The 576,716-nt window shown below is 38.9% G+C and overlaps 1 protein-coding gene across 11 annotated transcripts; it reads right to left on the bottom strand.

Annotated features, from left to right (window-relative positions):
* Positions 1 to 117,549: 117,549 nt before the first annotated feature.
* On the bottom strand, positions 117,550 to 561,988 carry PARD3 (par-3 family cell polarity regulator). 11 transcript variants are annotated; one of them, XM_058819864.1, is made up of 25 exons: positions 561,807 to 561,988; positions 513,226 to 513,327; positions 412,892 to 413,072; positions 383,268 to 383,446; positions 368,289 to 368,420; positions 336,321 to 336,412; positions 333,283 to 333,366; positions 324,344 to 324,469; positions 322,603 to 322,982; positions 311,611 to 311,750; positions 309,988 to 310,116; positions 306,115 to 306,153; positions 293,344 to 293,532; positions 292,706 to 292,876; positions 282,598 to 282,748; positions 275,792 to 275,981; positions 270,829 to 270,980; positions 269,750 to 269,794; positions 263,294 to 263,521; positions 256,287 to 256,503; positions 234,371 to 234,481; positions 215,490 to 215,744; positions 132,385 to 132,505; positions 122,999 to 123,126; positions 117,550 to 119,613 (listed from the first exon to the last, which is right to left on the bottom strand). In XM_058819864.1, the coding sequence occupies exons 1-25, from the start codon at positions 561,924 to 561,926 to the stop codon at positions 119,220 to 119,222; spliced, it is 4,056 nt and encodes a 1,351-aa protein (XP_058675847.1). In that variant the 5' UTR covers positions 561,927 to 561,988; the 3' UTR covers positions 117,550 to 119,219. The 11 variants fall into 11 exon arrangements, 10 of the variants coding, with proteins under 10 accessions (XP_058675847.1, XP_058675931.1, XP_058676089.1 ...); XM_058819948.1 differs by having other exon boundaries at positions 270,832 to 270,980; XM_058820106.1 differs by lacking the exon at positions 234,371 to 234,481.
* Between the last annotated feature and the right edge of the window lie 14,728 nt (positions 561,989 to 576,716).

The raw sequence follows: 576,716 nt of genomic DNA, 5'->3' as shown, positions 1-576,716 counted from the left end.
GGGCAGGGCGGCACGGGCATCAGGGCAGGTGGGGCCAGGCAGGACTTCCCTGCTTAGGGAATGGATTCCCTGCCGGAGCAGGGGCAGCACGGGCATCAGTGCAGTGTGGGGGCAGGCAGGACGTGTCTGCCAGGGAATGCATTCACTGCCGGAGCAGGGGCAGCACGGGCACCAGGAGCACAGACACTTTGAGAAGTGCTTTGGCGTGTGCGGTCCAGCCCCCCGCAGGGATCGGTCCCAGCCTGGCGCGGCTGCTCTTCCCCACGGTGTCCACTCCCTATCGGCAGCCCACAGGGACGGCCAGTGATTTCTGTGCGAGGGCTGGATGTGGTCCCAGGTGGAGAGCGGCCTCCCTGTGGCTGTGATGTTCCTCCCAGCAGCCGCTGCTGAGCTCTGGCTGTGCCCGGTGCCGCTGCAGCGCGGGGCCGGCGCTGGGCCTGCCCGCGGCTCTGTGGGAAGCTCCCGCTGCCCCGGCCGCACCCGGCCCTCCCCTTCTCCTTTCCTCTAAGTGTGATGTGCTCTTGCTGCTCATCTGTCACAGCCATTAAGTCGTGTCCCCGCTTCCTGCCCCTGCTGCGGTGTTGTTGCCCTCCCGGGTCCCCCGTGTCCGCCTCGCCTCCCCGGCCGGTGCCCGAGCGCAGCCCCGGCCCGCAGTGCCGCAGTGCCCGGCCACGGGCACCTCTCCGGCCTCACTGTCCCTTCTGGGTGATTGCTGTGGCTGGACAGTACTTTCTGGGTCCCTCTGGCACACAGCACTCTTGGGAGACTCTGGACATGTGTTGCCAGCTGCGTGCAGAGCTGCTGCTCCCTCGGCTCCACTGCTGGCCCAGGGCAAGGAGGGTCAGTGCGTGCCCACTGCCTCACCTGCTGCTGCTAAAAAAAAAGACCCCCACCACACAGATTTCATGACTTTTTGGTCCTAGAAGAATTTTCTGAGCCAAGTGTCTGAGTGGGCTGGAAATTTCAGTAGTGTCTTCCTCTCAGCCTTGAAATAAATGTTAACTGAATTGTGAAAAGCAAACTATTGACCCTGTTTGTCAGAACATATTTGTGCTAACAATATTCAGCCTTGCACTATCCCCTGTGTTTCTTCTTTGCTTCAAAACATTTTGGATTCAAATCCTTTAGCTCATACTCCGTGATCAATTTTGCTTTCCCAAGACTTGATAACAATTCTGAGCTAATAATTCCAGATCTGTCCTGCAGTACAAATGCCCATCCACAGCCCTCACTATGACCAGCCCATGAAATCAAGCCTTCACACAGCTAGCAGAAAGGACTCAGAAACTCTACAGTGTCCTATGCAATGCAAAAGGAAACAGATGGGGAGTCCTGGTCCTTTGCCCAGCTCAGGTACAGACCCAGCTTGCTCCCTTCTGGCATCTTCTGAGTCAGTCTGAGTGTATCACGAACCTTGGAGTCACAGACTGTATTTGATTAGTTGTAATACTGAAATAAATGGAATCATTTGGGTTGTGTGACTTTCCCTATGACAGATAAAGCCAGAGGCAACAAATTGCCCAGTGGGTATATATGATTAATGTATGATGAATTTATAATATTTTTGCTTTTGACAGACTTTCAGAAGAAATTGAGACCTGTTCTGCTATCACACTTTCCAAATAAAATTGCACTTTTACTTTTTCTGTCAGAAAACTTGCTGATAAGCCAGAAGAGATCAGAGAAATAGATGCATTTGGGAGAAGATTTTACATTATTATTGGGTCTTTGTTCCAAGCAATTTCTGCATCTTAGGGATCAAGGTGAGCCTCCCATAATGCACCTGCCAGTAAGCAGGTATTAAAAGGAAGTCTTTCTAGGCATTTATCTGTGAGACATCCTGCTGTAAGATGAAAAGACGACCTAGGGATTTGCTGACCATCACAGGCAATGCTTGCTATGATTAAAGCTATGTATGTTACCTGGACATAACTACATCAAAGTGCTAATTAGGGAACATGTACTTCTAACTGGTACCCTCTGAGGCTAATATGCTTTCATTTGTGTTAAAATCCATGACTGATGCAGAGAATCAGTGTAAGCTAGAAAGATATATCTATAAAATGGACAGTATTACTGTACTCTCATCTTTTCTGTGATATATTCTCTTTATGCAGAGAAAGAAAATCTGTGTTTATCTCACAGGGCTGAGACATCCAATTAAAGAGCCTTGTCCTACAAAATCATCTTTCTGAAAGTAAAAATGAAAGAAAATTGGTTTGATTCACTTATTCCTGATGATAAGTACTTAACTATCAGTTTTCAGGAGATTCTAATACTATAATATTCCCCAAAGGCTTGCTGTAATGGGGATAGACCACACTTACACAAAGAAGAAAGGAAAAACATCACCCACACATTGTGCATGAATATAGATGGTTTTTAAAAACTGATTTACCAAGGCAAGCAATTGATAGCTAACAGATGAAGCAGATCATAGAAAAAAAATTTATATATTGGCAGTGAAGCAGCCAAGGTGCAGCGTGTGCTGTATGTGAGAGCTCGGGCTCTGAATGCCCCTCTGGTTGTGGCAGGTCTGTTGGGAGGACAGCAGTGCCTCTGCTTGGGGGAATTCTGTCTTCCTCTCCAGAACTGACACATAACAGATAGGGATACAACAAATCAAGTCATACCAAAGTAGGGGGGGACATTATTCACCCTCTAGAAAAAAGCATCTAGCTCTTCTCCTACTGAGTCATAAAACTGCATACACTTAAGTGTAAAAGAAACCAGACCTATCTCTTCAAGTCAGACTGGTTTTGATACTCTTTTATCTAAGGAACAACAGAACCCAATTGTTTCTTGGTTGAGCATAGACCATTTGGAGGCCATATGGACATCCAGGTTTTTATTGCACATGCAAAGGATATTTTACAATAAAAACTTACACTCTCAGTGCTTCTTCACTGAGTGAGGCTGCTGAGAGATCAAACAAGTTTTTCTTTAAAGAAAATACAACAATAGAACTAATGTGACTAAGTGCATTACAATTACTGTTCCACTTCATCTGGTATAGGTAAGGATAGAAAAGGTCTATTGAAATGACTGCAAAGGTGACAAGCCTTCAGAAACTCAGCTGCTTTCATTTATTACTTATGTGAAGAAGTAATTAGGGTTCTTACTTCTTGGCTAATGCCTCCTAATGGTCACTTTATTCTTGAAAATTTTACAGTACTTTGACAGCTGGAAGGTAAGGAAATTGTGTAAAAATATTTATCAGGAATGGCCCAATAAAAATATTTTCTTTCAGGCTACAAAGGCCTAAGCCTAACTTTTTCTGCAGAGAGGTGGAATGGAATGGAATAACTGGTGTCATAGTGTGTAGAAAATAGAGGCAGGCAGTGGGAATGCATAATGATAATCCAGCCCAAGTGCTATGAACGTGAAAGGCCATTCTGCCCAAAGAATCATCTGCCAATATGACATCTTGATTCTTCTTCAGATGTTTCTCATGGAGAACAGAGTTTCTTTCATCCTTTACACAAAGCAGTTTTAATTTTCAGAAATTTCAGAAAACTAGAGGCAGCACTCTCTGCTATGCACTTACCACATGCTGCTTCCACTGCAGAGGTGTTAGACAAAGACTTGGGTGTGTGAACAGCTCTGGAGTGCCCAGCCACAGCAGGGATGGACACAGACCTCCCAGAGGTGCCAGGACTAAGGAGAGTGTGAGGCAGAAAACAGTTTTTCTTTTGTCAGTAAAAGCTCAGCTGGATTGAACCAGTACTGGCATGGCTAGGAAAGGAATTATCAGTGAGGAAGGGTTTCAGTACTTGGCTAACAGAAATTTCATCAGAATCAGAAATGCATCGTTTCCAGTGTAGGCATATCAGAAATCTTTGGGTTGTCTATTATGGCTGATTCCCTACTTCCAGTGACAAAGCAAATGCAGACTTTATATCCACAGGCTCCTGACTCAGCACCATCAATAACTGAGCTGTTAAAGCAGTTCCTTCTTGTTGAATGACACTTTGTTCCCAGCTAGAGCCTGTTGCATGAAGACCATTTTTCTTTTAAAAGCTGGACTGTACTGAAATTCTCCCAATATAAACATGCATTTCAAACCTCTTATTTACTTTGTCCATGTGTAAAATCCCATTTTTTCCACATATTCACAATAATTCAAACTTAGGTGTCAATCACTTTTTCATTCCCAGGAATAAATTGTATACCATGGAATATATTCCGTTGCTGTCATGGTACAAAGTGAACTATTAGAAAAGGATAAATAATACTTAAGGAAATATGTTTTCCCCTGATTTTGCCATATTGTTTTTAAAATTCTATTTCCCATTCTATTTTCTCCTACAACCTGGTTTTATGATGTTGCTGTCTGCATGCAGAAGCTATTTAAGTGGAACGTTGCACCTCACTTGTTCAGAGCTTATAATGAAGAAAAATGTGCAAAAGCATTACTTCACAAAAAACAGATAAGTAAGCATACTGCCTGTCAAATTTTGTCACCCATGCTTGGCAGACAAAAAAAATAAACAACTGCATAAGCCTGGTACAAGAGTCTGCAGTCCACAGGGCGTGAAATGTCTTGGGGACTAAGTTTTTATTCTGCATTTCTTCATACATCTCACTAATTCTCTGTTCTTTTCCTAGGCTGCAGAATCTGCAATGTATTGCACAGCAGTAGCCGTGAGGCCCCTTAAATGTATCTGGGATCAATCCCTTATGAGGTATTATCTCATTAAAACTGGCCCAAACCCCAGCCTGCTCAGTGATATTTAGATTTCTACATCAAGCTGATAGGAGGAAAAGAAGCATTACACCAAGGCGTTCAAAAAAAAGAGAGCGGGAAAAGCTTTTTTGCTTATCTGCTTTCATAAACAGCCAGAGGTAAGAAAACTGCTATTAAAACTATTAAGCTACTCTTCCCCAGTATCTGTCTCACGCTAGTTCTCTGTGTTACTCATGGCATCTGGCAGTGTTTTCACTTAAAACAGGGTTGCTGTTTGTTTTTCTTGCCAGCTCTGCAATCCAGATCTGCTTTTATTTGGGGAAAGTGAGACTGTTTGGTGATGCTCCTGACAGAAAGACAATAAGCAGTTTGTATGCATCCCATGTACGTGGGCTCACTGCTCCGCTGGGTGAAGACACTGCTGCAGGAGAGAAAGGCACAACTGTGGCTGTGCCCTGCAGCCACTCCTGAAAAGCTGGAACCAGGACAGAGGGTGCCCTGTGCTCCAGGCCCAGCCTCCAAAAAAGAGGCACAGAAATATTTTCCACCATCCAAAAGCCACTGGGAGTAGCGGCTCCTCTGGCTTTCTGCTTTCCTGATCTGACATCCCCTGTGTCTTAACGCTCAAAAGGGGAATTCTTAACCTAAAACTTGGTTTAAAGGAGAAGCTAACTTGCAATGTGGTAGTAAACAACAACACTATCCTGCTTTGGAGGGCTCAGAGGGGGAGCAGAGCTGTGTGTGAGATGTTTCACTTACAAAAGGAAGCAATTTAGGCTTTTTTGTTAGCAGCCAATTTTTCTGAGTAACAGGGCAAATCATAGGTACAATTCTTGAGTTCCCTCCCTACCTGGCCATGGAGGAATAGCAATATGAAGCTCATGAATCATGAAGATAATTATGATGCAGAGCAACTGATTTGACAAAATATTTCCTCAAATTCCATCTAAACGTAATGATAAGTTCTCCCTTCCCATGGCTGTCTGAACAAGAGATGTGACAGCCCCAGAGTGAGAAGAGATAACAGAAAGTGTAGAAAATAAATTAATTCTGTTCTAACCATATGAAAGTACACAAAGCACAGAGCAGAGCTTGAAGAGGAGAGCATTTTGCTTTGTAAATTCAAATCAGAGGAGCAGATATTTTCTGCTTTCAAGAACACTGCAATACCCCTCATCTTCCACAGCAGGCTGAAAACCAGCATGAGGGGAGGAAATGAGGACCAAAACTGAAACAAAAGCTTGTAGTACCCAGATGCTCAAGGGAGAGAAATTTCTCTTTAATTATGAAGTTGGTGGTATAAGTTTTGTGATAGAAATGCTGCTCTGTCAAAAAATAGGGTAGGTTTCCATGCCAGTATTTTCCAGATTTGTCCTTCCAACATTAACTTAATTCCATGAAGAAACTGAAAGATCTGTTTTTTCATTAACTATTCTTCATGTGTTCTGAACCTAGGGTGTCAATGATCAGAAGTTAAACTAGATAATAGCTGTCTGCTTTAAAGTATGTCTCTCCTTGTAGCGACTTTCCAAGACTATGAGCAAGTAAATGAAATAAATAAATGTGTGAAAATAGGAGTGTTTTCTTTTTTACTAGTTGAATTTTACTTAACTAGTCTCAGGAAAAAAAATGGTCAAGTATACTGTAATATTTGGAGTTGCTCCTTTCTTCATGACCTTCAGAGAGGTTACTTGCAGGTGCAGAATGGAGATTATATCCTAACACTCTCCTGTGCTATAGCATGCTGTAACATGTATACCTGAACTGCTTGTGGGGATATCAAATATTCAAAAGAAGGAAAAACAAGGTTCTGCCATTATGCCTTTCTATGATATATCTATTGAAAAGAATGGGGACTATTAGCTGTGCTGACTGGAACAGCTAGTTATCACCAATTTGCTGGGAAAAAAAAATCATATTTCTCCAATTATATGAACTCTTGAAAGATTTTTCTTATGGTTCAACATTATCCACTGCACAGTATGTGCCAATATTCTTTTGCTGCTTATTTACAAGCAGTACATTGCTAATATTCAATAGTCAACATTTTTCCCTATGCACTGCTTGCTTAAAAGCAGAGTTAAGGGTTTGACAAAATTGTCTTCCAGGAAACTTATTTGTACATGCCTTCTGAAAAAGGAGCTCTGACATAAATGATGTTAATACACTCATAAAGTTGGATATGACTGTGAGTATCTGCACCTACAAATAATAGTCAAATACTAGAAATTTTAAATCCCAAATTATTGAAAATTGTTTGTACTTCTCCTGCATCAACAAGCAGGTCATCTTTCCATATGTAACTGTTTTTCACCAGCAGAAAAGCTTTCCAATGCAATAGGCTGAGTCCTGGGGAAATTTCCTTTCATTTCATACAATTTTCCCCACAAGTGTATGAGTGAGATACCTTGAATTAATGATGTCATTTCAGTGCCAGGCTCTTCAGTGGCAATTACCAAAAGGGGAAAAAAAAGGAAAAAGAATGAATTCCCTGGGTGCTTTTGTTAGTTTTTCATTATTTTCTCTTTGAAAATTATTCTTCCACACTTCATCTCGAGCTGCCTTTTTTCAAGCTGAATAACCCTATTGCTTCTGCTGAATACATGGACATGACCACCCACACTTAGAAAAACCATACCTCTTGCTGAGCTCCTCTGACATGGTAGGCAGCAGGGCTCATGCAGCAATAAAACTTCATGATCACAGGGGAAGGAAATAGCGCAAGGCTGGGAATCCTCCTGCTGTTTCCATATGATTTCCTAATTTCAAAATAAGCTGAGAAATAATAGGGGGGAAGTATATTGTGAGAATTTCCTCTGTGCTCTTCTGTGATTTCCCACCTAGGCTGTCATGAGTGCAAGGAACTCTATTAAACTGCTACCCCAAAATCAGCAGCTTGGCAGCCAGTCTAACAAGCAGGAAAACTTTATTCTCCAATTTTGTAAAAGGAAGTTTTCCTCTTGGACTAAGGAAGTGGAATCATAGAAGGTTACACATTTTGGCTTGTATTTTTTTTCCTGCCTCCCAGTAGGAATGAGATCTTGATCTGGAGCATGTAAAAGGTTATGCTTGTTTACACTTAGCCCTCAGTTTGGTCCTATATTAAGGTGAGATCCAGCTGTGATGATTTCGAAGTGTCCACACAGACGGTCAGGACAACCCTGGCAGTTTGGGAACTGGGATACAACCAGAGTGCTGGTTTATCACTAGGAACATCTACCAGGTACCACCTGGCAGTATATGGAATGCATACTGTAAATGTATATAGAATAAGGCATTTTGTGGCTGCAGCTGTTCATTTTACTCTTTTGCTTCTTTCCTTCCCCATAAGCCTATTTCTGTAAAGGGTCAATCTGTCCATTGATAACTCAGTCTAAATGACCATATTTTCAATTAGAGTTTCATATAGAGTAATAATTTTAGGGATACAGACTGAAAGGTAGGTAGTTTCTATATTTCTATACTACAAATACCAAATTGGTGGCAAAGTTACTTAGAAAAATAAAGATTCCGTTTTCTTTAAAAATAGCTAAAATAGAAAGTGTTAAAAAACATTTTGATTATGAAAAACAAGGCAAGCTCAGATTTACTCCTCCATCCAGAGGACTATCAGCTTTACACTGCATTATAAACAACAGAAGAAAATCAACCAAGAAATATATTACAGGGTGTGTCCTATACACATTTGAAATATCTCTATTCCAATGTACCTTTTTCCTGTACACCTTGATACAGTAAGCTCTCTCAGGTCACCTCATCAGCCACAAACCACTTTTTGGGTTGGCTTTTTTGGTTTGTTTTCATTGGATGGTTTGGTTTGGCTTTTGTTTTCTTTTACTTCAGGAAATCCTCTACCATTATTTGAACATGCATTTTTTGTGGTTTCCTTTTCCTTTCTCTGTCCCTAAATTGATTGTTTAAAGACTAACCCTCTGAAGGAAGCAAATGAAAACTGATGTCATATTGTGCCAGATGATTAGGTATTCGAGAATTTTAATTTCAAAATACAGTGGATTATTGTACTTTAAGCAGTGGATTTTAACTGCGCTACCACCTAATGAGAGCGCATGTGGTCTTCAGAACTGAAGTCACAGGGGGGCACTGCTTTTAAATCCCATTAATTTTCTGGTAGACTTGTTATTTGCTTTTCTCTTTCCTTCCCCAGAGTTTCAGCACCTTTGAACACCCTAGAAGAAGTGCTAATGCTTTGCTTCACAGAAAATGTCCTAGGTACAAATCAGCCTGCTACAGCAACAGCCAGAGTACCACTGCACTCTGCTACTGGTCTTGCTTCCCTATTTATTTAAAGCCTGTTATGAGAGCAAATTACCCAAAAAAAGGCCAGGAGAATGGGGAAAATATGTACTTGGGGGATCACAGCTGCTGGAAAGTGGAGCTCAGCCATGCCAGACCCCTCTGCTGCCTCTCCTGGTGCTCCAGGCTCTCTCTCTGGGCAGGTTGGGCTCTCCCACTGTACATTAGCACAGGCTGAATCCCATAGTGGGACTGTTGCTCAGCAACAGCGGTGAGAACAATTTGGTTTTGGACCATTCAGAAGATGATTACATTTGCAGCATGTTCCCCCCCACCTCCCCTCCCCTTCCCAGTACCTATTCCTGGATATTGTAAATATTCATCCGAGTTTTGCATATACAGTAGTTTCCCCTCTAGGTAAAAACCATACCATCCAAATGAGCTTTTAAGAGTATTTCACTCTAATGCATGCCTACATTTCCTCTCATTCAGTTGGTATAATGTTGCACACAAAATGGCATTGTTGGGCTTCTGGGGGGTTTATTTGTTTTGTCTATGTCAGACATATTTCAGCTGGAGCAGGGCTGGGCTCTTTATGACAGTACTGCTGCATTGCTTTGTTTGAGAGACGTAAAACAAGTGAAGTATTTAAATAGTTGTGAACACCTGAATGACTTTAAAGCATTTGAGTAAGAGATATGTTCAGATCTCCAGATTTCCAATTTCCTTCCTAATTGTTTCTTTATCTACACATCTTTCAGCATCCCATTAGAAAATCAGTCCCACGCTCTCAACTTAAAAGAGTTTGTCTAGAGACTATAATACAATATTTAAATATTTGTCATACATTTCCCTCAGCTTTCACTCTCAGGAGTAATTTATTCTGAACCGTCCAGTCTTCTTTCTGTTAACACATACGTAACTGTTGCAAGGGTAACTCTGCAGGTCAGTCATCCTGATCCACCCACCCTTTTGGCAGGGCCTTCCACTGCTGCCACACAGCAGACAGAGCGCTCCAGGTCCTTTTGTCTTTTGTGCCTCCTTCATGCCCTGCAGAGCAGCACCCATCTGTGCCACCATCACAGAAACTAACTTGGATATCCTATTTACAAACGTCACATGCAACCTTCCCCTTATTTCTCTCCCCCAGATATGATGGAAAACAAGAAGGGAGGGAGAAAAAAATTACTAATTCAGAATTCAGTTTTTACCCTCTAAGACCAATATGGATGTGTGTGTGTGTGTTTGTTTTCAGTAACACTGGGTCCCAGCCCACTGAATCACATCAACACGTTACTAAATTAAATATATAAGATCAGCAATTCAGTTATTGTGCTTTTAGTGAGATATGTGCTTGTGTACCTTTACCAACTCAGTCAAGCATAGGTTGTTCTCTTCTGGTGTAGATATAAAAAAGGAATCTGGTGGTTTTGCACAACTCCTGCTACACCTTTCCTCTCTCATCTTATTTCTGCCCTTGACAGTCCTCTGAAGCAGTGAAGTGACCCACTGTGAGCTGCCAGCTTACAGGGAAGGGAAAAGGAAGAAAGTGGCAAATCTGGAATTTCTCTCAGTTTTTCAGGAGCACCTTGTTCTGCCTTGGCTGTGTCCTGACACAGGGACACAGAGGCTGGCAGGGACTGTGACACAAACTCACCTTGCCCGCCAGCCCCAGACCCTGCAGCACCAGAGCATGGAGCTAATCCCTCTCCACAGCCCAGCTCCTCACTCGTGCAGCCTTGTCATGGAACCTCTGGTGGGGACCCACACCCCACACAGGAAATCTTTCATAGACTGCAGCCTGCAAGACATTATTGCAGATAGCACACACACACACACACACACACACACACACACACAAAGTCAAATGGCACTAGGATTGCCATTTGGAAGCCCTCCTTCAGATTCCCCTTCACCTTCATGCATGCCCAATAACAAAATACTTTTCCCCCCTAATTAGCTGTATTAGAGCAAACCCTAATACAAGGTTGACCTAAATAAAAAATTGGGTGGTTTTTCTCACTTTCCTCTGTGCAAGATGTATTTATCATATAAGTGCACATTTTTGGATTTTAAATATTTCTCTTTTTAAAATGCAAGTTAAATGTTAATCAGTGAGGTAATCTTCAAAAAAATTACTAGGTATCGATGTTCAGTTCCAACCAGATATTTCCTCATTATATTGAAAGAACAAATTAGCAGCTCCTACTGCAATGAACTCCTTGATACAACATGCATTTATCCAGGCCCCATGGGGGTCATTACAACGAGATTCACCTCTGTGTGTGTGCATGTATATATTTAAAAATAACCCCCTCAAATCTCTCCTTTGGTCTTTCAGTGGGAGCACATCAAACAGCTACAGCAAATCTCATACACACATCAATATCATGCTAACATTGTTGAGTTTCACTGAACCCTATGCCAAATTAACTTTTGCAGGGCAATTACAAAATCTTATAATCATGAAAATTAGTAGTTAGCAGCTTACATCTTCCAATTAAATTGCCTCCTGCTATTCCAAGATCCAAGTTAGCCACAATAAACTTCTCCTTTTTCTTTTTTAAAGAGAGACTCTTTATGTGGAGAGTCATCAATATATGGATTAGCCTTCTCAGGGACAGGGGTCCAACTTGAAGCAATCACAGGCAGGTTATTTCACCAAAAGAATAAAACCCAAACCACAGTGTGAAGAGGAAAGGGCATTAACCCTGGAGTTATTATCAAATGTGAGTGTCCAGGTGCACTCCTAAGCTCAGGGTCACATTCTGTCTGCAGTATAATCCCATGCCCAGACAAGATCCAGGCATCATCTACTCCCTCTCACATTCTCCCTCCCTCTTCCACCCTGTGTGAAGCAGAAAAGCCAGGGCCAGGGGTGGTCTCTGACTCCTGGAGATCAACACAGTGTTCCCCAGCCCAGTGACCCTTTTTCTGCTTGGTCCACAAACAGCCAGGTGTCCTGTACATTCTTCCTTACAGAATGAACACGTGACACATTTCAAAGCTTTCTTCCAGCTCCCTGCAAGGTAGGGAGCAGGATGAAATCATCAGTGGATGTAATTTTTTTAACATAAGACAAGAAGATGAGGCTATTTACTCAATTTACAGGGGGGAAAAAAATGGGGCTTCAAAGAGTCAAACTCCTGAGTTTAGCATAGCAAAACCAACATTGTTTGTTGCTTATGAAGTACAGATTTTGTAGAAAAGGTTTTTTGTTTGGTTGGTGTTTTGGGTTTTTGTTTTGTTTTGTTTTTTGGGGTTTTTTTTTGCTAAAAGCATACAAAAGAAGAACATACTGCTTGGACTCCTAAAACAGCAAAGGTGTCAAAGTGCACTATGGCCTACAGAATTAACTTTGGTGGTGAAAATCAAACATCTCAGAAGAAAAGTCAGAAAAGTCACAAAACACAGCAGACAGTGAGAACCAGTGTCAACTCTGGAATATGTTGCAGAATTAAATTCTTCTTTCTTTACCATTTTCTCTCTTTTGCCTCGCTGCCCCTCAAAAGGCACCCACAAGGCTTGACTTGCACACTGGGGCAGGATTTCTGCACACCTAAGGCAGCACTGCCTTCAGTTCTCAGGAGGTCAGTTGTCAGTAACCATCCCTAGTTCTTTCTCTGTGCAAGCTGTATTTATCATATAAGTGCACATTTTTGGATTTTAAACATTTCTCTTTTTAAAATGCAAGTTAAATGTTAATCAGTGAGGTAATCTTCATAAAAATTACTAGGTATTGATGCTCAGTTCCAACCAGATATTTCCTCATTATATTGAAGGAACAAATCGCTGTAACCATCCCTGCTGCTCTTCAAAATCAGTGTAGCTGATGTCTGTCCTGGTGGGATTAGGCTTGGACAGAAAGCTCGCCTGATACAGAGGGCTGCAGCTTCTCAAGTTTTTGAGGCATCATTAGTAGCTCAGAGCCAGCAGCACAGGTTATTCTGAGGGGCAGTTTTTCAGGCCAGCTTGGTGGGTGTCCCGCAGCCAGACTCAGTGTTGGGTGTGCTGCTGTCATGGCAGTGGGAGTTTGGAGTGACTCCTCATTCACTCAGCCCAGTTACAACGGCTCTTTCTGACTCATAAAATTCCTTATAACTGAAAGGAATTGAGGTTTGCTTTTGTTGTTTTAAGTGAAAACTAAACTTCTGAAGAGAAAAAATAAACAGCTACTGAGCTGTAAAAATGGACTCCTATTACTTCTGCCACCAGTCTCATTGCAGCTGTTCATAACCACGGCCATGCAGCCTAAATCCAGCATAGAACACGAGCATATCCCTGAAAAAGGTAACAGAAACTATAGATATCTTCATTCAGAGTATGCTGCCCACTATCTTCTCTCTCTTCCTGGATATGACAAATGCAGCATTATCACAGGATTTGTAGATTAGACTTTTTGTCTTTGGAAACACCAGTGTTTAAAAACAGAATATTTAAGAACCATCTCATTGATTAAGATTTGCCAATGGAGTTTCAGCATGACTGAGATTTTGATTCCTGGCTGAAAACAGATTTTTTTTTTCTTTTTTTCTTTTTTTCTTCTTTTTTTGTTACACAGCTAGTTTAGATTGAATATCAGAATACTAAATGACTATAGAAATTCCTCTCTTGCCTTATCCTCATAGCCCAGAATTTCTATGGATAAGGCAACATATTTGCAATCAGTAGCAATTGTAGTTTGTTTACAATCAGCGTATCAAAGCACCTTTTTCATACATGGGAACAGGGAGAGAAAAAAAACATGGTTCTTGTGTCAGATAAATGTGAAAGATTACACAGCTGCAGGGTCTTGAGGTTACAAAGCTGCCAGTTTAACAAGCAAGATAAGCAGCAATGCTGATGTATTTATAGCAGTTAAGACATTTATAGTGCATTTTAAAAGAAATGTAATGAACCAATCCATAAAAGTATGGGGATCATAGGTTTATTGCTGTCTTATGACAGCAATGAACCTTATGATACAAAAACATGTCAATAAGAAACTTCTGTATTAATGGCATTGGCAATAAATTCTTTGGGGCAGGGCCTGCCCTGCTGGTGAGCACACCTGGGCAGAGGGTGGCACAAGGCAGCACTCATCTTGTGGGACCTTGAGCTGCCATTGTAATGTAAATATTAGAAAATAACAACAGGAGATCTGAAAGATACAACAGCCTCTGACAGGATCATTATCTTGAACAATATGTTCAATTAAAATTTGTTTAATAGTTGGGACCTAATCTGGATTTCTTGTACGGATGTCAATAGATTTTGGAGCATGTCCTTGGACATGGCATTTTGCAAATGTGCTGGATGAAGCAGCTCAAGTCTATAAGCTGTTTCACAGGAAAAGTAGAAAATCACAAGGATCTACCAGCTCATTAGACTTTAAGGTAGTGAGATATTTTCTTATTTAATTTAAGAAAAGGTACGTCAAGCAATAAATTAAATTCCTGCTTCTGAATATGTACATCCAAAAAGCAATTTGCTCTGTCTGCTTTATTGATTGGCAAAACAAAAAAGACATAGAATTTACCACTGTAAAATCCTTTTACTGTCCCCAGTCATATGTAAAAGGCAAACATTTTCATTTTGTAGTGCTGTCATACATTACCAAGTGGGGCAACTCTTGCTACGTGTCAAAATGGCTTTGCACCACTTCTGTGATAAGGAGAGTGCTGAGACAACTCTGAGCTGTCATCACCGAATTCTCACCCGTCCCCACGTCACGCAGTGCTGTTCAAGGATAGAGCTGTTGGCTTCTCCCCTTGACCAGCCTAGACCTTTATAGCATAAGTGAACAACATACCACGGGTTAAAAGCAATTTCCCTGCCAAAAACACTTTTCTGACTGGGGACTTCCTGTAAAAATTCTGGCTCCAAGAGGAAAGTAGAAGAGGGTATGCTAAATACTTTACTACTTAATTTTGAAAGTGATGACGCTCTCCAAAATAAATACTGGAGAGGTTCTTAAGCAGTATATGCTTTGGACTGTAGCTGTAGGCTGGCACTCAGCCACAGTTAGGTGGTGTTTGGTTCTGGTTTCCCAGCCAACCTCTCATGAGTGAGTGTTAAAATGTGCGGTGAAAGAGTGATGAGGAAGAAGTGATGAGAGAGGAGCTGAGATTACCTCTCTGTCACAAATTGCCCTCCTAAGGTCAAAGTCAATGTTATTAGCAGGGAAAGCTGATCAGAATTCAATACTAAATGTAACCTAGTGACATGAAGTTTCTTCTTTCAAACTTTCAAGCCTGCATGGATATGAGTGACACACCTCCTAAAGTGCTCTCGTTTATAAATCCACTGCTCCTCAGACAACCCCTCCATGATGGAAGCTCCTAGTTTTCAGTTTTGAGTCCTCTGATTTCCAACAAAGTTGCAGACATTTTTCCTACAGCTTCTGCCTGGTACCACTGGCACAACTATGTGAGAGTCTCCTCAGCCTTGCTGCTTCTTTGTCACATCCATCTCTGAACACAAGCCCAGGATCCCCAAGATGCCACTGCTGTTACATCTGCATGGGACTTTCAGATTGCTGTACATCAGTGCACATGTGTTTGTTTTCAAAGTCAGCAACAAATGTAACATTAAACACCCTTGACTGCTCCAGTGAACAGCCTTGTCTGCTTCATGTTGCAAAACAGACCTAATTCTTATTGTAGCTGGTTTGTGATTGAACTAATGGTGCATGCAGAATCATAATTCAGCAAAGTGAATTAAATTATCAAAGAGTCTTTTACACTCAACACTTATCACTGTCTATCCAAAAAACAAAGCTGTGTACTTGTGGGAGGGCAAATTTTTTCAGAGAGCTTAGAGGGAGGTGGGTGGCCAGCTGTCGGCAAAGAGGAGGCAGAGACACAATTCACAGAAGCATTGAGGGGCTGGAAATATGCAAATGACAAATCTAAGCAAATCAGCAATCCTCTAAAGGAGAAGCATCGGTGGATTACAGGAATAATTTCCTCTTACAGATCCCATTTGTAAGGCCCTGACTGTCATTCATTATCCCTACGCTTTAACAAGGGACATGAATTACTTGTTTAGGATTATTTTCCTCTTTTGGGAGGAGGGTCCTCAGGTACTTGCTCTTTCAGTGCAAGGTAAAATTTGCCACTTAATTATTTTCCAAATAAGAACCTGACTAAAGGTCTTTGCATGGCAACAGAATTTTTTCTTTAAAATCTAAAGGAGACAGATGTAGCTAGTGTCCCCAGTGTACTTCAAACCAGCTTGTAGTGTCACCTGGTCCAAGTGCCTTCATGGCAATGTAGCTCCAGTTTACCTGACTTACCAGATCACACTTCACCTGACCAAACAGAACTGTTAACTTTCAGGAAACTTTCAAGACCATGCAGAAAGGCAAGTTTATGTGGCCTTTTCTTTCTACCCTAAGGAAGTTATTTGAAGACTGCTGTAAAGTTTTTTTGTTTGTTTGTTTGCCTGTGTTATTTTACTTCACTTGGTAGGGAATTTATTTTCCTTACAGGATGCACTTTGAATAACCTTTAGAGCTAGAACACAACCTAGAAGATGCTGAGCTGACCCCTCCCAAATAAGACTGAGACCAAAATAAGCACCAATCCACCACTTGTTTTGTATTGCAAAGGAGGGTTTTGGCTTAGCAGATAAAATACTTCTCTTACAGAAAGTCATCTCTGTAAAGTGTCTAGCCAATCTCATTATTTTTATAGGCTCAAAAAATCAGCAAATTAGGTAGACCTTTGTTAAGTAGGGGAACAGAAGGTGTAAGACAGGAAGAGGCCACTTTTCCCTCCTATCTCTGCAGCAACAGAGGCTACCTCATAACTCTTAAGTAAATAACAGTGGCAGTTCCCATACATCACAGTTTCTTTCTTCTTGGAAGATCAATCTCTTTATCAAATTTTAATTCATTTCAGATATTCAGTTTCTTTTCAACAGTTTTCAGGCTGGACTTTGAGGAGCACTGGTGGATTGCAGTTTCCTTGAAGGAAAGCTGCTCTTCAGGAATGTTTTTGAGACCATGGCTTGGAAGGATCAGAAAGCTGGAGATTCCCAAAGCAAGATCGGTTCTAAATGTGTGCTACCTGAAAGCTATATGAAAGATGTTTTTTACACTAATTCTTACAGATCTGTAAGAATCTGTACAGCTGTAAGTTTCAATGCCTCTGCACACTGCCTTCTTCTTTCCCATCTGTACAATCCGACAGTTTTTCCAAATGTCCAGCCCCATTTTTCAATGTAATAATTCAACCCATTTCTTCATGTCCAAAACACAAGACTATGTTAATTCTCCCAGCACCAGCATTTCACATGCCTAGGTGATTATTACTGTTTTTTCCTCTCCATTATCCCTTGTTCACACTAGAACTCTTCTGTTCATTCAGTGAATCCAACCAGCTGGATTTTCTAAATCTCTGTTCATTCTCTGTTCCTTTATTCTGGACTGTCTCGCTTCATTCTGTTCCTTTATTCTGCACTATCTCCCTTTGCTCACCATCCTTCTCAAAATTCCCCAAACTGGCAAACCTGTTGCTGATTCCAAACATGGCTGTGTGCAGCAGAAAATCAGCCTCACCTGTCTTTCCAGCTGTGCTTGTTTGTAGATCCCTGCAAAGAAGAAGAAGATGGGACAACAGATTGAGATTATTGACTTAAATTACCATGCTGGTTGACTGTAATCTCCTGCTCTCCTGAGCTGCCTGGTGTAGGTGATGCATTGTACAGATGATTAGCTCTGCCTAGGTGTGCTACCCAGTACTTCCCCCAGACTGGCTCCAGCTTGTCAGGATGGTTTTGTATTCAAGGGCCACCCTGCATTAAATCCTTTTTGGGTTTCTATCATCTGCATAATCTCTATTCCATCATCTGTTAATGAAAAAACCAGCTAAACCCAGCCTCTGTGGAGCCCCATTTGATGTGTCCTTCCATTTTTAGCCAACTCTTGGGCTTGAGATCTGATAAGCATTTTGTTGACCCAGTGCTGATGCCTGGGCAGGAGAGAACAACTTTACATAAAATTCTGACACAAGCCCTATTCTTTTCTGCTCCTATTGTGTCCTATAACACAGCTAATAGTAAGGCAATGAAATCATTGCCTCCAGCTGTTTCCCAATAGAATTTACCAAAAGGGTAGTGAAATGATCTCATTTAAATCTCATTCCACACAAAGCATTGAACGGTACCAGCCAACACCAACACTGGTTCCAGTGTGGTCATAGTGCAATTTCCTTGACAGTCCTGGACAGTTTCAGGGAGATTACAGATGGATGGGGCCCGTTTGGTTCCAGCTGGACTGAAGTGCAGATGGATCCCAAATGTCAGAAAATGGATCCTTACAGCTGAAATACTTGTGGATACTCAAATTCCCTTGGAAAGTGACAGTTCTGGAAATAACATTTTCAGTACCAGTAAATTAGTCCCAGAATGGCATTTCCTGGCATGTCCGCAGTCTGGATGTGGTTAGCTTGAAAGAGACACAGAAAAAATGTTGAAGCGAAGATACTATTGTGCTCAGAGGTGCCCCATGGGAAAATATCTAGGCTTGCTCTCTCACATTTTAAAGCTCTTCCTTTTTATTTAAATAGTGTTAAGATTGATACAGGTAATGAAACTCAGGAAGGCTGCTGGCTTGTTTGAAAAATAGGGCAGCTATTTGGATGTGTGAAGGCAGCTCAGACAGACAGCTAACATAATCTGCTGTGAATATTTTATTTCCTTGCTGTGGAAGGATAAGTCTATCTGGACAAAACTGTTCAGCTTCAAGCTCCAGTGGTGGAACGTGGCAGGAGCACTGCAAAGATGCAATTGTCCAGCTAAAGCCCTGTGACGGCTGACAGTGCTCAGGACTTTGCAGAATCGGACAACAGCTGGTGGGGAAAAATATTTGAAAGTGAAGTGTTAAGATTTCAAGAACATAATCAAGTATGTTTTCCTAATAACCAAACAGAGCTGAAATGCTCTGAAGGACCTGGAGCTTGCATTACTGCCAGGACAACAGCCACAGGCTGAGGAACCTGGTTTCCATGGGATGCTCCTGAGCGCCTACAAAACCACCCAGCAGATTCCAGCAGTGACAACAGCAGCCACAAGCACAGCAGGTTCAAGCTTGGCAGGATCTTATCCATGCAGGCAGAGAAGAAAGGAAACTCTGCTAAAATTCCTGCTGATTTCACCTTTGAAAAGGATCCTCAGAGGTATCTGCCAGTTAGCTCATTCTGTGCTGTCCCTTTCTATAATGGAGGCAGGAACAGAGATATCCATCAAATATAGACCAGCTGCTCAGAAGTGCATGCAGATACCAACCCTTTAATTCCTTTTATGTAAATTCCCAGTAGGGACTGTAGGCTGGACTGTAATTTTGAATGAAAGATCTCAAATTCAAGATTGGTTTTGAATATGTGTGGGAGAGAAAACAAAAGAAATCTCCTTTATGTGCTGTCCAAACTATTTATATTTGGACTGAGTGATCTGCAGAGCAGATGGCTAAATGATTTCTGAGCTTCTCATAGGAAGCTGAGTCCTCTGTATATGCAGGTATGCACATAGAGATACTGTTTTTCTTGCTCTACCTTTGTGCTTATTGTGAGATGTTTCTGCAGGTCTATAGGGTGCACACAGGTCATCTTTGCATCCTGGATCCAGAAGATTTCCCCGGGCCTTCTGCACAATAAACCAACCAGTGAAATTGTTTACCCCACAGAAAATCAAAATATTTCAGTCTAAAAACTGATGACCTGCTACAATATGTGAACTGTGCTACTCCAAGATGTGCTGCATGCTTTAAGTTCATACAAATGTCAGTGGATATTTAACAGATTTAACTTCTTTTTTTTCTCTTTAAACTGAATGAAGGGAACACTTTTCTTCCTTCTCATTTTAAATATGAACATTGAGGGACATTTCCTCTAATTTGGAAATGAAATATGGCAGTAACATTAGTCAATCTGTGCATGAGAAGATGGATGCCTTGCTCCTGCTACAGATATAAACGTGGCTGTTGGGCCATCCCAGTAATAAATTATAGAGAATACAACCCTCCTGAAGAAATCTGCTTACATCTTTCTGTTTTTTCTCCCGTGACTAGCGCTACAAGACTGGAAAGTAATGAAACTGGTAGAAATCACTGTTTGTGATTTCTGTACTTGTCTTTAGCTTTTCTTATTAGATTGTACAAATCTTGGGGGTTTTTATAGCATCAGAAGCATCTTGTTTATAAATGTGGTATAGCCCATGTGAAATGATTATGCTTTGGATTTCAGAATTTAGGAACTGCTGCACTAGATCCTACAGTCCTTCACAGCAGTAGTTTGCCAACAAGTACCCCATCCCAGTACCCACTGAAGGCTAGACCTGTTTTACAAGAGACACTTCAATATTTTACAGTCCAACTGCCTTATTGAAAATGTATGTTGACTCAACTTTTTTTTTTATTAATAATCTATGTATTTTTCTTCCCCCTAGAAGGGATTATTTGCAGATGTTAACATATTTATTTTTCCTCAGATCTTCAAAGAGCTAACTTTGGGGTTTGTATTCATTTTTTTAGTCCTGAAGTTCCATGGCTAATTCCACGAACATGATTGCCACAACATGTACTCCAGTTTTATCTACTTGTTTTCTTTTAACATTTTCATTAATAGAGCATTTCCATTTTATAGAAGTGAAGTGTCCTCCTTAGACCTTTTGTAACCTGAAATGTATCCCATCAGAGAGCACTTCTCCACCCTTTTATGCCTCCTGGAACATGCTGTCCATGTTATAAATATCAATAAAGCTGGAAAGACTTAACATCAAAATCTCCAAGACAACACACAAAGATACAACAAATCAAAGGCAAAATAGTGATGGTTCAATTAGACTTTTAAATAGGATATTAAAATGAGGTTTGTAGTTAAATACAATGTCTTTCTGAATTTGGCAGGAAAATCATTAACTGAATGATGTTAAATTTGCACAGATTGTTGAATAAATGAGTAAGACTTGGTTTAGATGGCAGCAGACCAGCCAAGAAGCATACATACAAAGACTTGCTGCCAGTCCACATGAACAAATAAATGTCTTACACAAAGATAAGAGTATTTTTTAAAGGATCAGTAACTGAAATGGTACTATTATCATTAGGTTACTCCATATGGAGTAACCCTCTTAGAGTCTCTACAGGGGGAGGAGTTAGGGGGGTATGGACACAAGTTCCTGTGTAACAAGATGAGTTTTCTTGTTTGTTTGCAGAAGGGGTGCTGTTAACTGTGTTGGTATTAATCAAAGTTTGTAGCTATATATTCAAGACATCTAAAAGCTCTGTAACTTTAAATTCTTGCTTACCCTGTTATTTTGGTGTATCTTTTGTGTGTACTTCCTAGGATACATCCAGAGAAATCCAGGTAGCTGGAAGCACAGAGAAAAACAATGTAAGGATTTTTCTGAAAAACTGTTTCATTTTACAGAACATTTACAGCTCAATTTATGATTTGGCTTTAGCTACTGCTAGCAATAAATTTCCAGAATATATTTATAAACTGTGCTGTGATTTCTTTCTCCTAATAAAAAATTTGTTTTCTGAAATCAACCAACTCCTGGATAGTCATCACCTGGAGTAATAGTTTAATACACAGTAAGTGTGTGTGAAAAAGCCAGAATAAACAACATCAAGGTATAACCTTTCTCCCAAAGGTGAAATGTAATTTTAATTAAGACTTAAAAGTAGGATTATTTGTTACCATGTTTTTATTGGTACTCATTTGATTAACATTATACTGAAGGCAGGGAAAAAAGACAGTCCTTCATCAGCAGGTGCAGTCTACAACTGAAATGAGATCCTGGTTCTTATCTCAGCACATCTTGTTGTAACTTACAGGCACATGACAGTTTGTGTAGACAAGGCAGAATTCCTTCCTCCTTGAAGTCGTTGGACCCTTCTGCCCACTGGGAGCCATCACTGTCCCACACTGTTTTCCAAATCTCCACTTGCGAGGATGGGGGCTGGTGTGGCAAAAGCAACCTCACAATTAAACCATATCAGCAACTATGGAAGCACAATTCCCTGGTATAGGGAATTGTATATATTGTATATATTCCCTGGTATATATTCCCAAAAGTATAGGCATGGCTGAAATAGGCAGGAGTGGGAGATGGTGGTGACAGATAAGCATCAGTTCGAGTTCAGACCTGAAATCAGGGGCCTTGGTGGGTGGACTGATGAACATACTTGTAAACAGTGATCCATGGGGCAACAGTTTTCATTTGGGAACTAGAAATTCAAAAAAGAAGTGTCAGCTAAAGCTAAAGTTGGCTGAGTGGAGGGAAAGGAGGAGAGTCCAAGAAGCTGTAGGCCAGACTTAGCGGTGGGTGGGATATGCAGCACAGAATCACATTTAAAATAACAAGGTAATTCTCAGAAGTGATTTCCCCCAAGTATTTTGAGCAATGAAATAACCACACTGGTCAATGCCTATGATGTGATCTCATCCCCAGAAGTACAGTTCCAGTTTCAAATACCCTTATAAAGTGATTACATCACAGAGATGCTTCCAATTTTACAATTGAAAAAGACTCGAAGTACAACCTCTCTACCAACATAGGCTAATGAAGCATATTGGAGAAAAGACCCTCCCCACTCATTAATAAAACTAACATAATGCCTCTAGAGGAATTAAAGGACTCTGGAGCTATAGTTAGATTTGTGCAATATTGAAAGGCATTGATATTTCCACTCCAAGGACTGCAGCACATCCACTTACAATACATAGGTTCACAAGGCAATTCAATAAAGCAGTTCAACTCCAGTGAGTTCAGTGGAGTTGTGCCAGCTGTGGATTCAGCCTCCTGATTGTAAAATACAGTCTGTGATGGTGTGAATTATATGAAGTTTCACATCCAAGTAAATATCAGACAAGAGCAACTATACTCCATTTATTTCAGAGTTCACCTGGGGACTTTGCAATACTTCTTTCTATTTGAACAATACTGGGATAATTGTAATATCTTAATATTTGAAAGGAAGGAGCCAAATAAATTGCTAAATGGTGTGAGAAAGACAAACCATGATAGAAAAATTATACAATGGGCCAAATTTATTGAACAATGCATAATAATATGGGAATCTGACATTTATTTTCAGTGTTGAATATGCAGGATACATTTAATATGCTCAAGATGCACTATTCAATCTGCAGCAGCTGTCTTTGTACAGAATATTTCAGAAGAATGAAAAGGAGGAACATACAGTGAAACAACCAGACCAAGCACCTTGCTCTGCCCCTGCTAGCTGTCACAACATCCCTTCCTTCTATTCAAATACAGCATACAGCTGAGATTTTCCCAAAGAACTGTGTTAAGTGTTTCACAGGAAAGAAAAGACAAACAAAAGAGAGTAACCCATTTGTGTGAAATGATCTGTACCCACCAATAGTTCCACACGGAGAAACAACTATTTGTTGTTAAAGTATCAGCTCAAAACTATGAAATATCAAGGATTCAAACCTAAGTGAATTGTTAGGTAACTTCCCCAAGAAGCTGGATCCTTTTCAGAACTAGATCTGCACTGACACCCTGCTTCTGGAAAGCTTCATTATTCATTTATGTTTTGCCTTCCTGGAACAGGAACGGATGTAAGCCTGAGCTGCTGTGACTTAGAAGAATAAACTATTATCACACAGGCCACAACATGTAGAAAAAGGGAAAAGATGCTATTGCTTCTGGTCATTTGTCCCTAAATCTGCTCTTGATTGCAATCACTGCATCTGAGGACAAACAACATCCTTTCCAGTCCTTTGTTTGTTTTAGTGCTCTCACAATGCTCTATCCATGTGATCCATGTGTATCCATCTTTACCATTTTTTCCATTTCTAACTTAATTTTATTAGTTTGACTCTGTCTCCTCTAGTCTCATTGGATGCATATGCCTGCCCATATTCCTGCCTGTCCCATTTTAAAGTCAGGAAACACAAACCAGTGGTCAGATTACGTCTCAGATTTTCCAGGTAGCTCTTTCCTGCTCCTGCCACCCTGCTGTTCTGTTTCACTCTGCTATATTTTATGCTCATCACTGCTAAGGCTGTTGTTAAACTGAAATGCAATGCTTGTTTACAGGGAGACATACAGGAAAATTATGTACAGATTAATCAAAGCAATGCTTGTTTACAGGGAGACATGGGGGAAAATTAGACACAGATTGGCCAAAGCAGCAGAGATAAACTTCTGGAGGCAGCCGTGCAGATGCAGCAGCTCCCAATGGCTCCCAGCTGGTGGTCAGAAATAATCATCCTGCCCAAGGAAAATGGGATGTGAAGTCTGTTTAACACATTTAAATGCAGATCAGATGGGTTGTCTCACCTTCAGGAAAAAATGCCATCTTTCCCAGAGCATCTGATTTAGTGTGCACAAACCCAAGAGTTTCCAAACCTAACTCTGAACTGGAAGATGAAAGGTGGGGGCCACATGTGGGGAGGGGCTGGGGCCTCCCCAAAAACCTGGGTGTGCAGGTAGGAGTTAGACCCCTGAAAGGCAGCAGGTATTAAGCATCAGGTAATTGATGCTTGTAGCTGAATCAGGCTGCCACTGGACCATAGCTGCTGGAATGAAATTATTAACCCTTCCCTCGATGACATGAGTTTACTATGAAGACTTCTATTGTTCTCCATGGGAACCATGTGTTAAAGCATGCCAGGTTTGGGGTTTTTTTTCAGAGGGGAGTAAACAGAAGCCTCCTTGCTTCTTTTTGCTCTGGTTTGGACGGAACTTTGCAGAAGAGTAAGGCCCTGCCCTCTGAGGAAACAACAGAGCATAGTGAGGTACAGGAAAAGGGATTTTTCTGGATGCAAGGTGAGCATGAGGAACTCAGGAGAGGCCTCAGAGCCTGGAGCACTGAGATGGACCTCTGAGAAGTGTGGGGAACACAGGGTCAACAGAGATCACAGAAAGAATTTTGGTGGAGTAGCCAAAACAAACTGTAAATTTTGTCACAACCCAGAACAGCCCTGAGTTACTGGCATTCAGAGCGACCCTGTCAGAATGTCCCTGTCTTGCTAGGACACAGTGCAGGAAAAAGTTCATTTGTAAACTCTCAGTTTACTGTATTTCCCTCTAGACTTCCTCCATAATAACTTTATTCCTTTAGCTATTACTCAAATAAAACCCAGTTTCCAAGCTTCAAAAATGTCTTTAGTACTTTGGCCTGTTTGCTGCAAGGTTGTGCAGGCTGCAAAGCTCTGGTGAACCTGTGAATGTTTCAACCCTGAGTGACTTTAGATTGAATTTAGAGGTGCACTGAAACATTTTGTCTGCCAGATGAAGAGCAGCAGAGAGCTGAGGGAGTGTTCATCTTTTTCTGTCAGACCTGCCTGCGATGTCTCTGTGACCTAAATTGCTTTCAACTTCTGTGGGGACTTCCTCATTCAGCTTGCTGGCTTCCCACTATCCACATGCTCCCAGGAAATTACATGAGTAATGTCACATTTGGTCTAATGTTGAATTTGTGTACCCATGCAATAATTTAGTGTTTAGAATGTTCACTAATCCTCTGGATATTTTTTTTTGTTTTGTTTTGCTGTGGGTTTTTTGTTTTGTTTCAGTTAGTTTTGGTTAATTACTCTGTAGTTTCATTTATTGTGGGCAAAAGAAAAAACAAGCAAAAGTTTGAATTTTTTTGTGTATTAATAGACATATTTTAGAGGCAGCAATTTTGTTTTCAGCTCTTTCAGAACCAATATGAATAAAATAATTATTCTGCAGCATTTTAACTGATTTCTAATGAATTTCATCTGGTACATTTTTATAGAGCTACAGGAAATGCAGCATCTTATCCTTCATTGGGAGGAAAAAATTGCCAAGCTAATTTAAATTTGCTGAAGCTCTAGCCTTTATGACACATAAATGACTGACACAGTAAAAGGAGACAGCACAAAATTTCACTGAGTTTTGACAGAAAGGCAGATTTATCCATGGGCACAACTCAAGGAAAGTTAAGAGAAGAGTCTGGCTTGGAGAGTCCCAAGAGGATTTCTACAATTTATGATTTACAAATCCACTCTAATCCTTGTCCTTCCTATCTGTTATGGGCTACTCGCAGGCAATAAGTATCTGTAACATTGCCAAAGAACAGTTGTTTATCTGGTTTTAAGTGAGCATGGGAGCCCATTTGTTTGTTTTCACAGGAGGTATGATGGATGCAATTACAGGGGCAGTAATATGCATGGTTACAGTGTAGCTGCTCTGCAGATCAGACAACAAAAACCATCCATCCTCCCCGCATGCAACCATCACAGCTCCTGACTTCAGCTGAATGAGGGCTCTCCAAAATGTGCAGAAACTTTTCTTTTCCAAAGTTCAGGGCAAAACCAAATGAAATCATTCCCCCTAGTGCCTGTGGGAAGGGAGACTCAATTTCTACATAACTAGGGCATGATTTGTGTCTGGGGAACTCTCTGAGCTTCCCCCTTGTCTCTGCTTGGACACAAACCTTATCAATACTGGCTCCCTGACTGGGTGGAAGCTGCTGCCCTCCTCCATCATGACGAGATTCAATATTTGAGCAACCAGAGCTGGTCCTTCTGAATCAAGCAACAAAATGATTTTGCTCTCATTTCTGCACACTCACTGTACACACAGAAGATGAATTTCCCCCATGCATCTCTCTCCCCTGTAAGATGTACTGTACTGGGCACTCTTTCACTACAAGTGTGCAAATCCTAATTTGTCTTGTCTTCACTGATATATTCTCTCTCCCAGCACTTTTAGGGATTGCAACCTTTTCTTCTGTCTAGACTCTATCGTTTGATTTATTCCCCAATTTGATTTCATCTCTGATTTAATAGCTCTCTTGCTTGCACCTGTCCTTTTATTTTGTTGTGGGGTTTTTTTCTCACTTCTTTACTATATGACCTTTCCTAGACCTTATTTAAAAGATGTATATTGCCCTTTCTATTGCTATATTGTTCTTTTTGGCCTTTTTCCCCAGCCCCTCTTTGACCTCTTAATTCACTCAATAGGGGAAGGGGTGAATGGAAAGTAAGGGTAAGACAAAGCTGGCACTGATTTGGCCCACTAGAGTCTTGAAAAATAGCTGAAATTTGCTTGGACAAAATTTGGGAAGCTATGAGGGACCACAAAATCCCAGGATCTTAGCCCAGGAATATTGTAGTGTGCATATTTATAATCACCCTTGCATTCTTCTTATATTATCTGATCAACTTCTAAGAGTTTTCTGAGTCACACTATGCTACATGACACCATTTATTAAAGACTGAAAACATAACACTACATGCAGCAAATAGGGATAGATGTCAGGATTTGACCCACTCTTGAAAAAGAAAGGATTTTTAAAATCAAAAAATAAGCTTCACCCTGAAGACTTCCCAGCCCATTTAGGAAATTCCTGTTCCCAGTGTCAGCCCTGCTAAGGCAGCAGAGCAGCATGAATGGAGCAGCCTGTCACAGACAAGAACAGCATTGTACACAGACAGAACTGGGAAAAAGTTCTGTTACTGTGATAGATTTGTGCAGTAACAACCAAGGATGATAAATTTTAGAAGTTGGTCAGGGTTAAACTGGTAAATCATGCAATCAGTTATGGGTTAAATATTAACAGAAGATATTCTCCAAAAAAAAAGAGACAAAGTTGATTACATTCTTTCAAATGACTCCCAGATGTTAAAAAGTGCCTTCCAATGAAAATAGTTATATAATCAACAAACCTGAACACCATGGCAAAGGAATGGTAGTGAAAATTACTGAGTTAACAATTTAGGCCCATGGCCATTTTGTCTCTCTAAAGACACAGAAGAAAACTTCATGTGTACTGAGAGCTGTTGAAGTGAAAAATTCTGAATTTAACAGATTTCATACTTAGTGCATTAACAAGAATCTTTTCACTTCAGGCTAAAATGAAGTCATTTTTGCACTTTTTGTGACACTGATTTATTTGTAAGAAGTGTTTCCATTTTCTATGGCTTGCAGTGGAACTGTGGAGCAGGCTCTCAAAGCCATTTAACTCTGTGACTGCAAATGCCAGTGACAATGAGGAAATACCCCTTACCTGCATAGTGCTGTAGAGGAGCTTGTCCCTGTTAAATATTGCCTTCTGGTTCATTACTTTCTGGTTTTATTTGAAGTGCCCAAAACCATTCAGTTTACCAGTCACTCCTTCATAATCTAAATATAGCATGTAAACTTTTAGACTAAAAAATAACTGTAGGGCTCCTTTTACTTAGATTCTATAATTTAGAATTCTTGACATACTACTCCTGTTTCAGTCTTTTGCTCTTCTGATTTTTCCACATTAGAGATGAAATCTAATGCCAAGCTAGGATGTTCAGAAACATATGAAATGAATGGAGCTTCTGAGGGCTGGTATTATCACACCACCCTGAAAATGGAATTAAAATAAACACACTGTCATTCAATAGCTTCCATATTAAAACTGTGAGAATTGCTGTTTAACTAATTATTAGACACATAGGTAAATGTTTGTTGAACAGTTGTCCCTGATTACTTTTCTTTTTTTTTTTTTTTTCTCTTGTAACAGTTATATGAACCTCTGAGTTACTTCTCAATAATGAATCTTGCTGGCAAACCTACTTTTTAATTATTTGTTTGGGGTACACATAAAGATCATGTTTTGGATGAGGACCCCACTCTGTGGCTGAGCATATGCAAAGCTGATGGGTGCTCAAAAGTGTTATGGGAACAATGAAGGGATTTAAATTCCAAAACCAATTATACATTATTTGCTGAAATTAATGGTCCCATCAGTAGTGCAGACCAGATTTCAAACACCCCTGAGGCAAGAACAGCACCAATGATTTTCACCTCTAAAAATATTTCTAGTGGGTTTTTTTGTCTTTGTAGTAATTTTGCCCTTGATGACATTGTTGTAACAGTTTCTAATGCCAAGAATAAGCCACAAAAAGATAGAGAAATATAAACTGTGATTTTAAAAGGTTAGGTTGCTCTTCTCAGGAATGTAGTTTGGTAAGGGAGCATGCATTGTTTGAATACTTCATACTCACCATGTGGTAGATCATCTAACTTCAAATATCCAAAAGCTAGCCATCAAGATCAGTGCCATTGACCTCGTGACATATTTACAGTACAGGACTAAAACAGCCAGACAACCCTACAGTGGACTTGGCTTTGGTGTCTGGGATGCCTCAGTTCCTTGGGGATTCACAAATTATAGGAGCCTCCCTCTTGAGGTGCTTTGAAAGGCACCTATGATTAATATGAGCATTTTCTATACTTACATTAGGGAAAATGACCCAAAATCCCAGCTGTAGCTACAGGGAAGATCTCCATGCATGCCTAGAGTTTCAAAGGCCATGGAGTTGCCCCAAATGTCCCAAATGCCACTGTAAGGTTACTGGAGAGCTGGTTTCTGAGCAGTGCCTGAGAGCCCCATGGAGAAATTATTGCTAGCTAAAAATCCCACCAACTTCTCCTTGCAGTGAGGAACAACTCGTGCTCTAACTGATGCATTCAAATGAACAGATAAATTACTGGCGGTGCTTTTGAAGTAGTATCATCCTCACCCATCTTAAAAATTCTGATAGCTACCTGACAGAACAGCTCATATTTTTCATTAAATGCTGACAAATATATTTTCTAACTGAGATCAAAATGGCATTATTTTCCCTTGAGTGCACTAATGTTTTATTTATATATATTTATTTTTTAAAAATCTCTCTGATATTTACGGAGTTTATGAGTTTTGCTTTGGGTTTGTTTTTTTCTTAGTAAAGGTTTCTTTTAATCAAATGTGAGTATTAACTATTTATTAGCTATGGTCAAAAATAAACTTTCAGATCTGGAGGGCAAACACATTGTAAGGCTCTCACAGTTTAATCCTGGATTATGCAAACACTCAAATACTGGGAAGCTCATTTGAGCGAGAGGAGCAGTCAGCCTGGGAGGGCTCGGGGCAGTGTTCTCCCAGCTCCGTTCCCAGGCACCTGCAAAGCTGGATCTGTGCTTAGGCAATCAGTGCCCAACCTTTTGCAGATCAAGAGCCAAGAAATAAAGCACAAAAAGAGCCTTGGTTCCATCACTGGCACTGGGTCTCTGTGCCAGGACGAGAAAGCTCTGCCCCAAGTGTTTCCAGTGTTGTCCGTCTTTGTCTGCCATTAAATCTCTCCCCCAGCTCAGATCCCTCCTCCTTCCCCAGCACCCCACTGCCTCCTGACTCACTCCATGCTCTGGATTTTCCAGCTCCAATGGCAAGTTTTGACACTGTGCTCTTACCAAGTAGCCACAAAGGTGTCTGGGGAAATTTCTTCACTTCCAGATATAAGTGGTAGACGCCTGTGTTGAGAAACTTGTTGTGCTTCAGAAAAGGAGGCTTCATTAACCAGTCATGCCTTCAGTCTTCACACCTTTGAAGATATCTGAAAAAAGGTACAATTATTTATGGCTCCCAGGATTTTCTATCAAATTAGATGTTTCACCAGCTTATTTTTAAACCAAGTTAGATTTTTTTTCTTGCCATAAGTTTTAAAGGATCTTAGAGGAGCTGGTGATAAAATGTTTACTTTCAAATGGACACAGCTATTGAAGAATATATTGTTCATAGTTGCCAAAAGTAATACAGAAAAACAAAGCAGACTGACATTCTCCTTAAATGCATGCTGAAGTGAAAAATAAACTTTCAGTGATCCAGACTGTAGAAATGCAAGACAAGGGACTGCCATTGAAAAAAGTGTTTTATTAAATTAAGATGCTACTAGATGTCATTGTGACTCTGTGGGTAGCATGTCTGTCTCACAGCCAACTACTTGTGGGTTCAAGTCCCATACTGGGACTTTGGCTCCCATCCAGTGTGCTGCAGTAATAAGCAGCGTGTGGCACTTTTAGAGGTGTCATCCTTCAGAGGAAATGTTAAACCTACTGTCCTTCTGCCAGCTCTCCAGTTGGAAATTAAAGATCCCAAGTACCCTTTGAATACAGTGAGTAATAACCTTGGGGCCCTGGCCAAGATTCCCTCTCTCAATAAAAGAATTTGTAATTCACAGGGCATATTTCACAAAATAGCAGAAGTCATAGAAACCAATTGAAAAGCCTCATTAAAATTGTCATGGCTCCTTTATGTATTTTTCAACATAGCAAGTCACCTAATTGATGAAGCTTCAATGGCATTTTTAAGCAGCTGCCATAAATTGCCCATACAGGGACATTCAAAAGAACAAAGAACAACTTCCACTACACATCTTTGAGAAACAGCTAACTCCCACAGACACCTTTGAAAAACTCAGCCCAGGTTCAGGAAAGGTCCTTGGAAAATGTTTGACAAGACTCCATTTCAGAACAATGCAGTGCACTACAGCAACATTCATGGCCTGTTGAGACTCCCAGCAGCCTCATGTGCTGTTCCACTATCTAAGTGCCAAGAGCTGATATACTCATGTTTTCAAAGGTATTCTTGCACTGGAGACTTAACCTGGCCAGCTGGTGTTTACATGCCATTAATTATGATTTCCAGACATTTTCCACATGGCAGGAATCATAGCAAAGTTATTTAATGGCAGTGGGCAAATATCCTGCTGGTGGCATATATATATATGTGCATAATTATGGAAGAGATTTCCAGCTTCCCTTGTGTGGGCTGGGTGAAACAGGACACACATGCTCTGAGCTAAATCCTCCATCTCCCACTGGCCCTGGGCAGGTAATCTGAAATACTGTCGTTTGCATATCAGGAAACTGTAAATTATTTCAGAAGAGCTGGAATTGCATTTCATAACCTACCCACACCTTTTGTCTCCAACCTGCTTGCCCCTTGGCAGCTTCAAGGGTGAAGAAGGGGACTTCTTCAGCTAAGAGATGGAGGGCCCCAGTAACATGATTGCCTGTCATGAACCCTCAGGGTAGCCATGAGCTGATCACACAGAAGGGAAGAGCTTTCACTGCTTCCCCCCTCCCATTTACTGAATGAAAAAGGCTCCAGGTACACACAACAGCTTGGCGATGCCACTTCTGGTGAGCCATGTGCCCTGGGAAACTAAAATTTAGCAGTCTGTTTTTCAGCCACCTTAAGCTCACTGATAGCAAACAGGGAGAATGTACATCTAGATAACATTTCACGTAAGAGAAATCAGAGGAATTTTTTTCTCCTGACAGCCGAGGAAATGGGAGTTCCTTGTGCAGATGTGGACCTTAGACAAAGGAATTCAACACTTCCATACCTAAATCCTTCTTATTTCAGGCAAGGATATCCTGCCTATGCAGTGGGAGGAAGGCTGAGGCTGTCAGAAAACATCAGCTTGCAATGTGGCATAGAATGTTCTTTGTGGACTACATTAATAATATTTTTTTACTACTTTATAAACACAGAATGTACCACAAATTTCCAAAACCTTAGGTATGTTATAGAGAAACCTCTGTAGTGTCAGAATCGTCTGATTTTTGTTTTTGTGGCACATATCCCTCATGCAGACAAGAGAATGAGCTCCCCTGACGGTGCCCAGGTGCAGCAGCAGTCCCACGAGTACCACTCAGATGTGTGCCAAAGATTTCCCATCACTGCCCACTCACTCCCATGACTACATTTTTAATGCAGTTTTATAGCATGGGTTGTTGTGCTTTCTGGCTCCTGAATAAGTTTCCCCTCTCTCTGCTCACTAGCCTCTGAAGAAAATAAATGGTAGGAAAAGAAAATGGCTTCTGTGTTTCTTATACCTTTCTCATTTCAGTTCTGTTGTTCGCTTCTCATAGTTCCAATCTCAAGTGCTCTTCTGAACTCCTCACTCCAGTGACCGCCTTTCTTAATTTAATCTGGACAAAGCACTGAGTTCATTTCAAGTCATAAAGCTTGATTTGCTGTGTGCTCTTGGCAAATGTGAATAAGCTCTCTGGCTCCTTTTAATCAGCTATCATAATAATTTTTTTTTTTTTTAAAGCTGCAGCAATTAGGTCACCAAAGCAAGTAGTCTCTTGTGTTCTGTTGAGAATAAATCCGTCCTTCTCTGACTTGCTGCATAATTTAATTATTAAAGCTTGATATCATTTTGGTTTCCATGTAAGGCAACCCCATAAGAGCAATTATGTCCTTTCCAAGGCAAGGTTACTGCTCCTAGAGCCAGTGCTCAGAGGGGCTGGTGCTGTGCTCTATATGGTAACATCACTACTTCCTACCACTCACATTGCAGCATTTGTCTACCTACCCGGCCAACAAAAGCACTCTGCTGGCTTCCTCCTCATGAATCTGCACTGAGCTAGCATGTGCAGGATCTGGTATCAATTAGTTAATAATTTAGCAATGGTTTGAAGATGTAAAACAGCTGCTAAAAGCTAAGCCTTATTATTATGCTAACTAAAATTTTTTCTTTCACCTTTTTGGGTTTTTCCTTCAGAAAATATTATTGTATTGTTAGCTGTGTTCAGCACCTCCTAGTTCTGACATTTAAATATCTAAAATGTTTTGGTGTAATTACTTTGTTTTGTATCACAATACCTAAGATATTCAGTTCTGTATGAAAATTTGCATAGCTAGATTTTGGTTTAAGAACAGTAACTGTTTCTGTTCACTGCTTTCCAAAAGACAAGAAAATTGTGTGCTTTAATATTTTACCTATCTGACTGGAGAAGCCTACCAGATTAAATTACTTATGAAATTTGTAAAAAGGTTTTGGCCACTGGTTGATTTTAATTTTCAGGCTCTGTTTTTTTCCTGGTTCACTCTCAGTTCCTTTCACCACCCCAGGAGTATCAGACACTTCTGGTGCATTTGGGAGAAATCTCCCCTCAGTCACATGTTTTGAGGATCTGATTGGAGCTCCAAGGAGGCTGCTGGGCACAAGTAGAAATCCTGTATTTCAAGTAAGACTCGTAGTACCCACATGTAGCTGGAAATTGAAGAGACACAACGGCAGAGTTCAGTAAATGGTGCCAAATGTTGTTGGTCAGAAGAACAAAGTATCTTCACACTCACCTTAATACACTGTGCAAATTGCTCAAACACAAACACATTTTGTCTGACTCATGCAGACAGAACAAGATCCAACTGCAGCGTGCTGAGAATAATAGGGCCTTGCCACTGAGTAAGCCTGTGTGGGTGTGCACTGCACATGATAATCACTCTAAAGCATGAATTAGAACAACTGTACCATCATTAAATCTGCTGTTTAATTATGATTTCTTATTAAAATGATGATTTCCACTTTTTTGCTGGACTGAATGTTGCAACCAAAACAATTTGAACTTGGAGATATCGTCCTACTCCAACTATGAGGAGTTGCTTAAAGGCTAAGATGACATGCAACATGGTTTTCTCTTGAATTTAGTTTAAATTCCAATAAACCTCACTAAAGAAACTTAAAATGATCTCTCATAAACTTCACAGCCTTTCTAGGCCGAATATATCAAAATTCTTCTAGTGTTATAAATCATTAAATACCTTCAAGCCTGTCAGAAACACACCATTTATGTAACAACACTTCAGTTCCTTATGGAACAACTAATTAAATGTCCCTTTTACATACTTGCCTTGTCCTGCCTGTAGCTATTAGGACACATCATGCATTTTCAGTCAGTGTGAGGGCACTGGAGTTAGCTTCCTGGAATTCCATCAGGATAAAAATAAAGTTGTTCTTAATATGTGACACATCATTCAGTATGGCTTGTTCCAGACACTCTGGGAGAGGAAAATAATGCATGCTTTGTCACTTGGGGCTATGTTTTGCCATGTGGAACTATTTTAGTGCTCTGTGCTTTTGATGGGGACAGCAGCTAATCCCCTTCTCAGGTACCAACACTGGAGGAGCAAGACTAAAGTGCAATTCCTACACACAACCTGTGGGCTAGCTTGTGCAGAAAGTGAGGATCTTCACAAGCCTTGCTGCCACTGTGTGCGATAGGTGAAGCTGTTCTGCTCTGCCATACCTGGGGCAGCTGAGCAGGCAAGGCACAGCAGAGCTCTCTGCCTTTGTTCACAGCCCAGGAGGCCCAAACTGTTCCATCGGGAAGCACAGAGCTCAAATCCGGGCAGAGGCTGCACTTTCTGCCATGCCTGTCAGTGTGGCAGAGCTGGGCATGCTCTGCAGAAACACCTGGGAGACTTTCTGGGCAGCAAATCTTCTCCTGAGCAACTGGCAGCAATGTCAGAGATGTGCTCTAGCTGGTGGCCAGTAAGAAGTCAGTGGGGAAATGGGCCCTTAGCACAGCCCCCAACAAGACAGCATGAGCCAGCAATGAACTCTTGCAGCAAAAAAGTTTAAAGTTATCCTGGGCTACATTGGGCAAAATATGGTCAGCAGGCTGGGAAGATGATCCTTTGTATTTTTTCAAAAGAGGTGAGGTCAAAGCTGGAGTGCTGTGTCCAGTTCTGGCTCCCCAGTACAAAAGACATGGAGAGAAAGAAGAGGGACTCAGGAAGGAAAAAAAGCTGAGCTGCCCAGGTTCCTTACATTACTAATATGAAACTGAGTAAAATCAGCTAAACTTGTGCATACCAGGGATGTTAATGACCAAATAGATAAAGCTGAATCACAGTGACACTTATCTCAGTACAATACTGTATATAAGTACATGTATAAGACAGTATATAATATCCCTCATCCTTTATTGTCTTGTTTGTGTCTGTCATGGTATTCTCTTTTGGACTTATTCCTTTCCCCAAGGCTTCTTCCAGCTGCCAAGGGCTCTGCACAGCCCGCTCAGGTTCTTTGCAGTCAGTGCCACCACATCCTGCCATGAACCTGCCACTCTCCTTCAGCATCAGCAGCAAGAGCTGCAGCCAGCAGGATCCAAGGATATTTGACCTCTCATCCAGTCCGTTTATCAATTCTGCTTCAAGCTCATTCTCCAGCCTGTGCTGGGACTTCAAAGCCACAGTCTGATGCACTGCATTGATTTTGCCTCCAGAGACTATGAGAATATTTGCTTTCTCTGGGAATACTTTTTTTTTTACTGTGGCAGAAAATCAGACATAGACATATATAAACAAAGAGCTTTGAAAGAACATCTGGGACAGCAAGAGTCCAACAGGGACATATCCTAGCCTGTTTCCACTCTTTTGCCACTTGAAACTCATCCCTAGAGCCATAAACAAAGTAAAGAACAAGAGCATCAACGTTTTTCAAGGAACTCTCATCCTGCATCTCAAAGTAATTGCTATGTGCCTTTGCCTGCAACCTTATTTTGTGCAGAACCTTCATTTGCCCTTAGACATCAAACACTGCCCATCTTTGAAGAAGTTTGAATACAGATCTGGTCTTTGCAGTCGAAGCACACCTCTAGCATAATGATGAAAAAAGAAGGAATGTATTGAAGCAGAACACAGACAAACTTCTTCCAGAAGTCACTCTAATCAAGCAGCTGCTTCCAGCATGAGGTCATGTCAAAATGTTCCTCGACATGGTGAATTCAGTTCTGACGTGATTTTTTGAAAAGACTAACTATATTAAGCTCACAACACTACTAGATCCCTACACTGGCCTCTTAAGGCAAGCATGAGTGTGTTAAGGCACTGGTTTATTCCATAGACACAGTCAGTGGATAACACTGTCATTCAGTTCTGCCTCACCATGGGAAAGCAAATTGTAATGAGTTATATATAGAAGAGGCAGATACAATTTTTTTCCTAGTACAGTAAATCAACTATACACTTTGCATTCCAGTAGTTTCCCAAACCAGTTTTAATGTACTGGTTGGTAGCTTTTAAAGGAATATATCTGGCACTTGAACCTCAAACATGTAGTAAAAATGTTATTCTGGTGGTGTTGTTATCCAGACTTCTTAATCACAGATTAGAAATCCAGTGGTTTAGGCAATGCTACAAATATATAACAAAGATGGTGTGACCTAAACAGTAATATAATTCTACAAGAAAATACATGATACAGAGGTGCATGATATACCAGTATTCTACTCCACTGTGATCTATCAATACTAACCTAGCTTAGTTGTTAAGGCTGAAACATTTGGCTATAAAAGGTCAGGAGTGTCCTTGAGGTATGGATCTGAAATATATATTGGGGTAAAGCTCAGTGGAAAGAGAAAGGGGACCCTTCTGAGGTTGATTTGATTTCTGAGGTTGAGTTCCTTACAACAGGAATTCTTAAAGCGCATCAGATTTTTATCATGTCTGGAGCACAAGGGCAGAAGCAATGGGACTAATTATAATAGCAACAACTATGATAACAATAAGACAAAAACAATGCAACAAAAAGATAAGCAATTTTTGTTCAGCAAACAGGTTCATTTTGACAGAAGCCTGTTTAAACTCTTGGGCAATGAGAGAAAGCAATTATTAGTGTACTTGAAATATTTTCTGTCATCATATTTTTCCAACAATGCAAAGTTTCTAGCATTATAGGAGAAGAATTATTTAGGGGAAAAAAATTCTGTTATCTAATCCAAGCCTTTACACTTGTCAGGTCTTCTCAGAAGTTCTTCCTTCAGCTGGAGAACTAGATATGGGTTCAAAGTTCAGAGTATTCTCCTCCATGTGCCGGTTGTTTCTCAGATGCAATTTAACCAGTGGTCATGCAGAATTAGTCATGTATCTGTCTGAACAGAGTATACAATTTTGTCCTTCCACCAGTCCCAAAGATATCCTTGTCTGTAGCCAGGCAAGGCAGGTAGGTGCTGTAATTATGCTTTCAGAGGACAGCACTATCATATTTACTCTCATCTTTTACTCATCCTTTGATAGCTTTTTATGATTGCTCTCTGGCTTTTGGCTTGCAGCCATTTCCCATCCCATAGGCAATGACAGTCACAAACAGAAAGAAAAAAGGAAAAGATGACAGGAAGATAACAGTCAAGTAAAACAGAAAGAAATTCTGGAGGGTAAGAGTGAAGGTTTAAAAGAAAAATTTAACACATCAGAACAAAATAAAATGCCTAAGACACATTGGTTTGAAGATAAATGCAAAACCTTTCCTTTAGACATTTAACAAGTACAGCGACACAGTAGCAGAGAAAGAAGAAAGGGGAAGGATAGCAATGGAGGAATTGTGTTACAATTGTGTCACAAGCTTTTCTCACAGCACATTCTGAATCCACGCTTTAAGGGTGGCTGGTTGTGATTCATAAAATAAATATCAGAAAACATACCCATTTCTGAGTGGAGAGAGTAAGAAAATCTCTCAGCCTAAAGTCTGTTGGAGACATATCTCAGCCACAGCATGTTTGCTGAAAATATAAACGGGTGCTTGACAGAAATTTTGAAACACATTTTTTGAATCAATGAAAAAAGTGAATTTAATTTTTTCCTTCTTAAAATGCTTATAACCATTAAAAAGTGTGGAGTTTCTGGTGAAGATCAGCAAGTACCATGTTCTCTAAGACAAGCATCTCATCATCTGAAGGAGAATCTGGCCTTTTGTTTATGCCAGGTTGGGATGGGTGAGGAGCTTCTTTCACACCACATTTTAGTAGCCTCTAGGGTCACCTGATCCCGAACAGGAACAGCTTTGAAATCAAGAAAGCTTTTAGAAGACATGAAAAATGTTTCCTGTCCAGCTCTAGCATGAAGATTCTTATCTCACCAAATAAAATGATCTATAATGGCTAAAATAGCTTTGTTAGTTCAGTTTATTGTTGTGTAAATTTCAGAGAAGGCATGGAACTCAAATATGCAAAGGTGGCAATTCCATTACGTACTTTCCAGCACAACATATGTTTTCAATTTAAGCAAATTTTACTCTTTCCCAACTGCAAATTGGATGACATACAACAAAAACTGTGTTTTAACAGCATTAGCATTTTATAGGCATTACAGCCAAGCACCAATCCTTTACCTCAGGAAAAATTAAGAATTACAAAGAGTTTGCTATAAAAACACCTAATCGCCAGCAACCAGCTGGAAGCTGTATGGCCTACTGCATAGTAAGCTCTACTGAGGCACAGAACACAGGAGCTCCTGGCCTTGAAAAAGATGCTTTTCCCTCTTTGTTTCCATGTCTATAAAATGGGGCAATAATACCTATCTGCTATGTAATTGAGTGCTTTAGAGACAAGAGTTCGGTGGTTTTTGCAAAAGGGAGGTCACTTGATATTGCTAACAGTATGATTAATAATAATGCAACTTGGCAAATGCAGTAGAAAATATTTAAGCAAGCTTCAATGAATCCACTCAAAACTTCTAGTTTTGGGGATCTATTTCCATTAGATTTTTGTGTTCAAATAAAGCACCATAATAGTCTTCATTCAAAGCAAAAATGTTCCAGTAGATTGAGACTTTACTTACAAAACAGCTACATCCTCCTTAGCCAGAGTAGCTTTGTTAACATAAGGCCTGATATTTTTGTGCACTTTTGGAGCTCATCTCTAGTAAACTGGCAGAAAACTAAGTGTAATCACAGACTCACACAGAACAGGTGAGGTTGGAAGGGACCACAGTGGGTGCTCTGCTCCAACCTCTCTGGTCAAGCAGGGCCATCCCAGGGAGCAGGACTGTGTCCAGATGGGTCTTGAACAAATCCATTTAGGGTTAGGGTTAGGGTTAGGGTTAGGGTTAGGGTTAGGGTTAGGGTTAGGGTTAGGATTAGAGTTAGGGTTAGAGTTAGGGTTAGGGTTAGGGTTAGGGTTAGAGTTAGGGTTAGGGACTCCACAGCTTCTTTGTCACTCACACAGGGGACGATCTCTTCCTCATATTCATGGGTCTCATATCACATTGCCTCCTGTCCTCTTGCTTGGCACTCCCAAGTAGAGCCTGGCTCCATCCCCTGACACCCTCCCTGCAGATACTGATCGGCAGGGTCCCCTCTCATCATCTCTTCTTGAGGCTGAACAGACCCAGCTCTCAGCCTGTCCTTGTAAGAGAGATGCTCCATCCCTTAATCATTTTCGCTGCCCTTCACTAGACATTGCCAAAATGCTGCCAATAAAAGAGTGCCAAGGTCTTTAACTTTTTTTTGTAGCAGTACATAAATAAGCTGCATATTAAAATACTTATTGTGGAAGCCTGAAAAATCACTCCTTTATTCCAGATTGTCTATGAAATCTGGGCTCCACTTCAGTCTGTTGGAGTTTTGCCATTGATTCGGCAGGGTACAGATTTCAGAATGGACTTTGAAACAATTAGATTAGAAACAGCTACTTTCCTGATTTCCCATATTTCACAGTGGAAGCTGAGAAAGGACATTTTGAATATTGAAGTAATTTAAGCCAGCCAAGAAGGATGCAGTCGGTAAACTTGTTACTTTGCTAAAAGATTGACTGTCTGGAAAATATTACAGGGCTGGACACTTATTATTTTTGCATTAGTTCTCAGAGATCTGAGGCACAATCTATGAAATTAATCAAATATGTGCATGTGCACGCTATAGTCAGTGTGGTACCAGTTTTGTGTTTATCACATGCTCATGAACTCTTATAGCCACATGCTCATACACAGAGTTCCATATAGCAGAGTTCCATATAGCTTCAACTGATTGTATGCTGACAACTGCACAGAAAACAAAGAAACTCAAAAAATATATGACACTGCTTCTATTCTTACTATCTGGACAATATTCCTCAACACTTTCGTCCTTGATATATCTATCATATATTTTTCTTAGTACTTTAGACCTCGGGAGTATTTTTGTTTTGGTAGCACTGATGAAATAAATCACTGTTTTTCACTTTTGTATATTCTACTTTTCTTTCGTTTTTCCCAAGACCAATATAAATACTTTCGTGCCCAGAAGTTCAAACTGGGGTATGGCCAGTTATGTGTCCAAAGGACCTTGTTTCTCTTTTTGCTTTCTCCCAAGACCACAGGGTCAGTATTTTCCTGTTTTTGTTAGGCCACTTTCTGTTCATCTTCTACTTCTGTACTCATATAATTGAAGCAATGTTTATTTCCCATTCAAGAAATCTCCCCTTCTTCTCCTTTAGTCAAGGCCTGCCCCAAGGACAGTGATTTGAACAGTAGCATCTATTGTTTCAGCTGTCTTCTTCCAGGGAGGATCTTAATTGCTTCTCCCACCTGCATGACAGAGTTTGCATGCTCATCACCATGGCCCATGACTGTCCAGGGACCAAAAGCACTTCTGCTGCACTTCAACACATTTTGCTACCCTCTACCATATTATTAGTTCACCCTGTGGGCTGAGGTCAGCCTCTATGCACCTATTCTCTTCTGACAATAGTCAGAAGCTGTACTGGCCTACCAAGAGATTATTTCTGACAGGCCAGACACTGATACATAGAATTGCTACTACTTGTATAAGCTCTACCCAGTAATTTGGAAAGACCTCAAAAGACCTACAAAATTTTATTTCACATACAGGCACATGTGTACACACTTGTATTCAAGAAAAAAAGATAATGAAAAATATTATAATGATCTTTGCAATCAAATACTCTCACACAACTGAGTTTCTCTACAATATCAGCCTCTATTGTGTAAGTACCCTGTTGCATTAAACTTTTTTTTCAAGTGCCCAAAACTATTTAGAATAATGGTCCACCTGTTCAGCCAGTTGCCTTCTTCAGACAGGCTGATTGGGATAATTGGTCGTGGGGGCTGATGGAGGGGGTGGGAAGATGAGGTCAGTTAATTGCTGCCTGGGGAAGAGGATGTAGGAGGTCTCTTTTGTTCCAGGCCCAGGGCCCACTTGTAATAAATGACATGCAACAGAGAAGCTCAGAAGACACTCTTTTAAGATCCTCCCCACAAGGGAATAGCAGATGTTCTTTGTGATTTATGGGTCTGGGTTTTGGGGTCTAATACTGTAAAATGTCTGTGCAATCTGGACTAGGCATCACAAACAAGTGCAAACAAATATATCATGACATTATATCTCCCTGCGCATTAACAGAATAAAATGACAAGGACCAGAACTGGGTAAAATACCTTCCAGTTCTCCTTTTACATAACTGAAATGTGTGCAGACCTCACACACTTTGAGAATTTCCACAGCCAATGCTTTCTGGAAGGAAACAGCCCTCATCCTGAGCGCTGCTGTCCCATGGGTTCCCTGCCTTTAGATTATGGGAGATCTCACATCTGTTCTCAGACTTGCCAACTCTAATAAAATGTATTTATTTCAAGCTTCGTTGATGGTTAGGAAAAAAACCTTAATAACTATTGAAATGGAAATCAACAACTGTTCCAGGTCACAGTAAATGGATTTGAGGACTTAGTAACCTGGCACCCCTGAAAATGTCTTCTACATAATGCCAGACAAAATGAGCATATTTGTGAACATTTGGTTAGCTCTCATGGATGCACACTCCATTGCTGAACAAATACAATGTATCTTTCTTATTTCTTCCCTTTTCTTATCCTCTCCAGAGTAATAAAAATACAGGAGCCCTAATACAATATTTTCTATCTTTTCCTCTCCCTCTATCAAGTGTCTTTGATGCAGCTGTGATTTACAGTGTTGAGGATGACAAATCATCCTCCACACAGTGTTGCTTCAAGTGAGGACGAGGAGTTTTAGAACAGCACAGTCCTAAAGCAAATAATGTTGCTTGACAAAGACATGAGCAAAATAACCTGCTATACCTTTGATATTGAAACATATGCATTTTCTTCTCCAGCCCTTAATGACTGTTTGAAGAAAAAAAAATCAAGATTAATTGGCTTTGAAATTTGGCTGGGAGTGTATTTAACACGTTTTCACTTATGTTCAGATGCCGTGGCTAGAAAATGGTATTTGTGTTGGTATTCATAAGCCATACCTCTCACTTCCCTGCCAAATGCCTTTTATTGTAAAGGAGTTTATGTGGGAAATATCTCAGTCTATCTAAAACACCAAGAAAAAAATATTTTTAGATCTATTTTCCTCCCTCCCCCATTGCCATTCTCACATGCATAATTAACCAGCAATCAGGTATAATAGCTAGACATGTAAATGCCTTTAGTTTCATGCAGGTGCAAAAACCCAAGGTTATACACAAAATCAAGCCTTAAGGATTAGTCTTTCAGTATAGGACACAAAGGCTGCCTTCCCCCTCTCCTCTCAACTGATTCCTCAAATGCAGATACTTCTTTCATGTATAAAATTTAATAATGTAATCACATCCTGACCCCTATAATGTATAATGCAAAAACAATGTTGAGTGAGCATCTATTATGAGTCAGTTTTGGCATCAGTTTTGGCAATCTGAAGATAGCAATAAAGTGAAGAGAAAATTAACTCTATAAGATGAAGCAATTACCAGGAGATCAGCTGAAAAAATGGAGATTTGCTTCAAGAAAAACTTGGAAAACAGATTCTTTTCTGACTTAGAGGCACTAAGCTGTTTTTTCAGTTACAAGAAAAGAAAAAGATAGAGCCTTGGGAATAATGTCTGTGTGTATGAGAACATATAAAAAATGTGAAATGGGGAACAATCTGTAGGGATTTCTTGTTTTCCCATAGTTAGTGTACAGGATACTTCCCTTTATCTTCCACTAAAGCTGGATTAGCATTTTGAACTTTAGAGATTAAAATCTTCTCCTAGGCATAGAGGGTTTTCTAAAGGTGGCAAATAATAATTGAGAAACATCTTCCCTCCTAGATCATTTGTCAATATTCAAAACTAAAATCTTGAGTGAGACAAATGGTTCAAGGTACACAATCAGACCTTCCCCAAGGGGTAGTAATATGGCATTTGTTAAAACCCACCTAACTCTGCAGCTGACAGTGTGTAAGGCTGTGGTTTATGAGGAAGAAAAGAGGTTTTTGAGGTGGCTGAATAGCTGGGTTAAAAGGTTTGTCAGCACAGAAAAACAACCCAAAATCATCCTTATCATGGCCATAAAATGAATACAAAATGCAGGCACTGTGAGTAGGTCTGTGTATATGGACAGAGAGGTCACTATATTTTCCTTCATAGTCACAGGTCATTAATTAGAACTAAGTTTCCTGAGGAGCTGTGGAGTGTCCTCATAATCAAGGAGAGGATCAGCTTTACAGAGGCAAGAAACAAATTAGAGTCGCACAACAAATAATCTTTTCTGCCAGTTTCCAGATTTAAGCAGCTGAAATTCTCCCCTCTGTGCAGATGCATTTTTGTGGAGTGGAAGCAAGCTCTAACTTGCTCATCACTAAGCCAAACAAGTGCAGGAAGGCCAGATGCCTGTAAGATCTGGCATGCCTGTGTTTAATGATGTGTTTGGATAGCAGCGACTGCAGCCTGTCCTGCTGCTCTCTCCTCCAGCCACAGAGCCAGAGCAGTTCCAGAAGCAAAAGGGAGCACTGACTGCCCAACAAGAAAGCAAACATTGAAAACATGCCTTTGCCTGCAGTCTAACCTAACCCAGCTGGTGCTGGGACACATGAGCAGGCTTTGCACAGCACAGGGCAGAGCCCCACTCCCAGCCCAGGGAGAGCCTCAGCTCTCTGGGCTTTGCAGGGTTTGCACTGCAGGCTTTAACCTCTCAGGCTGACTCTTTTTGTCTACAAGAAAAGTCAAACTGTCTCAACATATGAGATTTAGCTCAGCATTAAGCCACAAATCCTAAGCCTAGAAGTGCTTTTCCGTGGCAACCTGAAGTTTCTGCCCTGCCATCCCATATTATGTCAGCCTTTCATGTTTCAGCTCTTTCCTCAGCATTCTTCTAACTTAATTTTCATACTGCTTCTGGAGCAAAGTGCCCTAATGTCATATGCCAGAGATTACATCCCTCTCTGGGAGACCTAGGCACATCCTGAAAGAGCTTGTAAACTAAAAAATTGTGCAAGAAGCCTCAGAAACTGTACCCTTGAAATGACAACACATACTGTCGCAGACATTTGGTGCCTCTCAGATTATTCTGTGCTCTGCATTGAAATACAGTGTTTTCTCCCCTAAGACTGGCAGCTTGGAGGCAGTGCCAGCCCTTTGGAAGAGCTCTCTGCAAACACCTCTGTAAGTCTGCCCTGCTCCCCCAGCGCTCCTTGCCCTGCCTGCATTGTGTACTTTCCTCACTCTGCCACTGATGAGGCTCTCCCTTCTTGAGAGCCAAAAAGCCACCCACTGTGGCTTTCTCCATTAGGCCATAAATGCTCTTGAGCTGCTGGAATCTGTTTTGTAAATAGACAATTAAAATGAAGAAGGGAAAAAAATCTCTGCTCACTTTGCATAGTCAGAGCCCAAAGACAGCTGTCTTGAGGGGCTCAATCCTGCACATCACGAGGAGGTTCTGAAGAGTGCTGAGTACCTCCATCTCTAAAGAGCTTAATTGGAGACAGGGGTAGCAAAGCACCTTCAGCACCCCACTGGATGAAGCCACATGTTATTGGGACTCCCACTGATTTCTGTCATCAGAGCAATTGGTTTTGAGAATAAGCAAGGAAAAAATCTCCCACTGACATCAGTGGGAATCCTTGGCACATACGGGGAACAAAACGTTATGGTTGAGATCTCTGAATATGGGAGCAGTCTTTTATTCTGCTTATGCAAATTATTTATACAAATTATGCAAATAATTACTAAGTCATTCTGGTGACTGTATAATAATAACAATAATAATTATTGTAATTACTAATGTTGATGTTTGTCACTATCATTGTTATTCACATTTATTGTGATTGTGCCTTGGGGCCAGCCAAGAGCAGTGTCCATTAGGGCTGTACTTAAATGAGCAGTCACTGCCCCAGAGAGTTTACAAACTGAAGAAGCCCCATGGATGCAGAAGGGGAGGGAGGGACAGTGGGAGGGGATGATGCAGTCAGAGGATTTAGGATTGGGGATGGGGAAGGAGCAGGGAGGGAGTCATAGCAGGACCAATATGGGCAGACTGTGAGGAAGGGAGACATTTGTGGATCCCTTTGTGTTTTTCTCCCAGGACCATACAGTGTTAGCATTATGTCAGTGTGTGAGACAGACACACCCACTCCTCAGACCTGAGTGTGTAAGAGGTCTCTGGGAAGTGTGGGTTCCATGAAGTTACATTTTACCTACTCTTGATCAGTACAGAAATCTCTCAGCTGCCATCCTCCTTCTTGGATATCCTGGGATTCTGGGGTGCTGTTGCTTTGCCCTGAGGTACACAATGTCTGTTTTAGCCTTCCAACCCAGCCCCAAGGAAACTGCACTGATGGTGGGGTTTCTCTTAGCCTACCGTGTTCACACCCAAAAAGGTGGAGGAAAAAAACCCCAAACCAATAATTAATGGAAACAGGACCTGGCCTAACCTAACCTTCTTCATTCCTCATCAGATATTTTCCAGGTTCTTACTGATATGGAGAAAGAGTTGCCAACCACTGCTCCCCTTCCTTCCCATGACCTTGAGTAACTTCACCAACCACTTCTATATAAAACAAGCTGGGGCTGGTTCTCCAAGCTTTGTGCCAGGTGGCAGGACCCACCTAAGCCCTCTGTGAAGAAGGGTGACCTTCACCCAGCTGTGTGCCAGGAGCTGGACCAGCCCACGCCGTGCCTGGCAGAGCAGTGGGAAGGGGCAGGGCTGTCTCCAGCCAGCGCCTGTGCTTAAGCTCTGGCCTTGATCAGTTTATTAATAGAGCAACTTAATGTGTTGTTTTTGCCAGATCCCTGCTGCTGCTTCTCCTTCCTGGCTTCCTTCAGAGTGTTTGTTCATTGTTACTTGAAATAAATGAAAGAAAACTCCTACAAATTGCTTCTTCCCTGAAAAATGCTAGGAATAGTCTCATTATTTGTGCTGTAGAGATAACCCATCAGCCCTCTTGCGTTTTGGAACTAGTATATGTAACATCTCATGGCTCTTCACCAACAAGACTTTCAATTACAAGAACATAAATCCAGTCAAATTTCACTGAAGTCAAGTCTTTTATTCTTGATGTACTCCCTTATAATTTAAAGCACTGTAGCTGTATTGTGCTCGAAAAAATAGAGGAACTTTTCAAATCTCAGAAGTCTGAATTTCTCAAAATGACATATGTGGCTATGATTTCCTGTGTGAAGTACAAATTATCAGGAATGTTTCTGCAGAGCTGAGAGATGCCAGAAACCGCTTTTTTGGTATACATTTCAACAGTTATTCTTATCCTGTTTTAACTTTTGTGTAAGTAATAAGGATGGATGAAAGTTCTTCCCTTCATTTTTCAGTCTCTGTATTTTCACTCTTCATTAAGTTTTGTCTCCTCTGTTCTCTCCCCCTTTCCCACAATCTCTTATTAGTGGAATATGAGGTCATTTATTATCAGCCTGTACCAAACTTTCAAAACTACAATGTTCAAGTGGGTCCTACATTAGGCATGAGCTAGGCCTATTCAAAATGTGTAACTTGTCATCATTTTGGTGCCTAATATTATCTTGCGTGACAGAAATGTGTAACAGCATTTCTTCTGACAAGGTTTCTTGTAATCAGAGGACATCTAATCTATTTATTTCTATTGGGTACGATGTGGGGAGTTCGAAGTTGCACACAGTTACCTGTCATTCACAAAAGTCTTAAATGTTTTTTGGAGGACTGTCTGCCGTGGGAGGGATAAGACAGATGGATGTGAGGAAATAGTTGAAAGGTTCAGCCTCCACTAGAATAAATATGAATAGCCTTGAGCTGACAGATGTAAAAGGACAATTGTTTAACAACTTCCTTTCTACCAGGAGACAATATTCCAAACCCCTGTAAAATACAATGCACTATACAATATAAACACAATGCAAGTGTGCTTAGCAAATTAAATAGTTGGGGTAAGAATATTTGGATAACTGGACTTATTTTCTTGATTTTTAATTTTCCAAAAATGTTCGCTAGATCTCGGTTTACAATGTCTTAGTTAATTTAAATTTCTGGTCCTATTATCCCTTTCTGAACCTCCTGGTAAGTTGAGTAGATTCCATAGCTCCACAGAATAGCTTTGCTTAGTGGAATGGTATTTATCTTGGCCATTTTAAAGTTCTCTGTTCAGCAGAATTTCTCAGATTAAAAAAATTCAAAATGTGAAAGAACGACTGCAGAAAACAGTCCCTTGAATAAAATCAGCAGAATAATTTCCAGATTTTTAGATCCCCACAAAACAGGGAAATACCCACATTCTGTAAATGGGTAAAAGGAAATGCCCTCATTCTGTAAATTTCTGTGGATAAAAGGTACCTTCTACCCATTGTCCCAGGTTTCCCCAATACCTGTTTGTACTCAGTGGTAAGGAAAAGAGGCAGAGAAGGTCAATAGTGCTCAATAGCTGCATGATCAAGCTGATCCATTTCCAGCTCTCTCTGTGGTCAGGGAGTGTCTTGGCTGTGTGGCTTGGTGCCATTTTCATCTCCTCTACCACTCCCAGTAGTATTGTTGGGTTGAAACAGAATTATTTTAGGGACAGGATAGGAAGGAGCATCAGCGCAGGAAATCCATCGTGATGCTACTTCTATTCCAGTCACACATGCAGAAGGCCAGGGGTAGAGGCACAGCCCTTTCCTTTAGCCCTTGCCTTCAGACCCAGGTTGTTTGGTTTCTGCTGAGGATTGTGTTACAGCAGGGACATGGGCATGAACAACTGCCCTGGGCAGGTCAGAGCAGTGAGTCTGCTGCCACTCCCCAAGCACCCACACCTGGTGCTGCTGCCCCAGGTACTGACTCTGCTAACACCCCTCTGCCTAAGGCAATGAGTTTCTCTGTCCTTGTCCCTCTCTGCGCCTCACCAGACCCTGATGAGCCCGTGAAACAGTCATGTTTACTTCTGCCCCATTATCATCAAACAGCACATACAACAGAAATCAAAGAAGTCTCATTTGCCCCCTTAAACAGCTCTATTTCTATAAATCATAAAAAGGAACTGTTTCTATTTATTGAGGCATTGTTCTACCCTTAGATAAGGAATGTCACAAGCTCATTGTAATTATTAGCCTGGAATACAGCTAATTCTGAAACAGAAAGGAAAAAAATTCTCAAAGTACTGATGACTACATTATTTGTGAAACTTTTGTGATGAAATGCTTTATTGTAAAACTGGCAAGAAAACTGAGGGGTACTCACAGGAACTGTGGCATGTAGATGGTAAGTTTTAAGGTCAATTACAAATCACAGTCTATAGACTTGCATATTGTATGGTGGCTGAAAATGAATGTGCTATTGTGAGCACCTATTCAAGATCCCCACACTCCAACTGGCTCTGCCTACTCCATTTCAGTACAGTGTCTGGTAATAGAATTATCCTGTGAACAATATACATGCTGAAGAATAATAGGTTGAAATTAATTCCCCCAGTGGTGTTTTCACTGGACCTTCACCTTCTTGGCAACTGTGAATATCTGTAGCTTATCTTAGACACTACACTAGGAGCAGACATTTAAATTAATTTTAAACAGCTTGAATTAAAAAAAAAAGTTCTCTATTCTTTTTAAAGTTGCCTCTATTCTAGTACTCTCAGCTGTTCTACTTTTTCCAAAAGTACTCACATATACTTGAAACAATATTTATTTACCCTAAAGCATTTTCTCAAGATTAATAATTATTTGTCTTGGCAACAATCAGGACCTCATTTCATCCCTGAAGTTTATCAGTTCAGTTCAATTCAACAGGAATTTATTTTTTTACATTAAAAAATACACAAAATTCTCAAGCTGTAAAGGGACAGACACCCTCAGGTACCTGTCATAGGTAATCAGAAATCATATTCAGAATGTGTATTTCCCTTGTACATCCATTTGTCAGGAAGTCCAGTCTTGGACACAGATCACTGCTTTGTAAATGGATCATCTGTTGTCTAAAATGCTGAAGTGGAAATAAATCTTATGACATATCCTGAGCCTTTCTTCTGTTGATTTTTTTTCCTAGACTGGAATAAATTGAGGGATTATATCTTGCATTTCATAGCTAGAGAGCTTAAAGAAAAGGACTTAGATTTGTAATGAATAAAGATACCTCCTGGGAAAGAAACAAAGAAAATAAAGAGTCAATGAATGAAATATTTGCATAGATAAACAGAAAGATCTTCCTGAGCCTACAAAGCATGACAAAGAAATGGAACAAAGCTCACCAATGGAAATAGTAGCAAATAATTACTGGATTTTGCTAGATCAAATGCACTGCTGTTCAAACTGGATCGGTTCTAAAATAAATAACAGTGAGGAATTGCCATGATCCATTGATTTTTCACTCCAGACAAACATTCTCTCAGCAGGCAACACGTTTTATCATAGCAGAGGTAAGCTTCAGTAGCCACTCTTATTATCTTCAGGAGTCTTCCATAGCTGATATACCTCAAATGCACATTTGAGTTCAGGTTTATGTACTGACTTTTAGCAACACTTTCAGTTTTAAGTGTCTTCTATTCTTGGTTTGTTTTTTCTGAGGGAGAAGAAATACTTTGTGTGGTATATATACATACTGGTCACACTATACAGACAAAAAAAAAAAAAATAACATCAAGAGGAAACACTAGAAAAGCCTGAATTTTAAGCATCACATAAACACCAGCTTAGTACTTATCTTTCAGGACAGAGAACATCTTTCCAGACAGGTACATTTGACAGTTCTTACTCACTAGCCCTCCTATCCCCACTACCAGGAGGTTCAGTTAATGGTCCTGATAACTGCATGGGTGCAATGCCAGCAGCTTTATCAACATGTGAGTGTCTGTGATGAGGATACAACTGACCTTAATTCCACTTTCAGACTCTTACAGTGACTTGCTGTATGACCTTCAGCAAGGAACTTCTCTGCACACTGTTATTCCCAACAGGATAAAGAGATAATGATGTCTATCCACCTGGTAATGAGATTTGAGGGCTGCTGATAAAGTGCAGACCAAATTCTTGGTATTATCAGCACTTATGTGACTTCAGCAGCATCAGTCAGTTAGCCTTTGCAGGGAGCAGGAGCTGGGCTGGGAAGCAGTAATTGGAAGTAAAAGCAATTGATACAGAGGTCTGCTTAATGTGACATTCTGGGCATTGACTGGTGTCATGGTGGGGTTTGTATGCACCTTGTGTACCTTGTGTCTCAGAAAAAAAAGAGAAGGCTAGCAGCTTACTGCAGAAAAATGCCTTTTCTTCAAGTTTTTGCTTTGCAAGTGAACTTCCATCCCTGCTTTGATTGGGATGGTGGACCAGACAACTTCCAGAGCTCACTTTTCAACCCAAAATCCTCTCCCATCCCAACTGGCTGCTGTTGCCTTAATTCCCTTCACCCTGTATAGCTGTTTTTCATATGATGCACTATTTTCCTTCGAAATATTTTGTTGTCTCTCTGATCTAGTTCCTCGATATTTTTTACTTGACCCAACTAGGGGCCAAGAGAAAGTTCTAAACATATTTACTTTCGATACTAGGTCATCCTTGTCAGCAAAATGCACCCAATGCACAGCACCTAGGCAAAGGTACTGGACATGCCAATTAAAGGTCTAAGTCATCCTGACAGTGCAAATGCCAAGAAAAGAAAGTTCTCTTTCAAGTTTCATTTCTATTTATCCATTAAATATTGTCAGTGGAAACTGAAGAGTATCCCACCTGCTTCCTCATTATTGTCCATAATCACACCAACTGTTTTCTCTTCAAGCACAGATTCCTATCCAAGTTCATAAATTACTTTTTACAAGCTTTGACTTGCTCAGTATAAAAATGCAGAAACACTTTCATGCCAGAAAGGGGGAAGCTCCACCCCACTGCATCTGACCCCAGCATTCAGATGTCTTTGTAAAGATTTTAAATGCTGGAACTAGATCTGAGGGGGAACATATTGCTTTGTTTTAAAAGTGTGTAAACGAGTGATTGTAACAGGTGAAACCCTTACTTTTACATAGATATTGTGGTTATTCCAGCAGGAGAGGAGGCCTTTCTCTAGAAGTTAGCCCACCTCTTTTTCGTTGCAAAAGTGTTGAAGTGGTATAATTTTTTTTACATTATCAGAGAGTTTGCTTATATGGAAAAGAATTCTAAGGAAAATTAATAGGATATTGCTACAGCAGTCTGCATGGCAGAACTTTTACAACTCTAAGGAATTCTGTGAAATTTTGCATTTTTTGTCATTTTTTGACATTTGCAGGGTCTCATGAATACAGATGTTCTCTTTTTGGATGGGAAAATACATATGTTGAAATGGATAATAAAACCCAAAATGTTTTTATATACTTTTTCTGTAATTTTTATTGCATGTGACACAATTATACAAATGTGAAACAGAAGCAGAAAGGAGGATGTTTCACACTAAAGAAATTAGACATTCATTCAGGGAACACACTGAATTTTTTCCCCCACCCCTTTTTTTCCAGCAAACTTTTAATCCTGCCTAGCCAGAAAGAGGGAAAATTTGGAAAATGGTGACAGAAGCTTATACAAAGCCAAGCTTTCCTGTCAGTATCCCTCATGTCCATGGGAGTACGAGGATTTTGTGCACTGGTTTCCAGTTGTCACCATGGCAGCATGGAGGGACAGGCTGCAGCTCATCATAACACAGGCCAAGCAGCTCCAACCAACAGGGATTCCATAAATGCTCTGGCATTTCAAAAGCAAACACATCCAATAATTGGAAAGGACATTTGTCATCTTTTTAGAAGTTTAATTAGACTCGAGTCAAATAAAGTCAAATACACCTAGAGATTGGGAATCACAGCCAACCATACCTCTTGTAACTGTTTTAATGACTCAAAACTCTTCAGTGGGAGGGCAGTGGCCCATCAGACAGTGGACAGCAGACACATTTTATCAACTATAACTGGTAGCATCCAGCTCATTCCCAGGATATTTTGGCAGCAGATACAAAAGTTAATGGCTTTACACTCTGTCTCAGTTCTAACATTAAGACATGACTCATTAGGCTTTTTGTTAAATATTGTCCAAATTGAATGTTAACATGGGAAAGCACCAATGTAAAGCGTTAAGCAGATACTTCCTGTCAGAATCAGTGACAGCTTTGTGAGTATTTTATCTGAAGAAGGATTTGGCCAAGCTGGGAAGGAAAACTATCTTGAAGTTTTGGGAAATTTTATTTTCTGTTTGAATGCCCAGATAGCCTAACACACAGAACAAGTTTTCTTTCCTGCAATATGGTCTGAGTGCATGAGGCCCCACTCAACACATAAAAAGGAAAACCATGGAGTATAAAGGTGATCAGGGTCAGAGCAGTGATGAGGGAAGAACTAGGGGTTAGCCATGCAGTGCAGAGTGCAGGGATAAATGGAGAAGAGAGACAGACCAGTGGAAATCAGCTGGAGTTCTCATCCCTGCATTCCTTTAGATGCCCTGACAGGAGCAGACATGATGATTTATCTGGGAGAAAACAGCCTGGTAGTAGATACAGAACTCAACTTCATTAAGATAGAGATGCATACGACATCCTTGAGGCAGACAATGCAGAATGTAAAATGGATCTGGAAGAAGCACTGTCAAGTCATGTTTAAAGGCATTAAAAAAAAAAAAGATGCAATTGAAAATACTTTGATAGAGCAGAGATTTGATAATACGACCCTTCAGGCTTAAGGGTATTAAATATGGTCTAAGATGTATTAGTTCTTTGTGTTAGCAAACCCAAAAGGATTACACTTATTCATTAGATATTCCAGCAGATGTAGTGAATGCAAACTTACTGGGCCCTTTGAAGAAGGATCTGACAGGATGGGTTTTCTTGCTTCCCAAGAAAATCACTTAGAGACAGAAAAACCAAGACTAATGTCTCATCACCCATTGGATACCAGTCCCATTGACCCCAAAGTGGTATCACAAAGGTGAGGCTAGGTAGGGAGGAAGGGAAGAGGAATGAAGTTGAATAAAAATTAACCCATTCTGGAATGTATGATGAGAGTCACAAGGTATTTTAGACTATTGTCTATGCACATCAAGGGTTAACTTCTTTCTTCAGCTACTGGTTGAGAGGAGGAGAATAAAGTTGCTTCTGAAAAGATTGTGACTGATGAGCATTGACCTTTGATGTTTGACTGATTTGATTGTTTCCTGATATTTATTATTTAGCATTTATTGACCAGAAGAAGAAAGAAAAAAATGCCTCATTGCTATCTCAAATTAGTGAACACTGCAAACTTCAGAAGATATAAAATTATGTAGAAAATTATCAGGCTTTGGGCAATATTAGTAGATTTTCATGTCAAACTTTTTTTTTCTTTTTTTTTTTTTTTTGAAAAGAAGCAGATTAATATGGAGCAGGCATTATGCAGTTTAAAAATAAATTTCCTGTTATTAGAGTAGGTCACTATTACAGGATGTTTGCTATGTAGAATAAACCTTTGGGGATAGCAATCATATTGGACAGAGAGCAGATTGTGACAGCAATAATAAAGTGAACAGCACAACAGTGTGGGAAAGGCAGAAGAAAGAAAAAATTACTGCACTATTCTTAAAAGAGATTCACATTGAGATATAGGCTTAAATAATTATAAGAACTGAAAGTGTTTTCTCTTCTTTTACATTTATTTCCCTAGTCAGCTAGAATACAGAAAAGAAAACACACTTTTATGGATTAATTTCATTGTACTGTTTTTTCCTGATCTGTACAAGGCTCAGAATCCATGTGCAGCAGTGACAAACACTACATGTCATGCTATTGATCAGTGCCAGCATATAAACCCACCAAGTCAACAAAACAAATGCCAAGCCCCTTCTGAGAAAGTCTGAGAGGAAAGCTGAATTGTGTGCCAGACCCTGAAAACATCTTGCTTGCTCTTGTTGAACACAGAAGACAAGACCATGAGTGCTCCACACAGCCTGGCTGCCCCCAGCAGCAAAATATGAGCATATACCTCAGCTGGTTTTTAATATGATTTCAAAAATTTTAGGCTGAGGCAGTCAGAGCAGAGCAGGACTCCATCCATGCAGGACTTTAGAGAGCTATCTCAGCAGCTTGACTTGAAGCCTGATGCAAACAGGAAACCAGTACAGCTGTCTGTGTCTGCTGGTGTACTTATTTTCTTTATCTGGGGTTTTATTTTACGTTCATCACCCCAGTATCAGGGCACTTCTGTTCACAGCATCTAAAACAATCACACGCACCAACTCAGGTTTCCAAAGGGCTCTCAGAGGTATCTTAGGAAAAGCACCATGCAGTGGTCAGGTCTGAGATCTTGCAAAATTGAGACAAAGATTGCCCAGTGTCACAGTTTTTATGTGACAGCTGTAAATGAAAGGGTCCAGCTGCACTGCCAAAGCCATCTTCAGCACACAACCTTTGGATCTGCTGTGGAGCATCCAACACTCTTCCATCATTCTGTGACACACTTGCGAAGTTTAATCACCTACCACCTTCTAGTACAGTTTTGATACCATAAACACTTTGGGAAAGTGAATTTGGCCTTCATTCATGAAGACACAGGGGTTTGTGTAGTGCAGGACACTCTATCTGGATGAAAGTTTTGGGGTTGAGTAATAAAACTTAATCAGGAGGGGCTGTGTTTGTCTTCTGTGGTGTGAGTTTCTGTCACCTCAGGCAATGCCTTAAGCAAACAGAGAGGGAAGGCATTGGTCATCACAGAGGTTCAATTAAAAATTATGCAGCTCCATATTTCCTGACTGAGAAGTACTTAATAATTTCATTATCTCCCTTGACATCTTAATTTTGAAGTAGCACTGTTTGGGCAAATGGAGCTCTATATTTGTAAGACTGGATGAAGACTGGTCAATGGGCAGGTGTTTAAAGTGAATGAAGACCTTCTAGACCAAACCTGAGCTCCTTGGCTGTGGCCAGATCCAGCTGCATGGATACTACTCATTCCAAGGAGGAGATGGAGGAGCCTTGTTCTTCTGATGTTCCAGTGTTGTTATTTCAGAGACTCTGAGCTGAACAAGACAGCCTTAGTGACACAACACATCTATATCAAACCAAGAAAGAGCCCCTGGACACACATACTCTGCCATCCTAGGCTTGTCTCCTGTTATTGCCAAACACTTCATTGTGTTTTCCTGACACAGAGTTTAGTGCTTGCACTAATGAAACATAATCCCCCCTTTTCCTGGAAACGTTCTCAGAGCAGCAGGGTGAAACCAGTGTCATTGATTTTATACTAGGCCAGTAATACCATTTTAAGGGATGAATCCCTTGATGGCTGTGACACATCAAAGTGCTGATGCAAGGGCAGGGTCAGTGGGTTGGATTCTCCAGTCCATCCATGATACTCGGTTATTTTCTAGCACTGCATGAAAGCTGTAAATTGTTTCTTGTGTTAGTTTCCTCTGTAGGGTCTAGATGCCAACTCCCTGTTTGTCCCTGGGGCATTACCAGGAGGGGAGGAGTGATCATGAGCTCCATGCCTGCCTTCTCCCCAGTTGCCTAAGCCAGCTGTGCTAGTAATTTCTCATCACTATAAAACAGTTTGAAGCATCTTTTGCTTTATGCCAAGGACTGGCACAGGCAGTGCCCAGCGCAGACAGAATAAAACACTGACCTTTGCCATTCTGTTCTCATAACTTGCAAATGAGCACAGCTTAGCTGGTCCAGGACCCTGGCCAGCATGTGACAAAAGAGAATGAGGAGTTAAGTGTTCCCTTCCTCTCCCAACTATCTGAAATTCATTTGGCCACTCCATGGCTGGAAGCCACTGCACCTGTGAGTGTATCCCAGGGGGTCACTGCGGCCTGTCTGCCTTAAATGTCAAAAAATTCAGCACATCCTACAGTGGGAAAATGAAGAATAACAAAGTCTGCACCACTGGATTTTCATTTTGGATAGTAAAACACTATTTATTTTCCTTTAATTATAGAGCAATCATGCTTCTCTGAAATAAGGCTTTCAGATTTCACTATAACTTCTCTCCTAATTGGATGTTTGTGAATGTAAAGGTTTCTACCACGACTTGTGAAATGAAACAAAAACATAATTTCTACATTAATTTAATTCTTACATTTGCAACCATTCTCTCACAATCAGGTTTCCTTGATATGCTTAATCTTTTGCAATGGTTTCCATGGCAACTCCTCTTCATTGTGGTGACACCAAGGACTCCAGTAATCACGAAGCCAAACTTTGCCAAGGGATTGGCTTTTGCTTTTTTCCCGCTGGCTTTGCCATGGCAGCCCTTGCCTGCTCCCTGCTGTGTGCCCCACCTTCCCAACAGGCACACTGACAGGCAGGGGCAGGAAACACACAATGGGATGTTACTAAGGTTTTATGATTAGCGCTACAGGCAAGGCTCCCTTTTCAATTCCCTTATACATTGCTGTTTACTGCTGCATTCCCAGTAAACCCCCGACAGAAAGGTGAGGTTCTCGTAGCTGTTCATCCTCAGAAATACAAAATGTTATCCTGGCTGTAGAGTCCAGCCCTGCAAAGCAGCACAGCCTTTCTGCAGAGCACAGCATCACTGCCTGGTGTTCAGTTACACAAAGCAGCCTCCTCTGTTCAGCACAGTGCCTCAGCCAAGGGGCACAGAGTGTTATCCTGCACTGCACTGCCCACATCCACCCCGGCATTACACACACACACACACAGAGGCTAACAATTCCTGCCATACAGAACACACAAACACTGGCTAACAACCCTACCATACCGACAAACCCACGGCTGCTGTTTGCAGCTGCAAGAAAATTGCTGACACCAGACTGAGGTGGTTCCAGCAGTGTTTGGTTATGCACTGCAAGAGCTGTACTTTGTTGCTCCAATTTCCTTCCTACAGTTTACCTCCCCCTCCTCCAGACCAACCAGCTCTGAGGAATGGACTATGTGACTGGCAAATCAAACATTATTATTAATCGCTGTAATTACTTTTCTTGGCCCAATTGCAGAGCCTGGGAAGCTAACCACAGTCTCTAGAGTGCAACCTTAACTACAACATGTTTCTGAGCCACCATTACCTCATTGTTAGTCATGTTTAACCAGAGAGAATTGTGAAACTTTTTTTTCCCCTGAACCCTCTCAAGCCACGTATGCTGCACAGAGCAGTGTGAGAATCTCTACATTTATCTCTCTGTGCTTCCATCTAACCACTGACTTTGCCAAAACCCCAAGTGTCTGCTTCAGGCTGAGGGATAGGCAAGTATTCTTTCTTCTCCCAGTCACAAGTGGTGTGAATGGTTTAAAAACAGTAAGGATATAATTTTTTGTCTTTGGATGCCCACAGAAGGAAAAATGTCCTTTTCTGAAAGGCATGGGTTACAGGGTAATTAATTGATGACTGCGAGGTCACCAAAAAGAAAATGTATTGATAAACACTGTGCCTTTCAGCACATTCCCTGCTTCTCGAGTCCATCACCAGCTCCTCATGTTCAGTGTGAGAGGCCAGGGCATGGTCCCAGCACTTATTACTTGTCCCAGGTATTCCTGCCTGACCCATGCACCATTCTGCACAAGCATGTAGCTATCCCAAACTTTTTTTTCCAAATTATTTTGAAGGGTTACCTGTCTCTTAACTCACTAAGTTGATCTCACCTTGCCACCATGCAGGTGCTGGTATCAGCAAGAGGCAAGGAGCAGGAGTAAGTTCAGGTGAGAGTGAGGTGGAGCAGACCTTTTGTTTCAGACCTCATTTTATGCATTGTTTTTCTTACATATTTACTATACTGTGCATTACTTAAAAGTAAATGTACAGTAAAAAGGAAAACTTTTGTGGCTGCACCTTCTACCCCTAGGACATCAGAATCTTTTCTTAGATCAGTCTCATTTCCTTTCTGAAGGGACTCACACAACTATTTTACAGCTAGGAATGTACTTATGTTTTTCTACTGCACAATATGACCTGAGACAGATTAAACACTCAGACCTGCCTTTGGCTTAAGCTAAAGTTGTACCTGAGGTTGTCCACATTAAAACAGAAAAATTACAGACATGTGGTAACATCACAGCCCTTCTCAGCCACCCAATCAATGTGGTTGCCATATGGTTATGAAAGTGACTGGCATTTTTCAACCTCTGCTCTTCTACTAAGAGCTACTTTGCAGCCTGAGTGGAAAGGGCTGATGATTATAGAGCCAGCTGGGTGAGGGAGAGGGAGGGAACAGCTCAGACATTTTAGCCAGAGTTTCTTAGCAATCATCATCATCAAGCAGAAGGAATTCTGGTTCTCATTGTCTTGGTGCAAGCAGGGGTAGGCAGGTTAGTGCTAATTGCCAGCTACCTGTGAACACTCGAATTAAACCCAGCAGCCACTCTGGGGTTTTTCAGACTTGAGTGAAATGGCAGGAGACAGAGGACTGCTCGCTGTACATGGGTAAAATCAACTGACAGGAGGGCAGAGAAACACCCTGGCCAAAGCAGCAAGGCAAGAACAGCATAGTCCTTCCTGTGGCTCTGCCTTGCGCCCATGGCCAGCCACCCTGAGGGAAAAGCCTGGGGCTTTGCTTTGTTTGAAAGGCAGGAGAGCTGCACCTTCAGCTTTAGGGCTAACCTGCAGGAGGAATGCAGCCACCATCACCAAAGAGTTATGAGCAGAAAAGGCACAGGGTTCTGTGCTCAGCACAGGGAACTCATTCATGCCCTTGCTAAAGGTGCCTCTGTCGGGGACTCTCAACTCAGTGCAAAAGTTGTTTCTGTGTCCCCAGTTACAGAGAGCTCCACTGAGCAATCAGATATTCAAAACAACTCTTTCTGCCATGCTTGTGTACTCTGCCAGGCACAAATGGTGCCATGGTGGCAGGGGATGTGTGTAAAAGTGGTGGACAATCACCCCTGCAAAGAAAGATGTATCCATAGCAAAGACAGAGCAGCAGTTGTTCCTGTGCTCATGTGAGACATTGAAAAGACTTGGATTAATCATTGCCAAAGAACAGGTAAGTGACAATAGTAAGAATTTTCATGACTACTTAAATGGGTCAAGAATATGTGCTACTTTGAGCTTTTGCAAAAAACAATGTAGACCTGCAAGTCTAGTAAAGGTCCTTCTGGCCTTGACCCTTTTTTCAGAGGTGTAAATATTACTATTTCACTTCTAAAACTTGAATGATTGCTTATAGGAAAATGTGTTTATAATTATTTGCAGGCAGGAAATTTTATATGCAAGAAGAGAACCTAATGATGAAAATCTGGCCCTAGAAAAATTAGTAATGAATGCTCCAGTCAATATTTCCCAAACATTTCTCTGCTGCAATGTTGGCCAAGCTTTTCTGTTTTAACAGTTGCATTTTGGTCAGGCACACGTAAAAGTACATTTTGCTCTAAAATGGAATTTTTGCTAAAGTGCAGCAGAAGAAACCAGCTCTGACATTTTTATGATCCCCAAACACAGACAGCCATTCAGATTACAGATACAGGAGTCATCATTCATATAGTCCTAGCTGCTGTTTTGGTTTGGTTTTCTGCCATGAATATAAGGGGATCTTGCTTTTAGCAAGCTCCCCATCCAACAAGATTCCCAGCCAATACCTGGTTGGGAGAGTGTTTTGTTTTGTGTTCAGGCACCTCTGATTTGAAGAACCCTGTTGTAAATTCACAACATCCAATTCTTGAGTATTTTTTTTCTGCTTTTCCCAAATCCTGACAGACCTCAGGATATCCTCAGTGAGAGGATATGCACATACACCTGGTGCACACCTTGAGGAAGATTTCTGTCAATTTCCCTTGAAATTCCTACTAAGGAAAGTCAGTGGGAAGCAGAGCACACCACCAGAAAAGACTTTTCTTTGTTCTTCCCTCCAGTCATGTGGGCTGTCCTCAGTGTCTCCAGTGAAGGCACAGGGGAAGCTGCAGGCACTTTATGCTGCAAGTTCTCCTTTCCTCCAAGGACTGTCACTTTCAGCAGCCCTGTGCAAGGAAGGAATACAGCCTATTAACTAATTTATCAACATTTACATTGCAAATATCTAATTAAATAACACTGCTCCTTTAGCATTTACTGCATATCTCTAGCAAGAGGTTACTAGCTGGATAAAATATCTCAAATGGGCTTAGGAGTTTAGCTTTCCAGTCACTCATTCCATTTGGTGTTATCTATGTTTATTTTTTCCTCCTCCACCTACAGACACACGAAGCAATGAAAACAAGCTGCAAATCCACATACTTGTCTTTGGAGTCTCTGAACCTTAAGACAAATGTACAGTTATTAAAACAGTTATCAGACACTTACAATCTAAGTGTTGCTAATGGATTTTTTTTCTCCTTCTCCTTTCCACTCTTCATAATTAATGCAACATTTGTTCACAGAAGTGCAGCTTTGGCTGATGCAGCAGCATAAGGAAACCAACTTACCTGAAGCAAAATAATAATGGATCTTTGGGGAAATCCCACCATGAAAGGAGCCAAGAGTAAGAAAAGCAGAAGTTTAGAAAGCTGGACTGAAATGAATCCAAGGAAAACATGCATACACCAGCTACTTCGTTTCAAAGGAGGCAGGTGGCAGGCTTACATCCTCCTGTTCTTCAGCTCCCCATTTCCTTTTGTGGTCATTTTTCATATGAGTCTCTTCCTTTTCTTGCAAGGCAAAATCTGAATATGTTCTTTCTGTACTGTGCTTGCAGTTTCCAACTCAGCTTACACAGAATAATTCAACCGCAGCTTCCTACATTCCAAGTTTATCTTGCTTCTGCAATCACTTTCCTCCCCTCTCCTCTGGATACTTCAGCATCAGGAGGATGTGGGCAAATCAAAGGGAACTAAGAGAAAACAAGATGAAGGAATTAAGAGATTGAATGAAGGCACACTAAAACCTGGGTAATTTATGACATAGTGAAATGCAATTTCTGCCCAACATTCATGTATTTGGCATGGAACAAAAATTGAAAGATTCTATCCTAGACTCTCAGTGTCTTAGCATGCTGTTAGTAGTACAGCTCAATCTCAGATGTATTGAACAATCACTTCAGCAGAGTTCAGTCAGTCAAGCACACATAAAAACCTTCTGCTTTTCCAATGCTAGGAAATACATGCCTATCTCCTTATTATTTTTAAAATTCTATCAAGCAGTTCTTCTGTGTGGCCTGAGGTGACCAAATTCCAGCTACTTGAGACCATAGGAAAATGAAATGTACTGGCATTTAAATATTGCAAGAATTCAGGAGGGAGAGCAAATACTGAAAGTAGTAAGTGAATGTAGAGCTTGGGCTGGACTAAAGGAAAAGAATGTCACATAAGGATAACAGAAACTCAAATCTTAATAATGAGATAATAATCTAGAAAATATGTAATTTGTTGTTAAAATATTTTAAACCTGAATATTTTGAACTGGAAAAACTGAAATTATAAATACAATGCAGGATTTGCTATTACTTTGCTATTATTTATATTGTTTTTAACAGCACAAAGAAAGGGCAGGGTGGACAAATACTTAGAATGATTATTCAGATGACTGCTTCATATGCAATAAAAAATAAGATCCATAATTTGCCAAAGGATATATTCAATGCTTTAAAAGTTACTCTTAATTCTATGTCATTGGCTTTTCTATGACTGCATAATAGCAGGGGCAGACATTGATCAGGCTCTTGTCTTCAGACAGAGCACACATATTTTGGATAGATATGTTCATCTCTGAGGACAAGGAAGCTATAATGTTATTGTAATTATGGGTTATGTAAGCCTCGTTCAGCTTCATGATACACAATATGCACTTATGTAGTTGGATAATAAAAAGTTGTATCTTATTTGTGATAAACAGTTTTGCTTTAGCCTAGAGAGGTATTCACAAGAACATTCTCTCAGGTGCTCTTGCAAGTATTCCTGCTGCATCTCAGTGGATAGCCCCTGCTGCATTAGAGCTTTAGGCAGGGCCATTTCAGCACAGAAATCAAGGAAGAAATGAGTCATATCTAAAATAAGTGAACCAAACCCAAGCGTTCCATGTGTTGCACAGCTAGTGAAGCCTTGTTGTGGTTGGATTTGTATCCTGTGTTCTCCAGTATCACCAGTAACTCTACATTTCTTCCTATTCTCAGACCTTCACTTCCCTAAATCCTCCCCACAAGTGCAAGCCCAAACCGCCAGTGTGTGGTATCCCAGTTTTTCCATGTTGTGTTCCTCCATCAGCTGCAGCTGCCTTCAATGTCCCTGCACCCACTGAGCTCTCTGGTGCTTCCAGAAACTTTCCTCATCCTCTCTGGTCCCTGTGATGCTGCTCTCTTGCCTCACAAAGTGGGGATTGCCCACTACAACAGCTCGAGACATTTCCTTTTATCAGTAAGGAGCCTTGGGCAGACCTTGCACGTAGGCAGGGGACGGAGGGATCGACAGTGCAGGGCTTCAGTCTCACTCCTGTCAGCACTGTGTGGCCAGAAGCCCAGACAGGCTGGGGGATCTCTCACTGCTACAGCTGAGCTCTGAGCAGCCTGACCTGGACTGAACTGTCTCTTCTGAATAGGATCTTTCTGCATTGGGCAACATCAAATTTGAATACACTTGGTATCTCTGAGACATTTAATCCTTTGTCAAATTTGCTAAACTTTCATCACAACTTCCAAAATTCCTGGGTGAAGACATGAGTAGATAGACAGATGAACACAGACAAACACCTCTGGTTGCACATCTCATCACATTTCATTAGACCACCAGGGTAAGAAACTGAGAAGTTGAAAAAGCAGCACTGTCTCTATCTCACCAAAGCAGCTACTGAAACAATATAGGATTTGTCACCCCTGTTTCTCAGAAAAAAGGCTTACTTCCATAATTAGTTCTATGTTTGCTGGACCAAAGCATGAAATCATATTTTTCTGATCCAACTTATCTGGACATCATTGTCTCCTAATTTTCTTTTTCTAATTTTCTCTGCTGAGAGAACTCAGATACACACACACATGCACACCTATGTCTCACTTGCTTGGTCAGTAATTTAGCATAGTAATTTAAAACCTAATTGGAGATTATTTTCTTTCCTCAGGAAAGCAAAACTATTTTCAACAGCATAAAAATTTTAAATAATCCAGGTTGGCAATTTAAAGTTATTACTGGATTCATTAGAGCTTCAATATCCTACCTACTGCTGAGCTGCTGACAGGACGAGATTTAGTGAAATCAGTGGATCCAATTAGAGCCAGGGGTTCACACATTGAGCACTTACAGGGTAAAAATTATTAGTGACATTTCTAAACAGTGATTGACACTGAAGCCAGCACAGGTTTCCTATACTGCAATGGACTATTATGAAAAGGACTGAACTTTATAACCTTTCCATGGTACTGGCAAAAAAAATCAACTTCCACTTATTTGTTCCTTCATTTTTCAGCATAGACATTTTTTTTTCCCCAGAACAATTGGACATCCCAACATTAGTCAGGATTCTAAGTTGTATTACAATTTATAAGGCTGTGGTTGCAAAGGGCCACCTTCAGACATGGGGATTGTTAGATTTACCTCTGTGCAGAAAAATCAACCCACTACACAGATACTAATAGTTGCTTAACTCTCAATTATCAACCCACTGTTGTGAATAAGAATAGGTGAGAGGGTCTGTGTATACTCATTTCATCTTTCATACAATGATTTCTTTGGAATGTTTTTCTAATCTAATTAAAATTCATTTGTGTATGTCATTTATTAGCCCAACTGATTCCCAGTTATATCTCCCTGCAAACCTTGTCTCTGTTAGAATATTGTTAGTGCATTCCAAATATAAATAATTAATAAGACAAGCGTGCCTGTCTTATCATGGCTTGTGTGTTATCAACAGACTCACAATTCACGTTTGGTGCTGCAATCACTTTGCTCCCAGCAGCCACTCAAGTATCAGTCCTTCTGGCTGCTATTGCAAGGGAAGAGATTTAACCATCTTGGATGTTCTACATGGCAAGATAAGGAGGCATGCATGTGTGAGAAGTCAAGGTCAATTATCTCAGTATGGTTTTCCTGTTATTGGTATAAAAAATTGTCAAAAACGAAGGCCCTGATCCTGTAATTATTTTGTGTGCAAAAATCATATGGATATCAAAGTGAATTAGTTCAGCACAGAGAGGGAGTGCAAGACCAGACATCCAGCAAAATGTTTAATATTTCAAGTGTATCATTCTTCACAATACTGCTCTGTCAAAGTAAATGAAGCAGAGTAATGTACATTGGGAAAAAAAAAAAATCAACCAATTCTATTTCTGCCATCCCCATATAAATAAATACTAAAGATTCCAAGACTCGAAAGAAAGCCCTGAGGAATAAAACCTGATTGGTAAAATTTTGCCTAAGGTGTTGTAATAGACACCACAAAATACATGTTCAGCCACTGAGTTTCCACTACATTCCTCATTATAACTGCAACTGGCTGAATTATTCATTTGAGATAACACACCCTGTGAATTTATCATAATATTATTTATACAGTAGAAATTATCATCTAAAGCTGATGGCATTTGTTTGTTTTCCACTACATGGCCAAAACATGATATAGCAGGGGCACATTTCTTATTTGCAAATGGCCAAAAACAACTACAACAACAATATTAATAATAATAACAACCATAATAATATACTTTCTGCTCTAATCTGCAAATAAAGTCTCATTCTGTTAGAGTCCACAAAAACATCACTCTTCATGAGTACAAGCAAAGCAAAAAGTGGTTCTAAGTTGTACCAATTGCTAGTGTATTGCAACAGAAACTCAAGGTAAGATGCCTCTACCAAAGACGTAATTGAAAACTGTACAGAAAGGCTCAATAAACCTGAACATGCAATTCTGCTGTCAGTTGTTTGCCCCAAAGGAAGCTGTGTCCTTCACGTACAACAGGGCTGAGGAGCATCTGTCAGTCATGCATAGGAGTTCCCTTCTTCCCTGGCACTCCGTGTAGCCTGCAGTACTACAAAATAGGTTTCAGAAAATTCTTTTGGTCTGCTCCTAAAACACCTGTATTGGTCCTAAAGTGTTCTCAAAATATCAGTACAGCTGTTCTGGATCAGCCAGAGCAATGATCCTGTCAGTGGAACAACAATATCGGTCAGGGCTCTAAGATGAGGCAGTTGAGCTCATATTTAGCTAAAGCCCTGGTTCACCACTTTCTTCCCCTTTTTTGTAGCTCAGAGGCTTGATCCCTCTGGCCTATTATCTCCTCCATGATACTTTCTATCACAGCCTTCAACTATATCAGAGAAAATACCTTTGGTTTTGTCTTCAAGCTTTTTGCAAATTTGACTAATTCCCAGTTCTCTTCTTCAACATTGATATATTTCCTTCCTTATTCCCTTAAAGGCTATGTCCACACATTCCTAGCTCACAGATCCTGGCTACAAAGATCTCTCACATGATAGTTGACTGTAATCTTGTACATACAAATATCCTGAGAGAAAACAGAGGGGGGGGCCTAGGATACTGTTGCTCAATATCCACCATTCCATCTGGGATGCATAAAATCCCTAAACACTGAGTTTTGTTGCCTAACAATGCTTCCAACCTTCCTAGCTGTAGCTGCACTACTGAACAAACAAGTTCTTTACTGCCAAAAAGCCCAGCCAAAAGTAACTGTCCCACAGACCCTTGGTTGAACTTGGACCAAACAGTGGCCTGAGAACTCTACCCCAGAACTCTGCAACATCTGACCACTGCTGCAACTTTCAGAGGTTGTGTCTGTTAGAGTATGTTTCTCTTCTCAAATCCCTTTCAGATGCACACATTTAGAAGACATCTCCTTGTTACAAACTACCCCCACGCCAGGTTATGTTACCCTACTACCTATTGCTGCTCAACAAGTAATAAGCCTAGAAGAAAGACCTGCCAAGCTGCCAATAGGAAAATAATACTTTTCTTAACCAGCTCTTTTCTCATATTTTGTCACATTAGAGTGGCTGCACAACACAGTCTCACTGCAGTGCTCTGCTGGAGGCAATTTAATTCTGAACTGACCATCAAGATTGGCTTCAGCAAACTCCTGAAGCATCTGCCCTTTCTTCTCCCAGGAACCACCTGCATTCACTTGGACAGGCAGAGGTTTCTCAGGTTTGCTCAGGCTTGCACCTAGAGGACAATAAGGAAAGGGAGAAAACAGCCTTTGCTGGCTCACTTCCTCCCCCTAACACATTCCGGACCCCACCATTTTCATTTTAACAGCTCCTCTTTTCTCCTGATCCAGGCAATGGAAATAGCTGCTGGACCTTTCACATCCCTCTGGAGCCCTCTGCACCAAAGCTTCATGTACAGAAAGAAAATTCCACTCCAGGATAGAAGTCCACAGGGCCAAAGAGATATTCTGCTTGTCCAGCTTCTCCACATTCTCAAAACACTTGGCCAATCTTCATCTCCTAGATTCTCTTTCTCCTTCCAGCATGAGAGTTCATCTTCCCAGGTCACATGCAGGAAAGTTCTGCTCACACCACAGAGACACTGTTAGTGCTCCCATGGCTGTGCTCTGCAGCCTTCTGAGAACAGATAGGAGCTCACAGTGTACTCCAAGACAGCAGCTGGGTTTTTTATAGCAGAATGTATTTGCTGGGCTTTGGCACGGGACTAGCCACATCCTCGAAGCTTACAATCATTTTGGAGCAAAAGCAGAGTTTGTTCCCACAGACCTGCAGTAGATCTTCTGGAAATATCCTTCTGATCTACTCATTCTCCCATGATGTGTTTTCCTCAGTCTGTGTTTTTTTTCTGACAGTTTCATAATTCTTTTGTGGGAAACCTCCCAAGTCCTGAGACCTTGATTCCAGCTCCAGCATTTTTCCCAGAAATAGTACAAACTAATGCCACAGTTAATAGGTTTGTGAAAGTCCAAAGACTTTCCTGCACTTCCTTGTTCTAGGAAATACAGAAAAAATAAAATCCATTTCTCCCTGGAGCTGCATCAGTGCTTAATGTTTCAGAGGATTTCAGTGACCAGAGCTTCAGAGCTGCACTTCTCTCCCTTTAAAGTAAAGCAGGCAATTGACCTGAAAAAACTGTAGTCCTTATTTATAAGCCTGTCACATCCATAGTACCTACCCATCCCAAGAATCTGATGTTACTACACCTTTAATTGTGGTCACAGATAGCCCTCTCCTTTCCAGATCTGTCTCCCTTAGCTGCTAATCCAATAGCATCACACTCTGATGTGCTCAGTCCCCTCTCATCTTCATTCCCCCAGGCCCCTTTCTGGACCTGTAAAGGACAGCATTTCCATGGCCCAGAGATTAGAAGACCCTTGCAGGGGGCTTAGAGTCCTCTGGTTCAGGAAGAAGGAATTAATTAGGAATTAAATTTTTCCTCCTTGTAATCTCATTATGAGTACAGCCACTTTTCCTATGAATATTATTTCTAATCATACAATCATAGAATATTCTGAATTGGAAGAGACCCATAAAGATCATCAAAATCCAACTCCTATACTTTCATTTTAGGAAGGCACCACTTACATGGCCAATCTTTTATTTAGTGATCTTTGCTAGGTGTGTGATGGAAGAGTCTCTCTAGTCATTGCACACACAAATAAGTTCACTGTTTAGACCAGTATGTGAACAGAACTTTCATATTCAGGAGCTGTAGCAGTCAGCAGACTCTTGTAAACACTGACATAACTCAATAGTTAGAATATTGAGTTAGCCAAAGAAAACCAGCAGTTTTGTGGAGACTGTGAGTTAAATAGTCTCAGTGAAGAGTCCAGAGGTGCCAAAGTTGGTGCAAACTGGAAAAGAAGAAGGGAAGGCACGGGAGGCAGCAGCAGGGAGAAGAGGGGAGAAGGCAGGGAAATAGCCTGTCCCTCTTGCAGCAGCAGGAGACAAGTCAGGCAGCTCTGCTGTCTCTTATCTTCCCCTAGAGATGCATTTTCAGTGTGATCATCACCAAGCCTCACTGGCTAAGGCACTGGGATGGGGTATTTGAGGGAGACTGCTGTTGGTTAAGACAAAAGTAGTGTCCTTATAATCCAGCTGTGAGATGGTCATTCAGCTGCCAAGAAATAGCATTTCAGATGTTGTGATTTCACTGTTCGTCAAAGCACTTGAAGAAAATGCCTATTTCTGAAGGTGTGAGGGAAGTTTCCTTCAGGCAAGGGGTCTGACTTCACTCAGTTTGGACATGTTGAGGTAGGTGACCTGAGAAATGCATTTACACCCGGCTCAGAGAGCTGCAGTTAGGCAGGAATTGTGCCAGGTGCTGTGGAGGTGACTGCCCTCCACCACAAACAGCCAGCACACAGATTGCACAGCAGGATATTTCATTTCAATGGAAAAGACTCCTGAATAACAAATAGATTAATGGGATTCAGAATCAGACCTTAACTTGCAAACAAGACCAAAAAAGCTACATTTTCTGGGTAGTTTATTTCCAATAAATAATATAACCTCTTCCAATAAAAAGTTCTGCATTCTGAAACAGAGAATTGGCTTTGCAGAAATTATTCCTGGTGCAGCATTTGTTCAAAGTCATCTCTACTGGATTCTGGAGGGTGGTATATGTTTCAGGAAAATATTTTGGATGCCCTGCAAAATGTTAGTTGCAAAATCTCAGCTGCAAAATTTCCTCTGCTCTTTGAGCTCAAGCTGTACATAAAATAATGAGAGCTTCAGGCATCTCCTTCTCTCAAAGCTGTAATTTATGTCAATAGATAGGAGGGAATTAGTGCAAAGCATAAATTATCCTTTCACTACACTGCTGCTTTCCAAAATTTATATTTCAACAATCCCAGAACAGACCTCAGCAATATGAAAGTCTTTAAAATTATATTGACCAACAACTGATAAAAGAATCCTCTAAAAATAACAAAATAAACCCAGTGAGTTTAAAACATCCACAGGAAAGCCTTCTGAATATATGCTTACTCTTTCCAAGATTTATTTTTCCTTTGTCCTTAAAGAAATTCAAATTAATTATAAAAATGAGGACATTCCTAATGGGATTTTACTGAAATGTTACAAGGCTTAATTTGTGTGAAAGTACCAACAAGTTTATTCATTTTGTAGGAGTGTGGAATTTGCTTCACGTAATACTCAGGACTTAGCTACAGCTTTGATAGAAATGTTATTTGGTAATTATCTGCTCTTCCCTCGGGGACAAAGTAATTAATTCTGTTCTGCAGTTCACAGCATATTCTGTTCCTACACACATATGAAGGATGAATTTTGGAAGATTATGATCAATAGTTACTTTATTGACAACCAATAACTCATCATCCTGACAGCTCCGTGACTTTTAAAGAAAATTCAGGAACACAGAAGTCAAACTTCACTTCTTAACCTTTTTATTTGTATATGGGGGGGAGCGGAGAGAATAAATCTAAAGGAAAATAAAATTAGGTTTCATGAAAGAATTAGATGACCTTTTGTACATAAACAAAGAAAACAACCACCCAAAACTTATATTTTTAGTAAATCACAGCTAAGGTAAAACCCATATGGTTTCCCTTATTTGTTGATTCTTTATTCCTTTCCTTTAGATTAGAGAATAATTTCAAATTTAGGTTAAATACAAATTTGAACAATAAATTTTAGGCATAGGTGAGGAGCTGAACCTCCCCTAAGGTACACTTAAAGGCACGTTTTTAGTCCATCACTGAGCAGCTCTGTGTGTTTGGAGTTAAGGTGTTCATCACAGCCCACCCTTAATCAGTGTGGTGTGGTCCGTACTTTGAAAGAACATGCACAGAAGAAGAACATACCAGCTGCTAAAAACCCAAATACAGGGATCCTGGAAATGATGTCTTTGTGAGGAGGAAGACAAAAATGTTCCTTTTGGTATTTTGTACTCAAATATTGCTTTGTGGAAGGCACTGCTATCAAGAAAAAAAAAAATCTTTTAGTAATTGTTTTTGCAGATATTTTTTGCCTGCAATAAGGGAAGTCCCAGTTCAGCAGGGCTATGGGAGAAAGGGATCCCCTCCAGGGATTCTCACATAAGATCTGACTCATTCCCTATCCCAGATACCACAGCCTGGGCAAGGCATTTTGGCTAGAGAGTTATGATTTCTTCCATGGATTTTTTTTGAACAAAATCTTCTGGTACAGATGCAAACATACAGCATGGAATTCCCCTTTTTCAGAGTAGCCTATCCCTTGACAGATCCAATGAAAAGTTCATCACAAAAAGCACTCCTGTATAAACAACTGTCCCCTCCAGGAAAGATGACATCTTCTCCTGCTTGTGATGCATTCTGTAATATAAACATGACTATAATTTCTTGGGGTTCTGTTTTCCCAATTGAAAATTATTTATAATAATTAGGATAATAGCATTTTCTAACCAACAGGAAAGTTGTGTCAACAAATATGTTAAAATTGTCAAAAGATTGAGCTATAGAACACAAATACTGATACCATAGCAAGGAACTAGGAACTTACTGTTCTTAAGTTTTCACTGTCCAAAACCAGTCAGCTCTGAAAAAACTGAAATTCTCATTTATTCCATCAGCAACTAAGGGACTTGGCACCAGCCACTTACTTAGTGCTGGCCTTAGTCAGTTTTAAAAAAGCATGTGCATGTAATCTGCCAATAAGCCAACAATTAGATGTTTTACAGGAAACTATTCCATTGACAAAAATTAAGTTTAGGAAGAAGGAGTTGGAGGACTGGAACTGGCTGCATTTCACAACAGTGCTGGTAATAAATCTTGACAATAAAAGGGAATGAAATACTTAAGCCAGAAAAGTGAAATCACTAAAAATAAAACTAGAGACAAATTACATTCATCTCCCAGCTCTCATTCGAATATCTGAGTGGAAAAATTTCCTACCACAATAGCTGCAGCAGCCCAAGAGATCTGCCTCTGCCTTCACCCATGCAACTCTGCCAATCCACAAGACAAATAATGAGTGGTGTACCTTTCCTCATTATGGTCCTTCAGCTTGTGGCCAAGATAGAACACTCAATGTGAATAAGCAAATAGTAGTTATGTCCAGCAAAGATGCCCCTTGAGGATGCTTTCCAGACTCAGAGTAACATTAGTGAAAGAAAGAAAACCAACAAACCAACAAACAAACCAGAAGTACCAGACCATCAAAGGTCTGAAAAAACCCTTCCAAGGCCAGAGCACAGAACGCCTCCGTTGTTCCGCACACGGCACAGCCTGGCTCTGGCAGTGTGAACACCCACCCTGTTTCAGACAGCCAGGGACTCAGGATGTGAGTAGTCCTTGTGCTCATGAGCTTTAACACCTTTGGGTAAAACAAGCCTGGTTCTTTCATCACAACCAGGAAATAAATGTTGTGCCAATCAACAGGAGAAACAGAGCATCAGCCAGCCTCTCTTTCTTTCCCCTGTCTTCTCCCTGTCATATCAATACCTCAACCAAGGTCAAAGCACATAATTTGCATTAAGATTGCAGCATGAAACTGGCCACAGTCTTCCTCTTCCTACTTTATCACTCCTCCTGAACATGAGTTCCTTCTAGCACAGGCTCTCCTGCAGCATCCTGGCACATACATTGCCTGGGATGCATACATCCTGCTGTGGGCTGGATCTCACTGTGCTGAGCTCACCCAGTTACCACCACAGGATCTGATCCCCACAGAGCAGCCCAGCACAAAGCCTTGTCTCACTTGCTTCATGCAGGAGCTTCCTCAGGATTAGCTATCCCTGCTCTCAGCCTCATTAACATTCCCTTCCTGGCCACTGAGAAGCAGGCCTAATTACTGAGGATGCAACGCTGGCTGATAAAGCCAAAGTGTCTTGCTGTTCTGGTACTATTTTAGTTGATACCAGTCTGAGATATTATCCACAGCACCCTGTACTGAGTACAGTGAGTGAAATGAGGAATAATGAGGTGGGAAAAAACTCCCTTTGCCTTTTTTCATACTTCAGCAAAGGTTTGGGTCATACTTGATTTCAATACAGGTTGAAGGTTGGGGTCAAGTTTCACTGGGGACAGCTCAACTCTTCCTATCCTAATTGCTCAAGCCTACTTTTCATGATTAATTCTCTCATCAGTGCTTCAAGGTCTTCAGGGATTTTGGCAAAGATGACAGTGTTATCAGCTGATCTAATGTGGCTTAGGTGTTCCCATTTATCATGATGCCCTTTCCCTCTCTATTCAAGGTTTTCATAAACTTTTCCAAGCATGAGGTGACTTGTTCCAGTGTGACAATATCTTTTTGTCTATTCTATTCTTTCATTTGATCTCTTCACTTTTCTTGTCAATGCTTAAATGTCACTGCAACACACTGTTCATGTGCTCTGGGATTCTGAGAAATCCTTCTTCTTATTCAGTGTTTCTCATGCTGCCTGTGTCCAGGTTTTTTGTGTGTACACAGTTTCCATTACACACCTCATTAGGGGCGCGCACCTGCTCCCATCAAAGCCAATGGCAAAATTCCCACTTACTTCAGTAAAAGCAGGTTTGGACCCACTGGTATGCCAACTGATAAATTAACTTTCATACAAAACCCAAAGAGGTTGGAAATTTTGCAGGATTATATTTTGCCATTTGAACAAAGGGAGATTTTTGTAATTGGAGTTTTCAATAACTTTTCTATACATAAGAAATAGCTCTTTAGGCACTACTGAAGACCTGAATGAAAATAGACTCTCTAGCAATGTTAATGCATAAAATAAAATAGAGTCCAGTAGCTTTTTCATAAAGTGAACTACATTAATGTAGATACCATTAACACTGTAGACTACAATTGCTTAAGATGGAAAGTGATGCCGGCTTTTTGAAATTAATTGAAGCCCTTTGCTAAACGACCAATACAGGATATTCTCCAAATAACATCGCTGCAGTAAATGGCAACTAAATACAATAAAAGAACATAAGGAGAAACATAAAATATTATTTTGGTCTCTGTGGCAATCATCAAAGAAAGCATGTATTTTTTTTTTTGAGAGATTAGGGACATGGAATGAAAAATCAGGGTTGATATGCCTTTCATATTATTCTACCATGATTACTATTTTTGACATTGTGGAGATGCTTCTTCTGTGAGAGATAGAGTGAGATTGTAGCATGCAGCAGTTTAAAATAGAAGATAAGCTTCATCTTCCTTTTCAGTCAACATCAGTCTCTCATTTCTGTGACCTAGGGTATCTTACCCCAAGCATTCAAACAAATCAGGGCATGTTTAAAGTTGGTTTATGAAATAAAACACATGATTATCTGTATTCTTTCTAAATTGGAGTTATTGTATTAAGTCAAAATTTTCAGTAAATCAGTATCTGATTAGAATTTTCTGAAAGTCAAAAAAATTTTGTACTAGTTCTTGTTTGACTCACAACTGGCTATATTGTCTGGTTTTGATCCCAAAACCAAATTTCTACTTTCACTGGCTGCAGAACTGTAATATAGATTAATGTCCAGTAAGCTACAGTTTGAGATGAAATTAATCTCTCTCATGATGTAAACCAAATTTAAGACTTAGCCTCCAGAAATTTTTCTGTTAATGAATTTCTTCACTAGTCCTTCATCAGAAATAACGAACCCAGTCTGAAAATCTTTAATCCAATTCCCATGGAACTCATTAAAAAACTGGAAGTTTCTCGAAGTGAACTATAGAATCAAGTATATTCTTTGTATCACTGCTACTGCAGTGAGTTTGATCCACCAGCTTGTAGCTCCTTTGTATTGATGATACCTGTGTGTTGCCCAGAACACTCCTTGCACACACAGAAAAGGCAGCAGAGGTAGAACTGAAGGAAGCTCTGCTTGGTGTTCAGCAGTATCAGATGAAGCAGCATAATCTCACTCCTTGTTCAACCCCCAGGCTGCCCTCCTCCAGGGAACCTTTCCCTCCACACTGGGAGGCCAGTTGCCATGACTGCACATCACACACCTTTTCTACTCAATATCAGGCTTCATAGTGTTTATCATGGAGTGGCTCAGATATCAATGGCACCAGGTAAAAAGTCTGAATCCTTGTCTTGATGATTTGAGAGGTAATAGCCATGGAAAGTATGAAGCAGACCTTCACCCCCTCTACTAGTTATACCTTTCATTAATGACTTGATCAGAGCTCTGGGAGAGTAAAGGCTTTCAAAGGCTACAGCCCAGCTTCCTTAATTTGGTTTTCATAACAAAAGTAATGGAAGCCTCATTGTCTTTTCTAATAGATACTTGTGGGACATTAAAAACACGAAAGCCCCATGAATCCCCTCTGTAATGCTCTCCACTGTGAGGTTCTGTTCCATATGAGGTTACTCACTTTGGCTATCAGCTGCACTGACCTTCCTGAACAATGCAGTTAATTTTACCCTGCACTTGACACACAATACACTGATTCCTTGGCTCCTGAGAACAGGCTAATTGAGAGGGTGTGCTGTATTACAGAACATGATTTGCTTAAAAAGATTACCATCTAGCTCATTAATTTTACATTACCATACCATGCTTCTATTGACGTTATCACAATGCTTTCTACAACTACTTACAGTGATCAGAAAAATGCACAGAGATCACATAGCCATTAAGGTGATTAAAAGATTTTTAGAGCTATTATTATTTATTTATGTTATAGCAATCCCTCCTGGTCTTGGTCCATGCTGGGGCTCACTGTGCCAAGCCAGAAAATGTGTTCCCCTTCCTGAAAAACTTGAAGTCTAATTACTCCTGGAGGTAACAAAGATGACACAAACAAATAGGAACAGGGGGAAAAAGTAGTACTTATGACTTGCATTTAAACAAACCAAATGTTTTCACAACTGGAGACCTTATGTTCATTTTATAAATATACATTATAGAACAGGAGTGAGCAACAACAGAACGGAAGTAGTTGGCAAGGGGACAACTAGAAGAAGACTGAACTGGTGAGAATTTTCATCCTGAAAGGACAGCCTGGGATGGTATTTGAAGGAAAAGAATTCAAATTGATCAGATAGAACCTGATTTCATCAGTGAAGCCAATGCTGCAGTGTTAGCATAATTAGATATAATATTTCTGACCAGTAATGGTAATGTTACAATAATTTGTGAAGTGTTTAAGACAAGGAACTAGATTAAATGAGTATGAAACAGTGCATGTGAGCATCAGTATTCTCAGGGTTTTCCTGGGAGAAGCCAAGGAGATTCTATAAGCAGAGTTGAAGGAGCCAGAAGAAATCCAGTCTCTTCAAAGGCCAGTGTTGACATGGTCTAAATAAACTGTTTCCATTTTACACAGAATTCTGAAATTCCAAGTAACACAGCCTTTCATTTCAGAATGAAATGCTAAGTAGAAAATGCTGATGAAAATAATTGTAATAAGATTCTACTTGAAAGAATTAAAACAATCCATTGAAAGAAAATTATGGGAAATGCTGCAGCACAACCATATGTGCCCAGTACCATCTGAGACACCCACAACAACATTTGGAAGAAGCACAAGCTGTGGGGTACCTGGCATGGCTCTTTTGACTGCAGGAAGTTACAGGAGTGCTGCAATTTACAGCTGAATTCAGAAAACTGCTGCCTGCTCTTCCACAGCAACGGGTTTGAAGCCATGAGATGGCTGGCTCAGAGAGGAACCTACAAGGCTGCCAAACACAGTGTTGCAGGAGTGAAAAACAGAGCTGAAGTCCTCAGGGTTTCCAGGCTGAGTGCTGCAGAGGCAGGACACTACAGCACCAAGGTTTGCCTTTCCACAGTAATCCTTCACAGTGTGCTGGAATCTCCCTGTTATTCCCAGTTTCATGTTTTCCCACTGGTTGTAACAATATCAAAAGGTCAATGGGCAGCACAACAGCTTTGAGCTTGGTTGTTGACTGTCAGGTGAGGGCAGCACTGATGCAGAGGTGGTGATCCTGTGACTCCTGGGATGCCCAGTTTGTGCTAGGAAGCACTGCATGCTGAAGAATCTCAGCTGAAAAGATGAGTCTAGACTGCAGATCTCACCTGCAAAGCGGATCCAAAGCCCCTGTGGTTCATTGTGTGCATGGGGGGGACTCTGCAGACTCACAGGAAATCCAGCCCCAGGGCACCAGCAGGACAGAGTTTGTCAAAATGGCAGACTCTGCACAACGCGGTTGCTTTGAAGCCTCTGGAAGCCCATAAAATGAACTGGCAAGAAATCCACCTGTGTTTCTCTTGTAGTTCATCAGAAACTACAGATTTCCAGAACACAATCTGGATTTCATAATACAACTCAGTTGGAAATACCCAATACGCTCAAACAGGAAGGTCAAGCAATGAAGATAGGAGATAAGGAAAAATTAGACCACTTAATCAGCTTTCCCCTGTGGCTAGATATAAGCAATAAAAATACAGTGAAATAACCTGTAAAGGACCAACAGAAAGGAAATACATATATTTAAAACTACTATTCATCCTTAAAGCTTTTTATACTTAAAAAAACCCAACAGCTTTATAGTCCTACCATAAATTCTTCCTGTAGTACAATCTGGGGCATTACACAGCACCAGCTTACCCACAGTACCTTATATTGGGTTTTATTTTCCCCTTGCTAATATGGTTTCTGCTCAGAAGTGAGGCAGCTGTAGTGATGCTCCTAAAGACATTTGTCCCTCTGTCTCACAGACGTGGTTTCAATTAAGTTTAATTACAGCCACTGCAGTTTCAGACCAAAGTCTACTTCACACCATGGGTAGCTTCTGTTGCAGGACAGCTCAAATCAGAAAGCTCTACAAGAACAGAAAATCTGCTGCCACTCCAATAGTACTATTTGCAGTCACAATGGGTGAGTTTCCAAGTATTTTTTTTTTTTTTAGTACTGTTTGAGGCTTATTCGGGGCTTCACTGCTGCAACCTGTAAGCAAGGAAAAAGATGGAAAGAGTAAAAGATGAAAGCAGATCTCCTGAGACAGACTTTTATCATGAATCTCACCATCTCTGATGCTTTTTTGGAAACCTCAGTTCCTGCTGTCAGTTGATTATAAAGACCAGATTCCTTCTTTCTTAAAAAAAGAAAAGTTATTATCACTGACAATTACAGAGAAAAGTCACAAAAAACATGACTGAAGAGTTCCTGCAGGGTTCCAAGGAGGAGGCAAAGGAAAAGAGTTGAGAAATTATTTCTCTGACAACCTTATTCTAAGCAAAGCTCAAGGTTTTGGAGGACTTTGGACTGTAAACAGGCATCTACAAAGAATGAAGCAAAGTGTAAATCTCATGCCTAAAAGTTTAAGAGTAGGGAGAGTCAATCCTTTAGAGCTGAAAACAGAGGGTGTGACGCAGATGCTGGTACAGTCATGGTTGCTTTGTGCATCTCTTACTCTGCTCCAAGCTTTACTTCTGCACAGCAACCAGCTTGAGGCAAGGCTTGATACTCTGGGTAATACCAGGTTTTATTCTCACCCCAGAACTTTTTGTTCAGAACCAAAACCTGCTGGGATGGATTATGTGGATGTTGTGCTCTAACTCTGTGCTCAAACACAGAAAATGGCATGCAAGAATCTGTGAAGGGAATGCAAATCCACTTCCTGAATAGGCCAGACACATGGCACCCTATTAGGAGCTCTATTTCTCAGGCATCAGACAAGTCATTTTTTTAATTTGTTGATGCCATGCACAGGATCCATATAAAGCCAGGCACAGAATCCAAGAACAAACTGAAAAGGAAAAACAAGCAGCATTTGCTCCCAGCAGCGATTGCAGCCACATGGCAATCTTGGCTGCTCTGCAGAAAACATTCATTAGCCTATTTAACCAAAATTAACTATGAAAATGTACTCTGCATTTTCTTCCCTCATGTTGGTAAGGTGTCTTTTAACATAAGTGTTTTCTAACCAATTTAAAGCAATTTTTTCCTGTAAATGGTATCATTATTATCATTATGTTGGGAAAGGTTAGGTCATGATTTTTCTCAGAGTTCTCAGAATCACATTTTACTTGCTAAAATGCCAGAAAAAAAGCTCATAATTTAGATTCAGTAAATTAACATCAAGATGCAGTAAATTAACATCAAGAAATAAAGCAGAGAACATCCTAATGGACAAAACAGAAGCAATAAATGGTAGTTACAGATAAATACTCCCACAAATGCCTTTCTTCTCAGTGAAATCAAATCAATATCCCTGATTCAACAGCAAATATTTCCAATGGCCTGACCTGACCGTGTCTGACAGCATGGCCCTGGCTCCCCCAAAAATAGAAACAAAGGTTGTAAGTTGCAATCCTGAGTTTAGGTCATTGAATCAAAGTACCTCTATGCCAGTGTTTGCACACTTCATCTCTAAAATGTGATCAATCAATTCATCTCTCCTTGGGAGACTTAAAATCTATATGTAAAACTGTATTTACCACCCTGTGTACACTTCAGCTGCAAATATGTATACACTCAAATGATGCTGTTCTGTAAAAAGAGCCTGTGAATGGCATTTGCTTCACAACCCTGCTGAAGAATGTTGAGATTTTTTGTTTCCACAGAGTTGGGGCTTCATGCTTTCCACATGGACACCCCTCCTGTGTCATAAGAGAATGTAAAACCACTTGTGCAGAACCAGACTGATGGTTCATCTAGCTCAGCATCTTTTATCTAGCAGTGTAACAACAAGGCAAGCACAAAGTGACACTTGCCCAGCAATTTGGAACACACATCTTCCTTAGCAGATGATGTCTTTGAACTTACTAGCCCTCTCACTATATATTTTTGTAGTTGCTTTTTGAACTCCATAAACTTTTATCATCTGCAATATCCTGTGGCAAGAAATTCCACAGCTTACGTACATGCCATGGGGACCTTCTCCTCTTTTATGTTGAACTTTTCAACTACTAACTTGTAGGTATAGGTGCTCTCCTAGTGCTTGTGCTTCAAGAGATTCATGCCCACCTTTTCTATGTCTCTCATGATTTTGTACACATTTTTCACAGTCAATCTGAAGTGGCCTTATTGCCATTCAAAGTCTTACAGGGATTGGATACTTAGTTTAAACCTAAATGGGGGAGTTGAGATTGTACATATTATTCAAGGAGGAGATAAATTAATTTAAACAGTAAAGCAATATTTTCCGGGGGTTTTTAAATCTTTTTCCTAGGATTTTTTAATACTACATTTGGTTTTACTACTAATGAACACTGAGCTCATACCCCACAATTTTATTCTTAAATTCCTCAGAGTTTATCATGAAGTTAAATTTTTTTTTTGTCCATCATTTTACATTAGCTATATTGAATTCTTGTGCCATTTTTATTATCATTCAGTATCATGAGGTCCTTCTGTGACACTTTGTCCATGTGGGCTGTCATTTCTAGTATCCTGAATAACAGCCCCATCAACAAGCTTTATCACCCCACTCTGCTTCCTCAGTAACTGCTTATTGTTTAATCTCTACTGCTTGCAGTTTCAAGTGGCAAGTGGCATGAGTTGTGCATGATTACAACACAGCATATCAGAAAGGAAAGATTTAGAAGAATTATTGCACAATATTTCTATTCCTTTTACCACCTTTTCCTCTTTCCCATCTGTCCTGTTTGCAACACTCTTCAGAGAAAAAATACATGTTGTTCAAGGAAATTGCACTGGTAACTGTTCTCTGAAAAGAACATTTGGATAATTAAAAGGAAAATTTTTTTGCTTCAGCCTTTTCTAACTGAGCTAGAACCAGGGTATCTCTGAAAAAGAAGTTTGAATGTACATGTAGGGAGAATCATCACTTTCTTCATTTAGTGTGATGTTCTGACAGAATCAACTGCAGTTTTCTTCTTACTGTCTGGGCTGACAAGAAATCTCTCCAAGGCCAGAACAAAGAATGCTCCAGGGATCTGACAGCACACAGGATTTATGTAGCAGCAGACCATCATCCTATTCAGAAGCATTTAGCCAGAGAAGTTTGCCTTGTCTACATCCAATTTCCATCAGTCAGAAATGTCTAGAGACCAGAAGGATTTAAGAGCCGAGGGTAACCTTTGTTTGTGGGTTGTTTTATTCATTCACAACACACAGGAAGTATGAGTATGTACTTGAGAAGGCAGAGGAAAACATAAAAAAGTTGTTTTCAAATCTGACTTTCAAATCTGAAAACAGATTGTTGAAAGAAGCCGCTTAATTAGAATCTTAAAAAATATGATCTTCAGGATTCCTGTTTTCTCTTGGACCAATGACAATTAAAATGTTCCTCTTATATTTTGTCCTCCAAAGGCCTCTTTCTAAGTATGGGATTTTTACTAAATTTTAACCAGACAGAAAATCTGTGTATGCCACAACTAAGACAATTCATGGGACTCATTTTAGCACTCATTACAGTTTGAAGAAAATGGTGTCTGTCCTTATTTAACGTGTAAAGATTTCGTTTCTTCTGGATTTTTTGAGTTTTTTGCAGTCTTTGCTATCACTTTAAGCTGTTTTTCTTCCAGTGACTTACATGTATTGAATGACTCCAAAGTTTTCTGACAAAGAAAATCATCTAATTATCCTACATGAATCAAGCCAGGATAAGGTAATTCCCTTCTTGTATAAGGGTTGTGTAAGCTTCATGTAAATAAGGCTGTATATGTACATATTATAAAATCAGTTTATAGTTTGATGTTTTATGTGACCAAAGTCTTTCTATTCATGATCTACTTACTAAATGACTCACATTTTCTAAGAACAAGCACTTTCACCTCAGTCACACTCCACCTAACTGGATAATGAATGTTTATGCTTTCAAAATTGAGAGAGACATCCCAGGAATTTCACTTGGTTGTGCAGTTTTGTCAGCAGTTATTCACAGATATTGAGAACCATGTGCTTTCCTTGAACATCCCTATGAGTACTTACTGTAGCCTACAGATCGTCACTGGAAACAAAGGCTGTGGGTATCAGAGTTGAAAGCCTGAATTTTTTATTCATAAGAAGTTTTTGCAGTCAATGTTGAGCCTGAAAATGATGCTATTTGCCTTGAGAGCAGAAAATAGCAATTTAAGCAAAATCACTGACTGTCATTCACAAAAAAACAGGTTAGAAATAAATTTGCATGAATAGTCAATGAACTGAAATGAAGATTTCTCTTTTCATGCATTAGACTTCTCAAAAATTGCCTAATGAAGATTATATTGATTCTTTTTTTAAAAATTAGGAATAGATGTGCCTAAAAAAATAGTTTTGCTGTGTTTCTTTGCCAATAATATTTCTTGACCACAGGATTCAGCAGCCATCTCATTTTAAAATTGTTTTCCATCCAAAAAATATCACTGGAGGAATAACTCTGTCAAAAATATTATTAAATTCACAAAAAGACATCTCAAGTGTGTATATGGGACTATGTAGAAAAAACCCTGAAACTCATCTTTATGTTGTGAAAGTTCACTGGTATTGAAGGTGGACAGACCAGACTTTTCCTTCTCTCCTTTGAGGACAACAAGAAAAAAAATGGCATCTGTACATAGCACAAGGCATTGCCATCTGTATGCATTAGGGTAAGCCAATTTGATTCTTAGGATAATGGGACTTTCAAGTTTCCAAAGCTACTGGCAAAAAAGAATATATTCCACCTTGTTTTCTCAGATCCTGAACATGATTTTCCCCCAAACTGAAAGGATTGCCTTAATGGTAAGTATTAACAGTTACATATTGATTTTGAGAGCACAAGTTTAGAAACATTATTTGAATAACAAATTCTGTAAAGGAAATAATGAAAGTCAAGTAAGGTCATGTGTCACTTTTGAGCTCTAGAAAAACATATAGTTCTCAGAAAGTCAGCTTCTCTATTAAAAATGTGCACAAGAAAATTAATGACAGAGGGAGAGAGAAAAATCAGGGGGACAGCTACTTTGTGTTTCATTTTGATAGGAAAAAAACTGTGTCAACCAAATAAGGTTTTTTGCTGTAACATAATTCAGATGAGTCATAATGTTGATTTTTAAACCAAATGCATCAGAGTCTGCGAGATAGCAAGCTCAAACCCATAAATGAAAGAATTATTTATCAGTCTGAGTTGAATAAGACATCATTCATTTAACAGAAATTAGAAGTAGCTGCCTTGGCAGAGTTTGCCTGTGGAATTTCAAGAGGATGGGCAAGAATTCTCATAAAGCTGAAGAAGTCTGTTTACTGACTTGAGCAGACTTTGAAGGGAGTCTCTTTGCATTCTGCGTGCAGTGCTCTGTGCACAGAGTTATCCTTATCTTTAAATGAACAAATGCTGAAAATCTTCTACCCTACCAGTCTGTCTCAGCAGAGCAGGATAAACGTGCTCAGCTGAATGCACAGTTAACTCTCTGCACCAGGGCTTTACATGTGGACCATTATTTTTGCCTTTATTTTTAATGATTTGTTTCAGTTTGAAATTCTGGTTGCCTTTAGAGGGATCTTAAGTTTTTGTACTCTCCCTTTAGCTTTTTTAATCCAGATTAAAGAATACATGCTTATTAAAAAGCTAACTATGCTTTATTCTGTCCAGTGTAAAATTCCCATTTTAAATGGCTGCAATCATAAGTCACTTTTTAAAAATGTAAGACTGAATTTGCATTGTGACTGTTGCTACTTTTATTCCCCATGAAAATGTTATTCAGAAAAGAGCTATATATTCTGGGCAGATAAGCACATATTTTCATTTTATGGTGTTCATGGCAGCAGAAATGATATTTAAAATTTCAGTCAAGCCTCTAATACAATTCATTGTTTTCCTTCATTCATATTTTTTTGGAAAAAGGCCCCGAGGACTTGATAATCTTAATGCCTCCATTAAAAGTTTTCCTAAGAAGCATCCTTTCTTCCATTTTGAATTATGCATTTGTTGTTTTAACATAGCTTAAGCTACTATTGGATAAGCAATAAAATTATAGCCACTGTACAAAACACTTCTAAATTTGGCATATTATCATTCATAAGTAAAGTAGCTCTTTAAGTCCAAATTGCAGAAAAATGGTTGAAAATAACATGATGAATTAAAAAAAAAAAACAACAGATCATGAATGAGGAGTGTTAGATAAGGATCAGCGTGTCAGTGTTATCAATAACATTAGTTCTAGCACTTGTAACACCTATTTGTTCTACAAACATGCTTTGGACTCAGGTCAGGAGATGAGACAAGATCTTAATGAGGATGCTCCACATCCATTAGGAATTGGAGTCCATCTGTTTCTGCTGCTGTTGCTGTTAATCACTATCTTTATTAATTTCTTCTGCATTTCAAGCCATTGATGCGCCAAAACCGGCAAAACCAATCTCATAGCCTGTAACTTCATTGTTCCTCACCTGCCTTCTTCCTCTGGTGGCTCACTGTGCAAGTGAGAGATGTAACTTACCCAGAGAGAGACACAAGCCCAGCTGCAGGTCAAACATCCCTCCTCTTCCTCTTGGCCCCTTCATCCCCCAGGAGAGCTGGCAGCGATGCCAGCAATGCCCACAGCCGTGGGACAGAGGGGGACACCAGGGGCAGAAAATGACTACAAAGAGGAACTCAGCAAAGAGGGGACAGGAAGGAATAGAGCAGAAAAGTGAGAAAGTGAGAACAAAACGGGCTGTGGTAATTACTCAGGACATAAAATCAGCTCTCCTGCTAAAATAAAAGGAGATGCTGGGTTAACAGGAATGGACATGAGAGTTTCATCTTAATACATACTGAGAGTAGTTGCTTTGTCAAAGCTCTTTATACACTGCAAGGGAATAATGTCTCCTCTCTTTAAGGGTGCTGAAACACAGCTCAAGGCTCAGATTTTGTTTTAAAAAGTAATTTTGTAGGGACAGAAGTACAAGAGGACTAAAAGCAGAAGGAAATACCCATATTGTGTCAACCCCAGCCATAATATTCCACTATGCTCCTTTAATAGGGCTTGAGCTCAGGCTGCAATCTGCTACCACTTATTCAAACAAGGCAGCTATTTCATCAGTGAAATCAGTAAATGTAAGAAAGAAGCAGCAAGCTAAAACCCAAAATGTCAGACTAAAAATCCTCTTCTCTCTCAGTCACTCAACATTCACTTCCCTGGTTCTTGCAAGGTCAATATATCCCTAAGGTAGCTCCTGGGCAGGCAAGCCAGCAAAAAGATAAGATTTTAGGCATTAAATGCAGTTGTGGGGGAAAAAAAACCTCAGTGAAAGCAGAACAGGGTCCTTGGGTTTATTTTAACATCAGACATCATTTCTTTATCTCTACCAGCCACCTCTTCACTTGTTAAAGAGATCTGATCTTAAGAACTTCTCCCAGTTTTATGTCTCTGTAATTATAGTTCATTTATTCTGACCAAATTATGGATAACTACGAATTATGTTTTGTATGCAGTAACTTTCTCGCCGTGGTAATTTTGCTAAAATTATAGGAACTAATGGAAAACATGATTCTGAAATAATAAAATTACATTCATATCCTTAAACCAGTTGAATTTTTCACTTCTAGCAAGGGGTCAATCATCATGTGTGATTCAAACTAAATATGATATTTTTTTCTATTTAATTTTTTTTTTTATCCAGCACAAAAGACAAATGTTACTTGGCTATAAGCATCTTTCAGAGCAGCCTAAGAAAACAACTTAGATCTTTGCTTCTCTTATTTGAATTTTGGTGCAAAATTGCATATGTTACCAAATTTTTCCAATGACAGATTGCTGATATTCAGACTGTTCAGCATAATATGGAGAGATTTTAAACAAGTGAACGAACTTTCCTATCAAAAGCAACTTCATTTTTGCAGGCTAATCAAAAGGACATTGTCAAGGTTGTTAAGTATTAAAATTTCCATAAATTGGCAGTTGTTCCATTTGAAAGTACTTACCTTAAAGAGACACTATCAGCCTAAAAAGAGACACATTTAAACTTGATCTGAATGCAGTGTGCTTTTAATCAGCGAGTTTAAAGAGCTGAGGGATAATGTTTTATTTTCCTTTAATTTTTGGAAGGAACTGGAAGGCTCATTTGCTTTCCTGGCTTTTGTGATATATCATCTTGTAAAGTTTTCAAATGTCTAACTGGCAAGAGTGTAATCCTTTCTAAAGCAACTTCAGACATGTTTTCAAAGGTAATTTTTCACTTGAAGATGCAGATTTCAGTGGCAGTGGAATGGGTGCTTTTTTGAAATGGCAGGAGGTGCTTATCTAAATTTTAGATTTCTAAATACTTCTGCAAATTGGGTCATTGAGTTTATAAGAAACTGTGCCACTGACAGACAGAGGGATTCGTATTCCTGAATTCTTTCAGTGTCTGTAAAGTTTTGTTCTCAAGAAAAATTCTTTCCCCCATCACACTGTTACAGCAGTGACTAAGACTTGTCTGCTTCTGTGAGCAGTTACATGCTATTTCTGTTTCACTTACACTGGAGGTTTTATAAGACCTAGACCTTAGGTATTCAATTTTTAAAAAGGACACACACTAAGCGCTGCTACAAACTGGCTCTATCATACACCAACATACATCAAGATAAAATTTTTCCAACTAAAATATGCCAAAAACATACCAAACTAAAATATGAGCCACATTCCCAAATCCTTTTCCCATGAAAAGTTTAACAAATTGGATACTGGCTTAAAAGTAAAGTACATGCTACTCTAAGATAAATGGTCTCTTCAAATTTCCTGTGTCTCTATTACACCCCACTGTGTAGGTGCTCACAGAGGAATTTTAGTTTGTGTTGACATTATTTCAAAGGAAGCTGATGCACACTGATGGCCATTGATGACAGGCTTTTATGTGGCCAACGACACCTGTGAGAATTTTTGACATCTATTAACAATCACGAGATTACAGTAGGTAATTTAGGAGCTGAAGCAATGCACCAGTTATTCTTTGCTGCAAGGAGTGGCTGACAGTTGTCTACATCTGCCCTTTACCAAGTGATGTTGTAGCTCTGGGAGACATTCTGTAAAAGCCTGAAATTACTTAAGAGGGAGATGAAATTCATACACCATGAACTCCAGTTATATGTTCCTTTTTGATGCCAGCTCTCCCAACAACCATTTACAGTTTCCCTTTTAGTCCCCTTTGGTATATTCTGTGCCTTTGTGCAGCTTTGCATTGTTATCAGAGTCATTCCCTTGCCTTTAGTGCCTGTGAGCTGCTGTTGGTCAGCAAAGTCACTGAGCCCATCCAGAGAAGGCTGCCAGGCAAGCAGCTCTATTTTGCAATAACACAAGTCTCCTGTTTGACATGAATACTAGACTTGGGCTACCCAGCATCAATTTTCTGCATATGTCTAGCTTACTTTGGAAAGAATCTGTGGTTAGAGGGCTCAGGACCTTCTATGCTATCCTAGCAGCACTGCTGAATTTACCAGTTGGGTTGTTTATTATGCCATAGATGTCTTGCAAGGCTTAGCACGACAACAAACAGCACTGAGGAAACAGAACTAAAAATTGCCGACTGTCAGCTCATTGTGCTTCCTAAAATTGCTGCTGTTTCTGACATGGGTTTTGATGTTTTACTGGGTAGAGTCATACACCTGGTGTTTATCTACCCACTGCAGGAGAAATGTGGGCATATTGTAAGACTATCTCATTTTCAGGGTAAATCTTTCTCAAAGGACTGTCTAGTAACAATACATCGGGTTTTTAAGCTAGGCAGTTTTTCTGTCTCACACTCATGCTTTAAAATATGTTTTTCACATCAAAAGTGTTACCACACCATCCTTATTCCTGGTGATATATTATCTCCACTTCTCTCAGAATGAGGGACCTTATAAATGATCAGTATCATCTCGTATCTTCTAATAATAATGCATGTTTCATTTGCCACATTGGAACAGAATTACCTCAACCCACTTCATCAAATCTCTTTGGAGAATCTGATTTTAACCTGACATGTTGGGTCCATTAGAGACTGTAATTATTTAGGGTTAATTGTACAGGTGTGGAAGTAGGAAGGATATTTTCAGTTGTGACAGATAGTATCAGGGTCAGACTTAAGGTTAAGAGAAGGAGGGTGTGCGGCATTTCTTCTCCCCTTTAATAGAACAATTAACACTTAGCCTAATCAATCTTCCATTTTTGAATGTTCTGCTGATAGGTCATGCACCATTACATCAGCATGTGAGAGATGGCCAATGCAAATAGGTCACTGGGTACCATCTCAGTGGCAGCTTGCTGTAAATCTAATGTGGTTTAAATGCAACAGAAGAGCAATAAGATGAACAATAGAGGAAGACTCACATAATCAGAAAACTTTATAGCTAAAAAGAATGTTTTCTTAAGCAGGATAAGCAGAACAGCATTGACCCTACCACTGATCCTGGGTACTGATATAGCTGGAGGTCTCTAAATCTAATAATAACAGTAGAAATACCTTTAGACGCCAAATCTCATTTTGCAGTTTGCTGTCCATGGGTTAACAGAGGTTTTTCCCCTTTATTAAAGACCAAAGAGACAGCAAGCCCAGGTTTATTTTTTCAAACATTACTGGGTGGTGAATTTAAATTATGATCTTTTTGCATAGACGCAGGTTCTTCGCTTCTCCATTCTTTCTGATGGAACAATATGAGAAAAGTCCACCCTTGTGGTTAAGGTGTGACTGTAAAGAACACGATCTGTTCCCACTCAGGGCACAGGTATCCTGGCACATGGCTGTACCACTGCTGTGTAAGGAAGGCTGGGGTCTGCAGTGTACTCAGGACCCAAGAGAAACCCCCTGAGTGCACAATCTCATTTCGCAGTGACCTGCTGTGAATGCAAAATGATTTCTCATGTCCCTATGCCACTGTGAGTCCCTCAAGGGTGACACTGGTTTCAGTGTTGAGCCTCAATAAGTGTGTGCCTCCAGTCCCCAGCACATGCAATATTTTGTGTCATGCGGGTTTTAACATGTTCACCATATGCTTCTTCAATGATTAAATCACAAATTGATGCATGCAATGGTTAAATTTCACTGCAAACTGGGGTTTCTCCACTGTTTCACTCTACCTCAGGGCACACTGCTCTACAGTGGTCCCTCCTGTCTCCATCCATACAGTGCCCACCACGGCCTCCACTTCTCATGTGCCACCTCATGTGCCTGAGCAACTCGAGTGCTCTCAGCTGAAAGGCAGCAAGGTCACACTTTACCCACTCTGCTGTTAGGTCCTCAATTAAGATGCACGCCCTTATAATGGGCTTAGGAAAAGAACAAATTCCCAGAAGCTCATAAACAGCCTAACCAACTTAATTTGAAGTGTGCATTATTCGCAACTCTAAAGTTCAGCTTCAGAACGAGAACACTCAGAACTGCATCTTATGCTGCAATTTTAGTTTCCTTCATTGCCATCACATGGAGGGACACGTTTGTCAGCTGCATCATTCACAGGAGTATTGCGAAATCTTTTATAGCTGAAATGTTCAAAGCTTAAAATTCCTGTTCTGTCTGATTTTTAATTTTTTTTTAGCTAAAGCCAAATCCCTACATTTCATCCAGAATGAAATAACAATCTTTAAATTTTCCAGGGAAATGAAAACCTTGTCTCCTGACTCCCACATCTCCTCACCACGTTCCAGAAATCATGCAGGAGCATCAAACACACAGACTGCCTGGCACTGAGGTTGTTTGGAGGCTCCCAGCCCAGACTGTCTGTTCAGACAGGTCACTTTAATCTTGAGACTTTCACCTCTCCTCTGCTGTGGGAACATCAGGGTGTCTGGTGCAAGAGCAGGCTGCAATATAGCACCCAGCCTCTGGATTGGGTTTGGGAAGTCAGGGGCTCAAACAACCTTCCAGGGGTCTGACAGAGACTTCCATGTCGTTCTGCTGTTGGGATTTTTCACAAAACTTATTGGTATTTCAAATTATCCCTGTTCTTAAGAATTTTGGAAGTTTTTAGGGAAATGTTGTTTTCCCATTTGTCTCTGGAAAAAAAAGGATGAACTCCATGTGCAGCTTCCCTTCCTTCGATGTGTCAATCTTGAACTCCACTCAGAGGTTGAATTGGTTCCTCTCTTTTCATTTATTATCATCTTCTGAAGAACACTTTTAATAACAACAGGCTATCTGCAGTGTCTCTGATTTAAGTAGCAACTATTGATTGACTAGTTAGAACTTCCGTGCTTTATGAATTGTTCTATAGAGGTGACGAAATGGGGAAATCAATGCATCAATTTGCTTTTATATTCCAGCCCTTAGTGCAAGTTAAACCTTTTCTAAGCAAACTTCAGAAGGTGAAGGAATAATTTAAAGTACAAGCAGATTTTGTGGGTGCAGAAGGGGAAAGCATATCATCAAACATTCAGTTCATTAAACATGGTAATTGCAACAAAAAAAAAAAAATAGCTTAGGCCAGTGATATAATTTGCTCCAACTAGAGTTCTTGAAGAAATAGACCATTTTATTGGATCTAAAGTAATTTTAATTTTTTAAAGGCTCAAAACTGAATAGTTTGAATGGGTGGAAAAGTATTCTTATTACTGTGACTGACCAAAAGTAGCAATGCAAAATTTTCACTCCCTGATTACTCTTATTGCCATGGCCATAGTGGTTTACTCTATCAGCCTAAATTTATGCAGGGGGATAAAAGCATGGGTTTACATAGATTTTCAGTAAAAATACAACAGGAAATCATTATGCAAAGACGTAGAAGCTGCTTTTATTTGAGTCACTATTACATTTTCTGGGAGTCAGAATAGTACCACATGATAATTCACCTACTTTATCACAGCAGAAAACCTCTTTACACTGAGAATCAAGTACAGGACAGGTTAATCTTAATGGCTTATATTGATAGATTAAATGCATATGTTTTGCTCATGCATCAGTTCTGAATTCAAAGGAACAGCTACAGGCTATTAATTTTGTACATTTTGTTATAGAGTAAGTACTACATATGTTCAATACATTAACAAAAATATGCCATGCATCGTTTTCTGTCAGAAATGAAAACAATGCACTTTGAGGTTTCTACATGTTGCCAAGAATGTTTGGAATAAATGGACCTTCAACTTTATGAAATACAGCTTTATCTAAAATAAGAGATATGTATGAATAATGGCCATACCAGGTAGAAGAAAATTATTATTCTGGTTTTAGAATAGCCATAAAGTAATGATAATTTCCATATTTCTGAAAACAAAATGTTGGAGAGACTGGTAATATGCACACAGGCATTATTTCAGCAGATGGGGCATATTATATTCATGGGTCAGATCTTACACTAATGAAAAAAGTGTCTCCATCAGCTTTAAGCACCTAGTTCCATGGCTTTTTAAGGTACTGTTTATCCTGAAAGATCAATAATTAAATCAGCTGCTCATTATTGTAATGATTAATATGAAAAACATTTCCAGGTCTTGCTTAAATGAACACACCTTCTATTTATATCTGTGCTTATTCCAAGGAGTGTAAACGTTGGAATTTACTAATAAATTTACTAATGAAGGAGCAGGACTCTAAAAATCTTCGCCATAAATCAAAATAATCTACCAAAGCAAGAATTAAAATTATAAAATTTAAATGGTACAAAGCAAAGAGGGCATTTTAAAAAGCAAAATGAAAAAAAATTGCTCACCGTGAATTACCTGAGAAGCAATAATTGGACAATAAATACTATGGATAATAAAAAATAACCCCAGCATTTCCTTGTCCCCTGCCCAGTTTAGCTCAGAACTAATAACTACAATTTCAGCTGCTATCATAAAAAAGTGTCCTTGCTGAAAAAACCCAGGATGTTGTATTCAGAGCCAAAATTAAATAGCAAATCTGTGGGTTGCTGGATCCATAGGCCGGGACCAAAGCTCACCAGATGTAGCTTCAGTTCCTGCCATGTACTTCTGATATAACCTTGAGAGGCTTAGACCCATGTGCATAACTCCCACTCCCTCTCCAAGCACTCAACCCCAGGACAGGTAGGGTAGTGAAATGATCTTGTTTCACAAGGAATATAAAAATAGTGAGATAAATTTCACAAGTTAGAATAAGCCTAATTTTCTCATGTGACCTCTCCAGAAGACAGATGTATATTCAAAGAACCATCTGTCCCCACAAGCAACCAGGGAGACTTTTCCTGGCTGTAGGGGGGTGTCAAGTGAGAAACGTAAAGCCAAGAAGAGTTCCAGCCATATCCATATCCTTAAGAGATTAAAAACACTGTTTGTATTGTGGTTAGATTTTTTTTTAAGTTGCAGGAAGGCAAGGTGTTAGCTTCTCCCCTATGTGCCAAGAGTATCTAGCCTATGGCTCATGGCTCAATTTCATTTTGCACCTTGGACACTATGGAAACAAACTGTCATGCTTGGGAGAGCAAACCACTCAAACTGTTCTGAGAAACCACATAATTATTCAAAAGAGTGCAATACAAACCCAGCATGACTGGTTTTTAAGGTCATTCTTATGACATTGCATGGTTGCTTAGGCACAGTGCATCACCTCTCCTGCCAGGGCTTCTGACCAGGTGCAGAAGCCTCTGCCATGGTGCCTGAGGAACCTTTTCTGGCTCCAAAGTATGCAGCTTTAGTGGGCCAGGCACTTTCAGGCTTTATGTAGAATGTTAGAGAGCAGTTTGAATTTTCCCTTAGTATTTCAGCTGAACTGCTCTCACAGATCTGTCTAGCACCTTCGGGGGGTGCCCGCTCCCGGATGCTGCTCCGAAAGGTTATCAGATCTCACACAGGTGCCACATCTATAGCACTGTCTGATAACATACTGGATGCCTTTGCTTAGCACTGAGCCAATGAAGTGTGATTAAATCTGGATTTAATTGGAATTTAGACATGTGAATGAGAATAATAACTCTCAAGCTGTAAGGAGGATTTGAGAATAAGCTCACTACTTCATCCTCCAAAACTAGAGTGAGACAGTCACAGAAAACAGTTCTCTATTACTTTCACACATTATCTAATGAATCTTCATAGGATCCTGGTTAAAACAGAATTATGATTAATCTATTTTTATCCTCTTATGTGTACTAAGGCAGAAGAGATTAGTCCAACATATATAAATTGGTTGTTAAAAATGTCATCCATTTATTTGTCCTTGCAAAAAATATTTTTCATGTGTCTAATGATAACATTTTAGATATCTTTGTTAGGAATGTTTGTTAGAGTAAGAAACCTGTTCACAATCACATGGCTGACTGAAATACTGGGTTCTCATGGAATATGCTGACAACCCATGAGGCTGGGCTAATCACCAACCTGTGTACTTCTACACTGGTCATCTTGATGGTATATGGAGTATGTGCATAACCAGATCCTGAAGCTAAGACAGTAGAAGGATGAAAAGACAACACACAAATAGGGGGGCAAAAGATGCTGAAGTTACACAAACTTCTCTTCTATGATGTAGGAACGTGTCCTTTCTCCAAGGAGCTTATTACCTACGTTTTGATCCCAGTGCTGTTATTACTGAGCCTGGGGAAAAAGGGGATTTGAGAGACTCGAGTAACTATCTCCATTCAAGCTAAACATGTTTTAGGGTGCTTGTTCCTATTACAGAAACAAAAAGAGGGCTTGTTTTGTCACATGGGAGGTGTTGAAAGGCAGGTCTGGTCGAACATGCCAAGCTGTATTTATGTCTACAGCTGGTGTGATGCTCTGCTGAGGAAGGCACAGGGAGCTGCAGCAGAGGTGGTGGAGCTGAGCTGTCTGTACAGCTGAGGAAGGCTCCTGAGCATGTCTCCTGTTTTATTATGATTCAAGCACACAGGTAAGTTTTTTACCCTCTCATAGAAGTACTGGGTTTAAGATCATGTGGCAATCAGTGTGGTTATTTTTAGTCAGTCGGGCTTTTTTTTTTCTTCCACAGGCAAAGAAAAATCTTAATGGAAGAAGATTAATTTTCAGGCTCAAGTGTTGCAGAGGCATGAGGCCAGGCACCCCTTTCATCTGGTCCTACAGGAATGACCCCCTGTCAAGCCCAGATGTGCCACTCTTAGGGTACATCTCAGGGCTGGGGGACCCACAGGTTTCACTTGCTGAGGATGTCAGGTGCAGAATACATCATCTCACAGTAAAATCAGCTGCAGAGGGGTTTATGGCTGACTTTTAGTGCTCCCTTCTTTTTCTATGACCTCCATTACCAGCAGTAGTTTAGTGGTTATGTTCTGTGCTGCTCTCTAACAGCAAGAGATTAATTGCCCACTAAGACACCTGAACAAGGAGCCACAGCCTTCAGTACAAGAATAACACCTGCAGTGAAAAGCAGATCCTCCCCCATCTCTGTTCTTCCCAGTCTCTTCCCTCCGCCCCACTCTCTGCTACTGTAAGAATTTTCACAGCCAGGTAATCTGCACAGCTGCCTCTGCTTTAAAGTACTGAGGGTTGTAGAGCAGAAGGAGGGCAGGCTATCTTTCAGCACATGACTATAGTCCAGCAGTGATAATCATTTCAAACTACCTAGGAAAAATAAGCAATATAATAATGTTAGTCAGGTAGCTTTTTCTACCTTATCAACACCTGCAGACACAAACCTGCACTGACAAATGCTACACCAGAGGGTAGGATAAGTGGAATTAGAAAATATTACCTTCAGCAACTATTGGGCTCCCAAATGCGATATGCAACAGTAATGTAGATAGCATGGAAAAACAGACAATAAGTACAGCTTTGAATTCAAACATGACCTTCAAAGAGCTTTTTCTTAGAACACAGAGTAAAAGCTCTAAACCTTTGAAAGAGCATGACCAAACAATAAGCCCTCAACTTTATGTACACCTCTGAGAATTCATTCTCAATAATGGACTCTCAGAAGTCTTTTATCTGTATTTTAAAGACTTTATTTATCAAATTTGAAAGATATCTTCTCTTTGCCCCATTTTTATCACAGTCTCAAGGTATCTTATCAATATTCACTCAGCAAGCACAAGCATATTTCTAAGTGACAGTACAGAACAGTATGTGACAAACTGGAACATTTTTGCAGCTCAGACCAATGTGCAAGATAAAAGCATATAGGCTCCTGCAAGAGCAGCAGGGCTTTGGCTGAAATGTCAGAAGCAACTATTTTGTGGGGAATGATTCATTAAGCTGGCACTTCAAAAAGTGGAAGAGCTGTTCTAGTGCTAGAAGTTAGGTTTGAAAAACCTAGACTGCCTTGAACTATAGGTTCAAAACTGGCAAGAGACTACTAACCCTACTCTTATGTTTCCAAGGGAGAAAAATTGTGCTTTAGGAAGCCTAGTACATGATGTTTCATAGGCAAGATCTTCTGTAAAATGGAACTGTGTTTGCAATTCACAGACAACAAAGGCCATTACACTTTATATTAGGGAAACATATATTTCCAGATTTTCTTGGTCAAAGCTGAAAAATTATTATTCTCTCTCAACACTGAATTTTGAGAGTGGATGAAGAAAATTCCTGTCTTAATTTAATTTGAAAATTTCCTTAGCATGAAGTCTGCTTAGGAGAGAAAAAAAATCGTTAAATGCATCCTTTATTAAGCAGATAATTCAAGTAAACATATGAAGCTTTTAAAATGAAATAAACTCCCCAAAAGATTTTGCAGATATAGCTTCAACATAGGAATTGTATAGTTGGTTCAGAAATTATTACATTTGTAGTGAAACTTCATTGCCTTGGGCACCTACTGTGTGAATGCATATGAGCCATATAAAACATTTGTAGCCTGCATATGAGACAAATGAAAAAGCTTGGAAGATGACCAAAATAAAAAAAAAAAAACCAAAACCCAACCTGTGAATAAGAAATCAAAAAACCATGTTGAAAAGACAAATTAAACTATGTAAGACCTTGTTAGTGACCAAATATTAAAATCAGCCTGATAATTAATCCCACAGTGAATGAAGTATAGAGGAATAATGCTCTGTTCTCTCTAACATACTTTACAATATTCCACAATGGCTAGACAAACAGCCAATCCAAGAAATAATACCAACAGTGAATTCTCCAAAGTGGATGAAGTTTTACCTTGTATTAAAGCAGCAGACAGTTCCTTGACTTAAATATTCCTTTTGCTTATCTGTTACATAATAAAGTCAGACTATTAAAAAATTGATCTAAGGCACATCATAACTGAGTAAAATGATTATTTTTGAATGCATTTTTTGTTTATTACTCTTGCTAAATTACTGTGTGCTTCAAAGGATAGAAATCATATGTGTATTGACCAAAGAAAACAAGAATTATCCAAAGGCATATTATAGAACCAAAACTTGACTCTGAAATGTATTTAATCCTTTCCAATCAAGTGTTAGACAGTGTGTTTAAGCATTTTGTCTATCACTAATGTGCTGGAAACAGCAGTGGTGTAACTCCTCTTGGCCTCATCAAAGTTAAGGATTAGTCCTAGATCCAATTACATAGTGCTAAACAGCTCCAAGTCCCCTGCTGAGATGATATACAATATTTTTCCCTGCTAGTGTGTCTTTTCTAAAGATAATACAAACCATACAGCATCAATGGATCCCAGAACTTGTGGGGCTTTCTTATTCTGAGAAAATCTCCAGCTGTCACCTGTGAACAGAAAACATGTTTACTGCAATCCTGTTAAATGCAGGGGTTGACTCCCATTCTTGGGAAACCTGGGGGTGGGAGGAGGTGGCTCACTGGCAGCAGCAGGGCTGACCAATCTCTAAAAATCAATTCATGTCACCAGCTTTAGAAAGGTAATCAAGTGTTACATCTACATTCCCCTAACCAGTTCTAATCTACTGGAGGTTTAACTACAGTTGATTTAATGAGGCTGCTCTGAGAACTGGAAGGAAGTTAGGGGATTTTACTTAAGAAACAGTAGATGCAGGGGCAGACACTGGGGATTTGATAAGTGAGGATGAGAATCCCTTGTTAATCATGTCTTGCTAGAAGTCAATAATTAAAATCTCATTTTTTCCTAAAGGAATTCTTACTTCACTGTGTCTACAAACACAGTCTCTGGCAATTGTCATATAACTTTTGAGTTAAATGTTTTAGTCTCTAGGACAATTATTTAATAGGTCTTTCATTCTTTTGAAATCTGCCAAATTAATTAATAGAGCTACATGAAGAGGGACATTTACTGCAGAATAAACCTCCTATAAACACCTAGGACTTTTTATGTTGGATTTAACTCTCTCAGAGTGAAAAAAGCCCCCCAGAGTTCTGTTCTTGCACACCAACATTTTAAAAAGGGGCAGGAAGAACATCAGAATAGTCCAGGAAGTTTTACTTTGGGCACTACATTGGCTCATGGGTTTTGGTGACTTTGTGCAAACTCCTCTTTCAGAGAGCAAAACCCAAAGCACACAAGAAAGAGTGGTATGATGTATAACTTGACTTTAGTGAGAACATTTCCTGTAGAAATGTTTCCCATGTGAATTTCATCATTCTTAACCCGTTAAATATGTAAACAATTTTTTCTGGCGTGAGAGAAAGGAATAAAGGTGACTGAACCATCCAAGCACTGCACATACATGACAATGATTCACATTGCTTACCAGGACACAACAAATAGTTTAAAGACATTTTTTCTTCTTGCTCTTATCTTAAAATATGTCAGTTGTAGGAAGAAACAACAGGGAATTGTTGAGTTATCAGTTTACCCAGCACTCTCTTGAAACTGTCCTGGGTTCTCATTGTAATACAGCACACCCCTGAGATGATGTCCAGGAACCAATATAATCACAACATGAAGATTAAAACAAATAAAATAATAAAACAAACAACAAATCAGTTCCCCATGGGGAGCAATAAGCAAATGTCTTTGTGCTATTTGAGATTCACTCATCATATCAGTCTGTGATATTGAAGTCTACTTTTGAAAAGTTGATGGTAATAAAGACAAGTCAAGCCAAGCTCCTTTTCTCATAAAGTCTGCTCTAAGCTTCTTTTGGTTATCTGTGCAGGAAATAAAAATTCAATTAAAAATAAAAATAAAAAAAAAAAAGGAAGGCCAGCCAAAGCAAACACACACATTTTATTTTCCATTTCTCTTCTCACTTGTCATTTACTTCCCTTTATGGAGGCCACCAAGATTTTTAATGTATTTCAATCTCATACTTACAGTCCTCCAAGGTCATTAGCCATTGAGGATTCAGCTACTTCTATTCTCATATTGAATATGATAATGCACATGCAGATTTCTGGTACTGTCATTTCAGGCAATTTTCCTTTCAAACACACACCTGAAAACTAATACATAAAACACCTATCATTCCCATTAGGACAAATATACTAATCCAGTAAGTTTACTTCCCACCTGGAGAAAATCTGGAGCACACTGCATTAGATTCTTACACCTTTCATTTCCCAGATGCTTTCTTTTTTCATATATATATATATAATTTTTATAGTACCTCTGACTTGTATTTTGCTGGGATAGAGTTAACTTCCTGGTACAGTGCTGCATTTTTTGGATTTAAAATGAGAATAATGTTGATAAGCACTGATGGTTTAGTTACTGTTGAGCAGTGCTTGCACTACCTCAAGGACTTTTTAGTGTCTCATGCTCTGCCAGCAAAGAGGTGCACAAGAAGCTGGAAGTCCATAGCCACATAGGCACATAGTCCAGCCAGGAATGCTGACCCAAACTATCCAAGAGGACATTCCATACCACAGAAGGTCATACTCTGCCTATAAACTATGGGAAGTTGGCAAGGAGATGCCAATTGCTGCTCAAGAACCTGAGCATCAATCAGCAGGCAGTGAAAAACTGTGCCTCACTTGTCTTCCTTGGGTTTTATCTCCCTTCCCCTCTCTCTCTTTCTTTTCCCCCACCTCCTCTTCACTGAATCCCTTCTCATTACATTACGATTTTATCATCATTAATATAACATTTCAATTATTAAACTGTTCTTATCTCAACCCATGGCTTTTACCTTTTTTCTATTTCTCCTCCCCATCCCTTGGGGGCAGGGGAACAGGGTACTTAGTTGCTGGCTGTGATTAAACCATGACAACTTCCATCAAGAAAATAGCTTATATTGTAAGGATTAATGTCTCCAATAATAAGAATAGTTAATTTCCCAACAGAATATTTAATGTATTCACATCAGCACATACTAGAGGGAAGTGTGTGACCAATAAACACATGGGGATAATACACACTAGTTTGGATGATCTCAAAGCCAGGTATTCAGCTGGTGTTCATTGGAATGCATCTCCCCTTCCTTCTATGAAGAAATAACAAGGTATATCAGTTGAAAAATTGGCCTTTCAGATTCTTTCTTTTGCAAAGTCAGAGCAGAAATATCTAGAATCAATTCCTGGTAAACTTTTAATCTCAGTGATATTAAATTTGATTCCTTATAACCAGATGCTTTATGAATTCCAGATACTTAATCTTTGCTAAATAGTTTTCATCAGTAAATTCTAATGGCTTTGTGAAGCGAGTAAGAAGATGAAAAAAAATATGTTCTTGCAAGGAGAAAGATGTGCCTGAAACACCAAATAAATGAATCTCTTATAATGATTCCTAACTTTTGAATTTTAACAATTAAAATAGGTACAATCCTGCCTAGTCTGAGGGGAGAGAACTATCTTCTACTACATCTGAGAGCTACTCAAATGATAGCCCAAAAAGTGGTTTTTCAGTTAAGGCATACTTTGCAAAGAATGGCATTTTGGGCACTGTGAGTCACTCACAGCACACTTCAGCTTACTTCTGGAATATTTAGAAGTTTTTTTCCTTCTAGCTTACAGAATTTGATGTGTGTAAGGCAGAGTGAAAATTAGTCTTGACTATGAGGTCCTACTTCTATGGAGCCTCAAGAAGCAGCTGTTGCAGGCTCCAGGGCTTCACAACATTGAAATACTTGCAGTCAGGAGAAACTGAAACAGTGGCATGCAGAAATGTAAAAGACAAAGTAAATCTGTTATTGAGCTATTTTTTTTCAAAACCCTGGTGGTTTTGAAGAGGATCTTGCAGGTGCTGCTACAACTCTGGAAAAAAAAGGCATGGGAAATGATGAAAGAAATGAATAGTGAGCAGTAACTGCTGGTCCATGTTAGATACCACCTAAGCACAGATGATGTATCAAAAGCCATTGGAGCCAATAAGAAAGTAGAAAAACGAATTAACAGTGCCATAAAGCTCTGGAATGACAAATTGAAAATAAATCTCAGAGCAGAACATCATATCACCCTAAAATGTTGAGAAAAAAGGTAATTATGACCTTAGTCTGAATTCCTACAAAGAAAATATTACCCTATCAATTCTGTGTTAACCTGAATTCATGGAAACAACCTGAATTCAACCAAGATCTGACTTAGAAACCATTATTTTGTTCCTGGGTTGTGAGCTTGAAAGTAAAATACTTGCTTTTAATGTGTTGCTGTTGGAGAGAGGCTACAAACATAATGAGGGAAAGTGAAGAGAAATCAAGATTTTCAAGAGATATCTTATTCAGATTAAAAGGTTCCAGGAATACCAGCAGATTCTGTGTAAATAAGCACAAAACTACACAGTCTTTGCAGCCACATCATAGAGGAGCTGGGTACACAAAATTGCAGTCTTCAAACCAAAAAATTTCTTCACCTCTGAAGTGCTCACTGACTATTTACAAAGACTTACTCATGAACAAGGGTATGTCATTTACTCCTGCAGATAAATTGACTCATCAGCCACAAAACTGCCCTTTGGCTGTGTTTAGTCATCATTATTGAAGGTACAGACATGGCAGGTGTCACGCATTTCAAGCAAGTACATTTAAGCAACAAGAAAGTGAACTAGTGCTGAATATTGCTACTGACTTATGCTACCAGACAAAAAACATTGATTCAAAGGATAAAAGAAATTAGAGAAGGTAGTTGGGTGGGTGGATGGGTATAGTACACCAACAATCCATCCTGCTACAGTAAAAAGATGGGATTGTCTAAATAGAAGATTTAGATAGAAACTCAATTTCACCTTGAAGAGGACAAAGGCTTTGGAAACCTTATATTTGGCCTCTTCACAGTATAAATATGTCAAAGATAATTTTCTTTAAACATGCTGAATGTTTAACATGTTCCATAAACATGTTGAAAAGATAATGCTTCTTCTCTTTCTCTGGAGTTTTAACTCTTGAGGTGAATGTTCTTCTTCTTGACTCAGAGAGAGAGAATGAGGTACCAGATATTATTCTTCTAAAGACAATGAGATGGAAATGAGAGAAAATAAAACTATTTATTACTAATGCCTGATCAGTTTGTTCAAGTATTATTTAGCTTTTGAATATCTGTTTAATGGAGCAGTTTTTCTGATTATTTGCATGACTAATGATGTTAGCATGACAGTCTCCAACATCCACAGATGGCATTGACCACATAGACATACTGTTTTGAGCCAGGTTGCTTTTCAAAAGGTTATTTCCTTGGGGAAAAAAAATTGCTTTTTTGAAGTGCTCAAATGACTGATGAAATTGATTTAAAATAAAGTTAAAGGTTCAGGAGAATTTGCAAGATTAAACGTGCCTTTTGTTAAGTACTGAAAGCAGAGCAAACCATGTAAAGATGGGAGAAGCTTATCCAGATCAGCCTTAAGGTATCTTAATAAAACTTGAACTGCTGCAAATGATTAAGCTAAATTCATGCCAACATTCTAATGGCTCTGCATATTAGCAATGTTACCAACTCACAAGATTGAGGAGGGATTATTACCTGACATTTTCATGTCCTTCCTGAACTCCAGAGTATGACAGTTTGACTTAAAAGAAAGTTATCTCTGTCAGGAGAGGATGAAATAGAAGTGACAAATACTTAATCAAGCCAGAAGCTGGGATGCTGAACTGGGGCTGAAGGTGATTATAGTCACTGGTGATGGAACGTTATCCACCTATGTGTTACATCAGTGAAAAATAACAAGTTATTAGTTTGAAATTTGTGAAGTGATTCTTTCAAGAATGTTGCATTATGATGACAGAGGAGAGATTTACTGTATTTCTATTAGAAAAAGGATGAACATCTCTTCTGGGACTCAGGGAAGCATCTTAACAAGAGATAGGAAGAGATAACGAGTTGAGAGGACATTCAAAAGCAGACCCTGGAGTTCAAACTGAACCAGGACCAACATACAGATTGCAAAATTTTTGCAAGCTCTTTCAAACTCCCTTGGCAAAAATCCTATCAGATGAGCTGATCATATGCTTTCTACATATCTTAATTAGCAGCAATCATATGAAATCAAGGAGTTCTGTAAGGTTTCCTACATTTAATAAAAAACATCTCAAGAGAATGGCTACTCCACTACATCTGAGCTAGAAAGTAGGTAACTCCTGTTCCTGGATCCACTTATGAACAGAAAAAAGATCTGTAGTTTTTACTGAAGTGCTGGATATTAGAAAGAAATAAATAAATGCCTGTGTGGATGTCTTCCCCCCCACCCCCAGCCATTTATTAGTAATTTCTTATAAATCTGCAGAATCTGCAGAAAAAGAAATATCTGAGGCATTCCTTCCCATGTATTAAAATTCTGTATCTCTGTGTTTGGATGATAAAGATCAAATATGTTCCTATGTCCTGACTAGCTAATGGACACTGAGGCTGGCACAAACAGCATTTGTTTCATGTCTTTTTGTCGCCTCAAATGTGCCCATCAGGATTTTCTAACCTGACTTTTTTCTGTAATCCTGCCAAAAAATGCAACTCCTGTGGCTCACAGGAAATCCTGAGTGGTATATTCTGACAAAAAACTCCAGCTGTAGGAAGTGGGAGACCTCTCCCGTGTAGCTGGAGTGCTGCTGCCCAGATGACTCAAGGAGGAAACACAATGTTGACACAGACATGCAACGCTGTTGAAAAGATTTTGTTTAGCAATTGTTTATTTACTCAGGAACTTGGTACCACATTAGCACCTTTGTTCTGACTTGGGATTCACTGATTATTTCCAGAAACCCTGACTGCTACCAGAGTAACACCCTTAGAAATGCTTAAAAACAAACATGCATTTCAGAATTCCATATACAGAGTGTCCATATAAAGCCTGGGTGGCTGCTGGATAATTCTGCCATGCTGCATTTTTAAAGAGAAAATTAAGCTGGGAAAAAGTCCAGGAGTTCAAAACATTTGAGTCACGAGGTTTTTACTGTCTTATCCACCAGTAAACATCTTCATCTAAACTTATTTACCGTGTCACTTTGTTGGCTGGCATTTGGCACAAGAGTGTAGGTGCAATAAAGTCCCTGTTCACCAAGTGATAATTTGTGAGTCAGTCACTGAAAGGCTGTGTGTTTTAAGCCATTCAGTTTGTCTTTCTAGTGAGGTGTAGGTGTTCCATGTGTTCTCACAGCATTTGGTAATAAGCCATGAGACACTGATGAAGGGAGCCTAGTAGGATATTGTAAATAGAGTGCCTCCCACTCGAGGATGGTTGTATGTGTCACTATGGGAAGAAATATTTCATTGGTATTCTGCAGGCATTGCAGGAAAATGCTACTATGACAAAAGCCTGGATCATAAATATGGAGGGGGAGGGAGAGAAGGGCTTAGTTCTCACTCCAAGTCTAAAGGATGTTTCTAAACAAAACTAGGCAATAAGGAAATACTGGTCTGATTAAAGCCTATTGATGTGAACTGAAAGATTTCCATTTGTGTCAAATAATGTTGTCCCTGTTCTTTTGAGATTCTGTGCTGCTGTTTGCAATTTTTTTTTTCTGGAACACAGCAGCAAAACCATCTTTCCATTTGAAAAGCATTCCTCTCTATCATATTTTAGAAAACACAGGGTTCAAGCCACAGAGGCACAGTATTTCACCTTACCTAGAAGTGCCCAGGGGAAAATGAAGGCAGAGTGGTCAAGACAAGAAGTAGTAGTTTCTTATCATTGAGTTCTGACTGTCCAGCAAAGCATGAACATTCAATTTTATTTATTAATGTGAAATTTTAACAAGGAACAAAAACCAGACTGAGTCTTTCTCAGGGGTATGAAATTAACCTATGGAATGATCACATGGCCATTTATGTGCTTGTACAACTAAAATTAATGTGGCACAACATACTTTTTTTCTCTTCTGCTTGGCTGAACTTTATTTTCATAGCAAACATCAATTATGAAAGATCAAGCCAATAAACTGTATCTAGTGCACTCTGTGATTATTTGTAGAATTCAGTATTTTCCCTATAGCAAACTGTCACTTTCTAAAAGACACAGCAGAACTCAAGGTTTCTCAAAATAAGAAAGTTGCCCACAGAAAATTCTACAACACTATTACGTCTTTTTGTATATGTAACTTATCTAAGGTAAAGACCTCCTATTTCATGTTACATGGGCAAGACTTAAAGCAGTGATACTTATATTTTCTCAGAAGTCTAAGTAAAGAAGGTAACACTCCCTGAGTTTTTTCCTCCTATCATTTTTTCCATGGCTACATTCATGCTATCCTCAAGTGGGGCTCTCTTTTTCTACAGAGGCTGCAAGTTAGAGTAAAACTGCCCTGTGCCAGGAGCATACTGCAAGGTAAATAACTTGGAAGAGTGAGGCTGATAGCTTTGAAACATGTTACTTATCCCACTGAAAAGGAGAAGCACTGGGCAAAGTTAAAGAAGTTGTGTGCACTAAAGAAGCACTGGGCAAAGTTAAAGAAGTTGTGTGCATTGCCATCAATGAGTGCATTCAAATAATGGAATGAGTCATCAGTGAAATAGAATAAAATGTGGATGGAACAGGTAGGAAATGTCCATAGACCTTCTGGTTTCCTTAAGCATTTCTGTTGAGATAAGATTAAACACCAGTTGCCCAAGCATCTTGATGACAAACCCTCTTCAATTTGTCTACTGAAATCTAGAGATCTAGGCTAAAAGACTGCTAAATATCATAATTACCACTTAAAACTTTAGACACTATGACAAATATCTTCAAATGAGACTTGATGCTATTATGCTGACTTGGATCTGTGTGTGCCAGAAGAAGCCACAGCATGGGCCATCTACTTATGTCAGTTTAAGATGTGCCTGTAAAGCCACAAGCTCATGATAAATTGATTTGCTGAATGTTAAATATAAGCCCATCTACAACCTGCCCCCCTCTAACTGAACTGAATTAAGACAAATTAGTCTGACTTGTGTCTAGTCACAGGCTCTGAACACAAAGGCAACTGTGTATGCAGTGGAGCAACGGCCACCAGTGACCTGGCAGCTTTCTTGGTCTGCTCTGAAGGAGCAGCCAGCCTGTTAATTAACCTAGGTACCAAAGTTTTATTAGTGAGGGCTGGGGGAAGAGTCTAATGACAATCAGTGATCTGCAGTTATTCATTGGAATTTTGAGCTGGATCTTCCTTGAATAATTTTAATTGTTGAATGTCTTGTGTGAAGACTGGGAATGTCTGCAGGACACACTGCTATCTTCTTTAATAGCCCATTGAATACTTTTTTTAATGATACACCTAAAATTATACAGACAAGAAAAATATATGGATTTTTGTTTGCTTACTTTTAAAAGCAAGAATGAGCCTACACAATGCAGAATTAAAATGCTTCCCTGTCTTTAGTGATTACCACGGTCCGATCTATAATTGCAGAGAGAATCAATCCAGGCTCCCTCCAGCAGTACTCCTGAAGGAAGATATCCCTTTCCAAAGCATCTGGATCTACTATATAGCTATAAAGAATTACACAACTTGCCAATAGATATGAAATTTCTATTGGCATGCCTTGTTCTATTAGATGCAAATAGGTTTTCCATTTACAGGGCACAATGAGATGAGATGAGATAAGGGGAGATTTGCAGACATTAAATCTCCTCACTGTTTAACCTCCCAACAGTGGTGGGCATTTCAATATAACTTTTTGGATTTTATTTTTCTTTTTTCAACATGCTTTCCTGCTGGAATTGTGCAATTTCTCTTACTGGGGCTTCATGGTTTGTCAGGCTGGTAATTATTTTTGTTAGTTTTCTATCTCCTCCATAATACATCAGTAGCAAGTATGATTAGGAGTAAGCTTTCAATATTCACTTTTTAAGTGTTTGTTATTAACAAGCAGGGAGATTTTCATATCTTCCACCTAGGAAGCATTTAACAAACATTAATTACATTTCCAAAGTACCAGAGTTGTGAGTAGATAAAGATCAGAAATTTACCAAAAGGCAAAGAGACTTGTTTTTTTCTCCCACTGAGCACTAACCAGTGTAGCCCTTGCTAGTGTAACATGGGACACAGAGAAAGGCATTCATCTGGATTGGGGCTCTCAGGGACTTTAATGTGCTTTCCTCTTGAAATGTGAGAAAGAAGTTCTCTTAAAGAGGCATGTAAAGGACACACCCTCATCTCACTGAACTATGAAGTAATCTTGGTTTAAATTTAAGCAGGACAGGATTATGAGATTAAAGGGGTGGAATTCATCACACCTATCTTCAATACTCTAAAGCTGTCAATCATACAGGCTTTCCTTAAGGCTAGGCCAATCTCAGCACCCAGTTTTGAACCCTTTTTTAGGGAAGGCAGAAGTTCTTTGTGTAGGTGGTTCTTCCTCAGCTGACTCAGAAATACATTTATATGAGTAATTTACCCTACACACTTTCGAGTCACTCAAGTTGGAAAATGTAAATCCCAGCCTGAGTGGAGTGCACATGATAGACACACCTCCTAGCAAGCAGCACGGCTGGGATAGGAATTTATGATTTCCTTTTTCTCAGTCCTACATTCCATAAAATGTGTTAGGAGGCACTAAATTCTTACACTAAAGATAATAGAGAAACTGCGTTATTTCATTCCCTTCCACTCTCTGTGAAAAAAAAATTAAAAAGTCATAATGAACCACCAGAAACGTAAAAAAAAAAAAAAAAAAGAAATCAGTGTAATACAAGACCACAGATTGAATGTTATTTCAGTCAGTGGTTCTTGGTGGCAGCCACAGCTCCGGAGACCCCCAGGCCTCTCTGCTTTGTTTACCCCGCTGAAGCCGGCGGAGCTCCCGGCAGAGCCAGCGCTGAGGGGCGGCGGCCTTCGGAAGGGGCGGCGGCCTTGGGAAGGGACAGCGGCCTTGGAAAGGGACAGCAGCTTTGGGAAGGGACAGCAGCTTTGAGAAGGGACGGCAGCCTTGGGAAGGGGCAGCAGCTTTGGGAAGGAGCAGCAGCCTTGGGAAGGGACAGTAGCTCTGGGAAGGGACAGTAGCTCCGGGAAGGGACAGTAGCTCCGGGAAGGAGCAGCAGCCTTGGGAAGGGGCAGCAGCTTTGGGAAGGGGCTGCAGCTTTGAGAAGGGGCAGCAACCTTGGGAAGCGGCTGCAGGGAGGGAGGAGGGCAGGAAGGAGCGAACTCCACCGGCTCCTTGCTGCAAAGCTCCTGTGTCGTAAAGCCACATTCAAGTGCCGCTGGTATTTCCTCAGCCACCAGCTGCTTTTACCTCATAAAGGGCCTTGATTGCTTTGTTCCCGTAGCCCGGCCGATTGCTTGGCACGCCCATTATTTTTAACGAGGATTGTTATTTTCTTTGGAGCCAGCACATCCCTGTTGGCAGCCACTAACACCTTTCAGCCTGACTGTATCGTGCTAACACGTAGCTTTAAGCACACTGTAGGTGTAATGGGCGAGCACAATCCTTTCCTCGAAACGTCTGCACCCTCACCGATAAAGGGTACAGAAATCTGCGTGCGGCTCACACCCCGGCTCAGGGCAGCGGGAATGAGCACAGAAAGAGTGAGCACAGAGTGAGCACATACCCAGCTCCTCCTGTCTCAGGGGTGCCACAGAAAGGCAGGAATTCATGTGTGCTCTGGGCCTCCTGGAAAATGAACATTCAAAGAGACTTGCAGAGGTCAAGCTTCAGGGCAGGCGAGTTCGCAGAGATCGCAGAGCGTACATGTGCTGTGTTGGAGAGTGCTTTCTTAACATTTCAAACCTTTCTCACCCCTGTGCCAGGGCCAAAGCAAAACCAGCCAGAGAGGCTGAGGGACTGAATGTGCTGCCCAGGAGCTGGGTGTTTGTTGCAATACAATTTAAATGAGGGCCAGAGGAGAGAGTGCCCAGCCCAGTCTTGGCCAGACAGCAGCTCCAAGGTTCGGGCGCTGCTCCAGCTGAGAGCGGGGACTTGCACTACCATGCTCTTGAAGTCCTGGGCTATTGATTATTCTGCAGGCTTTATCCTCACTGTAAAGTTTTCCTTTTGACAGATGGTTTTCTTTATGATGAAAACCTCTCTGTCAAAAAACTCCCCATCAGTTCTTTCACTAAGACAATCAGCGACTCAAGTCAAAAGAACTGCGATAACCCCAAACCTTAGGACTGAATTGCCTTAATTATATATTACACTTGATAGAGCAATCAGAGTTGCTTTGATTTCGGTTATGAATAGATAAGATCTGCGTGAATTAAAAAGTCACTCTATGCCTCTTTTTTCCCCCTTTCTCTCTCTTTTTTTTTTTAATTGACATTACCTTGACATCCTCATGTAAAGTATCATATTCTCTCCCTGGCGTGACTGAACTCTGCTGCTCACAGTTTTATCACTGCAATGGCAAATATTCTTCTTAGTTTAGAGAAAAAACTTGGCAGCAAAGAAAAGGAAAAAATGGATTTGGAGTACTGGCTCTGGTTTAGGCGTTTATCTTGACTTTAATCTTCAAGCTGAAGTTCTTGTTCTCCTTTTTGTCCTCAGTACAAAAAAAAAAATATTAGAATAAAAAATATTTATATTTGTTTTCAAATCAAATTTAGATTTTCAGTTACCAGATACATTGCTTTCTTTGAAAACAGCTTTAGTCAGATCCTATGATTTGACTACAAAAGGATGAGAATGCCTCTGTTCAACAGGAAAAATAAGATTAAAGCCCTATATGAGAGGATGGGAGGTTCAAGGTGACAATGCATCATGATTTTATATCAAATAGAAAAAGCATTATCTCTAGGTCACAGTACTGACTAGCAGCCTGCAAACCATCTCTTTGATACACAAGCCTGGTTTTAGTTACAGAAACATCAAAAAAACCCCAAGAAAACATTAAAAAGAAGATATTGAAGCATCAAGAGAATGTTAACCTGACAGCAGCCAGGATCTTGAAAGTATATTTCTTAGTTGTGATATTTACAAGCCAGATTTTCAAAATTGGTCTCTATTTTTGACTGTGTCCAGTTTGCAGCTGGAAATTCAGTAGGTAACATCACTCTGGGGTTTGCCTTTCCTCTCTCTCTCCCTCACCTGGGTGCTCATTCCTCCATGATCAGAATTTCTGAGACTCAAGGCTGATGTTTCTCATTTGGAACCCAGGTCTTATTGAGCCATGTTCAGTGTGTATAATTATGTCTATGCAATTTTGCCTTTAACTGAGCAAACAAAAAGCCGCAGCAAGATCATTAAAGATGAAGTTAGCAGACTTCAGACTAACAATAACATAAATTTTTATCAGTACAAGCAATTAAAAACTAAGGATATTGCCAAAGGACATGGTAAATTCTTTGCCCCTTATCATGTAAACTGGATGTCTTTCTGAAAGATTTTGATTTCAGCCACAAATTGGGTGTGATGCAGGAAGTATTGAACGACATTCTACAGTTGGTGTTAAAAAGGAAGTTAGGTAATAAACTAGATTATTATAGCAGTCTCTTCTGACCTCAGAATCTCTCCAGAATCTATCTCTACCTTCAGGACTAATTTATTAAAAGCCTGACTGGCTGTTGCAGGCAATGAAGTATTGCAATACTTCAGGGGTTCTGTAAAAAAGGACTGTTGCCAACATTGCTGACTGCAGTCAGCATTTTCTGAAGATCATAGGAAGTGAAAATACAAAATAAGCATCCTTCTGATTCATGTACATTTTCCCCAAAATGCTTGCTTCCAAGTATTTTTCATTATCCAGTAACTGCACACCTTAAAATTTGAAATAAAATATTAAAAATTAATAACTTTCACTAGCTTATGATGCTTTTTCTCTGTCACATAAACTAGATGTCTAAGAAATATTACTTCTGCACACTAAGTAGGGATGCAACTCTGGCTGTGAAGAACTTGTCTATAAAAGTCTGCTTGCCAAGAAGCACAGCCTAATCTGAAAATACTAAAAGAATCAGCCAATTAAAATGCTATCAGTACTAAATATTTGAATTTTCATTCAGTTCAAAAATGAAAAAAAAGTAACTGAAGTCTCCAGGGCCTGGTGCCAAGACACAGTTGGTTAAGTTATTAGACAGATCTAGGTCTAGTGCTGACACCAAACATGGGATAGTCTGCTACTTGCTGCTGGGTTTGGTACCTTGCTCAGAGGCTAACTTCTGAATTTTTCACATTTTGCTAATAGATGGGACAAATAGCATTTCTCATTTCTGGAGCCTCAGAATGTCTGCTGCAAAAGGTATCACTTTATCCTCCTCGGGCAAAATGCCTGGGTAGGTAACCAACTTCACACCTCTGTGAAAGAAGAGGAAAGGACAAAAAATATAAAAGGAATCCCAGATTTTTTTTCTTGTCCTCTCTAAAAGAGCAGAAAATCTATTGTTAAAATAAGTCAGGTCAGTATTTAATCCTTATTAAAACACCTAGAAATCTGGGATGACTATGGAGAAGTTCTTTACTGTAACCTTCTGAAAAAATCTTGAGAGGACTCCTCATAGAAATTTTCCTGCTTTCTAAGCCCAGAGACAAATCGACCATACAGATATGTGGGTCCTGCCAGGGCACCTGCTCTGGGACCCCTTTTGGTAGCACAGTTATCCTGGAGGTGTGAAATCAGCCCTTCTGTTTTCCCTTACCAACCCACAAAAAGCATATTATGTCTGTGTTGACTCAGTTAAGAGGGAAAAGGGGAAACATACTGTATGGAAAAGCATTTAAAAATAATCTCTCCCTCATTCTTTACAAAATCTAGGGTTGGCTCTAAGGAACTGAGTTTAGGTTTAGACTTTGCAACAGGAGAATGTGCCCTTTTGGCACCTCCTATGACTTACTCTGAACTTTGCTGAGCGTTAATCCACTAAGCACATAGTAATGCATTTGGAGGGGGAAAAGAAAAAAAAAATAAAGTATTTTTCAATGGTGACTGCGTGGGACTATATTTTTAAAAAAGTCAGTGTTATTTTCCATATGTTGAATGACATTCAAGATCCAAATGAGCAGTCATTTTTACCTTAGACATTCATCAGGAATGTACTGGCAAATATCACAGGCAGAAAAATTGCTGGAAAAACTGGGCAGAGATTTCTATTATTCAATATGCTTTCACTCTTCTTTGCTTTGCTCTTTAAATTAAATGCTATTTCTTTGGCATCAGGGTGCTCCAATTTTACTAGAAATCATGACACTAAATATGCCATATATACTATAAGGGCACAATCTAAAACGAATTAGCTCAGCAGTTGTATCCTTAAATGTCTACAAGTTACAATGTGTCAGGAAATCTGGGTTAAAAGCGTGCCAGAACTGAAGCCTAGTCAAAGGGAAACAGCAAGAGAGTGCCTGCTCTGACAGGTCACTGGATTTTGATTACGCAGTCAGATATGGTATTCATCCCCTTGATAATGAAAGTTGGGTGGCTGGCTGGAAAGAAAAGGCACGGAAGATGGCTTTTGGTCATTGTCTGAGCTATTTCTGGTAATCCTCCTTACTGTCTAACTCGTGTGTTCAGGGAGGATGTGGGCCCGTGGGGTAAATGGAATTGAAATCTCTCAAGAGGAAAGAACGATAAGGAAACAATGTGTACTTGCCAGCATTTTTAGGAGGAGATGTTTAACAAAAGAAGCCTGTGTTCTGCATTACGTTACTGCATTGCCAGCTCTACTGCTTTCATTGCTGCCTCAAAATACCAGCTCAAGACAATAGAAGGGCTCTTGCTGTTCTGTCAGCTCTTTTCTGAAACTGGATCAGCTGGATCTGAATATCACCTATCAAATGTCATAATATTGCAAATTACTCACCATTTAATAAATATACATAGTATTTAAGGGAGATTACCTTTAATCACATTTCAAATATAATTTAGCATGGACTGGGACAACACGCATGGTGACACTAGGAGATAAGTCAGCTGCTCTGTAACTTTTTTTTTTAAATATCTTCAGAGCTACAAGTCAGGTTTCCAGATACTCCTTCCCAGCCGAGTCCTGCATCTAAAACTTTGTGCAGCAGAAGACACTACTGTGAAATTCACAACACACCAGTTAATTAAAGAGAAATGTAACAGCTAAGTAAACTAACATTACTGCAAAGGTTTCTTCTGTGGTAATGTCTCCCTAACACACAGAGAGGGCAAGGTAGTTCCCTGCCCTGCTTTCCTCCATCCTGTTTGAAAGAAATGTTGCCAGCTTTTGAGTCAAAGCTTCTAAGAAGGAATTGTGATGGTGCTGTTGGCACAGAGTGGGGGGGCAGAATTTTTATCCACTCTCAGCAAATCAAGAAAAAACACAACCCAACCGCCCACCTATGGACAAACACAGCTGAGTTGGGAAATGAAATGAGCCAGCCAAGGTACAAATGACTCCCTTGTACTCAGAAGGGGCAAATGTGCTTCAGGCTCATGCTCACCTTGGTCCTGCACCCTCCACTTCCTCTCACCTCCTTTCCAAAGGGGTGGCACCAGGCTCACAAGGTTGCACTTGTTCTGTGCAGCCAGAGGCAGAACTCCAGAATGTCCTTCCACCATGGCAGAGCGTGGAGCGCTGTTTGCCATTTGTATTTATCTGCACAAACCTTCCCAACCAGTTTTACAGTTTAGCTCCAATCACTGTAGACTGTGACATTTAATATCAAATACTCTTCCAACGTTCCCACATTAATAAACACAAACAGTGAATCCTCTCTCTGTTGTAATCATGATTTCTGGCAGCATTTAAAAGTGCATATTATTATGACAGTATTAAGAATTGGTGCAGCTTCATGCAATGCTGGAATATATATCCAAAACCTAATTTACTTGAGTTGTAATGTTAGGATTATCCTTCTGTCTTTCATGACTGATGCTTCATTTGGAGAATGCTTAATGTTTTCTTGTCAATGAATGTTAACTCAAATGAATTATTCCAATCTGTTTACTTTGTCCCTTTCTAACAAATGCAAATTATAATTAAAAAGGAAAAAGAAAAGGAAAATGCAAACAGCATTGAAAACGTGGCATGACAACACTGTGTAGATTTTTCTACTCTTAAGTCCACATCAATAAGCAATTTAACAATAGAACTCTTAATGGGAGACCAACAGTGGAAATTGTTGTGGAGCAGATCCTTGGATGGAATTTTTTCTTTGCCCACGTAATTGCATGCAGCCATCCTTGTGTGAAATCCCCCATCAGATTACAGGGTTTGTTGTATGTAAATTGAAGACTAAATGCTTGGTAGCACCTTTCAGCTCTGCAATGCTGGAAATGAGTTTTTTAATAGGAAATTAGATTAGTAATATTTTAGTCAACAAAAATGCAGAAAATTTCTGCATAAAGATGAGAAAATTATTCGTGTAAACTGACTTTAAAAAAAGAATGAACAATTGTTAAATTCTGTATGCTTCTATTCATAAAAAATGCTGTGCCTTATTTTGTAAAAAAAGAAAGAGATATGCAAAGACAAATTATTTCTACTTTACTGGCTATAGTATTGACTGAGCTTTTGACTAGCAACAGGTTGCATAGTTTAGTGGTTTCGATTTTTAATATTATTTTATTCCGTTCTCAAAGTGAGGAACAATATGTGGAAAATTGCAATTAACTCAGTCCAGATTATTAACCAGACTTTTGCAAATCATCAACCAGGCATTAAAGCAAGGCATTGCCATTTCCAGTCCCTGTTAAGCTGCAGTGGATTATAGAAACCTTCAGTGAGTTTCAGAAGCCAAAGTGAGAAAAGACTTCTCAGCCTTAAACTTCCTTTGCAAGTGCAAAAGTGTTCCTCACATGTAAATCTCCCTTTCATTGTAGCTGGTAGCACAGAAAACAACTGATCATGTAGTAATAAATTATCATTAATATTATTTATAAACACTCACTAAAATGGTTCTTGCAGGTTAGTCTGGGCCACAGTGCAGAGCCTGACTGTACCACACACTGAGAAGGCTGAGGGAGATGTGTGTCACCAGCAGGAAACTACAGATGTTTGGTAGAATGAGCAAAACACACATCACAACCATTAGATGCAAAGTTTTAGACAAAGACATTCCTGTTCCTAAGAACCTACTAGCTTTTAATAGCCTGGCTACATTTGAACTATCACAAGGCTTTGCCTTTACTCCTAAGGAAGATATAAAATGTGATGGGTACCCAGAAGGGGGTCTCAGGCTTCAGCATATTCTAAGTGGGAATAAGAATTACATCGGTGGAACAGTGAAAACTAATGTCTTCTCCAGCTTTCTGAACACAGGTGATAATGGTTCTGGGCTACTGGCAGAAGGCTGCAGCTCCTGAAAATCTCTTAAAATCCCTCTTGATAGTTTGCAGTCTTCAAACAGTGACTTCAGGAATGTGTCTCCTATTTCCACAAGAAATTTCTTTCACTCTCTCTAAAACTTTAAAGAAGTGGTGCCTTAGATAAAAGAAGAGACCTGAGAAACTCATTTTAACTGTAGCAAAGAGCCCTGCAATATGGACTGTACTTATAAATGAGAATATAATTACAGCTACAAATACATTGTGCACCCGCTGCAAAAGTCCATATATATCAACTTTAAAAAACTCTTCTCACATCAACTCCCCCTTTGCCACCAAATAGTCACCAGCTTTTATTGCCAACAATACTATTCTGTTCTATAGATAAAAAATAAACACAGCTCCTTGTCCAAAGGACTGACAATTTAAACACACCCCAGGGAAACCCACAGAGGAAATAACAGAGGGACAGAAACATTGTTCTCCTTGTCGCCTTGTTAATTCACATCTTATGCACTACACAATAGAGTGACTCCCTAGGACAGTGGTGTTTTGTGCTGAGGTTACTGCTATCTAGTTTATTCCCTTTTATGCCTTTGGGGCAAAAAGGAGAAGAAAAGGCAACCAAATCCCAGTGGCTGCAACAGTGACAAGAGTGTAAGGGAAGTGGAGAACCTTTTTACTCACATTTTACACCTCTCCCTCCCTCTTCATTTCTTTCCTTAATTTTCTAGACAAGGATTACCCCAACAAACAAGCAGATTAAAATCTTATACCTGAAGCTGTTAACACCTGTGGCTGTCATCTCTCCCTCCCTGACAGATGTCACTGCAGCCACTATCCTGAGAGCTCAATTTGTGAATGGAAGCTCATTCCAGACTTCCAGGCTGCTGTAAGATGTGCATTGGAAAACAGAATTTTAGGAGTCTATTTGCAAGAGAAGCAGGTCCTGGCATCCTCTGGAATGGTGCAAGTGTCTTCCTCTTCCATCCATCTGCCTTTCAACCACAGTCATGTCAGTTTGAGCTGTGAAACCATCAGTCAAGCCATCAGTCATGAGTGACACATATATAAGGAATTTTGGTATTTTCTCAGTAGACAGAACACAGGGGGCATAAATATCTTCCAAACTTCCCCTAATTTATTTTCTTCCAAAGATCCCAGGCTTGATGTTTTTCTTCATCTCATTCAGAGAGTATTTTGTCCAGTCCCTGTAAGTGCCTAGGAAGTGTGCACTGCACACAGAATAGAAATCAAAGCCATATTCTTTAGTCTGCTTTTGTGTAATTCCAACTCAGGCTTCCAGTCTCAGTTTTTAAAATTGATTAAAATGTAAATTACAAAAGATAATACTACTCCTAAGGAGAGAAAAATATTACAATAGGTTTACAAATCTAAGAGAGAAAAATCAATCACTGGCAAGAAGTAGCCTAGGATATGAATGAATTGCATGTCATTTAGAGAAACAAATAAATGCAAGAGAATTAATCAGCAGATGTAAACGAGTGTGATGCTGATACAAATTAGAAGAGATTACAAGGAGGCATGAAACAATGACCATGTGCATCAAATCATAGCTGCTTTCTGCACAGATAGGAAAAACAGTGAAGAAATGCTACAAGTTATTTTTTGAAGAGGGACATGAATTAAAGGCAAATTAACCCAGTCTGTGCCTCTCCCATGTACACACATGCACACACACAAACCCTACTTTCACAAAATCAGCCCCTATTGTGGATTTCTGACCCTCACCCTTCCTCTGCCATGCTAAAGTCAAATTTTAAATTGAGTCTGGAAGGCGAGGATGGAATGGCACAACAGCAGCATAATAAATAGATGAGGTCTTTTTCTGCATTTGCATTCCTGACAGATTCCTTACAATGCTTATTATTAACTAGACTGAGGACTTGGGAGAGAAAGATGTAGAAACAGTCAGGCACAGCAAATAGAATTAGGAAATATTTTGAAAACAGTCTTGCAAGCCAGGACATGCAATAGCCAAATTCACTTTAAGTCTCAACAACCCAAGTTCAAAGGCTTGAATTACTCAAGAATATCCTATGTTTAGCCAACACTGCTAATCTGGCACATCTCTTCCTTGTCTGGCCAAACCCTCCCCTTCTCAAAATACCCAGAACAGATAAATGCAGTGCTACAGATACTCATTAACAGAGAGAACGTGACTGAAACATCAGCACAGCTTTGAAAGGCAGGCCTTATATCTACAGTCATGGCCACATATCTGCAGTCATGATGGGCTTAAATTTTGTTTTGTTGCTCTTCCAGCTGTTTGCCAGCAGTAAATGGCAATTGTACTTTCCAGCCATTTTCAGCTGGGCTCTACGCCATTTTTCACTGTTTTTGATGGCAGAGTTCTCAAAGCATGCATTAAACTATCTGGCCTATGCAATAACTCACTAGGGTTGCACTCATGCTTCCAAGGAGGCCCATAAGAAGAGGGGAAATAGGTTTTTTGAGAAAGGCTGCAGTATTCTGCATTAGTAATATTAAACTTTCCCAAGGAATTTCAATAGGATTAACAAATTATTTTGATAAAATGCAGGAGGCTTTGCAGATGGTTTTCTCAGGGTTTCAGCAGAGCAAGCTGTACACCCACTCCTCGATGTTGTGAGCTCCCTTACAGTCTGTCCTGTGACCATTCTCAAATATACCAATGTTACAGACTTAATCTCATAATGGTAATGCATCCACAAACAAATTACTGCAGTAATGTGGTTAGCTCAATTAACTTTTGAATCTATTCACTAGGCAGAACTAAAGGTCATTTTCTATTAAAATATCTCCCTCCCACTTCCTTATCACCCTTTGCAACTTATGGGAGTTAATATTAGAAATCCTGTCTACACTATGTCAGGAAGAAGACAGGGTGACAAAGCCAGAAAAAGACCTTATTCTTTACTAACATAACACAGACACAGCCCAAAGAGAACATCTGCCTTCTTTCATGAACACATCTAATTATGGTAAATTGTTAACACCTTGAAGAGGAGTTTCATAGGAGAGTAAACTTTAACATATGCCATCCTCACACATAAAACATCCTGTACTTCATACTTTTCCAAACACATGCCCTTTTTCCTACAACAGTTTATCAAAGGCCTTGTTTTGAAAAGGACTTCAACCTGTTTTCTATTCCTGTGGATGCATTTTTATAGCGCTTGCAATTATTTGCCAGTGCAAATAAATCTGCAGAAATGCCAAACTATGTAATCTGGGAATGCAGTCAGGAGATGAGACAGCAAGGCCTGCAAAACTGCAAATGCAATTATTTCCCCATGCCCAAATGCAAGACACTACAATTTAAGTCTTTTGGAAAATCCTGCCTTGACTTTATTTGGGCACTGAAAGCTGCCTGTCCACCCTACAGCTCCTGTTGCTCTTCCCCTTGAGATCCCACACTAAAGTCACAGTGAATAATTTGACACTGTTATTGCCATGGCAACACCTTGATGTCATGCATGCACAGAATCATGATTGACATTCCTGCAGTAACCAACAAAATGAAAAATGAGGGGAAGAAGGAGAAAACCAGACTCAGCTCCAATACTAATGGGGGAAACAGAGGATTATTGGCACTGTAAATATTGCTTTATTCATAAATCTGCCTTCTGTCATTTTCCACCATGCCAACATTCCTGTGAAGGGCTCCCATCAGACCCCAAAACACAGAAAAAAATGCAGAGGGGTTTCCGAACACCCGCCTGGATTTGGCCAGATTGCAGTGGGTGTCCTTCTGACAGTGCTGTCCTTGGGCAAAGGATTCCATGCTACAGAAAAGAAGATTTTTGCCACTGAGGTTAGTCTTAAAAATATGCCTCTTAAATGTCATAGGTGTGCCCTAAAATAACACAACACATTAAACAATGTGGGTTTTGCCTCTGAGGACAGCCTTCAGGTGCTCAGATGGGCTATATATTCTTTTCTTTTCTTTTCTTTTCTTTTCTTTTCTTTTCTTTTCTTTTCTTTTCTTTTCTTTTCTTTTCTTTTCTTTTCTTTTCTTTTCTTTTCTTTTCTTTTCTTTTCTTTTCTTTTCTTCTTTTCTTTTCTTTTCTTTCCTCTTCTCTTCTCTTCTCTTCTCTTCTCTTCTCTTCTCTTCTCTTCTCTTCTCTTCTCTTCTCTTCTCATCACATACACACACACACACAAAAACCATTAGGAATAGTATAAAACAACATCTGTTGGGAATTTTTTGAACTCAATATCTGCAGCAGTTTTCATAGGGGTCTACAGGCAATACCAAGACAAGGATGGAAACAGCCTTTTATTCTAAATTTCATATGTACAAGGAAAGCCATTTTACACAGTTTTGTAAATTCTGTGTAAAAAAGCTACTGTCATCCAACGTCACTGTGCTTACAGTGAAAACTTTTAAACATGGAGTACATTATTAACAACAAAAACTGTTAACAAACAGGCATAAAAGACACAGATATGTGTGCTGATATTTCACATACATTCTAGAAATGAGTTGGCGCAAAAATAAAATGTGCCAGTAAAAAAAAAATAGGCTTTTTTTTTTAATCACGCAATACATGATTTTTTTTGTTGCTTTCTCTCCTTTTTTTACACAATATGCTGAGATCCATTCTCAAGCCTTTTCACATCAGGATTTGCAGGCACTTCAGCAACCCAGCTATATTTTTTACAATACATGAAGTTCAGACCAACAAACAGAAAAACAGCTGCTGCAAAAGAAATTCTCATATCCCATATGCACATTCAAATATTACTCTCTGCTAGAGCAATCATTTTCTTAGTAATTTTTGGATACTGACATGTTTTCAGGATGATGTGTAACAGCTTTTCTCCATTTATCTCTCATTCATGTACTTAAAGGTTTCTTTTTAATGTAGCATCATGATGTAACAATATGGTATATGGAAGCACAAAGGAAATTGTCCACAAAGATTCACAATGCCTAAAAAGAGGGAATTGTTCTCTTTACAGGTATTTGATCAAAAGAAAAACTTTGATTTCCTCTGCTCTTACTTGGAGCTATCTCCAAAATTTGTCCAAAGACTACTGTGTACTAGATGAGCTGACACGACACCCTCCCTAGTTCTTTTCCCAGATACAAATGTCATATGACCAAATTAATTTAGAAGCAAAGCAAAGCAGAACTCAATTGCATGTGTGTTCATAATTTCCCATCTTTAATAAAATAGTGAAATATACTTATCAAAGGCTTCCCTGTGTCTGTATAAATAATCTCTCTCCAGTTATTTCATTTGTAATGAACTGTGCATTAAGATTATAAGGCAATTGGAACAGGATTCTCAGGATAACTGAAAGCTTAATATTGTTTTCCTCATGAGTCAGGATAAAGACTTTTCTAATAAGCTCAGAGTGGGGAGAGAGAGAAAAAAAAGAGTGCGTATGTGCATAATAGAAGAAGGATAGTTTTTCAGCATATAGACACTTAAATATTGATCAACAAAGACTGGTGATGACTCCACCATAAAACGTATCAGAACTCCAACTGCAATTCAGAGTAGAGCTCAGCCTTATCCACTCAAGAGCGATATGTACACCTCCTTCTGAACCGAGAGAAATAATACAGGACATGTCAATGCTTCCTTCAACCTCAAATTCATTAATTTTATGCCACGTTTTATGGTGTAATAAGTCACTGCAAAGTAAAACACATTACAACAAATCCTAGCAAAAAGCCATTGACAGCTACTGGACTGGGCTACAGAACTAGGAAGGCAGGGACAGCGCTGCTCACATCCACTATGATTGTCAAATGGTGGAATGCCCTTCCATGGATTCAACACTTGGGACAGAACGGCAAAGACGTAAGGCCCACCAATGCTTTGCCCAGATTTCCAAAGGCACTGAAATAGAAAATGGATATATTCCTTAGTACCATCAGCGTAAAAAGTTTTCAAAATAGAAGTCTTTATATGAAAATGTTCCTTATTGCATGGTAAGTTGATCCTCCTTTTCTTCACCTCAGGAGTAGAACGGTCTTCCCTTTTCTGGTGTTTGCAATCTGTTCAGCCTCGCTACCTGAGATGGTGAAGGCGGTACATCTTGTCTGAAAGGACCTTTAGCAGGGGCATAATTAGGGTCCTGAATTTTCTTATACGAGTCATAGTTGCTAGGCCCTTCAGAAGAAGTTTTTTTTTTCAGTTGTTGTTCTTTCCGCCTCTGCTCTTGACGGAGCAGTTCTTGTGTTTCTAGCATCACCCTGGCATTAAAGCCATGTCCCCCCATGTAGCCATTCCTTGATCCCTGGTAGCTAGAATATCTGGGATTTTCCTTCGCAGTCTGGAACCCTTCTCCAGGGGAATAATTCTGCTCCCAGGAGTCTTGAGATACAGAACTGGCATTTTTCCTGCTTTGCCTGAAAAGAAAAATGAAAAAGGTTTTTAAGACAAATGTTCTGGTTCACTTTTGACTGTTATTGACAACAATCACTGGAAAGAAAACAGCTTCTGCCATGCCATCAGCTTTTGCCCAGAGATGGCATTCTCTAGAAGTCACTTTCTAGAGTCGCAGTTCTCTTCTGCCCCAAAATGATTTCTTGTCTCTTTTGTTGGGAGAACAATTCCTAGAGAGCTGAACTATATTTCTAGGCCTCTGCAGGAGGAATATGCCATGAAAACCCATCCAGCTACAATTACCCTCATGTTCTCAAGAAAAGTGTTACAATTCAGTTGCAGACTAGGAAAGACCACAGGTGTTTCTGTGCTCCCTAAAAATGCAGGTAACAGCCAGCCATTGTAAAGTCACTCATGAAAAATTGACACTTGATTATTTAATCAAGTGCAACAGGCAGATCCTTAAAACACCTGCCCTAACACTGCACAAGTCAGAAGGTAAAGCCCATTACTGAGAGGTAATTCCAGTTTCTTCCTCCCATGTCCAGAACTAAGGAATTTTGTGCTATAAGGAGTGTTTCCCAGTCTGCTATAGCTTTCATAAAAGAAGAGGCAGAGATAACATTTTTTACTCATTTTTTGGCTCCAGGGAGTAGATAAGTAGGCCAAATACACACAGGAATTACAAATTCTTATCTCTTTTCACAATAAATCACCACATTATTTTGAAGACAGATTATGGTTTTGAAATAACTTTAATTTACTATCAAACTGCTAGATGCTTGTATGAATTTAAAATAAGATTGGTGGTGATAAAGTAAAACAATTTTGTGCTGCAGCAAAAGAGATACCCACTTTGAGACTAAAATTAGAGTATGAGAATCAAGCAATAAAATAAAATATATTGCGACATAAATCAATAAGAAAATAATTTAGTTGTTTATATATGGCTTGGTTTTTCATGTCATCACATATGACAGTGTGGCCTCATCCAATGAATATGCAGTGGAGAGATAGGAGAACTGGAAAATTTTTCTACCATTACTAAAAGTAAAAAGTCACCTAATGTTTTTGCAATCTTCCTTCTACATGTATAATTTGAAAATTACCATATCTACCTTATTTCATAACTGATTCTGAGGCCTCTGGATGAAAAATATTATGCAAGATGAATGTGAATTATTGCAGAAAAAGTTACAACATAATGTAAATTCTTACAAAATTTTTATAGCTGTTATTGGTAATCTCATATCCAACTTTGCCAAAGCAACAATGCTTCTGAGTCATGTTTTATCACTCCCTGGAACAAGAGTAAATTGAACGAACCTCTGTAGGCTACGAAACTGTCAGGTTCCTGATCTAGAGCAAGATAAATTTTAAGTAATACAAAATTAACATGGAGTCAAACCTTGCTCTTACATTTTCACATGGGACAAGCGGATGACTAGTTGAACTAATTTAATTTACTGACTGTTTTCTGGTACTTGTTCAAAATTAGTTGGCACACTTTCCCCATCTTTCTGGGAAGTTCCTTTAAAATTGACTCAAGAGTTTATTTGCCTTCAGTACTAAAGATCTGAATGTACAAAGGGGAAAAAATAGGAGGCTCTTCGAGAATTCACAGGATGAAAGGCAACAACGCTCAAGAATGAAGCCAGTGTACAAACTTCAATCCTTACAAAATCATGCTTGCAACACTGAGTTTTCAGAGTAACAGTAGGATTTCTTTAAAGATCAGTCACAGTGTAGGAACAGTGTGTAAAGCTGGAGAACTCAATGCCCCAGGTTGTTATAGGAGTACTGTGGTATTTACAGTGCTGAACGTTAGCCCTGCAGTTCTGTCTGCTCTCAGCACAGCAGAAACACCCAGAGAGCTCACACTAATCCATTAAATTATCATTAATTACACAGTAACGTGTATTGCTAGATTGCTAGCCATTTCTCATGTTGAAAACCACCTTGAGTAAAGTTCTCAGTAACTCTTTTCAAAACAAGTATTTCTATGAGCTGTTCTATGATCTATTTTTCATATTTCTTGTTGATTAATTTTCTTGTAGATTAATTTTCACCTTAGAGTTTTTAATTTCTGCCACTGAACAGCACTGCAACTGATTCCAACTTTTAAATGCTACCAGCCATTGTGAACAGGGGAAGCAAGTTTTAAGCATAATAGTTTTAAAACTATAAATTAACATGGTTGAGTGAGGCTAGCATAACTGAAAGAGAATTTCTTAGGAGAAACAATATGACATTAATAGGTGTGGTCAGTTCCAAAGGAAGGCAGAGATAAAAAGAAGAGAGGATATAAAGATTTTCAAGATGAAAAACTAACAATCTCAGAAAACACAGGAAATTTACATTTCTCTTTCCCACCTTCCAAACTTAACAGAAAAAAATTTACACTGAAAGGTGTTAAAGCATTTGAAAATCTGAAACTGTTTTATTTTCAAAGATACTGCTAAGATAAGAGTTCATGGCTAGATAACTTTGCTATAAGGCTTATATTTGTTTGTAAAAAAAGAGTTAGACCTGGTAAAACATATCTTGTCAAAACATTTTTTTTTTCCACACCATTTCCACACAAGTCATGAAAAATAATACAGCCTTATTTGAAAGCAATTTGACACCAAGCTCTGGTGTAAATTATTCTCCATTCAACCATTGCTGATATTTCAAAATGCAAAGACTATTTGCATAATGCTTAACTATGAGAGTTAATTTGTAATACAAGCTGGCTAAACTTCTATTAATTCTTAAAATAAATATCAAGTAAAAGCCATTTTGCCGAAACAACTAGTCCTTTAAAACACCTACTATTTAAAAAAAAAACATAGCTTTGTTTACACAAAAAAATCAATTAATTTTCAGCATTCTATATCTATTAAAAAATGTATATATGCAGACTTGAAGACCTTTGGTTTCCTGGGTGATTTTCACATTCCATGTTTTTCTGTTGGAGGTCTTGAAATTTTTTTCCCCTTTTAATTTTTTTGCATAGTAACATCTCAAAGATAGAATTTCTACCCAGTAAGGAATTAGGCAAGAGAAAAAAAAATCATCTGACATATCAAAATGGGACACCTCGTGTCATGCTCAGGAGACTTTTGTAATTGCAGAAAATTAAACTGGATGGTGTCCCACAAAGAATAGATTTGTTTAAATATTTCAATTCTATTGGGTGCTGAATGTCATCAAATTCCCCTGAAATCAGCTCTGAAGAAATTCTCTGAAGCAATTCTCAGCTACCACATGCTCTCACTTAAGAAATTCTATGCCTCTTCCACAGTGAATACATTCCACCTGACATCAATGCTGAACAAAAGTTTCTGCACAAAGTCTGACATTTTCCACCACAAATGAAATTAGCTGCAGGCTCCTAGGCACAGAGAGCTTTGGGGGTTCCCATACCTGGGCAAGGAGCTGTACTGGCGCTGGGCTTGCTGGAAACTCTCCCGTTCCTCCTGCCGCTGCCGCTGCATTTGGACCTCCACTGACACGGAGTGCCGGCCACTCTGTGAGTATGTCTTGGTGTTTGGCTGCAAAACAAAATGAAAGTGTCTTAAACAAAGCAGGAAAACACCCACAAAAGAGCTATCATTTAAGTTGCTATTGTACAAATACAGGGATACTTGATTTAACCTGCAGTTTAAGCAGCTCTGGCACAATAATTAGGGTAAATTCTGACCCGTAACAGTGGCCTGTGCTACAAATTCTGTTTCTGAGATGTATGAGCAAAGAATCATCCAGAATGGGTTATGCTTGTACGACAACACTGTAATTTAAATTAAGTCAGTGGAACAGATTTTCAGACTGTAAGTTAGCCTAGCCATGTTAATGCCAAGTTCTACACCCCCCCTAAGGATTGGAGGAGGGAAGGAGCACAGCAGCTCCTGTGAACCTCACCAAACCACTCAAGTGATGCTCTGCCTTAGTGGAACTATCCTACTTTTCAGTTGGCCCAAAGACTGGGAAAACATTTTCTGGTTCAATATGATCAAATAGATAAATTCAGCAAGTCTCTTGTGGTCAATGAGGACTCCTGTATCTCTGAGTAGGATCTTGATGAGGCGAGAATTTGAAACGTTTAAGCCAATACTAAAAGCAAGTGAAAATGGATGGTCTTTCTGGAAATAGAGAGTATTAAATATCTGACTGAATGGCTGGATTCAAACTTTGGACCATGGAAAAGTTTACTTTTGTAGAGATACCTATCACTTTCTTCAGATTTTGTGATTTCATTTTGCAAAATAAAGTGTCACAAAAATCAAAGAAAAGCTATGGGCTTTTCTTGTTGTTTTACTAATAAGGTTTTGTCTACAAAGAAACAGAGCGTTATTTTTTTTCTCCTTAAAATTACCAGTACTCTTCAAAATATGTAAGTTTAAATATGGGGAAGTCAGGGAGCATAACCCCTTGTCTGAGCCTGGGACTGAAAGAGCTTGTCTCAGACTTACTTTTAAAAGCATGTTTTGCCTTTTTATCTCTGCTTTTCCTCAAAACAAACATCTCTTGTGTTTTTTTCTATTATAATTTCTGCAGCAGAAAGAGATAGCTCACAAATATATGCAAGAGAAAAAAGATTTCCAAAAGCTTTGCACATAGAAGACAAGTTTTAGAAACTAGAGTTGTCATTTGTGTCTGACTATAGTCCTGCACCTGCAGGTAGCCAGAAACAACAAGTTTTAAACAGGTGTACAACTTTTAGAAATTTGTTGTCAATGAGAAGGCACTTCAGTCAGAGCATCAGTCTCAGCTCAGAATTTAACAGATACAATTTGCCCATTATAAGAAGATTACTGCATGATAGAATCAGAATGTGAAAGTACAGACTAGGAATAACTGTGAACTCATTTAAGGGAATCCTGAATGTAACAGTAATGTGTATTTCAGAACAGGTTACTTTTTACTCTAGAAACAGCATTTTTTACTTTACTTTTTACTTTAGAAACAGCATTTCTAATGAAAAAATGCTTTAGGAATGATGAGATGAAGCAACAAACTGAGAAAACAGAATCATGTGTCAGCCTTGTGGGAAATTTTCTTAGAGATGAATAAGCTGTACATATGTATGTCCAAACCAACAACCCCCACAGAGATTTCCCACTATATTAAACAAGGGCTACACATACAGAGCAGCATTTCAGTTATTGCATATGTCAACATTTCTAACTTTCTTGACTTTATTGAGAGTCTTCTGACATTTGATATTTTATTGAAGGGCTCAGCTTATGGAAGGGAGTGATTACCTGAAAATCATAGGGTTTATTTGTGAATTCTCTCCTGTGTGGTTATAAGCAGCTTACAGCAAACCAGAGGGAAACTCAGAAGTTCCCATATCAACTTCCCCATAAAGAATAAAAACATTTAAACTAAGATTTTACAGCCAATCTCCTAATTTCATGGGTTTCACTTCAACAACATTGGAAAGCTTGCAGCTACATTATGTCATATGTGAGAAAGTAGTTATCACAGATAAGACATGAAATCAAAATTGCTTCTCTTTATTTGAAAACAGTTTCACTTTTTTCAGTTGGCTGTAAATATAATGGATTAAAGAATTTGACAGCACAGAGAATGGTTAAATCACCAAAAAGGTGGAGATAGGATTGAGCTGCTGCTCAGTTTAGGTTTATACAGGACAATAAAATGCATCACCTAGAAAGCACACACACACGTGTGGAGAGATGAAGTTACCACAAAAGCCTGCAGTAAAGTGACAAAGGCTCTGAAAGTCCTAATGCAGTATGAATGGACTAAGATCAAAATGTAACTTCAGAGATATTTCTTTTTAATGCACCGAGGAACCAATGGTTCAATAGAGGCAGGAGCTGTCACTCCTGTCTGCCTGCTGTAGTGCATGGCCAGAGTGACAGGATCTGAGGAGTCAGGTCTGGATTCTCTGCAGTTCAGAAAGAATTTCATCTAATGGATGACATTTATAATTTGATGGGTCTAAATGCAAACATCTCAAATCCATTATCTGATTTACTGAAGGTATGCCCTGTTAAACTAAGGGGATTTGCAATACTTAGCTAATCTGGAAAGGACATAAATTTAGTCTGAATGTTTTTCACATCTACAATAAGCTGTTCATATAATTGAATCTATTATCTCATTTCCAAAAATATTTTAATGAGACACAAAAATCCTCCCTTTGTATGCAATCATAAATTCCATATCATAACATATATACACATAGACAGGTACATTCAACCATCTTATTAATGAAAAAACAGTTCTTTTAAAACTTTTCATTCAAAACCTCAGTGATACCATTGTGAATGCCCTTGATATATGGTTATGATGCTATAAAGACTTCCATTTGGAAGTCTTTTATATTCCATTTTGGACCCTTCACTTGCTCAGTAAAACACAAATCTCCATATAGTGATATAACTTTTCAATGTGCTGTTGGTTAAAGTAACTGAACAAAAAATATTTATACAATAAGTAACTTTACTCTTCAAAAACAAATTGGTAATTTTGTCTCAGTTCTCATACTATGCTTTTCTACAGATATATTTTAATAAAATCCATTCCTAAACATATATCTATATAAATACCCAGTTCATTTATGTTTAGCATAAAATGGAGAAAATTAAGAAAAAGAATGTTGCACAATTTTCAGATCTTTCAACAGAGCAAAAAAATGTGTACAAGGAACACATGTAACACAGTAATTATAACACTGATGTCAACACAAGGCTAAGTACAATTATAACAACCTGAAGCCATCCAACAAAGCTGGCAACAGCTCGGTCCTCACAGAACAGATTGATAAGAACTCTGGCCTTGCTTGCAATGAGATGTATGACAAGCACTGACCTTTTAAATTAGGATGTGGTCAAGGCCACAATAACAATCAAGGCTGAGTTATACAAATAAATGTATGTTCATGTCTTCCACAATACATTTAAGTGGCAATGATAGTGCATTCAGCATTGTTAAACAATATTCAGGACATAATACTGTGCTTTAAGATAGATGAAATTACACAGCTCTCTTCCCAAAGATGCATTAATTTAAAACCAGGACTGCAAAGTTTAAAGTTTCTACCTTCTTATTTTATGCAAACAAAGTTTTTTGTTATATGTTCTGTTACAGAGAGTAGATCTGTAAGAGAACATGAAACCCTCATGCCTCAAGTTGCAGTGACCATTATCAGCAGTGTAGGGCAAGATATTTTAGGGACAAAGGTCCCTCCTCTCTTTTCCTACCTATCCCTTTCCCTATCCCTATCCCAAGCTGCTCACACAGCTTCTGTCCCTGCACTGTGGCATTTGTACCCACACAGGGTAGTGCTGTGTGGTGGCAGCAGGGATCCCTCAGGAATGGCACAGACCACTGAATTACAGAGAGGAGATCATGGGGCCATCCAGGGCTTTCCAGGAGACCCAACCAGTTCAGGTGACAGGAGATCTGCCAGTGGCAGTGACACACCCATCTGACAGCCTAAAGCCACAGGGACAAGCTGGGAAAAGTGCTTACTCAGTCACAGAACTCTTTGGGTTGATAAAGAAATAGTTAACTAAAGGAGCAAGTCCCTTAGTATGTTCCCAGTTGTTACAAAACTCCACTATTTTATTAAAATAAATGCGCTAATTTTTTCCCCCTAGATTAAGCTCTGTGTTTAACCAAGAAGTTTCAAGTTCACCTGGGAACTTGGCAGGCACACGGCCCCCCAAAAGTCTGTGGTTCTCATAGTGCAGCACTAATTAGAAATAGATAAGATTAAATGACCTTGCCTGCTTTATGTGTAAGTGTACTTGGCACAGAAGACAGACAATCCAGTAACTGTGTATATCAAAATTCAGAATGATAAAAAACATTCAGTGTCTCGGGGATATGTCCTTGAAAACTATTTTTACTTCCATCTTTGTGTTTATGTTGCTATGGTGAACAGAACATATAGCAGCATGTCTTTTAAAAACTGCCAACAGGTGCATGTATTAACTCAAGCAACATGTAATAAGAAAATCACATCCTTTTCTGTACCTTTCTGTGGTGTATATGTAGGAAGCTGAGCAGAATGGAACAATGATTTCTGTTCTCTATTAGGAACAGCAGAAGGAAAATCTTCAGTATGGCAAAAAAAACCCACTAAGCCCTGAAATTCTACTTGAGGTATTTGTGCTCACTGTGAGCTATAAATATGTTTTTTTACTAACTAAAATGGCTTAATTTCATTTTAAAATCTTATATCTTAATTTTTTAATTTCAAATATATCAGTAGATAAAAGCTAGTGGGTAAAAAAGGTAAAAATAAAAAAATGTTAAAGCTAGAGCCTAAACCTTAGCAAAAATTGCTGGTATTTTATTAAATCCTTTGCAGATTTGATATATAAAATGGATATTAACTGCACAGGTAAAGAGAAATTACCTGTGGATACACTTTCCTAAAAGTTAATATAATAATAATTTTGGTTTCCTCTCTGAAAGAGATTGTGAGATAGGAGAAACTGCAATTTAGCTTCTAAGGTTTTTGTCTACTGCAATACTCCATTAGATATTGCCTAATATCTTGCATAAAATATCCTAAAATAGATGCTTGAAATGGATTAATAATAGAAAGAATTATTACAATACTTCTCTTTCTCACTAATATGTTGAGTAATTCTACATAATTTACAGACTGATATAAACTTTACAATGTTTGTTTTGAATAAAGTCTGTTATTCATTTTTTCAGGTATTATTAATATGCTATAGTCAAAGTTATAGCAATAAAAATGTTTCCTGAAGAATCTTAGACTATTTAGAATTTAGTATGGCTTTGAGAAGGTCAAGGACTTGACTACAGGGATAAGAAATAAGTATATTAAACAGAATAAAAAGATTTTTTTTTTCTATAGAGACAAGACCTACACAACAACAAACAGTAGAAAATAGCCAAGCAGAAAAAAACCCCAGCCCTTCTGAGCCTTTAGTTATCAAGCCATGTATAAATATATTATTAGGACTCCTGGAGTCTTTCCTCTATGAAAATCATATAATTATTTACTTTTCACAAATTTGTCCATGTAATTAAAGCTATACTCAGCCAAGTCAGGTAGTGTATATATTATGACCTATTTAGCTGTTATCTTTAGAAAATCAAGCACATTTTCATTTGACTCCTAAATATTTAAAGTACATTTGGCTTAGCTGCTCTCTCAACACCAGATTTTTCCTGTCATTTAAATAGATCCAGGACGACTGGAGATGAATGTATTTGTGAATGGAATTTGCCACCTCTCATTTTCAGCACCAATTATTGTATTGAATATGATGAAATAAAGCACCAACTTTTGTCCCTCAAGCATCTTTGTGGACTTTTTTGGATCACTGGTGTGCTTCCACAAGCAGAACTGGCAAGCAGGTGTAGTGTTTTCCATGGATTTAAAATGCTCTTTTTTTAAATTGGATTGTTCACTCCCATGGCATTTAGGGCTACAGAGCTGTGGTTTTGTTGTTGAAGGGGTGGGTGTGTCTGTTAATCAAGATGTGACTAGGCAGAAATACAAGATGTGGAACAAATTACAACCAAGTCCCCCGAAGTCTGGAACTGGTACAAGGTAAGCCTCAGCAGACCTAACACAATCCAGAAAAGCACAGAAAACACAGGCTCAGCTTTGGTACAAAACAGAAAAATCAGCCCCAAAAGAATACTCATTGGTATAAAAGTGTCATAGCAACATCAAGGGCCTTAAATACTAGCAGACACACTGTAATTCCATGCAATTCTGCATGTCCAGATACACATTTCTGCACTTTGACTGGAATTAACACCAGCAGGATTAAAATGGATTAATTAAATTTTATGTTATTTTTATCTTTTTTTTTTTCCATGCAACATCAGGCCTATAGTATTGCCCTTGAAAGCCTCTTGTACCTCACTTTTTGAAGCACAAACACATAAAAAGCACCACATAAAAGAAAAAAAAGAAAAGCTATGATGCCTGAGAAAGTCATCCTAAAATAAACAAATGCAAAAATCTTTTCCATAAAGCTTTGGCTCAGCTTACAGAACCAGTGAATTTTAGACATGGCTGGATGTTGCAACATTTAGGCAGTTATTTAAACCCTAACAGTGTGTCATTCAAATGGCCTTGAGCAGAAATGTTATGCTGCTTAATAGACAGTGTCGTCTCATTCCAGCACTATCACTTTTTGTGTCTGTTCAGCTGCCTGATGCTGTTGAACACTCACAGGCAGTCAAGTACTTTGTTTACTGGCAGGACAAACATAGTAGGGCAAAAAGTCCAGTGCTGTTGCATTGCTCAAGTACAGAGAAATGACCTTCACCTGGTGGGCCTCAGCAAGGAGGGATGGGCAGGCACCCACAGGTACCACTCAGAGCCACTTGTGCTCCATGGAATGGGATCTGCCTCCCACCCAGGGAGGAGGCTGAAGGTATCTGCCACAGGTAACTGGACTCCTGTGTCACAGGCCATTAATAATCTGGGAGGAATTGGAGTTGGTGAGGTTTACAGGACCATTTTTATAATATATTAGTGGGTTTCTGAGGCATTGAGCTCTTCTGAATATCCTCAGAGCTGCCAGATTTCCATCAGCATCCATTACTTCCACTGCAAACTCCATTCCTTAAAGTAACCAACAGTCCTCCATCACATCAGCACTTCACTCTCTGTCCTCAACCATCCCATCAGCTTGGTAATGAGAAATGCAAACTACTTATCACCTCATAGCACACACTTCTCCAAGGATGGGCTTTTCCTCTCTTTCTATCCAAACCAGGTCAGAGTTGGCTGCTGCCTTGGGGCTCAGAGGCTTCTCTGTATGCAAAGCCTTTTGCTTATGTAGGCTGTACAACCCACCTCCCTCAGGTGAAAACTCTCTTTTCAACAATGGCCCGTGTACAGTTGCACGTTGCTGTGGTTTGGAACCAACAGCTCACAGATGGAGAGGACTGAAAACACACTGATGAATGTATCTAAGTATTTTCCTACACATGTATTATAAACCAATTCTGCATTTTTTTGGTGTCATCGGTATTTTATAACACCTCTGGATCTGTTTTGAGAGGTTGTTTCAAGAAAGTCCATCATTTTAGACTAACATGTTAAAGTAGTACAACACACTCCTTAAAAAAGAGGGTATGGCTCTTTAAAACTGAAATAACTGTGAAGTGCTGAAATGGATGAGATCATTGCTTTATCCTTTCCAAGCATTGTGATCTTGAAAGGCTGGAGTACATGATGGAAAAATAAAATTATAAGTCAAATAGAACTCTGGGCAACTTTTTTTTAAGGTACTTATCTAAAATAAAACATTTGGTCACCTTTGTATTTAACAACAGAGCAGCTCCTACAAAAGCAACAATAAGCTTCAGAACTAATATTAATACATTAAGCTGAATTAGTCACTTTGAGCTCATTTGCATGATCTGTAGAAGGGGAGTAAACAGAGAGATAACATTTGTTTGAATAAGAGAAAATAGAAAGGTGAATGTTCTGACCCAGAATTTAGGAAATTATTCCATTCCTAAGGTAATCAGTCTGTCATCCAAATAATTCTCTTCTCATTCATTACAAGAAAGTATAATAAAAGCCAAGCTGACTGTCTAGAGTTGCTATGGCATTTAGATATACAACAATTTGGCCCATGACCTCCAGTAGTTAAATTCTCAAGTCTTTAAGAGTGCAAGCTTTTCTCATACACAGTTTTCCCAAGAATGTTGCTGAAATCTCTCATTTGGAAACCAAACAGTAGCTGATTTGGGTAACAGAAGGTATCAACTACACCCACCCCCAACCTACCCCAAATGGCTAAACTCCCTGTGATGAGCTAGCGCATTGTCTCCCCCACCTCAAACTGAAAGCATCTGCTCATAAAAACAAATTTATATTATTTATTCCATTTCAGAGGAAGTTAGATGTTTTCTAATACAAGAAAAGAGAAGCCTATATCCTGATACTGTTGTTCCCAGTGACTTCATACACAGACATGGTGGCTCTTTGGCTATTCTCACCTCAGTGTGCATGGCAATGCTGAGCAACAACAACTCAAACTCACCAACCTCACCTGCTTCAGAGGAAGCTGTGAGAGATTCTACTGCTGTCATCACACAGTTCCCACTTTTTTGGGAACACAAACAAGTTGCTCGCTGTCTTTATCATGGAATTTTCAACAAAATTACAGGTTTTGCCTCATATTTAAAGGATCCTAATTTAGGACATGTAATTGATTAAAAAGCAGCACTAATTCATTCAATTATGTTAATCAAGATAAGCACAAGTATTTAAATAATTGTATCACATTACTGGATCAGTTGAATAGGATTTAAAAGATCAATTAGGACATATATCTCAATACAGAACTGTCTCAGCTAATGTAAGTGTCAGAGTGGTGCTACTGTAAAGGAGGCTCATCTCTCTTTTACTGTGAAAAGACATAGTTCTGCCTTTATGAAAATAACTAAATACAGTGATATTGCTTCAGAGAAAATAGCATTTACAAGGTTACATCTTCCACTATTTATTGCTAGTATGTATTTTATTCTGGTTTTCCTTAAAACTTTCAGATCAATAGGTACTGCCTTTGATACTAATCCAAGCAGTAACTCCCAGAGTCAAGGGTCTAACCACGGAGCAAATAATGCTGTCTGCACCCATGACAGATGGCTGAAGAAGTTTAGAACTGAAGTAAACATCAATGAACCAAAGCTGGGGATCACAGCAAGGGCAGAAGCATGGAGGCAGAGCACCCTGCCTCCCTTCTGGCGTGCTCCCAACCCACCCAGGAGGAGCAGGAGTGAGCCGGGTGTCCCAGCTGCGGCAGGCCCTGCACACTCACCCAGGGCTGCTCGAAGCTGTACGTGCGTCTCCTGTCCTCCACATCCTCGTCCTGCTTGGCCTGCTGGAACTCCTGGCGCAGGCGCTGTATCCGGTCGTGGTTGTTGGGGGTCGATCTGTTGCTGAAACAGGAAGGGTGGAAATGATCAATATACTTGGGAACTGCCACCTGTGACTGGGTGTAAAAATAATTTACAAGCATTTTGTCCAAAGATCTTTAGTTTTTTTTAAAAGATTATTAATGCTGTTTGTCTAATAAAGAAATTTCAGATGTTGCAAGGACAAGAAAAATAAGAATATTCCTAAAAATTATCATAAGCTGTTGGCACCTTTTCAGTATATGTCACTCCTGGAGAATGAAGAAGAATAGATATAGTAGTGTCAGACTTAACATAAAGGGAAATTAAAAGTCCTAATGATCTCTGCTACTGAATAAACAAGAAAGATACTTTTCCCCGATCAATAAACTGTAGTACTATCTGATCTTTATTCACATCAAATTAATTACAGTGTCTGGAGGCTCTACCTATGTAAAATTTGGTTATTTTCCCCAATCAATAAGAGCCTGTCATCCCTTAGTTCTGTTTTTAACAAGTCTTTTAAATTGATCAGTCTGAAAGCATTAAAAGGCTTGGGGGCCACTAAAAAGCCATCCATTTGACAGGGCCATAGGCAGGAATGGATCTGGGCAGCAGATGAGAGCTGGCTTCACTTGGCCCCACAGACACTGGTGGCTGGGGAGGGCCCAGTCCCAGAGGTACTGATACAAACCAGCACACCCAGGACCTTCAATCCTTCAAAACCATCAATTTTTCCACAATACCCAGAAATCCACACTCCACGGTGCAGGTGTACATGAAACCATGTGCATGTAATGAAATATGCACAGGAATGGCTTATTTCATGGAGAAGGGGCTAAGTGGGTATTTATTAATCTTGTTGACATTTTTCCAGCTGTGCAGCTCCCACCTGACCCTACAACCCCGCTCTTTCAAACACGTTAATGTGGGAGCCACAGAAAGCCTGACAAACAAATATGCTATATCAAGACTAACCAGAAGCATTTTCATCTATTCTTGTGGGCTTCTTGTGCCCTGCATTTCATTGTTTATTTCAAAAGAGCTGATGAGGAATGGGCATCTATTACTTTGTTTCAAAAGAGAAATCTGCAGGGAGACAATGGAAAGCAATTCCATAGATTTCCTTTCTTAGACACAGGGTACAATAAAACACAGTGAATTTATATCCTGTATCTCATTTCGTATGAAAAGAGACAATTCTAGACCCCATTTGTGACTGTTTTCCATGTCTTTTGGGACTGGTAGGTGCAGGGGATTGGAGGTTGTAGATGTTTGAGACATTACCTCCCACTCTTTTCAGAGCCAATAAATAGAGTTTATCAGTGCTTGGTTGGCCAGACAGAAAAATTAGTATGGTTCTGGCAAAGGCTAATTTTTGAAGTGGTTTGGGTTGATTTATTTTTAAAATTTATTTGAAACCAAAGGCAAAGAAAAGGAAGGAATATAGAGAAGTGTTTTCTTTCATGCTTTTTTAAAACCCAAATGGGAGCTTTAGGAAATGCTTTATCTGTAGAGTAAGTCAATTTCTATGTGCAAATTACCATTTTGAAAAGTACAGTTAAAAGAAAGCTTAATTTAGAACAGGTGGAAATGAAATACTGGTATTTTCAAGATTTCCACTTCATTGTAGGTGTGTTGCTAATTTTATTTCCTTAATTCAACTTCATTTTGTGAAACAGCTTATCTCCATTTACAGTTTTATTTTATGTAAATTTATTCCTTATTGTCAAATTCTGCCTAGCTTTACTATACAACCACTTGTTTTTTTCCCATGCATTGCTATACACTTCACATTTTAAAGGGATTAATCACAATCCAATATAAGACAAGACACTTTTAAATGGTCTGTTAAATGGTCTGTTGATTTTTAAAACTGTTATTGTTAATCCAACAAACAAGTAGCCCACTGCTTTCCACAGACAGGTGTTTCCTATATGATAAATTGCACTTAAAAAGCAAAAATATAGTAAATACTGAAATCTCAGGCATAAGAACATGTTTGAAAGAGAAAAGCCATTGAATTTCTGTGCAAAAATTACTAGAAAAAATGCCATCCATAGACACCTTGTGGTACTCAAGATGATGGGTAAACCATCAGGGTTCCATAACCAAGGCTTTTTCAGATTTTAGGGAGCACAGTGCAGAAGTGACACTGAAGCAGTTTACCCAATGGCAGACAGAAGGTGAACTCCAAAGTACTGCACTAAACCTTGTGCACTATCAGGGTACACTGCACCAGCCCCAGAATGGGCTGCTGGAAGGGTTCTTATGGACCTGAGGGCTTCTGCACATTTTGTGATATTTATTCATTAAAACAACTACCTTATCAGAGGAACAGCAAGAAAATAAATTCATGGTGTCCATGACATGAAGCCAAAATGTGTCTTTTCCCAAACAGCAAATGCATGAACTTGACACCCTGCAGACACTGCAGAGAGGAGTAACAAAGGACAAGGAGGATCCTGGGATTTATGATCAACTTCTCTCCAGACCTAAGGACTTATTTTAATGCCAAAGAAACCCTTACAAAAAAGTGAAAAGAAAAAAGAAGTCATGCTGATTTAAGAAAAGTTATTCAAACTTATTAAAGGTTTGATAATGGCAGAGAAGATAAATCTTTTAACATAATATTTCTATTTTATCTGAAAAGCAAGGGACATGACTCAGATTTAGAAAATTGCAAAAGTGAATTATAAAAAGAACTATTTCACAGAAGAAAAAAGAGCAAAATTAGAAAAAAAGGCATTTCTGTATCTCCTCAAATTTCTTTGAGCTCAAAAAGTCTCTAAGAAACATAAAGTGAGATAAGTCAGTGGGTTAATAATACTAAAAAAATTAAATATTTTTATTTAGAAGAGGAAAAGGCAGACAGCTAAGGAGGCACTAAGATACATTTCTTAAAAGATTATTTGAGGGCTTAGACTATATCTTCGATTCACCTCCTTTGGTTTCCATTTTCATTTCAAACTTGTTCTGATTCTCTAGGTAAAATTACAGCTGCCTTAATCTTCTCACCGCTGAGGGCTTGCACATCTCTGTCCTGGCCTGTCATGCTGTCACCTCTGTTTTTTTCTGATTTTCTTCATTCAGTTACTCTTATCATCAGTGCTTTTTTTGTTGGTTTTTATGTCTCCCACTGCACTCCCTCTGCACTCAGGGAACACTTGGTACACCCACTTGGTATCTCATTCAACTCACAATTAGTACTTCTAGAAGGAGGAAAATGTGAAAATCATAATCACTGAAAACTGTCACCAATAAAATTTTGGAGTCAACAGTGCAAATCTAACTTTATTCCTTTTCAGATCCCAAGATGCTCTGCTTTATCTAAAAATCTTGATGCAAGTCACATAATTATCCCTTGGGGCAGAGCTAAACAAATTATATCCCATGTGAAGTGTCCTTAGCCAGTCTAAAGCAAAATAAATTTTGACTTATTGGATGAATTGACCCAAGAAAGATAGGGTCATATCAATAGGCTACTAGGATGCAGGCTGCAGGTGTTCTTGCTACTTAAATTCCCATTGTGGGTGTATGGGGAAAGTCCTCAAAAGTTCAATTAAATGTACCATGTTTTGTTTGAGCCCTTCATTCAAATGCACTGAAGATCTGAAGGCAGATCCACCTCAAAGAATTGAGGACTACTAGCAGGAAGGAAGGAGTTTACCTTGAAATACATCCAATATTTATTGAAGATTTAACCTATGCTAGCTTTAAAATTTTTAGCAAAACTGGAATTACAGCTCTCTACAGTAACCACAGCTTGCCCAGACAGCCTTCCCTTATGCCTACTTAATAACAGGATGGCTGTGCATTTACAGAAGACAATTAGCACCTCCTAGCATCAGATACCAGTGATGTTCTTCTATCAAAGTGCTCTCAATGTTAACTGTTCTTAAAATAAATAAAATTCAAGGAAAGGCTTTTAGGGCCAAAGTTTACTCGGGTTGCAAAGCATCTGTGCTTTCTTCTATCACAGCTCTACTTGGCACCCCATTGCCTTCCATCTGCAGATGGCACATTTCACAATCAGTTGTTTTTTTTTGAGTGCTGCTTCAAAACACACCACCAGCAGCACAGACTAAAAATGCAATGGTAAGCAAGACTCAGATAGGCCAGGGCTGTCATATATTTCCAGGAACAAGCAGTTGCAGCAATGGCCATCAAGGTCTCAGATCATTAAGCAATGTCTCAGTGTGATGTCATGCACTGATGTGCAGAGCTGTATTCCTTTCAAAACAGTCAGATTTTCAGTGTGATAAAGTAGATACAAACATGCCACTGAACAGGGATGACTGAAGCTTTGGAAAAAAATTCATTGGCCTGAAAAATCATGGAAAAGGGTCTTAACAACACCACCAGGCAGTTGCAACTTGACTGGAATAACCAAAAGGTTAGTAAACAAACAGTGTTCTTTACACCTTGAAATCTTCTATCACACAGTTGAGCTGCCAGGGCCTCGCCGGCCTGAGCGGCTGCTTAGATCTCTGGATAGCAGCAATAAAACACAGATGGGTTCTTATCTGCTTCAAGCTGGCAAATAACTATCTCCCATTTGTATGATACAAATTTCTTTTCATTTGAACAGATTACCTGTGTCATATTAAAAATTAAGGTCTGAATTTGTATCTACCTCTGTTTACACACAGAGAAAAGCAAGAAACAAATTTATTTCCATCACATTGAAGATTGACAATGTGGCAACACCATGGTTGGTGGCACACATCCTCACCAAAGTATAGGACTAACTGAATGCCTACAAAACTGGCCCTTTTCTTCATCACTTAAGCAGGATGAAACAGCCCAACAGAAAGTAGAGTGGTGATAATCTAATATAAAAACTTCAGCTACATTTACTGGAACTCGAGCACCCTCTCTCCACAGCGTTTAACCCCAAGCAGATGGATTTGTCTGTTTCAGATGGCCCTTGAGGGTGAATAAGCAGAAACTGTCAGGTTATTTCAAAAAGTCACGGACATAAAATAAAATGAAAGTGTGCCCTTTACCAGCCTTGAAGTTACCAGCACGTCCCAATGCACAGCCTGCTGGTTTGCTCACTTGAAGCAGATTTGTTAATCATCAGTGACACAGATGACTGTGCCCACAGAGCGCAGGCGATGAGGGCTGAGCAGCAGCACAGTTTGTACTCTCTCCTTCCTGCCACCAGCTTGCCAGAGCAGGTTGGTCTTCTCCTATTTTGTTCTGTGGTTTATTTTTTGACATCTAAATGCCACTCCTCAGGCTTAAGTTAGAGTAACCGATTTGGCTGGTCCTCTCCTTCCATTGTGCCCTACATAGGGTCCTTTCCTGAGACATCACATTTTTCAGGAACACATGGATATTAACCCATCCAGACATGGTACACAAACAGGAGCAGCCGTGGACAGTGCCATATAAAAGAGCTGTTACATGATTACAGAATTGCTATAGTCATCCGAGAAAAAAAATTAGCTGGGCAAGAGATCAAATTTGTTAGACTACAAATGTACCGTGGTTGTAACCTGGAAAAGGGCATAAAAAGCCCTATTCCACACTAATTTTGTTTTTCTTAACTGTCAAAGAATTTATTGGGAATAAGGCATAAAAAGGTAGAGGAGAGGTGTTAAAAACAAAAAAAATGTATGAATTACAAAACTGCAAATAAAAATAGTTTCTCTGCACAAGCTTCATTAAGTTTAATCAGCTAGTATCTTGGGCTTTTACACTCAAACCACAGGTTATAAATTCACAGTAAATCCCCCATATGTTCACCAAACACCTGAATTAAATTCCTCTTCTAGTTGTAAGAAACAAAATGTGCAGCTCAAATTAATTATGCATGCAAAGTTAGTTTCTAACAAGGGCAGCTTCTTGCATGCTGAAGGGTATACATTCTACCAGAACTTTTTCCCCCAGATCTCTTTCAGTTTTGGCTTATTCCTACTGTTCACCCAGTTATAAAACTCATCCTCTTTTGCCATTTTGTATTTGCTAAAAGAACACTGAGCATTATATACCCTTTAAAGTCAGGAGATTTTAAAGGCAGCTAAATTCAGGGATCGGCTTAATGTGACAGGCAAGATATAGCATGTTACCTTTACACATACCTACACACTTCAGCATAGTAATTCCATCAAAACAGGATTTAAACTTCAGGATTTATGTCAATATGTATGCATGTGAAATCAGCTCATTGGGAATTTTAGTGTCAATCCAGTTTACCTTCACAGTGGAAGTTCATCAACTGCAATACTATGCAGTACATAAGTCTCCAATGCACTCACTTTCTTCTTCAGTGAATAAAATTAATTTCCAAGTTTTGACATTGTGTTTTGATGAGCATTTTACACAGTTTCAACAGAGGAAATAATTAAAAATTAAAAAGATACACCTCTCTTCTCCAGGTTGAAAAGGTAAGTAACCTCAAATGCTTGAAATCCAGCACTTGCTTTGGATGTGATGGCCATAAACAACGTGGAGAGGTGGGGCTGATGGGGAGGTCACTTCACCACAACAGTCTCTCCAAACTTTCCAGACTAGATTTCACTTTGAGTCCCTCTGTGGCCCTTCTGTAGCAGGGCCATCATTTTACAACCAGTGAAATACGAAGAATGCACCCAAGACCCTTTTTATTGCCACCATCACTCTTCCTTATTAGCCTGTCAGAGCCTGCACACCGGAGACTGAAATCCAGTCTTACTTTTCAGTGGAATTCTTCTACTAAAAGGAAAAGCAGAGATTTTAGGACCTTGCTATAAACATCTGAAAACAGACACTCAGCTACTGGGTTATCACACAGTCTAAGCCTTTCTTTAGAGCTGTTAGATTTTGCAGATTGAAGCCAAGCCAATTTTCAGCCACATACAACTTGTTACAGCTGTTCTCATAGGGTATTGCACTTTCTGAGTTAGGAAAAAAAAACAAAACAAAAAGGAAAAGAAAAAAGAGAATGCCACAAAACCTAAAAGTAAATACAAGACATCTCATTGTGAATTTCTTATGAGTATGTTAAAGAAATAGCAGAAATACACAGGGAAATATTTAATAAATCATGAAAAAAAGAAAACTAAAAAAATACTAGCGATCAAGCAAGGGAGAAATTTGCAGTTTTGATTCCAAATGAAATACCAAATTACTTCAAAGTCAGGTGGTGAGAAATGGGCTCTGACCTAAGAATCTTCCTGTCCTAATTGGAACAGACAGTGATGGCTCCAGTGCTGCTAAGTCTGATGAACACCCACAATTAGACAGCAGAGGCTATCCTGTGCCAACGTGAGAGCTGCCTGGCACAGCAAGACAAAGACATTTAACAAAGACCACAGAGAAGAAATCCCCTCCTGGACCCAGCTGGCCACTCCTGTGCCAGCAGAAGGGATCATCCACAAGATCCCTAGCAGGCTCCAGGCCATGGCAGCCTTTGTTTCCATTTACGCTAATCCAGCTGCTTTGCTAGAAGCTCTTTAGGGAGAGCTCCCTTTGATCTCTCAGGATGAGACAGGGGGCAGAACCCTTCAGCAGAGGGGCAGCAGAAGCAGCCAGGGAGCAGTCACTTGTTAAAGCACAGCAGGATTTGCAAAAAGGAACATCAGCCCGTGGCCAGCACCACCTGTGAGGTGTGAATGCAGTGACGTGGGGAGAGCGCAGCCGCCTCCACTCATCTCACCCCACTCAGCTCCTGCTCCGTGCTGACACCGCGCTCTAAAATCTGCTTCCCAACAATGCTGGGTCTGGCAACACTAAAAAATAGAAAAAAAATGTCCTGATTGCACCATTTGAACGACAAACCAAGAGTGATATTCAAATTATTCAAAAGTTCCAAATTTGAAAACAGATTTGGAAAAAAAGGTTTATTTAAATAATGCATCATTAAAAAATATAGTGTAAGTGGTGAAATTTAGCTCTGCTTCAATGCAAAAGTTAACTTTAAAAGTATTTAGACCTTGCTTAATGCATTGACATAAGTTATACTGGAAACTCAAAAATATATATTATGTTGTTTATTTCTCTTTAATTAGAGAAAACACTTAGTGAATAAGTACCAGGGTGTTGCAACTAACAAAACAAAATAGAATGTTTTTGACTCTTGTGAACACTTGCCCTTAATAAAAATGACATCTTGTTTTAAAGTACTCCTTAAACTACAGTATTAAGCAATACATTGCTAGACAAACACTGACCTATGGACTAAGACATCTCTTTAAAAAGCCTGAACATTAAAAAGATGATGCATTACACCAAGTTCACATGTCTTTCCCTGTCCTTACCAGCCTTTTACATAATTATAGGATAATTTTTTCTGTACTTTGACAGAGGGGCTATTGCATTATAAATCTTCAAATAATATTTTGATTGATTTTACATTATATCTTACTTTAACTATAGGCTAATTTCAAACTGCAGAATGAGAAATTTTTCATTAAAAACAAACAAACACAAATGACTTGGCCTTAGGATACCAAATCTATGTGAAAGTTGGGGAGACTCCCTTTGGTAGTAGATCAGAAACTATATAAAACACAGAAAATTATGGGATCATTGTTTTATTTTTCAAACTAGATAAGTTGCAATCTGTAAATTAAACTTTAAATCAGAAGTTACTGTTAAGCATTTCATCATTCAGTGCCTGTGCACACAATATGAATCAACCAAGAAAAAAATAAAATCAAAGCTAAGATTGATTACTTGAATTGATGCCTAAATTCACCCGACTGTTGCCTTCTTATGAAGTTTATCACTAAGATTTACACTGATTAGCATAAAAACTAAATAAGATTTTAAAATTAATTATATGCATATGGAGAGTAGAAACAAATCTCAGAATTATACCTTGCAAAACAAATGATTTCTGGATAAATCCTTTCAGCATTTTACTTTAAAGATGAATATTTTAGTAAATAGATGTTTTAATCATGGTTTATCACCACACTGTCTTGATTGACTTTAAAACTATAAATTGCTGTGAAATTACAGTTGTATTAAAAAAATAATCATCTCCAGATAAGGACAGAAAAAACCAGCAATTGCCTTTTATTCAAAAACTTGCTTGGTTATTTAGTGAGTTAGGTGGAACTCAACTTTTACTACTTAAGATATTTTCAAGTTATTTCACTTATTTTTCCTCTTGGAAATGCTAAATATGCCTTTTCCTCAGGAATTCTTTTTCTTATGCATTTTGCAGGATGCCCAGTAATTGCTGAGGGTCTTGCTATGCTTTGAAACGCTGGGTTAGAAACCCTGAATTCTAATATTTCCTGCCATTGGCTGTTTAGTCTTAACCCAAGTGCAGATTTCAGAAACCCAAAAGCATATATCTCTCATACTTCAGACAAAATACAACATTTACTTGTAACTTCCATATTTTGCCAAGACAACTAGCCTGATAAAGGTTACAGTAAAGCTAAATTATTTACCAGGAGAAGGTAAGATGCAATTTTTTGCAACCAACTGCAATCATTTAAAAGGCAAGAATGTAATTCAAACTAGTCAGCTGGACCCTTTCTCTGGGAAATACAGAGAAATAAGTTATCCCAGAGGGCAATCACAGTACTTGTCTTTGGAAGCAACTATTACTCTCAAGAGCTCATTACTTTTTTCACTGACAAAGAAGAGTAGAGGGACAAGCTCAAGATAGTTTCAGACAATTATATTAGGGCAGATGAATCCACTCTAGATGTTAAATTGTGCCTAAGGTAGGTGGAAAATGAATCATCCTAAGAAATCTGGTACTAGGAATGCCTGGTAGGAGGTGATGGTCAACTGGCATAGCAGTAAAACACTTTAATATTTTGGCAGAAACGCTCATTAGAACAAAATCAAGTTGCTCAGCCTCTCTGTGTTTGCATTCACATAACCACATATGGGCAAAAGCCTTTTATAAAGCCTTGTATAACGTTCATACAATAAACAGATCTCATTTACTTCAGTATAATTTTAAGGGCTCTTTACACAGAACACGATGCTATTGTTTGTAATTCTCTTTTATGGAAAAAACCAAAAAGCCTTAAATTTCTTAGTTTCTGAAGCATATAGAAGTGTATAGGCATGCCTGAGATAAGCCAAGGACTGCAACACAACAGTTTTTGTGGTCAACGTCTCATCAGTGTGACTAATTTGTATCTTAACTTTTACATTACTTCAGTAAATGCTATGCAAATGTTATAACATTTTCTTGGGTAACATAATTGCCACGTGCTTTTTAGTAAACAGGACGAAATGAAACATACATACTAAGTAATTCCACTTAGAACATCAAAATTATTTTGCATGATATTGGCAGTACATTACAAAGTTAAAATAGTATTATTTCTCGTTGTTATTCTTGTAGTCTTAGGTTGATAACGTTTCATTTTGACACCATAATGGTGTCTCTGGGGATTTTGATGACAATGTGTTTTGACATCCTGTTAAAAATATATCCAAACTGATATCACTTTATTTTGTCATCATTACCTAGCTGGATTTCTAAGATACTGCTTTTTTCTGACATCTTTAATCAGAAAGATTTCAGTCCAAGTGGCAACTGCCAAAAAAAAAAGTTTTGCAGATATCAAACATGACTGTGTAGCACACACTACTGCTGCTCAAACTTGCACCAGCCAGAGATCCCAAAATGTAACAGGCTAGTCACACAGCACAGGCCCTCAGATCATAAAACATGAAAATGCCTTTTCTTCTACAGCAGGATAATAAATGTAATAAATTGTGCTGTAATTCTATTTCAGACACTGGAGGCAGGAGGCCCAGCAGCACAAACCAGAACCTTCTGCTGCCGCTGAGCGTCTGACGCGCACTCGCTTCATGGGCCCGCTGTGGGAACCAGAAATATTTCATGAACGCTATTAAAAAAGTGAGACTTCTAATTCGTGAGCTTTGCTGAAATGGAAATTGCTACATATGTGATTCTAACTAAAGAACAGCAAAGCCAGTTCCTGTACAGAGCTCTAAAATGCATCTCTGGGCTACAGCTTTAGCTAGTGCAAACCCATCTAGACCCACTGAATCCAACAGAGCTTTCAGAATTTATGGACATGTGAAGATCTAACCAAGGTTTGGGGGCAAGAAATAAGGAATAATTTCAGCTCTAAGCTTCTTGTTACCAGTATGAAATTCAGGGATTAATTCTGAAACAATTTGCTGTAGAAATTACCTGGTAAGCTATCCCTGGCTGCCAGAAAGATGCACATCATACCAAGTGGAACATGTCCATTTACAGCTATATCACTCAGTTTCTTCTTTTTATTATTTACTATTTCTTCATTCTTTCTCTACAACGAATTACAGAGCAACTCCAGGGAAATCAACACATTACATGTACTGAGAAGTATATTTATTCAGCACAGCAGCTCAAGTTTTACTTACTAAAATGATTGCTGATAAAATCTCAAATTTTAAGCATTAATGCATAAGATTTTACTGCCATTCAAATCTGATCAAAGAGATTAAAGAACTTTTTCTTTTCCCTGCACTCTCCTAAACCATAATACTTAACAGAAATTGCTTGTATTATCTTATTTCAGAGAGCAGGCTAGAGCTGAGACAATCCCTTGATCCCAGTTCATGAATAAAGCACTTAATGGACTGCACTTGTCAAAGGACACACTAAGAATTGATCTATACAGTAAACAAATATCTATGAAAAGCAATCCCCCAAAACAAAAAAAATTGCCATTGCAACTCATTATTTAAGATATTTTCCTTCCTTGCTCTCTTTTTCAGGATTGAGACTCTGAAGGCATTGATGGGATGACACACTTGCAGTGAGATAAAAACAGAATTTTTCAAACAACTGTTGGCAACAATTTATATTCCATGGAAAGAGCTAATCAGGCCACCTATAGTTCATATGCAACCACTCCCCAATAGAAGGAATTAATTGTTACAACACCAGAAAATGTATAATTAAAGAAGTTACAGAAGGCTAAGTTGTACCCTGACATTCCAACACTCTCCACATATTTTTTAGAGTTTCCTTTGGGTATTTCCAGCAAAGGAGAACTTCTGCCAGCAGACAAAAATTAGACTACAGAACTGTGAGCCTACATGACTATGAACTCAACTGACCTGAAGAATTTGACACATACCTACAAAATGCTCCTTTGTGCCCTCAGAAGACAAGATAAAATATTATAAGCTAGTAACTGTAGCTATTACCATAACAGCCAGTTCCATTTAATGCAAATTATAGACTTGTTTCCACTGGCTTTCAGCATTCTTCACTAGGCAAAATCCTAGTAGGCTGAAATGTTTGAGAGGCACATATACAAGACTATGTCAATTTTAAGAAATACATTTATTTTAAAAAGGTATTAAAACCGTTTTTTCTACTACATTTTTTTCTACCTCAATTTTAAAACTCAGTGCAGCTTCTTCAATTATCTTAAAAAATAAGAATTGCAATTAATATCTTAAATTTTTTTTTCAATAAAATGAGGGTTATTAATGCAATGAGCTGTTAAATGACAGACTAATGAAACATCAGCACAAAAATGCACTGATATTTAAGATCAATCTTGGAAATAAGCTCATAATGTAGTACTGACTTTGTAATTCAAGGGTTATATTGTAACAGGTCACACTATTTTTTAACATATGTGACTGCCATGATCCTGTAAAAAGAGAAGCAGTACCAGACATTGTACATCACTTGTGAAAGCTCCAGCCTTCTTTACAAATTACTTCTCCCATAAAAATGGTAAGAGAAGCTCCATGAGTATCTATTGGAATTTTCAAAAAGAATTAATGCAAGACATAGCTTCCAGAGAACAGTTTTTGTTGCTATGCTGCTAGCTCAGATTAATTTCAGTTCCCACGAATTTTCCTATTTGAGCCACACAGTAATTTGCTTTCCAGGGAAAGCAAAACCAGGAATTAGAGTCTATGTAAGGAAAGAATGACAAATATCCTTAGTAAGCAGCACCCACAAAGATCTGACTTTGCTGCACTTTTGCAATTTACTTTTTTTTTTTTTACCAGATTTCTGCATCATTAAGCATTACTCAAATAGCAGGACCCCTATCTGCAGCAGACACTGCACAGACTGCCTACAACCAGCCCTTGGCCAAAGATTTCACAGTTTAAGAACAGATTTGCTCTTGCACAATGGAGGCACACACACATTAGTGAAATGTTCCTTTTCCCCAGAACAAATGCATGCAGCGAGGGCTCAGCTCAGTGACTGACTGACTGCAAAAGGAGCCAAGCTACACAGGACTACCCTGGAGACACCAAAAACCAGATGAATTAGATATTAGAGCAGGCTGCTGAAGTCAGAGTATCTGAATGAGAACTTAGTAATGAGACTTGAAGAAATTCTGTGGTATTTAGGTGTCATCCAAACTAATGGAGAGGGTCACATCAAAGTCGCCCACTAGGTCAGGAGCTGACTAGCACGCAAGATGGTGATGGCATCTACCCTGACTATGAAAAGAGCTGGCAGAAAAAACTGTGAGTGAGCTAACTACAAACTCATTTTTCTTATATTGAATTTGTATAGATGCTTTTTACAATCCATCATGACTGATAAAAAGGAGAATCCCTCATGAGACAGTTCAACCCTCCCTGTCTTCACAGTAAGCAATACTTACTTCAATAGTAAGGCAATACTTACACCCCTACACACAAGGGAAGGGAGGTCAAGGAAGTCACAGCACCTGGGGAATCGACTTCATCTGCACCATTTTTAATGCCACGCTGGTTAAAAGACAATGTAAAAGTATAAGCAACTCCCAGAAACATTTTTTTTTTAATCAAATGATACTTTCCTTTGTTGTGTTCAGCTAAATGCTTCTTTTCCAGCTGTAAAAGCTGGTACTGAGAGAACAATACAACTCTTTAGCTCATGGTACTTAAAACAAACCAAATGGCATGTCATATTGTATCTGTGGCTCTATTACTAGTGACCAATTCCTGTTGCACTTTTCCAGTTACATCACTCCTAGTAAATTACTTGCACTTGATATAGACCAGGCATAAAATGAGCAGAAAACAAAACTTTGGCCATTTTAATTTAAATTCTTATAATGGCAGGTCAAATTTATGTGAACTCCTTGGTGAATTGGTTCCTTTATTAGTACCCAGTTTAATTCAAATCAGAGTCTTCTACAGAAGATTAATTAAATATTAATCAAAAGTCCAGGGCAGTCTAAGCTTCTGTTCCATTAACCTAAATGTGACTCGACACAGACCCACAATGCCTTTTCTTCCCCATGCTCTATTTTAAAGAAGGCTTTTAGTTTTTTCCCTGTTATGGTGCAATTCCTTGTAAATGCAGACATGATATTTGCAGTGCATGTTTAAAGGTCGTGATTCTTTTTCCCTTTTCCAATTAAAGCTGCTCTTAATCAGAATTATGCTTTCAAGAAACAATTAACAGAAGTCAAAACTTTTTTCCATCAATATGTTTAAGAAATGTACAGTGTATACCCTCTATTACCACTGGTGTCACTGAGCTAATTATGTGAGGTTAAGGTTCATCTTCTTGGGTGTAAATTTTGGGTTGAGTTGACACTAAAAAGAAACATCAATTTATTAGGAGATAAAACTTGTTCCACAGTAATGGAACAGCTGTGTATATAAATTTATTGCAGCTTAATGTTCTCACACATAAAGCAATTAGAGCTTTCTGACAGACAGACTTGCTAAGTATAGTGTGGAGCATATAGTAATATGCAGTTACAGGCACAACATACTTAAGAGTGATCATGTATATTCTGCAGAGTAATATCAATTTCTCAAGCCTTCAAACCCTAGATGTGTCCTTAATTAACATGAACATATGCTTATAACCATGTGAAATTTTCCTTTTCTGGGGAGGAACCTTTTCATGCTGTGTCATTTTACTCAAAGACACCTCTTGTGCTTAATTTGGCTTCTCCTTCTGCAGCAGTAGATACAGCCTAGGCCTGGTTCCTTTAGGTGGTCTTAATTGTTTCGAGGCAATAATGCTGTCATGAGATTGCTTAAAAAAAGATCCAAAAGTAAAACCATATACATGGTGTTTGGGATAAGTACTTTTATTTCTGGAACCATAAAGGATGAACTCATGGAACAAGCTGTGTTCATCTAGCATCATTTCCTCTCATCATCTGCTCCCAGCTAGCTGTAGTTGCCTTCAAATAGATTCCAAGATATTTTTCCTTCCTATCTTTCCTATAGGACAATTATATTTAACTTAAGCTAAGGATTGTGGTTTTAAGCATATTGATCAGCAAGGGTAGCAATGGAAACTGAGCATTATGAAGCAGTTGTGTTCCCAACGAATGGCATTTGATACATTTTTGTAGCATATTGGAAGCTTGAGAAATATTAGATCTTGGACAAGGATACATGGATAATTGAGATGATAATCTTCCAGCTGATGGACTAAGTGGTTAGACTAAATGGAGCTTTTCAACAGACAGTCCTGAAAAAAAATCAGATTTTCACTATGTGTGGAGGTACAGACATGTTGGTTTCTACAGAATCAAATTAAGTGACAGGGAGATTATTGCTATAAAATAATCACATGATTTTTAGGCTAAGAGTCTCAAAACTGGCTAAGATGACAGCAGTGTGTTTCACTCTTTCTTTGAACCGATGTTGAAGTTCTGTTCTCTGAGCAGAGTGTTCCTGTCCCAACCTTTGAGCCACAAAGCACTCATGAAATTAGAGTTATCCAAATCAAAGAGCTGAATGAAAATTCATGTTATTTCTTTTTTCATTTCAATTCTTTTCTTCAAATGGGCTTGCTTTCAGGAAGATCAGTGCCCTGATCCCTCTGTGAGCTCTACCACAGTCAGGGACACACCAGGTGTGGGCAGAGGAAAAGGCAGGAGTATGGCTTTTTCAATGGAAATTTGTCCCTAGGGTGTCCTGCACTCGCTTGTAGCAATACAAGATGTATTTAGATCCTCAGACAACCTTAAGGAAACCAGGGTAAGGTAGAAGAGAAAGGGTAGAAGAGGAACCTAAGAAAGTATCTCTGCAATGAGAGTCTGGAAATCCATTTGGTCACATGAGGAAGACAAATCAGTGGTGAGATGCTCAGAGTGTATTCCTCAAATTGAAACATTAAGAGCTAAAGCAAAAATTTATGAACAAAGAAGATAGGCAGGCATGTACTTTGTATGCTTTTGATAGCTCAAAGTGGTTATCCTCTACCAAAACAGCAGCATGAAACCCCTTCTAAAGACAGGGAAACTGCGCAACAATACAGGTGACAACTTGAGCTTTGATGGTGCTGCTATCATTAGGCCATCAGAAATGTGTAAGTGGTGCCAAGACACCCAGCATTTTCATTTCACTGTCTTTTCTGCTTTTGTCTTTGAGATATGACATGGGTCAGTGAATCTGAGCACAGTGCATAAGCCAGGAATTCTTAACTCTCACCACTTTGGAAAAGCTATTCTTAACCTGCAGGTGCAGGAAACACTATCTGAAAAATTCAACAATATTTAACTTCAGTGGAGGACTGATCTAAAGACTAGTGCTATTGGAAGAATCCTGAAGATAAAAAATGTCAACAACCTGACAAACTATTCTCCATTTTGGTATCTTTGCAGCATACTAATTGAAGGTAACCGGCAAGTAAAAAAATGCTATTTTTAGTATTGTTGTTACAAACAAAATTTGAGCTACTACTGAAATTTAAATCCCTTATAAAAAGACTCTTCCCAGTAATTAAACATTTCTGCAGTTCAAGACTATTTTGTTCAGGGAATAATTTATTCTTAACAAACTTTAAAAGAACACCCTATCTCCTATTTCTTTCATGATACACTTAAAAACCTAAATTATGGAGCAGTGGAGGGTTTTTTGCTGTTTCTGTTTTTTTTTTGGAAAACCATCACCTATCCACCACACTAAATAGATTCCTTTCCACTGTGCTGACAGCTGTTTCCCAGGTAACCAACCTAGCTAGAAGTTGACTTCAAGCAGTGCAGAGGAACCAGTACTCACATCCCTTCATTTACATGTTTCGAGGAGCCCTTTTTAACAGCTGCACTGTCCCCAGTGCCCCAGCAGTCAACAGGAGCTGGGAGTATCCAGGAAGTAATTGAATAAAGCTCATCAGCAGTCAAAAAATACCAGCTAAGGGCAATTTTATATACAGAACAGTAAATGCCATTGGCAGTTGGAAATTAAAACTATCCTCAGTGGTAAACCAGCAGGATTAGACTTCACACGAGCTGTCACTTTTCACGGGTTCTGCCTGATTCTTGCCTTCCCCATAAGGGAACGGGGAGGAAAGCGGCAGGCGTTCTGCTGCTTCTTTCTATAATCAGGAGTCATTGTCCCCCCAACTTCTGAAAGCAACTGTTTAATACACCTTATTTCAGAAATCAGATTTCATCTGCGGTCAGCCAGCATTCTTCTGGATTTCATGGTGATTGAAGTGCATGCAGTTGCAGTCAGTTTTTCTCCAACTGTACTTTGCTGCTGTGTATTAATTAAAAACTGAATTACTCTGTAAGGCACTGGCTGCATTTGAAAGCTGTTACATTTCTCTGTTGTTCTGGTTACTTTTTAGATCTATAGCATCCAATTCTGCAGTGTAGAGAGCTGACAGAAAATATTATATATTGAACAATTGAACAGTGCACTAAAGAAGCAGGACTTACCCTGTAAGCATACAGGTTTGTTGTTGTTTTCCCCTAAGATAATGAAAAAGCTGTATCTTTGGGAAATTCAGTGCCAGATGTAGGTGGGTAGTATTGCTGATCAGCCAGTTCCTAATAATGCTTATTAAGGAAGCCCTACTGAGCTTAGGTAGGTTTATTTTTATGAAGAGAGGAATACACTTCTTTCAGTTTCCCCCATGCCCCCAGAGACTCTCCTTTTATTATGCTGGAGTATGGAGTTACAGATCCTACAAATGGCATGATCTCGACAATTATGTAGGAAATGCACAATGCCATACATGAATGAGCATATGCACACCTGGCCTGTCACATGAAGACAGCTAAAAGTCTTGAACAATTACTATGCTCTGTTTTAAAATAAAATCAGGCTTTGGTGTGTGGAACACAAAGTTATTTGCTCACATTGTGCTCAACTGTTCAGATATTCAGTCATCCAAGAATTTCCTATTCACAATTTCATTTCAGACACTGCTTTTTTTCCAATATTAACACAATGGTCCCTTACAGTTAGCTGCAATTTTATTTTCTTGTTCTCCTAGTAGTTTGGATTTGACTGCTGTCCAAACAGACCTGCTTTGAAAATTGACATTGTCTTCTCCCTTTAATATTCCATGAAAGACAGACCATTTTGCACAGTAAAACAAATGTCATCACAGCTATTCTAGTTTCATCTAGAAAGACTCAATGGTGCCTCTTATCTAAATAAGCATATCTAGCAAATAATCTGCCACACTCTCAAATTCCTGCTTTGCCACAAGCTCTGAGGTCAGGCCTCCTCAGCCTGGGTCCAAGAAGCAAACAGTGATGAATGGAAGCAGCTTTGTGGTTTCTTAGTGCCTGTGGTGGAAGACACACCAGGACACCCCGAATCTGGCCCGTGTCCCTGTGGAGCACAGGGAGGCTCTGTGAGACAGCCACTGCCACCCTGGAGCACTACAAACAGGAGCAGCAAGTGGCAGCGAGTCAGAGAAATGCTTTCTTCTTTATGTCCTCACATGGGCATGGAAGAGGGAAGAATACTGTGTACTTCAGTACTGTCCCACAGTTTCTACATCCAACATCTATTATGTTGGTTTAATAATTTCAAGGAACTTCTTTTGCATAATCTAATCAAGTTTCTTAAAATGACATTGTGTTAACAACAGATCATATTGGAGGCTACACATACCATTTGCCTAAAGGCATTGCTTTTCATATATTTCCTGCCTTGGAAATATGCACTGGAGGTTACTGATTTCTAAGACCAGTTAAGAATTGGAATTTCTATGAAGTACAAAATTCAGACTCAGTGAAAAGTCAAATACTAAATTCTTCCATGAAAGAAGCAGCTTTGGAAAAAGCTAGGATGCAGAAATGGGGGAAAGCATGCTAAAATCATCTACCAAAATGAAATACTTCATCATTCCTTAAATCATAACATTCATTTTAATTCACCTGAACGGTACATGTTCCATTTGGGATCACTTCAAGAAACTCCTGTGCTGCTCCTAAATTGCTACAGGCTCTCATGGACTGCAATTGAAGCAGTTTATCCAGTTATTCTCCAATACTGGATTTTTCAGCAAAATTAGGTATTTCATGATGTACACCATGAAAATTCAAGCAGAAATAAGAATATACTGCCTTATGAGAGATAACATTCAGTAATAAGTTGCCACAGAAGACCATATCCATGTTACATGGTGGTATTGACACAAAAAAAATTGTTAAACACATTTCAATATTTTAGCATGAATTGAATTGCCTGATCTGCAATTATAACATGTTACAATTACACCTTCATAATGAAATATTTTTAATACAGAAAAACTAAAACCTATATTTTAGGAGGTTCCAAGACTTTGGTCACAACAAATTAAGTTTTAAAATTATGTTTTAAATTAAGTTTTACATTAAAGAAAAAAATTCTGAGGAATAAAAAGTAATAATATATTTCTTAGTTGTATAATTATGTGGAAGCCATATAAAAATCCACTGGAAAAGTACCACTGGTGAAAAAGCCCCAGTTCTCTTCAGAAATAATGGGCAATTTATGCTTTCTGAAATTAGCTACAACAGCATAATTGCTGGGTGAGGCATCCAGCATTTTACAGGCTGAGTTTTTCCTCAGAACGAGATCCTGAGGCTGGTTATAAAGGTGTCATCTTCTGTAATCACTCCTGGTGCTCAAAGCAATTACTTTTCAATGGAAAAGCAAGTAAGGGAACAATGGAATACAAGAGCAGAGTTCAATGGTTTGTAAACCTTGACACCTCATATCATTCATTTATTGACCAAATTGATAAGAGAAGTATGTTATGATTAAAGGACTACAGCCCTCATCTCAGATGGCACATGGACCACCATGAAGCTGATGGCTGGTAAGAGAATTTAGAGAAAGAAGCTTGTTTAAGATCTGATCCCTTCACAAGGACCTTTCCCTCCTCTGCTCAAACAATGAGAGTTTTGTAGAAGTATAATGCATGTAAGGGAGATGAGAAACAAGAAACACTTCACCTCCTGCTCCATTCTCCACTAGCAAGCAAAGGCTGTCTGAGATGGAGGGGCAATGAGGCAGAGATGATTAGGAGTATTCATGGCAAGTCTGGGACAGGCAGGTGCTGCTGCTGCAACCACGGCGTTTAAAGTCAGGAAAAGAAGCTGCTGAGTAAAAACATATGGCAGTAGACCAAATTTGCTGAATGGAATGTATGTTTTCCCCCTACCTACTCTGTCCCAAAGACTTTGGTTTTATGTGTCAGAGACTTTAAACAATAATAGGCCACTGCAGGAAGCAAATGTTAATGACCATAGTGTGAAAGAGCTGTTTCTGAGTAAAGGCAAAGGATTTCTAGAGGTTTTAGGCTATTACTGCAGGTCAGTACATACATCTGCTCTTCAAGAGTTTACCTCCATGGTTTTTCCTTTCAGGGCATCCAACCACCTGCCTTCTGCAGGAAGAAAGTCAACGGAACTGGGTTGTGAGGATGTGAGGGAGGGGGAAAAGCCAGGAAGGCACAGCAGTGAAAACCAGCTGAGTACTCCCTATTCCCATTTTAGCTGGCACAAAAGCCAGAAAGAAGACATTATCCCAGACATCTCTCCTTTTAGCTCTTATTTTCTTCTGCAGATCACCTACTACAAAAATGAAGTGAAAAAGATTGTGGAGAACTCATCTGGGAGAAACCAATTTTTTGAGAAGCAAATTTAAAATAGAGGAGACTTAAGGGAACTTCAGAGAGGGAAGAAAGGGAACAAACATATGTTTATGGAGATACCAGGAGATTTAAAGGTTGATGAAGTACTTGTGCATAAATCTGAAGGGGAGATAGAGAATAGCATAATAAAATGTGACAATATTACTGGAGAAGGTACTGGGAAAATATGGAAAAAAGAACGGGGTTCAGGGATTCTATAACGAAGCTATAAATAATAATGTGAGAATCACCTCACTTAAAGTTCAGACATCTAAAGATAGACTTCTGAGTGAAAGATTGTCAGTTCTTACTCTAGGGAGAAAAATCAGTACACAAAGACTATGAATGATGGGTGCAAAATTTACCTTAGATACCTAGGGGTTCCAGAGGACATGACCCCTAGAGAGGTTTCTTTCTACTTGATATAAGAGGACTTTGGTAGAAGCCAAACTTCAGAAACGATTCACAAGTCTATGAGAATGAGAGTAAGAAGGTGAAGACAAATGTTTTAACTGAGTGAGAACCAGACTAAGGTAAGTGAAGGCAGAAGTAGAGAGGGGGACAAACCATTGGACAAATCACACAAGTGTGCAGAGCTGGAAAGTTAACGGAGGAAAGAAACACTCTAGGAGAAGAGATCTAATGGAAAGTTGGTTTCATTCAATTTTTGAATGTGCAGTGAAATAAAGTTTGACCTCCAAGATCATAGCCTTCATACTTGGAAATAGTGTTCCTTTGGTTTTAGACTGAAAACAGTATGTGCATAAAAGCAGGTTTTCCTTTTCAAAAGATGAACATCTAACAGCATAGGACTGGAAGCTCAGGAAAATCCACCAACCCCTGCACCCTGTAGCCTCAGGCTTAGCAAGACTGTACTCCACAAAAATCCTCCTTTTCTGCCTCCTAGCCAGGAACAGTGTAAAGCTAAAAAATACTCTGAGAAAAAAAATTAAAACTCTCCATACAAAAGACAGTAAAAGTACATTAAACTCCTTGTGCCACAGACAGAGACTACAGGCATCAGCAAGACAGGCTACATAAAATGTCTGCGTGGGTGCTTTGAGAACTACACTTCACATTACAATGAAAACAAACCTTTCCCTTTCACATAGAGGGACATAAGGCATTAGGAAAATGTGTCTTGCCTTCAAAAGGGGTGTCCAGGCCATCCTTGATTTTAGTGGGAAGTGGAGGCAGTGTTTGTCAGTGTAACCACAAGCATCAGCATTTCCCAAGATGTGATTAAGCTCTGAAACTTCAGACAAAAGCCCTGTCCCCAAACCACCTGCCTTGAAAAGTCAAAGTAATTCTGGCCTTTTCAGGTGACTAATGGATGACTTGAAGCATGGGACTAATTAAATACACCATAAATTCAGAACAACAGATACAAACAACAAACTGTGATCTTGTCTGCTTTCAACTTCCTCTTGGCAATACCAACAAATCAAATACCTAAAGGTTAATATCACATACTTTATTTTCAAGACAACAGCATGGAAAATGGGCAGTCACAGGAAAAGTAAACTAGATATGATTAAAGAAATGTTACGACCTTTGTGAAACTTTGAGGAGTGCTGAGCAGCCTGCGAGTTAATGTGACAGATGAGAGATATTGGTGTTTGTTTACAGCATGTCTAAATGCAATAAAAGAACCTACAGAGGAAGAAAGTAACAAAGAACAATTCTCCCCAGCTGAGTGCCCCTTCCCTGACTCTGCTTCCCTGTTTTCAAGAGAGAGAAAATGCAATGCATCCATGCTCTGAGCCCCTGAGTCATGTATTTATAATTTATTAAGAGGTCAAAAATGGCATTTGCTGGGTCTCAGTGTTCAAAACTCCTTGAATTGCTCTAAGAACCGAGACTCTGTTTAAATTCAATAACTAGAGCTTATTGAACACATCCATTACGATAGGAAGTTCACCTGCAGCAAAACTACAAATTCCTACCCAGTCTGTGCTGCAGATTGTTCAAGACCCAGGATAAGATTCTCCACAAGAAGCTTCAGCATTAGGTATTTCAGTTCAGTCATACCAGGAGACATGAGCTTAGAGAATGCACTTAAAAGCTCTTTGATCCAGTTTTCTCTTTTTCTCTCTTTCCTTTTATCCATGTACACTATTCCAAACAGGCTTTGCCAAAATATTAAGTACTTTGCATATCTTTTGTGTTTGACTGGTCGTCTTAGATTAAAATAAAAGCTCAATGAAAGCCGACAAAGAACAGCCTGTAACATTTTAAAAGATATGTTCAAACATTAAGTGATTCATCCTCACTGGCTCATTAAGAAGAGGAAATTGCGGCAGAATTCAGTGTTAAAACCACTCAAGGAGTAGATGACAGATCCAGGATCAGTTCTTATAAATCACTGTCTCTCACCCTCACTGCCAGCCACAGCCCTGCAATAAACCTCGGTGGGAAAGTTCCCTGGGCCGGCTCGGAGCCACCGCGTGCTCAGAATCGGCTGTCACAAGTGAGGAATGTGCTCGTCCTTCCTTCTCAGCATTTCACCACAGCCTCAGCCCTTCCAAACACCAGGCTGATGATTTCAATAATCCACCATGGTAAAAGTCATTTGTGGAATTAGATATATTGCTAGCTATTGAAGTATTTTCTATTACCTATTAGTGCACTGTGGAGCACATCAATACAGAGCCCAGATATTACAGCAAGGGACACCCTGGAAATGCCTAAGCAGACTGATCAATTTAATCTCTGTTGCAATACAGTGCATTAGTGGGATGGATAATTTAGTTTTTTTCTTTTTCTTGGCACCGCTTAGGGAGCTCAGAATTAGGACAAATATTCTCTTTCCTCCTCAACAAATGCTTAAAAAATGACAAAAGTGACAGCTTTGAAAGATTGATTTTTTAAAAATGAGGTTCTGTATGGTAGCTTATGAAAGCACTTCAATTTAGAATGATTATTAATCAACCATCCGTTCAGATAATTTTCTAATTTAGGGAAAAAAAATCTATATTCTGTCTCTTACATCCCCATCAGGTACTAAAGTATGAATGTCTGCACTTATTAACAAATACAAATAAGAGAGCATTATCTGATGCAAAGAGACAGAGTTAATGCTGAGATGTAATACTTCTACCTGGCAGAAGATGTTCTGAATTTTAGTACAGAAGAGTCATAATCTGGACTTTAAATATTTTATTATATTGCAGTCATAAATACTATACATGTACGAAATGGCAAACCTATTCTGACAAACTGGAAAATAACTGCATGCTCTGGATGCTCTCTCTGGTTAATTCTACACAGAACAGAGACTTAATTTCCTATTAAAAAAACATGAGATAATAAAATAGCAAGTGCAACTAAGGACAAAAAGATAAGAGTACAATACAAACAGCAGAACCGGAAAATAAAATTTTAAACCTGAAGAATTAAAAGATATTTTGACTGACACATTTATAAGCCTGCCCTTACACTGATTTATTGTTGTGTGGTCTATCTACTTTGTTTGCCCAGCATGAATACTGTGAAAATTGGAAATATAATGTGAATATTTATCACCACAACATTATTCTGAAACAACCCAAAGCACTCAAGTAGTATGCAAATACCATAAATTAGTTTACTAAACAAAGTGAATTTAAAACTCAATCCAGAGGAGTTATGTGGCTAAATTGGATGAGGACAGAAAAGTATCTACAAAGTAGGTCCTCAGTTTCCTGGCCAACTTTTCCAACTGACTGACTGCCAAGGCAAAGAGGAATGCTACCCTTGCTGCAGCCATGCTTAACAGAATAAAACCTGACTTAAAAACAATAATTGTTTTTCTGGGGGACTGTTCTCCCTTGAATTGCATAAGAAGTTCCAGAAGGAAAACCAAAATAAATGTAAATCTCCAACAAAATAATCTTGGAGGCAGACACTTTTAACTTGGAGGCTACATAATTTTTAGGAGTGACTCCTAATCCTTTCTAAATGGTCCTTGGAATCATGTCTGGTTCAAAAATCCAAGTTTATTGTGACATACATATACATGGGCATAATTTATGAAGGAAGACATGCAAACACAATTGTAACACAAAATATGTGGCAAGGGAGTCATTTACTAGTCTTTCATACAAAATACAAATTTATTACTAAATGTCTATGCCTAAAATTCAGTATGTAGTACATCATATTTTAAATTATTAACATCTCTGCTGGAGAAGCTTCCTTCATAAAATATTTACACAGCATGTCTCAGGACTCTGTATTTTGCCAGCAGTAACTCAAAGTGTAAGATAAATATAGTTAGCAGGTCATTCTTTCCCTTGATAAGCTTTTCTTTTCAATAAAAACCCACCCAAATGTTTAAGCTATGCCACTGCTATGGCCTTTATTATGAAATACTGCACTCCAATATAATGATATATTTTGACCTCTGAGAGCCATCAGGGTCAGAGGGCATCACTTTTGCTAATGACAGGGCATGGCTGTAAAACACAAGAGGCAGGCATGTTCCAATTACTTTCCCAATTAGCAGCAACAATCAATGCAGCTGCAAAAGGCCTTTAGGAAGCTGGCAAAATGTTGCAAAGTATGGATATGATCCTCCTTTCAGGAACAAGCTCAAGAACAATAAAAGCATTAGTAGGAGGCCCTTGATTACTTTTTTAATACCACAAGAGGATTATTACCCTTTATTTCAAACCAGGCAATCTGGAAGTGTTGCCTTTTCAAACTCCAGACCGCTCTCCAAAGCAAACAAGAATGACATAACTTATTCTGTTCTAACCTAGGGAAAAGAAAGCTTTGTGGTCATTTTGCTGGAGAAAGGAAAGAGAATTTATAATGCAAAATTAAAATATGTTGGATTTTTATTTAAAACTAAAAAACAATTATGCTCCAATATTTCAGAGTGTGAAAATGTCCTGCTCAATGGAAAAAAGTTTCCAGCATTTCAAACTCTTGGCAAACAGTTGCCTGGGCTACTAAAAATCTTCTGAACACAGTGTGAGTATTCTCTTGGCATTTGTACGTACAGTTTGTCAACGTCAAAACAAAATTTTAAAGAAGATGTAAGAAATTAGAAAAGCAGAACTTTAGACTCAAATGGATTTTAAAAGAAAATAGACCCAACTGTACCCAAGACACATGCACTTTGAAATACATAAGATTCTAATGTTACCAAATGTTGGGCAACATAATTTCAAAATGCATTTCAACCACTTCTTTCATGTTCATAGTTTTCTTTAGGATATGAATTTAGAACTGTTTGGACCAGTTTTGTATTAAGGTTAATTGAAATACAGGAAAATCATGATGAAGTAGCATTAATTATAAACTTCACAATTTACAAACATCACTTTCTACTGTGGGCTAAGTATTCCACAGCAATATCCTTCACATCCCAAACTCATGGAAGCACAGAAAAGAGAATTCTGTCATCATTCCATTTCATTTTTGTATTTAGTTATGTAAAAGGGATATTTTTTAATGAAAGAAAACTTACAGACCATAGAAGAAATGAGAATTATTTTCATGTCCCTTACTACACAGAAATTATTAGCAATAATGCAAAGGAAATATTTTTTTTATATTTGGGGAGAAAGAATGCTGTCAATTGAATAGCAAATAAGGAGATTATTGAAGAGCAAACATCTACATTATTTTTTTTCAAATTTGCAAGAGATTACTTGTGGTTTACAATTTCTAAGGGATGGTCTGAGGGTTTTCTCTGGATAAGCAGTTTGAAGTGTAATATCTACTGTAATACATCAGAAATTCTAAAATCTATAAAAAACACAATGTGTCAACATTTCAAGGAAATAAATGGGATCATCTCAACATGACTTCATTGTAAGGAAAAATTGTGAAAATAGTGTTAAAAGAGGCAATCAGTTGGATTGAGTGGTAGCATGATTAATACCAATCAACACTGTTTAATAGAAAACAGGTCTTCTTGGGAAATTTCATACCATTTTGTGATGATATTACAAATTCAGTAGATAAAGATAACTTTTGAAAATACTTGCTCTAATTTCTGTATAAATATCTCTCCCTATTATCTCTCTGATGAAAAAGTAGCATGGCACAAAATCAACATGGCTCATCTATTAAACATGTTAAAAACACTGAGAATCTGAAAAACAATTTGTAGGCAGGGAACCAACAGCTAATGGGAACATCTTTGGTGACATTGTAAAGACATGCATAATGAAGAACCAACAGGACTGAACAGCAAACTCAAGATATGTATGGAAACCTTCAGAACAAAATTCTGAGCAAAAGTGTAACTAAAAATATCTTAGCAGTCCTAATAAGCAACCAAAAGAAAATGGATTCTTACATGGCAACTCTGAGCATGTGTATTCAGTGCATTCTTGCACCTGGATGTGCAATGTAGGAGCAGAAAAGTCACATAGATCTGCATGTGACATTGATAACATTAAAAGAAAGTAATTTGCAATTTCTGTCACCGCACTTTGAACTGAGTGTCTATTAGAAGAACAGAATATACCATAAGAGTGACAAACCTTTGAAATAATTTACAGTATATGCAGTTGTTTTTTCTCTCATCTGGAACCCTAAATTAGATGATTAGAAGTACCACACTGAACAAGAAAAAGTGGAACTGATTAAGAAAATTCAGACAAGCAAACCTTTTTTGGCACAGGGAATATATTTTTGCACAGAGAAAAATATCCTTTCAGTGTTGATAATGCTTTTGTAGTTCACGGGAGATGTGGGGCTGAAATAAATTTAAATTTCTTTGTAAAATGATTTCAATGCAAAAAATAAGAGAGTAAACACATGTTCTTCTATGTTTACTGATTCTATCTCCTGCATTTTCAATATTATTCATTAGCTCTATTGTGTTCTAAATGAGACTATTTCAAACTACGGTTCAAACCAATACTGACATTACCAGGGACCACAGCAGCCTGCAGGCTCAATGAGAGACTGAAACCCAAATTGTAAAGAAGATTGTAACAATAGGTACAAGCCTGGATCAGCTCTGTGTAACAGTGAGCAAAGCAATATGTACCTTAAACTCTCACCTTCAAAAATCACTTGGTGCAGACCAGTCCCAGAGTTCCCAGCTACAACAGATAAATGCTAACATAGAATTTCTGGAGCCAAAGAGACACTTGACTATGTAAGTACCCACTTCATTTACTTCACCTCTGAATCAATCAGTAGTAAGGTAAGAGTTAATCCTTCCTGCTGAAAGATTTGCTAATAGTTGTGGAATTTGCATGATAATACCCCGTCATTGCAAAAAGTAATAGATGTATTATTTTAGATGAACAAATGAACTCCAAAAAGGAAGACTTAAAAAAAAATAAGTGAATTTTTTTTTTACTTGCTATGCCTTGTAGTTGCTTTCCTCAGCATGTTTGACTGTGTATTTGTACACACACAATTAGGTCTGTGCAACTGCAGCAGCACTGCAGAGCTCCCTTTAGAATCAGAACTCTCTAGCTGACATGAGGCAGATCTCTAGCTCTATTCCATTTTCCACTGGACAGCAGTAAACTGAAATTATGTCTAGTGTGGCAGATTGCTCAGCAAGCCAAACTGCTTAGGCTGTCACTCCCCTTGAACTTCCCTCTTCAGGTGAGAATGCTGGGGAGAGGAGAGGAGGGAGGAAAGCATCCCTAGGTCTTGGCTGTCTCAGGGACACAGGATTACAGCTGGTACCAAGCAAGTCTTATCTCTTTTCTACCAACTGCTATCTTAGAAAAATAAAAAGATGACCCACAGATAGATAGGAACAACTTCTTGAACTTGACCACAGAACCTTCTCAATGTCTTTGCTGAAAATCGTGCCTTGCACATGAAGGTGGCATCGTAATTGAGGAACACAAAGAATTAGAGAAGGTAAAGAATTAGAGAAAGGCCCCTCAGATGCTAAGCAAAATCTACTTCAGCAAATGAAGCAGAGAGCACAGTATCCTTTCTTAAATGATGCACTGTACTTTTCCATCTTTTGTGGTATCAGTGATATGCTAAGTATATTATCTCCCCCTTTCCACCCATCTCTTTCTGCTCTCATTTCTCATACACAGACCATGCCAGCACAAGCAGAAAGGATGAAAGGTAGACTGAAATATGCTTCCATATGGCAATGCACTGACCTCTGAGACACTGCTCCGGATTCACACTTGCAAATAGGTCTAAAGAATTTCCCCTTTGAAGAGCAGACTGAGTAGCCCCTCTCTGCAAATTACTGAGCTGGGGAAGTCGAGCATTCAAGCACTGCAGTATTTCATGCTACATGATAGAGGAATTGCTCAAATTTTAAGACCTTACTAACAACTATCAGTTTCAAAATAGCAGAAAATTAAAGTTGAAATATTGCAAAAAAAAAACAAAACAAAATCCTAAACATTTTTTAAAAATCGCTTTTATGTGATGACTGAGAATCCTAAAGAGAAATTATGTTCGTCACACATGCCCTAGGTCTGCATTGTGCTAGTGCTTTCCAAAGCTCTTAAATTACCAAACTGAAAACAGGTGTTTAAGTTCTTATGGTACATCTGTCAAATTCATGCCACATTGTTTTTTCCCATTGAATTTAAGCACTAATGTAAATATGATCTCTGTTAGTTCAGTGATAAAAAACACCATAAGATAGTGGCACAGGTGCTCGCAATGGGCTAAGTAATCATTGTTTCTGGCTAACACTCCGTATATTATAAATAATTTTTTACTGTAATAGTTCACTCTTTTTGTACCTTCTTTAAATAACTTCTTACCAAAAATTAAACCTTCCATGATGTAAACTAAACATTATAATAAATAAGGAGACCTACCCTGTCATTTCACCTACTGCAGGAACAGCAAATAATGAATGATTCTGTCTCATGGCTCTTGGATTGAGTGAGAAAAGCTGCAGTAGAGGCTGCTTTTAAAGTTTTTCATGGTTTTATATACTGATTTAGCTTTATTTTATTTTTAAGGTCAAGGGGTGCTATTAAATCACTTGACAAATGGCATAACATATGTTCAGAGGAAAGAAGCAGAAAACCTAGGAAGACATTACAAAGTTGCACATTACTGTAGAAAATACACGAAACAGAAGAAATACCACAAAGTTACCACACAATAGACTCAGTAAACCTCTTAATTAGAACACTGTGGACATGATGATGAAGGGATAAAAAGATAAATTATGTTCTTGTTAGAAAAGCCCCCGTGTTTATCCACTACCATGTACAATTAGCATTTAAAATTGCTGATGCAGAAAGTGGTACAATTTTTCATTGCTGCCACTTCTGGGAAAGGTGCAGTTACGTATTTTCAGGCAAAACAACAGGCACAGAGGTGATGTGCTTTCTCTCAGGGGCAAAGCTTGCCACCTGCACAGCTGTTTAGCACCCTAGGCTTGCCAATCAGCACCAACAATGAGCTCAGAGGAGACTTTCTCTTTGAACTCATCAAGAGGATAAAGGTGTTGGCATGGCCAAGTGGGAAGAAACTAACTTTTCTTTAAACCACCTGTAAAGGCTGACTTGGAGCAAAGATTTATTTCCTGACTGACTGGTGCCCCTGAGCATGAATTTTAGACGTTGGTAAAAAAAATAAAAGCTAACTTTCAGCAATTATATTCACAGAGCTTTCTGTGGTTATAAAATCACCAATATGAAGTGAATAGCAATGCTGGGGGAGAGCAGAAGCTGTTACTCTCCTAATGAAAGTCCCCTGTCTGGGGTTTCCACCTCAGCTTCCATTTAGATGCTGCAGCTTTATCATGCCTATGTAATAGGCAGTTTTGCTTCTTCCTGCCAATAGTCTGCCATGGTAAATAGGAAAAATGTTCTCAAAACTGCACAGCCCGATCACACATTTTATATCTGAGAAATTAGATCAGTTTATGAGCAGAACAGTTCTGTTATCCAAGTCTCACAATTTAATCCTTACTCTTATGACATTTATGTATTTTCCCAAAGTGCCAAGTGATGGAAGTTACACATCCCTTGCATTTTTAATCTAGTTGCCTAAGAAAAGGAAGTTTTTATGATCATGCTGGTCTGTATTTCAAACTATGAATATCTTTCCAACTACAGCCTGATTTAAGATACAATTAGTGATAAAAGTATCAAAAATAATTAAGTTCCTTAAAGTTTTATACAAATCACTGCCTGGGCCAAGGACAGAAACTGAAATTGCTGGCCCCTCTGTTGGGACTGTGGTCATAACTCAGCCCTCAGACAGTGCTGTGGAGCTGCCAGCTGGTTGACCAACATTCTTATCCTGGCTACTCAGCACATGTGTAGCTTTAGACTTGCTGAACTTTGTACAACTGACACCTATTTTTCAGGTGGGAGTGTAATAGGAAGGGAGCTGGTACCTTTCTAGAAACAAAGAGTTTAGAAAATCTGTAGACATAAGACTTTCAGTTCTGCTACTCAAAAAAAAATTTTTTTTTTCTCCTTTAAAGTAAGACCTACTCACATGACTGGTGCAGAAAAGCCTGCAAACACAAGCCACTGAATCTCTAAGGGCTCAAAAATCAATAATATGCATCTAAAGAACAGAAAAATTTTAATCTCAAGAGTTCTTTAAGCACCTTCATGATCTTGGAATGGCAAGCATTGATAACATGATGTAAGAAGTAACATCAAAAACATGACAGTGCCAAATCCTTGTTTAAAAGTGGAACACATCTGAGATGCAATGCTCACAGAAATACAGAAGGGGAATTTCCCCATAGAGAATATAAACAAGGAATTGAGAATGGGGTCTGAATTGCCCCCATTTACTATGCCTTGATTCACCGTGAAACACATTGGAACTCAGAAAGATACCTGCTTTACTGCTCAGAACAGATGGGACATGGCAAACATTGCTTACACACAACATTTTGATAGAATTATTTTGCAATTTTCATGAATGTGTGGCTGAGAACCTTATAGGCATCTACAGAAAGAATGAACCTCCATAGACTGTTCTTTAGAAAAATTCACACCTGCACAGAAGAGCTGAAGCTAGTGAGAGGTTAACAGAAAGAAGAGATTAAAACATTACTTCAAAATATTTCATTCCACCTCATTTTAAAGTTTGCATGCTGATATAATACTGCCATTACCATATTAAATCTCAGCCCTCCACAGCTACTGATACATCATTATAAATAATTGAATATTGGTTGCTGAAGCAGAAAAATAAATCCATGATAGAAACCGACTCTTTTTTTGTCTTATGTATTCTAAAAAAATTAAAAATACCAGATGGTTTTTAATTAAGGCAAAATTATTAAAAGCTCCCAAAGTCACTTCTTCTTCTCCACTAATTCTGATCTTTCCTCTTCTGTTCATCTATTTTCTGCAAGCTTTAATCCAATAGAAAAATAACCTGCCCCCTGCATTAACCTGCAATTTAGCTATTACCTACTTAGTAGCATGTCATGAACAACAAGATCCCTCTAAAATGGCAAGAAGTCAGTCTGCTCAATGTGCTGAAGTACCAGAGGTACTTTGGCAGCCCCTCTCTGCCCTCACAGTGACACATTCAGATAATTTACACTCTGTCCTGAGCTACACAAACCCTTTTTTTACTGCCTCAGGATGAGGAGGCCATGATGCAGAAGCACGAACACATTCCTGTTCCTTAGCAAGCTGGTCTCAATGGAGGAGGTAACAGGCTTTTAGGAAAGCAAAACTCTTTCTCTACTGAGTAAACAGCTGAGGGAGACTAACCTCTGTGTAGTATTCAACACTGCAAGTTAAGGATGAAGAATTGCCCCACGTGCTACAGTGAAGCTCTGGTTACCTTTCTAATCAGCATGGGGAGCACACACTTCTATGCACAGCTCACATTTCTGCTGCATAAAAGCTCTCCTTTCAAGAACAAAAAGTGTCCTGTTTTGTAGCCTGGTTTGACTCTGTCAGAAATACAAGGTGTAAAAATATAAATATGAGGGGCTGCAACCTTTGCAGTTTCTTACATCTTTTACAGGAGCACGATTTTAGGCTTGAATAAAGTAACATGCAAAGCTCTAGTGAAGTGATTCAGGTTTGGTTACTTCCTCTTAAAACTGAGATATAACTGAGGGACATCCCTGCACTAAAATTAGCAGCTCTGCTCTTTTCAAAATATTATCACAGCCATATTAAACAGTCACAGGAAAACACTACTCAGTAATTTCAGCTATGGACCAGGAAGATCTTCATACAGACAAATCAAGTGAACAAAAAACAGGTATGGGAGGAGAACAGAAATAAACAACTCAAAATGCAAATATCTGGAGCCCTAAGGCAGCTGATGAATAAACTTCAAAACAATAACATGCACTGTGTTTTCTTGGAAATCCATTATTAAGAGCTTACTATTAAGAACAAGGCTGGGAAATGGTGACACTCTTTTTTGATACTGATGGTTATGATAAAACATCCTAAGACATCCTTTGCTCAACAGAGACAGTTCCTAAACAGAACTTTGTTTTTAGCATAGCTTGGTCTTGGACAAACTCCAGAGTATATAAAGTTTCTGTTTTATTTGAAAAGAGTAAATATAATTAATTTCCCAAATCAGGTGTCAATTGTCAAGTGTCAACAAAACACTTGTCTAGCTCATAATTTCCACAACAGGAGCCATTGAATGTAAAGAAATGGACAGTTAAAGATGCTATAAATCTTCTACTATTCCTACAGCTATCACATGATTTTGGCACAGTTTTCTATTCAGTTACTCTGGTTTTACAACAGTGTAAAACTGTCAACAGTACACAGAGTACATCAGTCTTTCTCTGGGCAGAAAGATCAGACCTATAAAGTCAACTGGCATCTGCAAAAGCGGAGTTGTGCCCAAATTCATTAACAACAAAATTGTTAATAACTCTGCTTAATTATAACCTGTACTATCCAACACAGAATTCCCATGAGTTTTCAAGGAGATTTAATTATTTAGAAAGTTGAAAGATGTGATAAGCTATTTTTGAGACAAAAAAAAAAAAAAAAGAGAGAGAGACAAAAGTCAACATTTCAAACTGGTAATTTTTTAATGATCTGTACTCAAAAGCTGTCAGAAAATATTCTCTCTAATACAATGAAGCAAATCCATTCTTCAAGTCAAGGTAATAGAGGGAAAAACAGGCTTGGTAACAAAAGGAATTGTTTTACTGACTGCAGAAGAGCTACTAGTCCATGAAACCATGGCCTGAGCAATAAGAACAAATACATAATACTCCAGACACTGACCAGTACAGAGGAAGAAGGTCCTAAATCAGAAACAAAAGTTAACTTTGAAAACAAGCCCCACAAAAAATAGATGGTTTGCACATGACTACAAACATGGAGCAGAGTTATTAAATTTCTCAAATTACTAGTGCAAAGAAGATTATGGTTTTCTTGCAAAAGGGACTTAATATCCTGGCAGAATATTATATTTAGAAATGCATTCATAATTTCTCCTGTGATTTTCACACACATATCAGTATTTATATGGGAACATACAGATACATCATATAGAGTTGCAGATACACCACAGTGCACATTTCTATCCTTCCATTTTTGTGCCTAGTCAAATGTCTTGAGGGACCATCAAAACCTTCAGCTAAAGTTTCATTTATTTTATCAGCTAGGAAGAGATTTTCTCAGCTTTTCCAAGGCTCACTGGATTCCTTTCCTTCCAAACAGTGTTTTATGTTCTCAGTCCCAGAATACAGCAGAAATATGCCAGCTGGCTTAAATGCCAGATTTACAGGGGTTATGCTCAGCAAAGCTGACTAATGTCTGTATGCTGCACAACTCTGGGAGAGATAAGCAAACTTTAGTTAACCAAGAATTTTGGTTAAATGATGTTCTGTAAAACAGGGGTAGAATGTGCATTTCATGTTTTGCTCAAACAGATGTTGTTTAAACTGCTTGGATGCTGACATTTCAGCTGAATATTGCTTATTATTAACCTATCCTAATTGCACATTATTTATGAACAGCATACCACGTTCACCAGTTATAAGAATGGTTCATCCTACATCCAGTTAATAGAGGACTTCTGAAATAAGCTATGAACCTCTGGTCCTGCCCTCCCAAAAAGCAACTGAAGGAGTCATCTCTGGCTGTCCTTATATTACATGATCACCACACAAAGTGAGCTCCTTCCTCCTTTTAAAAACCAGCAGACATCAGAGATGTAAACAAAGATCTCAGCATGATCTACTTGAGGATTTCACTGCTCACTGCAAGGGGAGTGTGCTAGATAACCTTTAAAATGTCCCTCCCAACAAAAACAATTTCATGATTTTATGGTTACAAAAATGGCTGTAAACAATAGAACCCTCCAAACTGTAGCACAACAACACATTATGAGTAAGCGGAAAACAAAAATAAAAAATAAAATCCTCAAATGCTAAGTAAGGTGCAAAAAGAAAAAAATGTTCCTGAGAATATATGCAACAACAGAGGATAATAACCATGCCTACAACTAAAGCTGTCAAATAAAACAGCTCTGTTTCTCACAAAAACCTATACTTTCTATATAAATTATATTCAACACCACCAACTCAGGCAGATTTGTATTAAGTACAGATTTATCCTCTAGCTAGTTATCCAACACTAACGTGACATAGCTCTTAAATTAAGACAGTTTTATGTGAGCTCAAACCTGAAAGCTTAAACCTGTGGTGAGTACCTATAAAGACATTATAATTATATTTGCATCACATAACCTGAAAACATAAACTTAATCATTTTTCTCAAGACCTAGTTTTAATGCCCACTTCTGCATATGATGTTAAATGTATTTGCATTTTTAGTTCAGACTTATTTGTACCCAATGAGCCAAATGAATCAAATTCATCCATGATTTAAATTAAAAAAAAGTACCTATTTTCAAATATGTTTTAAAACAACTATGGACTCTTGTCTTACAACAATACCTAGCCTGCCATTGTTTTCATGCATCTCTAAACCAGAATTCAGACACAGAAGAAAACACTCGGGCAATACAAAATAATTTATGTTCCTAATCTGGACTTAATTAAATAGATCTGAATTCTCTGATAATTCCTAAAAATACTCTTTTAAAAAATAACAATAGGGTCATGATATAAAAACCACTATAGAATATAGCTGCCTAGCCTCTAGCCTCAAGAAGGATAAAAACTCCTAAAAGCAAAGGCACCCTCACATGCAGGTAAATTTTTTAGGATTAAATTGAGAGCTATCCTTCTGTAGTACACTGGAGATGGAAAGAGAGATGTTTTAAATCTGCAGAGCCTCAATTTCACTGTACTCTGAAGACAGCAGGCAACAGAATGGAAGGAAGAAAGCATCTTGATAGAAAAAAATCCCAGGAGTTAACCTGCTTGATCTTTCACACACAGCAACTTGATTTTACAGTGCTTCAACAGTTCCTCTGCAGTCAGAGGTGCTCACTATTGTACTCCTGCGTGTGGCAGCCCTAGCAGCGCACCACCATGATCTCCTGTCCTTTGTTCTAGCCTTAGAACCCTTGAAAAATAGACTTTTCTAAATACACTTCCTGAATAGTTCACTTCTGTTGGAAATTGAACTAAATAACCTAAAAGAGATCACCTTTACTATACCCAGTAGGTAGACTATCTGGTGTTGGAAATAATCACCTTCAAATAAAATATAGTTAAAACAGCCAGGTTAAAAAACTATTGATTTGGCTACATGAACACATATTCTTCATCTGTTTTCTCATAAGGCAGATGATATAGCACTGCTTCCAACCCCAGGTTTTTAAAAGCTGTCCTTCAAACAGGCTATTGAGCAAAAAATAGAAAGGCCATTAACTGAACTGAAAGGAAAAAAAATCTGGTTGATTTGAACCAGGTTAGAATTCTCATTAATAACTTTAGCTACATATACCAATGCAAAAGTTCAGATTACAGGCATGGTTACAGAGGAAAACAAAAGAGCTGCTATTCTGCAGAAGGGGAGATAGCACACAGACTCTCACACACCAAACAAGAGCAGCAAATATGTCTAAAGTCTGACCCTTCTCTTACTCCTATAGAAATCTTGATCTCAGATCCAGCCACTGACAACATTAATTATCCACTTGAAATTAACAAAGGTTTATTCTAATATTCACATTGTTATTGCTTCTGTCTGTCTCATCTGAAACATAATTTAAAGTATGATCATCTGTCACTGGCTCTTAGCAGGAGAATACACATTACCATAGCATTCCTTCTAGGACTTCCTCTGGGAGGTCATTCAGAGCCAGTCATGCTGTCAGATGTAGGAATTTACATCAAGTAAAATATATTTTTACACCCTAAAGCAAACTCACTCCTTCCTTTCTGATTGCCTGGATAACAAAGTTACCTGCTACAAGCTATCGAGCAGGCAGATCTCCCAGTAGATCAGACAGTAAATAAGGTACTCAGCATCTAACAGGATAAAATTCAAAAACCTTGCTTCTACAACACTTACATTTGAAGATCAAGGCTCAGAAATGAAGGACATGATGTTTTCCATATGCACAGTACTTAATGACTTAAAAGTAAACATATGTACAAGTGTTTCAGTAATTGGGTCCTCAGACTGTAGTGCAGTCTCTTTATTATTGGCTTCTTTAAAAATATTACAAGTACATTACTAACACCCTCCAAGGAATCTTCTTAAGGAAAGTTTCCAGCAAAATACAACCCTAAGATATAAACTTTGCTCCTTTGAAGATATATAGCTTTTCTGGTATCCCAAGCAAAAAAAAAAAAAAAAACAAAAAACAAGCAAAAAAAAAAAAAAAAAAAAAAAAAAAAAAAAAACCCCAAAAAACCAAAAAAAAAACAAAAAAAAAAATCCCAAAAAATTCCTGTACTGTTCCAAAGGAGCAAACAACAAACAATTCATCTCTTGCAGTTTTATAGAAAGCCATAAGAACTGAGAAACAATTACTATAATCTCACTGAATAACAAACTGGATGTTTATGATTATATGTTCATTGTCCAGTTTGGGAGAAATGCAAGAAATACAATAAGGAACGGATATATAATCAAACATTAACTTCAGGCCATGTCAAGAACATCAGCTCCTGTTATTATTGTTAGAGGCAGAAACTCTTCCCTGGAACTTGCAGGAACCTGCAAGGGAAGATCTGGAACCCACGCAGATCCCAAAGAGCCACACAAGACTGTCCGCAGGCTGAAGTCAGCTCTGTGTGAATCCACTGGCATTTGATCCATTTGTTCACAAGACTCTTTTCAAGTTTCCCTGTTAGGCCCATGAAGGGCATTTGAGAGAAGTGTTTGTACTGGCGGTGTTGAAATGCAACATATCATGAACATGAGTGGAATTGTACCTCACTCTTTATTCTAATGATTTCTCATGGCGACAGATGGCTCCATAACCTTATGCCTCAGCCCAAGTGCAAATTACTTTGAAAGGCTGTATTGACATGCTCATGGCCACGGCACAAATGCTCCTTCAGACTCACAATAATATTTACAGGCATATTAAAGCACATAAATATAAATATAATGAGAGAGTAATGCATATTTCAGGAATTTAATATTCGCTGCAAATGAATTAATGATTTCACCTTTTGTCCTGTAATGTTTCAAACCTCTGCCTAAGTTCTGGCATCACGTTATCATTTCAAATTAACTGTAATTTTCCACTGCTATGCTTGCTATGAATGAGAAAACATCTAAAGAAATTACAAATGTGCTGACACATTCACAAAAAAGCCCAACCAAGCCAACAAACCCAACCAACTGTTTTCTCATCTGGAAAAAGCTGCATTTTTATTTCATTTTGCATATTATTTAATTTCCAATGTTAGAGTTTAATCGTAGTGTTTTCACTATTGAACTGAAAATTTCTAAGACTAAATAACCTGAAATAGAGAATTAGTGTATTTCTGAGAATAGCAAAATACAGCCCAGCAGAAGAATTATATCACAATGGGACAATGTATTAAAAAAAAACCAACTAAGAAAACCCCCCTAAAACGGAATACAGCTCTTCAGATAATTAAAGTGCTTTAGACCACTAGCCAATTGATTTTCTCCTTGTAAAGGTAGTTCAATTGAAATGTTCAGAATAAATCATGTGTTAAAATTATCTTCTAAAGTAAGAGCTGAGTGCATATTGATTAATAATTATTTGCACTAACGGACTGAACTAAAAAAAATCCCATCAATTACTTCAAAAAACTCTAAGATCAATCATGATGGAATCAATCATTCAAAGATTCCCTACACTTTGCCCAATATTTCGGAAGTGTTAATCGAATTCCTTTCTAGAGATATCTTGGTTTCCTGTTTCTAGAGCGACGGAAATTTCTTTTAAATGCCAATTATCACCAGGTGTTTCAACTGCATAATACAGCTCTCACCCTTCAGATGCAGGGGAGTTCTGCAGGAAGAGCAAACATTTTCCACATCAAGTATGAGGCATGAGGGGGCACTTTCACCAGGGAAGTTTAGTTCATATTTCATACTTATGCTCCCACAGCAAAAGGAAACGCAAACAGCCTAAATTAATGACCAGAAAAGATGATTTACATAGAGCTCCCATCCGAAGATGGGGGATATTCAGTATAAATTAACTCTGTTTTACACACTAATGAGTCTTACTCACTGAATTTGGTCGGGCAGCACAATAAAACTCCAATAATTCTCTAAAAATTGCATTTTAGTTTGCCTCGTAATAAATAGCACAGAGATCGTTAATCCCATACAGCACCACAGGCATTACTCAAGCCTGGTATCTTATTGAAAATCAAGCAGAATTTTCCTTTCACAGCCCCATTAGAGTTGGGTGGAGAGTCTGCTGGCTGTAGCACCAGGTTTAATTTAAGCAGGTTTGAATAAAAAAGAAAATTTTCTGTGGTTCTGATTTTCAAGGTGTCTTTTCCACTAGGTTTCAGGTTTATCCACTGCAGAAGCGTTAATTAGAAAGGCAGACAACAACAGGTCAGGAAAGCTAGTGGAACTTAGTCCACACTAGGGTGGAAAACATTCAGAATTGCAGTCCTGACCTCTTAGTTATTTCCTAGTTTCTTGTTTGTTTGTTTGTTTTGTTAGGTTGGCTGACTAACTCCCATATACACTAATAGGTCTTCAGAAGATAACAAAATTTCTGTGCACTTCCTCTTTAATGCACAAAAAAGCATTTTATTACCTGAAACAATAACACTTTAAGCTGAAATATTTAAGTTTAAATATTCTTTACATAAATGAGATGCACAGCTCTGTCTGAACATCTTAATTTTATGCATTTTTATACTTCTAAGCAACTTAGTAGTGAGGACTGCTTATTTGCATTCATTTACATACAATTTGCACAAAAAGCTGAAAAAGGGTAGTAAGGAAATCCATCATTTTGACTTTAAATGAAAATATTATTTCTGTAAAACACATGTCAAATGCTTATTTTATTTTACTTACAACATCGCTTTTAATATCTTCATAAATATCAAATGGCACCTCTCAGAAATGGTGACTTTTTTTTACCTAGTAGGTTTAAGAAAATAATCCAGAACATTTTTGATGTAAAGAGATAAAAAATGCAACCTTTTCTCCCTCCTAAGAGAATTTAATTTCTTAGCAAGGTGAATCACCATCCTGATATATTCTGGGTGTTCTCTGAATTTTTATTCTCCTAATTTTCTAAGCCTCAATCTTTGCCAGGTTCAGGAGGGGAAAAGTACAGATTCCCTAATGAAAAAATGGTGTAACATGCATGTACAAATTTAAGTGATTTCAAGTCCTGTGCTGTCTGTGGATTATGTCTTAGATGATGTTAAAATGTGTTCAAATAAATTCTCGGTAATTTCACACTTACATTCAGCATATTTTCTTAGCCTTGTAAAGATAGCATTTTGATATGCAGCCACAGCCCTTCTGGCTGCCAGCTGTACTCCTAGTCAGCTGGTACTAAACCATATCTGTTCTCAGCATTAAGATGGCCAATGGCTTCTCATTCCTTAGAGATTGCACACAGTTTTACTCTTTTAGTTTATTTCTCATCACATTCAGCCTGTGTCCTATTACACCACCATGCCTCTGCAACATGCAAGTAAGGTCAGGAGCTGCAGAAAAGACAAAGAAAGATAAAACCATGGAGCAGATGCTGTCCTACAGCTGAGCTTTCCAAGGCAGCACATTAGGAAATTCTCCAGTGCAAAAGTGGTCTCTGGAAATAATCATGGGTTGGATTTGCTAAACATCCCACTGTCAGCCACAGTGACACTTTTATCAGCTTTCACCATGTCCCCGGTGTCAGTAACTCACAGTGCAGTATCAGGGATAACTCACCCCTCAAGGGCTCCAGCTCAGCTCAAGTGAAGGCAGCAGAAGTGTGCGCTGGGCACACCCTGCAGTGACTCCATTCCTGGGTGGCCAGGCGAGGGTGACAGCCCTGAGGCAGAGCTCAAACCTCGGCAGGGGCCCTTGGGGCACTCCAGCTCTGCAGGGCACAGCCACTGGAGGCAAAACCCAGGGTCACTGTGGACACAATACCCTAGAAGCAGGGCTGCCTCAAGCTAACAGTAAAAGGGAATATACTTTATACATTCTGCTTCAACTAAACCCAAACACACAAGTGCTAGGAAACAAAATGTGTGTTTTCAGGCTCTCATGATCATTGCTCAGGATTCCTCCCACTATTTTTTCTTATATGTGAGCTTTTTCATATTTCATCCAAGCTCCTGGGTGATTCAAGATATGCATTTCTTAAGTTCAACTTACATGATTTCAACTCCTAAATATTTTTTAAAATAATTTTTTACCAATTTCCATCAGGTCAGTAATATACTGCTTTTTATTATATTGCCTTTATAACACATTGCACTGGAAGATTTTAAGACTTTGAAACTCACAAGTCTCTACTATATACTTCTAATCTGGTTGAAATGTGAAAAAAAAGGAGATTTTACTCGTGCAAATTAAAAGATGGTACAAGTATATTAATTTTCATAATCAGATTAAAGTGTTGTAATAAAACTTTCAGTGACTCAAGGGAAAGATTGCTTGAGACAGCAAAGTGTAATTAAGCAAAACTAGGGCACCTGTATCATTAAAGAAAATGTTAAAGGTAATTTGAGTCTAGGGATCAGCACTTCAAACCTTCCCTAGCCCTATCTTTAACCCACAACCTAACTTGGTGGTGTAAGCACTTTTTGTCAACAGCAGCCCAGAGGCCTCATGAAATTAATTAAGTATCCTATCTCTTTACAATGGAAACAAACCTGTCCACATGCTGTTTGCACTTCTGGCATGATCGGCATTCACTCCTGAAATCACTGGCATCAGCAGCTGGGAAGCACAAGACTGAGCTCTCTTTCACTTCTTTTGTCTTCTCTTACCACTTTTAGATTCACACTTTAATTATGGCAGTCCACAGGTGTTGGTCTTACAAAGCAAGTACGTCCCCTACTACAAAATGTGTTATTCTGATGGTTCTTAGCACAACAAAAAAAAAAGCCCCCCAAAATGCTGAAAGAAATCCTTTGTCCTTAAAGTCTTTAAAAAAACCCCATGTGAGTCACAAGTGGGAGGACTGCAAGGAGGCAAGGATGCATTTGCTTTGCCATCATGTAGCAGCTGTCAACACTTCCATGCCAATGACAGACGTGAAACTGCATGAGAATTTGGAAATCCGATATGGCATCAAAAAAAAAGAGATGCCAGGAAAAGGTTAGTCTGTGCTTCCATGCTGATGCAGCCTCCACAAGCAACTGAGGGGACCCATGTGCTCTGTCACTCCATGGAAACAATGGCAAGATGGCAAATAGGTCTGTGGCATTGCCAGAGCCCGTTCTCAGCTTCAGGGCAGATGCTCTAGGCAACCACCCAGAGATCTGTGGCAGTTGTGCCAATTATCCCATGGATCCTCCAGCTCTACACATTTATCAAACTGCATCAGCAGCCCAACACAAAGACATGGCACCAAAAACCCCACAGAAGCCTTATTATTCACCCAGCAGTCGTATGAGCACTGGCCCTTTGATGGTCATCTATATAATCATTATTCTCGCTCTAGAGAATGGAGTCCTGAAGCCATAACTTTGTTTGTTTCATAAACAGAAGATTAATTTCCCCCTGCTTGACCATGAGATACAGGTTTTAAAAGCAGCAGAAGACTCTAAAAGCCCCAGAAGAAAGTTATTGAGAACAGCTCAACCGTTCATTGTCACGTTGTTTTACTCTCTTGGAAATAAACTACAGGTGTTTTTGTACATTCTCTAAGTCAGTATTAAATATACTACCAAAAGGTTGCAATGTTTTCTGATCTTTCAAGGTTCACTTTTTCCTTAGGAAAAGTTGGTTGGCGGTTTTAAAGTGAGCCTTTACAATGGAATAACCAGTGGCATTTAGTGGATGGATAAATGATTTTTGACAATTGTTTACACTCCTGAAGAATCATAACAGAATCCCAGATCTCTGTAATCATCAATATGTTATTTATGTAGGACAATCACCTGATTGACAGTGCACAAATCAGTGAGAATAGCTGCAGTGCCAAAACTCACACATGTAAGATTATTTCCTCTTAACAGATATCACATTGGTAAAGAAAAGCTGGCCAGAAGCCATTAACCTACACCTCTGAAATGCTGCTCTTGGATCTTCTCTTCAATTTGAATACACTCTAGCCAAAACAGGAGGAGATTCAGTTTAATACTTTACATCCACTGATGAAGCAAATACTTCAAATGTCATGCCAGCAATTAAAATGTGTCTAGATTTTTTGGCTACTGTGGTAGTTGAACTTAGGACCTTCACAGTGAGTCACCACAGTCACACCATTACTGAGATATTATATTCTGCAAGTACAAAGATGGGAAATTTTCCAGATTGTCTGCCAAGATTCACTGCACCTAGGATACAGCAAGTGTCATAAATAGAATTTGCCACAGCAAGCCTTGCAATAACTGCCAGAGAAACGCAACAGACCTCCTGTGGTCTGATTTAACATAAACAAGCCAAGACATGGAAAAAGTAAAAACACTGCCCTGCAGTCACTGCTTAATAGCTTTTCCAATCGAGCACGGAGAAGTCTGACGTGTTGAGAATGTCTGTCTATCCAGCGTACGACTGTGCCTTATGCACTGCAGCTTCTGCCACCTCACAGGGAACCTTCCATGCCTCCTTGGAAGACAGCAAATTTATGTTCAGAAAGAGCTGAATTTAGGGTCTGCTGCGTGTGTAGATGTGAATATTTGCTTTTACTGCTTCTCCACCCTGAAACAGCACAACAAGCCCCATGCATGTTAAAACATATGGCTTGGGAGCAGAACCAGTAAATGCAAAGTGCCTTTATTTCCTCCTTGAGTCTCACTTTATAGCTGCTTGTGCAATCCACATCACACATCATCCTGAGAACATTTTACAAAAATAAGTTTTCCTCATCAAAACACAAGAACCCCGAAGTTTTCTTATAGCCTATTACATTTTTATTCATAGAATATTATTTAACTTTTATTCCTAAAATGAATTACCTACAAATAAAAGATTTTTACATTCTTTCATAATACATAGCTCGAAAAACTACTTCTCCTCCCATAGGACGTCTTTTAAAGATCAGAATGTTAAAACACAATTAAGAGAACAAATTAGTAAACAATTACTTCAATTGTTATCACCATATTGTAACAAACATTACCAAGGGTATTACTTGCAAGCATTGTGACTGAAAAATAGACTGAATAGAACTCTACTTGAAATTTCTACATAATAAGCTTTAGACTGCAGTTATGGTATGTTCCAGAGTATTGGAGGAGTCAATAGAACAAAGGAATAAAGAAATTTATATCTTTAACAACTGCATTAAAAAGGTAACACTACCTTTAAAGCAAAACTTTGGTCAATTAGTTGGAAAGGGCAAACTCTTATTTTCCTTCCTCTTCATCTTGCCACAAAGAAACACCATCCTGGGAAAGGTCACGGCGCATTATGGAGAAATTAGGGAAATAGATTGCTGTGAACTTAGTCCTACTCTTCTGTGGCAAAGTGCAAAACCCTGCAGTTATAAAAACAGTCTAGAGATAATGGCTTATCAATGAAGAAGTAAAATTGTAAATGACTCCATCATGACAGCTTCAGGCAAAAAGCTAGCACAAACAGCACTGTCATATGTGCAATTCTTCCATGTCTTTAGAACACACAAACTTTCCTCTTAAGAAACAATCCGGCTTCAAATGAAAGAAAAATCACTAAAAATTATTTTGATAGAACTTAAAAGTTGTAGGATTTGCTAAATGGAGGTTGAAAATCAAACTGATTGAATAAAATAACTTTTTTATACTGTGAAAATGGCACTGGATTTCAAGTCTTACACATAATGAAACAGAGATCTAAAGAGAAATAAAAAGATTTTATTTCAGTTTAAAGCTCTGATCACAGGAAACCAATGAGAATAAAATGTAAATAATTTCTGGAGTGTTTATTGCAATTATTTAGTGAATTATAAATTCATCTTCAAATTAATTTCATAAAATCCAGTGCTTTCCTAAAACACTCCTTAACACTTTACAATACATTCCTTTGTGATGCTGAGAGCCCTGATACCATTTGGCAGTTTGTCATTTGGAAAACCTCAAAAAGATTTAATTCCTTTCATACTTGTCTAGGAAAACAATGTTAAATATTGGAAAATAATAATTTTATGTGTTTTCTTTCCTTACTATTATATTGGAATGATACCAATGTATCAGTTGTAACATGAAAAGACAAAGTGCATCCACCCTGTGGCACATGTGAGCTATTTATCACACTACTACAGGTACCTCCCATATAGATATGGCTTCTGGATCTCACCCCAACGCAGGAGAGCTTAGAAATCACGAAAAATCTGTGACATAAAAATGTGGTCTGTAAGGCTGAACTGGAAATATTCTGCTAGTGGATGACAGCTCCTCTGGCAGCATCTGCAGAACCATTTCTATCCTTTTCTAATTTGCCTGGGTTTTACACTGCTTTCTGCTGGCTTTAGTGGCTTGATATGTCTTTACTGTGTAAGAGTTCATTTTGTAATATCAATACCATCAAAGAGGCACAACCTGCAGATCTAGAGCAAGGTCTGTTTTCATCTAGGTATTGCAAGTCAACAATCAAAAGGTTATTTTGTTCAAATCTCCTTATTCTTAGCTTGCTTTTCAATCAAAGCAAGAAACAAATGCAACTGTTCTTCATGTAACATGAACTCCCTTTCAGTGGGAATCCAACACTTGTTTTTCTAATTTTTTTGGTGTAAAATGAGCTAAACTACAATTAGTGGCAGTCTGTGATAAAGCTGTGTTGAACCTTAAAAAAACATGGTTTTTTGATGTCTCCAGACACTGATTTGTGTCACTGCACATCATTTTCCCATAGTTCCTTGTTACTTTATGACTATGCTAGACAATGTACAGATGTGCTAGAGTGCTCATAGTTAAATATATGTGTGCTACAACCAATTCACTTCCAATACAGTTTTAGCAGCCAAAGAGAATAGCTGTAATGGGTATTATTCATTTGTTCTTTGTTTTAACTCCCAGGGTATGAGCTTATCTACTTTTAAGGTACTACTTTCATGTTTTTCTAGGCTAAAAATGTTAGAATTCTTTCTTTACAACTAGAAGCAACTCTGGGGCAAGTCATCATGTTGTACACAGTACTGCAAGCTGAGCCTCTCAAGCAATCAGCAGCGCTGGCCCCCTGCACCAGGTGCTGATTTCCCCTATAACAATAGGCACAATTAAGCCAAAGCCAACCCGATTAACTGTGCTCCAGGCTAACCCCTGCATGCTCACTGGTTCCCTTGATTAACTGCACAGGACTGACGGACAGGAAGGTGTCAGGAAAACCCCCGAAGAATTAGAGAGCCTGCAAGGAAACTCTGCAGGAGGGAGAAGGTGCAAGAAAGAAAGAGCAGAAAGGTGGCAGTTTAAAACACTTATTAAAGGAGTTAACAAAATAAAAGGATGTAATTTAAATCACTAAATGACAGAAACCTATTGTGATGAGGCAGTGCAGTGTCTGAAAGTGGATACTCCCCATAAAGATCACACATGTACCTGCACAATAGCATTAGATGAGGATGGAATTATAAACCTCAGTGACATTGGACTTTGTGGGTTCAGCCTCCTTGCAACAATTGGAGTAGGTTTTGTGTTGATAGTTATAATCTTCAGCAATATAAAGTATTTAGTAGTGCCCACCTGCTGGTAGTACTTTAGTGCCCCTTATGCATTGCCAACAAGAACATCAATCAGCAACTCATTAAAATAAAACTCAAAAATATGCCAGTGAAATGCTAAAACATACTTGAAATATGTTCTGTTAGCTTTCCCATATTCCCATATTCATTTATAGAATCAAGGTATGAGCCAATATACAGAAGCTCAGATGTTGTTGTAATTTTAGCATAGGGCAATGTTAATTATAGTGTGTCAAGATATTTAAAAATTAATAAAAGGAGACAATTCCATTTTTTTTTTGTCACATACCAGTTAGAACTACTTCAGTTCATCACAGCTGACTGTTGTATCTTTTTGGACTTCTATAGCATTGTGCTCTGTGTGGAAGGAGAGCCCTCCCCCACTTTAATGGCAGTAGACTGCTGGGAGATTGTTCAAAGATAAAAATATGTACCACCAAGTCCCTAAAATGTCATGATAAATGAACTCAAATGTCACTATTAAAATATTTCCTTTCACCAGTTTCACAGCACAGATCTCCCATCACAATGCCAGAACTGACACAACTTTGCTCATACTTCTATGGGAATACTGAATTTCTTTTTGAAGGTTGATTTTAAGACAATGGAAATGTGTGTGGCATAAAACTGAAATAGCCACCTGTAAAGTGACTTAAAAGGTGCCCCCTGGAGAAAACCCCTTCTGCATGACCCTATTCCAGAGGAAAAAAAATCCAGGTTGAGTTAATCACAAGCAGACCCCTGAAACAATTCTCTACAGGCTTCTTTAAATGTGAAAAGCATCATTTTGCTTCTAACTGATTCTGTTAACAGTCTCTGAGAAAGAAAAAAAGTCACAGAGCATAAGAGAGAACTGCTTATGAAGAAAACAGAACACTAAATGAGAAATTCAAGGGTACCAGCTTTTTTTTCCTTTTTGCCGCTGTTATTCAATGCTGTGTTCCTAAATAGCAAGGAAAAAAAAAATAAAAATAAATAATACCTTTAATGCAATACCAGAACCAATATGACCATGAAAATTTTGTTAGTTTATTATGGGTATTTTCTATAACATTTCATGCCTTTCTCCCTCATGTCTAAGTATTTTCTATTCAAATATCCAGGTGATGCTTTGGAACTTTTAACAAAGGGCTGATAGGAAGTGAAGGCTAAGGAACAATGCGTGTTTATAATGAGAACCCAACTGCTACCTGCAGAGAACAATGCAGGATGATCTCTCTTTGGAGAGAGGGGGAAAAAAACCAACAACATAAACGAAACGCTGTCAAATTTATAAGCAGCAATTTAGACAGCAAATATGTTGCTTGGGTTTCAGCAGTCTTAAACACTGTGAGCGGCTTAACCTTATCTCCCAGTGCCACTGCCTTCCTGGAGTAATTGATGCTCGGAGTCCCCCAATTTCACATAAACCAGGCCACTGTGTTATTGTACACAGCAATCTAACTGCTAGCAGAGACAGGAAACGGCGCTGAACCCAGATCAATAGACATGTCAACAGTAAGCTGCTTAATCTAATTCTGCCTATCTCATCTTGGAGCACAGAGTTTGCAATTTTACTGCTAGGTCCCTCTGGCAGGAAATGGTTTGGAAAGTTTAGTCTTAAGAAGTTTAAGTGATATGCTTATCCTTCAGGCTCTCGAATGTTTATTCAGCAGAATAGCTGCTTTAAATGTTTTATAAATGGTAGCAATGTAAACAAGGCACTGCTGAATTCCTTCCCATACGAAAGCCATAACGATGATTTCCTCACAGTGGACAGGGAGCTCAACACGACAGCCGAACACTTAAAGGTAAATTGCATTTGTACAGATGTACCAAACTCAAATAAACTTTGTTGATCAGAATAATTTCCCAACAACCCTTCCTTCACTCTGATGATGCTCCCACATGGAAACACTTCTCTTTCAGCAATTATGTTGCTCCCTCCTCCTTCACAGCATTTTCAATGATTTCCCTGCAAAAATACAGACATACATATAGATAGAATTCACAGCTCACTGGTGCCTGTTCCATGTCCAAAACACTCAGAGTTTTCAATTTCAGCTGAACTATGACAAAGTCATAGTGCATCCCCGGGGGTTTTGTGGTGCCCACAATTGAAGAGGCCACAGCCACTGCCAGCAGAGAGGAAATTTAAGCTCCTAGTTAACTTTGGAATCACAGCTGATCTCTTCCAACCATGACAGACCTTTAAACCACTCTGACTGTCTATTTGTCATTGGAAAACAAGTGCAAACTTGTTTAGAGAGGAAAGATGGTGTTTTGCTCAAGGTGCTGGAGAGGGAATTGGACAATACAGGTTCTTTCCTCAACTCTGCTGCAAAGTGCCAGTGTGATTGTGCCAGCCAGCTTTTAAGTGCTTCAACTCCCCATTCATAAAATAAAAGTTCCCCAACTGAACTGGAGTGCTGAGATACTCAAAGCATTAGTGTCCGTGAGGTGTTCAGACACCACAGTGCTGAGCATTACAGAAAAGTCAATAAATGAACTCCATAAATAAAATGTTACAAAAGCCTGCTCGAGTCTTTCAGCTTGAAATTGGGGGACTGCTCCCATGAGTTAGTGCCTTGGAAATAAATTTAGCAAAGATTCCAGGAAGAATACAGCTGAGGCTAAGATTAGGAAATAGCAAAGAAACAATTATTACTTAGATATTTGTGCATTAGTTCACAAACACGTTGTTTTCAACTAGAAGTCTTACAACACACTGCATACCACAGATGAGGAAATGAAGTTTTTTTGAGCAAAATTTTAAAAAAACAACTCAATATCTGTAGGCTTATTTGTGAACAAAACTCTCTTGAATAAAGACTTAAATGGAAAGAGTTTGCATACAAGGCCTAAAATCTCTTCAAACCTGCCTTCTTTCATTTTATAAAAGTTTTGCTCTTGTGCTCTAAAAGCCTAAACTATAGAATATTATTCCAAAGATCAACAGCATACCATGAAAAATCAAAGGCAAAGTTGAAGGAGTTCTTTTGTCAACAATTCATGGACTCAACAACAGCCTTTTCTAATAAGGAGCAATTTAGTAAAAATAATAAAAAGAGGAGACAGACTATACATTAATGTAAAACCCAGTAATTTAGTTCAATTAGTTCACTTCAAATAGAAACTTATGGTGTGCTAGTCTATTTTGGTTTCAGACTTATCCCACCCCCAGTCCACATTTTCAAAGCTATAGTATATTCCAAATGCTAATTAACTACCATTCCTTTTAAACTCATGAATATCCCTACAAATCTGACAGTGCGGAGGTTTTACATGGAGGTAAGACTAAGAAATTACATTCTCATTAAAATGCAAACAATCCAGAAAAGACCTTACTTTAATCCCTAATACACCATTACCTGTCTCAGCAGAGACCCAAGAGCAGCTAAGAACAGGAACATGTTTTTTATCCCAATGACCCACTCATGGAGAAATCCATTTGTGGATTTATCAATGTTTGTGATTTTAGCTTTGTCCCAATGACATCTTCTCCTTCTCTGGATTAAACTGTGAATTTTCATCCCTTACTGTTCACTCAACTTCTCATAAAAAGAATGCCACTGTAGTAGTAAACAGTAATTAGCCAATTACAATGCCACAAGATGGAAATAAACCATTTTACCAGCTCATATATTTTAAAAAAAGTAACCTGACTCTTTTCAATCATCAGCTCCAGCAACAGTGAAAATTCATCTCTGTGGAGAGGGGACTCTGTTTCCACAAGCATTTCTTTCATACCTACAAGCGAAGGTGCTGATCATTTCTGCAATGCAAATAAATTACTATTCCCTCTGATCCATAAGAAAAAAGTGTACAGGGAGTGTACAAAATCTTTCCAGCTCTAAGATAAAATTGCAAAACAAAGGCATGCACAGAATCTTGCTGTCAAATGGCAACAAGTCTACTTGCCAAAAAAGGAGATTACATCTCGCAGTTTTGAGTGGAATAATTAATGTTAAAGTGTTTTAAAGGCTTGGCTTTATGAGACAAAAGCACACAGAAAATAGATAAATGGGTATTTAAGGCCTTCTGTATAAAAAATTATGGAGAAACTTATAAATAAATAATAATTAAAATATTATTATTGTGGTGCCATATTTGTAAGTGCATACAAAAATTACTCTATAATTCATGATACAGCCCAGCTATCTGGACATTTAAGTGTTGGACCATTTTTATTAAAATTAGACTAGATCATACTAGGTCCCAAAAGTTTGAGTTCACCACCCTGAATCTCAGGAATTCAGTTTTTTACTTAGAAACATTTTCAAGAGTGTGGTGCAAACTGCCTACTACCATGAAGACAGAGAGTTAAAAAAATTGGTTTCAAAGTATTGTGCCAAAAATTGAAATACATGAGGCACATTTGCGGCAAAATTTGAAATGTACATGTTCAGGAGATGGAGGCACAACTGTTTAGCTGAGAAGTTATGTATACAAACGCCACATGAATTTTTATGATGTCCTGATCCTTTGTAACAAAAACCAAAACTACACTCATTTTTTAAAACTTCCACATAAGCAACATGAAGATGTCACTTTTTATGTTACCCTGGCTTACATGAGACCTGATAGAGATTCAGACCCTGCAGGTCAGTAGGCAAGAAACCCAAACATGGGTGCTTACCTGTTTTTTGAAAGTATGTGAAGCTTTGAATTGGTATCTAATTCCCCCTGAGATCAATAACTTTTAGGGAGGGCTGGTTTCACAGTCCTGTTAGGAGGGTGGCTAGTCACAGGGGGAAAGCTAGGGCTAAGTTTACAGATAGTTGGGTGGTTGGGGTAAATGTGTAGGGTAGCAGCCCTAAAAGGTTAATGAGTAGGAGGAAGATTATGAGGGATGTTAAAATTAGGGCTCATTTGTGTTCTTTTTTGTCTAGGGGTATTATTAGTTGTTTTGTGACTAGGTTGATAAACCATTGCTAGAGGGTTGAGACATGGCAACCTGCCTAAGCACTTCTGAAAACCCTACTGCCTGCTTAGAATCTTGCTTTGGCTAGTCTAAGATACTGATAAGACTGCTCCATTTCCACAGCCACAATCACCATCAGTTCATGACTTTACTGGCTCTGGTGAAATGGCAGGCAGTCCTTCCAAAAGGACTCAGTCAAATTGATGTGTAGGTGTCTTCCTGGCCCTTGGGTTTAACAAATGTATTAGTTGTTTTCTATCCAGACTTAGATAAATGAGTAACAAATTAAAAGAAATGTTGTTATGATTCACTGCAGTAGCTTGCTTTCTGTGCTCTTCTCTTTTCTGATACAAGGTTAAAAGTGACTGGTAAACCTTTTAAGGTTATTGAAACTAAATTATTAACACTGTGTTTCACCTTCCTTTTGTCCTCTTCATGGCATTTTCCCTGATTGCTTACTGCTACTCCACTCCTACAAGTTGTAAATCAAATGAAAAGCCTTTAAAGTACAAAACCATCTGATTAAAATTTTCATCCACAAGGGAACCACAGATATGACAAGACGCCACATTATGCAGTTTTTACATTTAAAACATCTGACAGTCTTTTTTTTTCATGTGTGTGAAAATTGAGCGCTTTCATCTTTTTAAGCAACAAAAAGGATGATTCTCACTCATAAAACCCATTTGCAACCTTCAAAACATCTTTGATATTCTCCTCCATTGCATAACTGCATTTGGTGCAGTGCATGCAGGCATAAAGTGCCGTGACACATGGCCAGTCTGGTCACATCTGAACTTCTCCCAGCTCTAACCTGTGCAGTCCACAGGACTCCTGAGATTACTCATCAAACTCAGCACCAGATCCTTCACAGAGAGCCCACACTCTGTGGGCAGCTGGAGATATAAAGGGAGACATGGTAAATAAACTATGATCAAGGGTCTAATAAAAACCTACAGTGAATACTTCTGAGGGAAAAGACATACCTTCAAGGAATGAACTCTGTCTAGAAGGAAGTAAAATCTAATTTACATTTTAGTGAGGTTTCTAATGCAATTCCTATCTTAGATAAGATACGGGTTTATTTGACAGCACACTTCTGAAAAGTTGGCAAACAACAACTTTCTTAATGCTGCCTTTCAGCAGCAGAGTATAGGATGATGCATCACCAAGTTTTCAAGATCTGAGCTCCTGATACTCCAAAAGAGAATAAACCAAGCAAATTACTTCATTTCAGTTTTCATTGGATTTCATAGCTGCAACACATATATGGTCTGCTAGGCTGGCACACAGTTACAGCACATATGCCACAGCAGTAAGAGGTTTGTTTGTCCAGCAGTGGAATCCCTGCACTGGAGTTAAAACTTCAGCCTGAACCATGAGCAGGCTTTGAAGAAAGCCTGTGGTGCTAACAATACACTATTTAACAACTGATATGAATGATATCTGATATCAATGTCTGATAACACATTCATTATGGAGACATGAAGTTTCAGAGCAGCACTGAGCTCTCAATAAATAGCAGCACTGTCTGCTGGGCCAGCTCCTCATTTATTTCATGGACTCACTATTTAAATGCTACTGCATGAACAAGGTGTCCTGTAAACCAACTGTTACACATCCAAAATGAGTTTTTGTTACACTATATTAAAAGTCAAAATCACAGAAATGCTCCTACCTAATCCCAAGGCATGTGATGTGTGCATTGCTTTTCTAAAAAATAAGGTCAGTGACAGGACATGGAGAGCTCTGTCAGGAAAGGATGCTGAGCAGGAAAACCTTCATGTGTGGCAAGCTTCAGGAAAGTATCCCAAGAGCTCCAGGAGAATCATTGAAATGGCTATCTGAGATAGCATATTTGGGTGAATAATGCTAATCAACAGAGATTTCTTCATGAGGAGAGGATCTCAGAGATGCTTGTTGTCCTTTGTTTAGGATGCAAGGTACCAGTTCCATTTACTGTTTCATGCAGAAAATACCATTGTTTCAGCAGGAGTGGAAAGCACTGATGGCAAACTTTGCATGGGAAAACACAGGGTGCTGAGATGGGCAGACAGGACTAACCTGGCAGCAGTGGCTGGAGACAGTGGCTGGGTCCCTGAGCCAGATGACAGCAACGTGTGGGCATTTGTGCCATATTTGATCTGGCACTCTCGCTTCTCCCTACAGATTAAAATCTGTATTGCCATTTCCTACTGGCAAGGTTTTCTCAGGGAAACCTGAGCAAGCTGCATAAAGAATGAAGGAGCTCTTAGGGCTTGTATTTATCGAACAACTTGTTTTCTCAGATGTCAGTTTTTCTTCCTTTCCCCCCACCTTTTTCTTCCTGCCTTTGTTTTGGTGTTCAGACACCTAGACTCTCACAATCAATCACAGCAAACTAGCTCCCATAAACCTGCTTAGAGGAAAACAATTTCTTCCTCAGGCCTCCAACCATTCCCTAGAAACCAGCTGTTTCTCTAAATATACAAGGCAACAGCACCTGAAAAACTGAGTATGACATTATGTGACAAGAGAAATCATTTCAGCTCTGCCATCCCCTGGCTTTGTAGAACTGGGATTCATGTAATAAAAGATATAGTTCAAACAATTTGGAGATCCATTTATACAATATACATTAAAAGAGTCACCAGCCAGAATAAAAAAAAAAGGCAAGGGCATAAACAGCTGGGAATCCTCAGCAAGACCCCATACAATTCAGGGAAAGCAGAGCCTTCTGTCCCAGGCAATTTTTTTGTTCTACAATGGCACAGTTGCAACAAAGGAGGAAACGAGGCACAAAAAGGTGAAAAACAATTTCCCATCTCTCATTTGCTAAATGCTGCGGTACCCACTCTGGTGTCAGATGATGAGCTTGGCTCCCCTTTGTTTCACAGGCACTGGCACACGTTGTGCAAGGCCTCCAGCTGAGTCAGTGTTCGCCCGCTGTGCTCCGCGCACACAGATGGGAGTGGGCAGGGAAATGTCAGCCTGCCCGGATTAGCTCGGCGCTGGTCACGCACAGAAACGGAGCTCAGGGCACCCAACAATCCCAAATTAAACATGAAGCCTCCTCCCCAGTCCAGGCACCTTGTTTTTCAGGCATTAGTCATTAAGGAACTCGCAAGCTAGTAGGTCTTGCTGTGGTTTTAAGTGCTTGCTTTCACAGCTCTACAGCCTGGCAGTAATGGGACCCTGCCCTGGCAATGAGATAAAGCCATCACATAAGAAATGTGCTATGACGTTTTAAGTTTTTAAATCACTTCGAATGCATGAGTGTAGTTAACTTTTACTGTTATTGTTGCCAATCCCCTTGAGGGAAAAGCAATCTTCCTATTCCCCTCATTCTATGTATGGCATCTTTTTTGTCTGACATATTTCAGTAATTGGGCATGTTTATTCCTCAGCTAGTTCTAACTCAACCAGTAGAGGCTGCATTTTGAATCTATGAGAGGAAGCTGGCAAGTGCCATGGAAAAAAATTAACATTTCCAAAGTACGCAACACATGGATGAATGTTACTCAGCCTGATGGGATGCGCAATTTTTAAATCTCATCTGATATCTGTGATTATTCCACCACTTCTCTCTGTGAACACTCTGGTTTTGGTTGAAGGCTATTTCCAGTTCAGGCTCTTTTTCTTCAGCATTTTCTCCTGTCTTTCCTACCTGCTGTAACACCCATTACTGGCTCTCACTCTCTACAGGGATTTGTTTCACTGCTTTCCTTTCCATTTTCTTTGTACTAATTGTGTCCCCTGGTCTTCTCTCTGACTTCAGGCAAAAAGCAGGTCCAGGTCTTCCTCTGTACACAATCTATAGGAATATGTAGTGATGGAGTGAGATTTTGCCAGTTTCATCTTTTGAACAGAGATGAAGCCTTTTGCACTATACTTCTGTTTGTCAGTGCTAACCCACAGATCAACTACAAAAGCAGAACATCTCAACCAGGTATTAAAAAAGAATTCCACCACAAATTGTCCTTCTGAAAATTTCCAACTGATTATGAGGGTTGCATCATAGATTAAAGGTGCCACCATGTTTGGAGTGCTCAAACATGAAAACAGCAGAAAGGGCAGCACTACCATGGCACCAGCATGTTTTTTCTTCTTACCACTTTTAGCCCAAACCTTCAGGATCCTCCCTGCCGCTCACCCAACTGACACAGGCAAAAGAGACATAGGAAATAATCAAACATGGAACAAAATAACTTTAGAGAGCTGCTACCATATTGCTGAACAGCAGTTCATTGTTCCCTTGCCTTGGGTAGTTTTAGGCCTTTATTTTACTCAAAGATCTCTTACTTACCAATGCCCTGACCTTGGCATCTGTGCTACTCTCTTAAAGCTAATGTGATCTGCTCACACAAAGCAGACTATTGCCAAGGAGCATAAGCAGCACCAGTGATGTCACAGAACTCATTAAAGATATAGTTGACTTCTTGCCCCTAGAAAACCTAATTATTAAATGTAACCTTAGCTGAAAACAGTAGTGGTTGTTGATAAGCAAAGTAAAACAAAAGGTGTTTTGTTCAAACATAAATATAGTACTTGACCAATAAATAAGAGTTCCTGCTTTATAACTGTGGCAAACTGTAGTTAACCATGAAATTCCTGAGATAATTGATATAAAAAAAGAACAGAGTATTCTGAAATACAATCACGTGCATAGTTTGAAAATCTAATTCCTAATGCAATTCATAACATTAACACCAGGTCTAGAAAACTTAGTGGTTCATTTTAATAAACAGCAAATGCTGCACATTCTCACTCTGAGGACCCATTAGGAAGCTAAACCTGATATAAAACTGCTATAATCTATCTTCTGAGAATTATTTTAAAATATACCTTTTATAGCGAATGTAAAACATAATAACTGTGTTGTAAATGTGAGTGCTATATTTATTTGTTGCTATAGCTATGGATTGCAAATTTAGAAAGGAGAAATACACTTCAAATACTATCACAGACAATAAGAGCCTTATGCTTCTACACAATATTAAACATGCCACCTCCCACTGGTGATACATAAATCACAGCACTGTTAAATCAGCTTCTTTCTTTGAGCAAACTTACTTCCTGAAATTTCTTACATTTTTCTAAGATAGAATGTTCTCATTTTATCTGTTTTTATCTATCAAAGGGCCAAAAATTACTGAAAATTTACGTCACTGCCATCCATCCATAAAATTTACACAAACAGCTAAAACAGAGAAACCAATATCCTTGAAATACAAGCAACTAAAGGAATAGTTAAAAAATGAGATTTAAAGTGAATATTCTCAAGGGTCAAGACACTGTCTTAAGACTGGAATATGCCTAGAATATTTACAGACATCTTTCCCTCTCCTCTGTCTTTATAAAATGACTGCAAAACAATTCTCTCGAAACACTAACAGGCTGCCCTGAACAGAATGTACAGGTCTATGCACTGAAGCCACAAATGATTTCAATGGGATTGGTGCAGCTTTGCAGGTATTGTGCTGTCTTATAAAATAAGCCAGAAACATTCATCCTCAAAAACTCAGGTGGTTCACATGCATTTTATTATGCAAAAATTTTCTTAGGATGAGAATGGATATTCCATTATTTGGGGCATTAAATTTTAAGTTGGTTAAAGTTACCCTGGTAATATTGGTATGGAGAACAATGCTGCAGAGACAACATTCATCTGTCACAGAAACTAATACACCCCCTTAATTTCCTTATAGGTATTGCAGTCTGGTTTTGTACAATTTTCTCTCCTCCTTGGTGCATGTTTCAGGATTTCATGACAAATTTTTGTGTGAGGTCTGTTCAACCTCCATGTAAAAGCTACCAGTTAAAGCATCACTCTAGGTTTGAAGACTATCTGCTGAAGGCATTGAGGAATCAGTGTGAAAATATGACTTCTCAGACCAAAATTATTCAAAAAGAAAAGAATATTCATATACATCAGATGTAAAATTTTAGCACACAGGAAAATAACACTAAAATATATATGGATGGCTTGAAAAAACAGCAGTTAAAGTACAAAGTAGCCAGAGGAAGTAGTTTTTAGGGAAGTAAAGTCACATACACATATGTGAGCTCCAAAATGCCCCTCTCCCCATTTTTGGGGTTTTTTTTGTGTGAGAGAGGATATCTGACAGATGTCAAGGTCAATCACAGAGCCTTTAGAGCTAATACAAACTATTGCAGCACTCCACACGTATGTGTCACAAAAAATGCATGTAATTTTAAACTCTTAACCACAGATTACAGGCTGGCTTCCTGTGACTCTTTAAACATATGGTCAGAAGCGAGGATGGAAGAAAGCATTTTTGTGTGATCTGTCATTGATCTGAGAACGTAATCTTTGCTTTATTTAAGTGTCACAGCTTGCTACAGTAATGAGCTGAATAGAATACTTTAAAGGGTTAAGCTTTGGAAATGAGCAGATTCAGGAAAGGGCACAGTAACATCTTAACCCCCAACAAGTCAGTAAACACTGCACATACCTGAATGCCTTACTGTTTAAGGTCTTTCTTTAAAAAAAAAAAGGTATAAATCTCAAAGCATTAATTTTAATGTCAGGTTTGGCATCATTGCTGTATAATTATCTAATGCCTAATATGTCCTTGAACGAACAAAATGTATCACATAATCAGACACCATAATTACAAAATACATATAATCCCTATTTATATACTCATATTCTTCAGTATAAAATATGCTATTATGATCTTCCACTAACTCAACTTTCCTAAAAATTATAACTATCTGATATTTTTCCTTCTCTGTCATTCAGACTTTACTCTTGCTTTTGTCTCACCCTAACTATAAGCAGCAAGGGCTCAAAATTAGTTATTTGCTATACAGTTACACCCAACACAGTGGAGCTTGAAGTACATGGAGCTTCTCCAATATCCATGTTAAATTAAACAGTAGCAAGGTCTAGGCAAAGGCATTCCCATAAAGGCTCATTCAGGTCTCCCAGAGGATCCCTTGAACACAAGGAAGTCTGTGCCAGGACGTGAAGACCCAATGTGGCAAATTTACTGCTCAATGTCTCAGCATCTTTTCCTCTCCAGAAGCTCTTCTTACCTGCAGTCAGGTACCCTCACACCTGATACACTGTGTCTGACCATCAAAATACACGGACATTGCATTCATTGCTGTGTTGCAGCACCCCACTCAACACTCTGTTCACTGCCATACAAGAAATACATTTTATGTTTGTTTTTGCCAATGATACTGCAAGGCAGAGTGCAAATTAACTGAAACAGAAATACAATTTTATAAGAAATTATTATAATTTTTGAAAAAAATGTGTTTTTATGAAGTGATCATGATCTACTAACTTCAAAATTTAAGGATGCCATGAAAGAGACTAAGAGTTATTTAAACACTTCTATAGGCAGTGGTTTTTATGTTAATGCAAGGAATGTGCTTATTTTTTTCAATGACTAAAGATGAAAAAGAAATCTGTCTAATCCTGTGAAATAGAGGGTTTTAAATATCAAGACTCTGACCACTGAATTCTTGCCAGGTAACTTAATCCCACTGCTTTCAAATTAAAAATGGAATTTGAACTGCTGCTGCTCTGCTCTAAACAATGCTGTTTCAAACAGAGGAGTAAAGGAAACAAAGCAATTACAATAAAAGAATAAAAACATGTCAGCTACATTCACATTAGTTTTGTGCATTTACACCATGGACATTGCCATTGCTGAGCAGAAGCCAGGTGTGAAACTAAAAACTTCTGCTCTGTCTGAGCAACCCAGGCTCAGGTGTCCAAAATCCTCCTTTAGTATCTCCTGCCATTGGGGTCACTGACATTGCTGGGGCTGCCCTTCCTCATCTGGAGTATCAGTAACCTCTTCACCCTCCTCAGAGCTTTCTGCTAGTCCTTCTGTCAAAGCTGATCCTCATATTTTCATTTTACTGCTATTGTGCTGTATCAGTAGCTTCATATTTCAGAAGATTTGTGATTAGTTACTACACTATTTCTTACCATGTAATTTCATTTTTTAATTTTCATATCTTCCACTTTCAGAAATGCTAAGAACACCTTTTGCTCCCCTTGGATAAACATATGTCTGTATGTATTAATCTTGGTCTAGCAATACTTGCACACTATGCAGTCAACATTTTCCATGGATGAGATCTCCTCTTAGGCACCAAATTTAAAATGCAGAAAACCTCAGGTACCTGTTTCAAAATCATAGATAATGATTGAAAATAAGACATAGTGGATTATAGAAAATGGATGTCAGTCCTAATTTAAGTAACTAAACTGAAAAATGTTCTAAACATGGAGTTCTTAAATTGAAATGGTGAAACAAGCCTTATAAGATGGCTATTTTGTCAATTACAGTAATGACAGAGAATGAATCACAGACTCACTGAATATTCTGAATTGCAAAGGACCCAGAAGGATCACTGAGTCCAACTCTTAAGTGAATGGCCTGCACAAGGATCAGACCCACAACCTTGGGGTTACTGGCACCCTGCTCTAACCAACTGAGCTCATCACCCCTACCAAAATCCTACCAAATATCTGCAAAACTCTACAGGATTTCAAACAGTATTACTTTGTACTTTACTTTTGGGTCAGCTATGAACATAACAAAGTAAGTACAAATATCATGGAACCATGAAAGAAAGAAGCCAGGTCTGATTCCTAACTGTGAAGCTCTTTATATCATTCTAGGTTTGAAGAGGGAAAGGCACAGCACGACACACATCCACCTTAAACTGCCAATTGACAGGAAGGTGATGCCATCCAAGTACACAGAATTACCTGTTCGTGCCCCTTCCATGAGCTTCTCTTCCCTCTCCCACACCCATGCTCATAAACTAACACCATTTTCACCTAAGTCCAGCTCTGGTGATCACCAGGCACTTTGTGACAAGTGATGCCTCAGGCTCAGCAGAAAATGATCCTGGGTAGAAAAGAGAGTTTTCAGTGCAGCCAGTGAGCAGATCTGGCTCAGCAAATGGTTCTGTGATTCCTGACCTGCCACTGGGAGGAGGTCAGACCGTCTGAAATGGAGGAAACTGGAAAGGCAACAAAATATTCAAAATCTCCTTTAGGTGAGACACCACAGCAGCCCAGTTGTTTACACTAGCAGAGCACCAGAGCTCTGGGAAAGGGAAGTGGCTCTGTATGGAAATATTAACATCAGTGGTGATGTTCTCAGGTTCACTTTGTCAACAACACAATATTTCTATATACAAAATCCTTTAGCAACTAGGAAAAACTGCAAAATGAAGAAAACCTCCAAAACTGCAGCAGTCAAGAAGCTTCATAGGTTAACAAGCCTTGCCAGCAAAGTATCTAAGATTCTGAACTAAACATTTATTGTTGAAATTTTGTGTTGAGAAGAGAAAATCACCAGATAAATGGAACAACATGAACAAAACCACTCAGAAATGCAGCATCTAACCATGTATCTCTAAACCAGTACACAATTCCCCCTTTCATCTGTTTGGAGGACTTTAAACTAGTAAACTTGTGATCACTTAGCTAAAGCCAAATGAATTCACAGGCACATTTTGCAAAATCGGATACACTACAAGTCTGCACATATGGATGCAACACAAATAATTAAAACTAAAGAAAAAAGCACCCTCGGGTCATAAAAGAGTCTTGAGAGAGAGAAACAGAGTGACACTAACAACAACAACAACAAGCACTGCAAGCTAGAATATCTACATCCATAGCCATCTACATATTAAAAGGAATGCATATTCATATTCCCCAAGCAATGTCCCTCTGCTCTTCCAAAGTAAAAGGAACTCTTCTCTAAGCAGATAAAATCTTCCTCACTGTGGTTTTCAGCAGCTGTCTTTGCTGGTTTCTAATCAAAGCTCATGATAACTGACTTTGGCAACAGACTGTAGTTTCCCAGATGAGTAAGCAAACAAAGAGTTTATTTTTCCCCCTCATCCACAGAACTTGAGATGCATTTTCTGTCTTAAGGAGGGAATTGATGACTTCCATAATCTGGTCAACACCTCAAATACATTTAATGAAGGAACATCAGGGGTCTGTGGTATTTGTACACTTCAAAATGTAGACAGCTACAAGACAAAGATAAATGCCAGCCTGGAAAACAAAAATCTGGACTGTAGCAATTTAAAAGAGTAGAAAATGAGGAACCTTTAGACAATAATTTATTTAGATTTGACTGAGAAACAGACATAAGAAGAGAAAGTAAATTGACATATCATAAAAAATCTTCACTTGGGTTATTCTTAAGTATTCTTTAAACTGGAGAGGGGGGGAGCTCATCACAACAACATTCACCGAAAGATATTGATTTAGAAGGCACAGCCTGAGGGACGTCAAACCAGAAAATCACTATAATCAACTACAAAGGAAATTCATCATGGCAAAAAAGGAAGTGGGTGGATAAGCAAAGCCCATGGAAGAAAAATAACATTGCCTGCTGTTAGATATATGATTAAAAAAAAAAAAAGTGAATGTTAAAATGATTCCTACTCATTTAATATGAGAAATCTAATGGATAGATACAATACATTAGGGTAGAGGATGCATTGTCTTGAAGAGACATTGCAGAGTTCCATACACAAATGTGTCTTGCCACTGTTGAAAGACAAATTGTAGGTTGAAGATTAAAAATCTGAATATTTAAAAACATTCAACTTATATTTATTAGAAAGACTGCATAAAAAGAGAGAAAATGTATGCTCAACCCACAATTCTAATTTACTTTTCTATAATGAAACAGAAGAGTATTGAATATAGTCCAGCAGAAGCCAACATGTTGATAATTGACAAAGCAGACAACTTCAAACATCCTAGGACAAGAAAGATTAAGTTTAATATGTCTCAAATGTGTGGGTTTAAAATAATTTCATTCAACATTTGTTCTCAGTCTTGAATAGGAGAGAAGGAAGAGGGGAGATTAAGTGGCAGATGAATTGAATGTTTCTTTTGATGATAATAAAATCTAGAGCACTGATGGAATGTAATTTAATCTAAAGCAGCACAAACCACTTGTGTGTGTGACACAGCCCTGATCCCACAGTGCAATCTGGAAGCAGGAACAGCAACACACCCAGCTCAAAGCTGCACTCTGCACTGGGATTCCAAGGCAGCCTTCACACAACAATCTGACTGCAAATTAAGGGGAAAAGATTCAGATGTGGTTGATGCTTTTGAATGCCCTGCTTTTCTTGTGTTTGATTTGAGAACATTTCTCTTGACACACATAAGTGGTGCAAGCAGTTGAAAATGAGGCTAGAGAAGTTAAATATGAAGCAGTCAGAAAACTGAAGTGAACAATATTTGGCCACAAAAATTCAGTATACAAGCTGCATAATTCATATTTCCCTCCACAGCTCTAAACAGTGCTACACAAAGCAGTAAGTGAGGTAAAAAATAGTAGACATCTTGCAAGTGGTGGTAATTTTTACTACAGCTTAAATCGGTAGCCCCCATAGCCAACCCCAAAGTCCATCTTCATCTTCTACCACTCATCTTCATTTGTGATTTAATAAAAAGATCCCACTCAAAATCCCCAAGACTAAAACTTGTGTACTTGCATGGTAACTACGTGCAGTTCTAGGGCATGAAGTTATCATGAAGTACCATCTGTTTTCTCAGCACTGTCAGTCAGGAGAAATTGTCTCAGATTGAAATGGCAACTTCATGAGTGTCTGGAGTCAGACAGAGTGGGATTCACCTAATAAAACGGAGACATCTATATCTGTGTCACTCAGTCAATTAAGATACATAAGACTTTTAGGTTAACAGCTGGACTTGATGATTCCTATCTGCTTCACAAAGTGCCTGCATGTGAATTCAAGAAGTCAGTGAGTGAGTGAACTGCATATGCAAATGAGTTCACAAAACCATAGATTTCTTATTTATGCCCCTTTTTTGGATGGGCTTCTTCTTTTGGTTGGTTGTTTTTTGGTTTTGGTTTTGTTTTTTTAACCTAATTATTTTCCACCTTAAAGAAACAAAAACAGTTGGACTAGATCACTAGATCCATCTCCTCCATGTCTTGTAACAGCAGATATCCAGAGAGGAGTACCAATGTATAAAACAACCTCTCTGATACCCACCTCCCATCAATGTAATGTGCATTACTGACTTTAATCCAGCTTTAGCTGGGCTGGTTTTGGGTTTTTTTTGAGGCAGTGGTAACAACACACAGAGCTCCAATTGTCTGTGCAATGCTCCAGAGCAGCAAAGCACGTTACAAGTGCTAAGTATGACAGTTCAATGTGTTCACTTTTATTAGAGATTTGCTGATGAAATGCTCAGATTTAATATGCCTATTACTTGTATGAGCACAAAATAATTAATCCAAAGCCTGAAGCCTATTAGCTGCCAACTAGTATACCAATTTACATGATTTTCTGATTAAAAGCACCCTGAAGATCACTGCCGTAATAATGAGGTGTTTCTTAAAGAAGCCAAAGCAATATACTTATTTAAAAATATTTATAACAGCATTTTAAACATAGTAGTTATAGTTTTCTTTTCCAGACACATAAAAAGTAAACATTTGCCTCTGTGGCAAAGATACTTTTGTACAAATTTTCAAAGCATTAGCTTTGAACTTCCAACTACCTATAACATATTGAGTTTATGTTAAGGCAAGGTAATTTTCTATATTTTCAACTATTTAGCACAAAGGATCATACTATCACCTCTAACAGAGGTTAGATAGTTCCTTTTCTTTCCTGCTCCTCTTAGTCCTAGCAAAACATTCTCTCAAACTTCTATGTATATACTACTAGTAAATAACAATAATATTAATAACATTATTAATAATAAAACCTAACAGCATGCCACAAAATACTATTTTACCAGGACAAATATTCCTAAAAAAAAATCACAAAATCTTACATGACTACCAGAAAAATAATACTGTCCTTACCCCCAAAAGAAGTCAAATCAGTAAGTTTACATAGGGGCCTCTACAAAATACCATATAATATACAACAAAAAAATGCTCAGTGAATTCAAATGGTTTTCCTTGGGTGAAAAGGATCTGAAAGTCCTGCTCTCATAAAAATGAGCTTTACCTGGTTATGCCAATCTCACATGACCATAAAGACTTTTCATGTTGGAGAAATCCACAGTCCTGACAAGTAATCTACTTCCTGTGCTTCATCCTCTTTCTCACTAGACAAAAATATCTTTTTTACTTCCCCTGTAAATCCAGTATTTTTGTCCTGTCCACTGCAAACAGGGAGAATAAACTATTTCCTTTTTTTGAGAAACCTATTACATCATATGAGGGGGGCTATCAGAGTAAGCAGTAAAGATCACCTATAGAAAAGATGTGCATCCTTTTGAATATAATTTATGAAACATCGTTCCATTAATCATTATTGCCCATGAAGTTAAACTACATCTGTTTGCACACTCTCATGTTAAGTAAGTCCTTTGTTATGCTAGCACTGCCAACATAAAATTTTTAAAATGTTTTACTTATTGAGGCAATTATAATAATCAAGTGAGAAAAATTCCATTACATATATTAAAATAATCTATTATTGCATTTTAAAGGATTGACTACACAATGCCATGACTTCTTAAGCAATATTGCAGTTGCTGAGATATCAAAATTCTTACATGCTTTCTCAAATTATTCTTTGAACAATGTCTCCCCCAATCTATCATATACTATATTATCTACATAAAGCAGAAAGTTTTATAGTCTGACAGATTCTCAAAATATGTTACAAAACTGGTTCTTGTCTTGCTTGAGTAAATGGTATTAATGGAACATGTAAAAGTAGATGACTGAAAACAATTGCCTTTTTGTCCCTAAAAGGCAAATTCTTCTCTAGCAGCCAAATTAGAGCTATCACATGCAACTGAAATTGCTGAGGAAATGTCTGTAAACAACATTTAGTTTTTAAATTCAACTTCACGTATGTAGAGATTGCACAGGAGAGTTTACTCAAAAGCTACAAATAGACATTATCCAACAATTCAGGCATTAATTTCACTGAAGCATATACAATTTTATAGTACAAATGGAAATAATACCTTTCTTGAAAACAAAACCCTAGTTATTTATCAATTTAGTTATCATATCTATGGCTTTGTGATATTTAAATGCCCATCAAAAAGAGACAGCTAGTTAGAGATAACAAACATTCATGCATTTAAATCACATTACAAGAAAAAATAAGCTTTGAAATAGGAAACAGGCAGTGTTTAGTTAACAATATTTGAGTCTCCAGAAGAATACAAGCCGAGAAACATTCTAAAACTGGCCAGATTCAGCAAGCTAAATCTTCACTGCTTTTTGTCTTGCATATAGTCTTGCCCCAGAAAACCCTTGATGATGAAAGGAAAGAGATGCAAGTACTTTATTATTATAATCCTATAAATTAATTCCTTTACATAGAAATATTTAGAATTTACATGTATTTAAATCTTGTAACATTTAAGCACATTGGAGCATTTGAAAGTACACAATAGCTGTCCAGACACTGTCAAAATCAGACATAATACTTTGCCGTTTCATGCTCAGGAATGAGGACAGACACTGATCTAGCCATCAGGAAAGGGCAGAAAGGTGAAGAGGTTTTTAGCTTGATATTGCACATATATGAATCAGGTTTAAATTTCCCCCTGACTACTGTAATTGTAGTTAAAAGTCACTTGGTGAGTATCATCAACTCAGATGCCTAAACATGGAAATCTAAGTGTCATGTTAGTGACCCAAAGACTTATTTCCATTGAAATATGAAACAGACCTACAGAAGCTGCAGATCCTTCTTGACTGGAGCTATAGGTCAGATTTATGACTTTTAGAACATCCAAAGTTGCTCCAAATATTTACATTTAGGCATTGCATCTGCCTTTCATGGGGTACTCACACATCCAATTTTCAGTACATGTGTTATGAAAATCGGATGTCCGAGGCATTAGAGAAAGGCACATTCCTAGAACGCTTTGATTTTCCCCGTGGAGGTATCTCTATCTATGCGCTATATGGATTTCTCTCTCTTAACACCCATACTGTGTGTGAACATCCTCCTCAGTGCCTTCATTTAATGAGAATGTCAAGATTGTGAAGGCAGGTGCAAAAGTGATGCTGATTCACCACAGCATCAGGATCATAAAACATCACGAGAGCAAACCAGACAATGCCCTGGAGAGCCATGGATGGCCAAGCCTGCACTGAATGGACTTTCACTTGCACCATGCCCAGAGAGGAAGCTTGGCTGACTCTGGGCTTTAGGAGTTCATATCAACTTGGTATCTAAATGACCTCAGGGCAGGATTAATATGTATGGGTAGGGAGCATTTGTAACTCTGCCTAAAGCTATCTCACTTGGATGCTCTGAATTGCCCTCCTGAGGATACCAGCTCTCTCCTTTGGCTATATAGATAGCTTGGCTTTCTAATTTAGGCATGAACAAGATCCTTTTCAAAACTTTGAGTTCTTCTTTTGTGAAGCCTGTGTAGCTTTGTCTAGGACACATCCCAACAGATTTAGGCCGGATGGAACCACATTAAATCAGAGTATTTCAGAGATATCCATTCATCCTCCAGGAACTAAGACTAGAATTTAGAATGAAAAATTTTGGATCTTAACATACCAGTGGCACTTCTTTAAGTTCTCTACATTTCACAAACATTTTCTCTTTAACTCTGTGAAATTTTCTAATTTGACAGCTAGATCCATAAACCATCATGACTATCTTAATTCTATCAACACTCTTAAGTGCAGTATGAAAGCTCAGTTCATTGAACCATCAAATAATATGACATAAGACCTAGTCCTGTTAATCATCATATATGTAGAGAGAGAGATCTAGAGAGAGAAGCATATGTAATCCATTGTACATTCAGGCTGTCAAAATGTTTTAATTATTCAGTCAGAACAGTATGACTGCATGAATCATTTCAGTGTTCATCGCAGAGCAAGTTGGGAAAAGGTCCTGATGATATAACTGCATAGGAATTTTAAAAACTCTTAAATAAAATTTGAGGTATAAGTAAGGAAGGCATAAGCAGGTATAAGTCTAGGACTGCTCAGAAAACATCATTTTTTCTGCCTCCTCTGCTAAGCCCTTTCCAGCTCAGATAATGTTTCCATTCTGCTCCAGGCTTCTCTCAGGAAATTAATTTCTTAGCTTGATGTCACCTGAGGACATCCAAATGAACCACCTACCGTCTCTGTAGCCTCCTTTCTTTCCAATGCTGTGTTACATCTTAACATCTCACATAACAACTGTAAAACAGACAACCTGATCTTAATATAAACTCTACAAAATACTGCACCACACTCTATGGAATTGTACAAATAAAAGTAAGATAACATCACCCTTGAGGATTTTTCTGTGCTGTAAATGTGCTCTTTCACAGGGCAATGTACTGGGCAAAACTGAAGGAAGGTGTTAGCCAACAGGAAACAAGACTGGAAGAAGACTGATTTCCTCTCCTTTTCATTCTTTCACAGGATATTCTTTATTTCATTCCCTTAATAATACTTCCACTCCTAAGGTGGCAGGAGGAAAGGGGATGGATGTTGTCTACAGGGGATAACTGCAGGAGATATTTTGCAGAATAGGGTGAGCTACTAAATTGTTAGACAGGACTCTTTCTTATCTGGTGTGTTTGCAGAGGAATGCATTAAACAGAAAGCCTTTAAGGTACATTAAGCCTGACAGTTGTCTTTCCTCCATTGTGAGTTTGGCACGTGTGGCTGCTGTGAGACAAGGATCCAGGCTGCCACTGACTGTCATTCTAATGCCAGCTCAACCCTGACATTCTCCAGTGCCTAGTGGATTTGCAGTGAGATATTCTGAAGAAGTTTTCCTTCAGTTTTTCAAATTAACTTAATATAGTGTAAAGTGAGAGTTTATGATCCCAGAGAGAGATATACCATACAGACTAGCACAGCATAAAAAGTATCAGGATAGGCTTTGCAGCATTCCCCAGCGTCTCAACTCCGAGCCAAAGGGACTATTTACTAATCAAAAGCCCTCATATTTTTCATTCGTTGCTCCTCTTTTGATAACAGAAGGCCCAGACAAACAGAAGCAAATAGAAACTCTATTCTGCTGTTCATGCAAGCCTGTTCACCAAATGCCTCCCATAGGCTGCTTTCCACCAGGCCTGCTATTCATTTAATCTATTCAGTCCTGAAGAAAGATCAACTTAGGCAATTAGACAAGGGATGTGGGCTCTGAGGGATAATTGGATGACTTGCATGCAATAAACTTCTTGCACGGTTTCTTCACTTTTTTCTTTTGGTCTCTTTGCTCATCCCTTTGTTTCTCATCATTAATTTTTTTAATCAAGTTTGCAACACCCTTGCAGTTACAGCAAGATAGTAATGTGGCTGAGCAGCAAGAACCTGAACACCTACATTGCAGCTCCTGCTGTTTTATGCGTCTTTAAATTGTTCTGATGTGGTATCAAATGGGATGCAGCAGTCAAGGCTTCATTTTTGTGTCTGCAGCACTGCTGAAGATGCAGGGTGGGAATAAATGAGCTCAGGTATGTTTTCCTAATCTCAGGTGAATCCTGAAGAGAGCTCATAGTGGGGGAAAAAGTATAACAACAGAATTTAATTGCATCATGGTGAATTGTGTGTGAATTATATCATGGCCAAGGACCTTACTGACACACATTAAAGATTGCTGGAATGTAATTATTACCTTTCTTTACCCCCTATAGCCATCTTCATCCCACCTTCTTGTCATCTCCAAGTCCAAAGCCTGGGAGCTCTTTGTGCCTTGGGCACACGACCTCAGTCTCATCCTTAGTCCTCAGCATGATGCTTCTCACTTTCATGTTCCTCTCACATCAGCACTTCTCTCATGTCATACTTCCTAATATTGTATTTATTTACTGTATAAAATTGCCTTCCTCTGCTTACACGAGTTTAAACTTCTCTTAGCTCCTTTTATTTTCTATGCACTAGCACAATTTGTCAGACTGGATACACAGCAATTTAAAATCACATAAAAGTTTCAACATTTCCCTCTAACATTACAATATAATTCTCTTTTATAATAAATTCCAGTGAAATATTAATGATCGCTATACTATCAACCATAAAAACCAATAACAACAAAAAATAAAAATCTGATCTTACACTGCCTAACTTGAATGCTAGACTGTGTACCCAGCTGCTGAATGCGCAGAAGTCCTTTTCAGTGCTCATCTGTAAGGAATAAAATATTGCAGCCACAGCTACCAAGGCTTGGCTCAATCTGTAGGAATGACAGTTTTCCTTCAGGATGTCCCCATTCAGCCTCACATGACAAATAGATACAATGTCCTGCAGACCTCCTCTGAAGAGATGCTCCGGTAACACTGACAGGCATAATATGAAACCAGGACAGACTGTGCAGAACCTCTGAAATGCTGTAGGCTTCTTACAAATGAAAAACACCCATCAAGAACAAGGTCAAGAGCAGAACAAAATTTATTTCTCCTCCTACTAGAGAGATATGTATTCAAGACATAGCTACCTTCAGATGAAAATATGGAGGACTTTAAGACAGGATTAATACCTGACTGAGAAAGAAATCTAAAACCACTTTTCAGAGTTCTTGAACGACTAGAGGCAGCTCTACTCTCAGTATTGCCTCAGTGAAGAGGTTTGAGTAGCTCAGGCAGAATGATGAAAGATGAGACTGTTGAGTTGCTTGAAATGGCACTCCTGTGTTCTACCCAGAGAATAAAAATTGACTGAAGATGAAATAATGAAATAAGAGGGTAAAATATAAAAAATATAATTAAACTAAGCACACAAAAGGAGTGATGTTGCATTTGTCTACGAACAAAGAAGGAAAGGAAGATGGTAACACTTTGTGTCTTTCCTGGTGAGATGTGGTGATAGCTGAGCTTGCTGTGTTCAGTTCTCAGCAGCAGTTAACTTGCTGTTTTGTGACTGAGGAACACAAATATTTATCAAAGTATTTTTTTACTCCTTAGTATCTCAAGGGACATGCTCAGGTACCATGAATATCAGGTGGTTTTTGTCTTTCTGTTCTAGACCTTAGTACATTCAAGAGAACATGGAGCAATAAAACAAAAAAAAATAGATTAAATATCAGGCAATTGTCTTCTCAAACAAGAGCTATAAGAGAAAGAGCCCACATAATGCTGTTGAGCATATCCCATTTCAATGTGCACTACACAAGTGACAGAACACACAACAGCAAGAACAAATTTTGTGTGCACAGGAGATCAGACCAAGTAACTAACAAGGTCTTCTCTGTAACTCTGTAGAAAATGGTTTCTGGAAGAATATCAACAGGCAGTTCTCACCAGAATACAGGTGTTAACCTTGGTGCCCTGGCCATGTTCCAGCCCAGGTAATTACGTTTTACACTTAAATTCTCCTTCCATAGTGTCCTGGCTTGTCTCCACTCTCTGGCCCTGATTTATGTGCAATTAAAGAGCAGCAGTGTGTCACTGCACAGGTGTCAGTGCAGGGACTGGGGAGGGGATCAGCTGAGGAGTGAAGATGTACTTATGTTAACTACAGGTCCCATTAAAGGCTATGGAGTTCCTCAGGATTCTTGCAAATATACTGTCTAGATAAAAGATAACCCCACACAGACCATCTTATACCTCACTTGTGCTTACAAGGAGGGCAGCTGATTTTTCTATTATTTCTTTTCCTGCAGGTGAGGGGATAGCTGGCTCCCCTTTGTCCCAGAGAGCTCAGCAGGCAGCTTCCTCTCCCTGATCCCCATCCTGCAGTGCTCCTGATCTCCACAGCAGAGTTGCTTCCTTTCCCCCTCTGTCCTCTGGTGTGGCCCTTCAGCTCCACAGGACACCCAGTGTCTCCTGAGCCTCCATTCCTGCAATGCACTCACCATCAGCAAACCCTAGCCCAGAATGAACATTGCAAGCAGGACTTTGAGAAATGCTCAGAAGCCTCTGTTTCAGAATTCACTGCCAACACAGTATCTTTTCTCTGGGAGTTATGAGCTCTTTTTGTCCAGGAAATTGTGCAGACGAGCTGCAGAACCTCAGTGTTAAAAGAGAAACACAGAAAATCCTTTAGCAAAAGAAAGGCTGTCAGAGCCACACATCCCACACAGCAGCAATCCTGCCCTAGCAGAACTAAGTGTGTGTAAGGAGCAATCCAACAACACACACAGCTCTAAGTCATTTTTAAGGGTACTTTAGATGCATCATTTTTGGTGGAGCTGAATGCTGTAAGCGTAATACAAAACCTGTGAATTAAGGGACAAAAGGCAACCTTCTATGCAGCCTCCTTTATTTAAAGATGAATCAAGAGTTATCTGTGTTCTAAGACTTATTATTCAAGTTTTGAGAGTGCAGTAGAGAAAAAAAAACATGTTTTCAAAATAATTTGGGAGAAACAAGACATAGGTAAGTGCATTCTGAAATATGAAAATGCAATAGCTAAAAAAGCCAACGCTGACAATCATTCAAGGAGAAGTTCAATGATAACAATTATTTTGTAAGGCAATCCTTATTATTTTAAAACTTCTTTTGATGCCTGAAAAATTTGAATCTCTTGTTTTGTATTCCAAATATTACATTAAGTGATTCATTAATTTTGGTTGGGTTTTTTAGTTTATTTTTTACAGACACACCAGACTCCTCTGTGAGTTGCACAGCATTAGAATAAGAGAAAATGGACACAAACAGTAGGACAGGAAATTCTGATATAAAAAGCTTTTTCTCTTTGCCTTTGTTTTTCTAGCTAGCATGAAGCTGATCAAATACTAGAACAGGCACCCAGGGAGCTAAATGAAATCTCCATCCTCAGAGATATTCAGGACACAACTGCAACCCTGAGCAACTTGACCTGAGCAAGCCCACTCTGAGCAGGGGGTTGGACTAGATGGCTTCTGGAGCTCACTTCCTCTGGAGCAGAGGAATTTTTAGAGATTTTCCAAATACAAAAACATACAGAGAGACATAAGCACATGCACATAAAATTCTGTCACAGTTAAACACATCCTTGTATCTGCATTTCATTCTGCACATGGGCATGTGCTCTACTGAATGTGGGCAAACTAGTATGACTTGCTACATAAAAGATGGAGGCATCTGACCCATGAGAAGGAATAATAAAAAACATTAAGTGTGAGCTCAAATAAAGTAGGATTATTTCTGACACTGAATGGTCTGTTGGCTTTGCCTATTTTCCTGCTAAATTCTGACATCTTGAGCTGCAGCAATTTTAACTACAGCAGAATAGTGCAACTAATGAAAGCTAATGAAATTCAGCCTGCATGAACTGTTCAGTGTGGCTTCACAGGACAAACAACTCAGCTCTGGCCTCTCTAAGCAAGACATAGAGGACGTTCCTGAAATTCTAATTAGACTGAACTGAGGAAAATGGCCTCGTGGAAGAAAAGAAAAAGATGGCCTTTCTCTAGTTCACTGTTGCCTCCACAGAATCAGGGGCACCCACCCAGTGTGACACATTTCACAACTGAGATGAGCAAAGGAAGATGAAGACTGTGGTGGTTTTCCAGCCACTCACAGAGCAGGATCAGGGTACAGCCCACAGCACCTGGGCTGCTCCAACCCACTGTGCTGAGCAACCAGCCCCTGCTGCTCAGACAAGGCACCCAAATGGAAAAGTTTTCCAGATACTTCTCCGCAGGGAAATCTTCCAAGAAGAAACAGGTTATGAAGCTCAACTTAAAATAGTAACAGAAGTGCATTTGGGGACTAGAAATTACCAAAGTATGATAATGTAGACAAAACTTAAATGAACAGCCCTACTAAAGTGGAAGGAGCAATTTCTTTTAATTGTACATCCTTTCATAAAATGCCTTTGCATAAATTCCCATAATTGCTCTTCTCCCCCAAAGATTTAGACAAAAAAAACCCATTACTTACAGCACTGTTTTAATACCAAGTTAGTTCTAGATGAACTACAAAGGCCTAATGGAGTAACTGCATAACCTTAATAACTCTATCAACTCTTTTAAATTCCCTCTATCATGTCCCTAATATTTTTGCCTCACTTGCCATATATAAAACCATGCAAGTCCTACATTTTCAATGTCTGTTTGAGAACTTTTATCAGATGTAGAAATTGAAAAATACACTAATAAAAGCAAATGCATGGAAACTTGTTTCCACAGAAAAGAAGCCTCTGTCTTAAGTACAGTTTTTAAAAAAAGTTGGATCAATTAGCAATCTGTGAATGTTAGAAACATCTTAACAATGTCTCAAAGATGAAAGAGCATATCACAAAATGAGGAAAGGGGAAAAAAATTAAATTATGTCTGCAGTCCTAATGAATCAAAGCCCAGAAGGTGGTCTCCAAATCAGCAGGTTCTGATGAAATATTAACAAAAATTATTATTGATGAAAAATGAATAAGCTCTTTTTGATTTTTGCAACCTTTAAATCACACTTTGCTAATTAAAATACCTTCATCACAACCCTCCATTCCTTGATGGGCATTTAGCAATCCTAAAAATGGGTGGGTTAATTTGACATTTTAGCCAATATGCAGAGAGTTTATCTTAAGCTGGCAGACACAGCACAGTTTAAGATGATGTACAAAATAATACACAGCTAAACCTTCTTTTTATCCTTTTTTCTTTCTTTTTTTCACACTATATCTACTAACACAATTATAAAGTAACGACAGGCAACTTCTGCTTGTTTTCTCTGCAGCACAGGAACAGATACTACCACTGTTAATGAGCCATGAACTATGTCTTGGGAAATAAAGACCCATGCTAATATTTTCTGTCTTCTTTGTTTGCCAGGTCAGAGCTCTTCCCATCCCAAAGATAAGTGGAAATGAAAAGTCTGAGGGACATTAGTTCTCACATCCCTTGAAGTCTAATTGTTTTTTTTTCAAATGTTAGGAGTAGAAATTTTGTGTTCTCTTTTCATTCCAGTTTGTACTGTTTCCTTTTAAATGGAAACCTAGGAATGAGGGAAGGCTGTATTAAAATATGAATTGTTGCACACAGAAGACATTTCATTACAGAAAGCAATGGAGCTCAGGCATGCCATGCATTGTTACAAAACTATACACAAAAATTAAAATGAAGCAAAATCTGTTCCTCTGCTTTTTCTTTCATAAATTAAGTCTTATATGTTATATCACTATCTAAACTCTGGGTACATGAAATTACCTATCCATTACAAATATGTCATCTATTTACCATAATAACATTTGATACATCCATCATGTAAGAAAGAGTGCTATGAATCAAATTGAAAAGCTATTTAAATGCCACTAGTATTTTAAAGAATGAAAATTTTCATGGCAAGTAAGTCTGATTTTAGAAATGTCTGATGTTTTTCAGAAATACCTAATCATATAAAATAGGTCACGCAAGAAACCTTTCAATGTTTCACATCACAGTGTTTGAGCCTTAAGGAACAAGATTTCAAACACCTTATAAACCAATTCTTTAACAATATATCATGAAGTACAAGGCTGCAGGAATATACACTGTTTTCTGAGTGATGAGTGGAAAAGCACTGTTTTTCAGCTTTCCAACCAAGAACAAACTGAAATGAGATCTTTCAGCAATTTCTCAGTTTCCAGGGCTGCCAGTGTGGTATGTTTCATTCAATGAGTTTACAATATGTTACAAGGAATTAACCACTTCCCCTTGCAAGCTATATGAAGTGATGCTATTTTCCTTCCTGAAGTTCACTGCAGAGGATTCCTCCCCACAATTAGACTCCACCACTTCCTCCAGTGACAAAGTACTTTAACCATAAGCAGGATGATTTGTGGGTCACATAAACAAACAAGGGTGGCCATAAGGATAAACAGTGTAGTTAAATATAGTTTATCTCATCTGGGAAGGAGGTATCATTCACAAAAATAGCAAAGAAGGAAAACCCTTTCAAACCCTCCAACATTAGAAGAATATTTTACTGTTCATCCATTAAACTACATTAAAGATATAACTTCAAATTGCATATTTAATTTAAGAAAGTAAAAATCCAAGATTTTGTGAAAATACAGGATTCTCTACAAGCTCTTCCTTTGCACCCCTCTCCTATAATCAGAAAAATCTAAAATGAAAAATCCCTAGCTCTTCAAATGCTTGGAAAGGAGAAGCCTGAATCCTTCACCAAAGAGGAACAGATGGGTTGACTGGAGGGACATAAAAGACAAAAAGATCATAAATTTTTATTCTACTTAGAAAGGGCCACATTCAACAGCAACAACAAATTAAACTGATTAAATTATGGTGTTCAAGTGAGGCACAACATCAGTTTGCAATACAAATTTTGGTTAGTAGGACTTGCAAAGAACAGATTTTAGCAGTTTACACCGGTAGGATCAAAACACTTGATTTAATGAACGGAAAGCCTTTGCTTTTTCAGCTTCGTATACTCAAATATTCCCCATAATTTTCTCAGGATGAAGAAGTTCAAGTTGCATTGATGGCATTAGTGGGAAAAAATGATGTGCACGTTATGCACACAGCTGGGTTTCTGGACTGCAATCTCAAGCCACACAATAACCATTTGATGCCCGAGACATGGCCTTTTCTAGCTTTTGCATCATGATTTTTCATACTGGGATATATAATTATAGTTTTTCTTTTCCTTTTTTTTAAAATTAAATATTAACTTCTACCATATGAAAAAAAAGTAAAGGTTTTTCTCTTTTAAACCCAAGCAACAAAACACGCAACTGATCTATATCCGTGTGCAAAATGTACTAATATACCAACAAAAATACTACACATAATTCAGTCACAACTTATTTGAATTACCAATATTTTGTGTTGAAGTGACAGGTTTTGACCCCCCTTTTATAAACAGTCTCTCAAGTGCACTTGAAGGCATTGAAAATCCCCCAGCTATGCAGACAGTCCCAGCTTCCAGCCCGGGAGCCCATCCCAGAGCAGGGGCACCAAGGGCACGTTTGGGTGGGCCCCTCTTCACCTCCTGGTCCTGTAACCCAGGGAGGGAAGTTCACCTCTCTTATCTCTCTCTGCATTTGCCCACTGCAACCATTTGTAGAGATACTAACCCCAGCTGCTTTTGTGAAAACAAACAAATAGCTGTCACACTTCAGATCGCACGGCGAGCCAGACGGAGGAGAGGGGAAGAGAAACCACTGGGGTTTCAGTGAGGCTGTGGTAAATGGAGAGTGATGTAGTTCTCACAACAGTATCAGTGCCTGGGATCTATTCAGAGAGAGACCAGGACTTCCAAGTAATTAAAATGGGAGACCTGAATAGAGTTCACTGTAAGTCTGCCATTTATTCCACCAAAGTGGTAACCCAAACAGGAGAGTGCAGTTGCATACTTTCACAATAGGGAGCCTACATAAATCCTCATGAATTTATATTAAAACTTGTCTTATATTCTATCAAGATGGAAGAACAAAAGAAAACAACCAACCTAAGATAATAAAATGCCAATGCTAATAGTGTCTATTGGGTTCTAAATACACAGGTCTATGAGAGACCAAGCTAATTTTTAGGCAGTCCTGGGGGCAAGGATTACTGGCTTATAGGATGAAGGGTAGAGAAACAAAAAACCCCAATGTGTTAGCGCTGAAGTGAAATTAAACCCCATGAAGAGTCTCACAGAGGCTCTAACTAATCCTTCTCTGGGTTAAAACAGACAGAGGAGGAAAAATACCACAATGACTTCCAAGTATTTTTTTCAGTTTTACACATTAGAGAGCTGCAAACAGTTCATTAACCCACTGCTCTCCAGGCAGCTTGCCTTGGAGAGTCTGATTATTCCATAATGGCATATGTGCCATTTTGTAGGCCAAGAAAGTCTTTTCAGAAGTCAGACTCTCACAGGAATGAAGCTTTGTAATGTCACAAAAGAGTGATACTGACTGGAAGGTAAGGATTTAAACGCTGTTGACTATTAATTTCTGAAACATTACCAATTACTTATGGCGTTTGCAAAACAAAAAGGTCCCTGCAACTTGAGTATTCTCAATATATTCACCTGCAGGAGTGGTTCCTGGTATCTGCAGGGCTCTGATGGCAGAGGGTGATGAACAGGGAAGAACAAGGGATCCAGGAGATGGGAATACACTCCCTGATCAGCAAAGAGAAGTAAACAGAGGTAGGAGGGAAGAGCTTACTCATAATCTTATTCAATATAGGTTGTTAGCCCTCTGCACAGCTCTGCAGGTTTTAAATGTCACTGGATAGATGGTTTGCAGGGCCATGGCCTTTCCCTCCACGAAAGTGCTCTTCAAGTCAACTTCTAGAACCATCAAAAAATCTCTTCTTCTGAGAAACACCCTAGCATTTACAGGATGCATTGCCCTAAGTAATAACTCCTATCTCTATCTCTGGTGGGCCTGGCACTAAGCTCCAATTCCTAGGCATAAATGATCACACAGACTTAAGAGCACTCCTGTGACTGACACTACTAATAAAGAAGTTTAATATAGCTGCACAAGAGCCAGCTTTTTTAACAAATATTTATCCAAGCCCAGCAATATAGTATTTCATAGCTTTCATGACCCATTCTGCTATTGCTAAGAGTTATTTTATATACACTAGAAAGACAGGGTCTGCTTATTTCACTTTTTACATATTCTTTTATTATATTAGAGTGTTTCTATGCAGTTTCCAGGTTTCATTACTCTCATGCCAATTTATGCACAAAGATATTACTGAGAAAATCAAAGTTAACAACTTAATAAAATGTTCTCCCATTCTTTTTGGAAAAGCAGCAAGGAAAGTATGTGACCCGACCTGGAAAAAAACAATCTTGCCTCCTTGCACTGAGCAGATGACAGTTAAAGGAAGTGGGGTTATTTTCAGTTCCCAGATATTCCTTTGACATAACTTGATTCCACTTCTGATAGAAAATAAAGCAGTTCATAAAGGTCTCCCTTCTAAAATGAAGGTTTTTTCTTTTAATGGCAAAATGCATGCAAAAAGCATATGATTATGGTATTTATGTTTCCATTAAAATGTCCTCAGCAAGCTGGAGGAGTCTAACCTACTATTTTCAAGCTATTTAGATTTACAGCAGCACAGTGCCTATTTTATTTCAATTTTATTTCAGGACAATGCACTCTTGGTGGGAAATGATTAAAGAGTGACAGCCATTAGGAGTTGTCTTTCTGCATCGTGCTCAGCTCTGGATGTCAGGTGATTGCCATAAAGCCCCACTGTATGGCATCCTTGTCATCTACATGAAAAGCAGTATTGATCAGTCGTTCAGCTTCTCTTCTGTGTAATGCAAAACATACTAGAGACATTTTTCAGCTAAGCTGAAAGCCTTATTCTCAAGAACCATGTTCTTGAGACACCTCTTTCCCAAATGATAAAATAAACATAGATTATACATTCCACCTCTGCTTCACTCCATCAATGCCTAACGAAGAAGTGAAAAACTTCTTAGCAGCCTGTCTCTATTCCCTGTCAGTGCACTGGATGGAGCTGATGTCACAAGGGCAGCTCATGTATATGCAGCTAGGCTGATCATCAATCTCTCCCAACATGTTTATTTATTTGTTTATTTATTTATTGATAGAGCTTCCTTTCTTCTGAGCAATAAACTCCTCTGCTAAGAAAGACAATCTGCTTTCAGTCTCTAGGATAAAGAGCAGAAAATAACTTTTTTAGTGTTACATCCATAACTGATACAAACACTGAAAAACCAAACCAACCAACCAAGCAACACTTTCTCCTCTAAACTCCACCAAATATCCATTAATGATTGAACTCTGGTGCAATACAAATCTGCATTAAAGTAGTTCTAAACCAGTTTCAAATCCTGTAAGGATATATTTGAGTAGCACTTAATATTTACAGGCTGGGTTTTTTTAATAGCCATTGTCAGTAAAATTGGCAAGTCATTGTCACTTACACACATCTAGCTGTGCATGTCTCCAATGAGTGAGTTAAAATCTTTTTCTCCTTTGCTGTATTTTGACATTATACAATCTACTTTCTATTTAGAGAAATGAACACACAATGTTTAAGGAATCACCATGTGCTTCCTACTGTTTTGTACTATGTGTCTACACTGATGAGCAGTTGACTACTTGTCCTCCACTTTGCTGTTCACTATTTGCCATGATACAGTTAAACTTACAACAGTTGGTGGCATGTGTTGATGAAAGTAATAGAGAGCTGGGGGAATATTAAAGGAAAACAAACCCTGACAAGGCCTCACACACAGCCACATTAATTCTCTTAGAAGTCATAAAAAAAATTGTCATAAGTATTCAGCAATGGTATGCAAACTATTATGGGACATTTTGTTATAGGCTCCTTTGTAACAGACTTTTAAATAACCTTTTGGACATACTTAAATGTCAAATTTTGTTTGCCACTAAGCACCAAACTTCAATAGAAATAACATTTCCCATATAAACAATGCTGCTTTTAATATGAACGTGCTAAAGATTTGAGACAGCCTGGCCATTCCCAGCTCCTGGCAGTTCAGCACAAGGGTAACACACTGAGTGATTTCCCTTTCCATCCAGGCTGGAAGCAACTGTCTCTACTTGGGTAACCTCTGAATCATCCAGAAGAAAGGAAAGGATGGGAGGGAGAAGAAGTAAAACACGCTGAAAATAACACTCACCACGGGTGAACACTCATGTACACAATATTTTAAGGATTCAGAACTGCAACCAACTATTTGTCATCAAATTTCTTGTAGCTTTATGAGAATAAATCAGACTGCAGAGAAGAGAGATGGAGGAGAGCCTTGAGCAGAGACATTTGGATGCTTGGTGTCAAAAGGGGCATCATAGGCAATGCCAAGTGAAAGAGGAAGGTCTCACTGCTGGAAAGGAATAGCAAGAAAGAGGCTGCAATGCACATGGGGTGAGGAGATGGATATTCTACAGACAAGGAGACAAAAGAGTTAGCAAGCACCTCAGGTCCACATGGTCCCAACTGATTCTTAGAAAAATGCTCAGATGATGCTTTCTTAGTATATCTAAGATAAAACTGTAAAAGATAGAGCAGCCTTTGGGCAGGTATCTCAGCCATAATCCAGACTCTCACACTGAACATTACAAAGGTCAAGCTCCTAGACACCCTCCACACACCTCAAGGAAAACTGAAAGCTGCACCCTCACAGCTCTTACACCTCCTCCACGCCCAGCCAGGTGATCTTTAAAATCCTTTCCAATCCAAACTATTTGTTACATGGTTCTATGACACACTCTCTCAGCATTAGGCCCAAAGTGCAGATCCAGCTTCTTGGAGAGGTAACTTTGAGCCTGAGACTGTGCACATCACTGCAACATTCCCCAGAAGGTCTCCTGGAACCAGGGGGGATTCACCATCTCCACAGCTCTCTTGTTGATACATATGTGAGGAGAGGAAAGAAAACCCTAATACACCAGACCTTCATGCCTCAAACCCCCGAACAGGTATTTCAGAGTACAATTATAGCAAATAATAGTATTTTTACATCTGAATTAAATATTTCTTTCTGGGTGTTTCTTGTCAAATATGGCCCCCTTTTTCACAGGACCAGGGTTGGTTTTTCATGCCTCATTTCTGGTACCCTACTTGCATTTTATCCCTTTGCTCAGGCCCATTGTGTGTGCTGGGTCTCTCCTTTTGTCACAGCATGATCCAGCTGTGAGAGACAGGACCCTCCGTGCTCCCGGAGCAGCCTGAATGTACAAAACTACTGCACTGCTCTTTAGTCCTACCTACCTGATTAACATCAGATTCCCCTGGCACTCCATTATCTTCCACTTTACTCACTCTCTCCTGGCTCTTTTATCAGCCACCACACAGAGTTAACTGGGTCACGCAGGTCTCCTATTTTGCTGTGCCAGGTTTGTATCAAAGAACTTTTTTTTTGTTGATGTGACATTGATGCCATTCAACTCCAGCATGAAACACTGCCTTTGGTCTAACAAAAAAAGCCATGAGAGTCACCACGTGGCAGACATATCCAACCAAGCTACCTTGATTTCCAAAGGCACAAAAGTGCTGAAATGTCAGGCACCTGGGTATACCGGTGCCAGCCAATATAAGGCTGAGGAATACAAAATTCCAAGGACACAGATGCTGTCATCTTTTAACATTATTTTGCTTCGTTCACTGAAATAATGTACATATACCCACAATATATAAATTATTTACTATGAAAAGTAGGCCTTTTACACAATGCAAGAGAATGGTGTGATTGAGAAAATAAAAAGGCAGCTGTGCAACCGATTTTTAGTAAAAATGTAAACATTCCACAATGCAGATGAAATTTTCTTATTTGCCATATTAGAGGATGTATATTTATCAATATTATGTAAAGAAAATTTCCAAAATAGATGAAGTGGAGGGTAAGGTACAACACTCTCAGTCCTCAAAGAGTTTTAGATATTTAGCTGAAACATAAATTACTCTACTACCACCTAGAACAGAATATGCAAGGTGAATGCCACTGCTCATGCAGAAGCTATACAGATCTCAAACACTGCAGACAAAGACATTGCTTTGCTGATTTTACTGAAAATTCAATATTTTTCTGCTGAAAGAATGAGGTAGAAAACAAAGTGAATGGCTTGACTATGAGCTAAATAAATAAGTTCCAAATGAGTGAACAATATGTCTTGCACTAGCATTTTAGTTTTAATTTTTGTAATCCTGAGAAAATTCAGAACTATAAGTTTACAATAGTAAGCCAAGAAAACAGGTGTATTTTCACTGTTAAAGCATAAAAAACCCCAGTGAATTCTGCCTCTCACTACTTTTACTTTATGTTAGTATACATTCCTCTTTTAGCTTCAGGTTTTCAAATTAACTCAGAACTCCATCAACAGAAAATAGAATTTTGCCCAGTTCCATCATAAAAACAAGAAAGACATAGTTCAGATAACGTAACTGCAGGAAGAGTACAAATCATAAGCTACAACCCAACAAGTAACTTAAAATTTGCTCACTTGGTCAATACTTAATCAAAAATCTCAGCCTGTTAGACTGAACTTCAGGACTACAGTAGGACTAGAATCCATGTAAGCTTTAATCCATTTTTGCTATATCAACAGTAACCTTTTAGAGATTTTGTAACAGTTATAAGTAGATTAGAAATGTTGTATTCCACAAACATATCTGCTAGAGCTTTGACAATAAACCTGATTATGTTAAAAATTTGAATGTAATTCTAACGATACCCAACAGTGATTCCAAAATTCCAAACCATCTGAAGAAAGAGAAGAAATGTAGTTACTTTGCAGAAAACAACTTTCCTACCCCATACTGTAACAAGTTTATTTGAGTAAATTCAACACTGTTCTACATAAAGGCTTTAAAAAGCCATTAACAGAAATCCAGCTCTGCCTTTCCAACTGATGTGGACAACCACGTCCCATGACCAAAGCAACACGAGGGCGGATTTTGATAGGGTGCACTGATTGATGTGTGGCGCTTACCTGTCCACAGGTGAAGACTTTGAGTTCCGTGGTTTCTTCACCTGGGCGTACAAGGCCTCCGCAGTCTGTCCCTCCCTGGGGCTCTGTGGCCGGGCGCTCAGCGTCACCGTGCCGCTGTTTGGGGAGTCGTAGGCGGCGATGCCGGCGTACATGGGATCCGCGTCGCAGCCGAACGCCCGGTTAAACTCCTGGATCTCCGCGTAGTCGCGCTCCCGAGCCTGCCTCTCCCGGAATTCTCGAGTTTTTGCTTGGATTCTGAAAAATTAAGAGAAGGCTGAAACCGATGGGTGTCCCCCCTGAGGCGTTTGAAAGCAGCAGTCAGCAGACCCTTTAGGTAGCCTATCTCAATGGAAACCAGTGAAGGTTTCCAGTTTCAGTTTGCCATGAGGTCTCAAGTTTACCTTGGACATTGAAACAATGCTAATAATCAACATTGGTCTTTAAGGAGTACATCTGATTATCCACTGTCTTTGGTTTCATTCTTAGCTAAACAATCACTGGCCATAGCTGCTGGTAAACAGAGTTAATCTATTGTTTCACGCTTCCTAGGATGCCTGTGTTATTACCTGGCCTTACATAATTTTTATTGTATTGTACTCCATTAAAACATACCAGATTTAATGGTTCTAATGCAGGTATTTAACGTACTTTCTTAGCTTAATACTACAAAAATTTTTTTTCAGAATTTAAAAACTGTGTAGGGATAGGACATGGATATATTTATGTTTGCATGCATGCAGTAAACAGCAGAAGCAGATTCTTGTAGGATTCCTTTGAGATGTGCATGCTTTTTAAAAAATATAAACAGAATCTGGCATCTCTCAAAAGCAGGCTGCATCTTCTCAGAAAGTGCCTTGTGTTAAAGTTACAAATGAAAGGTGATGCTGGACAGGGTTTTATATCTATGTGCACTAATTTAGCTGTATGATAAAAAGTGACAGATAGAAACAGATGACATTTAGCAATTTGACAAGCACAAATCGAGCAGAGGTCATACTTTCAAAAGCACATAAAGCTATTACAAAAATTTGATCAGGGCTTCGAAGTCTCTTTGGTATTTTATGAAATTTGATGTATTGCACACACATAAGCACAGCCAGCTGACCACACCCCCCCTTTACACTGTCTCCCCAGACCAGTTTAATATTCTGTAATCATCGCAAAATGAAGCTGTCTCCTCCCTTCCATTAGTAAAATGTGCTCCTTTTTCATCTAATTACAGCCATGGCTACAGAGTGACAGCATCCATCCATGCAGACTGCAGCTCCGTGCATCTCTGCTGTGTGCCATTTCCAAGGACATCTTGTTTGCCAACTTTCAACAAGAGCAGCCCATTCAAAGCCTCTGTCTCTTTTGAAAGCAAGCCTCGACTCTTCTGAAAATAGAAAAGCTTAAAGTTAGGTAACTTTGACATTCTTGGGAATTTTAAAATGGCCCCCTCAAGATTAGATTTGCAAAAACGAAAGGGGATACACAAAGGGTGGTATTCAGACTGCAGATAAAGACATGAAATCTCAGTGCTCACACCAGGTGAGCTCAGAGCAGCCATGTGTGCAGGTTCCCCGTATGGTGGCCGGGAGCTGTTGGCAGCAGACTCCAGAGTCAGGAACCATCCATGTGTCAGAGAATGAAAGAAGTCACTCTAGAGACACTCTTGATGCTGCTGCTTGTGCCTTCCTTCAGAGCTTGGATGCCCAGCCTTGACTGAGCTGCTCAAATACAAGCAGCTCTGGCCACCTGACACCCCCAGGTAATCCTGATGGACTTGCAGCTGCTGGGCAAGGACTCCCCAGGTCATGCTGAAGTCCCTGAGACTGTGACAGCCCAAATGACACAAGTCATCTGTGTTCAAGCATGTGAATCCAGCCCTGAGCTGGTATGTGAAGATCAGAAATGGCTCTTGGTCAGACTGAATCCCAAGCAAACTGTTCCTTTACAAAGATCACCATAAAAAATAAGGGAATACAGGGATGGATACACAGACATGTTTTCCCCCACAAACCCTGAAAGTATTGACCATAGATAGTGATTTGGGATACAACTGATTGACTGAATTACCTTCAACAGACAGAACCACCTACATTGATGGCTCAAAGACCCATTTACATGCCCCATGTTCAGTCACAGTGAAAAGAAAAAAAAATTTAAAAGTTCATTTTAAACAAACATAACTTTTTAATTTTGCAAATATTAAAATTATTTTATTGTTTGCTTTTTATTTTAATAGGGAAGAATGGAAGTGAAAACTACAACGCTAGTCAGCTGAGAGAATTTTCCTCTACAGTTTCAGCAACATCAGACTGGAATTGGTTTTTGTTTAATTCACAGTGGAGAGGGACTCAAATTTAAATGCAAAACTAATTTCAAATTTAAAGAGGGTTTCTGCAGGTCTATTTTAAAATAAAACCATATATTTTACCTTCTCCAATACCCCAAAACTGTTAATTCAGAAGTGTTACAGCCTTAATCACTTTGAAGGTATCTATGTAGGAGGAAAAGCAGGTCTGAAAACCACCTGTGCATGTTGATTCCTCTCACTGTAGTTTACCTCCCAATTTGTAGTCCAGTATTATTTACTCTGTGAAGAAATGTATTTATCTCCTTATATTTGTCCTCTGAATGAGAGAAGCAAAGGAAATCAGAAATTTCTTAGACATTGGTAGCTTTAATTTTCCTTTAAATGGATAATTTATCATCACAGATGGGAACACTGTCTGACACCAATTCGAAGGAAAAAATCCATGCATTTTAGATAACCAAAATTTCAGTGCATGAAACCAGACAGTGTGACAATAATGTGGCATAGAGTAATTCAATCAGAGGAAAACATTGTTACCTGAAGTGCTTATAATACAGAATTACCTGGTGGTTACAGGTGATATCTGCTTGTGTTACACAAACTGCTATGGGAGAGGGCAGTGACCTTCTGAGCTTTTTGACTGTGAAGATCACATCACTCCCCACAGGTGCAGACATGAGTTCCCTCATGAAAGGTTTTTATGTGAAAAACCTTTTCTCCTGCATCTGCTTATTGGCTCTTTAATAGTTTGGATGCTGAGCCATTTGCAGCCAGAGCATTCAGATTTTCCCATGCATGGCTCCATGAGGGATACTTATTCCCATTCAAGTGGGAAAGAACTGATTTCTGAAGTGTTATGGAATTAATTATGCCCATATCTACCAAAAAAATTTTTAGAGTATTTTCTACAATTGCTAATACAATGTATTAATACAAATAAATAGTATTAAAAATCAGAATCTAAACACATTAATCTTCCTGTTAATTATAAACAGAGTACCCAGTAACTGCAATAACATTTAACAAAAGATAACACTAAAATTAAAGGTATAAAGTGTCTGACTATACTGAAACCCAAAATGTTCCAATTTGTTTCTCTTAATTATTCTTTTGTGCTTTACATTTAAGCCAGTGTGAAAATGCTAGCACTTTCACATGACAAAAGTATAGGTATTTTAATTACTTAAGATATTTTTGAATATTGTTTCAAATATGGTTGGGTTTGCCTTTTCAAGGACATACCACATTTAAACATTATGTCTTTCAGCTTGAAGGAACCAAACAACTAGGGAAAAATATGTAGGCATACTCTTGAAAAGAATAAGAGCTCTCAGCTGAATACTGCACTATCCCTTCTGAATTATAATAGCTTTTAACTCTGAATATATTTTTATATAAGGACTTGAACTTAATGTGAAGCTGTATTTTATGCTGCCCCTCTGTGTGCTCATGTGTGTATATGCTTGATGCGCCCTAAATCATTTGTTAGCACATAGCACATCAAGTATGGATATGGGAAATGCCAGGGCAGACTGTTGAGGGGAAGATTAAAATGGTTATGTAAACACACTGTGCAGCACAGATGAGAACCAAAACTGGCTGTGTGCTTCAGCCCTAATCAGCAACACCCCCACTAATGAAATCCAGTATCTGGAGAAGTGTTTGACCACAGTGCTTTCGTTTCATAATGTGGATAAGTGTATTAAGCTGTCTTCACTGAATTGTATTCCTTCATGACATGGCACAATAAAAACGCCTATGTCTGAGATTTCAGATCAGCTAATTTTGAGGATTTATGGCCATCCTAAGGATTTTGTGTGGTTTGATAACAATAATAATAATAATGCTAATGCTTAACGTTCACATAACTCTTCATCATCAAAGAGTTTTTGCAGAAACTGCTAATCAGTTTTTCAGTATTTAAACTAAACTTTTAAAAATACAAAAGCTATCCCAAGAAGTTTCTAAGCCCTTCCTGCTGAAGTGTTAACACTGCAAATGTCAACAACACACTGTCATACTTTTGAGACTCAAATTATAATGTTCAGTATAAACTATCCTCATGCATTTGTGTGCCATTCAATTCAAAAGCTAATGATAACTGCCTCAAATGACAATATTGTTAGCTGCAGAACTTCCTATAATTGTTAGAAGAGCTTTTCATTGCAAGCTAATCCAGTAATGATAGACATACCCATTGTACACCAATTCCTATCTATGCACAGGAAATGGTGGTCGCAAAAAGAAGGCAAAAGCTTTTGCATGGCTGTCCCCAGGAAACAGCAGCTACCTTGTTCCCTTCTTATAAACTGCGAGTGGTATTCAGCTTTCAGATGAAGGCAACTACCATTTTAAACACCTAAATTTAGGTATCAAGGTAAGTTTTGAACTCCCAGGAGAGCTGGTCAAGATTCAGCCACAGCAGGCAGCTGCTGCATGGGCCAGCACACAGTTCAGCTGAACATCTGTAATATGGACATTTTGAGGTGAAGCCAAACCCTTCTCCAGGCTCTACCAACTGTGTTGAGTAGCCCTTCCTTGACCACAAAGGGCATTTAGCCATGTAACTCATATGTGGGTGCTAAGTAATCTTATTAATTTGGGATTCAATTCCACCCTGAACTAAATGTTTACTGCAGTTCTCTGAACTATACTTTAACTTTTTATACTTTAACAGAAAAAGCAAATCCATTGAGCTGGATGAGCTGTTGCTAGTAAAAGTGAATAAGCAAAGCTGTCAAAAGAAATCAGCCCTTATTTCATCTAAAGTTGGGAGTAGATTATAAGTATATCCCAAATCCCCCGGGACCTTCAGTCTCCTTTGTTTGGATTTTTCAATATTAGTGATTTAGGTCCTTACACAAAAATCACTAATTATCTTAATTGATAAGTAGTGGGAAGGATATTCATGGCTAGTACATTACATTTACCACTGCAATGGCACCAATGTCCTCCCCTAAGAGCAGAAAAAAAGTTGGCTGCTGTTTCTGGTGTGCAATTGCTTGGTCAATTCAATTAATCCTCCGGCTGCTGCCAGGATTCAGCTATTGCCCAAGTGATAATCCACACCCTCGTCTTTTCCACCGAGACTCACTCATTTACAAAATCAGTATTGAACGCTTGCAGTTCCACATATGTGAGATGGCTGACAATGTTTATTAAGGATGGAAACAGCATTGTGTAAGGACAGAAGCTTAATGACAAGCCATTCACGGCTGCCAGTTCTCAGTTCTTCTACCATCAGACTGGCATGCGCTGGGATGATGGATTGGAAACAGAGAAAAACAACAACACGTTTAGAAAGCCAGGCAGCTTGTTCAAGTTAGTCCAGCGGGATGAACACATTCAGCCCAATTTTTGCCAGATATCGTTTCTAATAAAGAGGTCAGAAAGTGCATTGGCCAGCAGCCAGATCTTGTCAAATCTGTCCCCTCCTTCTCTGCTAGTGAAAAATACCTTGCAGGCACAGCACACCAGGTCTCACTGCTCCTCCCCCAACCTTCTCTACTGCCTTCGGGGCTTTAATGGCCCTTTTTCTAATTTTTGGCAATCAAGTCAATATGGGAGTTTGTCCTCTCCTCTATTTTTCTTTGACCTTTGTCTGGAGCCAAGCAGAATTTTTCTGACAACTAGCCTTCTAATGAGGGTACCTTGATTATAGGCATTACTGTGATTTCACTCTGAACCGGCATATGACACTTAGCTTTTCTTGCCATGATTAGAGCTACTCAGTTATCACAGTTATAACCACCCTCAGCAGAGCCATCTGCTTCCCTGGGAAAATCATTCTGAAGGATCACTGTGCACAATGGATAATCCTGGCCACCAACAGCCACAGCTTGTAAATAAGAAAGTCACCTCCTCTTCCTGATTTCCCCCCATTTAATTCAAAACTTTTTTTAAAAAGTCAGAAAATACTGCTATGTAAATATAATTTTTCAATTGAAAGGCTAGAGACCCAACTTTCTCAAGTCATTAAAAAAAAATTAAGAGTTCTGCCTTATCTGCTATAGATATACATGTGTGACCAGTTGACTGAAATATGACCATCCTCTGACCTCAGACACATGAGGAAACACATGCAAAATGTAATCAGTTTGCACAGGCATACAGGGACAAAATCAGAAAGGCCAAAGCATAATGTGAAATAAAAGTAGCAGGGAGCTTCAAAGATGACAATAAATCATTGAGTAATTGCATTAGCAGTAAAAGGAAGAGCAAAGAAAAGGTTGCTCCCCTGCGTGGCAGTGAGGGAAGGATATTGACAGATGATGCTGAGGAGACCTGAGGCTTAATGGTTTTTCCCTTTGCATCTGTCTTCACTGAAATGGTTGACTGCAAGCAGATGACCAGCATAATTGACTACCACCAATAACAAAAATATCTTCAATATACCAGCAAAAAAAGCAGCTAGAAACTGGTTAAGGTAGTTGAAGTTCATCTGACACACACAACTGTCTGAGGCAGCCTCAGACTTTTTCAGCAACTAGGAGAACTTGTTGAGGATAGCTAAAACACTAAAAAACTAGGAAAAGTCAAACATACCTCAGAGAAGGAGCAGAATTAAAGACTCATGACTTTAACTTCAATCCCTCCTTAAGTAAACTACTGGTAAGCACAGAGGAGATAATGGGACAAGCAGTAGCCACCAAAAAGTTATGAAGAACAGATGTGGTTTAGGTCAGTCAGATTTCCCTTCTAAAACATGGGAAATGGCCTTGTGAACAGAGCAGAAACAGTCCCAGGCTAAGAAAAACAGCTAGGGGATGGATGCAATAGGTTGAACAAGGCTGCTCCTACGTAGTATCTAGAGAATAGATTCACAGTCACCAGAATGGACAGATTGAGATATTTTCTATGAAGATCACCTTGAATTTACTCAGAATTTTTCATTATTAATTAGGACACTACTGAATCTGCAGAAAACCCAAATGAAGGAACTTTGGAGGAAAGGATTAAGATTTCAAATGTTCTTGAAATACAGAGTAGGCTATAAAAATAGAATTAAATAACAGCAACTAGAAGGTAATTTACATAGTTCAAATAAATAAACAATTAATTAAACGTAGAGAAAAAAATCTGTGAGTTGCTTTTTCAAGAATGGATCTGGAAGTTCTATTGGGTAACATATATGAGTCAACAACATCAAGCTGTTTGGGGAAGAAAAACAGAGTGGGGACATAACAGCCATCTGCAAACACCAGAGGAAGAGAATAATGTGTTAGGTATTTAACTGAAGGAAGAATAACTAGGATACTGTGAGCAGGGCAACTTCCTAAACAAAAGGCAGTGGAAAAGACTGCCATAGGAAGCTGTAGAGTTTATTATAAACCAAGAAAATGAAAAAAAAAAAATAAAACCAAAAAAAAACCCCACCAGGATGAAACAAGCATCTTGCAGGAATAGCATATCATGCAGATACTACCTTTAAAAAGTGATATAGTCTCTCTTAAAGATCTATAATTCTGCACCTCCATAGAAATTTTACATACATATATTTCCTACATATTGGTTTTACAACAGCTGAGAAATGTAACAAGGACTACATTTTTTTCATTTAAAAGGCTGCCCATCATCTCCAAATTAAAGAAATGTATCTACATAATCAGACAGTCTTAATTTTCTTTCTCCTTCAACAATCACAGCCTATCTGCCAATTAGAATATGTGATAGTACTTACTGTCTCTCTGAAGATCCCCCCTCCTCAAATCAGAAGAGATGCATGAGAATTTCAAAAACGTTTAATGAGCTACAACCCAGGAGGGCTGCAGTTAAAAAAGAAAAAAAGGTGAAGGATAAAGGTGATAAGGTGATTACTTTAAGTGCCCTAATATATTAGGGAGAGAACATTATGCTCATTTTTATAAGGAGCTATATTAAAGAAGGCTATTAAAGAAGGCAGCAAAATACAAATGAAGACGTAAAGAAATGAAAAAATGCAGGAGAGAAAGTAAATATTATGCATATGAGCAGGTGAAGTGCAAACACCAATTTGAAATCAAGTGACATTGATGAAACTAAAGGAGACATTAAAATTATTTCCTCTAACCTTGTGGAATCTCATATATTTCACCCCCATCCTTCCTTATCACCTGACCTTCTTGATTCACCCTTTGTCTTTACAAAGTGACGACACGTCCATGTCAGCAGGTTTGCCAGTATCTCAAACCTGCTTTCTTGGATGTTGCAGTAAACAAGTGAAAATCCTTGCTTACTTTGGGTTAAAAAATCTGCAAATTATCTTGCCTACACTTCAATGGAGCTTTCAGCCTACTTTACAGTTAACAGTCTGCCACATTGTAGGGTGGAGGGTTTGCCTGCTGTGCTTTTTTTAAAGAATACATATGTTTCAACCAAAGGAGAATGTTGCAGGTACATAGGCAGCATAGGTTCTCCATCTCCAGAACAAACACTACTTTGACTGAAATTTTCTGTCCTATTTTCATGTCTGATCCAAGGATCAGTGACCTCAGAAGTGGAGGATCACACAAATGAGCAAATGAGACTGTTACCCTGCTGGGAAACATGTTGCATCAAAGAACATTATTGCTGTCTGAAAGTAAAATGGAAATTAGTTTTTCTTTTACATAACAAAACTGGCCAGAAAGGCTGATATTCACACCTATGACAACAGGTTCTTCATCATTAGATTATCTTAGCTCTAATCTCCTATTTAGCTCTTCTGCTGGACTGAAGTAGATAGGAAGAGATCATGATATTCAACTATTGCTGAAACACAAGTTCCTGCTCTCATCCCTCCTCACTTTAAAGGCTCTGCTTTCCTCTTCATGCAGACTTGCTTGGACCATTTCTTCCAGTACATTTTTTTTTCCCCAACTGGAGAATAATTCCAGAGAGCAGCATTGGTGGGTAACATCTGAATTCTGCAGCTAGATGTGTAAGGAGCAGCTGTTCCCATGTGTGCAAGAAGCAAATGACATAGGCAAACCACATTTCAAATGGCACCATACATCATACCATGATTCAAATCAGTCATTCCCAGTTACTGGAGGCAGAAACTTGAGGTTGTGCTACTCTTATCAGTTGGTTGAACTGAGCCTATCCACCAGTCATGCTCCTCTAGCTGAAGTCCAGTAACACAAGTGGGCACAAAATTCTGCTGCTAGCTCTATTTCAGGTAGATTGTTCTGTGTTTCTAGAGTACTATGTATAAAATAGCCTAATCTGGAACATGGAAAATGAAACAGTATGAAGGGACAAAAAAAACAATGAAAAACCTCACAACAAAGCAAGGATTATGTGAATCTCATACACTGAAGATGAAAGAAAAGGAAAAGAGAAAAAAACCCCCAAACCAATAAAGAATATAGCTTATAAGTCAATATCTCAGCTCAGGACCCTCAAATTCACACCTACAGCACCTCTGAGGATTCACTTCTAAAACCTCACTGGGTCACAGTAAGGACAGCACAAATCTCCAGCGTGGCCAGAAACAGAGCCAGATGTCTCATAACTCCTAAAGGGTTTCTTCTAGTAACTGGTTACAAAATAAAGTTTGCAGCTGTGCTGTGGAGGGAGGATGGATCTGCCTGTTACAGATGCACCATTAGGTGTCTTTCTGGCTAGTCAAATACTTGCTGCTGCATTTAAGAACTATAAAAAGGAGTAGGATTAGTGCCTTGTTTTACTGTCAGAGTCCTCTGGTGCAGTGTGGAAAACCTGACAGGTTTTGAGTTCTGTTCAATTCAGCAAGAATAAGTTCAGTGAGTTAGTAACTGTGATACAGCTATTTTAATTCTCAAATAAGTCTCTGCCACTAAAGGAGAATTCTTATGACATCAGAGGACATGCCGCTGCCTTAGCCTGAAGTTCCTGACATTCTAAAGTGAAACATTTTAGTGCTCTTACTTTGAACTAATATGTCTAAGAGAGTACTGAATTTATGTGATCTACAAGACACCTTAAACTAATTTATAACACAGAATATTATAAAGACTACCTAAATTATGTTTTTTTCAATATATTGCAAGGGACTTGGCTGGGACTTGGCTAGACCTTGCCCAGTGCAATGTATTGAATCACTACAGAAAAATAATAAAGAAAATATGCTTTTAGCATGATGTCTTAAAACCTCTCTAATTACAATATGTAGTTAGAGAATATGTGGTGTTTTGTTTGAAAAACTACTCCACTAACTATTATTCTATAAAGGCTTCAATTTACATAGCTCCCAAAGTCAGTATTTTTATGAAGTGGAACTGGTCTGAAATGTTTTTCCAAAGCTCAATATTCACATGCTTCACTTCTGTGTTCTCTTCCAAAAATTATTGCCATTGATTTTCTTTTTTCATATCCTGCACCCTTATCCATTATGTAAAAAACCACTGCCAAAAACAATGCTACAAATCTCCATGAAACTGAGACAAGCAGACCCCATCACAAAATAAGTGAGAATGAGAAACATATTGCTCTGATTTTCTGATCACTGAGGAATTTTTCCTCTCCTCTGTTACAGGCTGGGAAGAAGGTGAAAGTTTTAATGGAAAACTTCACTAATTACTTATATTCTGAATGTTTGCAGTAATGGTTTTAGAGGTAACAGGTTTTCTGAAAGCTGTTAAGTGGCATCAAAATAGGGCAGCAGCAAAAGTAAAGCTGAAACTTTGGGTTATTGCAAAAACACAGATAACTCTTAGACATTGTAAGAAACAAAAATCCTTTCCTTATCACAGTATGTTGTCTTTTTTCCTTAAAGTAAGATGAAACTGCTCAATGAAAATATTTTGCTTAAGGGGGAAAAAAGTTGGGGTTTTCCAATAAAAATATTATGGTCTCTCTGGGAAATCTGGAAAGACACCAAGAGTCCTGCTGTTCAGCCCCCTACTCCATCTGATACTTTAACAATTCCAGATGGCCTTTACTACAGGATGACCTTCCCTCTATTCTTTTATTATGACCTTTGGGTCACAAATTATCTATAGGATGCTGCTGTCATTCTGTAAGACACTGCTGTACTCTTTCATCTAAAGAATAAAGATGCTTAACATTAAAACTCATCTTTGTTAGGCTGACCTTCCAATGATGATCAAACCAGACAGTTATTCCAATCAACGTCATTGCTGCAGAAAATATGTTTCATTTTTTGAAACACTGACATTAAGAAACTAATGCATGGTTTTAAATCAAATCACTTTTGCAATTCTACTTGGCTGGAGAGCATAGCCTGTTATACTCATCTAAAATATCAAAAACATTGCAGCAACAGTTTTGATGAGTTACATTGATTAGAAGGATGTGGTGGGTTTGTTTTTTGTAAATTATTGATGTGGTTTTCATCCCAATGTCATTGATAGGAGGTAATAAAACTCAATGTAGGTTTTATTAATTATTTGTCTTTATCTATCATCACTAACAGAACACATTGAACTTATACAGGAAAGAATAATAAATAGTCCCAATGTACTAAATAAAGTAATAAGGTTAATTTCTTTCCTGCTGTCAGTAAATTCATGTTAGCAGTCTCTCGTCAGCTTGACATCAATTAATGATTTTAATTCCAGACTCTTGTCACAGTACTCACCACCCTTTCGTCTAATTAAAATGGATGATGCATGATGAAGGGAAAACACAAGACTTCTGTTCTTGTTGTAACATTTCTATTCATTAGTATACTTTTACAACAAAGGCCTTGTGGCTTTAATGGTACTAGAGAAGGATGAAGAGAAGTTTATCACATGTTAGAGATAAAGACCCATATACCCTTAGGAAAATATAATACAGGAAGCATTTTATGGAATAACCAAATCCTTCAGGGGAAAAATATTTTAACTATTAATGAACAGGCAGAATGTTTCCCTCTAAATTTAAGGCAAACAACGCGTGATCGACACCCACTCTACTCGCAGCCTTGTTTACATCCGCACAAAAAAGCGCTGTCAGCCTATTGACAGAGCTCCAAAAGTAACAGCAAATCTGCCAGCGCAGGGCAGACGCCTGACCCTCCTCCCCGGGCAGCGCCCCCGCGGCTCCGCGCTGCTCCCTCCCCGCCGTGAGAGCCAGCAGCGCCTCCTGCGCGGCCGCCCTGAGCATCCCCGGCCCCCAGAGCATCCCTGACCGCCCTGAGCCATCCCTGGCTGTCCAAAGCCATCCCTAGCTGTCTAGAGCATCTCCGGCCGTCCAAACCCATCCCTGGCCAGCCCAGAGCATCCCTGGCTGTCCAAAGCCATCCTGGCCGCCTAGAGCATCCCTGACCACCCAGAGCATCCCCCACCGTCCAGGACTATCCTCAGCCATACAGAGCATCCCTGGCCACCCAGAGCATCCCTGGCTGTTCAAAGCCATCCCCGGCCGTCCAGAGCATCCTCGGCCTCCCAGGGCTATCTCCAGCCATCCAGAGCCATCCCTGGCCACCTAGAGCATCCCATGCCACCCAAAACCATCCCCAGCTGTCCAGAGCACCCCTGGCCACCCAGAGCATCTCCAGCCACCCAGAGCCATCCCCGGCCGTCCACAGCATCCCTGACTATCCAGAGCCATTCCCGGCCATCCAGAGCATCCCCAGCTGCCCAGAACCAGCCTTGGCAGCCCAGAGAATCCCCAGCCACCCAAAGCCATTCCTGACTGCCCAGAGCATTCCCTGCTACCCAGAGCATCCCCAGCCGTCCAAAGCCATCTCCAGGTGTCCAGAGCATCCTCGGCCTCCCAGAGCATCCCCAATCGCCCAGGGCTATCTCCAGCCATCCAGAGCCATCCCCGGCTGCTCAGAGCATCCATGGCCACCCAGAGCCATCCTCGGCCGCCCAGACCATCCTCAGCCATCCAAGGCCATCCCCGGCCGCCCAGAGCCATCCCCAGCTGTCCAGAGCATCCCTGGCTGCCCAAAGCATCCCCGGCCGTCCAGCGCCATCCCCAGCCATCCAGAGCATCTCCAGAGCCATCCCCGCGGCTCAACACGGCTGTCCCCAGCTGACACCGGCGCCGGGCGCGGCCGCAGGAGCGATCCCGGCGGGGCCGAGCCCGCAGCTCCCCCTCCCGGCCCCGCCGCTCCCCAGGCACCGCCGGCCGGGAACGGGCGGCGCTCGGGGCACAGCGACGGCAGAATCTGTAAATGTAGCTGCCTCTGTAAGGCAGAGGAACAAAAGGTCATGTTTCCGGATCAGAAAGGGGGAAACCAGCACAGCGGGATGTTTCTGGTGCAGACAGAGCTATTCCCATGCACGCACCCAGCGCGGCACCGCTCTGCCGCGTTAGCTGCGCTCCAGCACAGCACAGCACAGGCTGCACAGCACAGCACAGGCTGCACAGCACAGCATAGGCTGCGACTGCACAGCACAGCACAGCTCAGGCTGCACAGCATAGCACAGGCTGCACAGCACAGGCTGTCACTGCACAGCACAGCACTGCACAGCTCTGGCTGCACAGCACAGCACAGGCTGCGACTGCACAGCACAGCTCAGGCTGCACAGCACAGCACAGCATAGCACAGGCTGCACAGCACAGGCTGTGACTGCACAGCACAGGCTGCACTGCACAGCACTGCACAGCACAGGCTGCACAGCACAGGCTGTCACTGCACAGCACAGCACAGCTCTGGCTGCACAGCACAGGCTGCGACTGCACAGCACAGCACAGGCTGCACAGCACTGCACAGCACAGCTGCTGCGGCAGAGCAGACGAACACTGGCCACACAGGCCCCCGTCTGACCGCTCTATCGCCCTGCCAGCATCTCCGGAGCCTCTGCCACAGCACTTCCACCAGCACAACACTTTAATCCTCTCCCAAAAGGCTTCTCCTTTATCTCCTCAAGACTGATCCTCCCAACAGGCGTTTAAGCGCTTGATTTTGCATCCGTTCCAATGGAAGTTGAGGAAGAATACAATACTAAGATTAAAACACTTTTATGGTAACACAGAGATTTACAGAACATTAGTAAAGCTCTTAAATCAGTGTATTAACCAAACAGAGAAAATATCCTCTAGACTTAGCTTCCAAGAGGAGAAGTGCCTCTAGAGGCGGATTACAGCATAAGCACTGTTTGCCCATAGATGGATCACGAACTCTGAATCATGAGATTACATGAGAATTGCAACTTTCATCTTTTAAGCATTATCCAGCAGTGAAGCATGCTGGATTCAGATGAATTTCTTAAAAACTTCACAAAGAGGTGCACTTAGTTCATTCCTCAGTTATCTGCTACTCAGGTACAAAGAGTAAAGTTGTTCAGGTCAGGGAGAAGTTTCTTTGCTAAAGGAACTCAGCCCAAGGCTGAAGATCACTGGCACATACGGCCTTGCCATGTGTGCCAAGTACTGCACATGCCTCTGCTAAAGAAGGGAAGACCACAGGCAAAGGTTTTGGATTTGCCGACAATATATATTTTCTAATGAGCACAAAGGTGAAATGGAAAGAAAAAGAATTTTAAAAAAAGCTCAAAACATCAAAAAAAAAAAAAATTGAAATAAAAATGCAAGGGTATGGAAGAGGGAGAAGCAAAGATATCAGAACCTGCTGTTTGGAAGGATGTCTCTCTCCAACAAAGACTACCAATAACAACTAGAAGACAAAAGCAGTAGGTTTTCTGAGCAATTCTGTCTTTTTATCTCCTAAGAAAGAGACTACACTAAAGGGCCTTGAAGAATTCAGAAAACATATCAGGGCAATCAGGTTGCAGGGCATCAATGTACACACTGGCTAAATATTGAGCAAACCTACTCTGGGAGGCCCCCAAAGACCAGATGTAGAGGTTTCTGGATTGGAAAGGTCTGTGGGCTTCCAGAGGTTTAGATGCAGCAGCACAAGGTGACCACCCATATTAACTGATTCCTCTTGGTCACTGACAAAAGTTTCAAAATCTCCTTTTGTCTATCCAACATTGCAATGCCTGTGTAAAACTATAAGCATTTGGAAGCTTCTCTAAAAGCTCAAGACATTCCACACATCTCCAGTCTGCAAAATCCAAGAGATCTTAGCAAGATGTGCAAACCATAGGTACATAGGAGACTCTGGAGTTGATAAAAGCCCTTCTGTAACAAAGCCACAAAGACCCAGGGCAGCTTTCTCAGCCCATCCACATGAATGTAGCATCTCAGTGGTGATTAGTCTGAGCAGTCCAGTGACAGAAAGATGACCACACAGTAAAGAGGGACTCCAAATTAGCATATATGTAAAACAGCTGTGATCTGGCACAGGACCAGAGCTAACTGAACTTGGTTCTTATTCAACTTCCTCAAGACTGCAGTATAAACTCTTTCTTAGGAGACTCAAGGCCACAGTCAGAAATCCTATTGCCCAGTCTTGCCTCAAGTTTTTGACTGGTGCCACTGCTGGGGAGAACCCTTTCTAACAGCACAGCAGAGCCCAGCCAGATTTTAAGATCAGTGCTTGGCAGATACTCAAGGATCATGCAAGCAGACTTGTTTTTGTGCAATAAACCAGAGTTAAACATAGTGACATGGGGCAATGTTCTATGGCCTTGGATGAACTGCTGTTCCAACATTTGGAGGATTTACAAATAGCAAGTATTTTACAGAATTTTTGGTAAGACTAGTGGGTGGTCTTATCAAGTACACCCCTGATTGTTCCAGTATTCCTTGTCATTGAAAGCTGGCTGTATTTTCAACTAGACAACTTCTTTTTTCATTCAAAATTACTTAAAGATTGTCAGTAAACACGCACCATATACATATACCATATATATCCAACACATATAGGATGTAGCTTAAGAGATCCACAGCTTAAGTGATACACTCCTTAATCAAAGAATCACAGAATCAATAAATTATTAATAATAATAAATTTAACAAAAGCCATTTTATTAATTTACTCATGGTAAACTGAAGAGTATTCTTCTTATTTGTCTCATAATCCATATGAATGATAGGTTTTAAAGAAAATACTGCTGTAAGCACAATACTATTAAAATTAATAATTCCATAAAATTGTGGGCATGATTGATTTTTTAATGGACTGTTCAGTTGTTCTCTGACCCCCCTAAGGATTTTTGCTCCTAGCTTCTCATACATAGTAAATTCATTAAATCCAACCTATTTCCCCAAAGCATTGCATCATTTTAGAGGTACACAGTATCAAATATCAAGTAAAATAGAACAAGTGAATTGCACTGCAAAAAATTGAGAAGACAAAAACTCACAGAAAGCAAAGTTAAAATAGCAGCCATTATGAGCCAACACTGACAGTAATATTTTACTCTGTCTCCTAGTAAACATTTTGAGGGATTGTTCAGTTAATTTGCAAGAGTACTCTTCATTAACAGCATGTATCTAACATCATTATTTTACAGGATCAAAAGGAAACTCTGCAATCTAACTGCAAAAACATTTAGTCTCTATGGACCAAATCAACATCTGAATTTTTTAGAAACATAAGGAAGCACCTCACACATTGGATTGCTATTTTATTATCTTTTATTAGTTGTACATGCGACTACCCCAAAGAAGTTGCATTCTCTTGTAGACATAACACAAAGGAAAGCAAATACACAGGGAAAGAGAATAATGGGAAGATAAGGACCCATGTTACTATAACATCAAGCTGTTATGAAGTTCTGGCACATGCATTTTCTGCAGTTTCAGTGAACATATAAAATTGTTTTTATGACACATGAGGAGTGAGATTCCAGGAAAGATTCAAATTGGTTAGCATAACTTGATGGACAGGGATTAGGATTTGCTCCATGCATTGAGGGCTATACAAATAATTTCATAATTCTACCTTGGTACCCAGCGTGACTATTGCAACCTCTCTTACACCATCACATGGACAGTCTACACTCTGACCATTCTTACTGAGAGAGACAGAGAGACACAGAGAGACAGAGAGAGAGAATGAAGAGAGAGAAACGTTACTAACCCAGGCGTCAAGTCTTTTTTCTTTTCATAAATGTACACGGCTGATTTTCTGGGGACCTCATGTTCCTAAGAAACCCTGAGGGCCAGCTGGGGCTCAGCAGTGTGTGAAGCCAGGGCACAGAGTGGTGCTTGTCTGGCCAACCATCCCCTGCCCTGAGCTGGGCAGAGCGGGCAAGGCAGCCTTCCTTGGCTCTGCTCCCCTGGCATGAGCTCTGAGGCTGCTCCATCCATGGGAAGGGAAGCTGGCTGCACAAACACCCTCATCACTTATTTCCTTCAATTCCAGTCTTCCTCTTTACCATTTAATCTGCAAGCACTTTACTTTTAAAAACAGTAACAAATTTAATGACTGCCTCACTTTTGTTAAAAAAGAAAAAATAAAAACCAATCAGACTAGAAAAAAAACCATCCAGGCACTGTAATCCAGCCACCTTCTACAATCAGAATGGACGGACAAAGACAAGAATAAATTTTTACATCAATTTATCATAGTATATCTGCTAAAGAGTAAAAAAATTCCCATGATATAATCTAAACAGATGGTCATAAATGATAAAGTTTCTGGAGTTTACCAAGTTAAACCAATAAACACACACTCCCATCTTGTCTTTACTGTAAATCACTCAACCCTAAAAGAACTGAAAGCAAACCATTTTAGGTTTAACTAAGGAGTCTACACAAGAGTTACAGTGGCTCTCTATTATACGGTGGCTCTAATATTCTCTATTAAGCTGTTAATGATGAAGCCACCATTCATGAACTTCTGTTCTTATTTGCAGAAGACCAAGGTGCATAGAGATGGTAATTAAAGAGATCATTACGACTAATTAATATCTCCTCTACAAGGACAAGAAAATGTCCCTCCAGGATTTCTGCATCAATCCTAAATTTATGGTGAGCTATAGCATGACTTTTAGATAAATAATTCTAATGCATAGTTCACTTTCACTGCTAAATATGCCTGAATCTATTTACCATTCAGCAATCAAACTTTGTAAAGTTTGTCTCCTTACTGAAGTGATGTCAAAGAGGCTGTATCTCAACTCACATCTCCCAGTTTAAGCTAACTGGTAACCTACACTTTTCCACATTTTGATTAAATTGTTCTGAGAGACACCAGAGTCTAGGCCCCAAATATCTAGGACTACAAGAGATAGGATGAAAAGTAGACTGGAAATATTGAGAAGAGCATATGACATATATATTATATAGGGGTTTTTTATGTTAAGGGAAGCTGACAAGGAAAAATAGAGGTGCTCACCACTCATTTTTACAATTAGCAGTTTAATATATATATATCATTCCATAAACAGACTTCATGGCACATAAATAGACTGAACTCCAGTGACAAATATACTGGTAAGCATAATTTTTCTGTTTCTCCTAAATTTATCAATGAAAAATCTAGATATTTAAAACTGAAGAAAAATACAAAACATACTTCATTCTATATAAATATTTGTTTTCTGAAAATGTCAATAAAATCATTTATAGAATATAAAGAGAAAGCATTTCATTTTATTACTTCAGTCTCCTCAATAAGAAAGGGAGATCTGCGTCTATAAAAGATGCTTAACACAGCCAAAGGAGCTGGTCATGCTAATGTCCAAAATAAATCCAGCTTTGTCCTGTTATTTAAAGTATATAAACATATCAACATGTGGAAAATTTCATCAGTGAAAATTGTACTTCAGTTATTTAATTTAAAAAACAAACTCTGTCTATCAAGGTTTAAGCAAATACTGAAGTCTACCTCTCCTGTTCTTGCTTCATTCGTATTCTCTCCTCTTCTGAAGTAAGAGCTTCCTGCACTTTTATTTTACCAGTTTTCTCACTCTTGTCATCTTTGCGATGTTTGCCAAACCTGTTAATAACACACAAAAAAAGAATCTAACTTGTGACATGTACAAAACTGTATTTTCCTTCTTCCATGACAAAGAGAGTTCTCTAAGGACTGCTGGGAAACCAGGAAGGGAAAGTGCAAAGATCTCAGAATCTCAATTTTTAGTATTTTCAGCCTGCTTCCAGGTTGTTGGGTTTTTTTATGTAAGTTTTTTTAATTTTTATTTTCACTTCACTCCTCTTAAAAGTTTATAGAATTCCTCACTGAAGAACGCAACAGACAAAAAAATAATAAATGGACCACATTTCTCCTTTATGCCAGGATTTTGGTGCCATTATTCTTAAACAGTCAAACAATGTTTTAGAACAGCATCTGTGCCCAAGGACACAGCTCAGGTTTGCATTAAGCAAAGGCTTCCCCACTTTGGAGAGGAGAGAGGGAGCTGCAGGTCTGACAGCTCCCAGGGCAGCACCAGCCCCACATCGTACAGGGGCCATTTCACCACACAGAGGACACCATTCAAAACTGTCAATTTGTTCTTTTTCAGCACCAGGGGTTCTTATTTAAACTTTATTACTCGTGACTCTTTCCCAAAGGGTGTTCCAGTGTGGGAGGGTGAAGGGAGGGATGGAGCTGTTGGGGCTGCCCCAGACAGAGATGGGAGCTGCCAACCCAGGGTTTGCCCTCTTCACCTCTCCTCTTCCCCTCTAAAGGCTACATTTCAAATTTATTAAGTTTCTTGCATATTTGCACATTCCACTGTTTTCAGGGAGTGAAGAATTTGGCATTTGAGATAGTTATTATTAGGACAAAGTTATTCCTATTTCTTAAGACATTTCTGATCTGTTCTGGAAGGAATGACTTTCATACAGAGCAAACCAAACAAACACTTTAAAATAACCTTTAAATAGATCTAAACTTTAGATGAAAATTTTCTATTTAAGGCAGAAGGGCTAACATGTGTCTGTTAAACAGTATATATACCAATTAAATGTGGCATCATTTATCACACCAAAAGCAGCAAGAATTTTACTTTTTTTATACCAAACGCTGATCTGAGTGCTGACTGACACTGCAGCACTTCACACTCAGGGTCACATCAAAAGTGAAATTAAAGCACTGAGAATTGCAATCAAACATGTCTAGCAATTGTGCCAACAGGACACCAGAAATGCTCATGGACAGTGAAATAAACCACAGAGTTCTTAAAGCTTCCTTCTGACCTGTTAATGTAACATCTTTAAAATACTTCGAGTTCACCAGGTATTTATAATATTTCCCATTGTTTCCTTTTGATTCTAGGACAAAACCATTGTGTGGGTTGAAGCACACCACACAGCAACCCTGCAGAATGATTAATTTCTGGCCATTCATTCAAGATATATTATTTATATTGTGTAATGATGTTTACAGCTCTTAGGGCAGCTCTTTAAAACCAAAACACAAAAAATACAGTATAGGAGCATGTACATGAGCTTTAAACTGTTTGCCCATTCTCCATACAGATTGCTCATGTCCAAAGAAATTCAGGCATCTGAAAACTAAAACTGTTTATTAATAACCACCTGAAAAGAGGATAGGCAGAGGACATGATGGGGTTAAGAAATGCAAAATAGGGTGTAAAGTTAACAAATCTAATTTCATAATATGTGAAACTTAAATTCAAAACACCAACATGCATCTTTTAAAACATCCACCTATTTATTAGAGAGTAATCAAAACCATTATACAAAGCATTTACATATATGACACAAGAGATTCAAATCAAGTTCTGGATGTTGTGCTCCAGACAAAAGAGATTGTTTAATTTAAAATAGCCCTAAAACCTCTAACCCAGAGAGGAGTTTTGGCAGAAAAACAGTGGAACTGAGCCACTCTGCCCTGACACACAGAGAGTGCCTGAGGTGGCACCATGGGTCTGACCGACAGAACGTGCAGAGCTGTGAGGAGACAAGCAGCATATGTGTCACTCCAGCACAGCATCTCTGGGATGCTCACATTTGCCTCAGTCTCCTGTCCTTCCTCAACTCAATTAAAATGTCAGATAAAGCAAAGGAATCAAACTCCAGAGTACTGAGTTTATTTATGAAAAAAATATCATTGTTTAAAAAAAATGGGGGGAAGAGGAGGAAAGAAAAAAAATTGGATTAGTTATTGCCCATTAGGTTTTGGCAGCAAAACAGAATTTCTGCCACCATAAATCAACTCATTGCAAGTGTGAACAGATATATAGTGAAATCAATACCTTATTAAAAAAATAAAGTACACAGGAAATTTCTAATAATCATTGTAAGCAATCTAATAAATGTCTGGTCAGGCTGCATGATTGTGAGGAGAGCATTTCTAATGTTAACATGTAATGCAAACCCAGCAGAATTCAAAGGTTTGAATTTGCAGATCCAGAGCACCCAGAGCTCATGTGCATTCCCAGAGAGGCAGAGGTGGCACCACACAGGGAGCACCTGCAGCAGCTCCAGGGCTCAGTTTGCTTTCAGTCATGAGCAAGTTGTGGCATCAACCCTTCTTCTCTTTCAGGGTGTTCTTCCAGTCATCTGGGAATTAAAGTTCCTTCTGCCCCTGAGGACCATCCTGATAAACGTCTCTGGCAGACAGCTCAGGTTCTTTCCCAGGCATTTCAGGGGGTGGCCACACTGTTCCCACTCTGACTGGAGCCTTCCCAGTGCCCATCTCTGGCAAGCTCAGTGGTCATCCCAGCAGTGGACAGCCTGGCAGGGTATGAACCATGGTGGTCTTGCACAGGTGCCTTCTCTGGATTTGTCACCCGCAGGAGTGATCTATCTGCCACAATCACCACTGCCTGGAACAAGTTCAGCAACGTTAACCACACTGTCCCTACACTGGAGCCTGGAAAAACAAACACCATCCTCCCCCCTCCCTGACTGGGGCTTCATGTTTCTGGCACAAGGCACAGTTGTGTTCATGGTGGCTTAACAGTCACAAAGCTTTGAGAAGATGCCAAGATAGCATCTCAAGAAGATGGTGAGAGAGCTACCAAGCAATTGAGAAAAGTGCTGAAAAGAACTGTGATGGAGAGACATTTGTACTCCCCCACACATCTTCTTTATTTCTGTAGGGGCAGTCAACACTCCCCACTACAAACAGCATTCTAAGTCTTTGGTAAGATTTATCTTGCTAGCAATAAATGTGTTTGTTATTTACTTCTATTAAAAGTGTTTGCTATTTACTTCTATTAAAAGCGTTTGCTTCATGAGGTATGATTTACAGTCATAATGAAACCCACAGCCCAAATCAGCATCCTCTCCACCAAATTTATAGCAGGTATTTATAAATTATTTATTTAACAGTCATAATCAAGCTAAGTTTAACTACAGAAATACAACCTCCAGCAGTGCCAAGGCACACCATTAAAACTCTCTCAGCTGTACTTGGGTGTGACTACTCTGGTGTCAAGCTATGGAAAATCACCTGTCCTAATTTCTTCAGGTAGATGTTTCGTACTCATATAAATGATGTTTCCTATTCATGAACATTAACCTAAACAGGACACTAAGAAAAAAGACTATTCAGACCACTGAAATTCAAGCAGTCTATGCAATAACCCTTCAAACCACCAAAAACACATCCCACAATTACTGTACACTGTCTCCACAGCCAGAGGTAAAGCCCTTTCTGCTGCTGTTTGGTGGCCCTTGTTTAGTTGTGTGGGTCAGGACCCCAGAATCACTCCTGGTATGTACAACACACTGAACTGAATGCACTGGCTCAATGCAAAGATCTGGCTTAACCTATGTGAAAGTTTCACCTCCTTACAAGGGCAGCTCCTCCGGTCCCTGACTTGCCCCATGAACATTTTGTGCTTGACACCTTCCCTGCAAACCACCAAGCTTTGCACCATTGTGAATCTTCCCCCTTTACTGCTCAGGTACTCAAAAGGAAGGAGAGATGGAATTAGGATCTATGTCCCATACATGACACATGGCAAATTTGGAACCTTACTGCTTCCAATACTATTTTTTCCATAATCCATATATTGAAAGACCTGGCACACCCACGTAATAAGCTCTCCCACTGAAGTGACTGGGAACAGCATAAGACTGAAACTCGAGCAGTGCAATCAAAGGTATGTCCCTTGTAAAGCAGAAATCACCATCCATTTGTGCTGTGTCACACAGACTCCCGATTTTGCAAGGCCTTGAGGACACAGCTGAGTGCTGTGATCCTGCCCCTCGCTGCTCCCTCCCCAGACACAGGCGCAGCTCTCTGCTGAGCGCAGCTGCTCACAGAGTGCCTCGAGCACTTGGTGATTTTCAGGCGCTCGTCTGAACCTGAGATGGTCTCATTCTCACTGCTGGGGGCTGGCTGCTGGGATACTTGTTGCAGCTCTTACAAATGTAAATGAAATGACAACTTTCCTTCTGATACAGACATGAGAACGCTATCGCTCAGCATCTGCACAGCAACGCTCCTTGCATTACTGAAAAGGAGGACAGTGCTTAAAAACAAAGGTAGAAACTACTGATTTTGGAATTAAAACCCAAAACCATGCAGAAAAGGAGCATCTGTGGCACTGATGTTCAGACAGTGTTGAGAATTTAATCCCAAGCTTGTTTCTTTTGCTGTTTGGTGCCAACAATTTGACTGCGAGTTATACAAGCCCAGCCTAAATCACTGCAGAACACATCAATGCACAGACACAAGCCACTGCATGATGTGCCACCAAATTACACACACAACTGCCTCACCAAGTCACCAAACTCATGAGGAAAACAGTTCTGTTCTTTGGGTATAGCTTGAGCTATTTACTCTGTCTCATTACCTACAGAAGCACAACACTGACCTGTGGGCACCACCTGCCTCAATCTCAATTATTAGAAGTTTAGCACAGATTATAATAACTCAGAGTAGAAAATAAAAGAGAAAAAAAGAAGTGCACATTTTCCTCCAAAATCCAAGTAATAAGAAAATTACCGTTCTGTTCATAAATTTCCTTTCACAGATATAGCTTAATACTTTGTTGAGGACACGAACTGCATGGTTATAGAATAATCTCTCCATAATACTAACAATGTTTACTTCATGTAACAGCTTGTTTATTTAGCAGCTCTCTCATTTAAACCCTGTTATAAAAAGTATAGCTAAAAAGTAGTTTAATTTTATTTTTGTAGCTGCACAAGCAAAGAAAAAACTTCTATGACTAACTGAAATACAGGTTATAAATTAAAAATACCCTATCTGTCCAAGAGTGTGAGAAATTGATGAAAGAGAGCAGCTGAAATCTTGTTCACTCTAATTGCCAAGATACTCCAGAGTTCTACTTAATTTATATATCCTTAATTCTCCTTTTAGATTAGGGTTGGAGAAATTTTCAAGGTAAGTGTTAGTGCTCAAAGTCATATTCACAGATCCACAGGCTTAATTCTTAAATTCAGCCAACAACAGGAATCACAGTAAGTGAAGAAATTAAAAATTGTAAGAGGACCATCTTCTAAATGTATGATATAGTACATAACAGCCAAGTTATATCAGAGGCAAGGCCCATCCTCACACCTCACGGTATTGGTTTTTCACATTATTATTAATAAAAAGATGAGAACACAGACCTGTATGCCGTAAGCTTGACCCTCAAATAGGAAATCTCGTGAACTTTGGATAATCTAATCAAACTAAAATGAATGCCCAAACCCCTCTGTCAGCTGGCTCACTTTCAAGCTCACTTGCTTGAATGACTGCCACCAACTAGGAGGTGACCTAATCCCAAGTCTGTCATGCTGAACAGAAAAGCACTGACTAACAAGGGTCTCCAGTGGCTTTGGGCCAGTGCATCAGAGCAAATGAACACTATGAGGCTCAACGGAGAAGACAGCTTAGCAGAACATTTAAAGAACAGGCTCAAGCTACAATATGATGCAATATATATAAAAAATATGTGAAATGTACATAAAGTACACATGTAGACATAAAGAACATGTAAATGATTTTGCATAAGTAGATATAAATACAGATAGGATGAGTGAAGCAAGAAGGATGCACAAGTAGCTACAGAAATTCCACATTTAGAAGTTATCTCAAATGTAGATTCAGTTTAAAAGAATATGTCAGCATCCTTGATACAACAAAAATAATACATGTGTAATCTGCTAAAAGGGTTTTACTCTGATGCGTTACTGATGAGATCATTGTCATCTGCCAAATCATCCACATATTTCATTAGAATAAAGAGCTACAGAAGAAACATGCATTAGTTGATTAATGAAAAAAACACAAAAATTGATTGAGACAAGTTCGGTAGCATTATGTTCCTTAATAGTAAAAAGACCCTCATTAAAAATTAACAATTGGTAAGTGTCTTGAGCTATTTTGTCAGTATTTTCTAGCTTCAAGGCATGCTCTTTTCCCCTTAGTAGCAAACAGTATTCACACACACAGAGACACACCTAACATAAACACTGCTTGAATGTTTTTGGAATGATTTCTTTTTCACCCTGCTGTATCAGCAAAATCCTATGATTTATATTGCAACATATTATTGGGACACACAAAACCTTTCTGTAGCTAAAAAAAAACAAAAACAAAAATACAGCACACAAACAAAAGCCTCCCTCTTTAGTGATGATCTGAAGGTTTAGAAGCTTTCCATTCCAAGCAAAATTGTGCAAGTGCTATTTTTAAAAACATGTTTTTAAGTGTAAACATTTCTATATTGGCAATAGATTTCTAGAAATAGCCTGTTATGTTAGTAATCAATTTAGTAGATCCACTTCTACTTGTTGGGAGGGAGTGGAGTGACTGCTGGAGTGACTCAGCAGCAGCACTGTCCTGAGATGACACAAAAGCACTGATGTGCAGGCACCTTGGTGCAGGAGCTTGTGGGCATAATTAAATCAGACATTGATAACTTCATTTTCCATAGATCTCCTTGCAAATGATAAAACTGATAAAGCAGCAATCCTTCTGGTGCAACATCCAGCAGAGGACCCCTGCCAGGAGAGTTCCTGGAGAACTCTATCATCACAAACCAAGAAAAGCACATTACAAAAGGTCACAGGTCACTCATGACAATTAAGAACACTCTAAAAGATACATCTGTATCTCTTCAGGCTGTGATATTTGCCTTCAAGTAATAAAGAAACTCGTGCTCAGCCACAAACACAGAACTTTAAAGCACAAGAACCCAAGTGGCTATTAGTGCAAAATATCAGCCCTTTGAAGTGCCCACCTTGGGCCTGAATACTGCAAAGCACGTGAAGGTCTCCTGTGTTCTATTGACACATTTTCTCCCAGCAGCCTCCATATCACCTTCCAAACATTAAAAAAACATTTTTCAGCCCCATTCACGGGGGTGTTCTAGCACATCTCACCAAACTAAGTTTACTCAAAAAGAACAGACAGGGTGGCCCAATGCTACACGTGCAGCAGCACTGGTGATTCCCACACCAACCTCCAGGAAAGAAGTGAAACAACAAATGTGATCCATAGCTGCTTCCAGCCAGGGAAATGTAACCTGCCTGCCTTTGGGAGCCACTACCCCAACTTCCAAGAAAATGGGTATGATGCCAAACTAGAGACATGTCATCAGGTTTCATTCAATTATTTTCCTAAACAGTTTTGATAACATTTCCTGAAAGGCATGACACAACAGGCAGAATATTATTCACACCAAGTCGCTCTCTTTTCACAACTTAAACGTTTATAATATTTACTTCCAGCATAAAATGGTGGAACTTTTAAAAACAGATTTCTTTTATGGAAAGACCATCTGTTTGAAAATTTCTAAACAGAAGATAATCTTCTTGCATTGCTACTTGTGATGGCCTGAAGCTAGCTGGAGCCATGGACAGCTCTAATGAATAAATAAATAAATAAAGCACAAGCAATCAGAAAAAAAGCCCTAACTACTTCAAATCACTGTAGTTGAAAAGCAGGCTGAGAAGTTCAAAGAAACTATCAAAAATTTCACAATGATACTACTGTAAAGAAGGCAGCAAGTAGCAGAGATGTCCAAATCTACTCAGTAAGCAGCACCACAACATAGTAAAAGTCACCATAAATTATTCATATTCTGACAAAACCTGTAAAACTGGGAATTGTGGTATCCCTGAAGGAGTCAGGAATATAAAAAAATCTTCTGCTTAAGTACAATTTTGTTAACAGTCATCAGTGATGGGAGCAACCACAGAAGTAGTACATGACATTTTAATGGACATTTCATAACAGTCTAAGCATTTTAAAGTTTGTGACCAAAGCTCTTTAATGCAATGTATGTATTCAAAAAAGAGAGCAGTTATTGACCACAGTTAATTGCCCCAAGCTTAAATTCGATACACAGTCTGCTACTTGTCATTGAAGAAAGTAGCTCATACATGTGACCAACTAAGCTAATTCAGTATTTTTATATCATCTCAATCAGACACATATCCTTTTATACTGTGATTTAATGTACTTAGAAATTCTCCTGTCACCCCTCTCAAACAGGATGTGCCCTTCAAGACTGCAGTGCCCTGTTCTAAAATGCAATACTAAACAGTAATTGAAAGACTGTAAATACAAATTGCAAAAAAAACCAAAACAAAGCCTCACATACAGAGCCAAGAGCAGACTCCTGCAAAAGCCTGAGTGAAGGCCTGCAGTTTGTTAACTCACAGACTGCATACATAAAAGCACACACACAATATGCAATACATAATATATGCATACAGAGGGATAACAAAATATTCCCAAATGCTCAGCAGCAACTGCTGCCACTATTAACAAGTTCTTGACAATCCAAAGCAAAATGTGCTCATTCTTCTATAACATAAGCAGGTTTTCTATGAAGAAGTAAAATCCCACATCCCAGTGCCACTGGGTGCCAGGTCCAGCTGCCCATCCCTGGCTCACACTGTGCCAACAGGTGACACCTCCTTACCCCAGCCCTCCCCACCTGCCCACAGCTGCCCTGCAGCCACGCAGCAAGGTGGGCAGCCTCTGCTGCTGCTGCATTTGCCGCGCTCCACAGAGGAGTTTAAAAATTGTGGGCCCATTTAGGTAGGAACAATACCACATTGTGTGCCTCTAATTACTGGTGTCCACTCAGGATCCTTAGAGACAGCGTTTCAGCCGTGGCTACTCAGCAACGCGTTCTCTCCACAACTATACTTCTAATTCCTGCTCTGTTCATTTTAATGCATTATTGTTTCCAAATACAATGCTTCAAATTGCAAATTATGTCTGGCTCAAGGGCTGATTATGAGAAACACTAGCACTTCTACCTCTGTGTGAATAACTCTGATAATAATGAGTGATTGATTGAGCTCCAAGAAGTCCAAATGATGAGAAGGGTCAATTCGAACATTTTTATTAGCTTCTTTTGTTAAATCTAACACTTTTCCAGGCCAGAGACAAATACTGCATTTGGTTACCATGATTTTTTTGCAGCCCTCCCTACAGAAGTACAATTTAGAAAATGGGTACTGGTCTAAAGGCAGATCTTATAAGAAATGCTAATGAAACATAAAAACCCACCCATTTTACTGGCACTCAAGAGATGGCCAAAGAAAAAGAGAATGAAAAGAAAAAGTTGCAAAGGAAATTTGCTTCAAGACTTTTCTGCCAGAAAAGGAAAAAAAAATCCCTCAGTAATACTAAGAGGCATCACAGCTCCACTTCACAACCAAAACACTTTGCTTAATAGGCCTGCTGTAGGTAAAGATGAGCTACAACATGAAAATCACAAAAAATGCTCACTAAGCACATGCAACAGCAGAGAAATTAGGAAAAAAATGTAGTAAACAAGCTAGCTAGACCAGGAAATTGCAGTTACATTATTCCAAGAACTTAAGTCTTGCAGTCATGCAATTAAACCATATAAAATCAGCAAAAGTTAACTTAGACACACAAAAAGTTAATCAAACTAGCTGCAGTTCATCCAGAACCTTCCAAAGATTAAATTTTCCCTACAGATCTCATTACCTAGAAATGTTAATACATGAACCAGCACTTTTTCTCTCAGTTACTAGAGATCTTTGTTGATGCACACCTCCTAAAAAATAACCTCTGCAGGGTAAATTAAGCAATAGGTGATGTCTCTGGATCTTTAGCCTCATTCACATATCCACACTTACAGAAGGTAGAGAAGCCACAGACAATTTCCAGCAGAAGACCAAAGTCAACACTGTAGGACCTGTGGGGCAAGTCTGAACAAAATATTCCTAAAAGCTGACAAGTGTGCAGCTGTCATTCTCTTCTCTAAAACACCAAAAATCAATTCCCCTCACTGAACCATAGCACCCTAGTGCTGATGGCTGTGGGTTACAGTTTAGGGCCTCCTGTCCCATTCTGGGTTTCACAGTGCCACTCAAGTCTCCTTGTGGCTAAAAATAAAGTCTAATTCTATAATCAAATTAATAATGCCAAGAGGACACCTTTACAAGGTACCCTAGAACACAATTCATTTGAATGCTCTTGAAGTCTTCAAGACCAGGATGGATGGGATTTTGATATTCCCACTCAGGAAGGGTTCTATTAGAACTAGATGATGGTCTTAAAGTTCCAACTTTAACCATTCTGTGATTCTATGAATCCACATTATCATAGAAAGCAGAGAGCAAAAAGTAACAGGCACATTATTTTGAAAGCTTGCTACAAAGATAGGGAGGGCTATGGCACAGGGACTCAGCCTGAGCCAAGGCTCTGGGAACTAAATATTAATATATGTCACTGCTGGCTCCACATACCTCTGTCTCTTCTATCAGCTAATATACTCTGCAGCAGGAAAACTTAGTTTCCACATGTTGTATCTTCTGGGTGGAGAATTAAGAGCAAGGCTTTGCACTGCAGCAGCAGCACCAGAACATCCATCTCTGGAGCAGATGCAGCAAGACTCAGGTGGATCTTTGCTGGGACAGCAGTCTGACAGCAGGTCCCTGCAGCAGCTGCTTCCAGGGCTTGCCCAGAGATACCTGGAGCCCAGGAGATGCCTGGCATCCTGTAGCTGCCAGCAGTCAGAGCCTGAGCTGTCTTCATGGTAAGAATTTGAAAGCAGTTGAAATAACTATATCAATAGTGATTTACACTGCTGATTATTTTAGGGCCAAGCTGGGAGCTGAGATTTTTTCAGATTCAAAAGATGTACAAAGCAGGACTTGCTCAGGACTAATTACAGGCAAGAGATGTGGGGTGGTGAGTTGGGGTGGCTTGTTTCTTCATTTTGTTTCTTTTTTTTTTTTCCAACCCATATAAATAAGCTCCTAGCACAGAAAATCTCAGACCTGGACCAGCCCCATGCACACTGACATTTTTGTTCTCATTTCTACATGCTCAGGCACTATAGGAAGCAAATGACTAGGCCTGCATTTATTTAGAAACCCAGAGAGATGATGTTTAAAATAAACCCAGACTTGACTTCAAAGATATCTGGCTCTTGAGATGTTCTTGAAATGATAACAACTCTGCTCAGGCTCAGAGTTGCACACAGTATACAGCAATTATCACTGCCATTTCACTATTTCTTCTGAATATATAGCCTAAAATAAATCTTGAAAAAAATCCCCAACAATGAAAATGACACTGATTCTCCACATTTCCTTTAACTTACACAAGCAGTTTTCTTCCTTTGGGGTTATAAAAGGCAAATAGAACTAGCAAAGTATTTGGAGCTCTACAGATGATACCATGAATCCTAATGGTTACAGATTTTAATATTGTAGGTATCATTACCTGCTCAGCAACATCAGAGAAAAGAAATACTTTAATTGTCACACTACATCTGAAACTCCTGCTTGTGCCAGCATGTTGTGCTCTGAATTTCAGGATTTTAGCACTATGTGCTAAAGACAATGATAGCATCTATAACAACATTGTGAAATATTTGAGATTTATTTGTGGTATGCTGCTGTTGAAATGTGTAACAGCAGTTCAGCTTGCATGCTAAACACACCTAGTGTTGAATATGCTAGAGGCACTTGCAATTGGTATAAAAATATACTACTTTATTACTGTGGTACTGAAAATTGCTGATAAAGATAAGATTCTAGATGCATTTTTGTTTTTTAATCTTCTTTTTCAGATCATTTAAAGCTAATCCGTAAGCTTTGCCACTGACTAGACATTTTTTACCAAGCACTACTTATAACAGCATAGCACGAAAAAGGAAACTACATACATTTCCAGTGATTCATCTCTCCAACATCCATCCAGCATTCATCCACGTTCAAACTACACTCAACACCAGTATCTGGGAGCTCCAGCATATGTTTTTAGCATACATATATTCCATATTTATATAATGCAGGAAACATTATGACATCAAAACCCCTGGAGACAGTAGCATGGACAAGGTACTATCCTAGTTTTAAAATGAGAAAATAGTTCCTCTTGAAAGTTTAAGCAGCTTGCCAAACTCCAAGAGTTTTTGTACTGCAAGCCCAAAAAACATTAGGACTAATTATGCAGATTTCATTGACAAAGCTAAATTTGCGAAGTTAATAATCAGTTAATATTGGCTGGACTAGTTATTTGTAACTAGAATTTCTCTACCAACACAGCATTTCCAACATACTTTTAACATGACCTATAAACTCTTTAAAACAACCTATCAGTAGTAGGCTGTTATATTTATTGAAATGAGTCAAGTTCAACAAGTAGTTTCATGAAACTATACTATGTTCTTTTTCCTTTTTGGACTTGGAGCTACAAGACTGATAGCAACAAAGTCCTTAAAAAAGTGTTACCATTCGTAGAAACTAAGAATGTATCTTCTGCAAAAGCAAACATTTCAAAATTTACTGTTAACCACATCATCAGCTAGACCAAACATACACTGTAAAACCAGTTCTTGAATTCATTCCAGTAGGGTCTATTTTATAAACATCTACAGCCCTTTCTTTCACTTCTGCTTATTGTAAGTTTGCCCAGAAGTGGTAAAATTTAATACACAGTGGAACACTACATTAACTACTGAAATGTTATTGCACATCAAAAAGGTTTACTGCTACTTTGTAAACATGCTTACCTGAGTGCCATAAAATGCTGACATAATGAGCCAGATCTACTGCAGTGCACTGCAATCAGGCCTGGGCACTTGAAATGCAAAAGCAGCTCCTTGATAAAAAAGTCATTTACACAATCTCTAAGAGACATTTTTGTATATGGCATACCTCAAATTTTGTAGTATTTTGGAATTAGGTAAATATACCCCAAATGATCAGTAACAGGACAAATTGCTCAGAACAGAATATGTGCACACATTGTGTTTTGTACTTGAGCACAAAGGCAGTGTCTCAAGAAACCCCTGAGCTACAGATCCCTGAAGCCCTGGGAACACCTGGTCACCCAGTTCTGGTATCCCAGCCTTGGGAGCTACAACTGCTCAGTGTCAAAGTACTGGGATACAGGGAATTCCTGGGTGTCATTTAACTCTTGTGTGACCAAATTCTTATACTTTGACATTAAATCCTAAGGAATCAGCCAAACATGAGTGGAATTAAAAAGAACTCTTCCTCCCCCTTCAAAAGTAAAATAAACTTCTTCCTTTTGTGACTGGCCGAACTACAAATGCTTGAGGTTTTACTTGATATATGTACTTTGGGATGAAAATGGAAAATATCAGCATTAATGCAACACTAATTTTAGATATTTAACAAAAAACAGGTGACATTTTCTGGTGTAGCATGAAATAGTAGAAAGAAAGATTCCTGTCAACTGTTTCTTCCCCAGTTCCACAGAAAATAATCACCTTTTCTAGCTCAGTGGATCTTATAAGGCACTATTACCCCATCAGACAATCAGCTCAGTATCCTAACAGTTGCCAGTCCAAGACAATTTGGAGTAAGATGCTTGGAAACACAATGAAAAAACACCAAAAACCCTCTTTATAGATAAATTATTCCTTAACATTTAGCATGCCATGAATGTAAGGAGTCTCAAATACAGGTATGTTACTTCCTATACTCTTGGGGTCCTGTGAGGGCAGCAGTCCCTGAGGATAACACAAGGTCCTTTAAAATGTCATTTTTTTGCATGAAAATCTTATTGTACATGCACATGTTCTTGATTCATGAGAAGCATAAGTACACGCTGGTTGATTCACATTTTTTGTACCAGCAATTATTCAGTGTCTCTCATTCCTATCTTACCAAGGACAAATACTTTTCACCAGGAGAGTGGTTAAGCATTGGAACAGGTTGCTGAAAGAGGCTGGTGACTCTCCATCCTTGGAGATATTTGAAAATAAACTGGCCATGACACTCAGCTGATGAAAAGTTGAAGCTGGGCTGCTGTGAGGAGGAGATGAACCAAGCAGGAAACCTTTCTTGCTCAAATCACTGAGCGCAGTACTTTGGATATCTCTTCAGTTCCTTATGATTATTTTTCTTTCCTCTAGAAGTCATCAACAGATTCAAAGTGGGGGAAATACAACTTCTATACCCCATTGTCACTGTGTTTCTAGTATTTCCCTCTCTCTTATTCTTTCTCCAGAACTTGTGTTCCTCTTAGTTTTTCCTGAAGCAACAATTTAAAAGGCTAAATAAGGCCTCTGAAAGCCTTATACCTACTATTTTCCTACTGCATTCAGGGAAACACAGGTGCTCACCAACTACTTCTGTGCCAGTGTATTCTATTCCAGAAATTATACACTGCCTTAATCCCATTTTGCCATTTTCACTGAAGGGTTGCATAATTATGTCTTCAATGACTATTTCTTTGCACAATAGTAGGACAAGTTAACATCTAAACAGGAGGCATCAGCCTGCCAACACAGCACAAATACAAATCATTGCTCCTGGGGACTGAAATGCAGTGGTAAATTGGAGCTTTGCTTTTTAGAAAAGGATCAGCTGTCCTACAGCTGCCAACTTCAGTACCTTAAGAAAATGTGACTTAACCACCTATGTCAACCCAGATACAAAACTATATTGAGTTGCATTCATTTTCCTCCAAGTCAACATTCCTATTCCTGTTTTTAAAAAGGATTTTCAAAGATGAGTCTGCTTTAAAAACGTAATCTACAGCATCCACAATATATACCAATGTACAGGTACTATCAGTAGTGACTTAAACCTCTAAAGAAGCTTTCCAAGAGATAACAAAACAAATGTCATTAACAGAGCTTTTCACCTAGCAAATATTTCATGTATAAGGACAGTATTTATTTATGATGCTTCATTATGGACTAGGGCACTGCCTATTTAGTCTTCAATTATCACACGAGGTGGAAGAAAAACTCCTATTTCTATATGAGCTTAAACTGAAATTGACTTTGAATCTCTGAACTGTCAACAAATTCTTCCCTGAAAAGGCTGGCTTTGCAGAGATTATAAAGAAGGTGTCATCCTTGACACTTGTGTTCTATATTCATCCAGCAGGTCTGGAAGAGAAGTGTGCAGAACGCCGGGCAGGATGGTGGGGGGCTCAGCTGTCACCCTGCCTGCCTCCCTCGCTTGCTTTGCAGGCAAAGACAGTGCTGAAGGTGTCAAAGGTTCTCTATTTAAAGTCGCTGACAAGCAAAGGAAGAACACTGGGAGAATATGTTAGCAGCCACTATGAACTCATCTCTAGTAACAAGTCATCCTGACACTTACTTCTGGATGTTAGAAACAAGAGCCCTGATTCTATTGAAATTTAAAAAGAAAAACCAAAACAACCAAACCCCCATACACTATACCACCATCAGATTTATAAGTTCAAGATTTACTCTGGGAAAATCCAGAGTAAAGAACACACAGAGCAAAATCCCTGCTTTCTGTCAGAGTGACAAACCAGAAAGCCACATGTGATTATGTTAATCTCCCACTTCAAATCTCCCTTGCACAATTCCATACCACTGCTTTCTGTGTTTCGTTTAAAAGTCATAGAGTTTACTAACCACTTAATGAAGCTGCATTCCTTAAATCCCTGACAGATTATGTGAACTTGTTTGGTTCAGAAACATAAATTTGCCATTCCACTACCCCCTGCCCCAATGACATCTTAGTCTAAAGCGGGTGTGCTCGGGGCTGCAGGCAATGAAACACACCTCTCCTCAAAGCAACTGCCTCCATCCAGCAGCAGGCAGAAATGCACAGAGAAAGCAAGGAGCACTGCTTATCTTTCCAAAAAAGAAAAGTTATTTCCAACCAAGCTTATCTCTTTCAGTCCCTTATTTAGTTTTAATTGGAAAGAAGTAAGTGTAGAATATGAAAATGCTTTGAAAGACCCTTGTAAGAGTCCTGGGTAATCATCTGCATCAAAGATGACAATTTGCTGCATGGCTGATTTGATTTGAAAGGCTCTTCTGATGCTGTGTGTCCCAATGGCCAGCTGAAACTTTGAAAATGGATTGGGACAAAGCAGCCCAGAGGAGCACAGAAAAGGTGCATCAACAGTGTCCAACTTGCCGAGAGGATGAGGTCGGTGCTCCGCCTCTAAAGTGAAAGGACATCCTGCTTAGACCTGCATCCAGGATTATAGTAAACCATGCATTTTCTAGCTGGTGGCAGAAGGGGGGAAGCAGATGTGGACTTAATGACAGTTGTGCCAGCTGGCTTGTAATAGCAGCAGGCAAAAACCAGAGCACAAATGACCCCAGATTCCATTTACCTGACCAACGACCCAGCTCAGCGTTTCTGATGGAAGTCTCAGCACAAGCAGCACAAGCTGTCGGCAGCGTTCTCATTATGAGCATTAGCAAACCCAGGCACAACTCAGTGTGCACACAATGAGCTTCCAAGTTTGAAATGATGCAGCTGATGGGTGTTTAAGCACCAACCTCCTCCTCTGTGTTCCAAGGCTCAAGATTTATCGTGTTTTATTCCATGAGCACTCAAGAAAAAAAACCCACTAACTTTCAGAGCTCATTCTCATGTTTTCTATTAAGGCCATATATCAGTAAGTGTCATTCACCAATACAAAGTCCTATTAGTCATGCTTCCAAGGAAAATGTCATTATTGCTACTGAATGATAGAAATCAGACCACAGATTTTGTTTTATCAAGTTCGAAGTATTTGCCAGTCCTGCTGATTAGGATATAATTCAACAGTATTTTACACAACTCTGACATGTTTTAGTTATTGTGCTCAGTTAAAAGTCTGAAGATTGCTATTAAATGAAAGAGAAAGAAGGTTATTACCAAATCAGTGGTATAACCTTTGTGAGTTGCTTTTCATCTCCTCACAGACATTACAATGAGAAAACTTAAATGAAAACCAGAATAGGCAATACAAGGAAGTCATGTAACAAGCAACAGTAATCCACATAGGTTATTCTCCCAAATGCCTAGTCAGTGGTCTCAGATAGCTCATGTGGTTGAAATGTGTAATTCAGATCTACAAATAGTATGTTTATAAATCTGGACATGTCCAGTGTGCCTTGGAAACAGCTGTGTGGGGGGATAAAACCAGCCAGCAATATATCTGATTTCAGCTAAACAAGGTTGCAAACTGAATTATCTAATTCCTCTCATAGAACTGGAAGATGCAACACTGCAAGGCTCACAGTAATCATTTTAAATGTAATTAAATGCAATTAGGATTAGATTTTAATGGTAATCTGGGGATATTACATTTGCATTGGTTATTCAGTGCATTGATTTACCCACCTATGTGCTACAACACTTAAAATGGGAATTAAGGATCACCATATGTTATGACTTTACATCTCCATCAATATTACAGGCCAGATCTTAAAATGTGCAACCTCCAATACAAAAAACATCTATGCATATGATTAATTTTGAGCATACAGTCTGGCTCTGTGAAGCTCAATACACAGCGCTTATGTTCTCCATAAAAGACTCCAGCAAAGTCAGGTTTATGTGTGACTCAGGTACTAATTCCTATGGTAGAAAATTTATTTACTTAATATAACATATTTATCCACAGATGCTTCAAACTACATTACCTCCATTCCATAAATGACCCCCAAAACTGATGCAGATATTTCTTGATGAAGCCCAAGATTAAGACAAAAGTCATATTCGCCATCTTTTGTTCTCATCATCTGCTCCCCACACAAATCTAAACATACCCTATGAATTTTCAAAGCCATTTTTCTCCAATCACATCAAGGGTTAATTGTTTCAGTAGATTTGGGGTTTTTTATCAGGCAATGACTGTCCCTAGATATTTTTAGCAAGACATGGCTAGCTAGCCTAGTCTCCCTACTATTCCCTTTCCTGCCTTTGGAAACCCAGAGCTGCTTCTTTCTCCTCATTATTCTCAATGTCTTGGAAGTTCATTTTCACCTAAAGGTGTTATTCCTCAGACATATCCTGTCCTGAGATTGATCGCTTGCTGGACATATTTTACATCATCAGTTCAGTCACCCATTTAACAACTGTATCCAAGCTTGCACACTGGGAAGAAGCATGAATTAAGTAAAGGGACTGTAAGTGACCAGCAGCACCACAGCAGATGTGTCATTTCATCATCATCCAAAATCTTCATATGTAACATCTCAAATCTTCCTCTCTCATATCCTCTGGGGATCCACTTTCATAGAAATACTCTGTACACAATAGGGGCAAAAGGGAGAGGAAAAATGCACCATATACCGTTTTTCTCTCTCAGGAGAGGAATGTCAAAGAATTGCACAACACAGAGACCCATTAAATTAATGTGCATCTACCAGCACTAATTACAGGCACACTCTTTGAAACTGTGAAGACTCTTTCTTAAGGCAGCACTATAATAACTTCTTCAACTAGTGATTGGTGTTGTGAGGTTAATTTTTATCAAGAAACAAAATCTCTACTTAAAATCAGACTCAAAATGAGTAAACATATTTCATATTGCATTTGAAGAAGCATACAGATTTTTATAAACTTCTGATGTCAATACATATATTCAATGAAGGCTTCTCAGCAGTGAGAAAAAAAGCTAGCAGAACTTCATTTCAGCTTCCCAAAAGCTATTTGCTCAGCTGGCAGTGGCCATCCAGGCACCCTCTGACTGAAGAAGGAGGAACTGCACAGCATTTCACAGGCCACAGGATCTGGCACATGATCCTCCTGAAAGGCTAAGACAAGAATGATTCCAATCCTCAGATAAAACAAACAGATTCAGGTTTAATCAAAGCACTGCAGCACCTGCCTCTCCTCCAATATACCAATATTTCTGCTTAACACTTTTCTAGGCTAACTTCTGTCCTATTTTCATTTGTGAGAAGAATTCTCAGCCAAATGGCACAATTAAATAATCCATTGTGTCCTGAAGTGTCAGCTTGAAACACATATATGCTCAGGCAGATTTATGTCACAGTCAGAAGGTGAACTTCCAGCTTGTCCACAGCCCAATGCCAGCAAAGGTCTCTAGAAATACCAGGAGCTGTGTGTACCAGAGCCACACAGTTTTGCAGTTTGCAGCTCTACACCAAGGTTCTGTCAATCCTCTTTACTACAAGCAGCAAAACAATGGAGGCGTTTAGAAGATTTACTTATGATTTTGACTTCTTGTCTGAGTCATCCAGGGATTTCTTGGAAATGATGACTAGATGCTGAAGGATAAAGGTAACTTAGGGTTCTCTAGTGAGACTTTCCATCTCACAGTAGAGTTTAATGAAGATTCCAGCAGTAAATCCTAAGATTTTTACTGAACACAAGGAGACTTATTTTTATACATCACACAGACTCTTCTTTATGAGATGCCAGTTTGCATGTAGGTAATGAAAAGCCCTTTGGCTAAATACAGACATACTTTTTGGAATAAAGTGTCAGTTAATAGCAACTTCATCCCACAAGCGTTTTTGACCATACAACCTAATGAAGAAATATTTTTTAAAAATTAGAGCACTGAAAAGGAATACAAAAGTGAAAAAGGAGAGAAGAAAAAGAAAGACAAATAAATTACAACGTTGTGCAGAACTAAAACATCCAATTATGCTTTGATCCTGGTTTGAATTTTAAATGTTACTGTCATCATTATTTTCTACCACACAACTTCTTTCAGTGATTATTTGATATCTATGATATATGTCAAATGTACAGAAAAACAAAACATGTTATAGGTAGAAGTAGTAGCTTATTTTGCAGACATAACAAAGCCCTTCTCTCAAACATTATTGAGAAGCCTGTCAACAAAGCAAATCAAGCACCAAGTGGAAATGAGACATAATGCTTAATTCTCTCAATCAGCATTTTCTTCCTTGCCAGGAACACCTCTCTTGTGTGGGCTGACAAGGTGCAAGCTAATTTACAGATCCAGGAGGAGCCAGCCATATCCAGATAGCACAGCTCTCACATTAATTAAGCAGAGACTGAAAAGTAAAGTTCACTCAGAAATGGTAGTGAAGGAAAAAAACCTCAAGAAAATGTTGACTGTTATGAAGAGCAAACAACAAAGCATTGGATCATCCTATCACTCAAATTAGTGTTGTTTCCAAATTAGACATTTCAGAAGTGTTCTATCAAGCACACAGAAATGGTTACCTTGCCTGGCCCATGGAGCTGCCCAAGTTTTCTAGATGCTGTAAAAACTTTGTGACTGAACTCACAAGACAACACTCAAGGTATCCAAGATGCTACTACTCAGAGCCTATAGGATTTATCATGCATATTGTGCCTCAATTTTACCTGGCATTTCTGCTGTTTAAAAATGACAGAGTGCAGAAAAGAACCAGTCAGCATTTCACATCTCCTACCTTCCACACTCTGCCAGAGTGGGGTGCCATGCTCTGCTCCAGGCTTGAACTGAGGCAGGCAAATATCCACAGGATAAGGGCATCCCCATGGGCTTTGCAGGCTGAAGGACTCTTCCTACCTGACATGTGGGACAATCTCCTATAATTCTTCTTCTGTTCTATGGCATACACTGTTTAAGAGCCTGCTATTATTTAGTGTTTCCTAAAGCAGATTTCAAAACAATATTTTCAAATTAACTACTTTTTTTCCCTAATTAACCACTTTTTCTACTTATTACTCTCATAATATCATTCTCAGTCACAGAACAATTCTCAAGAACCTGTGCAGTTACAACAGGTTAAACTAATATTTTACAGGATAAAGAAAGTAATGGGATGAAAGTTAACTGAAACTCCCCTTATACACTTTCAAAGTAGAATCATTAATAAATAATTAAAATAATACCAGTACCTCACTTTAAAATTAAATAACAAAACAAACACTGCTTTAATATTGCTTTTTCTTCGAAATGTGTTTATTTACTCTAGCTGGCTAAAAGAAGGACTGGTTTTCTTGCTCTCTCACCCCTTTCCACAAGTGATCAAAGATGTTTGTCATGTTACAACATTTACCCACAACAGCAGGGTGTACCTCAGCAGTGTGCTCCTTTCAGCTCACTCATGTCTACTGGAGAGATGATTCCTTTAAAAAGAACTCAGTGTTTGGTAAATCAGGTCTTTCACTGACCCGTTCTCTATGGATTCTCAGAGCACACAACCTTAGATCCTGTCTTCCTTGAGAGAAGCACGCTGTTTCTCAGTCTCAAACTGATTAATCTCTTTCACATCCTGCCTTCATTATACCAATAGTCTTAATAGTAAAGCAAAGAAAAACATTCATTTAGCAACACATAAGCTTTGGGTACAGTATTAAAGGGGAAAAATAAAACAAAATCCCCAATGTTTTGAGTTGTCAAAGGATATGTGCCTTAGACCAAAGACTCTTTCAAAACCCAGCAGTCTGTGGCTTAAAATTACTTTTTTCTTTGCCTTTCTTTTCCTTTGGCCTGCCAGCCATCTCCTTCTCTTTCATTCTGAGCTGCTTCTCCTTTATGACACCATCCATAGACTCAAAAATTGAGAGATCAGCCTATATACACCGTGTATGGAATTGCATAGTAAAATATGGCCTCAGCAAGAATTTACAATAATGACTAATTAGAAAAACAAACTTCTTTTTATAATTCATTCTACACTTGATTGCAAAGTACCTACCTGAACATGTCTCCTAAGCCTTTCAGCATTCCTTTCTTTGCCTTAATTTTATCCTTCTCTTTATCTCGATCTTTCTTCTTTTCCTTTCCAGTTTTTTTTCTGTCACCTTTATCTTGGCTTCCATTCATGTGTCTCTCTAATGAGTGGGATGGCTGATCACTTGCTGTGGACACAGATTCTCTCCCAGATCTTGAGCTCTCCTCTGTGTCTTCCTCCACTGAAAGCACATATTAAGAAACATCAGTGACATAAGAACAAACAAAAAGGGCAGATTTTTGGTATATTCCATAACGTATTTTGAAGCAGGATATATGCAAAACCACAATAAACTCTTTTTTTTTTAAATCAGTATCTGCTTACATGGTTTTTCAAGAGTGTTCATTAGAAGTATTAAACTCATAAAAGCAAGGAATTCACCTTTGCAGACCATTCTGCAAAACACAATTTGCATTTTATGGGTACTCTGGATAATGTATGTATTAATAAAGAGAATTACCAAAGTGATAGTAATTGGTCCATTTTGTTTCAGTATCTAAATCAGTTGAGGAGAGATTTAGAAATATCTGCAAGAAGTAACACCAGTGCAGCATGCCTTGTCCATGAATTCTAAGTTATATTCTCATAAAAATATGAAAGTCATTAGGGAGTGTTAAACCTCAATGCAAGCCATAATAGGCTTTTTTCCTTCTGCAAGTAACATAATAGTTTTGTTATGCTTCTTCATTTCCTGGAGCCATTTAGAACACATCAGGCACCATGACTGTTATTTTTGGTGTTATTCTTGGTTGAGATGGGGCAGCCTGGGAGGTTGAGGTGGGGAGATTTCATCCAGTGGAACAAGTAAAATACTTTAAGGGCAGGTAAAATGTTCCTTCTCTGTTTCTAATCCAAGACCAGGAGTCCTAAAGCACAACCAAGGTTAGATTTAACAGCCCACATGTAGTTGAGAAAGTTTGAAAGAAAAATTTCTAAAAGAACAAAATCCACTGAAAACCTGAAAACTGCTTCAGTAGTTTAGTAAGAAAGAAATAAAACACTTCAAGCTGGTGGGTCAGAACACTGCACTGCATGCCTTGTGAAGCTGGGACTTTCCATGAGCTCTAACATTTTATATCATCACATTTAAGTAGGGCTCCAACCATCTCCCAGCTTTCCAACAGACTGCACAAAGCAGCAATTAGGATCACAGATGCATACTTAGTGTTGCCTCCTGTAGCTCCAATGAATACAAAGGCTCCAAACAACTTTTGGCAGTATAATTTGAAAAAAACAGTCTTGCCTTATATAGTCACAGTCTATGGAAAAGAAAGAGAATTTTTGTACTCAATAAGATTTTGAAATGGCTTATAGAAGGAAGAAAATGTTTTTTAGTTTCACCTATGTTTATTACTTCTTAATATTATTCTGCTAATATTGTTCAAGATCTCAGCACTTTTACAGCCAACAGAAGAGTGTAATTCTTAAGAAATTTCTCATCTGTAGACTACTGTAGAATATAAACTTGCTTTTCTTAGTCATCATTCATCTTCACCTTGCAAGTAAATCAATCATTGAACCTGAAAAGTCTACAAATCACTGACAGAAAGCCATTCAATATAATGTCTTCTCTCTCTCAGAAACTTGCTTGCAAAATACTCTTTATTCCTTAATATTACAATCCATAGACGTGTCCAATAGACTTTGCACTTATGCACCAAATATCAAGTTTTCTATAAATATTCTCCAGCCCTGGATGATCACACAGATATATTTCAAGAAAAATATACCATGCCAGATACATCTCAACATTAGTAACTGTTTTTGAATCTTAACTAGCACTCTCAAGTACAAACCAGCAGAGTGGCCAGGCCTTGGCATTTAATTCAGGACTGCTATGAGTAAAGCAGATGATACAGGAGCTTCTCAACTTTAGATACAGTTTTAATATCCATGTTATTGTATTTTAGGAAATGAATAGGTCCTATACATGCCTCTGTACTAGCTGTTCTTGTACTTTTTTTGGTCCCAGCGCTTCTTAATCAGTGTCTGGAATGATATTTACTTATTATTAAAAGAATTGTGGAAAACACTTTGGAATAGAAATGTTAATTTTTTACATGTTAATTTATAGCTACAATCTGTTCTAACTAGACATTTAAAAGACTGTACTTGCAAACGAATATAATTAGCAAAAAAAAAAACTGTATGAAATTTCTGACAAATTTTGAGATCAACTGTTTACTTGGAACTTTACTGCTAGAATTTTAAAGATGAATCAGTTTTGACCTAAGTTTGTTCATACTCACATAACAATACATTAAATAAATCATAAATATACACACACACACACACACATATATATATATATATAGTTTACTGTGCTATGCTGAGTTGCAGAACAACTTGTCATAACAGTGTGTCGTGGTGTTTAGGAAGGGAACTGCCCAGTTTGGTGCTCCTACTCAGACTCTCCAAAACATGTGCCACCCACCCACTCCCCTTCCCTTCCCCTTTGCCCCTGCAGCAGGATGGAGAGGACAGCTGGAGGCACAAAAGGTAAAGATCACAGGTTGAGATGAGAACAATTTACTGGAAACAGCAATGAGATAAGAAAAACAACAGTAACAGCAACACCATGAATAAAAGAGCGCACAAGGAAAGAACGATTGGCACACAAGGAAAGAACGATTGGCACAAAGGAAAGAATGACTGGCACACAAGTTCTCACCCCTGACAACACCTGACTGTTCCGTCCACTACTCTGCAGGACCTGACAGGGACCCCTTCCTCTGTCCCTGGAAAATGATGTGAGATGGTATGGAATAACCTCTGGGTCCTGGCCATAGTCAGCCCTGTCCTGGCCAGAACCAGGACACAAAGCTCCCACTTCCTATTTATTCTGCACATTCCATGAAGAACATTGTCTCCTTTCTGCATTAGTGTTGCAATTAATATTTGTCTATCATACAGTTTGCTTGCAATTAACTCAGTAGCTTAGACTGAGGCCTGTGAACTGGGATGCCTGCTCTCCTGGAGTAAACACTGGTCTCTCCACTGAACTAAATAGATTTCCAGTTTTCTTAAAAGGACCCGACATGAAGAAGATTGTTTTACTTTTATGCAGTGCAGTCATCCTGCAATTAACATACACATAATTACTAGTGTTTAGAACAAATGCAAATGCTGCTCAATTAAAATTCAAACCCAGGCTACAAATGAAACTTCTAATTTTTGTTATGTTGCAGTAATGACATTAGGTTACTGCAAAACGCAGGATGTATTTGTTTTGGTGCTGTTATTTCCTTTTTTTTCCTGCAACCTCCTGCCTCTCCATTCAGGATGCTGAAGCCAAAAAATTAAATTGGAGTATACTTTAAACATCAATTAAACTGCACACTAGTGTCATTTCATGAACCACACTGCAGTATGGAGAACTACACAAACAGGTATTATGAAGCTATTCTCCTAATTAGCCCATAAAATGGAAAAGATGCACATGAGGAATCAAAGCTACTTAATGTGAAACTATTTTGCCACTAAGCTTCTAGGCCTCTTATTGTGATATTTAATACAGCCCTAGATTCCAGCAATTAAGATTCAGCAAAAGATTAGAAAGCTTTGTTGATCTCTCCCAACCAAAATTCCTTGTTCTTCTTCATGCCACTAAAGATAAACATTTTGCTTCTAGTCAGCTATTTCAAGTATTAAAGAAAAAAACCTCAAACAAAACAAGCAACAACAAAAAAACACTCAAAAAAAAAAAAAAAAAAGGGAAAAATCAACAAAAGCCCCCCCCCCCAAAGCAGGCAAAATTATCTGTAACAGCTGAACACCCACACCTCTTTCCACAAATGCTCCTTCTTTACAGCCATTAAAACTCACACACATCTTCTCAAATAATTAAAATGTTACCTCAGATCCAGTCAGTGCCATCTGATTTTAATCCTACACTTAGTAATTTAATAGCATATTGTTCCAAGGATATTTAGAAGAGTCAGCCCCTTTGTCTCATATGCTACCTGTATTCTTTATGGCTTTTGTGTATGGAATGATGACATGTTAGGAACTCCTCTATACAATACATTGCACTGCTATTATTTGCTAATCCAAAGTGGGTCACTGTCTGGAAGCAAAGAAACACTTCTAGCACTGAAACACTTGGAGAAAGGCAAAAATATTCAAGCAAGACAAATGGATCCAACTTCAAGGGCATCACCAAACTGACCACCAGCATGTTTGCCTGGGTTTTATAATGAGAGAAAGTCACATTCTAATTTCAAACAATTATGGAATAATTAAATACAATTTCAAAAAAACTTAGGTGACGTTGTTATGGCAGCAGTGAGGTATTAGTTACATTAGATCCAGATTGTTAAACTCCTACATATTCATATGTGCCCAAACTTTGTCCAGCTGAAGACACCATTTGGTAAATTCTTTGGAAGCTCAAGTCCATATAAAATTTACACAAAGTGAAGCAGACTGCAGTGCTTTTAGGTTTAATGCAGATACAGACATTTTCAGGAAGGCATGTGACATAGGGCTGGGACAGCTCTTAAGCTTCTTCCATCACCACAAGAAGCAAAAATCCTCAAGGACTGAATTTTGTCCAATCAACTTCTTACATTTGCTCTGCTACTCATCTCCTTCTATGAATCTGACACTTGAAATTTCTGAAATACCTCTTGGATGTTTCATTACCATATGTGGAAGCTATCAGAACACAACAAAATGCATAGTTGTACACACACAGCTTGGTCACACTTTGCTCAGCTCTTCTTCACCATGTGGGACCTGACAAGCCTTGCTCTTGCTCTCTCATGACATGAGACGGTTCTTGGTCCATGGTGTGAGACAACTTCATCCAGAGATGAGGGCAAAGACTCACCCCATAACATTTTGATTTCAGCCACAAGGCTTTGTCTGGTCCCTGCTTCTGCTGGTTTTGGCTGGTAGGGTTATTTTTCTTCACAGTGGCTTTTATGGGGCTGTGTTTTGGATTTGTGCTGAACACAGGGTTGATAATATAGAAATGTTTTGTTATTGCTGAGCAGGGCTTACACAGAGCCAAGGCCTTTTCTGCTTTTTGTCCAGCCACAGTGGTGAGGAAGTTGAGGATGTGTAGGAGGCTGGGAGCAGACACAGCCAGGACAGGTGGCCCCAGCTGACCAAAGAAGGGATATTCTAGAACACATGGCATCATGTTCAGGTTATTAAGTTGAGGGTAGAAGGAGGAACTTGGGGACATTTGGAGTGATGGTGTTTGTCTTCCCAAGTAACAGCAGACATGATGGAGCCCAGTTCTCCTGGGGATGGCTGAGCACTTGCCTGCCCATGGGTAGCAGTGAATTAATTGTTTTGCTTTGCTTGTCTGTGTGGCTTATGCTTTCCTATGAAGCTGACTATATCTCAATTCACAAGTTTTCCAGCTTTCACCCTTCCAATTCTCTCCCCGTCCCACTGGTGGGAGAGTGAGCACGCAGCTGCTGGGGGCTGGGCTGCTGCAGGAGTTAAGCCACAACACCACTGCTCCCATGTGAAGGATACAAAGGGCTCCAAATACTTCCTTGCTACTCTCCATGCATTGCATCAACAAGCTTAAAAACCCTTACCAGAATCTCATAAACCTATACTCACCTTGAAAGTGCTTCACAACAACAGCTTTGCTATATTTTTGATCAATTAAAGTTAAACCATCTGTAACTTGTGGATAAACTTCGGATATCTGAAGGCTCAAACCAGGATATTGCTATCAGTGGGCTCACAACAAGGCCTTCTATAAAAACATGGTCTGATGTCCCAAAAGAACACAGGCATGCAGTTTGTAAGAATAAGCAGGATCATTACACATTTTTTAACACCTGTTCTTCTACCGGCCAGAAATAGATTGACAGCCAGCAGCAGCACACCAGCATTTAGCCTCACTACTGTCTGAAATTGTTATGTGCTGGAAAAGCAAAGCAGAATTAATTCCATCTGTAGGTACCTTTGAGAAAAGTGACTGGCAAAATGATCTCCCTTGTGGCCTCAGAACACTCTTAAAAAGAGGCAGATTAAAAAAAAAAAAAAAGAGGCCACGAGTATTTTAAAAATGAGTGGTTACAGAAGTAATTTATCAAAGAGTATTAGGGAATGATGCTTATGAAACCAAATTTCTGAAATTAAAAAACTTTAAAAAGAGCAAAAAACTTCTTTTTAAGCCTTCATTAAATTCAGAATAAATACTTTACTACTTCAACCTTCCCATCATCATCTTCATTCATAAACTTCTAACTAGCTGCAGGTTGATTAAAAAAAAAATTCTGCTGGTGTGTGACAAGTTGAAAGTAGTACAACATGAAGGTTAAAAATTCAATGATTTTAATACAACCCCTGATTGAGGTAATTTACCATTCATACTATTTTCATTCAATATGAGTTGTCATTTTACCAGCCCATTCTTACATAGTTCAATAATGATAAGGTTAGCTTTGAAGTGATTCTTTTATGTTAATGACATTTTCCACATGTTGGGTCATACTTCGGGTTAAAGAACTGAAAATGTAAATGAATGCCCATTAGGGTGGGTAATAGCTGATCATTAACTTTATATTTTATTAGATCTGCCAACCTTACTCACTCTAATTAAAAGGACAGTGATTTCTTTTTATCCCCCCCAACACTACAAATGTGCTATTTCAAAGTTAGATGCCTATATTTTCATAACATCAATTTAGTGGGTTTGCCTTTCTACCTAATTTTTTTTTTTTCTAGTGTACATTAGTACATTAATTAGCCATCTTACAGAATATTTTCACAGTAACTTAAGTAAACACATTCCCAATAATCTTATTCTCTTATTTCAGAAAGGAAGAAAGCTACAGAGTGCAGCGATCTGTTAAAGCAAATGAAGGGAAAAAGTCTAAATATTGATGAAGTTAGTTCCATTCTTTTAAAATTCTAAAATCATGCTCTGCTACTTTAGTCACTTTCTAAAGGAATTAACCTATGCCATTAACACTCACTATGCAAAACAACAGTATACTTACAAGTTTCCATGCCTTCATCATCATCATCTGCTACAGGTTTATCATAAGATTTGTCTATGGCAGCTCGGAAGCTCTCGTTGCAGCCTCGCCCTCGGATGATGCGCGGCCGTGGGCGGTGGAAGGGAATGTCACCGTTCAGTGTCACCTCAGCCACGGCTGTCTGCAGGCTTTCCAACGAGCTGGATTTCTTCAGACCTAATGAAGGCCCCACATCTCTGGTTGGGGAACCTTAGTGATTTAAAGGAGGAGAAAAAGTAATTAGAATTAGTATTGAGAACGGCATGCTTGATTATGCCTATCCATCCTGAAAGTCTTTGGGGACACACTTAACATTATTCACATCATCTCTCAATAATCTGTAGGGAATTCTCCACAGATTTGTTGGTCTCAGAAGCAAATGAGTATGTCAAGTCACAGTCAGTGGAACTGACAATGTTAGCAATGTCTGGCTTTTCAAATCAGTGAAGAGAGACCAACATCCATTACTATTATTTTACACAATTTAAATGATAAAGGGGCTTTAAAAACTTAGCTCATACAAGCAGCATAGATGCATATCTAACAGCATCTAACAAAACAATTAACTATTTTTGGTTCAAGCAGAAAATTTCCTCTGTACTAGCAATTGATGAACACAGAGCAGATTATGGGCATGACTCCTATCATGTTTAGTGTAAAATAGTCTTGCAAAGTAGCCTGACCTCTGGCTTCAAGGAACATGCTGTTTGTCTGAATTTTAAAGACTTGCATCAAATTGCTAACAACTTCATAATTAAATGCTTCTGAGAAATATCAGCTGACTTGCTCAGATTGTGAAATTGCTTAACAATAATCTGTGGAATTATTGATGGGCAATGCCAGTTACCCAGCTGGCAAATAAACACACTCCTGGCACTCACAAGGAGAGATTGTTGGGGCAGCACTACTACAGCGGGGGCTGAGGGCAGCTCTTATCACTGATGAGAGGGCAGCATGTCCAGAGATGTGCCAAGGAAGCTTCAGGCAGTGTTCTGCAACAGCCTTTCTCCATCCAGACTTCAATCCTCAGTTTTGTGGGTTAAATGTACAGCCTTTGCCCTTAAGACTACCACCCGCACTGCAAATCACCCCACAACTGCACAACTAAACATCATACTAAAGTTAAAACTGGGAAGAATCTTTCAGGAGGAAAAAACTCAAAAAACACCCCATTTTACTGATTTTATTCAGAAGTGCAAGAACAGTCTTAGCTAGATTTTCTAAAGGATTTGGGAGTGGAAAGCAAGATGAGGTGGGACATCATCATCATGGCTACATTTCCTGCAATTATGAAACCAGAGCCCTCACCTATAATATAAAATTTGCACTTTTTCTCTACCCAAAGGGAGCACAAAAGAGAAGTGTTGGGGCACCACAACAGTTCCAGGTGGTAGGCTCTTACCTAGTTGACATTAGCATCCTTATCTGGCAAAAATAAATTTCACAGCCAGCCACCACTGAGAGACAGAGCCAAGGCAAGAATTTTCAATATTAACAGTACATTAGCAAGCATAGGTGTGAATAAAGGTGTAAAAAAGGAAAACTACCTCTTTTAAACATTTATCTCAGAATAGTACAAAATTCTGAAGATGATCCCTATTCTGGAAGAAATTAGGAAACAGAAGGGAGACTGCATCTGTCACTGTTCTTTATGAAAGGTATGTGAAGTTACCTTAAACTGGGGAAAACTGCTACTGCTCTACTAAAACTATTCAGTATTCTCTGGGGAGAAAAGGGGGTTGTTTGCCCCCACAGAAGAGATGCTGAACAGCAGCATGGCAAATTTCCTCCACATCATTTGTTACCTTGGTATGAGATGAAGCAAGGCAGTGAATGTTTCATTTTCTATTCAGCTATTAAAAGTCTGAGCAATTACATTAAACTGAAATCCCTCAGATCAAATAAATTCAAAGAGCAGCTGTCAAAGTATTTCTCTTCAGCTGCCCTACTGTTAAGATTAACTTGTAAACAGAAACAAACCAAAAATCTGCCCTCCCAGGTCTATACAACTCTGCAGTTTGGTTCCCCCAGCAGCCTGTGGTTCTGCTTGGACCCTTGGTCAGAAATAATGCACCCCAACAAATGAGACATTTTATCTTCATGAATTCCCATCTCCTAGAAGAAGCCACCCTCTCACACACAGCCTGTATTTATTAGAGAGCTGAGGGTTGTGAGGATGGTTGGGGGCAGAGCACAGGGCCAGCTGGGACCAGGGAGGGCTGGCGGCTCCCCAGCTGTGCAAACAAACTGCAGACTGGAATTGCCAAACTTCTGAAAATGGCCTGAAGTCTAAGGCGAGTGTTTTACAGAATATTCTCTCTGCCAACTAAAAGCACTTAAATTTAGACAGTGCCCTATAAAATTGTCCACTTTCTAGTCCATGGTCAAATCTGCTATTCTTCTAATAATGCCTGCGGTACACAAGAAATGAGACTTTATTTTGCTTTTTACTTTTCAAAGTATTTAATTGTATTTTTTTAACTGTCTATGAGACAGGAAAAAAAAAAGAATGCAACATCTTGGAGGAAAAAAAAAGAGGAAATGGGACAATCATATATAAACCAGCTGTTTGACAGATCCAATTTCATATACAAAAGGAAAGGGTGTCCTCTTACATAGCAGCTTACTGTAAACTTCCTTATTCCACATCCTGCTTTGTAACCTTCCAAATTAAATGCTCATATATCTTTTCCTAATTACTGAGTGGCTCCTTTTGTAAACAGTAATTATAAAGAAGGCATTTATGTGCCCATTTGTGTTCATAAAGAACACAAAAAAGTTCAATTTCCTGACACCCAATATAGACCTTTGTGAGAACTGTATTTATGTAAGCTGTGTTTTCCCAAAGGATATCCCATCTGGGATATGACCTAATGTTCAGTACTGTAAAACTAATAATGGATTACATAAATGATAAGAATATTTATTGAACTTGGGTGGCCACGAACACAAATGTGAACAGGTTGCAGAATCTGAAATGGGGACATCTCCTCTCACAAGCAATTTTACCAGTGTGATCATAGAGCTATGTATATTTTGATGCCTTCACTATCTTCTATGGCTACTTCATAGCAAACCTACTATTCTAAAAATACACAGTTAGGTCCCTGTAAATAGTGTGTTAAGAATTTATTACTAGAATTCATCAGTCAGAAAGTGAATAGTTTACCCATAATCTGGTAAAAACCAGCAAACTTTCTTTAAAAAGGACTCTGTTTAAAATTTATGAGTCACATCAAAACGTTGTTTTCTAAACACAAAAATGTCAGCATTTTCTTCCAGCCTTTACAGCCCTGGTGGTAATCATCAGAAGCGTTATCTGCTCAGAATGAGTCCTACCTCTATTTTGACACAAGAATTTAAAGAAGAAAAAAGCAGAGGAAAAGACACATCTACCTAAAGCATATTTATATGACTGAGGATGAAAGGGATGCTTTAATAATTTTTAAAATTTGAAGTTTATCAAAATCTCCCTTTCCAACAATTTCCCTAACAAATATCCTTTGAGGCGTATTCATCCCTCTGTATCTCAGCGCTCCTCCTGCTGTGACTGCCACCATGCATCCTCCTCACAGCTCCCAGTGCCCACACCCTGTCCATCTCCTGAGGGCTTTGTCACCTGCCAAGCACAGCCCCTGCCCATCACACGTGTCCCTGCACTCCCTGCGTCCCCAGCCCTTGGGGACAAGGGCCAGGCCTTGCCCTCCCAGCCCTGCAGCCACCATGCAGTTCATGACTGTGCAGCTGCCTCTCCATGGCACGCACAGCGAGGGGACACTGAGCACACAGCCATCACACCAAGCCTGTGTGCTGCTCCCTATCCCTATCCTTTGTTTCTCCCTTGTGCTGGCACTGTTTAACAACTCACTGTGCCCCTCCTCATCTCACCCTAAGGTAATTATTTATACAGTGACACCAATCCGCTCGGGCGATTTGCAAAGGCAAACCCCATGGTGTCAAGGGATATATGATGTTTTGTCCAGAGTGGCTAATTTTAGTCTATAAAGCAAATTTTTCATCAGCACATTCTTTCAAATGACAATTTTTTTTTTTCTTTCTGAAACATTAGTTTTATGAGTTGTCAAGTCAAATGCTACCTGCAACTGATGCCAAAAACTTCTCTGGATTTCATTAAACCAGTTTTGCAAAGGCATAAAGTCTACTTTCTAAACACCTTCTTGAAGGACATTATCAGTGAGTCTATTTACTTGGTAATATCTGCTCCATTGCATTTGATAAATTTTTCCATTTCTAGTTCAGTTCAGACACTAATCAACACCATCTGCGGAAGGCAGGAGAGGAATAAAGTAAGAAACTGCATCAAAACGAGTTTCATTTTGATTCAGTTTAATAAAAGTTTAATTAAAAAGCATTGTGTAAAAATAAATCCATAAATAATTTAAATAAATCTTATTTGTTTTTTCTTTTTCATTTTCATAACATGCCTATGGAAAAACAACGACCTCGAGCTATAGTATGCCTGGTACTCTATAAATGAGCCATGCTCAATTGCTACTGAATATACTTCTAACCTCTAGGATGAACTGTAAACACTGCAAGGATTAGGTACTTCAAGTGAAGTACAGAAAGAAAAATAATTAAAAAACTATTACAGTAACTAGAGCTGGAGAGTTCTGTGCTCTCCTTTTCAGCCAATACTATTAAATCCAACTGTGACAGTAACAGAGTTTGTTTTTATCTTTTCTAAAGTAAATACATGTTGAAGTTTTCTGGCTTTTAGAGTTCATTAAAGCATAGTTCACCACACATTTGAAGCTTTTTTTTTTCCTTAGAACCAGACAATTTTTAAGCCAAACTACAGTAAGCGGTTTGTTTAACAGCTACATCCATCTTCAGTAATGGGAGATATCCAGTGTTTATATACAAAACCTGGTTAAAAGCACACAAGATAAATAAAACAAAAGTACAGCAAAAGGTGTTTTCCTTTTTCCCAGCCACTGAAATTTTTTTCCAGCACATTTGCTGTGCACAAAATATGTAACTGCCTAGTCCAGACAGCATGGTCATGCTCTTTCACCCAAGTTGTCCAACTTGTCTCTATTTTTGGAATTTAATCCAGGTGTTACACATAAAGGAAAACTACACTCAGTTCACACCACCCTCTACTGATACTACCAAGATCACTATGCACTTTTGAAGCCTGAAGATTATTATTTTACTAAAACACACAGGTTTTACACCATTCTAATCACACCCCAGTCAACTATACAGATTAATAAGAAAATGAAAAACAATTTACAATAATTTCGAGTTTGGTCTTTAACTTGCTTTTATGTGAATAATGCTCAGAGGTGAAGGCAGTTCCTAAGCATCAATTATTACCACAACTATTAACACAATTCATACATTCACACTCTGATGGCTTTAATCCTCCAAAACATTCATACATTTTGATTTTGTTTACCCATTCTTTTTTTGCAAAGCTGCAAGTCTGTGGCCATATTCTGCAACGTTTTAAAAGCTAGAAGACTTATCCGTTCAAATAAAAATGATAATTTTATCACTTGATTACTTACAGCTTTTTAGTATTCCTACTCATGTTATACAGTCCAGTTAAACAGTGATGCAGTTGTGAATTAGTAAATGTAAATTCTGTATTGAATGCACTACTCCTCAAATCATGATAAAATAAATAATATTTTCAGGTTAAAAAGGTGAATTGTTCCTAATTAGAGCTAAGTAATGTTATGGTGTCCTCTGGATCTAGCCTAATTAAAATAGCATTCTGCAGGTCAAAAGCTAACTTATATTAATAAATCATAAAGGTTCATAATTGCAGTTGGTGCATTATTTTAATTACTAATAAAAAAATATGCCTTGAAAGCTCTTTCTCATTATCATTTCTGAAACATTACAATGAATGGTATGTGGAAAAGATTCTATTTACATATTCTTTTGTTCTGTTACGATGCTCGGGTTTCAGCTCCAAAAGCAAATCAACTTGCACAAATAATCTTCAACTCAATGCACAACATGTATCTGATGACCACTTAAGGCAAAAGCAGCAGTTTTCTAATTAAAATAATTATTTTCAAGCACTGTGTTAGCACTGTAATAGCCAAATACTCAACTCTTCTAAATCATCTCTCTGTGCACTGCAGTTTGAAGCTAGAAGGAGATTTTCCAAGATTTTTTTTTTTTGAAAGGACAAAAAACCCCAAACAACTCTGAATATTGATGAGTTTAAAGTGCAGAAACAGGTGTTTGCCTACATGACCCGGCTGAATATACTACCCTGGATACTTATCCTATAGAAAAATTTTCTTTTTCTGTACGACTTGATTATTCACAATAGAAAGCAGCCATGCAAGTACTGGAATATTCATGTTTTCATGCAATTTGACTGGCAGTTCTGTAATTGTGGTAAGCTGCTTTGACCAAGGTTTCTATAGCAACAGCCTTACTGTCAATTCTTACCTGTTTTCTGGTCATCCATTGTACTGAGCTTAGTCTCGTCAGCTACTGTTAAAAGGTAAATGCATAACGGTTAGCCCAGTTAGTGCCCATGCCCCACATGCACTCAACATTCCTCCTGCTTTGCATATTTTCTTTTCAAGTTAGGGGACCTTAGAAATGTCCTACTTCATGCAAATAAACTGCAAGAGTAAGCCAACATTCTGGGGAGAAGTGGCAGCAAACCAGTAACCTTCATGCAGTGTCAGTCGTTCACGTCACGGGCAGGTACAATATGTTATTGACACGTTAGCACGCGGCATCCGTCAAGACAAGTCAACACCTCCAACCTGACTGCAGCCTGAGGATGTTTGTGAATTAGGGATTGTAGGCAAGACACAACTATTGTAAAGGAGGAATTGCACTGTATTTTATTATTCTGAGTAGGGAATTCTGCGTGTTTAAGCCATCGAAACTCACTGTTTGAGGTTACTAGAGTCTGCACTTCAGAATCTAAATGCAACGGCAGAAAAATTGATGGGCTTGTTAGCAATTACTTATTCTCAGTTGGTTTATCAGTTTAAATGATCACTGTGATTGCCTGTCTTAGCCACTGCTACTTTATAGGGCTTCTGATATAAATATTAAAACTTGGGTCTCAAACAGATGTCAGACTAGTCCCATTTTCTAATTCTGAATTCATCTACAAAATAAGAGACTATAAAAGACCTTTAAGGCTAACTGCATTATAATCAAGGACTGAGAATAAACCTGGCTACCCAGAACCACAGCACAGTACAGTTTTACACAATCATTCTGTATGGACTGGTAAATGCATTTTTCACCTCAATTTTAATAAATACTCTTTACTGTGTTTAGGCAAAACCATATATCCAGAGGGCTATGATATTTGAATGTATGGACATTTACAAACAGCAAACAACACCCAGGCCACTTGGCCATTCAAGTACTTTACTATCCACAAGTAGACATTATGTGCAGTACTACTGCACATACACAATCTGTTTGGAATTATAAAATCTATATACTTACAACATGAAAATCAGGTTCAAATAAAAAAAAATTGAAAAAACATCACTCACTACCTAGATCCATGCTTTTGGATTTTCGTGTTTTAACAAACTCCAACTGACTGGCATCTGAAAATTGCTTTGTACGCTTTTCTGACATGCTCTGGCGTCCAAAACCCTCTCGCTGGAAGGCAAGTACTGGATCAACATCTGGACTAAGAGTGCTGTAGGAAGGGAAAAAAATCATGCGAACATTTATCAAGATCACGCAACCTTTCACTCTTCAGAGAAAATAATTTATTTAGCACGTGACTTCTAGCAACGATTAATCACAGTTTTAAATACGCCACTGCAAGTATTCAGTTACACACACAATGGATTTGTCTTACTGCATTAAGCAATTCTAGTTTAAAAGTACCAAAGGATTTCACTCACAGTTTTAACAAAAGATATACACATCTGATGCACTATACACAGTCAAACAGAACAGAAAGTCCAACACAGGAATAATTTGCAGGAGAATAAAACAGTTCTTTTTTTCCTAAGAAACATATTTATTCTATTGATAGAAATTTATCTGGTCTGTCTTTATCAGAAAATATTTTTAGTAAAGCATAAACAGAAACTGTCCTGCCTGAAGCCCACAGAGCTTGAAACTTGTTAATTTAAAAACTTTACATTAAAATTTCTCTCCATATGTGATAGTTCTTGTAGATTTTTCATAGCTTCTCCTGCTTTTAGCCTGGCTTTGACAAACAACCATATATTTACTGATTGCTTCCCCACAGAGCAAGTACTTGCCACAGTGGATCCACCCCCTAATCAGAAATGAGGGGAACTGTATTTGTTTTTTGTTTCTTCTGCAGGTTTCTAAAGTGACTTCAGCTCAGGCAGTCAGGTTTTCAGTGAGTTGCCTCAGAAACATGCTGAAGATCGATTTATTAATGGTGCTCAAACACTGGCAGAATCATGAGCGCAATAATGCAGGCAAAATTTGGTGTGCAAGCTAAAAACCTTTAAACAAGGCAAGATTGTGTACCGCTAATAAACAATATGAAAGGAAATTCACAAAAATATCTTCTGGCTCCTAGAAAAGGGCATAGAATATAGATCTCTACTTCAGCTGGCACAAAAAGAAATCAAAAGCATAAAATACTGAAAAATATCAGTATTTTGGAACATTGTTATCTATCCTATAGGTAAATGATCCCTCAAAATTCCCTCTTTGAATATTGTTGTACTTCAACATAAAAAAAGTTAAATATTTTGTCTAAAGGTCTCTACATGCCACTCAAGATATTGTGTTTAGTACCATCTTATTGTTTAGTACCATATTTCTAAAGAATTACTTTTACTGTAAAGGCTAAGTATAATACACCTCTCTTTCCTAGTAAGAAAAAGACAAATGGTGAATTTCTGCAAAAAACAACTTATACTTTCAAATTCTGTAACACGCCCATGTTCATGTATGCCATGTACTCTAATTTACAGAAGTATCTTTGATCGAGAAACACCTGGGCATTAGACAAAACAGAGAAAAAGAGGTAAGGAAAAGTGTCCAAAGGCATAAAGTACTATAAAGGATGAAAATCACTACCCTCATTACCAGACAGCCAAAAAAAAATTCAGTCAGTAATGGCAGATTTACAAATAATAAGATATGCGCTTGTGACAGGCATTTAATACTTCAGTGTGAGCAGGATCAGAGCTTATGTGAATAAAGCCAATGTCAAGTGCCTTTTGACTTTAATGTTTCTGGCTCAGGCTCATAATGTTTTACATTTAATTACTGCAACTATTTCAGAGATGTCTGCACAATTTAGCAATGTTCTCAAGCATATGCTTAAAAGCTCTGATGAATCAGAGACCATACTCAAAAATAACTATTTAGTCCTAACACTGACTCCCACAAAATAGGGAAAAAATTATCTCCACATGATAAAAAGATAAAAGAGACAAGGCCAATATACACTTCTAGCATTTATAGCAGTACAGTATGTAGCTGAGTAAGAACCACCTAAATCTGAAAACGTCCTCCAAAGTGACTCCAACTGAACTTACAGGGTTTCAACACCTTTCATAATCAGGTCATAATTGACTTTACCAAGGCCACACAGAAGTTTCTGGCTCCCTGCTAGTCAGCCCTGTCTCTGAAGGCCAGAAAAATGTGGTTTTACTAAGTGAGAATTTTTTTTCCAGCAACATCTGTTAGCACAGGCTCACGTTTGTTAAAATGACTGGTTTCATCTTGCTGAACAAAATGTATCCTGTGACACTTTCTTCAGAAAAGGTGAACTTATAAAATTATTTGTTTTGGCTCTATGCTTCTTTTCTCATACAAGCTTGCTTTGATCCTCCTATATAAAACTTCTACTAGAGTAAAATATCATTTCCATGTAAACACAGCACACACATATATTGAACTTGAAGTCGTAAGAACAGACTAAAACTCCAGTTCAAGTATAACTTTAAAAGGACACCACAGGTCCCAGAGAGAGCAGTTGGTGGGTCTGGCCATGGCATCAGCAACTGGGAATTTGAGAGTTTGGAATCTAGCATTTCCACTGACACCACTTTTAGAGACTTTCTGCTTCCCTGATCTGCCCTTGTCACATCTCCCTTCCACACATACTTATTAAGGGAATTATTATTATTACATGTTTGCACAGTATCCTGCACCCTAAAGGTGCTACTTAGCAGCTTTATTTGAGCCTTACATAGAGCTCTGAATTTTCATGTCCTGTTTTACTTCTATTATTAATGACCCATGAGTGTTTCAGTAATTAAGGAAGGAGTGGATCACAGGAGTTTGAATGCATGTACATTGTCTAAAAGTATTCAAAAGTCCCCAAGAAGAGCAACAAATGCAAAACCAATGAGCACAGAGGAGGAATTAATGCCCCTAAAAATGTCTCATTTTAATATTTTTCAACTACATCAATAAAAGACAGAGGTGAATTTAGTGCAAGTCATTAAGCAGTGCCAAATGCAATTTACTATATTCTAGAATACTTAACAAATAAGATTTCTGGAATGACAGCTGATCCTTAAAAGAATGTAACCGTCTTCTGACCCTCAATGTTATTAAAATTCCATTTATTAATCCTGTCTTATTGGCCCTTTGTTTTCATAACATTTTCATCAAGGATTAGGGAGATATTGTGAGGCTGAAAAAGCTTACATTTTTTTCTGTGATTCAGAACAGCTGCCATTCTTGTTTGGATAACCCTTCATCCATATTCTTAGTTTCACCCTTTGTGCCTTCCAGCAAAATCATACAATGAACCTTCGTTTTACAAGTCTTCCTTCATCCATTAGCAACAGGAAATTATAGCAACAATCTAATTCTATTGCCATTTACTTTTTTTTTTTTAACAAAGAGAATACATTAGGTACTAAAACACGACACTGCTTTAAGTGCCTTAACTCTTTTAAGTGCCATTGTATCTGAAGACCTTTACAGTTTCTCATACACACACTTAAAACTTTTTTGAGTATGATCAATTCTACAATACCTAATCCCTAATCCCTGTTTTCTTTACTGTTACTTCATTTACAAAGAAGCATATGAATAGCAAGACACAATGTAGAAGTCAATGTAAAAGCATCTGCAGTTTTGTTCAAATGTTTTAAGTTTATTTCATAGGATTTTGCTCACATTCAGCTAAAAATACTCCCTTAGAAATAAGCTATTATGTGCAGGCTTGAGGACTGTTCTATTTAAATGTCTCAGATTCTCAGCTTTTACAAAAGACAAATGGACTTTTCAGGGACCCAGATTACAGGTATGACTTGTCCATAACAATAACTGCAACATCAAAAAAAAGTAAATGAGTATGAAAAAATTAAATTTCCATACAATCATTAAAACAGAACTTAAAATACAGAACTCAATTTCTGGATATAAGAGGAAATAAACTAGTTTAAAGCAGAGAAGAAGCTGACAGGTGCATATCAGCCAGCAGGTGCTATTGCTGTTCTATTAAGATATTGCTGACACATTCATAACAGGCTCAAGAGACAAGAAAAAAAAGAAAATTCTAGGACTTCACACCATTTGTGGTAATTATCCAGCTTCAAGAAGTAGCAGCGTACAGAGGAGGGCTTTTATTTTGCTATTACTATAGATAATTACAGGACTTGTAAATTAAATCTTAGATCTGTATTAATTGTACTAACTATGCAATAAACAGTATTTCTTTACCAGGAACTTAAGCAAGTCAATAATGGAGCTCAATGCATTTCTCAATAAGGCTCTTCTGTTAAAATGTGTTAAAGTAATCAGAGAGTCAACCTAAGACTCACAAACGTTATTTTTACTATGGATTACACATATAAAGTTACTTTCCATACCTTTAAATGTGGAACTGTTACTTTCTGTGTATTTAAATTTAGAGCTATTACAGTACATTGTCTTTGCAAATCATCTAACAATATGAGTAGTAGTTCTTCACAAATAATGAAGAAATATTAACCAGCTCTTTTTGCATGAGCATTAGCACAGAGGCAAAACAAGGAGCTTTGACCTCTAAGTAGAATTGAAAGATTAGTACATTATTAGGAAAAGCAAAGAAGCATACCAATGTATTGAGATGCTCCTAGATATACAATGTAATATAAAAATAAAACCTTTGTTTTATAAATTTTGAAATATTTACAGTGAGGTTTATAAATTACAAAATTTCCAACAATTTCCAATCAGTCTTTCATAAAGTCAAGTGTTTAAATTTTGCTAATTTTTTTACAAAAGCTAGGTCATGTAGCAATTAAATAAAAGTTAGATCATCATCAAAATAACACAGCTATGTACTAAGTAACATTTCCAGAAATATGCTTTAACACAGCACAAAACTGAAACCAGAGGTATTTGTATAGACTTCCTCCCTGAAACAAGGAAAATTACCAGTTTGAAAATAGTAAAATCCAAACGTGACCAAAAAAAAAAAATTAAAATTAGCAGTAGTCAAAATGTAACTAAAGGAAAAGATGCAACTACAGCTCTCTCTTTCTTCCTTCCACCAAACCATGGTCTTACCAGTCTGTTGACTCATTAATTGCAGCTTTAGCCCATCCACCAGTATCCACAGTGCCAAACCCGACATCGTCATGGGAACTGGATGATGACTGGTCAGAGAGATGAGGAGGAAGGACTGACAGCCTGTCATCTTCAATAATGACAGTGTCATCCTGGGGCATGTTCACTGTTGGAGACAGCTGATATTTACCTGGACAAAAGGGAGAAAAAAACCCAAAAATAAATAACAGCAGCATGCCGAGAGTGCCTTGAAAAATATTTCATCACAGATGATAAAAGGTTATGTCAAACTGCAGTGCCACTGATAAGAGTGACACAATGCAGATAATAAAATTAACTATGTCTCACTTTGTACCCATCTTCCTGTGCAGTAGCCTGAAAATTGATGCACACCAGTTGTTTCTGAAGCCTACTGCAAGACCACAAGGTCTTCAAGCTCAACAGAAGGGTTGAGGTTTGGAAGAGACCTCTCCTCTGGCCCAACCCTTTCCACTCAAGCAGAGACACCTACAGCCATGTAGCCAGGACCCAAAAGAAATTGTTTCTGAGTATGGCTTCTGCACCACCTCCCTGAGCACTCTGTGCCAGTGCACGGTCACCCTCACACTGAAAAAGTGTTTCCTGATGTCCAGAGGAACCTCCCATGCTCCTGTCTGTGCCCATAGCCTCAAGTCCTGGCTGAGGAGCTGCCCAAAAGCACCTCTCCCAAAAAATAGCATCTCCTCCTGTATCACCTTGTTAGACAGAAACAAAGAATGTGTTCCACAAGGACTAACAGAGGCCATCATTTTTCCTGATCAGTCTGGCCCTCATGAAATGAGAAATTATTCAAGTGGTGCTGGGAAGTGGACATATGCAAAATTTGGAGAAAAAAAATTACCAAATTCTATTATCAACAAATTCAAGTAAGTTTTAACCCTTTTGTTAAAACACTTAAACAAGAACCTTCACATACATGATAGGGACTACATAAGACTCAGCATGAGTCTGTTCAGAGGCAGACTTCATCAGGTAAATTTGTGAGGGTACAAGTTAAAAGACAGTCTGTTCTTACTAAAACAATTTGTAAAACTGTCATATCTCATGAGAAGAAACACACTAGCTTAATCAACCATTAATCTGACAACAAACTGAAAATTATACTAAAACTATGATGCACTGGTGTAATGTATCATAAAACTTCTATTTCCATATTTTAAACTGCTTCTACGGACACATCAATTATTTCCACACTTTACTTTCACTGTAGATATGGAAAAAACATGAAAAATCAGGAGAAAATGAATGATTTTTTTTTCTGTAAATGTTTCAGTTACCATCACTACCTTTGCATGCAATTGTTAATAAACATGAAAACAAACAAAACCCTATGTGTAAAGAGGTAGTTAAAATCCTCACTGCACTAGATAATACATATAGTAATCTTTCTAAAGAGGGGAAATCTGGCTTCAAAGGGATCATTAAAGAAGGCTGAAAAAATGGCTGGAAGAAAAAGGTACTGCATGGTGAACACCTCATCACTGTCAAACTGAAATGAATGTATGCAGTTTGCATAACCGCTGATTCTGCCCAGCAATAGCTCCTTTGATGGACAGGTTAATGTTTAGCCTGGTAATGTACTTCTTTCCAAACATAATGCCTACAAGACTGTTAACTCTGTAGTTAATAATGTCTCCAAAGAATTCATTGTGAAAAGGTATAACCTTATGGCACTCGGCAGATTGAACTTCCCATCTGAGAGGATACAGTAATTCAGTAACACTTTTAACTTTTCACTACCCTTCTTTATATCTGACAAGGGTGAAGACTGACATTTTAATAGTTGCTTTAGAATTAGGGAGAAAACCCATCTGACATGCCTATGCTTTTCATTGCAGATGAAGCTAAAAACAGGTGAAAGGCTTCACCTCCAGCAGATGGTTGGACAAACCTCAGCACTGGACTCAATACATGCTTTGTAGAGAACTCAGCTGAAGTGGATAGAAAATACCCCTGGAGAATTAATTCCACAAGTGTTGTGAGAAACCTTACAAGGAGACATCAAAGAAACTTCAAACCCAGTAATCTTCAGTATATTTGACTGATGTACAAATCTAAGGCATTGCTCAACCTGTCTACAAACCTCTTCAAGAAAATAATTTTCCCTTGGACTGGAAAAGTTCTATTTAGACTCTGTGAAATTTAGACTCTGACTACACTTCAAGTCCAGTTTTGTATAAATGTATAAATTCAGCTTCAATGTGGTAATCTGTAATAACATAAAGTATTTTGGACACTGCACTAAGGTAAAACATTCTCCCTTTTCAAATGTTTCTCATCTCAGAACAATGATGCTCAAATTTCTTGGACAAGTTACCAATCTAAAGGAGCACAGCCTGTGGACTACACCAAGCTATTGGGCAAGAAGGGTTCCCATCTGTCTGTGCAGGAAAAAAAGCCTCAGAGCTCCAGTAACAAATGGCTGGTCTCCTGGTCTATGAGGATTTTTATCCTACAAGGAAAAATGTGCCAAGCAGCATATTTCAAAAAATATTATACACCTTCAAACCTATCATACACCAGAAAATAATTTGTACCTGAATTAAACCACCAACACAGAGCCCTCTAAAAAACCCTAATCACACAGAGTAAATAGAATGAATAACGCGTTTATTCATGGAGAACTGAACTGCTCCAGGTCCTTTCAAATCTTGAAATTCCCTGAAGTTCAGTTAATATGTTTGCTGGGATAACTTGGCTCCCATGCTGACACTGCATTGTCATGGAACTGTTTCTGGCTTGATCCTTTGTGCTTTTGCTATTGCTTTCTCTTTAAAGGATGGTCTACAAAATCTGTTGAACACTCTCACCGTATGTTCCAAGCCCAGCATTACCTTATGAATGACTCATGAGCATGTTGATACTGTGGGACTGAGACCAACAGCCCAATGAATGCCTGGAGAATGACTAACAACAAAGATTTCTCTGCTGTATACAGGTCTTGCATTTCAAGAAAGTGCTCAGATCTGTCAACTATTGTAGTAGAGCATCACATTTTGATGAGATTCCTGGCCAAGGAACTACATTCTGATTGTAAAGGTTATTTTCATTTCACTGAGACACACACTCTACATCTCTAGCTAAATTTCTTTCAGTAGTGCTTTCTCCTGATTCTACCCTTAAGACAGCAATTATTTATGTAGAGAACAGAGTATTTCCTGTTGTGTAGGAACCATCAAACTTCACAAGGTTCTGGGGGATCCTTCAGGATGAAAAGCAGATTCAGTGCAAGAGACTGTTATTCTGTGTACCCCCTGAAAAATATCTTCTGTTTAGTCACCGTTACCAACAAAACCTGCCACGTTCATAAAAAAAAAAATCAGCAACTAGAAGAAGGAGATGAAAGAGGACTTTGTACTAAGCTGTTTGTTGAATAAGAATAATTTATATAGACAGCAGCTAAGTATTTGTGTACTGTAAAACTCAGGAGTATAATGCATGATATACAAGAATGGTATGTCAGAAGAAGACTTGAATTTTTAATTATAGAGCCAAGCAAACCAGTATAACACAGTTGTTTTACTGAATAACATGCACCCTGGAAATAATAAATAAATATAAGGGTTTCTTACAGCCATCTAATTCTTACAAGACTGAATTTATATAAATAAAATATCCCATCTTCTCTGAACCAAAAGTATTCCCTCAATAAAGTTCTATCTTTTCTCCATCAGAAATTTTCAGTGAAATATTATCAAATGAAAAAGCATAAAAAAATCTATAATAGCAATAACCACCTAGAAAAGTAGATCAACATGAGAATCATCAGAAACATGAAAAGATTCACGTAGCCTTATTGCAGTAAGCAAACATTATTTTACATAATTTAAATCACATCCTAAAATTGGTATTTTATTCCCACTCTCACAGCAAGGCTCTGACAGCCAGTTCTTGCTTGTCAGTTACGAAGGAGTAAGGAAATTGTCTTAAATACCTTTCCTGAAATTACATTAATGGTATTTAAAGGAACAAAACACTCTTGAAACCTTTGTTCCAACTTTAAGCAATGACTAAAACAAGCAGGCATTTTCCAGACTTTAAAATTATTACTTTTGAATACTTTAAATTAGGAAGGAAGAAAACTCAAACCCATCCAAGAGCAAAAGCAGCAGGAAGACCTACTCCTTCCATGGAAACAAACTGTCATCTCCTCACTAAAAGGCACTGAGTACCAAAAGTTTACTTTGTAAAATCCATTGAGGGGTAATTCAAAAGACATCAGATGATTCAGAGCGCTCATCAGAGGGGTTCTTGAAATGGGGAGAGCACTCAAGGGAAGCAGCACTGCATAAAGCACTCCTTTGAGCTTGTTTCATGGTCAGGACTGGTGTGGGAAGGTATAGACCTCCAGAGTTCTTCAGCAAGGTTGTTCTGAGGACTAATCCTCAATTTTAGGCCAATTTTCAAGAGAGGAAGAGTCACGTAACACCACACAAACATTCTCGGGAAAATAAAAAATGTCCTGCTTTTGTTCTCATTACCAAACCCAAAAAAGACAGGGATTCCACAGCATAAAAAGTGACTGAGTCTTTAAAATGTTAGCTATTCTGAAACAAGCAACTGTACCTATCTCTCCCAACAGGGAATACCTCCCTGTTGTACAGCACTGCAAGAAAACTTGCATGTGAAAGATTATGAACACTGCAGTTTTAATTTAGTGGTGCTGATTAATTCAGAAAAAACTAGTCATTAGAGAACGGACCATTCCCAAAAACTGGGTTTAAACATCACAGGTCTGTGCTTCTGCTGTGATTGCAGAAGGGAACAGTCCAATCCTAGAAAGACCAGTTTTAGTTACACACTGCTAGATCACATTTACTATGAGGTTCAGGCACAATCTGATTTTCCACTAATGTGCTTCCACTAAAGATTCAGTGAATTAAAGTCACAACCAACCAATTTTTTACACAGTTCCTGGTCCCTGAAAACAATTCAGAAAAGCTATCAAAGAAAATCAAAATATTTACTTCAGGTTATGAGAAACTTAGAAAATGAAGGATAGATTTTATTTTTCTATGTATACAATGCAAAAGTTTCTAAGGGTATTAGATTCTAACAGCTTTGGAAATTTTTTTGGTTTTTTGTGGTAAAACATGAATTACTGGCTACTGCTAAAGGGATGATATCATACTAATGAGCTACTAGTTCAATTTGGTATGGCAAGCCTTGTGCTCCTCTGATGTTGAAGCAAACTGCACTGCTGACACAAGTGCATCCAGACATTCTCAGGGCTCCCTCTCCCAACAAAACAGGACAACGTGTTTAAGTGATAATTTGTTAACACTTATATGAGCTCTGTGTGTAAATCCTCTGCAGCACTGATGGAAAAAGCAGAAGGCAGTGCTTTGCAAATGTTTTATCTAAAGCCTTGACACAACAAGAACTAGCTCTTTCTATGGGAGAATAGTGCTAAAGACTTCAAATTATTTTATCACTCCTTAAATTTGTTGACAAACAAATACAATTTTTTCTAAATTTTTCTCTTTAAGAGCATATGACTTTGGGTGACATGGTTTCACACAGCCTTGATTTTCACGTGCACATTTTTTTCTTCCAAGCTGCACAAAATGAAATGCAATAGAACAGAATATGGTGTGTTTCTAATCACTATTGCCCAAATGAACAAAAAAGGGCAAAAGACTTACCGGAAGAAATACCCTAAATAGCAAATTTGTGCATTTTCAGAGAGTTTAACAGCAGTCCAATTTTGCTACCACAAAGAAAATGCAAAAGCCAAAATACCAAAATTATTTTTAAAAGAAAACATGGGTGGAAACAAAAACCAAACCAAACCCAACCCAAATAAAAAGATATAGGGTGAAAAATACACACAAACTTGATTGGAAAAGACTCTGTGGTAGACTAATTTTCTAAGGCTGAAAACTAATCTAAAGCAATTTAAAACTAAGTTATGCCTCACTTCATATGAAGTTTATAGTAGCATCCTCTAATATATTCTGTGTACCTAATATGCTAAAAACAACCCTAGATTTAATAGCCATGTCTTCTTTAAAACTCACAACTCAAGCGAGCAATCGTCACGTCTTCTGTCAGGTGTTATTTTCATCAAGCTGCTTTTTGTGCTTAAACTTGAAAATCCTTTCAAACTAATCCCATCCTAGTCAGTAAATCCAACCGCTCCTGTGGCAAGGCAAGTCTTTATTACCTAGCTCTGTACATCAGAAGTTGAATTGCTGCAAAGCAAGCACTAATAACCTCATTATCCACTGGGACCATGCAGATGGCGGGGCACAGAGTCTACACAAGGGATGCTTATAATTAGTTATGAGGTTTTAAAATTGGTGTCCTACAAAGCAAACATTCAAATAAATTAATAAGTCCCCTAATAAGCATAAATGGATGCAAGCTTTCCTTATTTATTTTTGTATTTTAGTAGGATTGAAAGGAGGTGAAGGAATATTGAAAAAAATTAAGAATTCCCATGAGTCACTGATTTTGATGCAACATGGAGCCTAGACCGACCAATTATTTATTGTCCTAAACCAGACATTGAAAGACCATGTTAAATTCTACTATTATTCATTCTGTACCTGTCACAGGATGCAAAATTCACTTTAGAGTCCCACTTTACCTTCTTCTTCACATTAACTATCCAGAAGGCTTGTGTAGAACAATTTTAAGGCACGTTTTAAGTTGGTCAGTGCAACCTCCATGTTCCCAATTCCCACATAACACATTAACCACTCTTCAGTGAATCACAGAGAGAAATAAACCATGCCCCACTTGGCAGAGCTGCTCTGACTCACCCATTATCCTGCCCAGTGCCACGTTCTTTGTGGGGGACTCGCTGAGACCCTCGATGCCGCCATAGAGCGAGTGGGAAATCCTCCGCTCCCGGTCATCCAGCAGCGTCTCTATGGGCAGCTCTGGCCCAGAGGGGCTCCCAGGTGATTCCAACTGCAAAGAGAGGGGAAAATTAGTGCCTGGGGTCCCCTTAACCACATGGGGGAACTGTAACAAATTGCCTGAGGCCCGGACCTGTCTGAGCACCAAATGAGCTAGAACTTCTCATGCTGGACAGAGATAATTTGCAATGACAGCTCTGCCTAATGACCAACTTCCAACCCCTTTACACTGCACCCCCCATGGTGTCCTGTCAAATTTCAAATCCTTCAGCAGAAAATTGGTGAAAAAACCCCATTCCATTTTGGTGTCTCTTTGTTGGATAATTTCTTAAACAGACAGTTGGGCTGTTTCCAATACCATCAGCAGACAGCTGGGCCATCTTCTGCACACTGACAGCTGAACACAACAAGCCCCTTGTCAGGAGCATGGAACAGGAACTCTCATTTGGAATTGGGCTGCTGCTGCCACAGTGGTGCAACTTCCTTTCAAATGAAATCATCACACTCCCAAGTTTTGTAGTTAGGAACAAAAGAAAAAACATAAAACTTGTCAGACTTCACCGTAATTTTATTCTTAAATTGAGTTCTTTGCTCTGTCTTTCCTGACTGCAGAGTAAAAAGGTCTTACATGCTTCATTCAGCCTGGAAGCTCCTCTAATGTCTTGCTGCAGCATCCAGGCAGAGACACAAAAGCAGAACTGGCAAGACCCAGGGTGTCCTCCACCCCAGCCCTCAAACCCCTGGGACTGACATGTCTCTGCCACCACAACTGAGGCCAGACTCTCCAGGGCATCACAAGAGAGATGCAGTATGTGGTGGAAGGACGGACACAGGCTGCTTGGCCACGTGCACAGGAAAGAGAAAGGCTGCATATACAGCCTCCTGCCCACCCCAGCTGCTCTCCTTCAGAAGACTGCCTGAGTATCTTCCCAGCCCAGCCTTTGCTTGCAGAAACTGATCATCCCTTGCTTTCTTACAGTGGCCTCTCAGATTTTTCCAGAGGACAGGAAAAAGTCAAGTTCTCCTTGGTGAGTCCCAGAGAATCAGATTTCAGGGGAACACAGCACCCAAGAGAGGCAAAGAAAATAATTTGGTATCATCTACCTGGATTTAGCAACCTCATCGGCCACAGCTCTGCCATCAGCACAGCCCCCAGGAATGAGAACAATGAGTACCTAAGGCATTCACAGGTCACTGTGCATGCCCTGTGTAGCAGGGCCCAGTTGCTCCCTGCAGAGATAAGACTCCCCAACCACGGCCCAATCCTCATGCCATCCAGCCTTCCTGCTGCCCCTAAAGCTCTTGGTTCACCTGGCCTCCAGCACCCTGCTGTCCTCTCAGTAATGCCACCAAGACACTTTGCCAAGACCATTAAACCAATTCACCTGAACATTGTGAGCTGAATTCAGCTCTATCAAAAAGTAAATAACTATTTAAAAAAAAAGATGTATTTTGTAGAAAAGTAGTATGAACTTAGATATCAAAGCATTAGCTCTTCTCACCAACATGCCTCTTCATATTGAAGCAAATAGTTAAATCTTAAAAGCAGTGTCCTTACACAAATCCCACAGCATTTATTTCATACATATTGAAATACAGTGGGGACCAGATACTCAATGATACTGAGCATGCTGCAAACTATTTAAAGCCACTGGAAATGCTTATGACTGATCTCCAAACAAGCACGAGAGGAGTAGTTCATAGTTTCAGGAATTACAATAACAAGCAACATGTTGGTTGTTTTTTCTTTTTGAAACAGCTGCCCATTATTAATCACTCCACCCACACTCCCCAGACGACTAAGAAATGTATGCTATGTAAAAGTTCTAAAAATCTGTTTCAAGGGCTACAAAGCCCTGGGCTTTGTCCCCAGCAGAGGCTTTGAAGTGAGCCTGTTGGTGGATGACTCCTGACCCGTGGGCGCTGGCGCGACGCCCGGGGCGCGGAGGGCTGGGAAACGTCGCGCTGCGGTCAAGGAGACCGCGATCGGGAAGTCTCAGGCTCTGTAAAAATTATTATTTCTGTTCAAAGCCATCATCTGTTTAATATAAATGAGATATTTAATGAAGTTCCAAACTGTAGACTTATCTCTCCCAGTTTGATAAGCACCAGGGAGATTTACTGCATCGGAGGGTCAACACAATTACAATTGGAGGCACGTCAAGCTGCAGGAGAATAATAAACTTGCAGTGCAAGTGAATTAGACTCAATAAGGTTTAAATTGTGAAATGAGGATTTGTCTTATTAGTTTTTTTAAATTGCAGATTACAACTGACAGCTTTACTAAAAAGTAAATTAAACAGTATTTGTAGACTCTCTTATAAAGGAATCTAAGGCACATTTGAAAAATGTTAACTTCTGAAACACTTTATGAAAAAAGAGCATAGCAACATTAGACTGCTTGAGAGCTTAAACTTGCATGATAAAGGTACTAAATTATGAACTACCCTTTATTTCACTGCCTTTAAATAAGGTGTGAAAATATCAAAGTGCTTTGGGATTTATTCTCCCAGTGCTATATTGATGACTTTATGTAACAAGTGTCCAGCTTTTAGTGAGCAATATCACACAGTCCTTTGTGTGACAAGCCATCAACTTTCAGATTCATTTGTAGAAAGATCTCAAGAGATTTTCTGAAAGACACTGGCAAGAAGATGGTTCAGAAGCAAAAAAATATATAGAAATTCATTCCTGGTAATACAGTAAAGCACGGGGTAAATAAAAGAAATAGAAGGAGTGTTGCATTTATATGGCCTTGTTTTGTACAGTGAATCACATATTTCATAATTTCCACGAGTAAAACTTTATCAATTTTTAATTAGCATCTCAAAAGATGAGTTTAAACAAAGGCATTGACAGCCAGCAACACAAACATTTTACAGAAGATACAATGCCTTTTATAAAACACCAAAAATTAGACAACTGGTGGTTACAAAAAAACCAAAAACGCCTTTTCCTTACATCGTTAACAGAAAGTCTGTGCAAGAAAAGAAACATAGAATTTGCAAACTGTTGTTGTGGGCAGGACAAACAGTCCAACAGTCCAAAGCAAGACTGCAGTTCAAACAGACTTGTTCTTCATGATGTGTTTCCAATAAAGAGCTGGAATTACACATTCTAGTTTCTTCTATTAGCCACTCTCAGTGCTATCTGGTATAATTTGATTTGATGGACTGACAAAGAGTGGGCAACATAAACAAAGCTGTACAAATTGCTGGCTTCATTAAAGGCTTGGCAAGGAAAGAATCCAAGTGGCAACTGGCCCCTGTCAACAGCTGCTGGAGCACCCCTTGGTGTGCCATTTCAGAGTAACAGAACAACTGAGGGTGGATTAAACCACTGGAGATTATTGAATCCAACCTCCTGCCCAAAGCAGGGTCTGCAAGAGCAGGTTGCATAGTGCCCTGCCCAGCTGGGTTTTGAATATCTCCAAGATCAGAGACTCCTCAGCCTCTCAGGGCAAGTTGCACTAGTGTTGACCTCTAAGAAGGATTTTCTTTTTTCTTATGCGTAAAGCAATTTCTTGCATTTCAGTTTGTGCTTGTTTCTTCTTGTCCTGGCACTGGGTAGCCCTGAGAAGAGTCTGGATCAGTATTCTTTATTACTTCTTATTACTTTCATCAGGTATTTATAGACACTGACTGGTAAAGATCCCCTGATTTTTCTTCTCTCTAGACTGAAAAGAGAGAGCTCCCTCTCTGGATCCTAGCACTGACCTGTACTAAATGATCTTATTTGTAAAAATGCAATAAAACCTCCCATGCTACAGATTGCCTGTAGCTCCTTTTCTATCCATTCTCTTAAATTAAAAAAGCCAGATAAATTTTTTTTAACTAAAAAAAGGCTCTACCCTGACCCTTTGCCATTCAGATAAAAAACAGCTGTTTGCTAAAGTACTGTCTGTACCAGCTAGCCCAGCTGCTGCTTATCTAGATGATAAAAGGACAAATAATGCAGTCCCTTTTACTTAAACACCACCATCCATCCTATTTGAAGTTATGTACATAAATATGAAAAAGACTTATGCACAAGAAGAGTGCCAAAATATTCAAAGCATAAACAATCTCTTTTTTTTAATGAAGCAAGAATCAGACTCCATTTTTCCTTCAAAAAATAAATTGTGCAAATATAGGAAAGCAAGCATTATGGATGTTAAAGAAGTCAGTACACAAATTTGCTATATATGACGCCACATCCAGAATGCTGAAGCTTTCTGTCACACAGAATTATTCTCCTTTTCCTTTCCTTCTTATCTGTGCACTGTGGTTAAGATGTCCAAAATACTACAGCTTCATTTTCCAACACAGATACATTTAAAATACTACTCGACTATATCAAGGCATCAATATCAAAGGCATTAAAGAAACTAAGTTTTCATAGGACTGGACTAAATTTTCATTTTCTGGCTTGAAAACTGGCCAAAGAATTGGACACAAAGATTGATCTTCAGGATGGAGAAGAGTTGTAGATTCCCCTAGGAATCAGAGCTGGGAATAGCTTAAGTTGATAAACAGCTTTATCAATGAGTTGGAGACGGGAATGAACAGGGAAATCACTGTGTTTGGAGGAGATGCTAAAGACTTTTTGACAGTTAAATTCCAAAAGGTCATCACAAGACTAATCTAGTGAGAAAGAAAAAACAAACCTGTCACCTACATTTCAATGTAGCTAACTCGGCAATGCATGCAGGGGAAAATGATGCTGAATATTTTATACTTGCACACACACTGGAAAAGAAAAAATGCTTGCTTGTTTCTTTTGTAATGAAACTACTCATTTGCAAACTCTCAATGATCTATCAGTCAATTTATTTCATGAATGATGAGGTTCTTATACAGTCTGAAATCAGGACTCTGCTTCACAGTTTGCTTATTTTCAAAGGGAGAAAAAAAATGAACAGACATGCATGAAGAAATCTGGGGATCTGCAAATCATTTGCAAACCTTCATTTCAGGCAGGTTTGGCAAAATATTCATTCTGTCAAAGAAAAAAAAAAGTAGGGGGGAGGTCTAAACAAGAAAAACCCTTGAGATTTCTCATTTTGAGGAAAATGGTGATGCTCTCTCACTTAATGGCAGACAAGTGCTGCCTGTCTGTGACATGAACAGAGTGCAGACAAGCAATCTGTGTTTCTAAGCTGTCCAGGCTGCAAGACTGCAAAGCACAAGATTCCAAAAGTGACAATTACCTTTATTTTCTTGAATCAGCACACGGAGCACACACCAGCTGCAAGATGTGCCTGGCAGTTGTGCCTGAGTGCTGAGCACATTCTGGTGATGCAGCCGCCAGCTGTTTGCCCATAAAGGCTAATCACAACAGCATCACTAATTAACACAACACAGCACAAGGAACTCCACTGCTTCTCCTTCAATCTGAGCAATTTAAAAAATTTCAAACCTAAGTTAAAGATCTAAAAAGCTGATGGCTGCCTCTTCTGAAAAATGAGGTGTTAAAAACTGGCCATATATGAATATCAAGTCAATATTATTGTTTTTCTCTCCATTTTTCCCACTGTTTTCACAGCTTTGGAAATGTGTCTTAAAGAGTCTCTCCATGCTTATGTAGGAAACTTGATACGTTAACAAGCAAGGCTGGAAGCTAAAAACACAGAATAGAACAGAATGTTTAACCTTTTTTAAATGGGGTGCAAAGGAACCTCAGATATAGCCAAATCCCAAATTAAATGTTTTTGTTACACTAATATAACAGTGTCCATCAAGTATTCATGTTTGTTTTTATCTGGAGTGGCAGAGTTATTAAACACAGTTTTGCAAGGTTTGTAGTAGTGCAGCTTGCAGAATTCTACATTGCTGTACTCTGTATAGACATAATGCAAACAGAAGAAAACCTCAGATGCATAGATTTGGCTTAGACGCATTCATAACTAACACTCCATGCTTATATCAATATTTACTACAAGACAATTCACTCAAAAACCTGGATGGATTACACACTATCTTCTGGTGAGTCAATGAAAATTCTTCCTAGAGGCAAATCTTCAGCAAAACCACAGCAGCACAAAAATCTCTTTTAACCTTCTGGGAAGTTTGTGGTCTCCTTTGACTACAGTTATAGAAGGGTTGGTGATATAAATTATCTCCTCCCTGCCTCTCTGAAGTAAAGATAATACTTCTATGGTATTTATGTACATTTACATTGTTGCTACAATTGCTCTGAAGGCTTAGTTTACAACATGAGAACTTGTGAAGCTGTTTGAGAATAATGATGGCATGGGAAAGGAGTATCCAAAGTCACTTTACAAAGTTTTGAAACAGTTTCATGTTCAAGAAGCCAAAGAAAACTCTCTGACAAAGACAGTGCCCCTGCAGCAGATCAGAAGCAACTCTTCTGCCTCTCTCAACCCAGGACAACAGAGGAGGTTCTGTCACTCACTTCTAGACAGCAAACAAAATACAAAAAGTACACAAAAATTGTGGTATAAATTGAAACATGCAGAAACAACAATCTGCAGAATCGTGCTGCAAAATTAATTCTCCCTCCTCAGCAATTCTGAGGGGTGATTATGAAAATTGACATTAAAACCAAAAGAACAGTTTCATACCACTAACTGCCTTAAAAATCCAATTCAAACTCAGTTTTACCAAAGAAAGAAGCAGACTGTGTAGTCTATCTCAAAGGAAGTCAGACTGACTTCACAAATGCAAAACAATTGCTGGACATGAAGGCAGGGGGAAAAAAAGGCTTGGGATTTTTTTGGGGTTTTTTTGCTGTTATTTTGTTGCGGGATATTTTAATCATCCAGCGAGCAGCTGCTTTTATCATCCAGATGTTTAGCACAATTATTTCTGCATTGGCATTACCACCCATCAGATGGATTTCCCTTTTGAGGCACCTGTGGGTGCTCCATGGTGTGGCAGGGAATCAGCCAAGACCTGACCTCACAGGATACTGGACCAGAGCAGAGTGAACACTGTTCTTGGTGACACACAAAATGGAATAACACCAAACCAGCTCCACTTAACTGTAGTTCAGACTAACAACAAACAAAGCTATGTTTTTGTCTACAAAGTGGAAACATATGACGCTGAATCAACAAAGGAAAGAAATCAATTTAACAGGATATTTTTATCTGCTGGTTTCTTATGGTGACTCCTTTGAAAAACAAAAAGAGGGAGAAGAGCATAGAAAACAGAGAATTTTGAGAATACTTTCTCAAAAGCTGAACATTTCTTTTTATATTTAATTAAACCAGTAAACTCCCCTTTCTGAGGAGCTGGGGGCATTTAGCCTGGAGTAAAGAGCAGGCTAAGGAGAGACTTTTTTTCCTCTCTACAGCTCCCTAAAAGGAGCATTTAGACAGGTGGGTGTTGGTGCTTTCTCCCGGGTAAAAAATGATAGGACAAGAGGAAGCAGTCACCACTTGTGCCAGGGAAGATTTAGACTGGATGTTAAGTAAAATATTTCATGAAAAGTAGAGTCAAGCTTTGGATCAGGATGCCCAGGGAAGTGGCTGCATCCTGCAGGCCTTTTAAACATGTGTAGATGTGGCACTTGGCAATATGGTTTAGGGGTGGACTTGGCAGTGCTGGGTTAATGGTTGGAGTCCGTAGTCTTTACTCTAAAATGATTCTGTGCTTCTACGGTGATAAAAGGTGGGAGTTAGTAAGATAAGGGTGTGCCCTTTCTATGCTTTTGCTTCTAATCTGCAAGCTCCTGAATTTGCTGCCAGTCAAATGTCATTTCTTTTTGTGTTCTAATACTAAAAATCTTTCCTGGTGGTTGTTACTGGAATGTTCCAAGGGGAAAATTGGCATACCAGCATCTCTAAGCAATCTGTGTTGCTAAATTAAGCATAATATAGCCAAGACAAGCCCAGCCACTGAGGAGATGCTGTCTCCAGCCTGTTCTCAGGCCCCACAGCCACTACTGAGGGACTGAGCTGACTGAACTCCATACTCATATATGGTATTCCTGCAACATTCAAAAATAACATTATCACAGCTTATCAGTGTTACATCAGCTAAATAATATCTAAAGCTTAAATTGGTCACATTCTTGAAAGAGGATATAGGGTTTAATTGCAAAATACCAAGAAAAAAACTCTTTGCTTTTCATTTCATTGAAGTCTGGGCGTTGTAAGACTTACAGAAAAGCGACTTCTTGCATACTGCAAGCTCAGCAGGTAAACAGCTTTATATCCATGCAAGTCATCCTTTCATCATATTAAAATATGCAAACAGTATTGACATCGTGTTTCCTTTGGATAACGGTGATAAAAGCAATAATTCCTAGGAAAAATTACTTACAAAAATTACTTTGTAGAGATGATTACTACAGCAATAGTGACATATCAATGCTTTCCTAATCATTATAGCTGATCTTGCCAGCTTCTTAAAGAGTTGGGAAAACGCACAAAAAACTGTAAAGGAGGCCCAGAGAGAAGGGCCTATCCTGCCCTTGTGCAGGTACATTTCAGTGTATCTAAATCTGTTTCCACAATCAGTGCTTTTATCTTGAAGCACATATATTGCAGCCAGCTGTGCTGCTTTTGGCACCTGATTTCTGCAAAATAAATCATACTAAATGTCAAGCAGATATAGGGGACCAAGCTACTCTTGAATGAGTAAAAAATACTCTGGTTTTAAGGAGAAATGTCTTTGTTTCATCACTGCTGGATTACCTCCCTTGTGTTTACAAACACTGTCTGGATTAATTCAGTCGAGAAGACTTTCACTAGGAGAAAAGGGATCATCTTCTATATTCTTAAAAAAAAAATTAAACACAGAAATAGTCTAAAATATTTCACCCTTTTTATGTAATAACATGTAGTAGCCTCTACAAACTGGAAATTGGGTAAAAATAAGGAACAGTCTCCAAAGGACACTCTGAATGAGGCCTAGATAAGGACATCACCACATACAAAGGTCAGAATTCCTTCAACACTAAGCAAGACATGCTTGCAGCAATCCAAGTTGGCTTTCTAGCAGTGTGCATATATAAACATGCATGTGTATAGAAACTTTGTATAAGCAGTTAATCAAGAGGAGTTTAACACTTTCAAAAAGCCCAGTGTCTTTTTCAGACATGACTTTGTAATAGACTATGGACTGATTTTTTCTGAAGGTTAGATTTATGCATTAAAAAGTAAACCATTCCTTTTTTCCCCTAGGCAGGAGCAGTGATACTAAACCAATTTGTGCACATCGTTTTTGAAGCATGATGATCAAGAAATAACATTCCTGATAAGACCTTACTATTTTAGCAAGAATGAAAGAATTGACTTTTAGATTTCTAAAGAAGAGATGCTTTTCTGACATGCCATTCAGCTGTATCCTATTTAACTCAGTCCTTTCTTCAATTTGTTCTGAGTCTAATTCAGTTCTCCCCCAACATCAGTCCTTCTCATTATATGCCCATATATTCCTAGTATATAGCATTATTTACAATAAATTGAAGATAAACTATTTGAAATCATGAATATATTTCAAAACGTCAACAAATTAATATTGCACTAGAGAAGACAGAAGTCACAAATCATCAGAAGAATCACCACTTCACCCTGAATTCAGTAGCTCAACCTCCTCCATAATTAAGGCCAAGACAAAGTTTTGTAGAATCTACACATGAAACTTTTGCTTAGATAAAATATAATAATGAAATATAAGAGCTCTACTCTCATTTAAAAAACTGGAAGTGACAAAGAAACAAGTCAGCTAACACAAAGTCTATAAATGAAAGATCTAACAGACCTCCATAAAAAACTCCGCTGAACAAAAATCACATAAACAGTGAGATCCAATTACAAAATCAATATAGTTTTATTCAGTGTTTCCTGTTTTTCATTGACAAAAATTCTCGAAAGAAAAACTTTATTGATCAGTAATAACGTTAGCATGTCTAACACTGAAATTCAGATAATTCTGTAGTTCTCTCTTTCTTTAGCTTCTCAGATATTATTTTTCAACTCCCAGAGGAAACATGACATCTCCTGTAAACACAAATACCTCAGAAGTGAAAATTGCCAATCCCAATATCAAAAGCTTATTACCTCATTGCATTTACTTATTCGCCTCGCCACAATAAGCTGAATCATTCCTCGTTTGTTCCCTTCAGTGGACATGGACCTCCTTAAGGTTTCCATAGCATCTTGATTTGTTTTGCCCAATAATGATTCTCCATTAACTGCTATTAGTTGATCATTCACTCGAAGCCTGCCATCCTGGAAATGTAAAAATTATAGATAGTAACATAAAACACACACAAAGGAAGCTTTGTCTACTGGAGAGAATAAAAAAAACCCAAATCAAAAGAAAAATATTCAACCAACTATACTTAGTCCTAAGGGTTTATGGGGAAATGAACACTGCAATAATAGCTTCCATTGCAGCCACTATAGGAAATGTCTATTCCAATTACAGATTTGCACTGAAAGCTATTATCATAATCTGTTTGCTCAAACAGCATACTAATGGAACTGCACCAGAGATGGCTCATTCCTTCCCGAATCTGTTAGGGCTGTTTAAATCCTGGGACATCCAAACATGCGAGTAGAAATCAAAATGTTACCTCTGATGGTTTAATTGGTGAACATTAGAGAGCTCATTCCTCTTTGATCTATGGATATTTTCAAAATAACTTATTATGGAAAACTGAGGAAGACCAAAGTACACAGATATTCCCTCTCACCTTGGATGCTGCTCCACCGTTAATGATGGACTTGACGAAGATTCCTAAGTCAGCGTGGTTTTCTTTGGACCGGTTACCTTTGACACTCACGCCAAGCCCAGCTGACCCAGAGTCATTCAGTGGAACTTCAAAAGTGAGGAATTCCCTGGTGCCATCAGGTGTGAGGACAAGCTCCTCTTCCTCTGCTTTCTGTTGGGGAGATTAGCGTGGGATTATAGAACAGCATTTCTCTGGGAATTCTCTTCTCCCTACAGCTATTAGCATTCAAAACTCTCTGCTTTTTACTACAATGCCACAATATTTTCCACAGTAATTATGTGAAGAAATCTGCAGAAATAGTGTATTTTCAATCACCTCCAGCTGATGCCTAGGTTCAGAAATATCTTAAATATGTGTCTAAGTGCTTCTCTCTCTAGTAAAGTAATTGCATCACATGTCATTACTGAATCTGCCATCAATACTAACTCACATGTAAGCTGCTATTTCATTAGCCAAAAGAGAGCTTTATCAGAAATATTTTCCTACTTGCAAACCTCCAGAATTTTTAAAGTACCATCATCTATGGAGCTTTGCAGTCCTAGGGAGAAACTAAGTTCAAGAAAATTAAATTGAAAAATTACTTGTTCACCTCATTTTATTTAAAATTATCTGTGATAGGAAAAAACAGAAAACTACACATCTGAGATCTGCAAAAGCACATCTCTCTGGTGTTGTCAGGCTAACTCCAGCTCTGAGTGCCACTTTTCCTGTTTTTCCCAGCTCTGCCCTTCACCTCTGTCCTCTTACCCACCTCTCTGGATCATTGTCCTCAACACCCACTTTTAGCCTGGCTGGGAAAATCCCAGGCTTTAATTACCCTGAATTACAGTCACAGGCCTGCCACAGCTGCCAGCAAGGAGCTGCTCAGTGCCACCTTTCCATGCATCCAAAAGCCACATAAGCACAGGTGACTGGCCTCACACTTCACCTCCTGCCAAATGCAGGGTGGCAGCAGGCTGGGACCAGAGACCTGGCAGTGTCCACACAGAGCAGTGACACTCTTGGGGCAGCAGCATGAGCACAACACCCAGGAATGAAAGTGGCCACGCTCTGAGGAGCAGTGTTCATGTTCAAGAGACTTCTGCCAAAGGGAGGAATGGGAGGGACAGGCTGTTCACCAGCCCTATATCTTACAGTAGATGCTGTTCACTTGTTTCTGATCCTCTTTTAAATCTAATAAAGTGGTTATAACCACTTTTGGTTATAACTCTATCAATTAACAAAAAAAGTCATGTCCTTAAAGGCATGATTCTCTGCTTGTGAACCCGACCATGCTGGGGTTTTATTCACCCGCATGAAGGAGAAAGAGAACATACAGCCGAAGGTGCACACGAATGTCCAGCATCAGCAGTTCTTCTCTAGAAGAATTAATCTGGCCAAATTTTCATAATCTTAGCAACATGTCACCTCTGTTTCTGACACTGATTTTATGCCAACTTTTCCCACATCACTGATCTATTTGCAAAGCTCACTCATATGAGTGAGAACACGTATGAGAAGTTAACGTGTGCCTGCTGAGCTGTCCCTGTTTCTTAAGACTTGAGGAAATGCAAACACAGCCTATGGCAAAGATAGATGTGAAAGCCATGTGGAGTACAGCAGACTGAGATGATCAATTTGGGCACAAGCATGCTAGTTGTGTCACCATTGACCTAGAAATGCAGTGCAAAAATGTCACATGGGAAGGCAGTCAGACTGCTGAGAGAGCTGCGACAGCTGAGGGAAGAAAAACAGGAGTTTCATCTTTTCCCACTTGTTAAAAGCGTGAACCTTCATGTGTTCATAGCCCTTCCCTTTGCACTACACTCCTTTTGCTTATAACTAAGCACAGTGGTTCATCAAAAAACAACCAAAAAAACCCCCAAAGCAATGGAAAAATTAAAATATCCCTATCAATGTGCCATAGCTAGGCTGGCTTGCATGTGAATCCCACTATTCAAACACATCTCTTGGCCACACAAAACAGCATGACCAATGCTAGCTGTGATGAATGGAAAGGTGAATTGTGACCATTGAATAACACTCTACCCACAAGATGTTTCCCAAATTATGGGAAAATTGCCACCCTAATTTTCCTGCTTGGCTCACAGAAGCACTAGCTCCAGCATACATTTGAACCCATATTTTGTCAAAAGGCTGCAGAATAAAACAATCTGAAACAGATGCACATTACCTTACAGTTTCTGTAACACTGATGACTTTCATATTCCTTAATAAATAGTAGCAAGAAAAAGCTTGTGAGCCAAAAGAGAGATAAAGTCAAGGTAGGATGTGTGGCTTATCCAAGAAAGCAGATATGCTTACTGAATTTTTGTTTGCTACTATTAAAATAAATTCAGAATCAATTTCTCGTCCTCCAGTATTTTCTAATCTTCAAACAATCCACCAAAACTTCAGCAAAGCAGTCTCCCAGGCCTGTCAGGGGCATTTCTATATGACAAAGGGTCAATTGGAGTGAGCATCTCACAAGCATCCCCAAAGACTTGGCTAATGGCCTCTACCCTACTTCTCCTCAGTGAGACCAAAGAGCTGCATTATCACTTCAGCACTGCTTTAATGTGAGCCTTGTGCTTGCTTGTTTCCTGCAATCTTGAATAAGGAAATAAGGCAATATCAGGCTACAGACACCTGAGTGTGCAGCTGAAATGTGAGGCCAAAAACTGAAGCAGCTGTACATGAGTGAGCAGAACATGCTCATAAAAAAATGAGAAACAGCAGCCTCAGCACTGGATCAGAAGTACTGAGAGCATAAGAAAATTGCTCAACTCACCCAAGGAAGAAAATTACCACTACTAGGCTATGACTAAATTTCTTTAGGGACTTCATAGAGTATCTACAGTTTTTCCCACTTAAGCACACTTGCTTTACCACCATATCTGTGTCTGGAATTTTAGGGATATAAGAAGCATTTTGCCCTCCAGACTCTGTGTGACACCTGTCAGTATCATATGCTTGAATGTAAAGTTAAAAAAAAAAAGGAAAACAAACATGAAAAATGTGGCTTTCAATAAAAACTGAACTATTAACTTTCAAGTGCTATGGATATGAAAGTAGCAAATTTAACATTTGTGCCACACCATGGTATCAAAGAAGGTCTCACTATGTATGATATATTGAATATAACTTCATAATACAAACCTTGAAGCAGTACCACAAGGAACCTCAGCATGTCATAAAGGAGCCAGTCACAGAGAAATGGGCAGGAAGATTTTTAGCCTGCTACTATAATATTTTGAGCCAAAGTGGTAAAGATGAAAACAAAACAAAAAAGCCCCAGCAAAATCTTGCAATGGCTGAATCCTTTGTTCTCTAAAGCCCTTTAGAGTACAGAAACGTTACATGTACAGCAAGTCTCCCCAATCAATATAAAACCAGGTATTATAAAAGAGTAAAATTTGCACTGAAATTGTGTTGAACATTAGGTATTTTAATCTAAAAAATCACAGAAATTCCATAACACATCCATGAGACAGCATAAAAATGCACAAAAAATCTAAAATGCACCATTAAACATTTTCAGCTGAGAACACAGTCACTTCTTAATTGCAGTAGCCTCCATTTGATCTTGATACTCTCTAAATTAACAGCTTCACTATGTCAATCAAACACCTCAACACTATTTTCATGATTAGTTGATCTGTAGGAGAAATTTATTCCGTCATACATTTTGACAGGCCAGCAGTAAACATGCAAGCAAAATTATGTACTGTGAACCCTGAACAACAAAATTCAACTCCCTTAAGATTTTTCACACACTATGTCCAAAACAATTAACAGCAGAACAATATTCTGTTCAGACAGAGGCTGCTGAGGAAAAGGTCACCTGAAATGACTTCAGTTGGATGAATGAAGCTGCTCAAGTACGTAACTTATAATAAAAATTTGATTGGTGATAAAATATGCAGGTGACTTTTTTGGCTGCAAAATCATATTTAGCATCAATTCATGCTAAACAACACTTGAGATAAGTTTTTCACTTTTTTTATACAACATAAACATATTGTAAATTTAAAGATAAACTCCCTGACTAGAGCAAACTTATGGCAGTGTTTTGATATATACAGAGATTTTAACAAGGTCTAAGATAAACGGAGTGGGAAGAGAGGGGGGAATTGTTTTTCTCTTCCACATAACATTATCCTCTACCTAAGTTCTGATCTGATCATAAAATCAGATTTAATTTTATAAACAACATTAAAATAGACTTCAACAGTTAGAGTGCCATTACTTTTCTCATCATACTAGTAACAGCCTCTAATCCTGTTTATCCTTTTATCACAGAATTACAGAATATATTGAGCTGGAAGGAACCCTGAAAGATTAAGTTGAAATCCTGGCCCTGTACAGGACACCCCAAGAGTCACACCCTGTGCTTGAGAGCATTGTCCAAACACTTCTGGGACTCTGTCAGGCTTGGTGCTGTTACAACTTCCCTGGGAAGCTGTTCCAGTGCCCAACCATCCTCTGGGTGAAGAACCTTTTCCTGATATCCAGCCTAAACCTCCCTAGACACAACTTAAGGCCATTTCCTTGGGTCCTGCCACAGATCACTGAGAGAAGAGATCAGCATCTGTCCCTCCTCTTCCCCTCAGGAGGATGTTGAAGATCACAATGAGGTTCCCCTCAGTCTCCTCTTCTCCAGGCTGAACAGACCAAGTGATCTCAGCTGCTCCTCACACAGCTTCCCCTGAAGGCCCTTCAGCATCCTCATTGCTCTCCTTTGGACACTCTCTAATAGCTTCAGAACTTTCTTATCCTGCAGTGCCCAAAACTTCACACAATTTCCAAGGTGAGGTCACATCAGTGAGGAGCAGAGTGGGACAATTGCCTCTCTGGAGCAGCTGGGGGTTCATGTTTCACACACTATTGTTTGGGACTTCTTCCCTCAGCAGGACCTCATCAGGGTTCAGCTGGTGAGTAAGCAGCATGAGATGAGTGAAAACAGAAACTGAACAGCAGAGAAAACCTTCCTCCTACCTAACGGGGAAGCAATTTTCAGTCAAGTCAGGACAGGTTTCCTAAGTGACTCGCTGCTGCTGCAAGTCTGGCAGCATTCTCTCCAGTGAAGTTCATTCTCTTGCAAGCTTAGACCTGCTGCCTTCTCAGCAGTTTTTCAGTCATTGAAACTTGTCTGCACATTGCTTTGTGACTATGTGGACAAAAATGCGCTCCTGTTCCCTTTCACAGAGCAATCAGTAAAGCTCTGCATCTGCAGTTAAATACATATGCACACACAGGCATGAAAACTTTCAGAAAGCTCTTGAATGCACAAATATATGCACGTACACACACAACACACACTTATAAGTGTATATATATACACCACAATGATGACTTTCGTATGATTAATTAACTATAGCACAAACACTACCTAACAACTTGAGTGACCCCATTCACTATTCAATTTACCTGTCTCAAGTCCTGTTGTGTCCAGCCTTCTAACATTACAGCCCTGTTAGCCACTGTTTAAATACTATTTTGTTCATCTATCAACCTTTTGTCACACAAATGTGTTTTCTCTCTTTACAATTTATCCAGATGGAAAACCTCAAATTCTCACAATATGAGTTTGGTGGATGTGAGAGCTCTCTAGGAAGCGCAGGCTGTAAAACTACTGGAAATCTCAAAATCCCAGGTTTAGTCATTGGGTTCCAATAATGGGGAATTCTGACCTAACATAACAGTATTTTTCCAAGATATTTTCAGTCTTTAGAAGACTTTAATACAACATCTTATTTAATTACTTCTGATAAGGTACCCACAATACTGAGGAATCATAAGCCCTATAGTTCGGGAAACCAATAAAACTTGTCTCTGTATTATGGTAACAAAATAGAATGAAGCAGTACATATGCAAGAGAGGAGATTTCACTTAGCTGTTGTGCAAATACATTCTTAACATCAGGGGTGACTCAAACTGTTTTGCCCTTCAAGTGAAGTGGGTGATACTGCTGTCTTATCAGGCCACCCTCTAAACTGAGGTACACAAAAAAATGATGACTCACTCTCATCCTATGCCATCACCTACACAAATGTAGAACACATGGAAAAACAGCTCTAAGGAAACAAAACAGCTTCTTTGGTCAACAACAGTTTTGTGGGGGGTGATGTTTAGGACTTAAAAAAATCTAATGTATTACTGCTGGAGGTACTGAAAACAAAGCAATGTAGGTGGCCTCAAACACACCTCTCCAACAACAGCTGAGGGACTCCTTGGGAGGAGTAACTGAGAGCTGGGGCATCCCACCATGGGCTGGCATTAAAGAAAAATATAACTAGAGCAATTCCACCAGCTGAGAAAATCCTGCCTACTGATCCAGTAGTGGCATGCACACTCCAACCCAGTTTTCTCCTGAAATATAAGGCCATTTATCTTTTTTTATCAAATGGCTGTGTTGCATTATAGGTTTTGAGGACCTAAAGTGTCTACTTACTTGGTTATAAAATTATACAGGGCTTAAGCCAACTAAACAACCAGAATTCTTATGCTTGCTTTCTTTTTCTATCTCTTCCTAGACTAAGAATTTTAATATCTGTCATATGTTAGATAAACACTAATGAATCTTATTTGCTCATATACAGAGACTCATTATTCATATTAGCAAAGTTAATATGTCACATCTGGCAAAGATTGCATTCATTCAAATCAAACAGCAGCTGCTAAATATCAAAAACTAGATCTGAATTCTGAGATTTTATGGGAAATGTGCTCTGCTTTAATCTTAATCCCATCAAGGAAGAGTTTTTTGTGTATTAGACGTGGATTAACTTTGGTAAGTATTTATAGGCAAAAATGCTAGCTCATGAAAGTACTGTAGAACAGCCCCACTGCATTTCCTGTTTTGTCCATTTCAAGGATTTATTTTAATATCAAAAAAGATGTTCCATATGCAAAAATAACTTCAGTTTAAAGGTTTGGATGGATTAAGATATGATTTAGAAAAAAATTAAATGCTTTTCCAAAGCATAAAAATTCTAGCACGTGATTTTCATTTAGAATGGAAATCAAAGCTCTGCAAAAGCCCATGTTTAAGTACATCCACATGTTTGTTACTTCTCCCTATAACAAGTCCATTGCTTGTCTATTCTTACATTACTCTGCCTAATGCCAACACTCTGATCTGGGCTGTCATAGAAACTGGTTTAATCGAATAAGATTCTACATTTCAAAAATTGATCACACCATTAAAATTACATTCTGTTGGTTCTTAATCTCAGAACTTCTCACAGGGGCCAGTCTGTGCAGGTACCATAATCACTGTACTTTATTCAGGCCAACATACTCTGTTCAAAACTGCTGCACTATTCAAACTTCGTGTCCCTACTGTATGTCCTGAAACAAAGCCATGTGATTGTAATGCTAACCCCGTTTCTTTACACTTTGCTTATCCTAGAGAAGTGAAAACCAAGGGATTAGGTACACAGTAGGTGTCTGTTCTGCCAAAGAAGCCTATAAAGCTACAGCTCTCTGCACTATCCCTTCTTCAAGGAAAACTTCAATGCCCAATACACTAATGACAGAGCTCCCTAAAAATCCTCTCACTGGCCTGTCGGATTTACAAGACTTGAGAGACTAAAGAAAGAGATAGAGTCTGGAAAAGACAGACAGGAAAAACAAGTTGTAAAAGAAATAATGCCCATGTTTAAATCCATGGCAGGAAACACATTCCTCGTGAAGTAATGCCAGTATGGAGCACCTCAGAGGGATCTGTGTCTCACTCCTATTTCTGCTGCAAACATTCAGGCAACCATGGCAAACCATTTCACCTCACTGTTTTCCCTGCATTTAATATCAAGGGACAATCAACACCAGGAGTCTAAAGGCAATGATGCAGTAAAACAAGGTTTGCTCCAAATAAACAAGTTTGTACACACGAGTGTGGCTTCTGGATGACTCTGCAATGGTGGCACTAAGCCCTGTCACAGTGGAGGGACATGTATGTTGTCTTCCATGAAACTGGGAATTTTTCAGCAAGTGTCTTCAATGTCAGAGCTCCAAAGGCAGCCACAGCTCCCTATGGTGCTGCACAAAGTGCCACACCACATCCCAGGTAAATCACCAGCTGCTAACAGTCAAAACTGAGCCTGAGGGTCAGTTCTAAGCACTGCATTATGCAGAAGTTTATGTTCCTTATCACTGAACGTTCCAGGAAATTCAGACTGGTCAAAAAGCATTCATGATCACAGCCGCTTAACTGTTATATTAATTATTCAGTAGGAATTAATGTCTTATCTCGAGTCATAAATGTGCCAGAACATGCTATTTAATACTGGAGTATCTCCTATGGTAAAAGATTGAAACCACACCAGTGCCTTGCAGAAATCACACATTCACCACCTACTTCTTACATATGGGCAGTGATCTAAAACTTGATGAAAATTATTAGCTGAAACCCCTCAAAATTGCAGTAAAAATGCTTTTAAAACATTGTAATCACCCTTGTGCCTCACACCATTAGAAGATAAAAAGGTACAAAAATATATCTGCAGCATTCCTAAGCACCATGGAGGAAACAACAGCATCAGCTTAATCATCAGTCAGACATATCCTCTTTGAATAAAATCATTCTGTACCTATTGATAACAGCACTGCTGAGGGTATAGTCTGACATTGTCCATCTATGATCTTGGCTCAATGTTCAGACATTTGGATCACCAAGCTAAAGGTCTATATAGGTGCTAAACAGGAAATATTGAGAACTTATTACAGCTTTTAAAAGTATCTCTGGATGCATCCCCAGTGACTAGGCATCTTGAAAGAATACAAACAGCTTCTGAGCAAAAGACAAACACACATGCACTTAGAATACATCCTCTTAAAGCTCAACACTGACTGCTACTTTTCCACAATAATTTTCTATCTAATAATCAAGACAAATCATTTATTTCTAGGCATTTGCTAATATTGCCTCTCATACTCACAATATGAAAACTTATGAGCACAAAGTGTACAAAAGTAACTATTCATTAGTTCTTACAAAATGCCTCTGACCACCATCACGCCTTTCCTACAGGCAATGAATTCTTGCATAAAAAGGGCAGTTAGCTAATTTATTCAGAATCTCACACACAGAAGAATATGGCAAGAACAGTGATTGGATCTGAAAAAACACAGTGATCAAAATGAAATTTAGGTAATAACTGGAATATCAAATGTTTGAGTTCAGAAGAAAATAAAAAGCAATCCCATTTGCAATTTCTATCAATGCAGCTAATCATTTATATATTGTTCCAACACACCAACCACTCTTGTTATGTCACTGTTAAAAATCCTGCACTCACTTAAATTCATAACATTCTGCTCACTTACAGCAATTTGACAGAAAAACAAATGAGAACAGAAAACTGAAGCTTCTCCATGCTTCTGAGTACAACAATCATGAAATGAAATCCTGAATTCTAACTCTGAATCTCTTCTTATCAATAAACAACATTCCTTAGAAAATACTTACTCATATGATAATTATTATTTTTCTAGCATTATGCTTATATGAAAGTTAACTTGCTGGTTCTGAATTCAGAAAACTAGCAGTGAATGACAATTGTAAAAGCAAAATACTACTGAAATACTATCAACCTTCAAAGAGTATGAGGAAAAATTAATTGGCAGATGTTTTACATAGCATAATTAACAGTTCATTTCAATGCACTGTAACAGGATTAGGATAATTACGCTTAGAAACAGAAATGTAATAATGATAAATTACTCGTTTTTTCATATTACAGGCAATCTCCTACATTCCAAATAATCACCCTGTTTAGCAATAGGTGCATCTGTTCTATGCTGCCATCAGCTATACAAATGGCACAAACTCATAGCTGGGTGAAACAACCTTTCAACCAAGATACAGGAGATTCCTCGTTTCATGAAGAAGCAGAGCAATGCAGAAGGTGAAAACACCAGTCCTGTTTTCACCAGGGCACAGTTACTGAATGGAGGCTGAAGTTGCATCAGCAATTTGCATTTCTTATGTAAAACTGGAGAGCAGAGGTTAAATTGTGTGAGCCTCTCAAATTACGAAATCTTAGATTGAAGCTTAAGATTGAGAATCGGTATTCTGTGATGGGGCATAAAAAAACTGAATTCATATACTTTCTTATAGGGGTTGTAAGGAATAACTCTGTCAAGGATTTCAGGCCACAAATTAGGAAAAAAATTACCTTCAAGATTTTCTTTTATTACCTCTCTGAGGACTAACTACTGCATCCAAGTGCCACAATATTAATGCAAAGTAATTTCAAAGTAACAGTAACATGAAGGTAACCCCTGAGTAAAGAATGATAAGTTAGGCTTGATATTTTGCTATTTTATTTCAGGCCTTCTACTTTCAAGGGAGTTTTTTTTCATTTTTTTTTTTAATTTCAAAGGTGCATTTTCCTTCTATTTCTCCACAAAGACATAACAACAACAACAAAAAGAAACCCCACAACCATTTCGCCTTTAAATGCAAAACAGACTTGCATTCCACCTCTCTCATTTCTGTAGCTTCGCTGCCTTCATCATGGTCTTTTGTTGGTTTTGGTTTTTTTGTTTTGCTTTTGACTATCAAGTCCTTGACACTTGGAGACTAAAACCTCACTGCTAACAGCACAAAGATCAGAGCAGGCACAGAAATAGAAATTGTGAGATTAGAAATCTCCAAGACCTGAAAAGTAGACAGAGGAGAAATAAATAGGTATTGAAGCAGAACCAAGGAGAATAAAGGAAAGCAAAGAGAAATACTTTCAAAAATAATAATAAAGAATGTGTGACTGTATTATTAAAGTGCAGCTCAAGAAAATTAGGTCTGTAAAATTGAAGTATCACGCTTATCCAAAGCTAATGAGATTGGAACAAGGGACATAAGTGCAAAAGCATTGTGCATTACAAATACCCACCACAACCTCCCACAATTAGTACCTTTTTTTATTCACCTACTGGAGTCGGTAAATATAAAGAGACCTGGTTCCTAGTAACAGAGTTGTTCTGAGCCTTTAAATAAACAACAAAAAATCCCAATGCATAAAGAATGAAAAACCCAAGACATTAGGCAAATTTTTTTGTGTTGATCAGGTTTCTAGCTCATTCCCTCAGAAACCATATGTTACTCAGTCTTCATATGTTTTCCAATTCACTTCCATATTTTCAAGGCTTGCTACGGCTTTCTAGCTGTTTTTCTCAGAAATCCCTAGGTACTCATACACTCCCTGTGCCTCCTGCATAATCTCTTGATTAACAAGCATTTTTTACCCCACATCTAAAGAGAACAAATGGGAGATACCTATTTTATTTTGCTCTTTCCTTAGATGTAGTTAGTGTTGGTTCCAAGAACGCCAAAGAAGGGGTTTCACCATGGAATTTGCTACAAAACATTAACTTTGCAACAGATGAGCAACTGATTTCTATAAACACCTTGTAGGCAATCTGCTTTATCTTAATGAGCTTTCAAGGTGTAATTTCAACTCCTAAAACCAGGATACTTTTATAAGGCTGCACCCACAAATTATGGTATTCAATTCTCAATGGTATTCAATTACAGATAGAAATACTATCCTGGGCTTTGATCTTTGATCTCCTTACATATCAGCAGTACATGGTAAGAAACTATCAAGATAAAAACACATCCTCTAATGAGATGCAGTAAAGAGATACTGCAAGGCATGTCTGAAACAGTGATACACCCACAGTTTTGGAGAGCCCTTAAGCAGATGAGTTTCAGAGAGAAGGACACTAAAAGCCAGAAGGATAGAAGTGAATATTGCCAACATTATTCTCAAATTCCCATTTTTACAGTTAGCTTCCATTGGCCTGAAAAATTAATAGTATCAACCAACATATCCTTGATTACGTCACTGAGTTGACTCTTATGTATCTTTACCTAGTCCTGACTTTCTTTTTATTCCAGACACCATCTTGCCCTTGCTGGTAAGATATTCTGAATTATCTAGACAAGCTCTTTTTGTTTTTCAGCAGCCTAACTCATTTCAAGTCCCAACAGGAATCTTCTCAATTTCTCTATAACCTAATTCATTATTTCATTTTAAAATAGGTACCTAGCTGAATGGAGTTTCTTGAAGTATGTTTTGAACTAAGATCCAGTATATCTTTAAGGTAATATATTATTGTTATATTCTCTGCAGGTATTTAATAAAATACACCTTTTATTTTAGACAAAGTTGTTAGATGTATTAGTATATTGTATATTGGACTGATCATTTTCCCTTGACTAAAATGAGATATATTAACATTACACAGCCTCAATCTAGAGCCTCACTGGAATACCACACACAGATCTTGTGCAGCCCTCAAAAGGTTACACTTAATATTACTTCCATATAGTTTCTTACAAACAGATAACAATCCTTTGCTATGAAGATACAATTAAGACTTAAAGCTTAGTTGATTAATTTCTGTGTTTGTATCTCAGATTTCTGTCATATAATCGTGATTTAAACAATTAGCTTCAATATATAACTCAAGCTAAAGTTCACTCATCATTTAACTTTCAGCCTTTGGCTGTACAGAAGAGATGTAATTTCAAATAGCACTTGAACATATTCAGCAAGAATTGTGTATAATTTTCAAACAGTATTTGAAATTACATTAAAAAATGCATTTAAAATGTAAAGCTACAGAGAGCCATCTACAGCATATAAGGTGAAAGAAGGATCTGTAAAACTTTGATGGAGAAGTGCCATATCAATTTAAAAACATTTGGGAGTCTTCCAGTATGGAAAAGACAAAGCTCTTACCGTTTCCTTTGGAATTTGTGACTGGCTTTGTTCTGCATTCTAAAGGAAGTAAAAAAAATAAATAAGAACACAACTACATATGACACATACTAGCTAACAGCAAGGGGATAAACAAAGAGCTCTAATTCTGAAGTGAAGTGGCAATAAAAAATGGTGTTCATCACACCTCTGACTGAAATTTGTCTAAACAACCACTACATGAGAAGGGAACAGAAATAATTCCAGGCTCCTTATGGTACATGCACCTGACTCTCCCTGGCTGTGAGGGTGCTGACTGGTGGCCAAGGAAGAACCACAACTGCTTGCACAATTTACTGGCTGGTGGAACATTTTCATTCAGGGAAGCTCCACCCTGGCTTTTCCCTTCTACTTTGAAGTTTTCAGAGAATGACCTCAGCAATCTAGATGAACCCTTCCACCTATTTTTTTAAAAATCCACTGTCATTAGCAAGGAATTCCCCTTTTGAGCATACTTGGATGGACTAGAACTGCAGCTCTGCATATCCCAGGATATGAGGATGCATTCAGTTCACCAGAGAAGGGACCCTCCTGTACTGTCCATTCCTCACCTGTGTTTCAGGGCACATAAGGCAAACACACATCCTTGGAAAATGCATCCCACAACAATTCTGGAAACACATATAAGGAGCTATGGCTCTTCTAAGCCCACACCCACCTATATTAAAACCCATTTGAGAACTCAGGGGACACCTTAATACTGGCTGGCTGATCACTTTTGGGCTAAGCAGCTATTTCTTTCCATTCTGCTGGGCCTATGGTTTATTGGACATTTTTGTTTTAGGCTGTTCTGCAGGAGAATCAAATGATAAAGCACAAAAATGTAGTGGCAAAGCAGTAACACAAACATCCAGTAAGCTTCAATCTGAAGCCAACAGCCAGTAAGAAAAAAACTGAGGACAGCTACAAGGAAAATGTAAAGGTCCCACGTGTACCAATGGGCATATTAATTTTTAGGGTACTGAAGACTGATGTTGCCAGCCAGTATCTGCTGGCACTGAGAACACAGCTCAAAAGCTAAATAACCTAAGTCAGTCCTTCAGAGGATTCACAAAGTCAGTAGCAGCTCTAAGCAAATTCTTCACAAGTTGTGTGAGGTAACCACAGAGCTCCAGGAGCTCTCCTTAACCAGAATAATCCTTGGCCCTTTTGTAAAAAGAGGGGCAGGGAGGGAAGGGTGTTAAGAGATGATGTGGCTCTAGCTCATGTCTGCGTGGACAATCCCTAATACCTATCTGGCATTAGGTAACTGTGGAAGGAATAAAATGCCCAATATTCTGGAGAAACATGGTCATTCTTCCAGATCTCACTAATTACAAAAGCTGACTTCTGCCAACTTGATTTTATTCCCTGCTTCCACATTTTCCCTACTTTTATCATGCTCTGCTGCACTGGATCATCACACACACATACCTGACCTGATCCACACAAGTTTCAGAGATCCCATACCAACCTAGACAGGCTCAGCTTAAAAATCCCCTACGTTTTAGCTAAACATTTTCATAATAACAGCAATGTTAAACTCCTTAAATTTCCTAAAGTTTATTATCTCCATTTTACTTAAAATAAAACCCTAAGATGTTTAATTTTGTTTCAAAAGTCATTCAAGCCATAACCCAAAACATAAAACATAAAATCTCAACACCTGTTTTATTTGGGTTACTATCTATACAAACATTGACAAATATAAAATGGTTTTAATATTAAGTGTTCTCTGTAAGCAACAGCAAGGCCTGCCCTTAATAAGATGGATAACATCAAATAACATGATTTTCTACATATGATTTCTGGGACACATCTCATTCAGTTAATATTTTAAAGCACACAAATGTAGAAAATATGAGAGAAATAGGGAAAGGATGCAAAGACAAATTGTTCCTAAGTGGCCAGAGAAGGTCTGCATGTGAAAAAGATGAATAGACAGGATTTCAGCTCATTCTCCTTCCTACCTCAAAATTAATGTTCTTTTTTTTTTTTTTTTTTTTTTTTTTTTTTGCTTTTTTGGTTGGTTGGCTGGTTCTTTACTTGTTTTGGGTTTTTTTTTTTCAATAAGCCAGTAAAAGTCAGTGAGAGTAGCTGGTTGAAAAGACTTGCTTTATTTTTTCTAAAGGATTATTTCTTACCAGAGCAGAAAGAACAAACTTTATGATGACTTTTAGTTCAACACCTTCCCCAGCAATTCTGCTCCTGCTCTTTGACAGCAGTCAGCAGTGCATACCTAAGAGTTCCTTACACCAGAATGCAAACTAACAAATCCTTATGCAACAGAGGATCATCACACATGTGTACTGTCAGATCCTCACAATAGCATTTGTTCAACTGGAGCTGCAGAAAAACACACCAGCTCAGATCTGATCTCATTCCACCTTGCAAAGCCCACCTGACACAGCCACAGCAAGCTCAGGCTTCCCTGCACTGGACTTTGCCAAAGTAGTTGAGAGAGTGTTGCCTGAGCCACAGCAGGGAGGCTGCTGAGCTTGGACTCCTTCAAAGGGGCTGGCTTGCTGCTATTTTAAAACTAGATATTGTATTGCTATTAAATCTCTGCATTACTTACACCATATATTTGTTTACAATTATTTAAACAAAATCTCATGTCAATTTATGCATAAAAACGTCCTCATTTTACCACAGAAATAATATACACAAAATTAAGATATTTTTCTTACTTCTAAGTTTATTTAGAAATCTCAAAAAGCATTTTCATTCACCTTTATGAAAGATAGCAGTGCCATGAAAATTGTACCACAGGAACTTATAAACAGATTGCTTTCACTGTTACAGTGATAAGGTAGGGTGTAATAGGATTTGAAATTTTTATTTCTCTTCACTTTATGACAGCTTTCACTTCAGTACTTGAAGGCATGTTTCAAGAATTTTTAGGTGAAAGTTGGTTAACTTGCAACCTTCCCTGCCACTTTGACTTCCTAAGTTTAATGGCAGTTTTGTAAAGTAAAAAGCTAATGTTTAGTATCTTGAAATGGCTAAACAAAAATTCATTTTCTTTGCATTCAAAATAATACAAATCCATTAGAAAAATGAAGTTATTAATTCATCATACTTATATTTGTCTATCTTCTCACAATAATGCAGCCAAGTAAGTTATTTTAGAGTTGTTTATAGCCACAATAATACAAATAATAAATAACTTCAGCAGTTTAACTGAATACAGAACAAAGTGAGACTGCTACCATTCAGAGTCTACCTTTTCATAACAGAAGCTATCTTGAGCAATTATCAGAGAAATATCAATATACACTATGCAAGTGGAGCAGGTACAGTATGAAACATCATTTTATTCCTATTTAATGTAAATTCCTTAGAAACATCTTCTGAATTGCCCTGCTAAATTAATAACTGCAGGGTTTCCATTCCACAGAGATTGCATTTATATTCAAAAAAGGCTACTACTTCTTAATTTTCCACTTTTTGATAGAAAGGTATTTACATATCCTATTTTGGCATAATACTATATGTTTGAGAACATATTAGAGAGCAGGTAGTGGGACAAATGGCAGGCTTTCAAACACAGATTTGTCCTTATGAAAGATATGAAATAATCTACTTGTCTGCATGCATCCAAATAAAGTCTATGCAATAGCTTTTCCTATAATAAACATTTTCACTCCAAATAAAGCTCTCACTTATACATTATCAACAAATACTTAATTCCAATAGCAGATCTTGAAGAAAATAAAAAAACATGCACGTAAAATGCTCTAAATAAAGCAAAATGGCTTTTCTTTCCTTTTTCTTATATTCAGTGCTGGCCACGCATGTTTACTAGCAGGAGACAAGATCAAATCATTTGCTCACACTCATCTAAATCTCTTAGCTGCTCTCTATTTTACGCACCAGTTCCCTTGGATGGAAAGTTTCTTCCTGTCGAAAAATCAAAAGGGCAACGGTTCCTCCCATCTTGGTACTTCGCAGCAAGGACACCACTTCCTCTTGAGTTTTGCCTGTTAAATCAACTCCATTTACCTGCAACAAAGGAAATGGGAGACATCAGTAAGACTCCAAAACAGGGAAACCAGCAGACACACACAGCAAAAAGTCATGTGAATCATATGGGACAGTATTAAGAAACTCTCACTGGAGCAATCTGCTTATTAGCTCACATTACAGCTTTCATTTAATAGAACTAATTAAATGGTCATCCTTGCCATACAAATATAAATAACAAGCCAAAAATTTGTAGTTCCCTCCATTTCAGCAGCTATGGTGTAGTCCAGTACACACTAAAGCCAACTAATCCCATTTACTGGCATTTCTTACAAGAACCTCTGCATAAATATCTTTTGGCAAAATCAATATATGATCCCAAACTGGTCCTGTTTCCACCTGTCTTGATGTTACACATACCTTCCAAACATATTTAGCACAACGAATTGTGACAAAAGTAGAAAGCAATTCTTTCTCTGTATAACCTTGGGGTTGCTACTCTTGCCTCTGTTCAGTGGCCTCCACATGCCACTGCTCAGGACAGGCAGATATGGAATACGTGCAGAATTCCCCACTGCACAAGCTAACTTCAGTAAGGGAGAAGCCAGAGAGAGATCGAATAATCTCAGGCTTGCCTGCCCAGAAATATTTTGGAAATGAAGGCAAAACAACTAACAGTGTAAAAAAGCAAGGCAGCACGATGCTCAGAAGTCAGCAAACCATCTTTTCCCTTCCCCTCATAAGAGAGCACAGCTCACACAGTTGAGATGCCATGGCTGTCACCTTAAATGCGTCTCAATCCCGTTCTGCCCAAGTCATCTGGGTTACCTTGAATTACAGTAATTACAGGGGGCTATCCTCCAGCAACAATTCAAGCTGACTTGGCCAATTTTGCAGTGAAGTGAAGTTAGAGCCCTGAGAGGCAGTTACAGACTCAGCTGTACCTCCGGTGTCATTTGGCTTAGGGACAGTAATGAAGAGCTGTGGGTGGTAACGTATCACTCCAGCTAGATTTGCTGAAAGCTCTCTGTGGGGCACCTATCTAAGAGAAATTTAGTTCCCTTGAGGACATCCTTACTTCAGGAGGGAAGTGGCCTTGATTCTCTGTAGGACTCCTCTCCTCTTATGTCTCTTTCAGTTAATTCACTAAACCTTTTCAGGGTATTGCCTCCCATCCTTGGCAACATCTTCAATAATTTCTGGTCCATCACTCCACGCTGATTTAATTCTACTCACTAGGTAACAATCACTTTGCTTCAATATATTCCTAAACAGCAATGCAAGACTATGACACTATATTCACCTAAGGATATGTAAACTTATGTTTTTGTAGTGTATCTGGGTTAAGCTCTTCAAACAATTATGTACTGAAAATGCCCAGCACCTTGATCTCTTACCTAAGAATATAAAGCCAAAAAAAGGAAAAAGAGGCAATAAATCTCCTGTAACATAAAATACTATAAGCCTCTGGAAGTGATGTAGTATGTGGGCTCATGGCAAAACACAGACAAGGAACATGTAATATTTCCTCACCTCAATTAATCGGTCTCCAGCTTTTAATCTCCCATCTTGAATAGCTGCACCTCTTGGAAGGATGTTTTTCACATAAATTGGAGCAGAGCCACCAATTGGGACATCTCTTGAAGTAATGCTAAATCCCAAGCCTTCTGTACCTGCATAAAGAATATACATTACTGGTTAAAATGCACATTTTATATTACACCAAGCAGAATGTATGTATACCTCACTGATACAATCCATGAAAATACATATAAGATGAAAGAATTGCTTCATGACAAAAAAAGAAAACAAAATATCTACAAGAAAGCTGTAGCTGAAGAACTGAGTCTGGGCACAGGTGGCTCAGCAGGCACTCCCTGCAACTTGCTATTCTGATGACTTCCAAGTCATTGCCAATTTTCTGACTTTCTATTTCAGATGAGCTGAGTGACAAGGAATCAGAACAAAGCATATCTGATATCCTATCACTGTCTTCTCCCTTGTCAATCTGGATCTCACCAATGATCCTTCCTTTTTCCTTTTCAGCTCTTTCAACAGCGACAGTCAGCCAATGCTGCTGGGCATGGGGCTCTGTCAGCTCACTGGTGGACACTGGCAGTGTGCCCCACCTGTGGACATTGGCAGGTGACAGGACTGGAGCTCAGTGGCCTCATTTCTCCTGTTCTGGGGACCTCAGGCTGTTTTCAGCCAACAGCTCTTCTGTTGGCTCTCGCTGGGTACCACCGTCTGTCCTGCAGGAAGGGAGCAAACCCAGGCTGCCACTTCTGAGGTCCTGCTCTACATCCAGGTGACTGACTACACTTGGCCAAGACAGACTGAAGCAAAACAGAGGCACTTAAAATGACCTGGAGAAATCCAGAGCAGGAGTCCAGTCACTACAGCAAATGAGACTTGTCTGTATTTCAGAGAAATTCGGTATGCGATCAGTTCCAGGATTCACAAGCTGAGGACAAATAGAAGCCTCTCCTACCACACAGAAAGCTCCTTTGTGATCCTCTCTTAGATACAATCTATGCAATGTTACCAACAACTCCTGAAACTCTACAAAAACCTGCCACTGCCCACTCAACATTACACATCAAGTCTATTCAGGACACTTAGTGCGGCATGAAAATAGCTGGCCATCCAGTGGAGAGCCCCCAACACAGTGTCAGCACCCACAGCTTGCATTTGAAACTTCTCAGAGGCTGTCAAGGCACCTTGCTGGGCATACACAGGCCAAACCTACATTTAAGATGGACCTGCAAAGGCAACTTGCAGTTAGGACTCAGCAGTATCAGGTAGGTCCCTAAAAGCGAACACAGAATGCACCTTTGTAAAATGCCATGGGGACAGAAACCAAACTTTTATGAAACAGTTGCCAGCTACAAGCCCGGGGAAGCTTAAAACAAACTGTGTTAAAGACACACAACTACTGAACCATTTGAGGTGTTAATGTATTTCAGATTGAAAAAAAACAAAACTGTGCAACAGCAGCCAGAGAGATGAGTGAGCAAGAGAGCTCTGCAGACCCCAAGGTCAGTGCAGAAGAAAAGGGAAGAGATGCTCCAGCTGCTGGAGCAGAGATTTCCCGGCAGACCACAGAGAAGATGATGGAGAGGCAGCTGTCCCACTGCAGTCCGTGTAGGTCCATGGTGGAGCAGAGATCCACCTGCAACCTGTGCAGGACTCCACACCAGAGCAGGGAGATGCCCAAAGGAGGCTGTTCCCTGTGGGAAGCACTGGAGAAGGCTCCAGGCAGGGACCTGTGGCCCCATGGAGAGGAGCCCATGCTGGAGCAGGTTTGCTGGTGGGATCTGTGACCCCATGGGGGACTGACAATGGAGCAACCTCATTCCTGAAGGACTGACCCCATGGAAGGGACCCACACTGAAAGAGCTCTAGAGACCTGCAGCCTGTGGGTAAGGTTCACCTTGGAAGGACTGTCTCCCATAGGAAGGACCCCACTCTGCAGCAACACAAGATTGTGAGGAATCCTCCCTCTGAGGAGAAAGGAGTGGCAGAGACAGCGTGCAATGAACAGACTGCAGTTCCCATTGCCATCCCTGTGCACTGCTGGGAGGAGGAGGTAGAGAACTCATGAAGTAAAGATGAGTCCAGGAGGAAGGGAGCTGTCAGGGGAATGTTTTAAGATTTGGTTTTATTTCTCATTACCCTACTCTGATTTGATTGACAAAAATTAAATTAATTTCCCCAAGTCAAGCTGGTTTCACCAGTGACAGTAATTGGTGAGTGATCTCTCCCTGGTCTTATCTCAACACAGCTTTTGCTGTGTTTTGCTTCCCTTGTCCAGCTGAGGAGGGTGAGTGATAGAGCTGTTTGGTGAGCACCTTATCCAAGGTCAACTCACCACAATACTACTTAATTTCTGCAAATTAATTAATTTCTTTTGCCCATGTTTAATTGCTAAACCTACTTTCCTAGAGCAGATTAATATTCACACATGAAAAGAAAGCAGGAGTCAAATATAGTAACCACTACTCAACATACAGATTTCTGAGATCTGCACAATTGCATTTGATTAAAATGTATTTATTTTATATTTTATTATATATACTACAATATATAATAAAATATATATTGCATATACTACAATATATATAGTAGTATATAATTATATATACTACAATATTTATATATTACAATATATTTTATTATCAAGACAGAAATTATGCTAAGAAGTAAACTGACACAGGTGACATGACTGGGCATGACACAAGCTTTTAAAATCTTTATCTTGAACATATCTATGTGCTCCTGTATACATAGTAAGGGCATGCAGATCTTATTGTTCAGGAAATATGGATCAGTTTCTCTAGGCTAATTATTTTGAGACAACTTCCCTTCCTTCTGCAGCATTCAAGACAGCTGACATTTGAATTTGAAAGTCTTCATCCACTTTCAGGCAAATATAAAATTTATCTGTGCTGTAACATAGAGATAAAAAAATACTAGATCTCATAACATCCATATTTTACTTAGGAGACCTCCCAACTTTAATGATGCTTCAAACATTCATAGAGCTCTTTAATTCCCTGCAATATGTGAAGATGATCTGAATAAGGTCTTTTTTAAGTCACATCTCAGCTTTTTACAGAAATTATCTTTTTCTTATTATAAGGATCAGTGCTGAATACTTCTCTTTGAGTACAGGTTTTGTCTGCTAAAATTTCTAAAGTAATATCAGAACATGAGTGCACTCCCAGGACAATATTTCATTATTAATAAGCTTAATCCCCATTGCCTGATTACAGCATCATTACAGATGTCTGGTTCACATACAGCACTTCAAACCCCCATGGAAAAAACAGAAGTTGAAATTTTCACACTGCAAATGCACACAGGATATAAATTTGGACTGTGACATTTTCTGCTGTCAAACCTCCAGAAAGTCTTTACCAAATCCTGCAGATCATCACAAATCCACACTGAGCCCAGATATTAGAGGAAGAAAATTCTAATTACTTGTTTCGGTAGAAAGAAGGGGCCTCAACTGAGCTGTGCTTTACTGTGCTGCTCTGTGCAGCTTTGTATGAGGCAGCTTTTGGGTGCAATTTTCCTTGTACCATTTCTCTGCTTCAGTTGGCAACTCATGCCCCATAGCTGGTCTTCCCTGGATGATTCAGCTGCATAAACTACTGTGCTTATTATATATAAATTAGATGTTCACAACACTGGGAAATAAATGAAGACATCCAACCGAGGACAAAAATAAATATGACTTCTGTGACTGAACTGATTTTAATTTTTTTTTCTTTTTTACACACTTAACTGATTTAGTTCTCTCCACTCCATTCATTTCCATTCTCCTGTTGATAAAAATACATACAAGATCTTAATATCTCCCTGCTGCTAAAATGTTTTCAGTTCTTAGTAGAACTGCACTATAATAATGAGTGAACTGTGCAAACATATTGTAGGCTCTTCTGATTTATTCTAGTAATACAGGAAAGACTGGACACACACACAGGTAGAACCACAACAAATAGAAAACAGAAGAAATTTCCATATTTTAGAAAACAGAGGAGTCATCCTACACAAAGCTAGGAGATTTACTTTGCAATGTTTAGATTTTTTGAGTTATGTTCACCTTAATCTCTTCTAGATTTTAAAAAGGGTAAATTTTTAGAAGGGTAGAAAACATTTTCTTCCTTCTATAGCTGTCATCTCTGATCATTTGACAATGATCAAATTACACCAAGTGATAATAACATTTAAAAATTACCCACTAATTTGTGTAATTCAAATTGTTAGGCTTCTTCGATAAATCAGAAGCTCTCTCAACAAGTTTGAGTTCTCCTTTTTTCTTGAACATGATGCTGAACATGCCTTCTGAAGTCTCATTACCCTCAAAAGCTCAGCCAGCTCTGAGCTGAAGACAAAGTAGTTTTAGGTGAATAAAAAGGGCAGTTACAATGGTAAAAGATCTATTTTGTACAAAGAGGAAAGTGACAGATTTGATGTGTCAGTTGCTGTTTCAGAAGAAAATAGTTCCCCAGTAGCTTTAAGGTAAGGGGGAGAAGAAATCCAATCCTGCAATTTAATTAAACATATTTTTAAAATGAACATCATAATTTCATTTGGAAGCAGTCTGATCATAAACTGACAGAATGTTAAAAATTTTATAAAATTTTACTACTGGTGACTAGACTCATCTCCCAGAGAAGTGTTTAATTTCTCACTAGTGCTGGGATTACCTTCTTGATTGTGGAAAGAATGTCTGACATAACATTCCTGTCTTTCTAAGGCTATTCTTTGCAAAAAGTTGTGGGTTCCTCACTCAGCACCAACTACAGGTCTGAATTCTCAGCAGAAGAATTTGCTCTCGGGTAGAAATACAGACAGGATACAAAACAAAAAGCCAGGATCACCTCTGCAGTATTTTCATCCTCTCAAAACAACACTGGTCCAGAGACCAGTAAAGAATATCTGAAGGACCTACACTGTCAACGTCTTGTGATACTTCTCTTGCAGCTGCCTTGCAGCACTGTAAGCAGTGCTAAAAGTAAATCATGCTCTTCCTTCAAGTCTAATTTAAGAAAATGCATATGAGTTCTCAGGGAGTTCAATACAGATCTCTCTAAATTTGAAAAACAACTACAAACAAGCAAGCAACAAGAAATGCAGAAAGCTTCACTCCTAAAACAATAGAAAACATCTAAAAACTGACAGTTAGTACTTATTCAAGAAAGGTAAATAACATTTCAGAGCAATCTTAACAAGGACAACTCATGTGGGTCAACAGTCCTCAGACTAAAGGACTGTTAGGAGAAAGTGGAGATTCCTCATGCAAGACAAGGCACATGCTCTCCCTTTCCTGAAACAATAAGCAAGTTGGTTGTAGATAGAAAAAGCATGTTACACAAAATCACAAAAATTACAAAATAAAGCATTGTCAGTTAATGAAAGTAGTAGATTATACTGGGATGGAGAATAAGGAGAGAGATAATGTTGTAATAAAACTAAGCAGATGGGCCAAATGTTCTCTGTTAATAGTCAGAACAGACACTGTCCTCCCAAGCACTTCAACCTCCTGTTTTGTTCACAGGAGACTCTTTCTGAAGATCCAGATACAGATGCATGACTGCTGAACTAATTACCCTAGTGTTCCACATTGGAAACCAGGTTTTTGGGGTTTTTTTTGAAGGACTGAATCTCAAATGTAAGATTTGAACAGCAAATATGTTCTTACTGTAAGGGGCATCACTAAACTAACCAAGATCATTTTACTGCTCCTAGTTTAAGCCCCATATTTTCAGAATTTGTGCACATGCAGTCAGGCTCACTGTACATGCAAATGACTGCTTAGAAGGCTGACTGCTCAGCTGTCTACAAAATTTCAGCAGCCACATACACAATCAAGACTAATTGCATGCCCATTTTTATGTAGTTGAGTGATTTGGAACAAGTGAGGTTTTTTTTCTCCAAGTAAAGCCCAGACCACTCAAGAAGATCTTTGATCAACCTAATAGAAACGTTCTTTTCCCCTTATGCTACATCCTGCTAATGGTGATCAGAAGTGGTTTTAAAAAATGGAAAGATGAAACTGATGCAGTTTATGCTTCTTCAGTGACTAATAATGCTCAAAATTATTTGCTTCACTTTTGAATCTCATTTCTCAAGGTCACTGAAGTAATTTAGGCATCTACACGCTTCATTTCAAAACTGACAAACACTCTGCATCTGAACAGGAATTTCAAGAGAACATATCACTTCAAAAGAAATTTAAAACAAAAATTTAAAATATCAGTTCAAAGTCTGGCTCAAGAATCTGTGTGGGGAAAACAGGAGAGTAAAATGAAAAATGCATATAAATCTGTACACTTCAGCTCCATGATGCAGGGTATCTTACAGACAAGTTCAGGGTCCTGTCTTACACACTCTCATGTATGAATCCAAGCAAAGCAAGTAACTGTCCATAGATGTGCTCCACTCCAGAGCAAATATGAGGCCATTTCAAATTAGCATACTCCCAAACTATCTATGCCAACTTATTTGTGTCTCTAACAGCTTCTTGCAGAAAGGAACTTGTGCGCAGCAGGGCTGGGTGTCACTGTGCCATGGCACTGCATGCCCAGGCCCCTGGTGGCACTTGCAGAGTTCCAGGTCAGCTCTGTATACAACATGCAGCATTATTAACCTCAGCAAGGGCAGCAAGCCAAACAGGAACACAAGGAACTCTGAAAAGTCTCACAGTCCTGCTCACATCTACAATTTAACCATTTTTCTCTCCTGCACTGTGCAGAGGGGCTTCCTTTGTTTCAGGACTCATCTTCTAGAACACAGCTGCTATGTCCTGTTTGTGATGGGTGTGGTAACTGCTACAGCTTTCCTGACAGTTCTGTCACTCATTTCTTTCCCTTTCTTTTTCTTGTTTTGCAAGAGAGAGGCCAAAAAAGAAGAGATAATCACAACTCCCATGGCTGGTGGCTAAGTCACCCCCTGGAAGCGGAGAGATGTGGACTGAAGTCCAGATGTACTGAATAATTAAGACAAAAAATTAGCAAAATATTTGGTGGAACTAAGACCAACTTAAGAAACGTGAGCTCAGTGATGACATTTTACTTCCTGAATTTTACATTTAAATTAGCTATACAAACATGTAGTTATAGACAGAAATCCTATGATGCAATAAGCATTATACTGAAGGGCAAAAAATTAGATTAAGCTAATTTCCAGACTGAGTACTTCAAGCTTGTCTTAGTACAGCAGTATCAAAAGCAGCAGATATGAAATCTGAGTAGCACAATGTCCAGTGGAAAAGCAGTCTTTTGAATGCTTTAGTGAGTATCAGGCTAAATGCTGTGAGTTACTAAGTGCTCAAAGACTGAGCCTTAGAGCCATTTGCTATATAATTGGTTATTTATTATTTAAAAGTGTTGGACTTAATTCCTCTCAGTTGCATAGGCTCAAATACTTGCAGCCAGAGAAGGAGCACCCTGTGAGTGCCTGGTCCTTATGAGCTCAAGGTTCACCCTAACACTCTGGGTGATGTATCAGGGGTCTTATTTTCTTTATTCATTAGCTGCAAAGAACTATTTTTATTTATTGTTACTTACTTTGGTGTATCAATTTACACCAAAATGTATACAAACACAGGCTCACTGTCATGTCTTGCATTATCTTAATTTGTATGAGCTATTAAGCTAGACTGCTATACAGCCTTAATGGCCTTAGAATATCAGCAATAACCTCTACATCTATATGCTAGAAGTTCAGGCCTTGACCTTTAAGGCAAGATAAACAGATATCCATTTTCATTTAGAAAAGCCAACAAACATTCCACATTGACTGAAACATATGACTGACCTTCTCTTCTGACTTTATTAAACTGCTAAATCCTATCAAAGTTCAGGTTATTTTAAAATGCCAAATCAGCAATAAATATTAAGAAATCATAATTAGAAAGGCACATATTGTAGAATTATTCTATGTATGTCACCCTATATCATAAAGCTTATGCAAGATATAAAAATACAGCTGTAATAAAGAGGGTCTGTCTGTACTAAAAAAGAGTCAATTCTCATATACTACATCCATTATCAGAATGTACAGGTTAAATGAAAACTGAATTTCAAGACAACACTTTGCATGCCTTAATGCACCCCACAATGAGTTTTTAAAGTAATGATGCTAACTGGTGAAACAACTGCTGTCTGTCAACTACAAAAAAGAATATTTGTTAAAAATCTATAAATCCTGTATTATATTACAACATCCTTCCTTGGGAATAATCATCCAAAACAACCAACATCCCTATTGAACTCATATTTACAACAAAATACTTGGGGCATCCTCAAGCATATTGCTGCATTCATTGCTCCATATGTGTGTTCTCACAGTGATCAAATGTAAGTCAAAATGGGAGGGCATGCTTCTTTCTACAGTGGATATTAACAAATGAAAGACAGCAATGATAAAAAGGTATCTTTCCTTATTGCCCATTCTCTTTATTTTTACCATGAATAAAACATACTTTCTGCCTTTATCTATAGCCTGAGTTAGGTGCCATTCCACCATAAGTAGTATTCTCAAATAAGTCAACTGTTAGAAACAAACATCCCCTTTAAATTTCTGAAATATATTCTAAATATATTTCAAATTTCTTGCTTTTAAAGTGAGAACTTTGTAAGAGCCATCAAACTCCTCTGCTATGAACTAGATGTTAAAGTATCTTTGAGATCACTTTTCATCTACAGGTAGCATGCATCTTCTTTACTCCAAACCACCTAAGATATTAGCACCAGCAAAGATAAATTACATTATAGCCTTGGGGGCAGTATTTCTGAAACAGTATCCAGGACAAGATGACCAAACATAACACCATATCACAGTCAAAAATCCATAAAATGCCAAATTATATTCTTGCATCTTATGAGGAGCTTTAACGCCATATTTGTTTCATGCAAAAATATTGTGGTCCCAAATTATATATTTATTTGTTAGTGCTTTTAAAATAATATGAAATGTTTATTTCCACTTCTGGCTGAGAATTATTTTATGTACTGCCCAAGTAATACTTCTAAAGACTTCCATGGACACAAAAAACCCAGGGAAAAATCACTGCAGTGACTGAGAGAATATTTATAAGCAACTGATTCCTTACTCAACCAATAACAGCAAGTTTTTCCAAGTAGGCTGATCTGAGCTGATGGCCTAGAGAAATTCTTGAAGGAGCATCAACAACAGAAGCAAACTGTCAACTCAACCTTATGTCATCCAAGTTTGTAGAGCTTAAAATTCAGCAACCAGAAAGAAGCAATCTGGTGGTTCATGCGAAGTTCATAGAAAGGAAAGCATAATGATAATGTGACAAGTAGCCTGATACCTGTGAAACTGTAAAATCTCTACCATTCAATGCATTGTTTTCAATGTCCTTCAATAAAAAGGTTAATTAATAAATAGCCTTAACATTAAGCACATAAGAGTATCTTAAGGGGAATGTACCCCAAGTTCATGGAAAATCCTGTCATATGGGTAAACTTTCTGCTGTGTAATGTAAATACTGTTCTTGTTGCTAGAGACCAAATTATAGCTAATCTTAAACATGCTCATTTGAATACCAAAAAGCTTACAGCATGTATAATCATTTTAAAAAATCATCTCCCAAGAGCTAAGAATACTGGCATCTAAATGTCATTTTATTATACTTTCAACTATCTGAAAAGCATCTACACGTTAACTACAAAAACATAGCAAATTTTCTCACATCATAAAAATTTCATGGATGTAACAATGCATCTACCTGTGCACATATAACACAGATGTTGAGATAAGCATACACTACTTTAAAAAGTGTCTCTCACCCCCATTCAAAGTATATTAGCCTAAAGGCCAAGACAGGAAATATCACATTACATCTCAACCAAAGGTTTTAACATCTCAGTGGAAAAAAATGAAAGCTTTAGCTGGAAATTAGAATGTCCAATTTACCAACTGGATCCAAAACACTCTTAGAATCTAAAGGCAAAACTCAATTTGAAAAGTCTTAACTGAGAAGTGCAGAACATTTTTGCTTAGTTGTTTACATTAAACAGTTCACCACTCGCTAGGTCTTGGCCAACAGAATTTGAGGCATTTACTGCACTACTTTATTAGCTGAGAAACAGAAAAAAATGTTAAAGCACTTCTCAAAATGGCCTCTTGCAGGCAGCTGAATACAGGGTGGGTCTCCTGGGCCTGCTCTCAGGGACAACTCAATGCCTTGGCTGCAAAAATCAACCCATTGTGTCGGAGCATTGGGGGTAGGACAGTCGGACAGATGGAGACGAGAGATCTCTGCAGCCAGGTTGGGGAACTTGGGGTTCATTGCAGAGGGCCTGGGTGCAGGGCCCTGCTGGGAGCTGCCAGCCACAGCTCAGAGCAGGCCCCAGAGAAGAGAGGGGGAGAGAGCATGAGAGGGTGAGAGAGTGAGAGGGTAAGAGCGTAAGGGAGTGAAAAAGGTAAGAGCGTAAGGGCGTAAAAGTGTAAGAGAGTGAGGTTCCTGTTACAATACAATAAATCTTCTTCTGTCTTGAATATTGTAATTCTCACTAACCAATCTAGTACAATATACAAATCCTATAGCATTTACATACAGCCTATAAGAATCATTACATTACCATACTGTGTTACATTTTAAACCCTAAAAACTACTCTTTGGACCCCTTATGCTAAGCTAGTAGGGTCTGCTTTGACACTTGGATCTGTGTGCAAGCAGAGAGTCTTGTTTCATCAGAAGGGGATTACCTTCAGTCTGGCCACACCATTGTTTTCTAGCTGTTCAGTAGCTAAGGTATCTCAAAGCTTGCTTTCATTTCAATCTTGCTTATAGTTTCTATATTCCCATAATCTTTTGCCAGACAATCATATTGATAAGGCTTTCCTGTTTCATCTCCCCCAACACATTGCACTCCTCATGCTCCTGCCAGCCCTCCTGCCCAGGACAGCAGCACTGGGCACATGCACACACACACACCCTACACACACATCTCCTGCTGCACGAGGAGCATGCTGGTGCCTTACCTTTCCTTAGCTGTATACTGAGCCTCTTCCCTATCTTTTTGGTGTTATAGCCACTGTTGGCAGTGGAGGTGAGAACTTTCTGAGGTGACGGTACCAGGCCGGAGGGCGGTTTCCCTGATGAGTTGACACTATGAGGTAGCTGTGAGTAGGAGTCTGTCTGGTCAGAGTGGTTCCCCACTCTGGACATTCTCTGTAAGGTGTGAAGTCCAGAATTGTTCATGTTTTTCCCCTCAGCATACTGGGAGTCGGGGCTGAAGCGGCTGGAGTAGAACACGCTCTCGCTCTGGGACAGCTGCTCGTACTGCTCCTTGTTGGCCGCGGGCACCACGTGGAACCAAATGAACGGTGTCCGCATGGCTTGGCGGAACATATGCTGGGCTCTAGGTTTTCAAGTGAAAAGAAAATCAGCAAATTAGGACTGGCAGACTACGAGATATTATAAGCATAATTACTGATGTTAATTAAGCAACACGAGCTGACAGACACATTGCACTCAAGCATAAACCATAAAACTTGAATCTGTTCGCTCGCCTATTTGGTCTGCTTTTCGCTAAGGTTTACTGCTTCAGGGCAACACTATGGTTAAATATGCTTCATGACTAATGTAGCATATACTGGATTCAGAAAAGAAAAATATTAACCACAGCCATGAAATGCAGACAGTTCTATAGCAGGACTGCAGTGTCCTTTTGTTTTGAACCTTGATAATTGCAATAATTGCAATAACTGTTACCACAGTGACAACAGAATTATTAGAATGAAAATGACTAATTATAAAAGACTACGTATTCCACAATTTTCTGATTATATGGAGTCTTGCAACCAGTCTAGCTTCCAATTCATTTTTTTTCAGCTGGTAGTATATCAGAATATAACATTAAGAAATGGGAAAAAAATGCTGAATCCTGTACAGACAGACATTGGGCTTCAAGGTCAGAATCAAAGTATACAAAGACAACAAGGTCTCTTCACAGTCTTAACAAACTGTGATTCAGAACCTTAGAACAACCAGAGACAAGCTGCTTTCAACCATATGGTGCAGGGTGATGTTTCAACTCAGGTTAGAGTCAAAGAAATTAAAGCCACATTTCAAATATATATTAAGTATAAGATGATCAGAACAAACAATATTTGGCCCTCAGAGTGTTATGAATTTCAGAACAATATGATCATCCATGAAATTACTCATTACCTGCATACCTCTTTTCTATCTTTCTCTTACCTGAGTGTGAGATACAATCCCCTCTTAAAAGTCTTTCTGATTTATTTTGAGATTCTACCAAGTCCAGACAACCACAAACCAAATATTTATCTCTCAAACTTCTCCGGGAAGTTTCTACATATACAGCACCTTTAGTTCTCAATCAAGAAACCTCATATTTTTAAAATGTTAAAAATAAAGTCCTTATGTTGTCCATTTATATTGATGCATTTAAAATGGTGCATTGGAAATATAAGAGTAAAAGTCACATGGGAATTTCAAGAAAAACAGATAACCAATATAAGAAGAAAAAAATCCATCATGTATAAAACCAATCAAATGAGAATTGCATACACTCTAACCACAATAATTATCCTGGGGTTTTTTTTTGTCTGACTATATAAAAGCCACTAATGCCCCTAAATGTATATTTTCTTTATTAGAAAGACAAGCTTAGAGGTTTCTTTCTTACCTTCCTCAAATTGTTCCAAGGTGCTAAAACTCAAATAATGCAATGTAATGTGTGGTAAGAACACTTACTGCTCAAATCTCCTGTTCCGCAGGTCTCCGTCATTAATCCTCACAATACAGTCGTTCTCACGGAAAAGGTTTTCCTGCTCAGCTTTTCCACCCTTCTCCAATCGCTTCACCAGCAGCCCCAGCGTTCTGGAACAGTAAGATTACAAATTATTACTATCTGAATAATTTGCAACATAGAAAATCCTATTGATTTAGTACTTTATTATGATCACTACAGAAACTGTATTTTAAACCATCTTTACCTTGAAGTAGGACAGCACAGCTTCAAATAACTTCAAGAATTAACTGATTTATTATCCCTTTTCCATAAAACACAAAGTCTAGGTGTATCAAACACATGTAAGTAAGACTGAACAGGCTGTGGGATGACAGCACATTCATTCTTGAAAAAGGACAATTTCTGTGTAGTAAAAACTCCAAGAACCACCACACATCTGAGAAAATATATCTTTTCTGTGAGTTAACTGAAGCTGAATAGGTTTAACTTAAATTTTGAATTTTTGAATTCTAAGAGAATGCCACGGCCTTCACTACTCCTTCTGTCAAGTGAAACATGGGGTCATCTCATGTAATAAGCAGCCTGTAATGAGGCATGGATAGAGAACTCAATAATTTCATGAGGGCCAAACAATTTTCTTTTTCATTCTTAACATTTTTTAATAAATCAAAAAAGATGAAATTAAAAATTTAAATGCTCTTTCTAAATTCAGAATCTTATCTTAAATTAACTGACTGATAAAAAATTCCATTTGATAGCTCCTGTCCAATGAGTTAGTCCTCTCTATATCTTACCCACAGCATCATCTTAAGGACATATTTAGAGAGAAAAGGTAGACAAATATTCAACCTGAAATCATGAAAAAGGATCTTGAAGAAAGGACTTCTGAGGTACTGGCAGGATAGTATTCAAAGTCAGTGATGCTTCTATACCTGAACGATAATTCAATCTTCAGGATTATTCTTGCATCGACACTGCATTTGATTTCTTTTTTAAAAGAAGATCAGCTTGACAGTGAAATCCCACAGGATGTATCAGTGGGTCCAAGTCACATCAGTGGAGTCAACAGCATTACTTTTTTCAGAATTCATTTCAAGGCATGGTGAGAAAAATACTTGGTCCAAATTAGCAGGAATTGGAAGAGCACAGATGACTTTTAAGCAAAACCCTTTCAGTGATCACAGCACTTCCATTCACACGTAATACCTCAGAGTACATGAGCAGTCAATAGTGCTTAAAAGGACTCCTCAAGTGCTCACAAGTTATGTACTCACTTGAGCACAGGTCAAAAAAGCAAAATTAAAACTTATTTCTTCCACTTTAGATTCTTCATTTACCAATTTATCACCATCATAAGCAAATAATACACTTTTTTTACAGAATAGTCATACATTTTCTCCCACAAAGTAGGTGAAGAAGTAGGAGAAATGATCCTAGTAGTATTTCCATTTTGGAACCACCTAGAGACATTAAGATATGATGTTGAAAGGATCTATAAATCTAAACAGACCATGAAGAGAAAAACAACATAAATTCTGACAACACAAATCATCAAATGAAGCTTGAGTCAGACATTTGCATGACAAAAAACTCTACAAGTCCACAACAGTGGCACACTAACCTAATGACCATGTTGTACTACAATTATTCATTATTACATTAAGTAGTCACAGGAAGTAAAACAAAACAAACTTTAAAATATTGATTCAATCCCTTTTTTCCTTCTGTTCACTAAAAAAAAACGTGTTGACGGGAGTCTCAGATTTTTAAAAATGATAAATAATTACAAAGAAATTATGGATGGTTTGATAATTCCATGAAGAATCAAACTAACAGTTATATTAATAGTAAAAAGGAAAACTACTTGTATGGCTTCATTATGCTATTTTTATCAGAATTATAGTTTTGACACATAGAAAACTGATGTGTTAGAAAACAAGTTTGTGACTTCTTCACTTTGTGAGCTGGTGAATTTCTTTGGGGAGATTGTCTTTGAGCCACAAAGTGAAGCTACTGTAACTGTAAATGGGGAAGAGATAGGCAAAGGAAATTATAAAATAGGGAATGCTACATTTAAGAGAAAACCAACAAAATACTTGAGCAGGAAAGAAAGGAGTTGTATCTACTCTTCCTTTTCTTTCACTTGATGCCCAACAGCTCTTTGATGCAGGTGCACTCCTCTGCAATGCCCAAAGACAATTCAGAATTTGCATGTGCATGCAATGCTGGCACAAGAGCATACAAAGAAACAACAACAAGTGTTTGGTTTATATGGTTAACTAGAAAAAATACCAAACAATATCTACACAAAGTACAACAATCTAGGTTAATTTAATGACAATACACTACACAAAATAATGTGGTTATTTCATCCCAATGTCTCAGTGTACTTAGGATTACAAAATAATTGCTCTATCGATAGTTTTGACATAGCATTTTTTTAAATGCTGCTTTCTACTGTCTCACATTCTGAATTTTTATCAAATTATTAATGCAAGATGCACCTTTATGCATGGTTTGACACTTCATAAATTTATTCCACTTAGGCTTTCAAATCTGTAAAAATATTACTAATCCTAACCAATAGTAGAATAATGTAACAGATAAATAAACTACCAGTCAAAATTGTAAATAATCTCATTAAACAAAGGCTACAAGTTCTGCTAATGAAAGACTGCTCATCTCTAACATGACATATGGTGCTGATGAGGATTTTGCATTTTAACAACTGTTAGAGCTAGGTTAACCAGGCATATAAAGCTAAAGTCACTGAGAGCAAATTCAAGGCTGGATGAACAGACTGAGTCAAAACTAAAACCAGGCCTCTCATAGTGCCTTATCATTTATTTAATTTTTTACATAAACACATGGCACAAAAGATCCCTCTCAACACAATTCCAGAAACAATTTCCCAAATGAGGGTTTGCATGGCAGAGAAAACTAGATCTATGGAAAATGTATGTTCTTCAAAAATTAACAAAAGCCTTCCAACTTCCTACAGTATTTCTTCAGCATATTATGGTTAAATGCAAGAATGTGACTCTAAAAAAGACTTTCTGGGAATTCATGTTTGTTGTTGCAGCAACTGGAGATAAACAGAGTAGACCTGATATTGCAAATATGCAGTAACCTAAAAATAAATTGAATTTTTTCCCTGCCATATGCCACCATCATTAATCCTGCAAAGTGGAATTATACTACAGCTTCAATATTATGGTCCTTACATTAGGAAGACACAAATTTTGAAAGCATCTAAACTCATCCAGTATAGAGTACCAAAGTCAGCATATACATTTTTTTTTTAAACAAAACCATGTAGCGTACCAATGGATGGGTATATTTGAATTTGCTTAATTTTGTCCAGTTAAAGTAAGTCAACACAGTTTTGAATACAAATTCTTCCATTACAAAACTTTTCAATTCCAACCTTTTCAAGAATGAGATTAAGTATCACGTGAACCTTTGCAAAACACTCTGCAAGTCTACAATCCTGTTGAAACAATAATAAATAAAAAATTTCTACCTGTGCTGTTTTATACTAACATGAGCTGACACAGAATCAGAAGGGAAACTGCCAAAGCACAGAGCTCAATCTTTGTATTTATTTTAAATACTTAATTGGGAATGTAAGCAGCTGAGATTATATTAGCATTTGCACCACTGTATTTCCATGAGGTTCATTACTCTAATTATACTATTAAAATAAACTCAGCTACATGTGTTAACATTTCAGTTCTCAGTATAAATTACAACCAATGATAAAACTAGAAATAAGCAACGATTTTTTTATTGACATGTAAATTGCCTGACTTAGTTGGGGTAGTTGGTGAAATGCAAACTCTCCACATGCCATCCAGATGTATAGAAATGATGATAATTTAACTTAATAAAAACTGACAGTGGAAGTAAAAATAAAAACTGACACTGAGCATCTAGAATATGATTTGGCCATCATGGCCCATGTACAAACTGGAGTTATTTATCTATTTACCTGCAAGCTAAATGTAGTGTAATCAAATCAGACAGAATAGAAAATGGCCAATTTAAATGTTTACGTAAAGTCGCTAACATGAAATGGCAAAAACTAGATTAAGGTACAAAAATAAGGATTGATTGAAAAGCTGATGTGCAGCGGTTTCATGCTTAGAAAGATCTCTGAAAAGTTCAACAAGAACATAAACACAGTGTAAAATTCCTAGATTCAGAGGTCAGAGTAGGCAAATTGGCTTGTTTGTTCAAGTTAAATTATTGTGGCTACTCAATGCTAAATTTGACATAAACTCCTTTACCCAATATTGACATCACAGCACTGCTATGGAGGCATTTGACTTTCATGCCTGAAGTCCAGAACAAATTCCCAATCTTTGGCAATCACTCCTCAGCTTTTTAGCTAGACTAATACTTCAAATTATGCTTATAAAACTTCTTAAAGGCTGAGATCAGACAGTTTGAATTCAGACACAAGAGTGAGGGAATGGTACATTCACTCCACAGAGAATTTTCTCCCCATACATATGTTTTTGAAAAGTCACGGCTACCTTTGAGACTTAAAAGGCTGAAAATGCAGAAGAATAAGTGGAGAGGCAGACAGCACAGACCTCCTACTTGATCAAAGAGAGTATGATCACTAGAGAGGCACCTTGAAGGCAATATTATAGACTCTCACTATAGACTATAGACAATGGACATTAGATATTACTTCAGTTTTCTTTGTACCTTGAGTATAAGACTAAAATTTTTACAGTAACACATGAAGTCAATTTATAAACTTTAAAAATGAAGGATATTTCCAATTTAAAAAAAAAAAGAATAGAAAGATTATAAAAATTTTCAAATTTCTAGATTTCTAGTAAGGGTAGTTGGGGTTTGTGTATGTTTAAACGCCCACCTCCATTTGAGGTTTTTCTTTCTTTTTAACAAAAGCTGCTAGATTTGTCATTTAAACTGACAAAAATTTTCTTTTTTCCTTTCTTTTGAGACTTCCTAACATTTTAAGACATTTAGGATATATAACAAAAAATATTTTTAGTTGCAAGTTTTAGATGTACAGTTAATCATGGACTTTTTGGCATACTTTAACAGAAGAAAAGCTGGCAGAGCTGTGCATACCTGTCTGTATCAAAGTAACATGTCTGATACTTATTAGTGGATGTTCATTGTGGGGTTTTCAGATGAATACCCAAATCCTTTTCAATTCTGCTTTACTAAGTAGACTTCAGAGTAGACTTGGGACTATGGGACTCTGATTTCCATATCATTATTCACAGAGATTTCTGATGTTCTCTCATATATTCCTTGTGTCAATTGAATCTCTTTCCAAAGACAGACATGGCAGGATTTCAGAAGAGCAGCTAGGGTATAGAGCTTGAGATTTCAAAAGCAGAAGAGGCCACATAATGGTAAATTAGGCTATAATTACTGTTGAGCTTTCAGAGAACTTGGTGCATCCTCACTTAAACATCAACAGAATATCCCACATCACCCAGGCTGCTCAAATGAGATTCTTAAGGGACTGTTTGCTCCTGCCTCTGAGCACCTAATAAGAAGGAAGGATTTGTGGTATGGTAATTCTGCAGACAGTTAGAATTTTCTTTCCTTTCATATTTTTCATCTCATTCATTCCCTCCTTTTTCCACTCTATCGGAACACTTTCCTACTTGCCACCTCTTCTTCCTTCATTCTACTTTCATTTTCATGTCTCCTTTTCTGCTCAGCACTGCATCTATGCCATTGAAAAAATGTGCCAGCAGGTTTGCAAACAAAACTTTTATCCTTAAAAAATGCATAACCATAAGGTGATGAATATGTATACCCTCATCCCTTTTGATAAGGTGAATAAAATCTGCTAACAAAATCATATGATCAAATAGGCCAATAAAAGACAGATACATTTCTAGAGGCAAAACCAGAAGGATAACAGGGAAACACACATAGAATAAAGTTTCACCATATCTTTACAAATCAATAGTACTTTTCCCAGAGAAATACAGGGGGTTTTATTTTAAAAAAGTCTCAGTTTTACTGGACACAGAAATAATTTGTAGCATCTATATAGATGAGGCAGAGACGTTTACAGATTTTGTTCCAGATCAAAAGTTAGTACTCAAAAGATTCTTATTCCAAACCCCCAAAAGAGCATGAAAAAGCCAAATATTTTCTCAACAGAAGTAAAGAACAGAATTATGGCACATAATTTTTAGAGTTTTGGAGTGCTTCCTTAAGGAGGGATTTTCTGGTGTAAATATTTTGGTGGGAGAAGGCTCCTGCCTATTGCACAGAGAAAAAAAAAGATGAATTGCATAATACTTTTTCAAGCTATTGATTTAATAACCATTGCCTATAGAGTAACATTCTAAACAGCAAGAGAAAGGAACTACAAGAAAAGTAACTGAAAACACAGCATAACTGGAATTGAACAGTAAGCAAATACAAAACAACAATGGGAGAGTGGACTAATCTATATAACAAATGAGATCTTTTCTTTTTGGACATCCCTCAAAGTCTTTACTCAGTCCTGTGTTTGGTTTTCTATAATTAGGTTTGTACTAAGCACATCCCCGATCAAGTTATTATAAGCAGGGAGTTGTAGGTTGATTGTAGCAGGGAGAATTATTTTTTGCTGCCAGGAGGAACAAAGAGCAGCCATGTGCTACAGTGAGAAATAAGTAGGAAGCAGAAGATCCCTGCCATGCATCTGCTCTCCCTCTGAATCTAGCAGAAGGAGAAACAAGTGTGTCTTAACCAGGAGAGGAAAAAAATTCACCAAATCCCCACCAACTGCTTCAAACCTGAACCTGAGTGTGTCCCTTCCCCTGTCCACACTGGAGGCAGCTGGAGAAAAATGTGTTTATGCTACCTGAAAGCATGACGAGACGTGGATATGCAGACAGCAAAGCAGCAGCACAACACATCAGAATCAATCCCAAGCAATGAACTCTGCTTTTCCTTCATTAGAACACACAGGGCATGGCAGAAGACTTTTGGAAATATTCTAGATCCTCCCCAACTCTGCTACTCTACACTTTCAAACATGGGACCAAGTGTCTCCCCTCTTCAGCAGATTATTTTGTAGAGGGTCAAAAAAAATCAGCAATTACACATATTGTCCATTTTTCAATGAAGTGAGTTCTAGCAGTATGAAGAAAAAGAGGGTACATTTTAATATAAAAATTATATCCCTTGTAATAGAATTTGCTTTTCCAGTATGTTCTGATTTGAAACATATATATTTAAAATAGGCTTTCCTGCAGTAAAACTTTATCAAATAATTTTCCATGACATAGTTAAATTTCTTTTTTTAAAAAATTACATATTTTATTTCTGTTTATGGCTTTTTCCTTAACATGATCTCATTATGTATGAGCAGTTTAAACTTTGCCTCAGACTTGACAACCACATTCACAGGCTGGAAGGAAATTTTACTCAAGTTAAAATTCTTATTCAAAATGTCAAAATACATATTTTAACATCAGCATTATTAAACAAGTACTTAGTAGGCAGCTGACATGCTTAAACCAGTCTTTTCCTTGGCCTTCACACTGCTGAAATCCCAGATAACTGTGTGAACATTTCAAGCATTCCTAACTCGATGGGATTTACTTCTGAGTTATATCTGAAGTAGTGTTCACTCATGGCCTTTCCATCCCCACCCTGAATTTACTGAATTTCAGATTATGAAGGGAAGAATTCACCACTTAACACAAGTTTGCTCTTAATACTTGTAGTCCCTAGAAAAAGTAGCTTTAAAGTAAGACAAATTACATTTTCTCATAATGCATGTCAGTGTATGAACAGTTCATACTGTTCAGGCTATGAAAGAATTGGGTTTCAAGTAACAAGTGCAAATAAAGTTCTTATACTGTGTTTAAAATCCCATGAAGATATTCAGTATAGAAGGAAAAATACCTAAAATACTCTAGTATTTCTGAAAATAGCATATTAATTTTTGAGAGATACACTTGTATAGCAAATTAGTTTTGTTAATTTGTTAGTTTTTAATTATAAAATTGAAATTGCTACTGGGACAACAGGAGAATTTAACACCCCTTCTCATGTGCAAAGATTACTTTTAAGATACATGTATTTTTTCCTCTTTTCCTTTAGGAAAGAAAATACAGTGTGTACTTAGAATATGCAACCACAGTATAAAATTTGCATACATTGCTGAAAAATTATCATTTCTCAAGGTACTTAAATTTTCAAATCCATCACTAATTAATACAAAAGTTTAGCTTTTTTTTTGAGATTATTTTTATGACCCTAAACACTAAAACTCCACATTAGCAAATTAAGCATTAGAGATTATGTATTCTGTTTATTAATAACATCCTCCACATTGTATTTTTAATGCAAACTTCTTTTTTTACCCTTTTTTTCTGGTGGGTAAGCAATCAAACTTCAGGAGTTTCAGCCTGTAAAGGAGGTTCTCTTTTCCCCAAATCAGAATGTTTCAACTGGTTCTGCTACTTCATTTTAGCCCCAAAAGATGGGGCAATTTGAAATTTTGAAAGTGTGGCAATTGTTTTCTCTCCTACTCTTAACAAGTAACAGCGCAGGACGCCTCTGGTTTAGACTCCTGCTGTTATTTGAAAACTTGTGGTTTAAACAGTACACAGGGAAATGTTGCACAAATATCCACCTGAATTAGGGCAGAAGCTTATACATTTTAGGAGTCCAAAAGGAAATGTCTTTATCCTTCAATTTACCCTGAGATTACAACACCCAATTCTAACTCCTTCTAAGCAAAGCCTTTGAACTATAGAGTCCATTCCAAGCACAGAGTCAGCAAACTTGCATTTCTTCCTTTCCTAACCAGCGAGACTGCCTCTTGAAAAACAGACAATATTCTACAGAGGGCAAAGGCACACAACACAAAAATTAGCACAACCAAGAGAAAGCACAACAAATTACAATGCAAAGAAAATCCTACACGATACGTTACCTTCCGCCTCGGGCACTGAAAGGCACTACATGGATTCCCAAAGGCCCGCCGTCATTGGAGACCTCGACGAGCTTTACCATATCACTGTGAGACAATGACCAATGAGGAATGTGAACATGGAACCAAAAACCCCACACAAACATACACAGAAAAACAAAACCATTCCAGAAACCAACTCATGGTGATGAAAGCATTGTTGAACACTACGTACCTGAAGATTAATCTGATGGCATGAAAGGAGACCAATCATCAAAAATACTTCAATTAATAGAACCAAGAAAAATATAGTATTTTTTTAATTTAGCTGAATACATAAAAAGAGGTCTCATCATCATCACTGCATGCATATTGCTTTATTTCTTATTCTAAAGTTAAACTCACCATTGAGTAGAAGTACCTTAAATGCCACACACATTTTTCCTCAGAAACCTAAAAGCTCATCATAGCATTAGCATGCTTTACTTTTTTATATTAGAGCCAATGCTAATATTTTTTACATTAGCTTTCCCATAACTACCTCATAATCAAATGAGAATTATTAAATTTTTAATTGGCTAAATCCTTCCAGTTTAAAAACACATTAATCTGTATTATTGTTATTTCATTTCTTTTACTGGAAGATTCCTGCATCTCCTTACTAAGTGAAGTTTCTAAAGTAAGTTTTAACTGTAACATTCAAAACCAACCAGACGTCCCCTGAAGCAACCATGCATCTAGTTTTCAATTATAAATTTTGCTGTAGTGAGGAAAAAAGCAGCAGAAGAAAGTAGAGGTTCAGAAAGAGACATGTAAAAATTGTAGAAATAGATTTAGACCAAATCTATTAATGTATTTGAAACATGCCCACATCTGGAAAGGTAGAATATAGCCCATGAACCATAAAGAGCTGTAAATGCATAAATGAGAAAATAATATACAAAAGCCAAACCTCTCAGTAAAACTGGAAGTGAGAGATCTGAACAGAAGCCACAATCTAAATTTGCAGCTTATGCTTCTCTCTAGCATTACATACTTTTGCCTTATTTCCTGGCACTAGATATATATACAAACAGATCATTGAAAAGCTTGTTCCTCATAGGCATACAAATAAAACTTAACCTCAAAATGGAGCAAAGAGCAAGACAAATTCCCTGAGATAGCAGTAAAAGATTTTCTACTTCCTTCAATAAGCTCTTGATCATATGGTGGCCCATCATGAAAGCTTGCAGCTCCTAATCTGTAATTTGAGAATAACCAGACCACATATGGTTGGGAAGTCAACACAAGTCCTGGGTTACAGTTTGTTTTACTTTTGACCTACATTAAATTTTCTATTTTTAAGGTAGCCTTTACATTTGCTGTATGCCTCAATTGGTGTCTGAATTTTTATCTTGATTTTTAAATATGAATTGAAGGTCTCTATCCTTATTGTCACTGTTAACTCAAGAAAGTAGTGCAACAACAGGAGAGCTGAGAGACTTCGGCCAAAAATATGTTATTCTTCAGACATGGATCAATGTTTTAAGACTGAGATCAATACAGCATTTCATGCTGTTCCATGTGCACTTTCTGTACAGGCTGACTTCCTTCTCACTGTATGTTAAGGCTAAATTGTCATTAATTAGTGAGCAAAGGAGCTCACAGGATTCAAGCAACTCCTCTGACCTCCAAAGGGAGCTCTAAAGGACACTGTTTGCTATTGGTAGGCCTGTGATTCACTATGATCAACTTTCTTCTGAGTCTGCTATTAGCTGAGAAGAAAATTAAGGGCTAAGAAAGAGAACAAGTGAGAATCTGTGTGATGCACCTGGAACTGCCTAAATGGAAATGGCTTAAATTTCAAAAAAAATCCACTTATTTTCCATATCCAGCATACACCATTTAGCTTGTTCTAGTGGTTAAGTCAGTCATTTTTCATTTGTTCAAAATGCACACTTAACATTCTTGCACTCATTTTTCTTACACTTTTTTTTTTTTTTAAAAATACAATTCTATCCCAAATTCAAATGTTAAATTTTGTAGAACAGAAAAAAAGAGGAAATTATAGCTTCCTAAGAGAGATTCTTTCAATCTGGCTTTCTGATTTTCTCAGGAGTTTGGGCCAACTGCTTCAAACAATCATGCAAAGAAGTATGAGATGAAAACAAAACATAAATGAAGTAGCATATGATGAGAAGTCAATAAGTTACTTAAAGCAACACCAGGAAGCATTGCATTTGACAGAAGTTCTGCAAATTCTATTTAGGAAACAGCATTTGGAATTTACAATGTAACAGATTTTGTAAATGGAACTGAGTAAAATGCATGTTCTACCGCCTAATAGATGTCACCATGATCTTTATCTAACATGTAAAACCTCTGTCCCCAATTCATAATTTAATTCAAAAATAACAGGAGCAGAAGATTTAATTTTATTTAAAATTTAAGTTAATAAATTTAAAAGATTTAATTTAAGGCTAGAAGGGATATTTTCTCATTAACTCCATAACAAGGTATGGATCAGCTCTTTCCAATGAAATGCAAAAGGTCAAGTTTGCACTCTCTTTTGACTACATAAAATATCATTCAGTGATTGTATTTTTAAATTAGGTGGAGCTAACACAACACCAGCTTTGATCCATTCGAAAGTATGAGGTTTTTGACCACACAACTTGTGACTGTGACACAGCTTCCTAGAGACTGTGAACTAGTGATTGGAATTAAGATTTTCCCCTTTGAAATTCTTGCCTGTTGATCTATTTGTAATAGCACTGACCCTATTCCTTTTGTCAAGTTTTCAAAGTTCCATCAAATAAGCATATTCTTTGAGGCAGAAAATCTACTGTAGCATCAGCACTTATAAATGTCAAGTTTCCAATGCTCATCTTTAATACAAGCTTTTTAAACTGTTTAAAACCTGTTTTTAAAAGATCCATTTTTTAAAACCAAAACGACACATGACCTAAAAAAGATTGCTCCACTTTCTTAAGAGTAGTATCACTCATATTATACTGAGTACTTCACTAGTCTGTGTTCAATCTCAAGACTCATTAAAACAATATGTTCTGCCAGTAACTTACTCCAAGGAAAAATTGGTAGCATTCTCCAAACCAGTGTCTGCATGTCCAACAGGCTCAACTCTGCTGTTGTCCTCCTCTGTTCGATCTTCATCCTAGATATTAAAAAAACCCCAAAACTATTTAAACATACATTTAATTTTATTAACTCATTTTAGTAACGTTTATTGGCGTTACCACACGTGCAATGGAAATGCTTCCACAACTGTCTGAAACTGTTCTAAATTTTTTTTGTCACTTTAAATACTTTTGCAATGATATTTATAGTGTGGCCAGTGTTATATCATAATTCTACAACAGTTAAAAAGCCATGCTACAGAAGCTATCACAGTCAGCATTTTTAGAAGGTTGACAAGCAAAGCACAAAATCAGCTGATGGTCAGCAGTGTTTGGGGAAACTCCTCCCAGGCTCTCCCTGGGCCGGGGGCTTGACTGAGCACACAGGGCAGATCACTGAAGCTCATTTGCAAAAACTTAAAAATAGTATAAGAAAATGCAGCTTCTGTAATTCCATGAAGTACCAAGAGCTTTTTAAACATTTTATCACAGCCTTTATTAATAGCTTGCCAGAGAAGGCTGACATCAAAGAGCTACGTGAGGCTCTAATGCTAACCAATTTTTTTTATTTTTAATTTCACTTGCCAAAAAGTACATATGTTATTCACCAAATGTATAACTTTAATGTCAAAGTTGTGAATGCTGTACTTTCAAATTTAGATCAGGGTAATTCAAGGACTTCCAGTAAGAAGCTCTAAACCCATTCTTATGTGTATGTTAATTATTGGAAGCTTATACTTTTAAATACCCATGTAATCAAAAAGAAAATATTACAGAGTGGGAACAGAAGGTTTCAAACACAGAGGCAGAGACATCAGGTCAGTGAAATAACACATGATAGGTTATGAATTTAGCACACAGAGTCAGACAACTTATTAAAGTACTGAAGAAATGTTAAAGGCAGGCAAAGACAGTTGGTAATGTCTAATTGAGATTTCCACAGGGAATCTGCAAAAGCAGGAGGCTGGATGCACCAGGCTTCCATGGGCTATGGACATGCCTTCTGCACCCTGGAAAGCAGCACACTTGGTGAGGCCAAGCTGCTTGGAAGATTGATGATCCTGTGTCTCAAGAGGCATTAACATGCACCTCATTGTCATCTCCCTCTGTTAAGTACAAGGTAAGTAATGCATTTCAAAGGTTAACCAGCATTTGAACCTGCCTAGAAATGCGTATTTACTGATTTCAGTTGAAGTTTTATATGTATCACTCCATTAAGTTTAAAATCAAATAAATATTCAAATCTCCATGCCAATTCTAAAGTCAGACGCAAAAAGGTTTATAAAGGAAAATCAGAACAGTTGGTGTTGTTTCATACTGAAAAGAGGTATTCCACACCTTGTTTTATACAGCATCTTGCAAATCACTGTCACCATGGGTTTCCTGGCTTGAAGTTAGGGACATTGCTGGTTGTAGAAAATCATGTATTTTTATTGCAATGAAGCTATTACTAGCCTAAAGAGAACTCTTTTCGTCAGAGCTGCTGATGAAACCCAAGTTTGAACCTCCCTTGTGACAAAAGGTCATCACAGATGAACATGACTTTGTTAATAATATGGTTTTTGGTAAATTTTCATGTGTGGTTTTTCCAAGCAAACATGCAAGAAGTATATACATACATATAAATACACATATACACCCACATACACACACACACACACACATATATATATATATATATATAGGTATGTATATATACACACACACATAAGAGATTGAAATAACATCCTATCTTTTTGTAGATATGCCTCTGCCAAAAAATCAATATCTGGCTTTATGCTGTGTCATTTTAGCAGTCATCTATATACAGGCAATGTAAGCATCATTCATTTTGTAACACTTGTATCCTATACTTCATCACTTTTTAGCCCCAAAAGCTTTTCTCTTGACAACTTTAATTTTGTAAAGAGAACTCTCCTTGCCCCACTCAGTGTTTGCAGCAGTCCTTTGGGCTTGCTCTTGACAGACCTGCCCTCATTGCCCTCCTGGGACACAGCCCCCTGTGCAACACTTGAGCTAAATCCTTGTACAAACCCTTCTTCCCACCCTTCCCAAACCTGAGAGCCTCTTTGCTCTTGTTCCCACCAGACCTAGGCCTCTCCATTTGTTGGACATTCTGTTTCCTTTCCTTCTGTTGGCCCTGGTGGTCTGGAGGCTTTTCCAGCCAAGGAGAGGAGCATCCCTCTGCCTGACCCTGAGGGCAGCCAGGTCAGAGCCAAGAGCCAACTCAGCTGCCTCCCATGCACCTTCCAGTCCTGGGTATAACAAACCAGAAACTGCAAATCAAAAGCTACGTATAACAGATGCTATCTGGCACCATCACATCTACATTTTGTGCCTTTTGTTTCAAGAATCATAAACACAGCAAGTTTTGGAACCACACTGACTGTCAGTTATCCAAGCAATTAGGGAACAGCAGCTCCCACACGCCTCTGTCTGGCTTTTCCTGGACAGCAGACAGATCTGGATCAGAAACGTGCATGTGCCCATAAATAGGTGCTTAGAGAAGCAATCACAATCCTAATGAAAGCACTACTGCCATGATCAACAGATGTATGATGTACCCTTTTAAAAATCTTTAATATTACAGTAATCAGACTCTCTTTTCTTCTCAAAATAACACAGATTTTGATTTACACTGAAGTGAACAGAGAGAAAAATTGGACACCTGCAGAGGGATTTGACTTAAAATTCTGATTTACTACGAAAAGTAACTAACTAGCTGTGAAAATCTTTGCATCAAGCAATTATTTCTTTATTTGGAAAGCCGTTTTCTCCTGAAAGGCAAATTTGACCAGGATGAGGTAAACAAGGAAAAGGGCATTTAACAGAGCAGGAAAGTTTCTGTGAACCCACATGTATATTAATGCAGATATTTCTCATAATTAACTAATTTAAGCAAGCTCCCAAAAGTGGAAGGTTTATTTTCTCTACATAAAACCACTGATATCTGCTACATAAAAAAATACAGATTTTAATGTACAGCTATGAAAACTATGAATATGTTTTTTCTTCCAAAACTGAAATAAGAGTAATTAAAAGATCTTTTCATCTTTATAGCACAGAGGAAAATTTAAAGCATCTCTTCCAATGTACCTCTCCATATCTTGATGTGCTCTGTGTAAAATTTCCCACTGTTTGAAAAATAAAAAGAAATCATTATTTTTCTAAGTTCTGTAATAAAATTAATGACTCAAAAACTGAAAAATTATCTTAACTGCTCAAAATGGACTATTAGTGCTAAAAGTTCTACCTATAAAAAGGCCCATTTCACAGTTCACCTGCACAGTGTTAATGAAATACATATGAAAAGTTGCAAATTGGGTTTTTATTTTTGAAGACAGTCTCTCTATCACCACCCAGGACTACAAAACCTGCAGAGTTAAGGAATGTCAGGAGTATTCTTGCCAACAGAACCAATATATAACCAAAATATATGAACCCAAACAGTTATTTTAATTACATTTTCTCAGAAAATTTCTGAATGAAAGCTGCCTAGTGTCATTTCCAAAGCCCAAAACCAGCCATGTTCTCCCTGTCTTACTGGAAATTGTAATGTCCATTACCAAAATATCAGCTCCTCCCTTCAATCAATCCACAACATCTTCAAAGTGAAGATGAAATTCCCACTTCATCTCTGTTCAATACATTTCTCCTTCAAGAATGTGACCAATTTAAACTACAGATATTATTGAGTTGATACAATACTGATAAGCTGTAATAATTTAATTTAGGTATCTTGTATTAATACCATATATGAGTATGGTATTCAGTCCCTCAGTAGTGGCTGTGGGGCCTGAGACCTGGCTGGAGACAGCATCTCCTCAGTGAGCATCACAGTGAGATTGACGTTCCCAGGAAGCATCAGACACTGGCTTGTTTTCTACCATTTAATTTTTTTTAATTTTAGCACAGGGAGTATAAGTCCTGTAAATCCCAAACTGAAAGGATCTAACACCCAACAGGTGCTTTAGATTTTACTGCAGAGAAGGACAGGTTATCTATAACGACAAGCTACTGAAAATATTTTTTTTTTCTCAGCCAAGACACAAATAAAATTAAGCTTTTGCTATTGAAATATGCCCTTCCCTTCATATTTCCCCTCTTAGTCTCCTGCTCTTCTCTGTAATGATTATGGAAGAAGAGACATACTCGCTATTAGTCTCCTGGCAGCTGTGCTTCATAAATGTTTGTTTGGTTCTTGCAACATAAAGTAGGTTCTCTCTCTCTGTATGATCACACTTGATGGGAAACAGCTCCTAAGAGGCCTCTTTTCCTGTGTCTTAACTAGCACAAATACACCAGCATCAGGCTTTTGTGCTAATGTTCTCACTTCTTGATTAACCGGCCAAATCTCCTGAGAATGGCAATTTTCAATCAAATCTGAAGAGCAGTTACAAAGACAACATGGGGAAAACCCAAAAAATATTGAATACAAAAAATAGGCTATGTTCCCTCTTGAACATACATATAAATGCACAAATAATTAGGTGAGGGCTTTGTATAATTCACAACAGTCCTGTATTTGGTGCACTGCTATTATCAGTATTGCAGGGAGAGAGAAACCTTACATTAAATCATCTGCTTAAACACCAAAAAAAGCATGCAAAAATTATTTAATCTTATGCGTATATATATATATATATATACACACACATATTTATACAAGTTAATATTCTCTTTACATCTCAATAATCCCTATGTTACTCACATCCTTCTGCAGGATGGTCACCCTGCAATTGGAAATGACAATATTCACATAGTTTTTATATGCCTCACTACTCTAAAATGAAATTTTCCTTGCTCAGTCAAATCACTGAATAGATATCATATAGACACAGAGGAGTGCAGAATGGATGGGATTTCTCAGGTCTCTGATGAATATCAAATTCATTCCCTGCTATCACAGGCAATCATCTCTTATTTCCCATTTATTAAACTGATCAAGCTGAGCCTTAAGCCTGGTTGGCTTTACAATGGCACTATTTCTATTTTGAAGTGCCTTAAAAGGAAATGTTTTTACAGATTTAAAGAGAGATTAATTTGATTTCTTATTGTCCAAAAAGCAGAACACCAGAGAGCCAATGAATATCATTTGATACAACCTTCCTTTGGCAAACATATGTGACAATTCATTCAATTTTGAAAAACTAGCATTTTTTCATTCATAATGACTTTTTAACACATCTATTAAAAACCTGGCAATACTAATAACAGCTGAACAAGTCCTATGATATCCCAGTTATTTTGTAGTGTGTATTAATTTAGAGCATCACTGAAGTCAGTGGTCTTTAGGGGCTCAACAACCTGTGATGCATCACGGAAATGACACACGTATGTTCTGTAATGGTTTGGTGGCACACACCTCAATCACACAGCAAGCCAGACTGGTGGCAGGAGCACAACACAAATACTGCTTGTCCACGTAGCAGAGCTTCCAGTATAAAAGATTTTTACTAGATTATGCTGCAGTTAATTCTTTTTTTAAACAGTAGGCATTGCAGACTGCACTGAAAAGTATGAGAGCCTTTTAAGAGCTTTAGTATGCTAGGCAAAAGGCTTTCCTGCTAGTGAATTTAACTTGAGACATTTTGCAGCTTCTTCAACAGTCAAGAAAATCCTGGGCCTGTCCCTACAGTGACAGCTCACCAACAAACAGCAAGAAATGCATTAAAAGGCTTTTCTGTTGTTGATCGAACATGCTTCTTAATTCATGCATCTGAATAATCTCTGCCCACCAGGAGAGAAAATAGTATAGATGAAAAGGGAAAAATTATTAGCTAAAAATTGCAAACACTCATGCACCTTGGCAACCCCATACAAGGAAAAGAGCACCAAATGGGATCTGACAGAAAAAAGCCCATCAGTAATGGCTAAAGCACCACTGATTCTCCAGAATTTCACGATGTGCATTGTAATCATATTTCACAGACTATTTGCTCTTTGCCTGAAAACTACAGGGTTTATTTTCCCCAGACTGAGGTCATCCCACTCTGGGTTGTTTCAATGACTTCTCCAGGACCACTGACAGTCCAGGGTGGGAGGCAGAGGGAGGAGATGTGCTGCAAAGCAATAGCTACCAGAACAAATCCATACATCTAGGCTCCTCTACAGATGGCAAGTATCAAGTGGATAACAAAAATATGTAGCTGTTCCCACCAGATCATATTTAAAAGACATTTTAGAGAAAACTCAAGTATTACTGGAGCACAAAAGTATTTTTGCATTCATTTTGCAAGAGCTCCAAGTCCACATATAATGTGCACCACTACAACACTCATAACATATTACAAAATAATATAATGATAATGAATAATTGCCCTAAGTTTCTGTTTACTGGCAAATGGGTAAAGTGCTGCCAAATTGAACTTTAAAAAATACCTTGATGATACATTTATTATATTAAAGAGAAATTTAAAATTAAGACAATATTGGGTTCCTTTCTAATTTCCTACACTGCCTTGCTATATGACAGTGGCAAAAATAACTCAAAAGTGCATTTCCTTAATAACATGTTGGGGATAATAGTACATGCTTGCAAAGGCAAATATAAGACTCTTGGATGTGACACTTTGAAAAGCAGAAATATTAAAATGGATCTCAAATGTCTCAGCAGCAGCTTAGGATGCTAAGCCACAAAATGCTTCTTGCTCAAAGATACCAGATGTGCTTCATCTCTTCCTTTTCTTAGCACCTAGTAACACCTGCACTGCATAACCTATTTTTTAAACATTTTATTAGATGCCAAGTATATGAAGAACTACAAAACTCAAGGCATTTCATCACATAATGAATTTGTGAGACAGTTCACTTACAGAGCAGCTTATAAGTAAAACCAACCACGGCTAACAAGAATAGCCAGAAAAGATTTGGCAGGACCAGACAAGGCTTCCCAGCACTTATAGTGCTGCCTGTTGGGGACCCCACTAAAATTAATCTTTAAAACACAGTGATAAAATAAACCAAAAGATTGGATGCAGCAATAAAGCACTAACCTCTCACATGCTCCATATTTGAAATATATAAAGCATGGATTGTCACACTTTTAATATTAAGTGAAGCATCCAAAGAACTTTCTGAAGATCTGATCAATAGTAAATTACAGATGTGTCCATCGTATTACAAAGAAGTAACTCTCTCACAGACTCATGTACAACTATAACAAATTACCTCAAATTGATTCTTGCCTTAAAAATGGGTTCATTTTGTGTAACTGCCTAGTTACAGTCTTTGTTCCATTTGCTGGTTTTCCTCAGGATTCAAAACATATGTTTCACAAGTGTAAGTAAGTCTGCTCTTTGTTTGTTTTAAATAAGGCTTATCTACAAAATATTTCCATGTTCAAATCTCTGAAATTTTATACTTTTCTCATATGATTAACAGACTGACATACAGACCACCAAGATCTGCCAGTGTAAAACAAATATTAGGGTTCATATTAAATATAGATTCAAAGTCTTACTTAGATGTCAGAATCATGGGAAGTATCTTTAAAGGAAATAGTCATCAGCCTTACTCGAAACAAGGCTACAATTATAGGTCAATGTATAATCAAATTCCCCTGCAAAGTTCAGCCCAAAGGCCAGGCCTGGTTATCATCTACCTTGCATAATGCAGGAATTACCTCAATTACAGAGACATCCCCACATGGTGAACCAACCTAAGTGTAGCACTTGGCATGTAACAAACACACTCTGGTTGATGTCTTTATATACAATTTATTTTCCCTTTCATCGTGGTTACTGATACAGACACTGCTCCTGTAGATGACCCCTTGCCAAATCATGTGATACCTGCACACAGAGGGGAAACTGCCTCTGCTTTGGTAGAAGGTGCTTCACTTGAATTTTTTCACAACAGAGATGACTTTTACTAAAGGAAGTCTAATTTTCTTTTAGAACTTGAGTTCTTCCTACTCCACAATGTCAGGTAATATACTTCTGGGATTTCAGGACCAGAAACATTCATTTGATATGGAGAAATTGATGTTTGTGGAACTAAAACAACTCCACAATATTCTCCTTACATGGATTGTTACCATGGCATCCAGGAAATAAGTATAAACACATATATATAAGATACAAATATAAATACATATATAAGATATATATTTATATATATGATATAGATATAGATTAGACATAGATATCTTTCATATACATATAGAAGCTTCTAAATATACATATGTATTTACAAGGCCACAGCAACAACAACATTATTTTGTTCTCAAGGTAGGAAAAAACCAGATTACATGGCAGTGCTACAACTACATTGTGTTTGTTTTTTTCTGTTGAGTAGTCTAAAGTAGGTCAAGTTAGGCACATCCATTAGCTCTCCTATAAATAGATTCCACACTGAATTCACCTGCTTGTAACTAATGTAGAGCAACAGAATTTTAAATACTTTTCCCTTTAATCTGACAAGTTAGTTCATTCTGTATACAGACATGAGGGGAAAAAAAGTCATTAAGTCCTGCGTGATTTTAAAAGGCAAAAAAAAAAAAAAAGACAACGGAAACATGAAATTGGGACACACTTTCCCTGCAGAAAACCAAGTGTACATGCCTCCACCTATAAGTTTAGAGATCTAAAAGACTTCTGCAGAGATGTATTATAGATAAGTCACACAGTTCCCCCTTGATATTGAGACAAAGGAAAGGAGACAACTCTGTATTAATCACTTCACATTTTCCCTGTAACACTCCTGAATATATTATTATTCACCTCACATTTTCAAAGACCGTGAATTTCTTCTGAGGATTTTTTTTCAAAGATACAAAAAGCATTTCTTATTTAGCAACTTGAATTTGTCATTAGGCAATTTTCAAACAGGTCTCATAGCTCTTTTATCCTTATTCATTTCTTTTTTCTTTTTTTTTAATCTGAAATGGTCCCTTGTTGCTTGATTTGCAGATCTGTATCAGCATGCAAGGATTTCGCTGGCTTCAGCCAAGTACAGAACAGTTCAATCCCCTGGAGCACTGAACCTAAGAGTCAATTTAGAAGCAAGGTAAAAGTATAGCACTCTCTTCCCTGTCACATAAAACATCATTTTACTCACACAGGCATCTTAATAACAAAATTCAATTCTGGATATTTTTCTCAGCATGGTTCAGGACTGTCCAGAAATTACATCAGAAAGCTCACTGAAGACTTAGCTTTTTAAAAATTTGATTAAAGTATCTGTTTTTCAATAAGGCAAAAGTCTACACATTGGTGGGAACTTAAACTTAGGATATATTTTTTGAATTCTGTCTCCTTTAGAAAATGCAATGTTGAAAGCTTTTGGTTTTGTGTTACTAACAATCCCCCTGTTAGTTTTGCCAAAGAATCATAAAAATCATGGAATGGCTTGGTTTGAAATGGTCCTTTAAGTTCATCTAGTTAAAATCCCCTGCCATGGGCAGGAACACCTTTCACTAGATCAGGCTGCTCAGAGCCCCATCCAGCCTGGCCTTGAGCACCTCCAGGGATGGGGCATCCACTCCTCTGGATGTTCCAGTGCCTCACCACTCTGACAGTAAGGAATTTCCTTCTAATATCTAACCTAATACCTTTCAGTGTGAAGCAATTTCCCCTTCTCCCATACTACATGCCTTTGCAAAAAGTCCCTCTCCAGCTTTACTGTAAGCCCCCTTTAAGTACTATGAGGTGCTTTAAGGTTTCGCCAGAGCCTTCTCTTACCCAGGCTAAACAGCCCCAACTCTCTGGGCTCTCTTCATAGCAGAGGTGCTCCAGCTCTGGTCATCTTCACAGCCTCCTCTGGACCTGCCCCATCAGGTCTGAATCTTTCTTATGATGTGAGGCCCCAGAGCTGATGGGGCTCCAGCTGGGATCTCAGCAGAGCAGAGCAAAGGGCCAGAATCACTTCCCTCTCACTGCTGCCCACAGTGTTTTGGATGCAGCTCAGAACATGTGTGGCCTTCTGGGCTGCAAATGCACATTTTCAGGTCATGTCCAGCTGCTCCTTAACCAACACCCCCCAAGTTCTTCTCCTTAGGGCTGCTCTCAAATCACTCTTCACCAGCCTGCACTTGCCCTTGTTGAACTTCACAGGGTTTGCCTGTGCTCACCTTTCAAGCCTGTCCAGCTCCCTCCAGATGGCATCTCTTCTCTCCACAATGTCAACCACACCACATGGCTTGTTGTCATCAGCAAACTTAATGAGGATTACACTGCCCTCAATTACACTGATATTTTAATATCTTATCATCTTGCTTAAAGAAAAATCCACAGGTTTCCTCTCATTTAGACAGTGACTTACCTCCACTTCTCATTTGTTAGGATTTGCTAACATACAGCTTTGGTTTATGACTTTTTAAATTTATATTCATACTGATTAAAAGGAAAAACCCCAGTACATCTGTTTCAAAAGGTCTTTTGTGTTACACATCAAGCAGATGGACAAACACACCTGAGGTGAAGGAGCCCTAACATGCACATATCTTAACATTAGGTCTTGCATGTTCCAGCTTTTCCTTCCCTAAAAGAACAAAACCAGGCAAGATTCCGGCCCCGAGTCCCAGAGAAGGAAGACCCAGAAGGGAGCACCACACTGTGTTGGTGATGCAGGACACCTGGCCTTGATGCAGAGGGACAAGGCACCCAAGCCTGCTCTCAGCTCCTATGAAATTTTGAGTGATGAGATTTCACCATTTTGCAGTTTCACCTCTTACTTCTCTTTTGCTGAATTCATAGTTGCATTCCACTTTTTTTTTTCCACCTCATTCCACTGAGAAACTCCACTAAAATTGCCTCAATTGAGTTTCCCTGTTATGCTGTAAAATTTTCTTTTTTGGTCTTTTGCACAACATGAATTTTACCTTAGGCACCAAACAAATTCACCATTTTAATAACAGAAAATGCTATAGCATTTTTCATTGTCCTTTGCTCAATTTGTTTTGTTGAAATCAACATGAAAAACAATTTCAAACTTCCCAGTAAATGCTTCATTTACAAATGCTCCATTCCAAGTGCCTACAGGGTTACAATCTGGTCTATGACAATTTTATTAATTTTTTAATCAAAAGCATTAAATCAAATTTAAAATAAATACTACTCAGTGCTTCTGTAGTGCCTTCCAGCACAGTATGGCAAAAGCAGTTCACGGACAATAATGACTTCAGCTTCACTGCACCCACAGGAAGAAGATTAGAGGTTATTCTCCAAATTATTTATTCAAGGAAACTGAGGCAAAAAATATTTTTTCCCTATTTTTGAGGTTCATCTCCAGCTTTTAATGCTTTCAGTTTTGGGTGATGTCTCTGAGATGGACAGAGCCTTAGTTTAAGAAAAATGTAAATGTATTTACATGTACTCCTGAACTTAAGCAAGAAGGCAACACCACAGGCCCCATCACCTCCTGGAGGATGGGCTGGACAAGGCTGGAACAGCTCCCTTGGGGCACTTTGGTCCTGGGCCTGCACCAGCACACCTGCATTGCTCACTGCCATGAAAACCCTTACACAACATGTGATGAAACACTAAACTTCATCATCATCAACAGCCAAACTTCATCATCATCACTGAGCTATCCAGGGAGAGCCAAAGACAACCAGACAACCTCTCTGTGTAAAATGTACCAAGGAACAAAGTGCAGGGCATCACACAACTGCTACAACCACAGCTCCAGAGGTTCCTCACAAACTACCTGCTACAAAGGAAGGGCATTTCAAGAAATAACTCATTTATTACCATTTGCTGCAGCAGAAGAGATCCCAGGTCCTCAATAAAATTAGTTATTTTTCAACTTCTTCTCAGAGATCTTATTTCCATTTGCAATTCTTTCCCCTCCTTTTCCACACCAAGTCAGAGCAGTTAGGACTGAATTCAGCGTGTGTGATGGTGGTTCAGTACTTTCAAGCAATTGCATTTCCTTCCTGCAGCCCATAATAACACCTCAGCCTGGCATTTCATTACCCTGCAAGGCCAGCACAAACCACAGATGTGGGTTGTTGAAAGCAGCAGTCTCCTCTTCTCCCCTCCCCAGATGGTCAGGTCTGGCACTGGATTCCTCTGTCCACCTTCTCCTTTCAGTTTATTCAAGCATTTGCATCATTATACAAAAGATCTAAATTAAAATTAATGTTTAATAAAAACAATTTTAATTGGTTACATTTCCCAGGCCGGTCCAGTTCAGTCTAATTAACAGCCTCATAAAAGCTTAGGGAGGCACAAGGGAGGAAGCAAAGCATGGCCAAGACTGCTTCTTTCAGCAGCAGAGACGACTGAAAATGTCTTTACTGATGTGGCCTCAGACTGTTTGATAGGATACTGCTCATCTGCAGTCCTAAAACCAGCTCAAGGCACTCATTTCAGCCTTCAGTAACTTGCACTATGTCCATCTCTCTTTTAATATCATCCCTCTTTTATTACTCGTTCATAACACTACCTATTTTCAACTAATCTAAATAATTGTGTCTTGTTCACTGAACTCGCTACATCAGCAACTCCCCCTCTTTCAAAATGAGCAGGCTTTCCAGGAATAAATCCCTCTTGCCCATGCACACTGCTGACCTATTTTCCATCATTTGTTTTTTCCCCGCAAGTTTCTAATCGACAGCAAAACTTTATTTGTCACCATACAAGCAGTTACTAAACAACCATATGAATTACTAAAATTCTACCAATCTTCCTTAGAGGAGACCAAATTAAGACAGAGGCACAATTATGCTTTTAAATTCTATTTCTTGAATATATTAAAAGTTAAGATGCATGAACAGAAAGGGAAAAAATACATCTTGTGGTTGAATTCCTTTCCATCCATCCCACCCCAAAAAAGGTGAAAATAAAGAAGTCATAGACACATTAGAGAAGCATGTACCTGAGTGCTTCTCATCACTCATAGCACTTTATGCATAGATGCCTACATAAACACTTTTTAAACAAACAGTAGCATTTAGGGGAGCAAAATTCAGTAAGGAACCAGAAAAACGTTTGTCAATTAGGATTAAAAAAGCATAGACAGTGCTAAGTTTCAAAAGTATAAACACTGTCAAACCCCACATTTCAACATTCTGATTTTGACACAAGGTTTTCTTAGTTGTCACTTGATCAGTTACAAACTAGCTAAAGCCAGGTTGAAGTTTCAAAATGTACAGGAACTTGTCAATTTCCCAAAAAATCACATTTGAATCCCAGATGAGCCAATCAATGAAGCTAGTCCAGTCTAAGACCTCCTGAAAAAATGTTGATTTTACTTTAACTCTTCCCAGCTATTTTCTGAACCTGGAAAACAAAATACTTTTAGAAAACCAGATGGAAGCAAGTCCTATTACCTGCCTGAAGCTTTTTTCTTCAAACTATGAAAGAAAAACTTGAAGAACCCTGAAGAACAAGCAAATGCTGAGATTTCAGTACAAAGTCTCTTTAGAAATCAAGCTGCACTGAGAGCTTCTTTCTCCACATCCCTGGGCAAGATCTTTGGCCATTGCCACTTTCCAGTGTCACAGAACACATCAAGTTTCAGAGAACCCAGCTGGGCTAGTCCAGCACCTTGCCATGGCCAGCTCTGGCTCTTGCAGAGGGCAGTGCAAGGACAACACTCATCTACCACGACTGACTGGATGGGAAACAGAAAATTATCTGCTTTATCATTACACAACTAGAAGAGTGAATCAGAGAGTGGACATTTGAGACAAGGTAAAGGCCATGTTGTCTTATAAAACTGATGCACTATAAAGGCAAAACCAATTTAGAAAAAAAATTAGAAAATTCTGTGACAAAGGCTCAAAAGCTCACTGAAATTAATAAAGCTCATGGTATTCTCGTAAGATTATATTATTTGAAGAAAAACACAGGGAGAAACAAAACAGATTAGTTCTAAACCTATGAATTTTCATTTACTATAATCAGCAGGTTACTGACTCTTCTTTTTTGTGTTCTATCCTCATCTTTTACAGGCTCAGAATGATTCCTTAGTATTAATATTTAGAATATTTTTGCAGTTTGATTAAAATAAAAGCAAACAACAAAACTTAAATATCTGCCACACATGTATTCCAAACAGTGGAAGAGTAAGTTAAAAACAAAGTTATGAAACTTGCCAGTAAAACAAAACTTAGGTTTAAAACAATCTCTTAAAACATGATCAATGAGTTTTGAGGCTTCACTATATTACACTGATAGACTGAGAATCCTGGTGACTGAGGAAATTGAAACACAAATAAATGCAAGATTAAGAATTCTGAGAAATGCAATCTAGCTTAAGCTTCAAAGGGAAGAATCCTGTAAAAAGTAACACCTCTCAAAAACAAAAACTAATAAACCACCAAAAAAACCAGCAAAAAATTACCATACATTAAATAACTAGTCTGTGACAATACTGAGGTATATTTAATATATCTGGTTTTAACTGCAGCATGAAATAATTCTGCATCAAATTTAGCCCTAAAAGTATTTCCAAATAGCAATTCCCTTTAGTCTTTTGCCCTCTTGGGGTAGTATGGATGAATATTAATGCAATAAGTACTTCTTTATACTGTAGATGAATAAAACAGAAGAAAATGGGCAACAGTGTGGCATCAAATATTAATGAAGAAAATTAGTCAAAAAGCATTAAGTAGCAGTGAAAACAACAGATAACTGGAAAGATTACATTACTTCTCTGTCTTATTTACCAGCTCCACAACAACACTGGAGAAAGCAGACATGGAGTGGGCCAATGATGTAATACATATAGGCACGGTCCCATTGTGTGGAAAAGTACTATATTTGATTTGTTTTAAACTAATTTCTGGTCTGCCTGACCTACATGTAGCACAGAGTCTGAAATGCCTGAAGTGGAGAAGACAACTGCATTTCTACTTGTATGTCACTTTGGACATGACTAGAAAATATTTCTCTTTATGGTGAAAAATCCATGTAGGAAAAAAGGATTTAGAAACCCAGCAAATTTCCAGATTGTGCAACCTGTGGATGTGGAGGGGAACAGAGATACCAATGCTCATCCACTGTTAGCCCAGCCATACAAGAAGAACAGACAGAGAGGGGACTTCTACTGACTTGTAGCAAGCACAAAGGGACATCCCTCCACCTTTATGAAAAAAAAATACAAAACTGCATCTTCCCACCCACCAGAGACCACTGTGAACATCAGGCAGAGCAAGGCACAGATGCACACACAAGAACCACCCATCCAGTGGTGCATATGTTGCAGCAAACAGGTAAACTGTTTGGGAAAGCCGGAAGCTTTCTGTCTATGTAGCTCAGGTAATCTAAACAGTAGCTGAGTATAAAGGAGTTTCCTGCCAAAATGAGGTAGTAAATATGAACAAAGGATATATTTATAAACCTGCCTTTCTCTATAAGAAAATCCTATAAGAAATACACAAATTTCGAGCTGCTATATTCCACACAGGTAAAAAAGAAGGATTAAATGCCGGATAGGGAAAAAGATAAGAACAGAACTTCCATGTGGTACAAATCCATGTAGTTGGAAGAAAGAAGGTAAAATGAGGCTAAATATCAGGAAAAAATCCTTAATGGAGTGATGTATCAGATTTCGAAAGTCTCCCAAGGGAAGAAGCAGAATCCCCACTGCTCAACACATGTAAAAGCAGCATGGACAAAGAACTACAAGATAGGCTACAAGGAATAACTCAATACATAGCAAGAGGATGGCTCAGATGACCTAATAATATAACAGGATTTAAAATGAGTAGATAATTCTATTATCATTAACCACATTCACAGTAGTACAAGCTAAAACACTGTTGCTATGGCAATCAATCCTTATGCATGGTTGCAGAAAATGACTGAGATACAAGGGATGGAAATGAATTGAACCAGCCCTTCCCATTCTCAATTAATTCAACACACCAGTCAGCTGGGAAACCACCTAAGACTAAAGTTTACATCGAGCTTCCCACAAGCCTTTTAAAATATACACTAAAGTACAGCTGAGTGTCTGGCATTCAAATGTAGGTTATCCTTAGATTTACACAGTTAAAATTCAAGGTAAGAGCAAGGCTCCAGTTCAGAGGGGATGCTGCTGGAAACAGATGGATTGCTCTCATCATTGCATTTGGAATACTTAATACTACTTGAATTCTCTCAGCCCAAAGTAAACTGACACTATGGAAAGACCAATGCATGCATGGTTTTGCTCTCATGGTATTACAGCTCCATCTCATGAGAATATGAGACAACTTGCTTTCTATGTAAAGGCAAGAAAAACAGACACCAGAGGTGACTGGCACTTTCTAACAGACCACAGTACTGAAAGCATCCTGCTTCTTTTTCCTACTTTATACTCACAACTGAAAACACACAAATTTTTAAGAGTCAAGCCACAGGATAACAAATAATCAGCAGTCTCTTGATTACATATTATCAACTCTAAATCAACTCCAAGTTTTTACAGAGTAATAAAAACATGCTCATCTCTCAGTACACTGGGAAATGGATACCAGTACTGCTCACTCAGCTTTTCTCTTTACTTACAGTAACAGAATATTTGTCAGGAAATCACGAATTTAAACTTGACAGTAATAAAATCCTTAGAGCTGGGGAAAATTTTGGAATTCAAATTTGCAAACATGTAATTTAAGTAATTTCTTGTACGACTCAAATACAGTTTGAATCTCTACTAGCAAATGTGGAAAATACCACTAAGTTTTTTAATGACAACTGATAATTAAAAATAAGCACTAACAGTTCTTTCCTCTAAAACAAAAAACAAAAAAAAATATAGCAAGACACAACAAGAATTGGGTAGGAATGAAAGCTCAGATACCTAGAGGGAAAACCAACATGCCCTTCCAGTTCTGGAACACAGTAAAAGGTGGTTACAGTGTTTTTAGGAAAAGCTAGAGGCATATGCAGACAGAAGAGATCCAATTCTGCTCCTTGGAAATTCACAGCAACACTTCCTTTCAAAAAAACATTTCTCAGGTGAACAAAGTATTACTTTTTTTGGTCTTATGATAATCTACAGGATTGTTAATAATGCAAAGCAGCCCACACAAAGAGAGGGGGCACTACAGATTACAGGAGCCACATATTCAAAAAGGAACATGTTTTTACCTGCCAGTGTTGGCATTTTAATGTAATTCTTACTCAGTGTTTTGTGCAGCACTACAAAAAATATTCATTAGAAACCAAGAGGGGGGGGCAAGACCAAAAGGGAAGCAAGTCCATATTCTGGTCTGAAAATCAACTAAGAGCAAGCAAATACACCAGGAGGTAAATACAAACTCTAAGATCCTCAATTAGAAATATTTGAAAGAGGCTAAAAATAAACTAGCATGCTTCTAAAAAGCCACTAAATTTGACCTTAAGGAATGTATTATATTTTAAATGAGAGGCAAAATATGTAAGTCCAGAAAAAGATCAGAGCAGCAGTGGAGTTTTCAAACTCTCAAACACATACAGAAGCAAAACATTTGATAAATGTGCTATACAATTACCCTTGTACATTAAACATTTATTTACACAATGTAATCTTTTGTTAAAAAATTATCAGGGATAATCAGAGAAAATTACTCAAGTACTATCAGAACATTCTTGAAATGCTAAAACATGCCTGACTTTGTGAGAAATTTATTCAATTGATGAAGATACATCATTTTTATTGAAAACAGCCCATGAAAAACTGCTTGTATATTTTGTTTCTATTTTAATGTATTTCATAAGTATTTTTCTTGGAATTTAAACAAAAACCTTCCCGCTCGTGTGAGCTTCAAGTCATTAGTGTGAGAACTTCAGCCAATGTTTCATGAGAAAATTACTGAATTATGTCTGTTTATGATTATAACACAGATTTCTCAAGAAAATTGTTCCCTCCTGGGCATTAAAAACTAAATGAGTATGAAAGACTAGAATGTGTTGAATGTGATCAAGCTAGCTTTTCCCGCCAAAATGCTTCAATTTAATCCAAAAGTAATTTTTTAAAACTTAAACAAAGTCTAATAAGTCTATTTCACTTCCAAAAATGACATGCATTTACTAGGAGACTCAATATAAAGAGATCATTAAAAAAAATCAAAATGTCAAGGCCAAGAATTTTATTATGCAACTGCTGTAAATAATTTCTTCTTTTTTTTAATATAAGTTCATGGATGACTCAAAAAGAGCATGTGTGAGAAAGAGAAAGCAATCCCAGTGCAACTGAGAAATTAAACTGAAAAATTAAAGCGAGGAGCCAAAAAACAGACACACAGATGGTAATAACTGGCAAAAATTAAACGTAAAAAGCATGCTCTTAAGTACCAACAGATGCAGTGACTTTAAAATATTACTCCTTGAGGATACACAAAGACAATAAGCCCAGATTGTGATTCCTGGGCCAGTCTACTGCTGTGCTACAGTCCCAAAGTACACTGCACTGTATGGAGAAAAAATGATGTGTCAGGGACAGTGATTTCTGCTCTGCCAATCTACTAAAACAGAAGGGAAGCAAGTTAAACTATCCCACACTGTGAAATTAATGTCTTTAGGGGGGAAAAAAAATTAACTTTGTCACTGAGATTAGAGAGGTGACTTGCAGAATCCATTTACAGATTTATAATACTACAGAACTGAGCATGAACTGGTTATTTGAGCATTTCTGAAACATCCTTTCTTGAAATTATTTTCAAGCTTCTTGCTCCAGATGCAAGCAAGACTGCGCTTCCCAGATTCCATGTTGTTAAACACTGCCACACTAACAGCTTTGCTGTTTAATCTTATTAAGGGTCTCCTAGATTTTAATCACCACAATTACCTAAAAGCCATCCCAGTTTAGACCACCAGCATTAAAACAGGGAAACAAAAATAATCCAGGATTTGAAAACCAAGAAATTTATGTGTAAGAACTATATGTTTGAAATTCAGCCTTTCCTGAAAGATTTCCTTAGAAACTAAAATTGAATAATTATTATTATTATTTTAAGAACACAAGATTTTATCCAGATCACCAACTTTCCAAAAATACCAATTTTCCAGATTGTTAAATGAATTCAGTTGATGCTGGTCTGCATGACTGAATAAGCCCAGCATCTTACGCCATCACTGTAATTTCAGGCTAAAGACCACCGCTTTTTGCAAGGCTAAAAAACAGAGTTTAATTAAAAAAAAAAAAAACCAACTTATATTTATTTAGTACCTCTCCTGGTATGCAGAAGTTTACACTGGGCACTTTCTTATCTAAAGCAGTTACTGGTGCTATCAAGATAAGCACAAAATATAGGGAAAACTACTGAGAACTCAGCAACATGAATGCTTTAAAAAATGACATTAAAAAGCTTTGTCTAAAAGCTTTAGAAGCTATATACAGACACATGTTAACACAGAGATGCTCATATATGTGTATGTATATGCATATCATCAGTGACCACACTTTAAAATAGTGTTCCTAAAAATGAGCAGTTAATGAATTGCTCTGTATTTCTAGTATGCAAACAAGTATGGACCTGTACTTCACTGTGTTTATATTGATGAGCAATAACAAAACTGAACTGTAAAAATGAACATGAAGGTTTGCTGTGTTCTAACTGGCAAACAAGGATAACATCACCAATCAAATGAACTTTATCTCTGTAGAGTTCTCCTGGCTGAGATGACCCAGAGAGGTTCCACTTCTCAGCAGAACACCCAGCTAGAGCGAGCCCCAGCAGCTGCATCTGCTCTGCTGAAACGGCCCCAGGGTGGTTTCGAGGTGACTCCCACCACCCAGATCAGTCCCAGCTGCACTCAGCAGAGGCAAGCACTGCTCTGGTTTCACCCAAGCTTTCAGAGGTTTGCCTTTGGAGTAAGACAAGTCAAAGCGTGCCTAACACCAACGTGCTCAAAGCCCCAGGGGCCGCCATGGGAGGGCACAGCTCTTCTACTGCTCCTCCTTTTATTTGACGTGCATGAAGTGCCTCAAACACAAAAAGCCATAAAATTAAACAGTCATTAAGGAGCTGTGCTGCAATGGTGTAGGTAGATATGTGGGTTCACACTGACTATAATATATCAACTTTTTTTGTCCCCTACGTATTTCCCAGCCCACATCCCAGTATTTTCTGCTGTCCTCTGACACACCAGTATGGAGCTGAAGTGCCTCCTACTCAATCTTCAGTTTTTCACTAAGACTGACATTTAATAATTTAGAGGAAAAAAAAACTGTCAGAGTCCTTGAGCTACATTAATTTCCATAATGTTACAATACCCACTATCCTGCTGAAATATAATATTATGTCTCTTGCATGGAGAACAGTTTTAAAGACCTTCAAGTCACCAGAAAAATCCATCAGTTCTGATGAGAAGATGAGTTAAAAGAGTTTTCATGAAGAGAAAGCTATTTATAGTGGTAAAGTATAACTACAAGGAAGAACTACTGATGGGCTTGCTTTATGAAGTCTGTGCTTTGTTGTAACAATTATTGCCTAGAAAACCAAGATAAATAAAAATGTCATGATGGAATACTCAATGCAACTTGCAATAATTTTAAACAGAGATGCTCATAGATATGGCCACTTTCTTTTGGGACATTTAATTTAGTCTGTGCTTTGGATAAATGAGTGTAAATTATAAGCAATCATGAGTTCCTGCACATTGGGAAAGTAAAGATTTTTGAAGACAAATGAGGGTACCACAAAAGGAAGAGGAAATTAAGATTTGAAACAAAATGACAACACTGGCTTCCTGCCTAGTATTTTGAAGAAACAGAGAACCAGAGGCTTCGATCATACTGGGTACCTCACTCCACATGTGTTTATTGCATAGTCTGTAAAAATGCCTGCAGTACACAAACCCAAGGATACTTTTTTTTCCCCCCTCTCATTTTAACAATAATTTTATATTTATACTGCTCTGATTTTTAAATTGAGAAAACAAGCAATGTTTTCAATGGCAAATTAAAATAATAGCCAACTGATTGTTCTCAAATTCATAAATAGTCAACTCTTGGCTAGAAAGAGCAGCATAAAAAATTTTAATCCAAATGAAGTTGAAGTAACCACGTGCAGATGGCATCAAAGTAACACCTTAATATGGAATCTGGGCAACAATTCTTATTCTTAAAATATCACATTCAGGAGATCAAAATTACAAGAAGTATGTCTTTGAAAAGTAAAATCTTTACAACAGCTTATTACAGAAACTCTTTTGTTCTTCCAGTCGATTGCCTCTTCATGGAAACCTAGTTGTGCTGGTTTTAATTCTGTGTATTCTGAGTATGGAATCTCCCTCATTCAGAGTAACTGCACCAGTTTCACATAGGTGTTCTTTCTTTGGCACAGGGATTCAGCAAAAAACCTCATCGGTGCCACAAGGCAGCTGGCATTTAGTGCTTGGGGCTCTTGAAAAGATTTTTTAATTATTTATTAAGTCGGATCAAATAAAAGTACTTACAAAAAAAGGGGTATTTTTGTTTTTTTCTGTGACATATATAGAAGTAAATAACTTCTTCCTATAGCTCCATTTCCTAACCAGCTTAGTTCTTGTTTCCCTGCTTGCCCCTTCCCTGGCCCTGGATAGGAATTTGACCATTTCATATGCAACTGCAAGTAGTTTCAAGATCAATTTAGAATGGACTTATTTTCAAATGAGCCATTGAATGAACTGGTGGGGCTGGCCTATTATCTTCTTTACTCACCCAGTAATCCTGAGGAAATAAATTAAGATCTTATGGTATCTCACACCAACCAGGTCATATTACGTAATTGCATTCACTCAGTTGCTGCACTCTCTAAATCATGCTGTGTCGCTTCATGGGAATCATGACATTTCTCAAAGTATCCTATAAATTACAGTAACCACTTAATACAGCCAGAGAGTACTACATTCAATAATGAAATGCTCATACTTAAGCAATAAAATCAAGATTAAATTTAAAACCCAAAATAAAACAAAAACCCAGACAAATTACTTCCACATAACTCAATTATTAACTCTGAGTTACACAGTATCATTCCCATTTACAGCAAAGTGCAACCATGTCATTAAAATGACCTGTCCACACAGGATTTTAAGGATTTTAAGGACTTTTCCTATTTCCATTAATGGAAGATAAAATAACTATCACTTCCACAACAGAAACGATAAAATTTGCCCTTTCCTGAAAGCACCTTCCTCACAATTAGTGAAAAAAAAATCATAGAAAGAAAAAATATGAAAATCCTCCTGCTATTATTCAATAAATTAAATAAAAATATGTTTTGCATTCATATAAAATCTTTCTTTTTACCTTGCCCAAAATAACCACTTTGTCTTTATTTCTGTTCTACTTGGAGTTAACTGACTGGAAGCTCTCAGCAGTGATTTACCTGAACCTCTTCAAAAAACTCTAAGAGGAAGCCAAGAGCTCTCACATCCATGTTCTAGTCCAGAAAAGTCTATTTTAGTGTAGGAAGTGCTTTTATTTTAGTGTAGGAAGGACTAAAACTTCCATTACAAATTAATAATATAAATATTACTTTAAAATAAGTAACATAAGCCATTTACCAGAAAAATTGTATCAGCAAGAAAATCAGAGCATTAAAAAAAAAATAAAGGCACTTATTTTTCTACTTAAGGTCAAGAAAACTCTAGAGCATTAATTAGGTTAAGTAAAAATTAGGCTAATGTGAAGTCTAAGCTAAGACCAGTCTGGCTTCTAATGCAGACTTATAAAACCTTGGTTTGACAACAAAACCAAGCAAATTGTGGACCTTGGGTTTTCTTATAAATTGAAAGGAACAAGGTAATTATTCATTGAAGGTGACAGAGCACTGGAAAAGGCTGCCCAGAGGGTTTGTGGAGTTTCCTTCCCAGAGATATTCAAAACCTGCCTGGATATGATTGTGTGCAGCCTGCTCAAGGTGAACCTGCTCCAGCAGGTGCTCGGACTACGTGGCCCACAGAGGTCCCTTCCAAGCCCTGCGGTTTGGTGAAAAAAACTCAAACCTACAGCATCTGGGATACTTTCTGATTTTAAATGGTATCTTTCTGATAGAACATAGAAAAAAAACCAGCATCAGGACTGCACAAAATAAAACAGCAAAGGGATTTAGGGAATGGAGTGTAGAGATGGAACCTCTTTCCGTCCATGGAATTGGCTCCTGCCCCATAGCAACTTCTATTACAAACCATTAATAAGCACATACTTAGGAAGAAGAGAAAGGTAGAGCAGAGAAAATAAGAATACAAAATGAAAGGGGAAAAAAGGTAAAATACCAACACCATGTACTACCAGTACCACCTTCTGAAACAAAAATGCATAATTTCTTTCTAAGCCTTGAAGACACAAGGAATCACATATTTACACTTTGGTTATAAGGCTAGAATGCAGAATGAGCATAAATGTGAATTTTAAATTAAGAATACTTTACCAGGAAGGGCAAGGGAGAATCCTCTACAGACACAATTAACAGAATTGCTTTAATACACTTAAAAGTTTTAACCTTTGTGGTCTTTGAAGTGAACAGTGGAACTGCATCTATTTCAGGTTTGCACCAAAGGGCTGTATTGCCTGAAAAGTTTTACAGTGCCGTAAACTAATGAAATAAATTATCTTAATTTGGTCAGATCTATTTTCATTAACTGTATTACCCACTGAGGGAATGAGGACAAATTTTAATTTTACTAATGTATTTCAGTTGTGCACTGCTGTGGCACTCTGTAATTGAGGCTCCTGCTCAGTGCTGCTCACTCGGGGCCACGTCCCCCCTCTCTGCCAGGCAGGGAAGGCTGTGCAGGGGGAAGCTGTGACCATCACCAGGCCAAGCTGGCCTGAACAGACCAACTCCAGCCACATTCCCATCAGGACTGCTGCAGACACAGCACAGTAGCACCAACAAGCACACTGTGAAAACAGAAAGCATTTTTGTTATAAACAAGTCATGGGGATATATTATATACACCTGGAGTAGAAAGTAAACATATGAGAAGACAGACCTTTTTCATAGCATGAAGAAAGAAAACAAGGAAGAAAAAAAACACTGGACACATCCTTAGACAAAAAGCTTTTCCAGGGCCATTAATGGATTTTCAGATGTCATTATTTGACCTGCTGCCATGGACAGACAGAAGTCTAAAAAGAACAAGATATTACTGTTCCACAAAATATTTAGGAAACGGTCAAAAAGCTAACAGCAATAATTAATAGAAAGCTTCCTACAGGATCTCTCTGCAATTTTAGAGAGTATTATTCATACTGCTGGTATGGTACATTCATTACCATAAATTACCATAACAACAGGATTATTTAAACAGCTTGGTCCAAAAGGGCAGAAAAATAGCAGTCTATGGTTACTAGCAAGTCAGAAAACACTTTTCATGTGTGACAACACTTCCCAAAAAGTTTCTGCAAAACAGAGTGGGTATTATAGCAGACAGTAACAGAGTTGTGCTATCTCACTCCTTTCAGTGCTTGTCAGGCTGCACCTGCAGAAATGCATCAAGTTCTGGCTGCCACAGTCCATGACAGACAAGGATGCACTGGAGAAGGTTCAGAAGAGGCCCAGGAAGATGAGTAAAGGTTAGAAAGCATGCACTGTGAAGAAGGACTGAGGAAGTTAAGTCTTTTCTCCCTGGAAAAGGCCCAGGGGGATCTCGCCACATTATTTGAGTACTGAAATGGTGGCTACAGAGAGGACAGAGGCTTTCTGTTCACAAAGAGAAGACAAGGGGCTACAGGTAGCAGTTACTTCAGGCAAGATTTCATCTTAATACCAGAAAGATTTGGTGGTGGTGTGGTTTTTTTTTTGTTTGGTTTAATTCCAGATTTTGGGGGATTTTGTTATAGTCAGAAAAATCAATTACTGGAAGAATCTCCCTAAGAACATCATGATACATTCCCCATCACTGGAGGTGGTCAAACAGGCCTGGACAGGGTACCAGGCAGTCTCACTTAGGCTCTCCTTCCCACACAAGGTAGGACCAGGTCACCAGGTATCTTCCAATATAGGCTGTTCATCCTTTACCTTTCAGACCAGTCCATCATCGGCCTGCTCATACTTAAACATCTTTGAGAATGAGACTGTTCGTGTGTGAGGATATACACACCTGAACATGATGCATGTCTTTTTCTGTGATAATTAAAAACCATGAGTATTTGTGTTAAATTGCCATTTCTGTGTTTGGTTTAGCTTTTTTTTTTTTTTTTTTTTTTTTAATTTTTTAAATGTGGACACATATGGAGTTACATTCTGCCACTGAATTCATATCTACACAGCAGCATATAACTGAAAGCAGACTGTAGCCTCCAACTGCCTCACCTATTTAATACACAGTATGAAATGACATATTATTTTTGAAAGGAGAACAAGATAGATGCCAGTATGAAACAGTGTTTATGAAAGCATCACCACTACAGCTGTCCCCAAGCAATAAAGCTGTTTATTCCAACCTCCTACCTCATATAAACTGAAATCCTCAGCACTGAAAAACAACTTCAAATCTGTTCATGACTCCAAGACAAATAAGAAAAGTCTTTTCTCTCCAAAGTATATAATTATGGTCATGTCCAGAAATGGCCATTTTCTATGAAAGAGCACAGACTTATAAATTCCACATTAATATTTTCTTGACGCTAATGCATACTCCATTGGTTGTATCTTGAAATTTGATTCTATCTCTGTACAAACTGGTGCATTTGGCATAAAAATAAGTCTTTTCTTTAAGGCTTCTTTGTTTCTGTAGTTATACACAAACATTCAGAGAATATTCAACGAATATCTGTATTAACATATTCACATCTAAGGTTTGTACAGGAAATCACAGATATTCTTTTGACTTCAGGAGACATAAAAACTCTTTTGTGGGTGTAGGAACACCAAAAAAAATCAGAAAAAATATCAAGACAGGATTTAAAAATCAAATTTAATTGAAATGCATAGCATTTTCTCCTATCTAATAAAAGCAACAGAGGGAAAACATTGAAACAAATCTAGAGAATAATTACTAAATTGTGGTCCCATACACATCAGTGATACACCAATACCACAACACTCTTATGGGAAGTCAAATGCTATTGGAAATTGTATACAGATTTTGACCATATTACATATACAAAATATTTCACAGAGGTGATTGGTCAAAGAAAAAAAGGAGGAAAAAAGTAAGGAAAACATTAAATGCTTCTTTAGTTACAGCTCCAAGATGTCAGGGTGCTATTCTGGCAGTCAGGGCATTTGGCTGCCTCAGACCACTGCCCTTCCTGAGCTGTAATTGTCCCTCTTCATGCTGAGTGGAGGCGGAGAAGCCAGCACTCGATAGCTTACATTTCATCCGAGCATTTGAGCTCCTGTGCTGAAACAGTCCACGTCTTGCCAATATAGAGAAATAAAGGGAGCACTCAATTCCTAATTACCTGTAGCAGCACCGGTAAGAGAAAATACTCCTTGGCCAAAACAAGATTGCCATCATCTTCACAGTACCAAATCCAGAAGAAACAACAGCTGCAGCTGTTGGGGTGTTGACAGCCCTATCAGAGCGAAGCCAGTGTGATCCAGGGCCAAGAATCTATCTAAGTAGTAAAAAACCTTTACATGCGAGTGGATATGGGACTGGGGATACTTTGAACTCCTGCAGGGGCACCTTGAGGTCTTCCAACCAACTCTTTAATTAACACAAACCTTAAGTAAATCCTCCTCCAATGCACTGGTCACTTCAACCTGCCCCTGGTTACAACTATGCACAATTACTGAATATTAAATCATGTGCCAAGCCAGAAACAAGCAAACCCATGCCATTTGGTTACATTGACTGCTCCCATTATCAGCTTCAGTGTTCTTGCCTAGTTTCACAAATGCTGGGCAGCCTCATGGTTACACACACAAACATTCCCTGCATTTCACATGGGACCTCCACTGATGACCCCCCCAAAAAGCTCTCTGCACTATGCCTAGAGCTCTGAACACTTGCATTTCTCCATTTTTGTGATAGATGTCCTTTATAGGGAGTATGATAAGCTTTAAAACTATCTTTGTATTTTACAATGTATATGCTGCCATGGTTCCATGTTCATTAAGGTCATTATCACAAGAGACTAATTATGAAGTGCATGGTCCTGGAGAGAGAGGAAAGCAATAGACTCTATCCTGGAATTTTACAGAGTAATGGATAACCAGTTAAAAATTATTCCTCTAACTGAAGCCTAGGTATTCCTTTTTCCAAATCTTAAAGCCCAACTCATTACAATGACAATAATTTTTACTGTAATTTTCCTCTACATGTGAGGAGTTTGAGATAAGAGCCTCCATCCCCAAGCCTTCCTCATCTTCAGGACATGAACCAGAATTCACAGACCCTTCCACTGCAGTTACAACCACAATAAAAGAAAAAACCTAGGGGAAAAAAGCCAAAATCCATCTGTCAGACAAGGAGAAGCACAAAAGAGGTACACTAGTGAAAACAAAAACATATACATTAGCCATAGCACTATGAAACATTTAGAAATAAACAAAATAAATCAGCAGCATTACTGCCTTCTTCCTTAAAGCATGAAGTAGAAACAGGTTTTTCATTGTTACATGAAAATTTGACAAATCCACATTAAATTAGTGGTTTAAATTCACCAACCTATCTATCTCTGAAGCTTTGATTATTTTTTTTTCCAACTGACAGTGCTGAAATGCATTAATTTATAGTACCCAAATGTTTGAAGGGAGCATATTCAATCATATTAAAAGCAGGCCTTATTTTGCTGAAAATACAAGCTGAAGGCAGGTACTCTACAGCTGGAGATACAAGACCCATATGCTACTGCCATGTCTGATCCTGCTGCAACAGGAACCAGAGAAACTGAACCAGATTACTGTGGACAGATGTCATGAACAAAAATAACTGAGGGAAGTGTTCCACACAGCACACTTCTGCTCAAGAAGAGAGCAGTAGTAACCAGCTTCTTTTGCCATTTAGAATGCATTTGAGTTGCTCTAGTCTGGCTTTTGCTGGATACCAGAAAGCTACAGGGCACTTAGGAATCACACATGTTCTTCAGTAATAACTATGAAATTTTACTCCATCTCCTACTTTGTTTTCATGCACCAATAAATGCAGACATACATCAAATACATGAATGTATAAAAATATATATACCTGTATGTATATAGAATTACATATTGTTTTAACGGCACTAAACTTGTTGTATTTGCAAATCTGATCAACTGCTTCATACTTAAGTGAGGCTGTTTTATGGTTTTCTCTCCTGCTGTCCCCACACCCATTTCCAACCACCTGAGCAAGGAATGTTTCAACTCATGGTGTCTTGCTTGCTGTCAGTTCCAATATTTGACTAATAAAACAAAAATGACCATGTGAGAGAAAGTTTCTGTGTACCTAAACTTAAGGAACTGGTGAAAACTTTAACTCTTTCACGCATTCCCTTTCATGTCTCCCTGGTATGAAACAGCATGAGGCCAGATTTGATCAGGGTCCAAGCAAGTCTTGAGGTGAACTGAGGGAAGAAAGAGTTCTCAAATAAAAGTGACATTACCACATATATGAATAAATTTCAGAGAAAATAAGATTTTTCAACTATTCTTTAAAGTTTGGTTGCTGTGGAGAAAAGGAAGATGTTGCAGAGGTCAAGGCAAAGAATAAAAACCTACTTTTTTTTTTTAACATATTTCAGAATCAAATTAAAGACTGCACTTTTTTTTCCCCTAGTACTTTACAATCTGTAAAAAAGTATAAATTGAGTGAAAAAGTAAAAAATACAATGTGACAGAATCACAGAATGGTTGGGCTGGAAGGGACCTGAAAGATCACCTCTAGCTCCAACCCCTCTGCCATGGACATCTTTCACTAGACCAGGTTGCTCAGAGCCCCATCCAACCTGGCCTTGATGGGATGGGGCATCCACTTCTTAGAGCAACTGGTTTCAGTGCCTCACCACCATCCTAATGAAAAGTTTATTACTTATATATAATCTAAATCTATTCTCTGTCAGTTTAAAGCCATACTCCCCCTTTGTCCTACCACTACAATGCTCTTGTAAAAAGTCCCTTAAAAATCCCTACCTTTCTAAAAGTATTCTGAAACTGAATTTGCATTTTTGACTCCATAGTGGTGAAATTATTCTTTGATACAGAGTTTCACATCACTTATCTCACGGGCTTGAGAAATACCAGAAGTTACTGAGAAACACATGGGCCATTTGCCCTGTCGACAGCCAGAGGGCTCTGGAACTAACTGGGAACAATTGCTTGGCACATATAGCTAACCAGCACATACAAGCATAACACCTTAAAGGACTTGTAAACCAGACAATCTTTTCCATTTATTTGATGTATCACTCTAATTTACTAGAACCCAAGTAAAACTCCACAAATACAAGCAAAAGCAACTACTGCCAGAAATTTTAACGGGTTTCATACATTCCTCCATTTTTAGGCACAAAAAACACAGAGAAGTTTACAGAACTACTTCTCTAACACCTACTTGAACATTTCTAATTCTATGCCCTTATTAATGCCTGCTACAGTGGTTTATAATGGTTTCCAGAAACAATGTCTCGTTCCATCTTCAGAATGAGCTGTGATGCTACAGAATTACAGTTTGCTCCCTACTGTTGTTTATAGGAAATGAGGTGCTGTGCACACAAAAATAATTGTATTTCTTTGGCACATCACGCTTTCAAAAAGTAATTCCAGTGAATATTCATTTATGCTAGAAGGTGACAGAGATCATCCTGGAATTCTTTCTTGTCTCATATTCAAAAGAAAGAGATGAAGCCAGGTTTAAGAGAAGTAATTTGAGCCCAGACAGAAGAGCCTTCATCCAACAAAAAGTCTCTGGAGTCAGCAAGATGAACTCAATGTTTTCCACTACCTTCTCTGAAGAGCCATAAAGGCATGTTAGAGCAGGACTACTAATACCCCTGGTATCTGGGGGTTCTGCCCTACAGGTTTCTTGGCACTCTTGCTGCCTTACCCTTGGTGCCAGACCTGCAGTCTGCTACTCTTGATGCACATCCCGGCAGGGTGCACAGAGTGCTCCAGCCCCTCCACAGCTCTGCCAAGCACACAGCAACACAACTACAAGCTGCTAAATTAATTGATTATGCCAGATTGCAACCTTGTTGCTTGAGCTTCCCCTTCTCAGAAGTGAAGGTTTAACCGGTGGGAAATAACATCCCACAGTGGATACCGAAGAAGATATTAAAATGCCAAAATGTGTGGAAGAACATCTCTGTCTGCAGCTACTCCCTCCCCTACCAGGCCCTTCCCTTCTTCCCTATAGTGCATCCCACTCTCCCAACAGACTTAGTTCTCCAGAATGCAGAATCTTTAACATATTCAAAGAATAAACCATCTCTCTTCTTAAAAAAAACACCACTACAAACAAACAAAAAGCAGAGAACTTGCTCTAAAGAAACATCATATTTACAAATTCAAACTGTGAACAGTTGACTCTGCTAACAAATATGCTTCCAGTCTACCATTACTGGCAAATTATTTACATAATTGGTGAACAAATTGAACTAGTTAAGCTGTTCCGAGACTAAAATCAACACAAAGCTTAATATGAAACATGATATATTAAAATTTCATGTACCCAACATTTTACAAGATGATCACTATTAAGATTTCTAATCCAACTCCTTTTGCTGAGACAACAGTTTCATTAAATGCCACAGTGCGAATCTAACGATGCATGGAAATGTGCCTCAACATCAAACAAGCAGAACTGACACCGGAGCTGCCTTCACATCTGGGCACTGACTTTCCCTTTCAACACAGGCTGACAGAGACAGCAGCTCACTTCATCCAACCTAACACTGTATCTTGGAGGAAAACAGCAATGGAAGGAATGCTGACATTAAATGTGCACAGGAAAGAATAGAAAGACCAAAGACAGAATTTTTCTCATAGAATATATAATCAATTTGCAGATAATTACAAAGCATAAAAATAGTTAATAACTCACATTTGGGAGAAGGTTGAGGGGGTTTTTTAATACTCTGTGATATTATTTAAGCTCATTTTAAACTAAGAAGGGGTTTGAAAGAATGCTATGATTTGGCAATGCCAAACTTCAAATATCAGTAAGGAATACGTGGGTGCAGATCAGGCCCAGGACATCAGGCATTGGATTATAAACCTTCCCCTCCATTCACACAGTCAGTGTAACAAAGCCTGGGCCGTGTCAAATAGCAAATTTCATTTTGAAGCTCTTCTGCATACAGCAAATTCTGGGTTTATGTCCTATTGCTGTAAAATAGAAAATTTGTACATTGTTGTTCGACGCAAAAATTCTGTATTTTCACGGCACATTGCATAAAGAAAAAATGAGGCAATAATGCTACATATGCACTACCCTACATGTGAGCTTGCTGCTGTATTTCAAATTTCCATATTAAAGATGCATTTTCTGTACACATCTGAAGACATTTCTTTGAAAATTTCAGGCATATACAAAGACATGAAGTGACTGCTAGGTAATTTGAATTTCAGACCTTTAAATCTCTGTGACTACAAGCTTATAAACAAATTAAGAAATAAATTAATTGATTAAAAACAACGACAAATTGGAACAACTAAGTGTTTCAAAAAAGACTAAGATAAAAATCAATATAAATATACACTAAACAAATATAATACTGTCTTAAAATTTATAATTAATATGTTTTATGGTGTTAAAAATAACAAGCATTTAAAAGTGCAGTGCCAAAACTGGCCCACATTTGGCTATTATGTAGTATCATTGTTGGATTTCAGTGGCAGAGTGTTTACCAAAATAACACTAATTAAAATAACCCTGTTGATATCAGTTGTGAAGAACAGCAGCACTCCATATACTATAGGAATGCATTTATGAACTCAAAAATGAAATTATTTTCAGGTGTCCATTTTAGCAGGTTTTTTTGAAGCAGAAGGTATCCCACACAAATGTAGTCAGCATACTGCAGGTGTTTCTATCATGCTTAAAGAACCTATGTCAGGTAAGAATACACTTCTTTGTAATAGCTTGGAGTAGCATAAAGATTAGATTGATAAAGTAATATATATATACACATATATATTACCTGTTCTTGCCTCTCCAGCCACTTGTCCACCATGGGATGACTGGCACTTAACGATGAACGAGCATTGTCTCTCTGAAACTGGTTAGACCAGCTACTAGTATCTCGTGGTAGGCTTCTGTAGTTTTCATCTTTCTAGTTTAAAAGAAACAAAAAAGGGTCTTATAAAAAACAACCAGTCCTTGCACATTAACAATGCAGCTGGTTATTAAATGAATACAAGAGGAAGACTGGACCCAAGGACAGCGCGATGGCTCGGCCACTCAAGGGCAAGAGCTCCTGTTCCTTAATGCCAGGGACACCCAAATAAAGCCTGGGTGGAATTGTAGATCTTCCACCCACTCATGCTTCCCTTCCTCTTTTTCCAACCTCAGACCTCTAGTGCACAGATTCCCAAGTACATACTCAGCAAGGCTTTCAGAGCATCACTCTCCTCAGTTCATTCTCACTGAGAGCAAATGCACCAAATGAGTGCACTCAGTGACCGCTACGGCCACTACATCATTTTCCCAAGTCTCTGGATTTAATCAATTTTACAATCAAAGCAGTCTCATTGCTCCAGGTACTGTCCTTAAAACCAGAATAGCGCGCTGTAGAGTTCAAAACTGGAATTTATTATTTCACATAATAATGCTTTGCCTGGTTTGCCTGAAGGTACAAGTACAGTCACATTTGTAGAACAGCAGCAGATGGAGATTGTGCTGACAGAGATACACTGATCCTACTGAGACTGATAATTTTTCTCTTTCTTTTTAATTGATGAATTTGTCTGCACATCTTTCCTACAAGCTGTACAAATTCTTCAGCTTCTAAAGGTTATTAGTCCTTACCCAGTCTGATCACTAAAAGCACAGAGGCAGATTCTTAATGATGGGAGTTACCTTTAGCCTAAAGTCAGTGTTACTGATAGCTTACATAGCTTATTCCTTCCAACTGAAATAATACATGGAGCTGAAATTCTGCTTAGCTTTTCAAAAGAGAATTATAAATATACTATAATATATATAAGTATACTTCCTTCAGAAGCAGAGTATTTTTTCCAGTCAGTGTTTGTCTATCTTCATGCCAAATCAGATAATTCAGAGAGACTATCTATTTTTAAAATAGGATTGTAGTCCTACATATTTTGCAATATTACCACTTTGAGGAATCTCAAAACCCTCTAAAATAATAAACAAACAGGAATGCACATTTGCAGCTAAAAGTTATTATTTTCTTTATTTATAGGACACAGTAGATTTCTGATCCCCTCTTAAATCAATACTTCATTCCATCAGCATGAGTATTTCCTTTCCCTATTTGCCACACTCATATTTCTTTGGCTTGGAACAATATTAGTCCAATATTCTAGATGCAGCATCTTACAGTTGTCCTTCACAACTTTACAATGCCCTTGCAATTGTCCCTCATAACTTTATTTCTTGTATATATATGACAGGCTTGGCTAAGAAATTCAGGTCTTGGTATAACTGTGAAATAGAGCAGTTTTCAAAAGCTTCCCATGCAAGACCAAGCTTTTCCCAGGCATTTCAAACCTAAGTTTTCTTAATTGATGGTAACTTTTCTTGAAAGATGTTGCAGTATAAGATAAAGTCTTCCATTTCAAGACATTGAAGCTTCAATTCATCCAACACAAGATAATCTTGTAAAAATATGTTTGCACAAGTAACCGGCCTAACAAATACCCATCATAAATTACTTTACCCTGCCACAAATGAACAAAATCTTTGTGCCTTGCAGCAACTGAAAACAATCCAGTATTCCAGTTCTGGTTAACCACACAGCAAACTAGAAACTTGCTCTGTGTCTTGCTTAGAAAGGCAAAGTCAGCTTTGTACAGCAAATATCATAAAAGCCAAGGAATGGTGTACACAAATTGATTTTTGTCCTGTTGCTTCTCTTATTCAATTCTCCTCTTCAGGTGACAGGGGTGGCATGGCTCCTATAAGCCAAAACAACAATTTCTCTTGTTCAAAGTGGAGGGCAGGTATAACAACAAAATCAGAATCTGACAAAGAAATAACAAAAAATCATTTTATGTGCAAAACCACCCATGCAGCTGGTGCGTGCATTATTATCACCTAACAATAACCCACTACCTGACAGACATCACCTGGTCTGAATGAACAGAAATTTCTTCCCATGAAACAAGATATTTTCTGTATTTCTGTACTTTATAGAGAATTCCATTTTTTATTGATTCCTGCTTACAATGTTCAATAGAAACTTTTTTAAAAGACATTTTTATTTACAAAATCCAAAGCCCTCTCTCCAACACAGCATCCATTATGCCTGCACAGGAGCATTTCACAAGAGCAAGAGAGAAGCAAAGATTCTCATCTAGGGATGTGTTGTTCTTCAATTATTCAATCACCAGGTCTCAGAATCACCATGAACAGTCACATTGCACAAAGTTTATATTGGAAATTTGTGCTGTAAAAAGTCTCAAATATCACAACACTCAGAGTAAGTGAAGTTACCTTAGCTCAGAGAGTTAAATTAGGCCTCTGTCTTGTGTATCTATACTAATGTCAAGAATTTTGCCAAGAGTTTACACCTAATATTATCTATGCTGACAGAAGAGTACATTCATCCCACCTACCAAAACATTTCTGCTTGTAGCCCACTTTTGTAGGAGATTGCCTTTTTCCTGTTAAGACTTAAATCAGCTCATTTTACACAGAAGACATCCAAGCCACTCAGCAATTTTTTTGTGACAGCAGAAATAAAAGCCAGAATGGTAGAGACATGTGGTTTCTGTAACTCTTTTTGTTTCTCAGCACTTTCACCTCTCACCTTTCTTCAGAGGATCAAAATAGCGCTATTACCAGATTGGAATAAAACACCAGTGCTGCAATCACAGACACAGTCATGTTGATGTTAGCCAAATAGGGAAATATTAGAAGATCCACCAGGCACAGAGAAGCCCTCCACTCCTTTCTTTGTCACTGCTTTCTGGCAAACAGCTCTCCCTGTCCCCACGAGTGCAGCACTGGGACAAGCACCAAACTGGAGGAGGAGCAGAGGGATCAGCAGCCAGCACTGCCACACACCATCCTTCTCACAGGCACCTACAGCACACAGCCTTAAGGCGCTCCTGGCTACCTGGAACCCCATTTTTGCAGGGGTTTCCATTACTACCAGAGCTAATTCAAAGATAGCTGTGCTGACAAACCACAGAGGTACAGGTGAAAAGCATCACTGCAGCTTAGACATTGGGATTTACTGAGCCAGCTGTGATGCTGCTATTTAAAATATATACTGTCTGGGGATTTCTTGTGTAAAATATTCAATTGCTAATCCAGACAGCTGTACTTATCTTCAGCATGATCTAGCTTTAGCACACATGCTACCAACATCCAGCTGAAAAAGGAAGGAGGAAAAGGTGTGTGTCTCTTTCTCTGGAGAAAAAGGTGTGTGTCGCTTTTAGCTACAATCCCATAAAGGAGAAGATTTCATGGTACAGAAGCCATCAGGGTCACTCAGGGAATTCCCATTTCTTCTGGAAATGCAGCTGTGAGCCCTCCTGGGACCAGGGCTGACATGCATCATCAGTTACAATTAAATGCCCTAATTTTCTAAAAAGAAGTTTCTTCCCCAAACATCTTTGGGGACCATGGGCCATGTCAGCTTTATCATGTTTGAAATGGAAATTGATCAATATAATACTAAAAGTGCCAAGTCATAATACCACCACTACACTTAACTGCAGCATTTTGGAGTAATTTTAATGAGGACACATAATCTAAGATTTAGTTCAGCATGGTGTCCCTGTGGGGTTTTGCTGGAGGATTGGGTGAAAGGGGAAAGGAAAAATGAAGCAATTTTGCCATACTTTTAATTTCAGATGAATTGCAATATGTTACAAGAGTCTCATCAAAGACTCTGTAGCTGGTAGAGGAAATTATGCATTAAAATGGTCTGTGTACTTCAATTACTAGCTGTCATTGCATGAACTCACTTGTGATTTTAACTTGCAGTTGTACCCCGGCAAACTCCCAGCATCACAACCCAACCAGAACGTTCTCCACCTGGTGTGGTGACAGTTCCACGTCTGCTAAATCATTTGCTACTTTCCAAATAGTGAAGAAAATGGGTTTTCCCTTTGTTTCACCTCCCAAATGGCTAAAGTGTGGCAAATTTTGGTTGCTTATTTAAAACAAAACTAGACAGCATCATAACAGGGGTAAAATACACTGAAGACATCTTCAAAGTAATTCTCTGAAAGACAATTCAAAAATGCAAACCAAGTTTTCACTTAAATTATTTCTACAGCAATAGAAATGTATCCCATGTGTCCTTTAGGACAGTCACTAAGAGAGATCATTTTGGGCACTGACCATTTTTTGCTATCCAATCTTTTTCCTTGTATCCTATGCGCTTTGGAAAAGGCTGCTTTATTTGGCTCTAGCTCCTTGTGATGGCCTCAGACTGAGAGAGGATTTGTCATGAGAGATGAAAAAAACTTTGTTTAGTCTTTTGAGGTTGCAATTCCACCTGAAAGACTTTGGCCAAATTCATGTCTATAAGGGCAATTATTGTTGTAGAATCACCATACAAGTTTTAAAGGTTGTTCTTATTTCTTTTAATGCTCCACTATGATCATGGTAGACCCTGAACAATTCGGTGTCACTCAGACAGGATGCTAAAAGCTGTAATTAATTACCAAAATATTCACATAGTTTATGTAAGTAACTCTGTCTGATGAAAACATCTGTTTATAAATGAAATAATATACACACAGATCCATTTTCCATGCTGTCTGATGGTCTAGAAAATAGATTCCTGGAGTTTCTTATTTGGATGAGGATTCACGGCTGCTTTTTAACTGGATTTTAGACAAATATGGAATAAGACCAAATTGATCTCCAGTTCTAAAAAAAAAACCAAAACCAAAAAAAACAAAGAAGGCTGCACAAATGTCTCTTTTACATGGAAAATACATTACATATATAAAATTAATTAACCCAAAAAATGCATTGCATGAAGAGAAATTCCATTTTTAAAAAAACCCTACTTACACAGATGTCAGATTTGGAACTGTTCTCTCTATTAACATAGCATCTTGTAACAACAATTTCTCCCAAATGTCAGTAATTTACCTCCAAACTAACTGTACCAGTCACTTCCTATAACTATCCATGTATCTCAGTAAACTGATACTACTGCTTGGGTGAGCTTCCTTTTATTCCCAGCAGATTCATTTTCCAAGGCTGCTCTTTTCCTGATGTATACTGAAGAACATGACCCCAGGAGCTGCAATAATGCAGATACAGTCCAGCCATTCAGTGTAGAGAAAAAGGAATGAGTTACAGTCACCCAGTATCAGAAACCTTTGATCTGAGGCCACTCTCCAAGGAGGAAAGTAAAAGAGGACTCCCACATTAAAGAATTACCACAGCTTCATCCCTTCTATCAGCTCTGACCTGGAACATGGGTCATTTCCAACTGATAAAAGCTGATTTGCAGAAGATACAAATATAATAGTCTAATGAAGAACTGCATGCCCTATTTATGGTGAAAATAGATGAGAAGAATGACCACTCCACATTTATTTGGATATTTCCAGAAAGACCTTTCTCAGAAATGACCCTCTGTATAGTTTCATGAAAGGAATTAATGTATTATGCTTCTAGAAGAGCTCATTAGATGACAAAAAGGAAAAAAGCATTTGAAAAGCCAGTGTTCTGTTTAAGTTTTATCACCTCAAGTTCAGAAATTTCCAAATTATATATTCCATATATTCCAATTTATATATTCCATGTTACCCTTTGACTGATAAGCAAGGCCTGACCTTAAAAAAAGAAGTAACTATGGGCCATGATAATCAGACAGTTCCCTGTGCAAGTGGTATTATATGTAAACATAATACCAGTGTCAAAGAATATTGGCTCAATTAAGAGTAAATTAAAAAACATGATATTGCCCATCCAAAACATTCTGTTGATGTCTCTTGTTTACAACACAAAACTTTAAAATGTCATGATCTCTGCATGTTCACGTGCAAAGCCAGAGGTTTCCAAACAGTTTTATTTCTCAGATGGAGGGACAAGAAAGAAGCTGCTTCTTCCTTTCACTCTTTACTTATTAATCTCCTAATATAACCCCACAAGGGATAATGCAAAACAACTCAAATAACATACAACAGTTTATATTCAGTAATTATAATTCAGAAACTGTAACTAAAGACATGGCTTTCCACTGCTCCATTTTAGAGAAAAATAAATGAACCAGTTAAGTTAAAGTGTCATGAAGCTACAGTTCTGATTCCTCTACACATTATACTTAGGAAACCATTTCCCCTTCTACTATTTTTCATTCAAGTGAATATTCTCTTTTTCTGTGCCACTTTAAAGGCATCTAAAGAGTTCTTATGCATATCCACCAGTACACGAATCTATATGGGTATCTGTTTAAATGCAATAATATAATTATGCACAGTCCTGCCATTTTCACCAGATATTTGCTTTTGTACCCAGATTTATACATTTTATGCCAATTTGGATTTAGAGAAAATATAATTTCTAAAGTTGTTTATTTTAAGTGTTGATATGATGCATTCGATTCTTTGGGAGAGCCAAGAAATTAAAGAAGGGGAAAAAAAGCTGCTAATTAATTAATTTCAAAGCAGCCTCTGAAAACAGGATTTAACAAATTGAATGTCAATATAAATATATTTAAGAAGCTAAGAGAAACAGGAAACAAGGGGATATAGGAAACTTCATGACAACCTTATATTTAGATCTCAAAATGAAGAACATCTTATAAGCCACCAGCAGCCTTTTAAATGCCAAGTAGATGCTTTTAATTGGCCATACCACTGAAATGCTGCAACTGACTGTCTCTATGTTTAGAAACTCGCATCTGATGCTCTGAAATGAACAAAGGAGGCTGGGATAGGAGGTAACCAGTCTGTCTTCTCCAACTAATGGAACTGATTTTCCCCTTTCTTCATTACATTGGCCAGCATGAAGAAGAGCAGGTTTTTAAGGTCAGAACCACAAAGGCAATGTCCCAAACCCACAGTATCTCTTCCCCAGCAGCACTCACACACCACTGCCTCCTCCATATGGAATGATACGGACCAGGAGCTCCACTGGGCTCCTAGCAAAGCATCCATCACCTCACCCAACTTGCCAATTCACTCAGACCTCAGCCAGAATTCCTCCCAGGATCTGTGGAGGAAGGCCCAGAGAGGAACCGGCCAGGGGCTTGTAGCAGTGTTTCCCTTTTATCTGAGTTTACAGCAGCACAGACATCCCTAGCTCCTTGCAGTTCCACTGGAGTTCCTCACACTGAACAGCTTCCCATCTTCCTTCATCTTATTATTTTAGCTTTTGTTCCTGTTTCATTTACTTCACAGGCTCAGCAGGCAGTGCTCTCCAGCTGGACATCTGTACACAAGAGCTGAAGAGCTCATTTATAGAGACAACAAAACTGGATGGCAGCACACAATGATCATCCCATCAGGCTGTGAAACTAAACCAGGCTGTGACCTCTGTTTCAGCCTCAAAATCAGTGATAACAGAAGTGACCAGGAATTCCTGTATTTACTGGAGCTGATTTTCCCCACTAACTAAAGCTTAACATCTCCTCCCCAGCCTTACTCCTCCTTTGCACTGATTAGTTCCACATATGAGTGAATTTTATTCTGATACTGCTTGGTTGTCAAGTCTTTATTCATTGCTAGATGAGATAAGTGAATTTTAAAATGCAACAGATTTAGCAAAAACATTAAATACTCACTGTTTAAAATTTGCAGGTTCATATCTGAACACTGTTGGGAAGCATACCCTGCAACCTGAATTGTACTTTAAACTTCTTGCTAGATATACATTCAGCCAAAACCCAAACATGTTTTGCAGCAATACATAACCTTAATAACCAGAAAGCAAGACAGACAAATATTTTAATCTTCAAAAGCTCTTGAACAACAAATGTATTATGGTTGCATGGTTGTAGGTTACAACTAAATAGATGAAAGCAGGTCAAAACAAAGATCCATATATATTACCAGGAAAAATATATGTGCTTCTAACCTTGGGAAATAAAAAAATCCACTAAACCTGAACATCTAACTGTTGGGGGTTTTTTTAAACTTACTCAGTCTTTTATCAATCTACTCTGTCAGGACCAGCCTTTCACCCTCAAACCAAGGAAGAGCTGCAAAAACATAAAAAATTAATACCAATAGAGACAAACACTTAAACACGGGAATTTACAAAGTACACCCTCACTTAGAAAAAGGGCAGAGGAAAAATCTTCAATTATCCTATACCACATACTTTAGAGCTCTCTGTTTTCAGTATAGCTTTCAGTACAGCTCTCAGTATAGCTCTCAGAGAGGTGCTGAGCACTGCATTTAGCGAAGCGGAAAGACAAACAACCTGTGCACATTCCAGCACTCCTTTATCACGAGCGGGAGACTCTCTCACCCTGACCCTCCTTGGCACTCCCAGCTCATGATGCAGCACTGAGTCCCCTCAGCTGTGGAGCAGGCATTGCTCACCCAGACACTGCCCACCCATCACCTGCCGTGAGACTGGGACACAAACACACATCCTTCCTACATCACTGATGAAAAACAAAGGCAATGTGTTTAACAGACTTGCTCAGCCTGAGAGCAGAAGTGGAAAAAACTCACCAGCTCTCAGATCTTGCACTGATATCTTTAGAGGGGCAGAGAGGAGATTTGACAGATGGGCATCCACAAATGGATGACTTGAAGCAAAAGGAGGTAAAACAACAAAGGAGATGGAGAAAATTATACCTTCACTTTGGATTTATTTGTTTTGTTGTTGGCTTTTTGCCTGCTTAACATGTGGTCATGACTGACTTTTGAATGCCAACAGCTGAATGCTGTCCATGTACACAGCCCTCAGCTAATGGAACAGCATAGCATCAAATGATGCACACTGGCTGTTACCTCTGTGCACTAGGCAAGGATTTTTCACTTTGTGTCTGTTATTCCCAACTTGCTGGTGATGGCAAGAAACATATGTGTTTTCACGTTTTGAAAGTCAGGAATTTTGAGCTCTTTCATAGAGTTTTCATTGCACTAAAAATATCACCAGCAACTGTACTAAAGACAGACAATACTTCATGGTATTCATGAAAGCACCTGAGGCAGAGGGCACATCAAGAAACACAAATTATTCCATCAAAACATAAGAAAACAAGTTTCTTATTCTGAGAATGATCGAACACTGGAAGAGGTTGCCCAGAAAGGTGGTGCAGGCTCCATCCTTGGAGATGTACATTCTCAAAACCTGGCTGGACCCAGACCTGAGTAACCTGCCCTAGCTGCCCCTGCTCTGACCAGGCAGGCTGAACCCAACAATCTCCAGAGGTACCTTCCAACCTCAGCTCAACTGTGATTCTGTGAAAGACATGAATTTTACACATTATCCAGGACAAAAATAACACATATTGTGGTGATTTCATAGTGCACTCTCTTTGGGTACAGTTCCTTTTAATTATTTACTCACCATGGCACAAGCTGCCAGCAACAAGTTACTATCACTCAGGAAGAAAACTGATACATACAACTTCTGTTTTCTTGACCTTCCATTAATCTCTCTTCGGTAACATTTAACATATTAAAACACTTTATTTCACCACATTTGGACAACCCATGTTCATTCTCCCTTCCTCTCAGTCTATGCAAAACTACATCTGAAATTACAAAGCTCATGACCATCTCATTGAAAAGGAAAAAACCCTGCTCAAATATACCTGGATGAAGAAATATTCATGGCTATTGAATCCCCCAGAACTTCTGTTTAAAACACTGCATTTTTAGGTTAAAAGCAGGCAGCTGTATCCATCATGTGGGGGTTTAAAGCCTCTCATGACAGAGATGCCAGGCTCTTTGCAGATACCCTGAACTTCTCCTCCATGGATTCACCTGTACTACAGCACTTCACCAATGCTGCTCACCAGGTACACAGCACCTCCCTTCTGAAGGACTCAAAACCAGAGACTGAGGCTCCCAAGAAACATCAGCAACAATTTGGTCTCAGGCTCTCAGAATGATGCCCAGTCCTTTAGTCCACAACCTTCCTCAGTTAATTGAATAGATTTACACTGTGCCATTTAGACTTCCTGGCTACAAAATGACACCAACACACAATTATAATATTGTGCCCTTCAATCCTCTGAATTATATTTCAATTCTAGTGAAACACCACATCTTTGGTGACAGTGACAAAACAATTGTCACTAAGCTGTGTTTGAAAGGACTTCAAGGTAAATGAAACTAATTTTCACTTTAAATTTGATTTTGAAACTGAAATATCATTGTTGTTGGAGCTTTTCAAAATATGCATGCATGCTTTTCTCCTATCTAAACACATTTCATTAGAGAAATCTTTTTTTTTTATTCTGTTTACAAAGAGGATTAGAAAGGATTGCATCTTTCACATAAGTATAAATCCCTGCAACCCAGCAATCTGAAATTTTGTACTCATCAGTCTCAACCCACAGGAACAGCAAAACTCCCTGCAATAGGAGATGTGGGAAACACAATCTGTTTTGCAGGTAAGGTCATTGATGCTAGATGAGACTTAGGGCACTCACAGGAAGTTTCAAATTATTTCTTTGTGGTTTATAGAGTCCAAAAAAATTAGCTTTCCATGTAGGAAGAAAGCATATCCTAGAAAGAATTATTATTCCTACAAGGCACAGTGATACTCCACCTCAAAATAAGTACATGGACAAACCCATTTAACAACAAATAAGCAAAAAATTTGGCAGCTGACTAAACAGCAAAGACAAAAGCACAGGAAAAAAGGAACTACAAAATGATGTGCCAAGTACACTGAGTTATATGCTTGCTGTTGCTGATCCACCCCACAGAGCATATCGTGCGCCATTTGCTTTGCTGCAGGTGGGTGAACCCAGCAGCCAGAGGCACAGAAGCCCATGCACAAACATTTTTCTCCCTCTTGAGCTCCCCTTTTTAACCTACATTTCCAATTCTTTCTGCTGTACCAATGTTGTTATCTCTGACAGGGCAACATATGAATCAAAATCAGCAAAGTCACAGTGGGAAGTTTGTCATAAGCCTGTTATCCATAGTGCATCCCTGCATTAAGCAAGGCAGGTTAACTAGATAAGCCTTCAGTCTTTCAGAGAAGCAGAATCAAGGCAGGTAACTAATTTGTAATGATAAGTCATTCCTCACCATAAATAGAATTGTAAATTTAAAAAAACACACAGAAAATATATGGGATAATTAATTCACAGTCATTATAAAAAATGCAGCATAACTGGTTGTTGCATTTACACTCTTCCAAAACTAACACAACATCTAAGGGGACAGAAACATGATTTTTATCAATGCAGCTTACTTCTATTAAGGACAGCTAGTTGACCCAATAGGCTTTGGTACTAAGTTATTAAGAATGTGATTCAAATCATTGGTTATTCAGAACACAATAATACCAAAAAAGATTTTACTGCAGTGGAAAAAAGCACATACGATATGCTTCAGCTGTGTACAATCTGTTCACCTGCACAGTTCAATACAATTCAAACAAAATTACACCTTGCAAATCAAGTATTACTCCAGGCCACTGAGAAAGATTTCTACTTAGAGATTTCTTCTTTTTTCATTAGAATGGCTCAAGGAAGCAAGAGACAGGATTAAGTCAAGCTATGAGTCACTAGGTAATACAAACATGTCTGTCTCACACACAAAAGTATCTGAAAATTATTTTAACATTCAATTTCAAAAAAATTAATCCCAAGAAGCAAATTTACCAACTAGAGGTGATCAGGAGCCAATTTTGTGAATATTTCACAGATGGGAAGACCTATTCATTTGGTTGAAACCATTCATAGGAACGATTAGGTCAGGAATTACCTAGCTAAGTACAGTTAACAGCACTACAATAACTTATAAATAATCAATAATTCTGCAAATAAATTAGTACCTTGGAACAAAAAACAGAGTAAATTGCTCTTACAGGTGAAAAACACAGAAAGTAGAAATTATGTGAGATTCCAATTCTAAGGATAGAGAATCTATTATGATATTCTGATAATAAAAATATGTTTCTTTAAAAGATTATTTGAAAAATGGATGACAATCCAGGCTCAGTTTAGGGCAAAGATTTCATATCACAATATCCCACTCATCATAACAGAAATGCATCTCAAGTTCAACACACATCCAAATCTTTGCAAGACCAACTCCAAAGCATACTCTTGTCTCTCACTGGTCATTTTCTTCTTAGGGACACAGAAGTCCCTCTGGTGTCTCATTTCATTTATCCCCGTAACTACAGGCAGCACTACAGCTACAATAGTAGGATCCTTCCACCAGCCTGTATTTCTACTCTTGCCCAGCACCCTTTTCCCTTTCTGTTTGCCCAGAACTACTGGCATATGTCCTGGCTCCTCACAGCCTTCTGTGCATGGCAGCACTCTCACCCCTTCATTTCATCTCAGCTTGGGCATCTGCCCATTCTCCTGCCATTCCAAATTCTTCATACCCAAAATGAAACAAACACCAGTAAGACGTCCTCTCTCACTTGTCCCTGAGAAATAAATCCCTTCTGCCAGACACATGCAGCTTCCCCTGTGCTAATTCCTCCAAAAATTGGACAGGGTTTCTACCTGTCAATTATTTCTCTTTAGAGGTGACGGGCTGAAAGTAATGTCACTTCTTGGAGTCAGTAGGTGGATGAAGCTTTTGGCAACTCTCCCAGAAACCCTTTTCATGTTTCTGCAAGATACTGCTGGGGCAAAGTTGCTAATCTACAACTGTGCTGCAAATCTCAGCCCAAGAACATATGTTCTTGTGCTGTCAAGAAAGAGAACTGCAGTGAAAACATTACATAGTGCCAACCACTCACAAAAGATATATGGGTGCTCAGGCCCAATGCGCTGAGCAGAAAATTAAGACTGTTCTCATTGCTTTTCTGAAAATGTCTGTGTCATCTATAATCAATGAAACAGTCTGGAACAAAGCACAGCAATCTCTTTGTTATCCGAGTAGCTGAAGAAAAACAACCTAACATAAGAAAAGAGGACTTGTTATAGCTCAAATAACACAAATGCGTTTGTAAAAATTCATTGTCAGTACTTTGGTAAGAGACTGGCGACATGGACTTCAAAAATGCCACCATTTAGAATAATAATACAAAATAAATTGTTGCTAATACTGAGGAAGGAAATGAGAATTCTTAATGTGATTCCTAAGAGAAACAGGATTGGCTACAAAATCTTGACTCACATGAAGAAATCAAGACACTGAAAACAGAAAAAATCATTCTAGCATAAATGAACTCAGGAGTAATTCATAATACACATTGCATAAGCAATTATTTAATTCAATTCCATGTGTTTACCGCAATTTACCTATTAAAAATAGTGAACTGCTCTATTCAAATGATCAATACATAGAGTGTTGAAAAATGATAAAAGAATTTATCAGCATCTATTGTACTAACTAATATAACTTCAGCTCATTCCAATCTTCTTGATTTAATGTTGTCTGGTGCCTTGCTTCCCATCCCTACATGAGATCATATGCATTCCTTTCCACTTTGGTCACCATGCTCCAATAGACATTAAATATTTTCATAAAAACCAAGAATAAGTACATACTGAACAACTAAAGATGAGACTAGTGCGGAAGATTAGCTGCTGTTCAATTCTCTCCAATTTCTGCTAACTTCAGACACTCAAAGAAATCTGATTATGCTGTGTATAGCCCTTCATAACTATGCTTGTGGAGTAACAAAGTGTCATCTCATTATCATTTCACAAAAATTAACTGAAAATGTTAATACTTCAAATGGATTAATTATCTTTTTTTTTTCTCTGAATCAGAGTAGTACAAAACACCTATTTACAAAAGGGCACACACTTCTGTGCCACACCAGTACAAGTGACAGAAAACATACTATTACCTGCCTGAAATCCTGATTAAGCAGAAACTTAATGATACCAAGTTAAACTGACACCTCTGCAGAACAGGGACCTCAATGCCTACGAGCACTGAGCTTTTATAGATTCTTTAGAAATGACCAAAGGCCCACTGAAAATAGTTTGGTTCATTAGCAGGGTATAAAGACTTCTTTATTTGGGGTGTGTAAATCCTGACTGCTGAGACTTAGTTTGCATTTACACTACACAGAGTTAACAGGAATGAAGGGAAAAAAATAAAAGCTATATTAAGCTGCATATTTTCCAAGATGACTTGGTCCTGTGTAGTGAGAATAGCAATCAAAAGTGCAACATTCTTTTAAAATTACTCATTTCTAACAGAAAATACACATTTTTTTCCTTTTGAGTTTTTCTGCAAGCTACCATCACAATTATGGGCAATGTGGGATTGTACAAAAGGGCTTGATTCTTCAAATTTTTTTAGTATTGTGCTCAGAAGAGTGCTTCTTGTTGGCTTCTCTAGCAAATAATGCAATTCATGGAGAGATACTGAAATAATATTGAAAAAATGAAGGAAAAAATACTCACACTGCATTTCACTGTTTTATTTTTAAGACTGTTATCAAGGAGAGAAATAATTTGTAATTTGTGTTTTGTATTAATTCACTAGAGACTCAGAAAGTACAAATTATCAATGCTGGGTTAGCAAGACAAACCAGACCAGCTGTGGGCATGCAGATTATTCACTGACATAAGGCCTTCTACATAGATTAGTAAAAATTAATACAGACATGGCCTACCAGCATTAAGTTGAAAATAAAAACTTTGCAGAATAGTGAATAATCATAGATTCAACTACAGCTAAAGGCAAAAATCATGTTTTTAGGGTCACTGCTGTGGTTATCACTGAGATTCTGGGAAGAGCAGGACAAGTGTGACTCAAACACTTCACTGCTGCTGACGGGGTTGGGTGGACAAGGTCAGAAAACACAAGTTGAAACCAGGAGCAGATGAGAGAAGCAGAAAACAATTCAATATCCATGCACATTTGTAATTTATTTACTAAAGCGGAGGAAAGAAGCATACCTTTCTCTCATGAGCACTGGGCACACCAGGGGTGTTCTGCTTGAGGAAGCCTGCTGTTGTGGACCACCTGGTGGGGTTCTTGCGAGAGGGCTCCTCTGCAGGGAAATTTGTGTCGCTCACAGAGGCGGAGAGGCCAATCAGCGCAGGGTCACTACTGCGGCGGACGTGGAGAGGCATATCTGCAAAATCAAACAGACAGTAAATAAACATTGACTAGATTTAAAATGTTTCTGACAAAGGAAAAATATTTTTTCAAGCTCTGGAAGGATGGTGCGACCAAATGTGGCTTCACAGAGTAAGGAGTTCTGGACCTCAGCGCAGCTCCTCAAGTGCAAGGTCTGTCCCTCAAACCACAGCCTTGCTGCTTGGTTGCACATGGAGAGAAGGAAGGGAAAACCAACCCCTCTGAACCAAGCACAGCTCAGCGGCTGTCCAAGCACAAAGCTATCTGTTGGGCGGTGTGCAAAACAAAAACATGCAAAATGGATTTGGACAACCAGGAGGTTAAGGTGACATACAGGCATTTTGAAGAGCAAGCAGGCAAAGCCTGGTAGCAAAGCAAGGGGTGGACTTGGACAACGTGTCCCCCACCCCGCTGCCAGGGCGGGGCACTGCGAGCACAACGTGCTGCCAGGAAGCTGCAGGCCAGCCAAGGCAGCCTCCTGACCTTCTACAATATACTCTGCATTTCCCTCTCAAAACTTATGGAAGAGACTGTTTTCTCCTCTGCATTCTTCCTTTGCCTCTTCCTGACAGCTCAAGCAAGATCTGAACTGATTAACCCTGATTCCCTCAGCCTTGCAGCTGGGGTGACTGACAGGAGAAAAATATTTCATTAGTAAAAAATGACGCAGCAGGAAGGTAGACTGATTGGAAAGAGATAAGGTTTTCTTAATATATGTACATCCATTCTGGAAACTTAAATGGCACATTAAAGTTAGTTTCTTTTGAAAGAGAACTTAATTTTTTCCAATTTCATTTATCATCCTACAGAAAATACCCACATATCTATCCTCTCCTCGCCCAAACAGAAGTTTCACTGCCTGAATTTGTGACCTCTTAGTACTCTCCCACTCAGCATCAGAATAGAGAGGCTGTGATTTATCAGTTTTATTTCTCTTTATTGCAGCACTGAGAACTCTGAATGCAAAGTGCAAAGGAAAAAGGTGAAAGCAATGGCACCTAAGCAGTTGAGTCAGTGGGAAAGGCACAATGGGCAACAGCTGAGAATAAAAACCAGGACTGGGTTTTAATGCTTCAATGAAACAGTTCCCAAGGAAACTGAGGGTGCAGGTCTGGCAATACTAACAGGAAAACACAATGACAGGAGCTGTTTGTTAAATGACTTGTCTCAATCTCAACAATAGCATCACGTTAATGTTACATTTAATAATATTAAAGAATCTTATTCTGCAGGGCATCACGAATACACTGAAAAATACAGTAAGTCATGCCACATAATGAAAACATGCAAGTTTTTTTTAATCTACAAGGACTCCTGCTGCTGAGATATAAACAAGTGTTACATGACCGACCACCAAAACAGTCAATCTATTTCATGTTCATTCTGGTAAACAAGAATAACAAAGAATTAATGGGTTTTTTTCCCCACAGCTGTTGTACTATTTCTCTTTGCTTTCAATTTTTTTTATTTTTATTTTCATAACAAAAGGTAATTTCCAGCAAATAAAACACTTTATTTTCTAAACATGTATACACTTACTTATACATACACACCTAAATGCATAATGGAACTAGAATTAATTAAAGGAATATTTCATGAAAGATTACTAATTATGAAGGAAAGTATTAATGGGCAGAGTTAAGTCTACTAAGAATGTGATTTCTCAGTATATACTCACAGACTCTAATAGAGGGTCTTTCTTTGATTGCCTTGTTTTCAACTACTTCAGCTTTCATGAAGCAGCTGAAGGCAAAGCATCTCCTTTCCCCCCATGACAAACACACAACCAGTGCCCTATGAAACCCCAGGAGCTCTGTGAGCAGAGGTGGCTCAGCTGCAGCCCCAGCACTGGATGAGGTGACCCCTTCCCAGCAGTGCTGTGCTGCTGGCACAGCCCCCAGCACACTTTCTCCTTTATTAGATCAGCCTGAGCCAAAGGGGCTCTCTAGTATGTAGTGCCACTTAAGAATACCAATCTATATCTGCTCCAAGCAGCAGCCCGTGCACATTATCATGTTTGCCTTCACTACCCACCCCACAACAGAGAATTACAATTTTCAAACATGAGTTCACTTGCTCCTTATGCTTGTACGTCTATATATAAGCACGGTGATAGCAAAATGTTCTTGTATTTTTACACTTCTTCTTCAAATTGCTTGACAAAACAAAAGTTCAGTTGGGTGAACTTCTGTAAGAAGAGAAGCCAAACTGCCAACAAAGAAAGGAAATCAAACCAGCATTTCTGGAGAGGAGCAAGTCATTATCTCTGCCTTGGCTTCTGCTTTGCAGTCAAAACCTGACAGTTTGCACAATGGTGAGTAGAGACTCTTCAAAATACAGGTAGTCAATTATACAATGGAATTCCCAAATACTAATATGCTCTGGAGAGAACATTAACATGAGAAGCTTCTCTACAAAATCTACTCACAGATGAGCCACCTTTAGTATGACTAGTTTCATTTCAATAAGTTTAGCTATTGAGATATTTTCAGATATTTACTGAACATTTCATCAAATCTTTTTAACTAAGGGTATTCTGTCAATATGAAGGTAGAAATCATCTCTTCTAGTCTCTTCTTATGGAAATGGTTCCATACCTTAGGAGAAGTGATTTCTTTTACAAAGCAAACTTTGCAATAAAGTGAATTATAGAACAGAAAAAATTTGTGTTTGTTGCATCTATGTACTTCCCAAATTAACAAGGAACTTAAACACATGGCATTACTTTTTTTTTATTACTGGAAGGGGACAGACACACAGAGCTGGCTCTAACCCATGCTGCCTGGCAATGGTCAATAGGTCTTAATCTGAGAAGTAAATCTTGTTCACACTGTTAACCACAAGCTGGAAACATCATCTGCATTCTCTTCAACTGTTTCCTCTCCATTAAAACAACAACATAAAAGAATACATTGAACAATTTTTTTTTTAAACCAATATATTGTTGGCTAAAATCCTCTAGTTTACAGAATTTGACTAGAATTTATAGATTTGAAGAGGATATACTTTGAAATATTAAAAGGAAAATCAAAGGAAAAGAACTTAATAATTAAACCACAAGATAAAGTACGCATGGGACCAATGCAATGTCACTGATTCCAGGATGATGGCTGATACTGTTTGAAGTCTGTGGTTTCTTTGAAGAGTGGATAAAACAGCAATGAACTCTAATCACAAGGCTTCAAATTCTCTGTGGCACTAATGCACTGTAAATATTGATTTGCTTCTGCAGCTAAGGTGCCTTTTAAATAAGCACTTGAAATGGTAAATCTAATAATGAATTACAGGAAGTTTTAAAAGTCTAAGGAATAAAGAAAAATTGAATTAAAAATCCTGAAAGTTACCACTAACGCAGCTCTTGAGTCACATTCAAGGACTTGAAGTATTCAACCAAGAGTCAATTTCAGAAAGAATTATGTTGACAGAGAATCCCATTAAGTTATGTATATAGCCAGAATTCTGCTACAAGATGGTTATTTGTAGGATAGATCCAAGCTGTATAACAAAACACTCACATTCATAATCAAGAAATTCTGACTGGAAGTCTCATTTTATTAAAAGCAACCCCAGTTTCACTATAAATTATAAAAACAGCCAATACACATTTTATAACCATCTTTAAATGTAAAGAACACAGAGTTGTACCTTCCCTTCCTGCCAGCAATTCCATTTTTATTTTAAAAGGGTCATCACCTTCTCTGATTTTCAAATATGCTCACGAGTAAAAGTATTTGAGGATCTGGCAAATTTCATCCATAAAGCTGAGTATGCTGCCCTGTGTGCAGGCACTCAGCACAATGGATGGTGGCCCCCCAGAGCAGAGCTGATAGATACCTTCCCATCCCAATTTCCTCTTGGATGTCAGCTTGGAGGGCATGACTAGAAAAATACGTAGTTATATTTATATAGCATGGCAAACATAATTTTACTCTGTGAAGGTTTCAGCTCCCCAGTGCCACTGCAGTTTGTACAATTTGGTGTGCAGTGGATTTAAGGCACAGAAATGAAAAAATGATCTCAGAGTCATTTCTGGCCATCTCACACAGAACATGAGGCTCATGACAGATGAGTAGAGCGGAAGAGGATTTTTTTTTTCTCTCCACACACTAAGAGACATCTCTGGGAAAATGATGAATCAGTAAAACCAAAAAACTCTGTGGGAAAGAGTAGCTTTTAACCAAAAAGCTGCTCAGGTTAGACAGAGTTCCTGAAAGTGATCCCACAGATACATATGTACATCAGGGTGCACTGTATACACAAGACACACACAGATCCTGCATCAACATCAAAAAACCACTCTGGGGATGGGAGAGAGAAATTGAACAGCTCTGCTGTCTCCACCACCCATCCAGCTCATCATTCTACTCAAATCCTCATCTGGAGCCCAAGAGAAAGGATGAATCAGGGTCATCCTGGGGTTGAGGAAAGCAGGACTGCTTCTTTCAGCTTGAAGTACTTGGAAATACAAGTTAAGGCTTTGTCTATATTTAATTGAAATATCTCTTTAAAAATATTTAGATTAGCCTTGAGTTTCACACTCCAGCACAGCTCCTGGAGTTCTGGTTCCAATTTCAGTAGGTTCAGTTCATCTTCTTGTTCCACTCAGTTAGACACAGCAAGAGCAAAACACCCCCTCTAACATTCAAAAGCTCAAATTCCCCTATCAGTTAACTTTCATATTTGCAAACCTCTAAAAACGAGGTGATGGTAACTTCCAAAGACCACCAAGGCTGTTGTAGACTTGACTGTGGACAGAAGGAAAATAGTTGGAGGCAAAAACCAGCTGACTGTGAACTTATCTCCGAACTACATTAAACCCTAGCAGCAGCTAACATAAGCCAGCACTTCTCTACAAGATTAACAAAACAGTGCAAATCAAATGTAGATATCTTGAATTAGAAATGAAAGGAAAAAAACACCCTTAAGCCATTCCAAGAGGTGAAGAAGCACTGCTGGGAAGACAACACCATCTGTCCTGCAGAAGAAAACAGGCACACTACAGGGAGATGACAGCTGGGATGGACACAAAACAGGGGCACTGCAAAGCTACCACCAGTTGTAGGTGCTTTCAAAAACTTACTTTTGAATGTCACAGCAAAGGAGGAGGATATACATACACTTATTTATTTATACACACACCACCAACTTTCTCCTCATGGCCCAGAGCAGTATTTTTCTCCCTCATGGAATCCACCCCAAAAAAAAAAAAAAAATTTCAGCACTTGGGAATGTTGAAATCTCCAGAATCTGTTTATTTGTATTATTCTCCCCAAGTTTATCCTCCTGTCACTAGTTACTCCCATCCTTTTAAAAAAAACTCTCTTTTCATATGTCACAGACCTCTCAAATCTCCCCTTAGCAGTGCTACACAGCACATAACCTTTGCTTCTTTTAAGTCACTATTTCTGTTCATTTTTGTAAACATTATTCCAGTCTTAACTTGTTCAGAAGGCACCTTGAATAGTCTATTTCTTATATGAAATACCCTCAGTGCTGTTTAAATCATCCCTGTCAGCTTTTGAACTTTGATGCTAATACATAGTCAGCAGTAATCATATTTGGGTATTTTACTGTCATGGTATCAACCCAGAACATCCAAAGAAATCCTGAAATGTCTTCTGTAGTCTTGCTTCAGCATCTGTCTTGATAATTAAAGTATAAGTTCAGTTTAGATCAATGTCCTTATACATTATCTTCTATTTATTCAGGCTGAATCAAACTGTATTCAGCTGTACAGCACATATCTGTTGGGTTATATATATCCTTCCTTCTTTCATGCGATTCTATTTTCCCAGTCTATTAACAACTAGAAATTTAATTAACATACTCTTTACAGTACTGATTCTTTCAGATTTAAAGATGTTAAATAAAACCAAAAGTGACAGGAAGCCTCACAAAACCCTATTGGACAACAATCTCTAGACAAAGACTGCCTCCAACTTTTAAGATTTCTATGCTGATTTTTAATCCATGAAGTGTTTATGGTCACATTTCAAGACACTTCAATTTCTATCAAATGCTTCAACATTTGCAAATACTACATGAATTACCCAGTATTCACCTGCAAATGCCAAGTGTTTTGTATTCATGGCTTTCCCTTTCAGAATTACAAGAAAGGTGACATAGTTTAGATAATTAGCATTTCTCTACTTGAAAATATGTTTATGCATAAAAAGATCAACTTCTAAAATTAAATTTTCTACATTCAGAATTCTTGGTTAAATAACAAGACTTCTACAGCTCTTACAGAGAAAAAATCATTGTTTCATACAACTCCAGATATTTATAACTACTTCATGTAGAAACCAACTGTTTTAGTTGTTTTTCCAGCAATTCATCGTCGAACAGCTTATGTACTTCTCACAGACATATTTTCAATGTTATCAAATACTCTCTGTTTTCTTGTATCTTTAGTTTTAAAAAGGCACATTTATAATCATTTGCACATTAAAGCATGACAAGTCACCATTAGCCTGTTTTCCTCCCACCAGTGCCCCACACACTTGGAGCACTGGCACGGAGCCACACCAGGGGCTGGGCCACAGCACTGCGAACACAGCGTGGTCTGGCAGATGGCAGAAGAATGCAGCAACTTCTGTCCCCAGCCATCACACAAATGCAGAGAAAAGACATTTGGCTATGTAAAACACACCAACAGGAGCCCACTGCATGCTAGCACACCTTTAAGAAACATAGGACATTATGATAGCATGCCTGTGAACAAAACTGGAAGAATGGATAACAGAGAAAAGAACACAAGCAAGCCACTAAAAAGAAATCTTGTTACAAAGCAGAAGAAAGAAAAAAAGTCTTTACTTTCGTGGTATAATTTTCAGTTTCTTTTAATAGAACCTAAGTTTCTCATTTCCCCAACCATGACTGCTTGATGACTTTGAAATTCAGAAATAAAAAAACAACCTGCCACAGTTATATTTTAATAATGAGGTAATGTTAAATCCTTATCTTGAAAGGCCTTTAAAATAACAATCTTCCTTCTCTTTCTCTAATACTCTTTCTTCTTACTTTTGAATACTAGGATCCAGGAAGAAAATTATGATTGCACCCTGAAACTCAATTTACTTAGACACTGACTTTTAAAGCTAATTAGAGAAAGATCTTTAAAACTGAAATTAAAATTTAATTACCTTCACCCTCTCTGTCTCTTTTCTCTGGGCTCTTTTCTAAAATGCAAATATCTTTATATGCCAAAAGAAAAGACAAAAATGTCAGATTTTACAAATGTTCTACTCATCCCTGTCAAAAAATTGCATTTCAGTATATTTTAATGAGCTACAGTCTCTAGGTTTTGGGTACATTCTTCATTATTTCCTTAAAACATCCTGGATTACCTCTTTACCTATTTTCATGCCACTGCTACACATGTAAGAAAAATGTACTTGTAGTCCCCCAGATGCCAAAATTTTTGCAAAAAATTTACATCTTACTTTTTCAAACAGTTTGTGTCACAGTAGGAAACATCAGCTTTGCTGCTGTTGAAGTTATTTTCCTTTCATTAGAGATCACTTTTCATTACTAATAATACTATGATTGATATTTAGTTATGTTTTAATGAAGACACTGTATTACATACCTTCATTCATTCTACAGTGCAAGCCAGAGTTTACAGTGACAGGAACAAATTCCTGGCTGCTCTGAGTTGATTAAACTTCAGCACTCTGAGACACAGGAAGGAAGCTGGCAGATATTTTTCTTACCACAACTTTGAAACATCCCCTGAAACTTAATGGAAAAATTCCTCCTGTTACTAAACATAATGCAGTGCTATGAAAACTGTTGATTGTTTATGGTCCAAATGCTTTGGATAGGCTCAGAAAAGAAGGAAGAAGTTTGCAATGTTTTACTGGATAGAAGAGAAAAAATACAGATGCAACAATGCAACAATGAATTGTAACTTAAAAAGCTCAGTTGGGAAGAACAAGAAAAGTTTAAATGTGTATAATACACAGTACAGTTATTTCATCAGTGACTTTTAGTCAGAGAAACCTGCTGTGGTTGCCAATGCCATGACCCCTTCTGGTCCCCAGGCCACCACTGAGCTTTTCTGTGAGGAGGGGAAGGGGTGGGAGAAGAGCAGCACCCTGCAGCACCAGATATCAAGGGTTCAGTACTGCTTGTGAGTCTGTGTCCATTTCTGACTTATCAGAGAATAAGGCTTCTCTCAACATCAGTTGCCAACACAGCCTCCTACATGCCTGCACGACCTCATGTGTGAAGTGAGAATTCCTATGCAGATCATTTGCAGATGCCAAAGAGTTAAACATGCTGTAATTGCAATTCAGCAGCTATGTGTGTAATTAGCAAGAGATTTGTCACTAACACAAGTCCTTACAAAGCTGGTACTGGAATCTCCCTCCTTTCCTACTCTCCATCAAAAAAGGAGAATAATGCCTCACCCACTGGCTCATGAATGGCATCACAAAGTGACAGAGAAGTAAAGGCCCGCACTGCCCAGAGGGCTTCAGAGCCTGCAGGCTGTCCATCAGCATCCCTCAGTGGGAGCTGCCCAGAGGAGGAAATCCTACACACCAGCCACTCCCTGGGGAGGAAATGGAATCCTGCAGCATTTCTACCAATGGTCAGAATGGGAAAAACACCCCCAAAGCTTCTGAATTAGTAATGGTACCATCACTAAACAGTCTGGTGGTACACAGGATATGGTAAATTAAAGGTGGAAGCTGGGATCCTACTGGGGTCCTAATAATGGGAACTGTGAACAAGTTACATGGGATAGTTGTTTACTCAGTTACTTTTGCAGCAGTAAGGGAAAAGGTATCCTTTGCCAATCATCAGATGAATGCTCAGTTCTTGGAGGTGTCTGGCTGTTAATCTGCTACTTGTCCATGCTTGTGTGGAACAGTTCCTTGCCACTGAGCAGGCACTTGGCAATGCTCCTTTTCAGGCTGGGGTGAGCATGGCTGGCTCCAGCCTTGCTCCACTGCAGACAAGTTCAGGAGACATCAAGAATTGAGCTGGGAGGCTTTTTGAGATATAAAAGCAATCCTGTATATCACAGGCCACTGTCAAGGTGGAGAAGTCAACAATTTGGGTATATCAGTGCCTGGAGGTGGATCTGAACCTGAGTTACACAAAATCCAGATAGCTTCAGAAATAATTACAGAAATACAGAACTACAGAAATAATTTAGACAGATTTTTAACAGAAGCATAATAATTATGACAACTAAGAAAACTTGACCACAATCATTTAAAAGGTTAGAGGTTTTGGACAGAAATTATATGTGCATAGCTATATGCACAAAATACAAAAAAAAAAAAAAAATCCCAGAACACGTGGGAAGGAATTGCCTCTATGCACACTACTGAGTTTCCAACACAGCAAACAACATTTACAACTAATGTCTATAATAAGACAGAGTGAACAGAGTCCTGAACTTCTATTAAAAATTACCAACAGCTTCTGCAATCTTAATGGCACTTGCTCTTGTTTCCATGACAGAAACATTTACTAGGATTATTAGAAGCATGTTGGTACATTCATGAAACATGCTCTCATTATCAAATGCTCTCATTATCAAATATCTGTGAGTTAATGTTGCACTGAACTCCTGTCTGCTGCTGATGACCAAGAAGAGCAAAAGATCTCAAGCAGAAGTAGGAAAAGGCCACGTCATGCCACCCTGTGTGCCCATAAACAAGATTTAGCAGAAGGCTCTTCTGCACGCAGGGACTAACACAGCTCAAAGGCAAAGCACAGAGCATAAAGATCTCAAGAATATTATTTTCTGTCATTCAGTTGCAAGTATCAAGCTGTTTCCCCACAGACAAATGGAACATTTGCGTGTTTAAGTAATGAGATGAAATGCCACCAACCCTCCTGGTCCACAGGGGACACATGACAGCAGAGCTGCCATGGCTGTGACATGGGAGGGCAGATAGTGCTGCTCCCTGCCAGTGTGTGATGCTGTGCCTGACCTTTCACTGGGGTAGGTCAGAGAACAGTCTGGAAGCTGCAAAGTTTGGTGACTACACAAAACTAATGGTGACCAAACAAGGTCTTTCCAACCACAGAGTGGGGTATAAGAAGCTCCAGCTTCAACACAACATGCTAAAATTTTCTTTTGTTTTTAACATTAAAGATCACCTTCTGCAGAAAACTCTGGCGTTGCCAGTAGCCAAACAGTGAGGCAATCCAGCCTGCACTGGAAGATTGTTCAGATAATTCCCCAATGGGACAATAACACCTAATGCCTGCTGTTCTCCATGGGGTGACAGACCAGCAGAAAGCCTCAATTATTTTCTAGATATCCCCTTACTGTTTAAAACCATGCCTAGTAAACAGTAGGAAACTAGTGATGCTTGAAGTATGTGCAAAGTTGAGCATGTACATGTACTTTTCAAAGCCCCCTAAAACAACAGGGAGCATAAATTGCTCTGTTTTGGAAATGAAGAATATTTTCTACACCTTGAAAAAACTTTGGTACTGCCTTTCCTTTTTCTCTTCCTTTTTTTTAAAATTTTTATTTCCCCCCCATTCATCTCCTTCTACAGCCCTGGAAACATGCAGTTACACTGCATGCTTAATTATGTGCCTCTCACTCCATTTTTTACTTTCACGTTGCCAAATCTGAAGAGAGTAAAAAATTATTCCCTTAAGTTCAAAACCAAGAATAAGCCAGTAGACAGAGCTTCAACTGAGGTTCAAAAGGAAATCTTGCTACATGAAAGACAGTTCGTGAATTTTTGGATCAATGACTTTTCATGCTTGCAGTTGCCAAATTTCATTAGAATTTGTGATTGGTTCTAGCCCAGAGATGAAGATCATCTTTCTTAGTGGAGAAACAGCTTTAGCCAGAACTAACAGAAGATATTTACTGAAATACTATGGTATATACCTCATGCCAGAATTTGTCAGATTCCCAGCAGCTAACTTTTCCAAGCTGTTTCCACACCACAATGCTCCCTCCTTGTCTCATCCTAGAATGTGCTACAATAATTTCAAGTATCTGCATGCAGAGAGGGCACATGAGGTGGACAAATTTAATTTCACAAAATCTGTAAATATTTATTCGTATTATTTATTATTATTATTCATTTTATGTTGTTAAGGAATTCTCACTTTGTTTCATTCTTCAAAGAAGATTAATAAGGCAGTTATTTTTCTGCAACCCAAGATATATTGATAGACTGAAATGAGAAAAAAAGTGGACTACCAGTATGTTTTACTTGGTTTTCTTCCATTAGCATGAGTAATTGGAGATTTCAGCTTAAACATGAGGAATGTCAACAGATTCCAAAGAAAATCAATAGCCCAGGACAGGTTACTCTGGAAATGCCCTGCAAGTAGTCAGCTGGACAAGAGCACTCTGCAAAACCCCTCACACTCTGCACTCTACACCAAGCAGAAGAAAACATCTTGTTCCAACTGGTCTGGCAACTGAATGGCTTCTTCTGCACCTGAGCCAGACAAGCACCTCGTGCACTTGTGCACCTCACTCTCTCCCAAAACCTCCCTGCAGAAAGACTGTAAGGTAACAAAATCTCTGCTGAGGATGGACAGGAGGAAAACCAGGAAAACAAAGGAACTACACGTGTTCTAATTCCCATGAGCCCATGGCCAGGGTTGCTTTCCTCATGGACAGAGTGCTCACTTCCCTGAATGCCACACACCAGACACAGCCCCGCAGCGTCAAGGCTAAGACTTCAGTCCATGGCAAAATGGATCCAGGAGCAAAGCAGGAATATGGAAGGGTCACTCTCCATCCAAATGCCAAGATGAAGATGCAAAGAAGAACTACTTTTCTAGCTAAGCCCCAGCTGCATGGAGATACCAGGCAGGATGTAAAGGACAGCTGTAAGAGCACTATGGCATCCTGTCATCAGCATCCACAGGCTTCCCCTACCCATCCTGCACCTGCAAAACCATAACATGCTCCTGTTATAACCAAAAATAAAATTCAGTGTAATAATACTTTTAGCTTAAGTTAATTCTTCACAAAGGCTCTGTGGAATGCAATTCCTCAAAATTTTCCATTTCTGAAAAGAAAGTTACCTTGCATAACCACTAAAAGAAAGCCACAGGGAAAAGTGAGCCATCCCCTGTACTGATGGAGCTATTTCTTTAACCTACCTAAGAGCAAATGGTTTTAGGGAACAAGTCTTATTATCATGATTTTATATTACATTAGAATTTAGAACGCTTGCTAGTAGTAAGACCTTCCTATCATATTGATTTTCAATCCATGCATCCTTACACGGCTTGTGCAAAACACCTTTCCAGTCACAGAATGAACACAAGGAAGATGCACAAACAACTGTGAGTGGGAGAACATCCATAGGCTCTTACAGATCATCAATTTCTCTACAGCATGCACCACACAGTCAATGTGCTCCCAGCAGGAATCACCTCTGTTTTTGAAGTTGCTAGTTAAAAATCTGAAAATTAACTCAAAATGTTCTCATTCTACACCATTTTTTACATCAAATATGGTGCTTCTGACTAAAACCACTTTACTGGTTAATAAAAGTAGCTATCTAGTGTTTTATATAAAATAAGAAAGAAGAAAAATAGGTTATTATTGTTTAGCTACCTATGTTTATACAATCTCTGAAGGCAGAGTATTTTATAACTATATGAGAGCTAGTGTATTTAATATTTCATATGAGATGTCAAAAATCTACTGCATTAAATAACATCTAAGATATTACTCATCACTACAAATACAAAGGCTACCTAAAACAGAGTTACTTTTCACAGATGTTTTTTGAAGTCATTACAGAAAAGTAAACTTGTATTCCTACATGTTATCTTTAGCTGGGATTTTGTCTCAAGAAAAACTGAAACATTATCTTTTATACCATTCACATAAACACAAGAAATACTCCTTAAATGTTTCTGAAACTGAATCATTTTCTGAGGACAAGTTCATTACTTTGTGTTCTCCTCTGGAATTCTTAGAACTATTTTAAAAGTTATTAATTCATGACAGAGTTCACTTTTCTTTTTGTCAGATGAGATTTTGATTTATGTATTTTTCAAGCTTTTGAAAATACTTCCAAAGGATGTTTAAGATTTTCATTCTCAAGCTCAAATTTAGGAAAGAAAACTTACCCACTGGTCATACAACACATACAAAATGCAAACCTTCTCAACAATTTTAAAAAGGAAGCCAAGACTTTGCATATGTGGGAAATGAAGCCCGAATCTCAATAATGGAGGGTGTCCCATCCCCTCCACAACAGAACATTTCCAATCAAAGTGGAGTTTTTATCATGCAAAAGCCAACGAGACAAAAGACCACTCATGGAGGAACAACTCCTGGCTGCAAGAATTACAAAACCTCAAGAGAGGGACAAATTGGGCTGCACCTTGCTCCATGCCCAGCATCAAGCAAGCCTCACTAACATTCCTCAGTTTTTACTACCTCTTGGAATACAACCATCATCACACCTTTTTGTGTGTTTCCTATGGCAATTCTAATCTAGGGAAGATTAAAACAAACCAAACAGCCATGTGTGCTTTTTCTGAGATGACCAAAGCCATTTGTGCAAAGGAATGCTGCTGCCATGTTCCTCATAAACAGCTGGGTTACCTCAAATGTGAGTGCTGGACTAAAACCACCTATGAAATATAAAGAGTTTTTTGCTGTTTCCACACAGCTGCTGAGGAGAAAAGCAGTTAAATATCTTGGACAGCTCTGCTGCTCCTCTTCAGCAGCAACACCTCAGCAGGGCTGGAACTGGGAGCCAAAACGACCCAAGCCCACACACATTCAGATGTCCACATCCCTCACTCCTGGCTGGCACAGGGACAGCACTGGGATGCTGCCCCCTTGGCCTGCTAACTCCAGCAGAAAGGAAGAGGCAGAGATCACAAGACTGAGAAATTATTATGCTCAGCACACCCAAAACCTGCAGGCAGGTACACAATATCTCCAGCAGGTCACTGGATCACGCTGTCACACATCACCATAAAACAGTTCCCTTTCTGACCACAAGACATTCTGCATTTCTTATCCTGTGCACACTTTGTGTTTTAGGAAGTCCTGTGACACAGACTGAGAGGACAGTGCCATCTTTTCAGTAAATGGCACTTCTCAACCCCCCTCCTGAGGGGTTTTAAAGCATTTTGTTTCCCTTTTCACACTACAGGAGAGGAAAAGGAAAGAAGTGGACATGACACGCTTTGAGTCGCATTCTGGTGGGATTCGCCTAGACATGACTGAAGGATAACAAGCTTAATCCACAATAATATAATACTAAGTTCTTTAACAAAATACACTTTAGCAGATTTGCTATCAAAGAAAACCAACCTCTCTGTTCCCAAACTGAAGGATGAAAGTCTTTGCATGAACAAAACAGAGAAAATCTTGGATCAAAATTCACTCAGCAGCATGAGGCAGAAAAAAATTTCCTGCTGATTTACTGCACGGTAGTTTGCTTGTCTAGCCTTTCCAAAGAGCAATCTAACATCAGTGTGAGGACAACAAGAGGGAAAATTGCTGCCTAAGTGGCAGGTTTGTTATTGTTTGACAATTCTAAAGAGTTCACTAGAAACTTCTAAAAAGAGCATCTTTAATTCCCTGAAATTACTGATAATCGGCCAAGTGAATGGAGAACAATTATGAGGAAAATTGAATGCTTCCAAATGCCAATTTGCTGTATATCCTGAATTAATATTGCATAAGCATATCTAGTCTCTTGCTGTAAAAGCAAAGGACTAAAATCCTAGGCCCACAGGCAGTCTTGCATGGCTCTCCTCACAGATTTCTGTATCATCATTTTTGCATTTTATAATCATACTTAGCATTTATGTGGTGACTTAAATATTTAACCTATTTTTCTCTCAAACCTCCCCCCACAATCTGTCAGGTAAACTGTCTTCTGCATTAAATGTTCAACAATAAGCAGTCACACACAACAGCATGAAGCCCCTTATATCTCTAAGCCAGAGATATAAGCTGGTTTTTCCTACTAATTAAGTCAGAGCACAGTTGAAGCCATTGTTGCAAAATACAGTCTTTGGAATTTTTTGTAATACAGCTATGCCAGCAGTTGGCCATGAAGTACAGTGAAAAGAATAAATAGTCTGGGAAGAAAAGGGCTCAAAACATCCTTTTTTTTTTTTAGCTGAGCCAAAACAGATCAGTTTCTGCTGAAGGGCCAAAAAAGCATTAAAAGTTGATCCAGAATTTTTGTCAGCCTCAGTTTCCTGGGCAGCAGCTGATTCGCTAGCCAGTCCCCCAGGAGAACACAACCAGCCCAAGCCATGGTGACTCAGCCAGATGCTGTCCATCCTCCTTAGTCTGCACTTCCTCTGCACCAAGTAGGAGCTGAATCAAAAAACAAATGCAAAAAAAAAAAAACCCTTTCAAATTAATTTTAAAGCAAAGCAAAACAAAGCAAATATAACCAACACACTCCACCGACAAACAAAATGTAGGATATAGATGAATGGAAACCTGGCTGCTGGAAGGTTTCAAGGAGCAAAGGGTATTATTGGAGCAGTATATACAGATTTCTGTGGCAGACAGGATGGGAAGACTACAGAATTGGCTGGAAAAGCCATTGTAAACAACAAGAAAGGGGGGAAACTGCACCACAAAAAAATAAAATGTTAAGAAAACAAATACAGAAGAATCCTAAAATGAGAAAAGTATAGGCCCAAGTATGCAAAGAATCATTCACTACATGCATTGCAGCACTGCTGTGAGACTCCAAACAAGACTCATAACTCAGATCCTGAAGACACCCTGTGATCATCCTGTCAAACACCTATATAAGCCCAGGCACACCATGCAATAATGTCTGCATTTAGTCTTTTAACTTCTGTTGGAAATACAGAAAAATATTGACTTTAATTTCAAGACTTCAGGAGACAGAGAATCCATCACAGCCCCAGGACTGTCATTTTTAAAGCTCTGCAATTCAGTGAATGTCTTCTATGTCAGACAATCCAGTTTGTGTTTCAGGAAAGGTAATTCAAAATGTCATCATGCACTTACACAAATCTAACATTACACACTACCATTTTTCATTTTGTGATTAACACTTGAGAAATAACAAAAGTGTATTTATGTGGGATTATCCCCCCTTTTCATGTCTAACTTTTTTTTGTTTTTTTCTTTTCTTCAGTTTCTGGCAAGGACCAGGTCTCAGGTTCTACAGAGAGCTTTGCAAAGAGAAAGGGTGAGCAGGAGGGCAGCAGTAACCTACCCACTTTCTCTCTCCTAGTCACACATCATTTACATGGGTCCTAGGGTAACTGTTTATACAGCACAGTAACATCAAGGAAACAGTTATGTATTTTTATTTGTCCCCAGGGAGGCAAACATTCCCTGCCACCAGCTCCTCTTCCTGCCCTCCCCCTCCCCTTTTCTGATCCACACATCTTGGTTCTTTAATTCTTCATGCCTTCTCTTTGCTGTTCCCCTTCTGTTTCTGATCACAAGCTGATACAAAGTGGTTGTCTCCTTTCTAAAATTTCCATGAGGCATCAAGTTGACCCAGATGCACTGGGTTCTCAATCTGGAAGTCAGCAAAGGGAAGCAGAAGGAAGGAGCATCAAGTCACCAGCTAACCTTCTCTGGGTTAAAACCTCACCCCATCACACGTGCTGAGCATCTCACGTTCCACAGCTTGGTGACTGCAGACAGAAAGCACTGAGCACACAAAGAGCCTTCAGCAGCAGCCCTACCTTTGACATTTCCTCACTTTTCATTGTTAAAAATGACCCTTCAGGTGTCTTACAAGCAAATGAAAGAAAAAATAGTGAGGGGGGGAAAAAAAATCAAGGAAGGAAACCCAGAGCAAACAGTTTACATTGCAGTGAAAGTAATAAAATAGTTATGACTAAAATCAAACAAATGTATTTAATTTGGCTGGTCAAAAGGAAAACAAAACTGAATTACTACATGTATCTATGGGTGGAAATCGTCATCCCTCTAGTTACACTATGACTTCAAGAAATTTTTCCAAAGGAAGGTAAATGAAATGCTGTATTTGGTTAAAATGTTACATATACAAGGACTCAAAAAAAAGAGAAAAGAACAAAAAAAGGAAAAAAAAAGAAAGGAAGAGAAAAAATGCAAAAAGGTCTCAAAAATACAGTTTTCCTTACAAAAGCCATCCCTTTTGATACAGCGTAAGATGAATTATTTGATTTAATTACTTACTAAACTCACTAAATGCTGTAAAAACATGTGGTCAATGAAATGCCTTCCTTCCACAGATGTCTGAAACTCTGATCCTTTCTGAGGAAATTCTAACTATGTACCAATCTTATCTGCTTTCATACAGAAAACACTGAAAACCTGCTATCCTAAAATTCAAGACATCTGCCAGATCTGGGAGGCATAAAGTAGAGAAAAATACAACACTGATTCACAAGGACTCAGTGCCTGTTAAACACAATTGGATTTGCAGAAAAACCTTGAAAGCACATGTACTGAGAAGATATTTAAAACATCTGGCAAAACCTGGATGAGAGGAGGGTGGAACACAAGCCCATAACACAAGAGCAAATTAAAATACTTCATTAAAAATACTTTTCACCCTTAGTAAAACATTCTGACTTTGAAAAAGAAAAATAGAAACAAATGGAGCAAAATCCCAGCCCTGGGAAAACTGAGAAACTGAACCTGGGATATGGTTCATACAGCACAGCACAAATTGCTCAGGATGAGTGAAGCTGATGTACTGCCTTCATGGTCTGAGGAGTAATTTAATATTCAATTCATCCCATAATAGGAATCCTATGCAAAAAATTCACATGGACAAAATCATTCTGGTAAAACACAAAATGAAGACTCCTAGAAGCTGGCTTGTGCACCAGCAGCCACCCAGGCAAACAGCACATACACAGCTGCATTGCCATCTACCCTGAAGTGACAGCCACTGGGAATAGATGGCACTTCCATACAGCAGTGCAATCACACACACACAGGCACAGCTCTGCTCCTGGAGCTCGTTCTGCTGGGCACGTACCCGGCACTGGGAGCTGCAGCGGGGACACTGCGGGGTCTGAGCCCAGCAAAGGGTGGGAGCCAGGCAAAAGGCCCCGAGCCTGGCAAAGCAGGCATTGCCCTGGGCACTGCTTCCCTGCCTGGGAACATCCTTCCCAATCTTATTTATCACAACCCAATACTAGCCTGACTTCTAGCAATCTCAATCTGAACCCCATTACCCCTTTCATCCTCCTTATCAGACCTTAACCTAGGCCTACTCTTCCTATTAGCCATGTCGAGCTTGGCAGAATACTCCATCCTACGATCAGGCTGAGCTTCTAATTCAAAATATGCCCTGACTGGGGCACTACGGACAGTAGCTCAAACAATGGGCACAGATGACCCACAGCAAACCCAGAGGCTGCATCCTCAGAGGGCAGCTGCTCACTCCCAGCACCACTGAGGACATGGCTCAAGCATGCCCTGCTCAGGAACCCCATTTTCTGTAAATTCTCTGGATGTGCTGCAACCACAACAACAACTACTGCACAGCAGCTGCCAAGACACACACTGTGGGATGGGATAAACTCTTCAGCTAGCAAAAGAAATACACAGACCAAGCTGCAGTAAACAAATGTCTGTGAGTATTCCCAGCTGCAGTTTCACAGAAGCTTTTTCACCCTTCACTTTTTGGGCGATAGGTTTTTAAACAGTCCAGTTTTGTCCTCCTTCCCCCCACTGCTGCTTGCACATGGCTTCTCCTCCTGGAGCTCCTGGAGCAGCATCCTGGCAGTGACCTCTCCCCAAGCCTTCAGCTGCACATCCTGCTACCCCAGTCACTGCTGAAGCACAAACCAGAAATAATATCTCGGTACCAGCACTAACTGCAAACAGATTTTCCCCCTACCCTTTATGGCTGGAGGAATAGAAAATACTTATTACACTGTAATGTTATGTTTTAAGCAACATAACAAAGAGCCATAGGAAAGCAGGATTACGGGAAGACTTTGCCCACTTGTGTTTTATTACTTTAAAGGTGAACTTAAAACAGAGGTAGAGGTAAATCATCTACATGTACAATACTCACAGAAATATTGCCTACTATGTCAAACTAGAGCAGTAACTTTATTCACTCACTTAATGGATATTTCCCATGGATAAATGTCATGCAGTTCATTTGACCGATCACTTTCATGTTTTTTTACTGCAGTAAGACCTTCATTTTTATTTATTTTTCCATGAGTCAAGAACTCAACTAAAATTTTAAATAAAACATGAAGAGACTACACTATGTAAGACCCTTCAGATGGAAATCATTGTGAAAGTCAGGCAGTGTTTGACCTACAATCTCTCATCATCTAATGAAAGTCTTAAACATCAGAGCTCAAAATGGATTGGAATAGAAGAAGCTAACATCATTTTTATATTTGGTGGAGAATGCCTTCATAGGCAGAAAACCTCCAAAAAGCCTAAAAGCAGAGAGTTCAAGTCAGGACTTACCAAAAACACTGAAAGACTTATTTGTGCATTATATAAGGCTGGTTAACAAGGCACATGTGTCCATTTTCCAACTTGTTAGAAACTGGTGAACAGAATTTTGTTCTTCTATAATCTACTAAAAAAACCTGCTAGTATTGCTTCAATTGTTACTTAGTTTGAAACAGTTTCAGCAGTTGTTGCCCATCATTATTCTGTTTGTAAACTTGCAAATGCATTTACTTTAATAGCCTATATTTGAGGGATGCTCCTTTCATTCCAGAGGCTGAGTGGGTACAGAGAGAAGTTTCCAAGTCCAAGGGGAGCCAGGATACCCTGACCAGGAGGAGAGGCAGCATGGCTGAAACACCCTGCAGAGCATGTAAGAGAATGGGGTACAGAACCACCCAACTGCACAGAGCAGTGAAAACAACTCACATGCTTCAGAACCCATTCACTCCTCATCACGTTTATTCCTCCAGATTTGGGCAGGTTTCAGTGTCACACGGCACCTCTGATGCTTCAACACCTGAGAACACATGGCAAGGAAAAGCACAGCCACCCCCTTTGCAGAGGTTTGGGACCAGCACCACAAAGTGACCAGATACCAGTGTCAGACCCCAGGCAGATGGCACTGTTGATTTAACCATGAAATTATAACAAAGCGTCTCCAACCCAGTAAATATTTCACTCTGAAAAAAACTGGACATGGGACTTTCTGCAATCATGTCATACTGTCCACAACCCAAATATACCTCCCAAGCATAAGCAGGGCTGTACAGGAAGTTCCTGGGGCCATGCAAAATTGCTCAGTAAGTAAAACTGAAGAGCTGTTTACTTGTAAAATGCCACTTTATTTGAAAATTTAGAAGAGAAAGTTTAAGTTTTTTAAGGCAAAAAAGGCAACTTCCTACTTAATGATTTATTTTTTTTAAATCTTTCATGTAAGAATTTCTTTTCGCAGTGTGAGTTAAATCACAGGCAGAATAGGATTCGCAGACCTACTTTGGAACTGGTCAACTCCACTTCTCTACCAATAAGAGAGATTAGCCAGTGCACCTAGCGTAGCCAATGGCCCATTTCACTCTGAAATAAGCAGTAACACAGGTCAGATGAACACACCCTAAAGGTGTCCAAGAATGAGGAACTGGGTTACCTCAAGCATTTAGCTCAGATGCAGAACCTGAAGTCTGTTGGTTCCACTCATCCATCACGTCTGCTTTGAATCAGCTGTTGCCCAGCAATTGCCAAGAAAGTCCAATTTTACTTTAAGTTGTGAATATCAACAGTGCTGTACAGAGAACTGAATCAATTCCAATGCCTCAGGATAAGGTTTTAATGGCTGATCACAGTTTGCTTTGAGAAGCCTCGTTTCTGACTCACAGGCACAATATTTGGAAGCTGATGCAAGCTTGCTCCCACTGTCTTTGTACACCCCTTTACTGTAGGCATGCAAGCAGTAGAAACATTTTAACTTAACCTGAAGTGCCACTGTTTGCTTTTGTTTGTAAACTCACATGGTCCCCAACTCCCTGCCTACAGATACAATCATTTCTACTTTTTGTCAATCCAAAATTATCAATAGAGTGAGTTGCCTAAATCCACAAAAGAGGCCAGAAACAGGCCTGGAACACAGCCTGAATTCGCATTCACTCCAACCCCAACAGCCCAGCCCTGGCATCAGCCCAGGCAGTAAAAGCAAGGTGACAACTGTGTCACACAGGGGGATCCTGTCTGTCCTGGCAGTGTCACAGAAGGGGAGCTGAGCTGAGGGCCCCTGGCTGCAGAGCACTGGGACACTGAGCTCCAGGGAGCCAGGCCAAGCTGTGACAGCAGGAGAGCAGGTGCTGGGCTCGTGCCTCATTCCCAGCTCACAACAGTTCCATGGGCTGAAGCCAAGCTAGTCACCTCCACAGCTTCCAGTGCCAGGGGTCAAAAAGAGAAAAGTTCTTCTAAATACATACTCTTTATTCTCACCCTGAATGCCTCATCTGCTCCTAACATGAACCCACAACATTCTGAAGCTAGCACTCATCTTAATTACATAATTCATTTAAGATTTATAGCAAGAGATGAGTAGGAAAAACAGCAAGTTTTATCTTTGTTTCAAGTATGAAATAAAGCAATAAATTAATGGAAAAGTTATTTCTCACCCACTCCTTTATTTCAATATCATGTTTCAGTCCTTTTCAAGACATGGGAGTAAATAAAAAACAACCCTATTCAACTAGTAGCCATCTGTCTCTCTCTCATCCTCCTCAAAGGAACATGTCAAAAGACACAGAATTTAAAGCAACTTTTTCCCAGTAATCACCCAAAGAGATGGACTATCTCCAAAACACATCCCCATGTTAATATGCTGCAAATATAATAAGGAGGGGAGCAAAAAGATCCCTTGTGAATTGTGAATTGAACAAAAGCAAGCAACACTGAAGTAAAATAAAAGTTTAGCATAATAAAGGATATACTTTAAATGTACTATCTTACTACACTGGGCTTGTGATCAAAAATACCTACGTGTTTTTCTGGGGAGGGGGACATGCACCAGCTGATGTATTGAATGCAGGGCAGCACCACAAACAGTGTGGCACAGAGACACACACCCCTCTTCATTAGCCCTAAAACACCAATCCCACAAGATCAGCCTGCTTAGGACCAAGTGAGTAATTAAGCACATTTGATAAACTTAGCATCCTCTCCAGCTGAAAGATTTTTGGTCAGTAATTAACGTCAGTTGCCCACCTCCCCATACCCCTTCAAAGGCACATTCCTGTTGCCTCAAAGCAAAGCAAAACACGACTGGGATGCCACTTACTGTTGCTCTGAATCTTAAGGATGCCTTGAAGCATACTGTTTTATCACATTTCAGAACAAGTATCTATAAATACTGCATAAGGTTTTCAGAAACTGTTGGGTAAAAAAACGTAATATGTACATATGCCTTCACAGAGTAAAAACTTCACAGGATGGTTGTCTGTATTGTGAGAAAGCATTCCCTACTCATTTCAGATTCATGCTCCTTTGCCTTCACTGTACTCCTCATTTGCTTATAATGAAGTTACAAGAAACAAAGAAGAAATCAAGAAAGTATCTATTTTAAGAGTTATTACACTTATGGATATAATCTTTATTGATATGTGTGATGATAAACTCTAACTAAACACAGTTTTATCTCAATGGTATTAAACCCATGATTCCACAATATGACACACTTGAGCAGCTACACTGCAACATTTGATTAGATAAAATGGTATCATATTTTTCCATACATAAAACCAGAGTTCAATTAAGGAAAACTTGCCTTTCATTTAAAGAAAGGGAAAATAAAACCCAACAACCACCACAGGAGTGTTGAAATACTCTGAGAATACAGCTCTGATTTCCATAATACCTTGTTGCTCAAGTGATCATTAAATCTATTTAAGTTGTCGAATTCAGACTAATATCCAAACCTGACTTCTTAAACTGTTCAAATTCAATACTTACATCTTCATAACCCTTCCTTATTATCCCTCCTGTACTATATTCTCTAGCTACCTGATGCCTCTAACCAGGTATCAGATACAAGACTAGATTTTTATTACTTGTTTTTAGTACTTGTAGATAGAAGTCCTCAGCATATGGAATAGTATCTTGAAATGCACCACAATTACTCAGGTGTCCTCCAGAGAATCAGTAAGTTACAGATTTTTTTTTACTTTATTGGTTTCAGGGATTTTTTTTTCCTACTAGAAGCGACAGTATTTTGCTTGCTGATAAACCAAGAAGACTGAAGATATTAAAGGTTAATTTAGAAACTTAAGCAGTTTAAAATCCATTTGTTTTTACAAACATGTCACAATCTCATCAAAAACACATGGTTTTTAAACTGCTCAACAATCCCAAATTAACAGCAGAGCACTGTGCTTGGAGAAAACACCAACTGGAGATCACTCAAGTCAGAACTGTGCTGTACAAAGATCAAATTTAGCCTCATGGAAGAGAGCAGCACCTGGTACTGATTTTTGATTCAATAACTCTGGCTTTTAAACAATCATATCCCTCAGAGCTTTAGGGATAAAATGTGATAAGAATTCCTGAACAGCGAGAGCACCAGAAGGTGAGGAAACACACTCTGCTAAATCTCCCAAATTTCAATGCATGAGAAACCTTCCCTATTCAGATGCTAACAACTGAGGTGCAAGTCTCAGTTCAAGGTTCTTTTTGTATTATCCAGACAGTAAAAGAAACCTAGGAGAACCTGACAAGGGAGTAAGAACGCGAATGATGGTTTGGAAATCCTTCGTATTTCATTCCTGGAACTTCACTGGAACGACAGGCATCTGAACATCAATGAAGGTGACCAAGGAGATAGACCATGGAAAGCTGAGCTCATCCAAAACTTGACACAGAGAGTAGAAAACTTCCCCCCTACTTCAGCAAGCACTGTCTGTGAAGCCCTAATATTTCATAACAAATGTGGATGATTTTCTCTATATTTTGTATTCAGCTACTTAATCCTAGAGATAACTTGATCTGATAAAGCTCCTAACACCTGGGTTTTGATGAACTCATCTTTCTCTTCCCTCCATTTCTAATCTCTCAATTTCTTAGTTCTTCAACACTTGAAAATATCTTTATTTCCATACATAAAGATAACTCAGACTTGAATTAGGAGTCAAGGAGACATAAAGAAGAATGAAAAGGTTTCCAGTGGCCATATGTGGGAAAGAGTGCTGAAATGATCATCATTTTTGAGACCAGAACAAATATGAACACACCTCTGCCAATACACTGACATGGAGTACTCCAAATCATGAAAGCAAAGCCCTTACGTTATAAATATTTACATAATAATTCTCAGAATATACATTTGGGACTCTAGATAAATACTTGTATCAAATCAGTGAAGTGACATATTTAAAGCAATTTTAAAGTACTTGAAATTCACACATTTATGCACTACCATCTTTAAATGGTTTGCTTAGATTTTTTTGAATACTCAAATTTGAGATGCAAAGACATACACATTGTTACAATGGACACAAGAAATGGCTCACCTGGGGTCACCAAACCCCGCAATGGCTTAGCCAGGAACAGGACAGATTGCCCCCAGCAGCCCTCGTGCCTCAGAGCACAGTGAGGACAGTGCCCAGCAGCATGCAGAACCTGCCTCTGAACCATTCCCACAAATACTGCCTTGCTAAATGAGGTGTAAACACGTCTTTCAGCCCTACGGGTCACAAAAAATGGCTTTTGCCCAGGAAATGCCAACTCTCCTTCTCTTATCAGACATGAAGAATGAGAAAAATATCAACACATTTGAAGTCTTGGATCCTACCAGTTTTTCTCTTTCCTTAACTAAATAAACCACTCCTACCAATTCATCATCGTCTCCCCAAAGCAACTTATTGCTGTTGCTCTCTTTTGACTCTCTCCAACTCATTTAGAATTCCCCCACGGCTGGCACCACAACTGGTCACTCCAGTGGAAATCTTCCTACCCACAACAGTGAGCCCACAGCAGCATTTTCTTTTGATGGAAGAGTATAAAGCCTGGTTGCAGTGTAATAGTGCACCATACTGCCAGGATCCTTCTAACAGTACTGTGGACTGTGCTGTTCATTAGTGCTGCCTTGCAAATGACCTTTTCTTTCTTAGATGCATTGGCTGTGCCCATCTCACTGATTTCAAAACAGTTAATAAATGTATCAAGTCAATGCTGAGCTGAAACATTGCACCTGAAACTCCATCTTAGCTTTTTATGCAGTGCTTTATATTCTAGTTCAGATTTATTAAAATACTAAACAGTCCTTAAACTAAGAGAGCCCTCAGGGACTATACTTGATATGTCCTACTAATTTATCAGTGAACAACCAAAAACTACTCAGAGAGCAGAGAAAGAGACACAAATTCAAAGGCAAGCAAGGTCAGGAACTTTATTATAGCAATGAATTCCCAGTCAAAGTCTGCATGCATGCTCTTACCTGTGAGGAATAAACTTGTGCTGATTGCAGGGTAAGAGCATGCTTGCAGACAGGGAACCTTAAAGCAACAGCCACACTGCTGGGTAAACAATGATGTGAAGCTGTAGCAATTTTTTTGCTTCTCTGCACTTCTAGCACATCTTCAGAGCCAGCTGTGCACTCACTTCAAAATATTCTCATCTAGACTTTTTTTTTTTCATGGTCTGGTTCTGTGACTAGAATACAAAATTGATGCTGGGAGTTCTGCTAAAATATATGATACAGACCACCTGAGCATATAATTCACTAGAGTGCACCAATTCCAGCCAGCTCTCAGCAATTTCTGAGGCTCTCTGGCCAGTGCTCTGGGAGATACTGATCCTCCAGCCTTCAGGAGAACCTTACAATTATCCCCTATCTCCTTTTTAAGGAACAGAAGCACCTACAAGATATCCTGGAAACAAAAGCAGCAGTCTTCTAAAATGCACAGGCAGCTGCTTTGTGTCACAGTGGCACAAAGCAGTACCACACAAACCCAGGTGGGAAGCTCTACATGCACAATATGCTTGTACGCCTGCCTGCTAAATATGGCACTGTGGACATCATTCACTTTCACAAGCAATAGCTTCAAGAAGCAAATAGTTTAATTTGATTAATTATATTTGTAATCAGAGTTACAAAGGTTGGATCTCTGGGGGCTATTTGGTTTAATCAGTCCACACAAAGAAAGGACCAGGTAGACCAGGCTGTTCAGGGCCATGTTCAGTCAAGTTCTGTCCATCTCCGAGCACATGGAGATGCCACAATTTCTCTGAGAAGCTTGTTTGGCTGTCCAGGTGAAAATGGTTTTCCTTATTTCTAACTGGCATTTTCCTTGTTGAAAGTTGTGCTTGTTGTCTCCAGCAATAATGTGTTTATGTGAGAAGAATCTGGCTTCATTTTCTCAATACCTTTCCATTAACAGCTGAAGAAAAAAGAGACTTTCCAAGCCCCCTTATTCCCCTTAAGGGAAAAAACAGCAGCTTTCAAACCTCTCTACCTCTCTAATAATGTTTTCCAAATAATGTTATGGATGGAGACTCTTTTTTCACTGTAACTGCTGAAATATTCAGAGACTTGTTACACATAATCACACCAAGACAAATAACCAAGGGTGGTCTTAGTTCTTGAACAAGCTAAATAATTTTAAAGGAAAACGAGACAAAGAGATGACCCTTTTCACAGTATCTCTTGAAGCTGAAAGGGATTTTATTTACAATATTTAAATGCAGTACTGTGAAACAAACAACTTGGTTCACAGGCAGTGCACCCGCTGCTGAACTGTCACTGCCTGACATCCTGTCTTATCTGCCAAATTGCTCATTAGGTTTGGCAATTTTCACCTGCGCCTCCAGTTTATATTTCAGCAGGGAATAAACATCAGTCTGCTTTAACAATCTTCTGCAGTGAGCTCCCAACCTCTTCCCAGAAAACACACAGGCACAACACAAAAAATGCCTTGTGTACTGTATGCTTAAAAAAAAGATGCAGCTGAAGTGATGAAATACAATAAGAAGTTTAACTTGCGTAACAGAAGAGCAGTTTAACTTGGGTAACAGTAAGAAAGAAAGAGCTAGATAAGAAACATAAATAAATCAACTGCCTGTATCAATGAATTACGTTTTCACAGTGCAAAACAACAGAGGAGTATGGGCCAGCCTCATTTTTGTTTCCCTGTTTATATGGGAAGATGGAATTTGACACACACACCCCCTCCCCAACATGCAAAGCACAGGCTGTGTTTGTGCATGGGAAAGAGGGACTCCAGATGAATATTACTTTTCCAGCTGGACCTGATCTAGCTAACCTTTCCCTTGCTGGGAGAGGAGCAATGGTGTGATCTATAAACAAACAGAGGGGTAGCATGGCAACCAGAACAAAGAGAGGACAATCTCAGCAGGCTTTGAGCCCAGCCCAAGGCAGGAGCTGCTGCCTGGGAGCAGAGGGTGCAGGTGAGCAGCAGCACGGGGCACGGAACGGCCGTGGAGCAGAGCCCACGCGCCAGCAAAAAGCACCCGAGACGTAAAACAAAACGTCTCAAACGCTATAAACCAATTTCAGCCGGAATACTGTTTTTCATTTGTTAGAAGTAAAATATTCACCGCCAACCCTGCAATTAGCTGGAAAATTACAATAATTACAGCAATTTTGTATCCCATCTCCAATCCAATTAATAGATATATGACCTTGTCAACATGTAATAATCAGGATCTGCATCTACCGCAAAACTGGATGGGTTTTATTTGCTGAATAGAACTTACATAGTAAGAAGATAATTATTTGAAATACTGAGAATACCATTTGTATGCTATGCTTCACTTCACAAGTTATAAAGGAACAACAATAAGGATAGTACTTCCATTTTCAATGTATATTTAAATGAAATTCCTGAAATAGGTATGTTTAATATGGGATACTATTACTGCACTGGGATTCCAAGCCTGTGGTTTGGAACATTTAAAGCCAAAACATACCTGTCAACATTTAAAAAAAGGAATTAGATAGATAGGAGAACATTTCTGATAACATATTTATTACAACTTGTTTCACACACTTTATTTGTGCATGTTTCTACAAAAAGTGTCAAAGAGCTATAATCCTTACCAACAGTTTTAGAAGACTTCTGTATTTCTAAAATCTTGTATTGAAGGGTCTCAAATCCCTTTTTGGTCATCTTAGCAATCAGTGAACCAGCTCAGTGCTCCATGTATTTTCCAGAATGACACCAAAGATAAGTGAGCGTCCAATACAATCACTGCGTTTTATCTGTGCTATATGATTTTGATGCACTAAAATTCATGAATTTTATAATATACCAGATAATCACACTAAGGAGAAAATGTGTATGCTTTTGCCTGCTCTAACCCCTGCTAGGCTGAGAACCAAGGAGGACTGTTTTTTGGCTTATGCATGGAAATGAGATGTGCATTTAGCAGTGACATACTCTAGTGACAGCAAAATGGAAGGGTCTTGAAATTCCAGGATACTACTTTATTCTGCCATTAATCCTTCCCTAATTTAATTCTGTGTTGCAATGAAGCATAGTTACAGCTTGAAAAGACTCACATTCAGCTCTATGTAAGCTAATTTTTAAAAGCTATTCCCTCAATAGTACAGAAAACATTCTGGTACAAAATCCCTCACCAAAACTTAGCAGAGTGGTCACTTTTCCATTTGCATTTTACCTGTTTAAACACAGATTTTATCCATTAATAAAACACCTACACAAAATCAGTCTCTTGGAAATTACACATGGCTGTTTTAAACAATGTATCTGTAAAATATCAAAAGACTGATAATATTAACTTCTGCTAAGAATCTTCTGGAGTGGAGTCCCTATTTCAAAAGTTCAAAATTATAGACATTGCACATAAAAGGACACAATGCCTTATCCACACTGTCTTGTTTGCATGCTACTTTTAACAACTATGAAAATTACAAAGTAAATTACATTCCATAATTTTTCTTCTTAATAAGCTCAAATATTCAAAGAACCTGCAAAAAGTAATTCCTACTACGTGGTTTTCCAACAAATGTTCATCACATTAAAATAAAATAAAGGGATGTTTCTGGATGTAGTTTCTGCTTTTCAGTGTCTTTTTGCAACACAGTAAATGCATCTATTTTAGCAGGTGTTTTTATGGAAAGGTGACAGCATAACCTAGCAACATTGACAGGTTAAGTAGAAAGTGCTCATATCTTTAGTTTCTTTTTACCATCTTGTTCATTAAATGGAACAAAACTGGCAAACCGAAAATTACACCATGCATCACCTACATTTGGAGATATTGCTGTGATTTTCAGTGTGAGGACAATTTTAAACTGGCAGCATAGAAGGAGCTTATGGCTCCTAAAAGCAACTTATAAATAATTTATTAAAACAGAACAGGTTTGTTTACTGGCATGCAAGAAGCATTTACGCAGTTTCTCAGTTCTGATCAGCTTTCGATAAGGACAGATAATGAATCATTTTTCCCAGCAGCATCAATGGGTAACAGCACTTGGCATCTTGGTAAATTTAGACAAAACACATGGAGATACTGAGAGCATTTACTCACTTGCACGAAGGACTGAGGGTGTGACCTCAATTTCACTTGTTGCTTGGTAAGGCTGGAAGGCCGATGCCGCGTTGGAGCCGAGCTCGCTGCCAAAAATCTCCGGGCTCTGCGTGCCTGTCGAGCTGGCGCTGGTGCCATCACCCCCATGGTGTGGATCTTGCTCATCAAACACAGCCACGAGCTGCAAATGACAATTTAATCTACTGTTAAAAAAGACCTCAACTCCATCAAAGTGCCATTGCAGATCAGCATTTCCACATTTCTTCCCAGCAAAGAGCAAGAGGTGTCTGTCAGCAGAAACTCCGATCAATGCCTAGATCACAACATCATCCGCCCAAGAAAGGCAGCCATTAATTGGATCCTACAAAGGGTCAACAGCTCTGATGGGACAAGAAACTCATCACTGTGAGCCATAGAAAGTATGGCACCAAGGCAGGAAAGCAAGGGTTGCACCTTCCCAAGGAAACCACTTCATCTTACCCAGAAATGCAGAAAACTACCTGAGTGTGGATTGATGCCTGGGCACTGGAATTCAGTATTTGTGCTTAGATCCTTCTATACACATCATTATTACAGAGTCAAATCATGAGCAAAACCACAGTTTTACAGAATAAAAACATCGAAGAAGAAGTCAGTTTACAAACACTGAAAGCTACAGACAACACAAAGCCAAGGAAGTGTTATAATCACAACAAGTCATCATTTATTAATCTGCCATCTATTATCATGACTTAAGTTGTGGGCATCTCTTCAAAATTTCTTTAGTCAGATTTACGGAAATACTCTGTATCTGTTAGCCGTCAACTTCCCCAAGACAAGTTTGAAATCTCAAGTCCCATTTAAAACTTTGCCAAGTCAGTAATCTAATAAATATTTACTAAATCTGTGTTCACCATTGCAAGAAAAATAGGAAAACATCACGATGATTTTTGATAAACCTGAGATATTTTTTCCACTGTAAATCATTTTGTGCGCTTATTTGAAACAAATAATTTATCCCAATTTATCTTTCGTAACATACTGAAAGAGATAACGCCAGCTCTTGTACACATTTCATTCTAAAACTTAATTTTCAAGACAGAGAAAAAAGTGTTATGGATAGCAGCATTCTGCAGCCTGCAAATTAATCTATAATATAATATTTGAAAGACATTTCCAAGAAAGTATTACATTCTTCTGACCAAATTGGTAGGGTAAATGGAGCAAATCAACTTAAACCTATGCTGGTCTCTGCAAATTGTTTATTCTGTTAGCAACACAGCTAAAACTTTATGTAATCGAAAGGCATCAGAGGTAATTTTCTTTTTTTTTCTTAAGTAATTTCAACATCTTAGCCAAAAGATTTTAATAATAGTCCCTTTACCCAAATTTAACTTACATAAGCATCAATAAAAAATTTTAAAACACAACTCTAAGGCCAAGTGGAAACCATTTGGGAATTCAGCTCTTGAAAGTACTCTCAGGCATTTACTCTTTTTCACCAGTCATTTTGAAACTACAGAGAGTAGCAAACTTCTGCCAATAATTCCATATCTAATGCAAAATTTAGGCTCAGGCATGCAAAAAACAAAGAATAAACTGGTAATGGATAAAAGATCCATGCTCTCTCCAGTGCTAGATGAAAGGCAGGTAGCAGCAGGAAAACCAGACTGCAGCTGCAGACAGCTGGAACATGTTTTTACCATAAAAGTCATTATTTTATGCTTGAGAAATCTACAAACAAAAGAGACGTGACAACACCAAAATGTCAGTAGCTCAAGAGTATTGGAAATTTAATTTTCTAACACAATGTGAAATATCAATGCTTACAAAAATATGCTTCTAAAACTTTACTCATAACTCTCTTACTGTTTTATAGCAAGCTAATTACCAATCTCCAGCAACTGAAAATAAATTAATCCACAAGTAGGTCTGTAAGATATTCCAACAAAAGACAAAGCATTTAAGAATCCTATGAAACATCAAATCTTTTTGTCCTTCACATGTCATATATCAAGATAAATTCCCCAATTACATTCTGTTCCTTTGAGGCTGACTGAAAAATATTATTTGATGCATTTTGCTGCAAGTATTTTATAGATCTTATATATATGTAAAAAGGTATGTGCATATAAATCTCTATATATGTTATCTCCTACTCTAAGTTGCCTCCAGCTTTTTGCCTATTCCAGACAGTCTACAACCTATAACTTCAGAACATCTAAAAATGAATGTTTCTTATTTCAAGCTTAGCTTTTGATCTTATCGGGTTTTTTTCAGGTATTCACAGTTTTGACAGCATCAAACCTTCAAAAGGCTTCAGTTCCATTAAAAGACACACCAAGTTGTAACATTTTTTCAGTGTGAAGAAACACAAGCCACATTAGTCTTATCCAAATCTAATTAGCATTAGGAACACAGGTTAGGAAGTTCATTGTGAAACAGCACTACAATGGTACAGTAGCCATCTGGACTACAATAGCTCAGTCCTCATAATATGCCAAAAAGTCTTCGGGACTGGAAGATTTAATGCAAATAAATACTCCCAAATCTTGATTTCCAGACCCTGGTATGCCATTCTGCAAGATTATGAGTTCATGGGAAACAAGGACAGCCTAAACATCTTGCACTGCATTATGATATCGAGCATTTATCTCTGATTTCTTCAGAGACCCTTTGTTTTACATGACCCTTCCAACATACTTTATTTAAATCAAAAGAGATTATTCAAGGAGAGGAATTGTACTGCTGGAGGCCCAGAGATCACATTTTGACTACTATCCTTGCAAGAACAAGAAACAAAACAAAAAATTCCCAGAGACACCTGAACTAACATGGAAGGAACCACAGGAGTAGGTCACTGGAGCTATGAAGAATCCTTTGCTGCAGGAATCCACAACCATAAACACTGCTCTGTGCCAGGGAAAAGGTCTCCTGATGAGCCATGTTTAAAGACCACAGAGATGTTTTTAACTTGGCAAAGAATGGGGCACACCATTGCTAGACCAGCTTTAATCAGCCTTAAAGTTAATGGTAAGCCTACGGTATTTTTCTGGGCTTTAGACATGAGATTTACAGCAAGAGCAGAAAATGAAGATGACTATCTTATCTGGAAACATCATCTTTACTGTCAGGAGACTGCTTTCATATGGAACTTTTTATTCTTTCACAAGAAATAAAGTTACCCTGATCTTTTGAGAATCACTCTATTATTTCCAATACCTCAGATGAGCTGTGCTGCCTCTTCTCTGTCCTTCAGTTTTAGATCTCATCACCTGCAGTGACCTGAGAAACTCATCATAGCATCACTCTTATGCACAAATGAACAGCAGAAAGACTGAACAAAACATAGTAATGCATTAATAAAGAAAATAGCTTAGCTGGTCAATATTAGACCACTCTCAGCTCTTTGAAAGAACTTCTACTGAAATTCAGTGAGTACTGCTGCCATTTAGTCTAATTTTATTTTTCTTTGTGAAGACAAGCCCACACCAAAGACCAAATATCATATCAACAGCTAATAAATAATTATAATATATTTTATCCACCCCACATTCCATAGAACCTCAATTCGAATGCATCAAAGGCATGAGAATATGGTTTAATAAGTTACAGTAGTTTTAATCACCTGAGGCAACAAGACTCTTTGCATTTCTCAATCCCTGAACTAAAAAATCTGCAAACAGGAAATAAAATCAAGTAAAAGCAAACCACCTTGTCATCTTGAAACAAATTTAATAAATGACAGGCTTAATTTAGATTGGCATGCTTACATTTCTTATTATATCATGGCAAAAGAAACAGAAAGGTGAGAGGCTTTATTATCACCATTTATCACGGTAAGATGGCATAGGAAGTGTCACCAGTTTGAACAATGGAAGATTTGGGTCCCAATACATGTGTGTACAACTTATTTTTCAAAAAAAAATAAGTTTCAAATATTCATTAATACATTCAGATATAAAACCAGCAGTTTTGTTCAGATCATTACTTATGGAATGTTAATCCCATTGCAGCAATGGAATTAGAGTAAGTCTTCAAATGGTCAATTGCATAAACTAAAATACTTTTTTAACTCCACGGCAAGAAATACAAGCAATCTTGTGTAAATTATCAACAAAAACTAGAATTATTTTTAAAAGCAATAGCATTCAGTGTTTGACCAACAGGTTTTCTCTTATTAGATATACAAAACTGCAGTAAAACAACAATTACCCGAGCTGTAAAAAGCACACTTATGATCACTGGCATATTTCAAGAGGTATAAGGGAATTTTTTATTGCCATCCTTACCCTCTGAAGAAAAAAAACCAAAAAGGAGTACAGTTTAAAAACAGTGACTTGATGCTCTTCTCTTTTGACTGGTAAGAGTCTTTCCACAGCAGACAGACAATGAAGGGAGAGTAACATAATTTTTTCTTTTGCTAAATATGCTAGCTTTGTCAAGCAAATGCCTTATAAAGAAATTATTTCACAGCCTGAGATATCAAAACAATGTTTTACTGAGGCATCTTTGGATCTGGGGTAGGAGGAAGGCATTCCAGCCTATTACTGTATTCAGTCCTCTAAAACACCAGGTTTTACTGAGTTAATTACAATCCAACATCTTGTTCTTTCTAAAAGAGAGGATGAGTGTCTCTATTGCTCTGTCTGGGACTCAACACATGATGCTAACCAGGTTACATTTACTTAAATAAATAAAAGGCAAGAAGATTGATTTATTTTAATATTGACACAGCAGCAGCAGTCTGCATTCCAACATTAATTATTACAATTTCCGTCTATTCTAAAGTAATTAAAAATTAGTAAACACATATGCAGTCTTAATTAATAGATTAGATTAAGCACTTGAATGTTAATTAACTGGATTTAAAAACTATTTCCACCAGCAATGGCTGTTTATATTTTCATTAAGTATCACTATCATATAAACCAATTCATTACCATCAAATGGTCTGATCAGGTCATCTCTCTTCAGGACCAAACCACAGAACCAGAAATCCTCCACTCCAAACAAATTCATAAAGCTAGAAACTTCTGCTGTATTCTTCCACCACTATGACAAGATTAGCAAAAAAAACCTCTTGAATTTTGCATATTCCTATGTATGTGTCCAAAATTTGCTAATTCTTCAGTGATATTTATTGATGATTCTGATACTGGCTCATGTGCAGGCATCAGCAATGATTTCAGATTTATTTTAGTATCAGTGAGGATTACAGTTCCATTCTCCTGCTAGAAAGAGAGCAACTGATCCTCTGGTTTTCATACCCTTTGGGTTTCACAGAGGTTCCACACTTCTTACCCACTCTTTTTAACACTGAGTGAAACTGAAATTTCTCATCTTTTTAGATTATTAGGAGTCATTTTAAACATCTGGTTTCTCCTCACCAGGACACTTTGGAGATACATCCCTACAAGAGCATTCCCAATTTGTTCTAGCTGTTCAGTGGCCAGTTTCTCAGTAGTTACTCTGCTGAGCAACCTGAAGTGTCTGGATTTCCCTGGCTGAACTCTGCACTTGCCCTCCTGGTCCATACAACTTCCAGATGTGCTGTTCCCCTTCACAGCTGCTATGGCCTTCTGACATTTATGCTGCACAGCTTCTCCTGCAGGATGGCCATGCATGGACAAACTGCCTTTCATACAAGATGTCATTTTTCTGGCTCCAGGAGAACAAAGAGCACAGTCCTTGTGAGACAGCTCAAAGTGATGGAGCAGCTCAATCACACATCTCTGGTGAGGCACATTCTGCCAAGGATTCTGGCTCTCAGTTTATGCTTAATAACTGAACCTTTACTCAGGGAACTTATGGTCCTCAAAAATAGATTTTGATGGTTCAAATAAGACTCTAAAATCTAAATTAGGCTTGTGGAAATATCTTCCCCTTAAAGTAGCTACTTCAAGCATTTCCTTTAACCTCCAAAGCCAGAGGGTTAAGCCCAGCCTGTCCTGCAGTCCCACAGTGTAGGTCTCTGTCTGCACTCACTGTGACAGCCATGGGCTGCTGATAAGGGAATTTAACCCCTCTCACGGCACAGCCATAAGCTTTCAGACACGTGCAGCAAGTGCCTGGGAAGAGGACACAAAAAAGGCTGGCAAAAAATTTAAACATGCACATCACTGGCATCCTTTTGTTAGCAAAAAGCATTTCCAGGGTCAAGCAAGACTGTACAGTGAACCAGCAAGGCACCAACAGAAGTGACTGCACACACCCAATGCAACCAGCACAGCTGAGGGAGATTGCAAGAGAATACAAGCACAGCTCTCTAGCAGCTCCTGAGGGTTGGCAAAAACCACTTTTACCCAAAGCAGTCTATGTATTACTCAGTCCATGTTACAATGCAGAACTGAGGAGTAGCTGTTTAATAAGGCCCAGCAGTAAATCAAATTTCAGCTAATGGCACTTCAAACTCTTATAACATCCCAAAACACAAGTTGCTTGTGAATGAACAGATGAGTGTAAGGAAAAAAAAAAACACAAATTCAGGAAAATCTCTAGCAAGGGAGTAGCCAATTATTATTTAGAAATGAAAGAAACTAAATACAAAATCAATTCGTAGGTTTTCTGATGACTGAACTGACTTTAATAGGCCCATGGCAGACCCAAATTCTTATTATTCCTTGAGCTTCACTTTTCTACATGGCTCATTGAAAACCCATTTAAATATAACTACTGTTTCAATGAGCTAGTAAGAGAAAATACAGAATAGATACTTCCACAATAATACCCTACTGCCCACAGATATATTAAAAAAAAAATCAATTAGCAAAATAGAAGCATCTAAGAGTCATTCTGTGCTAGATATGATGTGCAACCTGAGCGTCCCCTCTACAGACTTAGACATCACCCAGCATTCTAAAAGGCGAAAAAGGGAAAGCACTGTTTCAATTTAGGATAAGCTGTAGCACAAACAACAAACCTCTATCATTTCAAGAAAATCATTACCTGTCCTAATTAATCACTTCAGCCATGAAACTAGAACAAGCTTTTCATAAAACTTTTCAAAGTAAAGTTGCTGGCAGGGAGCCAAACAAAGAACTTTTCACAATAACTTTACTGCATTATGCTTTTTTAAAAAGTAAGGACATTTAAAGGGTCATGTTCCACCATCATATTAATACTTTGTATTCCATTTTCAGTGAACTATACAGAAGTGTAAGCTCATACAGAATCATAGAAAAACCTGAACTGGAAAAGACCTCTGGAAATCAACTAGTCCAAGCCCTTGTTGAAACCAGGGTCAGTGAGAGGAGGCTGCTCAGAGCCACATCCCGTTGCATTTTTTAATAACCTCAAATATGGACAGTCCACAACCTCTTTAGGCTCTCTCCCAGCATTTGGTCCTCTTGGTCCTTTTCCCATATGGAGTTGAAACTTCCCTTGTTAAAACATGTCTCCTGTCCCTCACACTGCTGCTGTGCTCCTCAGAGCAAAGCCCAGCTCCATCTCCACCATCCCCGACAGAAAGCAGTCACATCAAGGCTGTTGTGCCTTGGGGAGCCACACAGTCACAGAGCCCCCTAAAGGTCCCTCTGCCCTGTGACAGCTTCCAGCCCACTAATTCACCCTGACAGCCTCTGGCTGGGCCACCACTGCAATGTCTTCCTTGTATTCAGGAGCCTAAAATATTCCAGAAGCAGAGAGAAATAATCACAGAATCATTTGGGTTAAAAGGGATTTTAGAGATCATCCAGTTCCAGCCCCCCTGACGTGGGCAGGGGCATCCTTCACTAGAGCCCCATCCAACGTGGCCCTAAACACTCCCAGGGATGGGGCATTCACAACTTTCCAGGCCACCTCCTCCAGTGCCTGACCACTCCCAAAGTAAAGATTTTTTTTCCTAATATGTAAACTAAACCTACTTTCAGTTAGAATCCATTCCTCCTTGCCCTGTAAATGCATATCCTTGTAAAAATCCTTCTCCCTCTCTCTTGTGGGTTCCCTTCAGGTACTGGAAGGCTGCAATAAGGTCACTCTGAAGCCTTTTATTCTCCAGGCTGAACAATCCCAATTCTCTTGGCCTCTGCTCACAGGAGAGTGCTCCATCATCCCGGTGGTGCCACTCCAACAGGTCAGTGCCCTTCCTGTGCTGGGACCCAGAGCTGGAGACAGGCCAGCACTGCAGACAGGCCTCACCAGAGCAGAGGGGCAGAAATCCATCCTTCCCCTGCTGCCCACAGGGCTTTGGATGCAGCCCAGGATACAGGTGGCTTTCTGGGCTGTGAGTGCACATTGCCAGCCCAGGCCCAGCCTCATCACTTCCCTAAACCTGCTGGCTGCAGATCTGCTCATACAGCCCAGGGTGGAGCTGGTCATCCTTACCACAAGGGCACTGCTGAGCCACATTCGTCGGGTTCTCCACCACGTCTGTCCCTAAAGGAAGCAGCCTCCCACCCACACTGCTGAGAGGGGTTCTTCCAGCCCACATCCAAGACTCTGCATTTACCTATGCTGAGCATAATCCACCTCCTCAAAATCCCATTAAATAACCAGTGCTGGAAAATACATCACATGTCTCAGTGAAAGTCATTCCTAAATCTGCTGACTAAGTAACCACCCCTCACTTTCAAAGCTCAACATAACACACAAAGTTAAATCATACCTGCAAAATCAAAACTCATCTCTTGATTTGAAGGACACTTTAATTTTACAGGTAGTTTTAAAATCTTCCACTTTCATGATTCTTTACATCTAAGAAATGATTCTGAAGTAAATATACAGGCTTTTTATTAAAACATCGCTTTAGATTATTCATTTCCCATGGTACTTTGATCTGAGAAATTCTAGAATCAATATGAAATTGCAATCTAATCCTCTCCCAGTAGAAATTAAATGCAGTTTTAGGTACTATCCTGTAAGTTCCCATGCTATTAAAAATATTTCAAATATATTTAAAATGTTAAAATATTTAAAATACTAATTTTATATTATGCATATTTAAAACATTTTTTCTCTTCTCCCCCTTCCTGCTCAGCAAAAGTCTAAAGAAAAGTATGATTTTGGCACCCTGGAAAAATCATTTGTGTATATTCTGTCTGAATTGCTCTTGACCTGACCTCCATGGTGTAAATCAGGCTGAGGCTTAGACAAAGAAATGAGACAATAACTGAACAGAGTTAGAATTATTACAAGGACTATTAGCAGTAGCTGACACTGAGCTGCCTGCTTGCTTGGCTGGATTTGCTTCTCCACAACCTCACCCCCTGACTGTACCAGACACCACTTCTACATCCCATGCACTGTCTGAGAGCTGAACCACCAGCCCACACATACACACTGACAGACAGACACCAGGACAGACAGAGCACACACAGATTATCCTGCAAAGCCCTTCTGACATGCTCACCTGGCTAAACCTACTGCATGGACACAGCAAGACCAACACCAGGGCTGGATCTTGGCCTTCATGAACAGCTAACATCTAAAGACATCCACACGGCTCAGCTCTGACAGACAGACAACCCAGAAATGCTGAAACACCCACATTTCATGAGGCTGACAGAATAGGCAGGAGGAGATGAGTTTCTGTTCAGCAGAAACTGGGCATGCTCACCTGGCCAGGAACAGCTCTAGAAGACGCAGTTTGTTACTTTAAATCATGCTTTGAATGCTGAATTTTTGCTATTAACTGGAACCATGCTAAGGAAAGCTACAAAAGCTCCTGCAATCAGCCACTGATCCCAGCCTTCCAGTGAACACATCCATCAGCCCTGGTACCCACAGTGCCAGGCCAAACCCTGCTGAAAGGGCTGCAGGGCCATCACTGCACCCTGATCCACCCAAGGATGGACTCAGCCATGGGAGCCCAAACATGAGAAATGCTGCAGACATCTCACTGCAGAACTGCTCTGGTTGAGATTATGAGGTAACAACACGTCCAGCTTCCAACTAAAAGCACAACTACGAGTAAGAGTGCAAGTAGAGAGAACATCATCCCAATTTCTTTTAAACAACTTTGTTTTTCTTTTGCGCTTCTCAGCAAAAATTAAGATAACTGTGCTTAGAGAGAAGTTTGCTTCCCACAATTGTAACAAGCCCTCCATATCACAGGTACAAAAATGCTTAAATCCATGCTTGTTTGGGCTATGAGAACAGCTGGAGAAAATATCTCAGTCCTACATAGGAGAGATTTTCTATCACAAGGTTTTTATCATGGTATTTTTTAGATGGGTTGTTTCTTCACAAACCCTTCCTTTGAAAGCATCTATAATATTTCCCGTATATGCTGCCCTGTTATTTTCTTAAATCCTCAATTTATACAGAAAAGATTTTTTCCAAAATCCTTTTGTACCAACAGTCCTCTTGTTCAGGCTAAGGACATACTCTGCAAAATTATCACAGTATGTGATTTACCACGGTATCTCCTTAGCTCATTTTGAAAAGAAAACGAAAAAAATTATATCCATCCTGGCTTTAAAGTGGTGCATGAAGAAAACACGGTTTCAGAAGAGAGAGTGCTGTGCTTGGGAAGTAGCTGGGGCACATCTGAGCATGTGAATAAGCCAATTTCATCTCCTCCATTTTTGACTCCTCAGCACAAACGAGCACATGCGGACCACACTGAGGACAAGGATGTTAGTATTACTTTCACGACAATTTCACACTTTTAGAGCTCACTATGAAAGTCTGCCTTTTTACAGGATAAGGCTCTAAAGGATACCCTGACTGTACTTCATGCAGCTGAGCTCATGGTATGGGATGACTCTGCAGGTCTGCAGATTTCCAAGTCAAAAGCTCAGACTGTGCAGGAGTTCAGTGTTTTATTCCTGCCACAGAGGTCAGCAGTTAAGCAGTGACGCTATGCAGTAAGTAATCCAGACGCTGGGTTATTAGAGGGGCTGGTGTCACACAGCAAGATATATTGCTGAAATAAAAATGTATTAAATCTTAACAGTTGTCTCATCTGTCATTGGGAGCTGCAGTCATTGAGTACCAAGAAAGAATGGTTTCAAAAACCTCCAAATAAAAGGGCCAGGCTTTCCATTCCTCTGCTACAGGATCAAAACAGCAGCATTAAATTCTAAGATTTTAATTTCAGCTGAGGTATAAAAAGGTAACTAGTTAGTTAAAGCATAGGACAATCTTCGCAAGCTTATTAAAGTTCAAGAAAATAGATTTTGCAAAATACAGCTCTTCATTTTATATAGTGTGTGCTGTTCAGTTTAATTTGCATGCAAAAGCCAGGAGAACGTGATTAAAAATACCCATCTAGAGACACAGATGAAAAACTTCAAACATTTTCTGATTCCCTTCTGTTCCACTCATTATTTCAATACCTCACTACAACAAAGGAATAGATAACACTTGTCCTTGACACTAGCCTAAATTATCTTCAGCGTGCAATACAATACCGATTAAATTAGGCTTATTTTAAATAAACGTCAAGGTCTGTTCAAAAGGTAAAACTGTGTGCCTTTTGCCTTTTGTATAACACATCCCCTCCCCACCCCCCAAACTTTTCAGAGGTCTGAAAAACAATGAGATATGGTGCTTTTTTTAACTTCATTATGTAGATTAAAAAAAAAAAACAGAGAATCGTTTAACTCTGACATTTAAGACAACAATAACTGTATCCTTCATTTCGCATATAATGACAAAAATAACCAGCACATTAGACAATAGTTCTTGCCTTCCTTCTTTAAATAAGGTTCTAAAGTATCCTAAATGCAAATGACTCCTTGTTCCCTCATGACTAACAGTTTTTATTATTTTAACATGTAATAATAGTGAAAACATTGCAACTTAACTTACATTAGAGCTATCCTTACAAAATTAAGAAGGTAGCTGTCCAACAGCACTGGGCTGATTTTAAATGCCAGGAGATCCATGGAGGTTGTCCCATCCTGTGGCAATCCCCAGACACTGGATCTTGACTCACCACAGTTATTATGAACCTGTGCCAAACACAGAGCTCTGCTCTTAACCAAAACACAATCCTTAGATAACATTTGGTAGACCAGAAAAGCAGAGAATCTTCCTAAACACCTTTAGGTTTCCTACTACTAAGAAGATTACAGAGATCTCTGTATGGATTTCAAAATGCCTGGTTCACCCATATACAGGTGGATTTCCATCTACCATACACTAACTTATTTCCCACAAAATACCAGGTTTAATGACTTAGCACAGCCCCAGGGACATTGACTAAAACCTGGGTTCCCAATGCCAAAACCATTTTCAAAACGACCTGGAGCCGCTTTTTCAATAATATTCTGGCAGATAAAGTTGTGGAAGGGCATCCCATGTGTTTTCTCCCCACAAAAATACTAGAAATCAGATGCCCAGGTATTTCTGATACACTGCTTTTAAAAGCCACCTGGTAACTTTTCAAATCTGTCCTCTTAAGTCCTTACGAACACAAACAGGGAAAAAAAATGCAGGAAGAAATAAGAGAGTAAGATGGGAAAACCCCAGAAGGAAACTAGCCGGTTAATATCATCACACCCATCATGAAAACATATTCACTGGTAGTCAAGTGCTTTTCCCTCTTTGAAACGCAGGAATGACCAGTAAAGGACATCTCTGCTATTACTTTAACAATAATTTCACCTCAGTTTGTGATTCTTGACTACTTGTAGCTGAAGCCTCCACCTTGCACTGCTCCTTCTATAAATAGGGATGTAGTGCATTGTAACCAAAGAAACAGGAACATAAATAGAGACTTTTGACAGAATTATACTCCTAAATAATTTTTTGTGAAAGCTTGAAAGACTCCAGACTTATTTACAGGAACTAATTTTGAAAATTAATTCCCTAAATCACTGTGCAACTGGGAATAATGCAACTACATCCCCTGGATGAATACAAAAAACGTGTTAAAAAAATAAGAAATACACAAAAGAGAAATTACCATTGTATGCACAATCATTTCAAGCTACCACACTTGGGACCAGACTATTATTCTTAGATTTTACCTTGACTCACCCCATATCCATAAAATGCATTTTTCAACACATAATAAAAGTGTAGTGCAGCCTAGGGAAGGAGACACAAGCATTGCCAAAACCCATCAGCTTCAACCTGTGGACAAGGACTGCTCTGAAAATCTCAAACCAGAGCGCTTCCCTTCTGTAGGTCCCCTAATGGTTCCCCATCTCCTCAGGGCTCATCTAGCCTATATTTCTCCTCTTTTCTCGCCTGGAAAAATTAAGGTTATAAAAGTAGTTGACACTTCATACCAGGCCAGCAGGCCTGTCCCTGGTTGAAGTATCTATATTTCATAGTGACTTCAAATATTGCTGTAAGGTTATTAAAATCATTCATGATTTTATCTGTGCCAAATGGATCATTACACTGTCAACACTCATCTTTATTATGCAAAAATATGCAGAATTTAACATCTTTTGTCGAGCTGGCAAAACAGTATATTCAGTAGTAACTCTGTTTTTCATTACATTTTGCACAAGGTTAAAGAGTGTGTGGAATCTGATTGCTGAAGTCTCCATTCAAAAACATCACACAAAACAAGCTGTTTGACTTACATAGCAAAAGATTATTTACTTAGAGCCTACAGACAAATTATTCTGATGAATTTATACTGTCCTTTAATTTTTAGAATTACAAATGTTGCCTTTTTGTGGGGGGGAGGCAAGACCGTTTTTCTTTCCTCAGTTTTTTTCTTTCATGTTCTTCTGTGTGCACCTAGCAATTCTGCTTGATAGAAACTGTCCATAAGCTCCAAGGCTGCCTCCAATCCTGCCTCCTACCTTCCAGTGCTCTCTAAACGTCCTTCAGCAGAAACAGAAGTGAATGCAATCTGGTTACCTCTTGCAAAAGAATAATTTCTTGGGAAGCTCCAGCCATCTTGAAATAGCTTTTCTGAATGTCTCATTAAATCTTCATTTAATTCTTCTTTCTTTGTATTTCTCCTGCCACATTTAATCTTTGCAATTGTATGAATTTTTTAGAAAGCCTTTTTGGGGTGCAGTTTGTATTTTGGTGCCACACAAAGCAGATACATTGCATAAGGGTAACACAGGTAGCTGGGTAAATTATGCTGTCAAAAGTGATTAACATTTAAAAGGACTAAACAGAGGAAGCAGATAATACCTCCCAGATCTGCTTTTAATTAAAACATCTTAGCAATTATTATTAAAAGGCAAAGACTGAAAATGAGAAACAGCATAGCTTCTAAAGAGAATAGTTTTTATACTTTTCATTAGGGGTCACCTTTTCTCATGTGCAAGACCACTTTTACATTACCTGCCTCACTGGAGACCATTCACTTATTAAAAGAACTTTGCCCACACTAAAACAAAAAAATGCACATTTAATCAGAATCATTTATGCATTCATTACTGTTTCAGATGTCCTTGCTTTAGGACAATGTTGCCCCTCACTGAAAGCAAACAGTATTTAAGTCTCTGTGCTTAATTGTTGTATCCCAGATGATTTCTCTACTTTCCAAAATAATTACCAAACATTATATCACCTATGCTAAAACAGCAAAAGGGTATCACCAATGAACCCCAGAGTAGGTGAAATGAATAGCACATACCAGCAAAGTCTAACACGTGCAGCCTTTGCACATAAATCAAACTGTGTTACGCATTCTGACAGCTCCATCTAGCCACAGCTACACAAAAGTAACCTTATCCCAGGCACAATGAATTAATTTACATTCAGCACATACCAGCAATTGCACAAAGTCTTGTGGTCAAAAGTGTCGTTTCCAAAACAACTGTATTGTTTAACAATGAGATTAACACTTTCATGATCATATCTGTGCTTGAGGTAACTGGGTTTCAGAGAAAAACAGAATCAGAAAAGTCATGTTTTTAAAGGCCCCAAAATTATAGCATCTGGATAATGTCAGGAACAGATGCTGAGATCAGAACTTGGCAGGAATTCCTGAGATGGGAACCTCAAACGTCTTGGGGAGAATGCAGAGCAAAATGGGATATAATGCAAAAATGCAGAGTGTGAGAGAGGCAGCGTGCAGGCTATGCACATCTGATGGAGCAGATGCGCAAGAAAAACAGCAGAATGGTCGGCTGCCAGAAGTGGGGGGAAGAGGAGGGAAGCCTCCTCCTCATCGTGATGCTCCAGCACTACCAGGGTACAAACTGGCAGCTCATGGACCAGCCTCTGGAAAAGGAGCTAACTACTGTAGGTATCCTGCTCTGTGTAAGTTCAAATAATTTGAGGAAAGGAACTGTCATTTCCTTATATGTTCTTATTCTCTACAATGCCAATCATTCTTGACCTGACTGGTGTAAAGATCAGGCAAGGCACTTGAAAGTGATCCAACTTTAAGACACAAAGAATGGATGTAACATCTTCCTCAGAGATCACCATGAGGTACTGAAATACACTTGGGTTCGACCTAATTTTAGGCCCACATATTTTAATGCACTGGCTTGAGACTGTACAATGAACAGAGGCAATGCATCCCCTTATCATATCCATAATCATTATCGTTATCAAATTCCTTATGAGAAGTGGCAAATGGCTGGAAAATAATTTTTTTTTAGCATTTTGAGTTGTAGCCAATACAATTTACAGATCATTGATAAGGCATTTTGTCCTTAAGCTGATCTAAATTAAAATTTTAAATTATGTTAGTTTACCAAGAGTACTTGAGCTGTGCTAAGTCTCTTAAAACTCCAAGTGATAAATCCTCAAGTTTCAAATATGTAATATTTCCATATTACATTTAATTCCAAAATAACTAATGCAGAAGAAAAGGAGATTAGTCTTCAGAGGTGGACTAGTGCAGCTGCCTAAAAAAGCAAACAAATTTAAATCTGTCAGACCACTGTGCTGGTACCAGGACATGCAGAGGCATTTGCCCCAGCTAACACGTAAGAAGCTCAATCCAAACTGAATTTTTTAATTCCCTTAGAAATCACACAGAAAGAAAATGCAATTCCCACTACATGCCAATTCCCAGAAATGCTCCCTCAACCTGGCAGTGAGCAAAGCAAAATCAAAGGGCAAAGAGCAGAGGGACTGCACATCCCCCAGCCCAGTTCACCCACACGCACTGCCAAGCACAAATGTATTTCAAAACTCACCTCAATAACAACAACATCAACAAAAACCTTAGGATGCCATTATTTCATTGAGCTACAAAGATGGACTCACTTCTAATGCCCACTAAGAATCTACTTTGGATGTTCTGGTACGGATATTTCTGAGAGGGGAAGGCAAACACCGCCTGGACTATCTCCACCATCCTTTCACTCACATTCAGACATCATGGAAAGACAGGAGGAAAAGAGAAGGGAAAATGGCAAACAATAAACTAGAAAGGAAAGAGTGGCTACACTGTACTGAAACATGTCTTTTTTCTTTTCTCACTGTCAGTTTAGCATCGTCCAACACAGGTATTTTACCATCTCAGATGCATTGACACTTCTCAAAGGTGAGTGGAGAACAAACATACGTGCATTTACATAAGGGAAGACTCATGTAAGCATTTGTAAAAAACACAGCTGTACCATGGCTCCCTGCACCAGCCAGTGGAAAGGGATGCACTTTTTTCTCTGGAAATGTGTATTGGCAGCATTAAATGTAACAAGGGCCTGCAGGGTGGGAGCAGGAGGCAGCAGCCCAGGCAGCGATGCCAAGGCAAAGGGAAGACCCCACTGCAGGAGTGGAGGTTTCAGGACCAGCTCAGAAGGAATGCACAGCACATGCAGTGCTGCAATTAAAGCACATGATTCACATATGCTACCAGCAGAGAACAGATAACAGTGATGTATCTCAGAGCCAGCACATACAAAGCAGCCTCCCCCACTTCTTCATGGTGGGATTCAGCAGTTATCAATTTACAGCAGAAATTCAGGAGGTAAATTGAGCTGAGGAGCAGACACAACAGTTGCTTCTTCTGAGGCCACTTAATTCTACCCCCAGTAGCACAACTGTGCCTCATCTCCCCTCACTCTCCCATCACTGCCAGAAAGCTGCAATCTTTACACATATTTCTGTTCATTCTTTATCTGTTGCCTTGAATGAATAAAGTTTAGTTTATGAGTTTAGTTTGGGCCTGTTACCAGCTATATTCCTTCAGTTCTAATTCAGCAAATTGCATCCTGAAAATGCCAGAAGGATCCAATCAAGGCTTTGGTATGTCAAGTATCCTTTGAGAAAACAACTGAGCATCATCATTTTCCTTTTCCAACAATCCTTCCCACAAGTAAACTTTAGCTCCACTTAGAGCTATTTACACGTTCATTTCCTTCAATTCCCATCCCTAAAACTCATGAGTAAAGGAACTTTCTTAAGTATCTGAATACCTACAGTCATGGACCAGCAGGTGAACCTGCTCATAACTTGGAGAAGAAACTGTGTGAATCACGGCACTGCTGAAGCACCAGGCGTCCAAGAGGACAAGTGTTTCTAAGAACTCAATTCAGTGCTCTGCATTGCTCTTTCAAGCAAGAATACTGTGCATGCTCTGTCTTCTGGATGCACATCCTGCATTCTGGATTCACACAGTGCACCTTGACACTCCATGCCTCCCAAAACAGGGACCATGGTACATGGCCAGCCCAGAAGGGCATGGATAAGCTTTGTACAAAGAGGTTTCTCCCCCTCAGCTGACTGTACACACATGGAAAACCACAGGGAAAGGTGAGGAAAGAAATGCAAAGCACGCTCAGCTTTCAAAAGCACAGAACAGCTTGGATCACTCAACCCTCCAAAAAAAAACCCAAAAAACTTTTCAGAGTTGTGAGCAAAAGCAATGAACAGTTCAATATAGGCTACTCTGAATATTGCATTGGAAGTACATTGGAATCTAATTTACACTTTGCTGATCCAATGTACTTTTCAATTCACCTTCCAGCAAACACTTCCTATGAGAACGCCCTGAATTGGAACTGTTAGAACGGTTTTTAAATCCCATAAAATAAAACTACACTGATTTAACAGCACGCTTGCCTTTCCACCATGTCCACTTTGATCCTAGAAATCTAGTAATACAGAAGAATGGAAAAAAATCCCAAACCAAAAACCAACAAAAAACCTCGTGCCTACATAACTTGAAAAAAAAATCACTCAGCTAAGGCACTCAAGCTGTGATTAATTCTCATCAGAAACACACATTCGACCCAATATTTTACTTTATAACATCAAGCTAGGAATGGGGTTTGTTTTTCTAAGAGGTTCACTCAAAGTCTAGTATGCCTTGCATGCAAGTCTGTCAGGTAGAGGCAGTTCAAACTGAGCTGACAGAGACCAGCTTCCTAAATTCCTCCTGCAAGGTTTCCCTTTCAGAGCACAGTCAGACAGGAAAACAGCACAAGTTTCAGTGTTGGCAAAAGGCATTTGGTGGTGAAACCTGAAGGGATGATTCTACTTCCTCCTTCCTCTAATCCCTAAATAACTCTTTGGAAAGCTTGGGACATCTGGCATTTTCTGACACCTTTGGTAGAAAAATTAATTTAAGACCAGTGACCAAATTTGAAATGAAAAATTTCAGATCAATACATCATCTCGCTGCTTTGCTCCCCAAAACCTGGGAATTGGTCAGTTAAAAATCCAGAACTGCAATTCCTTCCACCATAACCTGTGAACCTGAGGATGGGGCAACTCTTCTGGAGGAGGACCATGCAACATGGAACCAGTGGACAGTACAGAGCCTTACAGGTAACTTTTGGTGTGAGAAAATATGCATGTAAACAAGCCACAGCTGTTGGCTTTGTCTTAGCCAGACAGGAGCTCTCTGACTGCCCAGGGAAGGACAGGCACTCACACAATTGCACTGTGAGTGATTTGTGCACTGATCCCAGAAGCAAGTGCACCCTTCCAAACCAGTGTAAGGATTGCTGGCCAACACCTGCAGAGGCACCACAGCTGGAGACAGAGGAGGGCTGCCTGTTACAGCCATGGGCCACTTGTTGGCTATAGAGATCCTTTGTACGCTCCTCCTCACACTTCTTTGTCAAAGTCTAATTCATCAAATAATAAAATGGAGACTATGCATAAATTTTACACTCTTTGTTAAGTAATTTACCTGCAGTAGGCACCAATAGTGGTGGTTGCAAAATAAAAGATGCTTTAAAGATACAAGTTGTAACTTGTCGCAGACATTTCTTCACAGAAATCCTTCCTTTCAGATTTCTGCATCTTCAGGAGGCCAGAGGCCCCTGAAGAGAAGGTAAACAATTATTATCAGCTGCTGGGGAATGCAACAGGGACACCTTGATTGGCTCATTTTCTATGTTTATAATTAAGGGCCAATCACCAGGGCAAGTGAGGGGACTGAGTCCCTGGACACAACTTGGTTTGGGGTTCTTTTCTATCTCTTCTTAGCTTAGCTAGCTGCTCTGCAAACCTCTCTCTATATTCTATTAGAATAGTAATAATGTATTATATATCATATATTAATAAATAAGCCTTCTGATCAAGATACAAGATTCACCGTCTCTCTCTCACCAGCAGCGGCCCACTCAGGTCGCTGTAATAGTAACTATATTCAGGGTATACTGCTTCACCGAGGCACCTCAGTCACCAATGCCAGCTAAGCCCTAGTACTGACTTTGGGCATAGATTCTGGAAGATGTTTTCCTGATACCCCAAAGTCTGGGCTTTTGCACAGCTATTACAAAATGCTTGCTACCAGCAAGGAGCACCAAGTATTGCTTGGCACCTATTCAGCAGCCAGACACACTTCCTACAACCTGGGCACCAAAGAGACTCCTACACACTCAGCTCATTCTGTTTCGACCCTGTCATGCAGCAGATTTAATTTTGCAAACTGACCTTAACATTAAACCATTACAAAAATTTACTTCAGTAACATTTTTTTCCTGGAGAAGCATTGCATAATTTCAGACATCAACCTCAGATTCCTGTTTTGAGGAACCAGTTTTTGCATACCAACAGGAATTCAGTGTGCCTGATGCTGAATGGCTCTCTGGAGGGTTAGCTGTCTTCCACTAGCAGTACAGACATGAGGATACCAGTTTAACTTTAGCACAATTCCGATGCCTAAAATTAAGAAACATAAGTAGCCATCTGTGTTACTCAATTGCAAAGTTATATGAGAGTGGAGAGAAGAAAACACTAACTTAAAAAAGAACATTGTATAATTCCACTTAAGAGTTGTACTTCCAATTATTAAACTATTAGATGTTAACAAATATGGGAACTAACACCAAATATAATTTATAACATTTATAGATAAACCTACAGAACCTATGTTCAAAGAGGAACAACTATAGTAGTATTGCATGCTGTGCATCATCTTAATCACATGGCTTAAATCAAGGAACAATTGACTAAAAGGCTACAAAAATATAGTTTATGAGACGGACATGGCTGTTAATACAGTGTTCACCAGCTGCTTTCGAGGCCAAGGCTGATGTTTTAAGCCTAATTTGAAAGCAAGAAACAAAAGGTTACAAAGTGCTCATACACCATCCATTCCATGATCAGATTTTTATTTGGAAGGGGGAATTCAAACTCATCAAAATGACATGATCAGTCATTTTCACATCTCTAACTCAGCAAGCTGATAAGAGTTGACTGTGCTCAAGTAAAAAATTCATCAGTTAGAGACAAAAATTTGGATGGTCAGACATCTTTACTCTTGTATATATGGAAAGATCTTAGATTATTCTGACAAGTGTCCAGCTGAATTAGTCAGACAGGCAATCAGTCAAGTGTCTACTGGCGTCACACAGAGGACTGTAGAAAGCTACAGCATCATTTTAATTAAAATACTGAAAGCAAGTTAGAAAAAAATTCCTGTTAAAGCTACTCATAATCCCCAAAACCACCTAGGTGACATATGTAACCATAATCACTGAGTGCCTGCAGGTCCTGGTGTGGCCCACTAGGCAGTGTGTCAGGAATGACACAGTCCAGACAAGAGCTGAAAATAATAAGGGGCTGCCTGCCCCAGTTTGCCTGAAATTGTCCGCAAGCAGAAAAAAAAGTGATGATTTGATTTTTAGCCACTGAGCCCCGTGTGACTCCTGGCTGAAACTGCCCCTCACAGGCACTGACAAGGAACACAGCCCAGTTTTTGTTTGCAGGTCATTGTAGATATGACCCAGTAATGCAACCAAGTATAATTCTGCCTTCCTTAGTGGAATACCCCACCCACTTACATTCTGACAGTCAAACAGGAAAGAATTTCTTACCTTAACTAGGGCAACACTGCCACCACAGCAGCTTTGGGAGACGTAAGGGACTGCAAAAGCAGGTGTCTCTGTACATTCAGGATTCCAGATTTGTCAGTCCATTATTAATGATCCACCTACTGTGCTCTTGTAAATATGAATCTTTTCATGTGCTTTAAAATCACATGCATGGGCCATCTTACATTAAAGACTTACACTCTACAGTATGAGACTAAATGCATGACTGAGGTGGAGAACAGATTCAGGTAGCTGGGACTGACAAACAAGAAAAGCAATACATATATGGGCAGCAGTTCTTTTCCTCACACCACTGCCACCAGGCAAGGAATCAGGAACATATTCTGACTTTCAGCAACTGGACAACAAGCAAACAAAATTAAAATTAGAGTAAGCAAACAAACACAGACTGTATTCTCCATGTGCCACAACCCAGCAAGGAGAAAGACACATCTGCCTTACTGCTGGAGTGCTGTGACCACGATGGAGATGAAACCACATCCCTTGAAACAGAACTCCTCGAGTCAGTTTTGCTACATCAGAAGTCTCAAAAGTGTATTTCCCTACTAAAGGCTATATTTCACTGCAGACTTTTCAATAGTTTGAATCTCCTATGACACAGATAAGAAAAGGTTCAAATCTCAAAGCACAGGAGACAGGGCAGCATCTCCAGAAAGTGATGGCACCTCCAGAACAAGTGGGTGTCTGTGTTTACAAAGAAACGTGGCTATGTTTGTTTTATAGAAACACCAAGAAAATAACCATGTCCATCTAACCAACAGCTACCAATGTACCACTGAAAATATATATATATTGCTTTTATTTTCCCTAAAATCCACTTAACTAGCTCTCATTCTTCTCATATTATTTTAGACAGTCAATGTATTTTCCTCCCACTGGACAGAGAATGAACACATTATCTTTCCATCTTACAGGGCCCCTGACAGCCAAATAAAACATGGTTATTACTGTCAGAACTCAAATGAAATATTCTGAACATGGCAAGAAGTTACTAGCCTGATGTTCAGAAGACAAGCTAGAAATGGAAATGGGAAGGAAAAATATTTCCCCTATTTTATAGGCTTTTGTGGGAAAATTACCTTATCTTCTTGTTGAAATAGGTTTGAGTTGGATTTTGTTTTTGCTGTGTTGAAATATCCTAATTATTCCATTAGGAGGATGCAGGATATTAATTTTTATTAATCAAAATACTGATAAATGAGAGAGCAATTATTGAAAAACATTAATATTACTTTAACATCTTAAATTATACACACTAAATCAACCAGGTAATGTCATTTTAGTGCACAGTAAATTCACAGCAAGTAGGATTTGTGATATGACAGATAAAGCCAGAAGCACTAAATAAGAGCATTCACCTTTCAAATCTCTTTCCTGCTGCACTTGAAAAAAAGCCAACAACAAACACCGTGGCTGAAATGTTCCTTATACAGAGATTGCCTGCTTTAACTAGGCTCACCTATAATTAGACAGCACAATCTACTCTGCATAATAATTGAGAAATATAGAACAATGGAGCAACAGTGAAGAACAGGGAGATTATTTATCCTGCACACTCGAGTGGTGGTAGAAACCGCAAAGTGAAAATCACTGAGATGTCATCTCTCCCAGTACACCAGTGAGAGGAGAATTGAGCTGAAAATTGTACTTATTACAATTTTAAAGACACATCCAGTCTGGTTTGAGGCCAATCTCAGCACGAGTGGCTCCCAGGGAGGAGCCAGGCAGCCCCAGCACTGCACTCAGCAGCTGCCAGAGGGACACTTGTCTGCAATGGGCTCCTCTGAGCATCCCCACTTCCTGGAGCCATCCACAGGGATCCATACTCTTTGATCATGAAATCACATCCCTTGAGAGCTTGCACATAAAAATGCCATTAAAGCAAATTAACTGTGCACTAGCATTTATCAGCAGGCCATTTTGACACTTGAGCAGTCAAGTCCACTGATACCTTCTATGCTTATTAAAGACAGGTCCATACAGAAAAGGAATTCTCAAACGTTTCTAGAAAATCAGGCATTGACTAAATAAGTTTTTAAAACCCCACAACACACATACAAAAAACAAAACAAACACCCACATGTCCTGGACCCACCCATCCCAGTATTCTGCTTCTAACAACCTTCAACAGCAGATGCCACAAGAACAGGGCAAAAATATTTCCTGCCTCTGTTCTCATTACCTGCAGCTCAAGGACATCCTAAATCACACATACAGTCTTTCTGCTTAGGTTCTTTAAGCCAAAATTAAATATGGATTTATAACACAAATATTTTATACAAATATTTTGAAAATTATCTAAATCCAGGCCCTGGGATTTAGTGCTATTTATGCCACTTGTTCAGACCTGATCAGATCTGTTCTTTTCAAGCAGCGCATTTCAACCCAAAACCTCCAAATTATAGAACTAACAAGTACGTCATTATTTTTGCATGCTACGATTTGTATCAAGCTGATCTACAGAAACTCCAAAATGTTTCAAATGACCCTGAATATCCAGCATGTGTGATATCCTTGGGAATAACTCTACAAGTCCTATTTACCTCTAAAGACTTACTGTGTTTTCCAATTTAAAGTCTATTTACTTATACCAACAAGGTAATTTTTGCACTGCTTCCTTTTCTGAGTTACAGAAATTCTGAAAGGGCCCTGGATAACAGCATCTCACAGTGTGTGTCACCCATCAGCCACTGCCACCCAAAGGATCAAAGTTCCCAATGTTCACATTTTCAGTCAGTTCTGGTTCTATAGGAGTATCAGACTCAATATTCACCCTCATTCTCTCACACTGCAGACCAGCACAGAGCTTTCCTTCAGAGCTGTGCTTGCCTCCATCCCACAGATCTGTGCCATGTGCTCATCTCACTCCTCCTGGACAGCTCTCCTGGTTTTTCTGCAAAGTCCCAGTGTGCAGTGCAAACACTGACAAAAGTAAGAAAGAGCTGCTCTGAACCTTGATGGATTTCTCTGCACTTCAAGGCACATTCAGCAGAAGGGACACAGTTCCCTCTGTGAAAATAAGTTCTGCACTCACAAAATGGTAGAACCATCAAGTATTTTTCCTCTTCTGCAAAGAATAAATCGTTTTTTAGCCATTAACTGTTCAGAGTAAAATAAAACAACAGAACCACAACACTAATTATGTCCTGTTTTTTAAGTAATACTGGTTTTCATTATTCTAAATCATATTATATTGTACTTTATGTCCCTTTCTAGAAAAAAAATGATAACTAAATAAGATTTCAAAACAATTTAAACATATCAAAGTACTTTGCAAATAAGGTTCACATGTTCACTTTCTATGACACAGTCAGGAATCTTTCTATAAAAGCCAGAAGTTCTGGAAGTGTAATTGTATCATGCCTTTCAAACCAGGTACTCAATCTTACATATTAAAATTCATATTTTTATAGATCTACATTGCCACAAAATGGAGGTGGGAGGGATAGGAATCAAATAAGAATCATGAACTCTAAACTTAGTTATTTTAAGTGAAAAAGGTACAAGGACCCTGCTTGAAAAGTAACTGAAGGGGCTGAAGGAGCAACAAAAGAAAAAAATCAGGTATAGAACTTGAATTAGCTTTTATGAAGTTTTCTCATAGGGAAGCAAAATATCACTACTTGTTCCATTGTTTTCTTTTCCTTTCACAAAAATTAACATTTTCCACAGAAGCCTGCTTGCGCATTTATTTTTATTGCAATACCTGCATTTTTATTTTTTTTTACAATTTCCAACACTCTGAAACTAAATTTTAAGAGGAAAAAACTTCAAATTATAAAATATATATGCAGTAGTTATTTCTATGGTCCTTGTCAGAGGTCATTGCTTCTATTAATGCCATCTTGGATGGGAATCCATAGGGTTCATATAATCTCATTTTAGGAAACCCAAGCATACTATTTAACCAGCATCTTACAAACCTATTCTAAACTGAGTTCTCTCAGTTACTTAAGCAATTCAACCATTGATATAATTAATTTTGATGTAAATCTCTCTCAGGGGCTTTAATGAGCCAAGTCAGGAAAATTCAAATTAAATTATCCAAATTAAATTAAAGAAACGTACACTAGACCTCAGAAGCTCATAAGTAATGACGTTAAAACTATTTCCTCAACACTACCTAGAAATAGCATATTAATAATAATGTTTAAAATGCAATTAGAAACATAGATGTTACTCAAGAAGTCCTAGAAATATTTTTGAAATATTTAGTTCAAGTCAGGATTCTAGGACAATTAGACACAATGGGTTTGCTTCTACATTATGCACCTACCTGTCCTACTGGTCAGGAATCAGCACTCAACAGTGTTGAATCCTAAAGTTCTCAAGGGGGAAAGGAGGACACTTTTCCAGACCTCCTTGACTCCCCAGATGAAGTCAAACACTTCTCACATGGGGCCAGCACGCTCATGGCCACACCAGCCTCCCCCACTGCAGAGTTCTTGGAACAGCAAAGAGGGACAGCTTGAGAACCCAGCAAAGCAACAGCCAGCCCAAAAACCAGCTGCCATTACAAACAGTGCCTCTGCACGAAAGCAAACTGAAGGAAAGCAGAGTAAAAGGTAGAACTGAGGGCAAAGACACCATAATCAGTTTTCACTACCAGTTACAATTGCTGGTTTTCCCCAAACATTACACATGATAAAAAAGCAAGATGAGTAAGGCATCACTGGTCCAGTCTATAATCAGGGTGACCTCACATATGCAAATGTACAATTAAAAACTAAGTTGTTTTAAATCTATCTCATATTTATAAAGAATGCTCATTCCACCCAAGCAGAGTCTCCACATGACCAAGAACAGGGTCTAAAAACCTATACCATGTTTCACAAGGCAGGCTAGACTCAGGAACATTAAAAATTTGATAATTCTATTTTAGCAGAGCAGCATGATAGATGGCACTTTTATGCTGTAACCTAATAAAATATCCTCTTTTGTGTCTCCCACTAGAAAAATATTATACTTTAAACTAGATCTAATTAAAAATAGCAGGGGATGAGGTTTGTATCAAAGACTAGCCTGTGCAGATGGCGATCCCCACACCACACCAGACTGCACCTACAGCTGAGAAGTCCCCATGCCTGGCAGCTTCCCACTCGTGCCCTCAGGACAGGGAGGTGATTAATGGACTCTGCCTAATGGCCAAGTAAATGAATCAGCAGCACTAAGCTCCTCATCTGAAACACCAGCAAGTTTGGTTTCAAAGAGGCATCCAGGCTTCAGAAAGCTGTGCAAGGAACAATGCCAACAGCGTTTCTCACACACCCGCAGCCCCTGGGCAGCCCTTGGGGAAGAGCACCCTGAGTGCCCTGCCAGGCTCTGCTTGCAGGAGCAGCGTGCAGAGCACACACTGAGCCAGGCTGCACAGCTGCCATGGTGCAGGGGGGCTGCAGGAGCACTGGGAGCTCTGGTCACCCAGCAGAGAACTCCATCAGAGACTGGGAGCTACTTCAGAGCACGATCAGCACCGCACTGACAACAAGAAATGAGATTTGCAGGGGAGGAACTGCAGCACTGCACGCTCCTTGCAGCAACAGCTCCCTCCTGCAGCTCCCACGAGGAGGGGACTCAAAAGGCACCTGGCATGGGAGACCCCAGGGCAAGGCTCTTCTTCACCAGCCACCTGCAGGACACAAACATACAGGATTCCCCTGTGAGGAAGCAAAGGTTCAGCCTGAGCTGAAAGTCTGATTTTCTGAGTAATGTGCCTCTTATGTAGTGTTTCCTTTCTGAAATGCTAAGGAAATATTCCTCAGATAGACAGAGAAATAAAATCCAGAGAGCTAAATACTATGTACTTATCCTTTCAGGAAATACCTAACTAGTGCAGATGGAAAACCAGACTATGAAAGTCCACATATTAAGCAGTTTGGAAAACTTGAACTGAAAAGAACCCTTGAAATCTTCAAAAATGAAGATTCAGTAGTAAAATAATCCTGGCTAGCTTTGCTGTAAAATAGTCTCCATAAAAACAAGAGTCACACTGAAAGCCATGCAGCAAGTAGAAATCTATGTCTGTTTAGGGCAAACATTACTACAGGTCTGAACAGAAAGGCCTAAATTAATTTCTTACATTTACAGGATGGGATTTTCAACACAGGGGAGTAATATGAGGGTAAATCTCAACTGTAATCTATTTCTACCCTGCAATTCCCCAAAATAGTTTCATTAAGGTAGCAGCCTGGAAAAAAACATTGTGTTCTCTTTCTTTGGTTCCTGTCTCTACTGGCACAAGAGACACAGATGTGGTAAACAGTGACCTTCAAGAACTTCAATGCTTTCCTTGTCACTGCTTATCTTCCAGGTATGGGGAATGAGCACAGGTCAACTGTGCTCAACAGGTGTTCAACTTCACCATCCCTCAAAATCTCCTTGCTATTTTTTTCTCCAAGTTGAGATACAAATAGTCTTAGTCCCTACAATCTACTTATCTCCAACTCTGCAAGCAGCAACATGTACCATGCTGCAGATTTTGCCAATGCTAGTAGAAACTGTGACACTGAGCAGGAGTGACAATCAAAGCAGAAAAACCAATCATTCTAATTTTTTTCCACATTTCTGTGACACTGGAAAAATACTTCTTGCATGTATCATTTTATCATTAGTTTCTATCACATGCATAAGCCAGTGTGTGAGGTTGCTTCTTTATTACAGGAAACACTTTCAAATGAGAGAGAAAGGATAGAAAAAGGCAAAGTAGAAATAATAAAATGTAAAAATATGGTTATAAACTACAACAAAGTCTGCTCAATTTGTAGCAAATAATTGTTCAGATAAGCAAAAAAAATATCCTGAGAACAGATCCACTGTGTATTTCATACCCTAGCATCTCTTGGTTTGGAGTATGCAATTTCTGCCCTCCCTCTCCCCAACAGAACAATTTGATATTTCAGACCTAAAGTAATAATACATACAAACAGCTTCATTTACTCAGAGAAAACTGATGAACCTCCATCTATAGTCAAGCTCTTTAGTGCTCAGATTTGACACAGCAGTCTACTTAAAGCTCAACAGGAGTTTGTGAATGGCTCTTTGTGTGACACACTAGCTATAGAAAAATCACTTGCTGGTGGTTTTATTCTACTGCTTCCACTTCACGGGTGAAGTTAGCAAGAATCTAAGCAGCCATCCTGTCCCAGAACAAACATGTTTAAAGGCAAGAAATAACCAGGAATACCTGCATTTTTGGCATTTCCCTTGTAAATATGCAGGGGGCATATGTGGAGAAGCCCCCCGCATATTTACAAGGGAAATGTCAAAAAAAATTCAGCCATTTCTAAAAGAATATGGGTTTTGTTCAGTTGCTACACTATCTTCCACTGAACTGCCCATTTTAACACAGTCCACTTCTTTCCATAGGTTGTTTTTTTGGTCTTTAAAAAGGGTAAGATTCCTAAAAAACAAGGAACTTTTTCAAATTTGCTATTGTTCTAGGTATACTATCCTGTTGTCACGGACCAATAAAGTCAGGAATCTCAAAAAAAGTTGAAAAATATTTCAAGCAAGCCAAATTGAAATCCCATTGATGCACAGTAGTCAAATAGTCCATCTGTATATACCCATCCTTCCAAGTTGAATTATTTCAACTGTCAGATAAAATGGCATGAAAAACCAGCCTGAAAACAGAAATCTGACGTATTGATTGTGATACACAATTAAGATAGCAGTGTTTTTATGAGAGACAACTTTCGTAAATTATTACTACATTTTGCCTCTCCTTTTTATTACTCCCTCTTCCCAGAAATAAGTCCAGTCATTTTGCTAAAAAGAAAGTATTTTATTTCACAATTCACATATAGTCCTGTATCTGCTGAAATGTTATTTGCCAATTACTAACACCCCTACTCATCACCAGCTCTGGTATTACCAGGCATTTTTAATACAGTAAACAGAAACTATTTTTTCTCTTAAAATATGGGCTGCATTAAAATACATAACAAGTGTCACCTAAATATATCTTTCAGTTAAAAAATAGATTTTAATCTCAGTGTAGTGATTTAAAAACAGAAAATTGCCAAGAAATCAAGGGTGAAAGCAGTATTTTATATAAAGGACAAATGAAAAGAAGATGAATGCAAGATAACCATGAAATGTCTGAAAGACCAAAGAAAAAAATACTTTTTTTTCCCAAGGACTGTTGCCCTTAATTTAGATATAATTTGACACATTGAACTCTGTGTGTCTTGAAAAGAAGAAAACAGGAAACAACCACATCCCATTCGATATACTTGAATAAGTCTTATTAAGTTGAATGATATTTGCTTGAGGCCATAAACAGCAATACAATATTCATCAAAGCTCACCAGATTAAACTTTTCTCCCACTTGCTTACCTCTGGCCCAGCCAATTTCCCCTAAAAGTAAATCAATTTTGCACTGACAAACATAAGAGTTGATACAAAGGCTTGCTGACAAACCAAACCAAAGAAACCAGGAAAAGCCACTCCATTGCATGAGAGTATTCAATTCATGTAAATTTATAGAAATCACATTTATAGAGAAAAGTAAACTACTTAATAAGTTAATACAAACATTCTTACAAAAGACAGACTTCTGGACACATCAATCCTTCCCTCATCAGTCTTCCACTAACATAAATGTCTATTTTAATTTTAATGAGTTATATAAATACTAGACCTCTGGAAGTAATAGATTAGCACAGGGTCCTATCTATCTGTTCACTCTGCTCAGCAAAACAACTACAATGTCTCCTGCAGCTTCTGGATCAGCCAGTGCTGCCCCATCTCAGGCTCCTACAGGGATGACACCTGAAGCAGCAAACAGGCTGCACATCCACAAAACTGCCATGATCACAAACGAGTCCTGTTTGTGCTGTGAAGAACAACAGGGAGAGACAAGTCAGAGAAGTGCAGTTGTCTTCAAACTCAAACTTCAAACCACTCAGCAGCAGGGCCAGGCTGCAATACATGGCAGGTGGGAAAATGGTCCAGACACCTTCCAATGGTGGTGCAAAATCATGGCCTCCAGAATTCAGTAATGCCTGGAGGCTTTACGTGAGCAATAGCTTCAGCCACCCACAGGAAAAGTTTTTCTCTCAAGTTTGTCTGTTGGTCTACATTTATGGAAAATATGTAACTATGGCAATTTCAAAGCAAGATTTTTAGTGTTCAAAGCCTTGGCAGAAGCCAAGTGTCTTTGTATGGACTATTGCTTGACACTTCTAATGGAGTGAGCAGTAACAGGAATAATGCAGCAATAAAAACCCCACAGGTTAATGTTTTATTTCAGTTACTACAAGGAGGAGAAGCACAGGATTGCTGATCATTCTATATCAACTATATCTGTATCAACTACATGGTACCAACCATTGCTATGAATGAGAAAGGCCAAACAAATGAATGATAGAGTCTCCCAAAAACACTTGAAGGTTACCTTTTACCACAAGGACATCCTTCCTACAGCACCTAACAGAAGGACTGTACTATAATTTAAATTATTTTTCTATATTTTAATAGACTTTCTTACCCATCCGCTAAAATACGCAGATAGACAATTTTTTCAAAAAATTTCTCCCAGAGCAGCAATAAGATTTGACCTTGCTCACTTGCTGTAACTAAAAGTACACACATGAACAACAAAAAAGCACTTCTGAAGTAAGTGTTGCTAGCAGAAAAACACAACAGATGCAGATACCATTTAGAAATGTTCCATATGATCCACAATGTGATTTTCTATATTAAAGTACAGTTTTATACCAATTCTGCAGAGAAGTATGGCTTGTAATAGTGGTAATTTTTTTTCAGTTTGCTCATCTTTCAAAAGGTTCTACTAAAAATCACAGCTCCTCAGTTTAGCTTTATGGTTGACTAGGGCTGACAAATTCAGAGGGGGTTATATATCATTAATATCACAATAAAAGGACATGCATTAGAGTGCATAATTATTGAAAATGTTTTTATTAAACCAATGGGATTTTGGTTTCTCTAAAAAAAAAAAAAAACCACATGCTGAGGTCTGTAAAACAGAGGCTGAAATGAAATCCACAGTTACTAAACAAAAAATATACCATCAGGTGCAAGGGGGATAGAAAGCATCCAGAATCTTCACATCTATAGAAAAGCAGCAAGCAATTATCCTTAGCCTATGCAAGATGAAACCATTTAATTCACATAATGCTTCCCCAGACACAGGCTGCATCAACCCACTGCTCAGGAGACCTTCCGAAGAGCTTTAGAGCTAAGGTTAAAACTGAAACCAACAAGGAGAACCAGACATGATGAGGTCCACACAGCCTGCTAACCACTCAGAGGGTTTGCCTACTGGCCAGTTAAAGCTGGCAAACATTGACTTGAGGGGCATTCAAGAAAATAAATAGTTCAGAATATGTTACATATAAAGCATTATACATGATACTTTGACTTGCTCTTCTATTATCATTCTCCCTACTGGCTTTTTGTTAGACTCTGATCATTTTCCTGAAATAAATGTTGAAATAAAAAGCCTTTAGTTACTCCATTTTGTCATCACTTTCACATAAAACATGCACCTTTTTAAGGTGCCAAGAAGAAAAAAATAGGACTTGGATTATATACTTCCAACATTTTACTAGGCACATTCAATCCTAATGCCAGACTTACTCTCTTTTAGACAAAAATTGAAGGAAAAACAAACATCAAACACTGGCATCCATTAATGAAAAATGTTATAGTGCCTTTTTGGTTTTAGTTTTTCCATCAATAAATTCCATTCTATGTTCTCTGTAAATAATGTACAAAATAAAATTCAAAAGAAAACATGTTTGAGAACAGGACTTTGTGTATGTGGCATCAGACTAGTTTCCTCCTGTACTTCTCAAAGACCTCATGTATTTGGCTTCCTCCCATAAGGCATCTTTCAGAGTTCATTTTAAGTCCACCTTTTCTAATACTAAATCCAATAGTTGGACATCTGCAGCAATACGTTTTGGCATGAGAACATGATTAGCTACATGTTTGCACACTGCTGTATTATGACCTTTTCAATACTACAGTTATCAAACACTTTCTAAAACCCTTGGAGACTTGGCATACATGTGTATGCTGAACACCTCATGAAAACATACTAGGATGGAACTTATTTTTCTCTTTTCATATACTCCAGTCTCCCTACAGCAAAATTACAGATGTTTTTGGCTTTAGCAAAGCCACAGAAACACTCAAATACTCAAGAAAAAATGTTAAAAACAACGGGATTTCACCTCCAGGTCTGGAGCACCTGGTGGTCTGTGAACCACTCCTTAGCCTGAAAAAACAAATTCTGAAAATCAAAAAGTGTGAATGTGCCAAGAAGCATTCACTGTCAGGAAGTCTGTATTTTCACTAGCACACTCCAAAGGTCTCTGCAAATCAAAGTGAAAAATGTTCTAAAGGGCTTGTATAGAAAGGTCTTGCAACGTGGTGTTTGCATTGTCATGTTTAAAACAAAGACTGTCTAGTTTTCTACTTTCCAATGAATGACCTAACCTGGCAAATCCTGGCAGAACCTATTGCAGCTCAGCTTAGAAATTAAGACACCACAAGCACAGTTCTGTTTGCTCAAAGTGGAACTGCTGTCACACCAGGGTAATTCCACAATTTCACCTCAGTACTAATGGGACACAGACATAGACTGCTATGGACAAAACCCTAGGGGAGAGATTGAAACTACCAAGGTACCTGTTCCATCTACTCTCTTGGACAGGTAAGCTTTAATATAAAATTATTTCGCAGTATGATTGCATCTCCACATAAATGTCCAAGTTACATTACTTAACATTCCAAGGCAAGCCAGTGTTTCATAGTGCCTGTAACACTACTATTAAGTTAGGTTAAGGTTATTAAGAGACTAAATGTCCATGCAAGTGACTTCAGAAATCTGTAAAACATCAAACAGAAACCTACATTATTCAATTGCAGTCCTACATTTTGTTCAGCAGGGACATCACCTTACACATTCCTAAAATCACAATTTGAAAAACACCACTTGCCCCAGTATGTCAGAAATGTGGTCCCTGCATTCCTTATCCCATGCAACTATTTCTATCTTCAAGCTGCTAGCAATGCTTGCAGAACTCAAATTTTATAAGATATGTACAAAATGCATTCTGAAAAAAGTACAGAGGAATCTGAGTCATTATCTCCAAATCAATATATTTTATTCCCTGCTGATCTCCAGCTATGAATCCTTTAAGAAGGTTAACTAAAAGATATTTCATAAAAAGATTATAATGCCTCTATTAAGACCTCTGAGGAAACTTAGGCCATGTTACCCAGAAGAAAGCAAAACACATCTCCAAGACAGTTCTTCAGAGTCCACATCCACTAGAGGAATTGTATAGAGAGATGAAACATTTCCTAACATCATCACAATATGAACATCATATGAACAGGGGAAACAAAAACGCAAGATTTTTTTCAGAAATTGCAGTAATATAGTTGAAGAAAGTATTTACCACCAGTGCTGATATGAGTATAAAATAAATTTAACTGATGAGTAACTTTAAAGAAGAGTCTGCTGAAAATGAATACTGAATGTTTTTTATTTATAATGTTATAATTAGCTATTCAAAAATAATTCTTCACAAGATGCTGTTTCATACTTGGCATTATAGTGAAGCCCATAGTCTGCATAAATGATGTCATAAGCACAAACAAGCCCAAAGAAACTCTAATTTGGGCCTCAAGAAGACCTTCCTAGGTCAGAATCAGCAAGCTGCAGTAACAGCTAAGCTGTTTTTCAGAAATAAACTGCTCTGTTTGCCATATGTATGCAAAGATGGTTTTTATACATAAGATACTGTCAATATGTGCTGTAGATAACAGAGCCACCAGCACCAGCCCCAGTCAGCACTGGGGACACGTTGCACTCCTGGGACACGCTCAGTAGGAGTCTGAACAGCACTTTGGAAACAGGCTGATTCAGAACAGTGGGAGTTTATGTCAGTTGGAATGTATTGCTCTGGTTTCTCTTCAGAGCAGCAAGACACAAGTAAGTGAGGCATTTGTCTCAACAAGAACTGTGCCACAGAGATGAAGACTGATGGAAGGACAGTTATCCCATATTGTAGCACTTTCCCCGAAAAACAAAAACCACTTTTTCTAGTAATATGCCCTCACCTAACTCCAAAATAAATTCCAGACAAAAAGCAAGGGGACAAGTCTGACAAAGACTGGCACCTCCCAAAGACCATAACTGATTTGGAAACACTATACATCATTTTTCAGCAAAATCACCAGTGAATGGCAGCTAAAACAACTGCCTTCCTGTTGCCGTCAGACACAAGACTTGGCTCATTTCTAGTTTGCCCTAACAAGCATCACATGTTTTACTCGAGCTGGCTGGTTTCCACATTTGAAAGCCAAGAAAACAATGACCAAACATCTCCCAGTTAAATCCCATGTAAAGCCGAGACAAGAATATTTATAGATAGCAGCTAATGCCAACATCAGGGCATATAGCCCAACAGCTCATGGATTGAGCCAACTTTTTATTTCACATCATGGAACCATAAAGACTGGAAAAGACTTCCATGATCAATGAGTCCAAACTATGACTGAACACCATCTTGTCAACTAACCTAGCCCTAAATGTCACATCCAGTCATTTCTTGAACATCCCCAGGGACGACGACTCCATCACCCCCCTGGGCAGCCCGTTCCCATTCTCTCAGTAAACAATTCACCCTAAGGTCCAACCTGAACATTTCCTAGTGCAGCTTCAAGTCATTTCCTCTTGTCCTGTCACTGGTTCTCTGGAAGAAGAGCCCAAGCCCCACCTGGCTACAGCCTACTTTCTGGGAATTACAGAGTGATAAGGTCACCACTGAGTTTTCCTTTTCTCCAGGCTAAACACCTCCAGCTCCCTCACGTTCCTGTATGACACTCTCCAGACCATTCACCAGCTTGGCTGCCCTTCTCCAGACATGTTCCAGCACCTCAATGTCCTTCTTGTAGTGCAGGGCCCAAAGCTGGACACAGGACTCACACAGGGTGTGACCTCACCAGTGCTGAGTACAGAGGGGCAACCACTGCCCTGCTCCTGTTGATCACACCACTTTTATACAAGCCAGAATGCCACTGGCCTTTTTGGCCACCTTGGCACACTGCTGGCTCGTGTTCAGCCAACTGCTGGCAAGCAGCCCAGGCCCTTTCCAGGCACCAGGCAGCTTTCCAGCCACTCTTCCCCAAGCCTGTGCTGGTGCATGGGGAGGACTGCTGTGACCAAGTGCAGGACTCAGCCCTTACATTGCCATGGTCCAGAGAGAATGCAGAAGGGCTGGCTGAACATTCTTTCCACTTTAAGTCTGATTTTTCTTCAATAGCCAAGTCTGAATAATGTCCCTCAAACTCCTTATAACAGATTATGATCTTATAAATTTTGAGACTGGACATTAACCCTGTATACCAACAGATGAGTGAGTTTCAGCATTACTAGTTCCTTACTCTCAGAATCTTCATAGAGAGAAAATGTCATTAAGACTAAAAGTAAACTACTGTAATTTAAAGAGGCAACAACCTTTTTAATATTTCAAGAAATACAAGTCCAGTATTCTCAGTAATGTTTAGGAGAAATAAAAACTGCAGATGAGAGAAAATAAATCTAAGAAAAACATACCAAGCAGAATTTCTTGCTGTTTCTCCTGACTCCTTCCAGCTCCCCATCTGCAGTTCAAAACCTCTCCCCTTTCACACTGACAGAATACAAATACAAACCCACCCCCTCCACAGGCTGCCCTTGCCTTGCAGGCCAGGCACCACCCTTCCACCCCAGAGATGGCAATAGCTGGACTCATGGCATTACCTTCTCAGAGATATGGGCAACAAGGGTCTGCAAAGGTAACTTCAAAAAACCACAAAGTTTTTATTGGGAAAATGCAGCCATATTATTTCTTGCCTTCAGTTGTCAAGGCTAAGTGTTAAAAGAGCTTCTAGATAACAAAGCCCACCACTGCTGCAAGCAGCAGCAAGCTACACAAGACATGTCTTTCATATTTCAATTCTGGTGGGAATATTGGCTTTTCAGAACCCAAAGTTCAGCTCAAAATCTGTAATAACTCCCTCTGGAGAAGACTCACCCATACACATTGTGACTCACACAAGAGAGTAAGCACAAACTTCCAGTCTATGGAAGTAGAATTTTCCATGCCCAGAAAATTCACGCAAGTTCAATAGGACACCTGGCAGAGGGAGCTCTTGGCATGCAAAAAAGGTCAGCAGAGCTGGGGCCTGTGCTTCATATGGGACAGCAACACATCAATCAGATTAAAAGGTTATTTTTCCTCCATGTCTTTTACATAACATCTGTGTGGAAGTATTTCCTCCACAGAGCTACATTATCTGTGCAAAGTGCATGTGGAGGAGCAAGACATCAATGGGAATCCTGCTTAGGAGGGGATGTTCTGTTAACCAGAAGACAGCAAAGCAGAGTACAAATCTCAAAGTTGCCAGAGTATAAGCAAACCTGTTCCATTCACAGTGGCTCATGTAGCTATATGGAAAGCACAGGCTCTCATACTGTCAACATCAATGGCACTGGTCAAAAGACACTGATTAAGATACTGATTAAAAGAAAAAACATCTCTTGGTTATAAATTAAATTGGCTCATTTCTCCTTCTTTTTAGTGAATATGGGAACTGTATGTGCTTAAAGGACAGGAGGTTACATTCATTATGCAAAATAGTTAAAATAGATCCTGATCTCATATTTAAGACAGAAGGGGCATACCTTCATAGGTTAAGCAAGGGGCAAAAATCTACGTACATCTTTTTAGAAGAATGATCATATAACTGCAACCATATGAAAGTACACTGTTTTCTGCATTCATTTTTGGGACCCTTTAAGTTAGGGGGTAGGAAAAAAAAAAAAAAAAACCAGAAGAAATATCACAAAAGGTTCAAAAATTTCAAGGTGTCAGTTAATCTTTCTGAGATAAGATGGTCCTGCTGGTTCCTCTTTAACCTGCTTGGAAATGCTAATTTGTTTCCACAAATAATAGAACACAACTTCTTGAAAGATCTCAAATAACTTGATAAATTAAGGAGTGGTGGCTTTTGTCTGGTTTTTTCATCTTTTTCCAAAACAAGAGGTTTACAGTCAGACTGCCTGATCACTCAAGAAGCTTCCCTCAGCCAGCAGCTTTCACTAACCCAGATGAACAAAGCGTTCCAAATCTGAACTGTGTCAGATGTGCACCAAAGCCCAAAGAGAAACGTGTCCGCATTTGGCAGCCACGGCATGCACACGGATGGCACCCATCAAGTGCTGCTAGAATGAAGGTAAACACCACCAAAGGTAAACACCACCAAGCAGAAGCCTTTGGGTTTTGATCTTCTCCCCAGTCCCCCTGCATTATTTTAAGAAACAAACAGGGCTACAGATACCCTCACTGTGTGCTCACTGACCTGGAAGGTCACATCCTCCAAAGCAACACAGAGGCTCTGAGATGGCAGGACCACCACTTACTTATCCCTCAAACAAAGAGTGGCATGTTTTTATCTTGATTGCTTATCTACAGATGAGACATCGTTTTCTTCTGCTAACTTCAAAGAGATTTAAGTTTTCCATATTTTTCATTTAAGAACAGTTCAGAGAACCTACACTAAGGTAGGAAAAACCAAGTGGAATACAAAACTGCTAATGTGTAAGATGCAAGCTATTTCTGTCATACTGGCACACTATACTGGGATAGCACCAGTGCATACATACATATGTGTGTGTATATGTATGTATATATATGTATCACCATATTTATATATGTAGGTATCACCATATTCTTATCCTATCTGAAAACATTTCTGAAACTAGTTGTAAATTGTCTCTACAATACTTTTAGCATGAATCACTATCCTGACCAGTTTTTAAAACTCAGAACTGTCCTTGTTATTTAACAGAAGCAGAAACATTCAACCTAAAAATAGATTATTCTTCCTGAATTATTAAAATATTTCCAGCTATAGAGAAACATGCCTGCATTGCACTGATACAGTTAACTTCTCTGTACATGGCACTGGTAGCATCCCTCATACTTTGGGATGAGGGAAGGGAGAAAAAGCTGGAAGCTAAAGATCTTGCAGACAGCATCTGTGAGCTTCTAACATGCATAAATCAACGAGGTTAATGAGATCCTATCAGCATTCATTTCACTTTATTTGCAATGGCTTTGGATCAATATAGAAACTGCAACCCACCTAACTAAAGCTATCCAGTCCTTCCCAAACAGGCCATGAATGTATCCCTACTCCCTGAAACTGATTCCCTACACACAAACGCTCACACACAGCACAAAGCCAGGATACCTCAGAATATGATTGTGTATAAAGAACACAAACCATGCCTGCATTACACACTGCCAGCTTCTCACCTACTTTAAAGAGTGCATTGAATTCCTTTAAGTGACTAAGCTGTCTTTGCCACTCAAGACGCTTCTTCTCTTTCAGCATTTTTCTCTACCATTAAGAGGAGTTTTCTGACAAGGCTTCTGGGAGAGGCCTGCAGACTGACCTCCCATGGAGCACCTACTCCAACTCAGTAATTAAAAATTTAAATAACATGTTTTTACATCCACTTCCAACTTACTCTAATTTACACTTTATGGTAGTTATCAAATGGACAAACACCATGATCCAATTACACAGCAACAGAAAAAGAAAAGGCTGAACAATTGTTATTATTCCCAGTAGCCTCATCCGGGCAGTAACCTCACAGTATTTAACAGATAAGCCTTGGTACAATATACTTGACATTTACATTTTCAAATGTATGTTCTATCCAACTGCCCTCAAAATATTGGTTTAATTAAGATATAGGACATTATTGTTCAGAATCACTTCACTAAAAAGGCATATGTTGAGTAGTCTAATATCCAGTATAATATAATTGAGCTCTGTCACCTGGAAAACCATTGCTTAACTGGAAGAAAAATCAATATTCTCTTTTCTCACAATGTTTTCCATTTCACTCTGAAATCAAAGCTGTGCCAGAAATGCATACTGAACACAGTCAGCAGTTCCAGAGGAACATAAAGAACACACTCAGATTTATGCATGATTTTATAGCAGGGGGTTTATTAAGAATAATTCAACATCTAATATGGCATTTAATCAAGATTTAAACTATTTATCTCTCCCAGTGAACAAAGACAGAAGTTACTGAAAGCTATTATCAATATGAAGAAAAAGCAACACTGATATCCATTAAGCATAAAGAAAGGCAAACATGACAAAAATGAAGAGAAACTAAAGGTCAATCTTATAGGGTGGAAATCAAAATGCAAAACATGCATTCCAATAATTCCTGGTGCTTTAGGTGCTAAAAAACAATGCTCTGCAGAAAGTGGCTCAATTCACAGGGTCATATTACAACCATAAATCTTTCTTATAATGAAAAATGCATACAGGGGAAGAATGTGCAAGTTACTATTCCTTTCTGTATGTCAAGGAAATTTTCAGCAAATTTTATAGGTTTAGCCCTGTCCTAAACAAGTAGGATTAAAAAAGAATTCACTCATACTTTGAAAAAAACAGCAATAATGCATTGTTTGAGAAAAACAATTCTTTTTCCTCCAAAAAAAAAAGTAAAATGTCACAAAACACAAAGTGAATTAAATAACTCTTTGGCAATAAAGGATGTATGTGTTTTGCATAGAGGCAGAGGCCTTTATTTTAATAAAAGCTCCCAAATATCAGCAAAACACAAGCCACATTCAATTGATATATTGACTGATAATGACACCAAATTAGCTAAGTTAAATAAGCTCAATTTGTGAACTAACTTGTGCATTACAGAAAATGAAAAAAAAAAAAGTCTTACTGTGCTCATGGAGATTGTCTAGCACAAATACAAGACTCGGGGGCTCAAGACAATGACCATCTGTGCCTAACAAAGTACAGCCACTTCAATTTAAACATTATAATGCTGCCTTCCAGTTTGAAAATTTATTTAAGACCTTACAATCGTTCCACCTTACACATGGGTTCCCTTGACTTCCGTCATTTACCAAGACAGAGAAAGAGTTTCTGTACACCCATTTCCTACTGCAGTGTGTTTGAGCTCTCAGCAATTGATCCTTCTCCTTATTCCTGAGACAGACACAGAACTCTCCTCCATGTACCATCTACTACCCACCTTCCAGAGGAACTCACAGAAATGATGACTCTAAAAATTCCTATACTTCCATTTTAGTACAAGGAAAATTCCCCTATCTTAACTAAGCACATTGAGAAGGCAGCATTAGAATTAAATTTTGCCTTTGCTGTGTGAGCATTCTAGTCATGGGAAGCTACAAATACACACACACAACCAGTATTAACTTTTTCAAACTAAGACCAAGAAGAACCAAATGGATAATAAAATCTTGTTCAAGTATATTAAAAATACTCCTGCAACTTCATTATCACTCACTGTCATACCAAAAACTGAATGCCTGGTATTCAGCATCTTAGGGGGATTGTTTGTTTATTTGGTGTTGCTTGAGTTTTTCAGTTGCTGTTGCTTTTCTGCTGGGGTGTTTCTAGGTTTTGAGAGTCAGCAGTAAGGGAGCTCAAAAGAGGTAAAAAAGCTACCTATTCTAGAGCTATGAAACATTAATTCAAATAATCATTAGGGTAAGTAAAGGGAGGTGAGAACAGCAGTCATCATTCCCTCTGCATCTTTACCTGCATCTTCACTAACAAACAAACAAGAAGAGTCTGTAGTAATAGCAAAGTCCATTTTCATCAATACAGCATGTCAATCCCACCCTTCCCCTACCACCCAATCAACCTGCAATACTGGACCTCAAAAATCAGGTGTCAAATGCTCTAAAATGATGCTAACAACTCATAGCAAACACTCCGCACACACTCTCACTGCAGCCTGAAGGCAGCAGGCAGAGGCTCGAGCACACTTGCTCTTACAAATTACTGAAGGCTCCTGCAGTAGGGAAATGGCAGGACTCAGAGGAAAATGAGAGCATATTCAACTTGCTTCCCTCTCAATTTTACTCTTGAGAATATTTTTGTCTCTGCTTCCTCATACCTCTGCCTTATCCAAACTAAACGCTCTCCCCTGAGAATTCCTCTTATTAATACGCGTAGGAGGTTTTGTATTTTCTGCTGGGATCTCATTCAGAGCACAGCTTTGTAGTGAAGTCTCATTAGCAACTACTGACATGGATGGTTTTAATTTTCAATTTAATTCTGGATTGTTTTCATACATAGTCTGAACAACCTGAAAAGTGTAATGAAGAATGCACATTTTGCTTTGTCACAGTAATAGATTGATCCATTCTAACACATGAGTGCACCTTACCTGCTCTCCTGAAACCTCATGTCCATGGTGTGACTTTCAGCAAATATCTGGCTCCTCACCATTGCCAGGTTACCTGGCTGACTTGATAGTGTTTTGACTTGGCAGCACTACAAGCATGTATTTTCAAAGTAGGATTTCCTAATAGGAAACTACAGGATTGAAAATTGCCCAGATATCTGCACACCTCATCCGTAGCTGTCTTCAAACATAAAGCCACCTGCTGCATCAACAGAAAGGCAGGAAAGCAACTGCACAGACTAGGAAATCAATACAGAGTCAAATTAAAAATATTATAACAAAGCTTATACAGTGCAAAGTAGTGCTCAACACAAAAATATAAAAGAGATTGTGACAGTACAAGGTGGGGAAAAAACGGACGTGCAAAAATACAAAGACCACAGTTCTAAGTTCTTTTCTTGTGACCCACACCTGATCTAAAAAGAAGTTACAGGAGACAATGGTGGCACCATAAAGTAGTAGAGATACTTCCTCCTTAACACTGAACTATTTTCATAATAAATTAAAGAAATGAAAGTTTGCCAAATATTTTCCTGTAACTCTAAAGGATGTATGTCATAATAAATTGCTGTTTTGTTTTGGGGGTTGTATTGGGTTTATTATTAGAGTCTATCTTTTATAGGAAAAGTCAGACTCAATTACCTTAGACTTTAAGCATGCAAAAAATTCAGACAAGGATGCAGCTTAAAAATACCTAAGTCTATGGGCATCAAAATAATTCGATTATTAGCAACACATAACATGCTTTAATAAATTACATAACTGCAGTCTGATTATTATTAAAATCTTAGTGAAAACTGAACTGAGAATTAAATTATTTCCGGCTTACTCACACTTGCCATTTTATTGGTTTCCTACTTTATTGGCACCACTATAGTTATACTATTAATTTTCTGTTGTGTTACTGTATGAACTACCGACACGAATTTTATACCTTTACAGAAGCACTGTTGTGCTACTCTTAACCTGATTTCTTGCTCTTGAGATGTAAAGAGATCAGGTCAGCACAAAGTAAGGAAAATAAAGCTGGGTCTCACATCAACAACCCACCCATACAACAGCTTGTGTATTAGAGAGAGAGGTGCGAGCTCAGTGATACAAAAATTTCAAGTCCCTTGAAAATACACTAAAGTCTATTCCAGCCTCACAGGAGGAAATATATGCATTTTCAGCATATTTAATAAGTGTAATAATTGAAATGCTTAGAAGTTAGAGTGATTAAAAGCTACATCTATCTTTTCCACCACATTAGTGTACAATTACAGCTGGTCTAAAAATAGGCAAAGTTACTCATAGCTGAAGAGATCAAAAAATGTATAACTTGAGTGACATGGTTTATTTTTAGTCCAGTCTTTAAAAGATCAAGAGTTCCACTAGATTAGGGAAAAACGTAATTGCTGTTGGTAGTCAAGCAGACGCATTTTCTTGAACTGTAGACTAAAGCTGGAAACTTAAAAAAATTGTTATAAATAGATCATGAAATAATCTCCAATTTATGCAACTTGTCAATAAAAGACAAGTTGATTAACTCAGCCAAGAATAGTAACACTTTCTTTTTGGAAGTCATGCAGGCAAATTAGAACTGTCATACTTTGAAACGACTGTTTTAAAAAAGTCGATTGCTTTTCTCACTATATCTAATAAAACAAAATGTCTGTTTATCTATATTTAAGCATACTAGAAATGAAACAAACTTGCAATGAATTAACATAATCTGCAGAAAAACTCAATTTTCTGCCCTGCATGTGCAGGTGAACACAGAACACATTGATACCTCCCATTGCGAGTGTGGCTCAGTGTTTCTAAGCAACCTTGCTCCATCATCTTCTGTAACAAAAACAAGTGAAGAGTTTGAACTGCAGTCTGATAGAGCTGTGAATACTAATGACTAACCAAAAAAAGAAAAAAATCTCATCTCCCATTGAATTCTGAATGGAACAAAAAGAAGCTGCAATTACAAAAATACTTATTAAACTGAAAACTCAAACAATTAAATATAATTGTGTCTTCAGTAATTATCTAAGAAATGAGAATTCAGATTTCAAACAACCAAATCAGGTAATTATTTCTTTCATATGCAGCACATAATATCCATGAGCATATACATTCTCATAATTGGCAAGCACACAACCAGAGATGGCAACATTTCCTGGCCACAGAATTTATTTTAATCCTGTTACCACTTCTGAAAAGCCAACCCATAACAGCAGGAAATTAGTTGCTCTGACCCCACCAGCCAGGTTCATCATGCACCATCACACAAGAGTATTGAAAATGCAAATGCTGAAAGTAGCATACTGCTATTGTGCCCCAAAAAGTGGCTTGAAGTTATGTATTTGTTACTCATTTTCAGACCCTGCATTCTGACACACTCACAGGAACTACAAGATAGAGTAATAGGTCAGAAATTTGCCTACTATTCCTTGTTCACCCACTCTGAATTTTGTCTAATAAGAAAGATGTAAGGGGGGAGGAAGGCCCCATATGTCTTTTTACAATCGTTGGGGGGATGGGAGGAAAATGCACATACCAATTCTCAGTAAAACTACGCAATTAGCAATTCAACAAAACAAAACCCTATTCTTTGGAAGAGCAGTAATTATACTGCTTAAGGCACTAAAAATGTCTCACAAGAAAATGAACATTTTTCCAGAAAATAAAGCAAGCTCTGACAGTTTCCTGCTTAGTACAAATCAGAAGAAAAATCTGACTAATATCATACCCCCTTGGCCTAAAAAAAGATGTATCAATTACTAATATTTTATCTTTAAAGGACAAAATCTCTGTGTCTGACTTTGCCTAAGTTACCAGCTCTGCTCTACAACTGCAATTTGTCCAGGACAAAATGAAAACAAACTACACACCATCAGTAGTTTCAGCACTTTCTGAAAAGGAACTTGAAATCTTACTGCCAAATACAGAAAGCAAGAAGAGCAAGAAGAAAATATAACAATTAAGGACACAGATTAATTTTCATTCCTATGGCAGAACACCATGGTGCTGTTGTGATTCAATTACTGACAGATGCCTCTGCCCAAGTTATGGTGCAAACAAGACCAAAAGCCACAGTCAAGAGTACAGCTTCTATTTAACAGTAAATGTGAGGCAAAGACAGAAAGGAATAGCAAACTGAGGGGAGGGGGGAAAAGGGGGTGCCAAAAGGAGAGAAAAAGAAAGGAGAGCAAGAGAGACAGGTTAAGTAGAAAGAGACCACCATCCATCATGGATCCAGCTGCTCCTTCTCTCACCCTGGGTTTCTCAGTCACGGTGGTCACAGAGCTGAGCTGTTCTTCCAGGGGTACCACTTTACTCAGTCCAAGTTCCAGGTACCCACACAGCACAGATGCCACCCCCATTACTTGGAGTGATGGGTGTCAAAGCAGTTGTTTCCCAGTTTGCCAGAGTGGGGAATGTTTGTCCAGATGCATTAACCAGGATGTGCAAACCAAACCTCATCACTTGTCAGGCTTGGAATTAGCTCCTTTCTGTTGCGAATTCCTCTCTTCTGCATTTATCTCACACTCCTGAGGTGGTGGCTTATCTCACAGCAAGCTCCTTCTGGAGGCCTTTACAGTGTTGGAGACAATTGTGATCTTTGACTCTCTGACAAGTGTCCACAGGGTTGACTGAGCTGACAAGGTATTGGTGCTGTACCTTCCCCTACAAGGACTGGACAGCTGCTTGCAGTTCTTAAGTTTTTCATAGAATACTCCGAGTTGGGAGTCACAAAGAATGTCAAGCATATTTAACTATTTACACTGGCCGACCTCAAGAAGAAAGAAGGGGAGATCTATAGGAAGTTACTTAGTTATAACGTTAATAACAATTAATAACAAATTAAACACATTTTTTCCCCACAACCTCCCTCAAGTGTTTTCTGTTTAACATCTCCTTGATGATGTGAATGTCTCCATGTTAACCTTGCAGACTGAGCCTTTATGCCTGGCTGCATCTCAGGCAATGCACCAAACACAAGAAGCAGGAGATTTGCTGAAATCACAGATGTTGTGCTACAGCTTTTTTAGAGGCTTTGCTTCTACTCAACTGACATTTTAAGAGACAGGATTTAAGGACAGTCACAAAGTAGCTAAAGATGGATTTTGCATACACAAGTTTTGCCCATGGCCTGAAAATTCAGTCTACTGTATTATACAAACATACAAAACACAGTCCTAATACTGTCAAGATGCTTTTTGGGAACAACTAACAGATTTTTGCCAGGTAGGAGAGATTTTCAGTATATTTTCTACAGCAATATGTAAGACAACAAAGCAGTCTGCTGATGCAACATAATTTAAGATGTATGGTAAATTGAAAATGGGAAGTTCTGGAAGAAACATGATATATATACACACACATATAGATATATTCACTTGCACTAACAAAATTACACATCAACGACTGGTTCACATAAATAAAAAAATCATCCCTCCATCACCATATCACTAAAGTGCATATCAAAATACTGCAAAAATGCTGTAAAAGAGCACAAGGCATAAATATCAGCAATTTATTAAAAAATTCCTTTACAGTTATTAGTTTTATGCAACATTACCTAGAGATTGATATATAAGTTATCATATTGATCTGCTCTCCAAAATTGAAAGCAACACAGACTAGAGGGAGAGGATGCAAAATGAATTCATAAACTATGAAATTGCAATCTCATTACCATTTTGCTTTTCCCATACTACATAGCATTGTTCTGATAGCAACAGAGACTCTAGCCAAGGAGCCACAAGCCTGGCACTAAGGGTGCAGTCAGGTTTTCTGGGATATAAATGAAAGAACAAAGTAGTGGCTGACTTTTAAAACACTTCTTTTCCATAAAACAGCTAATGAAGCTGTCTAGAAGAGAAAACTTCGCTAATAAAATTATAAATCACCCTTTTGGCTCCAACAGGGGTCACTTAAAAGGTTCTCCACATCTCTCAGAAGAGACTAACTTCTACAGAAACTGTTATCTTTGACAAAGTGCTGTTAAGATGCATCAATAAAACAAGCTAGTCAGGATTTGAAGTGATAGATAACTTTTATTAAACTACCCTGTTGTTAATAATAACAACGCTTTAGTGCAGATAAATCCTTCCTCACATGTGAAGCAAAACCCAGCTTCTAATAGAATATAGAGAATTGCATAAGTACAAATAATCCTCATTTCTCATTTTTAATTTCTGTGTAGAATAAAGTAGGGATTTTTTCCATTAGGTAAATTTCATTTCGTAACACTTCATTAGTCCAAATAATGAACAGATCATGCAAGAGTACACAAGAAAGCTTAAAAAACAACAGAAACTTTACCACAAGTGTTTTTTTACTTTTGCACACTGAGTTCAAGAAGCATTTGGATAATACTCTTGGGCACATGGGGATGGGGGTCTGCAGGAATTAGACTCTATGATCCTTGAGGGCTCCTTCCAACTCAGCATCTTCTGTGACTCTGTGAACACAACCTGGGATCCCTCCTGGATGCCACAGAACCTTGCACTGAGGCAGGAATTCATTCTCCACCCCAACCATTTCACATCTCTTTGGTGGGGTACAGCTGTCCTTCCCTCCACAATCTGCAGAGTTCCTGGCCATAATTACACCTCACAGGAAAAACAAACCACGTGGCAGTCCTCTCTCCTGCCTGCTGGGACTCACTGGAGATGGCAAGCAAGATAGGATTAACCAAAGAGGCTCAACTGTGTCTTGCAGTTCGGAGATAATCACCAATTACTGCTTCAGACAAATCTGATTTAGCTTTACTGAAGAAGAAGAATTGTATGAGGGGGAGAGAAAGGGGGAAAGAGACCCTAGGATTTTTATAAAGCAAACTGATTTTCCACTAGGAAAATCAAATTTTATACTTGAAGTGTTCTCTCCTGATTAATACCACTATATTTTCTAAAGAAATTCTCAACTAAATTGAGTTATTGATCAATTCAGGGTTTTATTTAATTCACTGCTGGCACCCATTTCTCTTTATCTAAGTATTTATATAATAAAAATAATAATAAATGGTCATCACCATGAAAGCTGAGTGCTTTACAAATTCTAAGAGGTATGTAATAAATGACTTCCTTGTTTCACTGAAAGTCTTGTCTAAAGCAAGTTTCTCTAGATGTATAAACAATAAAAAAGCAATACACATGGATTTGCACTGTGTGATAAGAAAAACCTGGTTTAAAAGTACAGCTTATTTCTATCAAAAAATCACTATACCATTTACTTAAATTTTACTTAAGCTTGACATGAACTTTTACTGTATATCTTCCCATTATAAAGAACAAAAGGAAAAACAGGCAATATTGGGGGTTTTCTAACATCTATTCTTCACAAGATTTAAATTAAAGTAAATGTTTAAGGGAAGAAGTTACAGATCGCTATTGTAAGCCAGTTGTTCCATGTAGCTTCCTAGAGATATCATACTAATTTTCAGACAAGTTATGAATACCTCATCTTTGAGGCAACAGAAAAGTTGTGGATGCTCCACTCCTGAAAGTGTTCTATGTCAGGTTTAATGGGGCTTTGAGCAACCTGGTCTAGGGAAAGATGTCCCTGTCCACAGCTGGGAGCTGGATTAGATGACCTTTCAAAGTTCTTTCCAGCCCAAATCATTCTATGATTCTATGATTTTGTTTTATAACAAGATATTTTCAATTTCTACAACAGCAAGAGCCTTTCAAAAACCACTGTTTGTTGACAAAAACTGCAGAGCCCATTAATGCCATGATGAGACAAAGAGCAGCCCAATACTGGCCATCAGCATTGCAGGGTGGAAATTTGGGTCAGCAAAGAAAAATAACAGCACATGTTAAATCTTTAATGAAAGCATATAAAACTTCCATTGTCCACAAAGATACTCAGGTCGTCTTCTCCACCTTTACTAAGATCATCCAATGGTGGGCTTGGCTATGCAAAAATAATCCTCCTAGACATAACCAGTAAATTCATTCGTCACCAATCAAGCTCTGGGCTAAAATTTCCTCAGGAATCACAAACAGTGTTACAGTCTTAATTGTCTCCTCAAAAACAAGCAAAAAATAATAAGAAGAGCCTATCATAGAAAACAAGATTCCACAGGTACACCTTTAGTTTTATGATGTTCTGACGCAGCACATATTTATCAAATTAGAGGAGGATGAGTAAACAGCAGCAGATTCACTGACTGAATGAGATGGGAACATCTGTACGTGGGCAAAATCATCTTCCAGTTCCAGAATAGGCTTTAATGTACTACTGAATGTACTAATATACATACAAGGTACAAAAACCCATTATCATTTTCACCAGACACATAATTCCTATTTATGATACACAATGTTGTGTATCATCTGAAATCACCAATTTAGATTATGAAAACCCTCAAGCAGTGGAACCAATAAATCATATAACAGGTTAGAGCTATTAGAAAACATTAATTCTATTCTCAAAGCTAAATTACATTTTGCAATTTCTATCAATGGGTTTGAATGGAACCTTGAAATGATTAATGTTTTATCAGAGATAGCCCAGGCAGTGTACACAGAAGCTGCCATTTAGAATTTAATGCTGGTGATGTGTAAGTGACCTAGTAAAAACTGATAGACTTATCACCAGTCCCAGCACTGCTGAGCACAACAGATTGCAGAAGTAAACCATGGATTTGTAATTAAGTCAGCAAGCTAGAAGGCTCAATATTTGGTGGCTGACGTGAGGTACTGCCAGCCACAACTCCGTAACAGTCCCAATACACTTGTGCCAGGGAAAAATTCCCTTGTAATTATATGCTGTCAGCATAATTGAAATGTATGCATGCAATTCAGGTGTGTGAATCAAGGCTCCCTCTGCTGTCAGATGAACTTTTGGGAACAGAAGCTCGGAGCCCACCTCAGCAGTGCTCTCCATTTACTGTCTGCTCATCTCCTCACACTCCCCAAGTAAGAATAAAAACTGTTAAATCACATTGTGCAACTATTCCCGTTAGATTCCGCTAGCCAAGAGGACAACTGCTTTCTGCCCAAGCACCTGCTACAAGAAGGTAAAGAAGCAGTATTTTAATACAGAAAAAGTGAGGTATCAGTAGCCCAGGCTTGTGGACAACTACATTTATTGTAAATGACTTTAAAATGCAGTAAAATAAAGATCAGGACAGTATCTACATCTCCTGATCTTGAGTACCTACAATAGATCTTTCCAAAAAGTTGTATTTAAATAGAGCAACCAAGCTTCACAGTGGATAGCAACATGACCAACGTAAAGAGAGAATGCAAAATAGTCAGATGTCACAAGCAGTGGAGCATACTTGGAAGGAAAAGACAAAATTTAAACAGGTAAAAATAAGAAGATAAGTGTTCCCATATCACAGCATTAAAAACAAATTGAAGTCTCTAAACTCTGAAGTAAGCCACCTGAAGAGGAACAAGACTTGCCTAAAGAGCTAAGCAACATTTATTGCAAGCCTCAATAAAGCACCCAATAATGATTCAAGCCATGGTTCTTTTGCAACCTTTAGAATACACTGTGAAGGATTCTTTACTTCTTGGTGGTCTGCTTAACTCATTTAAGACCACCACTAATTGATGGTGTGCTTAGATCATTTAAGGCCAACACAGACTAATGTACATACATAGAGTAAGTAAAGAGAGAAGCATGGTGTCCTGTAAAGCCATTGATGGATAAGATTATTGTTAAGAATTTAAAAAGTGTATTTTGTTTAAATTAACAACGATGTGTTTCTTTACTGCATCAAAACCAAAACAATTTTCTGTAATGATTACGTATTATCCCAAAATAATCTCTCACTCTTCTTCCTAAAGAAAAAGAAAGAAAACCACATCTGGAAGATTTTTATCAATTTCTCACATACAAGCAACTTGTGACTATATTACCAATGTATAAATATCTCTCTAAAATCAGTGATAAATTTTAACATTCATTTTCTCTCCCAACAGAAGAACTTCTCTATATGAAAGTGCAGAATGGGCTTTGCTTTGTTTTGTGTTTGCCTGAAACTGGCATATTTTTAGTTGTTTAGTCTTTTCAGTAAAATCTCTATTAATTCTCTCTCTCCTCAATGGAAGTGGAGATTAAATCTTGTCACTTCTCTAAAGCAAAAGCAAATTATTCTTAAGCAAAGGACCTGACATATAATGCAAAAGACCCTGTTAGGAAAAAACCAATTTGACATATAATGCAAAAGACCCTGTTAGGAAAAAACCAAAGCAATAAGAAGAGGGAATAACCACAGAAAACACCTTCCCCTTTAACATAACACTACAGTTGAGTTGATCTTGCCACTTGTAAAATTCCTTCTCCAAAGAAGTATTTAAGAAAGCTTATCGGAAATGGTAGCAACAAAGTTTGACTGTGGTCATCACAGAAAGTTTGATTAATTGCTATCACAAGCTGGTGAGAAAAGCTAGATTTTCATTTCCTTGCACTTTCTAATCTGAAGACAGATATGGGTGAAATGCTTTAATCAGTTGGGACTTACATTTTAACCAAATTACTGCTACTGTTTTGCTGTTTTGCTACAAGACACTTTTTTAAAAAGTTAGACCTCTACTAACCATGGAAAGAAACATGTCTTTTGCCCTTGTCAGGTGCCAGCATTACAGGTCACAACTCAAAAAAAAAAAATCACAAGACAAATCACAGTTCAAAAGTGAGGAGGTGTGGATTCCTTCTGCATACCAAGCCTTCCCAGAAAAAGGAGTCTGTGTCTGAAATACTTTTGATTCAACTGCATAATTCTGTTCAATCAGACCTCTGTCAAAAATGTGCCTATATAAGGATTTTCAGTAAACACAGTTCTTAGTACATCACTGCTTCTTTCATCTACTCCTAGGCTAACAGCCATCCCCACAAAAGTTGTTCAGATAGGAAAAAAGTTTACCCTTTCTTTTTGTTTTTGGTTGTTGTAGAGGGCTTAAAAGCTCTGCAGTAGCAGAAATCTGATAGTTTGTTTTCCATTACAGGAAAATTAATAGGTGAGCCAAAGATTATTCAATTATCATTTTCATCAAAATGTGCTACTTTGAATAAGGTTATTACCCTAAATGAGAACAGGGAGGAGAAAAAAATAACACTTCTGACTAACAAAGGTTTTTATGAAATCATTGCTGCTTTTTCTCACAGTTCTGTGAGAAAGACAAGATTAACTTCTTTTAACTTTTTATTACTGTTTATTACCACTGCTCCCTTCCCTCAAGTCTTTTTTCGTCTTCCATTACCTGGTTTCCTCCACTAGTCAAACATACACCCAGACAGGCAGCACCTTCCTTCCCACCCTTGTTCCAGGCTGTTGCTGTAAAGCAGCTCAGTAGAAATAATGAGTCTGTAATTCAGCCCCCACCAGCCCTTCCAGTGGCCACTGTCCCCAGCTCATGTCCTGCTCTGCTCAAAGTGGCCAGGCTGCCTCCAGATGAAATAAACATCTGCACAACAGGCCTGACCTCCTCCAACCCCCTCTGGTAGGCTGTTACACAGAAACTCCAACTCCAAATGTTTTAGCCTAATTTAATGAGAACAACTCCCAACAGGATTTTTATTGTGAAAACCATAATTTTTTATCCTAATATGTAATTATGTGGATGTTGCCTCTTTTTTTTAAGTCCTGTTAAGATTAAAGAGCTTACTGCAGTTTAACTCCTTGAACTTGCAAAGTTACCAGAAGGACTGATAGCAAGTTGGAGAGAACCTCTGAGGAGGTTGGGAAAAAAAAACTCAAATCCCAACTGAAAGAGAGACCCCCTGTCAGATGACATACCAATTTTCCTAAATAAGTGGTAACCACCTCTGAAGACCAGAACATCTCTTCTGTTCATAAAAATCAAAGCCTAACCAAAAGAACACACAGACTTTTGGTGGTTTCAGCAGTATGATTAGTTTTGTAAAATGCCTTGTTGTCACTTGCTCCAGTCCATTTCATCAAAGTATTAAATAGCTGCACTATACTCGGCATACTAAGCCTATCTGACCTACACTAGTCACATTAATTTAAAAGTAATAAACCCAAGCAGACAAAGTCACATTTCTTTTGTTCAGGAAATAAAAGTGCCTTCAGCAATAGTCAATCCATATAGATTACTTAGTGAAAATCTAGCCATAATCTCATTTTACTCTATCTCCTAGAAAAGCTTCAACTTGAAAAGAAAATCAGCTTCCAGGGAACAAGTCAGCCAACAGCTCATGTAAGAATTTAAGAGACAATAGCCTAAGTTAGAACATACATGAATGTGAGTATATATATCTGTACCAATTATATATGTACATGTCATATAGACACTATTATCACTTAAAGATCAAGGGGAAACTGTGGAAGACAATTACACAAAAGAGGTTTCATGGTACACATTTGTTTAGCTCAGTTAAAGCTGTTCTTGAAACTGCAAGGAAATCCTTGTTATTACAAAAACTAAGAAAGGAAACCGTTTAAATATAAGGGAAAATTTTAAAAATCACAAAACATATTTAAAGATAAGGAATAAGGAAATTATAATTTCTTTTCCATCAAGTTTCATTAAAAGGAAGCAGAATTGAAACATTTGCAATGCAAAAGAGTCAGATGTATGAAAAACATCAGTAACACAAAGGTCAAAACAGGATGATAGAAAATAATGAGGTCTTTCTTTTCTTTACGCCCACAATTAAAATTTAGCAACAATATATAACAAGTGCTTGGTCAAATTATTATTTTGACTTGGTAATACCATAACTTCCTAGAAATCCAAAGTTGTCATAAGGTAGAGCTAAGAAGAGCTGGAGACTTAACTATCTGGTCTTCCTCAGTAAGGAGAACATGGGGAAAAAAAGTATTTTAACTTGTAAAGAGATTTCACTCCCACTTTTTTTCAAAATCCTCAAAGACCAACCACACACAACATTAGCAACACCTCTACAAGCCTGGGCAAGTGCCAGGAAGGATCCATTTCCTATTGCAATCATTTCATCCCATTCAAACCCAGACTCCACAAAGCATTTAATACTAAGGGTTAAATTTCAGTTTAAATAGCTGCAATTAAATGAATGTAACTGTTCCTTGTTCAAGTTCTTTGCTGAACTGTGTCTACAGGGAGGAAATCACATCCATTATGTATACAGAAATACATGGAAGACTTCTTCAAAACTAAATTACAGTAGGAGTAGGCACAAGTATGTTGTCATCTTATTGCAGAAGCCCCCATACCTTCTTGGTGATTTCTCATGGGCATCTCCTCACAGCACTGACTCCTTCTTCACAGTAGAACCAACAAACTCCAGCTCTCTCCTCACCCAGCTAACCCACTTTTTTGTAGCACTCATCCTTATTGGACACAGCTGTGGCCTATTAAGAGCAGGCCTGTTCCTAATCTCTGGTAATTAGCACAGCTGCAACTCCTCAGATGTGAGATTACCTTCTGCACTATCTTTATTTTCTTACATTCTATTCCCCCCAAACAAGTACAGAAACTGCCCATCATTTCAGGGTACCCTCCAAAAGCATCCACCATTACATGAAATAGAAGGCATGAAAGGACCTAGATGTCAATAGTGTGTCCATACTCAGCTATGGTTATGAAGTTCAGCCTCATGAATTTGGGCAGAACTGTGGCTGCTGAGGCTTAATGACACAGTTTCATTCTATTCAGCTGGGAAATTAAATTGCCTCATTTACTATGATTAGATAAATAATAGTCATTGCACATTTGCTTAGAAGAGACAAATTTCTGATAGTGTGCAGTTATACAGGTTGACTAAAGGATTGTTTTAATCACAGCAATGCTTTCTTGTTTCCATCCTGTAGTGCAACCTCTCTCAGCTGTGTGACCCCCACCTCTGACCCACTCAGCAGCTCAGGAATAGGGGGAGAAATTGCCCCTCTACAGAGCTCTGCTACTGACACTGCAGCGTTTGAGGCACAAGCAATTTAGAGCGACTCATCATCAAAGTCAGCCATGAAATAAGACAGTTTTGATCATTTTCAGAGGTCGCATAAAGCTACTCGCTCCCAAGGAGAAGAGCTGGGACATGTGGCAGGTTCAGTAGTATCTGACACACAGCATGATATTTAGATTTTCATAGAGACACCAAATAAATAAAGGCAACCCATTTTAGAAGTGTCTCTTACGTTTCCAGCTCTGAGAAATGAAAAATCTACTGTCTTTCCTGATATGATTCTTTAAAAAAAAATCCATATGCTTTGTGGTTTTTAATTATTATTATGCCTTTATATAAAACAGTAATTTTTTCTGAGGTAACTTATTTAGGAAATATATTTTCATTGCCTAGACTTAAATGACAGAGTAACAGGGATGTCCTGCAGCCTCTGTGAGGCTGCAAACAGGGTGTTCTCTGAAGGCCCTGGGAGTCACCCAGCATCCAAAGCTCAGCGCTGCCTGCTGGGGTGCCCACGCTACAAGGAGTGTTGGGAATGTCAAAAATGTGTCCTCCAAGCAGAAGAGTGCCACACCCAAGTGTTTGTGTACAGGTCACCCCATTAAAGCTGCCCAGTGAGTAATACAGGCCTGGACACCACAGAGCAGGACCTGATCCTGGAGACCACACACAAGGCAGCACACCTACAACAGCCCGGCCAGCCTGCAGGGATGGGCAAAGATCCCTGACACTGCAGGGGCTTGCCTGCTTTTATCCACTTATTTGCTTGACTCAATAATACCTGAGAGCACATTTGAATTTAATTTCCTTTGGTTTAAACTCTAACATCTTCTTAAGAAATTCACACTTAGAAAAATCTCACTGTAGCTGTTGCTCACAGATAAAATCTCGGATAAGCGCACAAGACGGCGCTGCTCGTGACACCACGGCTTCCCCCCAGCAAGTATCTCCCTCTACAATCTCCCTGCAAGTGTTTGATACCCTCCCAGCCCCAGCACGGCTCTCAACAACCCCATGCAAGGTCAGTAAATAACCTTCTCCAGGTAATATCCTGCCTGAGCAGGAAGCCACGGGGAGGCAGAGCCTGGGAGAGCAGAGAACACAGGCAGCCAGCATATTTAGATTTCATGTACTCCATCATGTATGTACTACTGGAAAGTGTGTGCACTCCATTATCACTGAGAGGCACCAGGATGGAACAGACACCCAACAAAGCAGTACCTAATAAAAGCAATGGTCAAGAGTCAGAAACAGTAGCAGCAGAGGGAAAAGTCACCCAAAATGCACTTGCATGCTAAAAGGTTTTTTTATGCTATCATTCTATGATTGCCTAGGATGCACTCCTTTTTCCTCATGGAAAGAAATATTATTTAAGCTTATTACATTTCTAGTTGTCAGATTACACAACAGAATATTCAGAAACATAGATTTAGGCCCCTACAAAAAACAACCTGAGCATACATAGCCCAAAATGTTTTGGTTCATTAGGCCTCAAAGAAAAGAATTTGTACAATCCATTGAAGATAAAAATGGAAAGATACCATGTGAAAGAAGTCAAGACCTGCCAGCTAATGCTGAGAATGCTAAAACAGAGGCAATTCTCTTATTATAGACTGTATTAAATATTTTCTTCTTCTGAGTTGTCAAGACCTGTCAAAGCATTTTTTTCTCAGCAATACCCCACTATAAATTATCTATCACATATTTAAAACAAATATATATACACACACATAAGTGAGGCTTTCCATACATCTCTACTGTTCCAGATTTTTCAATTTTAATGTCTCACATAGCAGACAGATGTATAAACCATTTTTCTTTTGTTGTACAACCTCAAATATAATAAGTCTTTATGGCCTGAAATATGAGCTTTTAACAACATCTGTGCAGTTAGAAAATATAACTCAGCTTCCTAATCACCGTATGGAGGAGTCTTTTCAAAAGTACTACCTATTGTAAATACATATTAGTGGCACAATGTTAAAATGATTATATTTTTATTCAATTACAATCCACTCTACAGGACAGTTCAGGTAGCCTAGATCACAATTAATCTTGATTAGTGAAACCTGCAGCATTGTACTGTTCAGAGTAATCAGGATGATTACACAACATATGATCTTTACGTTTCTGTTTTGTCTCCACAGTGGTTATCAGATACTTATCAATTTTCTAGCCCGGAAGAAAGGTTAGACAGGATGGCAACACGGGAACCAGCTAACCTGAATACATTTCACTTGGGCTGCAGAAAAGCCACAAAACCAAACAGATTGAATATGCAGGCCTTCTCATGTTTATGTTTTTGAAACCTGACAGAACCTATAGAAACTGATTCTCTAGAAATAACAGCAAGTTTTAGTACACTGTTTAATTTAGATTATATATATGTAAGTATCATCAGTTGCTGGGGCATGTTGATTTTATTTCCCTCTCATGCCAAGTACACCAGACACTTTTACTAATGATGGTATCAAATTGATACAAGAGGAAAACAGATAAAAGAAAGAAATATTTTCAAAGGTGAGAAACTGAGGAAGAGACTAGGACCAGATAACAAAAGGTCCTGAGTAACAACGAAGAACTGGAACTACACAGATAAAGGAGCCAAGACAAGAGCAAGACAAGATGGAAGAGGCTGGAAGGGAGCAAGTGGAATATATGTAATTCAGGAGAAAGGAGAAGAAAAATCTTCACCAACCAACAGTTGAGCTACTCCATAGGCAATAACTGAAAAGATTCCACTTGTGTACAGCACTGGTTAAACATGAGGATTATTTCCTGCTCTGGGCAGCAGAACTAAGCTCTCCACAATCAGCTGAAGCCAAATGTGGTTTCCAGTTTGCATTTCCCAGCCACAAGAAATCACACTCAAAAAGGAAAAATCTTGAAAACTACTGTGTGGAAGCTTAAAACGTACATAAAAAGCTTTAATTCTAGCATTGCATCATGGAAGTGATAAATTTGGTTACATGATTATTTTTAGTTGTATTTTGTAATTATTATCATTCTACCTATTAGTACCTATGGATTATTTACACATAAAGGTAGAGACTTTTAAGTTTGTGTGTAGTAGGCAAAAACAAAACAGTCAATAGTGAAAAGGTTATTTTGCTACAGTCTGATGTTTTTAGGTAGATATGTATACATGTATACATATCTGTCATGTATTATGAAATTCAATGTTTATTCTCTAATTTAAAGAACTGGTATTTGTGTTTGTATGTCTATATTCTTTTGTGCCTATATTCCAAATTACCTCTGCAAGCAATATTTTTCCCAGAAACGATTTATATCATAGATGTGAAATGCATCAATAAAATTCTGTATTATTTTTGAACGTAGTCTGACATAAAAACAGCATTAAAAGCTTCTTCTTTCCTGCCCTTAGCTCAACCTCAGAACTTCCAGTAGGACATTTCTGCATTTATGATCTAATCAGCAGGGTCAACAAGAGCCACTGACCATGAAATGGAAAGAAGCATTTCAGTGGTTATTTAATGACACCTTAACATGCTTCTCATTAATCAATTACTGCCATTAGCAAGCCTCTGATGAAGGAAGAATTACAATGACTCTGCAATTAGGCAGCTAACTACAACTGTCACTATGAAACAAAAAATCAAAAACACAAAACCAAAAAAAACAACCAAACAAACCAAAAACCAACCATCTAAGGAAATAGGGAAAGAATTAAAAATCACAGAGAAGCAATTACTCCACAGATGTTCAAGTCCCAAGCAGCCTGGTAACTTACAGCTATGTAACTGTGTTAGCAATTTTAAGTTCCTTGAGAAAATGCTGTAGTGGTGTCACTGCAAGTAATATAAAACAGATGTTAAATATTTCACCAATATATGCATTATACATTATGTACATCCCCTGAAATGTAATTTTTTTTAAATCTATCCAATCACAGTATGTAATTGAGTTTTGCTTTAATTTTAGAACATTTCTTTTACTTCCATTCCTACCAGGAACAACAGTTTTATCCATATAGGACATTTAGTGTGTAAATTCTTGTAGTGAAACAACTGTTCAATGAGATAGTATAGTCCAAGTCTGTGCACATAAAAAAGAACAATATATAGGAGTTTAATAGGTTTTTTCCACTTTTTATCATTTTGCTAATCCTCATTCATCTGCAGTCTAATAAATTAACTCATGTTAATTACATAATTAGAATGAAAACTCCTCTGACCAAGAACTTCATTTCGGTAAAGCACTGATCTCATTGACTGTGCCCTATAAATGACAATGACAAAGCCTGACTACAAACAGTGACATTAGAACATAAGAATACTGAGCTCTTCTGGGAATACAGATATCACAGTTAGTATATCACATCTTAAATATTGCAATAAATACAGCCTCCAGAAAGCAGCCTATTTCTACAAACCTCAGTGACCTCTGCAATAATACAGAAGGTTTCTTTATCCTAGCAGTCAAGGCACCATTTCTCCACCTGTGCTGCACTTACCAGGATTTCCCACTAGCACCAGCCTACACCATTTACAATCAATAAACTGGAAACCAAGGTAAAAATTATAGTTACATATGTGTTATTGTCATAGACAGCACGACAGGAGTTCTCTCTGTTATGTCTAAGCAGATAGACAGAAACACACACTCAGGCACTTCCTACTACTCTCACCGCAGCCCTCAGCACAACAGATGTTTTGAAACAAGTTTTCTCCATGTCAAGCTTGAATTCAAAATCTGCAAAGACCTGCAGACAAGGCTTGTCTTCTGTGCTTTGTAAAAGAGTGCAGCCAAACAGAAACTTTGCAACAGAAGCACTAACTCTAATATTAATTTGACCCAAAAAGCCACACTGCTCCAGAACACAGCATGCAAGACTGCTGCTCATCTCCCTCTTAGGCTGCTCTCCTCGTCACTCTCCTGCTGCTGCCCATTTCATTGCAAGCTACATTTTAGCTCCTACTGAGCTAAAATTCAGCAAATTATCCCTTGGGATCCTCCATCTGCCACAGCAGATCTGTGACAAATGCAAGTATTTGAATTGCTTAATGGCACAAATCAGTGCACCCTCAGATCAAGACTAAAACTCTCTGATCCTTTGTAACTGAATTATCTATTGTTTTTTGTTTATTCATAAAATAGGAAAAAAGGAAGCCATTCCCATACATGTTGTTATTACACCTCCTCAGCAAAGAATGATTTTTCAATTTAAACTATTGTATTCAAGTAATTTTTCATAGTGATGTCAGGGCTCCTGAAAAAGTGTAGTAAAGATGAAAAGTGAATTTTAGAAAAGCAGAAACATCATTCAGTACCAGATACAAAGCTCCAGGTTAATATACATAAAGGAATAGCCAAAATGTCCCAAATCCTTGGTAAGGGAAAGCTGATATTCCCTACAAGTAGTAGCACTTTCCTGTACATCTTCCCATGTGTTGCCTTTGTTCCGTGTTAATGAAAGATCCCATGCAAAGATAACAATTTTCACCCCGGGTACCTGAAGGAAAAACCTGCTGCTTTTCTCACATTCTCAAAAGAACACCTAACGTTCTCCCCAAGGGGAGAATTTTGCTGCTCTGTTATTTTTGCCAACTTCTGAATTGAAAGATGTTCCCTCTTGTTGGTGCGGCTGGGTGGGAAAGGCACACAGCCAAGAGAAATGAAAACATATCCACACCCTGCTCAAAATAAGAAGCCATGACATGGATAAAAACAAGAAGGAAAAAGAAAGACATCCAGAAAACTACTAATTTTTTTTCTATTAAATGAAAATTCTGTTAAACTCAGTTCACTATTTTCTATTAATGGAAGCAAAAAATATAAAGTCATTAATAAATCTTATAGTTGAAAAAGAAGGTGGCCCAACACTTAGGAAGATAAATTGACATTTAAGAGAGCATTAAGGTGAGGAGTCTTGGGGTGTGATTTGCAGACCCCATCCTTGCTGCCAGGTTAGTTCAAACACCCCTGCTCAGCACTGAGGCTAGCTGGCTTTGCACTGAAGCAGGTAAGTCCTGACATGATTTCTTCTGCTGGCCAGGGAATTAACAGAGACTGTCATTTCCTAAACAGCAGCTTGGGTTTTGTAGCTAACTATGATCTTTTCTGAAATGGTCTTCTGAAAGTGGATGTTGCAAGTAGTTAGCTAAATTGAATAGAATTTGGACATGTTTAAATGGAAATAACACAAATGAAAGGACTTTCTACAGTGATCAGCTGACCTTTCATTAGCACTCCAGCTGCAGACCTGTAACAAAAAATATTTCATTACCCAATTTATAAAAGTACACATCACAATAGACCACATGACACCTTAATAAGAGTACTAGGTGAATTAGCAGTACATAGATCCCTAAGAATAGAAAGAAGTATGCAAGTATTTACTGTTCAGCATCTCAGGTGATTCATAAATCTTAGTAGTAAGCCATCTGCCCAGCTCTCTTCTCCACTAATTCGGTCCTCGCATCAAATTCTGCTCCTTAGTTATTTTTGTAAAACAGGAACCACAATTTTGTCCAAAGGGTTGCAGCACTCCTGGTGTATGTGCTTCCCAGCCTGGAAGAAATGCCATTGGACATGTGGCTACTGCTGTGGCTCAGAGGAAGCAGAGGAGGAACATGAATCTGCACCTTCTGGTGGAGGTTCACAGACATGTCCACCAAGGCTGGGGCAGACTCTACTGCATTAAGGAAACTGATGGCTTCAAGACCCTACAAGCCAAAGGAAATGCAGCAAACTCATTCCTGTCAAAAAGATATTGATGCTAAACAGTCATACTTAGGATGCTTGATTGCAGGAGGCAGCAGGAGGACACACAAATTTGGCTGCAAATATGCTAGCTCATTTAAAAGCAAATCCATTTAGCACTGACAAACACCCCAAGAGTATGTACAGAGGGGCAGACACTTTCAGAATTGTTCAGCCTTCTTAGAAAAAGTGCTTCTTTGTCAAAGAAATTTTTTTGGAGTTTTTTAGAGATTGTGTTTACTATCTTAATTGGCACATTAATCACTAATACCAGCCAGTTTTCCTTAGAGCTTTTTGATTTTCCTTTGTAGGTTTTCAGAAGAAGCTCCAGTTTTCTGATTGCTTTGAAAGCTTAAGAATGCATGTAGTAAGGCAACAATCCTCAAGAGAGAAAATGAGAAAAAAGAAAGCCTTTACCTTCTCCACTGAGAAAATTAATTTTAGCAGATCGAGCCTGTACTCCACACAAAGAAATTCCTCTTTTTCCCAGTTTAGCTGATTCCAAATTTTCCCAATGACCTTGTCTAGATTGAATTTACAGTCAAGCAATCTTATCTTTTAAATCAACAAATTGGATTAGTGATGCTCTGAGCAGGGAAGCGGTTTTCACACGCCTACCAAATTTGAACCAAAAAACATTTCCAAATTCTATTCAATTTAGCTAACTACTTGCAACATCCACTTACAGAAGACTATTTCAGAAAAAATCATAATTAGCTCCAAAACCTGAACTGAGACATCGCTTGAGAACTGCTACAAAATCCTTATATATACACAGATAAATAAACAAAGACACTTCCAAAGCAGCAGCAAGTGATGCTTGGTTGTGAAAGGAGAATATGGAATTGCTTGGAAGGTTAACTTCACTGCCAGCTCGGTATCTACATTTGAAAAGGTGTAGAAAGCACTCACCACTATCACCAAGTGAAACTTAACCTACAAAGAACGAAAACCAATCCAAGCCCAGAGGAGCTGCCATTTTATTTCTTTTTATAACTGGTCCATATTTCTTCTAATGCAAGGTTATTGCTGGGAAGAGTATGGAAGGTTTGCATAATTTTGAATTCCCTAGCCTTTTGAATATTAAATATTAATATGTGGAGGATCACAAAGAGACAAAGTGTCAATAACTAATCAAAGTAGAGATAAAATGAAAGATTGTTTTCATTGCTCATTACCATTTTAATACTTTGCATATCAAAGGCCACTAAATATTCTCTTTTTGAAAGAAAGAAGTTTGATGGGGGGGAAATTTAAGGAAGCAAGCAGGCAGATTAAGCCTCCTTTTTTGGGAAATTGCTCCACCAGTTTTCTCAACTGCCCTCCAGCTGAATCCTGGGCAGCAGCTGGTCACCAAATAATGGCATGGTGAGGTTATTTTTATCTCTTACAATTCATTTATAAACAAATAAAAACAAATAACAATAATAATGAATGGATATGGAGAGGAGAAGAATGGGATTAGGAACAATATTTCTTGTTGCAGTGCAAACAGCATTAGCTGGAAGTCACTGCCATGCCATGTCTCTGTAAAGGCTGTCAATGATGTGAGACTCTGAAGATGCTCTGCCTTACCTTTGTTAAAAGTCTGTAACAACATGGCTGAGGTTGGCAACAGGATTCACCTATTTGGATTATCATCCATATCATGACTGTGCTTGGAAGCACACAACTACTGCTGAATTTCAAAGTTTTTTTCTTCATTGTTATTTACATATTTGTCTTAGAACTATGGATATTCACTGAAAAGACTGCAGAATCACACCACAGCACTAATAGTTATAAAAATACATTTCACTAAGATAGTGACAAGCTGTTTTTCTATAAAACTTATTCATATCTTGGATGTGCCTAATACACACACTAAAGGTACTAGTTCTAACAAGCAGAATGCTCCTTACCACTAGTGCCAAGTATGAAACATTTTCTATATATTTTTAACAGCAGTGGTAAAGTTATATTCCTGTCACAATGTTCTTCTCCACACCTTATCATGAATAAGCTGTCTATGAATTTTCATCCATGTTATTCAGAAAAGCCCAACATCATGGCATTTTCCATAAATACAGCACAAGGGAAGGAGTTCTATTTTGTTTACTAAATTTTGGAATTGGACCAGAAAACTGATACACATTTTATCACAAAGAAGAGGATGAGCTGGCAATTTCTGGTTTAATATTTCAAAATGTTCTAATTACTGACAAAAGCTGAACAGAAATGACTGAAAGGATCACCTTCTCTGAGAGTCTGATGCCATGCAGGCAAGCACTGCTCAGATCATATGATGAGTTGCTGCCTGCTTCCAATCCTTACATCCTCCTACTTAAAGTTTAAAAAATAATAAAGAAATAGAAAAAATAATAATTTTTAAGAACCAACACAACAAAAACAACACAAAAACAGCAAGCTGGTCAGCCCAAAATATTTCCATTCTGAACACATCAAGACTCCAGTATTAAGTTCTTTAACAGGAAAAAAGCCACAAACTGTAAATTTTGTCATGTCACTATGAGGAAGATCAGCTATTTGCACCTGCTCAGCCACAGTTATTTACTTCAGAAATATCTGTGGCAGGAATTCCAGCTGCACCTGCACAGCAACATCTGAACCATTAGAAGCTGAGGAATACTTCAGCACAGGCTTGCCACAGAATGAGGCTCTGTGGATGGACTAACCTGTTGTGGACAACAAACCTTTGTCTTTAATCAATGCTTTGCATAAAGCCGGCCTCTATCCATGCAGACATCTCCAAAAATGCACCTCTGTCCCCCCATCTTTACAGAAACAATCATGAATATTTCAAGATGACAAATCAAAAAGGATATTTTGTATCTTAGTCAAAGGAAAACTTGTGATAAGGTGTGGTCTAACAGTAAACTACTGATCTTACTGAGGTACAGCCAGTTACTACCTTAATGTTATCTTAATTAGTACAGTTCATCTTCAGAAGACCCAGCTGGAAGGCTCCATGCAATGTTTAGATGGGACATAATATACAGATATAGTTGCTGAGAAGAAACACTGGTGGGCAAGGGGGAACTGACACTTTTAGGCATATTTTTCAAATTCTGGCCACAAATTTTACATACACATTTAGGCCAGCACTCCTATTGCACTTTGTGTTAGTTGACTTTGTCTCATTACCCTGCAGAGAAGGAACAAAGAGAACATCACACCAACAATGCTGTTTTCAATCTGCCCATTTGGAAGCGTCAGAACCTTTGCTCTGATCATAGCTGTACACACCTGCCCCGTGGTGCCTGTTTCCCTCAGAAGGGATGGGGGTTTCACACTCCATCTCCAATTTGCTGGCTACAAACTCCTATCTGGCCACAGGGGCTCTGCCCAAGGAGGGTGCTTGTAACTACCAATTGTGTCTGAGTTTGAGTCCTTGCCAAAGCTGGAGCCACAATTCTTTGTCCTGTGGGGGACAGATCAACCCCTTTGCCACCCATCTTTGCCCCAGATGCTTCTTTGAGAACGAGGCATACTCAGGAAACTTCATTATGAAGTGCAGGAGGACACACACAAATGCCACTGACCACTACTGTTGCTTCCAGCCTCAGGACACTCTTTGAGGTCTTTTGGTATTCAAAATATGGTACTGTGAGTAAACTGGAGTAGAACTGAAAAGCCACAGAGTTAGAAAGGCTTGTACCTAATGATACAGTTCCCATTTCTGGCAACCACCAGAACTGGTTGTTTCCCAAGTCACAAATACAGGCAGGACTCACTGAAAGGCTCACCATGCTGAGTTTCCAGTTAACTTTTCCTCAGTGCAATGACAAAAAATAAAACTCATAAAGAGTCCACATAAAATGAGAATATATATGTTTGGACAAGGCTCTGTTTGCTGATCTAACAAAAGACTCCCAGTGTACATTTCACAAACATCATTTCCCCTGCAATGTCCATGCTCAGATTAATTCTTCCTTCCTGTATTTTCTTGAATGGAATCAGAGCTCCTTGTTCCATTAGCAACAATCTAACTCCACCTGCTTTTCTCTGCTATCAGCTTCTGGAGACTCCCATGCCTTCACAGTGATGGAGCTGCAGCGGATGCAGAATTGTGAACATCTGTTGGCACTATTTCCATAATAAGATTATACAAGCCCTTGAAGAACTAAGATCAAGTGAAAAATCCAGAAGACTTGAAAGCCTCATTAGCTTCTGGTTAATCAGAATCGGAAACTGTCTTTAGAAGAAGGGAGACTCTTGAGATTTCTCCAAGGACTGTTTTCACAGCTGTAATTATCAACTGGTAGCAGAAGAACAAAAAAGCTTTAAACCAGCATTTTTCAGCTCTAAGAGTGGTTTAGTTGGTTTGTAACTTGAAAACATTCTCCAACAGCATTTGAGAACTACTGATCCCCTCATGGCAATGGCAGAGTAGAGGTACACAGTCAAGAGGGGAAAACAGCAGCAAAATGGTTTTTGCTGCCATAAACTTAAGAAGCTTACTGTGATGATGAAGGGAACAAGACCAAACATAAACAGTTGGGAAAATAGATGGAACTCACAGCTGATTTCAATGCTGCCTTTAGTAAGTCAACAAAGAAACAGGAAAAGCACAGTCCTTTCTGTCTTCATCTTGGTGATTTTAAGTGCAGGGAAATTGAGCTTCAGGAAGGTGTAAAACATTTGTGCAAGGGTCACACCTGGCTCTTGGGCAATTGCAAAAGCAACACATATTAGAAGAAAGAGGAGAAGGAAGAGGGACTTCTACAGAAGTGATCATTTGGATAAATCTTGATAAGTAATACTAAAGACGATTAAATTCTGGGCACACGCCAAATTTCTTAAGGCTATTCAGGTTTCTTTGAAATCTTATAATCACCTCCACTTTCTACTTTCACAAAAAAGATCTTTCTTAAAATACACACAGTTTCATTTCAAAGCTAATGCAGGCACAAGAATTTTCTAGTCATAATATTAATATTTTCAGTACTACATTTTGATAAGTTGCACTAAAATGTCTCAAGCACAAACTCACAGTGACCTCTGCTGAACAGTTAGTGCATCTTCCACACAGAAAATGGAGCTGCTACACTGCCAATCCCAGCACGTGCAAATCTGTCACACAAGCAGCATTTTTAGAGGAATGTCACTGCTAAAGCTACAAAACCCACAGCTCTGTTTGATATGGAACAGATAAAATTTTATGCAGAATATCAAGAGGAATCTTCTGATAAGCCAAAACAAAAATATTATGTTTCCCCAAAGCCCTACATGTCACTTTGTGAGCTATCTAATGCTACTGGCTACATCCAGTAATTTCAATTATTCACTAAGGGATTACACTTATTTCAGTAAATTAAACAACAGCAGGCTGCTTATGCTTCCAGGGCCTAAATAATGACTGGTGAGAGCAGCACTGGCTGCTGTACACTAAGAATATTTTGATTTTATAAATGAGAAAATTCAGAAATCTCTGACATGATTTTGAGACTATTGCAAATATTTCTATTTCTCAAAATCCTCTTCCTAGGCTAGATGCAGTTGTCCAAACCAGCCTTGCCAACACTGGACAGCTGCTTCTCTCCAGCTGTGAGCCCCAGCAGAGCAGCATAAGCAGAGAGCAGCCCTGGGCATCTGACACCTGCCTGGGCTCCTCGGGGCACAGCAGGGACAATGGGATGGGGTTTCTTCTCCCACCTTCTCCCTGGGCAGTCTCCCACACTGCCTGGTATGTGGGAGAAACCCAACTGCTGCTCCAAGCCACAGCTGTGCCCATCCAGGAGCAAGGGTAACAAAAAAAACCCACCACAAAACAACAAGTTCAACAAAAATTTCAAAACTCCTGCTCCTTCTGGACTCTGTATCCAAGGCTGGCAGGAGTAATATCACTTGAGCTCCATTTCCCTCCATAGCTCTCATTTTCTTCCTGTCTTGGGGCCCAGCAACCATTTTCTGCTGGTGGACTCCTTTCTTCTATTCAGGTTTAAGTCATCTTTTTTTTTTTTTTTTCCTGGTAGAAAGTAAATATTGAGTCTCTCAGGCCAAATCAATGATACCTCAGAACATTACTCCAGAAATAATAGGAGAGGGGTCTCAGGGCACTTATCCCACACAGGGGTAGAGAAAAAGTGGTTCCTCTTGGTGTGCATTAAAAATGTAAACATGTATATACACAGACACACACACACATATATATACATATATACATAGATGTATCTCCTGTGAACATACTGGGGCTTCTTCCTGCTGAGAGGGATCATTACAAACCTTTTGGAATAATAAACAGTTACTTTGCTACTACATCTCTTTAAAAAAAAAAAAAAAGAAATAAAACTGTACACAGAGACATAGAACATTTCATACAAAGCCAGCCAAACTAAATCCATTAAAAATTCTTATACCATAAATAAATTTTGCTAGGAGAAGAGGTCCCTACTTCCTACTTTTTTACTTCATAGCAGGTGACTGCACTTCTGAATATGGAATGGGAGAAAGGAGCTCATTTACTTGTTTCTGCCATCAGAAAACCATATACATTTCTGACTTACCAGTGTTTAACAAAATCAAGTTATTATCACTACTTACAAGTGCCATTTAGTCCACTTGTGCACCTCCATATGCAAACTTGCTTTTATTTAAACAATATCCAGTCAAAGAAACCATATTAAACTGTGAGACCAACATAAACAGCTTAATATTTAAGTCTCTATATTGCTTGTAAGTTATTAGGCAGAAAACTGGACTAGTTAAAACTGCATCTCAGATTGCATTACACACCATGTTGCCAAGCACATAATTTGCATATTATGCCACCAACACTAATACTTCCCTGAGAGCCTTTCAAATTGCTCTGTTCATTCAGACACAACAGCTCCCAAGGCCTTGCTCCTGTATCAAAGCTACCAGGCAGCACCTCTGCAGCGCCCCACAGCTCTAAACCAGGAACACTTGTGGGATTCCAGATTTTACTACCCTGACACGGCCTAACCAAGTTTCTGTTTATGAAGAGGACAAGACTTTTCATTTTAATCTTAAATACCAAAATAATTGTGAGATAAGAACAGCAGCACCAGCTGGAGTATCCCCAGGATAAAAGTCACAGACTGACCATTTCAAAACAGTATGGAAAGAAAAGATACACATCAATCTGAGCTGAACCAGGATTCATTCAAGTCCTAACTAAAATTTCAGGATTTCCAGTCCTTAATGTTTCATCAGACTCTTGTGATTCTAATCCAGGATTTCAAAACACAGATTTTAGCTTAAACACTGAATGCTTCTTCATTTTACGAAGACACGTTGTCATCACAAGAATTATATTCTCATTATGAACTTCCAAGGATTTCTAAAATGTTACCTCTTGAATTTTCACTGAAATCATCATCTTTGTACATTAAGGGAGAAGAGAACTGAAGCTTCCATGACCTAACACAGAATTAAGGACAGATTTAACTTTCATATCTCTAAGCAGAAGTAAAGCTCTAAGTTAACAGACAGCAAGTTGTTCACATTATTTCTGCACAGATCCATGTCAAGCTTTGTGATTCTGACACTTCCAGATCTGACATTAAATGCAAGATCATGGCTGCAAATCAACCCTTAATGTATTCTATGGAGCCCATTTAACAGTATTTGTATGGTGTAAAATGATATCATGTACAATTAGAATGTGTATCATATGCAACTCTTCAGCTGCTGATTCAACAGAAGATGGTAACTTAGAAATATTTTACGGTATTTTACAGTAACTATAAAACCACAATATGATTTCCTTATTTTTACGACTCTAAATAAAACTCAGATTTGTTTTAAGCAAATGAAAGCGATGCTCCCATAGGAAAATACATCTTTAGTTTTTACAACATTCCATAAAACACAAGATGTACAGAGGGTTTATTTAGCTTCAGAGACATATTTTGACATCATAAAAATTCCCATCTTTGGCAGTTCTGAGTGACTGGAATTAACTTATTTACTCTGAATTAACATAATAACTTAACCAGATGGTATGAGAGTTACAGTTGATTAGATCAATGACAATAATGTCACCAAGTCTGAGCATCTGACCTTGGCAAAACAAATACTGCAATATTTACAGTTAAAGAGGCAGACAAATCTGTAAAGAATGGCTGTTGGTAAATTATATGAACACAGAGCTCTCCTCATTAAGAGAATATGCTACCAGAGAAACTGAATGTTATCTTGTCACCTATTCTGTGAAGCTTCCTGTGCTATGAAAAATATTTTTAATATGCATTCCAAGCAGCATCCATTTACATATATGTACTAATTCTCTCTTTTATTGGTTCATTTCTAGATTTAACAGACATGTAGATAATTGAAATTTTATATAGCACACTAAACAGAATATAAGCCATGCACTGATTTTAACATTTTTATAAACCAAAATTACAATCAGGTAATACACATGCATCTTTTATTTATTGCAAATAGTTAAAAAATTTACTTCATTAATGTATTTTTACCCTAAAGCTTTTGTGAATGTCCAAATAATTTCCCAATTGCATCTCAAAATTAAACCCTTCAGTTTTCATCTCTATACCCCAGGGCGTTACTGCACAACACAACATATTTTAATATGGTTAAATGCTACTGATGTTGCAAAATGTTATTTCTTATTGGAAACGGTCATTAATATCACTTCATACCTCAGAGAGTATGGTAGTAATTTGGCAATAAAACACACTATTATCATCGTCTTCTAATAAGCTGAAAGTGTTGTAATCCTAGGGCCCTAAATGTGTTATGGAATATTAGTAGAACAAGCACATTCTGGTCATTATTTAGATGGGAACATTTCCCATGTCTCTCATACCTCATTCAGTAATTGCACACTCCTGCTATAATTAAATCTGCCCATTTTAAATTGTCCATAATATTCTGAGGTTCATTTTCTGGTCCTGTGGGACACATCATTGACTCCATTTTGGGAACAACATACTTTTTAATGATGTATTTTAAATTGTTTATTTTTATTTAAGTGACTGTCTAGAATAATAACTTGAAACATCCTGAATTAGATAAAAACAGTTTAAAGTGAGGGAAATGACAAAAACAGCAGCAGCTTCCTAAATATATAAAACAAGAGTGAAATACTTCTTCCTCCTTGAAATGACTTTACCTGCTTGTCCAGCACTAAATGCACTGCCTTCCAAGGGAAAATACTGCTTTGGGATGAGCAGCATTCACTGGAGAGACAGGCCATAGGAACAGAAATGCTGTCTCCAAGGCTTGGCCAGGAGCCCCCTACCAGAGCCACACATTGCGCTGCCTTCAATTCACACTGAGATACCAATACAGCAAAAACAACCTGAGTAAAGGGCTTAAACCAAGAAGGTTGCAATGCAGTGTATTTAAACAAACAACTAACCACACCCAAGTGTAAATTGTTCACTGTGAATAAATGCTGAAAATGTACATGTTTGAAAATGTTGCAAACCTGGCATCATTTATCAGAATTACGAGCAGCAGTGGTGTGATCTGGTCTGCCCATGAGGCACCTCCATCCTGCTTGGACAAGAGCATCAAAGGAAAGCTCACTGCTTCATATCTCAGCTGAAAGCAAGCCTTAAGCCATTTCCCCCTCATCTAAATAAACCTTCACACACAAATCTCAGAAGGGATCTCCACTGGATTTTGTGCACAAATAAACTGCAAAACTTGTACACACCAGGCAAGTTGTGTGGAACCCATGAGCAAAGTGTATCCTGAGAGAGCTAATGAGTGAGGCAGCTCATCCACTCAGCAGCCTCAGCTGAACTGTGCAGAAGGGCCAGGGATACACCACACCAGAAAATTCAACCTCCTCAAGAATGGCACCTGGTTCACTACCTGTTGTGACAACACAAGGGAAAAATAGTGTGTTTATATTTAGAAAAATAGTAACACTTAAAGCACATTCCAAGGCCATGTGAAATATATACAAACCTGCATGGTGATATTTATCTGTGTCACACATAAAATGCTGTAAGAAATAAAGAACTAAAAAGTAGACCCCATAATCAAGAAGTACTGTGCTTAATGGAACAGTTTACTGAATTGGGAAACAAACTCATGCTTATGCCTCTCTACAAGCAACTCTGGTGTTATAAAATGCACAGAAAGATCCAGCAGAAATATTTGTACTACATTCCTGCTACACTGTAGGTAACAAAAACATTTCAGGGCTCAAATGAACTAGGAGAATGAAAATCTTCTACAGCTACCTGTCAGTAACAAGAAAGCAAAAGCATCCAAGGGCAAAAATTTAAGGATTAAAGGGGGATAAAATTATTGACAGGGACAGCTTTAAACATCAGAGAAGTTAACCTCAAACAGGAACTGGTGGGTTTAAACAATATGCAATCATCACAGAGGAGACTGCAGTCAAGCACTAAGAAGTCCCTATACTTGTGATATTCTCCATACATTGTTAATACTTTGCATTCTCATTTACAGCTGGTACTAGATATCCACTAAAAGAAACTCAGCTCCAGAGAGCCTGTCTTCATGTTAACACACATGTGGATGTACAAAAGTTGGACAAAAGACCCCAAATCCAGAATATTTCACTCTTTCTTTTATGTGCTACTCTGCAGTTGCAGGAAGTTTTGTCACACCACCATGCTCTCAGATATTTATTTAAACAGCTTTGCAAATCTGCAGCTCTACTGGTTTGGATCAAGCACAGCGTTGGAATTCAAGTAATAAACTTCCACTTGACACCAGTCATGCTCCTGGTACCTTGCTGTTCTGCTGTCAACTAATATAGAAATAAAGCAGGATTTTTAGGTTTTAAGCTGTCTGATTAAGAAGATAACCACATTATGAAATTACTTTTGCAATTACACTGTTATCACCTCAAATCAGAATTAGTTGTCTTTGTCCTCCAAAAATTATAAAAACTCTAATTTTTTTTTCTTAATTTCAGATTCAAAATAGTTTCATATATCTGATATTTCTGTAATAGCTGGAATAAGAAATAGAAAAAAGCAAGTCAGAAATGAAGAAAGGAAAATGTCTAGGAGAACAACAAATCAAGAAGGTCGAAGAACTGTAGGCTGTAACACCACCCTGAAAAGAGAACTCTGAACTTGCAAGCAATGACATGATTCTGATAGCTTAGATCATAATATATTATAAAAGCAGTAGCATTTTGTGTTTCTTTTACAGAAGATAATCATGTTTGAATCCTTTAAGACAAAACAGATACACTAGTATTACAAATTAGCTGGCCAAATTTCCCATAAACAGTTTTTAAATATAACAAAGATTTCCCAAACACCTAGAAAAAAAAAATGATCCAATAGTCACATAGTATTGGCATTTGCAATACACTTTTTGTTGTTTATTGAACAACCACTAAAAAATATATGTCATAAAATTGCACCTATGGTTATTGTATCCATCTTCATTTATAGTGACCTACATGTCTCTGAAGAAGTTACAGGTTTTCCAACATTTTAATAGAAAGTTCAAAAAAACCAGCTTTGTAAATTCGTATCTTTGATACCTTAAACATATACTAATTTTCATCGATGCAAAATGAAGACCAGCTCTTCCATAACAAGTTCTTTAAAAAAAAAATGTGTCTCACTAAAAGATATTCAGGTAGAAATACATTGCCTCATCTACCTCTCTGGATAAGAGCAAAAAAAAAATACAGAACTATTTTAATATTTCAGAAAACTATTTGAAATATTAATAAAAACGAATAATTCCCCAGCCTTTTGTGGGAAAGGGAAAGGAAAAAAAGGAAAAAAAAAAAAGAAAAAAATTAAAAAGCCCCTGAGTGTAATTAAGCAGATTGAACACAAGAGGTAGCTCGTGTCTCCATGTTCTTCAACTAAGAAACAGGAAAGCAAATGGAATAGCAAATACAGCCATCACAATGTCACAATGAAAGATGTGTTTTTAAAAGCAAGATAGACAAAGGGAGTTTTGTGGCCTCAAAGAATTAATGGAGAGCAATGAGTGGGTTATTCTGGGTGTACCTCTGTGGAAAGCACCCTGCTCACTCGGACTCATTTCATAGCAAAGCCCTGAGTCCACAGAGAAGAGTTCATTTTCATCCAGGCTGCTTCTTTCTTTCTCCACTGAAAAGGAATGATATCTGCTTCACATACAACCCAAATATTTTCTTGAGGATCATTCTAACTTACCCTAATTCTAGGCCCTTTCTGTATGGTAAAGACACCTTTTTGAAAACACAATTATATTAATACTGAAAATGCAATTATAAATGTACACGTGTTCAGACCTGTTTTCACTATGTTAATTAAAATATGTCACTGCCGCAGGGAAAAAAATTAGCTAAAAGGAGTGTGATGTGTATAATATTACCAAGTAAGCTACAATTATTACCTCTTCTTGATAAATATGTTTAGAAAATTTATGCTTCATCACTGCACATCTAATCACTCTAATAATCTTTTATTACAATGGACAAATCCATCAAAACCTAGAGAGATTCCCTCACTGCTAGGTTTCTAAAAGTGCCCACCAGCAACTTCCAAATGCTTCCTAATGACAATAATTAGGCAGCTGACCACAATGCCCTGTACCTGTCTGTGGGTCACTCTCAATACTTTCTCCCATTAATTACACACATGCAGGGAACCAAAAGAGAATATTCACTGTGGACAACTCGGGGATGCAGAAGCCTGAAGTAGGCAGAGCAGCTCCTGTCCCTGACTGCTGCCCCTGCCTGGCAGTGGCACATCAGGTGTCAAACCAGGGGCTGCAGAGCAGCTGTGACAGCACCAAGCTCATGCTCACCTGCCAGCAGTAAATATGCTGTCAAAGAGGCTTTTATAAAGATCTTTTAGGCTTGCCTAAAAATATAGATCATCTCTTTTCATACAATTTCTACACATTATCTATTATTTAAATCCCAAAGGATCGGAAAATAACACCCAGGACCTTTCTAAAGTTTTTTGCAAAAGAATAAAAAAAGCCTGTATGTAAATGCTACAGGTACAGTTCCTTAACCAAGATACAGCTGCAGGTGAATTTTAAACAAGTAACTTCTCACAACCACCCATAGGATTGAAGCTGCCTTTACTCAAGTTAGATGCAACATTCTCCCGTGTGTGTGCACAATAACTAAATTTCAGATTAGGATCTGTTCTTCAGGGTAGCACCCTTAGGGCAGATATGCTCCTGCAATGATAGGACTTCAGTTTTAGCCAACATTCTTCAAATATATGAATGCACTCCACATCAAAGATGAAATTAGGACCTACCAGTTAACCTTTAGCACAAAAACAAAGCAAAGAACCATGCAGAACTCTTTACTTTGAATAAAAGCTGTACTTATCAACAAGAGATTTCCTATGGGATAAATGGAGTGAGGGAAATTTTGCCAATTGCTACAGTAACGTACAATATTCAGTGCCATAACAAATCACATCTTTCTGTCATCTCAGTACCTAGTTCCCATTCAAAATGTTTAAGTAACAGATCTCAAAGCACTTAATGTTTTATGCTGAAAAGCTAACAATCTATGCAAAAACATTTAATGCATGGTATGCAGTGACCTGCACATATGATCTCTACAGTATAAAATTTACCAAATGCTTATAAAAACATAAGAAACAACAGATATAGAGATGCAGAATATAGACATGTATAATGCACATTCCCTTAAATGGCAAATACTAAAACACAGAAGAAAAAAAATACACTCTAAGTGTATATTTGAGATTAAATCCCCATAGCATTTAACTTTGCACCACGTTTTTGAGAAACATACAAAAGCAGCTAAAAACTATACTAGTTCCCAATGTCTACCAAAAACAACAATGAGGATACTATAACCTTAATTTAAATACTGATTTACTTTCAGGGTTCATTAACATCACATAAAAACATGCCATTATTAAAGTTTTAAAGGGGAAAGAATATTATAAACTAATATCTATGTCATCATTTGTAGATCTATTATAGTCTACTTTTTTTTCCATGTACCCACTTCAAGTGCTGTTGAACACATCTGAAGCAATGATTTATTTTAAAAAATTTTATTTAAATAACTTAAGTAGACTTAGTGAAATATTTAACCTAAGCAGCTCAACACATCTAAGTTTCAACACAGCTGTAGCCACTCAATGGAAAATACAATTTTCCCAGTTTAATTGAGTGTACAGTACCTGTGACAGTGCTGGCACTACCTGTGTGAACTGCCAGACTGCTACCAGGGAGAAGCAGGCAATTCACATAATGCTCTTACCCACCTAACATCCTTAAATGCTGATGTTTATTTGACAAGACAAACCAGAGGAATCCAATCCTGGAACACACAGAGGCTGAAGCACCAAAGGAGATTAAATATCAACTAGGTCAGCTGGATGCCATTTCATTTTGGCCTGAGCTCAAGTAAAACAGAACACAGGTAACCTGACTGGAGAGCCAACAGAGAAGGCCCAGAGCAACAGGAGCCCTTAGCCAGGACCTGTATCACCCCCCAGTTAATTGCATGCTGTTAATGAAAACTGCTTTATTGCATACCCCAGTTTCAAACAGACTCCTGGGGCTCGTCTGCCAACAGGGACAAAGGGGAGCAAGAGGAGCCACTGAGATGGCCAAGGCCAGGCTCGCTACCGGAGAGGGCTGAGAGAGAACCAGATATGCTCCTACAATTTAATCATTTCTGAGAAACAACTTCTCAGCTCTGGGTAAGATGTCTGGAGTCTGTCAAAGTCAAGGGATTTAGGCACCCAAGATACTGCTTTGAATTGGAGCTCTGACAGCATCTGGACACAAAGCTTTTGCAGAAGCTGACTTGAGCTCCACTCACTAATCTGCTTACGCTCCCTTGGTGGCCCATACCCCAAGCATGGCTCAGGGGAGCCAAAGCACAGCTGCTTCTCCAGCAGGATCCAGAGACAAACCTGCCACCCCAAAAGAGGAGTGTCACACAGAGAGGAGCCTCACACTAGCCACAGTTAAGTTTCAGGGAGGGACATCACACACTGATGTGTTACCGTCACATTTGTGAGCATCTTAGCACAGCAAACATATCTGAAAAGGTTTTAATATAACTTACTGAATTACTAATAGTAAGAATTGTTTTGAATGCTACAAATTAGGCTTATTACAAATCATAAAATCACAGAATGTTAAGGTGTTTGAATGGATCTTAAAGATCATCTAGTCTCAACTCACCCTACCATGTGCAGAGACATTTCTCACTAGGTCACAACACTCAAGGCATTACCCAACCTGGCTTTAAAAACTGCCAGGGTTAAGGCAAATATACTGTGTTTAAATGGACAGAGAAGACAGGGAGATACTTCTTACTGGGTCACAAACACACTTAGTCCAATATAATTGCCTAGACTATTTCAGATCTTTCTCAGTTAAAAAAAAAAAAAAAGACACCATAAAATTACTGTACTCCTCTTTTATTATTCACTTAGACCTCAGTATAAATACTCCAGTTGAAGAAGTACTCTATCACATTATGGAAGAATACAAGCAAATGCTCATTTGCTCATTCACTCTGTGAATCCATTTCCATGCTGCTACATCACTACATGGTAGAAACATCTCTCCATCTTATCAATAACAATTACAATGTAGTAAAAGTAGTGAAAAAAGCATTAAAATAACTATTCAAAAATCCACACCACTATAAACATCAACATAAATTTAAAAGTAGTGTATAAACTAGTCAATGAAAGCATGATGAATATCATTCTATACTGTAAATTCACTGACAAATAACATCTTTACTTGAGCATGCAAAATACCTAACTATAGCCAGATCAGCACTACAGTCTTAGGAAAGTAGAAAGTAAGATTTATATTTTTAAAAAAGAAACTTATAATTTACAGATTCACCTACTGATGTCACTACAGAAAGCCAAATATAGCTAAAATATGATTAACAATTTTTTTTTCCTACAGACAACCTATACAAAGAAGTTACCATTACAAATCATTAAATTTTGTGATGCAAAAAAAAAAGAAACTTATTCCATCCTCTGCTACAGATCACAGAGATATTTTTGTTAAGTTATAAACTGTAAGCCCAAGATCTCTGTCCTTAGTTCCAACAGCTATCTCAAAGCTCTTACTTTGGATATAAACTTGAAAAGGGGAGAAATAACCCCCTAAAACCCCACAAAATATAACTGAACTCATTTCATCTATCATTGTAATCCTCATCATGCACTTCAGTCTTCTGATCACCAGACATGAAGGACTGTGAAAGATGCCTTCCCTACTACTCCAAATAGTTTGGGATCATCCCTCAGTGTTGCCACTTCCTGCTTCCCTCTACAGCTCATTTATAGTTCTGTCTAAGAGCCCAAGTCTCAGTCACATCCGAAAAAATGCTGGTGACCTTCTACTGTTGACAGTAAAACCTTGATATTCCCCCTTCCACTTGATTTCCTACTTTTTTTTTTTGTTAGCTATAGACAAACTTCTCCCTTATTCCATGGCTGTTAAGTCTTTAGAGCTTTTGGGGACAGAACTTGTCAAACATCTTTCAGAAATCCAAGTGAGAAATACTATATGGGTCACACAAATTCCACCAGAGTAACCCAAAGAGATTTATGAAATATGACCTATATAACAAACATATGAGACAGAAAACACATTGACCCTCTCCACAAGATCAGATTCATAAAACACCAGGATATAATAGGAGCAACCAATTGCAAAGTCTTCCTTTGTGTTTGCTCCTTTGTCAACTCAGACTCGGCTCCTGCTTGCAAGCAGTTGGATTGTATAACAAAATCCGAGCTGGCTGTGCCACATTCCTTCTCCTCATTACCAAGGTGTACCATAACAACAATTTCTCCAAAACAGACTTGCCCAAAGTCATACAGGATGTTTGTGACAGAGTCAAAACACAGCCAGCTACAGGAGGAGTGGAAAATCAGTTTTTTCCCTGAGGTCCTCCAGTTGTTCTGCTGACTCCCAGAGGAGAAATATGTGCATCCTCTCTCCTTCCACAGTTAGATCACTGGGATTTCTGTGTGCCCCGCTTATGTGCTGTACTGGAATGCTCTTCTTTAAAATCTGGAGACTTCCTACTTTCTTTCACTATCATTTAAAAAGTTTTCATTTTAAAAAAATTATATAGGTCCCGGCTTAATTCCATCTACACTGAAGCTTGTTGCCATGTCACTAATTTACTCCTTCCAAACTTTTTCTATTAAATTAATTCACTGTGTTACAGATGTTGCTATTGATTTATCTACTGAACTAAACACATAATGAAGCAGAAAGTAAAACCAACAAAAAAAATTATTGCTTTTTTCCTCTTATTAATTTTGTCATGGCTCCAAGAATAATTCCCTCAACAGCAACAAAAAACCATATGCTTTTCCACTTCAGTCTCTCTGTAAAACCAGCTTTCTAGCAGCAGAATTAAGAAAATAAGTAGTGATGAAAAGAAACTTGAAAACAAACAGAAAGGACAAGTTACTTAAAAAATGCAGGCTGCATTTTAGTTAATATAACTAGATTTTTTTTAAGGGACAATTTTCTTCAGATTATGATTTCTATGGTACAATTTTAGGATTATAACAGAAACTTGAAGCAAAATCAGTAAGCCTAAAGGTATTTTTTTGTTTGATCAAAGCATGAGGTACAGCTGCTCCATTTTTTGAGTCCAACACAAATGCTGATCTAAACAGTATGAGCAAAGACAAGCTGGGTTCAAATTTGCAACAGGTTTTCATTTTCAGGATATGAGAATCATTAAGTGTTTACTAAAACGCAGCAGAAGATTAATGTGTTAATCCCTGCAAGTTACCAAAACATAAATCCACTGAATGCATCAATAAGTACCTATCAACTTGTGGAGTGATTTAAAAGGAGCCTATCTGAGCTCCATATCACCAAGCTGTTACATTTGGAAATGATTAAGAACAGGTAAGAGTCGTTTCAAGTATTTGTTTAACCTGGATTCAATATCCATACAGTTACTAGGAGGTCCAATGGAAATCTGAAGGAAACACTGCCCTTTCCTTAAGATGGATGCAATATATTCAGAGGGGCTAAACAAGCACTTTACTTCCCAATAAAAGTAAAGTGAGTGTACACGTAACAGCCCAATTTTTTTTTATTTTGGCAAATGAAAATACAGTTGCTTTTTGGAAGCCATAAAAAGGAAGGGGGTGGGGAAGGGAACAAATAGGTACATCAAGATGGTTATCCTGATCTTTGCACCAGCAAGCATCACACACCAGCTCCGTAACACCTTCACAGAACAAACCTTCACATTACTAGCAAATACTCTTTTGCATTTGATGGCCACTCAGAAGACTGAGAATGAGAATTAAGAGAACAGAGCCAAGGTGCAGAGGGCTAGACAGAAATGCGCTGAAGACCTACCCTGCTCAGGCTGGACCCTGCTGCCTACAGCCACAAACCTTTAACTTGCAAGCTAGTTAAGCAAGGAAGGCTCCATATCCAAAGATTTAAATAGCTTATTACAGAGTTTATTTGCTTACTAAACCACCACTTTATCACTTGGAACGACTAAAGTCTTACATTTTTACTAATTAGTAGATGTCAGCTATTATTCTTTTGAGATGTATAACAGGGGGGAAAAAAGTTTATTTCCCTGTTCTGTAATCCACATGTAGCTGTTCAGATGCCTAAAGGCCAACTCAAAGACATTAGGCCAAAGGCAATGCTCAAGTTATTTAGTTCATTTGCATCTGAGTTAAGTGTCTGTATTCAGTCCATCTAACTTCTGATGAAGTATGGAAGGAGGAAGAAAAATGAATTCATTATATTTCAGTAACTGAACATATTTTTACATGTACAGAACTGAAGTTCAGTGAATTGTTTTGTAGCAGCAAGCATCAACATTTGGAATAATTCAGGAAATCGCTGTCATTCTAAGAAGACAAACAATTACACCACTGTCTGCATCTGCTTCCCCCAATGCAAATCTGCCCATGCCTGTGAGCAAGCACCAGTGCCAATGCTCCATCATTGCCTGTGGAGCAAACAGGTGCAGGAGCCGATAGGGAAGAGTTGGGAGTCTCAGTCTGCATCTACAACACTGGTATTGTGCCTCAACAATGTCATAAAGCGAAAAAACCACTGCCCAGTGTCATTCATCAAAGCATTGTGATGGTGTCAAGAAAAGAAATATCTTCTCTGCTGTCAACTTGTCTTAATGAAAATGCATTGCAATATTTTAAAAGTTTTCAAAGCTGACTTCTTTTTGACAGCTGACAGATTTATGAAAGTTATTTTTGATGAAAAATGAGCAACAAGATTAACAATATTCAAAACAAAGAAATCAATGTAGTCTGCCTGAACATGCCAAAGCACTAATAGAGGAAGAGAAAATAACTCAGTAAAGTGAGGTCTGTAGAGGAGAACCTAAGGCAGTTTAACGGCAATTTTTAAAGTTCACAAGATTTTAAATATTGGAACAGCCCTTAATGAACAAATTGACCTCAAATGTGGCAGAGTGTGGAACACTGTGGCTCTCTCAAGCATGAACACTTCATGTTTGATCTTGCTCTCAATAAAACCAGAATGAAAGCAATGAAAGACAAATGGTAGAGTTATTGCCACCTCAATTTTCTGGGGTTTTCTTTTCAGGAAACAATTCTGTGGAATTTCTTTGGTTTTGTGAGGCTTCTCTTTAGTGGGTTTTTTTGGTTTTGGGGTTTGGGTTTTTTTTTTTCCAAGGATCTAGCAAATAAAGTAAAAAACTACATTATAAAAAATTTTCCATAACTCATTTTAAACATGATCAGCACAGGAACAACTAAAGCATTATAAAGTTTATAGTAACCTTTCCAACTATCTCTTTAGTATGTATAGCACACAGCAGATCTAAGTTCAAGAGACTACATTTTTTTTCTGACCAGTAGGAATAACTGTAACCATCATCCTGTTCTGCACTACCTCTTCCCAACTTTTGGTCATGAATTCTATCCTATGCCTCAGCAACCACTCAAGGAAAGATTCTTGAAACCATTTCCATTCCTACAAAAGTTATGGCTCTATTTGAATATAAAAAACAAGAGGAGATAAAAGTCATTGGTATAGGAGGAAAGCTGCCACATCTGCCATCATGGGAACATAACTCACACAACTGCAAGGGTTGAACATAAACTCTGCAGAAGGGACAGGCAAGGAAGGAGAAGTTGGGTAGCCGTGTGTATGTTAGGAACAGTTTTGATTGCTTAGAGCTAAATGATGGTGATCCTAGAGCTGAGTGTTTATGAAGATCAGGGAGCACAGTGACGAAGAATGAGGAAATGGCCAATGAACTTAACACCTCCTTTGCCACCATCTTGTATTAAAGAGCAGTTCTACAGATACCTAGTCCCTGAGCTGGAAGACAGGGATGAGGAGGATAATGAAACCACCATAATTCAAAGGAATCAACCTGCTACACCACTTGGACACACTCAAGTCTACAGAGCCATATGGGATCCACCCAAGGGTAGCAAGGGAGCTGGGGGAAATGCCCAGTGAGCCCTTTTCCATCATTCATTAGCAGCCATGGCTAACCAGGGAGGTCACAGAAGATCCAGGAAACCACAGGCCTGTCAGCCTGACCTCAGAGCTGGCAAAGGTCATGGACCAGGTGATCTTGAGTGCCATCTACCCAGCACATCCAGGACAACCAGGGAATCAGGCTCAGCCAGCACTGGCTGATAAAAAGCAGGTCCTGCTTGACCAACCTGATCTCATCCTATGACAAGATGACCGCTTACTGGATGTGGATGTGTCTGCCTAGACTTTACTAACACCTTTGACACCATTTCCCACAGCATTCTCCTGGAGAAACTGGCTGTTCATGGCTTGGACAGGCATGCTCTTTGTTGGGTAAAATCTGGCTGAGCAAGGCCCAGACCCAGCGGTGGTAAATGGAGCTACACCCAGCTGGGCTGGCAGCCAGTCACCAGTGCTGCTCCCCAGGGCTCAGTATCATCTCTGTTATCTGTTTAATATTGATATCAATGATCTGGAGGAGGAGATTGAGGGCACCTTCAGTCAGTTTGCAGGGAACACAAAGCTGGGCAAGAGTGTTGATCTGCTGGAGAGCAGGAGGGCTCTGCAGAGGGATCTGGACAGGCTGATCAGTGAACTAGGCCAGAGTTCTGAGGTTCAACAAGGCAAAGTGCAGGATGCTGCACTTGGGTCACAGCAGCCCCTGCAACACTCCAGGCTGGAGGAAGAGTGACTGGAAAGCTGCCAGGGGAAAAGGGACCTGGAGGTGCTGAATGTGACCCAGCCTGTGCCCAAGTGTCCAAGAAGAGCAGTGACATCCCGGCTTGGATCAGCAATAGCGTGGCCAGCAGGACCAGGGCAGTGATTGTTCCCTGAACTCAGCATTGCTGAATCTTGAGTCCTATTTCCAGTTCTGGGCCCCTCACCACAAGAATGACACTGAGGTGCTGGAGTGTGTCCAGAAAAAAGGAAGAGAGCTGCTGAAGGGTCTGGAGCACAGGTCTTAGGAGGAGAAGCTGAGGGAACTGGGGGTGGTGTTTAGCCTGGAGAAAAGGAGGCTCAGGGGAGACCTCAACACTCACTGCAAGCATCTGAAAGGAGGCTGTAGCAAAGTGGAGATCCATGTCTTCTCCCACTGACAAGCGCTAGCACCGAAGGAAATGGCCTCAAGGTAGGCCAGAGGAGCTTTAGATTGGATCTTAGGAAAGATGTCCTTACAGACAGGGTTATCAAGCATGAGAACAGGCTGCCCAGAGGAGTGATTGTGTCACCATCCCTGGAGGTATTTTAAAGAAGTGTTTATGTGGCACTTAGGGACAGAGTTTTGTGGTGGCTTTGGAAGTCCTGGGTTAATAGTCGGACTGATGATCTTAGAGGCTTTTTTCAACCTACTCTTTGATTCTATGATTCTAAATCTATAAAGCACTATTTTTGCTTTTGTTTTTTTATTTTTCATTTCTTGACTTCATCTAATTAATCTGAAATGTAATTTTCCCAAGATTGACAAGGAAACTAAGATCTTGATTTTTCAGTTTTAAACTTAGACCACATGAGACATCTCACTATTTCTGACCCTACTGAAAACTACAGTAATAAAGCCTGGGGGAAAAAACAGAAAATTAAAACAACATAGATTTTTCACAAAGAAAGTACCCTAGAAGAAAAGCTGTCAGTCACAGATGACAAGAAGCCAGTTACAGCAGAGGCGTGAAATGTGAGCATCACTCTCACACTACTTTCTGTTTATTTTAAATAACAGATGAACAGTCATTAATATTTACTGTATTTCAAATTAGTCAGATAACACAATATTCAGCCTGAAGTCAGATTAGGCAGCAGCTGGTTAGATGGATGTCATCTGTCAGGGGCTGTTCTTCTAAAAGCCACTAATACTGTCAGTGAAAATTACAGTCTACAAATCAAAAGAACATTAAGTGTTTGAACTGAAACACATATGAAATCAAACAGTTCCCACTGGATTTTCCCCATGTGCTATTACCTCCATGATCAATTCACACTTCAACTGACAGAAATTGCTGAGAAAGCAAAACATTGCTTGCTTTCCATCTGAGAAGTATACTTTGAGCCAGGGGACATATTTTTAGACAATTAAAAATAATTTTCTTTCATTTTTGTCAAGAAATATTAAAGTCAAGCTGCTGTAAAGCAAAATGCTCACTCACTCTTGTACAGGACAACAGGGAGCAAAAGTTTGTTGCTATTACAAAAGCAACAACATCTTAGCTGGAAATAAGATAAAATCCTTTTCCATTAGGAAATTCTGTAACATTAAAATACAACTTCTAATAGTTTTAAAATGAAAACAAAGACCATTCACTCAGAACTTCAGCAACTGTTCAAAACACATGTCAAAAAATTGCCTATACAGCACAAAAAACTCCAATAATTTTTGTAACATGCAAGGATCACCATTCCACAAAAACAGTGGCATAGCACTTAAAACATACTTTTAAGTACGGGTACTAAAGGATACTGAAACACTAATTTTCTGTTAGTTAACTAACTAACTGTTTCTGCTAAAGTGCTGAGGACATGAGCATTTTGAAATGGAGTGTTATGTTATTTTTATCCAGAAGCTTTTTTTTTCTTTTTGGTCCCATCTACTTTGTATTTGGCAGGCTTTTCCCCCCTTAACTGGGACAAAATGGCTAAACCCAGCAAGTAATATTGCACCTGACAACAGTTTCTTTTGAAATGCACCATCCCCATTTTGAGGATACAGTGCTGCAATGCTGCACAAGAAGCAGCAAAAAAAAAAAAAAAAAAGCATGCATGCTGCTTCTTGCTAATCAGGGAATGCCACCAGGAATTTTCAATTAATAATCAGTGTGCAGCAGTACTGGCTGGGTGCCAGCAGGGTGCTGGGTTTGTACAGAAGGGTGGGCAGATCCCTGTTGGGCAGCACTGGGAAGGCCAGGCAGGAGGGCACCCTCGTGGTGAAGGCAGCGCCTGCAGAGCAGGCTGGGACAGCAGCAGTGTAGCTGGAACATCCTGTCACAGTCACCAGCACAGTGGAGGCTGGACCACAGGATGTGCAAGGAGATGCCAAGAAAGCTGGGCTTAATCAGTTTAAAGAGGAAGCTAAAAGAGAAGATTGTTGCTGTCATCTGTGACCTAATGGGTGGGAAAAAACAAAACAGAGCTGGGATCTTCTGCGAGGTGACCCAGAAATGGGAGGAGATGCAACAGTCACACTAATTGCAACACCAGGAAGTCAGACGAGGCTTTGGAAACAATTTTCTCACCTTGTCAGCAAACACTGAAACAGATGCACAGAGAGGCTGTGCAATCTGCAGCCCTGGAGATGCTCAGATCCAGATCACACAGGACCTGTTTGCAGCAAGAGGTTGGACTTGACACCTCCAGAGGTCCCTTCCAGCCTCAACACCTGTAGCTCTGTGACTCTGTTTTGTTTCTTACTCTCCTCAGTGCCCACATTGCAAAAGCAGATCAAAAGCATTCAATCAAGGCAGGGTGAGTATTTGCAGCTGGGAGTAGTTTGGTGAGTACACCCAGAACCCACCAGCTCAGCACACTGCACTCGGCCAAACTTAACCCAGCACTCTGTGGGGCACCACCAGCCCTCTGTGGGCACAAGCAAGAACAAGGACCTGCCTTCCCTGGCACCTCCTCTCTGAGCATGGCTAACATCATGCACTGCCAAATGGAATGGCCAGTTGGCCATTGTACTCCCTTGGCTAGCAGGGCTGGAGCCCTGAATGCCTTTTTCACCCAGCTTTGCTAAGGGACACTCATTCTCTATGTGATATCCAGAGCTCTGCTGACAGCAAAGCTGCTCCCAGCACCAGACTGCTCCTTGCAGCAGAAGCCATTGTATTTCCCCTTCTCCTACAACCTGTCTTTTTTTTCTGGCAGAGTTATCAGCACACTGACCTCACTTGTCACAACCAACAATTCCCAGTGCTGAAGCCAGGGAGAGATGGGAAGCACAGCCATGGCCAGGGAAGGTAGAAGGTCACACTCATCTGCAGCACCACCATGGTCTTAGATCAGCTAAAATCTGCCACAAAGCCACACTTTCAGGAACCAAAAAGTGTGGTTAATCATGTTAGCTTTTACATGAGCTAGAAGAACAATTACTCAAATAGAATTAAAAATAATAGCTCAATTTAGATCAGATGAACCTCTAAATTGTCAAAATAAAGTCTGATATTTCGCTTGCATTAAAGAAATCACCAACTAAATTTGAAAACCTCCTGGCAACATCGTGTTATTTTAAGACCACAACAAAATATTTCTTGAGATGGTATGCAATACCATAATAACTGCCAGGACAAGGCACCAAGAGAAGGAATCCATGACTCTGGAAGTGGACAACTTCTCTTTCAGTGCACTGGAAATCAGCAGCAAGGAGAGCCCTTAGCAACACCACCACAGCAAATGCCATCAAGGCACAATGATTTACACTGCTGCAGGGAGCACTCCAACACACATCTACCACGATCTCCATGAACAAGCCTCAGTAAGAAAGGAAAACATGACTTCAAGACTCGCCATGGCCAAACCTCCCACTATCATTCCACTCTGCTTCGATTTTCATCTGTTTAACTGAAGGTGAGCCGACTTCAGCAGCTACAACCCACCTCACCCTGCTGTGACCACTGCTTCAATAATAGCAGCCAACCACTATGGTTAACAGCCTGCCAGGCTCCACAGGGGATGAGTTTTGCTAGGCCAACTTTCTACTAACAACCCAGCTGCCAGAGGAACCTACACGCTTATCTCCCAGTGCTCTGTTACACATATCACATGCTTTTCCTCTTTACACGCTTGTCTGGTTTCACTAAAGAAAAAAAATAGGATCAGATTTTTCATAACAAATCCTCAGACTCACACTTAAAGCTGATTTCCCTCTCCCCAAAGAAGGCATTCGAGATTCCCCAGAGAATTCAAAACAAACTCTTGCAAAAGATAGTAAGAAAATCACTAGATGAAAAGTAATCATAGATCATGGTTTTCAAAAATAACATCATAAAGTGAAATGAGATTAATTAATTTTTCTTTACTGCTTAGTTATTTTTAGTGATTACATTATATTTAGTGATTACCATTTGCTAGTAGCTGGTGCTATGGCTTTTTGCTCACCAGACCAGACACACACCAATAGTCCTGGTCCTGGCACATCTACTACATATTGATGTGAAAAACCATTACCCTTTTAGGCAACCCCTTCCCTCACATCACCAACTCTCCCAGTGCCATTTTTCCACTCAGTATTTCTTTCTAATAAGACAGCAGAATGTGTAACTCCTAGGCCTTTGCCTGCTCTCAGATGCTCATAACAAGGCATCTGGAACACTTCTGTTAATTGAGTCATATTTAAACACAGGGACTGGAAGATTTTCTAACAACACCCTCTTTGTATGCATTGCCTTGCATCTGGGATAACAGGCAGTGAACCCCACATGGTTCAGGAATTATAGAGCTTAAAAGAAAAGGGGGAAAAAGTTTGTTGCCTCAATTCTGTAGCATTCCATGGAAGAAAAATCAGAATATTAGTGAATAAACCACAAATCTGCTGTCTATGCAAGCCTTGTATGAGCATGGAACTTTGCCAGGTTCCAAAATGCTGTGTGCAACACATAAGCAGTTATCAGGAAAACTGTTTCAGATCTTAATTAATCCATTGAGGCTCCAGCCCATGTCCCAGTAATCAGTCAGTTGGTGATGAAAAGAGATGACTTGAGAAGCTCTCACAAAACAGCTAAAAATAAAACCGGACCTATTTTTTATGGTCTCCTGCACATAAGGATTTTGATCTCAAATTTTTACTTATTTACAGTTTATACTTCATGCAACTGACTTTGTTCTGCATTCGAAACACAACAAGAGACATCAACTTCTCTTAAAACTAGCAAATATTTTATACATTATGTTGCATAATAGTTGTACACCTAGGAAGACCAGCCTACATATTTCTGGAATGTGATTTCAATCCAGATCAACCAATATGACAATATCAGCAGTCAGTGAATGCAATTACGAGATTTTCTACCTCAGAACAGATAAGCCTAGGGAAAACAACAGAATAAAAAAGTGATCTGTACTAATAAATAATTTGATGGGAAGATTATCTTGAAAGAGGTTTGTGGCTACATCAGATAGTATATTTGATATTGTTGGGTTTGAACACTTCATGATTTTCCATTTCTAGTAAGTTTGCTAAGCTAACAAAAAAACCCATGGAACAGCAAGAGATGCACAGCAATTTGCCTTAACATTTTCTTACATCACTGTAATTCAGAAAATGAAAAAAATGTTTCTTTAAAAATATTCTCAGATTCTTATTACTATTTTACCAGTAATTAAATAAGTTTTCATTAGGGGGGAGGTCAAAATGAAATTTTGCCACAAAAAAGAAAAATAAGAAATTAAACTACAAAAAAGGGAGGTCAGTGATACTAAGGAAGCAGAACAAGGTTTTGCAACATGCTGTGATTTTAAGAGACTTTGATTGATATCAATCTACCAAAACATTTAAAAAGTAATTTTGGCTTGCCTGCCTGTATAAGCAGAAGCAGAGTATTGTTCCTCCAGGGAACCACCCAAGTAAAACCACATATATTGTGAGCAGCAAAGTCTCCTATTGTCTCCTAAAAAAGCAAAGACCAAAGCACAGCTTTAAATATTCTCAGATGTCAAACATCTATTAGAAAAAATGTTTCTAAAAAAATTAGAAAGAAACTCAATCAACAAAGAAAAGCATTTTTAAGGAACATTGCTCTGGGTGCTGTAAGTGAATTTCTGCTCACTCAGTAACCCAGGCCTGGAAGGAGTCTGTGTGTCCACCACTGACACTGACCACAGTTAGTTCTGGCTGCTTGAAAACTGATCAGATCCTGGTAACTTTAAACCCATAATTTTTAAAGTCCAACAGCAACAAATGCAATTGTGCTTTGTGTTCAGCAGCATTTCCAATACACACAGAAGTGGCTGCCCCCGTGGGAAGGAGGGAGGGCAGGGAGGAGGTAAGAATGGTTCTGTCTCACTTAATTATAATGATCTGAAGATTGAAACAAGACCAAGCCTGTAGGAAAAATTAACTGTTCTTACAGTTACTGGAGCCTTTAGAAGGGGAAAAAATACATTCTTGAGTCAGAAAAGCCCTTATGAGATCTTTCCAATACACAAAAGTTATCAAAGTGGACCTTTGTCTAGAGGGCTTCATTTCAGATGTATCACCCACTAATATATTGCAACCAAGCCAAAGTAGTAAAAGTCTCTTAAAACTACTCCCACAATTCTGCATCTATGAGTACTGGAGTTCAGACACACATCCCTATGAATACAAATTTGTAGCAAAGCACTTTTTCTCGAAGTGACACCATAAAAGGCTTTAGCTAAAGCAGATGATGCCTTTTTATTTTCAATAAAAACAGAATTTAGAAGACTAAATAATGAAACCAGCAAGAATACACATTCAGAACTTGTTGAAGCAACAGCCTGAATTCCATAATTGAGCATATTTTTCATTAACCACTAGAGGTCACACAGTAACCATGGCAGATATCCAAAAAAATGAGTGGACTCAAGAACCTTATGGTCTGTTAAAGTCAAAATACACGGGTACTCACTGATTTGCACCCAAAAATAAAATTCTGAAATTGATGTGAGCAGCCTAGTTCCCCAAAAGATTCAATGAACTTGAATGTTCACAGATGTCATTTAGTATTTCAAATTTTCAGAAAACTGAGATTTACTATTTTTACTTCTAAAAAAGACATCAAATAATGGGTAGGAGTGCAGCAGGATTGTCAGAGCTTGCAGCACTTTTGAAGGTTTTTCTCATTTCTTCAAGTATTTCCTCATTTGAACTTCTGGAACTAAAATTCAAGAAAAACTTCTTCAGCTATGCCTATAATTAACACTAAAGAATCCAAATAAGCTGGAATATTCTACTATTTTACTAGTGAATTTCTTACTATGTAAACAGACATTTTAACATACCAAGAACAAGAGAAATAGTAACAAAACTAAATATGATCCCACACATATAAAATACATTGTATTTTTAATCTCATATCAAAGTTTACACTGGACACAACAACTTACTTGTTGGGATAGATGCCCTCAACTTGAAGGGATATATGCCCTCAAAAATTTAGATGCAGTTGGAATGGTCAGGGTCTGAAAACTACTTGCTTGCAAGAAATTCACTTTAGTGCTACTGAAAATCTAGTCTATTTCAAAGCATTTGAAGAAACACTATTTGCAAAGTGTTAAAGCACCTTATGTTGTACACAGCTAATTAAAAATTCCCTGTAAAATTCATTTAAACTCTTCAAGAAGGGGCACACAAGCGCAGAGTGAGAGATGGATCACAGTCATTGATCCCGTACTCCTTCCATATTAGATTAAATTTTAGGATCAGTATACAAAGATATTCCATGAACTGACTCACTTTTTATTCTATTCACAATAGTTCACACTGCATCTTCTCTCTAGAGAAATTTCATTTAATTAGATGCCAGCAACAAAACATAAAGCAAGACCTGTGTATGAAAGTCTTTCACTACAGCAGAGCAGCACTGCCAAGGCACTAAACTGCCCTCTAACCCAAGAACTGGTCCCACCAGAACAGGTGCTTCTGTTGACTTGCATTACCTGTTCTGGAATAAGTAAGATATTTCACTTCCTAAAGCTCTCAGTCTGGTACATTTCAACATTAAAAAAAATAATATCAGTGAAGACCAGTGGAACAGCTGTAATCTGAGTAATAATGTCAAAAGTTGCAGCACCCATCATGTTTTTCAGCACAACAAACAACACTAGCAAAGTTCACAGGACACTTACTGCATTATAGGAGTAATTCCTTAAGACAAAACAGAAAAGATAAACCACGTCTTAAAAGCAGAAAAGATGCAGACTTTTCTTAGCATAAAATTAACACTATAAATCTATCTAGCTCATAAGAAATATTACAGGAAAAAAATCCAGCTTTAGTTGCACACAAGCTTGTATGCTCACACATAGCTACAGACACACAGACTGCAAGTCAGCAGATATTGCTTACCACTTCATAGTAACACAGCAAGATTTACAAACTCCACAAAAATTTAGAAGGCAAGAATTTTTTCTGAAGAATATCTGAATACAAACCTGCTTTTTCTGTGCCTGCTGTTTCTGAGCACCCAATTTAGCAGACTTAAAGCTGAGAGACTTGGACTGTCTCCTAACTTTCACTGAATCTCTCCGGCGATCATATGAAAAAGACGACGACTTCTTTGTAATTTTCCTCTTAGGTGTGTCTGCCATTTCATCCAAAGTATGGTTACCTTCAAGTAAACAGCATCCCAAGAAAGTAAAAACTCAGTATCATCAAGCTCCCACCAAGCTTGTATGAAACAGTCCTCAATCTACAGGAAAATCTAGCAGCCTGTAAGGAATGGAGCCCACAGAAGAACAGCTTCAGTTCTTCTAACAGGTTGTAAAAAATGAAAGAATCCAATGTTCCTGCAATGCTGAATGTCACTCAGAAGCAGGCAGAACTCCTTCTTGCAAACAGGCTTCAGCAGTGATGCTAATCTGAAAGCGTAGTGACTATCCTGCTGAGCACGCTAAAGGTGAACGGGAGGTAGCTCCCTGCACACCAACTGGGTGTGGAAGTACACCAACAGGGTGTGGGGATGAAGCAGAAGACTTTGGGTTCAAAGCATCTTCTTAACTCCTTCCTCTCTGGGCTACTGCTGGGAAGTCAACTGGCAAGTCAGACAGGTGAAAGCTCCTTAAAAAAAGACAGAATTATTTTCCTCTCTTTGGATCCAAGGCCCTTCCTGAAGAAAGCTTCAGCATGCAGTAACCATCCCATTAAATGCATTAGATGCCCTATTTTAATCTAATTTAAATATTCCATGCTCTCTCCTTGTCAATAAGGCTATTCACACTACAAACCTAGGAGATACTTCAACTTCTAAGTCAACTAGAAAATGAAGTACCTGACTGAACCTTACTGTCCTTCCTTGGAAATAACTACAGAGTTACAACAGTCTCTTAAGACCTGTTGGTATCAATGGATAAGAGGGTAATGAATTCTCATCCCAGTGACAGTGTGGGCATCTTATCAGACAGCTGAGATTGCAGCTTTTGTACAGGACTGTGTTTAGGTAGGAATGTTTCTCTTGCATAAGGCATTAGTAAAGGAACTCTACAAGGATGTAGAGCCGCAAGAGTTGCTGCTACTGATTTCCATTAAACAAAACACATCCAAAGGGCCAAGTTCTACAAAACATTTAATCCACGTTGAAAGACAAGGAGGAAAACTACTTTTGACAAACTTAGGCATTGACCAGGGTCTTTTCCAGAAACTTTTCCTTATTTTATTCATGATGCTACTTGGCGTACAAAACAACTATGAATAATTTATAGTTGTAGGATTATCCATTACTATAATTAAGCTCTAATATGGGTCAGTCCTCTGGTGTATGAGTCTCACTACCTCTGTTAGGAAATAGCTGTGAAGTAGGAACAGCATTTCTTTTAAGACCTGCTGATATCAAGGAGTAAAAGAGTAGTCTTAAAGTATTAATGAATCCCCATACCCAACCTTTCCTGCAACTTCTTCCTTTGCTGTAGGATGAATAATCTACCTCTAGGACACAGTGATATGGCTAAAATTAACCCAAAACTATTAGAATGTTAAGAATGTATTAGCCATAACGACCTAATTCTGCACATCTCACTGCAGATACACTGCACATTTTTGTGAAGATTTACACTGTGAAGGATTAGAAAGCACAGTGACATATTATCTACAACTATATCTAACCAGTGAATCTGTAATTATTACAAGACATAGAAAAAATACATTATTAAATATTTTTAGTACTAATTCTCTCTTAATTGTGATGTGTTTATAATACTGTAGCAGTCATTATCTGTAGCCACATACTGACCTTCAATGTTACTAATAGTTGACACTGAGACCATCATCACTTCAACACAGTCTGTGGTTTTCAAAGTCTAGATTAAAGAAACTTTTTCTCACAAATTGAAATCCTACTCAAATTACCAGTTTCCATGATTTACAAGCATCACCTTTTTGAAGACTTAAAATAAGTAGAGTATTCAGTATTATGTGCTTGCAAACGACATCTCAAGAAAAAAAAATATCCTCCAAAACTTTGTGAAGCATCTATGACATTTGATAAATATCACAGATATTCTTTTGTAGACAGCTACTCTTATGACAGCTTCACTTGATACTCCAGAGCTTGCACTGAAAAAACAAAGAACCACTTCTCAATATCACCTCTGATTTTACAGCCATCTACAGTTTGCTTCTGACATCATCTTTTCAAGGCTGAGATCCCGGTCCATTTAGATACTGCTGGTGGAGAATGTTAGTCTGTACCTGGAGTCAGTGTTGGCATTTGCTCTGTGCTTTTTGCTATCTCTACAAAATCATTTTTGGTTTCTTGGTTTGGTGCTGGAGGAAGCAGAGGGCTCACCAGCAGCACACACAGCAGAGAGATCCCACCACACCTTGCTGCACCACAGAGACCACAATCTTCTCCAGCAGCTCCACAGGCACCACTGAAAGCAAGGTCTCAGCCCAGTCATGTTCCCATTTTTCTTCTTCCTTCATACCTCAACCACTCCCAGCTCTAAAGTCCTCTCCCTTTCCTCCTCAACTTGCCAGGTCCTTTGGTGAACTTAGCATTTTCATGAAATAGCAGAAAAACACTCAGTTTGTTTTGCAAGGAAGATTATTCTGCTCCCTGATTGAACAAATCTGCCAGAGCTCACATGAGCCAAGCAGCAGGACTGGAATGAAAACACTGAGGAGAGGCAGAGGCAGGGCAAACTGCTGAAAGCCTTCTGAGACCTGGTGATGTGCCTTACATGTAAGCCACTGTGTCCAGAGGTCTACTACAAAATCAGAAACATTCTCCAAACACAAGAGCTAGCTCAGAACTCAGTTTGTGTATTCAGTTAAGGCAGTCTCTCTTCCAAAGCACATCACCTTTGCCAAAATGATATTACATCCACCATGTTATTGTCTGCTCCCTGGACACTTCTGCAACTCTTCATGAGCAGCATCCACCATCCATGTGTGGCTTCCCACACAATAATGGAATTTGTCCCTCCAGTATTCAGATCTTCCTTCTCTTCCTTCAAAACAATTGCAAATATATTGAACAATGCATGCTCTATTTTCCATCTTCAAACCAGTTACACATCCATAAAACCCTTCCTCTTATTCCATGCCAGGTCTGTGGGGTTTTTTGACTGTGCTAACCCAGCCACTGTTGCACAGGTCTGTCTTTCTACTCAGAATACAGGCATAATATTGTGATATATTACTTTCTTAACAATACTGTCACAATCTTCCCCAGTATATCATATTCATGCATGGGCCTGCTATTCCTCAGAGAACAGTTTTTACCAAAATAATCAATTTTCAGAAGTCAGATTTACCTGCAGCTCTTTAGATCTCCATGGAAACTGATTTATGGAATTACAAATGTCAGTCCTCTCCTACATGAGAGTTCTTAGTGCAAAAATACAACTGTTTCAGCATTACAGGAAAGGAATTGCAATACTGCAATTTATCTCAAAAATACACAGCAAATTATGAATGGAAAAGCTGTCACCACATAGCTAGAAAAAACTAAGTGATGATAAGATGAACAATTTGAAGAACAGTGCTGAAAGAGGTGAAAAACTAAGTACTACAGTTAGGAGACAACATTTAGTTACATCTAATATCTCTCAGGGACTGAAAAATGCATGTTCCAATATTCACATATTATGACCTTTATTTCCTCACTTCCACGGATATATGATTATATATTAGTCTCATCCACAAACACTCTGAAATTAAAATTTTGTTTACAGTTAGAAATACTACAAGCATTTAAATTGCATTCTTTGACTGAAGATAGTATTTATATTTTGAGTATGCTATTTTTAAATGTTTTCATTAAATAGCAGGTGGGAATAAAAGCTGTGCAAATGCTTTGTTTTCCACTTCATCAGACAGACCTAAAAATCATCATGTGGCCATCCCAGCATTGAGTCAATAGTGTTAATGCAAAAACACCTGGTTTAAATGGACCTGGACACATTCTGGTTTTACCAATTTTTCCAAATTTCAGTAATACAAAATGTCAATCTCTAAAAGCATAATTGAAATTGAAACCACTGCCAAACAGTAGATGCCATCAAGAGCCCATTATTCAAAAACTGAAGTTTTTTAACAGAAAATAATCATGGGTTGTTATATGATGGGTTTCTTTCCCAGTATCAATACTTTCCCAAGCCTGGTGGCTCAAGCAGTTATTTTAAGCTGTTACAAGAAAAGAATGCCTTATGCTCAAAATGTGTTTTGCCAAGTCACTTGTGAGTAACAACAAATTGTTTCAAGGTCATCTGTTTTCCAGGGACACTGGGAATGAAGACAAAGAACAAGAAGAGAGAAGGTGCACAGTGTGGCAAAAGATAATCATGGCTAAAATTAATTCGATAGAAAGGTAGAGGGGTAAAAGGGTATACCAATCATGGTATAGTAAATACTGCAAAACATATTTGAGTAATTTTTTGGGGCATTTTAAGGTCTTGCAGTCAGATTGCTGCATGGGACCTGGAGAACTTGTTTCTTCTTTCAATCCAGGGTGTTAATCTGTTAATGGCAGAAACAAGAAGCACAAAGAGTTGTTCTTCTCTACTCATGATTTTAGGGTTATATCCTTAACTTGCAGAATCAAAGAGAAATCACATGTAAATTCTGCTGCATGTTTGCTTACATGAGGCACAGACACCCAGAATTTAGAATAAACAACACTACTTTGAGTATTCTGATTATGTAATGATGAAAATCTAAAGATAACACAACTTTATCTGCACAGCTTTCATTGACTTCAAAAGCTCTTGAAGATTTTTGAGTGAATGAACAGGCACAGGGTTACCATAATCTCATTCTTTGTAACAGCATCCTGCTGTCACTGGCCTACCCTGAATTTACTACAAAAATGAGGTCTTGCATAAGTGGCCCAAAATATAAGAGTGAGAAAGCAAGAATCAATAGCAGCAGAAAACTGTAATCACAGCCCTTCAGTCCCTAGCTAGCCTTTAACCTTAACATTATAATGCATTTGCTCAAACAGTCATCTTTCTGTGTAAGGTCCCAGTTAACATTTGTTACAAACAAAACACAGTCATCCTTTCCAAACCACATTTTGTGTATCACATGTCTCTCTAACTCAGAGCTTTCCAAGAGGAAGTAAACAAAACAACAGTATTATTTAGAATTGACCATCTGTTTTAACACAAAACCCAAAAGTTTATTTCCTTTCCATTACACTGGGAAAAGGTCCTAATATGCCTCCACATTATGTGAAGAAGCTGCTCAATGACTTTTTCCCACTAAAAGTCTTCACACTTCAAGCAAGCAGGCACTAACTTCATAATAATATTAATAATAATATTAGTTCATAGAATTAATAAGTAAAAAGAATTAATAATATTAATAGAATCTCTGTAGGTCCCTTAAAAGCAGACGCAAATGAAGCACAATTGATTTCACTGCATTTCAGCTGCAGTTAGCTTACTTAACACAGTTAACTTTAGTTCATGACTGTTTACAAATTCCATTTCAACACAGATCCATGAAATTATTCTCCATCCCATTCTCACCAGAAGTATTCCACTCAAAACAACAACTTCTTGTGTGTCTTTCTGGGAGGTACAAAGTTTGTCTAAGCAGCACTAAGCACCAACATCACCTTGAACTTCCAGTGACCTGGGCCAGAGAGAGCAGCACACACACAAACACTGTGGGAAGCAGGAGACTCCACTCCAGACCAAACCATGTTCCTCTGGTTTTTATCACTGCACTCAGTGGGTGGAAGCATGAATTGTGCAGGGTGAAGAGCTGACTGAATATTTGAAAATGTTAAGACAAGCAAAGAAAGTCCATGCCTGCCTTAGTTTCGAAAAATAAAGCCAGGCTGTAAATCTAAGCATATACCAAATCACTGTGGTTATTTTTAAGAACCAGTGTTGAATTTAGCAGTGATAAAGGAATTTATAAGATGCCAAGGCCTTTAGGATTTACATGTTGTTAATCCCAAATTAATTTGGCAAAAATAAGTATATTGGAGCAAATGAATTTAGGAATAATTGACATTAGGTTCACACCTACATTGTTTCAAAGTAGCTCTGTTTACCCAGCTATTGCCCATTCCATCATCACAACCAGTGGCTGTTAATGGCAGATCCTTGTTCTCTTGGGAAGAAAAAACTGATTTCTCAGCAATACAGCTACACCAAACATAAACATCTTGGTCTCTAAAGCTTCCCACTGAGCAACAGTCTGAGCGGTTCTATTCATCAAAATATTACATATAATTGCAAACAAAATTTTTTCAAGTTGTTCAAAATATAAATTACTAATTCATTTAGAATTCAAATGGGAGCAAGTTATATTCATACACATACTTTGGGTTTCTTGGTTGCTTTTTTTTTCTTAAATGAGATTACACCACAGTTTTCTCAACATTTTTTCATGGATAAAAGAGAATAAGATCTTAGAATAAGATCCATATTAGTTCCACTTCCATATTACATCCAAAGTATGACAATTACCAAAGTCTCCACAAGCCTCAGTCTACCTGAAGAAAACACAGTTAAAAATGGTTGGGTTGTGGGTTTTTTCACTGCTGAGAATGCCTGCCTACTAAAAACTGAACTGAGGTCATCAAGCATGCTATCATCGAGTTGGAAACTTATCAAGATGACATATGTTTTTTGAGAGTCTTCATGGAGAGGACTACTTTTGCAAGTTACAGAAATCCAAACAAAACAGATTATTCACCTATCTTTAAAATATTGGTCTAACCACCACAGACAAGAAATCTGTATTTTCAAAGTAATGGAAGTAGGTTACGCAGCTGACTAAACGCTACACGAAAACAGGATCTTGTTTCTTACGGTCAAATAATTTTCAAAAACAGTAACAAGTCAGCCCATTTGCACTCATCTATACACAGAGATAGATAAATGCAAAAAACATTTATGTTTCCATATTTGAAAACTATCCATATTTCCGTAGTAAAACCTGAAAAATTACATTTCAATAAATATTTAAAAGTTTACTAAAAAATTATTCAAGTGAGCATTTAATTTTTTGGTTATAAGGTTATTGTCTTTAACTGCATTAACCAAGCAACTTCACATGCAGTGATATGTGTAATATAAATGCCCACATCTTATGCTGGCTAAGTTAGACTGCTTTATGCACTTTCTCAATGGAAGTTGAGAAAGTTAAAGGTCTTAAGTAAAGCTGTTTCAGAAACAAACTAAGGAACAAACAGCTTAGCAAAATCAGTTTTTCCATGTAGTTCGTTTCATGTTTTACTCCTTTTTTTTAATGAGGAACAACACTGAGCATCACAAATTATTCCAGAAAGCAACTGAAAGGGCTAACCCTTACTCATCCATTCTGTTTTATTAAGTGACAAGAGAATTACAAAATATAGGGACAGAAGAAGCTAAATTAAGTCACCCTAGCACACTGCATTTTAATGTGAAGGACGCCAAAGATATTTCTCTCATTCCATTCAGAACAGCTGCTCTAGGGGTCTTTGTATTTGTTATAGGACAAAACATTTTCTCCATGGAGACAGTGGAATAGGAGTAAATATATTCTTCACATCACTTAAGTGTTTTATTTTACTATGGCAGTTGACTATACGGAGCAATAAATCCATCAAGAGGACAAGTGGTCTTAGCTGCTCTGCATTCTGTATTGTGCTGGTATGAGTCCGCACAATTATAGCATAACAGCATCACCAAAGGCAAAAATTACATTTATCACTGATCCTTAAGTCTAAAGAACTATGGTAAGAGTAAACTGATTTTCAAAAATACAGATGTCAGGTAGTAAGTAACATAACCAACTTCTGTTCAAGAATGTAAGGAAGTTCCTTATGAAAATGAACACTAAAAAATAAAGTGTTTGGTTTTCCAATATCCTAGACATTTTTGTCCCAATTTTAAAAGAGATATATAGGCAAACGTTTGATTTTAAGCACAGCTAATCCTACAGACTTCAGTAATCATTTAATTACATGTTCAGACACCATCTGTTTAAATGCCTTTTTACAAGGTATGCCTAAGTGCACAGATAAGATAGAAAATATCCCTAACTGGAGATATATTCCAAGCCTGGCATTAATGAGAAGTGTATTAGTATATAGCAACACAAAACCAGTTGATACACTTGCTATGGAGGCAAAGTAACAACACACAACTCAAGGGAGCCAGGAAGGTCAGCTGTAAAACACACTACAGGAAACTAAAAACCAATGACTAATGACCAAAATACCTGAAAAGACCCAAACCTGAAGGTCAAGTGAGAATGACTAATTCAAGAATATAAACCAGGATAGCACTAGTGCATGTTTATATTGCACCTTCCTAATCAATGCTGCAAGGTCCTTTAAAAAAAGGAAATTTAACTCATAGGTGCCATCAGTAGAGATGAGCTTGGCAAATGCAGAGATAAATATTACTAATTGCTAAGTATCTTGTCCATCTATACACAAAAACAATATTGTAATAATGGCTTTGCTTGCTTCAATTGCAGTCAGAGTTTTTCAGCTATTAGTCATGCACATAAAAACACCCACAGAGTTTCACTGTGAGGAATTACCCCACTTGAAGGCAGCAAGGCAAGGTAACAGCCAAAGAATAAGGTCTTGAAGCACCAGAACTCAAACTTCTGAGGGGAAGAGCACATGAGGAGCTAAGAAGTGCATTATTCAAATAAGTCTCTGTGTGTGTGTGTATATATATATATAAATATTTATATTTAGTGACAACTTGCACCAGCCTCCCAGAGGCCTGTAAGCAAAAGCAGCAAAAGCTAAACTAATCACACAGCTGAGCACTTCAATATGAGATAACCAACTAGAGGTTTTAATTAGCTTTTCATGAAATCTTATCTGGGCACTATTTTTATGGAAGAAATTCCTGAAAACTCAGCACTGTTACTCTATACAGCTTGAGTAATCCCAACATTTCAGACAGTGAGGAGTCTTCATGTCCCAAGACTCCTCACATAATTTTTCTTTCTAAAGTCCTGGTTGAAATAACCATGTCAATTAAGTTTTGTCACAAGAAATAACTACAGGCAAAGTATGTATTTCTGCAAAATTAGCCTAAGAGTCATCATTTGGCCAGTTTTCAAGGAGCCTTGACAGTTCCAACAGAGGCAATTAAAGAGACTGTCTGTGAAGGAGTGTGGTCCTGAAACATGTTTCCAGACTGAAGTCTCCATCAGCCTCAGATGCTTTCAAGAGCTTCAGCTTTCTAGAGAAAAGTAGCATATTTACAATGACTTTGCAGTTTGCCACAGTGTTTCTTATCCATATTTTTTGAACAAGTAATTCAAAGATACTTGTATCTATAACTTGAACAAAGAGCCAATAAACAAAAGGCCTCTTAGTCAACTGTGATCTAAATCACTACTTAAGAAAGAATAAAAGCACTCAAGGCTCAGCAGTGTACAATTATTGTCTCCAGTTCTGTGTAACTAGCAATTCCTCAAAAAACAACTTTTGCGGAAAAAAAAAAGCCAACACTCAGTAGTTTAAAACCAGCAGGGTTTTTCGCACATATTTAACTGGTAACACACAGCTACAATATCAACTTACTTTTTGCACCTTTATTTTCCACTCTTTGAGGTATTTTCATCCTTGCAACCCCCTTTTCCTATCTGAACTGTTGAAGAACCAGAAAGGATTGAAAAGCCATGATTTCAATTAAAAGAAAAACCCTGACAGTAACCAATTTCTCACATCTGTCAGTCAAACGACATGAAAAATGTCCCAAATTCCCTGTGTTGGCTCCCACTTTGGGACACATGCAGCAAACACACACCACTGAGGGGCTGATGGGCAGTTTGTGCCATGCTGCTTTTGTAGCCATGTGTACTTACACGGTCTTTGTCATCAGCCACATCACAAAGAATGTCATCAAGATCCAAGATGCCACCATCCCCGTGCTCCAGCCGATGGACTTGTATCCAGTAGTTTGGATCCTGCATAAAAGAAGAAAATAGTATCAGATTATCACATGCTAACAGAAAAATGTTATTCCAACATATAGTCAGCATCACCGTCCTACAAATTCTTGACATCAAACATCTATTTAGGTCATATTTCTGTAAATAAGCGTAAATTGAGATGCAGAGCCCAAGCTCTCTTTTTAAATTGCCTCAGACTAGATATGTAGTCTTCCCTCTTCTATCAGATCTGCATGAGTCACAATCCCATCACTGACACATAGGACTCTGACATATTCCCAATATTACTGCACATTACATTCCTAATATTCCTTCCATAAAAGGAAGAAAAATATATTGCCCACAAAATAAAGCATGCCAGACTGTGGTCAACAGGCACAAAAGGTTACAGGCAGCTGTAAAAGATTGTGGGTTTTACAGAACAGCTATAAAAGGCATAAACCAACATTTAAACACCATCAAAATGCTTTCTACCTGTCCTTCACTAGAGGTGGTAAATGGAATACCTAAAATCTAAGATATTGAGCACGTACTAAGAGCACTTTCCACATTTGAAATAAAAAATTATATATACACACAGACACATATGCACACACACATGCATACAAATGTGTGCATGTGGCTTTGTGTTTATACAGGTGTCTAGCAGTAACTGGGAGGACTGGCTTTACAGTCTTTATTGCTACTTTTGATAGCAAAGGAAGCCATAGGGAGCAAGGCTGTGTCCACAAAGTGTCTCCAGCATATGATCCAAGTGCTGGTTAATACTTGACATGCTATTCTTAAAGGATTTGTTTCCTAATGGGGGAAAGTTGCCCTGTAACCACCTGGCCTGATCATGCTACATAATCCTGCTTCTCAATACACCCCCAGCACCCTGGGCTGTTGTTCAGTGTCTCTCTGTAAAAGAGCTCCCTTGCTTTTCATTGACAAGTCATGGCTGCACAAAGTTTCTGCTGGGAGGACCATCAAAATTGCATCAACCTGCAAAGTTCCCGACTTCCTAAAAATAGCAATTAGCATGAGCCTTTTTAGGTATGGTGTCTAGAAGTGACAAAACAAACAAACAGAAACAATAAAAACATCACACCAAAGCCAAACCTGAACTGAACAAAAACCCACCCACACTAAAAATAGAAGCCATAAATAAATAAAAAATCTCCACCCTAAAAGGCTGGAAATTATTTTAATTTCTCAAAGATGGAACAGGACAAGAAAGAGGACTACCAGAATTCCTTTAAATCCATATATGTATTTAAATCCTGACAGAACATGCTGCACAAAAGAACATAAACACATATTCATCTTGGCTTTAATATCCTAGAACTCTATGTATTTGCATATGATATACATGCATAGGTCAAATAATTTGGAGATATCTGGTACTATGAAACTTACTTCATTGTTTGTATAAGTACATCCTCCTTAAAAACTGGTCTAAGGCGTCATCATTAGATGATCAGATTTCAGAACTTCATTTTACAGTCATTAGGCAAGTCATTCCAAAAATTAAATTTACAGACTTGTTTCTCTGATTTCTCTAAGTATTAAATATCATTACCTTCTAAGCAAGGTGCATTTCTTCTAAGCAAGCACTTATTATACAATTAACTGGATTTCTAGTATGTGGGTTTTCTCTAAACAGATTTACTGTTATAGCATATTACAGGAGATAACATACATTTTTTTAAAATAAATATTTGGGAATAATTAAAAATGGCATTACGTTATTCACACAGTCATGCATATAGAGGTGCCTACATAGCTAGTTAATAGACAAACCTGCACTGTAAAAAAGGTACATAATGCAAACAGTAGGATCAACTTGTAAGTTTGAATACACCACTAACACCGACAGGGTTGGACAAAGTCACCTGTGTACACCAGAAATCTTCCAACATTTCTCAAACAGGTTTGAAGGGAAGTCTTTACAAACTCTGCACTCAGATTAAAAGGAAAAACGATCCTTCCTCATCCTACAGCCCATTAAAAAAATCTCCTCTGCCTCTCATATCTACCAAAAACTGAAACACATTTGCAAAGACCAAGACGTAGCAGACACAACCAGACAAGCTGTGAAGCACCTTGCACTTCTGAAGGACTTGACTCAGGTTTCCTCTGCTGAGATTCTCCATCTCAAACCTAAGCTGGAATTGAGCCATAAATTACTCTTCACTGCAAAATCACAGACAGAAAACTTAGTTTGGGCTTTAAGAGCACCTGATCCCTCATATGTCACCCAATCCACCATTTTTCTTTGCAACAATTAATCTTCTTACTGAAGAATGGGAACATTAAAAACAGGTAACTGCAATACTAGGTCAGTGACCTGGCTACATCCACCAGAACAAACAGCACCCAAGCTGAAACTACAACTTCAATATCCATGTACCCTTGGTTTTTTTGCTTCCTACCACAACTGTTTCCTACCTCCAAGGCAAATGTAAAAAAACATTCACAACAAGAGAATCAATGACAGAAACACCCATTTCTAAATAACTATTGTGCTATTTCAGCATGCACAATCTACTTAAAAATAGCTTTGATATATAAGCTGCTTCTACTAATTACTTCCTTTAAAAGTTTCCCAATATTGCACAAGAAGTTTTAGATAGACTTCATTTTTACTGCATCACCTATTAGTACTGCCATAGCCTGAACTGCTCTGGTCGCTTTTCCTGTCAGACGAGGTCCTGATACAAAACAATACGTGAGCAAGACCAGACAAGAAATACATAAAACTAGTTTGGCAAGAACTGACTCTGGCGGGATTTGGTAAGTAAATATGAAATAACAATGCAACTTTTCATTAAAGCCCTCTCCAAACATCAGAACAGACTTCTCTTGAGGCCCTTTTACTCCATTAAAGGTTTTGCATAAATCAAGGATTTGGTGGGGGAGGATTGGGAAGGAAGAGAGGTCTAGGAGGGAAAGGAGTACTCACATTGTACAGAGATGAGTTACACCATACTGGGGGGGAAAAAAGAACTAAAAAAAAAAAAAGAAAACAACATTGAAACTAATGATTTTACCAAGTTATGAAAATCCACAGCCATTTATGGTTCCAAGTTTTAGCAATTATTTCTGTATATTATTCAACCAAACAACACAAAAAAACCAAACTGCATAAATGTTCACATTTAAATTCCTGCTCTGTGATCTGTCTTAAATGAACACAAAGCTGTCTAGAGTTGGCTCATATGCACTGTCTGCTAAATACGAAAGAAACTGAACCAGACTTGAGACAGATTGGAATTCAAGTACTCCTACATGGATGTTACAAGTGCATCTGTATTCACGGCTTGGTCAAGCTGCATTTCACAATCTCAGCCAGTAAACAGATATTCACAGCTCCCTATGCAATAGCAGTAGTACAGTCCTCAAACATTTTCTGAATCAGTCAAATACACTGTTTTGGCTCAGACCAGTTCCTAAAGTGGAAACTGGCTATTTCCAAAGTTTACTGGAGTTGACATAATTACATCTGTGGGGCAAAGTGGTCCATTCACTCCTTCAGGACACCTGAACACCTCTGGGATCCCCATCTCTGTTTGGCAGTGAGGGGCTCTCAAGTGAGTTGTCAAAAATCAGGGACTGCCACCAGAATTTACCCACAGCAATCTGCTCAGGGCATATGCAACAGGGTGCATACATAAAAGAAAAATGTCTTCTAGTTATTAAACAGAAAAAAAAAAAAAAGCTAAGTAAATCAAGTTTATAAAAGTCAACTTTCTGTAAAAAAAGAAGGAAAAAAACTATGAAAAAAATTTCTTTACATCTCCCACAAGTTTTTCAAGAAACCTGCTTGAGAGTTACCATTTAGTCAGACATGATGCTGTTGTTTCAGCAACAGCATGAATTTGTATCGTAGAATCAGATTTTCTTATTTTGTCAATAAAACAAAGCTACATTTATACTCTTTCACTGGTATGATTGTGTAAAAGGGTACTGCACTCTCCAAATCTGCAATGAATTTAGAAGGAAAAATAAGTGGTGATAGAGAACTCATTAGCTGCACTGCTCCACCAATGTGTAAGTTAGCAAAGCACAATTATTTTGAAAAAGCTGCAGAGATGCCTTTGTCACTAGTTCATGTAGAAAAACCAGCAAGTTCAGTTCATTGAATACAAGGATAGAAGTAACGCTAAACCTGATTTATAATATCTTCATTTAAATATTGCATCACTCAGCTCAAGTCTAAGCAAGTCTGATCTCCTGTTTCCTGTCTACACCCATTTAACTCCTCAACTTGATGATGATTAGAAAGGTACTCATAATTTAAGCTCATGAGCACCGCATTTTCTAATCCTCAGCAATGGAAGTTAAATATTTGCTAAGTGAACACCAGCACTGGAAGCAAGAGCACATTACAAAGGCAACAAGAATGCAGCCATTCACATTCTGTTTATTACATAAAATGACTTCTAAAAAGCACAAAGGAAAAACTGAGAAAACTATTAGTTTAAGTAGTATCATTCAGCATTCTGTAGCTAACAATTTCATGTTCCCACATAATGGAAACAAGGACCATATGTGGAAAACAATACCTAGACATCAGAATGGAAACAGCAATGTGTTCTTATTAATGGCATAGGAAGATTTCTTATTCCTTTACATCTAAATATGTGTCCTGGTTCTCACAAATTTACCCTTTCCAAAAATATATTGAAATATTTAACATTAAAAGTAACAGTAAATAAGATTATTCTTTGAAACATTTTGTCCCTATCTTACAAGAAGACAGCACCACAAACCTCTGACAAGCAGCAATTTAACAGAAAGCAGAAAATCAGGCTCCTAAAAGCCTGATGAACAATGCTTAGTGTTTACTAATTGTGCCCACTAGTGTGATTTGATCTCACCTGTCACCAGCAGGATGTCCTGAAGCATCAGAAAAATGACATTAATCTGCCTGGCTACAATTACATACTTGGAGCTGCCATGGCAGAGCAGTGTGTGTGTCATTTCTTGTGTGCTGCTGGAAGCCCATGCAGAGAACACTGAGGGAGGACACCAAGCTCTCCCCAAGAGGTCTCTGTACTTCTTAACTTTGCCCACATTTCCCTTCAGCTGAGTGCAGATCAGTTGCCACTACAAATTTTTACACATCTGGAAATCAGGTAAGACAGGTATTTTTTCCCCTCTATATTTTCTGATCTGTTCTTGCCCAATCAGGAAGTGTATTTTTCACCACACAACACTCTTGGGAAATGGATTGGCTTTGTGACGCTGAGCTCCCAGGGGCTCTCCATTGCCTATTGAGACCAACTGAAATAATTTAAATTTAGATATAATTTATGGCTTTTTGCTTTAAAACTGCTCCTTATATGATTCTTAAAAATCACTATCAGCTGGACAGTTGTGAACAAGTATTTCAGTGTAACTCTCAAAGGAAAACAGACTCACCCACAAGGACGAAGGACAGAGAGGAAGCATATCCAAGTAGGTAAACATAACTTCTCAATTATAAATCAGGAGATAAAGGCAAAGTAAGTATATATTATTTGTTTCTTCTTAAAACCATCTGGAATTCAAGATTATAAGGCCATGTGTGTAGCTATCTTCACTGGATTGAGTTTTTTGAGAACAGACAAAGCCTTTGTGGCAAGAATAGACACAGATAAAAACCAACTAAATCACCCGGCTGGGGTGTGTACTGGACTTGTCTGTTCAGCAGCATATGGCACTTGGGCGTGTTAACACTGTCTGAAAGGAAACCATGGTTAATAAAAAACTAATATAACTGACAATTTGCCAGTGAATTCATTCATTTCCCTGTCTAGCCCTGTGCTGCAGGCAGGAACCATCCAAACAAGCAGTCAGGTGCCAAGAGACAGCCATGAAGGCTTGCAATGTCAGCTGGCTTCCAGTTACCTTCCACAGCCTGAGAAGCCAGCAAGAACAAGTCCCTGGGTTTAAATTGCATCTCCATCCCATCATCTGTCTCCTTGAATTTCAAGCCTAAAAAACCTGCTGCATAACACACACAAGCAGCAGTGGAGAATCAGCTCCAAAGCCCACTGTGCTCTCTAAAGTACATTGATGACACAGCACGGACAGTGGCAACACTGGTACAACATAAGTGCATTCACTGTCTTGGCAAGGGCACAAGCCACAAAAACACTTAACATAAATGAAAGCAGCCCTTCTAAAGGCTCAGAAAGGCTAAAGGCTCCTGACACCTGTAGGAACTCTTAAGTTACCAGGTGATGAGTTGAAGGGACAGTTAGCTTTTCTGACCTCACTCCCCTCACATGAATTCTAGGGCACGTTCACATACACTTGCCCGGTATCTCATGAAGTCAAGAAAAAAAGGGCTACAGACTACAACAGAAAACAGCTGAATGCTGCACAGCAAAAAATAAACCTTATCCCTTTCATCTTTTTGATCTTTAACCTGTAAAACAGCTCTTTGTTCTGAAGATGCACCACACTAAAGCTAAATTCTTGCTATTCTGTTTTACTGAGGAAGAGGAAGGTTACACTTCATGCTGTAATGAGAGGGTTTGGTCTAGGATTTGACTTTTTCACACACACCAGATTATACATAATGTCTCTAACCAAGGGATGCACACTGATTTGATATGAACCAGCTAGAAAAAAGAGAGAAACATGGAAGCCTGATCACTGAAGCATCTTGTTTCACTTTTGCACTCACCAATGCTTTCCCAGCCTTGCTAAAAGGGCTTTAGCTTACCAGAAATCCATCCAAGACAGAATTTGAACATATGGCAAATATCACTCTTCCTGACACACTGAAATGTTAGACAGGGTGTTTATGAAGTAAAAAAAAAAAGTAATTTTGGGCTTTGCATGCATCCTGTATGCCCAGTTTCAACAACAATTTGCTTTAAAATTAATCACGTTACACTATCAATGCCAGTCCTCAGTAAAGAAGCCCGTGAGCCAAAAAAATGAGCCAAATAGACATCCACTTCAGCAATTAAATGTCCCCTAAAACCCACTAATTGAACTAATATGGTCAGTAAACTGCTGGAACACTGTTACATATTGAGCTGTGCTGCATTACTACTGGAGCACAAAAAAAGCATCAAGGAACTACTTAATCTTGCTTCAAGTGCCAAAAGGTTGGTATTAAAAATGGTAAATTTGGCTGTTAGACACCCCACAGTTTACATAAAATTTCAAATATATCTATTAAATCCTTGCTTTTCTAAAATGAATTGGCAATTTCCTCATCTTTAAAGAAAATAGTCCAAGGTCTGCTGTAGCAGTAAACTTCCTGTCTTCCTACCCTACAAGGATGTGCAAGTTCTTTCTATTAACACATTGCCCTCATGCATCATCAAAGGCTGGAATGTTTACTCAACTCCTCCACTTTACCTAGAAGCAATCTATACCAATCCATGAGAAATCATATGATAATTGCTTTAAATCAACTTTCCTATGTACTGCATAATTTCATTACCTATTAAATAGAACAGAATCTCTATATGCCCAATAGCTTAACATCAAGGAATAATTCAGATTGGAAGCGACCTGAGGACATCCCAGAAGTGGACAGGGACCATGCTGAGCAGAGGGGGATGGTCCCTTCCTCTGTCTCCTGGATATGCCCTGCCAACAGTGCCTGCTGCCAGTGCAGGGCTGGCTCCTGCCCACTCACTGTCCCCAGCCCAGCCTGTGGCACTGCATGGGACTCCTCCTCTAATGCAGAACTAGGCACAGAATCCCAGAATTGCTTAGGCTGGAAAAAACCTCTGAGATCATCAGGTTCAGCTGTTACCCCAGTATTGCCAAGCTGACCACAAAGCCACATCCCTCAGTGATACATCTACTCATCTTTTAAATACCTCCAGGGATGCTGACTCAACCACTCCTCTGGGCAGCCTCTTTTCATGCTTGATAACCCTTTCTGTGAAGAAACCTTTCCTCAGATCCAATTTAAAGCTCCCCTGGTGCAACCTGAGGACATTTCTTCTCATCCCATCACTTGTTACCTGGGAGAAAGCACAGGCCCCCACTTTGCTCCTTTAGGTAGTTGTAGAGAGCAATAAGGTTTCTGCTGAAGCTCCTTTTCTGCAGGCCAAACAACCCTCAGCTGCTTCTCCCAGGACTTGTGCTCCAGACCCTTCACCAGCTCTGTTCCCTTTCTCTGGACCTGCTCCAGCCCCTCAGGGTCTCTCTTGCAGTGAGGGGCCCAAAGCAGGACACAGACAAGGTGTGGCCTCACCAGTGCAATTACAGGGGGACAATCAGTGCCCTGGTCCTGCCAGCCCTGTCTCACTATTGGTGACTATAGGGTGTCACTGGCCTTCTGGACCACCTGGGCACACACTGGCTCAGGGTCAGCCCAGCTGCTGATCAACACCCCCAGCTCCTGGGCTTCTCACTATATTCCACCTGTCTCCTAGCAGTGTGTTCCAAAAATATTGCACTGAAAACATTGTTCACTGTCAAACCTAATGACATGATGACATTTCTTCACAGCACACAGCCCTGTAGCCACTAGGAGGTGCCACCACCAAAGGGCAGGTCCAGGTCCACACCTGGACTCCGATACTAGCACCAAGTCAGGCACCTGCAAAAAAGGAAAAGTTACTTTGTGCTGCCACTAGAACGCATGTGGCAGCCAAATTTGATAATCATTAAATGAAGAATAAAGCTTAATATTTGGCTGTGAAAGAATAACACTTTTCACTTTGATTACTGATAGCTTACACTGTGAGCAACTATGTTCAGTTTGCTAAGGAGAAGTTAAATGCGACACTACATCTCAAAACTCCATGATGCCCATGCTGTGAGCACCAAATAAGTGTCCTGCCCAAATTGCAAAAAAAACTTTTACATGGGATTTATTTCAATCCAATGTAAAAAAAAATTCAAGACATCAATTGAAGCACTGCCACAAACTCTAATTGTGGCAAATCCACAAGTAAGGAAAGATACATGTGCCCTTTTCAGCCTATTTTGCTGTAACACAGAGCTTACTTCATCATCTGCATCTATATACAACAAATAATGCAACAAAACTGTTTCTTGATTACAATTTTTAATTATTAGTATTAATTCCAGGTGACAGATATGACTTACAGTAATCAAATCCATAGCTCATGAAAATGCAGTGAAATGCACTGTCTGTAATGGTGCACAATCTTGTATGCAGGGTTTTAGAACTTGGGCAACAATGCTGAAGAAATGCAGAACATGCTAGGATTGCAGCTTGACAACTGAACCATAAGCGAGTCTGATGAAAGAAGTGCTTTCTCTTTCTTCCAAGAGTTGATTTACCTCCACCCATCACTGCAGCATTACTTGGATTTAAGCAGTTCATTCTTTTTTTCAGCCACCACAATAACTCTTCAAATGCACTACTCGATTTAGACCAGAATGATGGGTTTTAATGGAATAACCAACCACATTCATATATTTGTACATACAGATCTGTATGTTGTAGAGCAAAGGGGAACATGTGATAGATGTTAAACAAAACAAAAAAAAGAAAGTGACTCTGGTAAAATGTTTCAAGAGAAAATTTAAGAGGGTAGAGTTGTCTACCCAAGTGACAACCAGCTTAAGAGGAAGAGCCCAATTTATTTCAGAAATGTATTTGAAATACTATTTTCATTTGGGGGCCATTAATCTCAAGTACCATGAAAGATAGAAACAACCACTTCTGATATATGTTCCCAATTGGGCACAGTCAATTCATCATGTAGTATCTGAACTCTAAACAATTATTAATATACAGAGAGCTGCAAAATCATTCTTACATAAACTGCCTCACACATCCATCACACTGTAAATATAAAGTTAAGACAAAATATTAAATACCATTCTCTGTCCTCATGGCTGTATTATTCCTCAGGAAACTTCAAATTCAAGGGTTGGTGGGTAGGACTTTGCAATATAGACAGCTTTGCTGAACCATGTGGAAGGAATGCACAAGTTGTGTGAATCACAGTAAGTTATATGAATCAAAGAAAAATTAATCACAATTTAAGTCAGCTATGATATGGCGTGGTTTTGACAGGATTTAGAGCTTTTGCATCCCTGGTGCTTTACACCCTGTCAGCAATGCACAGGGTACTCAAGAGCTCTCCCTGCCCCTCTGCAGTTTCTGTAAGTGGGGTGCACATGGGAGGAGATGCCCTACACTCCCTGCACAGCAGCACACACAGCACAGAGCCTGGGCACTGCCTGCACAGCAATTCCCTGTCTGCTCTAGAGGAGGAGCAACATGCCACATATGGCTGCTAGATCAAGCTGGTAAATGGAACAAATAAAGTAGCAAACTAACATATGCTGAAAAACACCTACAAATCAACACCAGAATAGATAAACGGAGCATTTTGACTGGTTTTCCTGTTGAAGGAAAATCCTGCTAATAGTGAAATGTTTAGGAGTTTCCCTTGTGCTCTACAGAACCGTTCCCAAGACAATAACTATATTCCCCATCTTTGTCCTCCTCTCCTGTGTGCACATTCTAGCTCATGGACAGAGCTTTCTACACTGCCTAAGGAGGCTGACACAAGCCAGGACCCCCAGACCCCACCACTCCATCATCTCCTCTCTAAGAGACCCCCATGGAACAGAATCTGTGGTTAGCACACTCCTGGACACATGAGCAGGTACCTCCAGGTCAAACCCACCAAGGAAAACTGGTTTCCAGTAAGCATCTGCAAAAGCAACGTCGAAATAATCATGGTATCCTGTTAATTTATCTCTTAAATACTTTTCAAGATACTTTAACCAAAGCAGGCCTTACTTTCATCTCCAGGGAACAATTTGTAGCAATAATATTTAGCTATTACTTTTCCAAATTGCTCAATCTTTTTTGAAGGAGTGTAATTTCAATTCCTTCCAGTGGCACTGATTTAAGTATGTAGTCACGCTTTTCTAAACATGCCTAATGCTTTTCTGAAACTTCAAGAACAATCACAATATAAATTCAACTACTATAACCATGCTTATTTTATAAGGTTAAATAAAACAGATCTGCAATTGTCTTTGAATTCAAGGTTCTGATTGCTGCTAACCCAGGGCACAAACTGCAATGCAGCATTCTATGTTAGTGTGAAGGAGAGGAAGTACTTTAAAACTAAACGTCTATAAACAATACCCTCAAGGATTATTTGTTTTGTTTTCAAGTGTATTCATAACTTCTGAAGGTAATATTTTTTAATTGACACTAAGCTTTACTATGGCTGTAGTCCTACTGACTGATCTGCTGTAGGGTATTCCCATGTTTAAGATGGAAAAAATACTAGCACCATATCTGGCTGGAGACCTCACCAGGAAATAGGCAGAACTAATAATGCTAACTAGGTCCACATTTTATCATTCCTACCATTTTAATTCACATCCATGTTTTGTTCAGAGACCAACAGTAACAGTTCCTCCTCACAAATCAGCAGTAATCCTCTTTTTCAAATCAATAACTAAAGCTCAGGTCTAAGCTTGAGGCTAGCCCCAGTATAATGGCAATCTCACTGCCACACTCCTGAGTAGTCAAGAGAGCCCGTAACAGAAAAACTCTGCAAAATGAAGGAACCTTACTCATGACTTAATGAGGACTCTTTTAATTTTCAAACTCCTCCCTCAATCTCACTTCCAGTTCCAGAATTTGGTAAAAATACAAAAGATGACCTGCCAGCTGCAGCTGCCAGGTGCACCACAACCTCCCCTCCCACTCTGGCTTCTCAAAATCCACTCTACTCCTCCATCACCTACATTTGCTTATTACACACCATGACTTCCATACCTGGCCAGAAGCAGAAAATAGAAGGCATTCCAAGAGGTTAAAGCAAATGGAAATGCCAGCTCTTGGAAAACACTTATTTAAAAGCACACCCCGTCCATTTACTAGAGCAGCATTTCTTCCAGCCAGACACTGCAATCCCCTCCCAGAGCCAACTGCACCAGCACCCACCAACATAAGCAAAGCTTGCCACACTAAGCCCTGAGAACGGATTCACTAATACACTAAAAACCTTCTCTTGTCCCTTGTCACCCCCCGTGACAGGGAGCAGCTAACAGCACTGCACTCAACTCTAACCCATTACACGGCTTCCAAAACCGCTTCCATCTCTAACAGCGTGTCTGCACTCGTCCAAATTCAAACACAAGGTTTTATTAAGAGAGAAGCAAAACCAGCTAGTCTTCTTGACCAGAAAAGAAAGCTGTAAAAAAATAACCATTACATCAGTGAGGCAATGCCAAGCCCTATTTTGAACAAGAAGTAAACCTTCAAGTTTTTTCAACTAAGTTGTGAGTATATCACATGTAAAATTGTAAAAACTATTTAATTTTTTGAGCTCAGAGCACTTCAATTTGCATCTCCAGAAGTAATGATTAATATAACAATGATGTAATGGGAGTGTTTTCAGTCATAACTTATACTGTGACCTAAATTAGAAATTCCCATCTTTGTAACAAAGTCAATTTTGGCAGAAGGTACAGGGAAATTACTGCAATTTCACACACAGGGACAATGTTAGAAATATACTCAAGCACACCATAATATTCCACCTAGAATTATACCTTCAAGCCCAGTAAAACCCAAGTAATTATCTTTCTTCTCTTCTGCTAGACAAATTAGAGAGTATCCTCTACTTAGTCAAACCAGAGTTTGAAACCTCCAGTTTCTAGTTCTTTATGTGCTTTCAGAGCCTCATTGAAAATGTTTTCAATGTTACAGCCTAATTATATCGTATGCATACACAGAATCTAAGAATTATTCATAACTCATGGCAAAAGTAGGTTTGACACACGACTGATTAAAAACTAAATAAAATAGAAAAAAATTGTCACACGTTCATTTAGTGCAGCTCACGTGTTCTCAAAAAAGCAATATTTTTAAAAATACCACAACTTCTGTTTTCTGTAATTAACTCCTATAAAACACATACAGTTTGCTTGAGATTAAGAAGAATAAGCAATAAACCGGTCTAATAAGGTGTAGAGAAAAAAAAACAAAAAGACTCTTAGAAACTGCACAACTCTTCTTTCAGAAAACCTGCTGATTTTAAGCACCTGGGGTCTCTCCAATGGGTTTCCTACCCAAATGCAGACAGAAGGGTATGACCAGAGCACAACCAAGGCTACAGGCAGGTACATGGAGATATTGTCTTAAACTCCACTACAGAGAAAAATGTTGTTCTGTAACAAAGTAGAGAAAAAAGGAACATACTTTGATGAATAGAAAGAATGGCATCTTTTTTTGACTGGTTTAGCATACGGTTTAGATAGCATACACTAACAATTCCCCAGCCAGGGTTACAACAAACCAACAAAAGTTTTAAACCATTTCACCTAAACACAAGGCTCCATCCATGTATTTTTGTAAAACACTTCAAATAAATTAATTTAACTTTGTCAGTTTTCCTAGAGCAACCAACAGGCCTTTGTTTTATCCGCCCTATATTAAAAGCAACTGCACTGTTAAAAATACAATGGAAGTCTCAATACCTTAAATTAATTTTTTTTATAAACCCCTCATACTTTTTTAAATATCAAGATGACTGGAGTGATAGAAGCTTGCAAGCATCAAAATAACAACCTTGTGTGTATATCTACATAGATATATATACACACACTTGTATATGAAACCTGCTCTCCTGTTCTTGAAGCCAACAACCCTGTTCTTGAGGAAGTCTACCTCAAAGTCTTTGTATTTGGATTCTCAGACTGTTCTTGTACTCTGTGTACTCTATTTTGACTCAAAAGAATAATTATGTACACTTACACAATTGAAAATATTCCATTAAATAACATCATCACTTATTTTCCAGGAACAGGGGGCTTTGCTTTCTAGAGGAGAAATGCTCCGCTTGGCAGAGAGCCTTACAGCTGTTTTCAGAGGCTTTTTCCTAGAGAAACTCCCAGCCATGCACACATTAAAGCCCCAGCACACAACAGTGGGACAAACAACTGCACACACAAATTGGTGACACACAGCACCTGCAGCTGGGCACTGAGCTGCTCCACGGCTGCACCAGACAGGCTGCCAGGAGAATTCCCAGGGCAGATCCTGCTCTATATATAGTGAGCTGCTCAGAGGTCATGAACTTTCATTGCTTAAGGCGCAGAGCAAGATGCACCAGCTGCAAGAGACTGATAAAGCTGGCCAGGGCCTTTGCTGTCCTCCAAACAGGCAGCATTTCCAATACACACACCCCAGCTCCTCTAAAACTGAATCAAATCTTTGCTGTATTTTCATGCATTAGAGATGAAGAAAAGGGAGAGGCAAGAAACAGTCATGTAGGCCTCAATGTAAAAACCAGACTGTTTATAGGAATAGAGGTAATAAATCCCATGACTCTAAGGTAGGTGATGGGACACAAGCACAGAGCACACAGGGAGGGACTGGACTCTCCCAGCTGTTGGAAATCAGACACTGACTCACAGCAACACCCTCAGCTGGGCCAAACTTCTGTTCCAAGTCCACATGCGTGGACTTCATCAGGAGGTTTGCATCACATAGTAAAATTTAGCCTTAATAATGTTTTATTTCACTGGGTGACTCACACACCTTCTACTCTTCTGATTTTGTAAAAGACTGATGTAATTTCACTCTGGTCTTCTACACACATTGCACGTTGTTACATTAGAATGCAGTTCCCTTTGATCAAGGAAGACAAAGTAAAATGTAAAAATTAGCAATACAGTAAAATTCTGGCATTTGAAAAAAGAAATACTTTAGCCAGCTTAGAGATGCTGGGAATCCTCCTCATCCTGAGGAGAAAGCTTTCTTAAATGCCAGCTTTGTGCAAACCAAACTTGAAGTAAAAATGTCAGCTTACTCAAAGCTTTCCTTTGATCCAAAGCTTTTCTAGAAAAGACTTCAATGTCAGTGATTAAGACATCGAACATGTATTGAAAAAGCTGCAGGTTTACGGGAAACTCTGCAGAGTATGACCTTGCTGCCAGTCCTTCCTCCTCCACCTCCTCCCAGCTGAGCATCCCTGTCCCATGGACACTCCCTCTCTCTGAAACAGCCCTCCCAGGCATTTTAGGAAGTATTTTTCACAGAAATTATCATCTCTTTCATTTGTACATAAAAACTTAATTTTGCACACCAAGAACTGTGTTCACTAGCTAGTTCCATTACTTGAAACCATGGTTGTTCCAAAATTCATATAGCTTTAGGAAAAAATATTAGACTGCCTTGGACTCAAAAGCTTCTAGAAATATAAAGCTTGTATAAAACATTATTTTTGGACTATCTACTTCAGATGAGATCAAATATAATACTGTACTAGCCGAACACACTCCTAAAATAAAGACAAGGGAAAAAAATACACATCCTCTAGAGATCTGGAATTTTTCACCTTCCTATGAGAAGTACAATCATGTGCACAATACAACACAACATATTCAAGCTGTTCTCTGCACTGGTCTGTAAAGTAAAAGCAGACACATTTATCTGATAATTCACAACAAGACACATCTTCTAAATTAAATCAATTTCAATTTAGCACACTGATGTTTTAAAGTGGTAATTTACAACCTCATATGATAACTCTAACAGCATTTCTTAAACTTTGAAATTTACATCAGTCTTTTCTGGATAAACTTTTTTTAAATTAAAAATTTAATTTTTTAATTAAAAATTAAATTTCCTTGAAATTTTTAGTAGTTCAGCACTTGTCTTTTGATAAGCTACAAGCCCCCTTCAAGATTCACAGGAAAAAGATGATGTTTTCAAAAGAGCTATTCTTCCAAACACCAAACAAACAAGATTGTGCTTAAGCTTTCATTCTCACTCATGCTCAGAAGACAAATGTTCCACTGAAACAGCTAAGTCAATACACAAATGAGAGATATCAGAAACAATTCCATAAATAATTACAACTGCATATATCACTCTGCACAGAGATATATACTCAGGATGAAAAATCTGGACCTTGGTCACAACCAAAAAGGTGCATGTATTTTTATTCACACCACCAAGACAATCCAACAGGGTAAAAGACAAAAGTTATATTTTCTTTAGGACTTTCAGACCTCAAATATTAGACATGTAGATGCAAAGCTTTATTTTGAGCTCAGCTTTTGTGTGAGCATCAAAGCCAGGTGAGGCTATAGGTACTCACTGAAAAATGTGAAGAGAAGCAGCGCTGGGTGGGGTGCGCAGAGCACGCCCAGAACTGCAGGGCAGCAGCGCGCGGCTGATGCGGTGACGCACAGGGAAGCTCCTGCCACCTCCTCCTCCACCCCACCTTATTTCTGACAGTAACACGGAAGCCAGAGATTTCAGCAGGAGCCAGAATCCTGCCAGAGATGGGCCATCTGCTTCAGAAAACTTACAGCTCATAGTTGATCCTGTTGAAATATTACTGATGTACTTCAGTGGATTGAATTCTAAAATTCATTTTATTATTTCCAGATAGAAGTGTGGACAGGGGTGTTCCACAAGTAGGAGGTAACCATAAGCTGTCAGTGCTAATTTAGTTACTTTTAATTCTGGAACACCCAGCCTATTTTGGTGCAAGTTCAATTAAATGAGAAGCACTTTCCACTTCTCTGACATGAGTGAAGTACATCGTTCATGCCTGTTACACTGCTTGTGTCGTGCGGCAGAAGGGCTCCTCTCTTTGCCTCTCTGCCTGGTTCCTTCTGAAGCCAAAAAAAGAAAATAAAAGGGAGATTCAGACCAGAAATAAACTTTAATATACTCTAACCAGCAGCAAAACAATCTTAGGGAAAATTACACAAATCCCTTAGAGACTCTGGGGCTTTGTCCCACACCAAGAAGGTTTAAGAGCCTAAATTATATGGATGAAGAATTGGTTAGCTATGGCAAGCAGGGGGGAGGGCACAGATCAGTTCAGTGAGTATGTTCATCCATCTTTTGAAGATAGGCAGGAAAAGCTCAAAGCACAGCACAGAAACGTTACAGGGAAAAGATAAAGCAGGGCATGAGGAGAACTCAATTTGTCATTTCTAACAGACCGCCATCCCCTAAATGAAAAACTCATCATTTTAGCCATACCCGGTAAAATACAATTTGTCTTTCGACTACAACTTGCAGTTCAAACTTTCACAAGGCAGCCTAGAACCAGTGGAATAAAAAGCATTTTGTGCAATTACTCTGTATTTAACTTTAGGTTCGTTCTGCCTACCAAAGTCTCTCTTGTTTCAGTCTTACAGGCAAAAGGAAAAGGTTATTTGAGACTTCTGTTTCTGACATTCTCTTTTGATTACAGACTAAATCCAAAAGAGACTATCCTGAAAGGCCAAGACAAACGTGCAACCACATAATTGGTCTGGCTCAAATGGCACTGAAATCAGGAGAAAGCATCCCCAACTCCAGAGAGATTCAGTCTGTGCTGAAAGCCACATTAAACTTTGTTTACTGTTTGCCTGAAAAGCCATATACATATGCTACAGGAATGTTTTGCCAAGCTTGAGCTGTGACGGTAGATAGGCTATAAAAAGCCCTAGTCTTCTGCCAAGATGTGTATAGCACATCTGCATTATTTTTCTTGCTCACTCTCAAGAAAACATTTTAACTTGGCATAGAGCATCACATTTTATTCTAGTGAAATTCTTGTAAGAAGCACTTGGGAAGCAAAGCAAATAAATGAAGTTCAGAAATTTACTTGATTTTCCTAACCCATGAAATGTGCAAAGAGGAAAATGGTCATTTTGCTATAAAGCAGGCACTGTGCTATGACACAGGGTAGTTGGCACATATGCATAAATAGTGAAAGTGTATCATAATATGAAAGATGTCTATACAACAGCCAGCTCATTAGTTTAGTTTATACGACCCCTCCTTCAGCAGATGAGAGCAGATTTGGTTTATATCTGAGAACAACTAAAAGAAAATTCTCAAACATATTGCCCATGACTTCAAGGAAAGAAAGGATAAATAAAAGAATTTTACTGTAATATTATTACTAGAAGTTTTGCTCAGCTACTACATGCAGGACAGAAACAACTGGAGGTCACATATTTTATTCCGCAGCACAACAGTACTTCCTGTCCCTGAAAAAACACCACTGCCAAGATCTAAGCCACCCATCCATTAAGGTTTTTTAATATACATTTTTGTTGCTAACTCTGTTTCTGTTTATGTTGATAAAACTGTTTTATTTACTGTAGTTAAATTAATATTGGTAAATGTTTCATTTTCAAAAAACTAAAACTCTAGACTAAAATTATTTTGTAATTCATGATACAGATTTTTTTTTTTCAGTTTCTTTAGGAAAGGAGAAGGGAGAACCAAGGCATGCTTAATAATCTAGTATTTAACTATTAGGTCTTGAAACAAAATCCTAGTGCTGGCATACCTGGGGCAATCTCTTCATGCCCCATCACCACCTGCAGAAACCTGGCCTTCAGCACCATGGGTGACTGCAGGCATGGGGTACAGGAACAGGACTGGCCCAAGCCAAAGGCAGGGCAGAGCTGCCTGATAGGATGGATTAGGAATCCCATTCCCCTTGGGACAGCATGGCATCAGCAAGGCACACAACACCAGCCAGAGCCTGATGGGACACAGCTCTCCACCGAGCTGACCCACAGGCAGCGTGACCTACCCAGGGATGCTGTGACCAGTGGCCCCTGGCAATTAAACACATTAAGCAAGCTCATGTCTCCCGGCCTCCCCAAGCTCTCCCCTACACCCCTCAGTACAGCCTGGGTCTTTCTCTTTGCTATTTCTTCTCTCCTTAACTGGCTTTCACAAGGTCTGCAAGTAAGCAGCTCCCAAATGCTGTCTCTGCAGCAATGCAAAGCACAGCAGGGATAACTGGGTGGGCAAAGAAATGCCAGCACTGGCTCACATTGGCTTCAGCAGCTATAAAGTAGCCTCAAATTCAACTCTGGCACTTTGGCCAGCAGTACCAACAGCCCTTGGTCTGCTGGACAGCAACTGCTGCTCCTTTCACCAGGGCCAGCACCTGGCACCTCAGGAGAACAAAACCAATGAGGCAAAGAGGCCTGCTCCATTTCACTAAGGACTGCCACTAAAGATACAGGGGAGGATGGGAGGCTCACTAGACAAATTCACTGCAGGTTGGCAAAGGATAACAAGATCCTTCCCAGCTTCCTTACCTTTCCTACTGGGGGGAAAAAAAAGAGAAAAAAGCCTAAATTATGTAGGTTTTCCAAGCCCTCTGCCAAACAAGGTTTGCAACCACACAGACCAAGGAAAAGATACCATGGTTAAGAAATCACAGATGCATACTACCTATCTCTGGGGGAGGAGAAAGCCCATGTAAACCAGCCACCATAACCAGGAAACCACAGATAAACAGGCCACAAAGAGTCTTCAACATCCTCACAAATATACTGCCCAAACACTAAGCTGCTGCTGAGCAGCCATTTCTGTACATTAAAATCGCCACTGTCTAGATGAGAGAACAAGAGGAGTTATTCCCTGCACAATGCATTGTTGAAGCTTGTAGCATGGACCAGCTCCTTACAAATCATTACTGGAAGGCAAGAAATGCAGAGAAGGCAGTCTGTGGCTTAATGAATTCACTCTGCAGTCATGTGCACCCAGTTATTTCAGTGATTCTTAAGACAAAGCATCCCCCAACCACCCAAGCTCCAAATTTCCCTCTCCTGTCAACACCACTACCCAAACCATTCACACCTGCAACAGTCCCTTGGCTGTCCACACATACACACCAAAGGGTTCCAGCACCACTGTCACTTCACACCAAACCCTTCACACGCTGACCAGCTCCTGTGAAGCCTTGACCATTTGGCAAACAGGCATTACACAACAAAACAAAAAAACTACACATTTTTCAAGATTTCTTGCAGGAGAACACTAAGTTTCTCTGGTAAATTACTCACTTTGTTGATATTGAACCTTCTTAAACAGTAAGGAAAATTAAAATGCACAAAATCCTAAATAGCATCTGTCTTCCAAGAAACAGAAGAATTTTTGCTTTGTTTGTTTTGGGTTGATTTTTTTTTTAATCGTTGTTTGTGTTTGTTTGGGGTTCTTTGGTAAAGGTATTAGAAAACAAGAAAATCAACTGTCAAATGAGAAAATGGGATGCAACTCTGTGGACAAAGCAAGTAAAATATTGTCTGCTTTGTTTCAACTATTAAGAGTATTACTAGCATGGCTTTCTCTCTACACACAAGTTATAAAGCTAATTACACAAAATGCCTAGCAAAAAGTATTTCATTTGTTGCAGTCTTTAAAATAGGAAATATTAGCTGGAGATATAGCTATTGGTGCATTAAAATGTAGGTACTGCTGCACAGTGTAGATGGCTATTCCATACCCAGGAATTTAGCTGCTACATCATGTTGTACAGAAACCATAACAAAAATTACAAAAACCAAAATGAATATAAACCAGTTTCTTTGATTAACTGAGTTCACTGATAAAAAAAGTCATACTCTGTTGAAAATGATTTTGCGTTCAGCTGTACTTCAAATTGCATCCCAGGCCAGTCACCCAAAACCAACAAGAAACCCAGCACAGCCAAGGCACTGTTCCCCACCTCATGAAGCATTCATGAACATCCAATCTGCACGTCTCTTGACACTATGGATGTCTGGTTTCTGGTCTTAAAACTTTCTGCAAGCTTTTTTTTAAAATATTACCATCCTGCATATCTCATTATGTTTGTAACATCCAGAGTTGCTGGACTGTGAATACAAAAATACAGACACACCTCACGGCAAATGCACTCTCGAGTACGGCAGCAAGTATGGGTAAAGGAAACTTAAACATGGGTGATAGTAAGTTATTCTGCTATTCTGTTCTTCCAATTCCCTTCTGTTCCCCCAGGTGCTTTCTTTAGGATAAAATTATTCCTTTGATTGAAAATCTGGTGCATCCATGTATCATAGTCACATTTATAAGCCTTCCAGTACATCCTGACTCAGGTTTGTTTTCACTAGCTTCCCTTTTAAACAAGCTCAGCTGTTTTGGTTTTTTAAAGCTTATGATTAAGCAATTCTTCTTGCAGGAATCAATGCTGTGCATTACACTTAAGTGGGCTAAAGGTTTCCCTTCCTGATGTTCCTCAGTGTACATTTATACTTTCCACAGTATTATTTCCAGTGCAGAGCTTTAGGAAAGAAAGCTCACTCTGAAACACAGACAGACTGTGTTCAGAATTGGTGCCAGAAACCTTCCATGATGCACTTCAAAAAGGACTCTGCAACAGCCACATACATTCTGCTCTCTCTCACATTTTCTGCATATTCCTGCCCCCATTAAAAAACACATCATGCACTTCCTAACATGCTAAAGTACAAACAATTCTCTTTCTCAGTATTATTTATTTTCATTTATTTAGACTGAAAGAAGTTCATACTTCTAAAAGAAAAATTATGGGCAAGCCACCCCATCTTGTCTGGAAAGAATATGGTTCCTTCATTTGAGAGGGAAAATAAAATGTGAGTACTGTGGAAACAGGGAGAGGAAGAGGGTATGGGCAATAAATGTTGGGGGGCTGCTGGGGTTTCTTTTGGGTTTGTTAGTGCTTTTCTTTAATCTTCTGTTGTTGTTCTGTTTTTTAACAGGTTGAAAGGTTTTTTAACTTCACAGCTATCCTGAAGTATCAGAAGATTTAGCAGCAAAACAGATTTTTCTCTGCAAGAACAGTACTTGAACAGTAGACTTGGGAATACTGCTTTTCATTTCAAAGAACATTTAGCATAATGCTGTATTTATGTAGCAAGAATTGCCTCTCAAGAACTCTAGAGAGCTCTCTTCTAACAAAATGGGCAGGATGCTTAGTGCCTTCTGTAGTTACAGGGTGTGTTGGGAATACTACTGCTGGAAAATTTAGATCAAGACTCTGACTTGTATGACCTCAAGTGAGAATTTTGCAATATAAGCAAAATATCACAAAGCAATTTTTCATGAAATCCTGTGCCTCCAATAAGCTTACAAAAGCTTCCATTCTTAGAAATAGTGTTTATCTTCTCTATTAATGACATGGGCATGGTTATTAAACAGATACAGTACCAGTGCAGAAGCAGAAGTGAGGCTCACAACATGTTATAAACTTTAAAAGGACACCAATGCCACCTGCCACAAATACCAACACTCTGCAGTGTTGTGGTGGCTCCCAGCAGCACAGCCCAGCCAGCAGCTGCTCTGGGCACCAAACAAACACATCTGCAAATGCAGGTGAGGTGGCAACACTTGGAATAGTCCCAACACTCAGCTCAGGATGCTGCAGGGAGATGGGAGATGAGGTGCAGTCCAATACAGGGTGAAGGGGATGGGAGCACTGCTGGGACTGCCCAACACACTGTGCCCAGGGAGGCTGAGGGGCCACAGCCACAACTGGACCTGCTGCAGGTGCACAGGACCCCAGGGAACACAAGGTACCACTTACCAAGCCTTGCCAGTGGACCTCAGCCTCTGCAAGCCATCTGTGCTGCAAAACAGTTCTTTGTCAGCCACAAAGTGCAGTGGGATCACTGGCACAGGACTCTCCACCAAGGTGTCCACAACAAAGCAGTGAAGCACACACAAGGGTAACCTTCACACCTTCATCATCTACCCCCATACCAATTTTTGGTTTTTCCTGAATAAAAAAAAATGTAAATACAGAAAATTGTCTCAAAGTTTTTCAGTGGTTCAAACAGCAATCTCCTCCCAGCCTAAGGTACCTACAGATTTCACTGGGAAAAATGTCACATCAGAAAAGTCTTTTCACAATAGCTGATTTTATACTAAAATATTTTAGTAGCAAGATCTTGAAACTTTTCATGAACAGCAGAAATCCCTGCAATTAACTAGGCAAATAGTGAGACTGCCTCGAAGAAATGAACAGTGAAACTGAATGCAATGTTTACACCTAAATGCCTCTGACAAAAAATAAACAAAAGAATAAGTCAAGTTGACAAACATCTGAGCATTTATTAATTGAGGGGAAGGCAAAGCATCCCAGTTCCAGGCAGGATGGGGAGAGGCCCCACCTTGCAGATGCTGTGTGTGCATTTCAGCAGGACCAGGCAATGAAACCCCATCTCCCCCCTTTGAGAGGGGCATCAAACTACCATGCACTGCTCAGAGATGGGCAACACCCACCTGGAAAACAGCAGATTTTTACATCACAGCAGACCTATTTACAGATCCAGCAACATTTTAGTGTTCATTTGTTGAGTTTGACAAGGAGCAGCATAAATAGTGGAAGAGAGATTTCTGAACCTGCATATCCTCTGCACTGTCCCTTCAGTACTTCTGTTTTCAGCTGTATCAGTCAGGTAACCTAATACCTGTAGCCAAATAAAACATTTTGTCTCTGTCCTTCATGATTTTATTTTTAAATCAATTTACAAAGCAAGAAGCAGGGAAAATGGAAGCTAAGTCAAAGCAGCAAGGCAAAAGCAATGAGATATTCACCTCAGGGAAATTGCTTTCTACTGAAACAAGACACAAGCATCTTTTTGTTGTCGTCAAAGAATTAACTAGAGAACATGCCAATAATTTATAAGGAAGTAGACTTGCATAAATGATGGGAGGAGGGAAAGATCTACTATGTTCTGTGCTGCAGAAAGGCAGAAGACAGTGGCAGACAAAACCCAGAAATTTTTACTCCAATGTTACTTAAAAGAACTGTAGATGGGTAACAGAGCTTGGACTTGGAAAAACCTTCATATATTCCTCTTGTGGATTCCACTGGAGCCTGTAGGTGCACAGTATTTGATGTAAGAGTCTCAGCATTCTGCTGCCCCAGTTTTTCCTTTGTGCAGAAAGAGGAATGTGAATATCAAGCATTCTTATTAACTAGGGGAGAGGAAATAAGTGTGCAAGTGTTTAAATATAGAATAATGTTGCCAGCATGCATTAGGTGTTACTAATGCCCTCACTACTAAAATATGAATCAAATGAAACAAAGAGGTGCCTTCAGGGAAGGACAGTGGTAGTTTCTGGGTCATGAATTTTTTTGAGCTACCCCCAGCAGTACCAGCATGGTAACCCCTTCAAAAGCTCAAGGAGGACTTGAACTGACTGCATACATTGCCTTCAACTACAAGTTCATCCTGGTTTATACACTCAGGCAACTTCTGCTGTCCTCCAGCTCTCCCACGATTACAAACAAACTTGTCACTTTCAAACATTTCCCTTCCTGGTTTCTATCTCTTCTTTCATACATAACACAAATGCTGCTTCAGTCCCACTCCTTGAAGACAGACTGCTCTCCCTTCCCCCAGTCCTCTACAGTGAATTCTTAAGCAAAACCAAAAAGAAAAAATTCTTCCACAACTATTTTTGTCACTAATTTTGTCCAAAGGCTACAGAAGTTTCTGGTCCACTTCAAAGTGTTGCTGGCAGGGCCATAACTGAACCTTCTTCCCTCTTCAGTACAGGCATTACCAGAAGGATGATTATCCTTGTCCTTATTATTCCTTGCCTCTGGCTACCCTTCTCCATTTGGGAGCTAACCTACTTGCTCATCAGGTTCTTCCCCATTCCTGCCACTGCTGACATTTTCCAAACCTTCTCCTAGAGCGACCACTTGCCTCACCCAAAAAGTTCCATTTTGCCTCCAACATATCCTCAGCAGAAGCTTTTCCCTCCCACAGCCCTGGGGACAGCCATGCACAAGCTCCCTCCCCACGCCCATTAAAGAGGGAAGCACTGCTGCTTCTACGAGAGTCAACACCTCAACGTGCAATGGGCCCCAAACACAAGTGAAAAGTTAACACACATCTTGTTTTAGGATCAAAAAACATGTTTAGGGTAACAAACGCATACAGCCTTAAACTGCTATTGATGTCACCATCAGTCATGGTGCCCAAAAATAAAAAGGAAAAAGAAAAAAAAACAAACTAAGCTACCAACTGCTTCTGCAAGTTTACCCCATTTTCCAAAGCAGTGGCAGTTTCTAAAGCACTATTCAAAACCCTGGCTATAGGGCTGAGAAGGCACAAGATCATTCCAAATCAAGAGGAATGGTAGGAATAACAAATACAAATCTTATGGTCATTACACTAACCTCCCTGATGAAGCGTGCAATTACTCCTAACACTTTTTTCAGTCTTCCCACGTTGTTTTTTCCCAAAAAAACTTTTAAGTTGCATTAGAATAAGTAACACCTGAATGCAATTTAATTTTTTTAAGAGATACAGTTGAAAGAGATAATACATGTTCCTTGGAAGAATTTCTTCTGACCAGTGCTGATACTAGTATATATTTTTACAAAGCTAGATAGCCCTATTTCTTTCACTCAGATACCAACATCTAATGAGATAGTCTAAATAATTCACAGTACAATTCTATGCTGAACATCCACCATGCAGAACATAAAAGATTTTAGAGCAGTCTAGTTTAAGGCTGGGAGTTGTTAATTTGAATACCTCATTTCAAACCACTATTAACATCAAGATGTTCAAAGCCCACTTGTATCAGCCTGGCAATGTTGGCACAGCAAGACTTTCAAGAACCTCAAATTTTTGCAAATATCTGAAGTAAATACTCTGACAAATTAAAAACTTCAAGGAAGTAAGTCATAAACTTGAAATTTCAGGATTTACCTGGTGTGAACTCTCATGCTAGCAAGGCCTGACCAGGCAAGCTTTGTGCACTGAAAAGGTGCTTGTTTTTTTGTCCTTAACACCAGTGCAACAACCCACCTGCTCCACAGGTCCCTGCAGATGGCAAAGCATCTTCTGCCTTCCAACACAATTTGGCTCAACCAATGGATTCTCTGATACTTCATCACTAACTCACCACATCCTGATTTACTGTTTCACAGGAACTGCTAGTCATAACATTTTGTATTTGGTCACACTAGGCAGAGATAAAATTCTCTAGGGTGAGAATTCCCACCTGGACTCACAGAAACAAGATTTCCCAGCTGGGAAGCATCTTTTCAAAGTACAAGAGCAGCTACAAACTAAAAAACTAATGGTGTCCTCACCACATGAGCAGCTCCTCTGGCTTCACACCATGTTAACAATACTACACCTGAATTTCAGTACATCCATATACAAGTGTCAGTGTTCACCAGGAAAGGTTGGGAAAATGCCACATGGAAACTGAGGAAGAACTGGCAAAGCTCACAGAGCTCTGCACTGAGAAGCAGATTTGCTTTACTGGGCACTCTCCTCCCAAGTGCCCTGTGCCCACCAGCACGCACCCTTCATCTGCCAACCCAACAAACTCCCAAATACTGCAAGGAAAAACACTGGGTAAGACCCACACTGGGAAAAACAGTAATAATAAACCAGTGATACACAGCAGGGAGTTACTAAGGACTATAGTGAGGAGCAGTGCAGAAAGAAAAAGAAGGATCCCTGGTAAGATACCAGTACCCAGTCCTGAGAGAGAAGCTGGACCTTCTGGAAGTTTCTTCCTTTAAAAAAAAAATTTAAAAAAAAACCTCTCTTAACAGATTTTACAATCACTAGGCTAAGAAACACTAAGTTTGGAGAAGGGTTTTTCATTGCTCACATAAACGAAGACATGACTTGCAAAACAACCAAGAGAAATATATTTTCATATTCCATATGAATATTCCATATTCCTCTAACTTCAGCACAAAACAGCTCAGACAGTTAAAACTGTTTCAGCAGAATAGTCAGGTTTGCAGCCTTGAAACAATTCTTAGTATTGTGCTGAGCAATGGCAAGCAATAAATATTATTACAATAGGGATTACAAAAATCTCAGTTCAAGAAAACCAGAAGTGGTACAAAGCCCCTGATGCCCGCCCATCCTGAACTAGAAACATCACCCTTCAAGACTGCAAATGAGCATTTCACCTCTCAGTACATCTCCTGAGAGGTGAAAAAAATCCAACATATTGAGACAACCTGTTTGTGTGTGATAGTGTTCATGCTACAAAATGAAATTGAAAAAGTTACCAACTCTAGCAAGCTGTTAACATCAACATTACTCCAAAACAGTGCAAGTAACTGCCTGCAAATTCTAGACCTGCTTATCTTTGTAACAAGCTGTCTGTAGAAGAGGCTTACCTGACACTGACTGCCTCCATAAGGGCATTGCACTACAAACTTCATTTTTTACATTACATTATAGAAATTGCCAAACAATACACTTTGTTTGCCCCAACACACTACATAACAATTCCTTACTTGCAGGAACAACTGTTTTCTGCTTATACTTTTTAATCAGAGTTACAAAATGTTTGCAGTGGAAGGAACAATGGCTCTGATTTCTTTTCAAACAACTTCTAGATGTGCTGCAACATGCCTGTGTATCTGATTGACACCACTTTTCATTATACAGAAGCAGCAATACAACCCTGGTACTTCTCTTGCACTTTTCCCAAGGTTCCTCATATTTGAGCCTCACATCTCATCTGTAAGAGGAAGGCATGTGCAAAACCTACTTACTTCTATGTGATCACCACTTTGCTGCTTTCAAAGTTGCAGAAAGAGCAGGGATACCGATCTTGAAACAATTACTTGGTTGAAATAACCAATTTTAAATTATCTACTGTAACATGTAAAGAGTGTGAAGTTTTACACAACTAGGAAGCAGTAATGGGGGGTAATTAGAGGATAGATATAAACAGGGTCTTATGTTCCTTTTCTTTAAATTTGTGGGTTTGGAAAGTTGATCTGAGCTTGTTTAGAAAAATATAGGTATGATTTCTCTAAACAATTTGAAGCTGCTGACCTTAAAACAAAATCCATTAAATTATTGATGGAATAGAAGTAAATGCCTTAAGTGGGAGAAGCTGGAGTGTGCCAATTCCTCCTCCCAAGAACAGATACAAAGAAGCCTTTCTCAACATGGCTCAGCTCCATGGAGTTAAATAGTCCCCAGAGAAGAGTGAAGTCTGTTTTTCAGAAATGAGTAAATACGCACAATCTCATACAGACATTGCCTAGCCCTCACAACATCCTGCAAGGCATCAACATTTCTATCCCATGTAAAGACAGTGCAACCCACCTATGGCCACATAATGAGCTAGCAGCTATTTCAGGGAGGTAGCTGTAGTTTTTTCATGCATATATTTACTTACACACACAGCAGCCACTCAGCAAGATCACACCCTAGTGTAAAAGTGGCCTGTGACAAAAGGACACATGGAATGACCCAGCTGAGCCACCTGGACTGGAAACGTGTGTGCCAAAGGGATTGCAGAATGCTGCAGCCATGTCCTGCACTCTAAAAACTGAGCTATTTCACATGGCTGCTTCAGGACAGGTGATTCACATCTTAAAGACATTTATTTCTCTGCACTGCCCTAAACAGAGTTTATGCATACTCCAATCTTGTATATTAACAGTTAGGCTACATAAACACTGCCCTACACACCAAACTTAACCAAGGTGAAAGAGATGAAGACAGCCTAAGTATGAGGATATCAATTTGTAGTACCAGTAAGAGCTGCAATTAGAGATTTGTGCAGTTTCTGTGTAAAACAACAGCGTTTAACACAAGAAATTGTGCTACAAAAGTGTCTTAAGGCATCCACAAGAAGCTGACAGTTACACAGAACAGCCCATGTAAGTCTCCCAAACTGGGTTTTAATTATCAATAAAGAATATCGATAAAGAATATAAACAAAACCAAGGGTAAGAGTTTTGGAGATAGCAGCATCCACATCTAGAAGCAACAATTCACACAAATCTGAGTGCCAAACACTTTCTGTGGCTAAACCCTGACAAGCACAAGCCTTTTAAATGAAAGCTTCAACATCTTTATTCTCCTTGTCCATGCAAATGTGACCTTTGTGTTCTTCCTCACAGACACCTCAGTACACACCCACACCTCAGTGTGAGTATCTAAGTTCAACATATTCTCTCAATGCACACCTGAAGCTTCCACACAGCCTTGCTGTGCTCAGAGTCCAGGCACACACTCCATGACATGAGCAGGGTGGCTGCGTGACTCAGCTGTCATCCCAGCTGATTCACCATTCCTTCTATTGCTCCTTCCGACTGCAAAGAGACACCTTTAACCACCATGACATATGAAGTACTTATAAATTATATCCAAGCTTCTTCTATTACGTTTTTTAGCTTGTGAATGCTAAAAATGCATCATTTATTGTGTGAAAAATGATTGCTAAACAACAAAAAATAATTCTCAGATCTTGTTATTTCTTTTGCCTCCAAAAGAAGGTATCTGAATCACCAACACCATTCACCAGCGAATGGGCTACTCTCAGAGTTTTAAGATTTGTAAGGCCTAAGCCACAAAGGCAAAGACACTTCAGAATGCACATGCATTGCTCAGGAGTATGAGCAGGGTTCAGCAGAACTGCAGAAAACAAAACTCTAAAGATAAATTACTCGTTTACATCATTGTGGTTTTCTTTTGCTAGAAAGGAATCCAGCAGATCCTTGCACTCATGCAATTTATCAGCACTGAAGAGCAGCCCACTCACCTGGGAGCCACATTCCCCAGACTGCCAGACAGCTGAAATCTCAGTATTTGCCCATGAGGAGAAGCAGGCTACCTACAGCAACTGATGTCAGCTCACTCCAAAAGGAAACTTCATGCTCATCCCAAACTACTACAGTGGAGCAGAGGGGTTTCTGAACGACTGAGTACTTCCAGGTACCCCAACCAAAGAGAAATGCCACCCATGCAGAGGCTCTCTGTCACAGGAAAGCAATTCAGAGGGCCACTCCAAACACATTCTGCAAACTTTGGGGGTTTTTGAGGACAAAACCCAAATTCTTTCTTGATAAAACAGTAACTAAACTCTATTTCAGAACAATCTTTGTGTGTGTGAGAGACAATAACAAATATCAAAATAAATACAAACCCATAAGCTCCACCTCTGAACAAACATTAAGCTAACTTAAGTAACTCCTCAAAATGTCAGTAACCTGACTCTCAGGACACACACTTAACTCCTTCATTATGGCCTCTGTTCCTGTAACTGAAATCCAACGAAATTCAATCCTGTGGTTATCCAGAAGATAAACCATTGCAAGATCAAATGTAATCTCTTGCTACTTTACCACTTTTTCTCTTCAGTCTTACATATCAATTCTTTTTTAGTTCAAAATATTTATCCAGAACAGGAAAGCTGATTGTCATCACAGAGCCTGCCATCATCCACAGGTAAAGAAAAATATGATCCATGGGGATCTCCAACGCCACCAGAAAAATTCAAAGATAATCTATTCCTGAAAACCCAAGACCCACAACATAGCTTCACCATACAAGGCCAAAAAGTCATGTTCTGTATTCAGACAAACTACAGTGCAAATCCTCGATAGCGGGAGAATCACTCAGCTGGACATTTATCTTTAAATGCACTGGCTTCAGCCTTCTTTGAGGTCCTTCAAAGGCCAGCAGGGCCAACCCTGGGAACCTCTGACAGGTGATCAGGAGGGGCTGTCACTCACTCATGGCAACTTTGAGCAGAGTAATGACACAGGACAGCCCAGCAGTTCCCTCTGTCCCTGGATGTCACAATCACGCATGAAGCAATTCCCCCCACGAGTACTACTGCAGAGTGACCCAAGCAAGTGACACCGGTGACATTCACCTCATCCAAAGAGTAGGCTTGCAGACATCAACTGCCCAACACAAATACACCCTTGTGCCTTCTCTCCTTCCCATCCCCTTTCCCTGCTGTAATCCCCAGAGATCAATCACACCAAAGCACCAGCCCTGATCAGAGCTGGGAACTGCACGGGTCACTCTTGGGAACAAGGCCACCCCTGCTCACGGTGGGGAGCTGCACTGCACAGATTTCATGACACCACTGATATCCCACTGCAGGGTTGCTACCTAAAGAAACTGAAAGTCACAAAGTGCTAAATGGGCATCATTGAGATTTCAGTTCCAGAAGTTTACAAGCAGCTGCACTGGCAGATCCCTTTCCCTGGACACAGTTCTGCTGATTTCAAGGTACTTCTACCCAGTTTCTAACCAAACCTGGTCCCATAACACACCACAAAAAAATAACCATTATCCTGAGCCACCTGGTACCATATACAGTCATTCCAAGATTCAAAAGTATATTTACTAAGCATGGCATTCTCACAGAGTGGAGCATAAGAAGGGTTGAGACCATTTGCCTTTTCAGATGCTCTACCTTCCAGATTTCATAGGTGAATATCAAATTCCAGACGCACAGCAGACTGTTTTCTCCATTGATTCATACAGCACAAACTACAAGATGCTGGCAGAGTTTTTTTGCTTTGTAGATGAGATACAGGGAAAAACGTGAATAAGCTTTTTAATAAGAACAGAAAAGCAGATAAGGTATTTCAATGGCCAGTAGAGCTGGAATGATTCCTACTTATTCTTTTGTACAAATACAGCTGAATGTTAAACCATGCTCATGCACTGTGCAAGTGAAATAAAAAGGAGGTACCACAAAAAAAGAGATTGAACAGTTTGCCCTGGACTGATAAAGCAGCAAGCAAAAATCACAATTGTATGGAAGCATGCTTGGTTTGTGAAAGCACAGTGCCCACTGCTACAATCAATTCCAGATGAGGACGGAAAAAACAATAAAAAAGAGAGGATGGAGAAAAAAATTAGAACATTTTGCTTTCTGCCTGGAAACACAAGATGCAAAAAAGAAGTGTCCTTCAGGGTTTCTGACCCTCAGGATATGCTAGTTTCTCCTAGGAAAGAAGTTCCATTGACTCAGATCACAGTCATGTTTGAGCAATCTGTAAATTAATGAACATACCTGACTTTATAGGCTTTGTACTTCAGTGAAAAATATATAGATATATAGTACAGACAATTATCAATTTCCATTTTTAACTAAATTATTTCTTCTATTTCACATTGCTCAGCTCAGGGGTTTTTTTCTAATATTGATTCTATATCCAGCTTGCTTGGTAATAAGCTCATTCAATGCATTTTCTGTTGATGAAATGCTGACTATACACCCTCTTAACATTAAGTAAGAGTGTTTACATGAAAAAAAATTATCACTAGCTCTTATATAAATATTTTAAAGTTATTTAATGGTGTACAAATTCAATATAAATGCAACCTGGGATACAACAGAAACAGAAATAGCCTTTTAAGTCATTATCAGAACAATCTTCATTTGGAAATATATCCCACTTACAAAGTGCAGGGCAAACAAAAAAATCAAAATCCGAATTTGCAGAGCCCTACCACCATACATCCATTCATCACCCCACACTGCAATTCAATTGCTTTCAATAAAACTCAACTTTTTGTTAAAAGTCCTGACTGAGCAGCATTTGCAGGACTCCCATGACAGTATTGCTGGTAGCTTAAAAATCTGTCACTGTGAATCCTCCTCACAGGGCAAGCTCAGGCATATGAGGAGAGCGCAGGAGAGAGTCCAGAGCAAAAATGCCCTGCTGGGACCATTCCTGCCCAGCAGCCACCCCATGCCTTAAGGAACAACTCATCTAATCAGTTAATCAGCAAGATTAATGGGACAGCACAGAATTGATTAGTCCTGGTATAGGGAATAGCCTGAGTTTAAAACAGCTGAAAAAGAAGCCCCAAGAAAGCCTAAAAGTGGGCAGCCTAAAAACAAAATAAAACAAATACAGTATTAGTTTCCAAAGTATTATTTCTTTCCATAGCATCATTATATAACTCAGAAATGGAGGAGGACGAGGAAAACTTCTAAACTAGAATTTTTGATGTACATGCAGCACATTGAAAAAAGGGGGGACACTGCTGTGCAAAAATCATTTACAAAAATCAGAAACAACACCAGAAGAAAACAATAGAGGCTAGAATGTAGTAGAACAGAATTAACTTCTCTGAAAAAGCCAGGAACAGAGATGCCATTGAACAGGTCAGGAATAGCTGTTTCCAAAGGCAGCAAAGGAAGCAGAGCATCAGCACTGTTAAATCTAAATACAAGCAGCTTTTCTTTCCTCAGGGGCTTTCTACTGGAGAAAGCTGTCTAAAATAAGAGGGATATGTCAAAACAACAAGATACACAAAATAATTCATGTAAATCATTAAGAGATACATTCTACAAGATTTCATGGAAATCTCAGTCTCTCCATGCCTAGTAACAGCATGTTTATCAAAGCTGTACAGAGTCACTTGAAAATACAGGTTCTACAGGAAAAAGATGAGAAACAGTTATAATGTCATCTAAAACGATTTCATAAATTCCCCCAGCTGCATAGTCCACCAGACACGATTTTGCAGAATGCTGGAGATAACACAATGACTATTACAGCAGTTAATAAAACCTGAAGGCTTCAACAAAAGCAGTGTTAATAAATGGCAGTTATGCTGTAGAATGTTTTTTAAACACAAAAGCTAAAGCATTTGATAAATTCAAATCAATCATTCTGAAAGAACTGGTTTAGGGTGGAATTATGATTTGCAAAACCCCAATTTTCAGGTTTTAGTATTATTATTATTAAATGTGTACTCTCCTGTTTCTTGCCTCTAGCCCTACTGCAGCTCTGCATGTTTCCTTATTCACAACATAGAGATCCATCCTTGTATGCCATTATAATACAGAGATCCTAATGATGCTTACAGCTTACACCTAACACAGGGAAAACATGCTTTTTTCAGCACTGTATGCAGAAGGGATTAAAAAGTTTTGGTAGACTGAGTCCCTTTTAAATCAGCATCTGTAGCACAGCAGTCTACAAGCTAAGTTGAGACCAAGGCAATTAACCCCATCAATCTAAAAAAAAAAAAGCATAACCACAAAGACAGCTCTTTCTTACCCACTGCTGAACACTATTAGAGCACTTACCAACTACCTAGATTTCTTGGCCATGTCCACCTTTATTTACCACACTTCTGTATTAAGAGAGTATTACAGAACTTTATGGGGAAAAAAAATGAAACGCTGATTTAAATTCTACTGTCATAGTTTAATATTCTCCCTTCTCCAATTTTCTCATATTTAAAGCAAATTCATCACTGACAGACCTCATCTGGCTTCAGCGTGTCACTTAAACAAAAATCACTACTTATAAATCCCTTTAGATAGCTACACTGAAGTCAAACATAACCATTTCTTTTATTTACATTTTAAGTTACAAGCATTTAAACAACACTGGTATCAACATCCTACACTGTCAAGGACAGATCTTCTACGGAAGTTTCAACCCAAATTGAAAAAAATTACATAAGAAACAGACATTATTAAGTAGTTTAACATGATGGACTCCACACTTTTCAAAAACTAAGAGACTTTCTTTCCAACAGCCAATTACCACAAGCTACTCTCTTTTCAGCTTGGGAAGCTCGGTGTGTCTTTTCATACAATGTCTGAGCTACAGGACAGGAGAAGGACTAAGTACAGCAATATTTTACCACATTCTTACTAGGGAGGAAAGATAGTCCTGCAATGAAGGAGTCAGCAGGTCAGTACTTTATTTCCAGCTTGGTTCTGAACTGTTTGTGTGGTCCTGGATCAGCCAGTGACCTCCTGTGCCTGCTCTCTCCATGCACCCTGCAGGGATAAAGCTTGTCCATCTCATGCTATGATATTTGCTTGCTGATTTAGTTTTTGAAAGGAAAGGTGGCAAAGCAAAGAAGACAACTGCCCTGCTAAGAGGAGTGGATGCTGAAGAACCATCTCCTCGCAGATAGTTTGGGTGTTGCATGCTGTTACAACTGATGGCTGCAGCACAAGCAACAGTACAGCAAAGTACATTTCTCTTTCCTAAGGTCAAAGAAAGACGAAGAGAAAACCACAGAAGGACTTAATGCCTCACTTGCTGCAATTAACACCGTTGTGAAATGCATGTGTTAATGAGGTCCTTGCAGAGAATGAGCCACAGGAATACACAATGCTGCTCCCAGGTGAGCAATCCCGTACTCCATCATCTGTGTTTGGAATAAACCTACACAGCTTCCCAGTTAAAGCAGCCCTGTCTTGGCAAGCAGTGATAAAAAGGAGCCCACTCCTACTCTGTGCCCCTCTTTCACAGATGAAGAAGCAGGGCATTGATACATACATTTCCCTTCTCAAATCACAGCATCAGGAAAGCAAAACTAACCAGATATCTCCTGCATCTTCACCACAAGATTCAGCCAATGTTTCTGAAAGGAACCAAAAGATACTGTATCTGTTCCTTAAATCTGAACCACAGCACTTTTAGTCTGTCCTGCTCACTTCTACATATATTGCTTTCTGTAACTCAGGCTCCTGTGCAGAGGGAAACTCACTAAAATGGAGTAAGCAATAGTTTTCACAAAAAAGTACCATTTATTTTTTTACTGTAAATTACTGAAGCTACATTAAACTTCTCTGAACATGCTCTGACTTCTGAATTAGAGTTGAGTAGTGAAATCTTTTAACTGTGTAGGGACACTAAATGTTCAGGCTTTTCTAACAACTTGCACAACCTGTACACATAACCCTACCTGCATGCTAAAAATTAGGCGATTTGAAGCAGTTCATCCTATAATGAAAGAAAGTTATAAAAACTATTCGTCTACTAGCGAGGAATACACCATGGCAGCCCAACCACACAGCAAATCAGAACCCCTGCTTACCCTGCAGTAACAGAGCTGGTGCCTGCAATGGGACACAGAGTGCAACCCAGCACCAGCGAGTCTGGATACAGATGTGGAAATTCAACACCCTGGCAATGACCAGGGCAACAGGGTAAGTCATGAGACAAAGGGGAAAGTTTTATTTGTGGAGTTCTACACCAAGCATAATATATATTAAACCCCATCCTTTAAAAAAACAAAGTGGCAGATTGCATTAGTTCACTTTATCCTTCTGCACATTTGCTTTATTTTTTTTTCAAAATTACTCTATTTTTTTTTCTCCCTTGTCCATTTAACAACATCCCCAAACCAGCAGAGCTTGTCAAAGCTAAAAGCCTTGTCCTGCTGCTGGTGTATCACCAACATATGTTAGGAGCACTTAAATTGCAAGGCTGCAATCTGCTCTCTGAAGGAGGCTGGTAGCAGGTGTGACAGTCTGATCAGCAGAATGAGCTATATATAAAGATGCAAGCAGTGGGGGAGAGGACTCCACAGCTTTGCTTTTACATATCATGCTGTATTTGCAGTCCTACTTATTCAAAAACAGGGAGAGGGGAGCCACAAAGTTAAAATAGACAGACTTTGGCATCTTTGAGCTCAGTGTTTGATCTCACAGCCCCTCTCCCTCAGCAAAGCAAGTGAGCAGCACCAGGCTGTCTCTGATTTGCTGTTCATGCTGAGAAATGCGCAGCTTGCAATTGCAAAGAACTGACCCTCTTACTTATTGCATCTAGTGTACAAACCCAAAGCCATGTGGTCTTCCCCAAAGGCTGGCTTCCCTAGCAGCCATCAGGTAAAAGGCAGGCTGCAAAGGGCTGTTGATTATAAATTGAGTTCAGATCCCTGCTTCCTATCTCAGTTTCCACATTACATTGAAGAGTAACACAAAACACAAACTGAATTATCACACACTTAAGTTCAGAAGGAACAGCACACTTTTTGAAAAAAGTGACAGGAAGATTCTGAATGATAAACAGCATGTTTCTAAAACACTAATTAATTACAGAAAAACTATTACTTTTTATCTCAGTATCACACACAACTTTAATCCCCAAGAGTGATCAAGAAAAAAAATGTGGACTCATTGTGTCTTAATTCTCTCTATTCACCATGTCTCTGGCATCCACCAGCCTTTGGAAACAGTTTTTCAGAAGGCAACAAAACACTGGCTCACTGAATTAGAAGCAGCTTGTGAAGGCTGCTAGAGTTAAAGCAGTCTTTACACACTGTCTAATCACAGACATAATACATGGGCTTATAAAGGGTAACACAGACCACCTGTAAAACCCATAAAATCAGCAACTTCTCTGCTGCCCAGAGAAGCTGCAGGTGCCCCATTCCTGGAGGTGTTCAAGGCCAGGTTGGATCAGGCTTTGAGTAACCTGGTCTAATGGAAGGTGTCCTTGCCTATGACAAGGGGATTGGAAGCAGGTCATCTTTAAGGTCCCTTCCAACCCAAACCACTCTATGAGTCTATGAAAACAAGACATAAAGCTTACAGAACTAGTTATTATGATTTACAGATTCCAAATAGTTTAATAACTTCCGCATGAAGCAAATTTTAAAAGCCTTTTTATTTTGTTCTGAGACCAAGCAAGTGCTGAACTATGACATTGAGGCAATTTAGAGTAAAAAAGGCCATATCATAGTAATTGGGCTCAAGTACCATGAATGTGGATGGCTATGGTAAATATTTTAATTGAGAAGAGTAATATGCATGCATGAGGCATTTACAGATCCACCTTGATAGCATTTTTATAAAGGGAACAACTATGAGGATCTATCTGATCAAACTGAACAGCCCACAGGACACCTACAGCCTAGAGCATTGCCCAAACCTTTCCTCAGCCATTTACACTGGCCACTGGGAAAATAACACCACAAAAAGCAGATTTAATCAAGTCTGAAATACACAACTGTGAAAAAGTATTTTGGAAGTAGATTTAGGATACAGTTCCCTTCAGCAGATTGTTTAGACTTTTCCAGACGCCAAAAGGTAAACAGCAGTATATTCAAGCTAATTACCTCAGATTCAAATTTCACAAGAACATTTAACTCAGCACAGATTAGCTTTTCATACAAGCTAGCTCCCCTTCACTGCTGCTTCCATTCCTCAGCTAGGCAATTCTACCAGCAAAAGAAACTTCTTAGCTCCACAGAGACAGGGTAAGGATCAGGAGTCTTTTGAGCTAAATATTTCATAAACACCTTCATATTGTATCTCCATAAAAGCTACAATACAGGATGTTCATTACCTGTGGCTTCCAATTTAGCAGAGGCTTCAAGCTAACAACAGCTATTTTATGGCAATGCCAAAGCAACAAAAGGGTCATCAGGAATTTACTTCAAACAGCTATACTAATAAAGGAGAGACTTATAGACACTGATCACATTTCACACACATGAACATCTGGGTTTAGTTTACCAAAGAATTCTGTTCCTGAGTGATCACTGGGTACAGAGTAAGGAGACTACTCCATTGCCTAACACAACCACACACTAAATATGCTGCTTTACATACAGAGCATAACATTTTCTTTCAGATCAGGTTAGTTAAGTCCAGAAAATATAGAAGGTTTTCTCTTCAAATGGAAGCTCTTAAACATACAAATATTTTGCATACAGTTATAGTCATTAAAAGTCACATTCATTGGCCTTTTTACAAAGAGAGCCTATGCTAACACAGTATTCTGAATTTAAAAGCGCTACTTTATTTCAGCCAGTCTACTTTTTCTTGATATTTCTTCATTCAAACTTCAATTTTCCCAGAATTATTACAGATAGCATTTATTTATGTAATTTTTCATTTGTAAAAAAAAACCTAGAAAGAGCAACTAAAGCTACTGTTAAAAAAACTCAATGAGAGCAAAAACCATCAAACCTATCTTCTAAAATCAGTATTCTTAATGACATTAAAAAATGTTCAATAGAGGATTTGGAAACAATGCTCTGAACTTGCACCATGCCCAAAAGACAGGACTCAGTCTGACTGAGGGTGGAGAAGTCCCTTGTGCTGGGTCTTTTCCTTTCTCCCATCCCCAGGTACCTCGTTCCTACCATGCCACAAAAGAAGTTTTGGTAGCATTTAGGGGTTAACCCAGAGCACACCCTCACCCTGATTCAAACCCGACCTGCTGCCTCACTGAGCTCTCTCTCACACACACAGCTCACAGGAGCCCTGCAAAGCTGGCTACCCCACTCCAGGAGAGCCACAGCCATTGCTGGGCTACCTCCCCTCATCTCCCTGCAAAAGCAGCAGCATTTATTCTCTTACCCAGCACTCATCTCTATAGTAAAAACCAGAAACACCCAGCAGAATAATTGAGGTGCATAGAGATGACTGCTCTCCTACTATTGTAATACTCTCCAAATTACTGTAATTGCACAATACTTTTCAACTTTTAGCAAAGCCTAACACTTCAGGCTAGCAGTCTTCCAGCAGCCTGCTACTGCCAGAGACAAATCCAAGGTGAGTAAAATCCCTTCCCTCGTCAGGCTGCACACAGTGCTGAGGCCAGAGCTCATTCACCAGGAATGGATGGCCACCACAGCCCTGCTGCCTAAATTCTTCTTCTTTTGGTACCTGGCTGCTTTCCTAGTGCTCACAGCTGCAGGCACAAAGTCTTCATAAGAAGGCAGAGGGGCAAACTGACAGCACAAACAAATGCACACTTAAAGCAACACAAATGACATATGGTCCAACAGGTTCTTGGAGAGGTCAAATTAAATCAAGCTTTGTTATTTCACTTAGCAGCTTATTAAAGAAGCAAAAGGTTCTGAAGCTTCCAATTTATTGGGGTTTTTCAACTGTCATTTAAGTTGTTATAGCAACCAAACTTTCAGCTGCGTGGTCTCAGAGACACTCCAGCAACCCCAGAAGTAATTTTTCCAATATTTACTGAATTCAGCTCCTTCCTGTTCAGGCCCTTAAGAACTTGGAACAAAGTTGTTCGTTATATGCACAAAGATCTGTATTCCTGCAAGGTTCTCACAAGTAAGATATTGCTTCTGACATTTAACAGAGGAGAAAAAAACATTATGTGGCCTTTGCCTAGGGGGAAGATAGAGTAACTCAACAACTTTGAAAGCGCATGCAAAAAAGATGGGGTAAGGTGAAACTACTTTTCCATTTACTAAGTGTGGCTACATTTCTTCAAACAAATGAAAACACCTAAGTGGGTGCACACACAAACATACAGGCATTCCCAGAAGTTCTATCTCCATTTAAAATACTTTATACCCATGTAACTATTTTTTTTCTAGTAATACACATCAACACCAGAAACATTTTAAATTGCTATTCTGAGTCTGTAAAGACATGTACGCCCAGAAAAAAAAAAAATCCTATAAATGTGGCTACTTAAAAAGAAAACTGCTAATGATATACCAGCTTGCTCCTCCTGCAACAAATTCGTGATTTCACTGCATCAGCAGCAGGCTGAGTATGAGCAAATGTGGGGAGAACGGCCAAAAATATGACACTGCTTTTCCAAAACAGAGTCTATTTTCCCCACCAAATCAAGGACACGCTACTTTCACTAAGCTTATTGCCCAGAAGGAAAAGCTTCCTATAATAAATTCCACAGGTTGATTTTTTAAAAAAGCCTTTGGGTGATATCTGTTGCACCACTGAGGTCAATTTCTCATCCTCTTGCTAAATGGACTGTTTGCCTCCAGAGCACCAAGTTAACCCATTTCTTCCCCTCTTTGGAATTTTCTGTTTGTCTGTACCTCATTTACTGCACTGGTGTCTTGCTTCCATGCAAACTCCCATTTCCCACCCAAGTGAGAAGAAAAAGCAATGGGAGTCATACCGATCTATCCTTTAAAAGCATTTCTGTTGTCATTATATTGCAAAGGTTTCACACTGTTGTCTCCTTATTGCAAGAGTTTCATACCTCCTTGATGTTTCTCGTAGGCAGCTCCTCCAAGCACTGACTCTTCCTCCTTCTTACAGCAGCCAGCTGACCCAAACTCCCCTCAACCAACCAATCCACTCTTTTATAACACTCTTCTTATTGGCTACAGCTGTGGCCTGTTAAAGTCAGGCCTGTTCCCAACCACTAATAATTGGCTCAGCTACAACTCCTTAAGGTGTAAGATTACTTTCTATGCTACCTCTATTTTCTTATATTGTATCCCCCTACACATTTCCTTTCACCAAACTCCAAGGACATCCCATCCTTTTTTTCAACCCTATATTAGGAGTCCTAGTAAAATATCTGTATTGTATTTGAATATCTGTATATAGGCTTTGCCCTGATAAGCCCAGGTTGTTCTTGATGGGCTGCAGCTACGATGTCCGTAATTGGGCTGCAGCTGTAGCTAGTGAAGATAACTGTGATAAAAGGGAGTGGGCTTGGCCAGTCAGGGAGAGTCTGGAAAGAACCATGACCAAAAAGCAGCAAAGAGCAGAACAAGTCTGTGTTGTGAAGAACTGCACCCAAGAAATATCATCGAGAAGGTACAAGACTTTAGAAATATAAAATACAACAAGATAACAACACAACCCACAGAAGATCATCCTTCTCCCCGCAGTCTCCCTTCTGCCTGCCCTGTTTCTGTCACCACAGACATCCTGACCATCGGGAGGCAACAGCAGCCAACGTATCCAGCACCAAGCCATGGTGTCTGGCAGGAACACAGCAGCACCCCAGGGCCCAGCTCCAGGGGATGCTCATCTCTGCTCCTGGGCAGCAAGGATCACCTTGCACAGAACCTCTCTTGGTCTTCACTCCTCCTCTCCTGCACCAGAGACCCCAGCCTTGAGATGTAGTGTGGGATGCAGTCCAAGAGTTTTAGCAGGAAAATAGGAATGCATTTCTCCTTTTGTTTGGGACTAAATAGGTGATTCGTGTGCATCACTTTGCCACAGGGATTGAAGTAGAAAATAAGTTAACACCAAGTTACCAAAAAAAGGAAAAGAGAACAAAAAAAAATTGCAACAAAATAGTTATTAAAATTATTTCAAATTTAACAAATACCTGGGACCAACTTAAAAAAATAACTAAGGATACCCATAGGAAAAAAAAATAATCTAACACTGTTGAGGTATTGTAGCAAGTAAAACTAATGTGATTCCTTCAAAAAACAAAAAGGCCTTAATATTTGCTGTTAATTTAAAATTATTTTCCCCAATTTAAAATTTGACTCATATCTCTTTCACTAGCAATATTAGTCATGTTGACAAGTATTATGTATATCTGTGCTGCTGTTTTTCTTTTTACTTTCTTGGTTTTTTTAAACAGCCTCACTGGATTATGTAACTTAGCTCAAAGGCAGTTTGGTTTTTGGTGGTGTTTTTTATCCATTTTCCAGTACCAGACTTGCTGAGCATTACATCAAAATGACCTCAAAGAAACAAAGAAAATATATAATGTATATTAAAAAGAAGGAGAAAAAAATAAAGCACAGATGCCCTAAAGTATCTTCCAGAATTTTTTAATACTTTTTGCTTCACTTTTTATTTTCTTACTGCTCAGAAAATATTTCTGAGTGAGAACATCTGTGCTATATTCTGGATTGATGTTAGAAGAATTCCACTTTATTTTCAATCTACATAAGCACTGGTTCAGCATTGTTGCATGTTTTATCCATTCAATTTATATTTGGATGAAATGGTTTGTTTTCCTTTGAAGGACCAGGAAATTGTTTTAAAGCTACATGAACCCTATTCTGTATAACTAAGATCACCAGCATTTCTCCCCCATTTACTCAGTCTTATTTTACCAGATTAAATGTGCCACGACCAAAAGATGTCATAGTCTGGTACAACTGAGAAAGTGTTACTTCCAGTGGTGCTTTTGTAACAGAGCTAAAACATCTGTGACTGTTATAAGTGAAGTTAAAGTGTAAAAAGCTATGAGAATCAGATGCCTTTCCACTGGTGGAAGGCTATATTGCCCAGGAGAAGAAAGGCTGGCAACTCCCTAAACCCCAGATTGCCTGCAGGAACCGTTCCCCAAATGCGCTGAGCACTTTCACAGGCTCCTGCACAGTCCTCCCCTCAGAGCTACAGGAATTGCTCAGCAGCTGAATGGTGCTTTGCTCAAAGGGAAATGGCTCTCCAGCCACTCTTCCACAAACACACACTTCACTTTCATCACTGTAAGTAACAGGGAAACACTGAGAAACCACATCATGCCAAACTGAAATCCATGGTGCATCCTGTCCAGGCAGAGATAGGTGCTGCTCACACCAGCCAGCCCCAGCAGCACCACACACTTCCTTCACTGAAAGCACCTTCAAAGCTGAAGGGCTTACAGGGTGTCCACTTCTCAAGACCCTCTTTTTAAACACTACAGAATTCAGTCTTCTTTATTAGCTTTGAATAATCCCAAGTGCCTGCTTGCTCAAATCTCAGGGCTACAGCCCCAGCGTGGCTCTCAGGCCTTCTTAAGACAAGTCTCCTCCCTTGTTGCATGGATGGCACAGAACAAAGGCAAGAGCTGGCAGAGAGGGCATGGCAGGGCTTGTGCAGCTCCTGCCTTGCAAGCCCCAGGTCCCTGGGGCACAGCACTGCTGTACAGCAAAGTGCCCATGCCAAGGACTTCCACAGCCACTGCCTCACTCGCTCCAAAGGTTCATTTCTATCTTCACCCTGCAAATTCTCTTGCCATGTGCGAGAGCCACCTGTATTTACAGATGAGCCAATGACAGGAAAACATTGATTTGGCTGAAAACACAGACAGAATTGGAGAGAAGAGGTTAAAGGAAAGTTTTCCATAATGAGCAGAGGGAATTTATCACTATAGCCTTGCATTTCCAGCACCAAACCTGCAGGATCACACAGCAGCTTTCTAAATGTGAAGCAATCATGACCCATTTCAGTACTGATCTTCCCTAAATCAGCATTTCTGCAGGGCTGCTCACCAAGGCCCAGCAGAATGACGTTCCTGTCAGCTAGGTTTCACTGCACTGTTGGGAGCCCGGCGTCACTGAAGAGGCCAAGAGCCAGCTGGAGAAAACTGCCCACAGCCCCACGGAATCCTGGCTGACTTTAGGTAAATCACTGAAATATTACCCAGCCAACAGTGAATGCAGAGCCCAGACACATCATCCTGGGGTGCAAAATAGAACTAAACTGATAGCCAACTGAGCAGCAGGGGTGACAGGGATTTTTTTGGCATTTTGGTTCCTTTTTGGGGTTAAGAGGATTCCTGTGCATTCTGGAAATTGCCTGTAAGATTTCTTTCTACTTAAAAAAGGCTTTGCACATATAGAAAAATCTGCACATATAGAAAAATGAAATCCAAATCTAAAAAAAAAAAAAAACAAGAAAAAAGAAAAAAAACACACATAAACAAAAAGAACTTGAAATCTTTTTTATGCTAAATTTAGCCACTGCTGCCCTTGAGTATTGCCAAAGGGATCACTGAATGGGCATTGTGGCAGATCCATTTAAGCCTGTGGCAAAAACCTAGTGGTCAGGCTCAAGGAGAGAATGTGCCAAGAACAACACAAAGCCCAAGTAAAATCAGCAGATTTTCATACCAACCCAGCCATGTGTTAGGCTCTACAAACCATGCCCCAGTGACACAGTCATGAGGAACTGTGCAACTGTTTGCTCTGTAGAATGTAACTTGCATCAAAGCTGCCGTTGTGCACCTGACAGAGAACCAGGTGTCTGAGAACTGACTTTTAGGCAAATAATCCCCATTAGCTGGCACTGGGGGGGATAAAACCAAAAACAGAAAAAAAAGCAAGCTTCACAGACACAATCACTCAGACTTCAACCTTCCTCCCTCACAACTCCCTGCTGATGAATGTCAGACCTACCAAAGAGATGGAGCTTTAAGCTTTGGGTGGCCTAATCTCCCAATGTACAAATTACACGAGAATATGGTCATCTGACACCTGTTACCTTTGCTTACCCTGCCAACTCTCCTGCAGTTCTGGTCTCTTATCAGCAACAGCCTCTAACACTATCAAAGAGAAGATTACAATTTCTTTTCACAAATATTAATGCACTGCAGTTTTCAAATTAACAATTGAAGTATTGTTCCATGCAACATCAAAACCTCCACAAAACTTCATCTCCTACAGCATGTGGCATGGGAGAGGGAAAAGGTGTCTCAAGACTTCTATTAAAATAATTTTGATTCTGCAAGAAAACTGTTTATTTCTTTTAACTGGAAAATGAGGGTTATATATGACATCTAGGAACACCACTACAAGCTCATGATATGCAGGGCATCAGCCTGAACTATCATGGAGACCAAACAATCCCTCTAGGGACTCAATGTGACATTCAACAACTCCAGCAAATCTGCAACTTCCTATTTCATATTCTTGCTTACCATACTCATTTACATCACATGATTTTTTTTTAATTATATCTACCCATTGCTTATGCATACCTATTTTTACTTGCAAGAAAAAGAAGATAAAAGTTAAAATGCTTACAATATCCTCTGCAAAAATCAAAGCACAAGAGATTATGCTGACCGTGAAAAGTCAACAAAAAAAGTCAGAAACAACTCTGGCAACATCTAGATCAAACCAAAGTTACAAGATGCACAATTACTTCCTTTCAATTGTTGCTTGATACATCATTTTTATAATAATTTTCCACCTTTTAACACTGGTTCAATATTTGATAAGCATGTTTCATCTCAACTGTCTGTCTGCTTTTTTCTTTTTGGTGCAGGCCACTCAGATGTGGCTGACCACCCCTCTTTAATCCCCCTTACCTTCCTGCAAGTTTTTAACCAGTAAATTAATTGCTAGGACCGCACCAACTCCAAATCTGCACAACCCTTGACCAGCAGGGTCTGGAAAATTCCTGAGGCCAGCTGTCCCCTGCCCAAGTTGCACTCCTTTAAGGCTCAGGCAGAGATTGTGCCAGAGGCTGCATCACTCCATCCAGCCACACAAAAGTGCACCATTAGCGTGCCCCCATGAAAACTGGGTTTCATTTAACATGATCGATTTTGCTGACTCCACTTGCCCTGAACAAGGTGGACATTTCAAACATCTTTCATCATTTGCTTGTTCATTTCCTGCAAACACAACCTGCAGAGAGAACGCATGTTTCAGAAACAAAGCTTCTCTTGGAATAAAAGCAAAAGAACAGAAAAATTTATACACACTACAGAGACCAGCCTTTAAACACAGCCTGTCATATTAATAACTAATTCCACACACAAAGACTTAGCACTGACAGCAGTATTAATCCATAATACATTTTTGGATAAATTTGAGGATTCACTCAGAATCCTCATCAAAGACATAGCACCCAGAACTAACTGCGGTTATCTGCAGTTGTGCTATTTGTATGTTTTGAACTCCTAAAATTTTTCAGAGAGGAGAACTGTACTATTATGTGGATTGTTCTCCATAAGTACTTTTTCACGTCTCTTCAACCTAAATAATACCAAACCAGAACACTGAGGTCAAATTCTGAAGTTATTCATTCCTGGCACTCTGCAAGCATGGTTTTGGGCTGCCTCACTACAACTGCACAGGGACATCCTAAGTGCACTGTGCAGATCACTTACTGCTAATCACAAGTGGGAAACCGTGACAAAGCGGGGGGAAATCAGGGAAGGGCTGACAACTCAGTTCTCAAGGAATTCTCCTGAAAGAACTGCTGCATACAGTAGACACACACATTCTTGCAGGATGAGAAATGCTGCTTTGCCTGTAAGTATGAAAACCATAAACTTCATTCAAATATTTTGAATAATCTTCCACCAGATATGCTTCTTTCCATACAAGTATAGTGGTGGTGAAGTAGATTTCAGTGTCAGCTTGATACCAGCTGCCAGACTGAAAGTTCATATGGGCACATATACTTTGATCTTCTCAGTTAGGAATTACTTTGTCCCCTTTCTTGTCTCCTTATGAACTGAAGATTTGCTCATCTGCTACACTAGCACAGAAAGGAACCATCTAACTGCTATGAAAACAGAGTCATCAGTGGAATTCCAGCATCCAAACCATACAATTACTATGTTACTCTACTGCAAGCACAGCAAACAGTGTTATACACCTACTTACAAAACTTACTGTAAGATCCAGTTTCCTCCCACCTAAACATCACCACAGAAAATGTTCAGCAAATTCAAGTTAGAAGTAAGGTTTGACAGTGACCATATAAAACACTCAGAGAAAGTCCATGGACACTGCTACTGTTTTCAACCACAGACTTTCCATCCAATAGAAACAATCTCGGTAATTGCAGCTACCTCATGTCCACACCAGTGGCATTCAGCATAACCACCATATAAATACTAATAAATAAAACCACCATGTCATTTTAACCCAGGATGCAGAGCTTTTGATACCTGGGACCAGTCAAAGCCTGGCTGCCCCTCTGGCTGTCCCTTTAACAAGTACATGGCCATATTAAGAGTTACTTTTTTTCCCTCCCAGGCTTCCACAGGTGGGCCACTTTTGCTCTGAACTGAAATTTGCAATGATGTAACCTTTTCCTGGTGACTGTTGTGTGCCTCCCCTGTGCTTATAACTTCAATCCCTCCCGGGTTTAACATTATGCTGCAGAATGCAACTGCCACCCCTCAATGTAACTAAATACTTGGAAGCCAGGATGCAGTCCATTGGCACAGGAGTTACACGGGGCAGTTTTGGAACAAAACACAGCAAAATAATTACTTTTATTAATGCTGTAATACTGAAGAGCAAATGCTGCAAACATTTCTCATCTGAATGGCCCAATGAGGCATTCAGTGTTCCACAGTCTCACTTTACTGATCACTGCTTTACCTTAACCAGAGAGGTACTTTCAGCCCCAGACCCTCATATGCAAGTAGACTGCCATATGCATTAACTGCTGTATATGAATGACAGCTGGTATGCAGCCACAGCCATATCCTCGAGAATCATTTTTCTCTTTTTCCAGATGGAATCAGAATATGTTTGCTGTCTTCAAAACCATGCACTTTAGGAATCAGGTGGGGAGGTGATGGGAAACTCAGTTACTTTTCTCCTTCCAGCATTTGGAATTATCTATGAAAAAACTGATTTTAAAAATTTTCTCAGGAATCACTTCAAACCAATCAACGAAATGTTCACAATATTCCTCCCACTGCATGTTTCAGGACAACCTGGCAGTCTGCATTTGCCAAAGTAAAACTTCCAGGATCAGAAGTGTAAAATGTCTCAGAAGGGATGAGAGGGAAAAGCACACTAAAACTTCTTAGATCGATAAGGCAGAGGAAAGGGGAAGGGCACTGCTGAATTTCTCAGCCAGCGATGGTCATACTGCCCAAAAAACCAGTTGACTAAAAAGAAGTTTGCAGCAACAAGAAAGTACGGGAGGGGGGAGGGGGGGAAGGGAGGAGGGGAGGAAAGAGAGAAAGGAAAAATTTAAAAAAAAAAAAAAAAAAAAAAAAAAAAGGAAGAAACTCAAAGCCCAACAAGTTGCCCATGGAGGGAAAGCCAAGTCTGCAACTGCCTGCACACGCACAGCCCGAGATTTCAACATGGGGCTGCGAGAGGCCGGCGCGGGCGGCTGTGGGGCTGCGCCGCGGGCCGGGCCGGCGCCCCCCGCACCCCGGGCACGGCGGAGCGTCCCGCAGCGCGCAGAGCAGCCTCCCCCGCGGCGCGGCGGGCGCGGAGGTGCCGCGGGCGGCCGCGCTGCTGCTGCGGGCCCTCCGAGCCTCGCCCGGCGCGGGGGGCGGCCCGCGGGCGCTGCCGGACGCCCCTGCGGCGGGGTCCCCTCGCACCGCCCTCAGCGCCGGGCCTGGAGGGCCGGGAAGCCTGGAGCTGGAGTTCCAGCCCTGAGCGGCGACTCCCGCCCGGCCCGCTGCGCCTCGGCCCCGCCGCCCGCCCCGGGGCAGAGCCGGCACCGCCGGCCTCCGCGCTGCTCCGCCGGCCGGGTTCGGGCGGCTCCCGCACCGACACCCCCGGGAGCCGCCGGGCACCGGCGAACAAAGGGCCGAGGCCCGCCAGGCGCCCGCGGGGAGCCGCGGAGGGGCCGCGCTGGCCGCTGCGGAGGGGCCGAGCCCCCCCCCCCCGGGCCTCCGCTCCCTGCGGTGGCGCCGGGCACTCGCTCCCCGCGGGCTCCGCCGCCGCCACCGGCCGCCCCCGGCCCCGCTCCCGCCGCTCCCCACGGCGGGGCAGCCCGGACTTTCCCCCTCTCTTCCCTCCCCACTCCGGGAAGCGCCATATTGATCGCGGGCGCCGCTCCCCGCGCCCCTCACCTTGGCGATCGCCTTCTTGTACCGGGTCACCGCTTGCTGGATCAAGCTGAAAACTTTCATGTTCCCGTCCCCGCAGGGCACGACCACCCGCGTCCTCCCGAAGCACACCGTGACTTTCATCCTGTGCGGCCGGGGGGCTCCCGCGTCCCTCCGGCCCCGCGCAGCCTTCCTCCTCCTCCTCCTCCTCTTCCCCTCCGCCCTCCGCCACGGCCGCCCCCCGGCGGGGCGCGGCGCTCAGCCCCCGGCCGCCGCCGGGCTGCCGCTGCGGGCGCCCTGCCTCCGCCCCGGCGTCGCGGCCGGCCCGCCGAGGCGCGGGGAAGGGAGGGCAGCGCAGGACGGGGCCGGTGCTGCCTTCCCGAGGGCCGGGGGCCGCTCACATGCCGCGGCGCTGCCCGCGGCCACCTGCTCGGCTCCTGCCCCGGCGCGCAGCGGCGGCGGGCGGGGCGGCGGCGCTGGCTCCCGCTCCGGAGGCGTGGGGCGGTGCGGCGGGGCGGGGGCAGCCGGCCGGCTCCGCGGGGCGCCGGCAGCGCGGACGGGGCGGGGGAGCCGCCGGGCCCCGCACACGGTCGGAGACAGTGCCCCGAGCGAGCCCGAGGGGCTCCGGATGCCCCCGCCTCGCTCTGCCCCGGCGGGTTCCGGGGATGCGGAGCCGGGGTGGCACCGGCACAAGGAGCCCCGCGAAATCCCGGTTCTCGGCCCTGGCTGGTGCACCGGGGGGAGCGAGCACCGCTGCTGCCCCTTCTCCTGCCGCCACCCTGTCTCAGGTACGCGGCTCCGGGGAAAGAGAAGGTGCTCGGCCGGGCAGCACGGCGGTCCGCTGTTCCTCCCGGTGTCCGGGGTACACAGCCACCGCTCACGGCCGAAATCCGATGGCCTTCCTGGGCTTTGGGACATCTGTTAACGCAACAGGACCTACACTGTGCAAAACGTCCTGCATCATCAGTAACACCGGCATCACTGGAACCGCTGAGCAATCTCCTCTGCAAAGCCGTCAGAAGTCAGAGGCGTTTATAGATACCGTGCACTTTTTTCCACGGATTTCATTGAGGACAATGGAATTGCACAGTTCATTGGTCATTCAGTGTGGCTTGACAATATATATCTTTTGTGTAGAAATGGTAAAACAGTTTAACCAGAGTGAAAGCAGAGTTTGGAGGACAGGAAAGCAGTGAAAAAGAACTCTCGTTTTTCCTTTTTTTTTTCCTGAATTTACACACAGCACTAAAAATGTGGAATTCAAGCAAGCTTTGCAGCACATAATGTCAACATCCTTCTACAACACTGGACAACTCAGCACGTGTCCTCTGGTGCTCCCTGCCCAGCAGCTGTCCCAGCTGGCAGAGTGTTCTTGTTCCCTTAGCAACAGTATTAGTAAATTTAAGAACTTCAAACCTGGTACAAATGGCAAAGCTGTCTGCGGTTTAGTAGGTAGAGAGGTAAGGAGCAGGATTAATGATGTTTTCAAAACATCAAAGGTAGAATTATTGCCCTGTTAAGTCAAGGGTGAGAATGGCATCCCTAACCCTTTGCATTCTAGTTAGGAGTTTCCAGTATGGAAAATGGAGGAGTCAGTTTATATTAATTTGGTTCCGTGCATATTGTTCCATTTCATTGAAATCCATAGAACCTTTTCTATTAATTTCAGTTTTGGAAAGCTTTGGAACACTCACAAGATCAAAGAATTAATTTCCTGACCTACAGATAATTTTTAGCTTAGATGCCAGTTTTATTAGTTACCCACCTAAGTTATCTGGACTAATATATCTGAATTTAATATGAGAAATAGTCTGTCATTTAAAGCAAGAAACAAGCACACCTGCCATGTTACATTTTGTCATATCGCCAGTGTTCACTTGTGTTGAATAAAGACAGCATGCAGGAGTCCAGAAAGGCAGAAATGAAATAAAACTGGTGTAAACAGTTTACAGCTCACGACTGAGACAACTGAGTACACTCTGCAGTTTTTATGGCCATAGCTCATCAAGTTTATTATTGGAAAAAGATGAAAATATCCTCTAACCTGCTGCTTCTGTACTTTCTAGGTGATCATAAGAGCTGCTGGGAAAGGATGAAAGAGCTATAAATCCTTGGTTTAATATACATCACCTAAGAAGCTTGCAGAAAGGACTCTGAAAATATGAAGTCAGTAGAGCCTCTTCCCAGACAGTTTTTAACAAGAATTTACAATGTCATAGACTTTGTAATATTCCATATTATACTTTGGTTGTCATTTGCATTTATCTGCTAAAACATAATGTTGCATATTAGAAGCTTTTCCACACTGCTGTAAAACTTGGTATTTATAAAGCTTAATACTGTTGTGGGTCAACAGTAACTATTTCACTGTTCAGGCACAGCTACAGGTTTTTCATGTTTTTCTGTGATTTAATTCCTGCTCCCACTGTCTTTAACAAGTTACTTGGCACTTTTCCCAGCTGTTCTAACACTCTCCTGGAAAAAAACTCCACCAGTTTACAAAGAAATATTGATAGTTTTTCCATTAAATGTGTGAAACGAGAAAAATCAGTAATGAAGTACAAAAAAACAAACAGGTCTATCCTGGGATCTGATTGAGGCCAAAACTTAAAGACTTGCACAGGAATAGTGATAGACCAAACAGGAATGAGAACCTCCAAGATTTGAGTTTCTTCCCCACTAGATACACACACAAGTTATACATACATCAATCTGAAAACATTTTAAATAAAATTTACCAATTTAGTATTTGTTTTGTGATTCCTTAAGAGCAAGAATGAACTTTAAAAAACAAATGTAACAAGGCTGTGAGATTGTATGAGGTCTAATTATGTAAGATAAATTAAGTATAAAACATTATTATAAGAGATTATGAGAAAAGGATTATACTAATCAGGAGAAGAATTGGCAAGAGTTGCTGGTTTACAAAAATTACAATTACTATCCACGCTGCAATATGGGTGGCACATATATAGCTCTGGATGTTGAACCTTCCTGAGCTAACATTGCACAGAACCTGACAATTCATTTATTAACAGCATGTTGCTGGAGGATTTCCATGAAGACGTCATCTGTCTCACAGGAAGGTAGTGGAGCAAGGGATGGAGGGAATCAGAGCTTGCAACTACTAATAATCACTAGTCAAGTTTTGTTCAAAACAGCCAAACAGTTGAAAGCCCCTGCATAGACACTTCAAACATGCAAGGAGTGAGAATCTTGCAATTAAATGCAGATTATCAAAAGCCTTTTTAATGTGAATGTTAAAATATTCAGACAGTGAAATGATGCTGATTTCCAGAGCTGTCTAACAGTTTATCACACCTTTATATTCTACATTAGAGAATTTTTATAGAATAATTCTGTTCAGGTTTAGTAGTCTTTTCATGCCATACACATATTCCCTGGTTTCACAATAAAATACCAACTCCAGGTACAGCATGCTTTAAGTTCTCTATATTTTAAATATAGATATTTCCTTAAGCTAATATAAGGTCATTCGGTACTGTAGAAAGACCAGTGTCAAACTGAACAGCAAGAGTATTCCTTGAAGAATTAGGGGGTTTTTTTAAGTGCCATTTGTGAAAATGCCTTAGGGATATTCCAAACAGTACTAGGTTTTAATGATTTAAGATAGCTACTGTTACTGCTGTAACGCTTCTGCTGAGTTATGAGGTAAAGCCTTAACTTCTTCAAAATTCTGAAATTAAACTTGTGAATCATTTACATTTTACTCTGAAGTAGAAATCAAAGTAAACTTGTCTGTGACTGAAATCTTTCCATGGATAACCTTTCAGCTATAGGAGTGGGTTCATTTCTCAGCTGCTATATAAAAAGTCATTTTGTGACATTTTTCCTGCCATACAGATGGTTCTTCCACAAAGGAGTAAGGTATTTTCTTTTATGAATTAGAAAATCATTAAAGCTTATTAAATAATTGTGCCTAGCCTTGATCTGAAAAAAGAAAATAAACTGAATAAAAACTTGTTTTCTACAACTTCTCATAAGGGTCTGGGATTTCAGGACTGAAAAGCCCTCAAATCAGTAAAAGGTAGTCACAGAATCACACGTGTTAATCTTAGACTTAGGGGATGCAGACACACAAATTTGGGGAGACAAGAACTTTCTTTGTGGTATAATAGAAGAAGGAAATTGTAGCAAAGAACAATGTATGGTTTTCAAGAAAAGCCACAAGACTGTTACCCTTTGCAGGGGTTCCAATCTGTGTCTCGAGCAACTTCTGATAGTGGGAAGGTGTTTAGGGCTAAAGAATGTGTATAGGTAAATTCACTACTCTCTTTTTCTGTATCTATACTGGTCTTTTGCTGTTTTAAAAGAATTAAGTTCAAGGATTTTGAATAGTTTTCTTGACAATGCTCTGGTGGTTTTCAGCCATCATGGAACAGTTTAAATGGAATTGCTTTCTCTAACTTATATCAACTAATGGCTTATTGAGCTGAGATCTGGGAAGGCTTGAACTAAAATATATTAAGTTATTTTTGGTGTGGGTCCTTAAAGGCAATCCACAGGTAAGGAAGCAGAATCATTAGAATCATTCAGCAATCTTTGCAGAGGAAAGGAAAAGGGAGAACAGGAACACTGAATGTCAGCAACTGAGACCAGAAAATCCCTGCATAATTTCACAGGACAAAGAAGAAGCACTTATACAGATTTGGAATTTTATCCCTGACCAATTTCAAAGGGCAGCTCCAAGCATTCAGTCATCAAATCTTCCCAACACCTAAAAAATTAAAAACTAAACACAATATTTCCTACCATGGAAAATACTAGATAATATAAGTAGAGGGGTCATTGCTGCCTAGCCCTAAAATATTTAACACAAATATATAACCATATTATCAGTAAAATTATATTTGTAGCAACTTTTCAATTACCAGCAACTATTAAAAATTGTAAAAATAAAGTTATTAGAAATAGCAGAATTTAAGAGATTTAAAAGCAGCATCAGAAATCTAGGTGAACCTGTTTAATATACAGAAGACTGAGCTAAAGGGTACTTGTAGAATATGTGATTTTGAGACTCTAGAGTGTCCATTTAAGTTTCGTCTTAAAGCTTTTAGAAGCCTGGTACTTCCTTGAAAATGTCAGAAGTTACTTCACTTTTAAGCCTCACCTATAAAAGCCACTTGGGGACATTTTGTTTCTTGTGAGAATTTATTGGATATTTTCCTTCTCTTTTTTTTTTCATTCTGCCTGTCCAGAAGTTTGCTCTTTGCATTTCTTCCAGCCTTGCAGTTATTGATGAAGTTCTTGGCACAGATTTCCAAGCTCTGAAACACAGAATACAGAATTCCAGTGACTAAAAAAGGCCTGTGGGATCTTTTCACTGACTTCTGTGGGCTTTGGATCAAGCCCTCGGGCCTTACCTACTCTACCCAAATAACGAATAAACAATATCAACACAGAGCTACAGTACTGGGCTCATTTGTCAAGTACTTGCCAGAGGTGGAACAAATTCAGATACTGCCAGAGGAAACCATTTGCTGAAGAGAAGCTATGCCAAGTTATTTGCCACTATCAGGTTTTATCTATTGATGAGCATTCCTGAAAAAATACCTTCCTGTGACATGAAGAGGAACACCCACGGGATATGTTAGTCAAAAGGCCTAGCAAAACATGATAGAACATATATTCTGCCACACAAATTATTCATGTGGTTTATAAACATATCAAGGGTGTATTTCTCAGCTGGTGTTCCTCTTTAGGAAACTCTGTTTAATTTCACACCCTTTTCTTATCCTTGCTGGACTGAAAGTGAATGGGAAAGTGTCATGGCTTTCAAAAACTTGTTATCTTGATGTTTGCAGGAAAACATTGATAAAGCTTGAAGGGAAATATGTCCCTTGCTCAGCTTCTTCTTGTGTTGATGGTAATAGGGAGGACTGCATGTGGTAAGGATATTACAGCAGAGACTTTCCAATTTGCACAGGAATTTAGAGGGATAAGAATAAGGACATGCACTTGGAACACATTCATCTCTGTTACACATAGAGTTAAATACACTCCTGCTGCAAACACATGCTATCACTCCTGCATAAATATTTGCTCCTGAGCAAAGTCCCATGGCACCTGCAGAAAGCCTTTTCCAGGGCACAGGCCAGCAGTCCAGTGTCAAAGCGTGAAGGACCAGCAGGGAATGTGTTACACATTTCCTTGCAGGGAGTGTGACCAGGATATAAAAGATCACCTTCACTGCTGCAGCAGAGCTACTCACTGAAAACTTCCAAAAATTTCTAAATACATGCTATGACCAGAATCACGTTCTTGAAAGAAGAATGGGGCAAAAGCAAACAGTTGAAATTTGAACACTGCTTTTAAGATAGTTCTTGGCTTAGAGGAGACAACATAAGAAAAAAATAACCAGAAAGAGGTGACACATGATCTCTTTCATTAGCCTCAAAATTTTCTTTCTTCCCCTCCTCTTTCTCTATTTTATTCTCTTTTCCATACTCAGTCCCACTTCTCTTTCTATCTCACATCCTTTTATTGCCTTCCCTTCTTGTTGCCTTGCTTAAAAGTATTTGCAGCTGCTGAAATCAGTAAAAAGGAAGACTCACATGAAATAGGAGAATCCCCAAGAGCTAAAATACATGACAGATTGTGACATGCCACCAGTAATCTATTTAATTCAAGACTGAAAAGATTATGACAGTAAGTGGGTAGGTTTTCCAAAATTCAGTACAGTGTCATACAGCATGTTTTGATTCCTCACAGAAGAAGCCCAACAGCTTAAATTGATATGCAAAGATTCAAAACCTGTAATCAAAGCCAAGCTGTATTCTCCAATACAAAGTCAAGTAACTAGCCCTGGCAGAGGTAGGATGTCAGGCCCATCAAGGTGCAACAGGTGAGTAGAGCTAAAAGCAATGACAACAAAATCACTTGATAAGGCCATCTTCTGGGTTTTAATCTGTTGTTGACTATGATAACACATGGACTAGAGCACGCTGCACGAGTGTGTCTGTGGAGAGCAGCAGCAGAACAGCTTGAGAGCCACTGCTCAGTGCCAAAATGAAGTCTTCTCTCAGGTCTGATCTTGTTTCACTGGGCAAAAAGGCCCTTCAGCAACTGACATTCCAGGGCTCAAGGAAACACTTTGGAGCGTCTCTAGAAACCAACATTTCCCACACATTATAATTACAGAATGGTCTTCAGGACCACACCTGAGCACAGGTCCTGCTACTGTCAGTAAGGGCTGTGCGTTCAGATTTGAGAGAAGAATTTAAAGCAGATTAATTCATACATCCAAGCCAAAACAGATAGATCAGATGGACAAGATTAGCTCTACCAATCTTCCTGCAGCTGGAATTAGCAACTCAGGAGCCTTCTAATTTGCCAAAGATCACACTGCAGCTCCACACTAATCCAGCTGACACTGCACCTTCATTTATCATGTCACCTGTTCTAGGATTTCAGTTTATTATAGATTTAAAAACTGTTCCCTCATATGGAATAAGTGTGCATTTTATGTATATATATATATACATTTACACATATATATACACACACATACATATATATACATATATACATATTACATTACCTCAGTAAGTTATCTAAAGTTTATATTCTCTTTTGAAAAAAAAAATATTACAAATAAATTACTAAGAACTTAAATTATGTCTCAGACTGATGAGTTGCAGTACAGAGACTCACTTGTGCAGGATATTGCTTCATACAAAAAGACAGTAGAAATAAAATACTGATTCTGGTATGCAAGTGCATTATCCCCAAAGAAGCTATGATTGCTCTCAAGGAATCAAACAGTGTCTTTCTTACACCACAGAAATTACAATTTCACCTGTTTCCAGCACAAGTCCAAAACATAGCCCCATACCAGCTACTATGAAGAAAATTAACTCTACCCCAGCCAAAACCAGCACACAGGGAAGCCAACAAAGAGTTTAGTTACGTATAGGCTCTTGTAAGAGTTCAATTCTTTACGTCTGCTGGGGTGAAACAATTATTTTCTATCAGAGAAAACAATTTCTTCTTAAGCTGTTACACTTGTAACATGGTGGGTGATTTGTTTCACACAGGGCTTTACAAATGTGTTTTCTTCCTCGCAAGAATTATCAATACACTGCCAAAGTTTTTCAACTTTTTTCCTGCAGAATCCAACGCTTACCCAGCTCACAGCTTGAAATAAGAATGCAATGAACGCTGTTTTCTCCATACTTTTTCCACCTGCAATAGATTTTAAAGTCTAAAGCTCCTGAGCAGGGATGTGGAGGGATCTCATGTCTTCCAGTTCTTACTGTCACAAAGTACAGCTGCGATGGACACGGGTACCTTAAAGCTGGAGAGGAGCAGTTTGTCCTGATTGGGGATTCCTCCCCCTCACTCCTGCAGGTCACTGACCTGACAGCCAGCTGACACACTCTGAATCACAGCAGTGCCACTCACAGTGTCCCTGAAGGCACTGAAACAGCCAAAGCACAGTAAAATCCCAGCGACTAAACTGGAGCAGCTCAGGAGCTGCTTTTTGTGCTGCTGGCTGGTCCTTGGCCCTGGCAGGACACAGAGCAGTCACTGGGTACAGCTTTGGGCTGCCTGCTCCGTGAGGTGTCCCTTCTGTCAGGGTATCTGGTTTGGTCTTCCAGGATTAATAACGCTGATATTTCACCCTGCTTCTTTCAGCACTGTAGGGAGCATTACAGACACCCTGTCCAGGACAGAGCCCTTCACACCCTTTGAATTGCATGGTTCAGACGTGGAGAAGGTGGTAGCAATGCTTGAGGGTCATCTGTGCAAGTCTATAGATCTAAATTTTCTGAAACACTAAATATCCACCACTTACCATCTGTAGATCTCAATCTGATTTAGATCTAGAAGGAATTTTTAACATATTTAGTCTGTACTTGGCTTCCACTTTCATACGTTCTCTTAGGTTTGCTTTAATTTTTTCTCAACTGCAAGCAACATATGTGAATATTTTTTTCCTATTGGCAATATTGTATAAATGTCTTATTTTTTACACTGTATCAATTTTGGAAATTAACTGTCTCTGCATATTTTCATATACTTGGATCTCTACCAAGAGAGAGAGAGTACTTGCCAGAGTGTGCTTTAAGCACCTAGATTGTATAAAAAATTGAAAAAAAAATTATTATACAAATTAATGTTATAATTCGATGGTTTTTAGGTCAGTCACATAAGCACTGAAATTCACTGTGAAATGGCTGATTTGAATGCCATGAACATGGGCAAATTGCTAAAGGTAAGGTTGTCAATGTGACTGCTCATACATTACATGACTTAGGTCAGTACTTAAACTCCCAATATTTGCATAGGATTACACTTCTGCCACAAGGCCCACTGGTTAAATAACAGCCTCATCAGAGAGCTGGAGTAGGGACTGACTTTTTCCTGGGAAATTTTTGGTTTGACCTCATCCTCTCCATCCTCAGTCAGATCCTTCTATTCATGCCCCTGTTCAAGACTGGGGTTTTTTTCAGACTAGAAACATCTACTAGGAGTAGGTCTCTTCCTTCTTCCATAATGCCTGGCACCCTGTTTTGCATAGAGCAATTACCTGAACTTGTTCTTCTCTTGTGTTGGCTGATGAAAATATTTTATAGATTTTGCCCACCTTTACAGGACAGCTTTGTATTCACAGCATCTTCTTGCAGTTTTAATTACTATGCACCGAATATGCTCTCTTGTCTCTTTTAATATATATTATTATATACTTTCTTGTATATATTAATATATAGTATTATGTATCTGAAAAGTGTAAAGCTTTTCAGATATAACTTTTTCTAATTTTTTCTAGTTGCATATTTCTCTGTTTCATCAGATCATAACTTCACCTATTCGCTTTGACATTTTTTCAGGTTTTTTGTATTGCTTATGCAATAATGATATTCCTTCTTCTCTTTTTGTTTTCTCTTTATGTATGCTGATCCATGATATATTCAATAATTCACAGCTGCTTAGTAATGAAATCTTTTTATCCCTAATGCAAACACAAACACACGCCCAGCTGAGGGATGAGAGAGCTGTGTATATAAAGCCCTTGCAGGAGCTTCTTTTTGCTAACGTTGCAGCTCTGGTCTCCCATCACTACCATGATTTCTCCTTTGTTCATCTTTTTAAATGCAGCCTTCTTCAGTTTGGGCAGTTTTCTCCTCTCTAAATATCACTTGCAACTAATCACCAGAGCTGAGAAATAGCCATCCCTGCAAGCCACAGTCCTCTGTGATCTCAAATTTCTCCAGCTACTAAAGAAAAGGTAAAGCTCCCCTTTAATCACAGTGCCCACAGAAGGGACACAGAACCAAATATCCAAACACATGGGCTGAGTGAGGCCTTTCCCTGAGGCTGCCCAAGTGGAACAGGAAGGATCCAGACCTTTCTCTGCAAATACAGAAGGATAAACTCTGCTGTAGCTGCTGGCATCGTTGGGAAACTCTTCTCCCTGGCACTTGTGGAGCTCATTGTAAAGCCCTGTTTTAGTGCGTGGGAGGCTGGAGATAATTTTAGTGATAGTGAAAAGTGCCAGACTTATCAGACATGGGAGATGCTGCTCTAGATTTCACTTGTGTAGTGCCTTATGTCTACTCTAACTAAGAGGAACAAAACATTACTGGTTTGACTGGAGGGGGGTTGATTTAATCATTGTTAGCACACTTGTTTTGCAGCACTAATGAGCAGGCAAAGTTTTCTCTTCACAGAACCAGCACTGTATAGGCAGAAGGATCAAGAGCATCATTTTTCTGGTGTCTGCCTATTCTGCTGTGGAGTCAGCACTTCCATGCACACAAAATTATTCAATATATCTTTGGTACCACAGCTAAGGAAATTAATAAGCTTTCTTATACATCAAAACAGGGGAGCCATTAACTTCTTATTTGAGGGCACAAACTCAGCTCTGAATAGTCTTCTATTGTATTTTCTTGGACACAAATACACTTTTTTAATATTTACAAACTCTGGAAAGCCTTGAGGAAAAGTGTATATTGTGTTACCTTACTAACCAGAGGCAGGATAGTTATTTGAAACATAATTTATTTCTTGGCTTTCCCCACAGTGTTTTGATAATTGTAGTGAAAACTTTAAACAAACAGATGAAATGCAGTATATTTTTGTATCATTGAACTATGGGGATTTTACTGAAGGGCAGAAGAAGAATATATTGGTTTTTGCACTGGACCTTCCACTGGTCAAAGAACAGCATCCAGCCATTAGAACTGACAGTCAAAGGTTTTCTGATGTGAAATAAAAGACATATCAGAGCTACCAGTTTCATCAGCCACAGAAGAGAGTGTTGGTGGTCATTTTCAGTAAAGGCGTCCCCATGACAAAGCCTTCAGTCCAGCACCCTTCACTTAGAAGAGAGCACATTTCCAACTGATCTTCAGCATCCACGGTGGAGTGGAAGGGATCCATCCTGAGTCTGATTGCCTTCACACTGCAGGAAAATCTGGCTCACTGTCATGAGGCTCAGGCTCATATTCATATTTGAATATCTGCTCTGAGGATTACGCTGCTCCCCAGCAGTAACTCACACATCCAGGCAGTCCTGCCCTCCCTGGGGGCAGATCTTCCTCTGGACTCCTGAGCTTTGTTCCACGAGCTGCCTAATCCAGTTTACTCTTCCAGCTTCCAGCAGTGCAGATATCCTCAGCACTCATTTTATAGAACCATTTCACCTGATGGTGAAACACACCTGGTAAGGCACCACTGCCCTGGAGAAAATACAGCCAAACACCTCCCTGCCCAAAACCCCAATCTATTATCTCAAGCATCTGCTTTTTCTCCTGCAGCCCAGGGAACAATAAGAATCTCTGAGGCTAGCAGGACCAGTTTTCTTCTTCCTCTTGACACCTTTCTCTCTGGCCAAAATCTTCTGTTGCCAAAAGCAACTTGGCCACAGGCACTGTCTGCCCTACCTGCCTGCTCTCACTTCTCCCTAGAGATGCAATGGTTTCCCATCTGACCATGTTAATATCTGTAATCAAGTGGGCTGAATAGGAAGAGGAGCTGCAACTCTGTTTTATGACACGCATTCCATGTATCACTACCCAAAATAGAGGCACATGTAAAAGGACTGGTTTCTTTAGTATTGTTTTGCAATGAAGAGGAATTGGAACTGTTTTAGATGAAGAGGAATTGGAAGTTCATGAAGCTGAGAGAGCAAGCAATAGAAGCCTATAAGAGTATATGTACCCAAGAAAAAGCCTCACAAATAGGCTTGAGTGAGCCTGAAAAAGGATTTAGATCTGAAAAGCTGTTGCTGCTTAAGATCTACCCTATAGTAGTGGAAAACAAGGCTTTGATTACAAATAAACAGGACTGTGCCACAGACACACCTTATTTCATCACCAGTTTCTCATCAGACTGTGAAATAACCCACAGCACTGAACTTGACTGTTCATGTCAACCAGAAGAGTCCAGCATGTTTAAAAGATAGATAACTGCAAATAGTGAAGATCCTTAGGAGTAACCTGAATTCAGACACTTTTAGTATCTACTTCACTCAGCCTGTTTTTGGATCTGAGCAGAGCTGGCAGAAGAGAAAAATACCTCAGCTCTGGAAGCCAAGGGCAAAGAAACAATGTGGGGAACAAAATGAAAGTTACCTGGTGAATGGCAAGTTTTGGCTTGCTTCTAACTGCTGTAATAAGGCAGCAAAGTGATTCACTCTGGCAGAGTTTTCCAGCTTGAGGAGCTCGAAGCAAGACGACCGCCCACCACAACCTGCTGTGAGCAAGCCCAGGGAGGGGGCCCAGGGCAGCCTGAGAGTGTTGGGGTGATATGAGAAAAGCAGGAATGGAAAGCTCATATTCAGCAGGGTAGAGATAAATGGGGAGGAGGGAAAAGAGGTAGTAGCAATGGCATTGCATTCTTGTAAAAGTAAAATTGAGTTCTGTGAAAGAAAAACCGTTCTGCTCTTTCACAGAGGTCTGGAGATGAATGTTCCTGTATGCCACGTGGCACTGCACCTTGGAGGAATTGCCAGGTCACCCTATGAGGTCTTAATTTTGTCTTCCTCCATTGAAGAAAGAGAAATATATACATATTTTAGAGGTGGGTAGGAAGGGTGGCATGACCTACCTGTGGCAGACTAGTCACAGGGTGAAAAAGAAACCAAAATAAAGCCGATATTGATTTTCTGCCTGAGAGTGGTTAATATTTATCTAGATGTTCAAACTGGATCAGGCTGCAACTTATAAAAACTTGGCCAATCACAGCAAGATTTTCCAACAAACCTGTTCACATTTTTCAAGTACAGACACGCTGATACAACTTAAAAGAAAGGTACAGAATTGCAAGTCTCATTACTGTCACTTAAATAAAACCACCAAGACAATTAATTATGTGTGTATACTCCTAACTTTGTCAAAATGTATGCAATAGGTAATAAATTTTATTTTCTTAACCTATATTTAGGTGGGCACAGCAAAGTTTTTTTTATTATTATTACTTCCAAATCACTTATCACCAAAATCGTACTTTGGCCCCAGGCATTTTCCTCATTTCTTTCTATTCTGTAATTCAGTGACCACAAAATTACAGGAGGTTAACTACAGAAAGATTAATTTTAGGTTGTAACCATTTCATCTTGCTTGGGCGTTTCTCTCTGCAGGCCATGTGTGCTTGATAGCTTGATACCCACAGTCCATTTGCCTTTCTTTAGGGAACTCATGTTTAGTGGTTTCAGTCCTGTTCAGACCCCAGCAACTAACAATGGGTCTTTTGGTGCTTCCATTAAGATTTAGAGCCTATTGACAGTAAGTGGGGAGATTTTACCTGCTGCTTCTTAGTGGTAGCACCTCAGAGTCCATGGGACACAAACCTAAAGTTACCAAGAGCTTTTGTGACTTCACAGAGTTACTCCACCTGTTCTGCAAAGGAGCCTGGGTTTAACCTGATAAATGAACAACAGTAAAGTTGTGGGTAATGTATGAACTGCATGGGATGTGAAACGCATCAGCCATTTGAAATATGAGTTCAAAAATGGTATACAGACTCTTGTATAATACAGGTATGAAGAAATGCCAAGGTCCGTGGTGGTATCCAAAACTCATGTTTCTAGTTCCTTCCCTCTTGTACATCTGTAGGAAGAGCTGCCTATATTTGGGCCTAAGAGTTCATTGAGAACCATTTTACAGCCTGGGTGTGTGAAACTTCACTGCAGCGTGGTAGGAAAAGCTCATTGAGGAGAGTCCTCCTCCTGCAGCCTGCCTAACCCTCTGGCCCTGAACAAGGGTTTTCCCCAAGGGTTGCTTGAGCCCAGGAAGGGGAACTCAGAATGAGCGAATGGATAATTGAATGAGCACAGCCTCACTAAAAAAAAAAAAAAAGGCTTGAAAAACTCATGCTTTGAAAGGTCCTGGTCACTGGCATGGAAGTTTTTCTCCTCTGATCGTGCTCCTCTCTGATTTGTTTTTATAAGTTTAGGCAGCTCTCTGCTGGTGCAGCTGCTGCCGGAGCCCTGCCAGAGGAGCCATAATTTCTTAATAGCCTCCACCAGTGAGCTGTCCTGTTAACAAAACAGAAGAGAAAACATAGTTGTAGAGCAGGCAGATGTAACCTCAGGCTAAGGAGGCAGCCACTCATAGCACCCTCTCTAACCTGGCCCCAGAGGAAACCTGGAACTGGTGCACCCAGCAGCAGGTGGGATGTGACCCTCCCTCCTGAAACCAGCAGGTTTCTGTCCACCTACTTAGACACGTAAAGCCAAGCTTCAGCTGTGCACCAAGGCAGGCAAACAAACCCAGGAGATTCCACGTGCCCCACTCACTCCTGAAGAGGGGCCTGGCAGTAACACATTGCCAAGCCAGGCCATCAGCTATTCAAGATGATCAAGAGCAGTGACATTTCCACATTTTCAGAGCTCTCAACAAACATAGCTAATTAAGTCTTGCATCATCTCCGCAGTTAAACACAAGTACGTATTCATCCCCCCTT

The sequence above is a fragment of the Ammospiza caudacuta genome, chromosome 1, assembly GCF_027887145.1.
Source record: "Ammospiza caudacuta isolate bAmmCau1 chromosome 1, bAmmCau1.pri, whole genome shotgun sequence".
In the NCBI taxonomy this organism is placed as follows: Eukaryota; Metazoa; Chordata; class Aves; order Passeriformes; family Passerellidae; genus Ammospiza; species Ammospiza caudacuta.
This window is presented reverse-complemented; position numbering and strand designations above follow the sequence as displayed.

Bases quoted from the DNA above. Each gene is read 5' to 3' on its own strand.
- PARD3 (XM_058819864.1), bottom strand. From the start codon at position 561,926: ATGAAAGTCACGGTGTGCTTCGGGAGGACGCGGGTGGTCGTGCCCTGC. The intron at 282,749-292,705 runs GTAATAAGCTTT...CTCTCTTTGCAG, and splicing joins GAATAAGTAAATGCAATGAG to TTGGAATCACCTGGGAGCCC. The intron at 256,504-263,293 runs GTAAGTATACTG...ATGTGCTTTCAG, and splicing joins TGATGAAGGCATGGAAACTT to TGGAGGAAGACACAGAGGAG.